Source organism: Rana temporaria, chromosome 5 (genome assembly GCF_905171775.1).
Source record: "Rana temporaria chromosome 5, aRanTem1.1, whole genome shotgun sequence".
In the NCBI taxonomy this organism is placed as follows: domain Eukaryota; kingdom Metazoa; phylum Chordata; class Amphibia; order Anura; family Ranidae; genus Rana; species Rana temporaria.
Window position 1 is genome coordinate 85,254,913 of NC_053493.1, and position 576,716 is coordinate 85,831,628.

At 43.2% G+C, this 576,716-nt stretch overlaps 4 protein-coding genes across 5 annotated transcripts; 1 reads left to right on the plus strand and 3 right to left on the minus strand.

Annotated features, from left to right (window-relative positions):
* Window positions 1-68,353: 68,353 nt before the first annotated feature.
* Window positions 68,354-91,992, plus strand: CDCA7L (cell division cycle associated 7 like). Its single transcript, XM_040352801.1, has 9 exons — window positions 68,354-68,506; window positions 78,724-78,846; window positions 80,338-80,643; window positions 82,010-82,075; window positions 82,923-83,108; window positions 84,196-84,327; window positions 84,654-84,803; window positions 89,307-89,443; window positions 90,643-91,992. Exons 1-9 carry the CDS (start codon window positions 68,483-68,485, stop codon window positions 90,671-90,673), a joined length of 1,155 nt encoding a protein of 384 aa, XP_040208735.1. The 5' UTR covers window positions 68,354-68,482; the 3' UTR covers window positions 90,674-91,992.
* A 2,199-nt stretch (window positions 91,993-94,191) lies between these two features.
* DNAH11 (dynein axonemal heavy chain 11) lies at window positions 94,192-470,604 on the minus strand. The gene is made up of 83 exons (XM_040352802.1): window positions 470,407-470,604; window positions 460,246-460,504; window positions 455,102-455,245; window positions 444,331-444,524; window positions 437,833-438,022; window positions 427,585-427,684; window positions 421,320-421,531; window positions 415,569-415,802; window positions 412,882-413,049; window positions 411,284-411,400; window positions 410,759-410,896; window positions 410,546-410,664; window positions 409,418-409,610; window positions 408,850-408,954; window positions 400,639-401,034; window positions 396,566-396,898; window positions 394,570-394,824; window positions 394,315-394,484; window positions 388,877-389,099; window positions 384,566-384,682; window positions 384,400-384,486; window positions 380,887-381,045; window positions 372,032-372,130; window positions 370,992-371,150; window positions 366,714-366,836; window positions 360,443-360,565; window positions 358,188-358,412; window positions 355,726-355,817; window positions 352,628-352,754; window positions 342,998-343,138; window positions 340,063-340,296; window positions 333,615-333,746; window positions 331,510-331,670; window positions 326,309-326,465; window positions 326,080-326,225; window positions 325,863-325,979; window positions 320,321-320,459; window positions 307,885-307,977; window positions 304,934-305,128; window positions 302,468-302,545; window positions 299,986-300,118; window positions 296,728-296,855; window positions 290,553-290,701; window positions 284,967-285,120; window positions 281,945-282,076; window positions 278,071-278,244; window positions 272,872-273,076; window positions 269,441-269,606; window positions 269,232-269,334; window positions 267,814-268,053; window positions 266,216-266,377; window positions 259,896-260,089; window positions 259,454-259,616; window positions 253,650-253,773; window positions 251,714-251,856; window positions 248,883-249,044; window positions 213,672-213,905; window positions 210,584-210,730; window positions 206,844-206,957; window positions 202,925-203,068; window positions 194,049-194,231; window positions 193,585-193,686; window positions 192,540-192,674; window positions 186,735-186,908; window positions 185,655-185,890; window positions 181,815-181,937; window positions 168,536-168,740; window positions 163,689-163,853; window positions 158,027-158,167; window positions 155,276-155,446; window positions 141,017-141,139; window positions 139,556-139,749; window positions 139,054-139,202; window positions 133,663-133,790; window positions 130,977-131,204; window positions 118,039-118,230; window positions 114,375-114,494; window positions 110,660-110,902; window positions 107,287-107,469; window positions 107,099-107,214; window positions 97,753-97,865; window positions 95,017-95,157; window positions 94,192-94,794 (listed from the first exon to the last, which is right to left on the minus strand). The coding sequence occupies exons 2-83, from the start codon at window positions 460,474-460,476 to the stop codon at window positions 94,547-94,549; spliced, it is 13,410 nt and encodes a 4,469-aa protein (XP_040208736.1). The 5' UTR covers window positions 460,477-460,504; window positions 470,407-470,604; the 3' UTR covers window positions 94,192-94,546.
* On the minus strand, window positions 119,043-123,123 carry LOC120940135 (zinc finger MYM-type protein 1-like). The gene is made up of 2 exons (XM_040352800.1): window positions 122,192-123,123; window positions 119,043-121,146 (listed from the first exon to the last, which is right to left on the minus strand). Exons 1-2 carry the CDS (start codon window positions 123,027-123,029, stop codon window positions 119,294-119,296), a joined length of 2,691 nt encoding a protein of 896 aa, XP_040208734.1. The 5' UTR covers window positions 123,030-123,123; the 3' UTR covers window positions 119,043-119,293.
* A 35,126-nt stretch (window positions 470,605-505,730) lies between the features above and the next one.
* On the minus strand, window positions 505,731-546,778 carry SP4 (Sp4 transcription factor). 2 transcript variants are annotated; one of them, XM_040352804.1, is made up of 6 exons: window positions 546,604-546,778; window positions 541,944-542,029; window positions 530,454-531,990; window positions 517,286-517,508; window positions 512,228-512,427; window positions 505,731-507,084 (listed from the first exon to the last, which is right to left on the minus strand). In XM_040352804.1, the coding sequence occupies exons 2-6, from the start codon at window positions 542,010-542,012 to the stop codon at window positions 506,807-506,809; spliced, it is 2,307 nt and encodes a 768-aa protein (XP_040208738.1). In that variant the 5' UTR covers window positions 542,013-542,029; window positions 546,604-546,778; the 3' UTR covers window positions 505,731-506,806. The 2 variants fall into 2 exon arrangements, with proteins under 2 accessions (XP_040208738.1, XP_040208737.1); XM_040352803.1 differs by lacking the exon at window positions 546,604-546,778 and adding an exon at window positions 546,173-546,410.
* Window positions 546,779-576,716: the final 29,938 nt, after the last annotated feature.

A 576,716-nucleotide genomic window follows, 5' to 3' on the forward strand; every position in this document is an offset into this window, starting at 1 on the left:
ACCGCAGAGGTGATCAAATACCACCAAAAGAAAGATCTATATGTGGGGGGAAAAAAGGACATACATTTTTTTGGGGGGTACAGACAGTGTCGCATGACACTGTTAAAGTAACGCAGTGCCGTCTTGCAAATAATGGCCTGGTCAGGAAGGGGGTAAATCTTCCGGAGATCCAGTGGTTAAAGAACATGGTATAGTGCAAGCTCTGGGCAGTGCTATTCTATTAAAATGTTTGAATCCTACCTCTTAAGGGTGTATGGATCATTCTGTACTGATATACTATTTGTATCCTAACAAAACTTGTTAAATAGATTTTTTTTTTTATAAAAATCTATTGAAAAGAAAAATGTTTGCATCCTTGCACATTTACATGCCTGGATTTGACCAAATGTCAATATTTAGCCTCTAGTTATGATTAATTAAAACATAATTGTGTGGCAGGTGCAGCGAACAAAAGCTGGCATATCAAAAAAACACAAAACTGATATCAAAAGGTATAACAAATCAATGGTAAGTCATTGACAAACTAAATAGGGTTCACTTACTAAATGACAATATTGATAGAAAAGCAATCAGCGCACAAACAACAATAACGTGATATGTTGCAAGCTGAACACAAAAAATAGGTAATCACAAATAGCCAAAGTCAAAAAATATATAAGTGCAGCGCAATAAAAGTCCATGAATAAGAAACAACTGATGACACCCAGTGATGCAGCAAATCTTCAAACGAAAGTGACAAATCCTCCACCATCAAAAGAAGTGCTTCCTTACCAGATGAGATGGACCATTTGCAAAACAAGTGGTCAAATCAGCTTATTCCCACCACGAGGGAGATGATGTAGATGAGTCCAACAGGATGGTACACAGACATCAGGTAATAAGGGTCATGTTGGAATAAAAGTAAACACGATCTCAGTGCAGACTGATTTTATTCCAAAAAAGTAAAAACAAAAGATCCAACAGCAAACCACAATCCTATGTGAATGAAATTCAAAGGGGAAGGGGTCCACCAAAGGACAAATGACTGGTGAAATGGATTGTAAAAACAAGCATACAGCCGCGAGCGGCAATGGAAAGGACGCGGGTGACGTCACGGCAAGAACTGGGTGTCATCAGTTGTTTCTTATTCATGGACTTTTATTGCGCTGCACTTATATATTTTTTCACTTACTAAAGGCATATAGACTGCCCACCACTAGTGCAGTTTCTCAAGAAGCTTAGTAAATTAGGTGAATCTTCACTTTGCACAGAATACCCAATCACATGCAAGGGAAATAAAAAAAAACAGCATTTTTGCTTTCACATGATTAGATCATGGAAGTCAATAGAGCTTCCCCTAATTTACTAAGCTCTGGAGCAACTGCACTTTCAAAGTGCATGGTCTATTTGCCTTTAACAAATCAACCCCATGTGGTTGATTATTAAAAGTGAATGTTTGTAAATAAAGTAAAACTGTGTTCATTTAAATACCCAACTATGTGCTAAAAAGGCACATATTGTTTTAAGTTTCAGTCATACGTGATAGGGTATTCAAATTGAATGCAGGTTCCTCTTATTTACTAACACTAAAGTGATACTAAACAGAGAAGTGTTATTTGCCATAAATATATTTTTCCTGCAGCGCTGTTGTGTGATCACATGATTTTTCCCTGTTCTTTGGCATCTGCAGGGGAAGATCCTTGGGAGGGGCATCTATGCATCTATTACTCTGTACTGATTTATGCTCTCTACAGTGTGAGTCTGTGTCTGACCAGCCCTGATTGGTGCTGTGCTACTCACATGACTAAAAAAAAAAGGTTTCAGACGATCAATTCATATCAAATGATAAAAACCCCAAAACTGTTTTACAGCTCCCAATAAATCCTTATTGAACATCAGGTGTGTATTTTTGTGCATTAATACTCTCGCCCTTAACCTCCCTGGCGGTATAATTCTTTCAGATTTTTGGTGCTGAAAGCGGTACCATTATTTTGCATGTAAATTTGGCTTTTAATATGGTAGGCCTGTAATTCTTAGGGTCCTTTCACACTAGCGGACCGTTCGTCCGCTCATTACAAGTCCGTTAACGGACTTGTAATGAATCCCTATGGGAACGCGTCCGTTAGCGGATGGAGCATCCGCTAGCGTCCGCGTCAGTCGGGATCCGCTTTTCCGAACGGAAGAAACCCTATTTTTCTTCCGTTCGGCGGAGCGGAACTGATGCAGACGGACAGACGGTCCGTCTGCATCAGGTTCCCCATAGGGCAGAGCGGAGCAGAGACAGGGCGGTCCCTGCACTGTGTGCGGGGACCGCCCTATCCGCCGACAGCTGAGCGGGGACCCCCGCTGAGCTGACGGAGACACACGGAGCGGACCCGGAAACGGTCCGCTCCGTGTGAAAGAGCCCTTAGGAAAAACACACTTAAATCTGTCCAAACAAGAGTCTAGTAGACATCCCGGGTATGATAAAGTTTAAAACACAAAATCATAAATTATAATATAATAAATAACTATAAATAATTATAACAAATAATAATGTAATTATAATAAAAATTATTCAATAATGTAATCAAATACAAAACACTGACATTTGCTCAGTTGCAGAATTGTCGCTGTCATTACTTTCAGTGTTTGATGATGAATTTCCCCACAAATCGCTATCACTCAATTCTGCAAGTGATTGTAATTTATTATCGCTGTTTTCTAGCTGGTCTAAAACCACTTTTGACATAAACCGACACTTTTTGGTTGCTATGGACAATCTCCAGTTTCCAGGCAGAAAGAACAGTTTTTATAATATAAAACTGCATGCAGGACACTGGACAGACCACTAGGGACACAGGGGATGTGAAATTATTTGATACAGTACTGTAATCTGTAAGATTACAGTATACTGTATCTATACTGTGTTTTTACTTTTTTGAATTTGGCGCCGAACTCCATCCCTGTGCATTGCGCCGCTCGGGAACAGAGCTTGGTGGTACTTGGCAGTCACCAGTGTGTGAATCGAGCAAGATGACAGCGGGGACACATCGCAGGATCCAGGGACAAGGTAAGTAACTTCCCCTGTATCCTGCAATGCGATCCCGAGTCTGGCTCGGGGTTACCACTTTTGGTATGTAAAATTCACACCGAGCCACACTCAGGAATACCGCTAGGCCGGTTAATGGATGCCCTTTTCACAGTACATGATATTTAGATAAAATAAGGAAATAAAACATGCCGATCACGGCGCTATAAAATACATGCTGCAATAGCTAGCCCATTTAGAATGACTGGACTGTCAATGCACAACGATGCATAAAAAAATTGTTTAGTGCCACTTTATTTTAAGTGTGGTGCAACACACAGAGGGGATTATTTACCAAAGCTGGAAAGTGTAAAATTATGTGCAGATGTGCATTATAACTAGACATGTGCATTTGTTTTTGTCTGAATGCATTTTCGTCCGAAAGATCGGACAAAAAAAATGCTTTATTTTCGTTGAGTTATGACAACAGTTCAATGTAGGTAGAAGATTCGACATGACGGTGACAATAGCAATCTGTGTCTATTGAACCTGCTGTCGAAAGTGCCTAACCTAACTCTATTATTCCAAGATTATTCAAAATAGAAAGAAAAGATTCAACATTATAGAGACATGAAGATTCGACGAAGCAGCTAAAAACATACGATCTCTGCGAGCAGACATTTATGGCCAAATGCTCCGCCCATGGGCTATAGAAGAATTCTAATGTTGGTTGACTAGTAATAATAATAAATATAGTTATTGCTAGTCATACAACATTAGAATTCTAGCTTGTGGGCGGAGCATTCGACTCAAAATGTACGATTGAAGCGTCATACAGTTTAGCTGTTCCGTCAAATCTTCTTAGGACATTCGACGGACACCATAAGCCTTCAATGACAGATTGGACCATCATTAATTTGGATTTTTGGACAAATTAATTTTTTAACGAAACAAAATAAATAAAAACTAATAAAGGAGTAACTAAATAAATGTATTTTTCGGACGAAAAACGAAATTCCGAAATGAAATATTTCAGTGTGCACAATGTCTAATTGTAACCAACTTTCAGGTTTTTACCTCCAAAGCTTAATTGAACAAGATAAAGTTAGAAATTGATAGGCTACCATGTACAGCTGCACCAGAACCTGAGTGCACCAGTTTTAATAACTCTCCCCCAGAGTTCTTAGCATACCCGAGCCACAGATTTTTGTCATCTGCCTGTGCAGAGAATGTGGCCGCTGCACCTGCTTTTAGGCAGTAGATCATTTGTGTGCTTAGCATCATGCATTAAGGGTATATTTATATACCGTATATATATATATATATATACACACACATCTCAAAGGTCTGGACTTCTAATTAAATTATTGTACTTTTGTTGTTTTACCATTTTGATAAAGTACAATGGAAAAATTGTAAACATATGTTTAGGTACAACTGGCCAATCAGAAGCTCTGCCTCACAACAGAACTCCAATATCCTCTGCATCACTGAGACCCCATAACCCATACCCCATCACAGTAAGTGTTCACCCTAAAAAGCTACTATTCTGCTACCTTTCTTTCACAGTTCCGAGTACAAAGAGTAGATGTTAACTTAAAGCTTTATCACCCTTTCCAGCTTCCCTGCACTGGATTGGGGATGGAGGAATATCTCATCACTTTATGAGAGACATGTCCTTCTATTCAAACTGTTATATTTCAGATAGGCCAAACACAGTCAAATCATCAATAGGTTACATGGATTTACAGACATTGGCCCGGATTCACGTAGCACTTACGCCGACGTATCTCGAGATACGCCGCGTAAGTGTAAATGTGCGCCGTCGTATCTGTGCGCCATGCCCACAGAACTAGATACGCCTGAAAATAGGCTTCCTACGACCGACGTAAGTTTCCTACGCCGTCGTATCGTGGGCGCATATTTACACTGGCCGCAAGGGGCGCTGCCATTGATTTACGATTCGAATATGCAAATGAGTGAGATACGCCGATTCACAAATGTACTTGCGCCCGGCGCATTAATATACGCAGTTTACGTAAAGCTTACGTCCGGCGTATAGTTATTCCCCATCTATGAGGCGCAACTCATGCAAAGGTATGGACCAGGGAACAGCCGTCGTATTTTACGTTGTTTACATAGTATTACGTGAATAGGGATGGGCGTAGGTTACGTTCACGTCGCAGGCAGTGATTCGACGTATCTTAAGGAGTTTTTCCGAAGTGATTCTGAGCATGCGCACTGGGATGCGTCCACGGGACGGCGCATGCGCCATTCGTTCGGCCCATCATTTGCATGGGGTCACGCTTCATTTAAATGATTCCACTTCCACCTACTTTGAATTAGGCCGGCTTACGCCTACGAATTTACGTTACGCCAGCACAACGTTGGGAGCATTTGCTTTGTGAATTCCATGCTTGCCTCTCTGCGTTGCGTCAGCGTAGCGTAAAAGAGATACGCTACGGCGGCATATATTTGCGCCGATGTATGTGAATCTGGGCCATTGACTTTAACATTACCAAAAGATGGATACAGACTTTCGACCGGTTGTTATGGCCAAGATCACTGCTGTCTCTTTATACCTTATGATTGAAAATAAGTATTCCAACAATTTATAGAGTGACCCTAGCATGAAGTAGACAGCAATGAAATATATATAATTTTTTTTACAGTACATACAGTGTATAAATACTGTATGTATAAAGCATATATATTAGTTACATTTGGAGTTCAGCTTTAACACTAGAAACTTAATTTAATTTCTGTTTACTTCAGCGTTGTACGTCACCGCATTTTGGACGGTCGGAATTTGGTGTGACCAGTGTGTATGCAAGACAGCTTGAACGGAATATCATCAGAAAAATCCGTCAGAGTTTATCCTGACGGAAAATTCCGATTGTGTGCACGGGGCATAGCAGTGCCTTGAAAAAGTATTCATACCTGTTGAGATTTTCCAAATTTTGTCATGTAACAACCAATAACGTAAATACATTTTATTTGAGATTTTATGTGATAGCCCAACACAAAGTAGCACATAATTGTGAAGTAAAGGGAAAATGATAAATGTTTTTTTTACAAATAAATATGTGAAAAGTGTGGCGTGTATTTGTATTCAGCCCCCTTTTCTCTGATACCCCTAACTAAAATCTAGTGGAACAAATTGCCTTCAGAAGTCACCTAATTAGTAAATAGAGTCCACCTGTGTGTAATTTAATCTCAGGATGAATACAGCTGTTCTGTGAAGCCCTCCAAGGTTTGTTAGAGAACCTTGGTGAACAAACAGCATCATGAATAAAGTTTTGGAGAAGTTTAAAGCAGAGTTAGGTTATAAAAAAATATTCCAAGCTTTGAACATCTCTCGGAGCACTGTTCAATATATTATTCAAAAATGGAAAGAGTATGGCACAATTGCAAACCTACCAAAACATGGCGTCCACCTAAACTGACAGGCCGGACAAGGACAGCATTAATCAGAGAAGCAGCCAAGAGGCCCATGATAACTCTGGAGGAGCTGCAGAGATCCACAGCTCAGGTGGGAGAATCTGTCCACAGGACAACTATTAGTCGTACACTTCACAAATCTGACCTCTATGGAAGTGTGGCAAGAAGAAAGCCATTGTTAAAAGAAAGCCATAAGAAGTCTTGTTTGCAGTTTGCGAGAAGCCATGTGGGGGACACAACAAACATGTGGAAGAATGTGCTCTGGTCAGATTTTACTTTTTGGCCTAAAAGCAAAACGCTATATGTGGTGGAAAGCTAACACTGCACATCAGCCTGAACGCACGATCCCACTGTGAAACATGGTGGTGGAAGCATAATGTTGTGGGGATGCTTTTCTTCAACAGGTACAGGGAAACTGGTCAGATTTGATGTAAAAATGGATGGAGCCAAATACAGGACAATCTTAAAAAAAAAACTGTTATGCCGTGTACACACGTTCGGTTCGTCTGATGAAAACGGTCTGATGGACCGTTTTCATCAGACGAACCGATCGTGTGTGGGCCCCATCGGTGAAAAAACGAGGAACTTGTTTTAAAATTATCTGATGGTTAAAAAAACGATCGTCTGTGGGCACGTCCATCGGTTAAAAATCCATGCATGCTCAGAATCAAGTCGACGCATGCTTGGAAGCATTGAACTTCATTCTCAGCACGTCGTTGTGTTTTACGTCACTGACACAATCGTTTTTTTAACTGATGGTGTGTAGGCAAGACTGATGAAAGTCAGCTTCATCGGATATCTGATGAAAAAAGACCGTTTTCATCGGATGAACCGATCGTGCGTACAGGGCATTAGAGTCTGCAAAAGACTTGAGACTGGGGCGGAGGTTCACCTTCCAGCAGGACAATGACCCTAAACATACAGCCAGAGCTACAATGGAATGGTTTAGTTGAAAGCATACTCATGCGTTAGAATGGCCCAGTCAAAGTCCAGACCTAAATCCAATTGAGAATCTGTAACAAGACTTAAAAATTGCTTTTCACAGACAATCTCTATCCAATCTGACAGAGCTTGAGCTATTTTTAAAAGGAAACTGGGCAAAAAATGTCATTCTATAAGTGTGTAAAGCTGGTAGAGACATACCCAAAAATATTTGCAGCTGTAATTGCAAGGAAAGGTGGTTATACAAAGTATTGGGGGGCTGAATGCACAAATGCATGCCCCTCTTTTCACATATTTATTTGTAATAAAAATTGAAAACCATTTATAATTTTCCTTCCACTTAACAATTATGTGCCACTTTGTGTTGGTCTATTACATAAAATCAGAATAAAATGCATTTATGTTGTTGGTTGTAACATGAAAATGTGGAAAATTTCAAGGGGTATGAATACTTTTTTAAGGCACTGTAAGAGAGGACATAATCACAATACACAAATCTTTATATGGTGACCGTATCATTGGGAGAAAACTATTAATTCTAAGGTCTCTAAAGAAGACACATGGCCACACACACTACTTATTGTCCAATGAAGTTGGACAATAAGTAGTTCAATCCCAAACTGTGTAAGAGGTTCTTTACTGTTAGAGAGATAAAGATGTGGAACTCCCTTCCACAGTTGATTGTATCAGCGCGGAGTGTAGATAAATTAAATACAAGAAGATGTGTTTCTCGGTTTTGAACACAATGTACAGGGATATGGAAATTGCTAGGGATAAAACCAGACACACACATGTATAAAGATTGAACTGGATGGTGTTTTTTCAACATGTAACTTTGAGTCTTTTCAGGCTCCTCCCCTGTACTGAAATTGATTGTTTTCATTTTTCTGCACACTGCGAGCTGCTCACAGTGTGTAATTAGAAGCTGCAGAAGGTCAGGTAAAGCCTGCCTTATTTCAATCATTGGATTGGATTTTGGATTGGATTTCAGCTCGTTCAGTCTAGGAGGCTCAGCAACACAGCATGCTAGGGCATTCATTCTGCTTTACTCTAGTGTTAGCCACTACAGCTTAGAACTATCACTTTAGATACGTGTAGCATACCCATCCAATCTGAAAGTAACAAAGTACTGACCCAAAACAGTGGCATATTTTGAGAGTAAAGAAATGTCATCAGCACACCAAGGATTCCTCAAAAGGGTCCTACGCTTTATTCGGTGGTCACATGATCAATATACAGTGCTGTATATTGATTATGTGACCACGCAATTAAGCTTTGGACCCCTTCGAGGAATCCTTGGTGTGCTGATGACATTTCTTCACTTTGATCATCCACGGTTTCCAGCCTATAGTCATCACTGAACTGACGGTTTTCTTCAATGTGTATGTGGAAAACGTTGCGTTTGCATATTTTGAGAGGGTCCAAAAAAAAAAAAAAAACACTTTACCTCCAAATAAGGGCAGTTTGTAGCTATGAATGGGGAGGGGGGGGGGGGGGGGGGGGGTCAGTTGCCGGCAGGTTTGAGAAGGTTGTTAAATGTAGCCACTACAACCCCAATAGCTTTCCTAAATACCATACTTCTCAATACACATTTTTACAGCACACCATGCCAAACAGTATACAACCTTAAAAATGCAATTTTTACCAATGAACTTTTCCAGCACAAATAACAGATGTACACTGACTTTGCAGATAGAATTCTATATTAAAAACCAAATAACATCTTGTGTTCATGACACTTGCACAGCCAGCAAAGGCCCTGTATCTTTCTCTCACCAGCTGCTCTGTGCAAGCGCTGAGCTACAATTCGTAAAGCATTTCCTTTAATAGTCTCTATCTCTTGTTCTGCCAATTCTGTGCATAATATCTTTATTTTTTCCTATTTGTCTGCAATCCTCTAGATAGCCATCAGTATTTGCTTCATTAAACCTCTCTTCTGGTTATTTTGTACAGAATGATTCTCTGCGAGGTTGGCATTAGTCTGATCCTGTTTCATAAAGCACAAGTCATTGGTATCTAAGTTATGGGCACATTTATGGCCCCCATTTAATTGGTTTAGATGCATACATTCTGTGATCCTTTTATATTTTGGTATACGGTACAACAAAGCACTCATTAGCAAAGTTCATACCCCACTCTTCCAAATGTGCGTCAATTTGCACCGTGACTAACAAGCATGCATTTCAGTTCAGAAGTCCTGGCTAAATGTTTTTCTCATTAGCCAGGACTGAATAACTGCAGGCAAAGTATTTAGAGAAGCCATAATCTATATTTAATCTGCAACCTGCACATAATTCAGAGTTTCTTTTGCTTACTGATATACATCATTACTTTAAAGGCTCTCTCACCCATTTGATTTGATTTTATCCCTTTGCAAATGTGTAGAATGTGAAGAGACTGGTACATAGAATGTTAGTGTTAGCCTCTTTAACATTAGAAAAATTGGTTTATACAACTTATCTTAATGCTGCCAAATTACATTTCACCTACAGAATCTACCCGTCGCTCTTCCTGAAGATGCCTCGTTATCCTGAAAAGAAATATGGAAGACATCCCTTGTGCCAGCCACTTAACCATCATACAGAATAGTAGTGGTTGGCATTCTTGCCTCGTTATCTGCATGAAGTTTGTATATGCATCCTGTGTTTGTGTACACTGGTTTCTGCTTTAAACATAATAAAAAGGTATCATAGAAATTATATCTTTAACTGTTTCTGGTAAACCACGGATACGGAAATTATACCGTCTGTCGAGATTTTCAAGATCGTCAATTCTAGTGTAAGCATCTTCCAGACAATCGTGGAGTTCAGTAATCATGGTAGCGTTCTGTGCCACTCTATGGACAGTGTCATCAACTTTGAATTCAATATTGTCTAAACGACATCCCAAATTCTGAAAATTTTGCTTCAGGTCAGAAGCAAATTTAAATAAAAGTGCAGCGCAACAGCCACGAGCAGCAGCAGAAAGGACGCAGGTGACGTCACAGGAAAGGAGTTTTTCCTGTGACGTCACCTGCGTCCTTTCTGCTGCTGCTTGTGGCTGTTGGTCCGAGTCTTTATTTTATTTTACATTGCCTATCGCCTACTGGCCAGTTGTTCTCTGGCAGATTGTCTGCAGACATACCAGACTGACTGTAGTATGGTGAAGTGCTGTTTTTTACCTTTCCCTGGAATAAATACAGTCTACACTTAGAACGTGTTTTTATTTTTTATTCCGCATTGGACCTACTATTCACTGCTGCATTGGACTCCACTGCACCATGTCCCCTATGGTGAGAACAAGCCGTCTTTGACCACTTGTGAAAACATATGGTCCAACTCATCTGGTAAGGAGGCACTTCTTATGTTGGTGGAGGATATCATCACATTTGCCAAAGACTTTTGCTATCTCACTGGGTGTCATCTTAATTCTTGATTCTTCAGTCAAGGACTTTATTTGCGCTGCGCTTTTATTATTATTTATCATTTGTACTGTTTTAGTTTTTTTGTGATTGCCTCTGTTGGTGTTCAGCTTGCAATCAATTTAGTCTTATTTGTAACATTTGTGTGCTGATTGCTGTTTTTTCCAGAAGCAAATTTAGAAGTGGCTATCTCCAACTCCTTTCTCAACATATCCGCAAAGCGAGCAAGGAGGATAGTATCTGGAGAGTATGGTAGTGGTGCAGGTAAAGGATCTGGGCATCTCTCAGGACTGTCAGGATCTATATTTTGGCCACTAGTCTGGCTGAGGAATATATCTGCCATATCCCTTTCTAAAGCAGATGAAGTATGGGAAGCCGGGCTTGGAGATGGTATAGAGGCATGTGACAGGGTACTGGCAGGGCTGGATGATGGACAGGGATGATCTGTTGGCTCACCTTAGGATTGGATGGCTATGGGGGAGCCCATACAGAGCGATCCATGGGTAGATAGCTGTCCCCTGTTTCTCTGCGACTGTGGCTGCTGCTGCCCCTTCCCTGCTTGGGTGGAGCTTGTGCTGATCGCCATCTTGGATCCTTTGACTGACCCACGAGGCGGGTAGGAAATGCCGCTGTAGGTCTTTCCTGTTGATCGGGTGAGCATGGGCTACGTCTCTGCGTTATGTGCCCACCGTTCCAGTATTGTGCTGGGACGAGCGGGATAGGAGGGCTGCCGTTTAAGGCTCTATGTGTCGGGAGTGTGCGGAGCGATCTAAGCTTGCATCTGCTCGTGACGCCCGTGCATGCTGAGACAGCAGTGTGGCGCCATTGGCTTCCACTGCTGTCAGTCAAAGTCAGTGAGCCAATGAGGAGAGAGAGGGGGCAGGCCGAGCTGAAGCTCCTTGTCTAAATGGACACAGAGCAGTGGCTTGGCTCAGGTGCCCCCATAGAAATCTGCTTGCTATGGGGGAACTCGGCAGGAGGGAGGGGCCAGCAAGGGACCCGAGAAGAGGAGCATCTGGGCTGCTCTGTGCAAAACCACTGCACACGGGTTTGTTATTTTTAAATGAGAAAAACTGAGACTTTAGTATCACTGTAATTGAGCAAGCTGAAGTTTTGACGCTGATTGGCTACCATGCACAGCTGCACCAGATTTTGCACTTTCCAGTTATAGTAAATCAACCCCTGTTGGACGGAAGTAGTCCAAGCTGGAGACATACCTCTTCAAAGGGAATATTATTATGAATTTAGGGTCAAACAGTATTTATTGGCCAATGTCATCTTCCCCCACCCACCTCCCGAACAAATGACTACAAGTATTTTTGACGTGTTTGTTTTTCTATACAGTGAATGTATACTTTACAGGTCACAGAAAATCCCTGCTTATATCGAAACTGGCACAAAAACCTTGAAATAGATCTAAATCTCCCATCTCTGGTTGAAAATATTCACTGTATAGAAATAATCTTCAGCAAATGGTATTGAACTGAGTGGTGTTCTACAATACATTGTTGCACAATGCAAGTTAGGGTCATTTACTACTATTTTACTATTAAGGTAAAAATTATACTATAATGCATTTGAAATTCAAAATACATTTCCAGTGTATGTTCTCAGCGCTAATGGATATGGTGAAATGAATGTGCCATTCACTTTCACTAAGTAGGTTGTAAAACTAATTCTCTCTGTGCCCCAAAAGTATCCTAACTACACAATGCTTGGTGATGGAAGTTACATCAATCTGCTAGTTACATCAAGCGCTAAAAAAATTATCCTTATTTAGGTCTGAGTAGTGAGTTGTCTCTGAAGTTTTGGTGCCAGTAACCACAGTGCAATCAATCATTATGTTTTAGAACATGTCGGCTAAAGTACCCGTGACTCGCAATTCAACATTTCTTCAACTTGAAGTGTCTAAATTAATTGAGCAATTAGCCTCTCCAACAGCATTCTGAACTCTGCACCCAAGACTCCAGATCAATATGTGTCATTTTTCCTTTGAAAATGCAACTCAAGGAATGTAATTTTAGCAGCAATCTAAAGAAAAGTGCTGAGTGACTTTTCTGTGTTACACAATAAAGCAGACATTCAATGAGAACACTACTAAAAGCTGTGGCTAACAGCTCAAATGCTTAAAAAAATTACCAGAAGGTAAAAAGGTAGGCAGAAGAAAAAGAGGGGAAAAGTAGAGCAAAATGAAATGCTTCACATGACACATATACAATAGCAAAATAATGTTAATTGTCATATTATTTATAGATAATCATATCACAAAAGTATAGTGCTAATGGTATATGTTCATACTGTTCCTTCAAAAAAAAATCCATATAGTCTGTGCTGTTATATAACTGACCAGTGTTTACTGTTACATAACAAACTGTAATTTTAAGAATGGTTCGGTCTTGCATGACTTGAAAACTATAACATGAAATATCACATGATTCTTTTTCTGAGAATTAAATCAAATACATTGGAAGCAGTCTTTTTGGTTGTAGAATCTCTATTACAGCAGAACCAAGACCATCGATTTAAAGTGGGACTTAAAGAGGAGCTCCAGCCCCCCCAACAAAAAATTTCAAGTCAGCAGCTACAAATACTGTATTATTATTAGGACACTTACCTGTCCAGGGATCTTGCTATGTCGGCACACCAGCCGATTTTTCAATCGGCTCTCAGGTGCTGCTGCTGCCATTTCCTGTAAGGGAAACCAGCAGTGAAGCCTTGAGGCTTCACGGTCGGTTCACTACTGCGCATGTGTGAAGCACACTGCGCTTTGTGACTGGCCCGGCGATGGGGGAAGGAGAAGGGGGGCTGAACCTCTGGGAGACCTCGCCGCGGCAAGGTCTTCAGGAAGTGGGGACGGGTGCCTGTCAAAAACAGGTATCTGCTCCCTCCAGAAAGATGCCAAATGGGGCAGCAGAGGGGTAGGAGGAAGCAAACAAGCAGAGCTTCTCCTTTTGGGTGGAGCTCTGCTTTAAGTTGGAAAATGAAAGCAGAACTTTACCCATAACAACTTAATAAAAAATAATGTTCATTAGCAAGGAACATACATTCCACATTATTAATTATGCTACCGAAACTAGTGTGTGCTGTAAATTGCTTCCAGTATTGCTCCTGTTTCTTCTTGCTGGTGGCTGCCATTTTACTGAAACTAAGAGCCCCATGAAAAGCAGTAAGGCCTCGTACACACGACCGAACATGTCTACTGAAACTGGTCCGCGGACCAGTTTCCGCGGACATGTTCGGTCGTCTGTACGGCCGACCGGACCGGATTCCCGGCCTAGCGGACAGGTTTCCAGCGGACAAATGTTTCTTAGCATGCTCCACCTTAGCCATACCATTTTATCATTGGTTACCAACTTCCAGTTAGTCGTGTTCACCAGTCGAGATTATTGGTACAACTATAATCCTTTCACTGTTATGTTATTCCCTGCACTTCTGCCTCCAGTTGTCTCTTTCTCCTGCCTCCCTGGTTCCTGGCCGCAGCAGGATCCCAATGCCAGACATAGGTGTGCAGTGCATTTCCCTGTCTGTATCACCACAGTGCCTATAGATTACTCACTCGTACACGCTTGTTTATCAGGTATCGCTCTGTGTATGTGTTATACTGTACCGATCGGGTTACCCTTTGTTGGGCTCCTGATTCGTTGTTTTCTGTTCTGTATTATATCTGTCAAAAAATTTCTAATAAATACTTATTGAACCTAAATATTAACTGCTGTTCAAGGGCTCTGGGCTTCGGCAAAATATCTGCCTCCAGCAAGAAGAAACAGGAGTAATGCTGGAGAAAATTTACAGCACAGTGTTTTTGGTACAATAATTATTAATGTGGAATGTACGTTTCATGCTAAAGAACATTATTTTTATCATGTTTTTATGGGAAAAGTTCAATTTTAAGGGTTTCAAAAAATACATTACATTCTCGGCATAGAATGGAGAGTGAGAGAAACACTGTCTGCAGCTGCTCTCTGTAGCTGCTGCCCTGCAGTGCTGACTTGCTTAATGGCTATATCAGAAAGAGGAGGAAGCTTCTGAGCAGGAAGCATTCAATAGACTGAGCCAGACAGCACTGCACTGTGGGAACTGTAGTCCAGCAGAGAGAGACCCTATTGTAATCAGGAGCTTTTGAACTGCATTTCCAAGAACGAGATTGCCAGGAGGAGGAGTAAGAACTGCATTTTCTCAAGGTGTACGTGACACAGTTTCCTCTTGCCATCAGGTAAATCAGAGAGTGCAAATCGCTGAGCCCTAACATCACTGCTGCATATCTGGGGCCAGAATGAAATCTGTAGTGCTGAGTGCAGACAGAGTCACCTGGCTGCAGATCAGAGAGTGAACTAATCACTGTGTGTGACCAGATGGTGAGCTGCAATATTACTAGGACTGGTAAGTTACAATATCCCTGGGACTGGTGAGCTGCTGCTGTGAGGATTTACTATCTGCTGCTAGAGAAGGAGACTGAGCCCTTTAGGAACTGATCATACAGCCATCTAGTATCCTTACTGCTACCTGCAGATGTGAATGGGACTATTTTTATGTGCAACAATGGTACAACTGGACCCCAACGCTAGTCAGCTAGGACTAAGTTAGGACTAAAGACTGTCCCTTTACAGCTGCTACACAGAGGCCTTCACCTTTTGCTTATGCTAAAACATGGGTGTCCAACATGCGGCCCTCTAGCTGTTGCAAAACTACAAGTCCTATCAGGTCTCTGCCTTTTTAAGCCATGCTTGCAACCAGGGCCGCCATCAAATTCTTTTTTTTTTTTTTTTAGGGGTCTGGAGGTCCCCAGGGGCCTGGAGATCCCCAGGGCCCCAGATGACAATCCCCCTTTTTTTCATATTTTTTTTATAAATTTTTTTATATATATATATATATATATATATATATATATATATATATATATATTATTTTTTTTATTTAAAGGGCTCAGAGGTCCTCAGGGCCCCATGTGGCAAACCCCCTTTTTAATTTTTTTTTATAAATGTTTATTTTTTTATTCTTGTTTATATATTTATTTATTTTTTTATTAAAGGGCCCAGAGGTCCACAGGGCCCTGGATGGCAACCCCCCCCCCCCTTTTTTTTTTTAAATAAATGTTTAATTTTTTTTTTTATATATATTTTTTTTATTTTTTTTTTATTAAAGGGCCCAGAGGTTCCTTTTTTTATTTTTATTAAAGGGCCCAGAGGTCCCGGATGGCAACCCCCCTTTTTTTGTAATTTCTTTTCATAAAAAAAAAATATTAAAGGGCCCAGATGGCAACCCCCCTTTAAAAAAATATAGATATATATATTTTTTATTTCTTTTTTTCTCTTTATCAAAGGGCCCAGAGGTCCCCAGGGCCCCGGATGGCTACCCCCCTTTTTTTATATATTCTCCTTTATTTGTAAAGGTCCCCCCCCCGCTTCTCAATTCGCGGCAGCCCCCCCGCTTCTCAATTTCAGGCGGCAGCACCCCCCCCCCTCCGGTTCTCTGCCCCAGAGGGCCATGCCTGAAGACCATAATTCCTGATGGCGGCCCTGCTTGCAACCATTCGCCTTACAATGTCTGAAGAGATTAGCTTTGCAATGCCTCATGGGACTTTTAGTCCTGAGACAGCTGGAGGGCCACAGGCTGGCCACCCATGTGCTAAAGGGTACCTTGCCTGGGGACATTTCACCATATCCTAGCAATACATCATGTCCTAGCACTCTAGATTAATTATAGTATTACTATGCACACTGTATTTAAAGTGGTGAGACACTCACGTGACTCCTCAGCTCTCTCTTCTCCCTGGCTGACAGCTATAGCGGGCAGGGCCGAGCACTCCCACTGACATCAGCCAGTGAGGAAGAGAGGCAAGAGAAGAGAGAGACGAGAAGTCACGTAATCGGCAGGAGACGCTCTGATATCAGGTATAATTGGCGTTTTTTTTTATATAACACAGAGGCACATAATGTTATTTTACAGAGGGGATGGTAAGTTTATAGTGCAGTTATGATAGCAGAATGAGGGGAGGGCTGGATAGTGGATGGAGCTGACAGGCAGGGAGGGGAGGGGGGAGAATGGGGGAGAGCAGAGAGGATAGCTGCGAATGATGGAGGCACATAAGCTGACCACGGTGTTCGGGCTCAGCTGCCCTGATAAACCATGGTCAGTTTACAGGGGTGAGGGCAGAACCAGGCAAGATCAGACAGGTAATTTAGGTGATAGAAGGGGCCAAATGACACAGTACAAGCACTGTGCTTTTATTCATACTTTAAGGGAACAGGTTCTGTTTTTTTTTTTAGGATAACAAACACTTTAGTGCTTATATGCAATGTTTCATGGTCAGGAACCAGTAGCTATAGTAGTATAGAGGGCCCATAGACCAGCAGGATAAGAAAACAAGCAGGTCACCATGACCAATGGCGCATCTGAGGTGCAGGGTCTAATCACTAACCAGTATTCACCAGAGCTCCTGTTGGTGGACATGGGTTTTGCTGCATGTTGGTATCAGGTTCTCAGGTTAGTCCTCATTATCGCCCCAACATGAGGTGAGAAAGCCGGGGTCCAATAATTGATGTCGCAGGTAGAGATCAAACAGAAGCATAGTCAGTAAACAAGACAAAGGTAGGTGGCAAGCGGTTGCAGGTTGGGATCAAGAGGAAGCGTAGTCGAGGAACAAGCTAAAAGTCAGTAATGAGTGGTACATACAGTAATTACATAGTTAGTTTGGTTGAAAAAAGACAAAAGTCCATCTAGTTCAACCAATAAAAGGGAAACAAATTATACAAACTTATACCCACAATCCTTTACCCACAGTTGATCCAGATGAAGGCAAAAATGCCAGCAAAGCATGATCCAGTTTGCTCCAGCGGGGGAAAAATTCCTTTGTGATACTCCAAGAGGCAATCAGATAATCCCTGGATGAATATTACCTATAAATGTTAGTGTCCAGTTCTATTATGTACATTTAGGAAATAATTCAGGCTTTTTTTTAAGCAGACAGAACCAGCTCTTGAGGGAGTCTATGCTACATTTTCACAGCTCTTACTGTAAATAAATCTTTCTGTATTTGGAGATTAAATCTATTTTCCTCAAGATATAAAGAGTGCCCCCTTGTCCTCTGTGATGACCTTAAAGTGAATAACTCAACACCAAGCTCACTATATGGACCACTTATGTATTTATACATGTTGATCATATCCCCCCCTCATTTCCCCTTTCTCAAGAGAGAATAAATTCAGTTCCTCTAATCATTTCTCATAGCTGAACTCCTCCACACCTCTTATCAGGTTGGTTGCCCTTCCCTGCGATTTCTCCAGTTCCCCGATTATCCTATTTGTGAACTGGTGCCCAAAACTAAAATGCATATTCGAGATGAGGTCTTATTAATGATTTGTACAGGGGCAAAATGATATCTCTCTCTCTCTCTCTCTCTCTCTCTCTCTCTCTCTCTCTCTCTCTCTCAAGTCTATACCTCTCCTAATACAAGAAAGAATTTCATTTTTTTGTCTTTGGAAACCACTGCTTGGCACTGCATGCCATTATTAAGCGTATGATCTACCAGAACACCCAGATCCTTCTCCACCATTGATTCCCCCAGTTGCACTTCCCCTAGTATGTATGTAGGGCATATTTTAGCTGAAGTGGCTATTCATGTATATGAATATATTTTATTTTTTATTTTAAGTTTGAGTGTCTACTTGTATTTCACCACAAGATGGCACTAATGGTTTTAATGTTATTCAATTGTGTAAATAACAAGGGATTGAGCTGTCCCATTATAAAATAAATTAGTCAATCGAGGTGATCCTTCCAGGTCTGATTCTGTATTTAAAGGCATGTTAATGGCGTGTGTGCATGCCCCTGATGATGTTATATGTGAGGAGAGCGTAGGGAGAGCCATGCACATATGCTACCACCTAAGCATGAAAGACGATCAGCCATTTTGCTTCCTGGATTAACACAATTGTTTGGTGTTTTATGCTTTTATTATCTGTGCCCATGTGAGTGTTATTCATTTTTAATAAATCATTTTGTTGATACAATATCACACTATGTGCAGTTTTTGTAATTGAGATTTTATGTTATGTGTCAAGACATTGTGCATAGCAGCTGTAATAGTATTTATTTTCCACTAGTGTGGATTTAATCAGAAAATGTTGTAGTATGTATGGGTGCATGCATATTCTTAAGCCCCAAGTGCATACATCTATCAAAATCAAGCCTCAGTTTCCACATAGTTGGAGTGGTAGCGGAGATACATGAGTGAGATATTGGTTGGAGAGAGCACAATACTTTGGCAAAGAGGAAGTGTAGAGACATGGCTTAAATCAGAAGCAAAGAATTCAAAGCTCACCAGAGACAAAGCAAGAAACTCCAAAATTATCAGAGAGGGAGCTGACTATCCATGCTCCTTAAGTGACATTGGCAACGGGTGTAGAAGAATGTTCCCCCGTCATCGCGGCCACTTCCTGGATTAATCCCTGCTTCTATACAGCAACACTAAGCGCCCTACACCACTTTGGCTGTCACCTGTTGGTTTCCCTCACAGTCAGACGCTGAGCCTCGGTGTTGTAAATCGTGTCACTTTCACCTTCCTCCTACTTGCTCTTGTTAGTGCAACTTACAATTTTTAAATAAAGTGTTTGTTTTTGGCGCTTGTGCCTGTTTTCTCTCTTCCCCTCTGAAATTTGGAAAGGTCCAGCAAACTTTTGCAGATGGAACATGCACCTTCTAATTTTTGGTTGGTAACCAAACTTTGTCACCCACATAAAAGATAGGAAGTGATCGGCGATGTCTGTCAGCAGTGTTTTTGTATTATTCCTGAGCCGCCTTAAAAGTCTCAATGAATTTCTCCTGAATATCTTGCAATGCAGTTATTCTGTTACTGACAGTAGAAATTGGAGTTAAGATAAGGAGATCAGGAATAAAAACTGGATGATACCCAGCATTTTAAGAAAAAAATACTTTGAACAGTTTAGAATTGTTATAACCAAACTCTACCATTGCAAGTCCAGTCATTCTGAGGATAACTGACAAAACATTGAAGGTACTGCTGCAGAGTTTGATAGGTCCCCTCAGTCTGACCATTAGACTGGAGATGAAAAGCAGAGAAGAGGTTAATTGTAACACCTAACGCTGAGCAAAAGCTTTTCCACAATTTTGAAGTAAACTGTACTCTTCTGTCTGACACTACGTCATCAGGGATTCCATGTGGTTAAAATTCTTATTTAAATCAGTTTAACAGTTTGTTTAGCAGTGGGTACCCCCTTACCTGGTTTAAAATTAGCCATCTTAGTGAGACAGTCAACAACTTAGTGAGACAGACAACAACTACCACAATTGTGGTAATTTCTATTGAGGGAGATAAATCAACCACAAAGTCCATAAAAATTGACCCCCATGGTCTTGATGGAACAGGGAGTGGCTGGAGCAACCCACAAGGAGAAGATCAGGGTATATTATTGTGTGAGGCCACATAGCTTTTCAAATTTTTCTTGTAACCAGGCCACCAAAAGGAACATAATAAAAGTTCTTCTGTCTTAGAAACCCCAAAATGCCCAAAAAATTTGGAGTCATAAACCAACCCGAGGGCTTCAACCCAAGCAGATTCAAGTACACAGAAAAATGCCCTTGAATCCAAAAAATCTTATAAGCAAAGTAAATGTCCTTAGCAGGATGATTGAGAAGTGAAGCATTATCATGCCCACCTTTGAAAAGATTCAAGAATGCCTCGGAACTTGTGAACCCTAGTAATACGTTTTTTTGAGGCATGAACAGACAGTCAGGCCGCGTACACACGGTCGGTCCAAACCGATGAAAACGGCCTGAAGTCCAGTTTCATCGGTCCAAACCGACCGTGTGTACGGCCCATCGGTCTGTTGTCCTTCGGACAAAAATTAGAGAACTTGCTTTAAAACCGAACCGATGGACGGCTGAACATCGGTCAAAACCAATAGTTAGTACACAAAAGCATCGGTTCAAAACCCGCGCATGCTCAGAATCAAGTCGACGCATGCTTGGAAGCATAGAACGTTGTTTTTTTCAGCACGTCGTGTGTTTTACGTCACCGCGTTCTGACCCGACCGGTTTTTGAACTGATGGTGTGTACGCACATCAGACCTTTGGTCTGCTTCAGCGGTGAACCGATGAAAACGGTCCATCGGACCATTCTCATCGGATGGATCGACCGTGTGTACGCAACCTCAGAGTTGCTTTCTAGGAGAGGCCCAGACAATGTCTGCAATAAGGCATCAGCCTTACCATACCCTGACATAGGTTGAAACGAGATAATAAAATTGAACCTAGAAAAGAACAACGACCAACCTGCTTGTTTAGAAGACAATCTCTTGGCAGAACAAATTCATTCTTTTATGATCAGTGAGAACAGTTACAGGATGATTAGACCCTTCGAGCAGATGCCTCCCTTGGGAAAAAGCTTCCTAATTGCCAGCAACTCCCTATTCTCATAATTCTTTTCAGCTAAAGACTTTGAGTGAGAAAAATAAGCACAATGATGAAGATCTTCTCCTCTTCGCTGAGAAAGAATAGCTTCCACAATAAAAAGTAGTTCAGGATCAGGATGTACCAATACTATTTCAGAAGCGAAAAGAGTCTTTATCTTGCTAAATGCAGTTTGTGCCTCAGGTGACCACACAAAGGGCATCCCTTTCTTTGTTAGCTGAGTAATTGGTGCTATCACCTTAGAGAGGATTCTTATGAATTTTCGTTAGAAAATCCAACCAATCAATGTATTTACCTAATGTTTCAAGGAGCAGGGCAATCCACCACTGCTTTAATCTTTTTATGATCCATGCTGACTCCTTCTGGGGAAATAATGTATCTCAAGAACTGAATCTGGGTTCATTCAAACTCACATTTCTCCAGCTTGATGTACAGTCGGTTCTCTAAGGGCCCCTGGACGAAGTAAGCTGTTACGAAACGGACGTAGGGCGGAGCGACGCACTGACATCACCTCGTGCTCCATACGATTTTCCAGTAGGACGGGTGTCCATGGTCTGTGCACCGGCCGGCACACCAGTCTTAAAGGCCTATTTTTATCTGCAACATTGTAAGTGCAATACAAATTGGTTTTAATAAACTTTAAGTTTAATGCACTATATGGAGCGTTAATAATTTACATGTACCAGGTGCATCTGCTGATGATCTATTTTGGTTGAGACTCACTGCTTAAAGATTTGTGTCTGTGTTTGCTGGTTTTTGGAGAAAGCTGACTGATTATAGGCATACATTGATCCTCTGTCATGGCAAGCTGGTAAGGAGCCATTTCTGCTGATTGGTGGTGGATTCAACACAATTGCTTTTGGAAACAATATTGGACTTTTCTCACAGAGCACTGGTGTTCAATATATTCTTTAGAGTTTAATGCACTAATAACTGTATGGACAATATTTTGGGTTTTATGCACTAATGATCTTATGAAAAAAAAAATTGTGGTTCCAAGATTTTTTGGTCACTAGTATCATCACTTTGTCACACTTTTATATAGAATTTATATTTTTTATGTTGTGTCATTATCACATTATTGTTTTATTTAAGGGTCACCGATTTAATATTGGTAATTTAATTTGGTTGTCCTTTCAATTTAATATTGAATGGTCACGGAGACAGCGCGATTTATTTTTTCTTCCATAGTCTTGCTCTTGTATTTTTTGTTTACATGATAATCGCAGCTTCCAATTGAATAACTGGTACGCAGTATTCTAGTTATTTGTTTTTAGTTTTTTAGCACAGTTTCTTTTTTCCATTTTCATCGCATGAATCTATCTATTGTCGCCGCTGCCGCCCACTATTCAGGTGTCCGGTCCCCCGTTGAGCACCGGCCATCTGGTTAACAGAGATGGGTGTGTTTTGGAAGTACCTGATTAGAGTGAGAGGCTCTAATAGGCTTCTTGATTAGAGCCTGTGGGCTCTAAGTGGCTTCTAAATGGTTAAACAGCGGGTGCACGGCTGTGCGTTTCCTTTTTAAACCATGCTGTGTTAGGGAATTGCTTCCCTAACACTGACCTGCCTCTCAGCCAATCAGGTTTCCCTGGGTCTGGTTACCGGTCACCTGATTGGCTGAAGCGGCAGGCTTGAAAAATGAGAGGAGGAGCAGGCGGGAGAAGGGTCTTCCTCATCGAGGAAGAAATGGAGGACACCGCTCGCTGCCTGCCGCCGTCACCTGCTGCCGACCCGAGACAACGTAAGGGCCGGACAAACGGCATGCATGCGAGGGGCAACGTTTGGGACACTTTGGCAACACTTGAGGCACACTGGCAGCATTTGGCACATGGCACACTGGTAGCATTTGGCACACTGGCAGCATTTGGCACACTGGCAGCATTTGGCACATGGCACACTAGTAGCATTTGGCACACTGGCAGCATTTGATGGCACAGTCGCAGCATTTGGTGGGTGCAGTCACAGCGTTTGGTTGGCACAGTGGCAGCGTTTGGTGGGCACAGTGGCAGCGTTTGGTGGGCACAGTGGCAGCGTTTGGTGTTTTTTTTTTTTTTTATTATTTTCAGTTTATTTGTTCTTCCCCAAAAATTTTCAGCACCAGCCACCACTGTGAGACACTAATTAGGGAAAACTCTGTAATGGCAGCGGTTTCCATTGAACTTGAGGCATATGTGCATTAGCAAGTCCAGCATTTGTCTCTGCAGGGCAAGAATTTGTTGCTGTTTCACCACACTTTCCAGTACGGCAATTTTTTTTTGGTAGGGAAAAACTCTTGCAGCTCTATAATTTGCTGGATGATGCTATAGAGGCCTCTATGTTTTGACCAGATTATTCTGTCACAGTCAGGGTTCAGGCTCAGAGGTCAGTGGCTATAGCAGTAGAGAGGTTTTCATCGACCAGCAGGATAAGTAAAAGATCACCCTGGTGGATGATGTGGGCTCACCCAAGGTGCAGGGTCCCAGCACTAACCGATATTCACTGGAGCTCCTGATGGTGGATATGGGTTTTGCTGCATGCAAATCCTCAGTTTCGCCCCACCAGGAGGTAAACAAGTCGGAGTCCAGGAGTAAATATTAGGGTTGCACTGAGGCCGATACTGGTATCAGTATCGGTGCCGATAATAAGCATTTGCATGAGTATCGGTACTTGTGCAAATGCACAGATACCTGAAACCGATACTTTCAGGCTCGGTTCTTTCAGCTGTCAGTGGGATTCCCCCACTAACAGCTGAATATATATTAAAAAAATCGGTTATAATCAGTGGTTAATCCACCACCGCACACAAAGGCCATCTCACAGGGTCAGTAGGGAGGCCTAAGGAAAGTACTTTCTAAAACCTATTCTATATGTTTGTCTCTCTCTACTTCCTGCATGACCAACCACACTCTGTCAAGACAGGTTTGCATCTAATAGGTGGCTATGAAACCTATCTTAGCACTGACATTTATCTAAATAGGGCTTTCTGTGAGATGTAACAAGAAAGAGGTTTCAGAATCACAAACAGTTATGTTCCAGGGGAACCAGATTACCAACAATAAACTGTGCCTGAATGAAAATCTAAATTGCTCAGCATAGAACCTGTTCTTTCTGCATCCAACGTAGGGGTTAAAGTATAACTATGGACAAAAATTTTAATGTCATATTATTATTATTATTATTATTATTATTATTATTGTACAGGATTTATATAGTGCCAACAGTTTGCATTGTACTTTATAATATAAAAAAGGACAGTACAATTATAACACAGTTCAATACAGAAGGAATAGGAGGGCCCTGTTCACAAAGCTTACAACCTAAATGGAGGAGAAAGTCATATAGCTGCAGGACATAATCTGATGGAGTTGACTCAAGTACAGTTTTTAGGTGGAGGTGGGGAAAGCTTCCTTAAATAAATTTGTTTTCAATGATCGCCTAAAGGCGAACAGGGTAGGAGCTAACCAGACATACTGGGGTAGGGAGTTCCAGAGGATGGGAGAGGTTCTGGAAAAATCCTGGAAGTGAGTTTGGGAGGTAGTAATAAGGTACCTAGAGAGCAGGATGTCTTGGGAGGAGTGAAGAAGACAATTTTTGGAAAATCGGCAGATAAGGTTGGTGATGTATATGGGGGCAGTGTTGTGGATGACTTTGTACGTTGTGGTTAGTATTTTGAATTTTATATGTTGGGCTAGTGGAAGCCAGTGAAGGGATTGGCAGAAAGCAACAGTCATGGATTGGTTAGTAAGGTGTATAAGTCTAGCAACAGCATTCATATTAGACTGAAGGGGGATAGTCTGTGTAAAGGTAGGCCAACTAGAACGGTATTGCAGTAGTCAAGGTGGGATAAAACCAAATTTGTGATATCTGATGAGATTGAGGGAGTGAGCTGGGGAGTAGAGAGATAGATCTGGATGTCTTAAGCATAGAGGTAGCATTAAGAGCCATGGGAGGTTATCAAATGGTCCAGGAAAGAGGTGTAGAGAGAGAATAGAAGGGGTCCAAGGACGGAGACTTGGAGTACACCGACAGAAAGAGAAAGTGGAGCTGAGGAAATGCTGAAAGTGCGCTGAGATAGGCAAGAGGAGAACTAGGAAAGCAGAGGCCAAGGGAGTGGAGTTTATTGAGAAGGAGCAGGTGATCAACTGTGTCAAAAGTAACGAACAGGTCTGAAGCCTCGTACACACGGCCGAGGAACTCGACGTGCCAAACACATCGAGTTCCTCGGCCAGTTCAGCACTGAAGCCGCCGAGGAGCTCGGCGGGACGAGAGCTCCCATAGAACAACGAGGAAATAGAGAACATGTTCTCTATTTCCTCGTCGAGCTCCTCGTCGGCTTCCTCGGCTGAAAGTGTACACACGACCAGTTTCCTCGGCAGAATTCAGCCAGAAACTCGGTCGGAAGCTGAATTCTGCCGAGGAAATTGGTCGTGTGTACGGGGCCTAAGAGTATCTGTATAGAGTATGGCCATTGGTTTTGGCATTTAGTAGATCCTCAGTGGTAACAGGGTCGAAGGAGGAGATTATTGAGTGTGGTGCTGGACCTGGTATGTTGGTTGAGGGAAAAGGCTGAACACTGGATATCTCATCATGAATTGTATTGATCTTGTTTTTGAAATTACTAGCAATCTTCTGAGTAATAAGTTGGTGGGTGGAGGCAGTGAGGGGTGAAGTAAAGAATTAAGGGTAGAAAGGAGTTCACATGGATTGGATGAGAGGGGTTTGAGGAGCGTGGTGTAGTAGTTGTTTAGCAGCTTGGAGGCTGGAGTTGTATTCGAGAAGGTCATCTTTGTAGAGTGTGAGTTGAAGACTTGCAGGGTTTAATTTTATGCCACATGCACTCAAGAGCACGACTCTGTCTCTTGAGACTTCTGCTGTCATCTGTTTGCCAAGGTTGTAGCAGGCAAGGCCTGATTCTGCGTGTAGAAGGAGGAGCAAGCATGTATGGGGAGATAAGAGTAAGTTGTTGACAAAAGTAGCCAGGTCTGGGCAGGACAGGGGGGCAATTTTGTCATAAAGGCAGTCAATAGAAGAATGAAGAAGAGAAGGGTTGAGGTGGCGGGGATTTCTACAGGTAACTGTTTGCAGGTTAGAGAAATGAGAGGTAGAAAACAGAAAGAGTGTGAAACTGATAATGTTGTGATCGGAGAGAGGAAAAGGGGTGTTAGCGAGATCCAAGGGAGTGCAGAGGTGGGAGAATACGGGGTTGAGGGTGTTGCTGTTGAAGTGAGTGGTGTTTTGTGTCCATTCTGTCACTAGCATTACCACAACAGTGTTTGTTTTGTGTTGAGCCCCCCTTAACATCCCTTTTTACCTGCTGATCCTGCCAATAGGATTCTTATTTTCCTCTAATGCCTTGTACACACGATAAGAATTTCTGATGAAAAAAGTCTGATGGAAATTTTTCATCAGAAATTCCTATCGTGTGTGGGCCCCAGGATTTTTTTCCGTCGGATTCTGCAAATAGAACATGTTTTATTTTTTTCTGATGGAAAAAAATCCTATGGGAAGTACCGATTGTCTGTAGGGAACTCCGACGGAGAAAAAAAACACGCATGCTCAGAATCAAGTCGACGCATGTTCGGAAGCATTGAACTTAATTTTTCTCGGCTCATCGTAGTGTTTTACGTCACCGCGTTTTGGACGATCGGAATTTAGTCTGACAGCGTGTATGCAAGACTGATGGAAGACAGCTTGAACGGAATTCTGACAGAAAATCCCATCAGATTTTAGCCCATAGGAAATTCCTATTGTGTGTACAGGGCATAACTGTAGGTCGTTAATGCTGTTCAATCTGAAGTCCTTGGCATATTTTATGGAGATCCTCTAAAGCTCAGAATCATGTTACTAAATGGTTTAAAGTGCGAGACTTTCAACCCGGCCTTGTTTGTTTAAATTTTGGTCTGTTTTTTTAAATCCCGGTAACCAATGGTGGAGCGTGCAGAAGACGTTCACTGTCTATCAAATTGTGGAGAATGGTCGGGGGCATGGCAACTAAATCTGACTATAACTATAGGCACCCCTTGCATTGCCATAGCAATCTATAGCTTCCAAGTCAGGGGAAGGGATGCAAACTGACCATGCTATGATGGTTCTGTTTCAGTGCCTTGTGTGATCATTTTAAAAACAATCAAGAAGAACTGGCAGGATCACCAGGTATTTATCAAAAACCTTTGGCAACAAAACCATACTAACAACATTTAATAGGTTATTTACGAAAGACAAATCCACTTTGTACTACTTGTAAGTGCAGTCGCTGTAGATCGCCGTAGATCTTAGGGGAAGCTCTGATGGTGAAGGTGAAGGTGAAGCTCTGTTGATTTTATCATCCAATCATGTGCAAGCAAAAATGCTGTTTTTTATTTTTCTTGCATGTCTCCCTCAGATCTTTCAGTGCACTTGCAGTGCACTTGTAGTGCAAAGTGTGTTAGCCTTTCGTAAATGACCCCCTATGTGTTAAAAACAACACATATATAGAATTTAGTTTTTAGGGGTAACTTACACTTTAAAGTAGGATATGTGCAACTAATCCTAGAACTGCTCCTCCACCTTCCTAACACCCATACTAACTAACCAGTGGAAGAAAGATCTGTATACTTACCTATTTTAAGGCAACTCTGGTTTGGTCACATGCTCCATTCCACCATGTCAGTTAGCAGCAGCTTCAGGGGAGAGAAGAGAGCTCCAAAAATGGATGGGCCAAAGTAGGCCTATGGGTGACACCACCTTTCAAGCATTCCAGCCATTGTCATGCGGTCTCCCCTGGCTGATAAAAGCTATCACATGACCAGGCCAGAGCAGCGTGAAAATAGGTAAAAATATTGACTTTTCTTCCACAGGTTAGATAGTATGGATGTTAGGAGGGGGGGGGGGGCAGTCTCAAGATTAGTTAGATATACAGTCGTGCTCATAAGTTTACATACCCTGGCAGAATGTATGATTTCTAGGACATTTTCCAGAGAATATGAAGAACACAAAAGCATTTATTTTACTCATGGTTAGTGTTTGGCTGAAGCCATTTATTGTCAATCAACTGTGTTTACTCTTTTTAAATCATAATGGCAACAGAAACTACCCAAATTACTCTGATCAAAAGTTTACATATCCCAGTTCTTAATACCGTGTATTGCCCCCTTTAACATCAATGACAGCTTGAAGCCTTTTGTGGTATTTGTGGATGAGGCTCTTTATCTTCTCCGATGGTAAAGCTTCCCATTCCTCTTGGAAAAAGCCTCCAGTTCCTGTAATTTCTTGGGCTGTCTTGCATGAACTGCACGTTTGAGATCTCCACGGAGTGGCTTAAAGATATTGAGTTTTCGATCAAAAAACATATGACTCAAGTTAAGTTATAACTTTAAATAAATATGAAAATCAAATTGTGACAATAAAAGTCATTAGGACCATATATATTTGAAGCACTGGATTGGGAGTGACTACCTACACATGCTGTTTATGATCCCCTGTCATAAGGGATCGTGGAAATCGGGTAAGGAGCCAATCTATAGCCTGGTGGAGGATACATCACTGTTTCTTTTGGACACGTTTTTCAACTAATCTGAAATGTGGCACAACTACACTGGTGTTTGACATCTCATTTGTTAAATATTTATGGACTTTTATTGTCACAATTTCGAATTTTCAATTAATTTTATTTTCATATTTATTTAAAGTTATAACTTAAAGGAACACTAAAGGCAGAATTTTTTTTTTTTTTAATAACAAACATGTTATACTTACCTCCACTGTGCAGCTCGTTTTGCACAGAGTGGCCCCGAATCCTGTCTTCTGGGGTCCCTCGGCGGCTGTCTCGGCTACTCCTCGCAAAAGCTTTCCACGTTCATGCGAGCTCCCTCGCATGGTGGAAAGCTTTTGCGAGCGCGCTCCCGTGATACAGCGGCGGCCATAGCCGCCGACTGTATCACTCAGCCCCGCCCCCTGGCGCGCCGCGTCATCCACTGTGATTGACAGCAGCGCCAGCCAATGACTGCGCTGCTATCAATCCGTCCAGCCTAGCCAATCAACGGCCAGGCTGGGAACCGAACAGGATGACAAGCACGCGCCCGGGACTTTCGAACGGTGAGGTAAGTAAAACGGGGGCTCGGGGGGGGGCTGCTGTCAGATGTTTTTTTACCTTAATGCATAGGATGCATTAAGGTAAAAAAACTTTTACCTTTACAACCCCTTTAACTTGAGTCATATGTTTTTTGATCGAAAAGCTATTTGGTTTTTCTTTTTGGTATTAATCACTAATATCAATATTATTGATGGATGTTGAGATGGCTGCATAGTGCACCCTAGTGGCCATTATACTCCAATGTTTTGATATAGTAGTGAGTTTTATATATATATAACTATATATAACTATATATATATATATATATATATATATATATATATATATATATATATATATATATATATATATCACCATATATTACCCACTTGTAAATGCCCAAAACTTGTGTTTGTCAAGGAGGGTTTAGAGGTAGCATGATTTATATTTTTCTCACATCTCTTTTCTTGTATTTATTGTTTACATGGTAATCGCAGCTCCGGGAGTGAATAGACTGGGCCAGATTCAGGAACATCAGCGGATCTTTGGTCCGGCGCAGTGCATCTTTTTTACACTGCGCCGGAGCAGCGCAGAGAGGCATGCTAGTGATTCAGGAAACTTTTTTCCTGTCTCTTGCCCCGGCGTGGCGGATTTTACACGGCGTAAGGCGGCGTAGCGCGGCGTAAGGCGGGGTAGAATAAAATGGGTGGCTCCCTATGCTAATGAAGCGGGGAGCGTGGCGCAGGGGTCACGGCGGGGCGCAGAGTCGGCCGCGCATGCGCAGTGTGCTCCCTGGGGCAAATGCCCCAATCTGCCCATGCTCAGAACTGCCCCCCGGCGTGACACCTGCGCTACGCCGGCCCACTGCCTACGCCCAGGCCATAAATCAGACCAGAGTTCCGCCCTACAGGTGCAAATGTTCCCAAGCAATTTTATCAACTGCTAGGTAATTTGCTATTGCTCTTGCTATTGTCTGTGCATTATTATGTCTGCTGAAGAAGCAACAGGTGGCCGGATGACCAACTTTAGCCCTGAGGAGAGGGCAGTAATTATTGAGGGGCTCTCCCAACATGGGGACCGCCTCTATGGGCCACAGAGTGGGCACACTGGCAAATCTGATAAAGAGCGAATTTTTGCCATCATTACTAACCAGGTCAATGCTTTGGGGGTTGCGGAGAGGCAGCCCAAACATATCAGAAAAAAAATTAATGATTTGCGCAAACTGGTTAAAGACAAGTTGGTGGCAATGCGTAAACATGCCAGGGGAACAGGTGGTGGGCCAGCAAAAAAAATTACATTGACATCAGAGGACCTTGTGGTGGCCAGGTTCCTAGATCGTTCGGTGGTGGAGGGCCTGGATGGGTTTGATTCTGGAGAGCAGCCCTTGAGGACAGGTAAGTGTGTTTTCTCTTCTTTCTGGTGTGTTGCATGTGTGTGTGGGGGGGAGGGAACAAGTGACAATTGTGTGGGTCCACCAACATCTGAATGTTTTGTGTCCTCCACAGATGTGCAGGATGGAGCTGGGCCATCATCGGCTGCCGACCGACCCACCACATCCAGGGTGGAGACTGCCCCTACCTCTGTGGTGGAGGAAGTGGTGGAGGAGCAGCCCGTAGAAGAGGAGGAGGAAACGTTTATTTTATTTTTGGAGACCCCCATTCCTGACCCCTCCCCCACCTCCCCCTCATGACATTTACCCCCTCAGGGCTCTCTAGCCCTATCAGGGATTCCCCACCTAGGGACCCAAGCCCCTCCCAGGCCGGGCCCTCACAGGACCCAAGCCCCTCCCAGGCCGGGCCCTCACAGGACCCAAGCCCCTCCCAGGCCGGGCCCTCACAGGACCCAAGCCCCTCCAGCCGTCCTCAATCTACTCCTGCCCCAAGGATGGCTCGTCAAAAAAGGAGGAGAGTCCATGACGAGCTGGAGGTGTCTCTGGCAAGGGACCAAACTAAACAGACCCGCTATATGGGGTCTCTTGCGGGGGATCTCTCACGGGTGGCTGCTAGCCTGGAGTCCTCTGCAGAGAGCCAGGCTGCCTGCACTCTGGCAATGAAGGAGGCCATTACTCAGCAGGCTGGCCAGAGTTTACTAATAAACGACAGCCTCCAGGACGTGGTGGGTAACGGGGCAGCCCTTCTCACGTCTCTGGGTGAGCTTCAGGCCACCACAAGCGAGCTGGTGGCAGAGGTCCGCAGCCTGGCAGGTGCAGTAAGAGAGGAGGGGAGGCTGACACGGCGCCAGCAGCGCAGCAATGTGACCCGCCGGCTGCGGATGCAGGCTGCAACTAATATCTACCTTAATAGGTTAGCCGTGGCAATGGAGGGCAGGGATGCAGCTAGGGAGAGACTGGGGGAGGTACCACCACCACCACCCCCTGCCCCACCAGCCCCGGCTCCACCACCCCCTGCCCCACCAGCCCCGGCCCCACCAGCCCCGGCTCGCCGCAGGCAACTGCGCCCCAGGAGCCGAGGGCCAAGAAAGAGCCCACGACAGGGCCGTTGATTTTGGTTAAATTTAATTATACTCAGGTTTTTTTTTTTTTTGTTTTTTTTTTATAGTCATGTTATTTAAAAAATTTTATTTTTCTACTCAGGTTATGAGAATATTTTTTCCATTTTACTCATGTATTGCAAAAATTTATTTTTATTTTCTCAAGTTATGAGAATTATTTATTATTTTATATGCACACGGGAGTTAGTGCATGATTTATTCATAAAGATGTATGAATGGACAGCAACATAATTGGAGCCTTGGCGCGGCGTTGCTGCTCCCTAGTACCATGGGTGGTACTTCGGTCTAATCCAATTCTGTGTGAATGTGGGGTGTATGTGTTAGGGACCACAGTGATGTGCATGCATCCATTAACATTAATTTAATCGTGAAAAATAACGTTCGACGAGGCGACTCCTGACTGCTCTTCCTTCAGCAGACGGGTTAGCCTCTGGCAGGGGGGGATTATGTGGTTGGGGGGTCAGGTCCTCACGTAGCTCAATCTCCAGGCCCCTTCTCACTGCAAAGTTATGGAGAATGCAACCAGGCCCGATAATTTTGCAAACAAATTCAGGGGAATATAACAGGGTCCCCCCAGACTTATCCAGGCAGCGAAAACGAGATTTCAGCAGACCAAATGTTCGCTCCACAACTCCACGGGTCCGTGCATGGGCTAGGTTGTATCTCTTCTCTCCTGGGGTTTGGGGGTTCCGGAATGGGGTCATCATATGTGGTCCAAGTGCATATGCTGCATCACCTGTAAGGGAAAAGACAGGAGGATGTTACTCATGCATGTGCCCCTCGTGATGTCTAAATCATGGGGGGGGACAGTCATACCTGACACCCATGTCACTCACCAACCAGCCAGCTGTCCCCGTAGACGTTCTGGTCAAATTCATCTGGGATGTTGCTATGACGATAAATAAAGCTATCATGGCACGAGCCGGGGTGTTTGGCACGGACGTGCCATATTAGTCCTTGGGCATCTACTATAATCTGCACATTAATCGAATGCCAGTGCTTTCGATTACAATAAATGTGCTCGATGTCACGGGGGGGCTGAAGTGCCACATGTGTACAATCAATTGCACCCACTGTGCCAGGAAATCTATCAATTGCATAAAAATCTTGCATTGTCTTCATCCGCTGGACCTCCTGGGAGGGTTTTATGAAGAGGTGGGACATGTGTCTCAATATTGCTGGTATCACCTGGTGAACACACCTGCTCACGGTGGGTTGTGACATCCCAGCCGACAGTGCACTTGTCCTTTGAAAAGAACCAGTGGCCAAGAAATGAAGTGTGGCTAATACCTTCACCAGTGGCTGCACTGCATGTGTGCGGAGTGTGGGGCTTGTGAGGTCATCCTGCAGGAATCTGGTGATTTCCAGTATGGCTTCACGGCTGAACCTGTAGGTGCGATACACCTCTGCGTCCCCCATGCCAAAAACATTAATGCGTGTGCGGAAGATTATCTCCTGTTCCCTCCTACGTGCCCGTCGACGCAGAAGTGCAAGGACCACGGCTGCCCCTGGCATGATGGCACACAGGTGTTGTCCAGCAAGTGTACTTGCAGCTCAGTTCGTCTGTAGCGATGTGGTTTTATCTGCTCTCCAAATGACCTGTGCAAGTGTGGTGTAAAGTTACCCCTGCTTTATAAAGGGTAACTTTCCGCTGCAAACCAGAGTTACACGCACCGGGAGTAGCCTGCGCCGGCAATTCGTAATTTGCTGAATCGGACCAACTCCCTCATTTGCATATTTAAAATAGAAAAACCAGGGCCGCGCTAGTTCAGACCAGCGTAAATGGGCGCCCACGCCGCACCGGCGTGGAAAGGTCCAAACGAAAAAAAAAAATCTACGTTACGGCGTAATATTGTTTGCTGAATACGGCGCGGAGATACGCCGGCGCAAATTGGCATTTACGCCGCGCATCTCAGTCTACACCGGCGGAAATTGTTCCTGAATCTACCCCACTGTGACTACATGGAAGGTCTTTTTCTCTCCTTCTTTTTATCCTTTATTTGTTATTTTAGCGCAGTTTCTTTCCATTTTTCCATTAAAGATATTGAGGTCAGGAGACTGAGATGGCCACTCCAGAACCTTCACTTTATTCTGCTGTAGCCAATGACAGGTCAACTTGTGTTTTGGAACATTGTCATGTTGGAATGTCCAAGTACGTCCCATTGCGCAGCTTCCTGGCCGATTAATAGAAATGTTCCTCCAGTATTTTTTGATAACATACTGCATCTTGCCAACAATTTTGACCAAATTTCCTGTGTCTTTGTAGACATCACACATTCCCAAAACATCAGCGATTCACTCTGTACCTTTCATCATAGGCCTTGTTGACGACCTCTCCAAATGTAGCATTTATGGTTGTGGCCAAAAAGCTACATTTTGGCCTCATCACTCCAAATGACTTTGTGCCAGAAGGGTTGAGGCTTGCCTCTGTGCTGTTTGGCCTATTCTAAGCGGGATATTTTGTCCCATTTGCGTAGTAATGGCTTACTTCTGGCGACTCGACCATGCAGCCCATTTTTCTTCAAGTGCCTCCTTATTGTGCATCTTGAAACAGCCACATCATATGTTTTTAGAGAGTCCTGTATTTCAGCTGAAGTTATTTGTGGGTTTTTCTTTGCATCCCAAACAATTTTCCTGGCAGTTGTGGCTGAAATTTTAGTTGATCTACCTGACTGTGGTTTGGTTTTAGCAGAACCCCTCATTTTCCACTTCTTGATTAGAGTTTGAACACTGCTGATCGGCATTCTCAATTCATTGGATATCTTTTTATATCCCTTTTCTGTTTTATACAGCTCAACTACCTTTTCCTGCAGATCCTTTGACAATTCTTTAGCTTTCCCCATGACTCAGAATCCAGAAAAGTCAGTGCAGCACTGCATGAAAGATGCAAGGGTCTGTCAGGAGTCCAGAAACACATTGACCTTTTATACATACACACTAATTACAAGCAAACAGATCACATGTGAGGATGGTTACCTTTAATAGCCATTCAAGTCAAAATCACCAGGGTATGTAGACTTTTAATAAGGGTCATTTGGATAGTTTCTGTTGCCATTATGATTTAAAAAGTGTAAACACAGTTGATTGATAATAAATGGCTTCAGCCAAACACTAACCGTGAGTGAAAGAAATGTTTTTGTGTTATCATTCATATTCTCTGAAAAATGGCCAAGAAATCATAAATTATGCCAGGCTATGTAAACATATGAGCACAGCTGTATCCCAGAATTCTATTTTAATTTTGCATTAATTTTAATGCATTTGTATTTATTTTAAAGAACACTCTAATGTGTTTTTAAAGTGTATATCTTAATTATGGTACACTATGGAGCATTTTCACTGTCGATATAATAGTGATAACATCAATTTCCTCTCCTGCTGTGTAAACAAGGGTAGAACAAATCAGGCTCTCTAAGAGCAGCACTCTCGAAATAGGGATTTTCACACAGAGCAAATTGTTCAGGCAAGTCACATGACCACATGTAATTGTCTCTGAATCCAGTCGCCCCCCCCCCCCCCCCCCACTGTGGGTTTATTCTGAAACGTGCTGGCAGAGCAGAGGAATGATCTGTGCAGGAAATGTTTAGTTAAGCAACTATTATGCTCTGTTGTTGTTCGTTAACCAGTGCTCTAACCATTTAAATCACTCATCAAAGCCATTCCATTTTTCCGAAGCTTTATGAAGTATGCAGTCAAAGACCTTCACGTCTTATTTTGCATAAACCAGTTGTACCCTGTGAATGATAAGAATTACATTTCTTTGAAAATTACGGGTCATTTAAATGAAGAGTGAGCAGGGAGAAAAAAGCCAACCAGCAGCATGCCTTGCCCAGCTGATAAAATTATTTATGGCTTTTTATTGAAATGGAACTGGCACATGTTGTACTGTTCCCTTTCTGCCTGTCAAATTATTGGTTTGTAGGCTTTCAAATGTGAATTTTTTTTTCTCCATCTGGACAGTACCTTAGTAATATGAAATATTTTACAGTATGTGCAGCATGTTACTCAACTGAAAGCATCATATACAGTTTATAATACATATAGTTTGAATAATTATGGGCTGATATAGAAAATAGGACAGAAAAGTGGAAATATTGTCCAAAACAATAAATTGGATTTACTTTTGGTCTGACTTGAACCAGAGATTTAGACAGACATCTAAAGTAAACTTATCAAAAAATCAGGTAGAATAGGCAGATAGTGTGCTGAAAGAAAAAGTAAATATAGAGATAAATAACTTTAAAGAGGAAGTAAACTTGTTCTGTGAACTTATACCTATAGGTAAGAATATAATAAGGCTTACCTATAGGTATGGACAGGGATGGACTGGCCATTGGCACTACAGGGAGTTTCCCGGTGGGCCGATGGCTCAGTGAGCCGGCTTCAGTGACAGCAGACTGCCGCCCCCCTCGGCTCCTCTGTCTCTCCCTCCCCGCAGCGCTCACCTGGGGGGAACAAAGAAGCAGGGGGAGGACCAGAGGAGCAGGAGACGACGACAGAGGAGCATGGGGGGAGGGGACAAACAGCTGACTCAACAGCTATGGCCTGGGAGTTTCTCACTTCTGCCTAATCTTGTCCCATAAAGGGGGCACCGAACTGATTCTTTGCCATGCGTGAAATAATGTATAGATTCCCCACTGGTACTGCCTATAAGAGTACCAGTACCAGCCATTCTACTCTAATAAAGTAGAACGGCTAGGGGCTAGTGAAGGGGGAGAGGGGGCTTGGGTTGCCAGGGGGGGTGCAGGAGTTGTCCGGCCGCCATGGGAGAGACCTGTCAAAGTGGGCCAGTCTGGATGAAGTCCAGGGCCAAATTTCTGTCCCAGTCCAGCCCTGGGTATGGAAAATATCTCCTAAACAGTTTAGGAGATATTTACAGTGCATGCAGCTAGTGACATCACTGAAGCATGCGCTCTGAAGGAATGACCCATGTGTGCCGTTCCCCCTGAGCCTGTGCCGTGAACAGCAGCTCCTGCATGCCCGGGCGAGAGTGACGTCATTGCGGCTCCGACCAATCACAGCTCCTTTTCTCTCTTTCTCTGTCCCTTTTTCTTCTCCCTCCATCCCTCTTTCATCTCAGACTCTAACCATACCCCTGTTAAGCCACGCCTAATATTTTGTTTAAGCCACACCCGTTTTTCACCACAGGGCACTTTGCACGCCACATTTTTCTCACTGCTAGGCCACGCCTACAAATGAATGCTAATTGAAATAAGACTCCACCTACATACATAAAAGTGTCCCTATTATTTTTTTAAATTTTTTTAGCAACTATGCAATATGCATAGTTCAATTGGTCCAGTTGGACCAGTACAACTATGTATAACAAACCAATGCCTGGAATTATTCTTTATCACTTGTAGATTACACCTTTGGCTGTACTTCTCCTTTATGAAAACCAGAGGAACATCCACAGGGCTGCTATTAGAAACCACGGGGCCCCATACAGAAGACCTGACACTGGGCCTCATACAGGCAACCTGACACAGGGCCCCATACAGCTAATGCATCAGTTATGAATGAACACAGTGAAGGATCAGTACCGATCACTCATTGTGCTAATTTGGGAAAGGAAGAGGCTGGTAAATATAGTCTCAATCTTGAAGGATCCTTTTGTGTGCTTACAGCTGCTGTTGGGAAGAAGAGTAGAAAAGCCAGCAGCACTGCAGGGGTAGGGGGTACACAGGGGGGCCTAGGCAGCAGGGGGAAATGTGTGGTGCACAGGGAGGGTGATTTACATGGCGGGGGGAATTACTGGAACCGATCCCCTGTAGCAGCTGAAAGTCAACATAAGGGAGAGGAGAAGAAGCCATCTTTTAGCTGCTGCAAAGAGAGCCATACAGGGGATTGTTTCCCGTAATTGACCCCCCGCCACACTGATCACCCTCCCTGCCCACATCCTATTTACTCTGCTGCCTGGACCCCCTGCTGGTCCAGGGCCCTGTACAGGAGGAATGGTGGTACTCCCTTATCTACGGCCCTGAACATCCATTACTTCAAACACTGTTTTTTTATCACAGTATAAAACTAACATTCTTCAGGAAATCATGGATAAGACATACGTTTTTTTATGCTGTCTATGTGATGTGCATTTGGATCTATATGTTTTCATAACATTGCTAAAAATGGATCATTGGGCTACACAAACACTTTCCTTACTATGAAAGGCTACATTTCACAGCAAATTGTTCCTAAGGAAACATTTTATAGTTTTGACAGTAAAATGCTGTTTATGGTGAACATATAAGACCAATTCAATGAGTTTAATAAGGGAGAGATACTGAATCTTTAATTACAAGATAATTGTGACTTGTCGGATAATCTGAAGTAACTATTATAGCTGTTCAAAGATTGTATCTAACTGAGGCAAGGAATGTACTTTTTATGTTCATAACACCACATTTTGTCAATTGCATTTAACAGCAAAATAAAGAAAAATCACAACTAAGCCTTGGTATTGTTATAATTTAAAGTGGTTGTAAACCTCAGACATGAAATATGAACAAAGCATATGCTTTTATAGTGTGTACTTGTCTCAATTAAGGGTATTAAGTCTCATTTCTGTCTGCTGCTTCATGAGTCACGTCTGACAAATTTTCCTATTCTAATAAATATTCCAATCGCACACCTTCCTGGGGAAACGGCTGAAAAATACAAAAATGGGTGGTGAAGCGATCACCAGGTGGGTACTGGAACAATCAACCACATGAACATATTCGCCAGCACACCACGGATCGTATATAACGTCCAAACATTTTTAATGCACAGAAAACATCACAAGAGGTGCAACGTTTCGAGGCGGCATAGGACCTCTTCAACAGGCATAGGACCTCTTTGCCTGACGAAGAGGTCCTATGCGGCCTCGAAACGTTGCACCTTTTGTGATGTTTTCTGTGCATTAAAACTTTTTGGACGTTATATACGATCCGTGGTGTGCTGGCGAATATGTTCATGTGACAGATTTTCCTGACACCAACAGAAAAAAGGTGACAGGGGATTGACTTCCAGCTGATTCACAGCCTCAGCTCTGTTCCTGTGTGCTATGTTAAGGGGGGGTTCCTTCAGTGGCAGCTGGTGGGTTTTTGTTTGGGGGGGGGGGTGGAAAACAACCGAACACTTGCTGTCTGCATGTTGGTCCATCGGCACTTACCCCATCTAGACGTCCGAGGAGCAGTGGGGATCAGGCATCCGAGGCGCAGCAGCAGTGATTAGGCATCCGAGGAGCAATGGCGGAGATCGGGTATCCGAGGAGCCGCGACGGGGACCGGGCATCCATGCATGGGCTCTTCTCCTCCTCGCTTCACCGTCTCCTCTCCTCCCCATAGGTGTCCAATAGGATTGCCTGTTCTTTCAGCCAATCGGGTGACGGGTATCAGACCCACTACCCGACTGGCCGGGAGGAGGATCAGTGTTGCAACTGCGAATATTCATTCGCTGTTGAAACACGCCTGGGTGGGATCGGAAAAGCACTCAACCTTTTGCTGTGATTGATCCTGATTAAGTTAATATGAGCTTTGCTCATGTTATTATATGGTTCATGATCATCATTACATTTTATTTTATATTTATTTATTTTAATATTATTATTTTATTTATTTTAATATTATTATTTTATTTTTTTTACTTTTATTTTAATTAAAATTTTTTATTATTATTTAATTATTATTATTTCTTCATTTTTTCATTATTATTATTTTCTATCTTTTTTTTTATTATTTCTACTTATCACGGCATCATACAATGGAGGTTATTTACGAAAGGCAAATCCACTTTGCACTACAAGTGCACTTTCAAGTGCAGTCGCTGTAAATCTGAGGGGTAGATCTGAAATGAGGGGAAGCTCTGCTGACTTTTTCATCCAATCATGTGCAAGCTAAAATGCTGTTTTTTATTTTCCTTGCATGTCCCCCTCGGACCTACAGTGACTACACTTCCAAGTGCACTTGCAGTGCACTTGTAGTGCAAAGTGGATTTTCCTTTAGTAAATCACCCCCAATGTGTCTTTAGAAAATGTTCATTATGCCTCCTGTGCCCTCTCTCTCGCTTACATATTCAATTTTGCTCTCTGATATTCTTGCCCATCATTATTTCGCATGCATCTGTATTTTTATTGTATTTATTCTTGATCCCTGTTGTATTTTGCTTAGTCTTCTCTTTTATTTGATAATTTTAATATATTTTGGCCATCTATGCCACATATGGCAAGTTCATAAAAAGTGAGGATACTAGGACCCAGGAGCTCCGTCTACAGAGCTTATAAGCCACCTTCAAACATGGCCCCCGTTAGTCCTGAGGAAGGAGCGCATGCTCCACGAACGCGTCGACTATTGGTCCATTGACAACCTGAAAGTGTCGTCATCCACGCGGCCCGCCGCTCACCCGGAACTTTCGACATCCTCTCGGCTCCCTGTGTGATTGAGATCCAGGAAGCGTCGGCAAACACCAGCGCAACCGCTCCACTACACCAGCTTACAGCCATCGGATGGACTCCCTTCCTGAATGTTCCGACATTACATGTCTGCCATGCCTATTTTAACTTTACTCTTGTGCGTATGTACGCTCTGTTCGCTTATTAAAATGCACTTTATTTACTGCACTTAGAACCAGGAAGTCTGGGCAAGCCATTGTTAAGTGAATGGCCAAAAAGACATCTTCCCTTAACCACTTAGTACCCGCCCGCCATCAAATGACGGCGGGCGGAATACTCTATTGTTCTGACAGGACGTCATTTAAAGCCGCTAGGGGGCAAGCGCGTGCACCCGTTGCGTTACTGGGAACACAATGCACGTGCCCTGGACAGTGGCTTCATGTATCCCGATAATCCCCTGGGCTCACTGGAAACTTTGAATTTTTCCAACAAGGCTTCCTGATGCAGTATAACAGAGTTTGTCTAGCCCAGCCAATCAGGATCACCAGCCGGATGTGCCAGAGTCTCTGGTGGTAGACAAAACAAGAAATGTTAAACAGCATTGTCCATTAGGGCCGCAGCCATCGATCATTGTTAACACAGATGCCAGCGCAGCCTGCGAACAACTAAAGATCCAGGGCAGAGGGGAATTTCCCATTCAAGGCCTAGTTTCCAATATTCTTCAAGCAGCATTCATGGCGTTGGTTACCTTGCTGCCTCAGATACAGGGTCGCCGAATCCTGCTCTATCTGGACAACACGGCAGCAGTGTCCTAAATACAGCAACAAGGCGGGACACACAGCCAATCCCTCCTGAGAGAGGTGGAACCGACCATGACATTAGCACAACAATATCTCCCAGATTTGAGGGCCATATATCTTCCAGGCTGTCAGAACTTGGAAGCGGATCGCCTATCCAGACAATTCAAGGATCCCAACGAGTGGTCCCTTCACCCTAAAGTGTTCAAACAGATCATCCACGAGTGGGGGTGTCCACAATTGAATCTTTTTGCCTCATCAACCAAGTCCAGTTGCACAACCCAAGGATGGGTCAAGGTGTCTGTCCCCTCCGCTAATGGATGAGGGTGGCAATAGAGGAACCAGCTCACCTGTTAAAGGTTCTATTGATCGTGCGGGCAATGCTTTACAGGCTCTAGTGTAAAAAATAAAAAATAAATGCAAATAGATATTTTTTAAAAGGGGAACTTATCCTTTAACCACTTAACCCCCGGACCATATTGCTGGTCAAAGACCAGAGTACTTTTTGCGATTCGCCACTGCGTCGCTTTAACTGACAATTGCGCGGTCGTACGACGTGGCTCCCAAACAAAATTGCCGTCCTTTTTTTTCCCACAAATAGAGCTTTCTTTTGGTGGCATTTGATCACCTCTGCGGTTTTTAGTTTTTTCGCTATAAACAAAAATATTTTTTACTTTTTGCTATAATAAATATCCCCCAAAAATATATAAAAAAACAATTTTTTTCCTCAGTTTAGGCCGATACGTATTCTTCTACAAATTTTTCGTAAAAAAAAAAAGCGCAATAAGCGTTTATTGATTTGTAAACGCTATAACTTTTGCGCAAACCAAATAGGGGGTATTTTTATGAGATTTTTTTTTTTTTTACTAGTAATGGCGGCGATCAGCGATTTTTTTCGGTACTGCGACATTATGGTGGACACTTCGGACACTTTTGACAAATTTTTGGGACCATTGGCATTTTTATAGCGATCAGTGCTACAAAAATGCATTGGATTACTATAAAAATGCCACTGGCAGTGAAGGGGCTAACACTAGGGGACAGGGAAGGGGTTAAGTATGTCCCTGGGTGTGTTCTTACTGTGGGGGGGGGGGTGGCCTCACTAGGGGAAATCACTGATCTTCTGTTCATACATTGTATGAACAGATGATTAGCATTTCCCCCCCTGACAGGACCGGGAGCTGTGTGTTTACACACACAGCTCCCAGTCCCCGCTCTGTAACGAGCGATCGCGTGTGCCCGGCGGCGATCGCGCCCGCCGGGCACAGGAGTCGGGGGCGCCCCTAGTTGCCTGCGAGAGAGCTGACGTAGAGCTACGGGCTCTCGCGCAGGAGAGCCAACCTGCCGCCGTAGAATGACGGCGGCAGGTCGGCAAGTAGTTAACGACAACCCTTCCACCAAAAACCTGAAAATATCTCTATGTAATATATGCAATACCTGTATGTTAAACATTGGGGTTGATTTACTAGAGGCAAATAGACTATGTACTTTGCATGTGCAGTTGCAGTCTGCAAGAGAGTTTGCTCCCCATAGTAAATGAAGGGAAGCTCTGCTGACTTCCATTAACAATTATATGCAAGCAAAAATGCTGTTTTTATTTTCCTTGCATGTGATTGGATATTATTTGTAAAGTGAAGCTTCACCTCATTTACTAAGCTCTGGAGAACATTTCCTTGCAGAGTGATATTGCACTTGCAAAGTGTACAGTCTATGTGCCTTTAGTAAATCAAGCCTGACCAATAAAATACAATGTTCCCACTGATCCCTACTAATGGTGTGTACTGAGTATGTATACAGCTAACTGCAGTCAGGCCCAATAAAATATTGCAACTTGTGAGCATAAAAAGAGAAAAAGAAAAAGAAAATATGATCACTTACAAGATTATTTCTAAAATACTTTGAATAGTTTGCTTCATTTCTAAATAGGTGATTTTTTTTTTTTTGGTTACCATCTCTCATACATTTTTGACAAATGGCCTTCTAAAGCGATTAACAAAATCACATATGTGAGGAACTAAGAGGAAAAAAAAAATAGTGGCTCAGTTCCAACAATCGTCTAATCATTTCACTGTTGCTGTACAAAATATATATGGAAGAAGCACAGACCCCAAGCCAGGGGGAAAAAAATGAGAAATTTGGCAACCTGCCATTTGCATTAGGACAATGTACATTTATCTAAATTAGCAGAAATTCTGACGGTATAAGTGTGAGGTAGGTGGGATCAAGCGAACAATGGCAGACTCACTTTAGGATATTAATGTCTAGATTCTGGAGGAAAATGCAAAACGGTGTAAATTACAGAAAAATATATGGATCAACCCTGTCAGAAAGCCTAAAAATCACTTTGCAGTTCATATGCTGGCTTCGAAGTGATCAGAAAGAGTAAAAAAAACACAAAAGAGACATTGAAAATGGAGACAGAGTGAACCCAGTCATTGAGAAATCAGTAACAATGCATGGAAACAAAACCAGCAAATTCATGGAATCACAAAGAAGACAAAAACATGGCCTGATTTGAGAAAGGTGTTCATTACTAAAGGATTAACACCACCCACATACAACAAACTCACTTTCTCCTCGCCATGTAGTAATAACATCCTAGGCCGCCAGAAAACATTAGAATCTAGCAAAGGATTATGCATAAGGAACCAGAGGATTATAGAACAAGGAACTCTTCATCTTACTGAAGGAACGCTCAGCGGGTCTAGCGTAAGAGCCTTTTCATGCTTTAAAAGTCAAAGGAAAGAAAATAGAGATAATAAAGATAATGCAGAAAGTGTGCTTGGAGAATGTACACGTGTCTGTAAAGCACATAAAAAATTATATATATCTAAAGAGAGCGAGGAAATCATGTTTAGAGAAATTACCAACTTCCAGTATGTCGCGCCTGAAAGCACCACCTGCCCTTTAGAAAGAAAGTGTAGTGTGTGTTCAGCAAGAATATATATATATATATATATATATATATATATATATATATATATATATATATATATATATATTGGGGTAGATTCAGAAAGAATTTACGTCGGCGTATCGATTGATACGCAGCGTAAATTCAAAGCTGCGCCGGCGTATCTTCTTTCTGTATTCAGAAAGCAAGATACGCCGAAATTAGGCTAAGATCCGACTGGCGTAAGTCTCTTATGCCGTTGTATCTTAGTTGCATATTTACGCTGGCCGCTAGGTGGCGCTTCCGTCGATTTACGCAAGGAATATGCTAATTAGGTAGATACGCCGATTCAGAAACGTACGTCCGCCCGGCGCATTTTTTTACGTCGTTTACGTTAGGCTTTTTCCGGCGTAAAGTTACCCCTGCTATATGAGGCGTATCCTATGTTAAGTATGGACGTCGTTCCCACGTCAAATTTTTAACATTTTACGTCGTTTGCGTAAGTCGTTCGCGAATAGGACTGTACGTAAGTTACGTTCACGTCTAAAGCAATGACGATTTGCGGCGTAATTTCGAGCATGCGCACTGGGATTCTTTCACGAACGGCGCATGCACCGTTCATAAAAAACGTCAAATACGTGGGGTCACAATAAATTTTAAATAAAACACGCCCACATCATCCACATTTGAATTAGACGGGCTTACGCCGGACCACAAACACTACGCCGCCATAACTTAGGGCGCAAGTTCTTTATGAATACGGAACTTGCGCCCAAAGTTACGGCGGTGTAACGTATCGGAGATACATTACGCCCGCAGAAAATTGCGCCGGGCTTTCGGAATCTAGCCCATTAATGTTATTATTGCACTATTTACTTTAAAGACCAACTACTGCTTTGTTTTAAAAAAATAATATTGTAATAAGCCTAGCACAATTCATAAAATGGTCGTAAACCGCAGACCTGAAATATGAAAAAAGCATATCCCTCTATAGTATGTCTCAATCCAGAGCACCAAGTATCATTTCTGTCCACTGCCTCATTCCTCTGCTATAAGCATGAATCACTTATGATGAGTTTTCCTGACACCAAGAGAAAAATGGTGACAGGGGATGGAGCTCCAGCTGATTGACAGCCTCAGCTCTGTTTCTGTGTGCTGTGTGAAGGGGGGGGGGGGTGTCCCTTCCCTCCAATCATCTCTCAGAGCTCTCCTCACTGATGTAACTTCAGATCTAAACATGTGCGGTCGACACATTTTTTGTTATTCGGAGATTCGTATATCTTCGAATATTCGAATATAAACAAATTTTACCGCATGCTTCAAATAACGTAACAAAATTTGTCCGAATTTCAGAAATTTGAACTCCAGTAGAATTCTCACTACACATATTGCTAAAATCAAAGACTGTGTATGTTATTAGAGTACCATTTCAAAATAATGCTGTTCTTGTTAAGCCAAAGGTGATTTAACCACTTAACCCCCGGACCATATTGCTGGTCAAAGACCAGAGTACTTTTTGCGATTCGGCACTGCGGCGCTTTAACTGACAATTGCGCGGTCGTGCGACGTGGCTCCCAAACAAAATTGGCGTCCTTTTTTCCCCACAAATAGAGCTTTCTTTTGGTGGTATTTGATCACCTCTGCGGTTTTTAGTTTTTGCGCTATAAACAAAAATAGAGCGACAATTTTGAAAAAAATGAATATTTTTAACTTTTTGCTGTAATAAATATCCCCCAAAAATATATAAAAAAAACGATTCTTTTCCTCAGTTTGGGCCGATACGTATTCTTCTACATAATTTTCGTAAAAAAAAACGTTTATTGATTGGTTTGCGCAAAAGTTATAGCGTTTACAAAATAGGGGGTATTTTTATGGCATTTTTATTAATATTTTTTTTTACTAGTAATGGCGGCGATCAGCGATTTTTTTCGGTACTGCGACATTATGGCGGACACTTCGGACACTTTTGACACATTTTTGGGACCATTGCCATTTTTATAGCGATCAGTGCTATAAAAATGCCACTGGCAGTGAAGGGGTTAACACTAGGGGGCGGGGAAGGGGTTAAGTATGTCCCTGGGTGTGTTCTTACTGTGGGGGGGGGGTGGCCTCACTAGGGGAAATCACTGATCTTCTGTTCATACATTGTATGAACAGAGGATCAGCATTTCCCCCCCTGACAGGACCGGGAGCTGTGTGTTTACACACACAGCTCCCGGTCCCCGCTCTGTAACGAGCGATCGCGTGTGCCCGGCGGTGATCGCGCCCGCCGGACATGCGGCACAAGAGTCGGGCGAGCGGGGGGCGCGCGCCCCTAGTTGACTGCGAGAGAGCCGACGTAGAGCTACGGGCTCTCGCGCAGGAGAGCCAACCTGCCGCCGTAGAATGACGGCGGCAGGTTGGCAAGTAGTTAAAGAGTCATTGTAATGATTTGATGAAGATTTTTCTTTTGTTCGTTCACTTTGCTGCATTCAAATCGAAAACAATATAACATGTTAATTTCGACTGATTCGAAAATGTATTGATTTGATTGTTTTTTGAATCGAAAAAAAAAATGTAAATTCGAAAAAAAAAAATCGAAAAACTCTGAATACGAATTCCGAAAACGAATTCTGAAAATGAACTGAACGAATCAACTGAATTTAACTAAATAACTAGATTAACGAATCAAAACAAGACGAAACTAAATGAATCTATTAATCATGCATATGTCTATTCAGATCTCCACCCTCTGCATTTCAGAGCTGAGAGATGCATTGTTTACATCACGTGATCCGCTGTCATTGGTTGACAGCTGATCACGTGGTAAGGGGCTGGGACCGGCCCCTTACTCGGATCTGTGATCACCCGAGTCTCAGTGACTCAGTGTCTCCACCCTGCAGGGGACGCGCGCGGCGCGTGCAAATGGGAGGACGTCTGCGCTGTAGCCGTAATTCGGATATAGCGCGGGCCTCTAGTGGTTAAAGTGACCCTAAACTCTGCTTTAAAAAAAACTACTCAAGTTTGTATTTTAATGCAGAAAAGTACTTTCTTTTGCTCTCAGACTCTTTTTTCGCAGCTGTGATCTAGCTGCCTGTTAGAGGGTGGTTACGTTCTTTCTCCATGGTCCCACTGTATGTAGGAACATAGCCACCCTTTCTTGCTTACTTTCAAACTAGACTAGGGTCTGTGGTCTACTGGGTTTGTAGTGTTCCTAGAGCAGTGCACATAACCACAACTAATATGCACTGCTTGTTCCAAACAGAAGTTAGGAGAAAAAGCAGTGGTCCCAGAAATGACAGTTAGACAAATATACAGTGCCTTCAAAAAGTATTCATACCCTTTGAAATTTTGAAACATTTTGTCATGTTACAACCATAAACGTGAATGTATTTTATTGGTTTTAAAGGGGTTGTAAAGGTTCGTTTGTTTGAAAGAAAGCCATTAGAAGTCCAGTTTGCAGTTTGTGAGAAGTCATGTGGAAGAAGGTTCTCTGGTCAGATGAGACCAAAATGTAACTTAAAGCAAAGCGCTGTGTGTGGCTGAAAACTAACACTGCACATCACCCTGAAAACACCATCCCCACTGTGAAGCATGGTGGTGACAGCATCGTGTTGTGGGGATGCTTTTCTTCAGCAGGGACAGGGAAGCTGGTAAGAGTTGATGGGAAGATGGATGGAGCCAAATACAGGGCAATCTTAGAAGAAAACCTGTTAGAGTCTGCAAAAGACTTGAGACTGGGGCGGAGGTTCAACTTTCCACCAGGACAGGGACCCTAAACATACAGCCAAAGTCACCATGGAATGATTTTGATCAAAGCATATTCATGTGTTAGAATGGACCAATTGAGAATATCTGGAAAGATAATTGCTGTTCACAGACACTTTCCATCCAATCTGACAGAGCTTGAGCTATTGTGCAAAGAAGAATGGGCAAAAATGTCCCTCTCTAGATATCCACTTAAGACCCGGACCAAAATGCAGGTAAAAGACCAAGCCCCTTTTTGCGATTCGGCACTGCGTCGCTTTAACTGACAATTGCGCGGTCGTGCAACGTGGCTCCCAAACAAAATTGGCATCCTTTTTTTCCCACAAATAGAGCTTTCTTTTGGTGGTATTTGATCACCTCTGCGGTTTTTATTTTTTGCGCTATAAATAAAAATAAAGCGACAATTTTGAAAAAAAATGCAATATTTTTTACTTTTTGCTATCTTAAATATCCCCCAAAAACATATATAACATTTTTTTCCCCTCAGTTTAGGCCGATACGTATTCTTCTACCTATTTTTGGTAAAAAAAAAAAATCGCAATAAGCGTTTATCGATTGGTTTGCGCAAAATTTATAGCGTTTACAAAATAGGGGATAGTTTTATTGCATTTTTATTAATTATTTTATTTTTACTAGTAATAGCGACGATCAGCGATTTTTTTCGTGACCCGCGACATTATGGCGGACACTTAGGACATTTTTGGGACCATTGTCATTTTCACAGCAAAAAATGCATTTAAAAAGAATTGTTTATTGTGAAAATGACAGTTGCAGTTTGGGAGTTAACCACAAGGGGGCGCTGAAGGGGTTGTGTGTCACCTAGTGTGTGTTTACAACTGTAGGGGGGTGAGGCTGTAGGTCTGACGTCATTGATTGTGCATCCCTATATTAGGGAACACACAATCGATGACAGCGCCACAGTGAAGAACGGGGAAGTCGTGTTTACATACGGCTCTCCCCGTTCTTCAGCTCCGGGGAGCGATCGCCGGACTCTAGCGGCGATCGGGTCCGCGAGTCCCGCGTTCCCGGAGCTTCGGACCAGGTCGCGGGAGCGTGCCCGTGACCCACCGCTGGGCTTTATACAACCACGTACAGGTACGTGATTGTGCCCAGCGGTGCCATTCTGCTGACATATATCGTCGTTAGGCGGTCCTTAAGTGGATATGCAAAGCTGGAAGAGACATCCCCAAAAAGACTTGCAGCTGTAATTGCAGCAAAAGGCACTGACTAAGGCTGGGTTCACACTATAGCAAACTTGATTCAGGTATCCCGGCAGTGCACTTGTAGTGCAAAGCGGATTTGCCTTTAGTAAATCAACCCCATTGTGTTTGTCTACTGCTGTGACTTGGATGAGAATCAGATCACATTTTATGGCAAATTACTGCACAAAAGGGGTTCACATACTTTCAATGTGGTGAACTTTTCCCTGAGGCCTTGTACACACGACCGAACATGTCCGCTGAAACTGGTCCGTCGGACCAGTTTCCGCGGACATGTCCGACCGTGTGTAGGGCCTACCGGACAGTTTTCCGGCCTAGCGGACAGGTTTCCAGCGGACAAAAGTTTCCTAGCATGCTCATCGGACATGTCCGCTGGCCCAAAATCCCACGCATGCGTCGAAGTGATTCGACGAATGCATGGAAGCATTGAACTTCCTGGTGCGCGCATGTCGCCGCGTCATCGTCGCCGCCACGTCACCGCGTATTCTGTCCGCGGGGAATTTGGTCTGATGGTGTGTAGTGTGTACACACATCAGACCAAATGATCCCAGCAGACATGTCCGATGAAAACGGTCCGCGGACCGTTTTCATCAGACATGTCTGGTCGTGTGTACCTTTTACTTCTTTTACTTCTACTTTTTTACCTTTACTTCTACTTTTAAGTAACTTAACTTTTATTGAGAAAGAGAAAAAACAACCCCCTCTGGGTGATCTATGTACATTGCAGGGTATTTAACAAACATTGTTGCAGATTCCTACCTTTTCTGCTCTGAAGAAAAAGCTGTTTGTTGGCTGCAGATCCGGTCCGCCTGTCAGATTTTTAGGCGGACCTGAATGGGGAGCGCTCCATAGAGGTCAGCGGTGACATGCCCACTGACATCCGACCCGCTCTGATCCGCCAAAGTGTGATGGAGGAATACCCTATTTTTCCATCCGTCTGCAGATCAGATCGGATGACAACGGACTCTATGGTCCATCTTCATCCGATCCCCCATAGGGGAGAGTGGCGCTCTGACAGGTCGGTCCCTGCACAGTGTGCAGAGACCGACCTGTCATCTGCCCACGGAGCAATCCCCGCTAAGCAAAGCGGCGCCCGCACATGGACATGGACTGTGTGAAAGAGCCCTAACAGACTCATGCAACTACATTTATTCCAACATTATAGGGCGCTACACTATTTGTATTTACCTTGCTATTATTTTCCCATGAAAGTGGAGTTATCCTTTAACAGTTACCCTGTTCACAGGCGGCAATACTACACTGGTTTTACTGTAGAATGAGCAGGATTGTCACACTGAATAAGGAAGTGGATAAATAACAGATTGAATGGCAGGAACAAAAAGGAATAAAACTATTACAGGAGGTACCATGTTAACGCTAGGGACAAGGTGCTTCATATATGGGATTTTTGTTTTTTCCGATTGTTCTATTTTAACTGCTCTCTCACTGTAAAGAAAAGCAAATCTTGAATTGGTTGTTTTGGTCATTTCAGCTGCTCCTCATTTTTAAATAGTATTATTGCATTTGCCTGACACTGGAGTTTGTCCTTAGCAATTTTCCCTACATTCTTGATATGGGAGAACAGCTGGTATAAAATACCTTGTCAAAACTATTTTTTTTTGTGCCTGTCATTCTAGCTGAGTGACAACACTGCTCATGCAGAATTAAGCAGGGATTACTCCCACTACATCATGAGATGGAATATACTGACATACTGAACAGGAGGAAAAGTACAAATGAATGAATTCCAACTGCTTTAAAAGCTGTTTTCCAAATTCTAAACTCTCATTTGCCAATGCAGATGAAAACCTCATCAGTTTGCACTCTTCTCCTCTGCTCAGTTGTCTGCCCGACATTCTTTCCAGCACCTCTGCTGACATTGTGGGGACAGTGGGGTAGATTCAGATAGATTAGCGGATCTTTAGATCCGCGTAATCTATCTGATTTACGATCCGCCGGTGCAAGTTTTTGAGGCTAGTGCTGTATTCAGAAAGCACTTACCTCAAAACTTGCGGCGGCGTATCGTAAATCCCCCGGCGGAATTCAAATTCCGCGGCTAGGGGGCGGCTACAATTTAAATCAGGCGCGTCCCCGCGTCGATCCAACAGCGCATGCGCCATCCGCAAATTTTCCCGGCGTGCATTGCTCCCAATGATGTCGCTAGGACGTCATTGGTTTCGGCATGAGCGTAACTTGCGTCCAGCGCTTTTCTGAATCGACGTATGCAAACTACGTAAAAATTCAAAACTTGGCGCGGGAACGACGGCCATACTTAACATAGGATACCCCTCACATAGCAGGGGTAACTATACGCAGGAAAAAGCCGAACGCAAGCGACGTAAAAAAAAAAGCGACGGGCGGGCGTTCGTTTCTGAATCGGCGGTTCTCCTCATTTGCATATTCATCGTGTATACAAAGCGAATCGCCACCTAGCGGCCAGCGGGAGAATGCAGCCTAAGATCCGACGGTGTAAGTCACTTACACCTGTCGGATCTTAGGGAGATCTATGCGGAAGCTGATTCTATGAATCAGCCGCATAGATTTGACCGTCGGATCTCAGAGATACAACGGCGTATCTCTATCTGAATCTGCCCCAGTGTTCCTACCGGTAGGTGAGCGCCTGCACCATCTGCTGGCCATCAATAATAAAAAGTGCAGTACAGATTGACTGTGGCAGTATCAGGAGGACTACACCAGCAGGGGAGACACCATGATCATGAAGGTGGTTCTCCCAGGGCGAGGCACGGCTATTGCACACTCTAGGCCGTGCTGATCATGGTTGTCTTCCCTGCCGCTTCTCGGCCTTTTGGCTAGGACTGGGTGTGGTATCTGTCCTTATCAGTTGTCAGCGGAGCGCTGAAGCACCTCCTACATGGGGAGGGTGGATGCAATCCAATGACGTCATTGCACCTGGAAGGATGGTTTCAGCAGGGACTACGCTGTGCTGCCCGACAGAATACTGGGGGCCGGCCCATGGTTGAGTCTGAGCCATCTGGAAGGGTGCTCCTGGTGAGGATGGGTGCAGTGCTATCTCTGTCAGCGATCCAGTAGGAGGAGCTGGTAATGCCCTGGGATATGACGGGGTAGGACCATGCAAATCCGCCGGGTTGGCTGGCAGGGGTGGAGGGCTGCACTGGCCGGTCGGGGGGTTGGATATGGAACGAAAAGCCTATGGTGCATGTGCCCCTGGAGTGGCAGTCCAGGGGTATCTGAAGATCACTGTGTGTGAGGGACACATTGATTTAAGATACCACGGTCACTGCACCAGATACACGCTTTTTTTAGCACCTGCCTCCTGGGCCGGGCCTTTTGGCTAGGACCGGAGGAATTTTTTATTCCTGGCCGGAGGGCCTGGTCATTGTTTCACCACAATGGCCACTTCTTTCACTCTCCTCTCCACTATCCCTTCCCCCACTTTATTTTATTTAAGCCTGTGTTTGTCACTTTTTTTTTTTGTCTTTTTTTTGTTGTGCACGTTTTGTCACTGTGTGATTAGTAGGGTGCGGGTCCTCGGGCCAGCCCTGAACGTCTTGGGAGTGGGTGGACATGGCCTTCTGGCTTAGTTCGCCTGCTCTCATGGGGTCTCCCTTCGGGGGAGCCCCACCTAGTACTGGGAGGGTTCTGTTTCGGCAGTCCCTCCGAGGAAGTTGGGTCCGTGTCGGCTTCGGTTGCTCGGACCACAGTACCTCAGTCCCCGTCTGGAGCCTAACGCCCCGGGGGATCAGGGTTTGGGTCCCTCTTCACAGGAGGACCACTTGACGTTGCACCCGTCTGCACGTTTTTGTGAACACTCTTTATGTGTGTACACATTTTTTCTGCACCGGGTGGAGTTTTTTGGGTGTGTTCACACGCCATAGGCTTTTCAAAAAAAAAAAAAAGTATCAGGAGGACTATGAGGGCTGCTTCACACCAGATGCAGTGGAGCTGCATTGGGTGATGGGTGGCTATTCCAGCACAGTCCCACCGAATAGACAAGGCACAATACTTTGTCTCCTATGCGCATGGTTCACACCACTGTGTTGTAGGTGGTGTGCGGGTACGATGCGCTGCTTTTTTTTTTTTTTTACTTCATGTCATACTTTTTCAGCGCAGCGCAAGGCAATCCACTGCCTTGCACTGTGCTGCTGTCAATTGAACTTTATTAGATATCTGTGTACCTCTGTACAACCAGGAAGGAGCTGCTCTGTTCTAATTCTGTATTATTTCCCAGTGCATTCTGGGATACAGAAACCTCCACTGCCTCTCCCCCAGCACCCAGCTAACACTTTATAAGTGCTTCACTAACATGCCATTAATGCTTTAGCATAGCTCTCAACTGTCCCTGATTTCGAGGGACTGTCCCTGATTTGGAACAATGTCCCTTTGTCCAGTATTCCTCCTCATTTGTCCCTCATTTTGGTCTGATCTATATAGATGCATATAAAATGCACTTTTTGTCTATCAAAAAGTGTTTTTCAGCACTAAACCTTTCATCTGATTTCTAAATTGCTGCATTTGTAAATTCCAAAAGCCAATATAAAGGAATAGTAGTGGTAAAAAAAGCACTTGTGGGTTTAACCAATCTTGTTTTTTTGTACAATTCTCCTTTAAGGGGGTGTGGCAAGGGGTGTGTCCTATGCCTGCATACATTTGCTGATAGGTGTCCCTCGTTTCCATCTCAAAAAGTTGAGAGGTATGCTTTATTTGTTGTTATAATATATTATTATATTATAGAAAAGAGGATTATGGACTTTATATGAGGACATGACGCATGATTTGGTAAAATAGTAAAAAAAGATGACATATTTATTAGAGTGCAAAAACAGATAAAGTAGCATATTGCAATAAATACACAGACATTGATAAATTCATATATATATATACACACACACCGGTAACATGTGGTATATTACAATATATATATATATATATATATATATATATACATATACAGCGGATGCATGATACGTATATAAAGGCTCCAAGTTCAAACATGTGGTACTAGAGGGCGAGGGCCCCTGAAGGTGTCTGATCCGGGAGCTGTGAGATTACAGACCCATGGAAACAAGGGCCTACATAAACATATCCCCAGGAGGATAGGGGTCTCCATGTAAAAATCTGGATTGGTGCAAAGTGGTATCTTCCAAAAAAAAATTATGTTGCCAAGAACAACCATAATCCACATGTTAAAGCTGAATTCCCCCCACCCCACAAAAAAATTCAAGCCAGCAGCTACAAATACTGCAGCCGATCTTCGGATCAGCTGTCTGGTGCAGCTGTCGCCATTGCCTGTAAGGGAACCCGGCAGTGAAGCCTTTCGGCTTCACAGCCGGTCCCCTACCGCGCATGCGCCCGTGGCGGAGGAATGAGTAGGGGGCCCAACTCCTGAGAGATGGCGCAGCTGCCTCGTCTCCTGGAAGTGGGGAACGCTACCTGTCAAAAACAGGAGGAGGAGGCGAACAAGCGTAAGTTCCACTTTTGTGTGGAACATCGCTTTAAGTGCATTGTGCTCGAAAAATCCTGACAGGGATTATTATTATATTAGGAAAAAATATTTTTAATCCTCATGCTGCTAGCATTAGTGAATAAATAAGAAAGTACCGTATTTATCGGCGTATACCGCACACTTTTTTGCCCTGAAATCAGGGCAAAATCGTGGGTGCGCGATATACGCCGATACCCGCGCCGAGTTTGAACACTGCAGCGGCATATACCGAGCGCAGTACACCCGTGTATCGTCGGGCAGGCTCGGCTCCTCTCGCGCTCACGTCCTGGACGTACACCGCAGAAGGACGCCGGACACGACGAAGAGGACACCCGAAGCCGCAGACAGATGCCGGACCCGACGAGGCCGCCGATGGACGCCGCGCAAGACACCAAAACTGTAAGTACTAAAATGTTTTTTTTTACAGGAATGCGGGTCCACTTTAGGGGTGCGTGCTATCATATTATATCATATTTACTTGTTTTACGCATTTGTTTTACATTTCTTCAGTTACTTTCTGGATTCTTGCCTAGGCAAATGATGTCATACATACCAGGAGTCTTCAGAAGGGGAGGAAGGGAGGAGAGGAAAAGGAGGGGTTTTCCCAGGTAAGCACACTCTCCTGCATGCATGCTTGCGCTAAGGGTAAATGGATTCCAGGAAGCTAAATTAATAATTTGCGCTTACACAAGAAATGCTGGGGGTTGTTTTTCAACATGATTTCTCAGAAAAGTAAAGCATGAAGACAAGGATGGATGGGGGAGTTTTCTTCGAATAATAAAAATTTATTAAACAGTGTTTGTTGGTTTGTGGTGCTCATATGCAGTGAAGATCCGCTTTAAGGTGCGGGTACAGAGCATTACCACTGAAATCAGTGGAGGCAGCTGACAATTTTTAATGCCGCATGAAAGCGACATGCTGATCATTTTTAACACAATGTTAACGCTCCTGTGTATGCAGCACTGCGTGCAGGGCCGGATTTTCCACAAGGCCACCGAGGCCAGGCCTCGGGGCGGCAGTGGGTGAAGGGGCGGTGCCGCTCCTGCGGCAATATCTCGGGTGGCGGCACTTGATACTTAGGCAGTGTAATGTACTATTTTTAGCCGCCTGCCGCCGCCCCTGCTGGAGATAATGTCTCCGCCGGCAGCCATTTTCCAGAAGACCACAGACTAGTTATAAACGAGAACGGAGCCTGCCGAGTGGAAAGGGGTGGCGGGTGGGCGGTGCCGCCACTCAATTTCTATTGTAGTCACTCGGCAGGCTTCCTTCTTGTTTATAACTCGTCTGTGGTCTTCTGGAAAATGGTTGCCTCTAATTTGTTCCCCCTCAGCCTTCAGTAATGGCGGCGGAGACACTGCTGCTGGGATATAAAAGGGCTCTAATGGGGGGGGGGGGGCACCTGAGATGTAAGGAAGCACTCCGCTGGCTGGGGACAGTGACACCTGAGATGTAAGGAAACACTCTGCTGGGCACAGTGACACCTGAGATGTAAGGAAGCACTCCGCTGGGGACATTGACACCTGAGATGTAAGGAAGCACTCCGCTGGCTGGGGACATTGACACCTGAGATGTAAGGAGCACTCCGTTGGCTGGGAACAGTGACATCAGGGCTCCCACTCATTCTGCATTATGGTGAGTTGAACCATTTCATTTTATATTACATTGTAATAATAGATAAGTCTGTGATGGGGATATTTTATGGGGGGCTTTATGATGGATGACCTTATATGGGGGCTTTTTGATGAGGAGAATCTGTGATGGGGGATCGGCGGCTGTCTCGGTTCCTCCTCGCAAGAACTAACCCCCTTCATGCGAGCTATATCCATGACTGTATCACTTGGCCCCTGTGTGTGTGTGTGTGGGGGGGGGGGGGCGGCATTGAAGGACCCGGCCTTGGGGCGGCACAGGGAGTAAATCCGGGCCTGACTGTGTGGTGTCTATTGTAATATTCATGGCAGGCCCTGAAGGGCAGTTATAGGGCTTTAGAAATGCACAAAAAATGCCGCTTTAACACACGGTATTGATACATGTGTGAATGAGCCCTAAGGGTTACTGTATATGTATCAGCTCACAGTAATGTGCACAGTGTCTGCACACTCTGTTACCCGGCAGTCTCTCTCTTTAACCAATTACTGCGCATGTGCTGGCTCACGTTAATGTGAACAATGTCCGCACATACTGTATTTCTGGTTTCCTGGACTGTGTCCTGGGATCATAATGTGAGGCTTTATGAGGGTTACTGGACATGCACCAGCTCATGTTAGTGTACATAATCCAAGGGAACAACATGTTTAGGCAATAGAATTGTTGGCGTCACCCGGGGGATTTTTCTGTATTCCTTTATATGTTAAGCAGGAAAACCTAAAACCCTGCATTTACACATTTGATTTAGCCTTTCTGAAGTGTTTCTCACCTATTCCTACCTGAGGTTATAAATAACTGTTTAGGCTCGGTTTAAACTTGGGCATGTCTTCAAAGTCGTCTGACTTTGAAGCCGAAACGCACAGCGCGACTTCAGCGCAGCTTATAAACGACTTCTTTAACTACTTGCCGACCAGCCGCCGCAGTTGTACTCCGGCAGGTTGGCACATTTGCGTGAATCGCCATCATTGTACGTCAGCTCCTTAAATCGTTATGGGAGGTGCGCGTGCCCGCAGCCCGAGGGCCGATGCACGTGGCTGGTGGGCATGATGTCCGCCGGGCACCTGCGATCGCTCCTGACAGAGCGGGATCTGTATGTGTAAACACACAAATCCCAGTTCTGTCAGAGGAGTAAAGACAGATCGTGTGTTCCTACTAAGTAGTAAGAGCTATATGTCTCCTTCCCAAGTCAGTCCCATCCCCCCACAGTTAGAACACACAGTGAGGGAACACATTTAACCCCTTGATTGCTTCCTAGTGTTAACCCCCCCTAGCCAGTGACATTTATACAGTAATCAGTGGCCATTTTTAGTTCTGATCGTTGTATAAATGTCACTGGTCCAAAAAAGGCTCAAAAGTGTTCGATCTGTCCGCCGCAATGTTGCAGTCCTGATAAAAAAAAGCAGATCGGCACCATTACTAGTATGAAATAAAATAATAAAAATGACATAAATATACCCCCTATAATGTAAACGCTATAAAAATTTTATGCAAAACGATCAATATACGCTAATTGTGATTTTTTTTTTAAACAAAAATATGTAGAAGAATACATATGGGCCTAAAGTGATGAAAAAATTATTTTGGATATTTATTATAGCAAAAAGTACAAAACATTGTGGGCCAGATTCTCGTAGGAGCGCGTAACTTTATGCGGGCGTAACGTATCTGATTTACGTTACGCCTCTGCAACTTAGATGGGCAAGTGCAGTATTCTCAAAGCACTTGCACCGTAAGTTGCGGCAGCGTAGCGTAAATCGGCCGACGTAAGCCCGCCTAATTCAAATTGTGAAGATGTGGGCGTGTGGTATGTAAATTATCCATGACCCGACGTGATTCACGTTTTTCACTTACGGCGAATGCGCCGTCCGTGGAATATCCCAGTGTGCTTTGCGTCAAAGTACGCCGCAAGGACGTATTGGTTTCGACGTGTACAGAAATGACGTCCAGCCCCATTCACGGACGAGTTACGCAAACAACGTAAAAATTTCAAATTTCGTCGTGGGAAGGACGGCATACTTAACATTGGTGCGCCGGGAAAAGCCTAACGTAAACGGCGTAACTTTACTGCGTTGGCCGGGCGTATGTTCGGAAATTCGCGTATCTAGCTGATTTACATATTTCGACGCGTAGATCAGCGTACACACCCCTAGCGGCCAGCGTAAGTATGCAGTTACGATCCGACGGCGTAAGAGACTTACGCCTGTCGGATCTAAGAGATATCTATGCGTAACTGATTCTAAGAATCAGGCATATAGATACGACGGCACAACGCAGAGATACGACGGCGTATCTGGAGATACGCCGTCGTATCTCCACTGAGAATCCGGGCCTGTGTTTTTTTTTCAAAATTGTCACTCAAATACAACCAAAAGAAAGCTCTATTTGTTGGGAAAAAAGGCCATAAAGTTTGTTTGGGTACAACATCGCACGACCGCACAATTGTCAATTAAAGTCACGCAGTGTCGTATCGCAGTGCCGTGCCGCAAAAAATGGCCTGGTCATTAAGGGGGCAAATACTTCCGAGGCTGAAATTTTTAATAGACATAGGTGTGCGCAGCCCATTGCATTAAGGTGTGCACCCCAAAGCTCAAACACATATCCGTGTGTATGTGTATATATATTGACTGTGTCATTAGAGCAGTGGACGGTGTCAGTAGGGCAGAAATTGGTGTCAGTAGTTTTTATTTTTATTATTTTATTTTGTATTATTTTTTACAATTTAATTGTTTTCATTTTTATTTTTAGAAGCCTTTGGTGAAGTATCAGGGGTCAGAACAGGAGGAATGTGTGCCACATAGGGTGATTAGGATGTGCCCAGGCACACGCCTATGTTAATAGAAGTCAATGCAAGCTGTCCTGAAGCCACCCCCAAGTAGTAGGGTGAATCTCGGGGGATCAGGAAGGATTTTTTTTCCCCTGCTGTTGGATCATGCTTTGCTGTTTTTTTTTTTGCCTTCCTCTGGATCAACTGTGGTTATAGAATTGGGTATATGGGATTGTACGATATTTTTTATTTTATTTCTTAATTTTTTTATGGTTGAACTAGATGGACTTGTGTCTTTTTCAACCTGACTAACTATGTAACTATGGATATTGTTTCACCTTTACATATTTTAACATAAAGTGTTTCCCTCAAGTCCAGCAGATGGCAGCAATGGCTCACTGTACATAGACTAGAAATGATGGGCACAAGTAAAGTAACATTATGGTTTGCAACTAAAATGTATCTAAAGTCAAAACCGTTTTTTTTTTTTTTTTTTTTTTATCGAGTAGGGAAGAACTTGAACTCCTGTCAAGTTCAGTGCTGTCCAGGACTCCATTAGCCCTGGTTCACACTGGGTACGATTTGGAACGATTTGAGATGCGATTTGACATGTCAAATCGCATCTCAAATCGGCGGCAATTGTCGGCAATGGCACTGTCCTAATCAGTGCGACGCCGCATCTGCGATTTCAAAAAGTAGTTCCTCTACTACTTTTTGCGATTTCGGGCCGCGATTTACATTAAATTGCGGCCGAAATCGTGGCAAAATCGCGGTAAAATCGCGCATTTTACCGCGATTTTGAATTCGCAGCAGTGTGAACCTAGGCTTAGAGAGATTTCCCACCACTTTCTGCCCCGGGATTAGTTGATTTTGCCCCTATAGCTGTCATTCTGCTATAGGCCGGGCAGGATGTGCCTAAATTAAAGTGACACTAAATGATATCCTTATTCTCTAAAAGAATCCATATATACACTACTTAATGGCCTGTGATCATTTTTCATTTTATTAATTCCTACTGTGCTTTTGTGCTTCCTTGTAACATCTTCTATAATAAGGTGACCAGATTTTTTTAATGAAATCCGGGGACATCTTTTTTTTTTTTACTAGTAATGGCGGCAATCAGCAACTCTTCCCATCACCGCCGTCGCCCGCCTCACAGCCTCTCAAGTCTTACCCTCCGGGCCCTTGGTACTACTGGGTGGGGAGCGGAGGAAGATCACTCCACTGGGGAAGGCAAGGACATAGGCAGCGCATGCGGCTGGCCGGGACTTAAAGGGTCACTAAAGGAATTTTTTTTTTTTTGCTAAATAGCTTCCTTTACCTTACTGCAGTCCTGGTTTCATATCCTCATTGCTCGTTTTTGCTCTAATCCTTCTCTGTTCTGAACACTTCCTGGTTGTCTGTTTCCTGATGAAAAAAGTCATGGGAGCTTTCTCTCTGTGGTCACTAATGAAGGAGGTGTGATTACTGTGTGTCTAAAACTAGGGTTGTCCCGATACCGATACTAGTATCGGTATCGGGACCGATACCGAGTATTTGCGGGAGTACTTGTACTCCCGCAAATACCGCCGATGCCTGGCCAAATACTCAGCCCCCCCACCCCCCCCCCAGCCGCCGCTACATCGCATCTGTGGGGGGACATGGCTGCATATGTGTGGGGACATGGCTGCATATGGGGGGGGGACATGGCTGCATATGGGGGGGGACATGGCTGCATATGGGGGGGACATGGCTGCATATGGGGGGGACATGGCTGCATATGGGGGGGACATGGCTGCATATGGGGGGGACATGGCTGCATATGGGGGGGACATGGCTGCATCTGTGGGGGGACATGGCTGCATCTGTGGGGGGACATGGCTGCATTTGGGGACACATTTAAAAAAATGTTTGCATGGGTTGCGCCTCATATATGGGGAATAACTTTACGCCGGACGTATGACTTACGCAAACCGTGTATATTATGCTCCGGGCGCAACTACGTTCGTGAATCGGCGTATCTCCCTCATTTGCATACTGTATGTGCATAGAAAATCAATGGGAGCGGAAAATGCGCCCAGCGTAAATATGCGCCCACGATACGACGGCGTAGGCAAATTACGTCGGTCGTAGGAAGCCTATTTTTAGGCGTATCTCAGATTGTGGGCACGGTGCACAGATACGACGGCGCATAGCTACACTTACGCGGCGTATCTCGAGATACGTCGGCGTAAGTGCTTTGTGAATCCGGGCCTATATGTTTTTTTTGTTAGAAACACTTCTAAAAGCGGTCAAAATGGACATTTTAAGCCTGGGCTACTATCTGTCAAGTTAAATCGTTAAGGAGAGGTTGTAATAACGTTCCGTGTACATTAAAGCGAAGTTCCATCGAAAACATTTTTTTTTTAAAGTCAGCAGCTACAACTACTGCAGCTGATGACTTTTAAAATATGGACACTTACCTGTCCAGGGCGCCCGTGATGTCGGCACCCGAAGCCGATCTGGCTCTCGGGTGCTGCCGCCGCCATCTTCGTTAAAGCTTCACTTCCTGGTTCCCTACTGCGCATGCGCGAGCCACGCTGCGTGATCTGAATGGTCCCTGCTGTCTTTTGGGACCTGTGTGTCTCCCAGAAGATTGCAGGGGGGATGGAGGAGGCGCCGGATGTGGCATAGATATCCGCAGATATCTATGCCCGGAAGTGGGAGCAAAATACCTGTATTATACAGGTATTTTGCTCCCCCTTTCCCCTGAAAGGTGCCAAATGGGACACCGGAGGGGGGGGGGGGGGATTCCGAAAAGCGGAAGTACCATTTTTGGGTGGAACTCCACTTTAAGCCTAAGAGAGGGTGGCTGAGTTCCTAGATACAGCGGGACCATAGAGAACAGGAAGTCTCAATGAATGTTTTTGAGTTAGGAGTACATACGTGAATAGAATTTATTTTTTCAACCAGAGTTTAGTGTCACTTTAAATTGATAATATGATGTCCCTTTTCTCTAAAAATAATTTATAAATATCCACTACTTAAAGTGGAGGTTCACCCGGAAATGTTAATTTTTAACATTAGATTGATGCTCATTTTGTCTAGGGGAATCGGGTAGTTTTTTTAAAATCGAAGCTGTACTTACCGTTTTAGAGATACATATTCTCCGCCGCTTCCGGGTATGGGCTGCGGGACTGGGCGTTCCTATTTGATTGACAGGCTTCCGACGGTCGCATACATCTCGTCACGATTTTCCGAAAGTAGCCGAACGTCGGTGCGCAGGCGCCGTATAGAGCCGCACCGACGTTTGGCTTCTTTCGGCTACTCGTGACGCGATGTATGCGACCGTCGGAAGCCTGTCAATCAAATAGGAACGCCCAGTCCCGAAGACCATACCCGGAAGCGGCGGAGAAGATCGCTCTCTAAAACGGTAAGTACTGTTTCGTTTTTAAAAAAACTACCTGATTCCCCTTGACAAAATGAGCATTAATCTAATGTTCAAAAAAAAATTTCGGGTAAACTCCCGCTTTAATGATCTGTAATCTATTTTACATGCAATTTTTTTTTCTGTGTTTTTTTGCCTCCTTGTAATGTCCTCCATGAGCTCCTGGACCTTTCATTTTCCTTCTCACTTTTGTTTGTTTGGAATGAGCAACCCACATTAGTTGTGGTCATGTGCACCGCTTTATGCACATTACAAATCCCATAGGTCATAGTCCCTAGCCCATGTCAGGAGCGAGCAAGAGAGCGTTGCTTTATTACGATATGGAGAACAAACATAGCCACCCTCTAACAGGAAGTCAGATTACAGCAGCAAAAAATAAATAAATGGAGATCTGGAGGAGACTGAGAAGGTACTTTTTTGAGTTAAAGCGGTATTAACCACTTGAGATCCGCGCTGTAGACGAAAGACGTCCACAGCGCGGCTCTCAAGTGCCGGGTGGACGTCCCATTTAGGGGGAGAGGGAGAGAGAGAGATGGACAGTGTAGTGTAGTGTGTAATGGTCAATAAAGGAAACAGGTTGGTCAGTACTACTGTATTGCTGGAAGGGACTCAGGGAGTGCTAAAAGTCTGCAGGTTAGGGGGCGCAAATTACTTGCCTTTCCCTGGGTGCTGACAACCCACGCTACGCCACTGCTCATAACATATGGACCTCTTCTATCCGCCATGTCGGTGGGTTTATTTTAGGTTCTACATTTTATATTTATTTGTATTAAAAAAAAAAGTTAAACAGATTCAGTTAAAGCGGAGGTTAATAGCCAGCAGCTACAAATACGGCAGCTGCTGACTTTAAAAAAATGGACACTTACCTGTCCAGCGCGCCCGCGATGTCAGCAGCCGAGGCTGAGCAATCGCTCGGCCCTCGGCTGCTTCCGCCGCCATCCTCGTTGAGGGAATCAGTAAGTGAAGCCTTGCGGCTTCACTGCCCGATTCCCTACTGCGCATGCGCGAGGATCGTGGCGCGCCGTCACTGGTCCCAGTGTTTCCCAGAAGAGAAGGCTGGATTCCCCGCGGGAGTCAGAACCCGGAAGTGTTGCAAATACCTGTCTCAGACATGTATCTGCACCCCCCTCCCCCCCCTGAAAGGTGCTAAATGTGACACCGGAGGGGGGGAGGGATCCAAAAAGCGGAGGTTCACTTTTTTTGTGAACCTCCACTTTAAGTAAAACAACTAAAAAACAAATACATAAATAATGCATGCAATAATGTCTATAAGTAATCAGTAAATCTTTTATTTAACACACTGTACACTGACATGTATCTATGCAAAACATGAGCTCTGGTCTTATCCACACAGTGACTGGAGCAAAGTTCAAGCCTACCCTTCATTCAGACTGGCACTCTTGCTTTTAAAGGGGTTGTAAACCCTTGTGGTCTTTCACCTTAATACATTCTATGCATTAAGGTGGAAAACCTTCTGTAGTGCAGCAGCCCCCCAGAGCCCCCCCTTTTACTTACCGACTGGGACACACAAAACTCTATAATCTCTGAGGCTCCATTCACACATACAGGGCCGTCTTTAACCACCTCAATACTGGGCACTTTCACCCCCTTCCTGCCCAAGCCATTTTTCAGCTTTCAGCGCTGTCACACTTTGAATGACAATTGCGCAGTCATACAATGCTTTACCCAAATGAAATTTTTATAATTTTTCCACACAAATATAGCTTTCTATTGGTGGTATTTGATCATCTCTGCGGTTTTCATTTCTTGCGCTATAAACAAAGGAAGAGGGACCAGTTTGAAAAAAACACAACATTTTTACTTTTTGCTATAATAAATATAAAAAAAAATTTAAAACACATTTTTTCCTCAGTTTTGGCCAAAATATATTCTTCTACACATTTTTGTAAAAAAAAATCGCAATAAGCGTATATTAATTGGTTTGCGCAAAAGTTATAGTGGCTACAAAACAGGTGATAGATTTATAGCATTTTAATTTAGTTTTTTTACTAGTAATGATGGGCGATCAGCGATTTTTATTGTGACTGCAATATTGCGACGGACACATCGGACACTTTTGGAACCATTCATATTTATACAGCGATCCCTGCTATAAAAATGCATTGATTACTGTATAAATATGACTGACAGGGAAGGGGTTAACACTAGGGCCGGATCAAGGGGTTAATGTGTTCCCTAGGGACTGATTCTTACTGTGGGGGGAGGGGATTGACTGGGAGAGGTGACCAATCTGTGTCCCTATGTACAAGGGACACACCATCGGTCTCCTCTCCCTGACAGGACGTGGATCTGTGTGTTTACACACACAGATCCACGGTCCTGCTCAGTTACTGGGCAATCGCGGCCGCCGAGCACGGCCATTGGGTCCCCAGTGAAGCGCCCCCTAGTATGACGTCTGCCCAGAACAACAGGCTCTTCCTCCCCAATGCTTTCCGGAGGGATATGACATTGGCGGCCCTGGATTGCTGTGGGAGAGCCTTATGCCACGTACACACAATCGGAAATTCCGACAAGAAAACCGTGGATTTTTTCTGACGGAATGTTGGCTCAAACTTGTGTTGCATACACACGGTCACACAAATCTTGTCGGAAATTCCGACCGTCAAGAACGCGGTGACGTACAAGACGTACGACGAGCCGAGATCAATGAAGTTCAATAGGCAGTTTGGCTCTTCTGCTTGATTCTGAGCATGCATTGTTTTTTGCTCGACGGAATTGCATACAGACGAGCGGATTTTCCAATAGGAACTTTCTTGTCGGAATTTCTGATTGTGTGTATGCAGCATAGCAGATTGTTTTGTGTTTGGCAATGAAGGAGAACCTACCCTTGAGGATCTGCAAGATTATAGAGAGGCTATGCTCGGTCTTGCAGGGGACTCAGAGCTTAAATCTGATATCGGAATATTTGTTAAGGAAAGAACAGCATCTGGAAAGGGCATACAGAAAACTGCTAGAACACGTTCAGCAGTATGCCAGAGAATCGGCAGTGGAAACTCCGGAGATTGCCGTCCCCAAAGCTGAAGTGCTGACAACAGGGCAGAGCGCTGCTAACCTCTGCCCAGCACCAATAACATCTTCTGGGTTCTACGGACAGGAAATGGTGAACCTCTATCCCCATACACCAGTTATAGAGACTGGGGATTCAATAGACTTTTCTGCTGCGGAAGAACGGGAAAGGAAGTCGGCCTTTCTCCCACAACACTGATAGGGACATGGGATTTGTCTGCCAGCAGCATCTGTGGAGTTACCAGAAACTTCTTCAGCTGAAGCGCTGACAGGACAGAGGGTCCAAGCAATGGTTTCACTAGGGTTGGTGTCACCCGGTGCAATAAAACATGGTGGTGCCACCCCCCCCTCCACCAACTATAGTCGCCCCCCAAGTTAGGGTTGCCAACTCATCCCTTTAAAACAGAACACATATTAATTACACAGGTTCTGTGGCTGATTAAGGAGGTAATTAAACTCACTTGGTGCCTTATTTGCATTAAATTAGCCTCAGAACCTGTGTAATTCATATGTGTTCTGTTTTAAAGGGATGAGTTGGCAACCCTACCCCCAGTACAGATGCCCCTCCACTAAGTATAGACCCCCCTCTGTCAGTGCAGACCCTCTATGAAGTATAAACCCCCTACATCAGTATAGACCACCCCCTCGATACAGACCCTTATCTCTCAGAATAGACCTCCCCCTTCAGTATAGACCGCCCCAGTATAGATCCCCCTCCATTAGTACAGACCGCACCAGAACAACCACCCCCTCCATAAAAAAAACACCCCCCCATTAGTACAGACCCCCCCCAGAACAAACCACCCCCCTCCATTAGGGCAGACCCCTCCAAAACAAACCAGCCCCCCCTCCATTAGTACAGACCCCCAGAACAAATCACCCCCTCCATTAGTACAAACCACCCCCTCCATTAGTACAGACCCCCAGAAAAAAACAACCTACTCCATTAGTACAGACCCCCCCAAGAACAAACCACTTTCCTTCATTAGTACAGACCCCCCCAGAACAAACCACCCCCTCCATTAGTACAGACCCCCCAGAACAAACCACCCACCACCATATGATATAGCTGTGACCAGCAGCAGTGGCGTCACTAAGGTTGGTGTCACCCGGTGCGATAAAACATGGTGTCACCCCCCCACCAACTATAGTCGCCCCCCAGTACAGACCCCCCTCCACTAAGTATAGACGCCCCCTCTGTCAGTGCAGACCCTCTACGAAGTATAAACCCCCTACATCAGTATAGACCACCCCCTTGGTACAGACCCCCCACCCTCAGTTTAGACCCCCCTCCATAGTACAGACCACCCCAGAACAAACCACCCCCTCCATTAGGGCAGACACCCCCAGAACAAACCACCCCCCCTCCATTAGTACAGACCCCCCAGAACAAACCACCCACTCCATTAGCACAGACCCCTTCAGAACAAACCACCCCTCTCCATTAGTACAGACCCCCCCAGAACAAACCACCCCCCCCCTCCATTAGTACAGACCCCCCAGAACAAACCACCCACCCTCCATATGATATAGCTGTGAACAGCAGCATTACCCACCTAATCAGCAAGACCCCCCCCCCCCCCCCCCCACACACACACACACACACAACACCTCACCTCTGGCGGTGGAGGACATCACCCCCCCCCAATCTCAAGCTGACCCCCACCCCCCGCCCGTTACGGCACCAGCTTGGGTGGCTCAGGTACACAGAACACCCGAGCTGCAGCTGTAGAGGAGAGGACAGTGTGCAGCCGCGCCACCCGGGTGGAGAGCAGATCGAGACAGTCTTGGGCAGGAGTGAGAGACAGAGGAGGAGAACACGTGGCAGGCACGTCCGCGGCACTGAAGGTGTGTCTCGGCTGAAGAAAAAAAACTGGGAGCAGTACCATAGACATGTCGTCCTAACAGCCAGATGAGAGTAAGGGAGATGAAGCAGCCAGATACCTTCCCTGCAACAGATGGCACCCCAGAATGATGCCAGCAACCCAGCAGAAGGGCTGGCAACAGGGCAGAGTGTTGCTAGGCTCTGCCCTCAACTAACAGAAAGGGAGTTCCAGCAGCAGACGGCGCCCCAATTATGACACCAACCCAGCTGATGCGCTGGAGCCGGATCTGTTACATTGCACTTTTCTCTTCTACCACTAGGTGGAAGAGTTGTTGGTGTCAGTGGGAAGAATAGTGCCCCATTGTTGGTGTCAGTTGAAGGAATAGTGCCTCATTGTTGGTGTCAGTGGGAATAATAGTGCCCCATTGTTGGTGTCAGTTGGAAGAATAGTGCCCCATTGTTGGTGTCAGTTGGAGGAATAGAGCCCCATTGTTGGTGTCAGTTGAAGGTATAGTGCCTCATTGTTGGTGTCAGTGGGAAGAATAGTGCCCCATTGTTGGTGTCAGTTGAAGGAATAGTGCCTCATTGTTGGTGTCAGTGGGAATAATAGTGCCCCATTGTTGGTGTCAGTGGGAAGAATAGTGCCCCATTGTTGGTGTCAGTGGGAGGAATAGTGCCTCATTGTTGGTGTCAGTGGGAATAATAGTGCCCCATTGTTGGTGTCAGTGGGAAGAATAGTGCCCCATTGTTGGTGTCAGTGGGAGGAATAGTGCCCCATTGTTGGTGTCAGTGGGAGAAATAGTGCCCCATTGTTGTCAGTGGGAGGGGAATAGAGCACTATTGTTGGTGTCAGTGTGGGGAATAGCGTCCCATGTCAGTAGGAGAAATGGTGCCCCATCATTGGGAGGAATAATGCCCCATTGTTGGTGTTAGTGGGAATAATGGTGTATTGTATCAGTGGGGGGGAAAATTCCCCATGGGCCGGAAAGTGGCGAGCAAAGGGCCGCAGTTTGGAGATCACTGCTCTAGAGTTTAGTAAATGAGGTGAAGCTTCACATTGAAAAGAATACCCAATCGCATGCAAGGAAAATCAAATAATACCTTTTTGTTTGCACATGATTGGATGATGGAAGTCAGCTCATTTACTAAGCTCTGGAGGAACTACACTTTGCAAAGTGCCCAGTCTTATTTCCTTTTAGAAAATCCTCCTCAGAGTGTACCAGGAGCCCTGAAATCCTGTGTGCAGAACTGGTAGAATGATTCCACCTAACCCTCAGAGCTGACATTCAGAGAGAGTGATTCCACCTAACCCTCAGAGCTGACAATCAGAGAGAGTGATTCCACCTAACCCTCAGAGCTGACAATCAGAGAGAGTGATTCCACCTAACCCTCAGAGCTGACAATCAGGGAGAGCTTGTCTGGTCCCCCAGTGATCAGCAGGCGGTGGGCGTGTACTATGGGGGCGGTCAATGTGTATGCTCCTCCCTCTCGCAATCTTCCCCGAGATTTGGAGGCGGCTGTGCACGTTGTGACTCCTGAGACCCGCACTTCTCCTATACGTTGTCATACAGCCGGAGACCGGTCACCATGGAAACTGCGGCCGCCGGGAAGGTGAGCACACCGCCAGCACGCACACACCCGCACTGCACGCGGCACTGTGCTCGCTCCACGTGGGCGCTCAGCCTCTGCAAGCTGAATTTGGCGCCACTGGAGGGGAAACGTGCTGTGTGCAGGAAGCGCCCATCTCCCTCAGAACGCCATATAGTTCTCTAATATTATCTAATATAGATATCGCCGCACCACCGCCATCATTATTCTCCTCACAAAGTCATTGATTAGTAAAAGTTGTGATGAGAGGTGTGTTGTCCATGGTAACCAGATTCCAATAATAATAGTAAAAGCCAGCAGTTGGTTGCTATGGGTAACGGCTTAGTTTTTGCTTTGATGTGTCTGTACTTGGGGGTCGCTTTACACCAGAATCGCACAGGAACGCACGTTTTAATGCAGCTTCTAATACTAAATCATTCCGCCTATTCATTTGAACAGCTGAGATTGCATGTACTAAAACGCGCTGCAGTACCATCCGATCTGGCGCCCCCAAACGCACATTTTGAGGTGCTGCTGGCAATGTATTGGCTCTCGCGGTAGATCGCAAAGGCAGTGTGTTTTGAACACACCATTCATGCACCACGTTCTGGTGTGAATCCGATTCCAGAATGACGACAACAAAAGCGGCTTTATGGCTGCTTCACACCAGAACGCGGTGCCGGAAAGGTGCTTTCAAAACGCACTGCCTTTGATAGGGTTGTACCGATACTAGTATCGGGACCGATTCCGAGTATACCCCCTGATACCGAAATAGAATACTCCCAACCCCCGCCGCCGTTACGCCGCATCCCGCCGCCGTTACGCCGCATCCCCGCTACCGCCGACTGGGTAATACGCGTGGGGAACATTACAGCTTTGAATAGCTGTAATGATTCGCGCTGCATATAGACACTCCCCCTTGCTCGGGTGAACTGTCCAATCCCGAGCGAGGGGGAGTGTCTATACGCAGCGCGAATCATTACAGCTATTCAAAGCTGTAATGTTCCCCGCGCGTATTAACCAGTCGGCGGCAGCGGGGATGCAGGTAAGGGGGACGTGGCTGGATGGGGGGGGAGGCTTAATGGGGGGAGACATGGCTGCATTTGTGGGGGGACATGGCTGCATTTGTGGGGGGACATGGCTGCATTTGGGGACACATTTAAAAAAAAGTATCGGTATTGTACTCCGTCCTAAAAAAGTGGTATCGGGACAACCCTACTTTGTGATCCATTGTGGGTGCTCATACATTGCTTTGTGGGCACCAGGTGGCATGGTACCACAGTACCAAGCGAATTTGGTGTGGCACGTTTTTCACAAGCCCTGCTTTTGTAAGGTCCGACGCAATCAAATAAATTAGCTGAAAATTGCACTGCAGAGGACCGTGCACCACGTTCTTATGCGATTCTGGTGTGAACCGGGGTTTAGGCCTGGTTCACACCTATGCGTTTTGTTTTTTTTCTCAGAAACACACTACAGTCAATGTAAAGCGGAGTTCCGCTGAAAAAAAATAATTAAGAGTCCGCAGATACAAATACTGCAACTGCTGACTTTTAATATTAGGACACTTACCTGTCCAGGGCGCTCACAATGTCCTCACCCAAAGCCGATCTGTCCCTTGGGTGGAGGCGCCGCCATCTTTGGTGAGGGAATCAGGAAGTGAAACCTTCCAGCTTCCCTACTGTGCATGCGCGAGACACGCTGCGTGATCCCACTGGTCCCTGCTGTCTTTTGGACCATGTGTGTTTCCCAGAAGACAGCAGGGGGGGGGGGTGAAGAAGGTGCCGGACATGGTGTAGGGTGGACATCCATTTTAAGTTGAATCTGTTTGTAAGTCAGGTCAGATTTTTTTAACTGTAGCTGCAGCCAAAAAAACGATTTTAAGCTTTTTGGATAGCATAGGGGAGGGTTATCACCCCTGTAACGTTTGTTTTGCAGTCTGTGCCCCTGTTCAGAAGATTTCACCTCACTTTCTGTCCCAATGACAATTGGATTTTGAAAATTTTGGGTTGTTGTGGAAACAAGCCTTGGTGATAAAGCATCAGTGGAGAGGAGACCCCTTTTTCCCATAATAACCCTTACAGGAGTGAATTTCCCTTCCTAGGGGTAGATTTTCTCTCCCTTCCCGTTGTCTCCTTCCTTTGTAAGTCGGATGTTTGTAACTAGGGGACCGCCGGTATAGCGAAAGGCGTATATATGGTAGATTGGGACTTTAACCACTTGCCAACCAGTCGCCGCCATTATACTGCGGCAGGTCGGCTCGTTGCCGCAAATCGCTGTAGTTGTATCTCAGCATCTTTAAGGGGGATAGCAGGCACCCGATGCATGTGGTCGGTGGCCACACGATGTCTGCTGGCCACACGATGTCTGCTGGCCACATGCGATCGTAGGCACCACACACACCATTCTGAGATGAGAGACAGATCGTCTGTTCCTAGTAACAGCGATATGTCTCCTTTCCCAGTCAGTCCCACCCCCCACAGTAAGAAACACACACAAGGGAACACATTTTAACCCCTCGATCGGTCCCTAGTGTTAATACCTGCCCTACCAGTGACATTTACACAGTAACCGAGAACTCCCTCTGACGTTGGCCAGGGAGATCATGTGGCCGCTCAGCACCTCCCGAAGAAGCCCTGTGACCTGTCTCGGAGATGTAAAGCGGGCACGAGTCACGTGACCGGCCTGAAGATGGCTCTAAAAATGTATTTACATGGCTCATTTTAACTGCTTGCCGACCAGCCGCTGTCATTATACTGCGGCAGGTTGGCACACTCCCGTGAACCATCGTAGCTGTAAATCAGCCCTTTAAAGCGGGTGTTCACCCCCAAATTTTTTTTTTAACATTACATTCAGCCGAGTTGTGATAATGACATTAGGCTGTTTTTTTTTTTTAAATCCTTGCCGTACATACCGTATTATCTATATTTTTACAGCGGCTTCTGGGTATGTAATCTGCGGGACTGGGCATTCCTAATTGATTGAAATGCCTCCGACTGGCGCATACAGCACGTCACGAGTTGCCGAAAGAAGCCGGACTGCGAGTCGGCTCTATACGGCTCCTGCGCACCGACGTTCGGCTTCTTTCGGCAACTCTTGACGCGCTGTATGCAACGGTCGGAAGCATGTCAATCAATTATGAATGCCCAGTCCCGCAGATTTCATACCCGGAAGCCGCAGTGAAAATATAGATAATACGGTATGTACGGCAAGGATTTAAAAAAAAAACAGCCTAATGTAATGTTAAAACATTTTTTTTGGGTGAACCCCCGCTTTAAGCATGTATAGCAGGCGTGCGCAAACAAATTCTTCTTTTTTTTTTTTTTTCTTCTTTTTTTTTGGTGGGATATTTATTATAGAACAAGTACAAAATATTGTGTTTAAAATTGTCGCTCTTTTTGTTTATAGCAGTGCCGTAAAGCAAAAAAATGTCCCCGTCGTTAAGCAGCTTAATCTTCCGGGGCTGAAGTGGTTAATGAAAGACTTGGACCCCTTTCACACTGAGGCGCTTTCACGCTACAAAAAGCTCACGAAAACCTATTTCCAATAAAATCAACGAATGCTTTTACACTGGGAAAGTGAGCTGGCAGAGTGGTGAAAAAACGCCCCTCCCCATTGAAATGAATGGAAAGCTTGGTGTTTTACTGGCAGTTTAGAAGTGCCTCAGTGTGAAAGGGGCCTTACACAGTGTGCTATGTCTATCTATTAGGCCCCTTGCACACTGGGGCGGTGGTAAAGCGCCGCTCTTTTTAGCGGCGCTTTACTGTCAATTTTGCGGCGCTATTTGTATAGTTGTTTTTCCCTCTGCTAGCGGCCAAGAGAGGGTTAAAAACCACTGCAAAGCGCCTCTGCAGAATAGCCGCGGTGCCCCGTTGATTTCTATGGGCAGGACCGGTATACGCACCGTTCCAAAGATGCTGCTGGCAGGATTTTTTTTACCGTCCTGCTAGCGCACCGCTCCTGTGTGAAAGCCCTCAGGGCTTTCACACTGGAGAGACAGCAGCTGCTGTTTCAGGTCGGTTTGCAGGCGCTACTTTTAGCATTATAGCGCCTGCAAACCCACCCAGTGTGAAAGGGGTCTTATAGAGGGGCTGGCTGTGAGCATTGTACATTTTAGATTATAATATTAGAGGTGGGGGGAGGAGACAGAGACACAGGCAGGGAGGAGAAGAGCTGAGAGCAGGTCTGAGGATGACGGAGGGACATATGCTGACCACGTGGTCAGGGCTCAGCAGCCCTGATTTTCATGATCAGCACAGAGAGGGGGATACAGGATCAGGCAGGATTTTTACAGTTGAGAGAGGGGCAGATTACACAGCACAAGTACTGTGCTGTTAAACCTGCTTTAAGGGAACAGGATCTGTATAATTGTTTTAATTTTTTTTTTTGGTTAACAAACACTTTAAATATACCATTGAGGTGTATAGGTGTGAACACCCATGTGACCTGATTCTGGTGCGGACCAAAAAAAGGGTCCTGTGCGAGTTTAGTCCGAATGCGATTTTAGCCATACTATCTGTATGGCTGTAATCGCATTGCACGGACATTGCCAATATATATTTTTTATTGTTTTCTGGGAAATCTTTATGCTGTTACCTTATGGGACCTCTTTGGCTTCAATAAATGAAGCGGCTTCAACCACCCCCAACTCGTATGCGTACATTTTTGTTTTGTATGGAAGTTTACACGTTTTCTAAAAAAAAAATTGCCTCTTTTGTTTATGTATTTTGAAAAATGGAGCATTTTAGTTTTGATGGGCCTTACGAACAGTTTGATATTCTTGAAAATCATAGAGGGGAGTCCAGAAACTCTTCAATAAGGGGATTGGGAGGAAATGGCCTTTAAAAATTAAGCAGCAAGTTTTCTTAATTAAAGCCCATCAGCTTCCAGGTCTTATAGTGAAAAGTATGTTTCATCTTTGTTCCTAATCTGTAATTGTGCTCCCCTGATGCTGGCTTCTTGGGAGAAGAGGTAGCAATAATAAAAGAAACGGTAAAAAATGAGTTGGTACATGGTATTCTCAGCAGGGTCGTGGCGTAGCGGCACAAAGGCAAAAAGAGCTAATGCAGTTTTTCTTGAAAGTCCTTTTTTATTCCGCGTGCAGCTCCTCACAAACATTTTTCCATTAAGCCATTAAAATGTTAGATATTTTAATGCTTCAATTTAGGCTGTTACAGGTGGGGAAGCAAAGTCCTTCATAGCAAAACTTTTATTGAGCTGCCTAACTGATAAAGTATAGCAGATCATAGTTGTGGAGTGTTCTCAAGGCGGCGGGACACGTGTAGGCTTATCCAGCAAAGCTGTGCAAAGAGCAGTAATGATTTACAGAATTCAACTTGCTGAAGTATATTCAGAAAAATGGGGTATATTTTGTATTGCAAAAATCCTTTTCTTGGTGTCCATTGAGGGGCACAGGTCACATCCCTCTGTTTATGATCACACCCTTGATACCACTTGCTGATAGTACGAGGGGCTGTCCTGAAATGGCTTACAATTTTTACATTTGCCTGTGTACAGTCCTCCTGTCGGGAGGCAGTATAACCCGAAAGTGATCATGACCATTAAAGTGGATGTAAACCCAATTCATGAAATTTGAGCTGGGCACATATATCTGCAGTATTTTATCTCTTTTCAGTGAGCCAAGTCTTATAGCTCTCCTCTGAACGGTTCCTCTGTTATCAGCCCGAGAACTCCTGACATATTTTTTAGACAAAAGCAGCCTAAATCTTTTGTCAAAGGAGGTTGCTAAAATAGATTAGCAGGGAGCTGGTCCTATTACAAAACACCTCCTGAGAGTATCTGCCTATGATGAGAGGGGGTGTGTGCCTTTCCTCCAATCTTGGCTGTATGCCCAGACATCACACTCTGTGTTAACCAGGAAGAGAAAAGCTAACAAAATCTGAACTTTCTAAACAGTATTTAAATGTGAACACAGCAGATGTACATATAAAACCAATGTAGGGAGGTTTGGTTAATCTCTGTGTATCATCTGAGGCTGTTCACTTCACTGGGTGTATGGAGGATTTACATCTACTTTAAGCCCTGTGCCTGCCGATTTATTAAAAAAAGTACTTTGGCTGGCTTCTGTTGGATGAGCATGCTGGCTCCCGAGCAGCGCACTCAGCCAAGTGCAGAGAGTGTTGATCTGAGTGGCAGGGGATCCAACACAACAGTTCAGCGGGGGATCTAAGTTTTTTTTTTTTTTTTTTATTTATTTATATATATACAATCCGCTGGATTAAATAAATGGTGTATACCGGGTTTTAATATACGCCAAGTGATTTTATGCTTTTGTGCTTTTAAGAGACACCTGCAGACTGTAAATTTTATGAAGTTCAAAAGCGGTCCAATTGTGGGGTGGGCAACAGCAAATGCTAACTGGTCCACCAAAAAAAACTGGCAACTGCCTGCAGCTCAAAGCACATGAAGGACCCTACACTGGAAGCTGGTATCGAATACGATCCGTCCACCTGGTAAAATTTAGAGAATGTGAGAACAGAAGACCAGGTGGCAGCCTTATAAATTGGGGAAATAGAAGCTAAAAAGGCCAAGAAGCGTTTATAGATTTAATGGCATGCTTCTTGACAGGAAAGGGTGCAGCCAGATCCTGGAGACCATTCTGTCTAAGCCACGGAGAAATGGAATGAGAAGTGGGTGCACCTTTTACAGGGAGTATCTAGAATGACAAGCAGTTGGTCTTTCTAAAGGAAGTGGTGGTCTAAACAGACCTGGCCCAAACAGCATTTAGACAATGAAGGTTCTGGAGTGGCCATCTCAGTCTCCTGACCTCAATATCATTGAGCCCCTCTGGGGAAATCTCAAATGTGCAGTTCATGTAAGACAGCCCAAGAATTTACAGGAACTGGAGGCTTTTTGCCAAGAGGAATGGGCAGCTTTACCATCTGAGAAGACAAAATATGGTTAAAAAAAGGGAAAATTGCGCTAATCTACAGAAGAACCTGTGCGGCCACAGGAAAACAGAAATTACTAGTGAAACAAATAAATGAATAAAAGCTGCGACTAACTGTGCAACATAAAACAGTGTAAAAATTGGAAAAAGGTATATAGTCACGCTAAATGCTTTAAAGCGGGGGTTCACGCTAAAAAAAATTCTAACATTACATTCAGCTCACTACCGACATTGACAGTATGCAGATCTTTTTATTTTTTTTGCTGTACATACCTCGTATAGCTATTTTCTTAGCCGGCTTCCGGGTAGTGAATCCCGCGGGAGTGGGCGTTCCAATGCGGCAGTTAGTGATTGACGCGATGACAAAAACTACCCCCCCGTCGCATAAGGAGCGTCACGAGTTGCCGAAAGAAGCCGAACGTCGAGTCGGCGCTATACGGCTCCTGTGCACCGACGTTCGGCAACTCGTGACGTTCCTTATGTGAGGGGGGGGGGGGGTAGTTTTTGTCATCACGTCAATTACCAACTGCTGCATAGGAACGCCCACTCCCGCGGGATTCACTACCCGGAAGCCGGCTAAGAAAATAGCTATAGGAGGTATGTACAGCAAAAAAAAGATCTGCATACTGTCAATGTCGGTAGTGAGCTGAATGTAATGTTAGAATTTTTATTTTAGGGTGAACCCCCGCTTTAAATAAATAAGTTTAAACAAATGTACGTATTCCAAATACGAATAATTGAATAATAATTGAGAATAAATGATATAGTGAAAACATTGATCCCCATGCAAAGAATATGAGGATTAGATAAACATAGATGTGAATGTCCACATGACTAATGGCAGCGGCGATGGATATTCCTATGAGTATTCCTCATCCACAAATACCACAAAAGACTTCAAGCTGTCATTGATGTTAAAGGGGGCAATACATGGTATTAAGAACTGGGGTATGTAAACTTTTGATCAGGGTCATCAGAGTAGTTTTCTGTTGTGATTATGATTTAAAAAGAGTAAACACAGTTGATTGATAATAAATGGCTTCAGCCAAACACTAATCGCGAGTGAAATAAGTTTTTGTTATGTCATTCATATTCTCTGAAAAATGGGGGAAAAAATTAATCCTAAATTCTGCCAGGGTATGTAAACTTATGAGCACAACTGTATGTGGCCATTTCCAGTAGGTGGCTGTATAGCCTGAAGGGCCCAACTTGTGGAGCTTTTTCTGTTATTTTCAGTGGAGGCTGACAATGACTTGCTGACTTTTTTCATCCTGATTTAGGTCATTCAATTCCTTTTTAAAGTGTATATAAACCCAAGATCCTACCTGCCATAACAGCTCCTGCAGGTAGACCTGATGGGCACCTCAAAAAGCTATCAGGCGGCCCAACAGCCAAATGAAAGCTTGCACAGCAGGCTAATCGTGAGACAGTGTATTAGGGGTATATTTATACATTGGCATAGCAAAGTGCAAAATAAATGTTAGGACTTCCTTTGCTGTTTTTTCACTGTTTTTCTTTCATTTAAAAGGAAACTCCCATGATTCTTGGCTCCATTTGGTGGCAAATGCAGTATTTTTTTTCTTTAACCATTTAAGCGCCGGACCATTTTGCTGGTCAAAGACCAGGCCGCTTTTTGCGATTCGGCACTGACGCTTTAACTGACAATTGTGCGACGTGGCTCCCAAACAAAATTGACGTCCTTTTTTCCCCCCACATATAGAGCTTTCGTTTGGTGGTATTTGATCACCTTGTTTTTTATTAATTGCGCTATAAACAAAAATAGAGTGACGATTTTGAAAAAAAATCTATTTTTTACTTTTTGCTATAATATCCCAAAAATATATAAATAAATAAATAATAATAAAAAAAAAAAATCCTCAGTTTAGGCCCATACATATTTTTTGTAAAATAAGCATTTATTGATTGGTTTGCGCAAAAGTTACAGCGTCTACAAAATAAAGGATAGGTTTATGGCATTCTTTTTATTTTTTTACTAGTAATGGTGGCAATCAGCGTTTTTTTGTTTGTTTGTTTTTTTCGTGACTTCGACATTATGGCGGACGCATCGGACACTTTTGACACCATTTTGGGACCATTGTAATTTTTACAGCGATCAGTGCCATAGAAATGCACTAATTACTGTAAAAATGACACTGACAGTGAAGGGGTTAACCTGTAAGGGGTTAAGTGTGACCTATTGAGTGGTTCTTACTGTCGGAGGGTGTGGCTTGTCGTGTCACGTCACTGAACGCGATGACAGGGAACACGATCAGTGACAGTGTAACTAGGCAGAACGGAGAGATGTTGTGCTTACACACAACATCTCCCCATTCTTCTGCTCTGTGACCCAATCGCAGGACGCCGGAGGCGATCGGGTTCACGGTCACGGAGTTTGCAGCAGGGTCGCGAGCGTGACCACACGGCGGCAATTTAAAGGGGACGTACCTGTACACCCTTTTGCCTGTGCGTGCCATTTGGTCAATGTAAAAGTGCGTGCGGTGGTCGGCAAGTGGTTAAAGCATTAAAAATACATTCTAACAGCATAGGAAATTGGCACACGCACTTTCAATGGCCAAACTTCTTTTGTTTAAAGAGGAACTGCAGTTTCCTCACATTATTTGTAATTAAAGCATCTTTGCCATTCTGAAGCTTCTCTCCAACCACTTTGCATATTTTATATATACTGTGATTCTGTACTTGCCCAATATGCTGCAGAAATCTCCCTCCACCAAGTCTGGCTGCAATAATTTTAACTGTGGGCAGCTGAAGCTGCTGCCTGTTCACTTCCTGGATTTACACAGGCACACCTCCCAGCTCTGCAACTCTTATTGGCCCTCCTATGACTCGCCCCCCACCCCTCCCCTTCCTGGCAATCTTTCACCAGAGAGAGAGCTGTGCATGATGTTATAAGCCTTTTCCCCAGACAATAAAAAGCAGGAAGTGGGCTGTATAAGGAAAAAATTTTTTTTTTTAAGGCTGGATTCACACTTGTGCTGTGCGAATTCCAGCTCTTCTCTTTAGCTGCAAATTTGGAGACCTGGGAGAGGGGAGGGGAAGTGTATTGAGGAGAATGAGAGAAATCCTGATGAGAACTGAACCCATCTGCGAATCAGATGCGTACACATAGAAGATAATGGGCCTGAATTCGCACCTGAGCCGCAATGCTTAGAAAACGCACGTGTTTGGGCAATGCGCAGTGCGAATGCATTGCACATATGTGAACCAGGAAGGCTGTCCATGCATGTTGGGAAAAGTCAGCTGCCTGGTTCGGGTGAAATTACGGAAAATGCCGTCTTCTAATACAACCACCCCCCCTTTTTTTTTTCTCCTGTAGAAATCCGTTCTTCGTGCATACAACACAAGAAAGCAAAGTAAAATGATCACAGAAGACTCTGGTTCAGACAGAAGTGCATTAGAGCGATTTCCACGTAAGGGGAAGGATGGAGCCAATTTCCAGGTAAATAAACTTGCAGACTTGATCACTTAGACCCAGGGATGTCATTATTGGGCCTCTGTTTCTCTAATGCCCCGTACACACGATCAGAAATTCCTACAGCAAAAGTCTGATATGAGCTTTTTGAACGAAAATTCCAACCATGTGTATGATCCATCGGACTTTTGCTCTCAGAATTTCCGCCAGCAAAAAATTGAGAGCTGGTTCTCAATTTCTTCTGACGGAAAAAATTCCTGTCGGAAAATCTGATCGTCTGCAGCAATTCCGGCGCGCAAAATTCCAAACGCATGCTCGGAAACAATTTTGACACATGCTCAGAAGCATTGAACTTAATTTTCTTGGCTCGTCGTAGTGTTGTACGTCACCGCGTTCTTGACGGACAAAAGTTCAGAGAACTTTTGTGTAACCGTGTGTATGCAAGTCAAGCTTGAGCGGCATTCTGTCGGAAAAAACATCCAAGGTTTTTCTGACTGAAAATTTGATTGTGTGTACGGAGCATAAGCGGTGGAGGCAGATTGTGGCTAGTGGGAGGGGCCAGCAAGGTGCGAAACATAGCTTCTTGAAATCATCACAGCATCCTGCCTCAGTACTCCTCAAGAGCCCTCAGCCCATATACAAGCAGTGAGCCTTCACTTGGGATGACGTATGCCTCAACATGCTTTGATGGGTGAATTGGGTGTTCAAGAAAGACGGCACCAAAAGCAGAACGTATGAAGCTTCAGATTCAGTTTTTGACAAACTTCTATCACAAAATGACGGTTCATTTTCAGTGGTTCAGAGGGTCCCCATTCATCAGGGTTTGGCACTGTTGGACAGAGTATGCACTTGACTAATGAAAGACCTGAGCAACATCTGGAGTGATCACATACATTACACTCGGGGTTCCACAAATTTTATCACTCCACTCACTTTTTAACCACTTAAGCCCCGGACCATTTTGCAGCTAAGTATCATACCAACAAGCTGCTCCTTAACGCGGTGTGTGTGTGCTGACAGCTTTCCTCCATAGAACACTTTCAGTTTCAGCCGCCTCGTCGAGGAGGAGGGTGGGGAGGAGGAGAGGACTGGGCTGGACGGAGACACTCCAGAATGACACCCCCGTACTGGGTGGCACCTGGGGCGGGGCACCACCCCATTTTCGGTGCCGTTATCGGCGAGATTTCTCTTTCGGCAAATTGCCAAAAGGGCCATTTCCGAAGTTTCATTGCATCCCTAGATAGGGGTGTCAAAAGTCCTATCATTGGATGAGAGCACACTGATTTCCCGTCGCATCTAGAGAACTGACAGTGTGCTCTCCTGCTTAGTGTGGTCAGTTGTTAATAGGAAAGTAGAGGGACTGGCTGGAAAACCAGGCATTTCACATACATCAATACAAAGAGAACAGGACACTTTCTCATACAAGTGCATGGTACAGCAGCCACATATCAGGAATATGAAATACTAGGGTAACAAACACTTTATTGTGCCACCTCTAATGTTACAACTTTCTCCTAGGGCATGGATGATGATCATTTAAATGAAGCACTGTCTGGTAGTGAAGAGGAAGCTCCGCCACCAAAAAAGAGAAGCTTTGGACTGCGTATTGCCCTGCAGTTTCCCAGCAAGAAGTGTGAGATGAAGGATAAGAACTCCTCCTCTAAAATAAAAGCGGACAGAAAGAAAATGGCTACTAAAAGGAAAAATCCGACTAAAAGGGAAAAAATTGATCCTGATTGTGAAGGGGAAAACGACAAGCCTAATGTGGAAAACTCCAATGCACTTCTTAAACGGGCCATGAATATAAAGGAAAACAAGGCTGTGGTATGTATTGGCATTAAAACGGAAAATAAAATGAATATATTCGAGAACTTTTAGAGTTCTAGCTGTTTTCTTGGAGCAGTCATTCTGCTTATCTAGGATATTTTGACCTTGAGGTGTATATTCCTTGGCTTCTCATGAGAGTTGGGACAAAGCTGTAATGCTGACACTCTCTCTTCCCAGCTACAGTGCTGATGTCAGCCATGGGGATTGTAATTGCAGCTTTAAAACGCTCAGCCTTTCTGGCCCAAAATCCGAAAACTACACATAATACTTTCCAGGACATCAAAAGGAAAAAATGCATAGATGTAGAGCCATATTTGAATACATCCTCAAAGGGAACCTACAAAGACAGACAGCTGCAATTGCTGTTCTGTTTTTGAAGGTGTCATCATTATCCTTATTTTATCATTGAGTCCTGCACAAACGTTCATACCGCCAGGTTTCCTGACACCTGGTGAATATACGCTTTCACCAAGTCAGTGACTCTTGACATGATAGTGCTTATGCTTAAAATGGATGTAAACACTCACACATACCCAGTGAATTGAACAGCCTCAGATGATACACAGAGATGAAACAAATCTCCCTACATAAGTTTTACATGTATATCTGTTGTCTTCAGCTTTATATATTCTTTAGAAAGTTCAGATCTTGTTAGATTTTCTCTTCCTGCTCAGCACTGCAGTGAAGCCTGGGCATGCAGCCTAGACCGCTGATTGGAGGAAAGGCACACACCCCCTCTCCTCATAGGTAAAGACTTTAAGCTCTGTTTGTTGACTAGTTCAGCACTCTGCTAATCTCAGTTGAAGGAGAACTTGTCAGAAGTTATGCTAATAACAGAAGAACAGAGCAGGAGATGGCTATGGGACATAGTGCTTTGAAGAGAGATAAGAAAGCACTGTCGATATATGTGCCCAGCTCAAATTTCACGACTTGGGTTTACATCCACTTTAACCACATAAGGACCACCCACTGCATATATACTGCGGCATGGTGGCCCTATTGTGCTTGAGACGTACGGGTACGTCGTTTCGCACGAGTCACTGTGGGCATGCGCTGCACAGCGGGGAAGCCAATGCACAGGTCCGTCAGCCGTGATGTCCACCAGCCACCTGCGATCGCTCCTCAGACACACAGAACGGGGATCTGCCAGTGTAAACAACGCAGATTCCCGTTCTGTCAAGGGAGTACAGTGTGATCGTCTCTTCCTAGTGATTAGGAACAGTGATCTCTCTGTACTCCCAGTCAGTCCCATTCCCCCACCCCCCACAATTAGAAACACCTCACAGGAGACACTTAACTGGATTCCTTGACCCCTGTATAGTTTACTGTGTTTTATGTTGATGTTATTCAATTTCTTTTGCAGCTGGCCCAGCTACTTGCAGAACTTCATTCTGTTCCTGACCTGTTTCCAATTAAATCTACTCCTCTGGTAAGTGGTGTGTGTGTTCCCCCCCCCCCCCCCCCCCCTTCAAGATTTATTTGAAAAGATGACTTATTTATTGGTTTGGAAAATCACCTGTACTCTGATGCTGTTTTCTCTTTAAGGGCCAGGCTCACACTGGAACGTGCATGTTCCTGTGCAGTCCAAGTTTTGCAGCCCATTCATTTGAATGTGCTGCAAAAAGCACTGGAACGTGGAAAAAATAGTGCAAGAACAACTTTTTTTTTTAGAACACACTGCACCAACCTGCAAACGTGCTGCAGTTGTGAGATGTGATTTGCGGTTGAATTGATAATTTATTGGCACCTGCATTCGAAATGCACACAGAACATGCCTTTCCCCCCGCACTGCCTTTTTGGTGTGAGCCGGCTCTAAATGAAAAAAGTTGTCCCCCCCCCCACCAGCACTGACATAAAAGCATCAAAAAGCAGATTAGATGCATTGGGTCTGCCAGAATCATAAGCCCCCACTACTTAAAAAAAAATAAAAATATCCCCAGCAACAAGATTGATTGGTAGATATGAGTGCTTAGTATGTTTTCTGATACTTACATTCAACATCTTTGAACTGTGTGGATAAACTAGAAGCTCAGAGAGGAAAATTGGGAGGGGGAGAAATGGTTCTATGAGCTGATCAGAGAATTCACCAAATTTGTACTCTACATATATAAGGTAAGTTTTGATTGAACAATCATATCTACATACCAAATCTTTTTATATGAAATTGCCTATTTGTTGTGTTTTTGTGTTCTTCTTTTATTTAACTGTATGATGCTGTTTATTACGTAGTCTGTATATTTAAGATATTGTGGATCTTTTTTTATTTTTTATTCCAGAAGCAAAAAAAGCCAAGCCGTAGAAGCTTTTCTGAAGGTCCGGTTGAACGACGCACTAATCCCACAAGAAGCGCGCGACCGCCAGAGAACTTTGCATTGGAAAATTTTACCGCATCTGCCATGCAATTCGCAGAGCATCTCCAAAAATATGGAAAGAAGGCTTTTCATAGGCGCCCTTTGAGTGAAGTAAGTTGCCATCAAATAACATTGTAAGCTTATAGTGTTTTGGGGGATGCTGCACATGACTTGCAATATGTGCCTGACCACTGTTCTCTATCCAGAACTGATATTAGATTTTTTTTTTGTAGTAAAGGTTCTTTGGAGAGCTGGAAAACACATATAGGATTTATTATAACTGTTCCTGTGGTTTTCTTGTTGGTCTCTGAAAGGATAAGTTTGCATTTTGTAACATGTTACACCCATATTCAGGGTAGAACGTGTGACCTGTTACCATTGCACTGCCCCCCACTCTCCGATGTCATGGGCGCCAGCGGATCTTTTCCCCCCGCTCTGTCAGAATCTGCAGACGGGGGTCCACCTGGCCGTGTCATTTATTAATGGAGTTCTGTGGTTTGAAAACTACAAGATGCGGCAGCTTTTGTGGCTGTCTGCTTGTAGTTCTCAATTAACTACCATGGTGCTGTGGTAGTTCATTGATGCTTTGTCAGTTGTGTAACTGCTTGGCCATACGATGTACAGCCAAACAGCTTGCACACGGAGCCTGCAAGAGCCCTGCAAAAAGATGTGCTTTTGAAAAAAATATTATATATAATATATTTTTTTTATAGAACGCGGGAAAAAGCAGCCCAGCTGTCGCGTATACCCAAAAGTCTGTTGTATGTATTAAAACCAATGGGTCGGGATGAAAGCCAGACAATTGGTATTTCAGGCGGTTGGCAATGGACAGCCCCTGTATTTCTTTTGTGGCAGGTTTTGGGAATTTGGAGAATAACGCTATTTTTGTTCACGGAAGGAGAATAGGCAGGGGTCATTTGACCAGGTTTCAGGTCAGGATTAACATAACAGACCTGGTTTGGTGCTTTGACAATGTGAATTTGAACTGCATGCTTTGTAAACATCAGTGTATAAGCAGTTTTGTGACTTGAGGTGCATTTTAAAAAAGTCCCCGTTAACAAGACATCTGACATAATTGTTAGTTTTTTGTTACCCTCCATAATGTGGCACCTACCACTCTACAATTTAATGACTCATAGAAATATCAGCCTTCACAGATCATTTTTAATTTTATTTGTAAATTCTGCATTTATCACAGGAGGAAAAAGAAGAGATTCGGAAGAGGCGGAGATCCTCAAAATACAATTACCGTTCAGTAGAAGATATCACAGATGAGGAACTGGAGAATGTCGCAGATACTGTTAAAGACAAGGTTTACGACAAAATAATGGTAATTTTTGTATACTGGTGTGGTTTTTTTTTTTTCAATACTAATGTTCTCTGTGCATTTTATAACATTTTTAAAAGGCTCCAGGAGGTACTTTCTGGAGTAGAAGAATTGTGAACAAGCAGAATGCCCTGACAATTGGCTTCTGCAAACATGATTTTTTTTTTTTATAGCTTTAAATGCACTACATGTACTTCTATACGGGACATGGAATATTTGACCATTGTATTTAGTTGGCTTTAAATGTAATAGGGGTCTGTATCTTGAACCTGTTATACTGCATAGAGATTTTCTTTCTGAAGACCTTGACTTAACATTTCTCTTTATAGGGAAGTACTTGTCATCAGTGTCGCCAAAAAACTGTGGATACAAAAACTTTCTGCCGCAATCCTGGCTGTGGCGGGGTCAGAGGCCAGTTCTGTGGGCCGTGTTTACGAAATCGTTATGGCGAAGATGTGAGAGAGGCACTTCTAGACCCTGTAAGTAGTCTGGCAGGGATCTCGTAATTTAGAGCAAATTGGCAACACATTCAGATGAAAATCCGGCTTCTTTGTCAGTTACAACTGAAGTTTAATCTGCTTATAGTTTACCTTTCCTGGTTCCTTCTTCTTTTTTTTTTTTTTTTTTTTTTTCTTTCCCTTCCCCGGCATACTAATGAAATTTGTAAACAAAATCTTCCAGTTTTTATATATATATATATATATATATATATATATATATATATATATATATATATATATATTCTCTATCAATACCTCTCAATAACAGTCAAGCCCAACTAACCCATTGGGTGTGTAAGGAAGCAGTAAGAGTACATACAAATCTAAAGGTGAAAACATATTAGATACTCCATATACCCTGGTTACGAAGGGTAGTAAACAATATACACAAGGAGAATGTCATTGGCATACAAAGCAGAAGGTGTCAAGGACCATATAAAAGAGAGAAGGGTCCAGGGTAAGTTAAATCAAGTACTAAAGAATGTACAGAATGTGCTTCAAAAACACCCCCCTCCACTGTAATTCCGGCACCCAAATAGGGGCTGTTTGCATCAGCCATGGATGGATCCATGAAATGTATGAATCTATCCATTGGTCAGAGAGGGGGCAGCGCTTGTGCGCCTTTTTGGGCGCACTACTTCTGCTCCAGAGTATGGAAATACCACATGTGTGAGACTTTTACACAGCCTGGCCACATACAGAGGTCCAATATGCAAGGAGCACCATCAGGCGTTCTAGGAGCATCAATTACACATATCATTTCTTGACTATCTCTTGCAATTTAAGGCCCTGGAGAACCAGGACAATGGAAACGGCCCAAAAATGACCCCATTTTGAAAATAAAACACCCCAACGTATAATTTGAGGCATAATGAGACTTTTGAATGTGCCATTTTTTTCCTGAGTACGGAGATACCACATGTGGGAGACTTTCTTTCCACAGCCTGGCCACATACAGAGGCCCAACATGCAGGGAGCACCATCAAGTGTTCTAGGGGCATAAATATCATCTAATTTGACTCTTACACTTTTGTGAGACACTGATGGGTACGGATGTGGCATGAATGGGTATGGATGGCTGGGAGTATGTATGGGGCTGAGCATGGATAGGTGGATGAGTCCTGCAATGGGCACAGGGCAGCGCTGTGGGCACTACAGATCAGCCCACAGCGCTGCTGCACCAGATCTCTCCCCTCTCCGCTCACACTGTACTGATTGGTACAGAGAGGGGAGAAAGGAATCGGACATGCCGCCATTTTTTTATTTTTTTATAAGTGATCGCTCTTTTATTCGACGGATCAATCACGTGGTAAATGGCCACTGTCAGCAGGCATTTACCGTGATGGGCCGGGTCCTCTGGGGGGCGAGGGACCACGATTCCCGTGCGCCCCCCGGGGTTTAGTTTGCACATATTTGAAGTATACTTTATACCCATTTGACCCCACAGGCCTGTGACCCCAAGAGAACCAAACTAACAGACATTCCCCCACTTTTATTAACAGTGAGGATGATTTGAAGTTGAAGTTGAAGCCTGGGTAGAGTGATTAGGCACTTTTTTGATGAGGTTAGAGGCTCCTCGGGAAGTGGGTTTTAGAACTGTCGGTTTGTGGAAGGCGAACCTTTCTTCCTGGGGCACATCATTCTATGTACAAAAAAATTGAGCAAAAATGGAAGCAAATAAGGTACCATTGTTTATTAACCACTTAAGACCCGGACCATTATGCAGGTTAAGGACCTTGCCCCTTTTTGCGATTCGGCACTGCGTCACTTTAACTGACAATTGCGCGGTCGTGCTAAGTGGCTCCCAAACAAAATTGGCGTCTTTTTTCCCACAAATAGAGATTTCTTTTGGTGGTATTTGATCACATCTGCGCTATAAACAAAGAGCGACAATTTTGAAAAAAAATCAATATTTTTTGCTATAATAAATATCCCCCAAAAAATATATATAAAAAAAAAATTTTCCCTCAGTTTAGGACGATACGTATTCTTCTACCCATTTTTGGTAAAAAAAATATCGCAGCAAGCGTTTATCGATTGGTTTGTGCAAAATTTATAGCGTTTACAAAATAGGGGATCGTTTTAGTGCATTTTTATTTATTATTTTTTCTTTTACTACTAATAAAGGAGATCAGCAACTTTTTTCGTGACTGCGACATTATGGTGGACACATTTTTGGGACTATTGTCATTTTCACAGCGAAAAGTGCTATAAAAACGCACTGGTTACTGTGAAAATGACAATTGCAGTTTAGGAGTTAACCCCTACAGTGCCCCCTAGTGGTTAAGTGTGACCTCATATGTGTTTCTAACTGGGGGGGGGCGGGGCTGGACGTGTGACGTCAGTGATCGTCTTTCCCTATAACAGGAAACAGACGATCACTGACATTGCCACAATGAAGAAGGTGTGTTTACACACACCTCTCCCCGTTCTTCAGCTCCGGTGACCAATCGCGAGACACCGGCGGCGATCAGGTCCGCGGTCACGGAGCTTCGGACTGGCTGGGCACTTAAAGAGGACGTACAGGTACATGCTTGTGCCCAGCCGTGCCATTCTGCCGACGTATATCGGCGTGAAGGGGTTCTTAAGTGGTTAAGATTAGCATCAAGTAAAAAGCCAAAAAACAAAACACACAGCAGCAGTGCTTCACCCACCATTGTGGATGGGTACGCATAAGTTTGCATAGTGATCAGGACACCACTCACTACAGATCTCCATACCAGAGTGCATGAGCCTTGATTTCGCTGTATGTAGCTCTGCACAACAAAATATAATTATTGGACTTAGTCAGGAATGATACTTCACATTGGGGATTTAGGTTTTTAATCCATTTCCTTTAATCACTTGCCGACCACCGCACACACATATACGTTGACAACATGGCACAGGGAAGCAAATGGGCGTAACTGTATGTCCCTTTAAATTTGCTGTCAGCCATGTGAGTGTGCTCGCAGGTCCCGGGAATTCGATGTTCCCGGGGAGCGGCCTGCGACTGCGGTCGGCAAAGGCAGAACAGGGGGATGACTTTGTAAACAAGACATTCCCCTGTTCTGCTTAGTGTCATGTCGCTGATCTACTGTTTCCCGTGATCAGTAACCTGTCACTGGTAGCTCCTCCCCCTAACAGTAAGAATCACTCCCTAGGGCACACTTAACCCCTTTAGCGGCACCTAGTGGTTAACCCCTTCACTGCCAGTGTCATTTTTACAGCAATCGGTGCATTTCTATAGCACTGATGGCTGTAAAAATGACAATGGTCCCAAAAATGTGTCCGCCATAAAGTCAGTCACGATAAAAATCGCAGATCGCTGCCATTACTAGTAAAAAAAAAAAAAAATATTATAAAAAGCCACAAAACTATCCCCTATTTTGTAGACGCTATAACTTTTGCACAAACCAATCAATATACGCTTATTGTGATTTCCCCCCCCCCCCCAAAAAAAATATGTAGAATACATATCGGCCTAAAAAAAATTGCTTTAAAAAAAAAAAAAAAAAATTGGGATATTTATTATGGCAAAAAGTAGAAAATATTGCTCTTTTTTTTTTTTTTTAAATTGTCGCTCTATTTTTGTTTTATAGCGCAAAAAATAAAAACCGCAGAGGTGATCAAATAACACCAAAAAAAGTTCTTATTTGTGGGGGGAAAAAAAGAACATCAATTTAGTTGGGAGCCACATCGCACGACCGCGCAATTGTCGGTTAAAGCAACGCAGTGCCGAATCGCCAAATGGCCCAGGGGTTAAACGGTTAAATGCCACTAAACTGACTGCACCTAAGGGCAGGTAGCACAAAGTTTAAATGGGCTCATTAACAAAAATCATTACATGCCTTTAGAAGTGTCCTCCTAAATGCACATAAACATTGGTTTGCCAGTGTCAGTGAGGCCTACAGGTGACTAAACCTGATTAAGAGATTGATTTGTAACAGAGGTTTGAATAATATCTGCGGATATTAATGCATTTTACTAACTTTTATTGAGTTTGTATGTATTACATAGACAAACTTTGAACTTGCATGTTTTCAACTTGTCACTGTTGAATTTAATGTGAGGGGGTAGTATAGTGATTTTCCAGCATGCAAAAGTCTCTTGTCCAGTGTTGTACATTCTTCTGAATAAGATATTTTACGAAACATATTTGTTCTCTATTTACCAAAGTAAACATGTCATAAAAATAACGAATGGAGAAATCGTCACGGATTTTCTTTATACAATTCTAGTTGTCTGCTGGTCATTTTTGACCTGAATTGATACTTTCTGATTCACTTGCCCTGAACAGGTATACATATGAGAGTTTGTGACTTCTCTTGCTGCATGCTCGTTGTGGATCTCTCCATTCTGATTTGCCGAAATGCACATCCCTGTCGGGCTTGTGTGATTCTAATGTTTTAGTTGTGACAGGTTCTCTTTGAACGGGGATTCAAACAAAATCTAATGAAAAGTATGCTTAATATACCTCCCTTCTCCGTTCTGTAATCATAGGATTGGATATGTCCCCCATGTCGTGAGATCTGCAACTGTAGCTACTGTCGCAAGAGAGATGGTCGGTGTGCCACAGGGATGCTCATTCACCTGGCCAAATTTTCTGGTCATGACAATGTCAAAGAATATCTGGAAAGGTGAGTAAATGTAACCCCAGAATATTGTGTGTTTGGTTCATACTACCTACTGTACTATGAGTGTATACCTTCCCTTGTAGGATACTTCCAGCTTGTTCTCCAGGAGGTTTTCCTACATATTTTGTGTATTGAATCTAACCAATAGTAATGCTGCGTACACACGATCGGGCTTTTGCCCGGCCAAATCTCATCGGAAGAAAAATAGAACATGTTCTATATCTAAACTCCGATGGAATTCATCGGAATTTCCGATCGTGTGTACAAGGCATAACTCCTTCCCTGTAATAATATTGCGGTACAACGCTAGCAAAATCTGTCCGATTCTAATCTTGCAGGCATCCTTCTTCTTCTTTTTTCTTTTTTTTTTATCTGATTAGATTAATGGCTAGTTTACATAGCAAATGCAGTTTGCTTTCAGGTGTATTTAGCCTTGCATTTGGGGCTCCTGAGATCAATAACAGATGCATGGGACCCTTCAGTTGGCCACCTTCAAAGCTTCATTAAAATGCTTTTAGCTGCTTTTGCATTCACATTTACTTGTATAGAGACATGCTCTAAGGCCTATTTATGCTCGTCAGACCTGTGCATTATGGTGAAAGGGGTCTTACTGTATGAGCCATTCATGTAGCGTGAGTGACACTCCTACATACAAATACAGTAGATGCAATCAGATATGTGCTGAAGTGCATTACAACGCATTTACATTTGTGTGTCATTGCTGAATGCTTTGCATCAGTGTAATGCACGTTAAGGCCTGGTTCACGCATATGCATTTTTTTTTGTGCATTTTTAGTTTCGCAGTAACGCACTACAGTCCATCTAAAATGCTTTCCTACATCACTCAAGAAAGAAAGGGGGGGCGACACAGATGTCCCCTTCCACCACCTGATATCTGAATGATGCCTGTGGGTGCAGGAATCGGACATCCCCACTCAAAATCCATGACGTCCTTGGGCATGAAGTGTTTAATTGATCACAGTGTAAATTTGTAAGACTATAAATGGTTAAACCACAACATTTAGTGCCCAAAGTACTCATTTTTTACAATATAAATATTCTAAATAGATTTTAAATATTTTTTAAATAAATGCCATTAAATTACATTTTATACATAAAGGTGATTATGACTGTTCGTTGTTTTTGTGCAGAATTCGAACACTTTTTTTTAATTTATTTTTTCATTTGATTTTCACTTTCAGCTTACAAAAGCGGATGGTAGAGGACGAGTGAAGATGAATTTCAGGGGGCTTTTCATATAAGAATGGATTTATGCATCCCGTAAACACATCTGCCTTATGTCAGAATGTAGATTCCCACATCATTCTATTCCAAAAGTGCCAATGCTAAGTAAAGTGAATCTGTATGTATTAAAATATGGAAGCTTCCGTTTCTGACTTGGATTGTAAAGTTGCATGCATCTTTACCCAAACTCTAATTCTGAGCTAGTGAGTCACTGCCCTGAAACCAGTGAAGTCTGAACTCCCACCATGCATGCTTTTATGGTAGGTAGTCCAGCCATGGCCTATATGACAGTACTGGAGCCTACATCTTTAATACAAAGACTGCAGTGGCATTGCCTATATTTCTGTGCTTACAGATTCACTTCAAATATTAGTACTCACTCTGTTTAGCACCTTATTCATGAGCACAATAATCTTTTAGTCAAGCTGGTGTTTGTGCTGCCATTGAGTTGTGATGAACCCCTGAGCCCGCCGTAAATGTGTCATAATATCCTGTGACTGATACAAAAACGTGTGAAAAGTGCTAGTAAGGCCTAAAGACCAAATCAATTTCCTTAGCACTGCGACATTTGCCTGATTTGCAGCTCTTATTTCACTGTGCTGCACATTTGAAAACAAGTCACAGCTGTATACAGGACTTTTTTTTTTATGGGTTTGGGTCGAGTTTTTATTACAGTCTGTGTTAGTGCTGGGAAGTGTCACCTTCTTTGTCGTAGTAATTGTCATAAAAAAAAAGGGAAATCCAAAACTTCACAATTGTTACCAGAACAGGAAGTAAGGGGGAATTTCCCCTCACTTCCTGTCTTGAAGAAATATGTGAGGGGAAATCTAAACTAATAACGTTTTGCCATTTAGATACATTTCATTTTGTTTTCGTACATACTGTAAATATGGGGGGGGTTAGTAAATGATTCCAGTGCCATGGTTTTCCTGATCATAATACTAGAAGCTTGCTATGTTTTTTCCTTTATTATTAGGGCTTTAAAGCTGCACCTAAATGTCACTTTGAATTTTATAAATTTGTAATACTTTCAGCTTGGCTAAAGATCTAGAACCCTTTGCTTACTTTGAATGCGGCCGACTGTAAATTCTATATGTTTTCTTTTTTAATTTTTATATTTCTGTGAAAAAAAAAGTTTTATACTGGTTTTAAATTAGTTCTGTTTTTAATATTTTCCAAATTTAGAGAAGGTAGTTTTTAATGCAATAGTTTTGGTAAAATAGAAGCGGAATTATGCTATGTTAAAAACGGCAAAGTAATTGAAATTAGCACTGTTGAATTTCCAACCAATAAACAGTTTAATTTGCTTTGTATTCTGCCTTGTATTGTATTCTTACATTTCCTCTCACCGTGTTACACCGTCCCTTTCAGCCTTCTGCAAGTAGAAGGGATAAGGAACAAAACGGAGTGACCTTAATATAGGAGGGTGCAGGGAGGGACCCATGAAGAATCACACTTTATCCCTTTTTTATAGGGAGCCAAGTGCTCTGTTGTAGAGCAGAAACATGATCCTTGAACTAGGCAGCTGGCACAAGTTATAGAAATTCCAAGTAGATTCTTCTGGGTAAACTCTTGCATGTATGCATTTATATTTCTTCAAAAGAACAATGTGGTAAGAATGTTTGACTTTCTAAGTGCCAACACACCTCCTCTCAGAATGAATATTGCTATACATTTCTAATATGCACATAAATGATCATAGCACAACTAGTAAGTTGTAGTACATATTATAGTAATTCTATGGCAGAGCAGGAGGGGGCTCGTACTGATGCATTTCACCGGCAATGGCTTTCTCAGAGCATATATGGCTTGAACCATTTTGGTGTGAGGACAGTATAAATCAACAATATCAGATGAGGAGCACACTGTATTTCCTTCGACCAAGTCAGGAATGCTAGGTGTGTAGATGTGGAAGATGATTAAAGTCAAGGAGGGGCGAGGCCCCACCCCCCAAGCCACGACAACAACTTCAGGAACAGGGGATGAATACCAAGGACCGTCGAATGGTTAGATTAGAGCCACACAAGAAAAGTATGTCACTTGTGATATTGGGGGTTGTTTAGCCCAAGCGTAGCGCCTAATGAGAACAGTCCACACAAATGTTTCCTTTTCAGTTCTCCTTGGCCCACTTTTATTGAAGATCAAACAAAACAGGGTTTCCCTCGCAGGGGGTTTTCACCTGGCTAATTTTAGCGGCAGCACCACTGCTCAGGCTCCCACACGGAGCCCTCCTAACTCCTGTCGGTAAACTACAGGCTCAGGTCTCTGGCTTTCACAGTGCAACCTGCACTCTGGCTACTCCAGTGCACATCTGCACTCTGGGTTCTCCCTCGCAAGCCTGGACTCTGGGGCTGGGTTCTACCCTTCTGAACCATGGTCAGGTGTCCACAAATAGCCCAGCACACACCTGTACCAGTCAGTGTGCTGGTGACTCTCAAAATCTGGACCTAGGACTGGGGGATTTCATCGAACCCGGATCTCTAAGAAAATCCCCGGGCTCCAGGTCCCAAAGTGGACTTTACTAAATAGTGAGGAAACTAAAAAAAGCCAGTTTCCTCCCAAACAAGCAAATACACTGGAGCCCCTAAACCTGCCTAGTTGAGAATCCTACATCCATATGTTGGTGGGGGACCACACACTCCTAAATGTTTCCACAGTGAATAGCTGCAATCCCAGTATGGAATCTGTACCTGAGGAAAGAAGGTTACTGATGGAAGCCCATATCGTCACAGGGAGGTGCACGTCTCCATAAAGGTCGCATATGTATACTGAGACCACAGTTCTGCTTTAAATACATTTTGGGCCATTACAAATGAGTGAATAACAAGTACAGTTGTATGAATGGATGAAAAGCATCCCCTGGCCGCAATGTAAACTCTTACCCTCAATGTGGTCTAATAATTTCTTATATACAATCTATTTGGGATGTAGCATTAAAGTTTTGCCTGGAATAAAAATGGCAGAATCAGGGATTTGGCATTAAACTGTTAACAGCAAGGCCACTCCTGCTAGAGTCCCATTTGGCTGGCTTCTCCTTGGTCTTCAGATTAAGTGTCCCATACATAAATCTGGCCCCTGATTTTCATTTTGTATACAGGACATTCATACATGTTCAAGTCTTGTTTGTCGATGGGAATTGCTTGGACATAGACAACAGGCATGGCTGGTGTCAGCTCTTTGAGACGAGCCTCGGATATCACACCTGTTTGAATGTCCCATCTTGTACCTACAGAGACACACATAATGTAAAATTGCTCCGTACATAATGCATCCAATCTCTTTAAACCGTTTCCCAGTTTGTATGTAAATTGGTAATTTGTGAGTGCATTATTCCAGTGAGACCTGAAAAGCATGCACTGTCTTGGCCATGTCACACTAGTGGTCCATCGGTGGCAGAAACTTTGTAGTCTAACGTGGGTTGCCTTGATCTAATTGTTTTTGCAATTTAAAACTGGCATGTGTGTCCCTCGAGGACCAGAATTCAACCTTGTGCATTGAGAGATTGCTAACCGAAAACTTCAAAATAGTTTTTATTTTATTACAAGTCATTTTCCAGTATCTACTTTTACACTTTACATAAAGAAACAGCATTACAGAGCCATCTGGCCTGATAGCAATTATATCGGAGTCTTGCCACATTCAGTGTGATATACAAGAGAGTAACTCCATCAGTACCTATTAACTATAAATGGTTAAACCACAACATTTAGTGCTTAAAGTAATACATTTTTACAACAAAAATATATAACTAAAATTGATTTTATAAATATTTTCTGAACAAATTCCATTAAATAACATTTTATACATAAAGGTGATTTAGGTTTTGCCTGGGATAAAATTGGCAGATTCAGGGATTTGGCATTAAACTGTTAACAGCAAGGCCACTCCTGCTAGAGTCCATTTGGCTGGCTTCTCCTTGGTCTTCAGATTAAATGTCCATACATAAGTCGGGCCCCTGATTTTCGTTTTGTATACAGGACATTCATACACGTTCTTTAAGTCTCGTTTGTCGATAGGAATTGCTCGCACATAGACGACAGGCATGGCTGGTGTCAGCTCTTTAAGACGAGCCTCAGATATCGCACCTGCTTGAACGTCCCATCTTGCACCTACAGAGACACAAATACTGTAAAATTGCTCCGTACATATTACATCTAACCTCTAAACTGTTTGGTCTTATTTACATGTAATGGCAAATTGATAGATGTTCATGGCTGAAGCTGTACAGGTGGCATCAGCTGTGCTCTTACGAGAAGCAGTCTCAGGATTTAATATAATGAATTTCATACAGCACCAGAAGTAGGTCTCTTTTTTTTTTTTTTTTTTTTTACCTTCCATAAACAGTCCATGAATATATACTCCCTCACGAGGGGGGTGGCCAAATTCATCCTTTGTCTTCTTTGTCACATCAACCGTTAAGCACATTTTATCCAGTGGCCACTCGTTCTTCCGAGCCATGCTCTGCATAATCGCTGGTAAAAATACAAAGATATGATCATTTAATGCCAAAAGTTTATTAGAAACGGCAAGGGCAGTTCACACATTGGGATTGATTTACTTAAAATGTAGAAGCGCTTCATTAGTGTGATCAGGTTTGCATGCGACTTGAGGTGCGATTCTGCATTTTGATATTCATATGATGAAAGTGGCATTTAATGGTTGTGTGCTTTGGTAATATTACTTCTACAGCAGCACATGATCATGGGAAAAAAGCATACAAAAATTCACATACGTGTGTGTATGTATATGTGTATATATATATATATATATATATATATATATATATATATATATATATATATAATTTTTTTTTTTTTTTTTTTTTTTTTTATACTTTTCCATTAAAGTCTTTGCCCACAAAATTGTATCGCTTTTCACCAAATTAGCACAGGGCCCCTTTCCCGAAATCACATTGTATTGATGTGAACAGTCGTTATTGGAAACAGTTATTTGCATTGTCATGCGATTTTGTGCAACTCGAGTCACATTAGAAGTTGCACTACTGTGAACCAGGTCTAAAAGAATTTTGCTAAATGTGTTTACTTTGAATACCCAATCATTCTTCAGTAAACAAACACTATTGTTGTTTTTGATATGGATTCTATTTATCATCATTGGTCATTTAGGTCAACATTGGATCATTCAGAGATCCTCACTGAACTTCTGGAGAGAGTTTGCTGCACTGAAAGTAAAGGGGCTGAATAATTTTGCACGCCCAATTTTTCAGTTTTTTTTATTTGTTAAAGTTTGAAATATCCAATAAATTTGGTTCCACTTCATGATTGTGTCCCACTTGTTGATTCTTCAAAAAAAATTACAGTTTTATATCTTTATGTTTGAAGCCTGAAATGTGGCAAAAGGACGCAAAGTTCAAGGGGACCGAATGCTTTCGCAAGGCACTGTATCCTCACCAGAACATTGTAGTGTCACCGTAGTGACTCTGTACTGCTCTGTGTTTTTTTTTTTTTTTTTTATTACGGATTAATCAGTGTAAGCAATTGTTAATGCTGTTAAAAGGCTTTAATTCATTCAGCCTTTATTTACTACTGTGATAGTACAGGGCCAAATTTATTAGCGGTGTACCCAAATCTGTGATCCACTATGTCTGAGGGACACCACTCTGTCTAGAGTTGGAGGATTTACAGGTACGTCATCCCAGAACGGCGCTTGTCCTGTTGTATATGTACAGTTTCCAGGCAGGAAGTAATTAAAATACCGGGACTATCCGGCCAGGTTCACATATCTGCGAAAGGGATGCAGTTTTAACCACATCCAATTTGCATAATGTGAATGTAACCAGCTCTCAATGAAGCAGGTTCACAAATGTCTGGGGTGGCCATGGTGTGGTTTCCAAAAGGGTCCTGTGCGTTTTTGGGTTCGGTTCAGTTCAGGTGTGCATTCAGGCAAAAATCTGCACTGGATATCATGGTACAGAAGTACCATGTGATCCACTTTCTCTGCATTTTATAAAGTAGTGCATGCACTACTTTTGCTACAATCCAGGGCTGAAATTGCACTGCAACAGAGTCGCGTTCCTATGTGATCCATGGTGTGCCTCCCTTGAGTCACATATGTTTAAGCACTTCCTTACCGGGCCATAGTAATATGATGCCGGCAGGAACCCACCCTCCCTCCGGGTGGACGTCATATGACTTCCTTTCTTCCCGGCCGTCTAGGGGGCGCATGCCGCTCGTGACCCGGTGCATGTGCCCGGAGTCCACCGGGCACCCGCGATCACAGCAGGAGTGTGGATCTGTGTGTGTAGACACACAGATCCACCTCCTGTCAGAGGTGAGACCGATGTGTGCTCACAGTACAGAGGAACACAGATCGGTCTCCTCCCCTTGTGAGTCCCCCTCCCCCTACAGTTAGAATCACTCAATAGGGAACATATTAACCCCTTCAACGCCCCCTAGTGTTAACCCATTCCCTGCCAGTCACATTTACACAATAATCAGTGCAGTTTTATAGCACTAATCGTTGTATTAATGTGAATGGTCCCAAAAACTTGTCAAAAGTGTCCGATATGTCTGCGGCAATGTCACAATAAAAAATCGCAGATCGCCGCCATTACTAGTAAAAAAAATAAAAAATGCCATAAATCTATCCCCTATTTTGCAGACGCTATAACTTTTGCGTAAACCAATCAATATACTGTACGCTTATTGTGATTTTTTTTTTTTTTACAATAATTATGTAGAAGAATACGTGTCGGTCTAAACTAAGGAAAAAAACTGTGATATCTAACAAATCAAAAAATATTGTTTTTTTTCAAAATTGTCTCTTCTTTTGTTTATAGCGCAAAAAAATAAAAACAGCAGGTATGATCAAATACCACCAAACGAAAGCTCTATTTGTGGGGGAAAAAAAAACAAAGATTCATTTGGGTACATTGTTGTATGACTGTGCAATTGTCATTCAAAATGCAACAGCGCTGAAAACTAAAAATTGGTCTGGGCAAGAAGGAGGTGAAAATGCCCTGTATTGAAGTGGTTAAACAAAGGAGGAATAAAAAGCAATAATTGTAATGAATACAAAAAATTGAAAACTCATCTAGGGAAATGTACCTGTTAAGAAGGATTGTGGATTAAAAAATCCAGAAACCCAGACAACTGCTGGTAACACCAAATCTTGTGTCCACGTATCCAGTTCACGACATCGCAGAAGAAGATCAGTAACCCTAGGAATTATATATTACAATTGTTAAATCTTGAACTAAAAATCAGTGACTTGTTCTGACGATACATATTATGTGGAAGGTTTTTTGTGCAATATACATTTTCTTTATTGCCCATTGAGGGACACATGTTCAGATATAGTTGGGTTTTACAGCCACCTTCTCGAGGTTTGGACACCGGCAAACAGAAAAATCATAAGTCAGCCTCTGTATAACACCTCTAAAACCAAGTATGTCTTTTTTGACAGTGTTCCTCAGCTTTGCTAAGAAAAGTCTAACTATTGTTTTGTTAGCCTTTTTTTCCCTCATCATTAGGGATGAGCCGAACACCCCTCGGTTCGGTTCGCAGCAGAACATGCGAACAGGCAAAAAATTTGTTCGAACACCGTTAAATTCTATGAGACACGAACATGAAAAATCAAAAGCGCTAATTTTAAAGGTTAATATGCAAGTTATTGTCATTAAAAGTGTTTGGGGACCTGGGTCCTGCCCCAGGGGACATGTATCAATGCAAAAAAAAGTAGTTTTTAATGACTTTTGTTCCTTTAGAAATATCATTTTGTGCAGAGAATGTTATAAACACAGGAAAGATGCGCTACTTTACAGCCATACTATAGACACCCCCAAGGTACGAAATTTTAAAGGAATATTTCACTTTTATTGTTTCACTTTAAGCATTATTAAAATCACTGCTCCTGAAAAAACTGCAGTTTTTAAAACTTTTTTTTGCATTGATACATGTCCCCTGGGGCAGGACCCAGGCCCCCAAACACTTTTTATGACAATAACTTGCATATTAACCTTTAAAATTAGCATTTTAGATTTCTCACAGTTTTAAAGGGCGCTCTGCAGCTTTTCAAATTTGCCACGAACACCCAAAATTGTTTGCTGTTCGGCGAACAGCCAATGTTCGAGTCAAACTCCTGTTCGACTCGAACATAAAGCTCATCCCTATTCATTATGGATTCTTCCTTTAGTGCTACACCACTTTTTGAGCTGGTCTCTAAAGCAGGTCTGGATTAAAAATTTCTCCGTACACACGACAGAGTTTCTCGGCAGAATTCACAGAGAAACTCGGTCAAAACCCGGATTCTGCCGAGAAACTCTGTCGTCTGTACAGTTTTGGCTCGATGGAGCCGCCGAGGAGCTCGACGAGAAAATAGAGAACATGTTCTCTATTTTCTCGTTGTTCTATGGGAGAAGGCGGCCCGCCGAGCTCCTCGGCGGCTTCATCCCAGAACTCGACGAGGAACTCGACGTGCTTGGCACGTCGAGTTCCTCGGCCGTGTGTACGGGGCCTAACACTACACTGGGTGGATGGATCATTGGCTGGATGGAGTGTTGCATGCATGCTCTGCACCATTCAGCCTGGAGGAATCATCCTGCTCCTGAACACATGTAGATCTATGATCTATTCCACTGGCCGCCTACAGTGACCTGGTCACCTCCAGCTGCCTAAAACCCTTACCAGCACCAACTGCTTGAGTTTGTCTTACTTTGGGCCTTGTATTATCGCTAAACTGTAAACATAGACAGAGTAGTCCTGCTACCAAGTGTGACCTTAGCCCATACTCCCCTAGTTGTTTTGTGGGTTTACCTGTTATCCCAAGAAAGATCCAAAGTTTATAATCTAGAACCTGAGACCCCTATTGTTATAGGGTTGTTAGCATCAGAATAATTTTTAGCTTTGTTGGGTGAGTCCTCCCTAATGTCTACAGAGTCCTCATGCCTACTCCGCTACCAAGGCATTCAGGCTCCTGGGCTCTAGTGCCATCCCCTACAGTGTCCATCTTTGACCCTTCCAAGGCCCTTAATCTTGCTGGGCTTGTTGTGACCCGATACGATCTCTGGCACTGGAGTCACCTGCTGTTACCCCAGGTTTGTGTCAGACCTTAATGATGCAGTACATTCTACCCTGCATTTGGAGGGTCTTTTAAGGCTCCCACAGCTGAACTTTCCATTACACTCATTGTTTGATACTTTCCTCCATATGAAATGAAAACACCTGAAAGGGTCCTGAGGAGTTGGAAGCGTGCCTGAACTTTTCCCCTTTGAGAGGGAGTATATCAACTAGTGGTCTGTTCCACTGTAGAGACACCAGTGATACACCTTCACATGAAGAACACTAAATTGGTTGAGACTACTCACCTTTTTGGAATCCCTTCTTAAATCCCAGCCTGAATTGATTGGTTTTCCCTCCGTTGCATTTTTGTGGTGACTTTAATCTGTCAGACTGTGTCAAAATAGGCGAATTCCTTTAAAAGGGATCCACAAAATAATTTTTGATTTGTTTGACTCAATAAAGTGTCTGTATTACATATGTAACCATTATTCTTGTAGAAAAAATAGTTGCCAGCATGCACTAGAGGTGTGGAGGAAGCAAATCATTTGCAAAGCAAGTCGATCCGTAAAACGCCAATTAATTACTTTGTACATTAAAAATTATACTTGCATGTGACATGAAATTTGATACTTTTTTTTAAAATCTGTTTTGAATGTAATGAATACAAAATAAAATATACTGTTATGTATTCATTATGGAGGCAAATGCAAAGTCCCATTACTCTCTCTCCCCTCATGTCTTCCCATTGGGGGGGTGGGGGTATTTTGTGGATTCTAATATAAGGGATGGTATCCCTGAGAGAGAATATTAAATGTGTATAATTAGAGGGTTCCACCATTGTTATTATTACTTTAATAATGTTTTAAAGGACTTCTGCACTGCTGGGGTTGATCCTCATTTCCTAAAATCAATGGAAAAAATCTCTGGAGCCTTATGCTCTAGTTGTAATGGCTTTTTACAAGCATCTAAATGTGTGACTCATATCCATACAGATGAGCTCTCTGGCTTAGTGCATAGGGCACCAACATCATTTTCAAAACGTTTTGACTTTTCACTTGTCCTTCAAAAAACATGGCTTTGTTAACCATGACCTTAACAACATGATCAACAATGCCACAGGTGGCCAGAGTGCACTCCTACCTTAAGGTAGGTCAACGGAGGGGTCTGAGGACTTTCACCTCAATCCTTTATCCACTTTTTGCTGCAGGTACTCGCAGGTCTTCAGAGCCTGATGCCCACTCTGCCTGTAGGGCTTGCAGCCAGAGGTCAGGTAACACCACCAAACAGCCTTCTGCATGAAGGTGCACCTTCTACTTCTAATTTGGGAATTGTGTGATTTTTCAGAACAGGACACTCTTTAGTCCACAGGCTAGCCCCTTGTGCCTGGCATCACTTTAAATGATTTCTCATCTTTCAGCTTCTGTTGCCTGAAACCCATTACTTATAAGTCTAAATGAGGTGTTTTGGCATTGTACATTTCCCAAACTCTTTTCCCCTACTTAAGAAGGATCCTCTGATGTTGAGTTCTGGTAACCCATTCTCAGAAGAGCCTCTCCTACCCTCAGTGTTTCTTAGGCTCTCTTAGTTGAGTCTCAGAGTTGTGGCTCTGAGGGAAACATCCACGTTGTCTCTGTAGATCAAGTACTCGCTGGCGCGACCATTTGTATCTAGTATCCTCTTCTAGTTGTAGTATTTTCCCCCACCCCAGGGGACCCCACTTGCTGGGGTGTCTCTATGTTCAGGGCTCTAGCTATTTTCCCTAGAGCAGATGGTCACCTCTTTGAGCATATTTTCTCCCTTTGAAATCACCCAAGGGCTGCTGTGCCTTCCCTGGAAAAGAATGGGAGTCCTCCATGTGACAAGAGAAGTTACATGGTTTCTACACTGGATGTCGCCAAGAGTCATATTTTCAGCAGTATTGTCTTCCATTAGGACAGCGCATTGAAATCTAGCTCTCCTTATTCAGCAGTCTCTGAACTGCAGGGAGAGGTCTGTGCACCTGCATGATCTTATCTTCTACAGATCACCCCACCACCACCACACACACTGTCAGCACGCAAAACACCATCGGGCTCTGCTGCAAGTGCCTCTTTTAGGGGACAATATGTGTCTGAAGATTAGCTGATTTATAGAACCACGTTCGATGCTCATGATTAGGCAGGTCCTGCAGACCCCAGTGACACAGTTGGATGGATATTTCCTGGTTCGTCCTTCTTTTATCTGGTGTTCCGATATACCTTATCCCTGCCTACCTTTTTGGGGTACTTTTCTACCTCAGTTTGGATGACTCTGTGGGACTGTTCCCCTGAGTTTTTTTTCTGGTCAAGGGATAGCTGCAACCCTAAGGGGTTTATCTGCTTTGAGGATTCTCACTTTCTTGCATATCTTGTCAGCAAGATGGGCCCGACTAGGCAGTCTCTTCCTTTGTTGGAATTTTTCTTATCTGAATCCTACCGGTTGGGGGAATAAGGCTTTAGTCTTTCTGAATAAACTGTCTGGTCCCAATTTTCTCTGAACATTAATGTGCCTGAGGTTTTCTGGGGGCAACTGTTCTATTGGGGTTATCCAACTGTTTCCACTGCTGACCAAATCATATTGTAGGTCTTGCTTCACAGATTCTTACTATTTCAGATTCAGTGTGCTTTTGAACTAATTCCCCACTGGTGGTTGCCAGGTGAAAAGTGCACCCCGTTGGGGACAGGGGTGCACCGCAAGGTAGTGAACCCAATTGCTGTCTGCTGCGGATGGACAGGAAACATGAGCCCAAGATTCCCCAGGGCCCGGGGTCCAAGGTCCAGCAGGTGTTCACCAGAGCCTCTGGTGGTGAGGATGGCTTCGCTGCAACTGGGGTCCCCCAGGTCACGCTCCGTAGGGAGAGAGGAGAAGCAGCCACTGAGGACACAAGGGATAGTGATGGGTAAGCCAAGGTCGGGGCAACAGGCAGACGAGGGTAACCAAGGGACAGGCCAAAGGTCAGGGTCACAGGCAAACAGGAGTAGTCAGAGACGATCCAAAATTGGTACACAGACAGGAACACAAGCTAACAAAGTTGAACAACAAAGCAGACCTGCAGTGCAACAGTTAATATAGACTTCCTGGGATGACCTAGGGTGGAGCCATACAGGGAGGAGATGATAAAAGGCAGCCAGAAAGAGAGGCAGGCCTCTAATGGACACATGGAGAAGGTAAACTGCCAGACATTATTGCATGTCCATGACAGTGGTGCTCTCCTCTGTAGCCTTCATTTGGTTTTTGGCAGCTTCCTTTGTCTTAAAAGGAGCTTCATTCATCTTGTCAGATTTGGGTGTTGGTTCCTCAGGTGATTTCAGTTGTAGACTGTAGCTGTTGGCCACCCCTTAGCTGGACTACTTTCAGACTCCGTATCTGAATTCCTGCGCCTCTCAATGAATGACAAAGAAAGTAAGATTCATTAGTACCCTGAGTGACACAGGTCCCCTCTCTTTTATTTCCCTTTGTCCTCAATACTGCTTTTTAAAACAATGTTGCATGTTTGATAGAGGGGTAAGATGGAGGCTGATATGTGATTTTTCTCTGTGCCAGTGTCCAAACCTACTAAAGGCAACAATATAACCCAACTGTATCTGCATTTCTGTTTCCTTCAATAAACGAAAAGAAAAAGATTTTACAGAAGGTACAAAAATCTTATTGTGACATAATATTTCAATTGGTTGTAGACTTAAGACATGAAATATGAACAAAGCATATCCCTCTTTAGTGCATACTTGTCTCATTTAAAGCGGAGGTTCACCCTAAATATCAACTTCGTCTCACTCATAGCAGCAGCATACATTGCAATCCGTCGTTTTTTTTTTTTCTCGTAGGTCAATGTTTACCTTTAGAATCGTGCATTCTATGTGGTTTCCGGGTTTCATTCCCTGCGGGAGTGGGCGTGTCTTTAGATTTTCCCGGCCATGCGCACTGTCTCCTGGGAGTGATGTGTTGAGACTCCCAGAAGACGATCTATACTGTATATCTATTATATATATATATCTATATCTATTTGCTGCTGCTCGAGCCTGCATCCCTTGCGTTTATTTGTTGGCTATCCGTGCTATAGCCGTGAGGTGAGCACGTAGGGACCACCTGAGGTGTCTTGCACTGAAGTCTTTGCCATCAGCACGGAACTGTGGACTTGTTCTATTTTTTGGGAGCACCTTTCATAAGACTTTATTTTTTGTATTTTAATTTTATCTATTTTTTCAGGATTGTCTAGACTTGTCACTAGATGCTATAGTAATATCGTTTTATTCGCCTATTGCACTATATGAGATTGGGTTTTCATGGTCACTGCGATATCACTTGTCACTACTGCATGACCTAGTGTTCGAGATTAACTCTTCTAGGTTCACACTGTTTTTGATATTTTAGTTGTGTAAGCATCTTCCCTACCTACTTTTGCTTCTATTATTTTGTTCTGTATTTGTTCACCACCCACTTAGTTTTAGGACTCACCTTGTGGTCCACTTACTCACCTCGTGAGTTTTGCACCATTTATTAATCACAGCGCAGACACCACCACCCTTTACATGTATTTTATTTCTAAACAACGACAGAAAAAAGTCAGATGGAGCCCACAATCGATCGGAATTTCGGATGAAAAAAGTCCATCTGACTTTTTTTTATCGTAAATACATTACATCGTAGCATTACACTAGCTCTGACACCAGAGAGGTGAATACGATGTGCCCACTTATGCTGGGAGCTGACAGTTTTATGTGTTTTAGATTCCTGACAGGGTATCTTTAAGGTAGTGTTAGCAAAATTAGCAGAATCTGGACAACAATTTTCAGGACAGCATTCTTTCTGAGATTTTTCTATTGGGAATGATTTGACCCTATAGACCTCTCTTTCTGGTAAAATAGTTTTTATTACGTAAGACAATGCCAAAATACAGGCCTGAAGAAAAGAAAGGCAAAATGGTCCCGCACAGGGGAACAAAACAGCACATTTCACATAAATGCAGTAAAACCTTGGTTTGAGAGTAACTTAGTTTGAGAGCATTTTGCAAGACAAGCAACATTTTTAAATACACTTTGACTTGATATACAAGCAATGTCTTGATATACAAGTAGCGTCATGTTATCACAACTGAGTATAAAAGAGAAGAGAGGCGCCTCCAAGTGTAGCAGTACGGTTACATTTAATGAAGGTACAACATTTAGCAACTCACATGGCTGATTAAAACAGGCACATTTAAGTATGCAGGCATCTGGGGTAAAGCTGTCCACATAGACCGTCCTCCTCACCACCATCAACGTCAAAACTTCCACTCTGCGCTCCACGAGCGCTTCAAATCTCGCTTTCAGATCACTCTACTGCAGGGTAGTCTTCCCGGTCATGATTGCAGACTGACAGTGGTGAGAACCGGCGGTGAGGAGGACGGTCTTTGTGGACAGCTTTACCCCGGATGCCTGCATACTTAGATATGACTCTTTTAATCATCAACCATGCGAGTTGCTAAATATACCTTCATTAAATGTAACCATATTGCTACACTTGGAGGTGCCTTTCTTCTCTTTTATACACTGTAGCTCTTGCTAGATTTCCCTCCTAATCCCCTTGTGGAGGCTTCCATTCGTGGATGGACATTTTATTTTATCATATTGCTATAATCTTTTAATCTGGACTATAAACTGGTTGTGGAACGAATCATTTGAGTTTCCATTATTTCTTATGGGGAAATTTGCTTTGATATACAAGTGCTTTGGATTACAAGCATGTTTCTGGAACGAATTATGCTCACAATCCAAGGTTTTACTGTACAAACAAAACACCTTTTCAAAATGTAAAAGCAAACAGGAGAAGCATCTGGTGTAAGTGCCCGAAGTGGGAATGAAGAACTGGACTTGGAGGTCCAATATACTGTAGCTTTCTCTTTCATGTAACATGAACATTCACTAAGCATGTCATATGCAAGGCCATGTTTTCTGTAGTCAATAATAAGAGCACCAGTCTATGCTGAGCAGAGAACAATACAAGATATTCTGACAGTTTCCAGTACATTTCATCAAGATTTTGTTTGTTCAGAACTGGTTGAAAAAATGTACCTTTATACACAATTGGAATTTATCCTTCAGTGATCCTCCTTTAGTAAACAATATTAATTGTGTGTTCTCGGTTTCTGCACTGCCTTTTTGAATATTTTTATTTATTTATTAACAAGCATTTTTTATTTTTTTTATCATTTTGGATAAATTGTGCATGGTATACATGCTTTATCTTTTCTTCATTGGAGAGATTTGTATTTACTTTCTTTCCCAGAAACTTGAGTGAGTGGAGATATTCCCAAGGTGGGGGAAATCCCATCTTTCACAGTTGTCATTAGAACAGGTGAACCCATGGGAAGACTTCCCCTCTATTCCTGTTCCAGTGATAACATTTTAGATCTCCTTTCACATCTACATTTTATAGGGTGGACCATAGAAACACAGCAATACGTGTAATCGAGGCCCTAATTTTGTCTCACTGTGTCCAGTAAAAAGATTTAGTCTGGAATTCTAACTACCGTATTTATTGGCGTATAACACGCACAGGCATATAACACGCACCCTAACTTTAAAGCGGAGTTCCGGCCACAATTTCACTTTTTAAATATAAATACCCCTGTAATACACAAGCTTAATGTATTCTAGTAAAGTTAGTCTGTAAACTAAGGTCCGTTTTGTTAGGTTGTTACAGCATTTAGACACTTTATAAAATAGAAATTGACTGGGGCCATCTTAAGTGTGGGCATCATGAAGCCAGACTGTATGACTTCCTGGATTTCAGCCTTGCACATGCTCAGTGCTGCACAAGCAGTGTCAGATCAGGTTTCAGCACCTGTGCTGTCCAAGTCACATGATTCTTTGAGACTGGGGAGTGCACAGACTCCTGGAAAGTTACACCCACTACATTCCCAGGAGTCTGTGCGGTGTAGGTTAGGAAGCATTAAGCACATGGGTGCAGGAAGTGGGAAGATCAACTATTCTGCCTAGCAACAACACTTTGAAGGCATCTAAAAAAAAATGTTTTTTTTCGTAAAGGACTAATGACATTTTTTTAAAACTACTGATGTAATGTTATATTTATGGGTGGAACTCCACTTTAAGAGGGAAGTTTCAAGAAAATAACTTTCCACAGGCCCCTGTGTATAATACGCAGGCAGAGTTTACCCTCTATTTTCAGGGTAAAAAAGTGAGTGTTCTACGCCAATAAATACAGTAAATATAGATTCAATTGATGGCAGTACTCCATTCTATTAAGCCATTGTCACTACTGTTTGCTTATGATAATATTTACATTCTTTATATCAGTGTGATATTAAAAGTGGTGAGAAAGAGCACATATAACAACACAGTGTACCTAAAAGACATTGTTAAATCACAGTTCTCACCATTGCCCTAGCCCGAATGTTGATGGATATGCCAGCCTAGTCCAATACTCAGGAACACTGTCATAGTAGAGTGCAGTCTGCAGAGCCTCCATATCTGAGGAGATCGTGAGTTCCCCCTAGAGAGACAAAGTCCTGTCAGTATTATTGACTTTCAAGTTATGAAAGAAGCTTCAGTAAAGCAAACTGACCTTCAGTCCCAGGTCAAGTTCTTTTAATGACCTCCGGATCTCTTTCATAAGGACATTCATTCGCTCACATTCCTGGAAACAGACCAGGATGTAAGGAGTCCTCTCCGTTGTCTTTTGCATTATCTCCTGCAAGTTATATTCTTCTGGAAACTTTTCCAAAATTGCATCCAAAACATTCTTCACCTGCAAAGAAAAGTATAGATGGGAAAGGCTTGTCCATGTATGCAATCTAAATATAGGAATACATTTCTTGTAACCAATAAATGCAGCTTATAAGTGTAGCACCTGTGTACTTTCTGTACAGGTGCTATTCTAAATTTAGAGGGGAATGAGAGAGTTAGTTAGCTCTCATCCAAGTGATTGGCATAAATTAGGCCTCTGTTTCGGCTGGGCTGTACTGTGAGTTCATTCTGCGCTCCTGAGGTGCTTTTCCACCCCGGGGCGGCAGGTGGCAGCAGTGGAGTCCAGGCTGGAGTGCCTCTTGCCAGCAGCCAATCAGGAGGGGGTTTCCCTCGCGGGGCATGCTGGGGGAGGGTACTTCTGGAGCAGACGCCATTAAGCGGGAGCTCCCCGGCGATATGGCCTACCGGGCCGGGGTGCGCGTGCCACGCGGAGTTCCTGGTTCCGGGACCATATTGGCCCGGATCATCTAAAGCTGTGGCGGGGATCCAGTGGTCGACTGGGTTCCCAACTCTAAGGAGATCCCAAGCAAGTGTGGCTGTTCGGTGGGGAGTCCGTCTGAGGAGCGCCAATGAGAGGCTGGCGGTCCAACAGGGCCTAGACAATCCACCGGGGATCCAGGTAACCGAATGCTGAGGGGTGGATGTTGGCCACCTGCCAGTCGGTAACCTAATTGAGACTACCTGAGCGAGATCCAGGCCAGAAGAAGTTTACTGAGGAGAATAGTCTCCATAACCTAAGTTCTGAGGATAGGTCTGTGGCAGAGACCTGTTTCCTCTCAAAGTTTCAAGTGATATCTTGGCTGCCAGGTCGGTGTGAGAGGCCTGTCCAGATACACTGTACCCACTTTGGCTGGAGTGACGACAAAAGTGAAGTGTCATTGGAAGCAGGACTGCTGTTCGGTTAGGCCTGAATCTGCTAATCCTCCTCCTCACCCATCTTTGATCTATCTACCTCAAGTTTATTGTTTGCCGTGTTGGGCAGAAATAAAAGCACAAGAAAGACACCTGCTGTTTGGAGATTCCATCATTGCTGCTCTCATCATCAGCTACCCCTAGACGCTCACAGAGGTAACACACCATCCCAATTCTATCCAGCGGCTCCTTCGGGGGTGAGCGCTACATAAGCAATACCAATATCCTTTAACCGCAACAGCCTAAAGCTGGCCTTATATGGATTTGAATTCAGCTGGTTCAGCAGAGACCAGCTGAATTGTGATCCATGTGTGGCCAACCCTGTTTGAGAGATGTCAATTGTTAAAATGTCTTCTATCAAACGGGCATGTTGGAAGTTTTTGCTCAATCAGCAGTTGCAGACAATCGGCTGTAGCCACTGACTAATGTATTCTTACAGCAGAGTCCCATTGTCAGCATATACAATGTCCCAGTTGGGACCATGTCCCATCAATCTAACTTGTGTGAATGAAGAAATTATTTTTATCTTTTTAAGCCTGCCAGCTAATTGAAAAAAAAAAAACACGAGTCATCTATGGTCAGCTTAGGTTGTCCCTTGTGCACATGTATCTGATTACTCACAAGCCATTTCAAGTAGTACAACATACCCACTCACAAGGGACAAACATATGGCATGCCTACCTGTTGCAGCAAAGCCCAAAACAAAATCTGCCACCTATATGTAAAGTTATTATTACTCTTTTCTTCTATTATATACTGTATACAGCACTGATTTATTACACACGTGACCCATTAATTTGTGTTTTGGTCGGACATGAAACCAGTTCAACTTTAGTAGAAGAGAAAGGTTTAGGAGTTTTCTTCCTGAGAGATCTAAATTAGAGCTTGCTTTATAAGAGCCTTTTAACATTCTTTGGATCAGCTGCAGTTCTGACAACACAAGTTTTTTGTTCTATCGAACTCAACAGATGTCTGTTTTCAACCTATATAACCACTGTTTACTATGCTGCAATGGTTAATACTGTAGGATACTATAATGCCTCATTCACATGATGCTGCGGAGCATACATTGGTTGTTTGACCAGCGTGCAGGCAGTCTACGTAACTCTATAGGCATGCAAGGGCAGATGAGCTGCCCTGAGCACAGCCAGTGTGAAATTGGGAGGAAGAGAGGAAAGATCCCTGGTGTCGCACATCCACAGAGTTCTATGGTGGTATGAGAGAGACCTCCAGCCTGAACTCCCACCAGGCCACGCCTCAACACGTTTCACTCCGCCTTTCGAAGCTTAATCATGGGTATCCCATGACTAAGCTCTGAGGGGCGGAGTGAAACACATTGGGGGGAGTAGCCTGGTGGGAGCCCAGGCTGAGGTTTTATCTCTCATATTTTTGAATAGAGAGAGCAGACTGCGCAAAGGACAAAACAATAACAAAGCTGCTGAACACTGAGGGTCAATAAGTCCTTGGTCAGAGTATGTAAAAAAAGCAGTGCAGCGCTACTAACAAAATGATGAAAGTCCAAAAAACAAATAATTAATCAAAATGGAGATAGTAGGTGGCTGTCCTGACATCAAAAATGGAAGCCCCCCGCACGCGTATCGTCCCAAGGTACAGGACTTCTTCAGCTGTTACCATCTTATAATACCCCCTTATTAGACGGACAGCTCATTTGACCTGCTGCTCACCCACAGGTCCATCTGCTAAGGTGAGCGGTTTGTACTTCTATCTAAGGATACTTGACTGTTTTATAAGGAGTCTTCATCCGATCACCTTATTGAGGTTCCAGAAGTCACCCTTATCCTCTCTTCATTTTGATTAATTATTTGTTTTTTGGACTTTCATCATTTTGTTAGTAGCGCTGCACTGCTTTTTTTACATACTTTATCTCTCATATCACCATAAGATTCCGTGGATGTGCGCACCAGGGATCTTTCCTCTCTTCCTTCCAGTGACTACATGAGCTGGGATGAGCTCCATCCCTTGCTGGCACTCCTGCAGTAGTTGCGGCATTACCCACACTACTCCCCATAGTGATCGAGCCTAAGCAGCACACTAAACAAACCGTGCATCACACTGAGCATACCTGTCAAATTAGGACAACAGGCTGTGTCCGCATAAACAAATGGCTGATTCATGCTCTACAGGCCACAGCGCGTGTGTGAATGAGGCCTTAGTTTTAAAAGATATTTGCAGGTCAGTAAAATGATAGCTGTAGTTCGAATACATACAGGCAGCCAAATGAGTGTCATTATACATCTATGATAACAAAACTAGCCTACCTTTTCTTCTATGGAAGATCCTGAACCTTCACCAATCACATTTTCCTTAGGCTGCAGTTCTAGAATGGTTTTTAAAAGGTTATCAGATGTTACTGTTAAGAATTCAATCTCTGCATTTGGGTGGAGTCCATATAAGACAGGGTTTTCTGCAGGCAACATTTCATCAATATAGTCGTGGTATCCAATATAATCCAAATTTGGAGGAGTCTTGAAACCAGGGGCTAGATAAAGCTCACCATCAAGCTAAAAAAAAAAAAGATTTTAATTACTTTTAAACACTTAGAGGAGCATTTATAAGCCAAATTACCAAAACAATTAGTGGCAAATCAGGATGTCTCTCCTTTAGCAAAGTCTCTGAGACAGCTTTACAGACTTGTACGCCTGTATTCCTGGACAGCCAAGTGCAACAATTTGCAAAGTTCTGAGACAAAATGTATTACTGAGACAGATTTCACTCTTCACAGACACATAATTAGGAATACGTCACATTTCATTGTGTCACAGTGTGACTACAGAGCACACAAAGAAGGAATTACTCAAGCTGTAACCTTGTAATACATTTGTTGCACAATCTGTCTCACCGCTCCTGTTTAGCATCACCTCGCTTTACGACAGAATTTGTAAAGAGCCCCTTAGAATTTTTAGTGCTCCTTTCTTGTTCGTCTGTCTTTATTTTTCTTATTCATTAAGCTCCAGTATATTATAGAGTGTATGTGCACTAATAGAATCTTAAAGCGGTTGTATACCTAAATTTTAGACTTTGTATTTACCAAGGCATGTTAATATCCCCAATTCATTGCTCTCTTTGTTTTCTGTCCTACCTGCTTCCTTCTCTGTATATCGCCGATATGCCGAGTGATGACGTTGTTCCGCGCATGCGTTGTCTGATTGCCAAATCCGGCAAGCCGAGGCGCTGCCGGCCAAATCTCTGTTTATGTCGGGGCTGACAACAGCTTCCTGGTGTACGCTGGGAAGAGCTTCTCTTCGTTTCCATAGTAACCAGAAACGAAGAAGAGGCTTGAATATTTACCTGCAGTGTGCACGCGCGGGATTTATGCAAGAGAAAGGAACTGTGGATGGAAGTTAGCAATGCATAAGACACGAAAGACCTTGGGGTAGATTCAGGTAGGGGCGCGCAATTTAACGGCGGCGCAGCGTATCGTGTTTACGCTATGCCGCCGCAACTTACAGGAGCAAGTGCAGTATTCACAAAGCACTTGCTCCGTAAGTTGCGGCGGCGTAGCGTAAATGGGGCCGGCGTAAGCGCACGTAATTCAAATGTGTAAGGGGGGGCGTGTTTTATTTAAATTATGATGACCCCGCGTTTTTTACGAACGGCGCATGCGCTGTTCGTGAAAAAGTCCCAGTGAGCATGCTCTAAATTTCGACGCAAATCGTCATTGCTTTCGACGTGAACGTAAATTACGTCCAGCCCTATTCGCAAACGACTTACGCAAACGATGTAAAAAATTCAAATTTCAAGGCGGGAACGACGTCCATACTTAACATTGGCTGCGCCACCTAATAGCAGGAGCAACGTTACGCCGAAAAAGCCTTACGCAAACAACGTAAAAAACTACCGCCGGGCGCACGTACGTTTGTGAATCGGCGTAACTAGGTAATTTGCATACTCTACACCAAAAACAACGGAAGCACCACCTAGCGGCCAGCGTGAGAATGCACCCTAAGATACGACGGCATAATAGAATTACGCCAGTCGGATCTTAGGCTAATGTCGGCGTATCTAGCTTTCTGAATACAGAAAGTAGATACGCCGGCGCAACTTTGAATTTACGCGGCGTATCTATGGATACGCCGGCGTAAATCGCTCCTGAATCTACCCCCTTATCAACAATGGCGCGGGCTAACTGCAACTATGAGACTGCAAAAAGGCAACGATTTAAACGGTAGGACTAGTAATATCATGTACTACATAGCGATCGATCGATGTAGAAATGCAATGTCTTTCGGAATATGTAACTAGTTAGGAGAGGACACAAGGGTTTACTACCGCTTTAATACTGACTCGCAAATTAGCTTTAAAATGTTTCAATTGCAAGGTAAATACAGACAAGGATAGCAACAACCTGTAGGAGCGGATATATTAAAGGTACAATTTTCGACCAGGATAAGGTGAAGCTCTTCTTAACATGACCGAATGGCGAATTGCTTCTGGGAAATGAGGAAGGGGACAAGAACAGCCTGACTGCTAGGCCCCGTACACACGAGAGGATCGATCCGCTGAAATTGATCCGCGGATCGGTTTCAGCGGATAGATCCGCTGGTGTGTACGATCCAGCGGATATTTATCCGCGGATATATTTCGGGCCGACCGATTTCCAGCGGATAAAAATTTCTTAGCATGCTAAGAAATCTATCCGCTGGAATCGGCTCCAGCGGATCGATCCGGTGGTCTGTACAGACTCACCGGATCGATCCGTCCGAACCCATCCCTCGCATGCGTCGTAATGATTCGACGCATGCGTGGAATTCCTTATATGACAGTGTCGCGCACGTCGCCGCGTCATCATCGCGGTGACGGCGCGACACGTCATCGCGATGGGAATTCGGCGCGGATTTCGATCCGATGGTGTGTACACTCCATCGGATCAAAATCCTCAGAGGATTTATCCGCGGAAACGGTCCGGAGGACCGTATCCGCGGATAAATCCTATCGTGTGTACTAGGCACTACTATTACTCCTGTTGTAAGCAGCATCTGCCATTGCTGTTAGCACCCCTCCCTTGTATAATGTGACATTACAAGTTTCGACAACTCAATAGGTCTTTTTATGAAACCCTTGCTTAAATGTAATCTTTTTAGCAAGGATTTTCCCTCCTTTTATGCCACCAAACTTTCAAACTAAACACACGTATACTGATGACCCTATCCAAATTATAAATCCCATGGCAACAAGACACATGTATACTTGATTTGCAACAGTCAGTTACTGAAGATGCTAATGAAGAGCTTCAGTGTCATTCAGGGATGGACTGGCCATTGGGACTACAGGGAGTTTCCCGGTGGGCCGATGGCTCAGTGGGCCGGTTTCAGTGACAGCGGCCCGCCGCCCCCCTCCACTCCTCTGCCTCTCCCTTCCTGCAGCGCTTACCTCCTCTCCCTCCCCACAGCGCTCACCTGGGGGGAACAAAGAAGCAGAGGGAGGACCAGAGAAGCAGGGGGGACGACAGAGGAGCATGGGAGAGGGGACAAACAGCTGGGAGTTTCTCACTTCTGCCTAATCTTGTCCCATAAGGGGGGGGCACCAAACTGATTCTTTGCCCCAGGTGAAATAATGTCTAGCTTCCCCACTGGTACTGCCTATAAGAGTACCAGCCATTCTACTCTAATAAAGTAGAACAGCTAGTGGCTAGTGAAGGGGGAGAGGGGGCTTGGGTGGCCGGGGGGGGGGGGGGGGGGTGCGGGAGTTGTTCGGCCGCCATGGGAGAGACCTGTCAAAGTGGGCCAGTCTGGATGAAGTCCAGGGCCAAATTTTTGTCCCAGTCCAGCCCTGGTGTCATACAACTTTCATGTCACTGTCCACAGACAATCCCATCTGTGGTGCACACGGTTCTCCATGAGCACATGTGGTTTCTTTTCACTACAACAAAAAACTAGATATGCACCCCTGACAGCCTTGCAAGAATTCACAAATTGTATACATTCACAGAAAAAAAATGTATAAAATATTTTATATACTTAAATATTACATTACCATTGCTGTGCTCATATAAACCTCTAAATATGTCTGACATAACCTTCTGTCCCAGTCATCAGTTATGTGACCGCCATACATGATTTCTCCGAACAAGTAGCGCAAATCTTCCAATGGTACCTGTGGTTGGAAATTAGAGGGTTAATATAATTGAATTTGTATTTTTATAGCGTTTTTCTCCATAGAGACTCAAAGAGATTAGGAGCCATCTTGGGCACACTCAACTGAGCCAATTAACCTATAAAATAAACGTTTGTCTAATGTCAGAGATCCTGCTACTACACTTGCATGGAAAATACAATATCTACATTTTTTTCTTAGATATTTAACACAGAAAATAAGATTTTGTTGCTTTAGGCTGCATTCACACCAGAGTGTAGCGATTTACTGGTGTTTTTGTTGCTTTAGGCTGCATTCACACCTGAGTGTAGCGATTTACTGTTTCTTTGATGCTTTAGGCTGCATTCACACATGAGTGTAGCGATTTACTGGCGTTTTTATTTGAGAATTTTAGTATATATAACATAAGCTGGAGGAAGTGTTTGCAATGATTTCTGGAACGATTGGGGAGCTATTAATATGTTTTAGGGACTACTTAATGTGATTCATTTTAGCTTGCAAAAAAAAAAAAAAATTATGCCCAGAACCCCTCTTTAACAGTTGTGACAGGAAGTCAGGTAAATCTGTGGGTGTTGTCACAGACGGGAGATACATTTCTGCTTTGTTTGGACAATACACCAATTATTATTAGGTGTCGGCTGCAGAAGTAGCCAGAAAGATTTAAGAGCGTGGGAAAACTTCAGCTGTTCAGAATGAGGCAATTAAGGCCTCTATAAGTAATCCAGAGGATTACCACTGATTGCTGCATCCTGAGGCTTTCTGGGTGAAGGAGTGCAGTGAGCAGAAATACTTCTGAAGAGGTGAGGTGCTATTGATTGTTCTGTGTGATAAAAATCAAAAAGACTATTTGTTTTTCTGCTGTATAACCAGCAGTGTCTGCTCAGCAGTAGGCTGTGCCAGACTCCATAGATAGGTTCCTGTGTGGTGAAGGTAGACGCCCCAAGTGGCCAGGGTTTATTTTATGTTTGATTTTGTTTATGCTGTTTGGATGCTTGCACTTGTTTCCAGCAAGATGGAAGAATAAACCAAAATCTTTGTTTTCAACCGTCTTCGACCTGCCTTTCTGTATAAATTCAGTGTGTAGTGAACCCATCCAGGGGGTCACACACCCCGCTACCGAGCTAACCCCTTACACAGTTCAGACTTTTTTTACAAGAGATAATGTGACAGGGTCATTATAAATCAAGGACTTAAATCTCATAAGCAAATCCTACTGTAAGTTATGACTTCACATGGAACATGCTTTTTACGGACCAGTGACTTAAAGTGGAAGAAAACCCTAACTAAAAATGTTCCCTCCCGTTACTTCCTACCTAGCCTGTGTAATAATGATGTGTGTGTGTATCTACCTATATTCAATCCACTCTGGTCTGGCCAAAAGCTCTGGCTCAAACAGTGCTCAACAACAGCTGGGAATTTACGGAGCTGTGACATTACCCATAGGCTCCTTCCTTTCCCCTGCAGCAGCCGCTCACTGATGCAGGGGAGCAGGAGCTGCGGGATCATATGACCGGACAGGATTTTTTTTTGTGCAATTTAGGTAGGATAGTTGGGGGGGGGGGGATTGGGGTATTTTAAGAAAATTTATAGTTAGGCTTCCATATTAAAGTATTTAAGCAATTAGCATTTGGAAGTTAGCAATGTCGGTCTTTAAGGTTGCGTTTGTACAAGTTCCCTTGCACTTGCACTGTTTTTTGATGCACTTGAACTGTTTTTTTTAGATTGATTATCTGCTTTATAGAAATATGAACAGACACAATAAAGAAAAATGTGATGAACACAATCAGACACGAGTTTGATGGTACTATATCTCACAGATCCCGCTGCAAACTATTTAAAAGCATTTTACATGGCCACCTGAACCCAACCCACATAAGTATTATTTTTCAAAGTCACCTTGTTAATTTAATAAATGTGGCATGAACTTGTTTTACCTTTCAAATAAAATCACTCATCTCACCTTAATTTCATCTCAAGTAGAATATCAGTGGGAATGTCACAACAAGGTGGCATCCTTAATACATAATAATGACACATGCAAGAATCTCAATGTTATTTATGTATATGACGTGCTGCAAATTGCTTCCATCATCAAAACTAATTGTAGTGATTATTAATGCAATGTTAAGGACTGTCAGATTTGCTGTATGTAATTACATTTTTGCCAATGCTTCATTACCTGCCTAATGAATAAGGAACACATGTACATGGAATCCACTGCTTTTGGTAATGACATAAAGAGCATTTTTCCTACATGCTTGATATTTCAGAGGCTTACTGTGTATTTATAGTTACACAAACTATTTATTATAGATGTTTAAAATGAAACAGAGCGTTATAAGGTATAGTTTACCCATAGTGCCATGTGTAGATTCACATCCACCTGCTAATCACTTAGCCAATGTGCAAGTGGAGACATCATTATTGTTTTTGTCTGATGTGTTAGCTGAAATTCTGTGAAATCATCAGAAGTACATGCCGATGCCTCTAAAAAACGATCTGCGTTTTAGCTCCATGGTGAGCGAATTTTGTTTTTAGCTCCATAGATGTGCCATTGGTTGCAGGAAAGAAATGTGCACTATTCCCCTATTAACACAGCCGGTGCTGACAGAGGAATCCCTCCACCCGAGACATTGTATTCTCCCGGTGGAGAGGGCAGTGATTATTGCTAGGGACTATAGCAGCCACCATCGCTAATCGCAAGTAGAATTCAGAAGGCAGGTTGTACCCAAGTTGATTGATCATCTTTGTACATTCAGCCTGCCCATACACGGTTCGACTTTCTTAAATGAGTGCACAGATCAGTCATATCGGCTCAGGTTCTGCTTCTTGTTTGTGTCTTGCTGATGCTTTTACTTTACTAAAAGTCTACAAGGCCTGTCTGATTGAAAACAACAGACCCTTTGCAGTTTCTAATACTTTCCAACACCCTCAGTGCTTCTTGTAGCCAGAAACCAAGTGATCTAGTCTTTTATTTTTTTGTATTTTTTATTAATGGCAAAATTTGAAAAAAAATATACCTTTTTACTTAAAATAACAATGTGATTTATGTGACCGGGGAATGCCAACACATGCCCTATTAAAAAGTGTGTGTGTATTTATTTGTCAGTACAATTACGGAGGCTATTTTGGTCTCATCAGTGACACCGTCCTAATATGTACTATACTATTTATTGTAATATTTATGGTACTTTGTGGCATTACCATTAAGGCTGCCTGGGCTTTGCAGAGAGTATTTTTTAATTTGACATTACAATAATGACCGTAGCACTATGATAAATCGATTGTAATCTAATTAGGCAAAAAGTAGTCGTATTTTAATTATTATCATCTTATTAACCTTGTTTTCCAGGGGAACAAAAGTGTAAAACATTATTAGATCTCTATGAGAACGATACCAACTAATTGTAAAGGTTATGATAACTATACCAACTATTACAGATGTTATTAAAATAGATTTTCTTTTATTTGAAAGGAATCGTTGTGGTAACTATGTTGTAATAATAACAAATGTATGTACTGATTTTAGGTACTTTTATCCTACCTTTGTGTTGGCTTCTAGGTAGTTATAAAGCACATTGACGCAGATAGTGAGATCTCCGGCATTGAAAGGGTAGCTGCGGTTCCAGCCCTGGGGACCAAACTTGAGCCGTCCAGCAACACAGGCATGGAAGTAACAGAGAGAAAAGAGGATGCTTTTGAACTCATTCTCTCTTGCACACATCTCAAGTGTATCCTGTAAACCATAAAGAGAAGGGTAGCATTGCAACCCAAAAAAACACAGAAATAAAAGGACAATGAATGCACCAGACAAGTGTTATAAAGAAGTATTCATGAATTCATCCGATTAGGGACTAGATATATTCTGCTCAGACTTGCACATATTCAGAATAGCTCTATCAGAACCTAAGAAGGGTGAAGCTATTTCTCAGCAAAATTTACAGATTTATTTTCTCACTTTCTTCCTCAGATTATCATTTACTATTTACTCTTAAGGATCAAATTATTTATCAGCGAATAAAAGGGTAAATATATGGTGTTTTCAATTATCTTTCATATACACCAGGGATATGCAATTAGCGGACCTCCAGCTGTTGCCAAACTACAATTCCCATGAGGCATAGCGAGACTCTGACAGCATCAAGCATGACACCCAGAGGCAGAGGCATGATGGGAATTGTAGTTTGGCAACATCTGGAGGTCCGCTAATTGCATATCCCTGATCAGGGCCGGCCTTAGGTGTTCAGGCGCCCTGTGCGAGCTAATCCTGTGGCGCCCCCCCCCCCCCATCTTCACCCATCGCCCCCTGGTCACCTAAACATACACAAAGAGGACAACAATATTTGTAACAAATAATTAGTTTTAATAAACAAACAGACAATTTAAGTGCATGTGCAAACAATCCATGCATCTCAATGGACCCTTTCACAAGGAGTCCTGCAAGCAGCATCTTTTGGAGCAGCTTTTGGGTGTTGAAAAAAAAAAACGCTCCAAAAATGCCCCTCTCCATTGAAATGAGGCACTGCAAAAACGCCCTAAGACGTTAGGGTTTTAGCGGTGCTTTACCAGCACATTGGGATTGCAGATGAGGCTTTGCTCGAATAACGCCTCAATAACGCTCAAATAACCTCAAATAAATGCTCAAATAACGTTTGAATAACACTCGAATAACGTTTGAATAATGCTTGAATAACGCCTCAATAAACGCTCAAATAACCTCAAATAACGTTTGAATAATGCTCGAATAACGCCTCAAGAACGCTCGAATAACGTTCCAGTGTAAAGGGGTAAATGTGTGTTCAAAATGCAACTTTACGTGCTTTTCCCTTTGCAAACTCATCAATCACGTTGTTCATGTCCAATGTCTTCAATACATCACTTTCAATTGATAAGACTGATAAAGAGGTTAGTCTGTCATCAGTCATTGATGATCTCAGATAAGTTTTAATAAGTTTTAACTTGGAAAAGCTGCGTTCTCCTGATGCCACAGAAACCGGAATTGTTAAGAGAATCCGAAATGCTGTCCACATGTTTGGAAATGTGTCAGTCAGGCCATTTCTCACTATGAAATTGAGTGTATGGCGGGGTGCTGTGACATCTTGAGGTAGTAGGCTTTGAATATGCCAAAGCTCTTCTGAAAGATCTAGACCATTAATGTCTGATTGGCTGCTCTTCTCTAATGCCTTCTGTAACTGCAGGCAACAGTCCCTTAAGTTTTCTCTTGCTGGAAGTTGTTTCATGTTGTATAGAAATCTCCATACTTTGTTGTGTCGTTCCATCTGAGTAAAACGCTCCTCCAAAGATTTAGTAGCAGTATCAACCAAAACATAAAAAAAATCAATCTTAAATTTCTCCGTGGGATCTGTTAAAGGTTCATCTTGGCTTTCGTATTCAAACAAGGCTTTTTTTCTGCGAATACGAGAAGACTTTTCAAAAACAGGCTCCACATTCACTTTTTCTGCTAGTTCCTTTGCAATTTGAAAGGACCTTTCAAATCCAGACTCTCTGAAATTTATTAAAAAATTGTGACATTTCTGGATTAGGTCTGAGACTAAAATTATATCAGCAGTCTCATTCTGCATAGCTTTGCTCACAATATTAACTTGGTACAATATCTCATACCAAAAACACAATGACATGATGAATTTGAACTCCACAATCTGCTGAGCTAGTGTGTTAGCCTCATGACAAATGTTCGGTTCAGTGTGGGTTTCCTCAGACAAAACAATCAATGCTTCTTGTATTTCGCCTAGATTATGTCTTAGTGGTTTAAGACAATTTATACGGCATTCCCACCGTGTGGTGCACAAAGGTTTTAAAGTGAGGCCAGAAACATGGTCAGTCAAAATTTTCCATCTCTTTACTGATCCTGAGAATAGAACATAAAGGCGCTGAATGATACCAAATAGTTGCATTGATTCCTTGCATGAGCGTACTGCATCTCCAATTACAAGATTGAGACAATGACAGCCACATGGTACAAATACTGCTCTTGGGTTTAAGTTTAGAATTTTGGATTGAACTCCGTTGTTTTTTCCTGCCATATTGGCTCCATTGTCATAACCCTGTCCACGACAATTATCGATATCCAAATTTTTTCCTGAAAGAAATTCAAGGAGGAAATCACTTAATCCTTTTCCAGTTGTGTCCTCTACTTTATTGAACCCAAGGAAATGTTCCTTTACTTGAAAATTTCCAGAAACGTCTTCCAAAAATCGAATAGTAAAAGACATTTGCTCCTTATGGCTAATATCTGGAGTGCAGTCAAGAATAATGGAGAAATATTTAGCATTTCTGCAGCGTTGTAAAATGTCCTCAATTACCTGTTTCGCCATAAGATTTATTATTTCATTTTGAATGTTTTTTCCGCAGTAGTGGTCTGCAGTTTTTTTTGATACCACCCTGTGTAAGTGTTCTGCCATCACACTGTCATATTTTCCTAATAGTTCTACGAGACCTAAAAAATTTCCATTATTGGATGTAAAAAGTCGATCTGAAGATCCTCTGAAGGCCAGATTACGCTCTGCTAAAAACTGGACAATGCTTAACAGCCTCTCCATCACAGATCTCCAGTGTTGCCTTTCACGGCTCATGAGATTTTGATAGTTTTGATCGATCGCTTGTTTTGATTTCAGTCTCATTTGTGTTTCATGTAAAAAAATCCTAAGGAAAAAACCAAAGGAAAACACTGCGCTAATACGTGATGAAAAAATTGTGAAAATAATAAGTGACAAAAGCAGCTGGTACCTATTGCTCTAAATACCCAAAGCAAAAAAATTTACAACCAAAAAGAAGGTACAGCGCTGATGTGAATGAAACGAATTGTGAGTGAACAATACAATTATGAAAAATAATCAGTGACTGAATAAATAAATTAGATATTGATAAAAATAGTTCATAAAAATATCCAAGAGTGAATGTACTGATCCTTCACCAATCAAGAATTAAGTATAAGTGACAAAAATAGCAAATGTAAATCAGTGAAAAAAAGAGTCCAATGATAAAAAAGGCAAAATTCTTATTTCTTTATCTTCCACCAAGTATGACACCCGTGTGATGGTATTCCAATCTGCTTACCAGATTAACTGACCGTGATTGCGGTCAGATAAAGCCCAGAGATCTTTTAGAGTCCTCTCAAGTGGACTAAATGGCAACAGGTTATACAGATCATCTACTGCTCCAAAGCTCCAGAGGGAATAGGGATACGCTCATCAGCAGCACATGACAGAGATCTTCTGTCATGTGCTGCTGATGAGCGTATCCCTATTCCCTCTGGAGCTTTGGAGCAGTAGATGATCTGTATAACCTGTTGCCATTTAGTCCACTTGAGAGGACTCTAAAAGATCTCTGGGCTTTATCTGACCGCAATCACGGTCAGTTAATCTGGTAAGCAGATTGGAATACCATCACACGGGTGTCATACTTGGTGGAAGATAAAGAAATAAGAATTTTGCCTTTTTTATCATTGGACTCTTTTTTTCACTGATTTACATTTGCTATTTTTGTCACTTATACTTAATTCTTGATTGGTGAAGGATCAGTACATTCACTCTTGGATATTTTTATGAACTATTTTTATCAATATCTAATTTATTTATTCAGTCACTGATTATTTTTCATAATTGTATTGTTCACTCACAATTCGTTTCATTCACATCAGCGCTGTACCTTCTTTTTGGTTGTCATTTGTGTTTCATGCCACATCTGCTGGGCTGTAAAATGACCACTGGAGGTTTCATGCGATTTCAACATACTTGACATATGTGCCCAGTCATCTGATCCTCCAAGGGCAAGCAATGTTTTAGGATTCTTATCGAATAATTTACAAGAGAAACAGAATACTTTATTGGCAGATGAGGAGTATACCAACCATCGTCGTTTTTGCTCTTCACCACTGTCTAATTTCCTTTTGTAGAATGCTGAAGAAAAATGCCTATTATAGGCATCTTTTTTAAAATCAACATCTTGCACCTGTACAGGACCAACCTCTAAAATGCTATCAATATTCTTAGAAATCAATTTTGGCCACAAAGCAGGATCTGTGAAGCTTGATTTTTCACATGTGTTTGTTTCATCAGAAGACACTTGGCCAGAAGGTGTATTAGCATCCTCTTCTTCCAAAGATGTCCTTGATGTTGAAGGATCACTAAGCTGAAGATGTACATCACTTTGGCTACTGCAGCTTTCCCGATCTTTTCTTTTTTCAGTGATTTCATCAAAAACCATAGGGCTAGAAGATGTATTCGCATCCTCTTCTTCCAAGGATGTTTTTAATGGTGAAGGCTCACTGAGCTGAACATGCACATGGTCATCACTTTGGCCACTGCAGCTTTCTTCACCTTTTTCTTCTGTGGTTTGTAAGCCACTAGCTGCTGGTGTTCCAAAATATTTTTTTATTGCTCCAGCACTCTTCTGGTCCTCCAAATTCATAAGGGCCTTCCGTTTTCTATTCTGAGCACCTGACAATTTTTTAGGACCCATAATGCTGCAACACAATACAATAAAAAATACATATGCATGTAAAAGATAGGCCATTTAAGTATGGTTACAAACAAATGATCTGTTTCAGAAAGTGAAAAATATTGTTTGTTTTTTTTTCAAAATTGTCGCTCTATTTTTGTTGATAGCACAAAAAATAAAAATCGCAGAGGTGATGAAATACCGCCAAAAGAAAGCTCTATTTGTGGGAAAAAAGGACGCCAATTTCGTTTGGGTACAGCGTCGCATGACCGCGCAATTGTCCATTAAATTAACGCAGTGCCAAATCACAAAATAGGGCCTGTCATTAAGTAGCGAAATCTTCTGGTCCAGAAGTGGTTAACATAAGACAAATAACAAAGGAGTAAAATACAATAAAAAAATTAATAAAAATAATATGCTTATTACATAATTGCATTGGTAATGGTAATTATCAGTGCCCATAGAATGCAGCCTTATCAGTGCCCACCAATTGCAGCCTTATCAGTGTCCTTATGGATCACACAGAGCAGCGATCTCTTGCTGTCACGGAGCTTGGATTCAAAATTGCAGGCTCCTATGATACATGTCACACTGATTCAAATTTACGGCATTGGATCAGTGTGCCGTATATTACAGGAGCCCAGTCTAGGAGGCGGGACTTTGTTACAGCGCCGCCAGGCATTTCAGAAAGCTCAGTGCGGTATGTGTGACCAGGGCTGGTGCAAGAATTTTTGTCTGCACAGGCAAATATGTATTTTGATGCTCCCCACTGTACTCTCGCTGCCCCCCCCCCCCCCTCTATAGTAAGAGATGCTGCAACTTGCCAGCCGGCCCAGAGGTACAACAGGGAGAGATGCGGGCTCTTGAAAAATACACAGTCTCACTACAAAAACCGCACCACTAAACGCATCATGTTGCGGAAGCACTACTGTGAACCAAGGTTTAAAACAGGCTGCTATTAAACCACTTGCTGACCGCTCTACAGCTGTTTTACTGACATATTTATACACGTGATCTGCACTTCTGGCCTGCAGGGGGCACGTTCCGCTTCTGCTGAGATTCTTCACAGCAGAAACCAATCTGTGGGTGGTGGGCATTTGATGTCCACTGGCACCCTCTGATCATCGGGCAGAGACTCAGAATGGAGCTCTGTCTATGTAAATGAGGTAGAGCTCTCTTTAGCTGAAGTGGGGTAGTAATGGATTCTGTGTTCCATCTCTTCCCCTAATAAAAGCAGCACATACATACAGTACACATAAAACACTTGTTAGGCAACACAGTTAATTGCCCTAGATCAGGGGTCTCCAAACGGTGGCCCGGGGGCCATCTGGCCCTTTACTTGCTTTTATCTGGCCCTTGGGGCAATATTTCATCTTCTGACATAAAAAATGGGGCACAATTTCTCCTAATGACACCAACAATGGGGCACAATTCCTCCTAATGACACCAACAATTGGGCACAGTTCCTCCTAATGACACCAACAATTGGGCACAATTCCTCCTAATGACACCAACAATTGGGCACAGTTCCTCCTAATGACACCAACAATGGGGCACAGTTCCTCCTAATGACACCAACAATGGGGCACAGTTCCTCCTAATGACACCAACAATGGGGCACAATTCCTCCTAATGACACCAACAATTGGGCACAGTTCCTCCTAATGACACCAACAATGGGGCACAATTCCTCCTAATGACACCAACAATTGGGCACAGTTCCTCCTAATGACACCAACAATGGGGCACAGTTCCTCCTAATGACACCAACAATGGGGCACAGTTCCTCCTAATGACACCAACAATGGGGCACAATTCCTCCTAACGACACCAACAATTGGGCACAGTTCCTCCTAATGACACCAACAATGGGGCACAGTTCCTCCTAATGACACCAACAATGGGGCACAATTCCTCCTAATGACACCAACAATTGGGCACAGTTCCTCCTAATGACACCAACAATTGGGCACAGTTCCTCCTAATGACACCAACAATGGGGCACAATTCCTCGTAATGACACCAACAATTGGGCACAGTTCCTCCTAATGACACCAACAATGGGGCACAATTCCTCCTAATGACACCAACAATTGGGCACAGTTCCTCCTAATGACACCAACAATGGGGCACAATTCCTCGTAATGACACCAACAATTGGGCACAGTTCCTCCTAATGACACCAACAATGGGGCACAGTTCCTCCTAATGACACCAACAATGGGGCACAATTCCTCCTAATGACACCAACAATTGGGCACAGTTCCTCCTAATGACACCAACAATTGGGCACAGTTCCTCCTAATGACACCAACAATGGGGCACAATTCCTCGTAATGACACCAACAATTGGGCACAGTTCCTCCTAATGACACCAACAATGGGGCACAATTCCTCGTAATGACACCAACAATTGGGCACAGTTCCTCCTAATGACACCAACAATGGGGCACAGTTCCTCCTAATGACACCAACAATGGGGCACAATTCCTCCTAATGACACCAACAATTGGGCACAGTTCCTCCTAATGACACCAACAATTGGGCACAGTTCCTCCTAATGACACCAACAATGGGGCACAATTCCTCGTAATGACACCAACAATTGGGCACAGTTCCTCCTAATGACACCAACAATGGGGCACAATTCCACGTAATGACACCAACAATTGGGCACAGTTCCTCCTAATGACACCAACAATGAGGAACAATTTTCTTCTAATAACACCAACAAAGGGGCACAGTTCCTCCCAATTACACCAATGATGGGTCATTACTCCTCTCACTGACACGAAAATTGTCACTTGTTTACTGCGTCACTAGTTCCCACAAAGTGTCAGATTGTCAATCGCAATATATCAGCCCCGCTATAAGTCACTGATCTCCGACATTACTAGAAAAAAATAATAAATTCCATAAATATATCCAATAGTTAGTAGGCACAATTCATCCAATGACACCGATAATGGGGCACAATTTCTAGCAATGACTCCAATGACGGGACACAATTTCTCCTGACAACACCGATTATAGGGCAACCATTACTCCTATTGACATCAATGATGGGACACAATATCTCTTAAAGCGGTGGTTCACCCTAAATAACAACATTCTACCATAAAATCCAGCATACTAGCGTGAGCTACAGTATGCCTTTATTTATTTTTTTGGGCACCGTACTCACAGTTTAATGCCATAGTGAAGTTTCAAACTCCCCGCGGGGAATGGGCGTTCCTATGGAGAGGGAAGATGATTGACGGCCGGCTATGGCGCGTCACGATTCCCGAAAATAGCCGGAGTAGGTCTCGGCTCCTCACGGCGCCTGCGCACAGACTAAGCGCAGGCGCCGTGAAGAGCCAAGTCCTATTTCAGCTATTTCCGGAGAAGCGTGACGCGCCATAGCTGGCCGTCAATCATGTTCCCCTCTTGATAGGAACGCCCATTCCCCGCGGGGAGTCTGAAACTTCACTATGGCATTAAACTGTGAGTACAGGGACAAAAAAATAAAATAAAGGCATACTCTAGCTCGAGCTAGTATGCTTGATGGCATGCTAGGAAAAAAAAAATTTCTTAGGATGAACCCCCGCTTTAATGACACCAATTATGGGGCACAATTTCTCCCATTGACACCAAAGATGGAGCATTGTTTTTTCCCCAATGACATCAGGACCTTTTGTACTCCAAATGGCCACAGTCTGGCCCTCCTGAAGCACAGTAAACCAGGCCTTTGTTTAGAAAGTTTGGAGACACCTGGCCTAAACTTATGAAAAAAACGTAAAAAAAAAAAAAATTGGATAAGTTATGTAGCCGAAAGTCATTTTTTTTTTTTTTTTTTCAAATTTGGTCTTTTGTCAAAAAAAAATATAAAAAAATAAATAAAAAAACACGGAAAAAATAAAATAACGCAGAGGTGATCAAATACCACAGAGGAAAAAAAATACAAATTTTATTTGTGTACAGCGTTGCATGATCGTGCGGCTGTCAGCTTAAGTTACGTAGTGCACATCGTAAAAAATGGCCTGTCATGAAGGGGGGGTAAATCTTCCAGAGGTCACGTGGTTAATCAGTGATTTACCCCCCCCCCCCCTTCATGACAGGCCATTTTGTATATGTGCACTGCGTAACTTACAGTGGAAGTTCACCTAAAAATAAACTTTTAACATTGCATTTATGAGATTAATGACAATTAGAATCGGCTGTTTTTTTAAAAAAAATACGTCCGTACATACCGCATACCGTTTCCTATATGTGTTCTCACCGCCGCTTCCGGGTATGATGGCCGGGCGTTCCTAATTGATTGACAGGCATCCGACCGACGCATACAGCGCGTCACGAGATGCCGAAAGAAGCCGAACGTCGGTGCGGCTCTATACGGCGCCTGCGAACCGACGTTCGGCTTCTTTCGGCATCTCGTGACGCGCTGTATGCGTCGGTCGGATGCCTGTCAATCAATTAGGAACGCCCGGCCATCATACCCGGAAGCGGCGGTGAGAACACATATAGGAAACGGTATGCGGTATGTACGGACGTATTTTTTAAAAAAAAACAGCCGATTCTAATTGTCATTAATCTCGAAAATGCAATGTTAAAAGTTTATTTTCAGGTGAACGTCCACTTTAAGATGACAACTGCGCTTTGTTTTTTGATCACCTCTGCGTTTTATTTTTTTCCAACAAACGACCAATTTTGACATATTTTTTTTTTTTTACGTTTTTTTTTTTATAAACTAGCTCACATCTCATTGGAGTACAGGTGAGGTGGGAGGAGGGATGACACCTGCTAGGTAAGGTGGAGGGGACGGGCGGCCTTACCTTTACTTTTCTTCAGCGCAGTCTGTCAGTCCCGTCCTGGTCCCGCCTTTGAATTTGAATTGCATGCCTTACGCATGCACGCAACGGCGCCGCGCTACCCAGCCCCCAAGACAGTACCACCTGACCTGACTGAGACGCGGAGGAGGGAGGGAGGAAGGGCGTGCGTGCGTGCGTCACTGTGTGCGTGCCAAGGGGACCAGTGACAGACACTTCGGGCGCGTCGGCGCCAACCCCCCCCCCCCTCCTCTGCAGCGCCGTGCAGACGTGCTGGCTGGCTGCCTGAGCAGAGTCCCGGACACATTCCCGGCACACTCACGAGTCACCATCACAGTAAATGGACTGCGGACTGTGACGGCCGCACGGCGCCCTTCAAGTCAATGGCGCTCTGTGCGGTCGCACAACCCGCACAACGCAAAGGCCGGCCCTGTCCCTGATATACACCATGTAAAAAGAAATCAGATTGATTTAACTTGGAATGGACTTCCAGCAGAGGTAGTGAGTCAGTCAATAGTAACTGGATTTAAACATGCTTGGGACAAACATAGATCTATACTCTGACAAAATAGTGAACAAAAATAAGAAAAAAAATGCACTCACCACAAAATATAACAATATTTAAATAAAAAAGGAATAAGAGGAACCAGCAGCTATCCTAATGTCTAGGTATAATAGACATCAATAGGAGCATAAATGTATGTGTAGCGCTGCCTATACAAACATTTATACTCCGACAGGTTGATAGACCACTTGGTCTTTTCTTTGCCGTCGTTCTACTATGTTTCTACGTTAAGCTGAAACTAAACTGTATCTGAGCACCACAAACCAAAAATGCTATTTAATTTATTTTTAACACTCCCTAGCATTTCTGGCCGTGGCCATCTTAAGTAAGAGCAGGTGATTCATGAGACAGGAGGGTTTGTATAGCTAAGAAAATCCCTCCTCCTCTCCTGAAGACTTCTGGGATGTATGACATCATTTGCCTAGGTCTGGAAACCAGAAAGTAACTGCAGAAATGTAAAAAAAAGGTTTAACACAAGTAAATATAATATACTGTACCTTCCGATCTATTTGCTAATGCTTGTAACATAAGGATTAAAAATAGTCAATGTTGATTGAGAGAGTAAAGTTACACTTTAACCCCTTAATGCCCACCGCACGACTATATACGTCCGCAAAATGTCACGGACAGGCAGAAGGGCGTATATATACGTCCTTGCCTTCTAGCGGGTGGGGGGTCCGATCGTGACCCCCCCCCCCACTGCGTACGGCGGGCGAATTCCCTCGGGGAGCGATCCGGGACGACGGCGCGGCTATTCGTTTATAGCCGCTCCCCGGAGCTGAAGAACGGGGAGAGCCGTATGTAAACACGGCTTCCCCGTGCTTCACTGTGGCGGCGTATCGATCGAGTGATCCTTTTTATAAGGGAGACTAGATCGATGATGTCAGTCCTACAGCCACAACCCCCTACAGTTGTAAACACACACTAGGTGAACCCTAACTCCTACAGCTCCCACTATGGTTAACTCCCAAACTGCAACTGTCATTTTCACAATAAACAATGCAATTTAAATGCATTTTTTGCTGTGAAAATGACAATGGTCTCAAAAATGTGTCAAAATTGTCTGAAGTGTCCGCCATAATGTCGCAGTCACGAAAAAAATCGCTGATCGCCGCCATTAGTAGTAAAAAAAAAAAAAATAAAAAAATGCAATAAAACTATCCCCTATTTTGTAAACGCTATAAATGTTGCGCAAACCAATCGATAAACGCTTATTGCGATTTTTTTTACCAAAAATAGGTAGAAGAATACGTATCGGCCTAAACTGAGGAAATTTTTTTTTTATATATATATGTTTTTGGGGGATATTTATTATAGCAAAAAGTAAAAAATATTGCATTTTTTTCAAAATTGTCGCTCTATTTTTGTTTATAGCGCAAAAAATTAAAACCGCAGAGGTGATCAAATACCACCAAAAGAAAGCTCTATTTGTGGGGAAAAAAGGACACCAATTTTGTTTGGGAGCCACGTCGCACGACCGCGCAATTGTCTGTTAAAGCAATGCAGTGCGAATCGCAAAACCTGGCCTGGGGATTTAGCTGCCTAAAGGTCCGGGGCTTAAGTGGTTAAGTAACACTATCAATGTAGAACAATTCTTTAAAAAACAAAACTTTATTTTATGTAGAGTTTGTTATATTTGTGAATGAGGGTTGGGCATTTTTGTACTTTATATATATAAACTCTGCAGCACTGAACAGTAGTTCTAGTTTACATCTCTCAGAATCTAAGTCAGTCTTTTCCCTTTTTGAAAAAACATTATATCTCAACCTTTCTCGGGAAGGGAGGAAAAGTGGTTGCACATTGAATGTTTGCTGATGTTTTGGCTAGTCTAAAAATTCCATGTTTTGGAATGGGATGTCCATCTAGCTCATATAGATGAAGTTGTTCCACACACTTTTGGCCATATAGTATATGTCATGTAATCCTGAAAAGGGTGTAGGGTGGTTTAGGAAGCTGGGATGTTAGGAGGGAAGATGTTCCATTCAGGTACCAGAGTCTTTCAAGAGGCTGGGTCTGGTAAATGCAAGTAATCATACAGATTTCAGATTGCTTACATGTAGGAGTGCAATAACCAGTGAATACAATTATCAGAATTGTTTATTATTCAGCTAGTTGGAAAACCTTTGCAGGCCATTCCGTTTCATCTACAAAACTACGCAAGTTCTTCACTGCATATTTTGTGCCATTTTTGTATGTACAGACAGTTTAGGAGGAAAAGTTCTGTGGGTGTTTGTTATCATGGTGACAAGTTGAACTGATGCCTCACCTGTTGTCATTCTTGGTAAGGGTGCTGACAACATATGGCAACCTACTGTTAAAGGACATGACATATAATGCCACGCTAGAACACAATGCATGCTTTGGTACAGATCAAGAACAATCAGCTGTCCTAGAAGCTATCAAATTGATCCTATAACTATGGAACTTTGTAGTAATGAGTATTATTATCCTGTAAGTAGGAACCTAGTAAAACAATATATTGAGATGTAGGACATTTGGTTAAACAGATCACAAATTCTAGCGTTTATTGATCAGACCAAACAATGGACTTTCATCATGTAACATGCAGTAGCCATGTGTCTGGCCCTTCTTGACTTGAAAAACTGATAACATTGGAATCAAACCCCCTCCTAATGGGTGGTGAATCATTACCTGGTCAAAGTTGTATAGAGCTGCATGCAGGTTAGCCAGCATTCCTGAAGGGGGTTCATTTGTGATTTTTATAGAGTTCTCCAGTATTCCTTGGGGAATTATATGTTGATCTGGGGTAGAAGCTGGCTCAGCACTGATGAAGATCCTGTAGTCCTCATGACTTCCTGTGCTATATTTTTCAAGAAGTCTCTCCAATGTCGCTAGCCACTTGGCCACTAAGTGGACATTCTATCAACCAGATAATAAGACAAATACATAAATAGATTTACTATTAAATATATATATATATATATATATATATATATATACAGTACAGACCAAAAGTTTGGACACACCTTCTCATTCAAAGAGTTTTCTTTATTTTCATGACTATGAAAATTGTAGATTCACACTGAAGGCATCAAAACTATGAATTAGCACATGTGGATATTATACATAACAAAAAAGTGTGAAACAACTGAAAATATATTTCATATTCTATGTTCTTCAAAGTTGCCACCTTTTGCAGCAGACACATCTCTAGAACTGTTAAAGCGGTGGTTCCCCTAAAAATAAAATGTTAACATTGCCTTTCCCAAATAAATTACGATTAGAATCGGCTGGTTTTATTAAAAAAAAAAGCTCCATACATACCGTTTGTTAGATTCGTTCCCACCGCCACTTCCGGCGGTGGGAACTCCTATTTGATTGACAGGCATCCGACCGACACATACATCGCGTCACGAGATGCCGAAAGAAGCCGAACGTCGGTGCGGCTCTATACGGCGCATGCGCACCGACGTTCGGCTTCTTTCGGCATCTCGTGACGCGATGTATGCGTCGGTCGGATGCCTGTCAATCAATTAGGAATGCCCACCGCCAGCATCGTACCCGGAAGTGGCGGTGGGAACGAATCTAACAAACGGTATGTACGGAGCTTTTTTTTTTAATAAAACCGGCCGATTCTAATCGTAATTTATTTGGGAAAGGCAATGTTAACATTTTATTTTTAGGGGAACCACCGCTTTAAGAGGAGACTGTGTGAATCAGGCCTTCATGGTAGAATATAAGCGTTTTTAAAGGTGACCTATTTTTTTACATTAGAAATCTCAAAAATTATGGCAAATGATGAAAAACCATAAAAAAAATATAAAAAAAAATGTAATTGCTTGCATTGCAATGTGGACAATCCACAACTTGTGGCAGGTGACGTGACAAGTTACAATTCACAACTTGTGGCAAGTTACAATTCACAACTTGTGGCAAGTGGACAATCCACAACTTGTGGCAGGTGTCGTGGCAAGTGGACACTCCACAACTTGTGGCAGGTGACGTGACCAGGTGACGTGGTAAGTGGACAATCCACAACTTGTGGCAGGTGACGTGGCCAGTGGACAATCCACAACTTGTGGCAGGTGACGTGGCCAGTGGACAATCCACAACTTGTGGCAGGTGACGTGGCCAGTGGACAATCCACAACTTGTGGCAGGTGACGTGGCCAGTGAACAATCCACAACTTATGGCAGGTGATGTGGCCAGGTGACGTGGCCAGTGGACAATCCACGACTTGTGGCAGGTGGCATGGCCAGGTGATGTGACAAGTGGATAATTCACAACTTGTGGCAGGTGATGTGGCAAGTGGACAGTTCACAACTTAAGGCAGGTGACGTGGCAAGTGGACAATCTGCAGCTTGTGGCAGGTGATGTGGCAAGTGACACGCTAAATACAAGTACACTGCTGCTCTCTCAGCTGCTACTCACTCGGGTTTCACAAAATGTCTGAAATGCTTAAATAATACTGTTTTTTGAGCTTAGGGAGGGTCTTATGATGTTTCTTAACTAAACGCTTATTACCGAAAACGCGGTAAAACGCAGTGAAAATCGCAGCAAAATGTGTTCAGCAGAGTTTGCCCAGGCGTCCCGTGTGCATGGGGCCTAATACTGGATACTCTGACAATATTTTGCCTTTAGGCTTAATGTACACAGGACAGTTTACAACCTCCCCTGAACGATTTAACTTGACAGCTAGTAAATGACATTTAAAAACTTCAGTTTTTCCACGTTTACATGCTGCATTTAGCCCCATTTGCGTTTAGGAGCGTTGTAAAAAAAATTTTTTTTTTTTTTTTAAATAGTCAAAAATGTATCTACATTAAAAATGCTTATAAATGAAAGGTGGCTAAATGAGAGTTACTGCATTTACAAGCTGTTACAGGCATTTGGTGTTTCAAATGCCTCTGAACATCCGTCCTGACCGCATTGCTCAGCTTTCCACAAAATGCTTCTAAACTCAACTGCCTATAAATGACTATAAACGACCCTGTGTACATGTACTGATAAGATAACATAGAGGAGAGTTCAGGGGCAGCTGAAAAAAAACTCCCAACTGCTCCTAAACGTCCGTTTACCAGCAGCAGTGTACCTCGGCCCTCCAGCTGTGGTGAAACTACAAGTCCCATGAGACATTGCAAGACCCTGACAATTACAGGCATAACTCCTAGAGGCAGAGGCATGATGGGATTTGTAGTTGCACCACAGCTAGAGGGCAGAGGTTGCCTACCCCTGCCATACACAAGAATAGGATGGTGGCATATATGTAATAGCAACAAACAGTATTACAAGTTTATTATTTTGTTTTGTTTTCTGTACCTGTTTTGAACCAATCAGAGTTCACAGTCAGCTAAGGCAGTCACTGTATTGCACTTACCTGCAGGATTACCCAATGGCCTTGCTCTGCAGCTTTTTCCATAGTCTCTTCTGCTATCTTCTCTTGCCCCTGTCCCAGAGATATGTTATGGAATTTTCCAGAATCAATTGTGAAGCCAAGTTTTTTTCCTAAGAAATGAAATACACATTACCCAAAAGTTAGAACACAAGTCCCTTCTTAACCCTAGACACCACCAAGGTCACTCTCTTGTTATTTCTTGCCTTGACAGTACTACCTCTGCACAAACTATCCCCTCTGCAGTCTATCATGAATGCTTCTGTCATCCACCTCACCTACTGCTCTGCATTCACCACCCCTCTCTGCCAATCCCTTCACTGGCTTTTTCCCTAATCCAGAAAATACAATTCAAGAGCCTAACTACATGCAAAGTCATGCACAACTCTGACCCAAGCTACATCACCAACTTTGTCTCAAAATATCAGTAAAAACCATCTACTCCACCCCTCTCATCACCTCTTCCCATGTTCCTGACAATATTTCTCCAGAGCTCTTCCTTTGGAAATCTCTACTTCAATGTATTTGACTCTCTTTTTTTCCTATTAGGCCTCATACACACGACCGAGAATCTCGTCGTAAATGAAATGTAATTTTCCTCGACGAGGTCAGGCTTGTCGAGAATCTTGTCAAGCTTTCTTTGCATTCACACTGTCAAGACAAAATCTCGTCGTTCTCAAACGCGGTGACGTACAACACGTACGACGGCACTATAAAGGGGAAGTTCGATTCCACTGGCACAACCCTTGGGGCTGCATTTGCTAATCTCACGTTACTGCGTGTTAAGTAAAAGTTTGGTGAGAGACGATTCGCGCTATTCAGTCTGTTACAGCATGACGAATGTGCTATCTCCATTACGAACGTTACTTTTACAGAAGGTGCGCTCCCGTCTCATACTTTATTCTGAGCATGCGCGGGTTTCTAAGCATACACACGAATGTGTTTCTCGTCGTAAACCAGCCAGACGAGAAACATGACGAGGAAATTGAGACTCCCGACGAGAAAAAAGAGAACATGTTCTCTTTTTTTCTCGTCGAGATCCACAACAGTTTTCTCGACGAAAAACATACACACGACCGTTTTCCTCTGCAAAAGAGCTCTGCCACCAATTTCCTTGATGGATTTTGCCGAGGAAAACGGTCGTGTGTACGAGGCCTCAGATTATAAGCTCTCATGAGCATAGCCTCACTTTCTCTCTTGTCTTGAACTGTATTGTAAATTGTAAAGCACTGCACAAACGGTTGGCACTGTATAATAATAATAATAATACCAATGTTAAAAATGCATCAACTTAGTAGCTACAGTGCCTTGAAAAAATATTCATACACCTTGAGATTTTCCACATTTTGTCATGTTACAACTAAAAACATACCGTATTTTCCGGCGTATAAGACGACTTTCTGGATGCAAAAAAATGCATCCAAAGTCGGGGGTCGTCTTATACGCCGGGTACAGTCTCAGTACTCACTTTTTTTCCCCAGCGCTGACAGTGTCCCATGCTGCGATCGCGATCGTGAATGATTTCAAAGCCGCGCCTTCACTGCAGAGTGTTCTGTGATAGGATGAACAAAAATCTTCCCAGCAACGCCTCTGTTCTTTGTTCCTCCTATCACAGATGCCTTCTCATCCTCGGACGAGATGAGAAGACGTCCGTGATAGGCGGGAAACATAACAGAGGCGCTGCTGGGAAGATTTTTGTTCATCCTATCACAGAACACTCTGCAGTGAAGGCGCGGCTTTGAAATCATTCACGATCGCGATCGCAGCATGGGACACTGTCAGCGCTGGGGAAAAAAGTGAGTGTTATTGCACTGGGGGGGGGGGGGGGGCAACAAGTTCAGGCACAGTGGGGGCAAGTGATGGCAATGTGGGGGCATGTAATGGCACAATGGCAATGTGGGGGCATGTAATGGCACAATGGCAATGTAAGGGGCAAGTGATGGCAATGTGGGGGCATGTAATGGCACAATGGCAATGTGGGGGCATGTAATGGCACAATGGCAATGTGAGGGGCAAGTGATGGCAATGTGGGGGCATGTAATGGCACAATGGCAATGTGGGAGCATGTAATGGCACAATGGCAATGTGGGGGCATGTAATGGCACAGTGGCACAGTCTGGGCATGTAATGTAATGGCACAGTCTGGGCATGTAATGTAATGGCACAGTGAGTAATGTAATGGCACAGTCTGGGCATGTAATGTAATGGCACAATGAGTAATGTAATGGCACAGTCTGGGCATGTAATGTAATGGCACAGTGAGGCATGTAATGTAATGGCACAGTGAGATTTGAAAAAGCCTGTTTCTGTCAGCGGTTCTGGCTCCCCCTCAGCTTCCAGAAAGACAGTAAGAAGGGGGTAGTCTTATACAGTGAGTATATCCCAAAATCAAAATTTTTCCTGGAAAATTAGGGGGTCCTCTTATACGCCGGAAAATACTGTACATGTATTTTATTGGGATTTTATGTGATAATCCAACACAAATTAGCACATAATTGTGAAGTTGAAGGAAAATAATAAATGGTTTACAATTTTTTTACAAATTAATATCTGAAAAGTGTGGAGTGCATTTGTATTCAGCCCGACGACCCCCCCCCCCCTCGAGTCAATGCTTTGTAGAACCACCTTTCGCTGCAATTACAGCTGCAAGTCTTTTTGGGGATGTCTCTACCAGCTTTGCACATCTGGAGAGTAAACATTGTGCCCATTTTTCTTTTAAAAATAGCTCAAGCTCTGTCAGATTGGATGGAGAGCGTCTGTGAACAGCAATTTTCAAGTCTTGCCACAGATTCTCAATTGCATTTAGGTCTGGATTTTGACTGGGCCATTCTAACACATGAATATGCTTTGATCTAAACCATTCCATTATAGCTCTGGCTGCATGTTTAGGGTTACTGTCTTACTGGAAGGTGAACCTCCACCCTATTCTCAAGTCTTTTGCAGATTTTAACAGGTTTTCTTCTAAGATTGCCCTGTATTTGGCTCCATCCAACTTCTCATCAACTCTGACCAGCTTCCCTGTCCCTGCTGAAGAAAAGCTTCCCCACAACATGATGCTGCCACCACCATGTGTGGGGATGGTGTGTTCAGGGTGATGTGCAGTGTTAGTTTTCAGTCAAATTGTTTTAAGGCCAAAAAGTTCAATTTTGGTCTCATTTGACTGGAGCATCACCTTCCACATGTTTGCTGTGTCACCCACATGGCTTCTCGCAAACTGCAAATGGGACAGCATATGGCTTTCTTTCAACAATGGCTTTCTTCTTGCCACTCTTCCATAAAGGTCAGATTTGTGGAGAGCTTAACTAATAGTTGTCCTGTGGACAGATTCTCCCACCTGAGCTGTGGATCTCTGCAGCTCCTCCAGAGTTACCATGGGCCTTTTGACTGCTTCTCTGATTAACCACTTAAGGACCTTGCCTGTTTTTCAGACTCAGTGTTTACAAGATTAAAGCAGTTTTTTTTGCTAGAAAATTACTTAGAACCCCCAAAAATTATATATATTTTTTCTAACACCCTAGAGAATAAAATGGTGGTCGTTGCATTACTTTTTGTCACACCGTATTTGCGCAGCGGTCTTACAAGCGCACTTTTTTGAAAGAAATTCACTTTTTTGAATAAAAAAAGACAACAGTAAAATTAGCCCAATGTTTTTATATTGTGAAAGATAATGTTACGCCAAGTAAAATGATACCCAACATGTCACGCTTCAAGGCGACGTTTAAAATATTTTATAGGTTGCATCTTTTGAGTTACAGAGGAGGTCTAGGGCTAGAATTATTGCTCTCGTTCTAACGATTGCGGCGATACCTCACATATGCGGTTTGAACATCGTTTTCATGTATGCGTTCGCTTCTGCTCGTGAGGTCGTCGGGACGGGGTGCTTTAAAAATATTTTTTTTTGTTTTCTTATTTATTTTTACACTGTTTAAAAAAAAAATGGGTCACTTTTATTCCTATTACAAGGAATGTAAACATCCATTGTAATAGAAAAAGGCATGACAGGTCTTCTTAAATATGAGATCTGGGGTAAAAAAGACCTCAGTTCTCATATTTAGACTAAAATGCAATAAAAAAAAAAAAATTGTGATTTGAAAAAATGACAACAGAAAAATGTCTCTTTAAGAAGCATGGGCGGAAGTGACATTTTGACGTCGCTTCCGCCCTGCTATGCTATTGAGACGGGTGGGGGCCATCTTGCCCTCACTCGTATTCCAGCCTAGCAGCGAGAAGGACCCTCTCCCGCCGCCGACAACGGTGATCTTGCGGTGAATCTGCAGTGGAGACCACTGTTATCGTTTACAGGACCGCTCACAGAAAATATGGATATCTCGGTTGTGGCAGGAGCTGCTGCCATTACTTTGATATTCATCTTTAAAGTACCGATGTACATTATATGTACATGAGTGGTTGATGTTCACTTTGCCCGGCCTGTCAGTTTAGGTGGACGGCCATGTCTTGGTAGGTTTGCAGTTGTGCCATACTCTTTCCAATTTCGGATGATGGATTAAACAGTGCTCCGTGAGATGTTCAAAGTTTGGGATATATTTTTATAACCTAACCCTGCTTTAAACTTCTCCACAACTTTATCCCTGACCTGTCTGGTGTGCTCCTTGGCGCTCTCTCTGGTTCTCTTACAAACCTCTGAGGGCTTCACAGAACAGCTATATTTACAATGAGATTAAATAACGACCAGTGGGACTCTATTTACTAATTAGGTAACTTCTGAAGGTAATTGGTTCCACTACATTTTAGTTAGGGGTATCAGAGTAAAGGGGGCTGAATACAAATGCACGCCACACTTTTCAGATATTTGGAAAACCATTTATCATTTTCCTTCCACTTTACAATTATGTGCCACTTTGTGTTGGTCTATCACATAAAATCCCAATAAAATACATTTAGGTTTTTGGTTGTAACATGAGAAAATGTGGAAAATCTCAAGGGTTATGAATACTTTTTCAAAGCACTGTAAATTACAGACTCTAAAAGTCAGAATCAATGGTCACTCAGAATGTTCATGGACACATCTCTTGCTTACCTTGTCTAATGAATACTACAAGGCTTCCTCATTAAGGCAGAAAGCAATGTCCAATGTACAGTAACCAAGGGCATTCAATCAGGGAAATTTTTGTACTATCTTGGCTGACATGGTTTATTCCATATCATCACCAATTTTCAAAAGGATTACTGAATAAGCCCAGGTATGAAGTGCTGTTTTTAGGTTTGTTTACTGTGTGGTGAACAGAACCTAAATAACATGGAGCAGATCCATGTATATGAGCCCACACATACATAACTGGTATAAACGCATTGATAGCAAATGTTAATGAACACAGCAGCTAAACCCTTTTGCTATGTGAAATGGATGACATTTACCTAGAGTTTCAACATCTTTCAGTGGGTTGACACCAGGAGACAGGATGAAGAAAACAGGTGTGGCTGGACTGGTTTCCTCAAAGGATTTGGCCAGATCTGGCCTTGCCCCTTCCACGTACTTTGACCCAAGTTTCTCTTCCAGAAAATTTCTGTTGAAGTGTAAAAACCATTGTAAGAACTTCTTAACAATGAGGAAACAGAATTTAATAAAAAAAAAATAAAAAGAAAAAAAGGATAACATGACAGGTTCTGTATACATGGTATTTTAGTATAAAGCTTATTGTGGCATAAAAAAGTAATGTCTACTACCACAGGCCATGCTTAGATCTCAACAATCCAGAATCAAGCATCAGCTCCCTCTCATGGAAGTAAGAATGACTGTAAAAAAATATGCATTTTTTTTGTTCTCTTTTGTTGCAAACAGAAATTTAATCTGAATACACAAAAAATCTGCACAAAAAAACAAAAACACGAAGAAAAAAAACTAGGAATAAAGCCAAACCTGATGGCGTAGGTCATTCTGTCTGGGCGCATTGCTCTTAATATAATTAGTTTCTGTAAAGAGCTCTTGTTTTTCCACTCTTGTGGAAGTATCTCCTTTTCCGGACACTCTGACTCCACCATTTTTTTCCATCGTTTTGCTGATCCTTCTACATCTCTCTCTAATCCATTGAATTCTTCCAGTGTAGAAATCATCTGCATTAGATTAGACCGATAAGTACAGGATTCATAAATAGACACATATGACACATTTTAGAGCTTCTAAATATTGGCATAAAGAGTGTTGCTTCTAAATTCCTAATTGCACGGATTTCTAAAATATTGGAGAGTGAATTACAGTCACCCATACACATTTGCCACAGATGCTTATATTGTTTTAATATTCTAGCTGCTCAATGCAGAAAGATACAAGAAGACAAAATTAGTAAGACATGCTGTTGCATGCATATCATACCCAAAATGCTAAATTTATCACACCCCAAAAAAAATATTCCTACTCTAAACTAAAACATAATTTTCTGTCAACTTTGGTCAAAGCATAAACCTAGCTCCTAATCTTCAAGCTCGGTAATAATCCTGCCACAGACGATCATTGCACCAAATATTATGCCAATACTGGTGGCAAGATTAACACATGGCCAAAAATGTTATCTTCCAGGGCAATTGCAAGATACAATGTTCCGATACTATCACCTCTAGAAAATGTTTTCCAACATGCCTGGGTAAAATATATACAATCTGACATAAATTAATCACACCTCTTGGTGTCTGTCTTATTCAAGCTATATACGTAATTAGGACCTGTATCCAAACAAGCTGTGTCAGTCAATTCTGGGAAATATTTAATGCCATAAGGCCAAAATCAGTTGTGTGCTTTACCACAGTGACCTCTTTGATGTTATAAATTAGAGACTATTGAAAGCTGGTATTTGATTGGCTATAAGAACTAGGGGACATTATATAAACACCCATTTTTTTACATGTTTTATTTGGCATTACGTTTTTCATGAGTCCATAAAAAATTATTTAATATAGCATGTGAAGCATTAAAGGTTTTGGAAACTGAATCCGACCAAAATATTATGATACAGGTGGTTATTTATGCTATGAAGAAACATTTTCAGAGACAACATTTCCTGAATAAATTGTTATGGTCCTTGAAAATCAGAAACAGGTTGTTAAGCTTTACAGTATGGAAAGATGATGACCCCCTATCTCACATTATGAACTGCTTATACACTGCTTTATCAATTGTGCCATAAGCAACTTGGCCTCTTTGATGGCAAGTCTGAGACTAATGAAAGGCATGGGCATGTCACATTCAATATGCAGGCTTTTTCTAAACTTGGGATATAACAAGGGATGGGTGATACATATGCTTAAAAGATTATCAAACTAACAAAAAGAAAACACTATTAAGGAAGCATGTTTCCCTGACAAACATTCTTAATCATACAAATACCTTGATTGCACTCCATGATTGAACAGACAAAAAGTCAACAGGGCTCTGATAAACATGGTCCACTGGAAACCGTAAGAGAAAGTCCAGTTCAACTGAGTCAATTTCCTTTAATTTCAGAAGAATCTTCAGTGTTAAAAAGAAAAAAAAATTAATATACCTCTGAAATAAGTTATACTATTCAAAGAAAAATTTGTAATAATTTTGGTGTTGTATAGGAAAAAAGTAAACTATCACAACGTAAACCTTTCACGCTGAAGCAGTTTTCAGGCATTTTAGCGTTAGAAATAGCCTCTAAAGTGCGCCTGAAAACCGCTTCCCATTCATTTCATTGTGTCTTTTCACACTGGCGCTGTGTGCTTGCGGGATGTTAGGGAAAGTACTGCAAGCAGCATCTTTGGGGTGGTTTGGGAGCGCTGTACACAGCTTTTCCAAAACGCCCTGCCCATTGAAATAAATAGGCAGCACTTCCAAAGTGCCTGAAAAGCGTTTCGGAAACGCCACAACACAGGCATTTTTTCCCTCCTACTTTGGGGTTAAAAGCACCCTGCTAGCGGCGGGGAAAGGATTGGCCTAAACAACTGTAAAGCGCTGCTTTACCACTAATGGCCGGCGATTTCAGTGTGAAAGCAGCCTAACACTGAACTTCCAATCAATGAACCATAGAAAGCACTCTGTTTTTTTGTTTTTTTTACAATTAAAGGTTTTTATTGAGGATAAACAAAGTATACATTATCAGTCTGTTATATCTTTTTTTAATAAGTGCAAAACATACCTACCAAAAATCCTGTGAGCATTAATCCTAGCTATCTCTAAGGAATACAGAATCCCTCCCCTCTATGTCATGGGCAAAAGAAGATTGACGGGGGGGCATGTTCTGTCCTAGGATAACACTGCCCCTCCATACAGTACAGAGATTGAAATGTGTTACACTTGGACAGGGAGTGTGTTAAAGCAGAACTCTTAGGTGGCTCTGCCCCTCCGTGCTGCCATGGGCAAAAGAAGATGGAAGGGGGGGGGTGCACACTGCCAATATGCAGAGATGTGCCAACGGGTTCTGCCCAGGAGTTGGGTCCTGGCAGACCACGTACCCTCCTGCATATCTAAATTTCTGCGGTGTGCCACTGATCATTGCTTTCGGAGCTATGGCATGGCTGCCACCTACACAATTGAAGGTTCCAGGAAATCATTTTTTTTCACAGAAGGGCATTCCAGAGCTATATGGCCATGTTCAGCGGCAAGTGAATGTATCTCTGCCACACAGTGTCGGTGCCAAGATACATCTGACCACAGACACCTGGTCTAGCAAACACGGGCAGGGAAGGTATATAAATTTCACTGCCCACTGGGTGAACCTTATGACGGCTGTCAAGCATGTAAACCGTGGCACCCATGTAGATTTGGTTTAACCACCACGGATTACATGCAGGCCTGCCTCTTTTTCTCCTTCTCCTCCTCCTCCTCCTACTCCATCCTCCCTCTCCTCCTCGGCTGACTCCTCATTTTCCGATGCTACCGTCTCTTCCGCTGCGCAGCCCAAGATCCCCAGAACCTATTCGACATGCCAGGTGAGACGTTGCCATGCTGTGCTGCGTCTGTTGTGCCTGGAAGACAAGAGCCACACTGGTCCTGCACTCCTTTCAGCTTTGCGTTCACAGGCAGATCAGTGGCTAACACCGCTCAATTTGACAGTTGGTAAAGTGGTGTGCGACAACGGTGCAAATCTGCTGAGCGCACTGAAACAGGGCAAAATTACACACGTGCCATGCATGGCACCCACCCTGAACTTGGTCGTGCATCGATTCATTGCCAATATACCCTGGGCTCCAGGACGTCTTGCGGCAGGCCAGGAAAATCTCGGCCCATTTCAGAAGATCTTACACGGCCATGGCTCGCCTTGCTGACATTCAGCGGCGACACAACCTGCCAGTCAGACGTCTTGTTTGTGACTGCCCGACACGATGGAACTCAACATTGTATATACTTGATAACTGCACATTTCTGCTGGAGCAGCCTAACGACTACCAGTACAAACTCTGCGGCAGGACAGGTTCAGGCTTGTTTTTTTTGCACCGCGCCAGTGGCTGCTCATGCGCGACTCATGCAGACTTCTGCGGCCATTTGATGAGATCACCAAACTGGTCAGTCGCAGCTAGGGCGCCATCAGTGACATCGTACCTTACGCCTTCTTTCTGGAGTGCGCATTGCGTCGTGTCATTGATCAAGCCGTCGAGGAGCAGGAGCAGGAAGATGAGGAAGTCGCAATGCTGGATGAATTCCCAAGGGGGTCTACTCCACCTGAGACAAGTCAACAATGGGAGTCTGAAGAGGAGTCAGAGGAGGATGGTGCCGGGGCGGAGGAGGAGGAGCAAGAAGAGCATGCTTTAAACCTTTCTGGGATCCCTGTTGTTGTCCGTGGATGGGGGAGGAGAACGAGGACAACATTATCGTGGATGATGAGCAGGAGCCAGGCCAGTACAGCGCTTCCAGTTTAGTGCAAATGGGGGCCTTCATGCTCCAGTGTTAAGAGGGACACCAATATAAAAAGCATAAAGGACAAGGACCAGTACTGTGTGGCAACGTACTTAGACCCCCGATACAAAGAAAACATGGCAGAAATGTCAGAGGGCTATCAGAATACAGCACTTCCAGGCCTTGCTTGGAGAAATGCTGCATTCTGCTTTTGCAGCTGCTGGCAGAGGAATTTCCACTCACACAGAAACAGTTTTGGGTGCCAATCCAACAGCCCCTGCAAGAAGAGGGCAGTTTGAAGATGTCTTGGTCACTAATGATATGAGATCATTCTTTCAGCCGACCCATCGTTAGCTGTCCTCCGGATCCAGCATCAGGGAACGCCTAGACCGACAGGTGTCCGACTACATCGGGTTAACGGCCGATGTGGACGCACTGAGAAGTGATGAACCCCTGGACTACTGGGTGGGCAGGCTTGACCTCTGGCCAGAGCTTGCACAATTTGCAATGGAACTATTGGCTTGCCCCTCGTCCAGTGTCCTGTCTGAAAGGACGTTCAGCGCAGCAGGGGGGGTTGTGACCGATAAGCGCATTCGCCTAGCTCACAACAGTGTTGACTATCTCACATTTATAAAAATGAATGAAGCATGGATCTCGGAGGAATTCAACACATGTGACCAGTAGACCATGTTTCATTCAAATTCAGGTGAACGCATGTGGGCTCATTTTTTGGGCCTGTACTGGCCGACACTTTTTTCTGTATCCGGTGAATGCCTAATGTACCACCAGCCACAGAATACAAAGTTGTTTGTTGTCCGGTGAACGCCTGTGGCGTGGGCAAATTTTTGGGGCCTATAATGGCCGACACTTACTTCTGTATCCGTTGAATGCCTAATATACCACCAGCCACTGAATACAAAGTTGTTTGCTGTCCGGTGAACGCCTGTGGCCGCGGGCTAATTTTTGGGCCTGTAATGGCCGACACTTACTTCTGTAGCCGGTGAATGCCTAATGTACCACCAGCCACAGAATACAAGGTTGTTTGCTGTCAGGTGAACGCCTGTGGGCTAATTTTTGGGCCATGTATCCGGTGAATGCCTATTGTACCACCAGCCACGGAATACAAAGTTGTTTGTTGTCAGGTGAACGCCTGTGGCCATGGGCTAATACTATATGTACTCTCAAAGTACCTGAGCTATATTGCCTCTCATATGCAATTAATACTTGTTACTACAAATACTATATGTACTCTCAAAGTACCTAAGCTATATTGCCTCTTATATGCAATTAATACTTGTTACTACTAATACTATATGTACTCTCAAAGTATCTGAGCTATATTGCCTCTCATACATTTCTACTAGTTGCCAGAGCAACTTGTGTATTATACGTGTATCCTCAAAGTACCTGAGCCACACTATCTCTCGTATGCAATTAATACTTGTTACTACAAATACAATTTACTACGTGCTTGACAGAAGTATAAAATACTTATAGGCCTTGTCCTAATTGTTGAATTTGTTTGCGCTAACTTTTCTATGCTAGGGGTTGATGCTATTTCATAGCATCTCCCCTAGTTGCCTAAATACATCTCTTCATGCTAAGGTTGGTATGATGTAGAGAACCCCCAAACTCCTGTTGCTAGGAGTGACGCCTGGTGTCCCTTACTGATAATCACCTGCATGTAGTGGTGTATTGGGATATTGACCATGAACTAATTTTAAACGCTAAGCCTTGGTCGGTTGTTGTAATGCGTCCATGCTTAGTAGCTTAACGCCTTTCTTTATGTGACACAGAGATGATGTATAGATCCCCCAAACTCCTGTTGTAAGGAGTGACGCCTGGGGCCTAATACTGAGTTCTCGGATAGAGAATCGCATTGAATTCCTTGCTAACCACAGTTGTGGTTCACTCCATTCACCAGTGCTGTTACAATGCCTAATGTACCACCAGCCACAGAATACAAGGTTGTTTGCTGTCAGGTGAAGGCCTGTGGGTTAATTTTTGGGGCCTGTTATGGCCAACATTTCTGTATCCGGTTTTTCACTTAATACTTCTGGTAGGTCAGTGTCCATGTTGTGGGACTATTTGTGCACAGGTAGTAGGTATTTTGTGGCTGCAAATATGACCTGCAGGTTTTTAATATTTGCCTGCCATTAAAGTCAATGGGGCCCGCCGCGAACTTGCGGTTCGCGGACATTTGCGAAAGTTCGCGGTTAGCGTTCGCTCACTGTCCCGTCGGATGTTTGTCCATCACTATTGAGCAATTTTCATTCCTGCAACCACAAGAAAATCGATCCATCTATGGTCGGCTTTAATATTTCTCCTTTTTGTGTTTAGTCAGCTTCAAGCCTGCAGCCTCGCCGCTGTCCTTTTGACAACCGGGGGTTTCCCACAGTTTTTTTTAATACAGGATGGTATTTTTTGATAGAGCCATGTGCACTCATTTCGATTTTATATGCCGAATATGCTGTGTCTACTGACACTTGGGTTTTTGCCTTAATACCTTTATTGGTGGGACTGTTTTTCCATTTCATTCCATTTTATTGTATTGTATCGAAGCCTACATGTTGTTTTGCACTTGTGTGAACTTTTGGGTCTCTGTTAAACACATACTGTACGTTTTGTTCTTTTGAACATAAGCTGCACTATGAAACCAAATGATGGCTTGATGTTATGGGCATGTTTATAATACTTAATAAAAATCTATTGAAAAAAAATATGGGTCTTATCAGCTGTAATGAATAACAGCTCCAAAAATCTCTGCATTCATTATCGAACATCAGTCTCTGACTAATCCCGGTATGATGCTCCATCGGTTCCTCTGAAGAACTTCTCAATTAGTATTACACAGTCCAGTTAATTAAATATTTCCACACACTAGAGGTAAGTGATCTATTACAACACAGTTAGTACTATAGTATATCAGTGGAGGTAAGCGACATTACACAGTACAATGAATGAAGTATTATTTCCTCACACTGTAGGTAAGTGTTATATTACATAAAATTTAGTTACAAGGGTTCTTACTGTAAGTGATACATTGGGGTTGATCTACTAAAGGCAAATAGACTGTGCACTTTGAAAAGTTGCCCTCTGCAAGTGCAGTTGCTCCAGAGCTTAGTAAACAAGGTAAGGCTTCACTTTGCAACGAGTACCCAATCATGTGCAAGGAAAAAAAAACAGCATTTTTGCTTGCACATGATTGGATGATGGAAGTCAGAAGTGTTTCTGCTCATATACTAAGCTCTGGACCAACTGCACTTACAGAATGTAAATCAACCCCATTATATTTGTCTGCATTTAGGGACTCGCACCTGCACAGCTGCCAAACTGGGGCTAGCAGCTGTGTCCGTGAAACCGCTGTGTCCCAAACAGACATGAATGGGACTGCCTGCCTACGTATGCATGGAACACCTGTGCATACCACGTGGTTAAAGATGGCTCTTCTCATGTGTGCATGGATAGGTGTGCCCTTGTGAACGAGGGCTTGAGATATTTTGTTACCTTCTAGTGAAGGGTGCTTTTTTAAAAGCAAATAGACTGTTCACATTGGAGGGCAGTTGCCCTCAATTTTCCCAGAGCCTATTAAATGTGGTGACACTTTACTTTGTAAAGAATACCCAATCAGATGCAAGGAGGAAAGATAAACAGCATTTTTGCTTGCACATAATTGGATGATGGAAATCAGCAGAGCTTAAAACGTTCCACCCATTTAAACAAAAAGTATAGCTGCTGACTTTTAATAAACAGACACTCACCTGTCCCAGGATCCAGCTGCCCGAAGCATCGATTCTTTCCCCCTCCTCTCTGCGGTGCTGGCATTGCAAGTGTGGGCATCCAACTGTGGCTTTACAGCCGGGCGCGAGCTGCACTGCGTGTTTTGAATTGCTGGGCAATCTTCTGGGACCTGTGACATGTCCCAGAAGATTGCAGGGAGAGGTGAACTTCTGGTCGGCGCTGCAGCACCAGGAGAGGAAGTGGGAGCTGGGTACCGGTGAAAACTAGGTACCCGCTACCCCCCAAAAAAATGACATGCCACATGTGGCATTTCAGGGGGTCACAAGTACTTAAAACGGAAGTTCCACTTTTGGGTGTGTAGCACCCTGATGTTTAGGCAGGGCTGCTAGTAAATTTATTTGCCAAGTGATAGTTTCCTTGGCCAACTGATGGGAGGTCAATTGATTTTGCCCTAATTCTGGAATTGCTGCACTTCTCTTTTCTGTCACTAGATGGCCGGGTATCTGGTGGGATTAGACATGACAAGGGCATTGCAATGACAATCCCTTGGCCTACTGGGAGAGTGTCATGAAATACCTCAGCCACCAGATGGCGCTAGCGGCGCATCGGCGCGCGCGGGGCACGCGCAATCGCGGCAACGGCGCGCACGGGCACGCGCACCGGCGGCAACGGCGCGCACGGGCACGCGCACCGGCGGCAACGGCGCACGGGCACGTGCAAACGGCAATTCGGCGCCAAAACAAGGTACTTAAGGCGTCCTGGGAGTCTGGCCCCTTGCTGTCCGGTCTGAAGTGTCTCCTGAACCTGCCAGTACCTGTTACCCCTGCTTGAATCCTGATCCTGATACCCGGCTTGTTCCTGTTGATCCTGTCTTCCGCCTGCCCTGACCTTTTGGCTTGCTCCGACCATCCCTCTGCCTCATCCCTGGTACTCTGCCGCCCGCCTGTTACTGACCCGGCTTGACGACCCCTCTACCATCCTGACCTTCCTGCGCCTGATCGGCTGGTCCAGCTTCTCTCCGGCTTCTGGGACTTGCACTGTCTTCTGGGACTTGTTGCTGCTTGATCTTCCAGACCTCTTCCCACCGGTCTGCTACTTGCCAGGCTGCACCTGCCTTCCAGAGACTCCATCAGATCCTGCAGAAGCAACCAACAGCCCCTGCATCAGCGTCTCTCCAGGCGCTTGTGCGACTCTGCATTTCCGTTCCTCCTGTCTACTCTATCAGGGGTCCCGGAATCAGAGGAGTAACGGCTGCCACTTCCTGCACGTCGGGCTCACCCTCTGAGGTACGTGACAGTACCGGACAGCCATGTCCGAGCCCGCGCAGGGAGTGGATCCTATGCAGGAACTTTGCCGCCATCTTGAGGGACTGACCCAGGCCGTCCGAACCTTACAAGAAGGCTACACGCGTTTGGAGAATCGTGTCCAGGCTCTATCTACTCCCACCACCTCTGCAGCGGCTTCTGGGGCATCTGCTTCCCCATCCGTGATCATGCTGCCGCCCGAACCCAAAGTCCCTATGCCCGAGAGGTTCGCGGGTGAACGTAGTAGATACCGGGCCTTCCGCAATGCTTGCGAACTGTACTTTGCTCTGCAGCCACGGACCTTTTCGTTAGAAGCCACTAAAGTGGGTTTCGCCATCTCACTGCTGTCTGGCGAACCGCAAGCTTGGGCCCATCGCCTCCTGGAAAACAAAGATCCATCACTTGACAATGTTACTACCTTTTTCCAAGCCATGTCTCTGCTGTATGAGGACCCTCACCAGGCCGCCTCCGCGGAGGCCGCTTTGCACGCCCTGCAACAGGGTCGCAGACCAGCAGAGGACTATGTGTCCGAGTTTCGCAGATGGAGCTCAGACACAACCTGGAATGACTCGGCCCTCTGCTACCAATTCCGCCTTGGTCTTTCTGAGCCACTGAAGGACGAACTGGCCCGGGTAGGGGTTCCAGGGACCCTGGAGGCATTAATTAACCTGACCATCCAGATCGATCGGCGCCTGAGGGAGCGCCGAACGGAAAGGACCACTACCCCATCTCGTCCGGTCTGGATGCTGCCACGGGTGCCTCCCGTTTCCAGTATAGTTCCTCCGGTTCCTTCAGCCTCATCTGTTCCTGACACCTCAGAGCCCATGCAGTTGGGTCTCCTCCGTCCTTCCCTGACGCCCGAAGAACGACAACGCCGCAGGGTCAACAACTTATGCCTGTATTGCGGAGAGGCCGGGCACTACGTGAGGACCTGTCCTGCCAAACTTCGTAAGTGTCTGTCCATGTCTTCCGTTCACCTACCTGTTCTGCCAAGTAACTCCGCTCATCTGGCTATTCCTATTCTCTTCCAGCTTCCAGGAGAGTCCATCCAAGTCAGCGCTATAATTGACTCAGGGGCCTGCAGCTGCTTTTTGGACCAGTCTTTCGCCATCAAGCATCGGATCCCTCTTCGTCCCAGGACTACCGGACTCTCTGTTTACCTAGCGGATGGCTCGGTGCTAAAATCCGGACCAGTCACCCGAGAAACCCAGCCTCTACCCACCACCATTGCTGAAAATCACCATGAATTGCTATGCCTAGATGTGATTCACTCTCCCCTGTTTCCTGTCATACTGGGGGTACCATGGCTTCAAATTCACAACCCGCAGATTGACTGGACCACGGGCAAGGTCAGTTTCGGTTCTCTGTTCTGCCGACAGCACTGCTTACAAGGGTCACCTCCTCCTCTGCCTTTACTTTGTATGGACTTCGACATCGAGACCCGTCAATCTGTTCCAGAAGCTTACCACGACTACCTGGATGTTTTCAGCAAGAAGGGGGCTGAGACCCTTCCACCACACAGGGCCTACGATTGCCCCATTGAACTCCTTCCAGGTGCTGAAGTTCCCTTCGGAAGGATCTTTCCCTTAACAGGACTTGAACTAGAGACTTTAAAAACATACATCGATGAAAGTCTGAGGAAGGGGTTCATCCGCCCATCCACATCACCCGCGGGAGCAGGCATCTTTTTTGTGGAAAAAAAAGACCATTCCCTTCGCCCTTGTGTGGACTATCGGGAACTTAATAAGATAACAATTAAGAACCGGTACCCTCTCCCCTTGGTGCCTGAACTGTTTCAACGTCTTGGGTCCGCGGTTGTCTTTACCAAACTAGACCTCCGTGGGGCCTACAACTTAGTCCGCATACGTGAAGGGGATGAGTGGAAAACCGCTTTTCGTACCCGTTTCGGGCACTTCGAATATTTAGTCATGCCCTTCGGGCTCTGTAACGCCCCAGCAACGTTCCAACACTTCGTGAATGACATTTTTAGAGACTACCTGGACCTCTTTGTCATCATTTATCTGGACGATATCCTGATCTTCTCCCCTTCTCTGGAAAAACACCGGCTACACGTCAGGAATGTACTTGAGCGTCTCCGAACCCACGGACTGTATGCCAAACCCGATAAATGCGAGTTCGAACGCTCAAGTATACAGTTCCTGGGGCTTATAATTTCCATAAAAGGCGTTGAGATGGACCCCCAGAAGGTCTCAGCGATTCTTGACTGGCCAGCACCTACGGACCGAAAGGGCGTTCAGCGATTTGTCGGCTTCTCGAATTTTTATAGGAAATTCATCAGAGCTTTCTCCAGCATCATTGCTCCTATAACGGATTTGACCAAACAGACTGCTCGTTTCCGCTGGACTACAGAAGCCCAAACAGCCTTTGAAACCCTGAAGAACTTGTTCACTTCGGCATCCATTCTCAGACACCCCGACGCGAGTTTGCCATACATTCTTGAGGTGGATGCGTCTGAAACCGCGGTTGGGGCAGTTCTTTCGCAGAGACAGGGCCCCAAAGCTCTGTTACACCCCGTTGCTTACTTCTCCCGTAAGTTGTCTGAAGCAGAAAGAAATTATGACGTCGGGGACCGAGAGTTGTTGGCAATAAAGGCCGCTCTGGAGGAGTGGCGTTACCTCCTGGAGGGCGCAGCGCACCCAATTTTAATTTACACTGACCACAAGAATCTCGAGTACCTGAAGGTGGCCAAGAGACTTAAACCACGCCAGGCCAGATGGGCACTTTTTTTTACGAGATTCTCTTTTCATATCACATACAGGCCAGGGTCAAAAAACACCAAGCCGGATGCTCTTTCCCGCATGTACGGAGATTCAGGGTCTCTCAGTCCCCCTGACACCATCTTGTCATCTGGGAACTTTCTATTGTTACAAAGGGACTTATTACCGCAAATCAGGCAAGCCTCTGCTGGAATTTCCCCTTTATCTGGTTCGGAGCTGCAGTCCAGGGACGGTTTGCTATGGCATCAGGACAAGATCTTCGTGCCCGAGAGTCTACGAATGGATGTTCTGAGCTCTTGTCACGATCATGAGTTGGCCGGTCACTTTGGGATACAAAAAACCTCGGAACTTTTGCAACGCACCTTTTGGTGGCCTCAACTTCTGAAGGACTGCAAGGACTATGTGGAGTCTTGCACCACGTGCATTCGCAACAAGGGAAGCAAGCTTAGAGCCTGGGGACTCCTTAAACCGTTATCAGTGCCAGAGAGACCATGGAGAATGATCTCCATGGATTTCATTGTGGAACTTCCCCCATCAGAAGGCTTCACCACTATCTTTGTGGTCGTGGACAGGCTCTCAAAGATGGCACACTTTGTCCCTTTGAAAGGCACACCCTCTGCCCCGGAAACAGCCAAAGTTTTCATCAGGGAAATTGTTAGGCTCCACGGCGTCCCAGCGGACATCGTGTCCGATCGGGGGGTGCAGTTCACGTCTAGGTTCTGGAGGGCACTCTGCAGTAGTCTCAAAATCGGTCTCTCCTTTTCATCAGCATACCACCCACAGTCAAATGGGCAGACGGAGAGAACAAATCAAACTCTTGAGCAGTATCTCCGCTGCTTCTCCTCGTTCTCTCAAGAAGATTGGGTGTCCCTGCTGCCCTTAGCGGAATTCGCTTACAATAATTCTATTCACTCCGCCACCAAACAGTCACCCTTTTATGCCAACTACGGGTTTCATCCTTTGTTCCTGTCTAATTCTATTCCGGAGAGTACGGTACCCGCTGTCCAGGATACTCTAAACTTTTTCAACACAAATAACAGGATCCTGCAGGAGACAATGACTAAGACACAGGAACGCAATAAAGAGATCTTTGACAGGGGAAGAAGAGGAGAACTCAATCTGGAACCTGGAACCAAAGTTTATTTATCCACTCTGAATCTAAGACTTGCATGTCCCACGAAGAAGCTAGGCCCTAAATTTGTGGGCCCCTTCCCTGTTAAAAGAAAGATAAATGAGGTAGCCTACGAACTTGATCTACCAGAAACCTTTCGAATTCATCCAGTCTTCCATGTTGCTTTGCTCAAGCCGGATGTTCCCAATCCCTTTCCTGAACGAGATACTGGTCCCCCAGAACCGGTATTAGTCAATGGGGAAGAAGAATTTGAGGTAGAATCCATCCTTGATTGCAGGAGGAGACGCAACCAAATTCAGTTCCTCGTTAAATGGAAGGGGTATGGGCCCGAGGAGAATTCATGGGAACCAGAGGACAACATACATGCTGAGAGACTAATCCAATCATTTAAGGACTCGCATCCACTGGAGATGTCTCGATTGGGCATCCGGAGGCTGCCCATTGGAGGGGGGCAATGTCATGAAATACCTCAGCCACCAGATGGCGCTAGCGGCGCATCGGCGCGCGCGGGGCACGCGCAATCGCGGCAACGGCGCGCACGGGCACGCGCACCGGCGGCAACGGCGCGCACGGGCACGCGCACCGGCGGCAACGGCGCACGGGCACGTGCAAACGGCAATTCGGCGCCAAAACAAGGTACTTAAGGCGTCCTGGGAGTCTGGCCCCTTGCTGTCCGGTCTGAAGTGTCTCCTGAACCTGCCAGTACCTGTTACCCCTGCTTGAATCCTGATCCTGATACCCGGCTTGTTCCTGTTGATCCTGTCTTCCGCCTGCCCTGACCTTTTGGCTTGCTCCGACCATCCCTCTGCCTCATCCCTGGTACTCTGCCGCCCGCCTGTTACTGACCCGGCTTGACGACCCCTCTACCATCCTGACCTTCCTGCGCCTGATCGGCTGGTCCAGCTTCTCTCCGGCTTCTGGGACTTGCACTGTCTTCTGGGACTTGTTGCTGCTTGATCTTCCAGACCTCTTCCCACCGGTCTGCTACTTGCCAGGCTGCACCTGCCTTCCAGAGACTCCATCAGATCCTGCAGAAGCAACCAACAGCCCCTGCATCAGCGTCTCTCCAGGCGCTTGTGCGACTCTGCATTTCCGTTCCTCCTGTCTACTCTATCAGGGGTCCCGGAATCAGAGGAGTAACGGCTGCCACTTCCTGCACGTCGGGCTCACCCTCTGAGGTACGTGACAGAGAGCCTATTTATTTGGATGAGGTCAGGTGATCGGGGTTCTGTGCCACCTGGACGGCTGTCTAGGTGGACGTGTGTTGTGCTGCCCCGGGCTGGTAGGGGACATCTGACTGCTAGGCTATCCTATCCAGAAGCAAGAGAGCATCGTAGGGATGGGACTGCGGGGCGCAGTCCAACCAAAAGTGATGGTTCAGCTGGCCGGAGAACCTGTCATGGTTGAAAGTAGAAGGGAAGCTCTCGCCACTAAGGGACCAGAGCAGTATTCTCATTAACCGGGGACGGTGAAAAATTGGGAAACTTCAGCAGGTGTCAAGCCAGGGACCCAGCCAGCGGAGGCAACGCTTGCAGAGCAGCCTTGTGTGTCAAACCAGGGACCGAGCAGGCCAGTGGGGTAATGCTTGAGGAGTATTCTGAATGCCAAGCTAGGAACCCAGCGGGGTTGACGCTTGAGGAAGATACTCAGTGAGGGGATTGAAAGAGCTCAGGAGATCCGGTGGCAGTGGGTCAACAAGTCTATTGAGAGAGACTGGGAGCCCAGTTGAGTGAAGATCTACAATAGGAGATTGTAGAGGGAGTGAAAGAGTTCATTGTAACCTTTGTTAGGAACTGTTCAAGATTGTTGCCATAGGAGACAGCGTGTCTACACATGCAGATGTGGTGCTCGGCTGGGTGCCTTTCCCTGCATGGCTGTCGGCCTATAGGCCTATTGGAGTCTACTAAAGTGTATCCTCTCCCACAGTTCTGTTTAAGAAACAATAAATCTTTTTGTATTCAAGTAGTGTCTTTTGCGCCCATGAATCTACTTTGCACTACACCCACCATGCCTTGTAACCCACTCTACAGAAGTATGTCAGCTATCCCTGACTCTGGAGGTTCTCATTGAACCAAAGGGGACCCCGGACTTGGCTACAGGTGGAACTCCGCTTTAACCACATTCCCTAGGCTCTGTGGAAAATGAGTGAAACTGCACTTGCAAAGGGCACAGTCTACTTGCCTTAAGTAAATAAACCCAAATATGTTACAGAATAATTCACACAACGGGGTCGATTTATGAATGGCAAATAGACTGTGTATTTTGAAAAGCGTAGTTGCACTCTGCAAGTGCAGTTGCTCCAGAGCTTAGTAAATGAGCAGAGCTCTGCTGACTTTAATCTTTCAATCATGTGCAAGCAAAAATGCTGTTTTTTCTATTATCGTTGCATGTGATTGGGTATTGTTTGCAAAGTGATGATTTACTTCATTTACTAAGCTCTGGAGCAACTGCTATTTGCCTTTAGTAAATCACCCCCCCCCCCCACCCCATATTTCCTAACAGTGGAGATATGCGATATACAATAAACCTAATGATATGGTGTATCGTAGTAAAAAGGCCATTTATGTTTAGTAATCTAGTAAATTGAAAGGCCGAATCAATATTAACCAATGATCTCCTTTCGGGACACATTCTATCACTCGGCCTCATTTATGAAACAAGAACCGATTGCTTTGTGCGAGGCAAGCGACCATGCACGCAGTTTATTTTGCTTACATAAAATCACGAGGACTATGAACCGTTTTCTTGCTACAAGCAATATGGACAGTATTTATTTTATACATAAGACCCACACTATCTAGAATAACCTTTTTTTACGACAGCAAGCTGTTCTACCATTACAATATTTTCAGTACATCATATAGTTCAGCATTACCTGAAAAGCAGTCTGAGACAGGAACGTCAGTTTGTCCTTTTCAAAAAGCCCCTGACTCGTATACAAGAATGTTGAGTATGTAATACATTCAGTCAGGTTTGCCACTCTTTCTTTTACATCTTCTGAGGCTTCTGCACGTGCAATGGCTTTATGGAAGACTACATTAAAAGCCTATAAAGATATGACATGATAGATCAGTTCTGCAACTCACAGCAGGAATAATAATAATAACTATTATTACAGGCTTCATGCACTGTAGAACCATTGTCTTTCTATAATTTATGAGAAATAAAGTTTATGTATACAAGCCAGAGCTCAGGCTTTATTAGCCAGTAGAGTTTATTTTTCACATCTATGGAAAGAGCACAGGAATTTAACATAGCTATTGGCTACCTTTATCCACAATGTTTAAAAGGGTTAGAAGCGTTGCATAAAGTCTAAAAAAAAAGTAACACATTTAAAATAAAATAATTTGATTTGTTCTTTTTGTGGTGAGCTGTTTTTATTATCTTTTTGTCCACTATTAGATTGAAGCTGTATCAAAAGCGTGACGATAAGAAAATTACTTATTGTCCATAGACCCAATCAGCCAACCAAACTAATTTCTACAGTGAAGTGTTTAAAAAAAAAAGAATCTGGTTACTATAATCAACTACAAATTATATTTAGCAAAATAGGAAAATCAGTTTTTTTTTAACCACTTAGTAACCGCCCCATAGACAATATGAGGACCCGGCCGATCAAGAATCGCGGTAAATTGCCGCTGATAGCGGCCGTTTACCACGTGATCGCTCCGTCCAATGACGGAGCGATCACATGTAAACAAACCGGCGTCATTTGATGACGCCGGTTCCTCCCTCCTCTCTCTGTACCGATCGGTACAGTGCAAGAGGGGGGAGCGCGGGTGTCATCAGCGCTGTGAATGGATCTGTGACTATTGCAGTCACAGATCCATCCATCCCGACTCAGCCATACTCTGCAATACCCCCTGCCATACTCTGCAATACCCCTACAATACTCTGCATACCCCCCCCTGCGCAATACTCTGCATACCCCCCCTGCGCAATACTCTGCATACCCCCCTGCGCAATACTCTGCATACCCCCCTGCGCAATACTCTGCATACCCCCCTGCGCAATACTCTGCATAACTCCCCTGCGCAATACTCTGCATAACTCCCCTGCGCAATACTCTGCATACCCCCTGCGCAATACTCTGCATACCCCCCCGCGCAATACTCTCCGCAATACTAACCGCCCCATAGACAATATACGTCTACAGGGCGGTTGCTTAACTCTGGGAGGGCGTACATTGACGTCCTCCCAGAATCGCGCTCCCGCGCGCCCCCTGGGGCGCGCACACGGGAATGACCGTGACCGCCGGGTCCAGAGGACCCGGCCGATCAAGAATCGCGGTAAATTGCCGCTGATAGCGCCGTTTACCACGTGATCGCTCCGTCCAATGACGGAGCGATCACATGTAAACAAACCGGCGTCATTTGATGACGCCGGTTCCTCCCTCCTCTCTCTGTACCGATCGGTACAGTGCAAGAGGGGGGAGCGCGGGTGTCAGCAGCGCTGTGAATGGATCTGTGACTATTGCAGTCACAGATCCATCCATCCCGGCTCAGCCATACTCTGCAATACCCCCTGCCATACTCTGCAATACCCCTACAATACTCTGCATACCCCCCCTGCGCAATACTCTGCCATACCCCCCCTGCGCAATACTCTGCATACCCCCCTGCGCAATACTCTGCATACCCCCCTGCGCAATACTCTGCATACCCCCCTGCGCAATACTCTGCATAACTCCCCTGCGCAATACTCTGCATAACTCCCCTGCGCAATACTCTGCATAACTCCCCTGCGCAATACTCTGCATAACTCCCCTGCGCAATACTCTGCATACCCCCCCGCGCAATACTCTGCATACCCCCCGCGCAATACTCTGCATACCCCCCTGCGCAATACTCTGCATACCCCCTGCGCAATACTCTGCATACCCACCTGCGCAATACTCTGCATACCCCCGGCAATACTCTGCATACCTACGGCAATACTCTGCATACCCCGGGCAATACTCTGCATACCCCGGGCAATACTCTGCATTACACACAGCAATACTCTGCATTACCCCCAGCAATACTCTGCATACCCCCGGCAATACTCTGCATTACCCCCAGCAATACTCTGCATTACTCCCAGCAATACTCTGCATACCCCCGGCAATTACTCTGCAATACCCCTGCGCAATTACTCTGCAATACCCCTGCGCAATTACTCTGCATACCCCCCGCACCAATACTCTGCAATACCCCCCGCACCAATACTCTGCAGTACCCAGAAAATACTCTGGGAAAAAAAATGCGTTTTAACCACTTCCTGCCCGTCGGCCGTCATGACGTCCTTGACTTTGTGCAGGGATATCTGAATGATGGGTGCAGCTACAGGCATCATTCAGATATCATTTTTTTCAGCCGGCGATTCCCTACACCATAAGAACAATCATGACGGCTGTTCCTCCTCTTGATTGTTCTTATAGGAGGCGAAAGGGGACATCCCACCTCCCTTCTCCCTCCTCTTGTAATGCATGACTCAAAATGCCTGGAAGATTAACTGTGCTGCAAGAAGCAACTAATCGCATTCTTTCTTCCTTGTACTAGAAACATGAAAGTGAGAATCCAAAGCTCTCAGTGATAACATACTGTGCAGGAGTAGGCTTGGAAAATGTTTCCAGAAGAAGACTTACCTTTAATGAGAACTGGTAAATTGGGTTAATTTTGCGGAGATCACTCATAACAAAATACAGGAGCGATGCCCTGGCTCCGGCTGGCCTGTAGTGTTCTCTGGCTTCATTAATTTTTATCTCATTCTCTTTTGCTTCAACCACCTGTTATATAATAAAGATACTCATAACATCAAACAGATTTGACTGCTGTATTTTTGCATAATGCTTGGAAAGGGATTTGGACATCTAACAAATAAACAATAGAAGTTCACATTACTTCTGGAGTGCTTCTCCGCAAAACAATTTGGACAAAATACAAAAATGTATAATAAATGATAAACTTGATTATCTCAATAGGAAGCATATTGGCCCAGTACTGGTAGCAGAAAAAAATGTATAAGTTATTACACAACATCCATTTTTTGGCCACTTTTGTCCTTTACATTGTAGGTTTCCATGTTAAAATAAAATTCCATTAAAAAACTGTATCGTGAAACCCACAAGATTTTTTTTTTTTGTATCACATTATCCTTTTATCCTTTAAGAGGACCAGTTATTTTTTGGCCTTTGCCAGAATCAAATATTTGGTCTAAAAAATGAAGTTCTTAGACATACTTTTAAAAGATTTATAGGTACTTAATAAGGGAGGAATGATAAATCATTCATAGGTAAGCATTTATAATTTTACAACTTAAAACAAACCTGAGCTTTTGCTGTGAATGCAGGCAAAGCAATAGGTTAACTTTAAGGCCTCGTACACACGACCAGTTTCCTCGGCAGAATTCAGCTTCCGACCGAGTTTCTGGCTGAATTCTGCCGAGGAAACTGGTCGTGTGTACACTTTCGGCCGAGGAAGCCGACGAGGAGCTCGGCGAGGAAATAGAGAACATGTTCTCTATTTCCTCGTTGTTCAATGGGAGCTCTCGCCCCGCCGAGCTCCTCGGCGGCTTCAGGGCTGAACTGGCCGAGGAACTCGATGTGTTTGGCACGTCGAGTTCCTCGGCCGTGTGTACGAGGCTTAAGAGTGTCCCCACCAACTGCCTACTTATCGTCCATTCACTACCTTTCTCCTTTCAGCCGCTGAGAATGAGGAGAGTTGGCCTTCTATAAGTTCCAAGTTGCAAATGGGACCTTACACTGGGCTAAGAACGCTCTCTCTACCCCGATGTGATAGCACTGGGTGGCCAACTGGACAGCTGTTTCTGTTGTGTTTATAATATAAAGATCAGCTTAGTTGAAAACAGCAAAAAAGGTTAAATGGTCCTTGAAAGTTGAGAAATAAGGTCTCAACAGTGGCTGACAAAACTGGCACACGTATAAACTGTAGAGGAAAATGGAAAATATTAAATTACAAGTATATATGCTACTGATAGTATTATGAATGAATCTCGTAAAAAAAAATCTTGAAATCTGCATTATCAACTTTAGACGTGTAATAATTTCAATTAAGTGAGATAAAAGATGGAGAACATATGATTTTTTCATCTAAATAAAAGCACACCACCTGTTCAAATTAAACCAAAAAATCACAAAAAGAAAACATATATTTCACCAAAGGGCCTATTAGACACTTTATAACATTAGAAACTAAGGCCCCATACACACGATAGAATCCATCCGCAGATAAATCCCAGCAAATGGGTTTCTGCGGATAGATCCTATGGTGTGTACACGCCAGCGGATCTGTTTCCGTGGAGAAATCTCCTCTGGGATGGATTCCAGCAGATCGGATATTTGCTGACATGCACAACAAATCCATCTGCTGGAATCCATCCCAACGGATGGATCCGCTTGTCTGTACAGACTCACCGGATCCATCCGTCCAAAGGGATTCCCCGCACGCGTCGTAATGATTTGACGCATGCGTGGAATTCCTTATATGACAGCGTCGCGCCGTCGCTGCGTCATAATCGCGGCGACGGCGCGACACGTCATCGCCAGAGGATTTCCGCGCGGATTTCAATGCGATGGTGTGTACACTCCATCGCATAGAAATCTGCGGAAATCTTTGAGAGGATTTATCCGTGGAAACGGTCCGCTGGACCGTATCCGCGGATAAATTCTCTCGTGTGTATGGGGCCTTAGTTTTAGAAAAGAGATACTTTCATTCTTTTATACAAATGTAACAATATCAGGAAGAACACCCCAGTGGAAATATGCCAGGTTTTGTAGAAACAGGCTCCCCTGCAGGACTCATCTGAACAGATCAGGACAGTTACTATTACACAGCGGAAAACCACTGGATCAACCAATGCCTTCTTATATCGCTCTACCGGTTAACATAAAAGAGTTCCTGTTTGGCCCCTAAACCCCCTAATTAAAATCAAAATAATTAAATCTTACGTCTGTCTGCTGCTTTTTATTTAATGCAACATCTCTTAAAAAAACTTTGCATTATTCTGCCTTCTGTTGCCCGACCAAAATAAAATATTAGTTGTGCGATCTTTAATTTCTAATATCTAGCGGCACAACTCATCAAAGTCCATGAAAGGTTCTGGCCATCCAGGGAGAATGCTTGCAGAGTAACAGAGGTAGCTGTGCTGACCTCTTATGAGATTCTTTAGAACTCTGTCCAGGGCCAGGACAAGGGGAGGGCAGAATGTATTGTAGGGAAGGGGGTGCTGCAGGCTCCTTCTACTATAAGGCTAACAGGAGTAGTGACACCAACATCACTACTTCTGCCAGCTCAGTGCTTGAAGCGGCAAGGAGAGGAGGAGAGAGCCAGGAGGAGGTGCAAGCTGTGCTTTCTCTCTCCCCCTTCTCCACATAAACTCACACATAATGTAGGGGGGCCGCAGTTTGGTAACTTTGCACTGGATGATCTTCTCCCGGCACGGACTCTGTCTATCGGTAAACAGTTGTTTATATTATATTCTGGTTTATTATATGGCATATTTGTAAAGAAGATAATAATCTCTGCCTAAGTTTTTGACAATTGCTAGGGCTGCATACTGGGCATCTCTGGGCGTAACATTTCTATATCAGCATTTTGTTAATAACAAATGTCAAAGGTCTGTTGTATTGCAGGATACCTCACAGTTTGCCACAGAGGAGGATATCCTACGGTTTGCCACAGGGGAGGTGATTGGTCTGAATACTGCAATTACACCTATTGCATGTGCTTCACCCTCGTACAGGCATAAGAATTTGGATACCCCAAAGTTTGATGTGCCAAGGAGGAGGTGATCGTTTTGGATATTGCCATCACACTCACTACATGTGCGTTACCCCAGCAGGGGTGCAAGGATCTGGTGAGTAGGGATCTGAAGGGGAGCATGGATGTAACTTCACCCTTTGCACATGATCTGTGGCTAAGCATATGTACAAGTCACCTTGGATATTAGCACAAGTCACTTGGGATTTTGTTTTTTGCACCAAAAACACTGGACTTTATATTATAAAATATATATTTTCTTATATATATATATATATATATATATATATATATATATATATATATATATATATATATATATATATATATATTTTTTTTTTTTCTTGTGATGAATTCTTTAAGGAAATTTTTTTTATGAATTTTTGTGATGTACTTTTATGATGAGTTTTTCTAATATTGTGTTTTGTATTATACTATATATTTATTTTCACGGTACTGTGTGTTTGGAATATATACACACTCCTGTGATCAAATATCCACTAGAACACCACACACAATATATATATATATATATTTATTGGTACAGGGTTATAGGGTGAGAACACCTTTAATTACACGATTTCATATTCACATACTGACTTATCACATTGCCTGGCGTAGTAATAGCACTTTCCCTTGAGAAGTGTGACTCCCACCCCTTATATATATATATTTTTAACAACAAATGTCAAAGCTTACAAGTTTTGCTGGTTGAAAGAAAAATCCCTCCAGATAAATTCCTATTTTCAACTTCTGACATAGGAGACAGTCGCGTTTTAGAGGCGACCTTCTCCGACACTCTTTAAGAGCAACTCTTTTTTGACCTTAGCTAAAACTAAATTGATTTTAAATTATTGTACAGAATTATTGTCTACCACGTCGAACCAATGCTTTTATACTGTACAAGGGATAAATGACAAATGTTAGCCATTAGTCAGCTAGCGCCTCAGGACGTTGAGGGTTTTAAGGAGACTTGTATATCCTTAGTTATTTACTAAAAGACAAACTAATACAACTTAAACTCTACAATCAAATTTGCTACACTACTCTGAGGCTTTATAACTTAAAACTTTGTCATTCCCTATTTTGCATTTGAGGTGATGGTCAGGAGGCAGATTTTCTTCACAACCTATGTTCTGTCTTTATATAAACCATTTCAGATTACTTTGTTCATGGAATCTGCTATGGGTTTCACTAAAAAATTGTTGTCTCAATGTGTGTCTGTGGGACACGTTTCACCCCAAACCAATAAATTATTACGCACATTGTACTTTTATGCCCAAACAATCTATTGTTATCACATAGAAAAGATCCTCCCCCCATTACTATATGAATGGATGAATGTGATTAATTCAGTTCTTCTGCTATATCATCTTTCTTTCTCTTCCAGATACTACCTGCAGAGGTTTTATAAAATTTGGGGTCTGTGGTCTTGCTCAGCTCTAAAGGCTACACCCCCCAAAAAGTCAGGAAGACCGGAGACAATCAAATTACTTTTGCTTTGTAAGATGTAGATTTTTCCTACCTTGTATATCGTTTAACAACACTCACTATACAAACTTCTATGTATGCAGTAAGTAGAGACAAGAGGCTGCATTTTTGTTTAATAGACTTTAATACAATAAAGTAGTGTAAAAAAGGCCTATAATACACTGCTTAGCGCCACTTGGATAAATACCTATAGAGCGCGGGGATCCTTCAAATGTATGGTGTATTGCTACACCATACATTTGAAGGATCCCCTCGCTCTACCGAAGCAGGACGAGGCAGCTGTAACTCTGCCTGGTATCCTGTCAGCGGTGCGAGGAGGAGACACTGACGCCGATCGCATGAGGATCTGGTGATATTTTCAAATGCCTATTAATGTTTGAATGAATGTACGTTGAATATATAAGGGGAGCCTAATGTACTGGGACTTGAGGGTTTTACATATTAAAAGCTGAATTACGCTATGGTGGCTTTTTCTGTTCTTGCTTGTTTTACCTGAGAGTCCTTAAAGCATCTGGTTCCTTGATAGAAGCTGTCCGCTGAGATCCATGGTTAATGAAGTGTTATTCACTGAAAGGCATATTATATATTTCATTGCGGTGAGTTTGAACCCCGACGGGGTGAGTGATCACAACTGGTGAATTAAGAAGATTTTTGGTGGATGGTGCACGCTGCTATTTTTCTTTCTTTTTCAACACTCCTTCTGGGACATTTCTCATCTGCTTCTCAGCATTGATTTTTGGACTGCTTGGTGGGAGTGATAACACCACCTATAGAGTAGCGCTGTTGTGCTTTATTTTTGTTGAATGGACTTACCTTTTCAATAAGTGTTAGAGTACTTGTTTTTATAGACTTTAATACAGCTTTAATAAATCTTACGTCATAATGTTGTTTTGTATGTTATGTAAAAAGTATATTTAAAAAACATAACTTGTGAGTGGACACATCTATTGGCTTATCCCACAGGCCGCACTATGACACAAGTTACATTAGTTATGTGATCTGATCTCTATCATTTGTAAAAAGAATAGCATACTGTACCTTAAGCTGGATCTCAGCGGCTGTGGATTTTGTGGTCTCCAGCTTCTCCACCAGTTCCACATCACCTAAAAAGTTTCCCTCGGCTGCTGAAAGGCGAATCAGCAACTCATCTTCCAAACGCTTCAGTTCTATCTTAAATTCATTCTGCTGCTTGGTTAACATGGACTGAAAAAAGAGTGGAAAGGGTTTCATTATTTTCAGACGGGCATCTAAATCATAAATACATTTCATGTGGAGCAACTTACCCTCTACAGATCCCAAGTCCAATGGATGTCTAGAAGCATTTAAGTATTCCTGTACTTAGGTGCTATTGGGTTTTTGTATTGATATGATGATACCATGGACATCAAAATACAGTCACATAATTTACTGTGATTACAAAACTGTTGCATAATCAATAGATTGGTACTGTGGAGGTCTCTAATGGCTGAAGCTGCTTGCAGATGATCACATTTTAAATTGAAGCAGTGCTGGCCAAATGAGAAGCACAGCTGCACAGGGCATAAAAAAGCCCAAACATATACAATATATATCTTCAATACATATACATTTCCCCCTGGTTTTATCCCTTTAACAATATAGCAAGTACAGAAATGATTTGTTGATCTGACAGAAATCCACTGTGGTCCTAACTTCATGTTGCATTGATATTCCATTGCATTATGTCAATAGGCCTTTTTCTGTACTTGCAATGTCATAAAACACTAAAACACGGGGAAATGTAAATGTATTGCAGAGATGAACTGTATATGTATAAGAGAATACTTCACATCCCTTAATCCTCCCGTAAAAATTCATACACTTTCTGCCATTCTCATATGTGCTTGTCTTTTTAAGGGAAAGATTGCATATTGTGCCAGTAAAAGATTTTTCTAGGGATTTGATATCATTAAAGAGAAGTGTTTATGTGCACTCAAATACACGGTGCAAAAAAAATAAAAAAAATATATGTGAACCTTTACCTTGTATAACCCATTACGTTTAAAACAGAAATGCAAGGCAACATTTTGTTTACAATAATATATATATATATATATATATATATATATATATACACACACACACAGTATATATTGTATATACTGTGTGTGTGTGTGTATAATATTATAAACAACATTTAGTAGTGAAGTGTCAATATACAGAATATGTATATATATGTAGTGCCTCCTTACTTCCAGTATGGGCGCTACGCTAAAGTTAGTGGGGCAGATTCATCAAAGAGATACGACGGCGGATTGAGTCCTGAGTCCAGCCGGTCGGATCTATGAGGCTGATTCATAGAATCAGATTCCGCATAGATCTCCCTTAGATCCGACTGGTGTAAGTGACTTACACCAGTCGAATCTTAGGCTGCAATCTACCGCCGGCCGCTAGGTGTCGTCGCTTTTTTTTACGCGTCGGATACGCAAATGAGGAGAACCGCCGATTCAAGTCCGTACGCCCGCCCGTCGCTTTTTTTTAACGTCGTTTGCGTTCGGCTTTTTCCGGCGGATAGCTACCCCTGCTATATGAGGGGTAGCTAATGTTAAGTATGGCCCGTCGTTCCCGTGCCGAGATTCAAATTTTTACGTCGTTTGCGTAAGTCGATCGGGAATACGGATGGCCGCAATTGACGTAGCCGCCGCAAACAATGACTTCCTAGTGACGTCATTTGGAGCATGCGCACTGGGAAATTTCGCCGGCGGCGCATGCGCAGTTAAATCGGCGCGGGAACGTGCCTGATTTAAATTGTACACTCCCCCTAGCCGCGGAATTTGCATTCCGCCGGGGGAGTTAGGATCCGACGGTGCAATTTTCGAGATAAGTGCTTTGTGAATACTGCACTAGCCACGCTAAATTGCACCGGCGGATCGTAAAACACGTAGTTTGAGCGGATCTAAAGATCCGCTGATCTACATGAATCTGGCCCAGTGAGAATGGGAGGGTTAGTTTACTCCCATTCACAATTTATGGAAATTTAGGCTGTTGTCATTTCAGAGCTGTCCTGTGGGTCAGTCTGCGCTCCAGGGGTGTGTTACCACCCCTGGGTGACAGTTGGCGCTAGAGGGGCTCCGACGGACCCACCTTCTCCTCAGCAGCCAATCAGAGGTGTGTTTTCCCTCGTTGGGCATGCTGGGAGGGGGTATATCTGTGGCAACCGCCAGGAGCTGTTCTGTGCGGGGCCCAAGTTCCAGGTGCGGTTTCCACCTTCAGGGTACGCGCATCCATGGGCCCCGCCACCGTGGCCTGCTTCACCGAGGTTGCGCATTATGCGGAGCCTCACCCTAACATTGAGAGGGGCCCCAGCGACTTGCTGGGTCCCAATCTTCTGCTGAGAGGATCCTAGGTCGGGAGCTGTATGGTGGGGGATTGGCTTGGGGAGAACCTAGAGATAGAGGTTGTCCGGGAAGCCTAGACGAACCATCACCACACTGCATGACAGGTATGCTCAAGCTGTCAGTTGGTGACACCATCTGAACTGACTGGGAGGATTTGCTCAATCTGATCTTTATACCTAAAATTACTAAGCCTGTGGCAGAGGCCCTGAGTCAGGCCTGTGGCAGAGGTCTGTTTCCGCCCAGTGATCTGTAAGTGGCGCTCCGGCTGCCAGGCCTGTGATAATCGCCTGTCCGGGGGCACTTTACCCACCCTGATCTGGGGTGGCGACGTACTAAGTCAAGTTGTTGCCGAGAGCAGGCTTGCTTTCTTTCATATCCAGGGCCTGATACTCAAGTTCTCTTCTTGCTCATCAACCTTTCTCTATTGTGTGCCATGTTGATGTTGGCCGTGTTGGGCCTTGGAATAAAGCATTGAAAACCTATTGGATGTCTGGACACTTGCTCTTTATCTGCACTCACAAGTATCACCCCTAGATCAAGCCAAAAGGGTAACTTAATACGCTGATCCCAAACTAATCAGCGGCTCCTTCGGGGTAGCGTTATATATATATATATATATATATATATACATACATACATATACTGTATATTAACAATTCGCTACTTCAAAATAGCTTTCTCAACAAAAATGAGTGTCAGTAACATACTCTGGTATTTTTTAGCAGTGCTTCAGTCACCCTAATCAAATCACCATGAAAATGTGTCAAGGCATCTGCCTAGATATCATTCCATGGTGATTGGATTCGGGTGACTGAGGCATAGTGTAGATAGAAAATACTAGAGTATGTTGCGGACACTCATTTGAGCAGACAAAGCTATTGTATTTTCAACACCATTTCAACATTACAGAACAAGCCCAGTTGAATGTGACGCACTGCTTCTAGCCTGTTCCGAGTATCTACCACTTCTGATAAATTTAGAAGTAGTGAGTCACATTCAGCTGGCCTTGTTTTGCAATGTTGAAAAAGTTTTGCCACTCATCAAAGTACAGTAGCTTTCTCAGCTCAAATGAGTGGCAGCAACAGACTCTGGTATTTATAGCTACACTATACCCTGGTCACCTTAATCCAATCACCATGGAATTTATCATGGTAGACACATTTTGATGGTGATTGCATTAAGGTGACTGAATTACTTGTCCAGCTGTAAATGCTCAAGTATTAGTGCTGAGAAAGCTACCTGGAATGCCTCGTACACACGACCGGTTTTCCCGTTGGGAAAACTGCCATGAGAGCTTTTGGCCAGAAAAAACGGTTGTGTGTATGCTCCATCGCAGTTTTGCCGACAGGAAAACTGATGAAAAAAAAAAGAGAACAAGCTCTCTTTTTTCCCACTGGATTCCCGGCGGTCCTTTTCCCTGCGATGGAGCATACACATGGGCGGGATTCCCCACCAAAGCTCCATCACAGTTTTCCTGTCGGGAAAACCTCTTGTGTGTAGCGGAAAAACTTACCGAGCAGGTTCTCGTTTTCCCATTGGGATTCCCAGCAGACTTTTTATCGCCGGGAATCCTGTACGTGTGTACTAGGCAGAAGAGTGGTGAAACATCTTAAACATTACAGAACAAGGCCAGTTGAAAAGTATAGCTCTCTTTTTCCCACCGGAATTCCCGGCGGTCCGTTTCCCTGCAGTTTTCCTATGTGAAAAACTGCGATGGAGCATACACACGGGCGGTATTCCGACCAAAGCTCCATCGCAGTTTTCCTGTCGGGAAAACCTCTTGTGTGTAGCGGGAAAAACTTAGCAGGTTCTCGTTTTCCCCTTCGGATTCCCAGTGGACTTTTTATCGCCGGGAATCCTCTACGTGTGTACTAGGCAGAAGAGTGGTGAAACATCTTAAACATTACAGAACAAGGCCAGTTGAAAAGGATAAACAAGAACCTTCACAGACACCATTCATGATACTTTAGTGTGTTCCTTAACCAACATTAACCACTATATGAACTTTTAGGCCTCATACACACGACCGAACATGTCTGTTGAAACTGGTCCACCGGACCAGTTCCCGCAGACATGTTCGGTCGTGTGTACGGCCGACCGGACAAATTTCCGGCGGACAAATGTTTCTTAGCATGCTAAGAAACATGTCCGCTGGAAGCCTGTCCGTCGGACATGTTCGGTCGTCTGTACGACTTACCGGACATGTCCGCTCGGCCGAAAGCCCTCGCATGCGTCAAAGTGATTTGACGCATGCGTGGAAGCATTGACCTTCCAGGGTCGCGCACGTCACAGTGTCATCGTCGCGGTGACGGCGCGGCCACGTCACCGTGTATCATGTCCGCAGGGATTTCGGTTTGATGGTGTGTACAACCATCAGATCGAAATCTCAGAGCGGACATGTCCGATGAAAGCGGTCCGCGGACTGTTGTCATCGGACATGTCCCCTCGTGTGTACGAGGCCTTACAGGCTAGTTCTTTCACATCCCAAAGACAACACAAACAGAATCCTAACATTTATTTCTGTGTTACCTTCAGGGTTTCTAGGTCTGGTCTCTCAATGCTGACCACATCCGCCAGTAGCTGGTCCTCCAGTCCATCCGTAGTGACTGTGAAATTAATCAGGGTGGTCTGAGCCTGGAGCTCTGGCTTGTAGTGGGGATTGGCTAGCTTTGTGTGGAGAATTAAGCGGAAGCCTTTGGTGTATTCGCATTCTTTGTCTCCAATCTTAATATATCTATTATATATAAAAAATAATGAATCACATGCAGCCCCATAAAACTAGAAATAAAGAAAGCCTTTGGGGAGTACTATGTAAACACTGCAAAGTCAACATTGCATAGCATTGAGTATATTAAATGACAATAATAATAATTTCAAGTATATCTAATAGTCTGTAAAATAAAATGGTAAGTAGCATTGTTTACAGCAGTCTTTATTATTATTACCAGACTTAGTGGCGGATGGGGAAAAACTGGGTGACGACCTTGAGTTTAGCCAGAGGAGCTGTTTAACGTGCAAGACTGTAATCACAGATTAGGGAGATATAAAACATTTGCATGGCTGTTCATCCGTTGTATCACTGTGATAGCACAATACCATTAATTAGGATGGTGGTGAATAAAAACAAATAGACAAGTGGCCTTGAAATAAATGTTAATATAAAACAGAGTTTAAAAGTGTAATTTCACCTTTTGGCCAGCAAAATGCAGACTGAGAAAGCTTAAAAGAACTTATGAGGAAATTTAGCCTCTCTGTTTATTTCTAGAACAAAAGGAAATGGGAAATCCCAAACTTTACCAGAGCAGTAAGTAAAAGAAAAAGGGTTCAATTGGGACACTGGTTCCAGGGGCCACTGTCTAAAAAAAAATTCCTATCAATTTGGAGAGATTTACTCTCACATCTGTTTCTCCAGGACAGAGAATGGAGGGACATCTTCCCAATAAGACATAGATTGCAAAGTTCAGGGATACTTACATACAGGTGCACCTAAATTTCACGTGCCCTGCAATGAACAGCACTGAAGGCAAATTGAACTGTGAAGCCTCGTACACACGGCCGAGGAACTCGACGTGCCAAACACATCGAGTTCCTCGGCCAGTTCAGCACTGAAGCCGCCGAGGAGCTCGGCGGGACGAGAGCTCCCATAGAACAACGAGGAAATAGAGAACATGTTCTCTATTTCCTCGCCGAGGTCCTCGTCGGCTTCCTCGGCCGAAAGTGTACACACGACCAGTTTCCTCGGCAGAATTCAGCCAGAAACTCGGTCGGAAGCTGAATTCTGCCGAGGAAACTGGTCGTGTGTACGAGGCCTGAGAAACAAGTTCATCATGGCACATTTTCCAAAGCTCACTAGCATCAGATTGGCTGTTATATCTGCTAGACACTCCTATAGCTGCTATAAGTCTAAACTGAACACTACAATCTGCATAGAAAGCTGATTACAAGAGCTTTTAATGTATTTAAAAATCACAAAATATATGTGTTGTTTGCCTTGTACATATTTATTATTGTATTGCAGTCTTGCATACCTAAATAAAGAAAGACATTGTCACTTTGCATCTTCATTGCAAAGTGACAGTGTCACCCGATAGACTTTTTTCCATGTTTGGAACGAGGCTATCTAGTTCCACCCAAAAAATAAAAAATAAACAACAATCCCATATACACACTCCTTCACCCACAGTTCATCCAGAGGAAGGTGAAAAACCCCACAGAGCATGCTCCAATTTGCTACAGCAGAGGAAAAAATCCTTCCTGGTTCCCCGAGAGGCAATCAGATTTTCCCTGGATCAACTTTACCTATAAATGTTGGTACCCAGTTATATTATTTACATTTAGGAAAGAATCCAGGCCTTTTTTAAAGCAATCTACTGAACTTGACAGAACCACCTCTGGAGGGAGCTCTTACTGTGAAGAAATCCTTCCGTATTTGGAGATGAAATCTTTTTTCTTCTATACGTAAAGAGTGGCCCCTTGTCCTCTGCGATGACCTTAAAGTGAATCACTCAACAACAAGTTCACGATTTGGACCACTTATGTATATGTACATGTTGATCATATGCCCACCTTAATCTCCTCTTCTCAAGAGGGAATAGATTCAGTTCCTCTAATCTTTCCTCATAGCTAAGTTCCTCCATGCCTCTTATCAGTTTGTTTGCATTTCCCTGCACTTTCTCCAGTTCCCCAATATCCTTTTTGAGACCTGGTGCTCAAAACTGAACTGCATATTCCAGATAAGGTCTTACTAATGATTTGTACAGTGGCAAAATTATATCTCTCTCTCTGGAGTCCATACTTTGGGGCAGTTTGGGAGCAGTGTATACCCACCCAAACCGCTCCCAAAATGCCCTGCCCATTGAAATGAATGGGCAGCGCTGCCGAAGCTCCTGCAAAGCAATTCGGCTGCACCATAACAAGGGCACTTTTAACCCTTTCTTCGTCCGATAGCGGGGGTTAAAAGCGCCCCACTAGCGTCCGAAAAGCGCCTCTAAAACGACAGTAAAGCACTGCTAAAACTAGATAGAGTCCAGGGGGAAGTTAAGGAAGCAGGCAAAGTGTGCTGGGGGCAACGTCCCATAACTGGGTCTACATACATTGCCCAGAGGAATCATATAGTTGATAATTGAAAGTGGTATAGAAGAGCTGCCTATACATTGGCGTTTTAACAGAGCGAGGTCAGGATAGGGAGGTCTAAGTATCTGAATACATCAGAGTTTGTAAGAAACATGAAAATGTGACTGCTGTCCAGGGCAGCCAGATATTGTGAAAATTTTCCTTCATTTTTTCACCTTTATTATATAGAGTAGCCGCCAGCTACTCAATCTTACAGATTTTGATGACTCTAGTGAACCACATCTAAAGCATGGGGGTGTGGTTATTCCCCCACTCCTTAAATTAAAAAGTTGACCTCTGTTTACCCCTTTTATTTAGATTCTCAGTCCACCCCGCATTCTGCTTCCATTCTCACCTAGTTAAGAAGGCTCAGTCCTGCTCCTGAAGGCTATCCATGACAGATATCCCAGGAAGCACTGGCTTCCACATTGCGGGCTGGAGAAGGAACGACTTGGATCACATCATCAGACAACCAACTGCATGCACCAAAAAAAAAAAAGACAGCTGGCTCTTGATATTGTAAGAAGGGAAGATGGCGATGCAGGACCCAGCTTACAGCAGCAGTACAACGGATCACATAAGAACACCACTGGATTCGCTGGACATGTTATTATATTATTGAGGATAACCCAGCAAACTAAGTGATGTGATAAAGGAAAAAAATAATAAAGAAGGGGTGAAGTTCCTCTTTAAAATGTATCTTCACCCAAAACCTTTTGTATTGTTCTTTCTGGCCTCAAAAGGGAAATTGTTTTCCTCAACTCATGTCCCAGTATTAATATATTACCAGGAAAGGAAGTAGGGAAAATATCCAAGAGTCAACAAAAAATATCTAAGAGCAACACAGACCGCAATACATTTTATATCTGCATTTTAAAAATAGTTTTCTTCAATAAAATCCCTGACGACCAGTCTCTTGAAATGTTGCCTCAATGCTGGCAGGCAGCTAATCCCCAGACACTGGAAGACCACCTCTCCTCCATTCCTCTTGGAATGGCATGGTAAAATCAATGATATCATGCTTATAGCGGGGATGCATTCCATAAGTTTGCTAAATTTTCCACCATCTGGAACATCTGGAGGCATTACTCCACATCTGAGAAATGAAAGCATAGAATTCTAATCGATAAGACACCCCCCCCCCTTGAGAGCCTAACCACAATAACACTTAGTAACCCTGTTCAAGCTCCCCCGATTTGCAACCCCCCTTGGTCAGAGCTTGCTGTCTCCGCACCCCTCCCCTCTCTTATCTAAATACTCTCTTCTCTCTTTTTGAGTCTCTCCTTTTTTTTTTTTCTCCCTCTCTCTCTTACTATCTTCTTCTTGCTTATCTACACTTTCACCTCGGTTGAACGTAACCTCATTCTGGTAATACCAGTAATCTAATTCTCTAGGTGCTACTCAATGCTATTCCAACTGTCATAAATATACTTCAACATTATTGTATGGGAAGCATTGGATACTAGGTTCCACATGCCTCCCTTTAAATGTGATGATGACGAAGCTTATGCTAACATAAACAGTGTTTAAGTAGGTTCCACCGGCCCACGCGACACAGTTTGCTCCCACTGGGGTGTCTGGGCTGACTGGAACCGTGCATGGCAAGTTATAAAAATCATATACTGAACCGCATGGCATTGAATTGTTCTCTTAGTACTCATGTATAATATTTAGAATACATTGTTGATGACTGTACCATCCAAGCTTGTTACACCAGTGTGCCCACTGACTCACACCTGGTCATATTTTTGTTTCTTTTGTGTTAATAAGACAATAAAAACCTATTGAACCTAAAAATAGTTTCCAGCCATGTCATAAAATCTGCAAGTCAATACACCAGAAGATTTCCCTATTTGTCATCACTGCATATAGTACATAAATTACATGACATTTCACCTTTAAAATAGCTTTTATTTACATTAAAGGAAACCTGTGCTGAAAAATATAGCTAGGCTCTCATTGCAGACCTCTCCTTCTGAAAATGCAAACTGCTTGCAAATCCAACGCAGAGCCAGTGGCTTCAATGGATTCTAAATCACTGACCTAGAAGCATACATACAGGTTAGACGTTTTGACTTCACTAGCTACACACTAATTTTGGGTCAGTGACTTAGAGGGCTTTGAAACCAGACACAGTCAGGCAACTAGCATTGTCAAAAGGTGATCATCAACAGCAGTTTCCACATTTCTTCCATGACAGGCTCTCTTTCTTTTTACTTTAAACTAAATTTACTATAACAAAGAGTGCATACATGTTATTACATACAGCCAGAGTGTTAACAACAATATGGGGGTGTACAGTAATCAGAGTACAGACATTTCAATACTGGTGTCATACATGAGAAACATAGGGAAATAAATAACCGAAAAAGAGAGAGCGCGACATCTGGTGCTGACCATGTAGGTCGTCTGGACCCACAATTCACCCAGCCAGGGGTAGATCACCCATCTGGCAACAAAGACCCAATGCGCCTATGACAGGCTCTCTTTAAATCACTTCTATTATTTCCAGAACAAAGCACCCTTGAAAGCAGCTACTTAAAATACCTGAACTGAGCTTACAAAAACAAAGAAAAACTTGTATCATTTTTTAAAGTCACTAAAATATTAATGCTCCAAAAAACAAATCCGTAAGCCTCAGGGCGATTTTATCACTACAAACACCTTTACAGGTCAACCACCTAAAATGCAAGCTAGAAAATTTGCTTTGGCTCAGATACAATTCAATAAATATTTCCTGCTACGTTTTCCACTGTCAATTGATATCATAAGACATATTTTATTTGAAATTAGTGGTGTCTAAAGCGCACTAGATTTAATTATTTGTAATTGCCTAGTTGTTGCCAGTATGTGGCCATTTTATGACACCGGAGTCTACAGTGTGGGTCAGGTTCAACTGTATATCTTTTCAACACAGAATTAATGTACTATTGATAGAACCATTACTGGAACCAAATTAAAGTCTGAGCTGATGGATTGGCCCGCAGGGTGCTGTCAGACATGAAAGGAGTAATTAGTATTCATTACTTCATACTCCACAACATTCCAATTATTAATGAACTTCAACTGTTGGACTGCACCAAATATATCACAACCATCTATTTAGCCATTATTTCAAGGGAGGAATTTATATCCTGGCAAGTCATTAAAACATCCAAAACTGCAATATTGTATATTGGATATTACTAGGAGTTGTGTAGTATGTACATTGGGAAATGCATTATTCATAATGTCCATAAAAAAATAAATAAAAAAAAATCATACATTTTAAGTGCATTTGTCATCCTTGCTTATTGTAATTTTTTTAATTCACAGTACTTGGGGGAAAAAGACAACTTGCACAAAACAGATTTAACATTTTTAAGTAAATGTGTGGTAGGTCACAGGTGCTGTAAAGCACACTTTGAACAAAATATTTCCAATCTAATAGAGGGAGATGCAGCACTATTGGTGTTTCCAGTAAAGAAAAAACATCTTTGAGTCCGGCCAATTATTTTTATTGTTTTGGATAGAGCGGAGAAGTGTTGATCCACTGTCAAAGTTTAATTTCTTTCTTTCTCCCTATCAGAGATTTTCCAGAGACATCACAGAAAGTTAGTGGATATCTCCTCAAACTGAATACAAATCCCACTGGACCCCAATAGAATATATTTCTGTTCCATTGACACCCATTCTGAATTTTCCCTTACATTCTCCCTTGGTGACAGTCTTCATCGTGACAAACAGGGTGGATTTCCCCAATGAGGACACCAACAGCAATAAAGATCAGATACGATTTCTAACCCTTAGGGCCCTTTCACACGGAGCGGATCAGTAATGATCCGCTCCGTGTGTCTGTACAGCTCAGCGGGGATCCTCCGTAAAATCCCCGCTGAGCTGGCAGCTGGCAACCGTATGTCCGTGTTCATCCGATCCGATCCGGCAGACGGAAGAAAAATAGAATTTCTTTCGTCCGCAAATGCGGATTTTTGCGGAGGTGGACAAATTACGGGTGTCAGCGGATGTTCATCCGCTGACACCCGTAATCACATAGGGACCCATGTATGTCCCGTTGTCATCCGCAAACGGATGGATGAAAATGCGGACATACGGTCCGTACGTGTGAAAGGGCCCTTATACGCTAGAAAGCTTATATAAGAGCATCTTCAGCCCAAGTTTTTTTTTTTCTAGAATCTAGAAAAAAAAAAACTTGGGCTGAAGATGCTCTTATATAAGCTTTTTTGGATGAGTTATACATCTGTATGATGCATATTTTATTCATTTATTTCTGTCCATGACCCAATTTCAGAGGGTTTTCCTCACTTCCTGTCCCTGTAACGCACATACAAGAAATTAAAGCTATAACTATAGATATTTAATAGGGTATTATTTAAAGTGTATGTTCAATCGTACAGTAAGGAAGGGTAACAGTTAACCACTTCCCGACCGCCGCATGTAGATATACGTCGGCAGAATGGCACGTACAGGCACATTGGCGTACCTGTACGTCCCTGCCTTTCCGCGGGTCGGGGGTCCGATCGGGACCCCCCCGCTACATGCGGTGGTCGGATTCCCTCGGGGAGCGATCCGGGATGACGGCGCGGCTATTCGTTTATAGCCGCTCCGTTGCGATCACTCCCCGGAGCTGAAGAACGGGGAGAGCCGTATGTAAACACGGCTTCCCCGTGCTTCACTGTGGCACTGCATCGATCGAGTGATCCCTTTTATAGGGAGACTCGATCGATGACATCAGTCCTACAGCCACACCCCCCTACAGTTGTAAACACACACTAGGTGAACACTAAATCCTACAGCGCCCCCTGTGGTTAACTCCCAAACTGCAACTGTCATTTTCACAATAAACAATGCAATTTAAATGCATTTTTTGCTGTGAAAATGACAATGGTCCCAATGTGTCAAAATTGTCCGAAGTGTCCGCCATAATGTCGCAGTCACGAAAAAAATCGCTGATCGCCGCCATTAGTAGTAAAAAAAAAAAAATAATAAAAATGCAATAAAACTATCCCCTATTTTGTAAACGCTATAAATTTTGCGCAAACCAATCGATAAACGCTTATTGCTTTTTTTTTTTACCAAAAATAGGTAGAAGAATACGTATCGGCCTAAACTGAGGGAAAAAAAATGTTATATATGTTTTTGGGGGATATTTATTATAGCAAAAAGTTAAAAATATTTTTTCAAAATTGTCACTCTATTTTTGTTTATAGCGCAAAAAATAAAAACCGCAGAGGTGATCAAATACCACCAAAAGAAAGCTCTATTTGTGGGGAAAAAAGGACGCCAATTTTGTTTGGGAGCCACGTCGCACGACCGCGCAATTGTCTGTTAAAGCGACGCAGTGCCGAATTGTAAAAACCCCTTGGGTCATGTAGCAGCATATTGGTCCGGTCCTTAAGTGGTTAAAGAACTCCATCAGAGCGATTTACTTACACTCCCATCCTGAGGGTTCTGGCCTTACCCTGTTTTAGAAAAAAAAAGTGTTTTTATTTTGATTTGTGTTGTGTTTGGAGATTTTTCCCTTACTTCTTGAATAGAGAAACCATGGTTGCTGGGACAGGAATTGATGGGAAATATCACCACTGCAGCTCGAGATAGGAAGTATATACTCACCAGCCACTTTATTAGGTACACCTGTTCAATTGCTTGGTAACAGAAATTGCTAATCAGCCAATCACATGGCAGCAACTCAATGCATTTAGGCATCTAGATGTGGTGAAAAACGAGAATCAGAATGGGGATTTAAGCTACTTTGAACGTGGCTGTTCTGAGTATTTCAGAAACTGCTGATCTACTGGGATTTTCACGCACAACCATCTCAAGGGTTTACAGAGAATGGTTAAAAAAAGAGAAAATATCCAGTGAGTAGCAGTTGTGTAGATGCCTTGTTGATGTCAGAGGAGAATGGGAAGACTGGTTCGAAATAATAGAAAGGCAACAGTACCTCAAAAAACAACTTGTTACAACCAAAGAATGCAGAATACCATCTCTGAATGCACAACACATCAAACCTTGAAGCAGATGGGCTACAGCAGCCGAAGACCATTCCCAGGTGCCACTCCTGTCAGCTAAGAACAGGAAACTAAGGCTACAATTCAGACAGGCTCACGAAAATCAGACAATATATGATTGGAAAAACGTTGCCTGGTCTGATGAGTCTCAATTTCAGCTATAACATTCAGATGGTAGGGTCAGAATTTGGCGTAAACAACATGAAAGCATGGATTTATCCTGCCTTCTATCAACAGTTCAGGGTGGTGATGGTAAGTAATGGTGTAGGGGATATTTTCTTGGCACACTTTATGCCCCTTGGTACCAATTGAGCATTGTTTTAATGCCATGGCCTACCTGAGTATTGTTGACCAAAGGCTATAGTGGCAGTCCCATACACATCTCAGTGTAGACACTTGAGTAGATGACCCATCTTTACCAACGTGCACACACCAACCTCTGACATTTGATTTCTCAGCAGAAAATGGAAGTAGGGATGTAGGCTGGCTGTGGGTAGACCCTGCAGCTGAAAATTGCCTTTTTTTCCAGAGTGGGGTATGCAAACTTGGGATTGGCTGGTTAATAAGGTGGGAAGAGGTAGAAGGAGTGTACAGGTAGTTGCATGTAGAACCTGAACAAAGCATGTTGTAAATGAGAATATAATTGGAAAACATTTAGGGGAGGGCATTTTTAATTTAAGTGGGGTCATTTTTTCTGAATTTAAGGTTTTGGATTGTGGTCCTAAATTTGCCCCAGATAAACTCTTCAATGAGTTTAATGCATATATAGACCTACAAAAGTTTATATGCAAGTTGAATATCAAAAAACATTTCCTTTTGGAGGGAACCGATAATAAAGATGAGGAGTCTATATATCAACATAGTGGCCTTAAAAATATTTCTCTTTTTAACCCTAAGGGGCCTTCCAGTCATTTTATTGATACTTTTAAAGCCTTGGTTGAACAGGATTTAAAACATATGAATAATAACCAGAGAAGAGCAAAAAGAGATATATGGGCAGGGATCAAGGAATTGGTAAAACAGAAAAGAAGTTGTATTTTGGCCCACCGATAAGGGCGGGGGAGTAGTTATATTAAAGAAAGAAGACTATAATAAAGAACTTAACAGATTGGTGAGTGACACATCTACGTATGGAAAATTAAAACATAATCCAACTAAGAAATATTGAAATAAATGCAAAAAGTTTCTAAGAACAGCACAAAGAATATTGTTACCAGGAGCCCCAAAATTACCAGTTATTTGCCAGATGCCTAAGAATCAGACCATGCCACCCAGTAGACCCATCATTAGCGGGATAGATTCCTTTTTTTCCTGGATAGGAGTACAGCCCTTGGCCCAGCAGTATCCTGCTTATTTGCGGGACAGCAAGGAATTAATATGCTTAAAGAATTTACAATCGAAGACAAAACCATCCTGGCGACTGTGGATGGCGAGTCGCTCTATGCCAAGATGATGCTCAGAGCGGTAAAATGGGCCTTAAAATAGAGAACAGGATTACAATTTGACCAACAGTCCTTCTTGGTGGAGGCTTTGGAATTAGCCATGGGTAGCAACTACTGTACTTCTGGCATAAGGGGAGTTTCTATCGTCAACACAAGGGTGTTGCAATGGGGCAAAGCACACACCTAGTGTTGCGGATATTTTCCTAAGTAAATAGGAGCAGGAGGAGATTTTTGGAAAGCCAGGGAAAGATTTAGAAATATACCAAAGGTATAAAAATGTTGTATTGATAATATGGAAGGTCTCGGAAGAGAGTTTACATTCTTTTTTGAGGAAATTAATATTAATGCCTACAATATCATTTTTTGGGGTGTTTGGGATCATCAGCAGGTACATTTCTTGGATTTAACATTATATACAAAAGATGACAAGCTATATACGAAAACTTTTTTTAGAAACAACAGATCGGAATGGTTACATTCCGATACATTGTTGCCACCACCCTAGGTGGCTGAAGGAAATACCAAAGGGGTAAATGATGAGACTAAGTCGAAATTGTAGAGAGGAGAATGAGTACAGTCATCAAGCTGATCCAATTTATAGATTTGTTTAAGGAGAAAGGATATGACCACTTGTCCCTACAGGCGCTAAAACAAAATGTACAGAGTTTAGATAGGACCAATCTGTTAGGAAATAGGCGTATGGCTTTCCTCACCAATTTTAATTAGAACTACAAGGGTTTTGAAATAATCATCAATATTGGCCGATCCTGTTGAGGGATAACAGTTTGGCGTCCTTTTTTGCCCATTAAACCTAGATTTGTGCACTGCAGTTCACCAACTTATCAGAGCACCAATGTGACCTACTTGCTTTCCTGTCCTTACATACTGTTGGCTGCACTACATGAAAGTTATCAGTACGTTTGGGTGAGCATTGCAATAACATCAGAAAAGGCTTTAGGAAGCATAGTTTTTCCAATCATTTTGGTCTCAAACATAACATAATAGGGATCCCAGTCTACTCACTTTGTGGGATAGACAAAATAGACCAATATTGGAGGGGCATAGACATGCGAAAAGGCTGTGTCACAGAATGAAACATGTTGGATCCATGAGCTATGAAGTCTCACCCCTCAGGGTTTGAATAATCAAATGCATATTAATTGTTTTTTATCCAATTTTTGAATTTTAGGTTTTGCAATCAGATTATGTAATATGGAAATCAATTGACATATTTGTATTTGCATCTGATATTAGCCCAAATTTACATTTTTCTAATTTAGAATTTATTTTTATATAATTACATTATATAAAAAGCCCCCCCCCCCTGCTCAATTGCAACATTGTTTACACTTTATTTGTTTTGCATTAGGCTATTAGGTTACACATTGTTACAGTATACATTTTTACTTTGATGTTGGCAAGCGCTGTTTGAACATAGTGTTCTATGTGCACAATTGTGCATTGTGGCCCCATTTATTCCTATTGGTTAGCTGTACTTCTCTGGTCAGCTGGAGGCCACCCTGAGTATGGCTTACCCATAGAAATGAAGCGATCCATGGGGCATGCATGCAGTAGGAAAAGAAACCAGCCTGGATTTTTTATTGCAAAGATTGTGTGATGCCATGTAGAGATGCACACCTAACAATTCTGGAACAGGGAGGAATTATTTTAACAGGTGGGCTGCATTAAGTGGGGTAGGGGTTTACCTAAACGAGAACTTAACCAAAGATGATGTTGTCATTTAATCTCCTGTTGAAAAAAGCCTGGCTGATTTAAGTTGTCTTGCAAAGTGGTTTATTTGAGCTACCAAAAATCCTACAAATAGCTATGGCCCCCATGTTTCAATTAGAAATAAATTAGGGATGCATGCATTTAATTTTTCTTTGTGGCCACCAGATGGCGCAAGCGTAATGCATTTTCCGTATGCCACTGCCATACCGTTTATTCCACACTTACAGTGAAGTATACAGTAAAACCTTGGTTTGAGAGTAACTTGGTTTGAGAGCATTTTACCTTGATATAAGAGTAGCGTCATGCCACAACCAAGTATAAAAAAGAAGAGAGGAGCCTCTACGTGTAGCAATATGGTTACATTTAATGAAGGTACAACATTTAGCAACTTATTGCTACACTTAGGAGGTGCCTCTCTTCTCTTTTCTACCCTGTAATAAAAATGTTTTGATATACAAGTACTTTGGATTACAAGCATGTTTCTGGAACGAATTATGCTCGCAAACCAGGATTTTACTGTACTTACATATCATATGCAATGTGGAACATGTTTTTTAAACAAAGAATATTGAATTCGTAACAACAGTTTTACACAGTCAAACATTTTACACCCTAGGGTACAATTAATTTTTTTTCAGATGATGGAATCAGATCACGTTAGTTAGGTCTTTTTAGTTGAAGTGTAATAAAGCCCAGTTTGTTGAATTTTTCCACAGTAGAAACATACTCTATGTATAAAAAAAATGAACATAATAACAAACGTGCATGGTGCATATAAATAAACCGACCAGGAGACTATGGCCCAGATTCACATACCTCAGCGCATCTTTATGCGGGCGTATCGTATATACTCTACGCCGACGCTGCGCAGAGCGGCAAGCACAGTATTCACAAAGGAAATGCTCCCAACGTTGCGCCGGGATAACGTAAATTCGTAGGCGTAAGCCGGCCTAATTCAAAGTAGGTGAAAGTGGGCATGATCTATTTAAATGAACCGTGACCCCATGCAAATGATGGGCCGAACGAACGGCGGAACGAACACCTAAGATACGTCGAATCACTGCCTATGGCGTGAACGTAACCTACGCCCAGCCCTATTTACGTACTACGTAAACAACGTAAAATACGACGACTGTGTTCCCTGGTGCAGTGATGCTGCTGACTTACACCTGCTTTATGAGGCATAACTTTACGCCGGAAGTACGACTTACGTAAACCGCGTATATTACTGCGACGGGCGCAAGTACGTTCGTGAATCAGCGCATCTCAGTCATTTGCATATTCGAAGAGTAAATCAATGGGAGCGCCCCTTGCGGCCAGCGTAAATATGCGCCCACGATACGACGGCGTAGGAAACTTGCGTCGGCCGGATGAAGCCTAATTTTAGGCGTATCTTGCTTTCAAAGTCAGGCGCATAAATACGACGGCGCATCTAATTACGCGGCGTATCCCGAGATACGTCGGCGTAAGTGCTACGTGAATCCGGGCCTAAAAGTTTATTTAACAACAACTTACCGGCCTCGTTTGATCGTATTTCTTCCCAAAAGAGGGTCAAGTACAGGATCAACTGTTTCATCCAGATTTTCGATTAATATGGTATCACCGGATGCCAGAGCATTTTCAATCGTATTCAGGTAACTAAGAGCAAAGAGGGAGAATTTAAATTGAGTGATGAGGCACAGAATAACATCACAATTTACCTAAACTAAAGATTATAAATTGTAGAAACTCAGTTGAACTCTAGACAAATTGTTTTGTTTTTCGGAAATTTGGGTATGGTCAGAATCGCGATCAAGTTTTTATTCCTGAGTGAGAATCATTTCAAAAGAAAAGGAGTGAAACTGTTGACACATGCCAAGTTACATAAGTAGCACAAGTATTATTGTATTCAGGGACACAATAGCCCATTGAGCATGTTCTTTCCCTGGTGCACAGAAAGTGGTAAGGATCTTTTCCACACACTTTACACTTAAGTCATCATTCACACAGGCTGTTTACTGTTCTGTAAATCCATGCAAAGGACCATCTTTACTCGCACAGGAGGCACAGGTGTTTGGTGCAGCCACATGCTAGCAGCCTGTTCAAATCAATGACAGGCGACTGCTGCATGGATTTTCAAGTGCATCCCCAAGTGTACATCAGTATGGGCAGTCTATCTGCAATCTGATCCATGATTCCTCTGTCTCTCAGAACCTGGGTTGCAACAGTTAAGCTTGTCAAAGCCAGCAATTGAGAAGTAGGGTGGAAAATCAGTCTCTATGATAACAAATTTAGTCAACCTAGTTGAGGCCATGGATTATTGGCTAATAGATAAAGAGGTCGTTGTACAACACTCTGCAAGGGGTAACTGGAGCTATGAGAATGACTGGAATGCCCTAAGTTTTGATCCATTGAAGCAGATGAAGACATACAGTACATCTTGAAACCCCTCCTGAAGAAGCATTCATTCTCCCCGGACCCAGACGTCTGCTGAGGAAATCTGCCATGCCAGTTTTCCACCCTGGGAATGTGGAGTTTGCCAAAAAATGAATTTCCACCCAGAACAAGATAGATTCTACCTCAGTTGCTGCAGCAACACTCCCTGTCCTTTCCTAATGATTGATGCCACACAGCCACAGTTGTGGTATTGTCTGACTGAACCTGGACTATATGACTGGTCACGATTTTTAAGTGTAAGGAAATACACTTTCCACCCCCTGACAATGCCAAAGAAAAAAAGCCAACACCAAAGGAAACATCTTGGTTCAAGGATATAACTTGATCATCTTGTCCAGAGAAAGACCGGACTTATCCCATGCTGAAAGGATGTTTGGTTGTAAAGTTCTGAGTGGGATTGAGCAAAGGGAATTGCTTCAAAAGGTGGATATCATGAATCCCAACACTTGTATGCAACTCTGTAGGGAAGACCGGCAACAGAATTGAAGTTGTCAAATCTGGGGTAGAAAGACCAGAAGCCATGCAAGGACCTTTGTGACTACTTTTGGGGCCAAAGCAAGGCCAAATAAAAAGAGCCACAATTTAAGACAAACTGAGTGGTTGTCCCCATAACAAAGCAAAGAAATCACTGGTGATCTGGAAAGATAGGTATGTTTAAATATGCATTTTTTATGTCACACAATGCTAAGAAGTCTCACAGTGAAAGGAGGAAATAACTGACCACATATATTCTATTCAAAATATTTGAAGGCATACAGCGGCATTGAGAGCCTTTAAATCTAGGATGCGATGAAGGCCTTTGGGTTTCAGAACTGTAAACAGGTTTGAAACCTTGAATCCTTTCAGTTGAAGGAACGGAAACAAGAAATCGAGGTAGAGAACGAAGGGCAAACTATCATATAACCTGTGGATATCACTCCCCATACCCAAGTGTTGGCTATGTGAGCCTTCCAGATATCTGCAAAAGCCAGGCAGCGTGAATTTGTCATTGGAGAGCACAAGCAACTGTGATAGTTAATATTCATAGCATGCCTTGAATGTAAAAGTTTTGTTAGTCCTTATTCAGTCCATAAGTGCATAAAAACTGATGGAAAAAGCGTGTAGATATGACAGAATAACATTCCAATAATGATGGAAAATGTAATCCCAAAGCTTGTTTCTGTCTGCAGATCCAAGGACGGTATGGCTCCCAGTGAGATCCTGTCAGCTCTGGGATTCAATTTTCCATCGTATGCTTTGCTGTATTTGAATCATCGTTTGTCAGAGGTTATGATGTTCACAATATCACGATCCTTCCATCTACTTTTGGCAATTATATTTCATGCAAGTCTGTTTTGACTATTGGAGGCATATGTCCCCCTAAGTCCATTTGTTCCGGTAAGCCTTCATTTCTACCGGTGGCGGGTCATTACTACACACGGAAGAAGTCACAAATTCATGTTTTGATACCTTTCACTCATTCACTTGGTGGAATCTCATCACACATGGACTTTGTTTTATATTCCATATATTTGATATCTAACATTTAGTTGTTGTACATTTGTAACTTTTGATGTATATATTTGTATGATATATTAAATTAATCACATTTTCATTTTCAGTGTTTATCGTTAAGACTCACATTGTATAAGCGCTACACATATATTTCCACTTTGTTTTTGCTTTTTTCAAAACAGCCATGTTAGCAGCTACACCTCACATTGGCAGCGCAGGGTTATTTACAACTTTACTCCACAAATCTGGCCTTTATGAAAGAGTGGCAAGAAGAAAGCCATTGTTGAAAGAAAGCCATAAGAAGTCCCATTTTCAGTTTTCGAGAAGCCATGTGGGGGACACAGCAAACATGTGGAAGAAGGTTCTCTGGTCAGATAAGACCAACATTTAACTTATTGGCCTTAAAGCAAAATGCTATGTGTGGCAGAAAACTAACACTGCATATCACCCTAAACACACCATCCCCACTGTGAAACATGGCGGTGAGAGCATCATGTTGTGGGGATGCTTTTCTTCAGCAGGGATAGGGAAGCTGGTCATAGTTGATGGGAAGATGGATGGAGCCAAATACAGGGAAATCTTAGAAGAAAACCTTTTAGAGTCTGCAAAAGACTTGAGACTGGGGCAGAGGTTCACCCTCCAGCAAGACAACGACCCTAAACATACAGCCAGACCTGCAAAGGAATAATTTAGATCAAAGCATATTATTGTGCCCAGTCAAAGTCCAGACCAAAATCCAATTATGTGGCAAGGCTTGAAAATGGCTGTTCACAGACATTTTCCATCCAATCTGACAGAGCTTGAGATATTTTGCAAAGAAGAATGGGCAAAAATGTCACTCTCTAGATGTGCAAAGCTGGTACAGACATCCCCAAAAAGACTTGCAGCTGTAATTGCAGCGAAAGGTAGTTCTACAAAGTATTGACTGAATTGGGCTGAATACAAATGCACACCACACTTTTAAGATATTTATCTGTAAAAAATTTGGAAAACCATTTATCATTTTCCTTCCACTTCACAATTTTTCAAGACACTGTACATAGAACATAGTTGGGCAAATAAAAAAAAAAAAATGTGCGTGGTGCCCATAGCACACATCACTGTCTTATTTTTTTAGTTAACATACAGCAGCCTAGTAATTATATATGGAATCAAAAGAGAAAAAGAAACATAACGAAGAGAACCCCTTTTAATGGAATTTTAGTTTAGACAGTATTTGGGGACAAAATGTCCCCAAATTATACCTGGCAAGAGAAGATACTTAAAAACAAAATCTGTCCTTTCTACTGACATGAATGCATACAGAGTAATGAAAGCAATACATGGCCACAGTAATGACATTTGATGCAATGTTTGCTCCATCAGTTTAATACATTTCTGCAAAAGTAATAAGAATGTTGGTGATATCTTTTACTAAACACCTACCCTTTCTGTCCTAAATTTATAACTTTTAAGGCAGCTCCATATTTATTCTTAATCCATTTGATGCCTTGCTGCTGGGGATCTATCATAAGAGGCCACCGCTCGCAGTTTATTAAAATAGTGGCATTTTCTGTTGACATTCTGTCTCCAGGCAGACCTTCATTATTCCAGGCGGCTACTGTAGCATCATCAGTCAGCATGGCAATCGGGTCCAGTCCTTCCGATATTGGAATTGCAACCTGAATGGGAAAATGCAGCTTGGTAAATTAAATCTCCATTGCAAAAGTATATCTAAAGTATTACAAATGTAATTTTTTCAAATACTTAAAAAAAATCTATTGGTAAAAGCAGGTATATACTGTATATTGTAAATGCATAGGTCCTCGGCTATCTAGGCTTTATTGTTTTGGTGGGCTACAACTTAGATGTAAACCCTAACTGAATGACATTTAGGCATATGTTAACTTATACTGAATGATGTTTAGTTTTTTTTTTAAATAAAATACTTGTTTTATCATATATTAACCCTTTATTGCATCTTGGTTTTGTTGATGTCCTGCAGCCTCTTTGCAGGAATCCTCTTGTTAATACGCACTCCATCATTGCTCAGGACAAGTTTACTGATAGTGAAAATAATGGGGTATGCCTGAATAATGTGTGTTAAAAGATCCATTTGTGTTCATCAGAAGACTACGTAGTAGGGCGACAACGCAGCTTCAGAACGGAGAGTCAGAAAAATGGCATTGTTACCTTATAACAGGAAGAACCAGAATAAAGACCTTCATGACAGTATTGCTAGGTATTATTTTAAGAAAAAGACTAAAATAACATTAACATTTCAAAGTTTATACTAGACTTTAATAATTGGGTTTACATATGAAATTGCCATTTAAAAATATACTAAATATGTGCTCTGTACTTACCAAACTATCAGTGACTACTAGTAAGCCTCAGACTAATAATCTATGATGCTACAAAGTAGACCGTGTGCACTAATAATTTTGATATACAGTAAAAAACCTCTGTCAGCACATTGTGTATTTCTATAAGCGGCTTTCAGAATGAAAATAGTAAGGTTGTCACCTTTTGCGATTTGAGGAATGGAAGCCACATTTGCTCCAGCAGCTCCTGACGATAGCGCTTTGCAAAGGGCCCCACATAAGACACAAGCGCTGCTGTCAACAATACATCGCCACATAGTGTCTTCTCCTGAGCTTCAAAGTTTTTAATAGATTCACTCCAGCGAACGTTTTCAGACTGGAAAAAACAAAACTCATGAGAAAGACCCAATTGTAGTACTTGTATAGAAACATTTGGGCAAATCAATATCAGCTTCAAGCAGAAAAAAAATAACACGTCACATTAGTTGAATAAAGCTATCCAGATGAAAAGGTGCTACTAGTTGGACTGTAGTTAGGGAAAATTTAAAGCTGAACTCCGGGCAAAAACTTTTTTCCATGTTCTCGTTGCTGATCTCCTACCTTCACCAACTATGTCAGCCATGTTCTTCTGAGCTCTCTAGTTCCCCTGCAATAGCCTGCTGAACTTGCTGAAAAAACGTTATTGCCTGGCGATTTCCTGTTTGTAAGACCGCTGGCTGCTATCCCTCCAGTAACCTCAGCCAGTGGTCTGACACGCCCCCTTGTAGTCCTTTGAAAGGGAGCAGGGAGTTCAATTTCTGCCTGGCTCACTGTAGTGGGCAGAGGGGTTTCACAGCCCCTGGTCTGTGCCCCCTATAGAGGGTGGTGTCCTCCTCTTCCCTGCCATCACCGGCCCCATCTCCCCCGCCGCTACCGCCCACCCGCCATCTGTCTCCCCGCCAGTTCTGCTTTAAAGGAGAATTATGGCCATACTTCTGCTGTGGATCACAGAAGTGCAGTTTGTTCTGCACTCCTCTGACCTGATTTCAACAAACAGCATGTTTTATGTCACTCAGTCGGTCTAAGCTAGGGGAAGATCCCGACTTCACAGTCAAGATCCACCCAAATCCCTGGATCAGCAGCTCAGCCTCTCAGCTGTGCCTCTCCCTCCCCTTCACAGCCTAGAACTTCAGTGAGTGCTGGAGGGGCAGAGCAGAGAGCTGGTGACTGACAGTCACTGCTCTCTGCTCAGAGCTGAGGGAAGAACTGAGCGATCGGCGGTGTTTGATTGCTCAGTTCTGAGTGATGCTGCATCCATCTAGGTGAGTATACTTTTTTTTATAAACACTTCCCTTTAATACACCAGTAGGCCTATGGCTCTGTACTGTTTTAATGGCTCTTTTTGAGCAAATCTCTCATTTTCTAGGGAAGTTAAAGCCATCTGCCCTTCACAGGACAGGCACACTTTTGAACCTACTGAAATTTTTAGCAACATCTGCACACTAAGGCTTGGTGTGCTATCCAATGGTTATTTTCCAGCTTTAAACATTGATTATTAGTGGTTTCTAATAGTGCATATTTTTAAGACACCAAAAGAATAGTGCAATTACTGCATCAATCACATGACCACAGGTCTGTGTAGCCCTGCAGCTCCAAACATCCTACAATATGCAAATACGTGAAACCCCCTTTTATAATTTTCCAGAGTAATATTTGCCCCTTTTTCTCCTATCAAGCAGAAAAGGGCCAGACACTCTGTCAGGTTCTTCTTTATCGTTGTCTGTGTCCACCTTCCTGTACAAGTGATGGTGATCAATAATACACATACAACAATAACAAAAGATATTGTTAGAATCTCTTTTGGGGTTTTACTATTTTTGGAAATCCCAATTGGGGAGGTTCCCCTTGCCAATTGACCACTGTCCCTGGGCAGTGATAAGTGGGATAATTAGAAAAAAATCTCAATGCAGGCAATAGCATATTCTTCCATATTCTCATAGGCTTAGACGCAGGTTATTGAAATAAGAAAAATAAGGATATTGGTTGCACTAGGGTGTAAATATAATCTATTCTAGGTGCCAACTTTATTAACAAAATTTAAAATCCAAGGTTTAATATTTGAGATACGTGTTCAGTTAAAGCTAAACATCAGGAAGACAGGTAAATATACAGTTAAAATACATTCACATACACAATCTTGCTAGGCAAATATTTTGTAATTCTGTATAACCAGTGCACCCCTAGCAGAGACAAGAAACAAGACCTTGCAATCCCTGAGGGCAGCTGACCATTACATCCTGGTCTAGAAACTGTCCTAGCTTGTGTCTGCACAATGAGGGACCAGCAACACACTGATGAACCCAGCTCTCAATTCCTGTCAACATGCTCCAGGTCAGCACATGATTATGCAGCAATGCTGCACCCCCTTTCTGCTCTATGCAGGAGGCCAATATAAAAAAAAAATGGAGGTACATTTGCCATCTGTGCCTGTTTTTTTATGAATTTATTATTTTTCAAGAAAATATTACAAAATAATATAAACAAATACAAATTAATAACTGGTATACTAGTACATAAAAAATATAATTTTTGTTCAAAACTATTTTTCCACAGTCCATAGGTTTATATATATATATAAAAAAGTAAGTACAACATATATAAAGCTAAAAATAACACAAATTTAAGAAATACAAAGTTAAGGCCTTCTGTGTATTATTACGCTTTACTCTAATATAAGCTTGTACTTATGGTGTACACATACTTACAAAGCTGCCTTTCAGCTCTAGTGTATTTCATTAAAGCATTACTGAATAAATATGGTTACTTCATAAAGATTAGGTACCATTTTTTAGCAATTAAATCATGAGGAGTGCCGGAGTCACAGTGAAAGATGTTAGCAGCAGCTCCGGCACTTATTGCATTTGATGTTCTTCAGAAGTAATCATGATGCTATTAATAGCCAATAAGTAAGTCTGCCACTTTAACGTATCACCTACTGTGCAGAAAACTCTCTTCATTTAGAAGGCAAAAAAAAAAACCTTGATATATCCATTTTGAGAATTCTGCTTGCGAGCATATCATAAACAACAATAAAAATCCGTTCTTTAATCTGCAAAAGAACTTTTGTAAACATAGAGTGGTCATCCATTTGAATCTTCAATAATTTCAACATACCATCCATGTATCATAAATCATAAGTGACATTGGCTAACAAGAGTTTAAGTGCAGGAACATGCAGTGTAATACATTTCCAGACAGTTAAAAATCACTATAATTTCATTCTAATGTATTATAGATTGCTTGTAATGTCATCCTGGCTGGGATGACCCGTTTCTAATTTTTAACAGCTGCTTAGCTTAGGAGTTAGTTAATGATTAAATATAAACTGCCTGAATTATTCGACTGATGCGTCAGCTTCCAGGTCAATGTAATAAGGAGGAAATAACACTTCAGTTATTGGTTTTCATGTGTCCTAATCAAAACATATTCATTTGCCTTTTAGATTACAAGTCTCAATTAATCCATTTATATATTGTGCCTATATTGGGCAAAACTTTTCTCATTTAACGTCACTTAAAGGAGAACTCCCAAAATAAAATGGAAATAAGGAGAGCTTTCAAACTAGAAAATGTGTTTTGGATAAGACCCTACTAGAACAACCTGGACCACAAAGTTGTCATGTTTAACCACTTCCATACCGCTGACCGTCATATGACATCCTAGGCTTTCAGTGGAGATACCTGAATGATGCTTACAGCTACAGGCATCATTCAGATATCTTTTTTTTTCTGACAGTGATTACCTGCACAGTAATAACAATCATATTGGCAGCCGCTTGATTGTTATTATATATGGCGGGAGGGGATGTCCCCCCCTCTCCCGCCGCCCTACAGTGCTTCTACCCATGCAATCGGCAAGCCAGAAAAGGAATACACCGGAGGCAAAATTTTAACATAGAGCTGACTGAGGACCAGATGGTCCCCGGTCAGCTCTATGACTCTCGGAGGCTGGGAGCAAAGTTATGATGTCACGTCTGGCCCCGGCAGTTGTAAACATTGGGCCGGATTCAGGTAGATTTGCCCCTTATTTGCGGAGGCGCAGGGCAGCGTTTTTGCCCTGCGCCCCCGCAAATTTACTGCGCTACCCACGATTCACGGAGCAGTAGCTCCGTAAATTGCGTGTGCGCTGTGTAAACTTGCCCTGCGTAAGGGCGCCTAATGTAAATGATCCCGTAGGGGGCGGGAATCATTTAAATTAGGCGCGCTCCCGTGCCGAGCGTAGAGCGCATGCTCCGTCGGGAAACTTTCCCGACGTGCATTGCGGCAAATGACGTCGCAAGGACGTCATTTGCTTCAAAGTGAACGTGAATGGCGTCCAGCGCCATTCACGAATCACTTACGCAAATTAAGTAAAATTCGAACGTCGCGACGCGGGAACGACGGGTATACTTTAGCATTGGCTGACCCCTGACACGCCGTACGGAAACGACGTAAATTGCGTACGCAGGGCTTGCGCAACATTGTGAATCGGTGTTAGTATGCAATTTGCATACTAAACACTGAGCACAATGGGAGCGCCCCCTAGCGGTCATCGCTAGAATGCAGCCTAAGATATGCGTGGCATAAGAGCCTTATGCCATGCAGATTTTAGGCTGCAGTTGGCGTTACGATGTTCCTGAATCAGGAGCATTCGTAACGCCGGGGCAAGTAAGCAATTGCGCTGTGTAACCTATGGTTACACAGGCGCAATTGCTACTTGAATCCGGGCCACTGTGTGTTTGGCTGGAAAGGCAGAGATCGTTTTTTTTTTCTTTATCTCAGGCTTTCCAGTAGATACATCTCTCAATATAGAAGACCTGTCATACCCTATTCCTATTACAAGTGATCAAAAAAAAAAAAAAAATGTAAGGGGAAAGATAAAAAAAATATGTTTTTTTAAATTTAAGCACCCCCATCCCCTCATGCTCGCACGCAGATACTTAGGTCGCGTCCGCATATGTAAACAACGTTCTAACCCCACATGTGAGGTTTCGCCATGAACGTTAGAGTGAGAGCAATAATTCCAGTGCAAGACCTCCTCTGTAACTCTAAGGCTGGGTTTACATATGAGCTCACAGCAGGGGTCTGGTGCACCCTGGTTTACCGTTTCAGGTACAATTTCAGTCCGAATGTTTGCCTGAATTCTGATCTGAAACTGACCAAAAGACGCACGTTTTTGTGCAAATCGGCATAAAGAGACGGTCAAAATATCCTGCTATTGCGAATTGCGTACCTGAGACTCCACTGCAAAAGGAGGAGTATGTCTTTTGGTCAGATCAGAGGAACTGTAAAAAACCCACATGAAAGCACAAATGCCTAGTGCATTAAAATGTATTAAATGTATTAAGTACTTAAAAAGATTTTAAGGAACAAGCGCTTCAAATACCAACTCCAGCCATCAAAGGCGTCTATCCAAACATGGCAAAGCTAAAGTTTTTCGAGGGCCGTGCCCTCCTTCTTCTGAACTCTGAAGAAGGGGACACAACCCCCGAAATGCTCTAGCTTTTTGACTGTGCTGTGTTACACGCTTGGATACACGCTTGGATGCACTGCTGCTTGAGCACTGGAGTGTTCTGCACTGAGAGACATAAAATAACATGTTGTGAGTCTGTCAGCTCCCAAATGTCTATTCTTAACTGAAATATACATTTTAAAGTCTAAGTTTTTTTTTTAATCAGCACAAGAGATGGTAGATATATTAGTGTCCCTTGTGCGGCTGGCTACTGGCTTAGTTGAAATCTGAAGCCTTCTCCCCCCCTTTCCTCATACCCTGAAGCCTTAATCTCCCCATGCTGTGGGAAATAATATGATTGGCTAGACCTGTACTATAGCTTCCATCAATGAAAAGGGATGTACGAATGGAGGAGGTGGACCTTTCATTTATCCGCCAGTTCTCCATTCATAGAGAGCTTGATTAGCAAAACATCAAATGAACACAAAATTGTTGGTACAATCAAATTGTTGACTGCAAAAAATAAAGAGATACTAACCTCCAGCCCCTTCACAAGCCTGTTGGCCAGTTCTATGGTGGAGTTAGTATGGTTCACTTCCTCCTGACATCGGATCTTCTCGCCAGTTGCTTTTTCAAATGACTTTGTCAGGCTTTGCAAGTTGTTGTCAAGATCCTAATTTTAAAGCGGACAATTTATTATTATCAATTGTCAGCATTTTTCTTCAGCTACTGTATATTGATAGTCTATGTGGTTAAATGCCCCCAGAGTACAATATGCTATTTGGAAATGAAAGGATAAAATGCTTGCTTCATTCACATTTGGTCGTGAAGCAGAGTATAAACATGAGATGGTGGCAGGAATCAGAATCTGTTCGGGGAGCTATATGCATAGGCTCCAAAGTTCCTCTTGTCTAACATACACACATATTTGTATAATGAGGAGGCACATTTAATGACAGAGCCTAATACTGACTAAACACTGTACAAATGTCAGCCAGTTTCTGATGAACCAGCCCTGCCAATCCCCTCCTGCCCAACATCTTTTGGATAAAAATTGAAGGAGCCAGGCACAAACAACCGCTGCATTCAATCAGATGCAGCTGTTGGGCAAGTATTCCGACAGCCTTCGCCCAGAGGAGGGTTCATCCATCGATGCTGTTTAGTGTGGTTGGCCAGCCCTATAATGGGGACACCTGGAGGCAGTCTTATTCTAGAGGGACATTTAAACAGTATTATTTTAAGTGGCCTATATAGAATAATAATTATTTTATCTGAGAACAATGACTGGAGGTGTCCACTTTGATTACCGTACTTTAAACCATTATCATCATTCAATCTAGTCAAAATCTTCCAAGTTAGTTGACAATCACCCAACATCTAAAGCTCTCCATACACTTAAAGGAACTAACTCTCTGCCAAGAAATATATGCTGCCTGCCACAGCTGAACTTTTTGTTTTCAAAATGCTGGATGAATAGCTTCAAATCAAAAGTCTTTGATGGTGAGTTACTGACCTGGAACAAGTAGACGGATCAGGTATTTATATATATATATATATATATATTTATATTCCTATAAACTTACATGAAGCTTTTTCCTAATTGCATCAAGTTTCTCAGTAGCTCCTTTGAGATCATCATTGGCTTGAGACAGAGCTCGACGCTTGGGTTCTACTTCACAATAAACCTAAAAAGAGAAAGGAAAAGGTTAGTGTGCAGCTCAGGCAGGTAGTGCAATGTGACATTGTGTTCAAGGCAAGCTATTAGAGTACTATACATTTATCTCTGCGTTTTCCCCATGCATACACGCAGTGAATCAACATGGGATTTAAACTGGCTCTGCCTGACAAATAAATAAGAATATATCATTTTTATTGTTATAGCATTGTTATTCAATAGAAATGTGACCGTTTTTTGGGCAATCTATAGATTGCTAAAGAGGAGACATGGAGATTTTCTGAATGAAAAGGAAAAAAATTGAAAAAAGAAAAGGAAAAAATAAATAAAGATTATCAAACAATCTAAATGGAAATAGTATGAAATTAGTACCTCATAGTATTTAACTATATTAATGACCCAGGCGCAGAGACCAGCTGCAGCCAATGACTTTGTGCGAACAAAATCAGGATTAAAAATGGGATTATTCAGGTACTGCTCCTTCGCCACTTTAAGGCAATTTTCGTGAATATGTTCCTTGTCGTAGTTTATTAAAGCTTGCAGAAAATCATCAACCTGCAATAATTAATCACATGATGAATACATCCAAATAGCAAACCAATACAAACTCTTTTGATCAATATACTAATACGAATATTAAACAAGAAATATTACATACTGCATTTTTCTTAACAGCTATAATCAGTTCCTGTTTAGAAGTAGTTGGGAACGATCTCCTCCACACTGTGGAGAAAGAGAGATCCACCCTGACAACTGCTGCATGTAGTGTTTCAAGGAGTGGATTGCTTTCCTCAGCTCAGCTCAGAAGGGGAAAGACAAACTTTTATTCTTATAGCCCATATCCCTAAAAATCCAGGCATGTTAAATAGGGCTTTTTGGTATTCCCTACCCTAACTTACCAATTTTCATTGTAAGAGCCCCATTTATTAATCTTTACCCACAGTCACATAAAGATCAGAAGCCTGACCCTTTTTTCATTCCTTTCCATTAGAACATTTTTTTATAAATTCACAAGATCTGTAACCTACATATATGTCAAAGGCACATGGTCCAGGGTAAGGTTTTAGAAACACCTATTAGGTGGAGGACAACACAGGTACTATGGGCCAGATTCAGATACAATTACGTTGCTCCACGGCAGCGTAACATATCTGATTTACGTTACACCGCCGCAGGTTTACAGCGTAAGTGCCTGATTCACAAAGCACTTACCTGTAAACTTGCGGCGGTGTAACGTAAATGCACTCGGCACAAGCCCGCCCAATTCAAATGGGGCGGGCACCATTTAATTTAGGCGCTTTCCCGCGCCGAACGTACTGCGCATGCTCCGTCGGGTAAATTACCCGACGTGCATTGCGCTAAATGACGTCGCACGGACATCATTTGTTTAGACGTTAATGTAAATGGCGTCCAGCGCCATTCACGGACGGCTTACGCAAACGACGTGATTTTTTTAATTTCGACGCGGGAACGACGGCCATACTTAACATGGCTTAGAACACCTAGGGCTCAGCCCTAATTTTACGCGGCGTAACTCGACCGAAACGACGTAAAGTTAGATCGACGGCAGCGCGGACGTTCGGGAATCGCCGTAACTAGTCATTTGCATATTCTACTCCGACCGCAATGGCCTCGCCACCTAGCGGCCGGCCTAGCATTGCATCCTTAAGATCCGACAGTGTAATTCAATTACACCTGTCGGATCTTTTGGCTATCTATGCGTAACTGATTCTATGAATCAGTCGCATAGTTAGGATGGCCGTAACACAGAGATACGTATCTCTTCTGTGAATCTGGCCCTATCTATACAGAACATGAACAAGGTCATTGACAAAAGGGGTAGCCCTCTACTGGACCCTTGTAGAGTATATACCCCACATCAGGAAGGTATTATCACTACATGCCCGGCTCCAGGGGTACAGCTTATCTGCAACGTTCATGACTTCATCTGGCATAGAATGATCAGTTTCAGGGCTCGATTAACAAAAGGTGGTAGGGGAGAGGCACAAGGTAACGTGTGTCCCTTAATGAAATGGAAAATAATTAGGACTAATGAAGAAGATAGCCAATAGTCTGATCCTTTTTTTATTTATTTTTTACCTGAGACACAGAGTTGTGGATGGACAACTACATACTACATACACTATACTTCATACAATCCAGTAAGTTACAAGAGGGAGATTCCTGTAACTGTGAGTTCCCCCAGTACTGTCAACCACTTGACAGTAGGGTATGGCAACATGATACTGCTGCATCAGCAGGAAATTCATGCATGGCTTGCGCATACTATAGTGTTTGCAATCTTCACTTCCACCTTTCTGCTAATGTGTCAGTGCTTTGGAGAGTGATCCCCGTTGCTTGCAGGTTCCCTCTCTGTTTCAAACTCAGAGTCAGAAGCTTATAAACAGTATGGAGCCTTAATCACTAAGTGACTGATACTGTGATATGCATACCTTGAAGCCAATTAAACTACTGACTTTTAGCTATCCTGGATGGAGGTGTTTTTTTATGCTAATCTGCGTACAGCATAGGCTGTCATAAGTGACTACTGTATATGGTTACATGGATACTACTTTGAACTTTTCAGCTATAGAATATGTTTCAGTATATGTGCTCTATATTCTGCATGTAGTTTTCATATAAAATTGCTTCACATCCGCTCCAAAGAAATTTCCTTGCTTCAGCGCTTTTTTATAACACGTGCTTACACAGACTACAACTAATTAATCATTCATGAAGACATGTTATATGCTTTACATGTTATTTCATTTTTTTTCTGTGCTTGGTTCTTTTTTTTGCTGTGTTTGCTTGATGTTGGCGGGTTATCGTGTGCAGCAATTAGGGGGTGACAACAATGTCAAGAAATTTTAACCACATAATAAGATTTTTTTAAGGCTGGGGTCTTAATTCATGATTTTTTTGTATTGTGTGTGTGTGTGTGTTTCAATAAACATTTATATTTTTGTATCTATCCTTTAAACCATTTATTGTCTCCAGTTTCCTGATTCTTCTGTAACTTCTTAACATTGAGAGGGTGTTACTAGCTGTGTCTGCATCACATCCTAGAGATCTGGACTCTGGCCACTGCTCTATTTTTCCTATAACCTCTCACAAAAGCTCCATTTTGTGGGCAGCTTCATAAGCATGGATAGTGATACTTTTGTTTTAAAACATAGAGCCATATAGCAGCAGTTCCCTCCATATCCTTTGTCTTTTATTTTGAAATCATGCCTGGTTTAGCAGTCTAAGATGCAGAATATCTAAAGTCATGGAAGTATGCCAAGCAAGGTAGACTGAAATGTATGCTTCAAAGGAAGACCTAATTCATGATTCACATAAGGCAGATATTCAGGCATAGCAGATCCTGGAGATGCCGGGAGCAGAAGGGGCCCCATGTGTCTTAGGTATACAAGTGGTTATTGTACAGTCCAGTCTGGTGTGGCTATGAATGCAACCTCCAGTCCACAACCTGACATGCCAGCACTAGACTGTACTCAACATCAACCCTCCTCAGCTAGAGGAAGCATGAAACAAATACTTGCTACAGACCCTATGATGGACCTGCAGTTTGTTGTGTTCCAGGCTACGGCTGAGAGGGACACTGTAGACCGCAGGGCTGTGGCTGAGAGGGAGGCCACAGAGCAAAAGGGAAGCTGCCTGCCAGCATGACCTGGAGATGTCTAAGTCCATAAAGAGTGGTAGGATAAGTCCCTTTTTCCTCTGAGCATGGGGAAGCACTTTTGGCTGTGAGTTAAATTTCCAGTCATGTGTCAAAGATTGTAATTTATTTGCTATCCTTTGAAATAAAAACATGTCATCGGTTACATCTGCACACAGATGCAGTGGGCAAGTTATTTGATGCCAGGGCTGAGAAGCAAAGCCCTTGAGGTCTACGTGGAATTGTCAACTGAGAAGGATGTCGATTTTAAGAGCATAAAGAACACTATAATGACAATAAATGAACTGACCCCAGAAGAATACCGCCAGAAATTTAGGTTGCAGGAAAAGGGACTTGCAGACTCTGAAGATGTAGTAAGCCACCTACGTACCACATTTCAGCACTGGATTAAAATACTGAAAAAAGATTACTATGAGTCCCTGTAGATCCAGGATCACCTCCTACATGTCTCTGCTACAGAAGTCTTTTAGTTTGTGATGTAGAATGTGCCTCAGGCCTCGTACACACGACAGAGTTTCTCGGCAGAATTCACAGAGAAACTCGGTCAAACCCGGATTCTGCCGAGAAACTCTGTCGTCTATACACTTTTGGCCCGATGGAGCCGCCGAGGAACTCGTCGAGAAAATAGAGAACATGTTCTCTATTTTCTCGTTGTTCTATGGGAGAAGGCGGCCCGCCGAGCTCCTCGGCGGCTTCATCCCTGAACTCACCGAGGAACTCGACGTGTTTGGCACGTCTAGTTCCTCGGCCGTGTGTACGGGGCCTCAGTCTGTCAAAATAGCAGCAGAAATAGCAGATACCTACATAAACACTTGGGTATCTGACCACCATGGGGATCCTCCTAATGGCTGTAAAAAAAAAAAAAAAATACCAAATAGCAACCCATGCCACACCTGGGAGACAAGTCTCCTAGCAACTGGCACCTAGAGCTCCATGTAACATACCGGCATGAGCTGATGCCCACAGGTGCTACACTTGTGGCAAGCCAGAACATTCTGTCTGGAGGAGAAAAAGACAACTTCACCTGGTCAGTTGGCCAGGACCCATTTCTCTGTGCGGTTTGTAAGTGGGAAAGCAAGAGTCCACAATACAAACCTACAACCCTGTCATTGTGAGCAACTAAACCATTACTGGCTTTCAAGACAGAGGATCAAATGTCCTGAAGTTGCACCTTTTCACCTCGAGCTGGTGGAAAAAGAACTTTATACAGGGGAAATTTCTTACTTTTGTTGGAGTTGGGGGAACCTGTAGTGGGATTAAAGAGGTCAGAGTCTCAGGTAAGATTTTCACCCCCATGCTGCTAGGCACAGATCTGGGAACTCTTGTCTTTTACTATGTGCCTTCTGACACCCAGGATTCACCAACCAGACCCTCTGGACATGCCAAAGGGTGACAACTTGGGGAAGGACATGTTAAGTGAGTTGGAGATGCACAGTTCTCCTAAGGTTTTATAGCAGGAGAATGGTACCCATAACCCCTTTCCTTGCTCTGACCCAGTGGATTTTGTCCCTGCCAAGCCTCAGTTGCTATCATAGTTCACTACAGGACAGTTTGCTGGGCCTTGTAATTCCACATATGAGCAAGCACTGCAAACAAATCCAAGTAAGGGAAAGCTCTGGACCTAGCTTCCAGGTCTCCGCCAGATGAAGAGAAACACAGGATTTACTGGGACAATTCAAAGCTGTACACTGAGAATGTGCCCACCTCAGGTAGTGGGGCAAAAATGTACCAGAAAAAATTAGGGGACACTTGTTGAAGGTGGTGCATTACATTTTCCTAGTTGGTCACTAGAATGGAAGTCAAAAGACCAAGGACCAAGTGGTGCAGAATTATTTCTGGCCTAACAGGCCAGTTATTATCAGTCCTGTGTTACCTACCAGCAGTTTGGCAAGCCAGGATGTCAATATCACTGGGCCACTAGACATCCTCATCAGTTCAGGCAAACAATGCATCTTTACTAGTGGACTTTGCCAGCCAATACCCAGGGGCACTATCCTCCCTCAGGGTGGACAACGTTGAGGACGATTTGATAGGAATCATGAGAGTGGGGTTCCCTGCAAAGCTCTTCAAAGCCCACAGTTGTCTGACCTAAATGAAGCTTTCTGTTGGAAAATACAGATGCCACATATGATGGCTAGTCCTTACCACCCCCAAACAAACAACCTGTGCTTGTGTTTCAAGGGGAGTTTGAAACAATGCAAATATTTGTGGAATGACAGGAAAGGGGCTGGGAATTAGATTTGACTCACCTGCTGTTTGCCTATGGAGAGGTGCCCCAGGAGTCCACAGGCTTTTTACCACTTGAACTCTATATGGGAGGCAGGAGAAAGGACCCTAAGGTCTACTCTGACAGACTTAGTAGGGCAAGATTGCTGTTCTGTGGTGAACTATGTATTAAGGTTCTGGGAGAATATAACACACATGCAGGCCAAGCACAAATGATGGTGTGACTACAATGCCAGAGACCGGGCATACAATGCGGGACACTCCCTTTGTGGCAGAACAAACTATGGGCAGTAAAGGAGGGTCCATATCCAATCACAAAGAATGAATGATGTCACTTATGGGGTAAGTTTGGGGGAAGGAGTTAGAACATAGAAAGCTTTCCATGTAACATGCTAAAGTTAGACCAGTAGTTCTGGTCCCCAAAAAAGGATCAGACAACAAGGTTTAGTGCGGATTACACAAAACTGAATGGTACTGCTAATGCCTACCCTATTCCCAGATTTAATAAACTGCTGGATAAATTGGTGGCTGCCTGCTATCTAACAATTATGGACCAGAGCAGAGGGTACTGACACATTTTGAGCACCCGAGGCTCAGGAAGAATTAGCCCTCAACACCCCTTGCATCTTTTTTTTTTCAAATATTGAATAAAGAATGTGGAGATCCACATTTTATTTTAATTTTTTTCTGCACAACCAACCTGCTGTATCTAAAATCACATACAATTACAAGCAGGTCTACAACTGACTAATATACCTATAAGGATTTTTTCTGAGCTGTATGTTCTGCTTCAAACGAAAAGTGGCAACAAGATAGCAACTGGAAGTTTTCTGGCATTGCTAGACAAGAAGTACATGTTTGAAAATATTGTATGCCACAACAATAACTTTGTTTTACATGTCTTCTGTCCTTTTATCTACTTGCAACATTTGCATATTTATGCTTGAATGCCCTTTAAAACAACTTTTACTTAAGCCAAAGTATAACCTGTGCTTAGTGACCTTTTTACGAATCTTCCCTTTTTCTTGCTTAAAACCTGTTCCAGAAAAAAACAAGTTACCCAGTCAGTTAGCGCTGAAAAAGGCTTGGATTAGAAGCAATTTTGATGATGGTGCCCAGATCTTTTATCACATCTTGTAATTTGACAGGCCTTAGCCAAACTAGATGTAGGTAATCAAGAAGAAATTTTTTAAGTTTTAGGCCAAATGTTTTTCCCCATCTGAAGCTCAATATAGACATTTAGCCAGATTCAGAGAAAGACTGGCTTAATTTTGTGCAGGCGTAGCGTAGCGCATTTACGCTACGCCGCTGTAAGTCAGAGACGCAAGTGCTGTATTCACAAAGCAGTTACGGTGGCGTAGCGTAAATGGGCCGGCGTAAGCGCGCCTAATTCAAATTGTGAAGAGGTGGGTGTGTTTTATGCAAATAAACCATGACCCCACGTAAATGACGTTTTGAACGAACGGCGCATGTGCCGTCCATGGACGTATCCCAGTGCGCATGCCCCAAATTACGCTGCAAGGACTTATTGGTTTAGACGTGAACGTAAATTACGTCCAGCCCCATTCACGGACGACTTACACAAACGACGTAAAAATTTCAAAATTCGACGCGGGAACAGCTATTTGTTGGACTAACTTTATGCCTGAAAACGCCTTACGTAAACGGCGTAACTTTACTGCGACGAGCAAGCGTACGTTCGTGAATAGGCGTATCTCGCTGATTTACGCATTCTAGGCTTAAATCAGCGTTCACGCCCCTAGCGGCCGGCCTAAATAGAAAGCTAAGATATGACGGCGCAAGCCGTCGTATCTTAGCTAGATTTAAGTGTATCTCATTTTGAGAATACACTTAAAGATACGATGGCTTAGATTCAGAGTTACGACGGCGTATCTACTGATACGCCGGCGTAAAGCTCTCTGAATCTGGCCAATTGGCCCGGATTCACAAAGCACTTACGCCGACATATCTCGAGATACGCCGCGTAAGTGTAAATATGCACCGTCGTATCTATGCGCCGTGCCCATAAACTGGGATAAGCCTAAAAATAGGCTTCATCCAACCGACGTAACTTTACTACGCCGGCGTATCGTGGGCGCATATTTACGCTGGCCACAAGTGGCGCTCCCATTGATTTTCTATGCACATATGCAAATGAGGGAGATACGCCGATTCGAGCGTAGATACGAACGTTGTTGCGCCCCCGGCGCATTATATCCGCGGTTTGCGTAAGTCGTACGTCCGGCGTAAAGTTATTGCCCATATAGGAGGCGCAACTCATGCAAAGGTATGGACCAGGGAACACAGCCGTCGTATTTTACGTAGTTTACGTAGTACGTGAATATGGCTAGGCGTAGGTTACGTCCACATCGTAGGCAGTGATTCAACGTATCTTAGGCAGTTGTTTCGACGTGATTCTGAGCATGCGCACTTCATTTTACTAGTACTTTTTTAAGTACTTCTATGGCGCTTGGCCCATCATTAACATGGGGTCACGCCTCATTAGCATGGCTCACGCCCACTTCCACCTACGCTGGCTTACGCCGAGGAAACCCAGCGTAGATTTGAGAGCGAGTGGGAGCAAGTGCATTGTGAATACTGTGCTTGCCTCTCTGTGCTGCGTCGGCGTAGCGTATATTCGATACGCTACGCCGGCATAAATATGCGCCAATGTATGTGAATCCGGGCCTTTGTGTAAGGATCTGTCCTTGTTTATGGGTTAGTTGTACAATGAATGTGCTCCTTCAATCAGTCAGTTGAGTCGTGCAAGTACTGTTTTAGGTCCAGGTCAGACTCACGACAGGCAGATGTTGGAGAGCCGTCTACCTCATTTATAGCCAGTAATTGCATGAGTACTCAAGCAAATGCTCTGATACCTGAAACCGATGTGATTCGAGCCAATACAAAATGAATGGGTTCAAATCTCACTGCAAAGAATCGCATGCTAGTCATAATAACTTCAGCCTGGGTTCACAGAGGAGTGGTGCGGGAAACTGCATGCGATTCGGACAGGAATTGCACCGCACTCCTGTTCAAATCTCATGGGATTCTTTGCAGTGGGATTTGAGCCCATTCATTTTGTCCGGGCTTTAATCACATCGCAAACGTATCGGCGAGTACTTGAATGAAAGTATCGGTACTTTTACTCACTGGTAAAATAAAATGGTATCGGTGCAACCCTAATGGCCAGCTTTAAACAGGAAACAAAAACACAGCAAACAAGCACAACATTTTAATGTTATGATATGTTAGAGTAAGTATGGATTGCAAAATGTTCTTTAAAAGGCAAAAAAATATTTAGTACAGTATATCACATTGATAAATCCTAATGCACACATTTTACCTTCCCCATGGAGACCTTGCAAGCTTTCCAGCTTTTGTCTTTAGGCACTTTTCCACGAGGGGCAAGCAGCACCATCACTGCCGCAGTAACGTTAATAACAGGATTTGGTGGATTCGGAAATGTTTTCAGCTCAGTAAGGTTTGTCTAAATGGTGAGAAGATAAGGGCAGCAATATTATGGATTGTGTGAACAGATTTCATACTTCATCATTTAATTTTTATTTTTTTTACATGGACACCTTTTTTTTGTGCGTCCAAGTCATTGTAAAAGGAGAATGTACTTTAATTAGGAGTGGGACATTCATTTACAAAGGGTGTGGTTATAGAGGCATATCATTAACCTATTGTACAATTTAATTTTTAAATACTCTATGTACAGAAAGATTTATCATAATAAGGACAGAAAGAAAGCTAAGAAGGAATTGTTTATGAATAAAAAATGTATGTATTTGTTTAGCTAGCTGGTCATACATGACTTCTGCTGAATCAGTTGAAATATGAGCATAGGTAGCCCCTTTCAGGACCACCCAGCTCAACAAAAGCCAGCTTAAAAATCGAAGGAGCTGGGTGGAAAATGATCAGCCAAATAGTGACTGCATCCAATCAGATACAGTCATTCAGACAGCCATGGCTGCTGCTGTGTAAATAGGTTGTCAATCAGAGGAGAGTCTCTCTTCTGTTTTGTGTGGATGGGGGAGCTGAGTGACTTGCCTCTTTCGGGGCTGAACAAGAGAATTTGTAGTCCGTACAAGGAATTTAAAGTACAGCAATCTAAGAATTCCTGTAGAGAACACAGTGATCAAAACCAATTACACTGCAGATACATTTGGCATAAACTATTTAGAAAATATAATTTGACACTGACCATTCTGAGTACTGCCACTCTTGTTGTGATTGCTGATGGGTTGTAGGCTTTGGTTTCAAAAAGCGGAAAGCTGGAAATCTCCTGCATATATGTAGTGGGGGATTATACACTGATCACCAATGTAAGGGGAAATTTACACTGATAATCAATGTAAGAGAATAATTTCTACACTGATCAGCAATGTGAGGGGGCCCTACCACCAATGTAAGGGAGAAATTTCTACACTGATCACCAATATAGGGGGAATTTAAAATGACCACCAGTGTAATGGGGAATTTGCACTGACCACCAATTTTAGGGGGGCCCTACACTGATCAGCGTTGTAATTGGAAATTTACACTGACCACTGTTGTAAAGAGGGACTATACTCTGACTACCAATGTAAGGATGAATGTATACAGACAACCAATGTTAAGGGGGGGATTTCTACATTGACCACCAATGTAAGGGGAAATTTACATTGACAATCAATGTAAGAGGGAATTTCCACTGACAACCAATGTAAGGGGAAATTACTACATCGACCACAATGTAAGGTGACATTTACACTGACAACCAATGTAAGGGGGGATATCCACACTGACCCCAAACATAATGGGGACATTTTCTTTTAATTCAAATTTGTTTAATAAGAAAAACATAAAAAAGGTACAGCATGCAGGTTCATAGCATTAAAAAAGGGTATCCGTCTTAACAATTAAACTTTTCAGGAGACGAAATACAAAGAGCAAGAACAACCAATATTCCACAACAGCAGTCAGATACAGTATTGCAATACTAAACAACAGAAACTGTCTAAGGTGAGTCGTGAACAATCAATTAAGTCATAGAATGGTACCTTTGGAATACAGAGTCATAGAGGAAGGCATCTATAGCTGAGACCAATAAACATGACAAGCATACACTAGCCACCAATGTCATAGAGACATTTACACTCACCTGTTATGTACTGTAACAGTAATACTTACAGTGACACTCGCCCCTCCCCCATTACCAATCTCTGCATTCTTTTCCATCCCCTCTCAGCACACCTTTGCATCCTAAATCCTTCTGCTAACCTCTGTACTACAAATCCCTCTATATTCAACTCTGTACCCCAAACCCCTCCTATGCTTACTTCTGCACCCCAAACCCCATCTCTACTGATTCCTGCACTCCAACCCTCTTCTCTGTTTAACTCTGCACCCTAAACTATTCCTCTGCACCGCAACCCCCAAGGCCTGGTAAACTCTTATATTTACCATATATTTACCATACAAATGCCATTTTCTCATTTTAACTTGCTCATACACAGACATATAAATCGAAAAAAAGGAAAAGTCATTTGCATTTTGGCACCAAAATTTATCATTATTTTTTTGCCAAGTATGTGGGACAGGAAACGCTCTATGAAAGATGCCTCCCTGATGAGCAGAAGAAAAGAGAGTTCTGGTCATGGGAAAATACAATTGAATTCTTGTAAAACATCAGTTAGACATCTTTAAACCCCACACATTATCTTGTCAGGCGTTGTTAAATCACAGCTCCTACTGAGAAGCAAAGCGTTCTGTTTACTGCTAAAGCGCCAGTTATCTCAGCCATAATGCTGACAATTATCTATTGTACTGAGTGGTAAATATTTTATGTATTACATATATCTCATTTAATGCCTCAGTTTTGTGCCCTTAAAGACAACTCCAGACAAATCTTTAAAATGCCCTATAATCTGCTAGTGTAATGAAGACTCATGTAATAATGCTTCTGTTTAACTAGCTTAAAGTGGAGGTTCACCCGGAAATGACAAATTTTAACATTAGATTCATGCTAATTTTGTCTAGGGGAATCGGCTAGTTTTTTTAAAATCAAAGCAGTACTTACCGTTTTAGAGAGCGATCTTCTCCGCCGCTTCCGGGTATGGGCTGCGGGACTGGGCATTCCTATTTGATTGACAGTCTTCCGACAGGCTTCCGACAGTTGCATCCATCGCGTCACGATTTTCCGAAAGTAGCCGAATGTCGGTGCGCAGGGGCCGTATAGAGCCGCACCGACATTTGGCTTCTTTCGGCTACTAGTGACGCGATGGATGCGACCGTCGGAAGACTGTCATTTAAGAAGGAACGCCCAGTCCTGAAGACCATACCCGGAAGCGGCGGAGAAGATCGCTCTCTAAAACGGTAAGTACAGCTTTGATTTTAAAAAAACTACCCGATTCCCCTAGACAAAATGAGCATCAATCTAAGGTTAAAAATTTTTTTTAGGGTGAACTCCCGCTTTAATTACCTGAAATCGGTCCTATATAAAGTTTCCACAGGCCAGCTGAAAGATGAAATCAGGTTTGCAGTAGAAGTGCCTACTCCACTTGATAATGATTAGAGAGCAGAGCTCAGTAGGAGCTTGTTAGAGAGGGTAAGTGCAGAATATGAAACAACAAGGGTGGACGGATCACAGGAATATGCAATATGTAATATGTATCACTTTACAAATACATATGCAGGTAGATAATACATATGCAGATAGATATGCCTCTTAGCAGTGCTTTTACCGTAGTTCTATAACTGTGACAAAAACCTCTGATAAAATACTAAAGGTTTATTTTGCTGAAGCATGTAAATATCTAAAATGAAAAGGTCCACTCATAGAAAACTGACAATTCCATTTTGGGTGGATGCCGAAATGTTGAAGTATCTATTGGCACCTGAGATAATACCTCTGAGATTCTGTACTTGAGGTGTCATAGATAGAAATGGGGGGGGGGGGGGTTCCTACTCTGAATAAAGGATCGTCCATACACTTTATATTACAGAGAATGCAGAGCAAAACTTGATCCGGGAGTCCTGTAAAACCGTCTGCCTCACAAACTTTAAGGTTAAATTGAACTGGTTATCTGTATACCATTTGTGCTAACAATTCATGCTGTGGATATTCTGCAGAAATCTTATGATACCTGAACCCACACAGCTCTCTATCAGGATACTCCAGTCCTGCCAACACAAAGCTATGGGATGCATAGCCTTATGACTCTAAATAACAATGAATTAACATCCTTACCAGAGCCAAGTATCATGCAATTACTTACCTTGTTAAGAGTATTAAGTGCTTCTGTGGCGGCAACTAATGCTGGCTCAGCTTTCATTAGATCATCCTCACAGTCCTTCTGTTTTACAGACACTTCTAATTGTATCGATACAACCTAGAAGTTAAACAGTTATTCTCTTTCTGCATCAATGATTGCCATGGTCAACAATGTAAATAGTGCCTGCAACATTGAATGCCCTATGGTCTTCTAAGTTGCCTACTGACTACAAGTTACATCTCTATATAGTTAAAGGTAGAGTAACACTATCACTCCGCAGAGCTGAAAACAGTAGTTTTGATTTAAGTTTATAACCTGATGTTTAATATAAATTTAACATTTGTACAAAAATGTTATTTCACAAACATTTAAAGAGAAACGTAAGCCAGAATTTTAATGAACTGGGAAAGGGATAAAATGCTGCCTGCATTCTAGCTAGAGATATTCCTCCCATTGTCCCAGTGCTGGGGGTCAGCAGGACAGGAAGTGACGGCCGTAATAATCTGTTAGCAGTCCAAAATGTCAAAGGCGAGGTCACAGCATGCCCCTCTGAAAAATTTACCATGGTGGCTTGCCTTTCAGGGGCATTTTAAAGGCAGTGAAGAGGCAACTTGTCACCTCCTCACTGCCTGTTTTAACCCTGCTAATGCTGCACCAGCACACCATAACTAAGTGCATTGCATGTGGATGCGGGGTAGCTGTGGGATAGCCAGATTCACTTGAATGGGTCACGTTTGGCGGCGGTACATCCTGCCAAATGCGACAGGTGAATAACTCATGCCATGGATGCGGCATGTGTACAACCCCATCTGACTGCCTTTGAGCTCAAGAGAGGCACTAAAAACTAGGCTCAACTGCCTGTTTTTATTGCCCCTGTCCCTGACTGTAAACAAACCCTAAAAGCTTTAAATAATAACCCAACCCTCACTTTTAGCCGTTTGTAATGTGAGGTCATTTATTCTGAAAGATCCATAAAGATTACAACAGACTCCTAAAGCTGGATATACATGTACAGTTTTTTGTTTTTTCGTTTAACCAGCAGTTTGAGCAAAAAATTGTCAGATCCCCACATTAGCACAAACCATGTTGAAGCAGGAATCTCTCCCGCTGTTCTATTGTATTCTGACAGCAGGGACTCCACTACCCTCCCTGTCAGAAAACACAGATCAGTGCTTGCAGCAATTGGCTGTCAGCGCTGATCGAATATTGGTTGTCCACCATGACAGTGACAGAAGCCAGTCATTTGAACAGACAGTGGTTTCATCCTTTTTTCAACCAAGGTACCCTTTAAAATTTGCCAGAATCACGGGGCACACCAGTCAAAAACGTAAAAAAAAATGAATGTTAAGAACTCTGCCTTAGAAACTACTGAACACTGCCTTGCCTTACAAACTACTGAACTCTGAGAAGTTTGTAAGGCAGAGTTTAGTATTCAGTAGCTTGTAATGCAGTGTTCGGTAGCTTGTAATGCAGTGTTCGGTAGCTTGTAATGCAGTGTTCGTCGGTAGCTTGTAATGCAGTGTTCGTCGGTAGCTTGTAATGCAGTGTTCGTCGGTAGCTTGTAATGCAGTGTTCGTCGGTAGCTTGTAATGCAGTGTTCGTCAGCTTGTAATGCAGTGTTCGGTAGCTTGAAATGCAGTGTTCGGTAGCTTGTAATGCAGTGTTCGGTAGCTTGTAATGCAGTGTTCGGTAGCTTGTAATGCAGTGTTCGTCGGTAGCTTGTAATGCAGTGTTCGTCGGTAGCTTGTAATGCAGTGTTCGTCGGTAGCTTGTAATGCAGTGTTCGTCGGTAGCTTGTAATGCAGTGTTCGTCAGCTTGTAATGCAGTGTTCGGTAGCTTGAAATGCAGTGTTCGGTAGCTTGTAATGCAGTGTTCGGTAGCTTGTAATGCAGTGTTCTGTAGCTTGTAATGCAGTGTTCAGTAGCTTGTAATGCAGTGTTCAGTAGTTTGTAGGGCAGAGTTTAAAGTGCAGTAGTTTGTAAGGCAAAGTTTAGAGTTCAGTAGTTTGAAATGTAGAGTTCACTGAAGTGTGTATTACAAAACACTGAACTCTGCTGGTTGGGGCAGTTCTTGGTCCCTTTGCTGCGGCACCCCAGAGGACTCTTAATGGCACCATGGCACTCCGGTTGAGAAATACTGTTTTCAGTATTGAGACCCCTGGATCAGCATACCCACAAGAATTCTGTGAAGGCAGGCAGCAAAGGCAGTCTGCATATTTGTCTAGAGGTAAACTTGCAATAAGCTGCTTGGGAATAGTGGGAAGAACTGAAATAAATAAAAGAAATGTTTTAATATTTTTAGACTTTTTATAGCATGTCTTATTTCTTTGGAATACGGCTAAACAGTAACTTCAGTTTTTCCTGGACATGACAAATGCTCTTAGACTCTAAGGCCCCGTACTCACGACCAAACATGTCTGCTGAAACTGGTCCGCAGACCAGTTTCAGCAGACATGTTTGGCCGTGTGTTGGCCCGAGCGGACCATTTTGGGACGGATCGGACAGGTTTCCAGCGGACAACTGTTTCCCGGACTTGTTTTAAAACAGTCCGCTGGAAACCTGTCCGCCCGGACATGTACGGTCGTCTGTACAGACCTACCGTACATGTCCTGCCGCCCGCATCCCTCGCATGCGTCGAATGACTTCGACGCATGCGTGGAAGCATATTTAAGGCGGCCCGCCCACGTCGCCGCGTCATTGTCGCGGCGACACCGCGTCATCGACGCGGCGACACCGCGGACACGCCCCGCGTAATGTTTACGCGCGGGCTTCTGTTCGATGGTGTGTATAGCCATCGAACAGAAGTCCCCGGGCAGTCCCCGGCCAGACATGTCCGATGGAAACGGTCTGCAGACCGTTTTCATCGGACATGTCCTGCCGTGAGTACAAGGCCTAAGAGGCTCACATATGTCCTGATGAGGACTAGAAGATCTTCCAGTTTAAAAACCACTTAAGCCCCGGACCTTTATGCAGCTAAAGGCCCAGGCCAGGTTTTGCGATTCGGCACTGCGTCGCTTTAACAGACAATTGCGCGGTCGTGCGACGTGGCTCCCAAACAAAAGCTTTCTTTTGGTGGTATTTGCAGTTGCAGTTTGGGAGTTAACCACAGGGGGCGCTGAAGGGGTTATGTTTCACCTAGTGTGTGTTTACAACTGTAGGGGGGTGTGGCTGTAAGAGTGACGTCATCGATTGTGTCTCCCTATAAAGGGGATGACACGATCGATGCAGCCGCCACAGTGAAGTACGGGGAAGCCGTGTTTACACGCGGCTCTTCCCGTTCTTCAGCTCCGGGGACCGATCACGGGACCCCAGCAGCGATCGGGTCCACGGGTCCCACGGTCCCGGTCCCAGAGCTTCGGACCGGGTCACGGGCGCGCGCCTGTGCCATTCTGTGGATGTATATATACAGTGGGCGGTCCTTAAGTGGTTAAATGGGGAAGGTTCATCAATTAGGAAAATAAACTGACTGCAGTTATGATTGTACATCTAAGGCACAACAGCATAGACATACACTGAAATTACTCATTTACTGTCCTTTAAAAATTACAGTAAGATCTAAAAGGTGTGGAAATTCAGGGGAAAGTTGAGTGGCAAACAAGTTGGAGAAATAATGTTCCTGCTACAATGATCACAATTCTGCACACATTTTGTTTCCTGGAGGCTTGTTGAAAATGGTTTGCCAATAAAAGATGTACTTTAACTGCGTTAAATGTAGCAGCAGGAAATGACTGTGATACACTTACCTTTTGCTCCTCGGCATCAGCAATGGTCTTTTCCTGACTCACTTTCTCAGTCTGAAATCCTATTTTAGAAATTAGGGCTTCAGCATCCTGATTTCTCTGTTTCAGTTCTGCCTCTTGAGAGGCAAGTTTGGCTTTAAGGTCTTCTACCTGGAGAAAAAAAAAAAAAAAAAAAAAAAAATTATTTCTTGGTAAACCAGTGCATTAACTTGCTTAATAATGGAATTTATTTATCGAGAAACTGTATAAAAAGATGTACAGCTAAATAACATGCATACGTACGTTGTATAAATGATTTGTTCAGTTTCATCAAAACCCAGACTTTTTTTTACTGGTGGTCTGTTCTTACAACAGTCAACTGAAGGAAAACCTACCATCACACTCATAACAAAGAACAAAGTAGGAACACTTAGATAAATCAGGGGGCAGTAATATTCTTCTCTGGATTTATTCAAAGGTCCAAAATGGTAAAGTGCACTGATGTGAAGCAATTGGCCATGATAGAGATTCTTGCACCTCTAACTAGTAGCATTAGAGAGAGCATGTATAAGCCATATGGAATGATGGTTAAGAGTTGGCAAAAAGTGTAAGCGAAGAGCAGTTGGCAACAGTACCAGGCTGCAAAATATATTAACAGAAGGCATTCTGGCTACATGACATACTTATAGGATTTTGGGAGTCTCAAATTGTTTAGTGCAGGGGTCTCCAAACTGCGGTCAGATGTGGCCCTTTGCTAGCCTTCATCCGGCCCTTGGGGCAGTATTGCTCCCAATGATATGAGGCACTATTCCCCCCAATGGCACCACCAATGGGGCACTATTTCTTAGACTAATAGCAATGATGGAGCCCTATTCCTCCTCCTAGTGCGGCCCACCAACACTGGGGCCATGTTTATTTTCACTTATGCTCGGCCCTGGGGCATTTTCTACCCCAACTGGTCAGAATCCGGCCCCCTCTGAAGTCGGAAAGACCGTAAACTGGCCCTTTGCTTAAAATGTATTGAGACCCGTGGTTTAGTGCACAGGGTTCAGAATAAAAACCTGTAGAACAGCACAAGGATCAGAAATCATGGCTTTCTCACACAATGTATAAGGGCTCAGCTGCTTTAGCACTGTTCCATTAGTGGAACTTCTATCAGCACAAAACCTTGCAAGGCGAGAAAGTTTTTAATACACCACTTCCCACTCCAGCTCTCAGGTGACATTTTGCAGAGCCACAAGGCAATGAAGGATATATGAAATTGCAAAATGGTGTTTTCTTATTAGATTCATTGCTTATGCTTACAGTGTACACAACCTGCCTCTCCCAACATTAAACACCCTGTGGGTAGTCAAGCAGGAATGTTGGGGGTATTTAACAAGGTGTAAAGTTTTTTAAAGTAATACAGGTACAAGAAAAGTGTTTACCAAGATGGTGGACATCCTGCCACTTATTAGGGTTACCTCTTCTGACCTGCAAGTGTCTTATGTTATACATGTACTGTATTTTGCCCTGCCTCCCACTGCTGTATACCTATAGTCCGTTTTGCCCTGCAGAAACTTTTTGTAGTAAATGCTCATCATAAAAAGTCCAGATAAAGCAGTGTTACTTCTAGAAGTGCTTTGGTATCTATCTATCTATCTATCTATCTATCTATATATACATATCTATCTATCTATCTATCTATCTATCTATATATATATATATATATATATATATATATATATATATATATATAAAACTCAACGTGTGTGTGTGTATGTATGTATGTATGTTCCAGCATCACATCCAAATGGCTAAAGATATTAACATGAAACTTGGCACACATGTTACTTATATGTCAGCAACAAACATAGGATAGGTGGTTTAACCCTTACCCACCCCCATTTGCCATGGTCGGGGTTTTTCTTTAAAGTCCCATTCAACTCTATGGGAAATACATGTTACTTCATAACTTCCAAACGGCTGTACATATTTCGATAACACTTGGTCACATGTTACTTATATGTCCACTTAAACTATAGGATAGTTAATTTATCCCTTAACTACCCCCATTTGTGAGGGTCGGGGTTTTTGTTTAAAGTCCCATGCAAATCAATGGGAAATGTATGTTCCCACATAACTTCTGTACGCCTGGAGATATTTCAATAATACCTGGTACACATATTACTTATATGCCAAATAAAAATATATGACAGTTAAATTAACCCTTACCTAAAAGATGGGTATATTTATATTACTATGATTTTCCTCCCCAAAAGGTTAAGATAGGAAGACCGGGCAACGCCAGGTATTCAGCTAGTGTATATATATATATATATATATATATATATATATATATATATATATATACACATACACATATACATACACACATAGACACACAATATATACACGTCACTTGTACAAGGGAGGAACCCACTGGCTGATCGGCAAATTTAAAGGATGATTTCTTTGTTATTCTCGCCCCCACCTGCTCCTTTTATTTTTTGAAGCTCCAGGCCATTTTTATGTGGCCCTCACACCTCTCTTGCAGCTGCAGGAGAGCTCCAGCCCTCCTCTGGTCCTCCACCAGACCCCCCTATTTTCTGCTTTCAAGTAATGCATCCAGCTTCTTCCCAGCAGCAGCATATGGAAAGGGGGTGCACTGTGATGTAAGGGAGAGTGGGGGACTCAACTTCTGATGGTGGGGTGGCTCTTGACATCTAATGTAAGAGGAGGGGATGTGCTGGACATCTTATCTTACAGATACAACCGGCCCATTTGAGGACAATCATAATGCTGATGTAGCCCACAATGAAATTGAGTTTGACACCCCTGCTCTACGGGATTGTTGTGCATCGTCTCCACTGCCCCAGAAGCCGCTATTACCTGAGGGGACATAAGGTTTCTTCTTGCAAACAGGAGAGGAGGTCCATGTTAGGGACTTGGAGGGTTGGTGCAGTTCTGTGACTTTCTTTGATTTGGAGCTTTTGGTGGTGGATGGACACCCAGTTTACTACTTCCCAAAGGAACAGGGAATCATTTGTATAATCATTTCACATGTCAGGTACTGTATCTTACTTTGCTGCATGTCTAGTTAAAGAATAATTCAAAATGCATGAAAGTTTACCTGAGATGCTGTAGTTTTCATTTTTTCTAAACCATTTTCCAAGTGCTCCATTTTTTGAGATAGCTCTTTCCTTTTTCTATCAAGGAGATTTTTGTATAAGGTTATCTGTTCCAAGAAACTTTTTGGCGTGGTATAATTATATCGTTTCTCATTCTGGTAGTATTTTGTACTCATTTCATTGACACTGGTGTGTACATATGCCATGAACTGGCCGATTGACTCCTTAACGTTTGGCTAAAAGAAAAATGCACGAAACAAAAAAAAAAAAAAAACACGTAAAGCTAAATATTTTAAAGTGTTAAAGTGTACGAAAGAGTAAACATGGCACAGTGAAATTTCAGTAAGACTAAAGAAGGCCACACACTTGACGATAAGGTTGCTTAATCTGATTTTTTTTAGCATGTTTCACCAGGTTATTAAATCTAAAAAATCTGGATGCTGAGCCACAATTGGGATATGCTAAACAATGGCAATATAGAGTAGAGGTCACTAGATGAACACATTTTGCCGCCTATAAAAAATAAATAAAAATAAACAAACTAGCTAAAGTAATTAAGTCTTTCGATAGATAGGCCATTTATCGGAATATTTGCTGCAGAGCAGTCTCCTTTGATGTGATAAAACTGACAGGCTAAATGAAAATATTTGTAAAAAGCAGAAGTCATTTTAGAACAAAATATGGTGCAAAAAAAGAGGGTAGACAAACAAGGCCTAGATTTTGAAGGTTTCAAGCCCCTTAAATGGGCTTTCTGATCAGTTTCACCTTGTTTTTCAGGGGCACTTCATTGGAAGCCCCCTGCAGGTCTATGGGCAGGCTTATAGATCTGCCCATAGACCTGCATCTACCTCTAAGTCAGTCCAGGTCTGAAAAAAAAACAGACAGGGACTGCATTTTTTCCCCAGACATAAACTTCAAAGGTAGCATTACGTAAATCCACACAAGTCTGTTTACACACAGCAGTCCATAGAGCCAACACAGGTCCGCCACAGTCATCGGTCAAAATGTGGACATAAAACTGAACAGCACAGATGTCACAAAAATGACATCTATTCCAATCTGCTCTGATTCAGCAGGGGATCTGCTCATAAATCACCTGCCGAATGGAGAGAATCGCACCTGTGTGAAGGAACCCTGTGTTTTTTGTGAGGGTGATTTTAACCATTTCAGCCCCTACAGCTGTATATAGAGCAGCTATAAAGAGGTTGGATAGTGAAGAGATTTGATTTTGCCTATATTGATGTATAATAACAAATAAATTCTTCCACAGTCTATTATTGCTGTGCCATCTTCGTATTTGGCTCAGTGCTTCCTTTTGGTGTCAGTGGAGTGTTTACGGATGTGAGGGCTTTTATTGCTACTTGTGTGTATGGGCATTACAGTGGATACTGCAGTCTCTGTTATAGTAAGCAGTCCCGAGATCTAATAATTTAGAAACCCAGGATATTTATCTTCATAATTTTTGTAACTGGAAAATGTGATGTTGTATATGCATTTCACCAAGAAAATCTGCAGCTCAAATTTCTTTAAGTATCTGTTGTACTCACAGACTTTTAAATTAGTTGTGTTCTGTGGACTCCAAACCTCATCAATATAACAATTATTTATGACTTTCTTTACACGATTAACACCCTTCAATTAATCACAGAAAGTCTGGAAATCAATTAATACGAATTAGATGAGGAACACCTAGTCTGGGCAAAGTTACACATAATTTACTGAAGCGCTGTCAATAATTGTTCCAGTTCCAGATGTATTACAGAATGCTATCTGATTGTTTAATGATGCAGGTAAATGACTACATATTTTACAATTATTAAAGGAAGGAAGCATTTCAACAGATTGACTTCTCGGGTTAATATTTTGTATGAGAAAAACTAGGTTATTATTGACATTAAACCAGCATGCATTTTATTTGTCTTATCGCAAAGATGGACAAAACAAAATGTGTATGTATACTGTGTAAACAGGGACACATATCATAGCTTGCATTTATGGTATGTGCATGAGACACAGAGCCTCATATAGTGCCTTGCTTAAGTGTTTACTCCTTTGGCTTTTAGATTTGGTAGTGGTGCAAACTGGAATTAAGACGGATTGTTAGCACATGATTTACAAAACATACATTGTTTTATTGTAATAACAAATTTAATTAACTTCCTGAACTCAATTTGCAGATTAACAATCTTAAGCATGGTGTCCCAGGCTGACAGTATAGCCTTCTTATTTTAACCTAGGAGTGCGTACCTGTGTTCCCTCCTAACCCTGAAAGTGCACTGTTACTGACAGCTGCTGGTTTCAGACCTGTGATCTTGAACCAATCTACTGTCACTGCATTACAGTGTTAAAAAAATCATAACATTGGGATGAGCTTTTCAAAATTTTATTAAACTCTGTAAAATCCATTTTTTCAAGCTTGTCTATTTGTTGACTGATACAAAAAAATAAGCAGGATATTTTGCCAAAGGAATAAAAAAAAACACTATATTGGTCCAAATAATATAAACACATGATGGCCTCTTGTAAACTATTGCCTTAAAACTCAGCATTCTTAGGCATACAGGTGTTTTTTTTCCTCCTACCAATCTAAATACAGCACATTGCTTTTAATGTGTCTGTATACACTGGCGCATAAACATGAGATAAAATAAAGATCCAGAAATCTTAGTCGCCAGTCAGTATTTACACACATACACACACAGATATGCGCATGTACACGCAAATATGTGCAAAATAAACAAAATAAATTATGGTTAGGAACACTGATTTTCAAACATCAGTACCGTATGCAGGTACTCTTAGGCCCCGTACACACGAGAGGATCGATCCGCTGGAATTGATCCGCAGGCCGGTTTCAGCGGATAGATCCCCTGGTGTGTACGATCCAGCGGATCTTTTTCCACAGATTTTTGTCCCCGGGGATGGATTTCCAGCGGATCAAAATTTCTTGACATGCTAAGAAATCGATCCGCTGGAATGCAGTCCAACGGATTGATCCGCTGGTCTGTACAGACTCACCGGATCAATCCGTCCAAATCCATCCCCCGCATGCGTCGTAATGATTCGACGCATGCGTGGAAGTCCTTATATCACAGCGTCGCGCACGTCGCCGCGTCATCATCGCGGCGACACGTCACCGCGGACGGAATTCCGCAGGGATTTTGATCTCATGGTTAGTACAACCATGAGATCAAAATCCGCCAGAGGATTTATCCGCGGAAACGGTCCCCCGGACCGTTTCCGCGGATAAATCCTCTCGTGTGTACTAGGCCTTAGACACTTTTCACACTGGGGCGCTTTGCAGGCGCTACAACGCTAAAAATAGCACCTGCAAAGCGACCTGAAACAGCCGCTGCTGTCTCTCCAGTATGAAAGCCCGAGGGCTTTCACACTGGATCGGTGCGCTAGCAGGACGGTAAAAAAAAGTCCTGCCAGCAGCATCTTTGGAGCGGTGAAGGAACGATGTGTATACCGCTCCTGCCCATTGAAATCAATGGGCACCGCGGCTGTACCGCCGGAAAAGTGCCACTGCAGAGGCGCTTTGCAGTGGTTTTAACCCTTTCTTGGGCACTAGCGGGGGTAAAAACACCCTGTTAGCGGCCGAATAGTGCAGACGCAACCATCGCCCCAGTGTGAAAGGGGTCTTAGGGTGCGATAAAACAGTAAATGCTGAAAATCTTACTGTTAGTATGTTTACTAAGTAAACTCTGCTCCCTTTGGCTAAGTTTAGATGTGTGGCAGACTTTGCTGTGGTGAGGAGGCAATATGTTACATTAAATGGGTAGCGTTCAAGTGACTTGAACTAGTGACCTTTGCTTGCTTCCAGGTCTTGTGCCAAGTGGCTGCACTGCTGCTTACTGAACACAGGAGGAGGCTCCCTCGACACAGGCAACATTCAGAAAACACTATTCACTATCTCAATGAAAACATAGATTGTGACATCACTGCAGAGGTGTATCCAGTGAAAATGGCGCCTATGGCAAACACTGAAACTGCGCCCCTGTCAAAACATTTGAAACCCGTCTTTCAGATAATACTGTCAGTATATACAGGTTGTAGCAGAGCATCCCAGAGAGAGCCTGGGAAAGTCCTGGTCAGGGATTACACCTCTCCCAGGCTTCTCTCTTACACGTTCAGGGATTTCTGATCCCGGATCCAGTTCAGGTGTTGGCCCACTTCCCCAGGCCAATTTAAGCTCACCTGAGCAGACAGCCATCGCTCTGCCTGGGAAACACAGATAGTGCTGATCTGTGGGAGCAAGAAGGTTGGTGGAAAACTGTTAAGCAGTATTATGTGGAAGCTGAAAAGCTGTAGGCTTGTTCAGCCTGGTAGTGAGGGCTTGTAATATTGTATAGTTAGAGCCGAGACACGGCTAGGGTTTTGTTTAACAATTTTTTTGTTCTGTTTGTTTTTTCTGCACACTGTACAGCACCTGTAAATACGACTTTGTACATAGCACCAATAAACACCCCACTGTTTGTCACTTATCTTATGGACTTGGGGCCAGATCCACAAAAACCTGACGTAACTTAAAAAATCCAATTTAAGTTACACTGGCTTAAAGTTTCTACCTAAGTGCCTGATCCACAAAGCACTTATCTAGAAATTTCAGGCTGTGTAACTAAAATTCCGCCGGCGCAAGGCGTTCCTATTCAAATGGGGCGAGTCCCATTTAAATGAGGCGCGCTCCCGCGCCGGCCGTACTGCGCATGCGCGTCGGCCGTACTGCGCATGCGCGAAGTTACGTTACGCCGAGTTTTGAGGATCGCGACGGCTTAAAGTTGCGTCGGGGAAAAAAAAAATGACAGCGGCATGCATTCCTGAGGGAGAACTCCATGCCAATTTTCAAAGAAAAAACCGGCATGGGTTCCCCCCCCAGGAGCATACCAGGTCCTTAGGTCTGGCATGGGTTGTAAGGAGACCCCCCCACGCCGAAAAATTGACGTAGGGGGTCCCCCTACAATCCATACCAGACCCGTATCCAAAGCACGGTACCCGGCCGGCCAGGAAGGGAGTGGGGACGAGCGAGCGCCCCCCCCTCCTGAGCCGTGCCAGGCCGCGTGCCCTCAACATGGGGGGGTTGGGTGCTCTGGGGCAGGGGGGCGCACTGCGGGCCCCCCCACCCCAGAGCACCCTGTCCCCATGTTGATGAGGACAGGACCTCTTCCCGACAACCCTTGCCATTGGTTGTCGGGGTCTGCGGGCGGAGGCTTATCGGAATCTGGGAGTCCCCTTTAATAAGGGGGCCCCCAGATACCGGCCCCCCACCCTAAGTGAATGGATATGGGGTACATCGTACCCCTATCCATTCACCTGGAGGCAAAAAGTAAAAGTTAATAAACACACAACACAAGGCTTTTTAAAATATTTTATTATTCTGCTCCGGACGCCCCCCCTGTCTTCGTTATTAGCTCAATTACCAGGGGGGGCTTCTTCTTCCGCTCTCCGGGGGGGCTTCTCCGGACTCCGGGGGGGCTTCTCCGGACTCCGGGGGGCTTCTTCCATCTTCTCCCCTCTTCCGCTCTTGACTCGGCGAACCCCGGTTCTTCTGCAGCTCTCCGGTGCCTTCTTCTTCAGCGCTGGCTGCCTGCTATGTTTGTGTGTTAGCTCGATTTCAAACAGGCAGCCGGCGCGGTCTTCTGTGGCGTCAGGGTCTTCTGGTCTTCTGTTCTTCCGATGTTGTCTCGTCGCCTGTTGTCGCTGTAATGATGGAAGCGCGCCTTGCATCACATTTATATAGGCATCACCGTCCCATCATGCTCCGGTAGGTACCCACGTGGTGGGTGCCTACCCACGTGCACCCACCACGTGGGTACCTACCGGAGCATGATGGGACGGTGATGCCTATATAAATGTGATGCAAGGCGCGCTTCCATCATTACAGCGACAACAGGCGACGAGACAACATCGGAAGAACAGAAGACCAGAAGACCCTGACGCCACAGAAGACCGCGCCGGCTGCCTGTTTGAAATCGAGCTAACACACAAACATAGCAGGCAGCCAGCGCTGAAGAAGAAGGCACCGGAGAGCTGCAGAAGAACCGGGGTTCGCCGAGTCAAGAGCGGAAGAGGGGAGAAGATGGAAGAAGCCCCCCGGAGTCCGGAGAAGCCCCCCCGGAGTCCGGAGAAGCCCCCCCGGAGAGCGGAAGACCCCCGGAGAGTGGAAGAAGACCCCCGGAGAGCGGAAGAAGAAGCCCCCCCTGGTAATTGAGCTAATAACGAAGACAGGGGGGGCGTCCGGAGCAGAATAATAAAATATTTTAAAAAGCCTTGTGTTGTGTGTTTATTAACTTTTACTTTTTGCCTCCAGGTGAATGGATAGGGGTACGATGTACCCCATATCCATTCACTTAGGGTGGGGGGCCGGTATCTGGGGGCCCCCTTATTAAAGGGGACTCCCAGATTCCGATAAGCCTCCGCCCGCAGACCCCGACAACCAATGGCAAGGGTTGTCGGGAAGAGGTCCTGTCCTCATCAACATGGGGACAGGGTGCTCTGGGGTGGGGGGGCCCGCAGTGCGCCCCCCTGCCCCAGAGCACCCAACCCCCCCATGTTGAGGGCACGCGGCCTGGCACGGCTCAGGAGGGGGGGGGGGCGCTCGCTCGTCCCCACTCCCTTCCTGGCCGGCCGGGTACCGTGCTTTGGATACGGGTCTGGTATGGATTGTAGGGGGACCCCCTACGTCAATTTTTCGGCGTGGGGGGGTCTCCTTACAACCCATGCCAGACCTAAGGACCTGGTATGCTCCTGGGGGGGAACCCATGCCGGTTTTGTTTTTTACAAATTGACGTGGAGTTCTCCCTCGGGAAAGCATACCAAATGCCGTCGCTGCAATGGGCCTTTACAAGGTGTGACTAACTTTACACTTTGTAAAACGAGCCCTAATTTTACACTTGCAAAATAACACTTACGGCGCAAAAAAGAAGCTAGAAAGCTTTGTGGATCGCCTTAAGTGCTAATTTGCATACTAGCAACGGCATTTCGACTCGAAATGCCCCCAGCGGCGGATGCGGTACTGCATCCTAAAATTAGGCAGTGTAAATCAATTACACATGCCGGATCTTCTGTGTAACTTTGGAAAAAGCCTTTTGAGGATCGTTTCCAAAGTTACACACAGACTGAACAGCACTTAAGTCGGAGTATCTCTTTTGAGGATCTGGCCCTTGGTATCTGTGCCTGCTCATCCCAGGGAGCTTTTGTACCTGTTACCTATCTCCCAGGTTACAAGGTATATAGGGAGAACAGTAGGTTAGTGGTTGGGACTTGCCTCACTTGGTTTGAATCTGGGCCAGGAAGCTATCTGCATGTAGTTTGCATGTTCTCTTGGTGTGAGCACACTCCAAAGCCATGTTGGTAGGGGATGGTCCCCTGTCTGTATAAAGTGGCAATCTACATAGGTGATCACCTATGTCCGAAAAACTATCCAAGATGAGCGATGGCCCAAAATCCGCCAAGAGCTGGACAGGACTGAATGGAAGTATACATAGATATGTGTAGGGTCCTTTATAATTGTAGGGTCAGTGTAGAATGTGATCAGCCATGTACACTGCCAGTCTGTACACAGGGTAAAATTCACCTACCTGCATGTGTTTGGAGTGGGGGAGGAACCACACAGGGAGAACATGATAACTCTGTGTAGCTAGTGTCCTGGGCAGGAATGGAGCCCAGTATATATATATATATATATATATATATATATATATATATATATATATATATATATATATATATATATATATATATATGGGTAGACATTGGTAGGGGGATACCTGCTTCTCCATGCTCTCTTTGCCCCTGCTGCCCACTATGGGTGGGGCGGGAACCTCTCGCAGCTGGCACCCTCCAGCATGTAGAGTCCGGAGGGTCAGGTACTCTGCTCTCCCTTGAAGCAGAAGAGGGCGAACCACTTGTCGTGCTAACTGTTGGTATTGGCCGCCATCTTGCTAAGTTAGATAAAGTAAAATCTGCGCTGAGGTGAGGTATGGGCTGCTGCCCCCCTGACAAAAAGGGGGGATGTGGATCAGAATAAATATATATGTAGAAGGGGTGGTGGCGCTGCCCAATGAGCTTGTGGGGCATTAAATCCAATCCTAAAATGGGTGGGTGCCCTGGAGTAGCTAAAATGATGTACACAGTGCTAGCACTGCAGTAATCAACTGTCGGGGTGACCCCCTGTAGGTGCACTATTGCTGGTCAGCCAGAAATGCTGTGTTCCCTATATTGTGAAGGTAAGTAATAGGTGGATGCTTCACCGTGGAGATATGTAAAAAGTTATGGTGATGCTATCCCTTTTGTACCTAAGGGCAAAATGCCTTTTAGGAGACTGTGCTCAATAGGTGAGTATTGTATTACCGTGTGCTGAAAATGGTGTATATAAATATGTAGTGGTGTTCCAATAGGGATAAATATTAACAAAAGTGAAATTGAACACCCAAAGTGGTAAACCAACACAAAATAAACAAAGGAATATATAAATATGTGCCTAGGGCAGATATAAATGGTATGAAGATTAATAGTCCAAAATGAAATCAGAAAACAAACCAAAAACAAAATGTCCAGATTTGGATGCAGAAGGTGAACACTTATAAATCATTAAGTGTTATAAATGCATATACAGTATATAAAGGTGAATGCCAAAGCAAAAGTCCATGCGCAATTCAAACAAATAAATAGTGACTCCGTGATGAAGGTAACTTCTGTCGGAATTTCCAACAACAAATGTTTAAGAGCTGGTTCTCAATTTTTCCGACAACAAAAATTCTTGTCGGAAATTCCGATCGTGTGTAGCCAATTCCGACGCACAAAATTCCATGCATGCTCGGAATCAAGCAGAAGAGCCGCACTGCCTATTGAACTTCATGTTTCTCGGCTCGTCGTACGTGTTGTACGTCACCGCGTTCTTGATGTTCAGAATTTCCGACAACATTTGTATGACCGTGTGTATGCAAGACAAGTTTGAGCAAACATCCATCGGAAAAAGATCCACGGTTTTGTTGTCGGAATGTCCAATTGCATGTACGCGGTATTAGTGTGTTTTAGGTAGGATAAAAAAAGAAAAATGTGCACTGTTGTTTTTCGGGAACTACTATCGGTACAAATATCATACACAAATGTGGTATTGCTGCGATTGTCATGAGTGGGAGAATTTTGTTCTTTGGTGGTAAATTATGGTCATAGCAAGAAATATACAGTAAATAAATATATATATTTTTTATATATTTTGGGCCAGTTTTCCTTTGATAATAAAAAAGCTTATTGATAACTAGAGATGAGCCGAACAGCCCCCCCCCCCCCCCCCCCGTTCGGTTCGCACCAGAACATTCGAACGGACCGAACGTTCGCGCAAACATTTAGAACCCTATTGAAGTCTATGGGACTCGAACGTTCAAATTCAAAAGTGCTAATTTTAAAGCCTAATATGCAAGTTATTGTCGTAAAACGAGTTTGAGAACCCGGGTCTTGCCCCAGGGAACATGTATCAATGGAAAAAAAAGTTTTAAAAACTGTAATTTTTTTCTGCAGCAGTGATTTTAATGATGCGTAAAGTGAATATTTTTTTAAAAAAATTCCTTTCAATATCGTACCTGCTGGGTGTCTATAGTATGCCTGTGAAGTGGCACGTGTTTAGAACTGTCCCTGCACAAAATGAGATTACAATAAGAAAAAAGTAATTTAAAACTGCTTGCGGCTTTAATGTAATGTCTGGTCCCTGCAATATGGATGAAAATCATTGAGAAAAATAGCATGGGTTTCCCGCCCCACTCCCCCCAGGTCATTACCAGCCCCTTTGGCCCTATATACTTTGAACAGCAGTATACAGGCGGTGAAAACAAGACAGGGACTGTAGGTTTGTTGTTAAGTAGAATCTGTTTGTCATTTTGAACTGGTACTTCTTTAAAGTGTAGCTCCAGCCATAAAATCTATTTTTAAGCTTTTCTGAAAACATAGAGAAGGGTTATCACCCCTGTAACATTTGTTTTGCTGTCTGTGTGCATCTGTTCAGAAGATTGCACCTCACCTCACTTTCTGTCCCAACAGAAACAGACAGTACCACGTAGTTTTAGGTGCACACTGCAGAGGACACAGACAGTACACACACCACGTAGCTTTAGGTGCACACTGCAGAGGACACAGACAGTACACACACCCCGTAGCTTTAGGTGCACAATGTGCAGAGGACACGGACAGTACACACACCACGTAGCTTTAGGTGCACACTGCAGAGGACACAGACAGTACACACACCCCGTAGCTTTAGGTGCACAATGTGCAGAGGACACGGACAGTACACACACCACGTAGCTTTAGGTGCACACTGCAGAGGTCACAGACAGTACATCACAGGGAGAATACTGCAGCTAGCACAATCACCTGCCTGCCTGTCAGTAAATTAGGAGTTTGACTTAAACATGAAGCTCATCCTTATTGATAACAATGAAAGCACATGAAAAAGCATGTTGTTGATAATGCATGTAAAACACATGAAAACACTCATAGGAAGGTATGAACTCACATAATTTATTACTGTATGGAAGTGTATCGCCAAGGTGTACAATAATTTTTATAATTATAATTTTTAACATTCTACCTCTAAGGCCTTGTACACACGGGCAAACATGTACGATGAAAACGGTCCGCCGGACCGTTTTCAGCGTACATGTCTGCCCGGGGATTTCTGTATGATGGCTGTACACACCATCATACAGAAATCCGCACGTACTCGATACGCGGCGACAAGGCCGTGCCGTCGCCGTGACGATGACGCGGCGACGTGCGCGGCCCTGCCAGTTCAATGCTTCCACGCATGCGTCGAAGTCATTCGACGCATGCGAGGGATGGCAGCCGCTCGGACATGTACGGTAGGTCTGTACAGGCGACCGAACATGTCCGACGGACAGGATTCCAGTGGGCTGTTTCTAAACAAGTTTGGAAATATTTGCCCGCTGGAAAAAGGCCCGGCGGGCAAATGTACGCTGGAATCCTGTCCGTTCGGCTGTACAGACGACCAAACATGTCTGCTGAAACTGGTCCGCGGACCTGTTTCAGCAGACATGTTCGGTCGTCTGTACGGGGCCTTAGACAAAAAACTGAGGATGGCATAAAGTGTATCTAAAGTCAAACATTTTGGATAGAGTAGCGAAGGGTTGGACCAGTGGTTCTCAACCTGGGGGTCAGGAACCCCCCGGGGGTCGAATGATGATTTGCCAGTTGTCACCGGACCATGGGCTGTTCTTGAAGCCCGCACCGCTCTCCCTGGAGCAGGGCTGTTCCTGGAGCCAGCGGCTACCAACTCATCCTCTTAGCAGTTGCCCATTCAGTTCATGGCATGGCTGGGGGGTAGAGACTAGAGGTTATCTGACTAGTGAGGAATGAAGTGGGAGGGGCTGGAATCTTCTGAATTTGGCATAGGTGCCACTGCTACCATACACCACAAAGTTGGAGACACAGTGAGTAACACTACCTATGATTATAGTTGGCATTAAAAGTCCCAATTACAGTTTTCAGATCAGCAGATGACCTGGATCAAAAGCACCTAATCCACTCATCCCATTCCCCCCACCCCCACACCAGGGAGTAAGAGAAGGAATACAAATAGAGAATACATGGAAGGGAGAGGAAAAGAGGGGGAGGAACAAAGCAAAAGGGAGAGAAAGAATAAGAGAGAGAACAAGAAAGACAGCTATAGAGAGGGATGGGGGGGGGGGGGGAATTAGGATAGAGAGACATAAAAGGGAAAGAAAGGAGAACAAAGAGAGTGATACATCCTAAAATGTACCCTAAAGGGGTTTTAATATTGTACGAGTGGAAGGACTCAGGGAGCGCTAAATGTCTGTGGGTTAGGGGCGCAAATTACTTGGGTGCTGACAACCCACGCTACAAAAATAATTTTACTGTTAGGGGTCCCCACAACTTGGGAAATTTTATGAAGGGGTCACGGCACTAGAAAAGTTGAGAACCACTGGGTTAGACGGTCAATCAGGTTTTATCCTGCCTGTGTCCTGAGTTATTCTCTCGATTTGTCTCAAGAAGGAAAATCTAAAATTTTGCGTTGTCAAAACAGGAATAGAAGGAAAATCTTTCAATGGGGACACACATTTTCCCTGACTTTGCATAGCTGAATAGGAAATAATGTCGCTACCCCAAAGTAATAAACTGTAGCAGAAGTGTGTGAATCACAAGACTTGCTAAACAGAATATATAATTTTTGCTAAAATAGTTTACATAAATGTATTTCAACCATGTTCTGCTTTGGCAACACCTTTATGTATTCATTTAATATTAAAATGGCTGCTTTGACTTTTGCGCAAAAGCCTCAATTTACTCTGTTACCCATTATGGTTTATCTTAACACTGTTACAATTGGACTTGCATACATGTGCTTACAAATCCTACTATGTTCCTGGTATAATGATACTGTTATCAAGATGCTGAACTGTCATAATGGCCCCATGCACCTGTTAAAATTCTATATGAGGTAGGAGACAGTCCTCCAGAAAAGTCAGAAATGGCTTTAGATACATTGTCTTCAAGTGGTAAAATAACTATTGTTGTAACATAAAGCTTAACAAAGTGGCACAGCGTGAGAGACATGTCAAGCCACGGAGCAGCTGGCTGTAATTCATGCTGCTTTTGCAGAAAACACTAATCGTAGCTGAACTGGATTCTTTGATGATTTGCCTCCTTTGCATTTGTAATTTGTAACTTTCTCTTATGATAAGGTCAGCGGTGACAGCACTTCCTGACTTTAACAGCTGTGGCTTCTGAAAGGGTCATTGTGCAACCACTAATTGCAGTAATTTCATTAACATAAAGTATTTATTCTGCCAACCAGATTTTAGATATAATTTTTTTTACTCCAACAGCCTGTTTTACAATATAATATAAAATGCTAATTAATAGGTGAAGTAACAGTTAATGCCAATCTAACTAAGTGCCAATGGACTAAGTGCCAATGAATTTTTACAATTCCTTCTTCATACTGTGCCTGACAAGAAGCAAACAAGTTGAGTAAGTGGTGTATTATAATGAAAGTTTAAAGAAAATATTTTAAACAAATTCTGTCTTATGATAATTTCATTGATAAGCAATATTGTAGTTCACTACCACACTTTAGCCTCGTACACATGCTCGGATTACTCTGCAAGAACCAGCAAGAAAACTGCTGGCAGAGCTTTCTTGCCAAGTATACCGAGCGTGTGTACAAGGTTTTCAGGTTTCTCCTAAAAAAAAAAAAACTGCCTAAAACCTTGACGAGAACCTGCTCTCTATTTTCTCGTTGTGATTCTCGGCAGTGTTTTGCCGAGAAACCCGAGAGTGTGTATACTTACCGGTCACCGTGGAAACCCGCAAATGCTCGAAATGACTTTGACGCATGCGCGGTAGCTTCCTAGGCATAGGTAGGGTGCAGCAAGATGGCGGCGATGTCATCGAATGTAAGGAGCGCATGCTCGTCTTACGCGATGACGTCACTGCGTTCTAGCCATTCAAAAGAACTGCAGAATGGAGTGTCTGTACACTCGGGCGGCAAGAGATTCTTGCCAAGAAACTCGTCAGGAAAAACAACGTTTTTTTTCGTGACGAGATTTTGGCCCGTGTGTACAGGGCTTTTCAGTCTCTTGTGTAAAAACTACTCAGGAAAACAATAAAAATGAGTGGGGCTGCAGTGTTAAGGGGAAATTATAATTGTTTGGGACAATAATCTTTTGATTTTTACATTACAATATTGTTAATGTACCTGTTAATATTGTTCTTTTTCCTATAGAGCATTATGAGATTTCTAAAGAGAGAACACAAGCTGTTTGCTTTCAGACTCTCAGCCTCAGATTGAAATCTCATATCAAGCTGCCTGTGCAAAGCAAAAGGGAGGGAGAGTGAGAAAGCGGATCAAAACTCTAAATTATTAAATTGTGTGTGAATTGTAAGTTGAGCTACTGAACTCCACAAACACACATTTTTCTAAAAAGGAGCCGAAGAATGTGAATGCCAGATGTTAAGGAGCTTACAGAACCGCTGACTGTATTTGAGAATATAGAGTATTATTTTGCTAATCATTATTTGCCTACTTAAAATATAAATAATAAATATTTTACACCAATTATAATTAAGAAAATATTTACAACACCAATATATGTTCAATTTAGAAGCTCCTCTCCAGTGATGGTCCCCCTTCCCACTAAACATTACCCTCTTATCCTCTAACTTACCTGAAATATTTGTAACAAAAAAAAAGTTAAATGCCACAAATAAATTAAAGAAAAAGTGCGCGGTCTCCTAACCAAATACTCTAAAATATTTATATTCTATGTGATCATATGTGTTTGAGAACTAATTGCATTTCTACCAATATTAAAACCAAAGGGTAATATAGGGGGGAATTGGGACCCTTTTCTGTTTAACTATTGAAACCAAATACATATTGGGCCAGATTCAGAGAGATCGGCGCATCTTTAAATAGGCGTAGCGCATCTCATATGCGCTACGCCGTCGTAACATTGAGAGACAAGTACTGTATTCACAAAGCACTTGCTCCCATATATGCGCCGGCGTAACGTAAATGGGCCGGCGTAAGCCCGCGTAATTCAAAGTAGGCAGGTAGTGGGCGTGTTGTATTAAAATTAATCGTGACCCCATGTAAATGAAGCGCCGAACGAACGGCGCATGCGCGCGCATGCTCAGAATCACATCGAATTTACTCCCTAACATATGCCGGCTCAATGCCTATGACGTGAACGTAACCTACGCCCAGCCCCATTCACGTACGACTTACGTAAACGACGTAAAATCCGACGGCTGTTCCGTCGTCCATACCTTAGCATTGGCTGCGCCTCATATAGCAGGGGTAACTTTACGCCGGACGTACGCCTTACGTAAACGGTGTAGCTTACTGCGACGGGCGCAAGTACGTTCGTGAATCGGCGTATCTAGCTCATTTACATATTTGACGCGTAAATCAACGGAAGCGCCCCTAGCGGCCAGCGTAAATATGCACCCAAGATACGACGACGTAGGAGACTTACGTCGGTCGTATTAAACCAAAATTCAGGCGTATCTTGTTTCCTGAATACGGCGCATAGATACGACGGCGCATACTAGAACTTACGCGGCGTATCAATAGATACGTCGGCGTAAGCTGACTGTGAATCTGGCCCATTGCATACAAACATACAATTAATCACATGACAGCCCCAAATCACGTGATACACCACTAATAAATCAAGGTGCACAATCTTAACCGGTTACCGACCGCCCACTGTATATATACGTCCTGTTTTTAAAGATGGATATCTCGGTAACGGCAGCAGCTGTTGCCACAACCGAGATACCCATCTCAATCCGCCGCGAGATCGCCGTTATCGGTGGCGGGAGAGGGCCCTCCCCCTCCCGTGCCCTCCGCCGCTTACCGGAGCCGCAAGATGTGAGTGAGGGCAAGATGGCCCCCACCCATCCTCATAGCATTGCTGGGTGGAAGTGACTTCAAAACGTCAGTCCCGCCCAGAGTCTTAAAGAGACAATTTTTTTGTTGTCATTTTTTTTAAATGACAAATTTTTCATTTTTTTTTTTTTTTTGCATTTAAGTCTAAATATGAGATCTGAGGTCTTTTTGACCCCAGATCTCATATTTAAGAGGACCTGTCATGCTTTTTTCTATTACAAGGGATGTTTACATTCCTTGTAATAGGAATAAAAGTGATACATTTTATTTATTTTTTTATTTCAGTGTAAAAAAATATAAAATCAATTTTTAAAGATCCCCGTCGCGACGAGCTCGCGCACAGAAGCGAACGCATACGCGAGTGGATAAAATATCCCTTTATGCCGATGACACCCTCCTTTTCCTCAGGGATACTATGTGCTCCAAATAGTGGATGTCTTCAGGTCATTCTCGGGCATCAAGGTTAATTGGGGGAAATCACTCCTCTTCTCGCTACACACGTCGGGCCCTCACCCGCCGACAGGCACCCCCCTTAACTTAACTAAATATCTAGGAGTAAGGGTTGGGACTCCGTTGTCCTCAAACTATGAGCTGAACCTCCAACCACTGCTGAAAAACTTTTTGCAGGAATGCACAACCTGGAGGACTCTCCCCCTTTCCCCGATGGATAGAGTAAACCTGATTAAGATGGTATATTTGCCTAAATTTCTCTACTTCTTTCGAAATTCCCCTCTTATTCCCCCCCGCCTCATTTTTTGCCAAGATAAAAAATATAATATCCTCCTTTATCTGGAATGGGAGGCCCCTGTGGTTGGCTGTCTCCACCCTTCAGCTTCTTATTGCTCAGGGGGGATTGTCCCTATCGGACTTCCAGGTTTACTTCTGGGCGGCTGTCCTGGTGACGGTCAGATGGTGGTTCTACCAACCCCGTGATAACCCAGCAGTGACTCTGGAAGCGGCTATAATGGGGTCATATTCCTTCCTTAGTAACGTGGTGTTCAGGGGGGCGAGATCCCACCCTGGCATCACGGACTTGATGCGTACAACCATTACGATATGGCACAGGGCTAGGACCCATTTTGGCTCCCCCAAGACGTTCTCACCTCACATCCCCCTCTGGGGTAATCCTAACCTGCCGCACATGAATTCTGTTCCGGATCCACAGATCTGGGTAAGAAAGGGTATAGTGAAACTGAGGCACATTGTCAGGGGACGTAAGCTGCAAACTTTCTCTGATCTCCGGGATGCCTACTCACTACCGGGATGGATGCTGTTCCGATATTATCAGCTCCGGCATGCCTATGGGAAACAGTTCCCACCACTTCTCACACTGGAATCAGACTCTGTGGAGGGGTTTCTTAATGATAAGGTCATAGACAAGCCTCTGTCCTCCCTGTATCTCCGTTTGTCCATAACTCCCACAAAGAAACTTGAAAAAACTCTGGACAAATGGAAGATGGACATTCCTGATCAGTCAGAGGACGAATGGGAGACATGTGTTTCCTCCTTTGTTACAACTATGATTTTGGCTAGAGACCGATTTATGCAGGTCAAATTCCTCCACAGGGCCTACTTCACCCCAAAATGGTTGACAATTATGAATCCTAACATCCCGGTGGCTTGCCCCAGATGTAACCTAGGGGCTGCCTCCTTTTTCCACATGGGCTGATCCTGCCCCCGCCTCGGAGACTATTGGTCGGGAGTGGTTGACGCCCTTGACCAAATTACCTCTCTGGATCTGGGAGCTAGCCCTAAATCAATGCTACTGAATGTCTTCGGCCCTGGGATACGGGGTAAATACACTAAATTATTCCTCAGGTACGCTACTTTTTATGCCCGTAGGGAGATATTCCTCCACTGGAAGAGTGCTGCACCTCCCACAGTATCCTCATGGCGCTCGGTATTGAACTTGGTGCTGCCACTGTACAAGATCACCTTTGCTAATCGAAACTGTCCTACTAAATTTGACAAGATATGGTCAGGATGGATAGATGCTTGGGGCACAGAGTTCACAGGTGACAATAATGATAATGGCCCACTGTTAGGATTTTCTGGAAGCTATTCGCTGTCTGTTCAAGGTGTGTTCAACTGCTTTGAATAAACATTTTTCTTGTGAAAAAAAAAAAGAATATTTGGTTAGGAGGCAACACACTTTTTCTTTAATTTATTTGTAATCACGAAACACTTAGTATTCAGGTGTATTTAGGTACAGCAGCTCCATTTTGTTCCCATTTCCTAGCGTAAGATTCTATTTTTTCTTATTAGATCAAAATGCCACAAATATTTATTTGAATTAGTGGTTATGTGCCAGGTTCTCCTTTCCTAATTGCAAAGTTGGGGTGCCCACTTTGGTCTTCGGGTGTCCACATTGTTGCTTTTAGGGCTGCAACTAACGATTATTTTCATAATCGATTAGTTGGCCGATTATTGTTTCGATTAATCGGATAATAGCCTTAAAAAAAAAAAACATGCAGTTTTTTGGGCCAGTTTGTTGTTGGGCAGATTACAAAACACAAATTGCCGCAAAAACACATTGCATGCTTTTCTGCGTCTTCTCCATTGAAGTAAATTGAACCAAAAAAACAAAATAGCACCGTTTTGTGTTAAAAAATCCCATAGGAAAACATGTAAATGAACTGTAGTGTGTGAACCCAGGCCTGAGATGTTTAGCAACATAATGGGGTTAAAAAACAAAAATAAGTACAAAAAGAGCAAATAATCGCTACTGTAAGGGGTTAATTTTTTTACTGTGGGACAGTGAAAGTAATATTTACAGTAGCGATTTGCTTTTTTGTACTATAAAGGGCTAATTTTAGTTTTTTTAACCCCATTATGTTACTGGCCGATTAATCGATTATGAAAATTGTAATCGATTAATTTCATAATCGATTAGTTGTCGATTAATCGATTAGTTGTTCCGGCCCTAGTTGCTTTGACGTCATGGACAGTTGGCCGTGTCTGTCCAGCAGCAGGGTTTCACAGGCTCCAGAAGCTAGCAGCAGTGTGGGGACGTTACGAGGGATAGCAACAAAATTGGTCGGCAGTGGGCCTGGACTGCAGCACTAGGTACAGGGCTCCACTAGCGGAAGGTGTCCCATGGAGAGTCACGTGAAGGAGTTAAAAAAGGGCTTTGTAGGGATTTTTTATTTAAATGTTTGAATGGATGTAAAGTATAGGGTGGTCACTTCATAATGTCTTTTCTGCTGATCTATGGGTGGATACTTACCAACGAACATCAAAAGGAAAGTGTTACTATACCATCACTGACTCACAAACAAAAGGTCACAGCTTATGTGTCAAGTTTTCAGTGTTAGGGTTGAAGTAGAAGGCTTAAGTGTTTAGGTTTGCCTAAAGCAGAGCTCTATCCTCCTTTTTCCATTCTCGATTCCTAATATCTACCACCTCCTTTAACATAATTAGATATCAATTTATTTTCTTTAACCACTTCAGCCTCGGACCATTTGGCTGGCCAAAGACCAGAGCACTTTATGCGATCCGGCACTGCATCGCTTTAACTGACAATTGCGATGTGACTCCCAAACAGAATTTACATCCTTTTTTTCCCACAAATAGAGCTTTCTTTTGGTGGTATTTGATCACCTCTGCGGTTTTTATTTTTTGCGCTATAAACAAAAATAGAGCGACAATTAAAAAAAAAAAAAAAATATTTTTAAATTTTTGCTATAATAAATATCCCCCAAAAATATATAAAAAAAACATTTTTTTTCCTCAGTTTAGGCCGATACGTATTCTTCTACATGTTTTTGGTAAAAAAAAAAAAAAAAATCGCAATAGGCGTTTATTGATTGGCTTGCGCAAAAGTTATAGCGTCTACAAAATAGGGGATAGTTTTATGGCATTTTTATTAATATATTTTTTAATAGTAATGGCGGCGATCAGCGATTTTTATCGTGACTGAGACATTATGGCAGACACATCGGACACTTTTGTCGCTATTTTGGGACCATTCACATTTATATAGCGATCAGTGCTATAAAAATGTCTGTGCAGACGATCAGTGACCTGTCACTAGGAAGAACGGGGAGATGTTGTGTTTACACTGACATCCCCCCGTTCTTCAGCTCCGTGACACGATCGCGGGACACCGGCGGACATAGAGTCAGCGGGTCCCGCGGGCACGATCACGGAGCTTGCGGCAGGATGGCGTGCGCGCATGACCACACAACGGCAAATTTAAAGGGGCATACCTGTACACCCAATTTGCCTGTCTGTGCCATTCTGTCGACGTATAAGTTTGTGCGGCGACGGCAATCGGTTAAATATCTTTTACCTCCCCTCCACCTTTCTTGAATGTACTGCCTGCAGAGTCCGGGATATCAGCGTCATACAGTATATCTCAGGAGTTTTCAGGCACCTTTGTTTTCTTTCAGTCGCAAGCATTCCTTCCTAACAGCATCTATTCCATCAACATCGCGACAAATTCAAAAACTAAAAAAGGTTTCCTCACTGATGAAATGCGCACACAGGATCTTTCTGTGTATCATGGTGAGGGGGGTCACAAATAGTTGCAGTAAGTGAAGGGAAATGGATTCACATGCCCTTACCGAAAATGTCCACCATGAGAAGAGCCGTGAGGAATACAAATATGAGGTATGCAAACAATAGAAATCTTGCGATTATCAATTTATAGACTTTAATCTATCCTCTAATCCTTAACCCTCACACTATCCCTCAATCTATGCCGTAAGTCTATTTATTTATTTTGAAAAGCCTATGGCGTGCAAAACACACCCAAAAGACTACCCGGTGCATAAAAAATTTGCACACACATAAAGAGGTGCGACAAAAAAGTGCAGACGGGTGCAAACGTCAATTGGTCCTCCTGTGAGAAAGGACCCAAACCCTGATCCCCCGGGGCGTTAGGCTCCAGACGGGGACTGAGGTACTGTGGTCCGAGCAGCCAAAGCCGACACGGAGCCAACTTCCTTGGAGGGTGCAAAATCAGTTTTACTTCTGCATAGAAACCATGAAACTTCCAGGTTTTATTGCCAAAGCTTCATTGAACAAGCTGAGGTTAGAAGCAGATTGGTTTCTCTGCAGAAGTGAGACTGATTTTGCACTCTCCATCTTTAGTAAATAAACCCTAAAATGTCCTTTATATCTGACTGGAGATCAGCATTATTATATCCATACATGAGGAAATCTGTACTGAACATAAAATATGCTGAAATTTCACAACCAGATCGTCAAGCCTCTGCAACAGCCAGATTGCTATACAAAACAATGTTCCAAAGGTGGGTTAAAAAATATATTAGAAAACAAAATGAAATGCAATTAATGTATTTAATATACATGCATAATGACATAGAGGTATATTCTAAAAAGGGTACCATGTGTCACAGACTAATATGTGAAATATAAATTGCATCTCTGCTAGACACTTACAGATGTGTTCTTACACTAGTGGATTTTAAATGAACTGTATCCAATGGAACAATTCTTCCGATTTAATTGTCACATAGCAAGTACTGGCAAAGCACATGGATCCTGAATTACAGTAATCTCGGTAACGCTTGAAAATAGCAGCTATTGCACACAAAACTCATCTCCTCCTAAGTTTTAAGTTGCAGGTGCATACAAATAAATACAGTGTCAGGCTACATAAACCTTCAAATCATTATACCTTGCAAACAAATTCAAAAGCAATTAAAACTAAATAAAGTTTAGGTGACATAAACGTTTTTGTGTAGAAAAATATATACAGTATCTCACAAAAGTGAGTACACCCCTCACAAAAGTAAATATTTTATTATATCTTTTCATGAGACAACACTGAAGAAATGACACTTTGCTACAATGTAAAGTAGTGAGTGTACAGCTTGTATAACAGTGTAAATTTGCTGTCCTCTCAAAATAACTCAACACACAGCCATTAATGTCTAAACTGCTGGCAACAAAAGTGAGTACACCCCTAAGTGAAAATGTCCGAATTGGGCCCAATTAGCTATTTTGCCTCCCCAGTGTCATGTGACTTGTTAGTGTTACAAGGTCTCAGGTGTGTTAAATTTGGTGTTATCGCTCTTACTCTCTTATACTGGTCACAGGAAGTTTGCCTCATGGCAAAGAACTCTCTGAGTATCTGAAAAAAAGAATTGTTGCTCTACATAAAGATGGCCTAGGTTACAAGCAAATTGCCTAAACCCTGAAACTGAGCTGCAGCACAGTGGCCAAGACCATACAGCGGTTTAACAGGTCGGGTTCCACTAAGAAAAGGGCTTTCCATGGTTGACCAAAGAAGTTGAGTGCACGTGTTCATTGTCATATCCAAAGGTTATCTTTGGGTGATATGCGTACGAGTGCTGCCAGCATTGCTGCAGAGGTTGAAGGGGTGTGGGGTCAGCATGTCAGTGCTCAGACCATACGCCGCACACTGCACCAAATTGGTCTGCATGGCTGTTGTCCCAGAAGGAAGTCTATTCTAAAGATGATGCACAAGAAAGCCTGCAAACAGTTTTCTGAAGACAAGCAGACTAAGGATATGGATTACTGAAACCATGTCCTGTGGTCTGATGAGACCAAGAAAAAATTATTTGGTTAGGATGGTGTCAAGTGTGTACATGTGTGTCTTGCCTACAGTCAAGCATGATGGTGGGAGTGTCATGGTCTGGGGCTGCATGAGTGCTGTCGGCACTGGGGAGCTACAGTTCATTGAGGGAACCATGAATGCCAACATGTACTGTGACATACTGAAGCATAGCATGACCCCCAGCCCTTCAGAGACTGGGCCACAGGGCAGAATTCCAACATGATAACGACCCCAAACACACCCCCAAGATGACCACTGTCTTGATTAGAAACTGAGGGTAAAGGTGATGGACTGGCCAAGCATGTCTCCAGACCCAAACCCTTTTGAGCATCTGTGGGGCATCCTCAAATGGAAGGTGGAGGAGCACAAGATCTCTAACATCCACCAGCTCTGTGATGTTGTCATGGAGGAGTGGAAGAGGACTCCAGTGGCAACCTGTGAAGCTCTGGTGAACTCCATGCTCAAGAGGGTTAAGGCAGTGCTGGTAAATAATGGTGGCCACACAAAATATTGACACTTTGGGCCCATTTTGGACATTTTTACTTAGGGGTGTTCTCACTTTTGTTGCCATCGGTTTAGACCTTAATGGCTGTGTGTTGAGTTATTTTGGGGGGGGACAACAAATATACACTGTTATACAAGCTGTACACTCCAGTGTTGTCACATGAAAGGATATGATAAAATATTTACAAAAATGTAAGGGGTGTACTCACTTGTGAGATACTGTATATTTAATGAAGCTGGGCTGCAGTAGACGTGCTGACAGTGAAACATGCTGGCAGGAGAAAGGTGCAGAGAGTGATTTTATCAATGTGCTGTGGCTCCTTCATTGTCCAATCAGCAGGCCGGCAGTGTTTACTGAACTAACCTAAAGTATACGGTCTAATAGGTAGATTCAGGAGATTCAGGTACATTGGATTAAAGTTACAGCGGGGTAGCTTAGCGTGTTTAGGCTACGCCGCCGTAAATTAGCTAGGCTAGTAATGATTCTCAATTTACTTGCCTGCTAATATACGGCGGCGTAGCCTAAAGCGGGCGGGCGTAAGGGCGGCAGATTCAAATGTGTAGAAGGCCGGCGTGTTTAATGCTAATAAGGTTTGACCTTACGTTTTTGACGTTTTTTGGTTACTGCGCATGCGCCGGGCGCCTACATTCCCCAGTGTGCATTGCGGCTAAGTACGCCGTACGGGCCTATTGATTTCGACGTGGACGTAAACAACGTAAATCCCGATTCACAGATGACTTACTCAAACGACGTAAAAAATTTGAATTTCGACGCGGGAACGGCGGCCATACTTAACATTACTATTCCAACTTGGGCCTAGCTCTAACTTTACGCGGCCTATCTCTTACGTAAACGGCGTAAAAGTACTGCGTCGGCCGGGCGTACGTTCGTGAATCGGCGTATCTACTAATTTGCATATTCTACGCCGACCGCAATGGAAGCGCCACCTAGCGGCCATCCGATATATTGCAACCTAATATAGGACGGCGCAAGCCGTCGTATCTTAGATATGTTTAGGCCTATCTCTGTTTGAGCATACGCTTAAACATACGTCGGCGTAGATTTTGAGTTAGGTCGACTTATCTACTGATAAGTCGGCCTAACTCTACCTGAATCTACCTATATGTATTTCGATGTGGATTCAGCTGCTTGCCTAGAGCTCAGCTTTAAATGGAAAATGTTCATGTCTGAGCTAAGTCTACTATTAATATCCCAATAGATAATGGACTCACATAAAACCTCACACTGGTAAACACAGAATTTCTTCATGAAGTGTGACAGTTACCTGGAAACCTATTCTCCGGGGACATAAAAGTGTGTAAGCAGCCCTCGTCACCAGGTTGTTTTGCAAGAAACAAAGTTGCATTCTAATAATGGGTGTCTGAAAATAGTGACACACTGAGGATAATGTGCTTTCCAGCTGGCCAAAGTCTTCCTACAGTTTAATCTAGCTATTACCCAGCGGGGTGCTCACACTTCTTTATTCACAGTCCCTGTACTTTTCTGCTATTACAGTCAGTGCCAACAAGAGGGCAAAGAGAATCCTACAGCAGAAAGTCTTGAGACAGGATAATATATTGCTCAGTCATTGAAATCTGTACAACGACCAATCTCTTGTCTGCTAAACCGATATGCAGCTGGGTATGCAGCGCTGTATATTATGGTAATGGAATAAAACCATATTCAAATAATACAATATTTATGAGATAAACATATGTAAATCAAAATGTTAGATATTAATGCAATCTTAAAGCTCCTTCTGCCAATTTGAACAAGCAAAATCTTATCTCAGAAAAAATGATTGTTAATAATACAAAATGCTAAAGACTGGTTGGAGATTTGGGACCTCCCCTTCTCTCACTTCCGCCAGGGATACATTAAATTAATTTAAATTCTTGCACCAGGCTTATTATACCCTTTATATGCTTCTCACCAGCCTGTTGGCACTACTCGCATCAGTCAGGTGAATTTCTTATTTATTTTTTGGTCTTGCCCTGCTATAGTGCTGTATTGGGAGGCTGCGCTGCAAATTATTGGAAATATGACGCAGATCATAATACCTCTTGAGCCGCAATATTGTCTGGTGGAACAATTAGCCAACACGGTAGCTAAGCAAACTCTTCTAAACTTTTTAATTATTTTATGGCTATAAAGCCGTCACAATGTGCTGGAAACAAGCCTCTCCTCCCATGGTGCACTTCTGGATGCATTTGGTAAATTACAACCTGCCTCTATATCAAGCCACATATGCAAAAAAGGGTAAGTAAGTTTCCCCTCTTTCCACATAATTTTCTGAAAATATAGTCTTGCTGGTTAGACCACACCTCTACTGCTACAACGGTGAATGATACTACTACTTAGAGGTCTATGTATATGTTAACTTTTACTCTTTTTTATCTGTGAATATTGCTCAAGCCTTGCACTTTAAAGAACCCCCCTCTTCCCTCTTTCCATCTTGAAGACGTAACTTACAGTCACTAGGATGTATCCCTTGTGCTGATGCCACTTCTTGGGGAGTAATGTTTAACAAACTGCCTGTACTATGCTGGCAGATCTCCATTATCAGTTGTAAACTAGATTTGAACATTGTCTGCCCTATCAAAACAAAGGGATAAAATTCTGCAAGTTCTGGTTCAGTTGTGTTGTGCAATAGTCATCCCACCACAGGGGGCACTGTGGCTGAATTTTCATGCTGTAAACTTGCAGACCTGTTGCTATAGACTCACCACTGCAACTTTGCTCTTGCTAGAGACTTGTCAGGCAAATTTGCTACAAATTGGAAAAGTGTTAACTAGAACTTGTGCTTCAAGTGCTCTGCAAGTGTACAACTTGCCAGTGAAAATGTGCAGCAAGTTAACAGACTTGCAATTCAACACTGCGACAACTTTGTGGCAAGTTATCCTTGCTATCTGGGTCAGCACAGAGCATTTCCCATTCATTCCCTACCCTGTGCAACTGAGGCTTGCACAGAAAGGCATGTGTGTTTGAGCTTTGGGGTGTACACCCTAATGCAATAGGCTGCGCACACCCATGGACAATGGGAAAAGTATAGAAAACCTCATATTAACCAAATGCTAGTTTCCTAATTTGGATCAATGAAAATGTATTTGAGAATACAGTTATAATGGGGAACGTTGTACTCTGCTCTTTGCAGCATTTATTATGCATGTTTGTATAGTAGGTATTATTAATTCAGTTATAAAGCTGGGATTTGTTTCCAATGCTTATTTAGAAAATATTGGTAACATAATGTGGTACTGTTCCTTCCAGTACATCTTGGTTGGAGCTGTTTATTCCCAGATGGGAGTCTACACAATCTAGTGCAGTAAAATAGCACATGCTCCATTACCTTGTCTTGTTAGGGTAAATTATATTTACTGTCTGTCACGTCTCATAATCGTCACATAAAGTAATGGAAAGCAGCATGTTGTCCCTGCAATAGTTAGGACATTACACCGGAGAATCATCGCCCATGACTGCAAGGAGAATACATTTATTAGAAAAGATCTACAACTCTCACACCAATTCATATGCCTAAAGCAACCCCTTCCTTTGCCAAGGTTTACAGAAACTGCTGCCAAATATAAACAATATAAACCAGCTTACACACAGCTCATTGGTGCATAACCAGTGCACAAATTTATTCTACGGTCAGTCCTCTGAGATCCAGTCAACTCCCATTGGGTGCCACCATTTTGCCTCTCAAGAAAGCGAAGCAAGGTTGGCAATAACAGCTACATGTCTGCCACACGTCTCCTTTTTCTGGGACAGTCTTGTGCCATTTATGTCTGAAATGTCAGTCGGTTAGAGATGAGAATGTAGCGTTTGACACAAGGTAAAAAATCGACATATTAGTATTGTCATTTTTTAAAACTGCATGTTAATCGCATAATCACTTCTTATTAAGAATATTTTTATAAAATCCAAAACTGTGAATCCAAAGCACAGATTTAACTAGAACAAGAAACCATGTGGCACTTCCCACTGATCCTTTACTCCCACTGTGGGTCTCTTTATTACGGAAGAAGCCACAGCGGGCCGCCTTCCTGTCATCTTGGGGTCCCCCCACAGTGGCGGAATGCTAGAGCTCAGTCACAAGTGCAACCTTTGCAGCCCTGGTATTTCTGCCACTGCAGTAGTGTATTTAGGTTTTGTGCTGCCCTAGGCCTGACTAAACTTGTGCACCCCCTAATTTAAATATGACACACCCCTTCCTGTCAAGGCCACACCCCTTTCTGTTTAAGACCCACCCTGATATTTTCGAGTGGGGGCACTAGTTCTTAGGGCCTGGAGGGGGGGCAATGGATTCCCTTAATTTGCATAGCTTTCCTTTCACTTCCTGTTTGGCTATGGGACAGGAAGTGAAGGGAAATCTCTGCAATGGGTCAGGGATGGTAAAAAATAAACTGACAGAGGCTATAACCCTCCCTTACTCTATCCAAAATGAAAAAAAAAAATGTTGCCTATAGTTTTACTTTAAGCACAAATTTCTGATAATTTTATGGAGAGGATTAAGAAGATATAACCATGCCAATGCTGTAGCAGAAACATAGAGCACAGTGAGGAAGGTTTATGGTCCAGGCTGAAAATTAGAAGCAGCTTGTGTTACACTAACAGTGTAGCAAAAGCAGCCGGGAACTCTTTCCATGCTGTCCCCCTGCAAAGTGCTGCCCTATGCCTGGGCCTTGTTGGCGTAGGCCAGGATACAATATTGGCCACTGGTGTCAGTAGTTTTTTATTTTTGTTGTTTTATTTAAAAAAAAAAATGTAAACTTTTTTTTTTCAGTTATTTTTTACATATTTTTTAGGACCCCCATTGGGCGACTTTGGTGAAGTATCAGGGGTCTAAACCCCTGATGTCTCACTTTTAAAACAGAGAAAGGGACTGAGAACAGATGTAGCAGTCCCTTTCTCTGCCGCCTCAGCTGCACAGAATGAATAAACACGAATAGCTCTGCACAGAGTTTGCTGATCATTCATAAACTGGAGCATAGTATACACAGTTTACTATGCCTCAGCTATCAATGGATAAAAAAACCCAAAAAAAAACCCGGAGTCAGTGATCGGTACCGGTCGCTGTGAAAAAGGATGAGAATATGACACAGGATTCACATTAAGAGTTAATGCGAGGTTCTAGACCAGAGTTTCTCAACCTTTAAAATATGGACAGTATCAAGGGGCCCCATTGTAAAATGTAAAAAACTATTCTAATAGTTTTACATAACACATGTAGGACACCCAACGTTAGACGTGATTTATTCTTACAAAGCAAATACACTTTTGCACACATACAGACTAGTATTCCAGTGTTTCTCCTCTCCCTTAGTTTGGCTACTTTCACACTGAGGCAGTTTTCAGGCGATTTAGCGCTAAAAATAGTGCCTGTAAAGCACCCGAAACCTCCGCTCATGCCTCCCCCAGAGTGAAAACCTGAGTGCTTTCACACTGGGACGGTATGCTTGCGGGACGGGAAAAAAGTCCTGCAAGCAGCATCCTTGGGGCACTTTGGGAGCACTGTATATAGCGCTCCTACCCCACCCCCATTGGAACATGGGCGGTTTTAATCCTTTCTTCGGACTCTAGCGGGAGTTAAAAGTGCCCAGCTAGCGACCGAAAAGTGCAGCTTAAACAGCGGCAAAACTAGCGGCACTACCGCTAACGGACACGCCGCCCCAGTGTGAAAGCAGCCTGTTGTCTCCTTCACTCAGCTAATGTGACCCCAGGGTTGACGGGGACAGGCAAGCAAGAATGCTGTGCAGATGATCAACACCCTTCTTATTAACACTAGGATGCCGATGGCTGGAAGGTTGTAATGATGCACAATAAAAACCTGTGGCTTTGTGTAACTAAAAGGCAGGCTTTATCAATTTGCTGGCTTGTATACATTTTTGGGCAATTTCTACCATTTTGCCAAGGCACCCCTGAAGAAACCTCAAGGCACCCTGGTTGAAAAAAGACTGTTCTAGACTATAGTTTCTGAGCGAAGAAAGCTGTGTTTTTGGCTTTCTCCGGATTCTGTAGTTCTAAATCAGAACTTTCAAATCTGTGTCTGAATTTTACCAGGTGCCTGCAGTCTGTGTGTGTGAGTACACAGGTGTGCAGGGTCTTGTATACTCAAGCCTGAGGATAGCTCAGAGCTCCCAGTTTGGAACAGATCCTAGTGTTTGAGACAGAAGCTCTTACCTAGAGTTCAGAGGAGCCCGAGCCAGGACCCATGAGCCAGAAGGTCTCACCCAGGGGTCAGAGGAGCCCCAGCCAGGAGGTAGGAGACCTCATTCCAAGAGTCAGGTAAGGGTGTCAGGACAAACGCTATCCAGATAAGTCAGGATTACACTGTACAGCAGGGGAGCCAGGTGGCTCTGTATTTTCGTTTGTTCATATTGATGTGGAAGAAACCCTGCATTGGCAACTGTCTATGAAACTTTCTGTTTATTTTAATAAATATGGGCTGCCATGCCCTTAAATGCAGTTTTGACTGGCACAACTAATTTGAATAGCACCTACCATATGAGTATAATCTCCCCAATACCACAATACAGGCAAAAGTCTAAAAGACGTGTATAAACCTTAGCACAATCAATTGTGAAAACCAAAACTATTCCATTACATATACTTTTTAACACACAGCCTACAGCCTACTTCAGGAGAAACTTCATTAATATAGTGGCTGCTGAGCAACCAGCAACTGTTTTACAATATAGAATAAAAAGTACAGGGGTCAGGAATAAGTTATATACAGTCCAGCATACTAAGTGCATAGGTCAGAAGTATGTCATATACAGCCCAGAGTGCAGAGGTCAGGAGTATGTCATATACAGCTCAGCACCCAGAGTGCAGGGGTCAGGAGTACGTCATACACCATTCAGCATACAAAGTACAGATTTCAGGAATATGTAATATACAGCCCAGTGTACAGAGTGTAGTGGTCAGGAGTATGTCATTTAGAGCCCAGTGAGCAGAATGCTGTGGTCAGAAGTATGTCATATACAGCCCAGCATACAGAGTGCAGTAGTAAGGAACAAATCTTATACATCCCACCCTGTTGTCCCCCCTTCAGGCCCTCTGGGATTTCTCCTCCTCACAAAGCACAGTTCATCTTGGGGATTTCTCCTGATGTACAGCACATTCTTCTGGGGCCTCTTCTGCATCTTTCTCTCCTTCCTGCATTATGCAGCCTGAGCTGTGTGTCCAGTGGGCATGGCTAAAAGTCTGGCCGTTCTGCCATTCAGGTTCAGGTTCTGCCCCAGGAGCAGTTAACTGCTGCAAGAAGGCCTTGGCTGTGTGGCTTTCACCCCTTAAAGTGGCTGCCAGCCTGAGCCATGAACAGATTCTCTGAGGGGGTTTGGACCTTCATACCCCTTCTGGCCCATCTACCTGCCTGGATAATGCCCCAAAGTTTTTACATGGTTATTTAATTTCCCTAGGTGTCTACCTACCTGATCACCTGCTCCTGTACTGCGCTCTCTCCCTGAAGTCGGGCCAGAACTATAAGCCTACTGCTGGATAGAAATCACTCTGCCTGGCAGTATCGGCTTCATTTCAGTACTGGGTGCGGAAAAGCAGAGGACATATCAGTACCCGGCACCCCACTGCACTCTGCAAGGCGCTCAACAGATAATAAACATGAAACACTGTCAGTATCTGTACCTTGATAACATATTTTGTTTGTCCTCCTGCTTTCCTATTTAAAATTGACCACACAGAACATGGAAGCACTTTTGCATTCTACTTGGGAGCACTGCCTGCTTGTAATCCAATGATCAGATTTCTGCCAACACTCCCCCCAGCACCGATTTTCACTGGAAAGATTAGTGTGCTGCTGTTTCTCTGCCCCCTGCAGTCTCCACCTCCAGCTCTCCAAGGTATTTATATTTTTTTGTATATATACACAAACATTTTTTAGATGAGGTTTCACTTATATAGTACTTTAAGTAAAACAAAGTTAACATCTATTGAAAACTGGTAATGATGATTTCAACAGTTTTATCAAGGGTATATGCAGACATATTGGGAAATTTATTGGGTATGTAACTGTAAAAAAGGTAAAAAATAAAACTGATTTTTAAGCACAAATTGTCCTTTAAGGCATGCCCCCATCCCACTAAATGCAGCCCTTCTAGTCCAATACTCACCTTTGTCCCGATTCCAGGTTGTGATGCTGCCTGGAGCCATGCAACAGCTTCTGGGAGCATGCCCGCTGTGTCCTCTTTATTCTACTCATGCATGGCACAGCCTGATTCATTCTTAAAGAACAAGCCATACACCTTTTGCTGGTCAAAAGTTACTGCCATATTTACTCTAACCAACCAGGCGTCTGCTTGGGATGAGCAACAGAATGTCCCTTATGGTTTAACTGCTAATCTTTACCACCTAATTCATTGGATGTTGATTACTGGAGTCAGGGCCGTCTTTAACCACTTGCCCACCAGGTGAATTCTGGCACTTCTCTCCTTCATGTGAAAATCACAATTTTTTTGCTATAAAATTAATCAGAACCCCCAAACATTATATATTTTTTTTAGCAGACATCCTAGGGAATAAAATGGCAGTCATTGCAATACTTTTTGTCACACCGTATTTGCGCAGCGGTCTTACAAGCGCACCTTTTTTTGGATAAAAATCACTTTTTTGAATTAAAAAATAAGACAACAATACATTTTGCCCAATTTTTTTATATATTGTGAAAGATAATGGTACGCCGAGTAAAATGATACCCAACATGTCACGCTTAAAAATTGCGCCCGCTCGTGGCATGGCGTCAAACTTTTACCCTTAAAAATCTCGATAGGCGACGTTTAAAAAATTCTACAGGTTGCATTTTTTGAGTTGCAGAGTAGGTCTAGGGCTAGAATTATTGCTCTCACTCTAACGATCGCGGCGATACCTCACTTGTGTGGTTTGAATACCGTTTTCATATGCGGGCGCTACTCGCGTATGCGTTTGCTTCTGCGCGCGAGCTCGTCGGGACGGGGCGCTTTAAAAAATTTTTTTTTGGTTTTCTTATTTATTTTTATTTAGTTTTATAATTTTTTACACTGAAAAAAAAAAAAAAAAATTGATCACTTTTATTCCTATTACAAGGAATGTAAACATCCCTTGTAATAGAAAAAAGCATGACAGGTCCTCTTAAATATGAGATCTGGGGTCAAAAAGACCTCAGATCTCATAATTAGACTTAAATGCAAAAAAAAAAAAAAAGTAATTTTTTCAAATGACAAAAAAAAAAATGTTTCTTTAAGAGGCTGGGCGGGACTGACGTTTTGACGTCACTTCCGCCCAGCAGAGCTATGAGGACGGGTGAAGGAGATTTCTCCTTCAGTCCCGTCCCCGCTCAGCTGCCGGACACATCCGATCCCCTCCGCCGCTACCGACGGCTCCGGTAAGCGGCGGAGGGCGCGGGAGAGCGGCGGGAGGGGGGGGGGCCCTCTCCCGCCACCGATAACGGCGATCTCGCGGCGAATCCGCCGCGGAGACCGCCGTTATCGTGTACACCACCGCCCCCTGAAAAGATGAATATCTCGGTTGTGGCAGCAGCTGCTGCCGTTATCGAGATATTCAACTTTAAAAAGAGGACGTCTTTTTGACATGGGGCGGTGGTCAAGAGGTTAATATGGTTTGGGCCCAGGGCAAACATTTTTTTTGGGCCCCCCTCCAGCTTATTTTGGGCCTGGCTGGTTCACATGTATGTTTTGGCGGTCCTCATTTGTGCAGGCACAGCAGCCCATTGATTTGAATGGGCTGCCATGCCTTTGTTTCCTGCAGAAAAAAGGTGCATTCAGCATTTTAAAAATACAGTTGCCTTGAAATCCATTCTGCTTTTGCACCATGGTACTTACCTGCAGTTCTTGCACACACAAACGCACTGTGTTTTTAAAAGCGTGACCTAAACATCTAAAAATGCAGCAAGTTTGACAGTGCGGGAACTGCAGATAAGTCACAGCAGACAGCAGAATGGACAGACAGTGCTGTATTTCAGTGCTTGATGGGCATAGGCGTGCCGTGTGCGCAGCCTATTACATGAGGCAAGTGCTTTTCTTTGCAGGAAACGCAGGCATGGAGGCCCATTCAAATGAATGGGCTGCTGTGCCTGCGCAAATGTGGGCCGCCAAAACACATACATGTGAACCAGCCAGGCCCAAAATAAGCCCATCAAGCAGTTAAATACAGACAGTAATGTCATGTACTCTGAGGCTTTACTCAGCCTGGACTGCAGGTCTGGTCTGTGATTTAAAGAGTTCCTCTATTTTACACATGGCATGGCATGGGGTCCCATGGTGCTAAAGCAGAATGGACAGACGGTGCTGTGACCCCATGCCATGCCATGTGTAAAATAGAGGAACTTTTTAAAACACTGACCAGACCTGCAGTGAATCATCAAATATTATAAAGACTTTGGGCACACTCTACAGAAAACTTCAATTTACAATATAGATTAGCAAACAGTGACATACCTTGAGGAGCAGGACATAAAGAAGTCAGCCTCAGGAAGAGCAAACTGGGGATGTTATAAAATCACATTCTAATTCACTTTTATATGCAAGCAGCACCCAGTGGCAGGAAGGGAGAAGTGCGCGTCTAAAGGGAAGCCAGGGGTGCTGTACATTTTAAAACACTGGGAAGGGAAGCAGTACTGTCACTGGCTGCGTGCCGCTGATGATTTTCAGCCTGATTTGTGGGCAGCACAGGGGCTTAACGGGAGGCAGGGCCGCCATCAGGAATTATGGGGCCACTTACACAGCTTCAGGCATGGGCCCCCTGGAGCAGAGAACCGGGATGGGGGGTGCTGCCGCCTGAAATTGAGAAGCAGGGGGGGGGGGGCTGCCGCAAATTTAGAAGCGGGGGGCCCTTTACAAAAAAAGAAATAAAGAAATAAAGAAAAATATATATAAAAAAGGGGTGTAGCCATCCGGGGCCCTGGGGACCTCTGGGCCCTTTAATAAAAAGAAAAAAAGAAATAAATATATATAAAAAATATATTTTAAAAAGGGGTTGCCATCTGGGGCCCTCTGGGCCCTTTAATATTTTTTTTTAAATAAAAATAAATTACAAAAAAGAAGGGGGTTGCCATCCGGGACCTCTGGGCCCTTTAATAAAAAATATATATAAAGAAACATTTATAAAAAAAAGGGGGGGTTGCCATCCAGGGCCCTGGGGACCTCTGGGCCCTTAAATAAAAAATAAATTAAAAAAATATATAAAAAAAAATAAAATAAACATTTATAAAAAAGATAAAGGGTGTTTGCCACATGGGGACCTCTGAGCCCTTTAATAAAAAAAAAATATATATATATATATATATATATATATATATATATATATATATATATATATATATATATATATAAAGAAATAAAATATATAAAAAAATGTTTTTTATATAAAAAAAAGGGGGGTTGCCATCCGGGGCCCTGGGGACCTCTGGGTCCTATAATAATAATAATAAACATTTTTTTATATATATATATATATATATATATATATATATATATATATATATATATATATATATATATATATATATATAAATAAAAAAAAAAATTTTTATAAGAAAAGGGGGGTTGTCATCCGGGGCCCTGGGGAACTATGGGCCCCTGGGGACCCCCAGACCTCTAAAAAAAATTGTCCCTTTAATAAAAAATAAAATAAAAATATATAAAAAAATTGTCCCTTTAATAAAAATATATAATTTTTTTTTATTTAAAAATAAATAAAAAAAAGGGGGGTTGCCATCTGGGGCCCTGGGGTCCTCCGGGCCCCTGGGGGCCTCCGGACCCCTAAAAAAAAAAAAAAAAAATAAATGTTGTTTTTTTTCCAAAGGGGGATGCTTTGGGCCCCCAACAGTGACAGGGCCCAGGGCACCTGCTCCATTTGCCCTGCGGTAAAGACGGCCCTGACTGGAGTGATAAGACAATGGGGTTGATTTACTTAAACTGGAGAGTGCAATATCTGGTGCAGCTGTGCATAGAAACCAATCAGCTTCCATGTTTTAGCCCTGGTTCACATTGCTGCTACTTTGACATCTGTGTGGCTTCATGCAGATCTCTGGAAGCTGATTGGTTTCTATTGACGTTGCACCTGAAATCGGCAAAAGTAGTGCAGGAACTACTTTTGCAAATCAGTGCGGCGCTGCAAAATCGGTGTCGCAACCGATTGGAACAGTGCCATTGCCTCCAATAGGCTGCGACTTGTCATGCCATTTGATCTCTCAAATGGCATGACAAATCGCCCCAATGTGAACCTAGGCTTACTGTCAAAGCTTAATTGAACAAGCTGAAGTTAGAGGCTGATTGGTTTCTGTACAGGGCTGCACCAAATTTTACACATTTAGAAGTATGATTTTAAAACCGTGTATATTCTGTTGTCTTATTTGACAAGAAGTTCAGAGTATACTATGAGAACATTCTTTATAAGCATCAGTGATCCTCTTTAATGAATGCCTTTGAATGGTGTTCACCTACAGTGAATGAAACATAAGTGAAGTCCACCACCAACACAAAAAAGCCTGTGTGAATAAGGAATCTCTAAAATAGTGCTAAAAATGACAATGGTGCATTTATAAGTACTGTGATAACTTGAAAGGGTGCAATGTGTTATGTAGCTTTGCAATATAGCTTATATCATTAAACACCAAAGGGCACACGATCAAATGCCTCTGAATATCTTTGTAAGTGAAAAGCCTTTTGGGAATTATGCATTCATTGTCTGACTGACATTGCAGGATTTCATACCTCAATTCCCTCCGTGTCTTCAATGAACCTCCTGCTGACAGATTGCAAGGCCTCCTGTGGCCACTCATGGAACCAGTCAATAGCTGTGCAGTTAACTATGGCTGGGAACTTCCGAGCCCTGATTCGTAGAGTGGAACCAACGGGAGAGAAACACAAAATGACCTGAAGGGGTAAAAGGAGAGGGAATGATGAGTAACAAAGACACAACATGTTTCAACTTCGCAATCAAATCCACCTTTTAAAAAGATGATTGTATAATGCCGCGTACACACCATCACTTTATGTGATGAAAAAAAATGACGTTTTTAAAAACGTCACTTTAATTGACTGTGTGTGGGGGAAAACGTCGTTTTATGTCTTGTAAAAAACGACCAAAAAAAATTGAAGCATGCTTCAATTTTATGTGTCGTTTTTCAAAAGTGCACTTTTTACTTCACAGAAATTGACCGTGTGTAGCAAAAAACTTCGTTTTCTAAGACGTTTTTTCATCCACGCATGCCCAGAAGCTACTTATGAAGCGAGCTTCAATGGTAAAACGTGGTGGAACGTAACCTCACTTTGCAAGATCATTGTGAGAAAACGATGGTGTGTAGGCAACTTCGTCTTTGAAAATTGAAGTTTCAAAAACGTCATTTTTTACTTCACAGAAAGTGTCGTTTTTTTTCATCACATAAAGTGATGGTGTGTAAGAATCATGTTCAGTAATGTTTTACTTATAAGTGCAATATTATCAAATGTAAACATTCTTCATAGAGATTTCTAAATGAGCAAACAACCTAACTGACCAAGGATTTGATTTTCCTTCCTGGCATTGGTTGAAATATATATTATTTATTTTTTTATTAAAGGGCCCAGAGGTCCCCAGGGCCCCGGATGGCAACCCCACTTTTTTTTATTTATTTTTTATAAACATTTTTTTTAATTCTTTATTTTTATATATATATATATATTTTTATAATTGTTTTTTTATTAAAGGGCCCAGAGGTCCCCAGGGCCCCGGATGACAACCGCCCCTTTTTTTTTTATAAACATTTTTTTTTACATTTTTTTTTTATTTTTTTTTCCTTTTTATTAAAGGGCCCAGAGGTCCCCAGGGTCCCGAATGGCTACCCCCCTTTTTTTATATATTTTTTAAATTTCTTTTTGTAAGGGAATTCACGGTAGCCCCCCTGCTTCTCAATTTGAGGCAGCAGCACCCCCCGGTTCCTCCAGGGGGCCCATGCCTGAAGCTGTGTAAGAGGCCCCATAATTCTTGATGGTGGCCCTGGATATATATTTAGTTATCACAAAGGTTGGGGTAATTTTATTTATTACAATATTGCATTTCAGCCTTGTCATTTGCACGCAGAGATTTCTCCAGATTCTCAGAATCTTTTAATACTATGTACTATAGATGATATATTTAAATCTTTGCAATTTTAGGTGGAGAAGCATTACTCTGAAATTTGACAATTTGTAGACGTAGCTTTGCACAGATTGGTGAACCTCTGCCTATCTTTACTTCTGAGACACTCTGACTCTATAAGATGCCCTTTTTATACCCAATCATGTTACTGATAATTAACCTAATTAGGTGCAAAATGTTCTTCCAGCTCTTCCTTCTTAGTACCACCTATTTTGCCAGCTTTTTGTTGCCCTGTCCCAACTTTTTTGAGACATGTTGCTGCCATCAATTTCAAAATGATCTTATTTATTTTCTTAAAATGGTAAAGTTTCTCACATTTGATATGCTTTCTATCTTCTGTTGTGAATAAAATATGGGTTTATGAGATTTGCAAATCACTGCATTCTGTTTTTATATAGATTTTACACAGGGTCCCAACTTTTTTGGAATCGGGGTTGTATGTATGGTAATATAAGGTAAGAAAAAGTACCTATAATCTTGTCATTCACTTCATCCTAAATGCCAGAGGGCTGGATATTTATGGGCAAATCTAAATTTTATGGAGACGATCTCACGGAAACAATAAAATCTACTGACACATTGGAATTCATTTACTACAACTGGAGAGTGCAACATCTGGTGCAGCTGTGCATGGTAGCCAATCTGCTTCTAACTTCAGCTTGTTCAATTAGGCCCCTTTCAGACTGGGGCGGGAGCCGCGGTGGCGGTACAACGCCGCTAAAAATAGCGGTGCTATACCGCCGGGACTGCCGCAGAAATCAGCCGCTAGCGGTGCGGTATTAACCCCCGCTAGCGGCCGATAAAGGGTTAATACCGCCCACAATGCGCCTCTATAGAGGCGCATTGCGGGCGGTATTGCCGCGGTTTCCCATTGTTTTCAATGGGAAGGAGCGGTGAAGGAGCGGTATACATGCCGCACCTCTCACCGCTCCAAAGATGCTGCTGACAGGAGATTTTTTTGTCTCCCGCCAGCGCATTGCCTCAGTGTGAAAGCCCTCGGGCTTTCACATTGAGTCTGCAGTGAAGGAGTTTTTCAGGCGGGATAGCAGCGCTATTTTTAGAGCTGTACCCCCTGAAAAATTTTTCAATGTGAAAGGGGCCTTAAGCTTTGACCAAAAAAAAACTGATTGATTACTATACAGAGATGCACCAAATTTTGCACTCTCCAGTTTTACTAAATCAACCCCATAGGGTCAATATTCATCATGTGCCATCACTGCTGATCAGATATGCAGTCAAAGGACAGGCAGTCAAAGGACAATTATTGGCCAATAAGTCTAGCAGAGAAATAACCACCCTCAATAATTAATCTATGTGCTTTAAATAAGAAAATTAAAGCAAACCAATACATACATAATATTATTTTTAGTGATAACATAGTATGTAGAAACAATGGAGTTGTGAATACTGACACAGAAGGACTTACTTTGAGCTGAAGGCGGACTCTTTCTATAAAGAACTTCCAACAACCATCTTTGGAGTCGTCTAATCCCAGACCTCGCACCTCATTTCTGATTCCAGACACTATTGTTTCTACTTCCTCTTCACTGAACAGATCAGGCACCTCTCCTGTAAGACATTTTGTTTATCTTTATTAAACATTAGGAACAATGTATTTCAGAGATGCAGACCCATGCTTACAATAAAGACTATTCCTCCAGTCCATATAGATGTACTGAGCTTTAGTCGGAGGAAGAATCAATAAACTGCAAGTGCAGTGACGTTACTGCACACGTGCTCCATTGAGAACTACAGTCCCTATGCTGCAATGGCAGATGGGACTTGTAGCTTTTTTTCATTCATAGATTCCGGTTAACGAATGATGTGGCTGTGTGGGTGGAGCCACACACAGCTGTGCTGATTTTTTAATTTATAACAGGAATTGTCGAGAAGAAGAACTCTGCAATCCTGTAGGTCAGGGGGCTCTGCTGCTGATCATTTTTTATGTTACATACTAAATATGGATGTAGCATAAAATGTTACATCAGGAGGGGCTCCTGATGATGTCCAAGCAGTGGCGAAACACGTACAATGGTTTACAAGCCGCATATTAGAGTACACGCCGACTCTTGCAGCAGAGCAGTGGTGACCTTACAAACAAACTGGCAGATGATTCCGGGGTGCCAGGAAGAACCCCCGAAATGTGTGAGTGTGTTTTCATTACATATTTTTATGACATTTTAATAAAATGGTATGCGCTATGAGATCTCTTTCTGCTTGACTGTATCTTATATGTAAGCGGCTCCATGGATTTGTTTCATTGGAGACATTGGAAGCAGATGAGAGCTGCAATGCACAGCAGAGCTGTAAAAATCATTGCAGACCTACTTTGGTATATGCCAAGGTGGTCATCTCCATTTGGTGAGTGTGAACCCACTGGGGCCGGGGGGAATATTTGCACAGAGTGGAGCGTTGGTGGTGGAAAGCACTTTACTGAATACAGAAGAAAAACATCACTCAAGAACCATTTGAGCACTAGCACTTTAAAAGAGAGACATTTTCTGATATCGCTCACTTTGGACTTTTTGGTTGTCACTTTAAATTGCATTAATTATAATTTATACAAATACAGTATATATATATTATATATATATATATATATATACACGTATATATTTTTTTTCACAAATAATTAGCTGCACTTATTTTTTAGGAAGTTTTTGGTTTTGGATGTCATACTAGGTTTATTAGAGGTGGGAGAGTGTGGCTTTAATATTAATAACCATTGTTTAATGTGTATACATTGAAAAAGAGCAGCTACCCATACATTTATTTACTCATTTTGCTGCACAGGTATTATATTAACATTAGTAATATCTCTTTGCATACCCAAAATATTGCTGTTTACAAAATGGATTTGCCTTGCTATACAGTCTCAAATATGTTAATTGTACTACCCACAAAACGTATTTTATAATCTTTAATGGCTGCTGGCAAGATGATTACCACCATAGCTTCTAAAGTCTGTTCGAGACATAATGAAATTTCCCCACCCTTCACAATTTTGCTTAAATTCTGTGACCAATGAAAAACCAAATGGTGGTATTCCTTGGGTAGATTGTCCTTAGGCGAGAATTGGGCAGTATAGCTGCCACAGAGTGAAATTGTCATTATGGTCTGATGGGTAGTTTGATCCAGTGGGGCCCCACCTAGAACTTAAATATAAGTATTGGATAGAGCTGGCCTTTAAGCTCAGCCTAACTGCAACATATTTCCGCTTTCAGATTAATTTAAGTTTTCCAATGCAAGGTTAACTTGTTTCTGAAGACTGCTTTGTGTCTTCTTCCCTAAAAGTTCACCGTATCCACAGTCAATTTATCAACAGGAGAAAAAGCATTCAAGAAATGTGTTGATGTAATCACCTGATGCCAACAAGTCATTAATCAGAACAAGAAAGCGTTCATCTGGAACATGGGCATCTGTCAGCAAAAACACAGTGGCAATGTTCTTGGCTCCTGTCCTGATGTACAAATTGGCAAGATCCACCTGTAAAGGGAAAGAGGCAATCATTTATACTTGGTGGAAATGTTGATGTAGGTATAAAAACAAAAGAGTATCAGCTTTGTGCTAGCCTGTCCACCTGCAATGTGGCTCTATACATCATCACTGGCCTCTTTACAAGGAAAGAAGATGTTAGACTCATTCAAGTGTTAAAGAGGAAGTAGTCAGTAATCTACAAATATATTACAGCTATGTTTTAGTTATACATGAGTAGTCCATTAAAATAACACTAACAGCGAAAGTTTTTTTTATCATTTAGAGACTAGTGCTTACACATTGTACATGTAAAATCAATTCTCTGTCTTACTCCGTCTTACTCCCTGCTCTGCCCTCCATCACCAAAAATATGCAGACCAATTTTTTATGGAAAAAATGTTGCAACTGCACCTCTAATTTCAAAGTTTTAGAGGTACAGTAAAGCCTTGGTTTAAGAGTAACTTGGTTCGAGAGCGTTTTGAAGTACAGTAAAACCTTGGATTGCGAGCAGAATTCTTTCCGGAAGCATGCTTGTAATGCAAAGCACTTGTATATCAAAGTGAATTTCCCCATAATAAATAATGGAAAATCAAATGATTTGTTCCACAACCATTTGTTCATAAGTCCTTCAGTTTGTAGTCTATATAAAAAGATTATAGTAATGTAATAGGTTGTGTAACCATAAAATGTCCATCCACAAATGGAAGCCTCCACAAGGGGATTAGAAGCAAAATCCAGCAGGAGCTACAGTGTATAAAAGAGAAGAGAGGCACCTCTAAGGCCGGGTACACACGACAGAGAAACTAGTTGTAAAAGAAACATCGTTTTCCTCGACGAGTTCCTTGTCAGGCTTGTCGAGAATCTTGTCAAGCTTTCCTTGCATACACACTGTCAAGACAAAATCTCGTCGTTCTCAAACGCGGTGACGTACAACACGTACAACGGCACTATAAAGGGGAAGTTTTATTCCAATGGCGCCACCCTTGGGGCTGCTTTTACTAATCTCATGTTACTGCGTTTTAAGTAAAAGTTTGGTGAGAGATGATTTGCGCTTTTCAGTCTGTAACAGCGTGACGAATGTTTCCATTACGAACGCTACTTTTACCGAAGGTGCGCTCCCGTCTTATACTTTATTCTGAACATGCGTGGCTTTCTAAGCATACACACAAACATGTTTCTCGTCGTAAACCAGCCCGACGAGAAACACGACAAGGAAATTGAGACTCCCGACGAGAAAAAAAAAAACTTGTTCTCTTTTTTTCTCGTCGAGATCCACAACAGTTTTCTCGATGAAAAACATACACTCAGCAAAAAAGCTCTGCCACCAAGTTTCTTGATGGATTTTGTCGTAACGGTTGTGTGTACGAGGCCTCAGTGTAGCAAAATGTTTACATTTGAATGAAGGTACAACATTTAGAAACTCACATGATTGATGATTAAAAGAGGTCCATCTATGTATGTAGGCATCTGGGGTCAAAGGGGTTGTAAAGGTACAATTTTCTTTTCCTAAATAGCTTCCTTTACCTTAGTGCAGTCATCCTTCACTTACCTCATCCTTCCATTTTGCTTTTAAATGTCCTTATTTCTTCTGAGAAATCCTCACTTCCTGTTCTTTTGCCTAACTCCACACAGTAATGTGGGGCTTTCTCCCTGGTGTGGAGTGTCGTGCTCGCCCCCTCCCTTGGACTACAGGAGTCAGGATGCTCTCTACGTTGCAGATAGAGAAAGGAGCTGTGTGTTAGTGGGCGTCCTGACTCTCCGGTAGTCCAAGGGAGGCGGCCAGCACGACACTCCACACCAGGGAGAAAGCCTTGCATTACTGTGTGGAGTTACAGACAGAAGAACAGGAAGTGAGGATTTCTCAGAATAAATAAGGACATTTAAAAGCAAAATCGAAGGATGAAGTAAGTGAAGGAGGACTGCACTAAGGTAAAGGAAGGTATTTAGGAAAAAAAAAAAAATTGTACCTTTACAACCCTGTAACCCATTCCAGGAAACATTGCAGAGGTGTACAAATAAGGAACATAATTCAATATATCTTATTCTGAGTTACCAGTAGCTAGGTTAAAGACAGTATATCAATGTTTTTTATAATTTGTACATTGTATTGCTGATGTTTGTTACATACTCTTATTGCATTACTCTATAGATTTGCTGTCCTGACAAAGCGACAACCCCGCGAAACTAGTCAACGTTTGACCAATCATTGAATTGTACAATTATTTGTTTTGCAATTTTTATACATCAATAAACTTTTTTACATTATTATGTTTTATGTATTTTCATCAGTACCGAGATAGTCCCTCCCAAACCATTGAATGGGCGGCGCTAGGTCTAACTTCAGCCACTGGTCCTTCGCCCCCACTCGCCCCCTTCTACAGTAAATAATAGGATTTCTAGGAGTGTACTTTCTGCAGTTTGTGCTCTGTAATGTCCTCCCCCTCTGATTTCTGAATCACCAATCACCTTTAAACTTACATGCCAAGCCTAAATCTAAATGGTGGCTATCAGAAAAGTGTGACATATTGTTTTACAACTTTCTGTATATGAATGACAGCGAATAGCATCTGGGAAATACTGACCAAAGGTTAAGTGCATTACAGAAATGCCTGGGTGAAAACTAGGCAGTTAGGAAGTGCTCCCTTTATGTCCCTTTAGGACCTGTTTTCAGTATTTAAATGGAGTGTGCCTTGAAAACTCCCCAAATAACCCCCCTCATCCTCTTCATTAGTTTATGAATATAAAATTAGAGATTGCTTAAGGCCAGGTAGTGTTGACAAGCTCCTGGGAGTCCAAGATCTCAGCAATAGCATTCACTCACTAGCCACAATAACTGTCTATCCATCTCCTTGAGTAAAGCAAATAGACAGACAGGCCATTATCTGTATGGCACCAGCTAATGTACATAATTCGCCTGACCCCAGTAATTGAGAGACTGGTTCAATGCTGCTGGTTACTACATGCTGCACAGCATTTTGTTATCTCTCTTCAATGAGCTAAGCTCTCTCCTGAACCGTTCGTTCCTCTGTTATCAGCCTGATAACTCCTGACAAATTCTCTGACACTTTAGACAAAAGCAGCCTGAATCTTCAGTCAGGGAAGGTTGCTAAAAAATATTAGCAGGGAGAAGGCCCTATTACAAAGCACCTCTGAGAGTCTCTGCCTATGATGAGAAGGGGTGTGTGCCTTTACTCCAATCAGCAATGTTAGCTATCTTGGCTGTATGCCCAGACATCACAATCTGTGTTAAACAGGAAGAGAAAATCTCCTAACACAATCTGAACATTCTAAACAGTATATACATGTGAAGACAGCAGATATACATGTAAAACTTATGTAGGAAGAATTGGTTCATCCCTCTGTGTCATCTGAGGCTGTTCACTTCACTGGGTGTTTGGAGGGTTTACATCAACTTTAAAGGAAAGCCTGATAGTGTAAAATGTTTCAAATATATCTTATGCCGCGTACACACGGTAGTTTTTTGTGATAAAAAAACGTAATTTAAAATGATCGTGTGTGGGCAAAACGTTGTTTTATGTTTTCTGAAAAACGACCAAAAAAAAATTTCGAACATGCTTCAATTTTTTATGTCATTTTTTTAAAATGTCGTTTTTTGTGTCATAAAAACTGATCGTGTGTGGGCTAAAACGACGTTTAAAACGACGTTTTTAAACCCACGCATGCCCAGAAGCAAGTTATGACTCGAGCTTGAATGGAACAGAGTGCTATCGTACGTGTTGTACGTAACCGCGCTTTGCAAGAGCATTTTCAGAAAACGATGGTGTGTGGGCAACGTCGTTTTTAAAAATTAAGTTTGAAAAAGGCCGTTTTTTTTCATGATAAAAAACAATGTTTTTTTCCAAGACAAAAAACGACCGTGTGTACGCAGCATAAGGCATAAGGCATATTGGTCTTTTAACAACCTCAAGGGAATCTATAGTGATTATGTATTTGTTTTTTAATTATTATGGTCAAAGAAATATGAAACATTGACAGTTAATATTATAATGTTTGCTATCCAGCCAGCAGGTGGTGCACTAGCCTGCTTTTCATATATTCTGCTATTTCATCTGTGCCTAGAGAAGCTTTTCATGGAGCTCCAATGAGTATTACAGTAGTGGCTCATCCGATATTTGATGGCTAAAACAGAGGTTTTAATCAGATGAACAAATCACGTGAATCATGTGAATTGAGTTTGGTGGTCTCAGCCCGGCTCCAGGTGGGTGTGCTATGCGAGGTAAGCCTGCGCTTAGTACGCCCACCCCCTCCCACAAAAAACACCACACTTACACGCACTCGAAATTGGGTTAACATGCACGCACTTTGACCGCGCGGTCTCTAAAAAGAGAGGCAAAGGACTAACGGGGCTGGTTGAGCGGGCAAATCCTCTCACTCCCTTATAGGGAGTCCCTCTGCCCCGTTGGGCTTCAAAACGGAGCAGGTAGGGCAGGCTGTGGGGGAGGACCCCCTCACACACCCACCATTGCCACCTGGGGCATGGAGAAAAGTGGCAGATTGCCTCTGGGGGAGGCCTGCCTACTCCCAACTCCTGCAGTCCGGCTCCTCTCTCGAGTACACGCACAAAAATACACTTAAAAAAAAAAAAAAAAAAAAGATGAACAAATCACAAAGAAATCAGTGCCTGCTTAGCTGTCCCTTTAGTTAACCCATATTGTTTTGGGAATTCCTTATCATATATTAAATGTTTATTTGTAAAACATAGATTTTACATATATTTCATACACAGTACATCAGAATCTCCCTTATTTTAAAGTCCCCATCAGAATCCCACCCTTAAATCAGTAATCCCCATCGCAGTGCCCCTTATATCAGTGTCCAAACAAGAATTCCCTATTTCTTCTTTGTGCCCATCAATTTCCCCCCTTGCCTCAGTGTCTCCATCAGAGCCCCCTTACATAAGTGTGCCCATCAGAATCCCTCCCCCTTACATCAGTGTCCCCATCAGAATACTCCCCTTACATCAGTGTCCCCCAAAATCCCTTCTTACACCAGTGTCCCCATTAGAATCTCCCATGACATCAGTGCCCCACTCCCCACAAGAATTCCCATTTACATCAATGCCCCCATTAGAATCTCCCCTTCTATCAGTTTCCCCATCAGAAAACTCCTTTAGATCAGTGTCCCCATTAGAGTTCCTGTCCTATCACTGTCCCCATTAGAGTTCCTCTTACATCAGTGCCCTCATCAGAGTCCCCCTTACCACTGTAATTTAGCTTATGAATAGCAGCTGTAACTGGTTAGCAGGGTGGGAGCCAGGAGACGGGACAGGTCTAAACAGAGGACCTTCCAACCCCCTGTGAATGGGAGGGCAAGTGATTAATTTGTAGCTAGGATGTTGATGGTCCTAGCAACCGACACTGTGCGGATTGGGGTTAATGAATGTCTGCAATACAGACTGCAGGTGGGAGGTTGAAGAAATGAACAGCAACTTATATGATCCTGTGCACTTAATCTGAGGATCGTGACAAAGCAGATAGAAGCTCAGCTTTATGTAACAACACAAAAATTATCTGAGCATATAGTTTAAAGGTCACTGTAGTTTTACTAAGAAGAGTTGATTTGATCCAACTGGTGAAAAAAAAAATTCCCTCCAACACTGTAATGTACTGTAGTTCTATTTAAAATACAGAATAATTGTCACAGCGGTCATGTAGATTAGTCTCCTTGCCTTAAGGTCTTGTATACCATATTCATTTTTCAGTGTGATCTGAAAAACTTCCAGAGAGCCAATGTATGCAGCTAGTTTAGACAGACTTTGTTTTCCACTGCCACCCACACCAATCAGCAGTGCATAACCCCGGGTGGTCTCCAATATCCGACTGATTCGACACCTACAAGAAACATAGCAGAATAAAAGTACAGATTTAACAACGATGTACATATTAAATATATTCCATGGTAAAGCACACACGATGTCCTAGCAAAGGGGCTGGTAGGCGTGTCTACATTACTGGCCACACCCTCCCATTTCATCACCTGTTTACCAAGGTCTAACTTTAGTTGGGTTAAACTGAGCAAATAAAAGTAATGTGTCGTATACATGTCCAATCAAAAGCTTTGAGCAAATATATACATTTTTCTTCCTTTCAGGTATATCAGTCCATACTTACACATGCTGCATGGCATCTTCAAACAAAACCAGATTCATGGCTGCATTCAGCTCATTGTAGCTGTCTAGAGCTTCATCAAGTGTTTTCCTTAGGGCATCCCATCCTTGCACTGGCAGATAAGATGGCTCTCCAACTCCATTGGCAAAATGACAAAATATAAGAGGCTGCTTTAACAAGACATTATCTTCTATACCCTAGAATAAAGATACACAAAAAGACAGTTCTCTGATTTGGTCAGGCCAATTACTTTATTCCGTTCAATCACTTTGAAACAGTATGCTAAATTCTAAATAGAACGTGTTTTCCTGATGCCCCTGCATTTGAAAGTGTAATTTCACTTCTAGACCTAATGGATGGCATTTAAATAAATCACCAAATATGAAGAATAGTGTGACAGAAATAATTTGACAACATTTGGCTGCTTGGGGCCAGTGTGTGTCAATATTTAGGTCGAGGGAAGGGGGGAAAGGATTTTGGAAGGGACTTTTCGCGGCACTGATAAAGACAAACTGATAAAAAATATCATAATTTATTGGACAAAAAAGAAAATAAGTATAATACAAAGACAATTTAAGAACAAACCCCACATTTCACAACAGAAAGCAAAAAACAGACTGTGTCTTAATGTAAGGAATTGATGACCTCGACCGGTTTCGCGGTGATTTACCGCTTCTTCAGGAGGAAATTCTTTTCTTTTCTAAAAAGTATGCATAGACATATAAATAAACAAGCAGAATATACAATATGAGTATACATTGTGTACAATTCAATACAATGCGTTATATAGTGGAGCCGAGCACTCACCCAGGTTGGTCATATGATCAGACGTGGAGCCTGGTATAAGCCTTCCGTGGCGCGTGGAGGGGGATATTTTATTAAGACGGGCTCTATTGAGGTGAGGAGTAGAGTAAATCATATATACAAGGAATGGTCAATTAATTATTGGGGTATGGGTCACCAGTGAGTGAAAGGAAGTGTGTGTGAGTGGCGGACAAAAGGGGGAAAAAGAAAAAGAAAATAAGGGGGGGGGGGGAAAGGAGAAAGAAGGAAAAGGGAGGTAGGTAAGTAAGGGAAGGACAGAAAAGGGGGGGGAAAAAGAATGAGGAAGTCCGCCACTCACACACACTTCCTTTCACTCACTGGTGACCCATACCCCAATAATTAATTGACCATTCCTTGTATATATGATTTACTCTACTCCTCACCTCAATAGAGCCCGTCTTAATAAAATATCCCCCTCCACGCGCCACGGAAGGCTTATACCAGGCTCCACGTCTGATCATATGACCAACCTGGGTGAGTGCTCGGCTCCACTATATAACGCATTGTATTGAATTGTACACAATGTATACTCATATTGTATATTCTGCTTGTTTATTTATATGTCTATGCATACTTTTTAGAAAAGAAAAGAATTTCCTCCTGAAGAAGCGGTAAATCACCGCGAAACCGGTCGAGGTCATCAATTCCTTACATTAAGACACAGTCTGTTTTTTGCTTTCTGTTGTGAAATGTGGGGTTTGTTCTTAAATTGTCTTTGTATTATACTTATTTTCTTTTTTGTCCAATAAATTATGATATTTTTTATCAGTTTGTCTTTATCAGTGCCGCGAAAAGTCCCTTCCAAAATCCTTTCCCCCCTTCCCTCGACCTAAATATTGACACACACTGGCCCCAAGCAGCCAAATGTTGTCAAATTATTTCTGTCACACTATTTTCATATTAAATGGGATTTAGGCACCTTGTTACCTTTTGCATTTTTATTCTAAAAGAGGCGACACTCTCTCCTTTTTCCTCATAAATCACCAAATATCCTTATTTACTTTACCTAGGATGTTTGTGTACATTTTTGTAAGTCTATGTACCATCTAGGCGACAATCAACTTCTTGTGAAATAAATGTCCATTAAAGAAAAACGTGTACTGACAATAATATGTAGGCCAACATACATTGTTGATATATTCTGCTTAAAGTGCTACCTGCCGGTCATGCATCCAATGGCTTCAAAATTGTCTAAATCCATGATCTACAACGAGTATGAGGGCAAACATTTATGAAATCCCTTTGACTTAACTGGATGCGTACTTGTTCTGGGTGAGAAAACACTGAAGGATTTATTTTACAAAAGTATTACATGGTACAACCATGAAACTCAGTTTACTGAGTACGCTGCTTACTTGTTCTGGGTGAGAAACCATTGAAGGATTCATTTTACAATTACGTATTACATGGTAGAACCATGAATCTCAGTTTACAGAGCACGTTGGATTTCTAATAGGTACACTACACTTCATAGCTGTTGGCGACCTGTGTAAAAGGACCAATTAAAAAAGAGAGGTCATACATTATTTTTTTTTATTTCGGGTTCAACCAGTGGGTCAAACTTGTGGATGGGGGCAACTTCCCACTGAGTTATTGTATTTTGACAGTGGGAAGACTTTCCCACATATCAGAATATGCTTATCAGTGCTGCTGGCTATAGCGGGCAGAATGTATTGTTTTTGGAAAAACCCAACAGGCTGGTTGTACAGAAGTTGACTTCTACACAACCAGACTGCCTATACATGGATCAAAATTCCACTGGTCCCTGTTGAACCGGTTGAATTTAAAACCATGTATGGCTGCCTTTAGTCATTCAGCTGTGTATGTGTGTAATCTGGTCTCCTGTCATTCTGGACTATTTCAAATATGAAAATCATCCTTCAAAATGCATATATACAGTGCCTTGCGAAAGTATTCGGCCCCCTTGAACTTTGCGACCTTTTGCCACAGTTCAGGCTTCAAACATAAAGATATAAAACTGTAATTTTTTTTGAAGAATCAACAACAAGTGGGACACAATCATGAAGTGGAACGAAATGTATTGGATATTTCAAACTTTTAAAAAAAATAAAAAACTGAAAAATTGGGCGTGCAAAATTATTCAGCCCCTTTACTTTCAGTGCAGCAAACTCTCTCCAGAAGTTCAGTGAGGATCTCGGAATGATTCAATGTTGACCTAAATGACTAATGATGATAAATAGAATCCACCTGTGTGTAATCAAGTCTCCGTATAAATGCACCTGCACTGTGATAGTCTCAGAGGTCCGTTTAAAGCGCAGAGAGCATCATGAAGAACATGGAACACACCAGGCAGGTCCGAGATACTGTTGTGGAGAAGTTTAAAGCCGGATTTGGATACAAAAAGATTTTCCAAGTTTTAAACATCCCAAGGAGCACTGTGTAAGCGATAATATTGAAATGGAAGGAGTATCAGACCACTGCAAATCTACGAAGACCTGGCCGTCCCTCTAAACTTTCAGCTCATGCAAGGAGAAGACTGATCAGAGATGCAGCCCTCTTGCCCATGATCACTCTGGATGAACTGCAGAGATCTACAGCTGAGGTGGGAGACTCTGTCCACAGGACAACAATCAGTCGTATACTGCACAAATCTGGCCTTTATGGAAGAGTGGCAAGAAGAAAGCCATTTCTTAAAGATATCCATTAAAAGTGTCGTTTAAAGTTTGCCACAAGCCACCTGGGAGACACACCAAACATGTGGAAGAAGGTGCTCTGGTCAGATGAAACCAAAATCGAACTTTTTGGCAACAATGCAAAACGTTATGTTTGGCGTAAAAGCAACACAGTTCATCACCCTAAACACACCATCCCCACTGTGAAACATGGTGGTGGCAGCATCATGGTTTGGGCGTGCTTTTCTTCAGCAGGGACAGGGAAGATGGTTAAAATTGATGGGAAGATGGATGGAGCCAAATACAGGACCATTCTGGAAGAAAACCTGATGGAGTCTGCAAAAGACCTGAGACTGGGACGGAGATTTGTCTTCCAACAAGACAATGATCCAAAACATAAAGCAAAATCTACAATGGAATGGTTCACAAATAAACATATCCAGGTGTTAAAATGGCCAAGTCAAAGTCCAGACCTGAATCCAATCGAGAATCTGTGGAAAGAACTGAAAACTGCTGTTCACTAACGCTCTCCATCCAACCTCACTGAGTTTGAGCGGTTTTGCAAGGAGGAATGGGCAAAAATTTCAGTCTCTCGATGTGCAAAACTGATAGAGACATACCCCAAGCAACTTACAGCTGTAATCGCAGCAAAAGGTGGCGCTACAAAGTATTAACTTAAGGGGGCTGAATAATTTTGCACGCCCAATTTTTCAGTTTTTTATTTGTTAAATAAAGTTTGAAATATCCAATAAATTTCGTTCCACTTCATGATTGTTGTTGATTTTTCAAAAAAAATTACAGTTTTATATCTTTATGTTTGAAGCCTGAAATGTGGCAAAAGGTCGCAAAGTTCAAGGGGGGCGAATACTTTCGCAAGGCACTGTATATATATATATATATATATATATATATAGATAGATAGATATATACAGGGTGGGCCATTTATATGGATACACCTTAATAAGATGAGAATGGTTGGTGATATTAACTTCCTGTTTGTGGCACATTAGTATATGTGAGGGGGGAAACTTTTCAAGATGGGTGGTGACCATGGCGGCCATTTTGAAGTTGGCCATTTTTAATCCAACTTTTGTTTTTTCAATAGGAAGAGGGTCATGTGACACATCAAACTTATTGGGAATTTCACAAGAAAAACAACGGTGTGCTTGGTTTTAACGTAACTTTATTCTTTCATGAGTTATTTACAAGTTTCTCTTTGTTAACAGCCATTGACATGTTGCCGAGGTTAACACGTGCAGAGCGGATAGAAGCACTAAGGCATAGTGCGAAACGTCAGCTTTTCTTTTGTTGTGCTGTTTTTTGCTGTGGCATGTATTTTGTGATTTTTAATTAAAGGAGGAGTTTTTTTGGAGTGCGGCTGTCCCAGCTTTTTTCCTTCATCCTAACCTGCATTTTGATTGCACTGCCTGCACCCTTGGCTCGGACCACAGGAATCAGATTACCTGGTTCTCTTTGAGCGGTTACCCACTCTCTCGGATAGAAATTGTGTTGATGTCTGGTAAATGCAGTAACCGGGTCATTGCAGCAGATTTCAATGCAAGACAGCCTACGAGACCACCCATCTCCCAAGCTACAGTTAGCAAACTGCTTGCTAAGTTTCGTCAAACTGGGTCAGTGTTGGATTTGCCAAAATGTGGACGCATGAAATCTGTCACTAATGAAGAAACATCAGTGGCTGTCCTAGCTTCATTGAGCAAGAGCCCACAGCGTAGCACTCGCCACATGTCACTGGAGAGCACATTGAACACATTTTATAAGTGGTCAGAAGCTTGTAAATAACTCATGAAAGAATAAAGTTATGTTAAAACCAAGCACACCATTGTTTTTCTTGTGAAATTCCCATTAAGTTTGATGTGTCACATGACCCTCTTCCTATTGAAAAAACAAAAGTTGGATTCAAAATGGTCGACTTCAAAATGGCCGCCATGGTCACCACCCATCTTGAAAAGTTTCCCCCCTCACATATACTAATGTGCCACAAACAGGAAGTGAATATCACCAACCATTCCCATTTTATTAAGGTGTATCCATATAAATGGCACACCCTCTATCTATCTATCTATCTATCTATCTATCTATCTATCTATCTATCTATCTATATATATATATATATATATATATATATATATATATATATATATACACACACACACACACACACACATATATATATTATACACAGTATCTTACAAAAGTGAGTACACCCCACACATTATTGTAAATATTTTATTATATCTTTTCATGTGACAACACTGAAGAAATTACACTTTGCTACAATGTAAAGTAGTGAGTGTACAGCTTATATAACAGTGTAAATTTGCTGTCCCTTCTAAATAACTCAACACACAGCCATTAATGTCTAAACCGCTGGCAATGAAAGTGAGTACACCTCTAAGTGAAAATGTCCTGTGTGTTCAGTTATACAATGGTTGTGTGTTGAGTTATTTTGAGCGGACAGCAAATTTAACTGAACACACAGGACATTTTCACTTAGGGGTGTACTCGCTTTCATTGCCAGCGGTTTAGACATTAATGGCTGTGTGTTGAGTTATTTAGAGGGGACAGCAAATTTACACTGTTTTACAAGCTGCACACTCACCACTTTACATAGTAGCAAAGTGTAATTTTGTCAGTGTTGTCACATGAAAAGATATAATAATAAATTTACAAAACTATGGAGGGGTATACTCACTTGTGAGAGATACTGTATATACATATACACACACACACACACATGATGAAAGAGAAATCATTTTTTTCTCAGGGGGGACATACCAATACACTACTTCCTAGCATGTTTTCCCTTTCCCATTATGACAAATGTCGTGGAAACAATGTCCTTACCTCAAAGTATTTTATGGCTGTATCGTGAAGTAGCTTCTTAAACATATTTGAGTCTTTCTCTTCTATTAGTTTATCTCCATAAACTCGTGAAGACTCATGAAGCCACAGTTGAATTAGATCATTTGGTTGTTTTAAACAATCTGGAGTAGCAAACAAAATTCCCTGGAGAAAGGGGAAATTTAAACAACATAATCAGATACATTTCACTGTAGCATTATATTAGATACCAAATTAATTAATTATATACGTATACACACTACATTTTGGACTAACTAGAACCTACAAAAGTTTGAGAAACTTCCTGACCCCTTGGTTGGCAAAATGTGAGCCTTTGGTTCTTAGGTCAGCTATCTGACTAGGGCTCCCTTAAGCTTTACTCCCATTCACAAACTGAATTTCCCATGACATAGGGTTTCTTTAATAAGAATCTCAATCTTAAACGTGCCATTAATATGCACTTTCCCCTCCGGCCAAAAGTCTAGTATCAAAATTCCCTGTATGGTTCAGCATGGCAGAATGCGGATTCTTTTTATACCAATTGAAGGTCAGACATTACTACACTGAAGGATACTGAGCAAGAACATTCTCTGAGGTTGCACTGGAGTATATAAGCATTAGATCAGAAAACTCTGTATTACTAAAAAAAAAAGGCTTGTATACTCCTCATGGATGTCCTGCCAAATTTAATAAAATCTTAAATACCAGGCTAAATGTCCTAGAAAACATCTGATACACTAGCCTATTGCCCTGTGTGTTGACAGCTGGTTCCCAATCACCCCTATTGAACAATTTTCTGCTTTTTGAATGAATGAATGAATGAATGAAGAATTTATATAGCGCGACGCATGCGAACTAAATCGCCTTATTTTCCCCAAATAACTCCCTCTCTGGGTAATGCTGCACTTTTGTATTACCAGCTAATAAGTGAATGTCCCACCCACTAGATGTTTACTAACCCATGAGTAGGACTAGTCGGTCTTATCAGCACAAGACAAAACAAAAAAACCCTAATGCCTTGTACACACGATCGGTTTTCCCGACTGACTTTTTACCACCGGAAAAACCGAGGGGAAAGCCGAGAACCTGCTCGGCAGCTTTTCCCCCCCTACACATGGCCGGTTTTCCTGACAGGAAAACTGCTATGAGAGCTTTAGCCGGGAAACCTGGCCGTGCGTATGCTCCACTGCAGGCTTTCCCCATAGGGAAACTGCCGATAGAAATAGTGCCAGGAATCCCAGCAGGAAAATAGAAGACATGCTCTCATTTTTCCTGCCAAGATTCCCAGTGGTTTTCCTATCAGGAAAACTGCCATGGAGCATATACACGGCCAGTTTTCCCGGCCAAAAGCTGTCCTGGCAGTTTTCCTGCCAGGAAAACTGATCGTGTGCATGAGGCATTAGACTTGAGTTGCTATTTAACTTTTGCTGCCATTGCTCATCTCTTCTGAAATTTCTGGTTAGCTGTCATCCTATTTAATGGCTTTACCAGTTTCTTAGCCACTGATCAACGACAAATATTCAGACCCCAAATTTTATGCTAAAATATCATGATATTATATTTTTTCCATATTGTTACTTGTACTGGGATGTTTAACAAACCTGGAAAATATTGGCAATGTCTCGCAGATTAAAAATATAATGAAACTTGATTGCAGTAGGCAGGAAAGTGTGCATCATTTTCTGGTTGAGCCACATTGCAGCTTGTATGACAGTAGGCCCAGTGCGGAGGATAGAAGGAAGAAACGTGTGCTGTTGGAAGTGGAAGCTAAGTATCTTGGCAAAGATGGCTTCCAGTGCATCATTTGAAGGGAAATTTACAGCAAATACTGTGAAATGTCTCTAATCAGGTAAAATAAATCAAACATGCTTGTTTTAGTACATAAATACAAATTCAATGTTTTAGTATATAAATACAAATGCAATGTATGTTTCAATGTTTTAAATGTAGAAACCTAGAACTAATGATTGCTCAAATGAAACTTTATAAAACACAATAGGTTCAAGTCTCAAAGTTTTACCACAAAGAAAAGGATTATACATTTCAGCTAAGTAACTGGAATTTTAAAATTTCATCAGACTTGTTTTGAAAATAAGAATCCATTTCCTGATGTGTTGTGAATCAAGCATTGGTGTTTTTGGTTAAAGGATGCAACCCATCAGATTTTCTACTATTTACAACTCTTCACTTGTGGGCCAACATCTGCTTCCTTCCCATATACCAGACAGTGGAAAAGGTACATCAATGAGAAACAGAAACAAATATGGTAAAACACAGATATACTGACAGATCTGAAGGTGACCTGCATTGCACCAGTGCTCTGCTGATCGCTGGTGGAATGCTTTACAGGCTCAAAAAGAAAAAAAATATAAACACAATTTTTTTTACCTGCAAAAAATGTGCATTTATAATTTTTTTCTCAAAGGTAAACTTACCCTCAAGAGATAACCTCTAAATGACAGATTGATGGACTGAGCAAGAGACAGTATTGTACTCACACTCACACAACCTATTTACAACATTTTTGTACTATGAAGTAATAGAGTAAGCCCGCATTCACATCTAGGCGTTTTTATGCCTGTAGCGCTACGCCGCTGCCGCCAGATGGCTGGAAACACATTTCCCTCTATGGAGATGGTTCACATCTCCACGCCGAACGCCGGACGCCTGCCGCCTGAAAAAAGGTCCCGGACCTTTTTTTCAGGCGTCTTTCGGCGTTCGGCTGGGAGATGGGAAGCATCTCCATAGAGGGGGGTCAATCTGGGGCACATCTAGGCGGACAATACCGGCGTTTTGTCGCCGCAAATCGCGGTACAAAACGCTGCTATTTGTACCGCGATTTGCGGCGACAAAACGCTGCGATTTCGTCCGCCTAGATGTGAATGGAGCCTAAGACATGATGCACACAGTTTTTAACTGGCAATTTATTCAACTAAAACCAACACAAAGCAACTGTAGTTATCCATAGCTGAAATGAAAATGTAAATGAAAAGGTAGGTTTTATGAAATACGGGTTTACCTGCAGTCTTTGGTTAATGGTAAAGCTTCCAGCAGTTGGATTCATACACGCCACATACTGGCAATTATGAACTTCTTTTAGAGTCATCTTCTGACGTTCATACCTACAACAATGGATTAAAAAGGTGAAGTGCCTTTATTCCATTACAAAATAACACTGGTCATTTAATTTTGTATTTATTATGTTAAGAGATCATGTGAGCTTGTTACCAGTGTCCATAGTCAAGGTGCTGTCTGATCAGGGCATGTGGTTGGACAGTTCCATACTTGTCAACCTCAGGCATGTTCATGTCATCAATAAAATATACCAATTTTTTATTTCCTATTGGGCCATAGTTACGTCCCGCTTTCTTCTCCAAGGACTTTTCCAGAATGCCTGATGGAAGCAAAAATGTAAGCTAGATACTTGTGCATTAAAGAAGTTATAAAACTGAAATCTTCTTAGGGATCTCTGTGTAACCAACAGAAAGGCTCCTCAGCCTCGTTTTGCTAAAAATAGGGATTCACAATTCCTACTTCAGAAATAAATAAATAGATTGTTTACAAATGTAAAATGTATTGCTATAATTAAGCATCTGCAGAGAAAAATCAAATGCTGTTCTTAACTGCGCACAAGTCGCTTTTTAATAATTTTAAAAATTTTGAGGAAAAAATATCAAAACATTACAGAGAAGGGAACAAAAATGTTAATTTAGGCTTGCAGTGAAATTAAAACTTTAAACAGTGTTAATTTCTCTTTAGACTAAGTGTTTATAATAATTTTAAATGAAAAGGAAGAGGAATTTTTTTTTTAAATGAGGGGAGATTTTATTTTTTTACAGGGTATTTCAGTCTTCTTATTGTATGTAGTAGGTGGGTTTGGCCAGACTAAGATGAGGTTTAAGTGTAATAATTAGCCTAAGAGTAAGGCCTAGTACACACGAGAGGATCGATCCGCGGAAACGGTCCGGAGGACCGTTTCCGCGGATAAATCCTCTGGCGGATTTTGATCTCATGGTTGTACTAACCATGAGATCAAAATCCCAGCGGAATTCCCTCCGCGGTGACGTGTCGCGCCGTCGCCACGATGATGACGCGGCGACGTGTGCGACGCTGTAATATAAGGACTTCCACGCATGCGTCGAATCATTACGACGCATGCGAGGGATGGATTCGGACGGATTGATTCGGTGAGTCAGTACAGACCATCGGATCAATCCACTGGACTGGATTCCAGCGGATCGATTTCTTAGCATGTCAAGAAATTTTGATCCGCTGGAAATCCATCGGCCCGAAAAATATCCGCGGAAAAATATCCGCTGGATCGTACACACCAGGGGATCTATCCGCTGAAACCGGTCCGCGGATAAATTCCAGCGGATCGATCCTCTCGTGTGTACGGGGCCTAAGGTTAAAAATTAGATTTTGAAGAGATTGTAAGATGTAACGTATGTGTGACTTTCTAAGATATTGGGAAGCTTATATATGAGCTGTATCATTTTATATATATATATATATATATATATATAAAACCCAGAATCCATTTATAACTAGTTTATTGGTTGTTATATATTGTCCTGCTGGGACCAGGCAAATGTCCCTGGTCTTTGCCTAGGCCAAGAAAAACTGAAAACCACTGGTTGACAAAGTACATTGGAGCCCAGTGGTGGTCATTTAGTTAGGCCTAAACCGTGCTGCAGTCACTAGCAGTACAGAACTACTGGGTATTCAAAAATAATACATGACATACAGTAATTGCCATTGTATGTCAGATACCGTTTTATACGGTTACTAATTTTTCAGGCACAGAAATAGCTGGTAACAAATCTAAACAATTTGTTAAAAAGATTGTATAATGTTGTGATATAATGTATGTGTGAGAATATGAAAGAGATCGGTTTTATATACAACGTATATAACATATATAAAATCATTCTATGTATCATTGGTAATTACAATATATATGTACATTGTGAGGGGGCATATTTGCTCATTAAATGCTGCTTCCTATTTTGACTGCACAAGGTACATCTATAAGTTAGCTGATCAACAGAAAACAATGCACTCCCTGCGTGGCTGGTTGATAAGCAGGGATGTTGAATGAAGTGGAGTAAAATACAGAGCCCCCTCTATTTTAACACAATAAACATGGAAAACCAAGCATTAAAATGTCAAACTCACATCACAAATGATTTTAACTTAAAGGGGTTGTAAAGGTACAATTTTTTTCCCCCAAATAGCTTCCTTTACCTTAGTGCAGTCCTCCTTCACTTACCTCATCCTTCCATTTTGCTTTTAAATGCCCTTATTTCTTCTGAGAAATTCTCACTTCCTGTTCTTCTGTCTGTAACTCCACACCAGTGTTGCCAACCGTCCGTATTTTTACGAACAGTTCGTAAAAATGGGCACTTTTTTCCCCTGTTCATAAATGGTTCGGTTCGGCTTGGAACTGCGCATGGAGATTAGAGGCAGAGGGTGATTGGAGGCAGGGGGTGATGGTGGCTGCAGTGGCACCGCAGAGGGGGATGGGGGCAATGGAGGCAGGGGGTGTTGTTGGCACCACAGAGGGGGATGGTGGCACCGCAGAGGGTGGGGGATGGAGACAGGGGTTGTTGGTGGCACCGCAGAGGGGGATGGAGGCAGGGGATGATGGAGGCAGGGGGTGATAGGAGGCAGGGGGCATGAGGGAGATTGGAGGCAGGGGGAGATTGTGGCACCGCAGAGGTGGATGGAGGCAGGGGGCAATGGAGGCAGGGGGTGTTAGTGGCAGGGGGTGATTGGAGGCAGGGGGTGTTGGTGGCACCACAGAGGGGGGTGGTGGCACAGCAGAGGGTGGGGGATGGAGACAGGGGTTGTTGGTGGCACCGCAGAGGGGGATGGAGGCAGGGGGAGATTGGAGGCAGGGGGAGATTGGAGGCAGGGGGAGATTGTGGCACCGCAGAGGGGGGGTGAAGGCAGGTGGTGTTGGTGGCAGAGGTGGATTTGAGGCAGGGGGTAATGTGACTAAATAGTTTGTATTATATCGAAAATAACAAAAATATGTTTTTTTACCTTAATATCTACCTTAAATCACATTGCTATTAGCCTAGCATACTTATTTGTAGCCTAAATACTGAAATTTGCACCTAATGTAATATAGTAACTTTTGTGAAATGTCAGTAAAAACGTGGCTGCGCCAGTAAATTTCGGGTGTTGTGCAAGTAAATTTCAATCTGGTAGGTTGGCAACACTGCTCCACACAGTAATGCAACACTTTCTCCCTGGTGTGGAGTGTCGTGCTCGCCCCCTCCCTTGGACTACAGGAGAGTCAGGACGCCCACTAACACACAGCTCCTTTCTCTATCTGCAACGTAGAGAGCGTCCTGACTCTCCTGTAGTACAAGGGAGGGGGCGAGCACGACACTCCACTCCAGGGAGAAAGCCTCGCATTACTGTGTGGAGTTACAGACAGAAGAACAGGAAGTGAGGATTTCTCAGAAGAAATAAGGACATTTAAAAGCAAAATTGAAGGATGAGGTAAGTGAGGTAAGTGAAGGAGAACTGCACTAAGGTAAAGGAAGCTATTTAGGAAAAAAAAGTGTACCTTTACAACCCCTTTAAACACAGACTTGATTCAAAATAATTGCTCACTAAAAACATTATACTTTCTCTTGCTTGCTTACTTTGCAGTGCAGCTGATGTGGTATAGTAGTTGAATGGAACTTTAGATATCATGTAAAGGTCAGACAGGAAGGCCAATCTGTCATTCAGGAACACCGTCTTGCCCACTCCTGCACCTCCCACCAACATAACTGGCTTGGCTTTCTGTATCAGAAGGTCAGTAAAGTATCCCAGACACGTGGTTTCAGAGGTGTGGACAAAAACTGCCTGCAGTGATGAAAACATAGCAATATGTGACAAAAGTAATGGTTTCCTCAGCTCAATATGGTAAAGCTAAAGTTAAAAGATTTATTATAAACAAACATAATAAGTTTGGTTACCAGAATATCTGATTGCTTATATAGAAACCAAAGATATCACTGTGAAATCGATAAATATAGCAAAGAGGAGGTCAGAGTTAATGAAGCAGAACTTCTTCCTGGAAGCATGTAGGCTTCACTAATACCCCAGATCCTTATCTCTTTTTTAACATATGGGTATGTACATCCAAAGTTCTAGCAATAGTGGCTTATAGAGCTCTTTACAAAGCAGTGTCAGCAATAAGATGTCTTCCCTGCAATATTGAACCACTGTATACAGGACGCTGAGTGTGCTTTACATTGACTGCAGCATCTGGCTTCCTATTCAATGTACTGCTGAGACGTTGCTAGAAAACCATGGGTCAGTATGGGTTGAAGATGTGAGTGAGTGGGCCTTTAGGTGCATGGACATATTAATTCAGTTTCTTTTTTTTTTTTTAAACCAAGAATAATGTATGGAAAAGAAAACAGTAAGTACTCAACTCACTTTCGCAACACAAACTTTTTTTTATATAGAGAGCTTTTCCTGCAAAAGGCCAGGTAAATCTATTTGATTTATTAAACGGGGCAAAGAAAATATAAAAAATATCATCCTCTTCCTTCACAGTGCAGGTATAGTAAATGCAACCAACCCTAAGGAAACCTGACACATCTACAGCGGCCTTGCCCCAAATGTAGATTATACTGGTCTGAGGTTATTAACCACTTGCTTACTGGGCACATATACCCCCTTCCTGCCCAGGCGAAATTTCAGCTTTCAGCACTGCATCGCTTTAAATTAAAATTTCGCGGTCGTGCGACGTGCCTCCCAAGCAAAATTGACGTCCTTTTTTTCCCACAAATAGAGCTTTCTTTTGGTGGTATTTTATCACCTCTGCGGTTTACATTTTTTGCGCTATAAACAAAAAAAAGGCGACAATTTTGAAAAAAAAACACAATATTTTTTACTTTTCGCCATAATAAATATCCCATTTTTTAAAACAAAATTTTTTATTTTTCTCAGTTTAGGCCGATATGTATTCTACATATTATTGGTAAAAAAAAAATCGCAATAAGCGTATAGTGATTGGTTTGCGCAAAAGTTATAGTGGCTACAAAATAGGGAATAGAATTCTGAATTTTTTTTTATTATTTTTTTTTTTTACTAGTAATACGGCGATCTGCGAATTTTGTCAGGACTGCGATATTGCGGCGGACACATCGGACACTTTTGACACATTTTTGGGACCATTCACATTAATACAGCGAACAGTGCTATAAAAATGCATTGATTACTGTATAAATCTGACTGGCAGGGAAGGGGTTAACACTAGGGGTGAGGAAGGGGTTAAATGTGTATCCTGGGAGTGATTCTTACTGTGGGAGGAGGGGACTGACTGGGGGAGGTGACCGATGCTGTATCCCTAAGGGACACAGCGTCTGTCTCCTCTCCCTGACAGGACGTGGAGCTCTGTGTTTACACTGTTTGCTCTGTCATTGCCGATCGCGGGTACCTGGCGGACATCGCGGCCGCCAGGCACACGCATCGGCATCTCGGGGACGCGCCGGGTGCGCGCGCGCGCCCCCCAGTGGCCGGAGGACGCGAGGACGTCAAATGACGTCCTCCCGGATTTATAGAGCCACCTTGAGGCCGTCTTTTGACATACGCCCGGGTCTCAAGTAGTTAAGTTATCAATGCTGTAATGGAATCCTCTCTTGTATTCTCCAGATCACTTTTCACTGCTCATAAAATTCTTAAAGTTAAAGTGGAGTTTCAGCCTCTAAATCTAATAAAAAATAAAAGTCAGCAGCTACAAATACTGTAGCTGCTGACTTTTAATATAAGGAAACGTACCTTGTCCAGGGATCCTGCGATGTCGGCGCCCCCGAAGCCAATTTATCCATCGGCTCGGGTGCATACGCCGGAATTGCAACTAAAGGAAACCGGAAACCGGCAGTAAAGCCTTCTTCAGGCTTCACTGCTGGTTTCCTACTGTGAATGCGTGAGTCACGCTGCGCTTTCTGAATGGCCCCATCGTCTTCTGGGACACACACAAGTTCCAGAAGGCAGTGTGGAAGGAGGAGGGGCCAATACAAATTTGGAGATGACATACTGCCACCCACCCCCCCCGGGAAAGATAGGATGGAAGCCCTGCTGGAGAAGGACAAAAAAGGTACAAAACACAAAAAATTTAATAAAAGGGATATCCAAAAATGAGGGGGGGGGGGGGTGGAGGGAGTGCTCGGTTGGTTTAGACCTAGTTTCATTTTAGCCTGAAACTCTGCTTCAAATTTATTTAAACTCCCCCCAAATGTGGATTGGCTACAGGAATTAAATAGGTGTATGGCATATGAAATGAAAACATATCTCTTATATATTAGGAGTAATAATAATTGCTTATATTACATAATACTATGTGCAAATTCAATCACAATTGGAAACACCAGTTGGGCACTACATCAGCTGGATGCCTTGTAATCCATACATAACAGGCACATTTTTTCTATACCTGTTTTTATTGACTGGATTGTGCAGGCTGGTATTTCTGTTTTATAATCACATGCTCCATTTTTATTAGGTCGGTTTTGAGCTGTACATGATGAAATAATATTTTTTTTTCATCCTGTGGACCCATTGGCGGTTATTTACGAAAGGCAAATCCACTTTGCACTACACGTGCAAACTACAAATGCAAAGTGCACTTGAAATTGCACTGAAAGTGCACCTGGAAGTGCAGTCGCTGTAGATCCGAGGGGGCAGGGCCGGCGCTACCACTAGGCGGATTAGGCAGCCGCCTAGAGCGCACTGTCATCAAGAGCGCAACTACGGCTGCTGTGTACACGGCTTTCTGGTGTGGAGAAGACTTGCCCTTGTGTGGAGAGTCGGGTGTCAGTCTAAGAGGACTGACAAACACAAGGAGGGGGTTGGAGTGTGGAGATGGCGTGGCTCAGTCACTGGGGAAAGCAGGTGATTTTTGGTGAAGCCGCTCCGCACTGTATGGGAGTGAACTCCGCTCCCCTCCTACCGACAATACACACAGCAGCCTGGAACTAGTGTCTTCACCAGCTCCCGCCGACACTCCTCCTGAGCACTGACACACACACTGAAGTGACTAGCTGGGGAGCTGCACACCTCTGTGTATAGGGACTGGGAGACATTAGAGGAGGAAAATACAATGACTGTCTGTTGTTTGAAAATGCCGCCTATTCCACACCACTGACTGCTCGCAAACTGCACTCTGTACTCACTCAGCCCGCCTCCGTTATAAGACAGTGAAAAGTTCCTTCAGGTCGGGATGATACACACACCAGAGTTCTCCTCAGCTCTTCCTCCTGATAACCCTCGAGCTCCCTCCCTGGAATGTCCCCCCACCCCTCACATTGCACAGGTCACAGCGCGGGAGATTGGAAGCCGAGAATGTAGGTGAGTGCTTGGCCATGATACATACAGTATGCTGTTGCTGGAGCTGGTATCACTGATTAGTGCTGTGCGGGGCGGTCAGTGTATTTATTTAAGTTTCTTTCTTCTGCTGGTGGTGACCACCCATAGAAAACACTGCCTACAGGTCAGGCTGCTGCCCACTAGTCCCTATGTATTCTAGTTACTGCTGATTCTAGTGCAGCTGGGGGTGCAGAATTTACTAGAACTGGGCTGTATTTTCCTCCACTTGTAGCATCTAAAAGGGGTATTTTCCTCATCTCCCTTCCACCAGCAGTCAGCAGCTGCAGTAAAAAAAAAAAAAGCCAATCAGTTTTAGTAAATGCTGCCCTCCCTGTCCAGAGGTCTGTACACCCGCTGTGCTCATTATGAGGGGTTCCCACCATCCCTGTGCTGAGTTCCCGGGTCTGTACACCCGCTGTGCTCATTATGAGGGGTTCCCACCATCCCTGTACTGTGCTGAGTTCCCAGGTCTGTACACCCGCTGTGCTCATTATGAGGGGTTCCCACCATCCCTGTACTGTGCTGAGTTCCCAGGTCTGTACACCCGCTGTGCTCATTATGAGGGGTTGCCACAATCCCTGTGCTGAGTTTCCGGGTCTGTACACCCACTGTGCTCATTATGAGGGGTTGCCACAATCCCTGTGCTGAGTTTCCGGGTCTGTACACTCGCTGTGCTCCTTATGAGGTTCCCACCATCCCTGTGCTGAGTTCCCGGGTCTGTACACCCGCTGTGCTCATTATGAGGTTCCCACCATCCCTGTGCTGAGTTCCCCTGGTCTGTACACCCGCTGTGCTCATTATGAGGTTCCCACCATCCCTGTGCTGACTTCCCGGGTCTGTACACCTGTTGTGCCCATTATGAGGGGTTCCCACCATCCCTGTGCTAAGTTCCCAAGTCTGTACACCTGCTGTCCCCATGAGGGATTCCCCATGGGAATTCCCCAGCGCACATTAGTCAGGGGCGCCGTGCCAGTGCCCCCCCCCCAGGCTCCCACATACGCTGCATGCGTATCATGCGCTGGGCCAGTGACTGACTCCCCCCCCTCCCCCAATGGTAGCAGTCTATAAAAAGGTGGTGTATACATGGACAGTGCAAAGGGGGTGGAGCCAAGGGGGGGGCGGCAAAATGAGGTTTTGATTAGGGTGTCAAAAATCCTTGCACCGGCCCTGGAGGGGGACATGCAAGGAAAATAAAAAACAGCATTTTAGCTTGCACATGATTGGATGATAAAATCAGTAGAGCTTTCCCTCATTTCAGATCTACCCCTCAGATTTTCAGTGACTGCACTTCCAAGTGCACTTTCAGTGCAATTTCAAGTGCTCTTTGCACTTGTAGTAAATAACCCCCATTGTGTTTTTTTTTTCTGTATGCATCACATATACAACTCCAATGAAAAATGGATTAAAAAAAAATATATGGTCCCCAGAAATGAATCAAATAATTGTTTTAATGCCACAATATGAAATGATATGCTACCTACCTGAAGAGGCATATCTGGATCCATGTTAAATTTTAAGATTTGTTCACTCCATGGGATAAACTTTCTAGTTTTGTTATCCAGATAATAGTCAAAAACTGTTCCTTGCCCTGGAAATTTCACCGCTTTCATTTCTCTGATCCACCAATGGCTGAATGCAGCTCTGTAATCCATTAGCTTTAAACATAAAGAACTCACATTAAGATTAATCTTTTTTTTTTCTTACAAAAATAATAAAAACAATCTCATAAGTACCCGCCGGCTCCCAAAAATCCTGGACACCTGAAGTCCCAGGCACCAGCTGCATTACACCTGAGTCAGAGTCCATGGCGCCAAACCCAGGATAAAATCTCCTGAAAGTCTGTCTTATTGTAAACCTAATTTTCCATAACGTACTATCCTTACATTTCAAATAATGCAGAACAACTACATAATAATTTATCTCAATTTGGATGGATTAAGCAAAAGGTCTTTCACACAGCAAAGTATTATATGACTTTAATTTCACCTAGCGTATCGCATTCTTTGTTGTTTTGTTGCCCCTCTGCTACTGAATACATGCTCTTTTACCGATTTTTAGGGTTTGTGCTCTATATTTAAAAGGTGGTTTACTAGATGAAGAACCAAATACTTGTTCCATGGGAATGAATGTCTGGGTCTTATCAAGCATGTGTATAATCTGTGTTTATTACAGATTTCAATCAACATGAAAAAAAAAATACAAAAAGAACCCCCTCTTAGTCATAAAATCTGCAAGTGCTTCACCAACCTTTTTCTTGTATGAAATGTTTTAGCATGTGTGCAAAAAAATAATACCTGTTGATCCTTCTGGAAATCTTGTAAGTTGATCAATTCATGTGCTCTTTGCTGCGCCATCATCAAATAGCAGCTTTTTGTATTATGCAATCTCAGTGGACTACAGAACCCCTCCCCACTATGTTATAAAGCTGAGGATAGGGAGATGTACGATGGTCCTATCAGACTTCCTGCACTAGGTTGACAGGGCTCCTCCTCCATACACTAAGGTGAGTGAGCATTGTCATCCTAGGACAAGAAGTGTAAGGTATAAAGAAAGAAACAAAAACTGACGAAAACACATGTAGCCACCACATCGAAGGACTTGTAAGCTGCAAAATATTACAAAAAATAAAAACCGCACAGGTGGTCAAATACCACCAAAAGAAAGCTCTATTTGTGGGGAAAAAAGGACGCCAATTTTGTTTGGGAGCCACGTCGCACGACCGCGCAATTGTCTGTTAAAGCGACGCAGTGCCGAATTGTAAAAACCCCTTGGGTCATGTAGAAGCATATTGGTCCGGTCCTTAAGTGGTTAATATAAGGTGTAGCTGTGGCATAAAACATAGCTTGACGCGTTTCGTGGATGTCTCCACTCATCAGGAGCAGATGCTACAGATTCCTATGAAATATATAAGTATATAAAAAAAAAAACATACTCTGGCTAGAGAGGGAAAATATCAAGGAGGATGGATATCTATAAATAGTGGGTTTAACACACTTACCAACAAGGACAGTGAATGCTATATGCGGCAACCGGCATAGGGCGAGCCATAAGCACAACCTCCCTGCGGGAGCTGAGGTAGCAATATACAAGGATTATATTGACTTATATGCACCTGCTATGATCATGTATCAATGTATGTACTCAACCATTTTCATAAGTTCACACCTTGTGTATGGTATTTGTAAATATGTTAAATCATATTTTTTTACTAGATCTACATCTATGTTATCAATTAAATATCAATGTATATACTATCTATTTCAAATGCTTATACTCTGTGTATGCTATATGTATATATATATATGAAATCATATTTTTATTGGATATATATCCATGTTATGAATTAAACAAATTCTTAACTAATTGTACCTCTGCATTTCAATTGCTTCATTCAAAGTCCCAAATTCCCTTGTCTTATTTTACTTGAACCAGGGATGGAGGCACTCAATTGTGCTTCATTCAAAGACCCAAAGGCCCAACAATGTATAACCTAACTCTGCTTTAAACTTCTCCACAACTTTATCCCTGTCTGGTGTGTTCCTTGGCCTTCAGGATGTTTGTTCACCAAGGTTTTCTAACAAACCTCTGAGGGCTTCACAGAGATTTATGCTAAGAATAGATTACACACTAGTGGACTCTTTTTACTAATTAGGTGACTTCTGAAGGCAATTGGTTTCACTAGATTTTAGTTAGGGGTATCATAGTTCATGTGATCGAATAGACCTTTTAATACATTTTTTGTATTTAATAAACGTTATTTTTGTTAAAATTGTATTAAGAACCTGGTTTCTTTCTGTGTCACCGTGATAATCCCAATACCCTCCACCCTTTATTATTTTTCAGAAGGAAGTCAGCAACAGCAGACACCCTATTCCATCTTTCATATTCTGTTACTGGTTTCCTTTTACTTATTAGACTCTAACGCCGCATGCACACGACCGTTATTCATGTCATTGAAAAAAACAAAGGTTTTCTCGACGTGATTCCTCTCAAGCCTGCCTTGCATACACACTAGCGTGAAAAAAAATGCTCAAGCAAAGCGTGGTGACGTACAACGGCACTATAAAGGGGAAGTTCTATTCAAATGGCGCCACCCTTTGGGCTGCTTTTGCTCATTTCGTGTTACCGCGTGTTAGTAAAAGTTTGGTGAGAGACGATACGCGCTTTTTTAGTCTTCGTGCTTTTAAGTCTGTTACAGCGTGACAAATGTGCTATCTCCATTACGAACACTAGTTTTACCAGAACGAGCGCTCCCCTCTCATAACTTGCTTCTGAGCATGCACGTTTTCCCCCCCTCGTTAAAGCGTACACACAACCGTTTTTCGCGACGTGAAAAATTACTAGAAAAAATAGAGCAGGTTCTAAATTTTTAATGGACATTTTTCTCGTTGAGGAGCATACACACGACTGTTTTTCACGACCAATTAAAAAAAAGTCATTTTTCCCGTCATATAAAACGGTCGCGTGTACGCGGCATTAGGCTCTTCTCCAACAGTGTCAATTTGTGTCATTATTATTTTTTGTCTGTACTTGTATTTAACAGATTGCTGGTGGAGAAAGGATTGGAGAAAGGGATCACTTTGATGCCATAAGGTGGCAGAGTTCCCGGCACTTCTTAGCTGTGAGCAGGCAAATCTGCAGCCAATTCAACCACATTATCATGCAAAGAACACTAAAAGTGGTTGTAGGGCTACTGCTTTTACGTACTGAAGCATACATTTTCCATCCTGGGGTTTATTATCCAGATGGATATGCATTTGCCTTTAGGGTTGGCCCTTGTATGGGCAGCAGTAATGTTAATGTTAGACTTGCTGCTGATTATTACCAAGATAAATACAGAGTTTAAAAGAACTCTAAATAAAACTCAACTACATAAAAATGCTCTTCAGATTTAGTAAAAGTATTGTGCAAGAGCCAGTATAGAAGTACATTATGAACCAATATCCCTAAGAATGCTTATTATAATGGAAGATTTAATCACCCTCAGTAGATAGTGTGTTTCCATTTTAACTTAGCTGGGCCTGATTGTCTTTGTTCTTCCTGACCTTGTTCTTGGGTATCAAAGAGAAGATGGGAATATCAAGAAAGGAAATACACAAAAGACTGAGCAATTACATAAGGGTAGAAGAAAGAAGAAGTTAATAAAGGAAAATTACAGGGTGACGGGCAGAAATAAAGATCTTGTAGTTTTTATGTCATGTGCATGAATACTTCACCCTTTCTGCAGTCATCCTGATGAATGAAAAACGATGCTTTGCGCCTGCTTAGTATGCAATGATTTTTGGATGGAATGTTACACATATGACAAAGATATCGGCCAGGCATACAAATAAATATCAAGCTGTCATTACAAACCTGATCTTTGTGCAGGGCCCCACCAAAAGCCCAGATAGAGGCAAAGACAAAATACAACTCATAGAAGTCTCTTGATGAGTCTGGCGGCACATTTTCCGGGGTCAGGAGACAGTCCAGAAGAGAACACAGGGTCTACAGAAGATGGACAATACAGAACAGAACGTGAACAACTGTTCAGATGAATGATTATTTCTTTCAAAATGTTTTTGATTCTGATTTATTAAAGAACTTGAGAATCTTTACTCAAACTGTAGCTGTGTTCCTTTATGATGTTTCCTCATTTTTTGTATTAGGCCTTTGTTAGTCTATCTGTACCCGCATTTGTTGTCATGACATGTTGTTGTGATGCATACCGCTAAATAAAGAATTTTGAATATCTAGTTATGTGCAAATTAAATTAATAAACAGGATCTTGCTTTTCATACGATTTGATAAAATAACACAAATATCTTACGCTGTGACTTAAGTGATTCACATAAAACCTGCACAAATCATAAAAACAACTATTAAAGTGAATAATATTAAGAAATCAACACAATTCATATCAATGTGGCCATAAATATTCATAAAGTCCCAAGCGTGTAAATCCAAAAAAAACACCAATTACCGAAAAGTAATTCTTCTACGAACAGACCACCATTGTGTGCCAGCTACCAGAGATCCACACAGCCACTTACCAGAAACTTAGAGCGCTTAAAGGATAAAACGCAAAATGGATGGATGAAGACAGCAGTTAATCCCAGGCATCCCAGTGTACTTCTACCAGACGACAATCCTAATACAATGCTAATATAATACACAATGCCTCAATTAGGCACATTAATATTAGTCATAAATACCAAGCCCCGGTAATTAATATTAATTCAAATAATAAAAATATTAGTATCATCGTCTGGTAGAAGAGCCCTCTGTTGGATGCAGCCTGCAGTATATTTAGATGTCACTGTCAGTCTTCACTGCAAACTATGTAGCCCCTTGGAAGACATTCCTTCAGGCGAAACGCGTAGGGAGGAGCTAAGCAGTAGCGTCATCATGCCCACCTCGGTAAGGCGTTTGAGATATGCCTTGTACATTTTCTTGTTTGTGAGTACATACATTTTATTTGAATAAAGTGTGGTTTGGATGTACTATTTGGATTTTTCCTTCATTTTTCCTTTCTTTTGTATCAGTGACTATTGAGGTATTGGTCCGAGTGTTGTATTGAATGGATACATGAGCAGGACAGCCTGTAAGTGTGGAGTGCTATATCTGGGTTTAACTGCTGTAACCATCCATCCATTTGGGATTTTATCTCTTAAGCGCTGTTAAACCAACAACACATTATTATAAATAGTATTGATTTCATAATCACATTCACTTTAATAGTTGGTTTTATGATTTGTGAAGGTTTCATGTGAATCGTTTAAAGTGACAGAACAGCATATTTGTTTTATTCTATTAAGGAATATTTATATACGTGTATAAAAATTGGTAAGTGCTGCTGTCAAGTGTTTATGTTTTTAGAATCACTTTTAGCGAGGGTTACATATCTGTTTTTGGCACATATGATTAGATAATTGAAGTGGATATTCACTGAATTTATTGAGTGAAGATTCTCAACTCCTTTAGTCATCAGCCTTTTTCTCTATACCCCTCTGCAGCCAAAATGTATTCTGAATTTAATTAAAAATTTACTGGGTCTTATTTATCAAAGTATCTGAATCGAGAACTGTTCTTTCTGCAGCTTTACCCAGGTCATCCCTTTCATTTGGCTAGTACTGTAAAGCAAATGAGATCTGATTGGACACTAGCAGAAAAAAGTCAGACACTTCAACACATTCTTAAGAAAGACAGCAGGCCTTAGGCCCCTTTCATATGAGCTGTCCGATCAGGTCCGCCTGTCATTTTTTCAGGTGGACCTAATCGGACTCTCCAGTCTCTTCCATGGAGCGGCAGATGTCAACGGAGGCATGTCCGCTGCCACCATCCGATCCTGTCCACCAAAGAGAGATCCCTGCTAAGCAAGCAGATTTTGTGAAAGGTGCCTTAGTATATCTAAAATGTAGTGCTCAAATGGGTGTGTACATGCATACTCATGTCTATACACAATAATAGGTTGACTAATATGTAAATAATATCTGTATTTCAAAGTCTATTGTTGGTGTTAGAGTCATATATTTTATTATTGGATGAAAAATTGTTCTGTTTTTTTTTTTTCATAGTATTTAACATTTATAAATAATTTTTGAACTACCCATTTTATAGCGTTCAGACAATTTTGCTGGAATGAATATGAAAGATATTGGATTGCTTCGAAAATTTAAATTTTAGCAAGCTGATTGTGCAGTGTATTGAGTAATTAATCAGTTCTGAAACAATCACTTTACATTTTTGTTAACTTCTTTAAAAAAAACAGACACTGAAAGTGATAGGATTATTATGGACAAGCATACTTAAAATTATTGCTTTAGATATCTGACTGATAAAAACAATTGGCTCATATGGTCAACCGTTTGAATAAAATCAACTTGTATTGCCAGCATTAGGGCCGGTATACATGAGCATACTTCTGGCTTATCTAGATCTACATTTGCATACATGTACATTTTGTATATCATACACTGTATGTGTATATAACTAGCCAATGGCTGGACTTCCAGTGGGTGACTAGGCCCTTTCTTTTCTTGTATTCATATGTTCCCCATCTTCATTGTGTATTCTAATGTCACATGACCAGATGCAAGGGCATACAGTATCACTGGCTCGGCCTTGTAGTTTCATTAAACCACTATAGAACTTTTTGTTAGTGGCAGTTAGTTGGAAGTAACCATTAAAGAGGGGCATGCCCATCAACAGAGACACTGTAGAAAAGCAGATTTTCCCCTTCAAAGTTTGCATACAAGCCCTGATCTCTGTAGTTACATTTTAGGAGTGTCTCCCCTGCAGTAAATTGCCTAATAAATAATGTTTTAAATATGATTTGGCTAGCATGACACAGCAACATAATCAGTATTTGAATACAAAAATAATATAGTCATCCTACCTGCACCATACTGTTCTCAGAGATAGGGGTGATGGTTTTCAAGACGTGGTTTCTGAACTGTTCTAAGCATGGTGGCACATACTTGTCAAACAAAATGGTCAGATTGGCCTTTTCAGTTCGGCTACTTCTGGTCTCTATCCAGGTGTTCACATACCTAAACAAGTATAATTTAACAGGGCATGTCACTGCTGCTAACAACTAACACTGCTCAGTATAACTTTTGTTCTGTGTGGCACAGTTATATAGGAGCTCTGGCAATCCAGCCAAGGTACCTTCAGTGTATGACACAGAAAGAAAGGTTTGTACTTACTTAAATTTCACACCAAAATAAAAAAGATTACAAGATATTATCTATTTAAAACTGTGAGGAAAGGAAGGCCCGAAGCAAAAAATAAAATAAAAATTGGTGAAGGGCATACATGACTGTGTGAAGATGGATTAAAAGAGTCAAACTTGAATGTTGCAGAGACTTTCCTTATTGGTGTTGATATATGGCTGAGTGAGGTTGCAGAAACTTCAGGAGAGGGTGGATAGCTGCAAGCATCAGTGGGTGTGCAAAGAACAGAGAAGAAACTTCCCACCCACCATTCCTGCTTTTGGTTTGTGGTTCTATTGAATTTCACAACAGCCTGGCAGTTGTTGGTCTTCAAGGGCAGTAAAATTCAAGGCTAATAGAATGTTTGAGGACACATTGGTGGTATGGTCTCCCCGTGTTAACGGTAGGTTAACTGAGAATATGGGAAATGGAGGCCCCTGCAGATAGAGGGGATTGTCTATTAGCCGGAGTGTTGCGGCCGGGGGCCTATTATACGCAAGTGTTTCTGCAGATACAAAATAGGATATGTTTGGTGCCTCCAATGATCAGCAACCTTTGACTGTTTCTGTTTCAAGGAATGTTTTAAGATTTAAAGAGGATCTTTAGTAATTAAACAAAAATAAAAGGCAGCAGCTAAAAATACTGCAGCTGTTGACTTTTAATAAAGAGATGCTTACCTGTCCAGGGATCCAGAATTGTTCTCGCTTGGACTGGTTCTTCGCTGGTCATCGTGTCCCTGTCGGTGCCAAATTGACTCTAGGAAGCCAGCTGAGACTATTTGTGACTACACAGCTGGCTTCCCACTGTGCATGCGTGAGCCACGCTGTGCCTTGTGAATAGTCCCGCAGCCTCCTGGGACCTGTGGCGTGTTCCAGGAGGTTGTGGGTGAAGGGAAAAAACTTAAGCTGGGTTTTGCCTAGGCAATTCCACCAGAAGTGAGAGTGGGTACATGACATAACTAGGTACCTATCAGTCCCGGAAAAAGTTACAAAATTTGAAGAAGGAGAGGGGGGCCATTGGAACATTCCTTTAGCTGTGAAGCTCCACTTTTATTTATTTTTTTTAATAAAATTCTGCGATGGCCATTCTGACTCCAAACTTTGGTGTGGTCTTTTTCATTTAGTAGATTTGTTTAGAGGTTGGGTTTGGAGGGTGGCTAGAAAGTAACTAATGTCAAAGTTCAGAATATCTATTCTACATTGGTCAAGAGTAGAACTTACAGAGTGTGAACACAAAAAAAAATTACTGCAAGCTTTACGGACAGGGTAAATGCACACTTTTACCAAAGGAAGTTCTAAGTATGGCATTTACCAAAAAAAAAAATTCTACTATATACAGATGCTCTTTAGAAATACAATACATATATCTGCAAATAAAAACAGCTTCAACTTTTTTGTTCCCTTCATGAAATGATAATTGTGGAAGTTTTGAAACTACAGCGCCTTGAAAAAGTATTCATACAGCTTAAAGGTTTTCCACATTTTGTCATGTTACAACCAAAAATTTGTATTTGATTTATTGGGATTTTATGTGATAGACCAACATAAAGTGGCACATAATTGTAAAGTGGAAGGAAAATTATAAAAGTTTTTTTCAAAATTCTTTATAAACCTATATGTGAAAAGTGTGGAGTGCATTTAATCAATATTTTGCAGAACCATCTTTTGCTGTAATTACAGCTGCAAGTCATTTTGGGTATGTCTCTACCAGCTTTGCACATCTTTGCAAAATAGCTCAAGCTCTGTCAGATTGGATGGAGAGCGTTTGTAAACAGCAATTTTTAAGTCCTGACAGATTCTAAACTGGATTTAGGTCTGGAATTTGACTGGGCCATTCTAACACATGAATATGCTTTGACGTAAACCATTCCATTGTAGCTTTGGCCGTATGTTTAGGGTGATTGTCCTGCTGGCTGGTGAACCTCCGCTCCAGTCTTAAGTCTTTTAACAGGTTTTCTTCTAAGATAGCCCTGTACTTGGCTCCATCCATCTTCCAATTAACTGATTAACTCAACTCATCAGTATCCCCACAACATGATGTTGCCACTACCATCTTTCACGGTGGAGATGGTGTGTTCAGGGTGATGTTCAGTATTAGATTTCTGCCACACATAGAGTTTTGCTTTTAGGCCAAAAAGTAAAATTTTGGTCTCATCGGACCAGTGCACCTTCTTCCACATGTTTGCTGTATCTCCCACATGGCTTCTCGCAAACTGCAAACAGAACTTCTTATCCATTTCTTTCAACAATGGCTTTCTTCTTGCCACCCTTTAAAAAAGGCCAGATTTGTGGAGTGCATGACTAAAGCCCTGTACACACTATCGGATATCTGATGGAATCTAATCCGATGGATTTTTACGTTGGATATTCGATGACAAACCGATCGTGTGTACAGGGCTTAATAGATGTCCTGTGGACGGATTATCCCACCTGAGCTATGGATCTCTGCAGCTTCTCCAGAGTTACCATGGGCTTCTTGACTGCTTCTCTGATAAATGATCTCCTTGCCCAGCCTGTCAGTTTAGGTGGATGGCCATGTCTTGGTAGGTTTGCAGTTGTGCCATACTCTTTCCATTTTCAGATGATGGATTGAACAGTGCTCCGTGAGATGTTCAAATCATCTCCACAACTTTATCCCTGACCTGTCTGGTGTGTTCCTTGGCCTTCATGATGCCGTTTGTTCACTAAGGTTCTCTAACAAACCTCTGAGGGCTTCACAGAACAGCTGTATGTATATATATATATATATATATATATATATATATATATATACTGAGAATAAATTACACACACGTGGACTTAGTATTTACTAATTAGGTGACTTCTGAAGGCAATTGGTTCCACTAGATTTTAGTTAGGGGTATCAGAGGAAAGGGGGCTGAATACAAATGCATGCCACACTTTCCAGATATTCATTTGTAAACAATTTTGAAAAACATTTATCATTTTCCTTCCACTTCACAATTAGGTGCCACTTTGTGTTGGTCTATCACATAAAATCCCAATAAAATACATTTACGTTTTTGGTTGTAACATAACAAAATGTGAAATATTTCAAGGCACTGCACAGAGAATTCCTCTTCAGCTGACTCACAACAGAGGATCAAATTAAACCAACACAAGAAATATATCAGCATGGTATACACAATATGGTGAATACAAGATGCATATATTGTAAGGGACGCATATGGTCACTAATATCAGTAATACCAATGATATTAGATAATGCCCATAGTCAATAACAGATAAGCATGCCAAACAGTTATCTAAACATTCAGATTTAAAACAAAAACTTTGCTTTGTAAGAATGATGACATTTTCTCTCTTGTAATACGCCTATTAAAATACATATTTTACATTGCAGAACATGTTGTTATCCTCTTAGAAATAGCAGAACACAAGAATTATACAAGAACAAACTTTCAAATAACTATATATTACAGTTGATGTAATTACAGTGAACAAATTAACCAAATTGTTTGCAAATTAAACATCCAACATAAGGTCCACATTAATTCCTGAGTGAACTTCCAAAAAAAAAAAATCCTCCTAACACAACGTACGTTTTGGAAACCTGTCAGAATGTTTGGATAGCAAGTTGTCAGTGGATGCATATCTTATGTCAGGGGATGGTTATTGTAGTAAGACAGTAAATGAAGGCTGTCTAAAAATTAGATATGTGCATTCCCGTTCGTACGAATGTTATTTTCGTACGAAAATGTTAATTTTCGTACCCGCAGAATAATGTGTACATACGAAAAAATTAAAGCACCAAAATTCAAAAACGACGGGATTACGAATGAGCCGCATAACGAACAACCGCAAATACGAACGAACGATCTGACGAAAATACAACAAAACGAAAATGGCAAAAGAACGAAAATTACATCTATAACAAAAGATTTGCATTCTGTATCCTGTTTGAATCCCCTCTCTGCTCGTATCCTCAGCCGTATGTTCACACGACATCCACAACAAAAGATTTGCATTCTGTATCCTGTTTGAATCCCCTCTCTGCTAGTATCCTCAGCCGTATGCTCACACGACATCCACAACAAAAGACCCGCTCCCTGTATTTTGAATTTCTTTTTTTCTGTTCGTATTTTGGATTCAACAGAATGCAAATCTTTTGCCACAGATGTCACACGAACACACGACCGAAAACACCAAAAGAAAAAGGACCCAAAACACAGAATGCAAATCCCTTGCCACAGATGTAATTTTCGTTTTTTTGAATGGGCAGTGAGTGTAGTTAGTAAAGCAGCTTCTCTTTTGTGCTGAGTAGTACAGTAAAGCCAAATAAACTTTTCTGTGGATTTTCATCTGAAGGGAGATCAGTTGGCCAGACTTTTGAACCCAAAAATGGTTTTCTGATGGAGTATAAAAACGAACAAATTTTCTGAGAACGAACGGAAAACGATCGTTTTTATGTTTGTTGTTAAAAAAGTCTGACCAAGTGTATGGGGCTTAACAATCGTTAATATTGATGAAACGCGTGTTGAAAGTGCCGCGAATCCCGCGATATATTTACGAAAGTACAAAATGACGAAAATCCTTTTTCTGTTCGTATCTTCAGTCGCATGCCCACATGACATCCACAACAAATTGTCATAGATGTCACACGAACACACAACCGAAAACACGAACAGAAAAAGGAATCCAAAACACAGAATGCAAATCATTGACGAAAATTCACGAAAATTATTGTCTAACAAGTAACGAACATGAATTAAACAGAATAACGAACCATCCCGCATGTACGAAAATAAAACGGTAACGAAAATACAAAACGATCAGAATACGAAAAAATCTCGTCGTACGAAAAACGAACGGGAACGAACAGGAAAACGGGCGTCTTACGAAAAACGAACGGAAACGAACCTACGGAATGATACGAAACAGAACAAAAAAAAATAAAAAAAAATTCTGTGCACATGTCTACTAAAAATTATTATTTCTGAGTTTACCTGAACTACAGTCTAGTAGATGCAAATACATAATACTTCACAACCTGCCTATACCTGCCAGGACACCTACTAAAGTATGAGCCCAAAGTCATTACCTCTAATCCAATAAGTGACCTTAATTTGTAACAGTTAATATAATAGTAATAGAGGTCTAACATTTCAACTTGAAGTCTTGAGGCATGTTGGAAAAGTAACACCTAGCTGAGAGAATACACCACTCTAATGTTACCATTTATTAACTTTTGTTTTAATAAATATAATTAATTAATAATTAAATAATGGTACAGTTTTCCGAGTCACTTACGGATTCCATCCAAGATCCTGGGGGTTGACATATAGAATTCCAGCTCTAGAAACAGTAGCTGGTGTAGCAGTTCTTAAATGATGGATCTCGAAAACTAGACGCATGGTTGGAGTCAGAGGGATTCTTTCATTACTTGCAAGTGTCAAAACCTTTAAATAAATAAAAGAATGTTAGGATAAATCCAATCAAGTAAAACAGCTGAAAAGGTAGAAAGTAAAAATGTACTTTTTGAATTGCTTACTGCATAGGAGCAAAAAGGGACAATAAAGGCCCATCAGGTGCATATGGGGCCACATGAGGCAAAAGGCTGCTGACCATCTGGGCTGCCTTGTAGATAATAATTTTGAATGCTTAAAATAGAAAAATCGTTTTTCTTCATTTTGGACAGAGTAATGGAAGGGTTATAACTAGGGATGCACCGAAATGGAAATTTCAGAACCGAAACGAAACCGAAATAAAAAAAAAATTCAGTCCGAAACCGAAACCGAAAATTACTTTTCTTTGTTTTCCCCCTATTTAAATTTTTTTTTCAATAATTGTATGTATTACATGATGGTCACAGTGGCTGCGTGTGATGGGCACAGTGGCAACGTGTGTTGGCACAGTGGCTGCGTTGGATGGGCACAGTGGCTGCGTTGGATGGGCATAGTGGTGACGTGAGTTGGCACAGTGGTGACGTGTGATGGGCAGTGGCTGCGTTTGATGGGCACAGTGGGGACGTGTGTTGGCACAGTTGCTGCATGTGATGGGCACAGTGGCTGCATTTGATGGGCACAGTGGCTGCGTTGGATGGGCACAGTGGCTGCGTTGGATGGGCACAGTGGTGACGTGCGTTGGCACAGTGGTGACGTGTGATGGGCAGTGGCTGCGTTTGATGGGCACAGTGGGGACGTGTGTTGGCACAGTTGCTGCATGTGATGGGCACAGTGGCTGCGTTTGATGGGCACAGGGGCTGCGTTGGATGGGCACAGTGGTGACGTGTGATGGGCAGTGGCTGTGTTTGATGGGCACAGTGGGGACGTGTTGGCACAGTGGCTGCGTTTGATGGGCACAGTGGCTGCGTTTGATGGGCACAGTGGCTGCATGTGATGGCACAGTGAGGCTGCAATTGATGTTTTTTTTGGTAGTCAGAGAAGGCAAGCATGGCTCAATAACACAAAAACGTTTTTTTAAAAATAAAACGTTTGTGTGTTATTGAGCCATGCTTGCCTTCTCTGACTACCAAAAAAACATCAATTGCAGCCTCACTGAGCCACTGTGAAAAAATGGCAGATAACATTTTTTTTTTTTATCTGCCATTTTTTCATTAAGAAAGTGCTGGTCAGTATTAAGTTAATCACTCCCCCCCAATCCAGCCATTTCGTTTGTTAACTTTTAACAGGTTCTGTTCTGCTTACTTGTTTTAGCAGCACAGCTCCCTCCCTGTCCACATGCAGCGCTCCGAGTTCTCCATCGCCTCCGGGCGTGACGTCAGCGCGGCTCACGCCGCTGGACTGAACCAAGAGACTCCCCCATAGGAGGGGGAGTGAAGAGGGGAGTAAAGAAAACTGAAAATTGGGCTAGGAAGAGCGCTCGCGGCAGTCGGCACACAATATGTACAGTGCCACTGCCGCTGCCCGCGCTCTGTACTGCTCTGGCGGCCGCGGCTACATTTTTACAAGAACCTGCCACCCCTCCTATACGCAATGGTACCGCCCACGGAGGGCGGTCATTATCGGCAATTTTAAATGTATTTCGGCATGTCCCCCAAATTGCTATTTTCGGCCGATATGTATCGGCCACCGATATATCGGTGCATCCCTAGTTATAACCCATGTAAAGTTTATTTTTGCCATATGTGACCCATTGAGATTTACATTCACTTCCTGTCCCATAACCAAAACAGAAACTGAGAGGAAATCCCTGCAAATTAAGGGAGTCTCCTGGGGCCCCCTAGGTCACCATACCTAGTGTACCTACTGGAATATTTCGCTATTACTTTTCTGGGGACAACTCAAAACTTTGGATTGTTTTTACTTTAACTTTCAATGATAATGATAAACAAAGCAAATAGAGAGGCAAATCTCACTAACAAGCATACAGACAGCAAGAAAAACTGACAGTTGTTCTAATTTTCTGCGTTCTATCCAAAACGGAAAAAAGGTTTTGCCTTTAGTTATACTTTTAGAATGCTAAACTATTTAAAGCTTGTAGAATGAGACTGGGTGTTATTATACAGGTTGAAGGACCACCAGCCTGTGGAATGGGACTGGGGCCACCGGCCTATGGAATGGGACTGGGGCCACTGGCCTGTTGAAAAGGACGGAGTCCAATGGCCTGTTGAAAAAGACAGAGTCCACCGGCCTGTGAAAAGGGAGCAGGTCCACCGTCCTTTGGAAGGGGACTGGGTACACCGGCCTGTGAAAAGGGATGAGTCTACCAACCTAGAGAATGAGACTGGAATCACAAGCCTGTGACTAAGTCCACTGGCCTGTGGAATGGGACTAGATCCACTGGCCTGTGGAATGGAACTGGGTTCACTAGCCTGTGAAATAGGACTGGTTCTACTGGCCTGTGGAATGGAACAGGGTTCACTGGCCTGTGGAATGGAACAGGGTTCACTGGCCTGTGGAATGGAACTGGGTTCACTGGCTTGTGGAATAAGACTGGTTCTACTGGCTTGTGGAATGGGACTGTTCCACTGGCATATGGAAAAAGACTGGGTCTACTGGTCTGTGGAATGGGACTTGTCCACTGGACTAAGGAATAGGACTGGGCCCAACTGAATCCACCGGCCTGTGAAATAGGGCCGAGTCTACTAGTCTTTGAAATGACAGTGGGCCCAATGAACTTTGAAATTGGACTGAGGCCACTGGCCTATATAGCAGGGCTTGACATGCTCTTATCAGTGACCGAGCAGCAGTGTTTGACATGGCTGGTATATCTGACAGGAGCATATGAGAGGTGCTGCTTTTCATTTGGATTATAACAATAAAGCTGCGAAACTTGGCATCCCCAGTAAATAGAACTCTACTTTAACCACTTGCTGACGGCCGTACGACTTTGTACGGCCTCAGCGCGGCTCCCAATTTCTAACAGGCCGTCTTTTTACGGCCTCCCCCTTTCGCGTTCCCCGCGCGCGCTCCCGAGCGCGCAGCGGGGAACTGCTGTGCTGGCCGTGTCCCTTGGACACAGCCAGTCACAGATCGCCGTGAACGGCCAATCGGAGCGGCCGTTTCCTAGGCGATCTGTGCGGCCAATGAGAGATGATCTCATATGTTTACATATGAGATCATCTCTCATTCCCGGCTCTCGCAGACAGCGGTGCTGTCAGGGGAGAGAGGAGACGGATCTGTGTCTCTTGTACATAGAGACACAGATCGGTCACCCCCCCCCAGTCACCCCCCCCTCCCCCACAGTTAGAACACTAATTAGGGTACACATTTAACCCCTTCCTCACCCCCTAGTGTTAACCCCTTCCCTGCCAGTCACATTTATACAGTAATTAGTGCATATTTATAGCACTGATTGCAGTATAAATGTGAATGGCGCCAAAAATGTGTCAAAAGTGTCCAATGTGTCCGCCATAACGTCGCAGTCCCAATAAAAATCGCAGATCGCCGCCATTTCTAGTAAAAAAAAAGCATTTATACAGTAATTAGTGCATATTTATAGCACTGATTGCAGTATAAATGTGAATGGCGCCAAAAATGTGTCAAAAGTGTCCGATGTGTCCGCCATAACGTCGCAGTCCCAATAAAAATCGCAGATCGCCGCCATTTCTAGTAAAAAAAAGCATTTATACAGTAATTAGTGCATATTTATAGCACTGATTGCAGTATAAATGTGAATGGCGCCAAAAATGTGTCAAAAGTGTCCGATGTGTCCGCCATAACGTCGCAGTCCCAATAAAAATCGCAGATCGCCGCCATTTCTAGTAAAAAAAAAGCATTTATACAGTAATTAGTGCATATTTATAGCACGGATTGCAGTATAAATGTGAATGGCGCCAAAAATGTGTCAAAAGTGTCCGATGTGTCCGCCATAACGTCGCAGTCCCAATAAAAATCGCAGATCGCCGCCATTTCTAGTAAAAAAAAAGCATTTATACAGTAATTAGTGCATATTTATAGCACTGATTGCAGTATAAATGTGAATGGCGCCAAAAATGTGTCAAAAGTGTCCGATGTGTCCGCCATAACGTCGCAGTCCCAATAAAAATCGCAGATCGCCGCCATTTCTAGTAAAAAAAAAAAAAAAAAAAATAATAATAATTCTGTCCCTTATTTTGTAGGCGCTATAACTTTTGCGCAAACCAGTCGCTTATTGCGATTTTTTTTTTTTTTTTTACTAAAAATTTGTAGAATACGTATCGGCCTAGACTGAGGATAAAAAAAAAACGTAAAAAAAAAAAATTGAGCTATTTATTATAGCAACAAAGTAAAAATATTTTATTTTTTTTCAAAATTGTCGCTCTATTTTTGTTTATAGCGCAAAAAATAAAAACCGCAGAGGTGATCAAATACCACCAAAAGAAAGCTCTATTTGTGGGGAAAAAAGGACGTTAATTTTGTTTGGGAGCCACGTCGCACGACCGCGCAATTGTCAGTTAAAGCGACGCAGTGCCGAATCGCAAAAAGTCCTCTGGTCAGGAAGGGGTTTAAGTGCACAGTAAGGAAGTGGTTAACACTGTTATTAGAAATTATTAGGAATCACAACAACCAATGCTCACTTGAAAATCATTGCCCTTTAAACTAATTTATATCCAAAATAGGCATGGAACATTCGGTAAAAGAAATCCTTAAAATTGTTCTGTTGTGGAAAGTTTGGCATTGTGGTCTTTGACCACAAAATTGTTGACGCATAGCAAGATTGTTAACCTCGGTTACAACTCCTGGAGTAGATGAAGTCTGTCTTTCCACTTTTACACCTTACTTTTACACATCCGTAACACCTTTAAAACCTCAATAAAAAGCAATGAGAATAAAATCACAGGTGTTGGGATGTCCAGACACACATTTTGAGTCAATGGTGTAGGGCTGCATGCAGTAAAGATAGAAAGTGAGGCTTGCAACATTTTGTGGTTACCTTTCCGGATGAAAGGAGATTGTAAAACATATTTGGTAAACTGGTAACAAGCATTAAAAAAGGCCAATACTTTTCCTTTGTACAGGAGTCTGACAATGCTTATTGCTGCAGGGGAGCTTTGAAGAACTGGTATACTTAAAGGAGTTGTAAAGGAAAAAAAATGTTTTGCTGAAATGACTGTTTACAGGGTATGGAGACATAATAGTTAACTGATTCCTTTTAAAAATTATTAAAAATAGATAAAAATCAATCATATAATGTACCTACAGTTTCAGTTTCATTTTTGCATGCTGTTTGCTGCTTCTGTGATATACAGAGACTCAGAGCCAATACAGGGCAGTGATGGTTTGTAAAACTAAACTGATTGGTGTTTAGGGGTTTTAGACACACAGTAATCACACCTCCTTGATTAGTGACCACAGAGAGAAAGCTCCCATGACTTTTTTCATCAGGAAATAGACAACCAGGAAGTGTTCAGAACAGAGAAGGATTACAGCAATCAGAGCAAAAACAAACAATGAGGACATGAAACCAGGACTGCAGTAAGGTAAAGGAAGCTATTTAGTTTAAAAAAAAAAATCCTTTAGTGACCCTTTAAGGCGTGTACTGTACCAGCAATTCCAACATGACTCTCATAAAATATGTATGCCACCAGTAAATAAAATTGTAGTCACAGGATTTACAGGACCTTTTGTATAGTTACACAATGGAGAAGAGCCATTCCTTATACCTAGAAAGCCATAGTACTCAAAACTATTTTTGAAAATTAAAAATAGGCAAAAGAAACTATCCACATATCTGTAAAGATGTTAAATGTACATATGATTACCTACACTCATTCTGAGACCACACTGTTTAATACAATAAAGCAAAATTCTTATGTGCATCCATGCCTTTTATATTCAAATTTTAATAATAACGACCTTCTAAAAGAATTTGCTTGACATACAGCTTCAGCGTATTAAAACCACAAAAACATTATATTCTTATGACAATATAGTATGGCACAATAATATTTCTTGTTGACAGTCAGTTGTGCTCTGTAATTCTGCTACCACAGATACAATTATGTTTACAGTATCAGTTTACTTTATTTTATTTTATCTACCTTATTGTCATCCATAACTGTGTTCAGTGATTCAATCCACATTGGATCAATGTCACCATCCAGCACAATCCATTTAGGTCCATCATGAGTTATGTTAGCCTGTTCTCTCATCAGACTTGATAAAAGACCTGGAAATAGGCAAGCAAACAATTCAGCTGAAACCAATATTTATTTGTAATAAACCAACCTACCCAGACATTCAGAAATGTACCTATTGTATGTATGTTTATCTATGCACTTCAAAATAAAAAAAATGCATACTTAGAATATAGGATCTAATGTCAGCTCATTACAATTTGCTAAGATTTATAGAAGTGGCTTTAATCGGAGGTTGAAACAGCTACAATCTAGCACATTGAATCAGCATGTCAACATGTATTCATAGAGCTGTCAAACTGCCACTTACAATTGGGAGGGAGTCAAATGGGTTCAGTCCACAATGTCAATGCTTCAAATCTTGCTTCTCCAAAGTTACAGACAGCCTGGTGGGATCACTGATAAAGACCAGCAAAGAAAAGTGTGCTGGCACTGGAGGAACTGACAGCAGCAGCTGACAGCTAGTCACATCTACACTGTGCATGGGCACCCCTAAACGGAATATTGCAGGTATTGGGGTAGTATGATTGGTAACCAGTGTTTTGCCTTGATCCTTTACCATATGCTTACCTTCCCTTTGCCCCACTTTCATTTTGTTCAGCCAAATACCTCATACTTCTGGGTAGGAAGAAACATGTGACTCACTCCATGTGACAGCAATGGTGCAATCACCACAGTTAAATGGGGAATCCATAGCCCTGTGTACACTAAGAAGCCATTAACTTGTTGCTTATATGTTGTTTTTTTGTGATCCCTGAATGGACCAGAGGAGGAGCAAAAGAAAGGTAAATAAGGGGCTGCTGGGAAGGGCTAAAGTAAAGAGAACCAGTTGCGTTACTCTCCATTTAACAAACTATGGTGTCTGTCTGCCTTAAATAATTCTCCATAGGGTTATGTACAGACAGATGCTGGAAGCAATGCATATGAATAACCAGGTGAGGCCTGGATGTTTTTACAGCAAATCAATAAAATATGAATGTTAGTCTAGGGAAGTCGGAAATCGTTTTTGAGTTGTTTGGGACTTGGAAAGCTTGGTGTAAGCCAGAAAAACACACCAAGGGCCCCTTAATGATGTACCTCTAAACATACCTTTAAGTATAATATAAGATGAAAACTATGGGGTAAATTTACAAGGCAAATGGACAGTGCACTTTACAACTGCAGTGTCTCCAGAGCTTAGGAAATGAGAGAAAGCGCTGCTGACTTCCATCATCCACTCATGTGTAAGAATATGTCTAAGAATATGCATGCATCATACATACCAGGGGGAGTACAACTGGGGGGATCTGTAGTGGAGAAGGATCTGGGGGTTTTAGTTGATCATAAGCTCAATAATGGCATGCAATGCCAAGCTGTGGTTTCCAAAGCGAGCAAAGTCCTTTCTTGTATTAAGAGAGGTATGGACTCCAGAGACAGAGATATAATTTTGCCCCTGTACAAATCATTAGTAAGACCTCATCTGGAATATGCAGTTCAGTTTTGGGCACCAGTTCTCAAAAAGGACATCGGAGAACTGGAGAAAGTGCAGAGAAGGGCAACCAAACTGATAAGAGGCATGGAGGAGCTCAGCTATGAGGAAAGATTAGAGGAACTGAATTTATTCACTCTTGAGAAGAGGAGAATAAGGGGGGATATGATCAACATGTACAAATATATAAGAGGTCCATACAGTGAACTTGGTGTTGCGTTATTCACTTTACGGTCAACACTGAGGACAAGGGGGCACTCTTTACGTCTAGAGGAAAAGAGATTTCATCTCCAAATACGGAAAGGTTTTTTCACAGTAAGAGCTGTGAAAATGTGGAACAGACTCCCTCCAGAGGTGGTTCTGGCCAGCTCAGTAGATTGCTTTAAGAAAGGCCTGGATTCTTTCCTAAATGTACAGAATATAACTGGGTACTAAGATTTGTAGGTAAAGTTGATCCAGGGTAAATCCGATTGCCTCTCGGGGGATCAGGAAGGAATTTTTTCCCCTGCTGTAGTAAATTGGATCATGCTCTGCTGGGGTTTTTTGCCTTCCTCTGGATCAACTGTGGGTATGGAGTTGGGTGTATAGGATTTTACTGTGTTTTTTATTTTGTTTTTTTATTTTTTGTGGTTGAACTGGATGGACTTGTGTCTTTTTTCAACCTGACTAACTATGTAACTATGTAACTATGTAAGCGAAAATGCATTTTTTTTCCCATGCATGTGATTGGGTATTCTTTGCAAAACGAACCTTCATCTCATTTACTAAGCCCTGGAGTAACTGTACTTGCAGAGTGCACAGTGTATTTGCCTTTAGTAAATCAATCCCTATATGTACATGATATATATCTCCAGTAACCATGAGCTATCAGTTTGGGGTACAGTTGACAATTAAGGGTGATCATGTATGGGCTACCATGCAGCAAATACAGATGACAACTGCTTTATTTAAAAAAAAAATCCTGCGATCAATACATTAGTATTAGTTAAAACCTAATTTCCAACAAGCAGTTAAATTCTTCATTGCTGATAAATGTTTCAAGTATGTTTAAAGCAAATTTGTGTTTTTGTTTTGGATAGAGTAGCGGGGGTTAGAATCCCTGTCAGGTTTAATGACAATGGCTGTGTTCCCCATAAGGAAGATCCATCCTCTCTACGTCCTGAAGACCACTGCCCCTGGGACTGAAAGTAAGGGAAAATCTTACATTTTGGAGTTGTCCCTAAAACTGAAATAAAGGCAAGATCTTCCAAGGGATATACTTGTTTAAGTGACAACTGCTGTGCATGTTGTGTCTACAGGGAAGGAAGTGAAGGAAGATCTCCCTAAAAGGACACAGATGGCAAGGAAAAACCCCACAGGGATTTTAACCATTCTCTACTCTATCCAAAATAAAAAAAAGGTTTTAGATATACTTTTAAAAAAAATCTGTTCAAAAGATTATTTATTAGGATGTATACGTGTCTTGAAAATCTGCTAGGGCAAGTTGAACTTGCTATCAGCAATGACAACACATTAACTGCTGCACAGAACAATCGCAGCATCTATAGTGTTATTGATCTATTACAATAATTTCAGTGTCATGGAGAATGAATCATTCTGTCAAATACAGTAAAACTGGCCCATCTATAAGCCAATTAGATATGTTATGTTCAAAATTGATCCCTATTGCCAGACACAGTAATACATATAAGTACCATCTTTCCACTCTCTTGTGCTAGGGTGGATAAAGCCAAAGAGTTCATCGGTGGTCACAGCTTTGGGGTTCAAATCATTCCACACTGGCTTCTGTTTTCGGTTTATATAGGTCCGGTTTAAAGTCCTCAATACCTGTAAAGAGAACCTATTTTATCTCTACTCACAAATACATTTTCATACGTATAGCTCTATGCGGTGTGATATTTTTCCTGTGCATTGCATTCATTTCCGATTAGTTTCCTGATATAAAGGATCAGTAATTACCAAGACGTTCAGAGTAGAATGGAAGCAATTAAGTATACTGACTGTAGTGTAATTAGTTGTGATGAAAGAGAATAAGTGCAGAAGTATTGTATATGTGCAAGAAAAGAAATTATACAAATAACTGTCACAAAGCCAGATCTCGAATGAAGTCACAAATTGCAGGTTAGTTTTTTTTTTTTAACACTTTTTTTCAGGGTCAATTTATCTGAAATTAAAATAGCTTAAGATATAAATTGTAATTGTTCGCTTGCATGGAAAATCTAAGCAATTTTAATAACATTTATTTTTAACAACCATCATAATGACAACTGTTTAACCACTTACGTCCTGACGCCTGAAAAAAAGAGCTTATATTGTGACAGATATTTATGAAATATGTTGAATATGGGAAACCTGTGTAAAACAATGGTGGTTGCTCAGGTAGATGTTATTCTCATACATGGCTGCATTATGGATTACTATTAACTTTAATTATCATTAATTCTTACTGGTAATGGCAGAGCTATTAGAAAGAGAACCTGTCATGAGAAAAATATAAAAGTGCCAACGTTGACTACGTATTGTTAGGGTGAAAGCTCTGGTGCTGTCATCTTCCCATATTATTTGCTAGTTAAAGGAGTGATGACCACAGAATACACTTTAATTTTATAATATCAGTATTGTAATAACGATAAGAATAATAGTTATATTTGACAACCCAATATAAGGTTACTTAACCACTTCAATACCAGGCACTTCCCACCCTTCCTGCACAAGCCAATTTTCAGCTTTCAGCGCTGTCACTTTTTAAATGACAATTGCGTGATCATGCTACACTGTACCCAAACTACATTTTTGTCATTTTGTTCCCACAAATAGAGCTTTCTTTTGGTGGTATTTGATCACCTCTGCGGTTTTTATTTTTTGCTAAACAAATAAAAAAAGACCAAAAATTTGGAAAAAAACAAAGTTTCCTCCTTCACTGATGGGCACTGACAAGCACTGATAAGGCTGCACCAATAATGTCGTACCAATGAGATGGCACTGATGAGGTGGCACTGATGGGAACCGATGATGGGCACTGATAGGCGGCACTGGTGGGTGACAATGATATGCAGCATGATATGGGCATTGATAGGTGGCACTGAAAGGCTGCACTGATGGGTACTAACGGGTGGCACTAATAGATGGCACTGCTAGGTGGCACTGATGGCTGGCACTGATAAACTGCACTGATAGGCATCACTGGTGGCACTGGCAGGCATTTTTGTTTGATACTGATTGGCAGCTGCCTGGGCACAGATTGGCATTTCCCTGGTGGTCTAGGGTGGCTTACCTGGTGGTCCAGTGTGGTGGCCTTCCTGTTTACATCGTGATCAGCCGCGATTGGACATGGCTGATCACGTGGTAAAGAGCCTCCATCAGAGTTTTTTTATTGAGATTGGTGTAACGGTGTGTCAGACTGAATCACCGCACCACCGATCGCCGCGATGCACGCCCCTATGGGCGCGCGGCAGCTGTTATTTGGCTGGACGTCATATGACGCCCAGTCAGGATAACTGAACCACCGCCCGTCGTCATTCTGCTATAGGCCTGACGGGAAGTGGTTCAAAAGTCTGAAGGTTTTTTTTTTATCTTAATGCAGTAGCCCCCCTCAATACTTACCTAAGCCCCCTCTCTATCCAGAGATGTCTACAAGTGCCTCGGCCATCCGGTACTCTCCCTCCTGATTGACTGAGACACAGCAGAGGCACCATTGGCTCCCACTGCTGTCAAACAAAGTCAATCAAATCATCTCCTCTCTCAGGAGAGAGAGAGGCATGTCTGAATGGACACCGGAGCTGTGACTCGGCTCGGGTGCCCCCATAGCAAGCTGTTTGCTGTAAGGGGCACTCAACAAGGGAGGGGCCAGGAGAGCCGAAGAGGGACCCGAAAAGAACAACTTCTGCCACTTAGATGTGTAACCACCAATGTGACACCAATGATGTTTTTAGCTATCTGTAAGTGGGATTCTTCCCAATGATCATAAATGTAAAGAGCATACTAGTAGCCATCGCAGCCATCACAGTAATGTACTGTGATCTGTAAGTATAGTAATTCTTAGCAAGGGTTCTCTAAGCCAGAAAATTATTTGCAGGGTTCCCCCATGTTAAAAAGGTTGAGAAAAGCTGGCCTAAATAGTGTCAGAGGCCCGCAGGTGCATTATGGCCAGACTCTTCTCAAGTGCACGTAGCCTACCTTACTTTTCCCTGTTCCTGCATTTCCGACCACAAAGACTGAGTGACGAACAGCAAGCAGCTCTTCCAGCTGTACAACCTGTATTAAAAAAAAAAAACTGTTACAAAAACAGTCTGCTATTTCTATGTATTTAATACATTTACCCAAGCTGGGAAATATGTTTATAAGCATTATGTTATTGTTCCATATACTGTAATTCTGACAGTCATTATGTATATTAGAACTAAATGATCCATCATGACTTGCACAAGAATTTAAAGTTAGCATCTGATCAGGATAGGTATGTTATGCTGCATTTAAAGTCCAATGAAACCATTCTCATTTCATTACTATAATTCAGTCACACTGCATAAATAATGAATATGCATTTTTTGTAACTTTTTATTTTTGTATTTGCTTAGCAAGAGTTAAGAAACTCCTTGTGCTGGCAGCACTAGAGTAGTCTGGACTAATATTCTCACAAACAGCAGCGCAGTTTTCTGACATGATTTTTTTAGCACTGCTCTAATCAACAGGTCCACTCAGGCAGTGAGTGATCTTGATTAGAGCAGTGTTCAATGGGATTTGTGCCACAGGAAGGCTGGGTTCACACATGTTTTGTTCACAGGTTCAGGTGCGATTCAGGTGCAAATTTTTACTTGACTTTGCACCTTAACCACTTAAGCCCAGGACCATTTGGCTGGCCAAGGACCGGCAAAAAAGAAAAATTGCAATAATCGGTTATTGATTGGTTTGCACAAAAGTTATAGTGTTATAGTTATAGCGGGTCCTGTGGGCACGGTCACGGAGCTCACGGCAGGCGGAGTGCACATGCGCTCACGTCGGCAAATTCAAACTGACCTAAATATACGTGGATTTGCCTGTCGGTGCAATTCTGCCGACGTAAATGTACAGGAGCCTGGTCCTTAACTGGTTAACTGGACAGGAAATTCACACAAGACCCTTTTTAGAAATGGACTGCGGCTGCCCCGGACATGTGTAAACCGGCTCCATTGAAAGCTTTTCACCTGTTATGTGAATCGATATGCGGTTAAAAACTAATTCGATTTGCAAATATGTAAACCGAGCCGAAATCCAACATGCTGTTGTATGTGAGAATAGTAATCTACTTTTTTCTGCAGCTTATACTGTCCCACAGGACCTCTGAAACAAAGATGGGGTTATGCTTTGCATCACTAGACGCTACAAAAGAGGTACTATGTATCTCTACCGCTGCTGGACACCAAGCAGTAGGCGCTATATTTTTCTGTCCATCAAGGAATGGGCATTATGTAATTAAACGGGCTGCTAGAGAATGGGTGCTATAAATTATTGGTCACTTAGGAAAAACGTATTTATTAGCCAATATACTGTAAATAATAAACTGTTCATATGAAAACTGACACCATAAATTAGACTTAAAGCGGTAGTTCACCCTCAGTGTCAACATTGTACCATAAAATCAGGCATTGTAGCGCGAGCTACAGTATGCCTGTCTCGAATTTTTTATCCCCGTACTCACAGTGTACTGGTACATTATAGATTCCGACTCCCGCGGGGAATGGGCGTGCCTATGGAGAGGGAGGATGATTGACGGCCGGCTCTGGCACGTCACGCTCCACGAAGACAGCCGGAGTAGGTCTTGGCTCTTCACGGCGCCTGCGCACAGGCTATGCGCAGGCGCCGTGAAGAGCCAAGCCTATTTTGGCTATTTACGGAGAAGCGTGACGCGCCAGAGCCGGCCGTCAATCACCTTCCGTCTGGATTGGAACGCCCATTCCCCGTGGGCAGTCGGAATCGTCTATGTACGATTACACAGTGAGTACGGGGATAAAAAATTCGAGACAGGCATACTGTAGCTCGCGCTACAATGCCTGATTTTATGCTAGAAGAAAAAAAAAATTATTTTTTCTTGTTTATAGGGTGAACCCCCGCTTTAAGGGATTAGGTACCGTTTTCAAAATTAATATTAGCAATCCTCTTCCTAATCTGTTTGGATCTAGGCTTTGATAATGACCTGATGACTATTTTTTATGGTCACATGACAACCTCCATTCTTGCAAGAAAACACAAAAGCCAAATTCTACTTATTGCATACTTATATTTGCTGAAAGGATTATGTCAACATATTTAATGGTTACTATACATTGGAGAGACTGTCCCTTGAAATAACCACAAAAAGAAACATAGCCTAGATATTTCTACTTGGCTTGAATACACATGAACAATAACAATAGCTGTGAAGCTAAACCAGCTAGTGAAATGTCAGCGTATGCTTTCACAATAGGCCTATTCGGTGTTGCAGCAGCTTTTCTTTCTCCCATAGCACATAGGACATATACTTCCAGAACTTTAACGCAACTGTGGGTTAGCATCTTTAATCATTTCGAAAAATAAGCCATAAAAGTTAACCTTCAGGTTTACTGCAGCATGAGTGCAGTTATTTTAATGGAAAGTAATTAAAAATAGATTGATTTTTGTTTTTACTTTGAGAATAAAGCTCTCCTCAGGCTGCAAGTGGAGCTCCAGCGTAGACTGCTTAACCATCTGTTCAAACTGAAGGTCCCTCTTCCTTGGCACATCCAGAGCTGGAAACAGGTCACTGATCAGGCCCATGAAAATTGGGACATCATCTGTTACTATCTTAGGTAAATTGAAGTCTCGTAAAGCTCGCATGAGTACCTATATGAAAGAATTGGGAGATACACACGATATGCTCTAAGTCACTTTGCAAATGAAATATGACAATATAATATTTTCAGTTACATATGTTAAAGAACCAGCATAATTTTTTTTATAAATATAACAGTTTTTTTCCTATTTGTTGTCACTTGTTTATAAAGCTTCAAAGTGTTGGTCCACTCAAAATGTATGTTATGAGTGAATGTTGTAAGCCTGATTCCCGGCGGTATAAAGTCCGCCTGGAATCCCAACGGGAAACCAGAGAACCTGCTTGGTAAGTTTCCCTGTGTACACACGGCCAGGTTTCCCCGTCGGAAAAACTGCGGGGAGAGCTTTGGCCGGGAATCCCAGCTGTGTGTATGCTCCATCGCAGTGTATGCTCCCTCCCCATGGGAAAACTGCCGCGTTTAAAACTGCCGGGAATCCCAGCGGGAAAATTGAGAGCAGGTTCTCTATTTTCCTGCCGGGATTCCTGGCAGTTTTACTGCGAGGAAGCATAAACACGGCCGGTTTTCCCGGCCAAAAGCTCTCCCCACAGTTTTCCTGGCAGGAAAACCGGTCGTGTGTACGAGGCTTCATTCACCTATTTGTGTCTTATATCTCTCAGGTTCTTCAGCTGTAAAACAGCTTTACTCTGTTCCCAGCTCTTCTCACTTATTGGATTCTCACTCCTTATGCTACAGCAGCCAGTGTAATAAAGCTACATTTTCAGTCATATTTAAAAAAAGATGAGAAGAAGGGTGAGAAGAACATCAAAGGTAAGAGGAGCCATTGAGAGATACAAGAAAGCTGTGGGAGTTTCAACCTAACACATCCACCCATAACTAAAAGATTGGTTTTGGGTAGACAAACTATTACCTGTTAAGTTACTACATGACTAATTCATAGTATAATTTTACCGTTCATATGAAAACAAAAGGAACAACTCTAATTAGAATTCATAAGAAGTGTGAGATATCAGGGAAATTATTTTGATTACTCTTAGGTGGCAATGGTTATTTTTCAATATGAAGAAAGACTGCCTTGTAAATAGTTTGTAGATCTTATTTTATATCTACAACAGTCTTAAAACAGTGTTCCTAACATTTTGCTTTGTTAATTACACTTAAATAAAATATGTAATAGATTTGCCAATTTAAAACAATACATCGTGTAAAAAAAGTACATCATATAGAAATTGTTGACTTTTTCAACATTTTTGAACAGTCAAGCCCTGTACACACAGGCAAAAATCTTGTCAGGAAAAAAAACGTTGTTTTCCCTGATGAGATTCTTGGCAAGAATCTCTTTCCGCCCGAGTGTACAGACTCTCCTTTCAAAAGAACCACGGTTCTCTTGAAAGGAAAGAACGCAATGACGTCATCGCGTACAACGAGCATGCGCTCGTCACATTCGATGCCGTCACCGCCATCTTGCTGCACCCTACCTATGCCTAGGAAGCTACCGTGCATGCGTCAAAGTCATTTTGAGCATGCGTGGGTTTCCACGGCGACCAGGTAAGTATACACACTCTCGGGTTTCTTGGCAAGAAAACCGCAGAGAATCTCACGACGAGAAAATAGAGAACATGTTCTCTATTTTTCTTGTCTAGATTCTGGGAAGTTTTCTTGTCGAGAAACCGGAAAAACCTCGTACACATGCTCGGTTTACTCGGCAAGAAAGCTCTGCCAGCAGTTTTCTTGCTGGTTCTTGCGTGTGTACGAGGCTTTAGATATTGAATCTTGATTTGAATAGTTCCTACAGATTAAGGTGACATACTTGAACAAATGACACGTAAAATTCACATGGCATATTATTTTTCATGATCTAAATTAACAAAAATACAGATATGTTATATGATAAAAAATTGTATCCCCCTAAATTTAACACCACTTCAAATCCATGAATTTAGAGTTTGGTGTTTGGTTAAAAGGGGAAAAAAAACCTCCTTGGGAAGTATGCAGGTGTCACCTATCTTCTTAAAACCTCAGAAATCATGTGCGGTATCATCATGCCAAGATCAAAAGATGTCTTTAGGGCCCTCCATTTGTCAAATAATTTGAAATCATTCCATTGTAAGGAAAATAATTAACAGTGGGGAAGTGTATACACTGACACTCGGGAAGTGAACTGCTAGCCAGTATTCTGAATGGGACATTCCGCAGACATCACAGAGCTTCTGATCGCCCCCTGCCTCCCCCCTCCACTACTGTATAGTTAGCTGCCAGCCTGAGGTGCAGGGGGAGATTTACCGGCACTGTTGAGTCAGGCAGATTCTGACACTACATATTTATAGGTAAATTTACAAATGAAGATTGCAAAATCACTAACTTAATAAAAAATAAATAAAAGTGTCTTTTTTTCTTTCTTACTATAGTGATATGTATGTACTGAGTAGAATAACTTGAAGGCTTATGTACATACTGTATATTCATTTATTCAATTTCCTGGGGATTCAGTTTTACCCAAAATAAACTGACAAGCACCAGTGAAATTATGAAACTTCCCCACAAAGAAAAATGTATTTAAAGGCTTCTAATTCTAACAACTACTAGGAAATGTACATGTATGTGTACTCCAGAAGAGGCTCCAGATTTGTTAATCTAAACATTTAAAGAACTGTAGAAAAAACAAAATCAAAGACGCAAGCTCAAATTAAAATCTGTAAAAATGAAACCCAAGTGCAACAGTGTGTTTGCCAAAAATAATTATTATTATTTCTAAGCATTAAAAAAATAAAAGCAAATGATTTGTATTTTTTTTTAGATATACTGTACCTGGTTTTCTGGTCGGGTGCTGTCTCCTCGTTTAAGAGAGCCTGCCACTACAAGGACAGATTTTACTGCTCTTAGGCCCCAGTCGTAGTGATCCTGTAAAATTAATGCACAAAATTATTTTATTTTTGTAAAATAAATTGTTCAATTGGTTAGCAACAAAAAATGCAATAAAGTGTCAATAAACTCACATCATTAAAAACTGTCAATAAATGCTGTATTATGTGCTGTTCATACTCAGTCACTATTGGATTAATGTTCTGTATTCTACAAAAATCCTGGTTGATCCTGCTGTTCTGCATCGCCCCCTCCTGTCCATGCCCCCACTGCAGTTGGGGATTTTGCATAGCAGTTTTGGCAGCTAGTGCACATGCTCAGTTTTCAGTGTATATTCTACTCTGAGCATTTCTGCCCTATCACATCTGAGCAGCCCATGTGACTGTAGAGTCACATGTGTGGGTGTATACACAGTAGTAAATGACATCCCACTCCCTCCCTTATTCCTCCATGCCCACTAACCAGTTAGACAAATGGGGGTGGGATTTTGCATCTTGACTGATGGAGGCTTCACCTCCCTGATATTCTAAGATATTCTAAGACATGGGCTGGAGGGCATGGTACAGCCCCTGACTAGCAAAAAAATTCCTTACAACATATTATTGCCAAAAATAATAAAGATTTTTTTTCAAGTGAAATTTTAAATTATATTATATTTAAATGACAATTTAAAACAGTTTATCTGCATTAATAATTTCCATTCTGTATCCCAAAGGGTGTTCTTTTTTATTTTTCTATTTATTTTTATTTTTTTAAATATTGACAGTGCCATCATCCACATACAGAAAGAGAATAAATACTGTCAATTAAACAGTGTGGGCCAGATTCACGTGGAGAGCGTATCTTGCTCAGTATCGCGTCGAATTTACTCCCTAAGATACGCCGGCTCAATGCCTGTGACATGAACGTAACCTACGCACATCCCCATTCACGTACGACTTATGTAAACAACGTAAAAAGATACGCTTGTTCGATGTCCATTCTTTGCATTGGCTGCGCCTCATATAGCAGGGGTAACTTTACGCCGGACGTAAGCCTAACGTAAACGGCGTAGCGGGTGCAAGTACGTTCGTGAATCGGCGTATCTGCCTAATTTACATATTCAATGCGTAAATCTACGGAAGCGCCCCTTGCGGCCAGCGTAAATATGCACCCAAGATACGACGGCGTAGGAGACTTACGCCGCTCGTATCTTGGCCAAATTTATGCGTAACTGATTCTAAGAATCAGGCGCATAGATACGACGGGTCACATTCGGACTTACGACGGCGTACGTGGAGATACGCCGTCGTATGTCCTTTGTGAATCTGACCCTGTGTGTTTAGTATCACTTTATATGCGTATTTTCTTTTGTGTACAGGCAGTACCCGAGTTACGAACACAATAAGTACGGTTTGTTCGTAAATGCAATTTGTTCGTAAGTCGGAACACTGCTTGTAAGTGTAACTTCCGCCTGTGCAGGGATGCAGGATTTTTTACGGCGTCCGCCTGTGCAGGGATGTGGGATGTTCCGGGAGCTTCTGGGGCTCTTCTGGTCATGCAGTACATGTAGTACTGCAGTGTGGAACGTGGCAAGATAGCTGCTCGGATGTATCCAGTACCAGCGTGGAGCACAAGCAGCCGGCATTGAGGCTGTTCGTAAGTATGAGTCGTTCGTAAGTCGGGGACTGCCTGTATGAATGAATGAAAACATATAGCGCAACACATGCGAACTTAATCGCCTCTGTATATGGAGCAAAAGGGATTACTGTGGAGACAACCATTCTACTCCATGTAGAATGACCCCTTCCATCTCAGAAACCATTCTGTTGCCTTATGCAAATGCCCATAATCTTGGTGAATCGAGCTTTGCTTTGTTTTTTGGATTCAAGCTGGATTTTGCATTACCAAGTTCCCTGTGTTAAGGGGCTCAAATAGAGCTTGAGAAAAGTACTGGTAGTTGGTTCTATGTTAGTATCTTAGAGTGCTGCTCCAAGCGCACATCCAAGCCGCTTAGGTGACCCACTACTCTCAGGTGTCGGTGTCTGAAGTGTCTATCCTAGTCTCTATGACTAAGTTCTGTGGGTGGGGTGAAAAATGCCAGGTGGTGTGGCCTTGGTGGAACATAAGCTGAGCCCATCTTCCATCCATTGATTTAGTACATAGGCTGCTTAGGAGTGTGGCATCTCCAAGTCATAGTTTGCACTGGCAGTTGGTGTTTGCCATTCTACACAGTATTAAAAAATTACCAGTACACGCAAAATGATTGTATGATCATGCAAATCAGTGCATGAAAAAAATGGGTCCTGTTGCATTTTTTTTTTTTTTGCAGTGCACACAACACCAGGAGCTGTAACCTGACGTACACAGAAAACACAAACATGCTCATTCCTAATGTCAATAGTCTAGGCACAAGTGCCACTGAGGGCCACTCAGTTTTCTTTTACTATAAACTGGCCACACACAATGACATTTTCTTCAGATTCAATATACCATAATGACAACCATGTACTGTGATGACCCACCTAAGCAATTTTTCCCAGTTATATCCAATTAGGTAGGCCCTCACACTGCACAACTACTGGTAGGTTTTCCTAATCTGATTGATCAAACAACATCCACACATTTCCAGTCTCAATTCTGCAAGTTCCCTCATTTTGCCTCTGTCTGGGAAGGAACACATGCTGGGTAAAAGGTAAAATACCTAGTCAGCATATTCATCCGGATCAACAATTGGTGTTCCCAGAAAACCGGCATACCAGCAACATGAACAACTGTTCACAGAGCAAAGATTAAAGCTCTGTGGAGGTAGATGTATGCCCTACATGAACTTCAAGGTTTGCTTAAAAGTATTACCAGGAGAAAATTTTAGCCCAGGTTCACACTGGGTACGATTTGCTTCGATTTGAGATGTGATTTCACATGTGAAATCGCATCTCAAATCGGCGGCATTTGCCAGCAATGACACCGTCCTAATCGGTGCGACGCAGCATCTGCGGCGCTGCACCGATTTCAAAAAGTAGTTCCTGTACTACTTTTTGCGATTTCGGGCCGCGATTTACATTGACATCTGTGCAGAAACCTGCACAGATGTCTCTTAAATCGCGGCCGAAATCGGGACTGCCAGCGGGAGTGAAATCGTGCGAGTTCAGCTGAACTCGCACAGTTTCACTCCCGCAGCCCAGTGTGAACCAGGGCTTAGGGATGCAAATATTTTGTGCAAATATTGTAGTAAGCCTTAGGCCTCATGCACACTGTTAAAACGTTAAAATAACGTTATAAAAATGCCAGTAGCTTTGCAGTGATTTTTCAACTGTTTTCAGCTTTTTTCAAAGATTTTGAAATAGCATTTTTTTGTGCTTATTAGCGTTTTTCCGCGTCAGTGTTTTTTTTAAGACTTTTTTTCATTATCAGCGTTAGAGCGTTTTTACAGCTAAAAAACCTCTCTCAGAACCCACTAGTTTTTTTTTTTTTTTTTTACTGCTCAAAAACGCCACTGCCCAAAACTGCTGATAGCCTATGGGGTTGATTTACTAAAGGCAAAAAGACAGATGCCCTCTGCAAGTGCAGTTGCTCCAGAGCTTAGTAAATGAGCTAAGGCTTTACCTTTCAAAGAATACCCAATCACATGCAAGGAAAATAAAAAAAAAAGAGCATTTTTGGGGCACATAATTGGATGATGGAAGCCAGCAAAGTTTCTGCTCATTTTCTAAGCTCTGGAACAAGTGCACTTGCAGTGTGCAACTGCACTTTCAAAGTGCACAGTCTTTTTCCCTTTAGTAAATCAACCCCAATGTGTGCATGGACACATAGGATAACATGATGGAGAGTTTAATGACTGTAGAAAAAAAACGTTTAATGTCAAAAACAGCTGCTGTAAAAACATCAAAAAACTTCCAGTGTGCATGGGGCCTTATAGTTAGACATGCCCTAATGATAAGCTGATCACACCATGATCCAGGCTCAAAAATTTAAATGTGCATTTAAATTACAGATTTGGATAATGTGGCCCAGTGGTACCTTAAGTGGTTTATGACTCTTTATTGAGCAGGAGTTAATTAACGCAACAATATGACTCATTTAATTGACCATTTTAAAGCCTAATAAGTGATTAGTGCATCCTTGCTGAGGAAACAATTATTACTCATGAATTAAACACTTAAATGCAGTGAATCTCTTCATTGATTTTCCTTTAACTCAAAATTAACCGTTTAAAGCGGACCTTAAGCCATTGTTTCATCTTTCCATCTATTAAATCTTCTGCCCTTGTTAATTTAACTTTGAATAGTAAAACGTTTTTCTTCTGCTAGTAAATACCTTATACAGCCCGCCTCCTCTTTCTTGTCTTGTCATTAGCCTAGAGAGTTGGACTTTACCAAAGAGAATACTTTGAGGGGCGCACCTTATTACAGGAAGCACCCTGAGAGCAGGACCTTACTAGAGTACTTTGGGAGAACTTTGAGACCTGCACCTTACAAGAGAGAGTATTATGAGAGCTATACCTTACCGGTGAGTGTACCCTGAGAGCTGCCCCTTACTAGAAGCGGTACCTTGAGAGCTATACCTGTCCAAAGAGAGTACCCAGAGAGTACCCTGAGAGCTGTACCTTTCCAGAGAGAGTACCCTAAGAGCTGTACCTTTCCAGAGAGAGTACCCCGAGAGTACCCTGAGAGCTGTACCTTTCCAGAGAGAGTACCCTAAGAGCTGTACCTTTCCAGAGAGAGTACCCCGAGAGTACCCTGAGAGCTGTACCTTTCCAGAGAGAGTACCCTGAGAGCTGCACCTTGCCAGAGAGCATGCTATAAGAGCTGCATGTTACTGCCGATTGCTATGACTGCATGTGGCTGGTTAAAGTACTATGAGGCTGTACAAAGCCAGACAGAGTGTTTTCTTTAGAGGACAGACATGCTGCTAAGGGTTAGGCAGGAGGGGGGGGCTACCTTGGGTACTATGGTATCATGTGAGTTGAAGGGCACCACAAGGAGGCTGGGGGGAGGGGATTTGTGTTGAGAGTGGGAATTTGTGGGGTGGCAGGGGATAAGAATCATTCTAGGAGGGGACATTTGGGGAGGTGTGCTAGGAGTAGTGATTTGAGGGTATTTTCTGTTGAGAGGGGGGAGATTTGTGCTAGGAGGGGGAGTTTTGGTGGGTTTGTGCTAAAAAAAAGGTAATATGGTAGGGGGGAGGGGATTTATGGTAGGAGCAACATTTTATTTAAATGTTTTTGGAGGGGGAGGATTTGTACTAGCAGGGATGATTGGGGGGAGTTGTCCCAAGATAGGGGATCAGGGAGAATGTGTCCTGGAGGGGGGGGGGGTGTTGGAGTAGGGGGAGAGGATTTGTGCTTAGAAGGGAAATTTGAGGTGCAGAGGATTTTTACTAGGAGGGGGGGGGGGTTCGGTGGGGGATGGTGGGGATTTGTGCTGACGGAATATGGGAAATAAGAGGATTTGAGTTGGGGGGGGCAAAGATTTGTGCTGGGAAGGGGATTTCAGGAGGTGTGGATTTGTATTGGGAGGAGCTCATTTGGGGGAGGGGGGGTAGATTTTTGCTGACACATAATGCTTATACATTATGGGGAGGGGCGCAATTTGGCATGTTCACCCTGGGCTATAGAAGACCTTGTCCCGGAACTACTGCCAAGGGAAATGCCATGCTAACAAAAGAAAGTTGGCAGTGTTGGCTAAGCTATTTCACCAGCTTCAAATGGCCTGCGCAGAGCTGCCCTACAATATGTCATTACACTATGCCACTAAAAATACCTCCGAACAGAACCCCCTCCTTCCCAGACGCAGTTGGGACCCTATAACCTTATGGGCCCAAGAGGAGTAGAATCCTCTGCCCAACCCTTAATCGAAACACCACATTTTTTTACTTCATCTGCACATTTGTTTGCATTAAACATCTTTCGAATACACTGTTCTTTATAAAAGATAGGAATTGCCTGTATGCTAATAATTACATTTTTTTCATATTTCACATTCTCCCCAGGAATATTGCAAATTAAATGATGAATAACTGATATATTAATAAAAATATAAAACCATGTTTTACAAACAAGTCATAAAAGTGTTCCTAATGTCTGTCCTTCCATTACCTAAAACTGTAAGAGAAAGTTTAATTATTCAGTAATTGTTACAGATTGAAAACCGATAATATGCTAGCAGATGGCATACATGTCATCTGTATGCCTTAAGGCAGCCATTGTAATAAACGGTATAGTATATTTTATTATAAATTGCCTGTCTTATGTCGGAATGTCTGTATTGTATTGTAATACAAGGTGCCTATTACCTATGACACAGAAACAAAGCACTAACTAATTCTAACGAGAACATGTTCTGACTAGTAGCTAATGACGCGCTTTCCTTAAAGTACAATTATCTACTCCAAAAAACGATAGCGGGCAAAATGTGTGAATAACAGAATTGGAAATAGGAAATTAATTGCACATATACTGTAGCACCAATGAAAAGTTTTTTTCATTAACTATGCTTAAAGAGAACTAGTCATTACTGGGCTTATGTAAGAGGCTGAACATTCAGGCACAGATTCTGAAAGGACTTATGACAGCGCAGCGCCATGTACGCCGTCGTAAGTCCTAATCCGACCTGTCGTATCTATGCGCCTGATTCTTAGAATCAGTTACGCATTGATATACATTAGATCCGACAGGCGTAAGTCTCTTACGCCGTCGGATCTAAACTGCATTTTTTTTGGACCGCTAGGTGCCGCTTCCGTCGAATTCCGCGTTGAGTATGCAAATTAGCTAGATACGCGAATTCCCGAACGTACGCGCGGCCGACGCAGTAAAGTTACGACGTTTACGTTAGGCTTTTCCCGACGTATAGTTGCCCCTGCTATATGAGGCATAAGTGCGGCGTACCAATGTTAAGTATGGCCGTTGTTCCCGCGTCGAAATTTGAAAAAGTTACGTCGTTTGCGTAAGTCGTCCGTGAATGGGGCTGGACGTCATTTACGTTCACGTCGAAACCAATGACGTCCTTGCGGCGTATTTTGGAGCAATGCACACTGAATTGCTGGAACATTCATGGAAATCAGATCGACATCCCAGACTGAGCATGTCCCAGGCTGAATCCTGAAAATCCGGCTTGGTCACAAACAAGTGTTTGGCACTGAACCAGAGCAGGGGCAGACTGAGTGTATTGCGTTTTACATCAGGTGGGTGGCTGCGACTGTCACTCTCTCGCTACTTGGATTTTACAGTATAGCACAATCCAGCGAAGAGGGAATCGCAGCTCTGGGAAGGATCTACACACACAGCCCCATGTGGAGTCCCTGGTATTCTCCAATAGTGGTGGATTCCGTCTCCCCACCATCTGCTGGATTTGGGTAACGCAACACTCAATGAAAGTAGGCGGGAGGTCTTTTTTGGAATGACTGGAGTGGCTCATGTTCACACCGCACCTTCAGCTCAGGGAAATCCTGGCTCACCCACCTTCCCTGCAGCTTTTCCACAATGGCTCTGAAGTGGTGGTGTGGCTCCTTCAGCTCCTGCACCTGACCGGACCCCTGTACCTGGAGAGTGGGAGTACAGCTGGCCCAAGTGACTGGGCACTGAAATCAAGAGGATGGTGAGGCTGGCCGTGGAACTACTATTCTTCCAATGGCATTTCAGAAGGGGTGCAACTCCTCCCACTAACACCAATGATGGGGCACAACTCCTCCAATGACACCAACGATGGGGCATTGTTTTTTCCCACAGACGTCTGCACCTTTTCTACTTCCAATGGCCAAAGTATGAAGGACAGTAAACTGGCAATTGGTTTAGAAAGTTTGGGAGACCCCTAGTCCAACAGATAGTGTTCTGATCAGGTCTGTACATACCACCCACCGCCACACACTCTGCACCCCTGTCTTGCACATATCATCCACTTTCATACACTCTGCACCCTTTCCTGCACATACCACCAATCTTCATACTCCTATTCTGCACATACCACCCACTGCCATATGCTCCTGTACTATGCCTGCAGTCTTTAACCCTCTCCTGTACTACACATTCAGTCTCTGACCCTCTCCTGTAGTACGCTGTGGCCTGCACGCTTTGTACTTTGTCTGCAGTCTCTGATCATCTGTTGTACCAACTGCAGTGACCTCTAGCAACCAGTGAGCAGTAATTATGTGCTGTAACTTCTAGCAACCAATCAGTGAGTGTGGGCCAGTTCTTCATGTTTACATTAATAACGTATTTTTTTACATAAGTCTGTGTGTGTGTATTCATTTTTTGGTATGTTGGGGTGGAGAGAAAAATTGCATGGGGGGAGCCCAAGAAAATATCAGACTCTAGTTAACCACACCCTGTTTAAGCCACACCCAATATTTAGAGTAATTTAAATACTATTTTGCCTAAACTTGCTTTCCGGAAAAAAAATGTCCCTAAAATGTTTTTTAAATGTTTTTGAAATATTGGCAACTATGAGCATTGACGCCATTTAGAGAACACATTTTTTTACATTTTTCCAATGATTTACTCATTCTCTGATGTGAAGAGGTGGAGATCATGATGTCACCACCCCACCATTCCACTTCATCTAATTAGAGAATGCTTTGCAACTCACTTTAAAATGCTTTTCTCGTTCTATTATGCCACTGTGACAGGAAATGGAGAGGTGAGGTTTTAGGGCTGATGTTTAGGTATGGAAATTGTCACATTGCTTGGTTCAAGGTAATTTGCATTTTTTCTGATTGGAGGGGTGGTAATGTCACACTCTCCACCTCATCCAATCAGAGAACACTTTGAATTCACGGATAAAATGCAAAGTGTTTGAGTGGCACCCGTGCAAACGAACAACCTCCTGTGTTCACAATGCAGCAGGGCAGCTGCTCAGCACGGGACCTGGAGGCTAGGGGCGATCAGTGCAGTTGTGGTGCCTGCTATAGTGATTTCCAGCTTCCACAGGGATTGACAAGCTATGGCACATGCATAGTTTCATTGGTCCAAGCTTTTTTTATTAAAATCTGCAGCTTTTTTTTAAATACCAGGTGATCCTGTTATGAAACTCCCTTTCAGGCACTTTCTGTTATAGGGTGACAACATTCTGACTCTGTCTCCCGATTGCCATTGGCGGCCGGTGGTCATTTTTTTGGGGGGGGCAGCAAACAGTACACCATCTATGGTGGACAGCGCTTCTCCCGGGCTTCAGCAGCGGCTTCCCTTACTCGGCTCGTGGCGGCTTCCATTTCCTCCCTCCTGCTCGGCAGCCAATTGGGACTCTTCTCTTTTTGGCCAATCTGAAAACGGGTCTCAGATCTGCTTCTGATTGGCTAGATTGAGGAGCAGTGTTTCAATAGTAAATATTAATTCGCTGTTGTTACACCTGGTGGGCTTCTGGCGCAATACTTGAGCTTTATCTATTCATATACGGGGTTTCATTGATAAAGCGGGCGCCGTCCGGGAGCCCCTAATTAACAGGCCGCCACTGCCGATTGCTCTCTTGTGTTGTCACCCTGTCAAATACAACCCTGATAAAGACTACACATGGTCTTGATGATACTCATTGCGCAGGCATGTTTAGTCATTATCATCATCATTTAGCCTACCCCAAGTCTCGGCTCACACTAAGAACAGCACAGAAATCGCAACAGGAACCGCACCTCCATCCTGCTCAATCCACATGCGATTCAGTGCGGTGTGATTTGAGCCTATTAATTTTGCAACCGGATGGCATGGTACGTTTGTCTAATGTGATCCAGTGCAGGCAAACGCACTGCGTCAGGGGCGTTATTAAGATTGCACTGACACCCATTGCAGATCGCAAGGGCAGTGTGATTTCAATGTAGTGTGGGAAACACGCATAGATAACAGGAGTTTCCCACACCGCATTAGTGTGACCTAGGCTAAAAAAAAAACATGAAGTCATCTCTGGAGCATGTGCATGTATTCAGAAAGCATCTAAAGTGAGGCCACGAGAGATCAGCAGCTCTGAGATGCAATTTAGGATTAAAAAAGGGTGTATTTTTAAAACAACAAAACAGTAATTGTTTATCATGCATAGTACTTTAGCAAACTAAATGTCTATCTCCAATTAGATGAGGTGGAGAAGTGGTTGGTGATATCGCGATCATCACAGTCTCCACCTCGTCCAATCTGAGAATGCTTTGCAGTCATTGAGAAGTGCCTTCCATGCTAAATGAGCAAACCCCTGAAGTCAAACGAGAAAAGATCAAATCTGATTGGCTGGTAGGAGTTACTGCACTTTACACCTAATCAATATTTTTCACACAGGGCATTAAAAAACTAGCTGCAAAGCCAGTACCGACGCCAGGAAAAAGCGGCTGTAAAAACGTGCCTTTAGAAGCATTTTGCGTTGGCGTTAATGCACGCTTAGCCGTAAATCCAATTACTACAGCTTAAAGAGGAAGTAAACCCGCTTAAAATAATCCAGAAAAAAACCCACCTGCAAGAGAAAGGCATAATTTATGTGGCACTTACCTGAAATCGAAGCCCCCGAAGTGCTCCTCGTTCCCCTCCCTTGCCGCCATGTCCCCTCGGAGCTTCTTCCTGGTACCACCGCTCCGGTGCTATGATTGGCCTGGAGCGGCGAAGACATCACTCCCGCCACGCGCGCGGGCCCGGCATAATCCCATTCATTATGCCGGGACGCTCAGTGCGCATGCGCCGTAGACATCGGTGCAATGTTTTCTGCAAATATCTCCTTAACCATGCAGGTTAAGGATATATTTCTTGCACCTACAGGTAAGCCTTAATCTAGGCTTACCTGTAGGTGCAAGTTGTCAAAATGGGTTTACAACCACTTTAATCACTTCAGCCCTGGAACAATTTACCCCATTCCTGACCAGGCCACTTTTTATGATTTGGCACTGCATTGCTGTAACTGACAATTGCGCGGTCGTGCGACGTTGTACCCAAACAAAATAATTTTTTTCCCACAAATAGAGCTTTCTTTTGGTGATATTTTTGATCACCTCTGCGGTTTTTATTATTTGTGCTATAAACAAAAGAAGAGCAACAATTTTGAAAAAAAAAAATATATTTTTTACATTTTGCTATAATACATATCCCAATTATTTTTTCAAGATCTAGTTACATGTCGATTGCCAGCCGCAACCCTGATGACATTCCTATTGGACGAAATGTGTAGGGTGGAGCCTGGGATCTGGTGTCACGTAGCTACACGCGTGGACCGTGGCCATCTTGTGGGTTGGAAAGATCCGTCCATTTTACCTTATGACACGCTTGTTTTATTAGTTTTAAATGTGAGTTTTCTGATTTATCTGGAATAAACTTTTATGCCGGTTTGATATACTGAACCATGAGGAGTCGTCTGCTCTTATTTTGATGCATGAGTCCTGTGGATTTATTATCCTTGAGGAATATACAGGATCCATTTGCACATTGCCTTAGAGGAGGAGAGACCAGCCTGTGGATTATCATTGTGCCTGTTTGACCACCTATAACCTAGTGGTCCATATTTTGGGGTAAGAGGCCCGGTGTGTTGGTGTTTGGTGGAGCATTTACTACCATTTATTATACCTCAGTCTGTCTGGTTATACACCTCGGGTAAGATATTTGGACTTTTATGAATTCATGTGCTGTTCACCTACCAATTTTTATGTTTCATTTGTCTTTTAGCACTGCATATTTTTTTTCTTTTTATGTTTATATTGTTACCAGTAATTTATGTCAGCTGCTTTTTAGAGCCTAATGCCGCATACACATGATCGGAATTTACCGATGAAAAAAGCCAGAACTTTTTTCATCCGAAATTCCAATCGTGTGTGGGCCCCATCGAACTTTTTTCCGTCTGTGTTTAGAAATTCAACATGTTTTATTTTTTTCCAATGGAAAAAATCCGATAGGAAATTCCTATCGTCTGTGTGCAACTCCGACTGAGAAAAAAACATGCATGCTCAGAATCAAGTCGACACATGCTCGGAAGCATTGAACTTAATTTTTCTCGGCTCGTTGTAGTGTTTTACATCACCGCGTTTTGGACGGTCGGAATTTGGTCTGACAGTGTGTATGCAAGACAGCTTGAACGGAATTCCGACGAAAAACTCCATTGGATTTTAGGCCATCGGAAATTCCGATCATGTGTACGGGGCATCAGACCAGTGAATACTCCTTAACTAAAATAGCATTATGTTTATGAGAGGGGAAGAAAGATACAGGGAAGAAATAAGCAGATTAAAACGTCAGCTTTAAATGTTCAGATTTCTTATTGTAAGAAGTTATCTGCATAAGTATTTTCTCATTTAAATATTGGCTTATTTTATAAGTGAAGGGCAGAAGTCATGTTTCTCGGATGGATCTTACTATATACATATAGCAGAACATAGGACAACATAGGACAACATTAACTGCACAAACGAGGATGACATCAACAGGAAATCTGTAGATCACAGTATGAAGACGTACCTGTTTAGAAAGCAGCTCCTTGCACAGCGTATACAGCGTAATAAATTTTCTGGCCAGTGGACGGGCACCAAGGAAGCCTTCAGCGATCAGCATAATTTCACAGATCAATTCCGTGTCTGGCACCACCATGGCACAAGGCCTATAAGATGATACATACCAAAGACATCAATGGTATCTCAGTCACAATGTAAATTAGTTATACTACTGAATCATTTTTACTGAAGAAAATAATTTAGATCTTAAATATTTTACCGTTTTTTTCTATACTTGTAACATTGAATATGAGTTTCTGCCAATTGTCTATGGTGATGGGAATGTAGAGTGCAGCCTGTTAGGTGCTGCCGAGTCAATTTATTGTTGTCGCTGTTATAATTACACTTCTCTCTGAGCATTGAATGACAGCTTTCACAGAACAGTGACACAAGTAAAGACTCATAATTGGATTTTGTCTTCCATATTTGTACCTGCCATTTATTATATGGAAGATTAACATCTGTAAACTTCTAATAACAGAAATAGAATGGGGAAGTTCAACACCCACAGCATCCACTTTTTTATGAGAATCTCTCATTACTATATGAATATTATTATCGCTCTATTTTTAAATCATTAACATTGGCACTATGAGTATAATGTGAAATTCTGCTATTCTATGCTGCTCAATATATTCAAGGATGATTTTAGCATGACACATTTTATGGACTTAAAACATAGGGACAGATTCTCAAAAGAGTTACGCCGGTGTATCTACCATTGTAGAGAGTTCTGCCATTGTATTTTTCCCCTGGTGTTATCGGTTGTGTGCAGTGGGAGACATAGGGGAGCCCTATATTGTGTAGTTTCTCATAGCCACAAATGAAATAATATAACTTACCTCTACTTACCTGCAGTAATCCATCAAAATGGTATACAACCTGTCATCAACCTGTCATCAAGTATGTGGAGAATATCTCTGTCTTCATGCAGATTTTCTTTAGGTGGATGGTCATACTCAATGCATAGGGAGAACCAGACCTTTGTCCATCTGGGTGGGCTTTATCAGGATTGGTTGTGGGATAAGAGATGTGCAATAAAAGGTCACAAAACGCTTATGTTGCACAGGTGCTTGGTATCGCTTGATATTGCATATTTAGTAGACAATTAAAAAAATCTTATGCAAGGTATAATCTATTTTACTGTTTTAGTTAGATTAAAACACCTTGTAAAGCATTTTGTGGCTACTCGCTACTTCTTCGGAATAGGTGCGTTACATACACTTCATTCTGGGCTTAGAAGAAAGTCCATGGTGGGAAGAGTAGTGAGTAGCTATGAAAAGTGTTTTATGTTGTTTTATTTATTATCTCTAATGTATTAAAGTTTTAAAAATACAGTATCTCACAAAAATGAGTACAACCCTCACATTTTTGTAAATATTTTATTATATCCTTTCATGTGACAACACTGAAGAAATTACACTTTGCTACAATGTAAAGTAATGAGTGTACAGCTTGTATAACAGTGTACATTTGCTGACCCCTCAAAATAACTCAACACTATTAACGTCTACAGCGCTGGTTTAGGTCTAGAGACATGCTTGGCCAGTCCATCACCTTAAGGGCCCTTTCAGACATGTGGACCGTATGTTCGCATTTTCATCCATCCGTTGCGGATGAAAATGGGACATACATTGGTCCCTATGTGATTGCGGGTGTCAGCGGATGACCATCCGTTGACACCTGTAATCGTCCCCCTCCGCAAAGATCCGATTTTTCGGACGGAAGAAAATCCTATTTTTCTTCCGTCTGGCGGATCGGATCGGATGAACACGGACATATGATCTCATCAGACCACATGACATGGTTGCAGTAATCCATGTCCTTAGTCTGCTTGTCTTCAGCAAACTGTTTGTGGGCTTGTGGTGCATCATCTTTAGAAGAGCTTTCTTCTGGAACGACAGCCATGCAGACCAATTTGATGCAGTGTGCGGTGTATGGTTTGAGCACTGACAGGCCACCTCCCACTCCTTCAACCTCTGCAGCAATGTTGGCAGCACTTCTATGTCTATTTCCCAAAGACAACCTCTGGATATGATGCTGAGCACGTGCAAACAACTTCTTTGGTTGGACTATGGTGAGGCCTGTTCTGAGTGGAACTTGTCCTGTTAAACCACTGTATGGTCTTGACCATCCTGCTGCAGCTCAGTTTCAGGGTCTTGGCAATCTTCTTATAGCCTATGCCATCATTATGTAGAACAATTATTTTTTTCAGATCCTCAGAGAGTTCTTTGCCTTGATGTGCCACGTTGAACTTTCAGTGACCAGTATGAGAGAGTGAGAGTGATAACACCAAATTTAACACACCTGATCCCCATTCACACTTGAGACATTGTAACAGTAACGAGTCACATGACACTGGGGAGGGAAAATGGCAAAGTGGGCAAAGTGTACTCACTTTTGATGCCAGCAGTTTAGACATTATTGGCTGTGTGTTGAGTTATTTTTAGGTGACAGCAAATTTACACTGTTATACAAGCTGTACACTCACTACTTTACATTGTAGCAAAGTGTAATTTCTTCAGTGTTGTCACATGAAAAGATATAATAAAATATTTACAAAAATGTGAGGGCTGTACACACTTTTGTGAGATACTGTAAATTAAGGTTTTTGAAAAAAAAATGCCACAACATAGATTTGTTAACATGTATTTTCACAATAAAAAGGAGGAAACAACATAGATGACAAGACCGGATACAGGGGGAAGGGATTGCACTGGCTGCAGGATGTTTCATACTGTGACCAGAATCATAATTTTTTTGAAATCAGACAAGTTTAAATTTTAATACAGGAAAGCAACCAACAAGGCATCCAATTACCAGTAAATGTGCAAACTCCTGCGCCCAACTACATGGTGGATGAAAAAGAATAATAGCCCTGCCCCTTACAATAAATACCAAACCAGCTGCCACCCAAAAGTGATATCTTATACTTTAAATGGTAAATAGTAAATATATAGGGGGTGCTAGTATGTGATATGAGTACCCTACCCAATCCTGCCCCCTATATTCTAAACAATACTACAAAATAACAAGATATTATGAGCATAAACCATATGCGATTAATAAATAAAACTACTAAACACAGTGTCCATAGTTTAAAGTGTCCATAGCAATATCTTCAATATTTGCCAATATCTCTTCCACCGTACTCTGTTACTTCACACCCAATGTGCTCATGTGAATGGATCACTCACTGGAAAACAAGGACCTCTTTTATTATTTATTATTATGAACAGTTTAAACTATGGACACTGTGTTTAGTAGTTTTATATATTAATCACATAAGGTTTAGTCTCATAATCTCCGGTTATTGTGCAATATTGTTTAGAATACAGGGTGCAGAATTGTGTAGGGTACCAATATCACATATGCTATAGCGCCCCCTATATTTCTCTATCCAATTACCAGCACAGGTGGCCTAGGTATTAGACCATATACAGTGCCTTGCGAAAGTATTCGGCCCCCTTGAACTTTGCGAACTTTTGCCACATTTCAGGCTTCAAACATAAAGATATAAAACTGTAATTATTTTTGAAGAATCAACAAGTGGGACACAATCATGAAGTGGAACGAAATTTATTGGATATTTCAAACTTAAAAAAAAAAAAAAAAAAACTGAAAAATTTGGCGTGCAAAATTATTAAGCCCCTTTACTTTTAGTGCAGCAAACTCTCTCCAGCAGTTCAGTGAGGATCTATGAATGATCCAATGTTGACCTAAATGACTAATGATGATAAATAGAACCCACCTGTGTGTAATCAAGTCCCTGTATAAATGCACCTGCACTGTGATAGTCTCAGAGGTCCGTTTAAAGCGCAGAGAGCATCATGAAGAACAAGGAACACACCAGGCAGGTCCGAGATACTGTTGTGGAGAAGTTTAAAGCCGGATTTGGATACAAAAAGATTTCCCAAGCTTTAAACATCCCAAGGAGCACTGTGCAAGCGATAATATTGAAATGGAAGGAGTATCAGACCACTGCAAATCTACGAAGACCTGGCCGTCCTTCTAAACTTTCAGCTCATACAAGGAGAAGACTGATCAGAGATGCAGCCAAGAGGCCCATGATCACTCTGGATGAACTGCAGAGATCTACAGCTGAGGTGGGAGACTCTGTCCATAGGACAACAATCAGTCGTATACTGCACAAATCTGGCCTTTATGGAAGAGTGGCAAGAAGAAAGCCATTTCTTAAAGATATCCATAAAAAGTGTTGTTTAAAGTTTGCCACAAGCCACCTGGGAGACACACCAAACATGTGGAAGAAGGTGCTCTGGTCAGATGAAACCAAAATCGAACTTTTTGGCAACAATGCAAAACGTTATGTTTGGCGTAAAAGCAACACAGCTCATCACCCTGAACACACCATCCCCACTGTCAAACATGGTGGTGGGAGCATCATGGTTTGGGCCTGCTTTTCTTCAGCAGGGACAGGGAAGATGGTTAAAATTGATGGGAAGATGGATGGAGCCACATACAGGACCATTCTGGAAGAAAACCTGATGGAGTCTGCAAAAGACCTGAGACTGGGACAGAGATTTGTCTTCCAACAAGACAATGATCCAAAACATAAAGCAAAATCTACAATGGAATGGTTCACAAATAAACATATCCAGGTGTTAGATTGGCCAAGTCAAAGTCCAGACCTGAATCCAATCGAGAATCTGTTGAAAGAACTGAAAACTGCTGTTCACAAACGCTCTCCATCCAACCTCACTTTTGCAAAGAGGAATGTGCAAAATTTTCAGTCTCTCGATGTGCAAAACTGATAGAGACATACCCCAAGCGACTTACAGCTGTAATCGCAGCAAAAGGTGGCGCTACAAAGTATTAACTTAAGGGGGCTGAATAATTTTGCACGCCCGATTTTTCAGTTATTTTTTTTTTTTTTTAAGTTTGAAATATCCAATAAATTTTGTTCCACTTCATGGTTGTGTCCCACTTGTTGTTGATTCTTCAAAAAAAATTACAGTTTTATATCTTTATGTTTGAAGCCTGAAATGTGGCAAAAGATCGCAAAGTTCAAGGGGGTGGGGGGGGGGGGGGGCGAATACTTTCGCAAGGCACTGTATGCGGCACAACAGCAGGCCCATGTTTTAGAGGTTTTCACAGTTATCATTTTGAGGCTTTTTTATATTATATGGTGTTTTAATGTAATTACAACAATAAAATTGATTTTACTATAGAGATAAGGTTTCTTTATGTGTCTGCTCCTTATGAAGGTTCCATCAACTCTAGGTGACTTTGCAACACAAGCATTTTGGGGCTTTTTAAGAACATCTCATAGATAGACAGACAGACAGACAGACAGACAGACAGACAGACAGATAGATAGATAGATAGATAGATAGATAGATAGATAGATAGATAGATAGATACAAAAAATAGATTTTTTTGTTTTTGCAATTACAGTGCATTTCCTGGAAACAATTATGTTCTCAGTATTGAATATAAAAAAGCAACTAGTATAAGTAACAGTAGGTGGCGATAGCGCTCCAGCTGCTTGCCTAAAAAGAGCCTTGAGATTCTCCGGCAGTTCTGTGCGGCCAGCATAACCAGGATTCATCGTGATAAATATTCCCACTGATGGCTTCAATGTGATGTTTTCTCCGAGGAATAGAAATCTGTCAGGTGGAGAGGGACAAGCCATGAAATGCGTTCCTGGCAAAAGATTACATTTTGATTTGATGTAAGTTATCATTTCTAGATAGAAGCACGACTTGCCTCTTTTTCTTGTTGCGAATGGCATCTTGAATACTTTTCACTTGTACGGCAACCACTGACAGAACTTCCACTGCAATTCTGTTAAATTCATCAAAGCATCCCCAGGCTCCTGTCTGCGCCAGACCTTTATAAATATTTCCTACAGACTACAAGACAAATTACGATGAGGCCACACTGTGAGAAGGAATGTTTTAGGAAGCGCAGATTGTGAATTTGCCATTTCACTTACTTTATAATCCATCTGTTCAGAGCAGTTGAATACATATACCATCACCCCAAGCGCCCGCCCTAAGTCTTTAGTGGTTTCGGTTTTGCCTGTTCCAGCTGGGCCTGCAGGAGCGCCACTCATTTTCAGGTGGAGGGACTGGGTGAGAGTTATGTAACACCTAACAAGAAGCGAGTAAACCAAGAATTGGGGACTGTGTCAGAAACTCATACATAAGAGATGTTAGTTTATTGCAGGCAGCAAAATAGTTCTCAGACATCAGATATGGTTACACATTTCATTTCCATTTAGTTTTGAGCTATGGAATATCAATTAGATGATTTATGAAAAATTACCTCACCTGTTATAACTAGATTGTAGAACATATTTGAAATCCTTAAAACCAACTCTACTATATAAAAAATATTTTATATAGTTTAATCTTATTATATTATAGTTGACACCTGAACGGATTATTAAGACCTCTTTTCTACCCATGCCATGTCTGCCTTCCCGTTGTTCCTTGGTCGGGATTTTTAGTTGGCTCTGCTCCCTCAGCTCCCTTCCCAGGCATATATTGCTGCCATCCTCGGTGAACATAGCCACAGGCACCCAGACCTTGCTGATTGGTGAGTATGTGTTACATTACCTTTTTGGGCATTCATTCCCAGATATATCCTACATGCATCCACCCCTGAAGAGCGAGTCACATCTCGCAAAATGCGCTGGGTGTTTAGATGTTATGTATACTCTAATGCCACGTACACACGGTCGTTTTTTGTGATGAAAAAAAAACGAAATTTTTTAGCATTAAAAAAAACGACGTTTTTCAAACTTCATTTTAAAAAACGACGTTGCCTACACACCATCGTTTTTTCAAAATGCTCTAGCAAAGCGCGGTTACGTTCAGCACGTACGGCGGCACTCTGTTCCATTCAAGCTCACGTCATAACTTGCTTCTGAGCATGCGCGGGTTTAAAAACGTATGTTTTAAACGTCGTTTTAGCCCACACACTGTCATTTTTTATGACATAAAAAATTGAAGCATGCTCAAATTTTTTTTTTTGTCGTTTTTCACAAAAAACGACCGTGTGTACAATCTTTAACCATGTACGAATTGTATCAACTTTGTCTTTGTTTATGCTACTTTTTATGTGTGATTATGTCTGCAATAAATGTTTTTATTGTATTTATATTTGTCAATTTCATTGGTCTATTGTACACACCTCATATAAAGTTTTTTATTGTACTATTAGGGATGAAGACGTGTCACTGGTGACAGCGGACCTTTATTTTATTTATATATAAAAAATATTGTTTAAAATAGTCACCTGTCAGCTTTAAAAATAAAAAATGCAGCTATAGCTGCAATACTAATTTCCTATCCAGGGCTATGACCTACAGACTCACCAACTCTGCAATTCATTGCCAGTCCTATGAAGGGCTTGTTCACCCCTTGTCCATTGAGTTGCACATTTCTGAACACCACCACACATGTAAGATGTGAACAGGGAAATCAATTGTGCTCTGTTCGCATTATACAGTACATGTGCAGTGTTGTGTTAAAACAACAGACATGATGTGAAAAAGTTCTAAAGGTTGAAAACTGTAGGTTGTATGATAAAAAAAGTTATTGAATAAGATGACATATTTTCCAAGCATATTCTAAAGTTAGGCTGGCCAGACACTATACAATCTTACACACAATCCATTAACAACTATGTAATGCAAGTGCCTGCCTGATTGCATACAAGTTGATTAAATAGATTAGGTAGGTCCTCATAATACTCTACATTATAATTACCGTATTTATTCGAGTATAACACGCAAAATTTTATACCCAAAAAAAAGATCAAAGTTTGGGTGCGCGATATACTCGAGGACTTTGTCCCCCCCGCCGCTACCGCCGCCGCACACGCCGCTGCTACCGCCGCCGCCACCGAAGCCACCAACGCCGCTACAACGTTAATCATGCGGCGCGGGGGAACATCAGACAGCTTTCGTTTGAATAGCTGTTTTCCCTGCCGCGCGTAGACACTCCCCCTTGGACGGATCTGTCCAATCGCGAGCAAGGGGGAGTGTCTATGCGTGGCAGGGAAAACAGCTGTTCAAACGAACGCTGTCTGTAATGTTCCCGCGCGCCGCGTGATTAAAGGTAAGGGGACATAGCTGGACATACGGGGACATGGCTGGTTATACAGGGGACATGGCTGGTTATACAGGGGACATGGCTGGACATACAGGGGGCATGGCTGGACATACAGGGGGCATGGCTGAACATACAGGGGGCATGGCTGGACATACAGGGGGCATGGCTGGACATACAGGGGGCATGGCTGGACATACAGGGGGCATGGCTGGACATACAGGGGGCATGGCTGGACATACAGGGGGCATGGCTGGACATAAATGATTTTTGGCAATTACAATGATTTTATACCGATTTTTAATTGAAAATTAGGGGTGCGCGTTATACACGGGTGCGCGTTATTCTCGAATAAATACGGTATACATCTAAAGTAGATTGTACAAAGATTGTATGGTCAGATTGGTATGTGCATGAGAAATTAAAGTCACACATTACAAGCTTTCTATTTTTATTCCATTTTTTATTTTCAGTATCTCAATTTTGTACCATTCAACCTAAACCTAAAAAAGTGTACAATTATACTGTAATGTATGCTGAGTGACCATGTTTTGTTATGCTGAGCAGTCCACACACACTGCATGAAATATCCAACAATAGCTCAAAACACTGGATGGTAAGAAAAGAAGTTCATGTTGAAATGACAATGCTTTTTACCCTTCCTGTAAATACTCCCTTTTCACATATAGTGTGGTGACCTGCATCTTACTGCACTGGAAGAACGTTGGTCACTGCTAGGACACACCATCATTTTCTATGTGTCCTATTCACAATGCAACATACCCCTGAGGTGTGGTGCAGTGAAGTGCGTTGCAGTGAAATAGGCTGCATTTTATTGCAGCACACTGGACAGGATCGCATGTCACTGTATAGCAGCACACTGCACTGCTGTACAGTGACATGAACAGTGGCGGCTGGTGCTCAAAATTTTTGGGGGGGCGCAAAGAAAAAAAAAATTGCAGTCTCACTGTGCCCAAACGCAGCCACTGTTACATGCCATCAAACGCAGCCACTGTTACATGCCATCAAACGCAGCCACTGTGCCATCAATTTGCACCACTGTGCCATGCCATCAAATGCAGCCACTGGCCATTAATTTGCACCACTGTGCCATGCCATCAAATGCAGCCACTTTGCCATCAATTCGCACCACTGTGCCATGCCATTAAATGCAGTCACTGTGCCATCAATTCGCACCACTGTGCCATGCCATTAAACGCAGTCACTGTGCCATGCCATCAAATGCAGTCACTGTGCCATCAATTTGCACCACTGTGCCATGCCATTAAACGCAGTCACTGTGCCATGCCATTAAACGCAGCCACTGTGCCATACATTGTCACCACTGTGCCATGCCATTAAACGCAGTCACTGTGCCATCCATTGTCACCACTGTGCCATGCCATTAAACGCAGTCACTGTGCCATCCATTGTCACCACTGTGCCATGCCATTAAACGCAGCCACTGTGCCATACATTGTCACCACTGTGCCATGCCATTAAACGCAGACACTGTGCCATCCATTGTCACCACTGTGCCATGCCATTAAACGCAGCCACTGTGCCATCCATTGTCACCACTGTGCCATGCCATTAAACGCAGCCACCGTGCCCTTTAATGGTCGCCGCTGTGCCAATTGTCCCCACTGTGCCCTGTAAATTGCTTTCTTCCCCCCCCGCCCGGCACTTACCTTTACTGGTTTCAGGCATCCACGTCCCACGATGTCTTCTCCCGCCCTCGATGACTGACAGGCGTCTCAGCCAATCAGGTTACCGGTAGCCAGAACCGGCCAACCTGATTGGCTGAGACGCCTGTCATCTTATTCAAGGGGCATACAGTCTGTGCGCTCCGAGAATAAGCTTCCGGGACCCGAGGGCTGTATTGGGAAAGCCTATCAGAGCTGTTGGCTTTGATAGACATTTCCGTACAGCCAACCAGCTGGCGTTATTCAGATGGCCGGACATTGAGCGCCGACCATCTGAATAACAGCGGCAGCGGCGAAAATAACATAGATTTGTGCAATGCATGAATCTATGTTATTTCACTCAGTGGCGGTGAGAGCCAGAGGGGGCGGCGCTCCAGCGCCCTCTATGGACGAACCGCCACTGGACATGAATGAAGTGTCGTAATAACAAAAATATTTAGACTTTTCAAGGTCCAAATGTGTACTAATACCAAAAATGATGGAAAATAGGAGTCACCTAAAAAAAATAGTAGGAGTCACCGGAAATATATTGAATACAAACTCCAAATAAGAGCTCCTAGTTTGAACTACTACTCCTAAGCACACCGTGATACTGTACTGTGTGACATGAATGAAGTGTCACTTTTGTGCATTTAGGATACAATCAGTAAAAAAAGAAAAAAAGGGGGAGCTGTGTGATGGCCTGAAACAAGCATCACACTGCCCCCTACTGTCAGCTTGCTGCAGCTGGAATGGGCAGCTGCCACATGCTAAACTTCAGGAGCTGTCCATTGATGAGTGAACAGGCCCATAAAGTACATCTGAAGGTAAAACCATTTTTTTTTTCACTTTGAGATGGAGTGAAGAAAGTTTAGACAACTACAGGTCCTCTCAGTTTGAGAAGGTTTCCTCTTTCTTTTGCGTCTCTATTTCAAGTTTTAGAAATTGTTTTGAACTACTATAAAAAAAATTGTTTGGAATTTAGATGCGCTGAAAGGCTGATATTTTCATGTATGCAGCATAGTGCATTATTAGGAAACTGTTTTTTGCCTACCCTGCACCTGTTCAATACTGTATGAGGTTAGCAAAGAAGGATGTTGTTAGAATTGGACATCTGATATACTGTCCAACAATGCTATCCTTTGCATGTGCCTACCTTCCCTGCCAGGATATAGCACCATATAGTAGTGAGAATAGTTTATTCAAACAGTAATCCAAAGCCAGCAACCAAAATTCACCTTTTTTTGTCTGGCTACAGCAATCGGATATCTGGGAGGCAGCTATGAATGACTGCATTCTGCTAATCATTATTGCGATTTGCTTTGATTTATTGAATAAGCCCAGCTTTGAATACTAGGGTTACCTTTCAGTTCCAGTTCAATATAACAACTCACCTGTCAGTAAGAGGTGTAATGACCAGCCTGGGTGTATTTCCTAAGTACTCATATGAATACTGGAACTGAGCATCACATATGTTGGCAAAGCAGTGCTTCAGTTTATCATCCCAGCGATGCCTCATCTGAGACAACCAAGCAAAATCTTGAACGTTGTTTACCTGGGAGGAAAAGAAGTTGCAATTACTACCAGATGCAATCACGACGAAAGAGCTACAATATCAACAAAACTGCCATCTTCAGTGGTAACCAACATGGAAATTAAACTTTGTAGGAAAAGCGAACCTGCGTTCTACTTACAGTCACAATTTCCCCTATTACGATTCATATTGGCTTTCAGGGGCTGTTTCCCACATACCCCCTGGTAAAAAATGATGTGCTGTTTTTAATGCTTTATTTATGTCTTGTATTATATATTAGATTGTCTCCTGACGAAGCGAAAACAAAATTCGCGAAACTAGTTGAGACTAGAGACTGCCTGTCTCATGGCTTCAATTCTTTCACCGAAACCCCCCTCTTTCAATTGAAGGGATTGCACGACCGGTGACCTGATTGTGGTCAAGTGTTTTTGTATTGTATTTTAATGTCATGTATTTTTTATTCTGTCTTTGATGTTTTCTATGTGAATACATTTTTCTAAATTTACCCAATGTGAATTATTCTGGTTGAGTACAACCAACATATGTAGTACCGGTATAGTCCTCCCCGCCCACTTTTGCCTGTCGGCGCTTCAGGGTTTGTGGGGATTCCCTGAAACCCCTCAATTTATTCTACTTACAGTCACAGGCGTAATGCATAATCCAGATGAACCTGTATTTGTGATCTAGATGTTCTAAAATTGGTAGGGACTTTAATAATATTTTCATGGTACAGAAATGTAAATAGGGACAAAGACACTCAATACATGTGCTATTTAACAGACCATACCAGCCACTCTGAGTGACAGTTAAGGTATTGTACCCCTTTACACAGCACTGCATGATGGCATGTGTTGTAGAAGCTCTCAGTGACGGCAGTTGTGCCAAGTAATGCATCTGAGTGACACCTTTGATGGTGGATGGGCATGAGCAAGACTGAACTTGTTTAGCATATTAAGCTCCATACCTGTGGTTAGAAGCAACATTTTTCCAGATTCTTGTTTAACAAAAATAAAACAGTGGCAGATGAACTACCTCCCTGCTTACATTTTATCAACAGGTTGGGTTTTTATAGAACATAATTCAAGCCCACAGACAAGATCCCTAGGTTCACTCATCACTATTCTCCTTTTGTGTCCCTTCTACCCCTCTCCTTCTTCCTCTTAGATACCTGCCCATATTTTCTATTGATCTATACATTCTGTAACTATAAAAGGTGCCATGATACACAACATTATTATTTTTCAATATCTGTGACTGCTAAAATGGCAACCAAGAGCTGACATGTTTAACTTTTGTAAGACTTGTAAACTACAGTCAAAAAAATTAAAAGTTGAATTAATAAAAAAGGAGAGGGCTGAATCATTTTTTTTTTTTTTTTTTATTTATGGAAGCCCTCAACAATTTTTTGAAAGCTGATATATGCATGGCAAAAGCTACAGAAATATGAGGTCTGTCCAGAAAAAGTCCAGCCAATGTTAATATAACAAAATTGGTTTGTACGACATCGATGTAACTTGGCAGCCAAGGAGAGTGGACTGGAATGCACATGCATGAACAATGATGACTTCACTGTACTAGTCAGTGGGGGTGCTAGACGCTGTTGAGTGAGCATGTGTACTTTGTGGCCGTCACATTCAAAATGACCAAACCAGTAGAATTATGCAATGAAATTGCATTATGTACAATGTTCCTTGCCTCTTCTTCAATAAATGTCTATTTTTTTCATAATACATGACTAGATACTTTCCGGACAGACCTCATATCTCAGAAGGTATTTTTAGGTTTATTTTATTCCTGATTGTTTTATTTAAATTCATATTGACAAATCTATTCCCAGATTAACACAAAAAAAATGATTAAGTAAAAAGTGTATACTCAAGAATGGAATTTATTTTGCTTAAAACCTGCATTTAACAGTTCCAGCAAAACATAAACAAGAGGCACAGGAAAGCATTAATAGTTTACCTTGTTCAAAATCAGCTTAGCAACCACATCTCTGGAATGCACATCGATGGTACATATGGTCATGATCTTCTGTCTGTCCCCAGCTGAGAGCTCTCCAACTAACATGTTGATCAGTGCATTTAACTGGCTAATCTGAAAGACAAGAGTGTATATGGAAACACTATATATAATGCATTGTATTATGACATCATCACAATGGAACTGTCCATGGTCTGAACACATAAAAAGTGGAGTGGACAGGACTGGCAGTGTGTGATTAGCTATACTAGGTGATCATAGTTCAGCAGTATTGCTAAAGACTAGGTTACAAACTATACTAAGGAGTCTTTCTGAATTCTAGGTATGTGTTTTTTTTTTTGCATAGTTACATTTGTCTAGTTTGGACTCATGTAAGCATGCATACACCATACCTGTGGGATCCTTGTTGGAGCATAGAATCACTGTAGCAGTCACCGGTATTACAGTAAAATATTGCAGTATCTCAAGATACCCACACCAAACAATTTATGCTACCTCAACAGAAAAAACTGTGTGTGTATATCCAGCTTTACATTGGTCCAAGCTGTACCGATGTAACTATGGAAAAAGGCCATACCTGGAACTCAGTTTTAAAACTAAACTCCATGCAAACATCTAAGACAGAGTTGAAAAGCATATATGGGAGCTGTTTTTCTTGACAAAGGATTTGCATTTCTGTATATCCATTTCTGAGTTTTGCACAGCCCCCACACACAGCACAGCCAGGTGGAGGACAACACTAAGGCTGGGTACTAACGAGCAATCATGTACGATGAAACCGGTCCGTCGGACCGTTTTCACCGTACATGTCTGCCAGAGGGCTTCTGTACGATGGCTGTACTAACCATCGTACAGAAGTCCGCGCGTAAACAATACGCGGGGTGTGTCCACGTCGTCGCCACGACGATGAAGCTGCGACGTGGGCGGGCCTGCCATTTAAAGGCTTCCACGCATGCGTGAAAGTCATTCGACGCATGCGAGGGACGGCGGGTGCTCGGACATGTACGGTAGGTCTGTACTGACGACCGTACATGTCCGAGCGGGCAGGATTCCAGCGGACGGTTTTAAAACACGTCCAGGAATATTTGTCTGCTGGGAAAAGGCCCGGCGGGCAAATGTTTGCTGGAATTCGGCCCGCTCGCGCCTACACACGACCGAACATGTATGCTGAAACTGGTCCGCGGACCAGTTTCAGCATACATGTTTGGTCGTGTGTACGGGGCCTTACAGTTAGGGCCTGTTCTGTGCGTATTTCCCACACTGCATTCAAATGCACTGCAGTTGTGATCTGCAGTGAATGTCGATGTTAAGTTCAAAATATCCCAGGCACAGGTCGTTTTATAAAATAGCGCATGCACTACTTTTGCTGTGGTCCAGTGTGATTCAACCCATTCAAAATGAATGGGCTCAAATCACACTGCAGCACATAAGAATCACACAGGAATGCGTAGTGCATTTCTGCTGTAAAACCGGCCCTTAGGGAATACTCTGGCTTCCTCTCTCTACCTCCAGGCTTCTAACAAGGCAATGAAAAAGTCAGAAACAGAATAATACGGTCAGATCACTGCTCACTCTGTTCTTTCCTTTGTCCCTTGCATGTAGCACACCTGATGGCTCCCTGTGCTCACGCTCTATTTTCCAGTCTAAGTGCTACTGTATAGGGGAATACAGCAGGCTGGTACAAAATAAGCTTCAGGCACATATACTATTATCGTTTTACAAAAATACAATAAATTGTTAATTATTGAATACAGTGCTACATTATTTTGCATTACTATGTTTCTTTATGATGATGATTGATGATGTCAGATTACATCCAACAATATTAAAACCAAACAAAGTACAATGCGGTTCTGCCTAGGACTACGGTAACCCTCTAACGTTTCACCCAATGAGGTCCTCATTTCAAAATGACGACTGGATAGTAATACCAACTGAATTGCATTATACATACATATATTTTGAAATAGGTTTTACATCTGATGCTATTCTTATAAATCTTTTATCTATTTTCATATTATTTCATGGACTAGAGCCACTTTTTTGGTAAAAAATAAATAAACAAGTTTCCATATCCTAAAGTCACATTGAAGTTTGGTTCTTTGTATACAACGAGTGCTTTCTTCATACACATTGGTTGCAAGATGGCCACCAGGTGAAAGTGAGGCTTGGCTCTCTCTTTGTGTTATAAAAGGTGATGACTCAGCACGTCGCCTGTGCCCCTGGAAGTCTTTATTCCTTTATGGGCTCTGCGCTATCTTGGAGGATTGGGATCTCAAGGAACGGAGTTGGATGGTAGCTATACATTGGGATACATCTCAGACTGACAATGTATTCTCGAGCTAGGATCCATCCTTAGACCCCACAGAGGACTATATCTGCAGGCGTGTGTGACCTCGCTGCTACAGGAGGTCCGCTTCTTCTGGTAAGAGTCCCCACTTCTTTGAGTGATTGCCACACAATGTCACAAACTACGATGAACGAGAGTGAACCACAACTGCGGTTAAGGAAAGATTTCAATGCACTTCTCTATGCAATGTGATTTTTCAGTACTGGACCCCAGGCGTCACTCTAAGAGAAAAAGAGTTTGGGGGTTCACTACATCATCTGTCTCACATATAGGAATGGGAGGTATTACAACATACCTTCAACCCGTAGGCTTAAAGGTTACGATGAACGTGAGTGAAGCAAAACTGCATTAAGGAAACGATCTCAATGCACTACTCTATGTAAAGTGATTATCAGTACGGGACCCCAGCCTAAAAATCTCCAAACAAAACGAGCGGCGGGCTCGTCTCCCTGCCATCTGAAGCACTAGATCCGACACGCTCTGACGGCAGGGAGACAAACCCGCCGCTCGTTTTGTTTGGAGATTCCTGTGCATTGTAAATGTGAGTTTTATTATAAGTTTTTATCCATTAAATATCTTCCGTGCGGAACTGTACTATGTGTCTCCTTCTCCTTCCTTCCATCCATACCCTCTGAGCATCCTTTACGCCAAGTGCCCAGCGGATCCAAAGGTGGAAGTAACAGGAGGGAGAATTTTTAAAGTCAGGATCGCAGACCGGACCGTGCAAACTCGCTGTTCGTTGGAGATAGGCCCACTGCTCACGGCCTCCATGTGAGTGCATGTGCATGTGATCCATGAATGTTTAGGTTATCCCCACAGTATTATGCCATTTGCTTTTTCTCTTTCATCTTTAAATATGTCCACCTGATACGGAGCCTTCATCCAGCCACAGACAATCTCTGCTGAGATTCTGGGACACATCTAAGGAGTTTTTTAGGCTGTCTGTGCTTTGTCCTTGAGGTGAGCATCCTAAGCCACTAGAGACGTCTGCACCGAAGTCTGTCCTTTCTCAACACTGGAGTGTGATCTTCTATTTCCATCACCGTTCACAAAGATTTTTTATCCATCTTGCATGATAGATCTTCACTTGGACTTTGATTTATTTGGACTTGCACCATTTATTCTTATTTGGGATTTCCGTTGTATTATATATTTTGGACTTTTGTTTATTCATTATATTTATCACCAGGTTTGTGTTTTTTCTTGTTGAATTTTGTTTATATCGGCACATTGTCACGTTTTGGGCTTATTGCCTTCACTTTTGAGTGCCCTGAGTGGCCACGATTTTGAGCTATCTACCAGCCCATGTGGTAGGCCTTTCTTTGTTTTTGTTTTCACCCCTTCCCCAGTCACACAGCGCAGTCACCATCACCTATTTCCAGAGTTCTCCAGTAGTATTGTAGCAGCAAGGGATTCTGTAAAAGAGGGTCTCCTAGTGGAAGATTACTTAGGGTATCCCCAGCAACTGTAGTAAGGATGGCAGCGTGGATCCAGGTAGTCTGTACTTAGCAGGGTTAAGTTGTAGCTTTTAGTGGTGCATGTATCTGGCTGTGATGATCTTCAGTTGAGGGGGATTTGTGCCAGTAATTTGTTTGTAGCGTGGTTTGGCTACGGCCGACAATAATGGAACAGCGTGTAGTAAACATGCTGTTCTATTTATTAGAGTAAAGCATATGTGCCGAATTGAGCGGTGATTATGCTCGGCATTTCCGCATTCCGCGCTGGAACACACGCGGCACCGGACGATGACGTCAGTGCGTGGTCGCCGTATGCGTTCCAGTGTGGAACGCAATACGGCCCCGAGCGCCGTTTACACATAAAGACATCCATTTTTCCCTTGGTGGTGGTGAAAGTCCTGGAAAATTTCTATCCTGCTGGAACTTTTCTCAATGCAGAATTTTGCTACACTCCTTTCTTTACTTTTTAGAGACTTTTACTTTTTTATCAATACTTCTATTACTATCACATGTGTCACTGATTTTTATACATATTTATTATTGTATATGCTCTTGATTGTTAGTTTTGATTTATAGATTTTGGTGCACTCACCTTTAGCGCCGGTTCACACTACAGCGACTTGGGATCGCGCGACATGAGAAATTCCATTGAAGTGAATGAGAGCCACCATCTTAATGTACACCACTGAAGTCGCTCTGACTTCAGAAAAGGTTCCTGTACTACTTCAAGGCAACTTGTAGGCAACTTGTACCCATTGATTTCAATAAAAGTTGCCTCCAAAGTCGTATTACTGTCTTAACTGAAGCAACTTTACAGGAAGAGAAAATAGTTTTCTCAGGCAAACCCCTCCCTCCCACAGAGCTGATTGATTGGCCACCGGCAAAGTCGCCTGTCCTGGAGGCGACTTGAAGTCACGTTGTAAGTCGCGCTGAAGTCGCCTCGCAAAGTCGAGTTGGAAGTCGTGTTGCCCCTGTGTAAACCGACACTTATTGAGCGCAACCTTTTTTTGTTTATTACTCTTGCACGCATGAATATATCTCATGTTTTTGTGTCGCTGCTAATTTTTCACATATTTCTCACAGTTTTGGTTTATTAGCGCGGTATACCATTTCCATATTTTATACAGGCTTGGTCGCAGAAATCAAAATATTGACTTATTAACTACAGTATAATAAAACAAACTTTCAATTAAAATATTACTGATATGGTGTCTCTGTGGTTCCACAATCTACACATAGATTAAAATCTGGGCTTTTTATGTGTGGTCACTACTTTACTTGAGCATGTCAAAGCTGAGCAGGGCCGGAACCAGAAAAACAGATTAGTTCTTCTTAACTGAACACAGTATTTTCTGATTCAAAGCCGTGGATTCTCTGCAGCCTTTTATGAAATAAAATACACATAATTTTCCAGAGACCTTGTAATCTTTGCCAAGGATTTAAGTAGCATGAGAGAGCTCAATAACTCTCGGTTCAGCAACATTTTTAATGGCAAAGGTACTTTTTTACTCAAAATAATATGATTTGGTAAAACTGGTATGTAAGCTTCTAATTCCAAAGAAGTGTGAATTTAACGTAGCAGAAACACTGTCACTTACTCCAGTGCCGTGGCTCCTACCAGCCCAACCCCCCTAACAAAGTAGAATTACACATTCCCAGTCTTTCACCACATCCCAGCTCCATTGAAGCTCAACTTCTCTAAGGGAGCAAGACTTCTGAGTATGGGGTAACATTTCCATGCAACAATGATTGGATTCAAGAGGCAAATTGCCAGGCCCCAACTCTACAGTGATGTAATCTACCTAGCTAAGCGCCCATACCACCTAACACAGGGGAGTCATTACGTGATGCCACTCTTTGCAGCATTTGAGTCCAGGGCCTTGACACCCTGGGCTCACAACAAGTGGTTTATATGATACTGGACTTCTTACAATCACAAAATACATGCATCATTGGATTAGTGGTCAGGAGACACACAGGTGGATCCACCTTATAACTGGAATTAAAAACAAGCCAAGAAATGAAGACTGTCAAAACTAGAATTGGGCTTTAAAGTAAACCAAAACTAAACTATTTATTTTTTAAAGGGGAACTTAATTTCTCACAGCAACATTTTCTATTTTTGGTATTGTCTCCTCCCTCTTACAAAAATGTGAAAAACCCCTCCTTATAATATGTACCTTTTTATATTTTATATTTTGTGCTGCAAGACAGCACTTCCTGATTTTCTGCCAAGGCCAGGCCCTGCTGCCTCCTGGGATTCCTATAACACAGCTATTCTAGGAGGCACTGTGCTGTGCATCATGCCACCAGCAACTAGACAATATAGCAGAAACTGGTAACATTTGTGTACATTTAACAGTCGTGCATGCGGGATGCGTTGCTGATCTCTCTGGCAGTGGGGAAGAGGTATGGGGTGATGTTCCACTTTAAGCTGTGTCTCATGCAATTGAACTGTATACACCACATCTATTTTAGGGTTATCCATCTTTAAAGTCAATGCATTAAATGTATAAGCTAGACCTGACTATTTTTTTGTTTTTTACATTTTCTGGATGATCACCTTTGACATTATAGCCACAGCAGCATAAAATCTCATGGTAGAATAAGAAACAATACATACCTGCTTTTTATTGTAATCCTTAAGTGCACTTTCAAAGCCCTCTTCTAGTCTATCAAAAGCAATTCCTACATCAATGGTCCACCAGATCTGGGAACTAGTGAGGGCCACCTGAGCTGGATAGTCAAATATCCACTGATCTCTGGGCTTCTCCTCATACCCCGCCACAGCCTCTGTGATATAGTGGCGCACAGTTTCACACATGGTGTCCTCTACATTCTTCAGCCAGTGTTCCACCTGTGGTATCCAAAGGCAGGGTTATAGCATATCCATTACAAGCATAATAACTGTTTAGCAATGTAGATTACAATAATAATAATTTAAGAGCTCTGGAGGTGCGCAGAAATGCACCCAAAGAGTGAAACCACAGCAGTTCATAAAATGCTCCAAGACCAGTGCAGTCCCACTGTTGGTAGGACTTGGAGTGTGGGCACATGCACTATTTTTATGTTTGGATACTCATTATATTTATTCTTTACCTTATGGCACATCATTGAATAAGCGCACTACTCTTATCTTTTTCATTTAACATTCACCTTCTTATCTGCCCTGGTTAACATGTCAAAAAGGTTAGAGCTTTCACCAGAGCAAAAGCTAAGGGGATATACCTGTTCCTGGTGCAACTTTTTAAGGATCAATAAAGAACCTGTTTGATAAAAAAAAAAAAAAAAAAAAAAGATGGAAATACCATGCTAATTTCCTTTTACATCTCCAGTACAGGGAGTGAAGGGAAATCCCCCCAAGGTGGGCAGAGGGAAATAATCTGATAGGGTGTTTAATTCTTAATTACCCTAGCTAAATTGCAGACAAAAACATTTTGGGGCAGATTCACATAGAATTACGCCGGCGTATCAACAGATACTCCGACGTAACTCCGAATCTAAGCCCGTCGTATGTTTAAGTGTATTCTCAAACTGAGATACACTTAAAGCGGGAGTTCACCCATTTGTTAAATTTTTTTTTTTCTCCCCTTAGATTCCTGCTCGTTCGGTCTAGGGGAATCGGCTATTTGTATTAAAATATGAGCAGTACTTACCCGTTTTCGAGCTGCATCTTCTTCCGTCACTTCCGGGTATGGGTCTTCGGGAGCGGGCGTTCCTTCTTGATTGACAGTCTTCCGAGAGGCTTCCGACGGTCGCATCCATCGCGTCACTCGTAGCCGAAAGAAGCCGAACGTCGGTGCGGCTCTATACTGCGCCTGCGCACCGACGTTCGGCTTCTTTCGGAAAATCGTGACGCGATGGATGCGACCGTCGGAAGCCTCTCGGAAGACTGTCAATCAAGAAGGAACGCCCATTCCCGCAGCCCATACCCGGAAGCGACGGAGAGGATGCATCTCGTAAACGGGTAAGTACTGCACATATTTTAAAACAAATAGCCGATTCCCCTAGAGAAAACGAGCAGGAATCTAAGGGGAAAAAGTGCCCTCTAAGGGTGAACCCCCGCTTTAAACATGCCTAAGATACGACGGCCAGCGCCGTCGTATCTTAGGGTGCAATATTTACGCTGACCGCTAGGTGGCACTTCCGTTGCGGTCGGCGTAGAATATGCAAATGACTAGTTACGCCGATTCACGAACGTACGCTTGCCCGTCGTAGTAAATTTACTTTGTTTCCGTAAGAGATACGCGGCGTAAAGATAAACATGCCCCCTTGGTGGCGTATTCAATGTTAAGTATGGCCGTCGTTCCCGAATCGCAATTTGAAAATTTTACGTCGTTTGCGTAAGTCGTCCGTGAATGGCGCGGGACGCAATTTACGTTAACGTCGAAACCAATGAAGTCCTTGCGATGTAATTTTGCGCAAAGCACGGCGGGAATTTTTGAGACGGAGCATGCGTAGTACGATTGGCACGGGAACGCGCCTAATTTAAATGATCCACGCCCCCTACCCGGATCATTTAAATTAGGCGGGCTTGCGCCAGGGGGATTTACGCTACGCCGCCGCAACTTTACAGGCAAGTGCTTTGCGAAGCAAGCACTTGCCCGTAAAACTTGCGGCGGTGTAACGTAAATAAGATACGTTACGCCGCCGCAGATCTACGTGAATCTGCCCCCCGTCTTTCCACTTAAGCCCTCATGCACACTGGACATTTCTGGACCTTTTTACAACTGTTGTTTAACTTCAGATGTTTTTTTCTACAGCATAAATAAACTCTCCAGCATGTTATCCTATGTGTCCATGCACACATAGGCTGTAATCAATTGTTTTTGTCTGGGATGTTTCTTGGCTGTAAAAAACAAACAAAAAACTAGTGGGTTCTGAGATGAGTTTTTTAGCTGTAAACAACGATCTAAAAAAAAAACGCATAAAAATGCAAAAAAAATAATTAAAAATGCTAATAAAAGCCAATTGAAAAAACGCTGAAGAACATTGAAAACCCCACTGCAAAGCTACTGACGTTTTTATTATGTCCAGTGTGTATAAGGCCCTATAGTATATATGTATAGCCCAAAATTGTTGTAGGTTTTTATACAGTAGTGAAGGTTTACAGTCCAGGTTATATGTTTGCTGTCTGTGTGCCATCGGGAAGATTTCCCTTCATATCCCGCCCACGACAGGTAAGCAGGACTGAAATAGGTGTTTCCAGTGAAAGACATATCCCTTGCTCTTGTTCCTGTTGGCATTTGTGACATATTGAATTTCCTGTCACTTCTTGTCTTGATTAAAAAAGTAAATCAGGACACAAAGCAGATAAAAAAAAAAACAATAAAAAACAATAAAAAAAAAAAACCAACATGACAGGGGTTCTAATCCTTAATTACGCTATTACTCTAGCAACAACCTGGTTATACATATACTTTAAATCATTTTGACTACAGTGTATATTTGGAAAAAGAGGAAAACTGGTAAACAAAATTGTAGCATTTTAGCTTTAGATATGTTTCCCATCTTTTTTTTCTAGATCAGACAAAGACAAAGATTTATATAACAATGACCTGTCCAGTGCATTGGCAGTTCATGCTGAAAGGAACAAACTCCTTTTCTTTGCTGTACATTCCTGTTGCCTCATATTCAGCACTCTCGAGGAATTGCAGGTCAGCAATATTGTCAAACAGTTTTGCTAAATGACGAGTCACCTGAAATAAATAAAGAAATCAAAGAACATAAAAACAAGCTTTTATCTTCTGGTTTGGGAGAAAAAAAACAAAAACAAAACAAACACAACTACTGTGTATTAACAGTGCAAATAAATCTGCTTGTGTAACAAGAACAAATATTATCTGCCGTGATCTTTTTCCATATGCGGCTACACTGTTGCTTGCGTTTTTTTGGGTATTTTTTTTTTGTATCATTGAACCTCTTCCTAGGCGTCACTATTTTTTTTTTTTTTAGCACTATGCATCCATATTATATTATGGGTTATTGTGAATGAGTGTTGTTTTCCTTCATTTAAAGGTGCATCAAATCAGGTTAGAAAAATCCAATTGGCTTCAACTGAGCAGTACACTTTGTCAGATCAGAGGCTGTGTTTGACCCTATTTGCATTGTGATGCGTTTCTGTGGCTGCAACATGTCCTATTAATTAAGGTGCGTTTGAACTGCTGGTAAAGCAAGTCAAAGACAACCTGTTCATATTAAATGTTGCTTGACTGGCCAATGAGAAAAACGGGAGGGCGTGGCTTAGGGAAATCGCCTGCCTTCTGGGATTCATGCCAAACATCTCCCAGGAGGCATTGTGGAGGGGAGAGGACGAGTTCAGGGCTCCGCCGCGGCGGGAGGAGATCTATAAACCTAATAAAACTGAGTTTTAAAAAAAAATATATATATATACGCCAAATTCGTTTAAGGGGACTGAGCAGCAGGGGATGAAGAGGAGTTGAAAAATAGGGTGGAACTCCACTTTAAATACAGTTTTCACCATCTGTCTCAAATCCTGTTGTGGACAGCCTCTATGTACATAGATTCATTTCTGGAAGTTTTTGGAAGAGTGTCATTGATCTCTTTTTTCCAGAATTGGATTGTGGGAGATATCACTTCCATCCAATTTCTAGAGATAATTTTCCTAGCCATAAAGAGCGTTTCATGTAAGGATGTGGCAAGAAACTTGTCTATGTCTAGGTCTGGTAGTAGACTAAGTAGGGATAGCTTGGGGTCTAAAGTAATTGGAGAACCCATTACATCATGTAGAAAACGAATCACCTGAAGCCAAAAGTAATCGGGCAGTCCCATATCAAATGATAAAAGGATCTGTGTGATTAAGCACACATCCGGCAGAGTGGGCTACGGGTGGGTTGATATTGAGCGAGTCTCTGGGGTGTTGTATATGCTTGATGTAAGATATAAAAATTGTGTTAATCTATCTGACATTTTAGGGGAGACTGTTTTAGTGCTGTCTAAGATTATTTCTCAATCAGTATCCTCCATAGCTCCAACGTCAGATTCCCATCTGGTTGTGGTCCTATAGGCTAATGTTTTAATGGTAGGGAGGCGAATTGTAGAATAGAGGGTAGATATTAATTTGGTGGGCTTTTGCCCCAGAATGACATCTAACACGGGGAGATATTTGTGGTATTAAACTGGGTTCCTAAAGCATGTCGAAGCTGTAAATATCTGAATAGTAAGTGGTTAGGGAGGGAGAATTTGTCCTTAAGCAGGGCCGTCTTTAATATGGTTTGGGCCCAGGGCAAACATTTTTTTTGGGCCCCCCTCCAGCTTATTTTGGGCCTGGCTGGTTCACATGTATGTTTTGGCGGCCCTCATTTGTGCAGGTACAGCAGCCCATTGATTTGGATGGGCTGCCATGCCTTTGTTTCCTGCAGAAAAAAGGTGCATTCAGCATTTTAAAAATACAGTTGCCTTGAAATCCATTCTGCTTTTGCACCATGCTACTTACCTGCAGTTCTTGCACACACAAACGCACTGTGTTTTTAAAAGCGTGACCTAAACGTCTAAAAATGCAGCAAGTTTGACAGTGCGGGAACTGCAGATAAGTCACAGCAGACAGCAGAATGGACAGACAGTGCTGTATTTCAGTGCTTGATGGGCATAGGCATGCCGTGTGCGCAGCCTATTACATGAGGCATGCGCTTTTCTTTGCAGGAAACGCAGGCATGGCGGCTCATTCAAATGAATGGGCTGCTGTGCCTGCGCAAATGTGGGCCGCCAAAACACATACATGTGAACCAGCCAGGCCCAAAATAAGCCCGTCAAGCAGTTAAATACAGACAGTAATGTCATCTGCTCTGAGGCTTTACTCAGCCTGGACTGCAGGTCTGGTCTGTTATTTAAAGAGTTCCTCTATTTTACACATGGCATGGCATGGGGTCCCATGGTGCTAAAGCAGAATGGGCAGACAGTGCTGTGACCCCCATGCCATGCCATGTGTAAAATAGAGGAACTTTTTAAAACACTGACCAGACCTGCAGTGAATCATCAAATATTATAAAGACTTTGGGCACACTCTACAGAAAACTTCTATATACAATATAGATTAGCAAACAGTGACATACCTTGAGGAGCAGGACATGAAGAAGTCAGCCTCAGGAAGAGCAAACTGGGGATGTTATAAAATCACATTCTAATTCACTTTTATATGCAAGCAGCACCCAGTGGCAGGAAGGGAGAAGAGCACGTCTAAAGGGAAGCCAGGGGTGCTGTACATTTTAAAACACTGGGAAGGGAAGCAGTACTGTCACTGGCTGCGTGCCGCTGATGATTTTCAGCCTGATTTGTGGGCAGCACAGGGGCTTAACAGGAGACAGGGCCGCCATCAGGAATTATGAGGCCACTTACACAGCTTCAGGCATGGGCCCCCTGGAGCAGAGAACAGGGATGGGGGGTGCTGCCGCCTGAAATAAATAAAGCAGGGGGGGGGCTGCCGCAAATTTAGAAGCGGGGGGCCATTTACAAAAAAAGAAATAAAGAAAGAAATAAAGAAAAATATATATAAAAAAGGGGTGTAGCCATCCGGGGCCCTGGGGACCTCTGGGCCCTTTAATAAAAAGAAAAAAAGAAATAAAAAATATATATAAAAAATATATTTTAAAAAGGGGGTTGCCATCTGGGGCCCTGGGGACCTCTGGGCCCTTTAATATTTTTTTTTTAATAAAAATAAATTACAAAAAAAGGGGGTTGCCATCCAGGACCTCTGGGCCCTTTAATAAAAAATATATATAAAGAAACATTTATAAAAAAAAGGGGGGGGGGGTTGCCATCCAGGGCCCTGGTGACCTCTGGGCCCTTAAATAAAAAATAAATAAAAAAATATATAAACAAAAATAAAAAAATAAACATTTATAAAAAAGATAAAGGGTGTTTGCCACATGGGGCCCTGGGGAACTCTGAGACCTTTAATAAAAAAATATATATATATATATATATATATATATATATATATATATATATATATATATATATATATATATGTATATATATATATATATATGTATATATATATATATATATATATATATATATATATATATAAAAAGAAAAAAAAGAAATAATATATATAAAAAAAATGTTTTTTATAAAAAATAAGGGGGGTTGCCATCCGGGGCCTCTGGGTCCTATAATAATAATAATAATAAACATTTTTATATATATATATATATATATATATATATATATATATATATATATATATATATATATATATATAAAAAGATTTTTTTTATAAAAAAAGGGGGGTTGTCATCCGGGGCCCTGGGGAACTATGGGCCCCTGGGGACCCCCAGACCTCTAAAAAAAATTGCCCCTTTAATAAAAAATAAAATAAAAATATATTAAAAAATTGTCCGTTTAATAAAAATATATAATTTTTTTTTAATTTAAAAATAAATAAAAAAAAGAGGGGGTTGCCATCTGGGGCCTTTTTTTTTTTTTTTTTTAAAGGGGGTTGCTTTGGGCCCCCAACAGTGACAGGGCCCAGGGCACCTGCCCCATTTGCCCTGCGGTAAAGACGGCCCTGAAGGACGCTTTAAATGTCTTAGGTCCATGTGTAGTCATGACTTGGTTTAGATATGTTATGCCTTTAGCATACTATACAATAGGATCTGGAATGGTCAGTAGTTCAGGTAAGTGGTTATTAAACCATAGAGGAGTATGGAAGTGAATAGGTTGGGCATTGAATTTGCGCAAGATAAGCAACCCAAACAAGTTGGTGATGTGCTAGCATACCCTTTATCTGATGAAGGGGCCCATAATGCGACTTGCCACAGAAAATAGTCTGGAGGGGAGTATAATAGTGAGACCTTTTTTACATTTTGGACCGATAGGGGAAGATTTGGAACGACTGTTAAATTTTAATTCCAGTGTCCATAATAGAAAGATTTCCCCTTACTTTCCAACTGTGTTACCAGGAAAAAGGGCTCTCAGCAATGGGGACACACACACAGCAATTAAAAAACTTTAAAAAGTAAGGGAGGGAGGTAGCAGAATTGGGCACAAAAGATTCTTCAAGGACCAGTAGAAGCACTAAAAAACAAGATAAACAAATATTGTGTATGATGGAAATGGGTTTGTTTGCCCTTAAAATGTCAGGATTTAGCAGAATGTACAGTGGAGTGATTTCAAGCCAATAGCCTAAAAATAATACAAGTGAAATCCTGTCCACTCTCGCTTCCTGCGGTTTTAACCTTGATCTCTGAACAGCTGGAGAACAGATATTTCTCAAAGCAACAAATTCTCTCTGGATGGATGGCCATTGTCTGTTTATGAGCAGCACAGTGTAAATCTTCTACATAATTATCACACTGAAACGATGAAGAATAAATGGGTCTTTAGCTGTCACACAAGTTGGCGGATGATCGCTGGGAGGGAGGATATCAAAATGACAGTTTAAAAAAAAAAATCTGGAAATCTCATTACCATCGTCAACAGTGAGGTCACTGACACGATGAAAAACAACACTGCTCGTTTAGTGCTACTTATTGCTAGATAAGGCATGACCCATCCACAATTGCTAAGTTCGGTTACATGTTGGCCATACAGATCATATGCTATTCAGGGATAGAGGTGAGTTACTCAGAACTACGATTATTGTTGCATATATGCTGCTCAGGGATAGAGGTGGGTTACTCCGAACCACTATTATTGAACAGAAAGATAACTGTCATGAATCCATAACTAAAAATTGTTATAAGTGTCACCGGCGCAAAAGAAATTAAAAACCGTGATCTGCTGCAGTACTGTGTAAACCCTAAAAGGGGTTAAATGTGCATATACAAGGAAAGTGTTACTGCGCTGATCTAATTGTCCAGAGAGTTCAATCTCTGGAGATGTGAACTGTGAACTGATTTAGTGCACAATCAACCATGTGTTACATATAAAATATCAGGAACTCAATATACCCAATATTCAGTGTGGATAAACTAAATACAAACAATCTATAGAAATATATATTATGTAAGTGTTGCTCAATACTTTAAACATAACCCAAAAATGTTTTGGTTGGTGTGTCGGCATACACATCAATATGCCATAGTGCTCCTGTGAAGGGAAAAATGGCTGCTATTGCTACTACAAGCCGACTAATAGTGGAAACAAACAATGCAAAAATAAAAAATAATCAAGAAACCAAAAACCAAAAACCAAAAAATGTGCAATGTGCCAGCTGCACTGAAAATAGTCCAATGACAGACAGTCTTGCTTTTACACAATAGATTCCAATGGAAACAAGTTCAATGCTGATAACGCTGTATACAGAAAAGTGCAACTGTCTCTTCCACCCGACAAAGATGTGCCACCATCACCAATGGTTAAACTCAACACTCACCAGACCCCAGATAATAATAGGCCCCAAAGAGGTGTCTTTTCTTTGTCCGTCAGTGGGTGTTGCCTCCTTCTCCCTTTTACAAGATATCCTTAAATCCTCAAAAACAAGGGGCTCATCATGGTGTAGTATATTAAAACTTATTTATTAAAAAGGATAAAAAGTTGCACTTACAATAAAGAGTGCCTCTGACCGGCACTGAGTGTCTTTGGCAGTGTCAACCGTTAAAAGCCGCTGACCAGCATTTGAATAGTGTCCTAGAAGGTGTGCATACCCCGCTTCTCTCCTCATGTGTTGCTACAAGAGATCCTGGCGTGCTGGTGTGCTTCCCCCTCCGTGTGTGTGTCCAGACAGCCTCTACGCGTTTCGCTATTGCGTCATCAGGAAAGGCTTTCCTGAGCCCCTTGTTTTTGAGGATTTAAGGATATCTTGTAAAAGGGAGAAGGAGGCAACACCCACTGACGGACAAAGAAAAGACACCACTTTGGGGCCTATTATTATCTGGGGTCTGGTGAGTGTTGAGTTTAACCATTGGTGATGGTGTCACATCGTTGTCGGGTGGAAGAGACAGTTGCACTTTTCTGTATACAGCATTATCAGCATTGAACTTGTTTCCATTGGAATCTATTGTGTAAAAGCAAGACTGTCTGTCATTGGACTATTTTCAGTGCAGCTGGCACATTGCACATTTTTTGTTTTTTGTTTTCTTGATTATTTTTTATTTTTGCATTGTTTGTTTCCACTATTAGTCGGCTTGTAGTAGCAATAGCAGCCATTTTTCCCTTCACAGGAGCACTATGGCATATTGATGTGTATGCAGACACACCAACCAAAACATTTTTGGGTTATGTTTAAAGTATTGAGCAACACTTGCATAATATATATTTCTATAGATTGTTTGTATTTAGTTTATCCACACTGAATATTGGGTATATTGAGTTCCTGATATTTTATATGTAACACATGGTTGATTGTGCACTAAATCAGTTCACAGTTCACATCTCCATGAATCCATAACTGAACAATAATAAAAAAAAAAGGATTAAAAACCTGTTATAACAGAAAAAAAGAAGCTACCACAGAGAATCTTCTGAAGATGCTAGTCCTCTTACGTGGATCACGTTTTTTCTAAATAATTTCCCAGTTCCAAGTAGAAATAGGTGTTGTGATGTTGTAGTGATGTTGTAGTAGTGCATAGACATACAGTAGCTCCCAACTGTCCCAATTTCTGCAGTATTGTGCTGGGATTTGAACCAACCTACCCTTATCCCAGGACTCATACAGGAGAGCAGGGAAAATCTATCTCCATTTACTTTCTGTTCATGGGATCTGAGTTTTAAAGAAGAGTTTAGAGGGAGGCTGATCTGGGATCTGAAAGGGATTTAAGTGAGGGGGGCTTATCTAGGGTATGAAGGGGGGGGTGACATAGAGCAGCCATTTACCAACCAGGGTTCAGGAAAACCCTAACATTCCTCCAGTGTTTGCTAGGGGGTACTTGAGTTGTGGCTAATTGACCTATGCCTGGATAGTTTTGGGTCCAATGCCACTTGGAAAGCCAGCAGCATGTCACCAATGATAGTTTTAGCTGTCTGCAAGAGTGGCACTGTGCCCACCAGTTTAAGTGGGCCTTTTTATTAAATTCTAGCAGGGGCTCCCTGAGGCCTAAAAAATGTATAGGGTTACTCTGAAGTAAAAAATGTTGAGAAAGCCTGATTTAGCATCTGAATGTTAAGGAGGGAATGACCTGGTGTTTGAATGCCAAAGGGGGCTGATCTGAGCTCCAGTGGCAAGCCGCGGGTGTGTGCCCAGGCAGCACACCCCCTAGTGCCCAAAAAGCAAAGCGACATAAGGTAAGGTTGTTTCGCCCAGGGGAGCAACCTGCTGCAAAAACTGCGGCAGCTGGTCCGAAAGCGGTTAATGTATGGTACTCTCCCATGTCTTTCAGAATCCTAGCTCCTGAAAACTCTACTCTGTTCTCCTGTCAGCATGTTCCCTGTCAACAAAAAACACTGTAGCAGACCCTAACTGAATCTTAGTGCAGGCCATTTGTCTCCCAGCCTTGTTCTGCAGGGTAGTACAGAGGGCCAATATCAAGACAGAGTAACCAGACATTAGCGTCAGACATATATTCGGGGTTGTGAAAACAGGCTTTCTTCCAAAGGTGCCACATCTATGCACACAGGCATTTGTGATCCTGTCATGATCCTTCACTGGGTCACCACTGTGACAGCTTGGATCTGGCTATTACAGTGGTGAACCAGTAAAACCCACATGTAGGCATTGTGTCCACAGTAGCATTTGCAGTGGCAGATGAGAGTAGGACTGGCTAAAGAGTGATTACTTTGATGCAGTTAGCCAGCTTAAACATATACAATTGGCAAAACTTGTGAACTAAATTATTCCTTTTTTTTTTAATGCACAGCTTGATAGAAAGGGTATAGCAGTGTGCAGAGGGTTCACCCAGTATTTTTAGTGTTAACATATATCACAGTCCTTTAGCACCTGGTAAATTATATGCATGAACAAGCTATTGGGATCAGAACACAGGTATATCTTGTTTCTCCCAAAGGTGCCGCATCCATGCCCACAGTCATACGTGCTAAAAGCGAGCTCCGTGCCACTCTCTCAGCACAGAGGCAGCTCCTGGACTTGTACTAATCATTGAGAGCTGAGAGGACAGGATCACGTAATTACTGTGATTGCCTGGATCTGGCTATTAAAGTGGTGACCCATTAAAAACCACCCATGTACTTAGTTTCTGCTTCTGACTGGAGAAAAATATACATGATACATCTACCAGGGTAGAAAAACATAAAAAAAAAAAAAAAAAAACCTGTGTATAAAAAAAATAATAATATTAATAGTAATAAAGAAAAATGATTTATAAAATAGACCAGGGCTTGATATAGGTTAGTGTTAGGGTCAGGATCAAGGTTAGGCCCAAAGATCAAACATCTGTGAATTTTAGGTAGGGTAAGGTTTTCAGATAGGGTAAGGAAAAAGCAAAATAAACACTTTTCATTCTTGGCCCCACTATGGATGCCAAAAACAAATAATAAACACATATAGCAGGGGTATGCAATTAGCGGACCTCCAGCTGTTGCAAAACTACAAGTCCCATCATGTCTCTGACTCTGGGTGTCATGCTTGTGGCTGTCAGAGTCTTGCTATGCCTCATGGGAATCGTAGTTCTGCAACAGCTGGAGGTCCACTAATTGCATATTCCCGACATATATGGTATCGCCTAAACTTCAGGAGTGGGAGACATTTCTTTTTTTTTTTTTTTTTTTGTAGTGGTAATAGAATTAAATATATAGCTAAAGGTTAAAAAAAAAACACATTTATTTTACTCTTTTGGGACAGGTTTCATTTGATTAAAAAAACAGTAAATATTGAATAACAATTGCCACCAAATGAGGGTCAAATTTTTCCTGGAAAAAAAAAAAACAGGGTATGATTTACTTGGATACACCAGATAGTTGTGGTGATATGTACAGTTTTACTTACACATGCCAAAGCTGCAAAAATTGCATCTAGACATGTAAACAAATGTGCAGCGCTGAATCATTATTTATTGTAATTTTCTAGCAGTGCCTTAGATCTCGCACTGCAGCTATTTAGCTACAAGGCTGCAGGTACATTCACATACCAGGAAATACACTGCTGCTTTTCAGGAGGAATTCCAGACAAAATGTACATTTCCCAGGGTATTGCTGAAGCACAAATAATATTTCTACATTGTTGCTACACAATAGCTTCACTTTTTGGCTTCAGTTTAAATTTTAAGAAGAACCATGGGGCACATCAAAACATTTATTTGTGGTATAGAAATCTCAAGTTGTAAGAACTGTACCTCTTTGGGCTGAGTTCCCTTAGACAGGATGTCCAACAGGTCAGCAGAAGACACAAAGTAGAAGCGGGGAAAAGCCAGGCGCTTTGTTTCCAAATACTGAGAAAGAGCCTTTCCACATAGGGAGAGCCTAAAGGGCAATGAGGTATCACAGAAAAAGTGTAAAAAATATAAACATTACACAGACTAAGTATGGACTTCTATATACCCAAATGCATACAGAGAACAATGTATATTTAAAATAAATATTTTGGCAAGAAATGTGAATACATTAAAAGAAAGACATTATTTGGGTAATTACAGATTATAGAAAAGGGAAAATACCTAAATATTATATATATTACACACGTACACATTATATACACAGTATACTGTGTTTATATATATATATATATATATATATATATATACATACACACACACAGACACAGACACACAAACTGTATACATGCACAAGGAAGAGTAGTAAGTTCTGCAAGTTCTGCTAACTAATGAGTATTTACACAGGTCGGCCTAAAAATGTGAAGGAAAAGGAACCTACAGGAGCTGTCCTATCATCCAATCACATGATTGCTTTTACGATCATACTTCTACCAAAAACTACAATATTAAATCACAATGTTATACACAACATCTCCTCTTTTATCTTATTGAATACCCATGACAGAGAGTCTTGGACCTCTTCATTTAAGTGCATCTATGATCAAAATGTAAAATCATATATTCATTTCAATTGAATTTCAGTTATTTTTAGCCAACTCTTTTAATCTGAATGATTTTTGAAGTTTTTAAACCTTCTTGTAAAGATCCCCACATATTTATCTTTGAATTCTGTAAAATGTAGTCACTACACTCTGTGAGTAGACACTGATGTGTCACACATTTGACAGAGCCTGCCTTTTGAATTACAGAGGTGCTGAGAGGAGGAGTTTTGGGAGGCGGAGTCAGTACAGGTATCATTGCTTGCAGGCAGCAAGGTACCATGGGATATGTAGTCCTTCGAAATGATTGGTTATCAGCAGAGGAGAACCTGCAAAGCATATATGCCATCTAGGAAGTTGTGGAAGAAGATGACCAGCAGACAGCTAGCGCTTACAACATGAAAGGACATTTTTCAAGTAAGTTTATAATGTATTGTGAAAAATAACTATTGTTTGTATTGATATTGCAATGCTGATGTTATAATATAAAGGTGTATGTTGTGACCACAGAACTCCTTTAAAGCGGAGTTCCGGCCACAATTTCACTTTTTAAATATAAATACCTCTGTAATACACAAGCTTAATGTATTCTAGTAAAGTTAGTCTGTAAACTAAGGTCCGTTTTGTTAGGTTGTTACAGCATTTAGACACTTTGTAAAATAGAAATTGACTGGGGCCATCTTAAGTGTGGGCATCATGAAGCCAGACTGTATGACTTCCTGGATTTCAGCCTTGCAGATCTCGCACATGCTCAGTGCTGCACAAGCAGTGTAATAGGTTTCAGATCAGGTTTCAGCACCTATACTGTCCAAGTCACATGATTCTTTGCGACTGGGGAGTGCACAGACTCCTGGAAAGTTACACCCACTACATTCCCAGGAGTCTGTGCGGTGTAGGTTAAGCACCTAGGTGCAGGAAGTGGGAAGATTAACTATTCTGCCTAGCAACAACACTTTGAAGGCATCTAAAAAAAAAATGTTTTTCTTAAAGGACTAATGACATTTTTTTAAAACTACTGATGTAATGTTATATTTATGGGTGGAACTCCACTTTAAGAAGTCATGTAATACACTACTATGTTTGTTTCTACTAATGTACAAACATACTGTATACAACATTGCACATTCCTATGCTTTCCTGCAGGTTTTCCAAAAGGGAGGAGGTCCAGATTATCCTTATAAACATTCGGTAAGGTTTACAATCTAGAAAGATTTAGCTGCACATTAAAACCTGTATTGTCAGTAAAGCAGAGCCAAGACAGATGATCAATGTTAATTCTTGTAGATAGCCAGCCTCAAGAATTCACATTTTAATAAAACAGCATAAATCACCACTGTCGTTAAGTTAATATATAGTCCTTTTTTCTTGTTTTAGATTAGTTAAAGGAGAAGTACAGCCAAAGCTTGTTTGGCTGTACTACTTCTGCCGATCACAGAAGTGCAGTTTGTTCTGCACTCCTGTGATCCGTTTTCAGCAGACTGAAGCGCGCTGTTGGCTGATGTCACAGAGCTGGTCCAGGCTTCGGGGGACAGCAATCTTGTTGGCGGGATCCGCCCACATGCCTGGACAGGAACCTGACACAGTCTCCCAGTGAGCCGCTGAGAGCCTGAGCTGGCCACTCCCACCCCCTCCACAACACAGCATTCCAGTAAGCAGGGGGTGACTGACATTTACCAGCTCTCTGCTCACGGCGCTGTGAGAACTGAGCGATCAGCAGTGTTTGATTGCTCGGTTCTCTAATACTTTGATCGCCGGAGGGGGACAGATGCAGCATCGAATCGATGGGGCATCCAACTAGGTAAGTGTGATTAAAAAAAAAAAAAACACACTTCTCTTTTAAGAGTGGAAAAGAGTGGTTAAACCCATCAGTTTATGTTTTGCTGCTGATGTCATATTGAGGTGATTTCGCTTCAAAGCCTGTCCCATAGATGCAAACAGGCAGTGGGAGGAAATCTCTACCAAGTGACAGACAAGTGTTCCAACTGGAAAATGTCCCATTGCTGCAATATAAAAACCTTGTAAAGATTCAAAACCTTCCCAATCAATTCAACACAAAAGAGGTGAAATTCATATACATTAGTGTTCCATTCAGATTAATTGAGGTTTGTTTCAAACGGTGACATGCTTTATAAACCAGAGACACTTTCGATTTTCTGGTATTGCCCCCCATATATTCACCATAGATCCTAGACAATGGAGTACTGTCTATGATACTTTTTTTATTTGCACTAGCATACAATTTTTCAGGACGCGCTTTCAGGGTATACAGCTACAATCACCTCAAGCACCAGAAATCCTACATTTTTCAGCCCGTATCCCTAAATATTTTTTCTTGCTGTATGGTTTTCACATTAACCCATATGTTTTTAAGTGTGTATTAATGAAACAAAATTAGTGTACCTCTGTTGGAGCTCATCTAGTGTTTCGTAAAGCTTGGGCCTGTTTGTTGCATCTAAAACATTTCTAATTTTCGCTGTTTCAAACATTAATTCCTGTTTAAGAAATAATAAAAAAAAATATATAAAAAAGGAGTACTGACATTTTTAAAAGGTCTTTTTCCTTGACATTTATTCACTAATATACAACTTCCTCTGTACACATAAGAAACAATAATAAATAACAGAAACAAAGTGGTCTTCAGTATTGCATTTATATTACCAGCAGTACTTATTTTTTATTTACATGTTTACAGTACAGCAGTTATAATACTGACTTTTTACTGTGGGAAATATATATTCTTCCCTTTAATATTTTTTTGTAAAGCAAACCTATACTGAAATCTTGCCATACTAGTTAAAGGGGTTGTAAAGGTACAATTTTTTTCCCCTAAATAGCTTCCTTTACCTTAGTGCAGTCCTCCTTCACTTACCTCATCCTTCCATTTTTCTTTTAAATGTCCTTATTTCTTCTGAAAAATCTTCACTTCCTGTTCTTCTGTCTGTAACTCCACACAGTAATGCGAGGCTTTCTCCCTGGTGTGGAGTGTCGTGCTCGCCCCCTCCCTTGGACTACAGGAGAGTCAGGACGCCCACTAACACACAGCTCCTTTCTTTATCTGCAACGTAGAGAGCGTCCTGACTCTCCTGTAGTCCAAGGGAGGGGGCGAGCATGACACTCCACACCAGGGAGAAAGCCTTGCATTACTGTGTGGAGTTACAGACAGAAGAACAGGAAGTGAATATTTTTCAGAAGAAATAAGGACATTTAAAAGAAAAATGGTTGAATGATTGAATTGCATTCAATTGAATTGAATGGTTTAAAAAAACAGTTACATTCCTGGAATGCCTGGATTGCTAACTGTCACATTTGCTTGTGTCCGCAACCAAACTGTCAAACCATCAAATGGCGGGTGTCATAAATCATCATGTGCAGCACCATGACAGTTGCAGCTCAGAAAGAAGCAGCTTCCGTGGCTGTAAAGGATAAGAGGGTTTAATTCCCCTTTAACTCTGTCAGCAGATCGGTCTCTACAAACTCAACAATGCCTAAAAATGGAGAGGAACTGAGGATGTGCAGATCAGTGTATTACTGGATTTTAAACAATATAGAGACTTATTTTTTATATTTTGCATAGCTGAACCTGCAAAAAAGGGCAAGCCTGAAGTGATCTAGCAGGAATTTTTCTGACTAAAGTTCCACTTTAAGGTGCCTTCCATCAATCACCAGCCTTACTAAACATTTAAAGATGTCAAAACAGGTAAGTTGGTTTTTGCTGTGTGCGTGTGATCAACCTGATATAAATAATCATGCACATTTGTGTTGCAACCATGTATTTTTACTTCATGGGATGACTTTTGTGTTTCCTTTAAAGCGGAGTTCAACCCAAAAGTGTAACTTCCGCTTAATCCACTCCTCACCCCCTTAGGCCCCGTACACACGACCAAACATGTCTGCTGAAACTGGTCTGCGGGCCAGTTTCAGCAGACATGTTCGGTCGTGTGTAGGCCCGAGCGTGCAGGATTCCAGCAAACATTTGCCCGCCGGGCCTTTTCCCAGCGGACAAATATTCCTGGACTTGTTTTAAAACAGTCCGCTGGAATCCTGCCCGCTCGGACATGTTCGGTCGTCTGTACAGACCTACCGTACATGTCCGAGCGCCAGCCATCCCTCGCATGCGTCGAATGACTTCGACGCATGCGTGGAAGCATTTAACTGGCAGGCCCGCCCACGTCGCCGCGTCATCGTCGCGGCGACACGGCGGACACGCCCCGCGTATTGTTTACGCGCGGATTTCTGTACGATGGTTAGTACAGCCATCGTACAGGAATCCCCGGCCAGACATGTATGGTGAAAACGGTCCGGCGGACCGCTTTCATCGTACATGTCTGGTCGTCTGTACACGGCCTTACATGCCACATTTGGCATGTCATTTTTTGGGGGGAGGATGGGAGCTTCAGTAGGAGTGAGACTTCCTGTCCTACTTTCTCCTTCCGCCCAGGGACCACTAAGGCTATACGTCATATCGCCTTATGGGGGCCCCTCCGTGTAGGCGATCGCCTGGGACACATGACAGGTCCCGGGCGATCGCCTGTCCACTCAGGGAGCGCTACGCCGTTTCACGCATGCGCAGTGAGTGCCCGGCTGTGAAGCCGAAAGCTGTCACGGCCGGGTGCCCACAGTTACAATGGAGGCTCTGGCAGAGAAGGGGGGGGCGAAGCAGGTGTGGAACAGGTAAGTGTATGTTTATTAAAAGCCAGCAGCTACACTTTTTGTAGCTGATGACTTTTAATAAACATAAAAAACGGCTGGAACTCCCTTTTAAGTTCATATACAGTTTTAGGCAGTACCATTACTCCAATACAGAATGAATGGCTGTTTTAGAACTGTTCACACACAGTTGAAGGTATAGTATTTCACATTACCTTAAAGTCTGCGTCCACTCCATCAAAGCGTTTAGCATCATCTGGTAGCTGGTTTCTAATGTCCTCAGAGCCAATAAATATGCTTTCTAGATGAGACCAAGTCCGCTGAACTTCCATCCATATATAAATGACTGAGTCAGCCAAGTTTAGTCTTTTCTGCCAGCTTGACACTTGTTCAATAAAATATTCAACATGCTTGCTTTGCATAATGGCCTGTAACTGAACCTAAAGCAGAATCCAGAACACATGATAAACAGATAAGACACACAAGTATTCATATGTTTCTCGAGTCTTAATCTCAAAAAAGCAAACAACTCAAAAGCGGTGAATGGTCTTACTTTCACAGCAAGGAGCACTTGACTTACACTCATGAATAGTTTATCACACAACACTATGCATGTTTGTGTGTGATGTGTAAGAAATATTCATAGACCTCCAATAAAACCAAAACCATTTGCAAAAAACAAACACAATTTAGACTTTTCACATCTACAGGTTTAAGGTACTTTTTTGGGTGTGGCCCATTGAAAAAATCCTGCTGCAGTTTCCTGCAAAACACAATATTGTGGTTCAATGATAAATAAATTGATATGTAACATGCACCTAAAAACCGCACAAGATTTCCACAATGCACAATACCTGCAACACACCTAAAGTTGAACACTGGCAAGGGAAGCCTCCAACAAACAATAGACTCTACCCCATGAGGTCAAATCACAAGCCTGGTCCAGAGTTTTCTTGCTTTTTCAGTAGGAGACTCCATGTCGGTGTGCCTGCATCTATACCTGCTGACATGGGCACCTTCTATCTGATCCTAAAACTCCCAGTGGTGGAATGATGAGGTCACAACAAGAGATGGCAACGGACAGTGGCAGTCTCAGCTGCAAAATGGATCAGTGTTCTTCGTTTTCAGAAAATGCTCGTGGAGGGCCACATGTGGGTGAATAAGGATGAATAAAAAAGGGCGTAGGAAGGGGTGTAAAAAAATTAATGGGTGGGAGGGGAGGACAGCATTTCAAAATTTTCCTAGATATTGGCTGTAAAAACATATTGAACAGGGCCTTAGTGCCATACAGATGACATTTCATACTGTAAAATCCGTTTTTTTTTCCCCAGCATTGATAAAAGAGGACCATGCAGTATTTTCATATGAAAACATTATAAGCAAATAATATCCAACCTCAAATTAATATACGTATATTCCAGGGGTCCTATGCAGGTCTGCTTTTTTGTGTTAAAAGTCCAATTCCTGATCAAACTTTTTGTTGTACAAAAGGTGCAAGGGTTAGAATATCTGTCATTGTTTCATTTCTAACTGTGTCCTTCGTGGGAAAGATTTAGCCTTACTTTTTGCCCTGGTGAAAACTGTGGCAAGAACAGGAAGCGACAAGCTTTCTGATGGGAACCATGACACCAACATATGTACCTTTTACGAACCAGTGAGGGGTTAGGAAGTTTGTCAAGTTTTTATTTCTCACTGTGTCTTCGTGTCCCACAGACACCATTTCTTAAACTATTCTCCTTGTCCTTGTGTTGATGGGAAAGGAACTAAGGGGAAATCTGTCCAATGGGGTCATACACAGCTTTAATGCTAGAGTTATGGCTAGAATTGAGCTTTAGGCCACCAGCACACCCGTGTTTGATTAAAGCGGAGGTCCGCTGAAAAAAAAAATATTAAAAGCCAGCAGCTACAAATACTGCAGCTGCTGACTTTTAACCACTTGCTTACTGGGCACATATACCCTCTTCCTGCCCAGGTGAAATTTCAGATTCCGGCACTGCGCCGCTTTAACTGACAATTGCGCGGTCGTGCGACGTGGCTCCCAAACAAAATTGACGTCCTTTTTTTCCCACAAGTAGAGCTTTATTTTGGTGGTATTTGATCACCTCTGCCATTTTTTATTTTTTGCTCTATAAACAAAAAAGTACGACATTTTCGAAAAAAAAATACAATATTTTTGACTTGTTGCTATAATAAATATCCCAATTTAAAAAAAAAACAAAAAAACATTTTTTTTTCAGTCTAGGCCGATACGTATTCTTCTACATATTTTTGGTAAAAAAAAAATAAGTAAAATAATTCGCAATAAGCAACTGGTTTGCGCAAAAGTTATAGCGCCTACAAAATAGGGGACAGAACGAGGAAAGGGGCGGATGTCAATTGACGTCCTGTTGGATTTTCAGGTCCGTGCTGTAGCCGTCATTGCATATATAAGTAACATATTCATCTAACAGCAGAGAACATCAGGGCTAACCTGGTTGCTATCCAAAGTCTCAAAGAGTTGCTCATCTGTTTTTATGAGAGGTGTCTCTGTTCGATAATGCTGCTCGTAAATGAACTCCAGGTTGGTCCAAGTCTGGCTTATCTCTGTAAGTATCTAAGAAAAAAAAAGAAATTTCACGTTATTCCGATAAACATATCACCAAGAAAATGTCAATCTCTCACCTACATTAGTGTTATTTGATAAAATATAAACTCTATATATAGACAACTTTAGATAGCAATAATCCAATATGGCCTAATACTTCTTACCATACAGTTAAAGTAACAAGGTCACACTCTACATAGAATCTCTTGTCTTCTGCTCCATATATATTAACTATACCCCTCCAATGTTATCCTCTGATGGATTTGAGCAACACAGTGATGTAGTGTTTAGCACTTTCACCTAGCAGCAAAAAGGGTCGCTGTTCGAATCCCGACCATGACACCATGTGCCTGGAGTTTACATGTTCTCCCTATGCCTGCGTGGGTTTGCGACGGCTAATCCAGGTTCCTCCCACACTCTAAAGACACGCTGGTAGGTTAAACAGATTGGGCCAGATTCACAAAGCACTTACGCCGGCGTATCTCGAGATGCGCGGCGTAAGTGTAAATATGCGCCGTCGTATCTATGCGCCGTATCCCCAAAACGAGATACGCCTGAAAACCAGCTTTTTCCGACCGACGTAAAAAGATTACACCGGCGCATCGCGGGGCGGAAAAATACGCTAGATGCACCATTGTTTTGCTAGTCAAATATGCAAATGAGGGAAATACGGCGATCCACAAAAGTACGTTTGACCGGCGCAGGCTACGCCCTGTGCGCATCACCTGTATGTCCGGTCTAAAGTTACCCCTCATAAAAGCAGCTTTAACTTTGCACCAGACGTGTGCAGGTCAACTAAAGCAACACTGTTAGGGACAAGCTGAGCAGCCACACTTGCAGGACAACAATCTTTATGCCAACATGCCAGGGGCATCCATGGTCATAGCTATACTAGTGGCTTTATATGCGCGCAGGAGAAGGAGGGAACGGAGGAGGAGAAGGAGGGCACGGGAGAGGATATACCGACCGCGCATAGACGTCTTTGGCATGGCCGATTCTGAGGTGTATCGCATCTTCAGATTCAGCCCTGATGCCATCATGGAATTAACCACAACCCTGAAAGATGACATCACCAGCCCAACAAAACGCTCACATGCAGTGGAGCCACTGGTCAAGGTACTGGCAACACTCCATTTCCTTGCCAGTGGCTCTTTTCAGTGCACAAGTGGAGTGGTGGCTGGGATGTCACAATCCTCCATGAGCAGAGGTGTGCACCAGGTTATCCCCGCAATCCTCAGACGCATGGCCAACCAAATCATCAGACCCACCCAGGAGGACCTGCGGATGAAGGCAATGCGTGATTTCTACAGAATTGCAGAATTCCCACGCACCGTGGGGGCCATTGATTGCACACATGTGGCACTACAGCCCCCCCCCCCCCCCGTGACACAGAGCACATATACCGTAATTGGAAGCACTGGCATTCCATCAACGTACAGGTGATAGTTGATGCCCAATACCTCATATGACACGTCCGTGCCAAACACCCAGGATCCAGCCACGACAGCTACATATACCGTCAAAGCACCATCCCAAGAGAATTTGAACAGAACGTGTATGGGGGCAGCTGGCTGGTTGGTGAGTGACATGGGTGTCAGGCATGACTGTCCGCCCCCATGATGCAGACATCACGAGGGGCACATGCACGACTAACATCCTCCTGTCTTTTCCCTTCCAGGTGACTCTGCATATGCACTTGGACCCCATCTCATGACTCCATTCCGGAACCCCCAAAACCCTGAAGAGGAAAGATACAATGAAGCACACACACACGTGGAGTGGTGGAACGCACCTTTGGCCTCCTGAAGTCCCGTTTCCGATGCCTGGATAAGTCTGGGGGTACCCTGATGTATTCCCCAAACTTTGTGTGCCAGATCATCGGTGCATGTTGCATGCTGCACAACTTTGCCGTGAGAAGGGGCATGGAGATTGACATACGTGATGACCTGACCCCCGAACCACACAATCCCCCCCTGACCAAGGGTACCCCGTCTTCTGAGGGAGCAACAGTCAGGAGACGCCTCGCAGAAGGCATCTTTGCACGTTAAACACACACATTAATCATGGCACAATGAGAATGCACGCATGCACACCACTGTGGTCCCTAGCACACACACCCCACATCCTCATCAAATTGGATTAAACCAAAGTACACTGCATGGTACTGGGGAGCAGCAACGCCACGCCAAGGCTCCAATTATGTCACTGTACATTCATACACCATTCACACGGACCTGGGATCACTTCTCCCTGGTCCTGGGGAACCCTTCTCCACCAAAAATGAGGGTGACAACCCTTTTCCGGCAGGAATGTCACCCCCACAATCATACATCATTCACAAACATAAAACAAATCATAATCACAGTAAAAAAAAAAAAAAAACACTGAAAACAAACAAAACACAAAAAATTTACGTTGTTGGGGTGACCCACGCCTAGGCCGGCCACGGCCCCTCTGGGGAGACTTATGGGGGGGGGGAAATCAGGGGAAGAAGGAGCATCCCCTGGTCTCTGCCCACCTGCCGGCCTGCCCTCCAAGGCCACGGCAATTCTGTTGAGGCCCACATTGAGTGCTGCCGTATTGGCCTGGCCAGCCTGTGGTCAGGGCACACACCTCCTGACCCACACCTGATGTGGCGGCCTGCATTTCATTAAAGCAGTTTATGAAAGCCAGTGAGTTACAGCTCATGTCCATCACTGAGTCCTTTATGGAGGCCAGGCTCTCCTCCATCTGGGCCAAAGTCTGGGTGACCTGACCCAGATGGCGGGTCTGAAGGGCCTGGTCCCTCCGCAGATTAGCAGGCAGAAAGTCTGCCACCCCCCTGGTCTTGTGGGTCGCCTTCCTGCCTCCAGATGAGGCTTGTGGCCTGGGAGTAGGAGAGACCCCTGGGGGGGAAGCCCTGTTGGGGGAGGAGTGGGAGAGGCTACCCCTGATGGAGGCCTGACTGCTGCCAGCCACAGGGGGAGCCTCCTCTGAATGGAGAAGTACCTCATGGGCACTGGTGACCTCCTCCTCCTCAACCTCCTCCTCCTCCTCCTCATGAGGTGAGCTGTGGCCACTCCCCTCCCCTGAGGACTCCGGGCTTGCCTGGGTGTGTTCCTCAGACTGATGTCCGGGGGATGGTGCGGACAGGCCAGATGGCCTAGCACCCTCCTGCACATCTGTGGATGACACAAAACATTCACAGGTTGGAGGATACACACACTTGTCACATATTCCCTTCCCCCCCACACATGCTACACACCAGATAGAAAAATAACACTTACCTGTCCTCACGGCCTCCTCGGAGTCAAAGCCAGGCAGCCCCTCCACTTGCTGCCTGTGGAAGCACTGGGCCACCGCACGCTCCTCAGCAGTCAGCCTGACAGTGCAAGGTGGTCCCCCTCCAGTGCCCCTGGCATGTGCTGTAATCTTGGCCAGCTTCCCACGGACCACGCGGCGTTGGTCATTTATCTTTTTTTGGATCCCAGTGAGGCTCCGGGTCTCCCCCCCCCCCCCCCAACGCATTGACATTGTCGGTGATTTCCTGCAGAATCTGCTTTCTCCTGGCCGGGGTGGTGTCCCGACTCTCAGGGCCATGCAAAAACTGCCCATGTAGGGTAATGGCCCTGGTAATTATCTCCTTCTCCCGCAGAGAGAAGTTCAACTTCCTCTTCTTTATTGCCATCTCAGCAACAAACACTCAGCAACAAACACTCAGCACAAACAGACACCAAAAACAGACACCAAAAACAGACAGCACAAACAGACAGCACAAACAGACAGCACAAACAGACAGCACAAACAGACAGCACAAACAGACAGCAAAAACAGACAGCACAAACAGACAGCACAAACAGACAGCACAAACAGACAGCACAAGCAGACAGCACAAACAGACAGCAAAAACAGACAGCAAAAACAGACAGCAAATACAATCTCCAATTACACTCTCCAATAAGACTTTCCAATAACACTCTGACACAAACCAACAAACACCAACAGACAACAGAACAAAGGCACCTTGCTTCAGGAAGGGAAACAATTGGATGTACTTTTGCAATGGAAGGGCGTATGTCTGGGCCTATTTATGCACTGGGCGTATCTCACTAAGTACGCCGGGCCAAGTTCCTATCTCACCGATTGCGCCGGGCCGAGTTCTGAGCATGCGCAGAGAGGCGCTGATCATTGTCTGCGTCATGCGCGCATGTGCAGTCCGGCCGGCCCTTCATTTGCATGGGGTTAAGGCTCATTTCAATGGAGCACGCCTACTTCCTTCCCACTTTCAATAAGCCCGCCTTACGCCTCGTAATTTACGTTACGCAGGCGCAAATTTGGGCGCAAATACTCTGTGGATACGGTACTTGCGTCTCTAAGTTGAGCCGGCGTAACGGAAATGAGATGCGTTACGCCGGTCTATATATGCGCCGATGTACGTGAATCTGGCCCATTGTATCTAAACTGGCCCTAGTATATGTATGAATGTGTGTTAGGGACCTTAGGTTGTAAGCTCCTTGAAGGTAGGGACTGATGTAGATGTACAATGTATATGTAAAGCGCTGCATAAACTGACGGCGTACCTAAAATAAATAATAATAATAATTTCACTTAGAAAACCTTATTCACAGTAATAAGCTCTTTGCCATGAAACACATCAAAAAGGCTACTTCTTTTGGATTAGGTTTAGAAGGCCAGGGGAGAGGAACAGAAAATGTGGGAAACATGGCTTTGCAAATCATGAGTGTCCTGAATTGGTATGTATTCTAAGCTAAAATGTGTCTGAATCTTTCTAGCCTACTAAACAACCAAGCTTTTTAAATAAAAAATATGGGATGCTTTTAGACTACTAGGAGGGGTTAGGTGCTTGCTTTGTACTAGAAGTCGGTATATAAGAGCACCAGTGTTGCCAACATACCAGATGGAAATTTACTGGCACGACACCTGAAATTTACTGGCGCAGCCACGTTTCTACTGGCATTTCACAAAAGTTACAAAACTACAGTTTTAGGTGCAAATTTCAGTATTTAGGCTACAAACAAGTTCTGTAGGCAAATAGAAATGTGATTTAAGGTAGATATTAAGGTAAAAAAACATATTTTTGTTATTTTCGATATAATAAGGGCAAATTATTTAGTCACATCCCCCTCTGTCACCAACACCCCCTGCCTTCACCCCCCTCTGCGGTGCCACAATCTCCCCCTGCCTCCAATCTCCCCCAGGCCCCCTGCCTCCAATTGTCCCCTGCCTCCATCCCCCTCTGCGGTGCCACCAACAACCCCTGCCTCCAATCTCCCCCTGTGGTGCCACCCCTGTCTCCATCCCCCACCCTCTGTGGTGCCACCATCCCCCTCTGCGGTGCCACCAACACCCCCTGCCTCCAATCACCCCCTACCACTAACACCCTCTGCCTCCACCCCCCTCTGCGGTGCCACCGCAGCCACCATCACCCCCTGCCTCCAATCTCCATGCGCAGTTCCACGCCGTACCGTTCTCGGCTATTTTTACTGCCACATTCCCGCAACCACTGACATTTACGAACGGGGGGAAAACGTGCCCGTTTTTATGGACTGTCCGTAAAAATACGGATTGTTTGGCAACACTGGAGAGCACTCACTGCTGCAGCAGTTTGACAAAATGATTGTATCTTCTTTTTGTTAAAAAAAACTTTTTTGAGCATTAAATATCAGTAAATCTCTAGCCCAGTGCTCTGCTTTAACCACTTAAGGACCGGACCAATATGCTGCTACATGACCCAAGGGGTTTTTACAATTCGGCACTGCGTCGCTTTAACAGACAATTGCGCGGTCGTGCGACATGGCTCCCAAACAAAATTGGCGTCTTTTTTTCCCCCACAAATAGAGCTTTCTTTTGGTGGTATTTGATCACCTTTGCGGTTTTTATTTGTTGCGCTATAAACAAAAATAGAGCGACAATTTTGAAAAAAATGCAATATTTTTTACTTTTTGCTATAATAAATATCCCCCAAAACCACGTCTAGGCAGGGACGTACAGGTACGCCAATGTGCCTGTACGTGCCATTCTGCCGACGTATATGTACATGCGGCGGTCGGGAAGGGGTTAAACATCCATCACATCTCACTATTCTGGCTAAACACAGTGAAAACCAACTGTTAATTAATGCAATGGGGTATAGGAAGTAAGTGAGGTAATGACTTACCTTCTCAGTGCCCATTTCTTTCACAGCTTTGTCCACTATGTTCCGCACCTCATCCTCCACCTTATGTAGTTGTAGTGCAAGTAGATCTGACAGAGTTGTTTTCTCAGTCATTGTAAATTGTACCTACCAGGAGAAATGTAAAACATTCATTTTTAAAAGGCTGTGTCCTGTGTCTGACTATGGACAAACAGGCAAAATCATTGTAATAAATACTCTGACACATATGCACTAAAAAATTTCTTAAAATGTTCCTCCTTTAATCTTCTGCACACCAGAATGGCAGAGGGAGGGTTAGCAGTTTGAACCATTCAGAGCTGTTCTTCCTTGCCAGTTTGTCCCAGGCCTCTTGTACAGTGCCTACATCGTTTCACTTTTTCCACATTTTTTATGTTACAGCCTTTTTCCAAAATGGATTAAATTCATTATGTTCCTTAAAATTCTAAAAATTATACCCCATAATGACAACGTGAAAGAAGTTTGTTTGAAATCTTTGCAAACTTATAAAAAAAAATCAAAAAAAAAATCACAAGTAGATAAGTATTCACAGCCTTTGGCTGGGTTCACACTTGTCCGACAAACGGTCCTACATTGGAAGCCTCATGTAGCATGACGTGTGAAAATCAATGTTTCCCTATGAGAGCTGTCTTAACTGGTCCTACACAAGTCGGTCCGACTTTGAAAATGCTCCCTGTACTACTTTTGGTCCTACATTGATCCTACTTCAGCCCATTGAAAATCATTGAAGTCGGACCAAAGTAGTATCCTGTTCATGAAAGTAGGATGGATGTAGGACCAATGTAGGATAAATGTAGGACCAATGTAGCAGAGCAAAGTAGGATGAAAGTAGTGTAGTAGTGTGAACCCAGCCTTTGCCATGACCACTCTAAATTGAGCTCAGGTACATCCTGTTTCCACTGATCATCCTTGGGATGTTTCTACAACTTGATTGGAGTCCACCTGTGGTAAATTAAGTTGATTGGACATGATTTGGAAAGGCACACACCTGCCTATATAAGGTTCTGCAGTTCACAGTGCATGTCAGAGCAAAAACCAAGCCATGAAGTCCAAGGAATTGTCTGTAGACCTCTGAGACAGGATTGTATTGAGGCACAGATCTGGAGAAGGGTAAAGAAAAATTTCTGCAGCATTGAAGGTCCCCAATGAGCACAGTGGCCTCCATCATCTGTAAATGGAAAAAGTTTTGAACCACAAGGACTTTTTCTAGAACGGGCTGCCTGGCCAAACTGAGCGTTCGGTGGAGAAGGGCCTTTGTCATGGAGGTGACCAAGAACCCGATGGTCACTCTGACAGAGCTCCAGAATTTCTCTATGGAGAGGGGATACATTTCCAGAAGAACAACCTCTCTGCAACACTCCACCAATAAGACCTGTATGGTAGAGTGGCCAGACAGAAGCCACTCCTCAGTAAAAGGCACATGACAGCCCTCCTGGAGCTTTCCAAAAGGCACCTGAAGGTCTCTCAGACCATGAGAAACATAATTCTCTGGTCTGATGAAACAAAGATTGAACTCTTTGGCCTGAATGGCAAGCGTCATGTCTGGAGGAAACCAGACACCACTCATCACTTGGCCAATACTATCCCAAAAGTGAAGCATGGTGGTGGCAGCATCATGCTGTGGGGATGTTTTTTCAACGGCAGGAGCAGGGAGACTAGTCAGGATTGAGGGAAAGATGAATACAGCAATGTACAGAGACATTCTTGATGAAAACCTGCTGCAGAGACCTCAGACTGGGGCAAAGGTTCATCTTCCAACAGGACAACCATCCTAAGCACACAGCCAAGATAACAAAGGAGTGGCTATGGGACAACTCTGTGAACGTCCTTGAGCGGCCCAGCCAGAGCCCAGACTTGAACGCAATTAAACATCTCTGGTGAGATCTGAAAATGGCTGTGCACCAACGCTCTACATCCAACCTGATGGAGCTTGAGAGGTTCTGCAAAGAAGAATGGGATAAACTGCCCAAAAATAGGTGTGCCAAACTTATAGCATCACACTCAAAATAAATGAGGTTGTATTTGGTGCCAAAGGTTCTTCAATAATATATTGAGCAAAGGCTTGAAAACTTGTGTACGTGTGATTTTTTTTAATACATTTTCAAATATTTCAAACAAACTTCTTCCACATTGTCAATATGGGATGTAGCACCCTCTACCTTAGGTACGTGCTAAGTGTAAGGGTTTTTGTGTAAGCTGCCAGTGCAGGTACATTTAAGCAGGCCTATGCTGCGAGCTAGGCCTGTTTGTTGAGAATGTTTTAGAAAAGGGGCAGAGAGCTGGAGTGTCATGGGGTACACGTGAGTAGCTCTGACCAATCCCCTACTAGGATTGGCAGGGGGCAGGTCTCCTACATATATCCATGTCAGCCTGCTAGGGGGGGAGTTGTCGGCTGGGTGAACTGAAGGATTGAGTTCTAGACTGTCACGCAGGAGGGACACCCCCACCTGGTAGGGTGCAACTCAGGCGGAGGAGCTTGGGAGCTGGGAGGGAGCCTCCCCTTACACGGTCATGGAGAGGTGTCTTGGAACAGGAGCTGGAAAAGGCAGTTGGGCCGCACGTCCGGAGTAAGTCCTTCAGGAAGGATTTGCAAGTCGGACTTGCTGGGATCAGTAGTCCATCACCATTTAATTTTCTCAAGTAAACGGTTTCTGCCATAAGGGGTACTGCAGGCCCTGGCCTACAAAGGGTCATCAACTAAATTAACTGGGACTTATTTAGAGTGAGGCCTAGTAGAGTTCTGATGGTGTGACAGGATTACTAAAACTGTGACAGGAAGAATTGTTCTGAGGTAAAAGTCTGTCAAGCAGTGTACTGGAGGAAGAAGTGTTCTGAGGTAAAAGTCTGTCAAGTTTAGAGTAAGCCATCTTGTCCTTTTTGAGAAGTGTGACGCAGTTACTATATTCTTCAAAGTACTAATTTGTTCTATGGGCATCCCATATTCCTTTTCCCCAACCAAGTTCAATCCCCTAATAAAATAACAAAAACAAGCAAGAAACTGTTCATTGACTAAAGGAGTGTGTCTAATGGATGTCTGGCAGCAGGATGAAATGTGCGGATGTTCAAACTCATAGCAACCAACCGCTACAGGGATATTATTTGCAGAATTTTGAGGAAAATAATGAATTTAATGCATTTTGGAATAAGGCTGTAACATAACAAAATGTAAAAAAAATTGAAGCGCCGTGAATACTGTCCAGATGCACTGTATATTGAGCCTCTCTATTTTTCAGTGAGGCCATCCATCACAAAAAAAGAACAGAGGGGAGGGCAATAGCTTTAGCTCTAACAGACAAGAATTGTCCAGGATGCAGAGTCAAGCTCGCCTTGCATGTAAAAGGTGGTATGAGTTTTCCATTACTTTTGGAGAAATAATGCAACCTGTGTAGTTATAAAATTTTCAGTTATACCTGTATATTGCACTTTAAAGGACTTTGCATGTGGACTTTTTGGACACTTTGGGATTTCTTTACTAAAGGTAAATCCACTTTGCTCCACTTGGAAGTGCAGTCACTGTAGATCCGAGGGGGACATGCAAGGAAAATAAAATACAATACAGCATTTTTGCTTGCACATGATTGGATGATAAAATCAGCAGAGCTTCCCTTCATTTCAGATCTACCCCTCAGATCTACAGCGACTGCACTTCCAAGTGCACTTGCAGTGCAGAGTGGATTTACCTTTAGTAAATCAACCCCTTTGTTTTAGTTTTTGGTATGTTTTTCATTTTTATTTTAATGCATCTATAATAACACATTGCTGCTTGAAAAATTGGGAAGAGTGGTTTATTACACGCTTTATTTTTCACAATTTGTAAGATTTGATATATAGAGCAGCAGCAGCGAGGGTTGGATATTTGGATTGGTTTTTGTTTTTATACATTTTTTTTTATATTTCTTGAGTGCAGGGTGAGGTGGAATTATTTTACCGTTTGATTTATTAAAACCTTTAAAAATATAACAGAGAATGTTGTCTGCAAATCTTCATAGTGTATTCATAGTGTATAACAAGCCTATACCTGGTACTACATGCAAAATAAAGGCACATCACTTTGCAATATTACTAAAAGGAGATCTAAATACTATATATATATATATATATATATATATATATATATATATATATATATATATATATATATATATATATATATATATTTCAAAAGTACACGCTTGCTTTTTTGTCAGGGTAATACATCCAAAACAAATACTGCAGTTCAGGGTAGATACCCATGTATTAATTTATCTTCTGAGAAGTGCTGACCTTTGTGGCAACCATTAGCTGGTGCCAATGTCTCTCCCGGATGGCTGGGTTCTGTAGGTCTGTTATAGCACGCAAGGAGGTGATAAGGTTTTTTACTGTTGAATCCAGTCCAGAATAAGCATCCCAAGAGCGAACTTGCTTGTCTAATGACAACATTTCCTAAAGAAACAAACAGGTCATATTTAGATGATGTAATAATGACAGGTCTTTCTCTACCAAGTAAAAATGACACTTTTTTCACAGTCACATGACTAGGATGGAAAAGCCTATATCTTATTCCACATTTAATGGCTAATGTATGAAGTATTATTCCTGTCTCATGAATGTTTTAATGACAGTTCATATACTATCTTCAGTTAGGTTAAGTGATAATGTTACTCACTGCACAAGTCACAATACAGGGAAGGGAAAGTGTGATGCCTAGTACACACGATCGGTTTCCCGACAGTCCCTTTTCCCCTGTACACACGGGCAGTTTTCCCAAAAGGAAAAGGTGCCAGGAGAGCTTTGGTCGGAAAAACCGTCCGTGTCTATGCTCCCTCGCATTGTTTCCCATAGGAAAACTGCGGGGAGAAAAACGCTGCTATTCGCGGCGAGAAAAAAAGAAAACACGTTCTAATTTTTTACACAGATCAAAGTCGGTTGACGTCACAGAGCCGGTGCAGGTTATGAAAAGATCCCGATCAGGGATCCACCCAGATGCCTCAACCGGAACCCCCCCTCAACCAGGACCATAAAACTGGTTCACGGGTTGTAGCCCGATTAAGGACTCCCCCCCCCCCATACACACACACACAGCTTATTGCCATAAACCAACCACTAAAGAAAAAACGTAAAAGTGATTTACAAAACTAAATTTTTTTTTTTACAAACAATTCCTATTAGTAGAACCAGACAGAAGTCAACTTTTGTGATATCCTGTTACAGCATACATTATAGCCATTATGTTCATTATACAGAATATTCATTTTGTAGTTTAATACATCGTGAATAATACATTGCAGGGCAATATATTTAGGAAAGCGTTTTATAAAAGCAGCAGCTGTGGAACTTGCCTTGGAAAACCTTCTTAGCTCAACATCCATCTGTTCCACATTAATCTGCCTCCACTGTGTTTTAACCCAATCAGCAATACTGCTCTGTGAAACAAGAATAAAATATGGGAAGTTTACATGGCTCAATACATACAAATACAATACAAATTCAAAATAATTAAAGAACTGAAAACTTAAAAAAAAAAGGAAAAATAAAAGATACATTTTCTATACAAAAAGGACCACCAGAGCCACCACCAATATGCCATTCTAAAAGAAATCAGCAGGGTGATTTTAATTTTTTAGAGTATTTTTTTAGGCTGTATTTAGAGTCGATAAGTTTATTTCAGCTTTGCACTTGTTTTATTTTTCCCTTGATGTATGTTTCCTAGTAATTTGTAGACTGCCACATTACTTTTTTGTTTTGAGTCTGTTGTTTGTTGTTTGTTTCTGTGCAAAATCTTTTTAGTAAAGGGAATGTATACTCTGAACCTTTTTTTTTTCTTTCCAATAGAGTGGGGAAGGATTAAAAGGGTTGTAAAGGTACATTTTTTTCCCCTAAATAGCTTCCTTTACCTTAGTGCAGTTCTCCTTCACTTACCTCATTTTGCTTTTAAATGTCCTTATTTCTTCTGAGAAATCCTCTCTTCCTGTTCTTCTGTCTGTAACTCCACACAGTAATGCAAGGCTTTCTCCCTGGTGTGGAGTGTCGTGCTCGCCCCCTCCCTTGGACTACAGGAGAGTCAGCACGCCCACTAACACACAGCTCCTTTCTCTATCTGCAAGGTAGAGAGCGTCCTGACTCTCCTGTAGTCCAAGGGAGGGGGCGAGCATGACACTCCACACCAGGGAGAAAGCCTTGCATTACTGTGTGGAGTTATTGACAGAAAAACAGGAAGTGAGGATTTATCAGAAGAAACATTTAAAAGCAAAATTGAAGGATAAGGTAAGTGAAGGAGGACTGCACTAAGGTAAAGGAAGCTATTTAGGAAAATAAATTTACCTTTACAACCCCTTTAAACTCTTTTGAGGTTTTAATGCTGTCAGAGTATGAAAAACTGATACAAGTAGAAATATTTATTTCTAAGTTAAGTAGGGGAATACTAGAACATCTGCCAGCTTTTTGTTTTTTGTTTCCATGGTGCAGATTTTTCCTCACTTCCTGAGGAAAGGTAGTATCCAGAACAGAGCCCTATATAGCAGTAAAACATTAGAGGTTTAACTTCTATCCAAAATAAAAAAAATGGGAAATCTGTACTTGACTGTTAAATCCATTTCTTGGAGTTCATTGAGGAACACAGGAATTCAGAGACTGCTGCTTAGAGAAGAATTTGGGCACTGGCAAAGAGCTTGATCGTAGACACAGAACAACGGGACCCTCAAGGAACTCCAAGAAATAGATTTTATGGTAAGCACAAAAATCAAGTTCTCTTTCATTCATTCAGGGAAATGTGAATTCAGAGACTGTTGAGATGTCCAAAAGAGAGTAACAGACCCACAAAAAACAACATAAGTGGAGCTTGCAGTTCAAAAAGCCAACTGAAGTACCTTATGCCCACAGCTGTCATCAGATGTGGCCTGAACACCCATTTGGAAAAACTTGGAGTATATGCAAGTAGAAGACCAGGTGGCAGCCTTGCAAATATGGGATACAGTAGCCAGATGCCAAAAAGTCCAAGAAGCACTCACAGATCTAGTAGATCTAGTAGAAGCACCTTGGCAGGAAAAGGTGGAACTAGTTCTTTAAGACAATACACCTGAATGATGATTTTTCTGAGCCACCATGAGCTGGTTCACCTTTACAGGGACTATCAGGAATGAAACATAGAGATCTTGTCTTTTCTAATAAATGCAATAGAATAATCTATATCCGGGTAATGGAGAGAAAGCTCCTTCTGGAAAACTGGAGTTAGACAGAGGGATGGAAAAATGATGTACTAGTTAAGGTGAAAGGCCTAAACTACCTTAGGAAGGAAGTCCTTGGCCTAAAAGCCACCTTGTCCTGTCTAGGACCAAAAAACAGGATAAGGACACCAGCTCAGACACTCACCTTGTAGAAGTGATGGAAACAAGGCATGCCATTTTATAATTGAGAGTGGAAGGGGGAATATCCATGATAGGTTCAGATTCACATCCCAGGTGGATAACAGGCAATTGTTCAGATGGAGCCACATGAGAGATATCCTGTACAAGTGTCTTAATCAATGACTGGAAAGTTAGTCTTTAGAACAAGATTGCAAGCACCGATATCTGACCCTTGATATATCTCAAGGCCAAATACTAATCCAGGCTCATTTGCAGAAAAGCCAGGATTCATCCCACTTTTTCTGGGATGAAAATGTCTTGCCTTAATAGACCTTTCTCACCTTTAACATCCTGGGAATAATCAATTCAGAAATGCCTTTATCTCTCAGAACCTTGGCTTCAATAGCCATGCTGGTAAAGACAGAAACTGAGAAACAGGATGGTAAACCAGAGTCTGATAGAGTCCAGTTAACACATCTGTCTGGGCTGCTTTGTCCCCAAGGCAGGGTGTCCAGCTTCTCAAAAGCGACCAAATTGCCTGAAGTTTTAGAATGTTGATCATGAGACAAGATTTCTCCAATGTCCAAGTCTCCTACATTAACAAAATTTCTAGCCCAACAGACAGATATCCATTGTTTTTGGTTTTTGGTGCCAGGTAAATCAGTCTGTCCAAAGACTGGAATGACTTGTCCCACAACAAAAGGAAGTTGTAAGGGTCTGAAATGGAACTGGACAAACTGAATTGTCTGGAAAAAGGCTACCATCAGCCCAGAACTCTCGTGCAGATACAAAGAGCTAGGTGACTCTCAGACCAAACAGTCTGATTCTCGGAGTTGAGAGTTTGAAGTTTCACATGGAGAAGAAAAACTCTAGCTTGAAGTGGATCTGGAGAAAGAGCCAGGAATTCCAAACAATGAGTCAATCCCAGTGATGATTTCTGAAGGAACCAGGACCCAGACAATCTTTTGCAAGGTCTGGGTTGTTCGAGCTACATTGTTGGACAGAACCTGTGCTTTAACAGCAAATTATCCAAATATCTCTCAATGCCCTGGGAGTGTAGCAGGGATAGCTTAGGAGCCAGGACATTTATGAACTCTTTGAGGTACAGGGAGTAGAATGGATGGCAACACCACAATCTGGAAGTACTGGGAACCCACAGCAAAGAGAGGACATTACTTATGCACTAAAAAATTTGGGACATGCAAATATGCATTCTTGGTGCCCACAAAGGCCAGAAAGTCTCCCTGATAGAGAGAGGATATAACAGACCTGGTGAATGCTATACGTTTCTGGGCTCAAATAGAGACATTTAACACCCTGAGATCAAAGATGTGGCATCCTAATCTGTGTGGTGACACAGGCAGGTTAAAAGACATGAACTAAGGTGGAGGCTGACAGCGGAAGTATAACTTGTAGCCCATGAAAACAACCTCCAGCACCCAAGCATCTGAGAGGATAGCTGTCCAAACATCTGCAAAGGCTAACCGATGTCCCCCACTTTGAAAAGTGGGCGTGTGCCCCCATATGGGGACTTGGAAGTCCATTGTCAGGACCTGGGTCTGAATCTATGACCTCTGCGGGGGCTTGGCTGTGGCTCTTCTCAGTGTGCCACCAGGGATGTTGGACAGATCCCTGCCTGATTCCTTGGACAATCTTTTTATCATCACTAGTTATAGTTCATACAGTTCATCTCAGATGTTGGCTGTCCAAATGTCCACACTTTGTAAAGTGAGTGTGCCCCCACATGCTGTACAAGATTTATCCAAGGATTTGGGAGACTTGGAAGTTCAAGGTTTGAGGGGAGACTGAATGCCACTGAATGCTTGGCTTTGGAGGTTCAGGCCTGATGAAAGGGCTCATTGTAGACCTCGGAAGAGGAATGAACTTTCCTGGACTGATTCCTATGCTTACTCTGCAGAAGCAAATGGGTACCCCTGTTGACACCTTTGATAAGAATATCTAGGGCAGCTCAGAAGAAAAGCTGTCCATCAAAGGGCATGCACAGCAGACGCTGCCAGTTCTGCAGTCCAACACTTCAACGTCATGTTCACTGGCATGAGACTCATGTGAGAAATGAGATGGGAGCCTTCACCAGGGTAAGTTCACCTTTTCAAAAAAAACCAAACATGAGCGAACGCCAAATATCTTGGCTACCCCTCTGGAACGGTGATGACGGTGCAGCGGTCTGTACATTGTACACTGCAATTCACAGCCCCAGAGTGAATATCCACCATATTTGCAATTGAGCATGCTCATTGGTCAGCGCAGCCACATGGCCAATGAAAAGCCATTTAAAGGCAATTACAAACTTAAAATTCAAACAAATCATGCTCATTTATAAGTAAAGCTAAAACTTTCTTTTAATATTATGTTAGTTTTGGACACAGAAAGGAAAAAAGTTTGGGCTCTACATATTCTTTTTTCTCTTCTCAATTGTCTTGTCAATTGTCTTCTGCATTCACTTCAATGTGCTTGACAAAAATATTGCAGAAAGCTCCAGATTTTTACTAACATTTTAGGAAAATGAAAACGCTCAATTCTGGTCATCCCTTCACTCTGTGCATCACATCAAAGAATTACTACTGATAGAAAATCTTTACTAAGAAAAAAAAAGTGTGAATATTCACTTCAATTATCCAATCAAACAAAAACCATCTTCACATGGTTGGGTACTGAAAATGAATGGGAATTTTCTTCTCACATGGTTGGATAACTGAAGTGAATATACACACACTTGGAGTGTAAATTCTCAACTTTAGTAAATCAGCCTTTTCTATAAAATTCCACATCTGTGCATAAGTTGGGATATATATATAACATTTATATATATTCATACACAGCCTATTGCTTTCTGCTGGCTATCACTCTAGGCAAAGTGATACCTCATACCCCCGTAGGAGGATGGGAGATCACAAAATTGTCCTTGGCAGTTTTGCTCCATGGGAATTATGGACAAGGAAGTCACTTGTATGTTGGAAAATATTAAGCCACACATTGGCTCCTATATTTGTTGTAAAACTTTTGTATGTCTTTGCATGTTTAACCCTCTCTTACATAAAACAGTTTGTTAAAAATTATGTAATTTATGTATAGTGGCACTTTAACATCTGTGTAGTAAAAATAAACCTCCATCTGGTTTAGTGTGGGTTCATTTATTCAGCATTCAAGCAGATAAACTCAACATTCAGTCACATGTGCTAGACAGTACAAACTCAATAAAACAATGTTGTTAGAAACGGACTTGAATTTGAGCAAAGAATAGGAGTGTACACTGTACATAGTATAGTCCAGAACTCTGCTAAAATATTTGTCCTCTCAACAAGCTTATGGGGTGTAGCGCCTGTGTACTTTATGGTACCGTTGCTAGTTAAATTTAGAGGGAGATCAGAGTGTAGTTAAACTCTGATCCAAATTGTTGCGTGCAAAACAGGGTCTCTGTCTCAGCTTGGCTGTGCTGTGGGCTATTCTGTTGCACTGGGGTGTTCTTCCAGCCCCGGTGCTGCAGGTGGCAGCAGTGGAGTCAAGATTTGGGTACTTCTTCACGGCAGCCAATCAGGAGGGTTTGACCTCGCTGTGCATGCTGGGGAGGGGGATTTATGAGGCAGACGCCATTGGTTCTGGGTCTTCTTCTTTGAGGGTGGCACCCACCTTTAGGATGACCACATTGCGGCGCCCCGGCGTTATGGCCTGCCTGGCCGGGGCGTGCGTGCCGCGCGGTGTTCCTGGTTCCGGGACCATGTTGGCCGGGAGCATCTGAACAGCGATGGGGACCCAGTGAGCAACTGGGTTCCCACCTTTGAGAATCCCAAGCTGTACTGCTGGTCGGTGGGGAGTCCGTCTGAGGAGCGCCATTGAGAGGCTGGCGATCCAAAAGGGCCTCAACAAACCACCGGGGATCAAGGTAGCCGGACACTGAAGGATTGATCACCTGTCAGTCGGTACCTGGGCGACAAGTTGAAGGAGATCCAGGCGTAATTCATCTAAGGAGGATTACCTCCGTAATTATAATCCAGAAGAGGCCTGTGGCAGAGGTGTCTTTCTGAGGCTCACCAAGGAGGGTCTGTGGCAGGGACTTTTCCTCAAATTCAAGTTCACCAAGGAGGGTCTGTGGCAGAGACTTTATCCTACAATTGTTCGAGTGATACTCTGGCTGCCAGGACAGTGAGAGAGGCCTGTCTGGGTACACTAAACCCACTCAGGCAGGAGTGGCGCAGAGAAGTGTTACGCTTGGGAGCAGGACTGTTTCCCTATCATCACGCCTGAATCTGCTGTTCTCTCTTCTTCTTCAACTTTACTTTCCTCACCACAAGTTTATTGTTTTTACCCGGCTGGGTAATAAAGAGCACAACAAAGAACACCTGTTGCGGACATTCCTTTACTTCTACCAAATGCAATACGCATCATTCACCCCTAGGAATTTGGGGGGGCCATGAGGTAAATGTGCCACCCAAAACAACCAGCAGCTCCTCCGGTGGTAGTGCTACAGGGGAATATACCAAAATGTTCAGCTGCTGTAAAAATTGCTGGTGGTTAAAGGCAGTCCACCATGCCAGCCTGGTTTACAGAAATGCTAGCTAATAACCACTAGAGGTTAAAGAAGCTTTTAGGAAGATGTAGGAAGGGTGATAACCTTTGCCAAGTTTTTTGTCCATGTATTTATAGAGGCTTTCTCCTCACTTTCTGTCATGCCAACAGAAGATGAAGCGAATACAAATGTAAAAAATTAGGACACTGACAGCAATAAGCCTAAGAGAGACTTTTTGCACAGAATCACCCATATGAGTACACTGTACCATTTAAAGAATCAAAGCCAAGGCTCCTCCTGGCCCCCCTCCCCGTTTAGAGAATCCTCTTCACAATCTTTGTAACGCTACCCCCGTATGAGCCGTAGGATAGGTTGGGTCGTCTGTTCTTCCCCTTGACCTTTTCAAGAACCTCAGCCCCACTGACACACCAGATTGAGTGTACAAACATACAATATCACAGAAAATCTGTGAAAGTAATACTTTGTACCCAATAGTAGTGCTATATGACAACTAAACAGGCACTGAACCAGGTAGTAAAGGCAAACTAAATATATTGTCACCCAATATCGTTGGTAACTACACAATTAACACAATTTAGTATACAATGTGTTTAACAGTAAGCACTAGGTATAATATGACAGTAGCAAGGTCACCTCAAGTGCAGGAACGAGCAGTAGTAAAAGTTTAATCTACCGAGTGGTGGGACTATACTACCAGAGCACATTTATGGCAGCAATGCTAGTCCTATGACAAATTGGCTATGCACTGTGCAAAAGACAAGGAGGATGGTAGCGGAGAGTGCAGGGAGGCAAAGGGGCTTGCAGAATAAATATTATGGGATGGGCTGGTGCTTTCAGATGCTCTTCTGCCTTTTAAAAGGATCTTTGCAATTAACAGCCCCAGTTAATCTGTATGCAGTATAAAGTATAGGTACGGAATAGTCTTGGCACAGGTGCAAAGTAGATGTGGCTCAGACGTGGTAAAGGTTCAGTGTAATGCAGTATAGTGTTGGTATATTTATAGTCTAGGTTTGGAATAAGTGCAGCAAAGTATGGGTGCGGTATGGATTAAGTACACCTGGTGTCCTGCCTTCTCTCAGTGGCTAAGTCCCTGCTAGCAGTATCAGCAATTGGTGAATAGCCCTTTCACCAGTTCCCAGGATGCGGGATGACCTCTCGCTTTAGAAACAGGGCCTCCGATTTCTTCCAGAAAGCCTCTGATGATCAGTGGTGGGAATAAGAGGCTAAGTGGATGCTCCAGTCTCCCTGCTGCAGTGGTGCAGGTGCTGTCATGTGGGCAGTGCTGTGCTGCACTGGGTGTCTTCACTCCCAGTCTAAGGCTAAAATCTCCACTGATATGGTCTCCTGCTGGCAGGCAAAGATCCAGACATAGGTGTTCTCCCTGTAACTCCCTCAGTGGAAAGAGAAAGAGCTTTCTTAGACATTTTAATAATAATCCTCTCTCCAACCCTCCAGTGCCTACTCCCTTGTAAGGAGTCCATTTGACCCATTATATGGCTGCCGTCTCAAACTACCACTCCCAGGATTCTCAGCGCTCTACATAGAAGTCTTTGGACTTGCTTGGCTTTAGCTCTCCTCCTGCTGGCTGATGAGGAGGATTGTGCAGCATAACATAAGTATCCCAGTAGAGAGAGAGAAGAATAAATGGTAATGTCTCTATCTCGCACCTGGCTACATTTTCTTCCTCCAGCGTTTGGCCGATCGTTAATTCTGCAGAGAATCGCCAAATCATGACATGGCTCTAATATCTGCAGCATTCATACTATAAATCAGGGCAGGGGAAAGAGCCCTGGGCACACAGGAATTGGGACAAATGATGCTGGGCATCATTGAACGTAGGGCAGTTGTAAGTTGTGAGTCTGACGGGGACAGTGGCGGAGATTGGGTAAGTATAGCAGCCTGAGATGCTTTTCTATAACTTTTTTTTGGCTAAACTTGGACTTAAGACAAACAAAATCTATTCATCGATACCTTCCCACTCTCCATGCCACTTTTCTATTCCATCAGAGCCTTCTGTAAATATCCATTGCCTAGGGTTATAAGGAAGCACACAACCTCCTGAGAGCCCAATCACTAAGCCTAAACATTGTTATCTGGGCAAGACTAAGTTAACTCTGGCAACATCTGATGTGGAGCTTACACAGATTAGGGCAAAGTGGAGGGGAAAGGTGAGTAATGATAAATAGGGTTTGTTCTTATAACAGAACCTTTCACTTTGCCATTAATGGTCAAACTGTTGTAACAGCAAAACACTCTTTATAACACAGGTGATTAAGTGAGACAACCATACCTGAACATTAAATATGAGATCCCACAAATCTTTAAGCAATTTTATCTCCTCCCGGCATTTCTTCATCTGCTTGTATTCAGGAACTGCCACTTCAAACAGATCAGCCGATTCTTGAAGGTGTTTTAATTCCTGCTCCAGCTTTCGAAGGTCTTGATTGGCCTGTGGGACAGATATGACAGAAGTATATTTTCTTTATAAAATGAAGGCAATGAAAAGAACCATCCAATACCTAGACAGGCTAAATAAACCGACAATGGTACTTCTATTTTATCAATGTTTGTAAAGCGTTATAAACAATATAGCATTATAAACAATCTCTCCAGCTAGTTCTGCACCTGGCCCAAGCTGTTTCCTCTTTCAACCCTTTTTGAAACAACCCAGAGCTTGTACACTTCCTTACTGTTCCCCGTAAGTGAAAGTGAGTCTGAAATATATACACTTAAAGTGGAGTTCCACCCATAAATATAACATTACATCAGTAGTTTTAAAAAAATGTCATTAGTCCTTTACGAAAAATTTTTATTTTTTAGATGCCTTCAAAGTGTTGTTGCTAGGCAGAATAGTTAATCTTCCCACTTCCTGCACCTAGGTGCTTAATGCTTCCTAACCTACACCGCACAGACTCCTGGGAATGTAGTGGGTGTAACTTTCCAGGAGTCTGTGCACTCCCCAGTCTCAAAGAATCATGTGACTTGGACAGTACAGGTGCTGAAACCTGATCTGACACCGCTTGTGCAGCACTGAGCATGTGCGAGATCTGCAAGGCTGAAATCCAGGAAGTCATACAGTCTGGCTTCATGATGCCCACACTTAAGATGGCCCCAGTCAATTTCTATTTTATAAAGTGTCTAAATGCTGTAACAACCTAACACAACGGACCTTAGTTTACAGACTAACTTTACTAGAATACATTAAGCTTGTGTATTACAGGGGTATTTATATTTAAAAAGTGAAATTGTGGCCGGAACTCCGCTTTAAGTTTTTTTTTTAATCCTTTCCTACCCTGAAAAAAGAACTGTGAAGATTTGAGTTTTGGTACTTTAAATATCTCCAGCACAGTGGAAGCTCAGCTGATTATATAATACTCTTCTACAAAGGGAACCCTTCAAACTTTCCCACACCCCAGGATCAGTGGAATGGAGATATTACAGACATAACTGATTAGGGATTGTAACCAAACGTCCCACACTCCGGTTCAGTGCTTTCATCATATACCGATTCCTCCAGTCTGGACCTTCAGATATCAGATATTACAGCCCATACATTGTAACCAAGAACCAGACGAGACTAGCTCAGTTACACAGCTTGAACATGAACTGTTTTATTTGAGATCTCACACAAATATATACACCACATACAATACAAACTGTAACCAGAAACCTAATTAACATGAGTTAATTAACTAATCATTTAACCAGACTTGCTGACTCAGAGATATGACCTTTCAGGTCAGCCTTATCATCTCCTAGCTCACTGACTATACAATACACATTATCATAAATATCAACACAGAACTCCTTCACACAATAGCAGAGTTAATTAGCACAAAAAACAATGAGTAAAAGACCCTTTGAGTGCACACTAGACTTATTTACAACAAACACATTATAGCAGACAACAGAGAGACAGGTGGCTGGAGTTGATGACATCAGCATCTGCTATGAGTCCCAACAGTACGAAGCAGTCACTATTGTTTAATATGGCAGTTAGGCCCTATACAGGGATCCCACAGTCTGTGTGTCTTGGGGAGACATGGACTAGAATGCAAAGTAACATTACTTTCCCAGGCATAAACCTCAAAAAGAGTATTGTTCTCTTAAAATCCAGGGCCCATAATCAGTAGGCAAGAGGCTAACATTCAGTCCCCTCCAAAAGCCTCTGTCAAGGGTGAGTCTATCACAGGGATGAAAGGATTTTTTCTACTTTGCACAGTTATATCCACAAGACATAAACATATCCAAAAATAATTTTTTGCCCATGAGACTTTAGTGAGTTGTGCCAATATGTTAAAAAAACAATACAATATGTATTTCACATTACAGTTAAAATCAAACAAGTTCGACATTATATAGGTCCTGATAAAAACACATGGCAATATACAAAGTTGCAAGAGCACTTAAATTGGTGCATTCTTTGAGCTGTAGCCTTTACGTGTTTCATGGAACAATGTCCCCTTTCTCAGGAGACAGACAAAATTAGATTTGTGTATATCTGAGGGAAGACCATGTCATAAGCAAAGCAAGCAAAATACGGTATGTAATTTTTTTAAAAATATATATATGTAAATAGGACCACTCAAAAGGGGGGTGGTGGCAATTTCCCTAATATAGAAAATAAAATAAAAATACTTACACAACAGTTGGAACACAGAGTTGTGTTCCAACTGCTGTGTAAGTATGCTTTCTATATTAGGGGAATTACCACCACCCCCCTTTTGGGTGGTCCTATTTATATGTATATTGAAGTAAATTTTTTACATATTTTGCTTGCTTTGCTTATGACATGGTCTTCCCACAGATATACATCTATCAAATCCTGGGTATCTCCTGAGGAAGTGGGCGTTGTTCCATGAAATGCGTAGAGACTACAGCTTAAAGAATGCACCAGTTTGTGTATATATATATATATATATATATATATATATATATATTATATATACATATATATATATATATACACACACACTAATACACACACATCATATATATATATATAAACTACCAGGAATATATCTATATTGTGATATGTTTTTATCAGGACATATATAATGTATATATATATATGTATATATATATATATATATATATATATATGTATATATAATTTGTGTAATTTTAACTGTAATAAGAAATACATATCGTATTGCTTTTTAACATTGTTATCAATCTTGTTTGGCACAACTCATCAAAGTCCCATGGGCAAAATTACTTTTTAGTTCTTAAAAGTTTCAGGGACTGACTTCTGCCTTTGTCTCAGCATATGCGGCCCTGATTTTTCCTTTTTCTATAAACATAGTCATTTGCAATATTTCCATGGAGATTATTTCTTCTCTGCCAGCCTGTTTAAAATGGGGAAACAGTAAAAGGGTCTTAAAGAGGCATTAAATACCAGGATTGCATTTGCATACAGAGTGCAAAGCAGTCACTTGTAAACACAGAAACTAGACTTCTGTGTTTACAAGTGATTGTGGTGAGCAGGCACCAAAGGGTTTGAGCCAAAGGGGGTGGAACTGAGTTCCACCAAGTTCCCCCTGAAAAAAAGCCCTGGGGATAAGAGATCTGCCTATATTAAAATAATTAAGAAAATATGTCAAAAAAGCTTTAAAGTCTATTCTTGGACATGAACTGTGTGGAAATATTTATGAATATTAATCTAAAAAGCATCAACTTTGCCATGTACAAAGCAGTCATACAAGCCACTCTAACTTTTGACAGGGCAGCAGTGTTTTAGGTAGGAGGAAGACATCCACAATGGAATACTAATACATAAAATCCTTAAACAGATCATTTTTACCCTATCCAGACGTGCATACGGCTTTTGGGCAGCATATGGGAAAGGAGCTCCCAGACAAAATTTGTCCCTGAAGATATTCTGCTTCATCTGGAAAAGATAATAAAATTATTTTTCTTCTAAAAATATGTGAATGATTAATAATGTCACAACCTTGGATGACACTTACATCAAAAGCAGCACATCGTCTCCTGATAACAGAAACCTCCAGTATCTGCAGAGGAGCCAGGTCATGCTTCACAGTAATGGCAGATTTCTTTGTATTGTTCCATTTTTCAGGCAGTTCCTACAGGAGATGTTATTACTATATTATTTTGCAGGATTTATATGGCGCCAATAATTTGCCTATCACTTTACAAAATAAAGGGAGACAGTACAGTTACAATACAATTTTGTACAAAAGCGCTAGGAGGGCCTTGCTCGTAGGCGCTTACAATCTAAAAAGGTGACACAATTAGTACAAAAGGTGAGGACTGTGTGGGACAAGCTGATAGAAAAAGTAAGGCTGCATTCACACCTTTGCGTAGGCGATTTGCGGCGTTTTGTACCGCGATTTGCCGTGACAAAACGCGCCGTTTTTAACCCAATGTTTTTTACAGGTCATTGTCTGCTATGCCGAACGCCAAAGCCGCCTGAATACGTGCGACAAAAAAGGGTCCGGGACTTTTTTGAGCTTCACGCGATCGGCGTTTCGGCATTCGGCGTGGAGATGTGAACCATCTCCATAGAGATTAATGTTATTTCTCCCCTCCAGCGTATCTGAGCGTCGCGCTTCAGGCATTTGTCGCTCAGGTGTGAATGGAGCCTAAAAGTACAGGATACTGACAGGATACTCTTCCCTAAAATGAAGAGCTTTCAGGGTTGGCCTAAGGACAGACAGAGCAGGAGACCACTGGACAGATTACAGTATTATGAGTAAAGCGAGAAGACACATGAAAACAAACCTCTAAACCAGGCTCTCTCAATCTTTTTAACACATAGGAACCCTTGAAATAACTTTCTGGTCTCAGGAAACCCCTGCTAAAAATTACTATATCTACTAGACATGTGCAATTTGTTTAGTTCCGAATCCATTTTTTAAAGCGGACCTCCGCCGTAAGAAAAATATTAAAAGCCAGCAGCTACAAATACTGCAGCTGCTGACTTTTAATATTAGGACACTTACCTGTCCTGGAGTCCAGCAACGTCGGCAGCAGAAGATGCCCGGTTCCCTACGTCGCATGCGCGAGTTGCGCTGCACCGTGCTCACTGGTCCCCGCTGTGTTCTGGGAGCCGTGTGTTTCCCAGAACACAACGGACAGGAAGTGATGCACTACCCGCAGGTCCCCGCAGAGTGGACTCCCGGAAGTGGGTGAAAATACTTGTCTTAAATCCCCCCTGAAAGGTGCCAAATGTGACACAGGAGGGGGGGGGAGGGTTCCGATGAGCGGAAGTTCCACTTTAGAGTGGAGCTCCGCTTTAACAAATTTGTTAATTCCAAAAATTCTGAATTTCCGAATTTCCAAATTGAAATTGTGAAAAATCAAGGTTTCGAAAATTCGAAAATTCTAAATTTCAGAAATTCGAATTTCTGAATATTTCATTTGGAAATTCTGAATTTTTGGAATTAACAAATTTTCAAATTTCTGAATTTTTGAATTCCGAATTTTTTAATTTCCCAAAAATTTAAAAAAAAAAAAAATTTCAGCAGTGCACATGTCTAATATCTACAACTCATAATACATTAGTGTGATAGTCAGCGGCAAGAATGCGGTTTACACTTGTGGTCATTGAAAATAAATACTCCCTTACAGATAACTAAAAAGATCAATGGTGTCAGTGGGAACTTATGCCTAATTGTTTGTGACAGGTCAACCAGGGCTGTCTTAATGAGAGGGCACACCTGGGCACTGCCCAGGGGCCCCATCTGCATGGGGGGTCCCTGCAATTTTCCCAAAGCAGTTGGTCCTTGAGCCCACGCTGCCCCAAAATTGGGGGCCCCATGATGGCACTGAGTGTAATCGATACACAGGGGAGGCAGGCTAGCAGTGGTGCGCCGTGCAGCGCAGAACGATACCTATTATTTCACAGCCAGCAGGGAGGGGCAGGGCCAGAGCGCCAGTGATGCTCTGACCCCACTCCATGCAGCTTGAATGCTTGGAACTAAAAAGCTGTGGGGTAGGAGCTGGAGTGGGAGCTGCCGAGTCGGCAGCACTGAGAGCCCACCTGCGGAAGTAGCATTGTGGATGGTGTCATGGTGAGCCCTGCTTTCCAGCACTGTTTGCACTGAAAAACTTGGAATGCCCGGAGGGATGCTCCCTCCTCCACCCCTCCTCCTGCCTGCTTGTTTGGTATAGGTGAATGCAGTGCTGGAGGTGGGCACACCAGGGGGGAAATCTGGTGTGTAGAGGGGTCAGAGTGCTGGGGGGGATATCTCTGGTGTAGAGGGGTGTAGAGGGGTCAGAGTGCTAGGGGGATATCTGGGGTGTAGAGGGGTCAGAGTGCTGGTGGAACATATGGGATGTAGAGGGGTCAGAGTGCTGGGGGAATATCTGGGTTGTAGAGAGGTCAGAGTGCTGGGGGAATATCTGGGGTGTAGAGGGGTCAGAGTGCTGGGGGAATATCTGGGGTGTAGAAGGATCAGAGTGCTGGGGGAATATCTGGGGTGTGCAGAGGACAGCACAGGACAGCTTTGTTACTTTATGTTTGTAGTATTTTCCCACTGTTTCTTTGCTGTACAGAATGATTGTTCATGTAGTTAATGCGGAGCTCCACCCAAAAGGGGAAGCTCCGCTTGTCTGCCTCCTACCTACTTGATGTCCGTTTCCCTGCACTGTCTCCATTGTAGGGGCCCAAGAGCATCACTTTGCCCAGGGGTCCATGATGCTATTAAGACGGCCCTGAGGTCAACCTGTTATTATTGCTCACATGCCCTACAATGGATTCATTATTCATGTGATGTACTCTGTCTAAATAGACTGGCCTTTGGTGTTGGGTACCATTTAGAAACCAAGCAACATTCAAATAAGAGTTGAACAAAAATTGTCTGGCATCCAATAAGAGTTATTGAGATGCTCTAGTTTCCGTTAAAGCGGAGGTTCACCCTAAAACATCTATATACCATTAAATCCAGCATACTTCCGACATGTACAGTATGCTGGTATTTTTTTTTCGATGTACATACCGTCTTATAGTTCTTATTCACCCGGCTTCCGGGTTCTCACTACCGCCGGGAGTAAGCAGTCCTATGAAGAGGCGTAGATGATTGACGTATGGATAAGGCGCGTCACGCGTTCCGAAAATAGCCGAACTGGGACTCGGCTCTATACGGCGCCTGCGCAGTCAGCTCTACACAGCTCCTAGTCTGTGCGCAGGCGCCGTATAGAGCCGAGTCCCAGTTCGGATATTTTCGGAACGCGTGACGCGCCTTATCCGCACGTCAATCATCTACGCCTCTTCATAGGAACGCCTATTCCCCACGGGAGTGAGAACCGGAAGCCGGGTGAAAAAAAAACTATAAGACGGTATGTGCAGCGAAAAAAAAAAAAATACCAGCATACTGTACATGTCGGAAGTATGCTGGATTTAATGGTATATAGATGTTTTTTAGGGTGAACCTCCGCTTTAATATGCTTCACTATCAAATGGCCTCTGTGACAATAAAGCTGAGTGGTTCCAAATTAAAGACACCAGCATAAATTCCTGGAAATATACTCATGGTAGCAAATGTAAGTTTTCAAAATTCAAGCTATGGGTCCAAACTTCTTTGATATAAAAGATATGATTGAAAGAGGGCTCATTTTGTAGGCTCCTATTGACAAATTGTCCAGGCTATTCAGAAATGCTATTCAGAGAAAAGGTATTTTGTTCACAGAACTCGGTTAGAAAAGGTATAAATTTTAACGTTTAACGCAAAACCCATTATAATTTACTCTTAAATTGTTCACATTAGGCCCCGTACACACGACCAAACATGTATGCTGAAACTGGTCCGCGGACCAGTTTCAGCATACATGTTCAGTCGTGTGTAGGCGCGACCGGGCCGAATTCCAGCAAACATTTGCCCGCCGGGCCTTTTCCCAGCAGACAAATATTCCTGGACGTGTTTTAAAACCGTCCGCTGGAATCCTGCCCGCTCGGACATGTACGGTCATCAGTACAGACCTACCGTACATGTCCGAGCGCCCGCCGTCCCTCGCATGCGTCGAATGACTTTGACGCATGCGTGGAAGCCTTTAAATGGCAGGCCCGCCCATATCGCCGCGTCATCATCGCGGCGACGACGCGGACACGCCCCGCGTAATGTTTACGCGCAGACTTCTGTACGATGGTTAGTACAACCATCGTACAGAAGCCCTCTGGCAGGCATGTACGGTGAAAACGGTCCGACGGACCGGTTTCATCGTACATGTTTGCTCGTTAGTACCCGGCCTTAGAGGTGATTCCGGTCAACTGCACCACCTCCTAAAAACTCAAACACAGTAAATACACAAATAGTTACCTGGAGCTGTGTATATATATGGTCTGGCAGTTTTTGTCCATAGCTCTCGAGTAGGGCAATGGTCTGCTTAACAGGGTCAAATAAAGAATCAGTTGTTGCCTGTCTGTCTCTCACAGCCAGGAGATGCTCCATGACTCCAACCAGTGCTGTATAATCTCCCTCCGGTACCTTGAGCTGTAGACCAGAGTCAGTCATCTTAATAAATTCTTCCAAGTCATTCAAACTATAAAAACACAAAAAGGATCAAAGGTCAATTGTCAAGCATTTAAAATGCTAACTGCACTTTCACTAAACATTATACAGTTGTTCTTGCCTCTGAAGTTGGTAAGAGCCAGGGTAGATGAGATTTTGTTGACTTTAGAACTGCATTTGTCCCTATAAAAGCCTGCTGAAGCAGGTCACATGCAGGTCACCTGCACTGAATTCTAAATGATCTCAGGGGACAAACAAAATGCCAGTATGGCCTTCATTTAACCACTTAAGGTCCACCCTATGGCTGATTTCACACAGCGGCAGCAGAGCACTGAATGTCCGCCGGCACCTGCTGATCATCTAGCAGAGAGGCAGAACGGTGGTCAGCCTATGTAAACAAGGCAGATCACCGTTCTGACAGGAGGGAAGGCATGGATCCTGTGTCTCTGCAAATCAGGGACTAGGATCCATGACTTCCCCTAGTAAAAGCACCTCCCACAGTTTAGTAAATACACAGTTAGTAGACGCACATGTTAGACACACAGTTAACCCTTTGATCGCTCCTGTTAACCCCTTCCCAACTAGTGTCATTCGTACAGTGACAGTGCATATTTTTAAGCACTGATCACTGTATTAGTGTCACTGATCCCCAAAAAGTGTCAAAAGTGTCAGTTATTCCCTGTACACATGACCGGTTTTCCCGTCTGAATAAATTCGGATGGTTTTTCCGACGGAATTCCGCTCAAGCTGTCTTGCATACACACGGTCAAACCAAATTCCGACCATCAAAAACGCGGTGACGTACAACACATATGACAGCAGTATAAAACGGAAGCTTTTGCTGATCTCGTGTTAGTAAAAGTTTGGTGAGAGACGATTTGCGCTTTTCAGCTTCATACTCTTCAGTCCGTTACAGAGTGACGAATGTGCTATCTCCATTACGAACGCTAGTTTTACCAGACAGAGAGCTTCCGTCTCATAACTTGATTCTGAGCATGCATGGTTTTTAGTGCGTTGGACAAGCATACAGACGAGTGGATTTTCCGATTGGATTTTTTTTCCGTCTGAAAAATGGAGAACATGTTCTCTAAGTCCGTCGGAATTTCTGACAGAAAAAGTCCAATGAGGTATACACACCGTCGGAATATCCGATGAAAAGCTCCCATCGGAAAATCCGACCGTGTGTATGCGGCATTAGTGTGAGAATATCGCATATCACAGTCCTGCTATAAGTCACTGATCTCCACCAATACTAGTAAATAAACATATCCCATAGTTTGCAGACACTATAACTTTTGCGCAAACCACTCTATATATACACTTATTGGGATTTTTTTAACCAAAAAGCAGTATACATATTGGCCTAAAATTATGAAGAAATTTATTTTTTTTCAGTTTTTTTTATTGGATAGGTAGAGCAGAAAATAAAAAATATTGGGGTATATTCAGGTAGTGCCGCGCACTATTTACGGAGGCTCTGCGTTACGTTTTTATGCTACGCCTCCGTAAATTACTTGCGCTACGCTTGATTCAGGAAGCAGTAGCTCCGTAATTTGCGGAGGCGCTCCATAAAAATGGCCGGCGTAAGCGCGCATAATTTAAATGATCCCGTAGGGGGCGTGGATCATTTAAATTAGGCGCGTTCCCACGCCGAACGTAGTGCGCATACTCCGTCGGGAAATTTTCCCGACGTGCATCGCGGCAAATGACGTCGCAAGGACGTCATTTGCTTCAAAGTGAACGTAAATGGCGTCCAGCACCATTCACAATTCACTTACGCAAACATCGTAAAATTTAAAATTCGCGACGCGGGAACGACGGGTATACTTAGCATTGGCTGCCCCTGCTAATAGCAGGAGCAGCCTTACGCAGAACCCGACGAACGCAAACGACATAAAATGCGTACGCAGGGCTCGCGTAGGGTTGTGAATCGGCGTTAGTATGCAATTTGCATACTATACGCTGACCACTACGGGAACGCCACCTAGCGGCCATCGTAAGAATGCAGCCTACGATACGACGGCATAAGAGCCTTATGCCAGTCATATCTTAGGCTGCAGTCGGCGTATCGAGCTCTCTGAATCAGGAGCAGTCGATACGCCGGCGCAACTAAGCAATTGCGCTGCGTAACTATGGTTACGCAGACGCAATCGCTTTCTGAATCTACCCCATTGTCTTTTTTTTGTTTATAGCGCAAAAAATGAAAAAGAAAAACACAGAGGTGATCAAATACCACCAAAAGAAAGTTCTATTTGCGGGGGGGGGGGGGGGGCAAGTGGCCTGGTCATGAAGGGGGTAAAGCTTCGGAAAGGTCAAGCGGTTAACATAAATACTTTTTGCTAGCATTTAAAGAGTGTTCATTGAACATGAGACCTCTATACTACCCCCTAATTTCAGTTGCATGTAAATGTATTGTTCTGCGTGTGCTGGGTAATCTTCCTATTACTGTCTACTTCCTATTATTATCGATGTGTAATAGTGCTCCATTCATCTTCATTCATGAATAGAGCAGACCAAATACTCCGATCTGGCCAAACATTAGTGACATAAATGCCAGCCTGTTAGGATGGATTGCATGCTGTAAATGGAATACAATCTTCAAAGAATGTTATAAAATCACAGTAATATTTTTGCACTATTTCTGATGGTATATACCAAAAAAATTTTAATAAATAGTTGACACCGTTTTCATTAAAGTCTGTCAAAGTCTTTGAAATCAGGTTTGACTAATAATTATGGCCCGGATTCTCGTACGAGTTACGCCGGCGTATCTCGTTTTTCAGAAGACATAAAACGAAGTTTTCCCCACACACGGTCATTTTAAATGACGTTTTTAAAAACAACTTTTTTTTTCATCGCAAAAAAACGACCGTTTGTACGTGGCATGAGTCCGAGCCGTCGTATCTATGTGCCTGATTCTTAGAATCAGTTGCGCATAGATTTGTATTAGATCCGACCGGCGTAAGTCTCTTACGCCGTCGTATCTTAAATGAATATTTACGCTGGCCGCTAGGGGCGTGTACGCTGATTTACGCCTAGAAATATGTAAATCAGCTAGATGCGCGAATTCAAGAAACGTACGCCCGGCCGACGCAGTACAGATACGCCATTTACGTTAGGCTTTTCCCGGCGTAAAGTTACCCCTGCTATATGAGGCGTACATGCGGCGTATCAATGATAAGTATGGACGTCATTCCCGCGTCAAATTTTGGAAATTTTACGTTGTTTGCGTAAGTCGTTCGCGAATAGGGCTGGGCGTCATTTACGTTCACGTCGAAAGCATTGGCTTCTTGCGGGTTAATTTGGAGCATGCGCACTGGGATACTTTTACGGACGGCGCATGCGCCGTTCGTAAAAAGCGTCATTTACGTGGGGTCAAATTAAATTTAAATAACACACGCCCACATCTACCACATTTGAATTAGGCGGGCTTACGCCGGCCTATTTACGCTACGCCGCCGCAACTTTGGTTTGAGAATACGGCACTTGCCTGTCAAAGTTGCGGAGGCGTAGCGTAAATAGGATACGTTACGCCCGCACAAAGATACGCGCATCTACGTGAATCCGGGCCTATATTTGTGCTATATCTTACAGACAGATCTACTGTATACAAAAAAAGACTAGCTAACACGGTTTTGCTTTGCACTGGTTTTCATTAAAGTCTGTGAGGGCCCTTTCGAACCAGGTTACATTGTGGTATTGTACATATCATCAGTGGCAAAGCTAGACATTCAACCGGGGGAAAGAATCAGTTCGTAGCTCCCCCCGTACCGGGACAATGTCAGTCAGTGCCCTGGACGAAGATGCCAAACTGCCAAAAATGCCTCAACAGGCAGCTTCTGCAGGGGGGAAATATAGGTAATCGGTTCTAGTAAATGCCAAATGCCAATGTTCAGTGTTGCAAGGAGGCACCACGGGAGTATAAGTGGGGTTGCCATTGCATTCCCTAATGCTACATGGATAATGGCTTCTCCAGCATTCAGCAATTTGGCAGTGTAAGGCCCCTTTCACATGAGTGAACCACCCATGTGAAAGAGAATGCAAGCAGGGAAGATGATACAATAGACAGGGGGATTAGGCAGGAAAGTGGGTAAATCCCAGGCCATTACTGTTGAGTCAGTCTGTCCCCCCCCCCATGCTCCTCTGGTCCCTCCTGTTCCTCTGGTCCCCCCAATACTCCTCTGTTTCCCCCCTGTTCCCCCTGCTCCTCTGTCATCCCGTACTTCTCTGGTTACCCCCATGTTCATCTGCCCCACCTGTGCTCCTCTAGTTCCCCCTTGCTCCTCTGGTCCCCCCTATGCAACTCTGGTTTCCCCCTTGCTCCTCTGGTCGCCCTGTGCTCCTCTGGTCCTCCCACCCCTCCTCTCTACCCCCACCCTCCTGTGCTCCTCTGGTTTCCCCCTTGTCCCTCTGATCCCTCTTACTTCTCTGGTCTCCTGTGCACTCACTTTCTCTCCCTGGCTAGTTGTGCAGTGCAGGCTGAATAAGGACAGCCACACAAAGTTATAACATAATCTTTCCCAGACCCTCGTTCTCTTGGTCTTTCCTTCACCCGCTCTCCATTTAGATTCCCTGCAGCAGCAGACAGGATGAAAAGTGGGGGAAGAAAAGACCGGGAGAAGGAGCGCTGGGGAAGGTTATAACATTGTGTGACTGTCTTCTTGATCATATGATGTGCTTCTCTGTGCTGAGGATCATGATTTTATTCAGCCTGCACTGCACAACTAGCCAGGGAGAAGAGGTGAGCACTGCAGGGGGGCAGAGGAACGGAGGGGGGGGGGGGGGCAGCTGAAAAAGGGAGAGGAACAGGAGTGGCAGCTGGCTTTTAAAAGTACAAAACAATCCCTGTATTATCCTCCAGCAGCAGCTGAATGCTAGCGGGAAGTAGAGGAGAAGCAGCCTTTCAGCTGCTGCAAGAGGATCGGTACCAGCTGCGGTGCCCCTCTCAATGCGGCACGCAGGGCAACTGCCCCCCCCCCCTCAGTTTTGGCCCTGCACATCGCATCACAGCAACTTATTAAAACACTAAGACAAGCAGTAACCTGCAGTACCTAATCAATATACTTCTTTGAATAATGAGCCAACATTTATTCTCCTCTTTACATAACCTATTTGCTCATGATATGCACCGGATAATATAGATATATAGGACACAGGAGATCTCAAATGGGTTTCTAACAAACGGCAATCACCACATTTCTTTGAGTATATTTAGATTGCATATCATCTTCCAAACTGCATATTACCTATCAACAACAAATCTGAGAAGATGCTCTTTAAACATCCAGCTCCACTTCCTTATTACGAGGAGCATGCTTGTTTTAAAAGGCTTCATGTCCAGCTGGAACCAACTCTCAAAAACCTTGGTATCTTCAGAAGCAAAGATCCGGGTGTAAATATTTTCATAGATGTCAATCTAAAGCAAGTAAACATAAGTTGTGTTAAATGTGCGTTTCTCAAATATGGCACAGTCCATAATTCTGTAAAATACTACTTCTTGCCTGCTCTTTAAACTGCTCAATAGTAGGAGGACTTTCTGGGACCCCATCATCCCCGTGTGTTTCAATTTCATCAGAAGTCAGCATGTGACCATATAGGAGAAACTGTTTCATGAACTCAGATCGGTCATCGGTCCACAGATAGGAACATGAATCATAAGTATTTCTGTAATCTAAGACTTTGCCAATGATGGTGGTGACTTTCTCCATAATTTCTTGCCGAATTTCAGAAAGGTCGGTCATCTCATCAAGGTCATTCTGTAAAAAAACACAAAAATAATTAAACCTCCCGAAGAAAATTTCAAGGCATAGTATGACATTTAATGATACTGAGTCATTCAATCTCAACGAAAATAAACAAATTCTTGTATGAAGGGACATGTACTAATGCTGTAACGAAACAAGTAGAGAACTGTAATTATTAAACAACATCTAAAAGAATCTGGCCGTGGGTTATGAGAACTTGGGTCTGCTGCTTATTTCTCAAGCTCTGTTTGACAATGTTATAAGCTTGTAATAGATCTCAGATCCTCTTTATGACTCTAATAACCTGCATGTTTGGAGGTTCAGTTGGGCATTGCAGTTGCATTATTGTTATCCCACAGGACAATTATAACCTACTGTACATCTTCTGCCACCAGTGTCGCTGAAATCCACATCATTAAAGGGGTTGCAAAGGAAAAATGTTTTTTCCCTAAATAGCTTCCTTTACCATAGTGCAGTCCTCCTTCACTTACCTCATCCTTCGATTTTGCTTTTAAATGTCTTTATTTCTTCTGAGAAATCCTCACTTCCTGTTCTTCAACACCGTAATACAAGGCTTTCTCCCTGGTGTGGAGAAAGCCTCTTGAGGGGGGAGGGGGCGAGCAGGCGAGTCAGGACGCTCTCTACTTTGCAGATAGAGAGAGGAGCTGTGTGTTGAGGGGGGAGGGGGCAAGCAGGAGTGTCAGGACGCCCACTAACACACAGCTCCTCTCTCTATCTGCAAAGTAGAGAGCGTCCTGACTCGCCTGCTCGCCCCCTCCCCCCTCAAGAGGCTTTCTCCACACCAGGGAGAAAGCCTCGCATTACGGTGTTGAGTTATAGACAGAAGAACAGGAAGTGAGGATTTCTCATAAGAAATAAGGACATTTAAAAGCAAAATCGAAGGATGAGGTAAGTGAAGGAGAACTGCACTGAGGTAAAGGAAGCTATTTAGGGAAAAAAAATGTTTCCTTTACAACCCCTTTAAGAAATGTCAGGCTGTACTCAATGGTTCCTGTGGACCTCCATGTCACTATCGGACTCAGTCCTCTTTAAAATAATGGAGGGCTGGGAAGGGGTCCTGTGCTGGAGGGTGAAGGACGACGTTGAAGGTGGTGGGTGGAGAGGACAAGCAGTGCTATGCAATCTCTGCAGCACTGTGAAGAGGACTTGTTCCTGGGGATGAAGAGGACATGGAAGGCAGGAGGGAGCATGGAAAGGATTAGTATCGCTGTAAAAAATTCTCAGTATTGTAAAGAGGACCTGTGCTGGAGAATAATAAGGATGTTTCATGCAGGAGGGAAAATGGGGAGGGAAATAGATGCTGTGCAAACTCTGCAGTAGTGTAAAGAGGGCCGGTGCTGGAAGACGTGGAGGGCAGAAGGAACCACAGGGAGGGTTATTTATTTCTGTTAAAACAAAAAATAAAAATATTTTTTCATAGAGTAGTCAGACATTTTTTTCAAAAACTGGAAAGCTGAACATTGGCTTTAAAGCAGAGCTCCACCCTAAAGTGAAACTCCCGCTGATCGGAACCCTCCGGTGTCACATTTGACACCTTCCAGGGGGGAGGGGGGTGCAGATACCTGTCTAAAGATAGACAGATATTTGCACCCACTTCCGGCCACACAGTCTCTGGCAGACTGCAGGCATGACGTCCCCCCCCCCCCCCCCCGTTGTGTTCTGGGAACACTTGCATTTTAAATGTCTTGCTTTTGAATCTTATTGTAGATACTCTTTAAAGTAAAACGTTTACCTGGTAATTGTCCACTCCAAAATGTTTTGCAATTCTTTTTACTTGTCCTGACAGTTTAAGTATGTCACCCAATAGCTCCTCCATAAGGTCATAAAGACCATCGCCATCCTCCTTCTGCAGTGAAGGCTTAAATACAATTTCATTACCACTGAGTGACATTTGTGCCTCAAATAAAGGTGCTGGCTTTAACTTTGTATCTGTGTTCTGTATAAAGAACTCCAAGGAATGCAGAATAGTGTTGTATAAGCCATCTATTACAATGTCATCCATGTATTCCACATAGATTTTCCAGGAGTCCACATCAGGAACAGCCTTTAAGAGTTTCATGTTATCCTGTGAAATTAATTAAAGCTATACATCAGTTAAAACAAAAACCATAAGGAAACTTAGTGTATTTGAAATCAGGCTACATTAACCTTAAAGCGGGGGTTCACCCTATCGACGGGAAAAAAATGTTTTTTATTTATTTTACCTTAAAATCAGGCATTGTAGCGCGAGCTACAGTATGCCTGTCACGAATTTTTTACCGCCGTACTCACCTTGTAGTCGTCCATCGAAGATTCCGGGGAATGGGCGTGCCTATGGAGACGGAGGATGATTGACGGCCGGCTCTGGCGCGTCACGCTTCTCCGGAAATAGCCGAAATAGGCTCGGTCTTCACGACGCGTGCGCATAGCCTGTGCGCAGGCGCCGTGAAGAGCCGAGACCTACTCCGGCTGTCTTCGGGGAGAGTGACGTGCCAGGGCCGGCCGTCAATCATCCTCCCTCTCCATAGGCACGCCCATTCCCCGCGGGAGCCGGAATCTACGATGGACGACTACAAGGTGAGTACGGGGTTAAAAAAATCGGGACAGGCATACTGTAGCTCGCGCTACAATGCCTGTCTCGATGGTAAAATGTGTCGGGGGGGGGGGTGAACTACCGCTTTAAAAAAAAAAGCTCCAGAAATACATGTACTAAAATGCAAACCACCAGCACTTGCAATTGCCTGCAGCTTTACTGATTACCACTGATTAATGTGCAATGGATTTTTTTATGGTCAGTGTATGCAGAGGCATATCTAATGTAAATGGCGCATATGGCAAGCACTGAAACTGCGCCCCTGTCGAAACATGTGAAACCCATCTTTCAGATAACCTTAACAAAAAAACAGCTAACAAAACTAGTGATATTTATCATCCCTTATGATACCTTGGGTAGTGACATATCCTCTTTATGGGGAAATCTGGGGTTTATTAGACCCCTGATCCCTCCTCTGCCCTCCAAGGCCAGGTAAATGCAGAACCAATACTGTAAGTGATGAAATCTCCATCACTTAAGGCCTCAGTTTTCACAGAGGAGAGGGAGAAAATGATGTTCCTTCTTCTTTGTGCGCTGCCAATCTGACCAGATGGAATGGGAGAGCCAGGGAGAACAGGGGAGGGCTGTGGCTAAACGCAGCAGGGATAGCGTTGCCATTGTCCATTAGCAAAGGTGCTGAAAAGGAGATCATGCCTATGCTCGGGAGGAGGGAAGAAGAGACCCTCAGACCCTGGTAAATGCCTTGCTGCCCAGCCACTCAACAGCGCCCCTTTCATATGGTGCCCATGGCACTTGCCATGGCTGCCATACCCTAGATACGCCACTGAGTGTATGCAGCCTACAGTAGCAGACTAGAAAATGTTCAACTTCACTTAAAAATAAATTGTGAATGTGCGATAAAGTTCTAAAATGAGGTCACATGTTCCTGCTGTCTTTTCCCAAAAGAGGATTCTAGTTGCTGATGGTATGTAGGTTCAGTATGTGGCGAAGATAATGGTGGACACTGAAATCTACATTGGCCCGGGTTCACGTAGCACTTACGCCGACGTATCTCGAGATATGCCGCGTAAGTGTCAATGTGCGCCGTCGTATCTATGCGCCAGACCCACAGAACTACATACGCCTGAAAATAGGCTTCCTACGACCGACGTAACTTTCCTACGCTGTCGTATCCTAGGCGCATATTTACGCTGGCCGCAAGAGGCGCTTCCATTGATTTACGATTCGAATGTGCAAATGAGGGAGATACGCCGATTCACGAATGTACTTGTACCCGGCGCATTCATATACCCGGTTTACGTAAGTCGTACGTCCGGCGTAAAGTTAAGCCTCATAAAGCAGGGGTAAGTCATGTTAAGGTATGGACCAGGGAACAGCCGTCGTATTTTACGTCGTTTACGTAGTAGTACGTGAATAGGGATGGGCGTAGGTTACGTTCACGTCGTAGGCAGTGATTCGACGTATCTTAGGGAGTATTTCTGACGTGATTCTGAGCATGCGCACTGGGATGCTTCCATGGGACAGCGCATACGCCGTTCGTTCGGACCATCATTTGCATGGGGTCACGCTTCATTTAAATGGATCACCTACTTTGAATTAGGCTGGCTTACGCTGACTAATTTACGTTACGCTGGCGCAACGTTGGGAGCAAGTGCTTTGTGAATACTGTGCTCGCCGCTCTGTGCTATGTCGGCGTAGTGTATATTCGATACACTACGCCGGCATAAATATGCGCCGAGGTACGTGAATCCGGGCCTATGTCTTAAGGGTATGTACCTCCTGGCTGTATGCATGTAGTGTTAAAGGTACTGTATGTTCACACTAATGAATGGGATGCCTTTGCATCGTATCCGCATTTGGGAGTTGTTGCTATGAATAATTTGTACATAATTCATCTCTATTGTAAATGCACATTACAAAATACAGAGTTTGACATATGATAAAATACACTAAACAGTATGTTCAGATCATAAACATTAAAATCAGTTTAAAGAGAGTAACATGTATTGGAAGTGGTGTATACACCACTGCCAAACCGCCCCAAAGATGCTGCTTGCAGGAGTTTTTCTAACGTCCTGCAAGCGCACCGCCCCAGTGTGAAAGCACTCTGGCTTTCACACTGGAGAGGCATGAGAGGTGTTTTACAGGTGCTATTTTTAGCACTAAAACGCCTGAAAAATGCCTTCAGTGTGAGACCCCTTTCACACTGGGGCGATGCCGGCATTAGCGATAAAGCGCTGCTAGTTTAAGCGGCGCTTCACCGGTGTTATGGCAGCGCTTTTCGGCTGATAGCTGGGCGCTTTAAACCACCGCTAGCGGCTGAAGAAAGGGTTAAAAGCACCCGTGTTGCGGCGCTGCCGAATCGCTTTGCAGGGCTTCCGTAGAGCTGCCCATTAATTTCAATGGGCAGGGCGTTTTGGGAGCGGTGTATACACCGCTCCCACACTGTCCCAAAGATGCTGCTTGCAGGACTTTTTTTCCTTCCTGCAAGCGCACTGCCCCAGTGTGAAAGCACTCCGGCTTTCACACTGGGGAGGCGTGAGAGGCGTTTTTTGGTGCCATTTTTAGAGCTAAAATGCCTGAAAGGGGTCTCAAAAGGGGTCTAAAGGTTTACATAAAAGAGCTCTGACTTGTCAGTACAATTGGTCTGCTGTTCTAGTAAATAGCTAACTAAACTCTCAGGCCCCGTACACACGACCGAGTTTCTCGGCAGAATTCAGCCAGAAACTCGATCGGAGCTGGATTCTGCCGAGAAACTCGGTCATGTGTACACTTTTCAGCGAGGAAGCCGACAAGGAACTCGTCGGGCCGAAAAGAGAACATGTTCTCTATTTCCTCGTTGTTCAATGAGGAAAGTCGGCCCGCCGAGATCTCGGTGGCTTCCACACTGAACTCGACGAGGAACTTGATGTGTTTGGCACGTCGAGTTCCTCGGACATGTGTACGGGGCCTCAGTCTTTTCAGAAGGCATTTCATTGTAAGACAGTGTACACAAATAATTTAATATTTAACAACATTATTTAATATTTTAAATATTAAACAAAACAAAATAAGAGTAGTAGTGACACAATTAGGTTAAATGAATCTTCCTATGACTGATCCTCAGTTTCCGCTTTAAAATGATATAATGATCTTGCATACCTAACCAACAGGCTGTTCACCTCTGAGATGGAACCTCTGACTTAGTATGTGACCCTCAGTCCTCTAAAACAATTAGCAGGCTTTTCACAATTTTAATAGTACAAAAAAACATAAAAACAAATCTCAAGTACCTCAGCCAGGCCACGTAGTTTATTTCCATCTTCTTGAAATAATTTGTATTTCTTATTTACGCGTTCACGTTTGTCCTCCAAATTGATCAAGGCATCTTTTTTGTTGTCCTTTCGGGAAAATAAAGCCTGCTCTGCCCATGTGGTCATGATCTGGTGCATTGTGGCTATGTTGTCCTTTGACTTTTGTACTCGGCTCTCCAAGTCATACACTACGGATTGTACTTGAACAATGTAATCCCAACAGTCATCACGATTCCATGTATAAAATTTCTCAGCATCTTTTAACTGTTCATCAATGGCCTCCATGTCGTCTTTAATTAGGGGGTACTCTACTTCTAGCACAGTTTGCTTTAGTTTATTGTACCACTGTACCAGAAGGTCCAAACCTTCAATATACTATAAAAAAAATATCAGCATGAGAAGCAATTATTCCATTTATCCATACACATTTACTAACTTCTCTGCTGCCCCATATTTGGAACAAAGGGTGCAGTAATACCCGAGCCTGAAGATGGCAAAATCTGACCTATATCCCCTAGTGCATACCATCAAGGGGAGTCTCTAAAGAATTTGAACATTGCAATGGATACAACAAGGGGCTTTAAAGTGTTACTTAACCCAGCACCCTGCATTCACTATATCTGGTCTCCCACAGTACAAAAAAACAAGGGGCCAGATTCAGATAGGTCAGCGGATCTTTACATCCGCGTAACCTATCTGAGTTACGATCCGCCGCCGCAAGTTTTTGAGGCAAGTGCTTAATTCAGAAAGCACTTGCCTCTAAACTTGCGGCGGCGTATCGTAAATCCCCCGGCGGAATTCAAATTCCGCGGCTAGGGGGAGTGTACAATTTAAATCAGGTGCGTCCCCGCGCCGATTGAACAGCGCATGCGCCGTCTGCGATTTTTCCCAGTGCGCATGCTCGAATTTCCGCCGCAAGGACGTCATTGGTTTAGATGTAAGCGTAACTTACGTCCAGCTCGTTTCTGAATCGACTTACGCAAACTATGTAAAAATTCAAAACTCGGCGCGGGAACGGCGGCCATACCTAACATAGGATACCCCTCACATAGCAGGGGTAACTATACGCCGGAAAAAGCCGAACGCAAGCGTCGTAAAAAAAATGCGCCGGGCGGTCGTTCGTTTCTGAATCGGTGGAAATCGTCATTTGCATATTCGTTGCGTAAAAAAACGAAGCGCCACCTAGCAGCCGGCCGGGAATTGCAGCCTAAGATCCGACGGTGTAGGTCACTTACACCTGTCGGATCTTAGGGGGATCTATGCGGAACCTGATTCTATGAATCAGGCGCATAGATCGGACGGAACTCAGAGATACGACGGCGTATCAGGAGATACGCCGTCGTATCTCTATCTGAATCTGGCTCAAGGAAATACAATTATTTTAGTAAATATAAACAGCTAAATAGCTTTTCTCATGAGCAGTAAATAGCAGCATTGTGACGTCTACCATTGTCCAGCTCAGCACTGGTTAAAGCTTGTAGGAGGAGTTTATTCTCCTTTGACTGTCCTATGAGTCTGCCTGACTTTCTGTCTGGACAGTGCTGATCACATGCACCCTCCCCAAAAAATCTCTCTAGCAATACACACCAAAAAGCATGTGCAGAGTGCCTCCCAGGGCTCTGTTCTATCAGAAGATAAATTGGGGACAGTAAAAGAAGGGGAGGATCATAAAAGACGGGTTTAAACAGCCTTTTTACAAAATGCAGAAGATTAACCACAGGTTCCACAGTGAGTATAACAAGCATGCTTTACTGCATACACAGACTGATTTTACTGTTGTGGGTTTAGTATCACTTTCAGTAAAACTGGCTACAGATATCTATAGACATTACATATACTGTACGCAGTGGTGGCCGGTGCTAAATATTTCGGAGGAGACAGACGGGAATGTGGCGGTTGGGTCCCAGATGAAATGCACAGCTCCTCTGTCACCAACACAGATTGCTAAATACACAGGGCACTGGGTAGCTATTCAGCCTGGTGCCAGCTGACAATTGACACACACCCGCTGTTGGGACTTCCATCTCCGATGGCCAGATGTGGGGACCAGCAGCACTTACATGGATACCCAGCGATGTCCCCGGCGATGAGAAGGAAGACAATAGCGAAAATTTATTTGCTATTGTCCCACAACTGGGTGGACTCAGGATGCAGTGCTCCGTGTCCGACTCTAATCATGTATGGACTAGGGGGTGGCGCCCCCTGCGCCCCGTATGGACGGGCCTGCCACTGACTGTATGTAAAAAAAGGCACCTTCAAAAAGGATACAGCTACTAATAACTATACTATATCATACAAATTAATGATTGTCATATACAGATAAAAAATTGAGCAGGAACAGGTTCTCAAACTTTCAAAACGTTGCAGACCATTTACCAAACAATAGTAACCTTGTTCATGCCTCAGGTTTTTCTTCAGTTCTCATGAACGTATGTGTATGCAACTGAAATGAGTGATAATAACTGCGCTGTGTGGGTATGGAGGGATAGGGCGAAAAACAAAAAACAAACAAAAAAGCAAAACAAAACAGTGATCAATAAGTCCCACCAAAAGAAGCAAAAGAAAAGAAAAAAAAAAAAGGAAGGAGAAAAAAAAAAAAAAGACATTTCCCACCATGATGCGAACCAGGATGGAGACAGTGTATGAACGCAAAATTGATTAGGTCTCCGGTAAGTGTTCTATGAGTCGGAAAAAAATAAAAATAAAAAAAATAAAAAAATATGTCCCACCAATTGGGCAGGGTGAACAAGCAGTGTGCAATCTGAACTGTGAAGGTGGGTGATCTGGAAAAGGTTAACACTATGCAGCAAAATCCTTATAAGGAAATAAAATAAAAATGGAAGTAAATAAACACAGTTATCAAAATAAATGTCCAGGATTGGTTCCCAGGTACCAAAGGTAAGTGATCCCAACACATAATAAAGGGTAAAAAACATTATGTGTTAGGATCACTTACCTTTGGTCCTTGGTACCAATCCTGGACATTTATTTTGATAACTGTGTTTATTTACTTCCATGTTTATTTTATTTCCTTATAAGGATTTTGCTGCATAGTGTTAACCTTTTCCAGATCACCCACCTTCACAGTTCAGATTGCACACTGCTTGTAGAGTTCACCCTGCCCAATTGGTGGGACTTATTGATCACTGTTTTGTTTTGATTTTTTGTTTATTGTTTTTTGCCCTATTCCCTCCATACCCATACAGCGCAGTTATTATCACTCATTTCATTTGCTTTCACTTTTGGCTAGGACCAATTTCAGGTAACTGCAGCAGTGCCCCCTAGGTTTAGAACATCGATAGCGCGAGAGCCCTTCCATTGCAGTATGTGTATGCAACTAGTTCTGCCTGAAGTGACACAGAACGGATTCAGACTTTACAGTGGTTACCTACGCTTTTTTCAGACACCTAAAAGGGCCGGTTCACCATGCACTGATATTTTGGTAGATGCTGGAGGGTTAAACCCACAGACAATTTCTTATGTCTTTCAGAGACTCTTTCAGTGAAATCTAAGCACTTGGGGTCTGCAGCCATTAAGCAGAAGTCCAGCACTGCCTGTTGGATGTCTTCATTACTTTTTATCATGAATAATGCAACACAAGATGCTGGAACACACAAATGTGGGCAGAAACATTTAAAGGTGGATAGAAACTGAGTTATTATGGAAGGGAGATCTCACGGTTGGGATATCCGAGATTAATAGGAATCCAGGGCCTGACAACATACTAGCCTCCAGGTATAACAAAAAAAAAAAATTGGTGAACTGACCCTTAAGTGAAGAGAATATTAAAGCAGTATTAAATCCAAAACCAAAAACTTGGCACATTGCAGTTTACCAATCATCAGATGTGGTCGCTGCATTCCTTTTCTTTTTTTAAAGTGATTGTAAAGTTTTTTTTTTTTTTTTAAACAATAAACATGTCATACTAACCTGCTCTGTGTAATAGTTTTGCACAGAACAGCGGTGATCCTCCTCTTCTAGGGTGCTCTGCCAGTGCTCCTGGCTTCCCCCCTGCCAAGTGCCCTCATAGGAAGCTATGTCATATTATATTCCTATTAGGACACACAGCCCGGCTCAGCCCCACCCCCCACTCTCTGCTGACAGGTTTGATTGACAGTAGCAGGAGCCAATGGCTACCGCTACTCTCAGCCAAGCCTGTGAAAGCTTAGAGAGGGGAGAAGAGCTGCTGCACACGTGCACAGTGCTGGTTCCAGATCGGGTTTAGGCAAGTATTCAGGGGGTGCTTCAATAACTCATGAAATGAAAAACAAAGGGAAACCCCATAGCGTAATACTGCTTAAAAGTGGGTTTAATTGGCTAATAAAATTGCACTTACAGTTAAGTTGATAAAGTAGCGCGGTAAAGTGCAAATATAAAGAGAATGCCTATCCCCGACGACGTCTTTTGATGACGAAACGCGTAGGTGTGGCCTCGCTGAGTGGAACGCCACATTCCCTCTATATTTGCCTCTATATTTGCACTTTACCGCGCTACTTTATCAACTTAACTGTAAGTGCAATTTTATTATCCAATTAAACCCACTTTTAAGCAGTATTACGCTATGGGGTTTCCCTTTGTTTTTCATTTCATGAGTTATTGAAGTATCAACTTACTTTCTGGAGCGAGTTCTCTTTGGAGTTAATGACAAGGGGGGGTGTAATGGCGATCGGATCTCCGCTCTGCGGCCGCGAGCGGATGAAGTCACCAGCAATCCTCCTCTGATCATAGGATCCTATGATTAAGTAACGTGTATTCGTTACGATACGCGTGAGGAAGAGGAGGATTGCTGGTGACTTCATCCGTTTGCGGCCGCAGAGCGGAGATCCGATCGTACTACACGCTGTTTATACAGCTCTGTCTGTAAGTGTTTTAAATGTTTTTACTCATTAAATTGTGAATGGTCTTCTGCTATGGAAGCCTCCTTGTGTTCTTTTTGAGTGCCATTGCTGGGATCAGGTCTTTGTTTATGCAGTGTAAGAACGGCAGGCTGGCTGTGGGACATCCTTCATTTACATGTTATAAGGCTTACATACAAGCCGCTTCAAGGTTAGGGGCTTGTATTAACCATTTCCATCTTCACTACTGCACTGTGGAAAGGCTTGGAGTCTGTCATTTTGGAAGCATGTTTTTTACTTTGCACTGAAGCACTCATCATGGAATCTTAATAGAAGTGAAGCACAGATGCACTTTATATTCATTCATTCTTTGTTTGAAATTGCGTTCTTGACTATTGGATTGGATTGTTTTTCATTTTCACGTTATTATTGCACTGGACACGTTTCTTTTCTTTTTTTCACTTTTATGCATGGATTGGAATTTGATTATTTATATTTCTTCCACTTTTTGATGTTTTTTTCACTTTTATGGATATTATTAATTTATTGCACTATGCACTTTGGATTGGTTTGAGCTCATTTGCATATTTGCACTATATATGTTATATGTTTATGAAGATAGCTACTGCTTGTTAATTTTATCTGAACGATTCCAGATCACTCGCTATTAATATTGTGCGGGTCACTGGCACATTTGTCTTTTTTATCATCATTTATCCACTCTTATTACTCTCCACATTACCCAGTTAATGTTGGGTGGGTATTTGATTTTATTCAGAGTGGAACACATTTTACACAGGAACCAGTGGAGCACATTATCCTGACAACTTATTCACATTATGGAAATCGTTATTGGTATTTAGTTTTAATTAGATCCTGTTGCAAGAGCCATTACACCCCCCCTTGTCATTAATTGCTTTAAGTGTGTGAACACTATTAGTCGTGGCAGCTGCATTATTAGTTTGATTTTCTTATTTTAGCTTTGTTGTGCCCTTGTTTAGGTTGGTTTTGCGCATTAGTTCCCCCCCGTTTTTATACTCTTTGGAGTTATTGCCCGTTTATTTGAAGCACGTCTATCCGGGTAGACTTTAAAAATCCCTGTGTCTATTTAGACCACTGTAATGACGGTCATCCATTTGTGGTAAGGAGACTACATCTCACTCACTGGGTGTTCTCTTGGTGGAAGAAGATTTTTCTTTTTATTCATCCAATTGTTACTGCAATGTGAATCACATTTTATGGACTTTAATACTTATAGCTTGGAACTTTTTCTTCACAGTTGTTTGTTTCAACACATGTCATTAACTCTTTTATATTTTAGATATTTTATTCTTCACATTTTTGTTTTCAAGAACTTTTCACTTAGCGCTGTACCTTATTTTTATATATTGTTCATTTACTTTTGGTATCTCAGGTAATTGGTACTGGCAGCTTTTTCCCATATATCAATTTTGGGACTTCCTCACGTTCACATATTATTTTGTTAGCACAGTTTTTTTTTCCTATTTGGATTCAGGGGGGTTGGGAACTGTACTACTATTACATTTTGTTTTTACTTTAATGCAGAGAATGCACTAAGGCAGTGGTCTCCAAACTGTGGCCCGGGGGCCAGATGCTTGTTTTTATCAAGATCTTGGGGCACTATTTTATCCACTCATACCAACAATGGGGCATAGTTTATCCTACTGACACCAACAATGGGGCCCAATTGCACCAACAAAGGGGCCCAATGGCATCAACGATGGGTCACCTTTCTTCCCAATGACACCAAGATGAGACACAATTCCTCACCGTGACACCAAGGATGGGGCACAATTTCTTACAATGACACCAATGATAGGGGACAATTGCTCACAATGACACTGTAACGGTCACCACCGTTTACGACCTTCCATGAACTACGACAGCTCATCTGACACACAGACAAACCAGCAGGCCTCCCATTTCCCCAGAATCAAGACGAGACACGCAGCTCTGTACTTGTTTTAAATGAAGACAATTTTAATGGTTCCTTCTCAGCTTATATACAGTACAAGGCATTAAAGGAACAATCAACTCCCCACCCACACACTAAGGGTAATTACTAAACATTCCTTCATTAACAGCATAACAAACAAAACACCATCACACACTGAGTTCCCTAGGCAGACGTTCTGTCTCCGACAAGTACATTCCACACATAAACAGTATTTAGCATACATAATTAGAGGTCTGGGAGCAGACCTGGATTAACACCTGTCCGTTACAACACCTTTACACAAGGACAATGAAATGTCTTCCAGGCCCTGACTCAATTAGCATGTCACTAGTCAGGGCTTATCATAGAATGAGTCACTATTGACTGGTTGAGCTAACATCTTGCAGTATCTCAAAATCCTGCAATACGAACTATCAGTGATGTCCCATCTCATGTAATACATGAATTATGATTCACTTGCCACCCCATGCCCAAAGGGCACAGGGTGGACTCAGACCCAAGAGTTATCAGTGACGCTGACACAGGAGTATCCCCCATCCTCACAAAGTCTCTGGGTGTCCTGGGTCATTCCGTTACAGACACCAACAATGGGGCACAGTTTTTCTCAATGAAACCAACAATGGGGCACATATTTTCCTCAATGACACCAACAATGGGACCCAATGACGGGGCACAATTACTGAAACAAACAATGGGGCGTTCATTTTTCCCACTGATGTCAGGACCTTTTCGACTCCCACTGACCACTGTCCGGCCCTCGTAAACTCTGAAGCACAGTAAACTGGCCCTCTGCTTACAAAGTTTGGAGACCACTGCACTAAGGTAAAAAAAAACTTTTACCTTTACAACTATTCTAAGTTTGTTCCCCATCTGTGTTTAGCTGGTGATCTGGCAAGTAACACATGTCCTGTATTAGAGTGCCCACTCTGGATCATGGAGGACAGGGGGCACAGCAGACAGCAGCGTTGTCAGTCTGAGAAAGAGGGTAAGTGTTCAATGTATTAGCAGATTTAAACACCAAATTTAAGCCAAACTCCAGCTCAAACTTTATAAGCAGTTACAGGAAGCTTTTTTTTTTTAGGATATAGGTTTACATGAATAATTAAAAGTTGATCATTCTAAGTACCCCTGTCAGTGGTAATTGGCTTTTTTTTATCTCTGTAAACTGATACATCTGGAAGAGAGATTTTTCTTTTGAAAAACAAAAGACTTACTGACTGGATCACCAGATGAAAAAATAAGAAAACCTAAAATAGAAAACGAATGCAGCCATCACATCTAAGAATTGGTAAGTAGCAATATAATAAATATTTGGTTTTGGGTTTATTACTGCTTTAATAAGAACAATACACACTGAGATTTCAACATGAACCTTACCTTGTGTAGCATTTCTTTCTTCTCAAAAATTCCCAATGCAGCCTTGGGTATATCTGAATGATTTAATACCTGAAGATATTTAACTTCTCTTAATACTGCTACTAGCTGAAAGAAAATACACAGAATATGATAAGTAACATTTTATGTAGTGCTTTAAGCCTGCATGTCTGTATCACTTCCAATTCGTATTTACGACTAGAATTATAAAATGGCCGTGCTGCCATTACATACAACAGGTTGCTGGACTTTTAATGCACAGCCATAGTCATGTAAGGAAATTTCTTGCGCTCAGCTCCAGACTAGATAATATAGTGGACTGCTGCAGCTCATGCAACCCAGACTCTGGGTCAATAATTGATCTAAACCAAGAAAGGTGTGCTGTCCCTTTAAGTGTATAAATGGGTGAATAAGTGCAATAAAGCAATTATTTTCTTATTTTGCGATTTCATATTTGCTTTATTGCACTCATTCATCCATTTATAAACTTATGAAGGGACATCGCACCTTTCTTAGTTTAAAACAGTCATAGTCACTCATCCAAAAATGTTAAGAAGTTGTTAATATGTACCTTGGGGTCAAAGCTGACAGAGAGAAAGCCATCTGCAGTACGTCTTATGAGTGGTTGGTCTAGATTGAACATACAAATTTCATCAACCCCAGATATCCACTTTTTATAGGACTGTTCCTCGTACTGGTCTAACACAGTCATCATTTCCATATATTTATGATAAATAAATGAGGCTTCTGAGCTTTCCATACTTCTACAAAAGGTAAGAGATATAAAGACAAAAAAATCAAGATTTTTACAAGTTTTCACTTTAAAGAATTACAAATAGTATATATAGTATGATTAAAGCATGCATCAGTTATCTATCTACGTTTCCATTACTTTCCAGATTGCACTTGCAGCATCACCTGCTGGTGAAATCTGGTATTACAGATTCTATGGTCAAATTCCACCATTTTTAAAAGTGATTATTTTATCTGAATGGAACTGGATGTGAACTTTTAGGTAAACTGAAAAACAAGAGAGGAATTTCATTTCATTTAACATTTTCTTCATTTCTCGCAATTTGATATAGATAATCTCCTTAATCATTTAAAGTGACCTGGCAAGTCTGAAAAAAAAAATCCTAAAGCCAGCACCCTGCAATAGAACTATTATACTCACCTACCTAGTGACCTGTATCTTATACTTTAACTCCGGTCCAGAACTGCAACCTCTGTCAGCATATTCAGCATTCAACACTTCTGAAGTTTTCTGAAGGATATGTCCATCAAAACCAGTACATGGATACCCATGTGTATCAGCCATATGCAAAGAGTCACATCCCCAATGCAACCAGGGTGGTATAAACCTCATAGTAAGTAGGCTTATGGGAGGGGGTGCAGAGCTTGATCAGGTATTAAGAAAAACTATGTAGGGAGAAATGGTTCCTTAAGTTGACTAGTTACAAGATGCAGATAGCCAAGGTGATAAAGCATACAGTAGCAAGAAAAATAATGTGTCTGGTTTAGGATGTGCTTCACACAATGGCAACAAGTATTTCGAGGAAATCAAAAGAGAATGGTATGATGATGATGATGATGATGTGTAGCTAGGAGTCTCTGATGGAAAGATGTTCATTAGACAGTACCATATACGGTAAGTAGTACATAAAAAAACTGCACTTAAATTTAGGAAACAGACACTCACTCATGCTGGATAAACCTGGAATTGGACCACATCATTTGTATCCGTTCTTTGAGCTCCTTGGTCCACTTCAGGACACCAGAGAGGATTGGCATGTTTTTGTGTACAATACATGTTTCCATCTACACAGCAAAACATAAAACAGCACAATGATATATAATAAGATGCCGCACATTCTTTTTTTTATAGAGAGGTAAATGTACCTTTATACTGTACCTGTTTAACATGTTCATCATATAACATCTTACACTTATCCAGCTCTTCACTGAACATTTGAAGAAATGTATAATAGTTGAGACTGAAGATATCCAAAATAACCTGTCTTTCCAGAAAATAACCAGAGATTGCCAGCAACTGTAAAAAGATATCAACTGGTAAATAAACAAAACAATTTGCTAATGTAAAATAATACAGTTGATAAATGCTTTTTTTTTTTTAGAGTACCTGAGGTCCCAAACTCAAGGAACTCTACTATTGACATACTGGTAGCAACTTTAGGTGAAAAGTTAACATCTTAAAATTCCCTCCCTGACACCCGATCCTCATCATTGGCTGCTGATTAAAGCACAAGAGGTGGTGGGCTCTACCTAGCTGAAGCTGGTATTTGCAAAGGAAGGCACCCTGGATTACAGGGTCAATAGGGTGCCACTAAACAATTGGTTATCACAGCGGTAATTTCACCTTTCCAATCAATAAATGTTACTGTAACAATATTTGAAAGATACAGAAAAAGAAGCATACCTTAATGGCCGATTCCAAACCAGAACAGTCCTTAAATGCCAAACATATCATTGTTGCAATCTGTGTCTCTAGGTCCAATACTTTAGCCTTGAATGCAAAGTAATCATTTTCAAACTCCTGTAATGCATTACAAAATGCTTAGGCGTTAACACGTTATAAATAACAGGTTATAAAATAATTGGTGATTACATATTGTATCATATATAGTAAAACCTTGGCTTGCAAGCATAATTTGTTCCAGAAGCATGCCTGTAATCCAAAGCACGTGTATGTCAAAGCATTTTTTTTACAGGGTATAAAAGAGAAGAGAGGCCCCTCTAAGTGTAGCAATAAGTTGCTAAATGTTGTACCTTCATTAAATGTAACCATATTGCTACACTTAGAGGCTCCTCTCTTCTGTTTTATACTCAGTTGTGACATGACGCTACTTTTATATCAAGACATCGCTTGTATATCAAGGCAAAATTTAATAAAACATTTTGCTTGTCTTGCAAAACGCTCTCTAACCAAGGTTTCACTGTATTTTATATTGTTTTGTATTAGGGAGGCCATACACATCTTTACACACAATGGGCCAGATTCACAAAAGGTATACGACGGCGTATCTGCTGATACGCCGTCGTATCCCTGTTTCTATCTATGCGGCTGATTCATAGAATCAGTTACGCATAGATATCCCTAAGATCCGACAGGTGTAATAGTTTTACACTGTCGGATCTTAGGATGCAGTTCCGCGGCCGCCGCTGGGGGGAGTTCTCGTCGTAAACCAGCGTCGGGTATGCAAATTAGCACTTACGGAGATCCAGAAAAATTTTTCCCTTCGTGAAGTCGCCGTAAGTGTTAGTTTGCCGTCGCAAAGATAGGGTATCTTTTACAAAGTGTAAAGTTAGTACACCATGTAAAAGTATACCCGTCTTTCCCACGTCGCTGTAAATTTTTTTTTACATTTTTTATTTTTCCCGCCGCAACTCTTTTTTACCCGTCACGATTCACAAAACCTTGGCGCAACGTAACTTCGCGCAAACCACATCGGGAAAATAGCGTCGGGAGCAGGCGGAGTACGTTCGGCGCGGGAGCGCGCTTAATTTAAATGGGACTCGCCCCATTTGAATTGGCCTGCCTTGCGCCGGACTGATTTAGGATACACTGCCGCAAATTTCCAGGTAAGTGCTTTGTGGATCGGGCACTAACTTGGGCAATTTGCGGCGGTGTAACTTAAATCGTTTAAGTTACGTTGCGCCCGGGCTATGTGAATCTGGCCCAATATAAGCAAATAACAGAAAAGGACAGCTGGAAATGCTCATAATCATAAGCAGTCACAGAAATTAGCTGCATATACCCTTCCATCAAGTCTAGAGGACACCATGGTGGGTTCTGGCAGTATGGCCATGTGTTTGAAGGCAGGCAGATGTCTGGGTGCCCATATGCCCATCCATAGATAACCAAGATTGGGTATTTTCAGAATCATTAAAATGGAATCTGTCCTACACCTTACTCGCAGTTAAAACTTTTTCCACAGTACACTTTTTTTAAAAATATGGATTGCAACATGACAGTATGACAGTTTCTAAATACAAAAACAATAGCATAAAACATACCACATTAGTGTAATCTGTTGGATCATGAGCACTTTCTTTGAACACTTTACATCTCTCTTCAAATTCTCCCTGAAGATGTGTAACCTGTTCGGCCAGCATGTGTCCTTTACTTCCTCCCAATTCAAATTTTTCTAGTTTCTGAAATTCTAAGGTAGTCCGTAAAACATCCTAAAATAATAAAATGGTAAAACAAATAAAAATATATATATATATATAGGAGCCCCAAAGCAGAAAAGTCTTTGACTCCAAGTCTGAAGTCCAGACCAGCAGGCCATCTTCTGCATGTGCTCTTGACTTTATGACATCTTTCTATTGAAGATGGCATAAGAAAGCATAATGATCTACTAATGGAGCACATATAATGCATGGCTTCAGGAAGGCACATCATGCATTATATGTACTTTGACAGGCTATATGACCATGGTTTGAGAACACCTGACCATCATAACTATCTATATGGCCAATGTAGTCTGTAAGAGAACATGCACCAATGGAACACGCGCCAGACCAAATGATACAAGAGCCAAAATTAAATGTATGATTTGCACACACAAAAAAAAAGTGTCAACCTATTTTGGGGGGCCAGAAAACACTCTCCATTAATGAGAACTACAACAAAATAAAATATGATATAAATGCAGAATTTGGCTGGTATAATCATAAGTCTGACAACATAAAAGATTATGGGCCAGATCCACAGAGAAAAGGACAGGCGCAGCGTATCAGAGATACACTACGCTGCCGTATCTTACCTGGCTCTAAGTCGAATCCAGGAAGATTTTGCGTCGTAAGTTACGGCTGCGTAGTGCATCTCTCGGCGCGTAATTCAAATCGGCGGGCAGGGGGCGTGATTCATTTAAATGAAGCGCGTCCCCGCGCCGATTGAACTGCACATGTACCGTTTCGAATTTTCCCGCCGTGCTTTGCGCGAAATGACGTCGCAACGACGTCATTTTTTGAACTTCGACGTGAGTTACGTCCATCCCTATTCACAGACGACTTACGCAAAAAAAAAAATTCAAATTTCGACGCGGGAATGACGGCCATACTTAACATGGCAAGTCTATCTATACGCCGCAAAATACCAGCCCTAACTAGACGCCGGAAAAAGTCGACTACAGACGACGTTAGAAAATGCGACGGCCGCGCGTACGTCCATGGATCGTCGTAAATCCCTAATTTGCATACCCGACGCGGAAAACGACGCGAACTCCACCCAGCGGGCGCCGAAGTATTGCACCTACGATTCGAAGGCGTACCAAGCCGTACGCCTGTCGGATCGAGCCCATAAGCCGTCGTATCTTGGTTTGAGGATTCAAACTAAAGATACGACGAGGGAAATTTGAAAGTACGCCGGCGTATCAGTAGATACGCCGGCGTACTCTCACTGTGGATCTGGCCCTAAGAGTACCATAGAGTAGTACATACATGCATATATATATATATATATATATATATATATATATACATACATACATACATACACACACACACACACATGCATGCACACAGAAAATCATGTTTTTTGAGGGAATAAAATGGAGAGAAGAATGAGAAAAAGAGAAAAGATTGAGGAATATCAGATGGTAAGTGGGAGCAAGGAATAAATCTGGGAATTATTTTTTAAAAAATCACTGATCGCCGCCATTACTAGTAAAAAATATTTTTTAAAAGTCCATAAAAATATCCCATAGTTTGTAGACCTGGTAACTTTTGCGCAAAGCAATCAATATACACTTATTGTTTTGTTTTTTTTAACCAAAATTATGTAGCAGAATACATATTGGCCTAAATTGATGAAGACATGTTTTTGGATATGTTTTATAGCAGAAAGTAAAAAAGATTGTTTTTTTTTTCAAAATTGTTGGTCTTATTTTTTGTTTAAAGCACAAAAAAAAAACAGAGGTGATCAAATACCGCCAAAAGAAAGCTCTATTTGAGAGGGGAAAAAAAAAGGACAAAAATTTTGTTTGGGTACAGCGTCACACGTCAGTTAAAGCAACGCAGTGCCGTATCGCAAAAAAATACTCTGGTCAGGAAGGGGGTGAAACATTCTGGGGCTGAAGTGGTTAACCTGTGTCAATATTAAAAATACAAAGACCGCACAGAGATCCAGGCTGAAACAAGGTATACTATGGTAGAAATAAAGAATATATCAGCAGCAAGCACACCACATGCAATACTAGGGGCAAGCTTTTGGTCCTCTACTTGCCTATTTTGGGCACAGATTTAATACATATTAAAAATTGCATGGATATAAAACCTCTCTACAAATGTCAGAAAACATTTAAAATCATTTACTTATATTCTGTAACTTCACATAAAATACACAAATGCTCTTCAGTAAGAGAATATAATAAAATTTCAGAAATAACAGAAAGTAGAAATGTGTACAACAGAATCAATTTTGTAGGACTGAAAGCCTTAAAAGTAATATCTGTCCAATTAAATATAATTGTTGTGGTCACTAACTGTGTCACATGGGAATACTTATGGTAATAATTATAATTATAGCCATTAGAAGATTGTATTATTTTAGGGAGAATGTATATCTTAGGTAAGCAGGGAAAGTAGTGTTTTCCTTGAAAAGCCCTGTGCAGGTCACCTCATTTGCAATTCATAGCGCTCCAGTGTAAGTATTTATAGTTTTCAACTCTGAATAGGATACAATTAGTAGAATTAAATACCTCAATCTTCATTAGGCGCTCAAGAAACCTGTCATATCTTGCAAACACCAGTTGAGATCGGAAATCCCAGGGTTTGAACTCATTGCTATCCCCATAGAATGACCCTAGATTGCTTCTGTGGCTTTGAAATGAATGCTTAAAGCTCTTGAGGACGTTCACAGCGATTTGTACATGCTCCAGAGCTTCCTCTGTTTCCTCCTTGAAAAGATCTTCCGGAGAAAGATACGATTTTGCCTGGAATTTAACAGACGATAATCAAGCTTAATACTCGAAATGTAAGAAAAAGGGTCATGCTATGTCAATCAACAACATTTTATTAAACATGACTCTGATAACAAACTCACTGCTGAACAGACTAACAATAGAATTTATCATTTGGGCCACCTAAAAACTGTTCAATTGTTATAGCCGGTTATAATGCAAACTTTTACATGAACATGTATAGCAATTTTCAGCAGTGACGTACAAGGCAAACTTGGAAGAAGGCTAGGGACTGGTGGATGTCCAGGTAGCACAGCTACAACTTTCACCTACCCACTAAGCTAAGCATTGAAATCCAATGCGAAACGCGTCAGCTGTTTTCCCCACTGTATGCTGATTGTATGCTGTGCATTTTTCAATAAAAAGCACGTCTTTTTTAAGACTTTTTTGGAGTGCGGCTGTCCATCAATTTCCCTATCTGCATACAACTTTCACCTACCCACCACTATATGAGGAAGAATGGGTATGTGCATTTGTAGGCAGTTGATGTTTGATGGGGCAGGCCATGACAGTACACAATGGGGGTTATTTACAAAAGGCAAATTCAATTTGCGCTACAAGTGTGAACTACAAGTGCAAAGTGAAATTGCACTGAAAGTGCACTTGGAAGTGCAGTCGCTGTAGATCCAAGGGGGACAGGCAAGGAAAGATCTACCCCTTTTTATTCATTTACAGCGACTGCACTTCCAAGTGCACTTTCAGTGCAATTTTAAGTGCACTTTGCACTTGTAGTGAAAAGTGGATTTGCCTTTCGTAGATAACCCCGAAAATGTAGATGGGTCAGCTACTTTGTGTCGACTGCAAGCCTTATCAATATTAATTAAAGTGGTTGTAAACCCTATTTTACAACCTTATGCTACAGGTAAGCCTATATTAAGGCTTACCTGTAGATAACAAGGATATCTCCTAAACCTGTATGATTTAGGAGATATCCCCTGGCCCCTGCATGTGCCGATGTCATCGGCACATGCGCACTGGGGAAAACTGAAGAAATAGCACCTATGTGCCGTTGCTGCAGTCTCTGTGCAGTTACCGTTACTGGTGGCTGACGTCATCGCGGCTCTGGCCAATCACAGCGTCAGAGCCGCGATACCCGGAAGTAGCTCTGGGACGACATGACGGCAGCCGGAGGGGGAGATGAGGACTGCTGCAAAGGCTTCGATCTGAGGTAAGTAATACATAATGAGCTAGTATGCATAGCATACTAGCTCATGATGCCTTTGTCTTTCAGGTTTTTTTTTTTTTTAAGAGGGTTTACTTCCTCTTTAAAGCTGCCAACTTCACTAGAGCCCATGTCTTCTTTATTTGTTCTATGCCTGTGTAACTAGTATCCACTAGCACAGAAAGGGTCAGTAATATCATGAGTGCCTCAACTACTAAATATCCCTGTGGGGATATACTTACTTTACCTTATTTCTGTCTTCTGCACACAGAATGCACAGGTGTGAAGGTACAGTCCATCTAGCGAGATTCTGAGAATGAACAGGATCCCAAATCTCACAAGAAAATGATTCAGCATAGTGCAAGACATAGGGTTTCCTAGGAATTTCTCTGGAAGAGTAGAGAGGTCACGCCAGAAGACAGTGGCTATATACGTTTTTATTACAACTTTTTTCCCCATAGGTATAATTTTTCACTTCTATTAGACTACATTTTATAAAGGGGTTGGGGTCCAGAGATAACGAAAGGCCACTTGCAATCATTTGCTACCATGCAAGCTGTGCATGGTAGCCAATCGGCTTCAAATTTCAGCTTGCTTAATTAGACTTTGGCAATAAAACCTCAAAGCTAATTGGTTTCCTTGCAGAGCCGCACCAGAATTTGCACTCTCCAGTTTTATTAAATAACCTCCTAAGAGGTATTGAACCATACAATGGCTGGTTTAAAATTTTAGAAAAAAGTCAATTTGACATGTGTTTTCGGGGTAGTCTGCCAATGCATAGCCATGTTTACTTGTACTATGCATCCATACATGTCAATGGACCAATCTGCAATGCAAAATAAATTACTCTGCTCGTTATCTCATTGTTCTAAGATTACATGAGCTCATGCTCAATGTCTGATCTGTCATAGTTTGCTGAGTTGTCCCATTCCAGCCAGTTGGAACATATTCTGATGCATATATTAAAACAAAAAACAATGTGCATTACTGCAAAATCCTTTCTTGTATGAAAAGAAAAAAGGGGACAAGATGCGTCAATCTAAGTGCAGTAAGCCTGGATTTTAATGAGAAATATAAATCAAATAAATGTACATGTAAAGTGCCTACTCACAAACGGAAGTAGAAAGCAGACACAAAAAACGGAATGGTGGGGTGCAGGTATTCGGTGGTCGGATGCGTGCCTGCAGTCACTCGGTGGTATCAACTTTCGGGTTCCAAGTCCCGGGCAGCAGCGAGCTGGTGATGTTAATGTCCGAGGGTAGGAAATCCAGGAAGGACACAGAGATTCGGCGTGCGCTCCACCGTGGAGTGCAGCGTCCCGCCGTCGCGCCGGAAGTGACGTGGGAGTCCAGGCCAGCCAATGGGATGCCATTGGCTTGCCTGGACTCCCACGTCACTTCCGGCGCGACGCTGCACTCCATGGTGGAGCGCACGCCAAATCTCCGTGTCCTTCCTGGATTTCCTACCCTCGGACATTAACATCACCAGCTCGCTGCTGCCCGGGACTTGGAACCCGAAAGTTGATACCACCGAGTGACTCCAGGCACGCATCCGACCACCGAATACCTGCACCCCACCATTCCGTTTTTTGTGTCTGCTTTCTACTTCCGTTTGTGAGTAGGCACTTTACATGTACATTTATTTTATTTATATTTCTCATTAAAATCCAGGCTTACTGCACTTAGATTGGCGCATCTTGTCCCCTTTTTTCTTTGAATCTTTCAGAGGTTTGCTTCTGCTTCAGGTGCTGCCGCCAAGTGTTCCCTACAGCCATCCATATTATTATTATCCAGGACTTTCATGGACATTATTTATTATTATTTTCTATAACATGGACTTGCTTGATTACTAGACTATTCTATATACCTCAGTGTAGTGTTGTTTGCTCTATTGGATCATGCGCCATATACCCTCTTTTTCTGCATATCCTTTCTTGTATGCGTTATTGAAAGAATGAGTAATAATTTAACCACTAAAATTATTAGAGGATAGACCCCTGGTCCTGCTGGATGGAATGTCTATGCTAAACTGGACCTATTATAAACTATCATAAAAGGAAAATGTTATGCCAGTTAGGGCTCTTTCACACGGGGTGGAACAGTGATGATTCGCCCCGTGAATGGCCGCTTGCTCAGCAGTGATCACTCCGCTGATCCCCAGCACACTGTGCAGGGACCGCCCTGTCTTTTCTCCGTACTCTTCTATGGGGGATCGGATGAACACGGACCGTCTGTCCGCGTTCACCCGATCCGCAGACGGATGGAAAAATAGGGTTTTCCTCTGTCTGTAGAATCGGAGGATTGCGGAACCGGGTGAGATCGGGTGTCAGCGGATGTTCATCCGCTGACACCCGCAATCTCATAGGGACCAATGTATGTCCCTTTTTCATCCATACACGGATGGATGAAAAAGCGGACCTACGATCCGCCCGTGTGAAAGAGCCCTAAGGCAAATGCCAGCACTGCCCAATTACATCAATATTTTGCGTAAACAATGACTTCCTCTTGTCATAAACAAAACACAAGTCACTTAAGGCTCCATTCACACCTAGGCGTATTTACGCCCGACGCTCGATACGCTGGAGGGGAGAAATACCATTGCCCTCTATAAAGATGGTTCACATCTCCACGCCGAATGCCGAAACGCCGAACGCCTGAAGCTCAAAACAAGTCCCGGACCCTTTTTTTCAGGCGGCTTCGGCGTTCGGCATAGGAGATGTGGACCTGGGGGTTAATGGGGGTTAAAATCGCGGCGCAATTCGCGGTACAAAACACTGCAATTTGACGCCGCAAATCGCGGGACAAAACGCTGTGATTAGGTGTGAATGCAGCCTAAAAGCTAGAGTATCCTAGGTCGCATTGTGTTCTGTACCCATGAACATTACTGCAAGTTTAACATGTGGGTTGCAATGGGTATTTTCAATCAGAAAGATACTGTTTGGGGGATTAGCAAGGCACAACAAGGAAACACAGGATAAGACAAGATAATGGTCTTTCACAAGTATAGCTAAAAGATTAAAAAATGTCCTTCTTAATGCTCATACAATAGAACTATGCTAAATAATTTCAAGAGAAATGTTTTTATTTGCATTCTTGTGCACCCAGGTTAGGGCTCTTTCACACGTCCGCTCCGCCTGTCCGTTCATTACAAGTCCGTTAACGGACTTGTAATGAATCCCTATGAGAACGCGTCCGTTAGCGGATGGAGCATCCGCTAGCGTCCGCGTCCGTCGGGATCCGGTTTTCGGACGGAAGAAAACCCTATTTTTCTTCCGTCCGGCGGAACGGAACTGATGCAGACGGACAGACGGTCCGTCTGCATCCGGTTCCCCATAGGGCAGAGCGGAGCTGAGATAGGGCGGTCCCTGCTCAGCGGAGCGGACACAAAAACTGAAAGGACGTGTGAAAGAGCCCTAAATAACAGAGAAGGCTGTGCACTGCCATTTCTTACTCCATTCAGCACATACTAGATTCTCGACTGATCTTTATACTTCACAATTTAGTAAGCCAATGATCCAGATCGGGGGTCTCCAAACTTTCTAAACAAAGGGCCAGTTTACTGTCTGTCAAACTTTAGGAGGGCGGGCTGTGGCCAGTTGAAGCGGAAAATGCCCCAGTCTCAGACTTAGTGATCAGTGGGAGTAAAAAAAATGATATAGTATCCATGGATGAATGGTGCCCCATCGTTGGGTTCAGTGGGGGGGGGGAGTAATGACCCATCGCTGTGGCTGTGGAAGGAATAGTGCCCCATCATTGGTGTCAGAGGGAGGAATAGTGCATCGTATCATTGCGGGTAACGGCGCCCCAAGGGCCGCATAAAGGCAAGCAAAGGGCTGCAGTTTGGAGACCACTGATCTAGATAACAAGTAGGCAACAAGTAATGGCAAAACTTCCAACCTCTATTGTTGTTCGAGTTGGTGACTAACTAAAAGTAGTTTACCAATACACATCTTATAATGGCAGTTCAGGTTATGCCCTTATGGCACATTCAATTTATTTATCTTAACCAAAAGGGTCCCCATCAATTGTACATCCAGGCTCATTCAAATTTGACTGCAGGTAAAAATGTGCAAAAATTAAGTGCTAAAAAAGCAAGAGCATCACTAGTCAGACACAAGTACCCAGAGAAAGCAAAAGTCACTTGAAAATACTCAAAGGTGCTTCCATCAGTGTTTAATGTAATTAAAGTAGCTGAAACTTGTTCCTAGCTGGTGTATACTGAAATACCAGGGGAAATTACTCTAACCCTCATCTTCAAGTAAAAGAAACAGAATCAGTAAAAAACGGTATATCTTTGTCTTCTAGGCATTTAGAAAGCATTCACACTACCTGATCAATAAGCAGGTTGCAGAACTCTTGTAGCAGTACAATGATCCGTGCAGGGGTACAATAGTAAGCCGAGTTACTCCAGATTAGGCAGATGGTGTGGAATAGAGGTGGGATGAAGGCATTGATCTGATGGAAGTCAGTCTCTTCCAATAACTGTATATGTGGTTGTAATGTTCTCAGGTGCAGGTCAATGTCTTCAGCTTCAGTAAGCGCTTATATAAACAAAGATATCATTATCATACACCAGAAATCTTGTAATTACAACATTTCAAATATGAACAGCCGATTACCCCATGCATTTAATTTAATTTGAGATGTTTTATCTAGCTTCCAAATGGTAAGGGATCTGATCCCCAAAGCTTGAACATTAACATCCAATTGGACTTCCAGTTTAAAGTGACTAGTAATACATAAGACCATTGAAGTGACTAGCCTCAGGTGATGCACAGTGATGAATTAAATCCTCATACATAAGTTATACCTGTTTATCTGCAGCCTCTCTCCTAACACATTTTACCCAACATTTATGATCACCAGAAGGCAGGGGAGGTCTGATGTCACACAATGCACAGCACAGAGCTGAGTGTTGTCTGAGACCTGAGTGGAAGGAAAGAACACATCCCCTCTACATGGTCTCATTGGGAAACTTGCAGCTAAGATTGTCAATCACCTGCTGTGTGATGGGGGAGGCGACGAGCCATCAACAAGAATTGCTTGGTATCTAGGAAAACTGTTAGAGAAGTGACTCATGCAGATAGGAGAAGAAAGAGAGAGTAGGCAGAATCCACACTAAGTGCTATGGACTGAGGCAAGTACACATTATATGAGGATATCCTTTGTTAATTTTTCATCATAGAAGAAACGCCCATCCCCTGCCAGCATGCTGTAGAGAAGGCCTATTCTCTTAGTGTGAGGCCTCGTACACACGATCGTTTTCCTCGACAGAATCCATCAAGAAACTTGGTGGCAGAGCTTTTTTGCCGAGGAAAACGGTCGTGTGTATGTTTTTCGTCGAGAAAAAGGTCGTGGATATCGACGAGAAAAAAAAGAACAAGTTTTATTTTTCCTCGTCGGGAGTCTCAATTTCCTCGTCGTGTTTCTCGTCGGGCTGGTTTACGACGAGAAACACGTTTGTGTGTATGCTTAGAAACCCGCGCATGCTCAGAATAAAGTATGAGATGGGAGCGTGCATTCAGTAAAAGAAGGGTTTGTAATGGAGATAGCACATTCGTCACGCTGTAACAGACTGAAAAACGCGAATCGTCTCTTACCAAACTTTTACTTAACACGCAGTAATATGAGATTAGCAAAAGCAGCCCCAAGGGTGGCGCCAGTGGAATCAAACTTCCCCTTTATAGCGCCGTCGTACGTGTTGTACATCACCACGTTTGAGAACAAAGAGATTTTGTCTTGACAGTGTGTACGCAAAGAAAGCTCGACAAGATTCTCGACAAGCCTAACAAGGAACTCTTCGAGGAAAACGATGTTTCATTTACGGCGAGTTCCTCGGTCGTGTGTACGAGGCCTCAAAGCAGTAATTTCTTTGCAGCGGTCCAACATACCCTCTGCTAAAGCTTTACTATCAGCAGGGAGCATCAGTCACACTCATTGCAGAGCCATTTGATTGATACAGCAGGAGGCATATCGGACATTTGCAGAGAGATCATTGCTTAGGCAGAGAGTGGGGGTCCTTCCCTAAAGCATGCTGGCAGAAGAAAGAATTTTCAACTCTTTGTAAGGCTCAGTTCACACTAGATGCAGTGCAAATTCATAGCAAATTTGCTGCAAATCCGCACCGCATCTGTGGGATCCAAGCATTCCAGACCTTTTGGAACGAGGCATTTGAGAGAGCCTGGGAGTAGGCCTGGAATTGCAGGGGTCGAAATCGCTACTTGTTCAGTTCACACAGCGAGGCTGCCTAACAAGCACAGCTGTTATTCTCTGAGAGACCAGCGCACCTGCCTGTCCAGCTGAACTGTCAGTCAAGTCACCTACATATTGGGATCAGATCAAAGGCCCTTCCACCAAAAGACTTTACAGCCTCAACAAGGAGTTGGTGAGCAGGGTACCGGCCCAAATATAGCACTAATAACAGACAGGCAGACAGACTACTAAGGGCAGGATACGGTTAGCATTCCCTTCATATTCAGATGCCACCAGTTGATATTCCGTCCACTTGAGTTTACACCACGTTATTGCAATCTCAGGGTGGTTATACTACAGCTTTGCCACACACCCCTTGGCTCACAAATGTGCCTTGCCTCGTTCAAGCTGCATCTCCCACTGCCTGCAGACTATAAAGACTATCTCTAGTGGACCAACCCTAACCCTGGCCAATCCTAGTACAAAGCTTCTCAGCCATGAGCCTGTCAGTGTTACAGGCATGGTGGCCGGGGAGAGAGTGCATTGAGGAAGGAATGCCCAGTATGGACATTCCGACCCCAGTGCCAGCATCAACAGACATGTGAATCGGGTGCAAATAGGGTGACCACATTTCCAAATTACCATTCAGGGACAACCCCCTTCCCAAAAATCAGCTTGTGCTGTAATGAATCACAGCACAGTGATTGGAAACAAGAGGCGGATTTATGATTTCTCCAGTCACAAGCAGGGGGTGGGGTCTGTGCTCCTCCAGGCATTCCCGGCCAGGACAAGTACTGTCAGTGAGTAAAGCAGTGATGTGGCAGTTTTTTTGGGGGGCATTAGTTTGGCTTGGGTGGGTGGCTGTGTCAGTTTCATTCCGGGACACCGTATTGACCTAGAATGAAGGTGCCCGGGACAGACCTGCAAAATGCGGAACTGTCCCGGGCAATCCAGGACACATGGTCACCCTAGGTGCAAAGACTGTAATTTTGTTGTGCTGTAACCCCGAAGAAATGTGTGAATTCCCCAGCTTAATATAAAAGTGTTTTCTTTACAGTATTAGCTTGTGGACAATGAAAAGCCAGAAAAATAATTTCTTAAAAGTGGCCTCAGTGAGATCTGAAAGTGTTTGGCAGAACATGGTGCATATCACCAGGCTCCTTACCTGGGCTCTGCAGGAATCCTAAGCCTGGATCCTGGAACCTGGCACTTCTCAAGGCTTTTTGTTCCCTAAACTACACTTAGACAAAAAGATCTGTCATAAAACTCAAGTAAAATAACCAGAAAGGAAGCACCCAGCAGTGCTGAAGTGGAAGTCATGTGTGCTATGAAGTAAATAATGGTGGCGTGCCAGTAAAATGTTTCTTTTCTATAAAGGAGGCACACAAAACTTATGAAAGCCACAAAGAGCCTAATCCAGATGGGATCTAATTACAAAAGGCCTACGTCGCAGAGCACCCAACAGTGGAAACCTGTCTGGGGAAAAGGTTTTGTCACTTCAAATGTCAGGAAAATAAAGATGTATTTTTATTTTCCAGATAGAAATTAATTGAATAATGACCTTCTAACAATTCCTTCACAGTATGACACAAATCAGTCTTTTCAACTACTTTTAATTGACATTATTTCAACAAAAATTAAAACACACGCATACCTTTATTTAGTAAGACAAAAGGCAATGTGAAAGACAAAGTAACACGCAATCCATGAAAAATCTGCTTTATTATTCTGACTGCTCTAAACTGATGAAAGGTTAAAGGGTGAAGGCTAAAACATAAGTGCAATTTCATGCATGTATCCTTCTTTAATGGTCACCCCCTCCTCAACCTTCCCAGCTGTTTACACCCCACGGTGATCTTGCCTCCCAATCATGCCCATGGCCTCCGGTGTTTGTATATATCCCTCTAGCAGATCTTCAGTGCACTGGCTGTGCCTGCACAGTACCTTCCAGTAATCTCCCAAGACAGGAGATGCATGGAGGATGCCTTATACAACCCTATGGGAAGCTACTGTACAGGTGGAGCCAATGCACTGAAGATCTGCTAGAGCAGGGGTCTCAAACTGGTGGCCCTCCTGCTGTTGCTGAAATACAAGTCCCATCATGCCTCTGCCTGAGGGAGTCATGTTTGTAACTGTCAGTCTTGCAATGCCTTATGGGACTTTTTGTTTCGCAACAGCTGGAGGGCAACCAATTTGAGTACACAGTTAGTTAGTACACAGATCGTTTTAACACAGTGTATGCACAATAAGTAGGATTAGGGGGAAGGAACATTTTCAAGAACAGTTAGTGTTAGACTGGCTATACATGAATAATTTTCTTTAATTCAACAAAAGAACATTACTTGATTCCCCCATACACGCACTTAAATCACTCCCGCTGTGTCAATGTATTCTGACCGTTGGGAGATTTCACGGCCATCAGAATACTCTCATCAGCACCACTGGCTATAGCCGGTGGCGCTAATTGAGAGAACATTTTCCAATAGGCTGGTTGTACACGATTGATCAACTTGTGTACAACCCATGGATTGAAATTCAGCTGGTCCCTGCTGAACCGGCCACATTTTGATCCATGTGCAGTATGGCTGGCTTTAGGCCACTTTAATATAAGGGGGCCTTTGCAGAGACACTGTCTCTTTTGCTCTGCCTGGACAAGGTAACAGTATGTATTTAACTGTTTTTCATGAATCTTTGAACAGTTAAATTTTCATTTGTTCTTTCTCCTTTGAAAATGTTCTTTCTCCTTTGACAACCTCTGGACATTTGGGTGTCCAAAATAGGGGGTAGGGTATTCAGAGGAGTGAAAAATCTCTTTACAGTTTAGAAAATATGAAACATCTCTACTTTTCCTTTTTTAGTGGTCTGTACAGCAGAACGTAGTCCTGTATATAGAGCACACAACATGCTACCTACAACAGTATAATCTAGCATTTATTTTTAATAAAATATCTGCATGACACATGGGGTGGAGCTTGTATAAAGAGATGCCATCAGTCAATGGTGTCCAGGGCAGCAGGATGTTTAACCACTTCCATACCACAATACGTCAAATGACGTCCTGGACTTCAGTGGGGGATATCTGAATGATGCCTGCAGCTACAGGCATCATTCAGATATCACTGTTTTCAGTGCTTCTCGGGGCTCTCCCATGCCATCGGATGCCCGGAGAACGAATCTGCCACGGCCGGATGAAGAGCAAAAAGATTTCCGGTGACCAGATGGTACAGCTGTGCATGGTAGTCAATCAGATTCTAACTTCAGGTTGTTCAATTAAACTTTGACAAAAAAAAATGGAAGCTGATTGGCTTCTATGCAGGGCTGCACCAGATTTTGCACTCTACAGTTTTGTTAAATCAAACGCAGTCAGCAGGACCGCCAGAATACACTGATCAGTGGCTGCAGCTGCTGATCGATAAACATTTTCCAACATTCCCTTTCAACATAAGTCAATTTAACAACTTATGTCAAGCACGGATGGCCACACATGGAGTGAAATTCTTATGCCCCAATCACACGATCACTTTTTGTCATGAAATAAAATGACATTTTTAAAAACGTCATTTAAAATAATCGTGTGTGGGCTTCACATCGTTTTCCGTCTTCTGAAAAAACGACAGAAAAAAAAATTCAAACATGCTTCAATTTTTTATGTCATTTTTGAAAATGTCATTTTTCGTGTTGTAAAAAATGATCGTGTGTGGGCAAAAACTACGTTTTAAACCCGCACATGCCCAGAAGCAAGTTATGAGACGGGAGCGCTCGTTCTGGTAAAACTACCATTCATAATGGAGTAAGCACATTCATCACGCTGTAACAGACAAAAAAGCACGAATCGTCTTTTACTAACAAGTAACCAGCTAAAAGCAGCCTCAAGGCGAATAGAACTTCCCCTTTAGAGTGCCGTCGCTTTGTTCATCATTTTTCAAAAATTATGGTGTGTGGACAACATCATTTTTAATGATAAGGTTGGAAAAACGTCGTTTTTTTTTCATGATAAAAAATTTCATTTTTTTTCCATGCCAAAAAGTGATCGTGTGTACAGGGCATCATGCTCCCTGGTGAACTGGCCAAATTTTGATCCACCCATGACCAGCTTTAATCACATCCAACTGGATCAATGCTGTGTACTGTTGAACTGCTTAACCAAGCAATTCCTTCAGAGCTGAAGATGTTCCTTGGAAAAGCAGAAAACCTTCTTCAACATTACAGAACAACTCCAGTTGAATGTAGCCAACTTTCACTAGCTATCTTTTGAATGCCATTTTAATAATCATGATTTAAGCATCAACAATAGCACATAACTAATTATTGAGTTTTTTTTTATTCTATTTTCTAGAAATTCCCTGGTCTGTTTACGTGCAGTGTTTTATGTAAGAATATTTTATGAAGACTTGTAACTTACCATTTTTTACATCAGAAATGATGTTTCGCAGAGTGGGGTAGTAGCTGCTTTCTGTCTCTTTCAAAATGGCAGCCATTTTCTGAACGACTGGAGCCCGGAGCTAAAAGTGAATGTGAATACAATAGGTTTATTGGGTGCATTGACAATGAGAAATTTGTGAAGACAATCTCCGTCGCCTTACAATATGATTTATTTAAAGTTTCTGTGGTAAAAATTTAAAACTATATTTACATTTCCACATTGCATCTCAATAATTTCTAGGTTACTCCTATAAATCTGAACATCCTTTATGTTGGTTAGTGTACTTTGTGAAGATTCACACACATTTGCTTGGATTCTGTCACATGTATACTATGCCCTGTGAGAAGACACCTCTGTGTCCCACATTTTACAGAGCCTGCCATGTGTCCTACAGAGGTGCTGAGAGGGTGAATTTCAGGAGACTGAGTCACTACAGGAATTACAGCTTGGAGGCAGTAAGGTACCATTGGATATATAGTCTTTAGAATATTAAAAGAGGAGTTTGTTTTATTCTTTATGTTCAAAATCACACTTACCTAGATGGATGCAGCATCGGTCATTCCCCCCGGCTCTTAGACTTAGAACCGAGCGATCAAAGATCGATGATCGTTCAGTCTTCAGAGCTCCATGAGCAGAGACTGTCAGCTTGCCTGGAGCACTGGGCTGTGGAGGGGGTGGGAGCGGCTGACTCAGGCTCTCAGCAGCTCACTGAAAGGCGGAGCCATGTGCCAGTCCAGGGTTTGGGGGTGGATCCCGACTTTATTGATGCGATCTTGCGGGCTTCAGCTGTCTGCTGAAAACAGGTCACAGGAGTGCAGCTTTGGGTGTACTTCTCCTTTAACCACTTCAGCCCCGGAAGAATTGGCTGCTCAATGACCAGGCCATTTTTTGTGTTTCGGCACTGCGTCGCTTTAACTGACAATTGCGTGGTTGTGCGAAGCTGTACACAAATAAAATTTTCCCCCACAAATAGAGCTTTCTTTTGGTGGTATTTGATCATGTCTGTGGTTTTTATTTTTTGCGCTATAAACAAAAATAGAGCGACAATTTTGAAAAAAAAATATATTTTGTACGTTTTGCATAGCCCCATTTTATTTTTATTTTTTTAAAGCTATTTTTTTCCTCAGTTTAGGCCGATATGTACTCTTCTACATATTTTTGGTAATAAAAAGCATATATTGATTGGTTTGCGCAAAAGTTATAGGCCCGGATTCACATACATCGGCGCATATTTATGCCGGCGTAGCGTATCTAATATACGCTACGCCGATGCAGCGCACAGAGGCAAGCACTGGATTCACAAAGCACTTGCTCCCACTCGCTCTTAAAGATACGCTGGGTTTCCTCGGCGTAAGCCAGTGTAGGTGGAAGTGGGCGTGAGCCATGCTAATGAGGCGTGACCCCATGCAAATGATGGGCCAAGCGCCATAGAAGTACTTAAAATGAACGGCTCATGCGCCGTCCCGTGGCCGCATCCCAGTGTGCATGCTCAGAATCACGTCGAAACAACTGCCTAAGATACGTCGAATCACTGCCTACGACATGAACGTAACCTACGCTTAGTCAGATTCACATACTACGTAAACGACAAAAGATACATGTTCCCTGGTCCATACCTTTGCATAGGTTGCGCCTCATATATGGGGAATAACTTTACGCCGGACGTACAACTTACGCAAACCGTGTATATTATGCGCCGGGCGCAAGTACGTTCGTGAATCGGTGAATCTCCCTAATTTGCATATGTGCATAGAAAATCAATGGTAGCGGCAAATGCGCCCAGTGTAAATATACGCCCACGATATGACGGCGTAGGCAAGTTACGTCGGTCGTAACTATTTTTAGGCGTATCTCAGATTGTGGGCACGGAGCATAGATACGACGGTGCATAGTTATACTTACGCGGCGTGTCTCGAGATACGTCGGCGTAAGTGCTTTGTGAATCCGGGCCATAGTGTCTACAAAATAGGGGATAGATTTATGGTATTTTTATTATTATTTTTCCACTAGTAATGGCAGCGATCTGCGATTTTTATCAGGACTGCGACATTATGGCAGACACATCGGACACATTTTTGGGACCATTGACATTTATACAGCGATCGGTGCTATAAAAATGCACTCATTACTGTATAAATGTCACTGGCAGGGAAGGGGCGATCAAGGGGTTAACTGTGTTCCCTAATGTGTGTTCTAACTGTAGGGGGGATGGGACTGACTATAGGAGATGAGAGATCGTGGTTTCCAGCTCGTAGGAATTCACAATCTGCATTTCCTCTCCTCAAAGAACTGGGATGTGTGTTTACACACACACGTCCCTGTTCTGCCTCTCGTGCCCGCGATAGTGCGTGGCCGGCTGTCATCGCGAACATCGGCCACGAGCATCGGCACCCCCGCTGTCCAGAGGCGTGCGCGCTATCCCACTTAAAGTGACTGACGTACAGCTGCAACGGTTCGCAGGATCGTGCCGACCTGCCGCAGTATAATGAGGCGGCAAGTGGTTAAACTAAACAGCAAAGAAAATCTGCAAAGCATGCAGGGAATCCAGGAAGTTGTGGAAAATAGATGGCCAGCAGACAGACAGCTCTTACAACAAAAAAGAAGATTTTTTTTTAAGTAAGCTTTTATTGGATTGTCAAATATTGTTTGTATTGCTATAAAAAAAGCTGATATTATAAAATAAATGTGTATGCTATGACCATAGATTTTCTTTAAAGCTACATATAATAACATTGTACAGTAAATCAAGCAAACATGACAACAGATTTATACCAAACAGTTACCAACTAACAAGTAGGGATGGTCCTGCAGTTCGGCTCGAACATCGGGTGTTCGTCCATTCCCCGAATTCCGAACATTATGGGGCGTTCGCTCAAATTTAAGCGCTGTGGAATGCCCCATAATGCACTGTGAAATCGCAGTGCATTAATATCTGATGATTGGCCAAAGCATGCACCTGACCTGCATGCTTTGGCCAATCACAGCACGCTCTGCTGTGAGAGCCATAATTAGCCAAAGGCAGGGTGCCTTTAGCCAATCATGGCTCAGGGTGCTAAGTCCACGCCCCACACTATATAAGGTTGCTTCCATGGCAGCCGTACATAGTGTAATGATTGAGAGAACGTTAGCTATATATATATATATATACACACACACACACACACACACACACATACATACATACATACATACATACATATATATATATATATATATATATATATATATATATACACACACACACACACAGTGTAGTCTATATATACAGTGCAGGCAGTATATTAATATATACTGTATATACTGTGTAGTATAGATTTTAAGGGGAACTACACGCCAAACAAAAAAAAAAACATGTGCCCCCCCCCAAAATCCATACACGGTCCTTTGGGTCTGGCCTAGATTTTAAAGGGAACTCCACACCAACATTTAAAAAAATATCCCTGAATCCATGTGAGCAGTCTGGCAAAAATAAAAGAACAAAAGCTGGACAGCCGCACTCCAAAATTTTTCTTTAAAAGAGATGTCTTTATTTTCAACTGTGCATACAGTCACTGCAAGCCCACAACAATCAGTATGGCCAACGCGTTTCGCACTGACGCCAGTGCGAAACGCGTTGGCCATACTGATTGTTGTGGGCTTGCAGTGACTGTATGCACAGTTGAAAATAAAGACATCTCTTTTAAAGAAAAATTTTGGAGTGCGGCTGTCCAGCTTTTGTTCTTTTATTTTTGCTATTACCGCATTGCCAGCACCCTGGTGGTTCAACAACCCTTGATCATCCACAAGGCTCACCTGGAGCGGTGAGAATTCTGTCTGTGAGCAGTCTGGCAGCCAGGGAAGGGTGGGGGGCGAGCGAGTACCAGGCCACTTGCCCTCAACATAGATTTTTATCTATATTGCCGGGAGCAATTGTAATTGACATTTTTTCCTTTAGAAATTTAATTTTGCTGCAGGACTGTAAAACACATCAGACAGATGCACCACTTTACAGACAGACCAAGGGGATCCCCAGGCATGGCATTTAAAGGAATATTTCATTTTTATTGTTTCACTTTAAGCATTCTTAAAATCACTGCACCTAAAAAAATGGTCTTTTTAAAAACTTTTTTTGTACATTGATACATGTACCCTGGGGCAGTACCCGGGTCCCCAAACACTTTTTAGGGCAATAACTTGCATATAAGCCTTTAAAATTAGCACTTTTGATTTTTTATGTTCATGTCCCATAGACTTTAACGAGGTTCACATGTTCGCACACATTTTTTGCCTGTACGCAAGGATAATCCTTCTTCAGAGAGCTTACATTATTTTAAAAGATAAATATGCATTAATTAGATAAGTAAGAAAGTAATAACTGATAGATGAGGATCCGAAAGTGTTAGAGTCATACTTGCACCACTACAAAAAAAGCGTGAATACCGGTACTTATGCTTTAAACAAGTGATTTGCTCAACACTAGCAATTATGTTTGAATCTTCTGAGCATCTCCTTTCCCAGAAAACATCTAATGGGGGCAGCGTGATTAAATTTTGCGCTGCATACTAGCTCATTAGGCCTTTGCCTTGCAGGGGGTTTTTTTTTGTGTGCGGGTTTACTTCCGCTTTAAAGTCGATCTCTGCATCATTTTACTGTGAGTGCAGGATGTAGGAAGTATGCCCTAAAAGACCAAATCTGTGACCCTATGCACTCACAATATATTCCCAGTCTTCTGGGTTGAACGACAGTGTGGGACAGCACTGGATTGGAGGTGACTACTGCAGTCAGACAAGCTTTTTTTATATCTTCCCTGGAGCACCATTACAACAATTGTCCTAATCTGGGCTTTAAGTGGCCAGATGGCACAAGGTATAATGACAGAGTCAGTGCCCCCACGCCATGTGTCCTTTTATGCATCCTTTTAGTTATTTTACTTTATGTTCCTACAGAGATTACATTCTAAACATTTAATGCCAATCCCATGAAAACAGATACAATGTATGACTGTAGAAAGGGTTAGGCTTTTTAATTATGTAAATTCTGAAAACCTTTTATTAGAACATTTAAAAAAAAAAATAAAAAAAAAATAAACAGAATACCACTGCTCAGGAAACAGCAGTATTACAGATTTAATTATAAGTGTTGTAAACTTGTCTTCATTCTGCAGAAGACATTAGACTTACTTATATATGAGTAACAATAGACTGCTGACCCTAACAATTTGAAGTACTGCTTATTAAACACAGAGATTTTTCAAATTGTTGGTAATGTTGTCATTGATCTGATCCATGTAACCATGTGCATATTCTGCGATTAAACATTTGCCAATCAGAAATATGCTTCTTATTCAATTCCCATGTAAGCCTTTATACTAAGTGAGGGTCTTATTTATAAACTGTATGTTTTGTAAGAAACAGAAATCACTTTTAAATGCTCCCTTACATTAGTAAAAAAGAAAAAAACAGTGTTACCAAGTTGTTGTACACAATTTAGTGCTAGCAGCTATTTACATTTATAATTCAATATTTAATTTAGCGCAGCGTCAACCTTTTGGTTTTTGTTTATTTCTATTGTCCCTTACATTAGTGGCCAAAGATAAAACTCCTTTCTTACATTGGTTGCCACTGTGATAAATTGTTCCCTTACATCGGTAGTCATGTAATGTTCTCTTACATTGGTGGCCAGTGCAGAAGCGCTCCTCTACATTGGCGGCCAATAGTAAGGGCTCCTCTTACATTGGTTTTAAATGGTAAAGTGCCCCCTTGCATTGGTGACCAGTTACCAAGTTTCCCCTTACATTGGTAGTCAGTGGCAAAGGGCAATCCTAGATTGGGGGTTAGTGATTAAGTTCCCTCACACTGGTGGCCAGTAGAGAAGTGCCCCCCTAGACTAGGGTGACCAGACATCCCCGGTTTCAGGGGACAGTCCCCGGATTGAGGACACTGTCCCTGGACCAAGTCTGTCCCCGGTTTTGTCCCGGACTGGATTTGAACAGGGGCTGGGGCAATATCAAAGACAGTCAGTGCAGAATTTAAAAAAATAATAATCTGAATTCCACACCCTCGTTCCTCCGCTCCTACTAGCTTAGGGGGGTGTATTTTTTTCACTATCTGTGCCCCTTTCTAATGATCATGTGCTGGTCGGAGGGGAGGGAATATTTCTTTAGTTTCGGGTGTATGCCCATTCAGCTCCGCTCACATGTTCTTCTGCCTTGGCTCAAGTCCTGGCCAGCCCCCTGCCTGCTTATCTCCTTGTCACCCTGGTGTAGGGATCTTCATCCGCTCCCCACCCAGTAGTAGCCGGGGCCTGGAGAGTGAGACTTGACAGGCTGTGAGGCGGGCAGTGGCAGGGATGGGCAGAGAGTTGCTAATTGCCACCATTACTAGTAAAAAAAAAGTCCCCGGATTTCATTTTAAAAATCTGGTCACCTTACCCTAGACTGGTGAAGGCCCATTGACATTGATGGTCAGTGGCACAGTGCTCCCCTACATTGATGGCTAGTGGTAAAGTTACCCATTACATTGGTGGTTAGTGAAAGAACACTATGAAATATCTGTGGGATAAATCCAGCCAAACTGTAAGTCAAGGCATGGGCCCATGGTGACTACATAGTACGGACGTAAACATGTATGATTGACAGTTTTCCAGTAAAAATACTGTCACCAAGTTACTGGGGACACAAAAAATGTGGCTGGTGCATTGATCAGCGTAATTGCATCCAATTCATCAAGCTGGCACACTTGCTAGTTGTGTTTAAAACATGATACCATACTCACGGCTGCAAGGAAGAGAAAGTACATTTTCTGGCAGCTACACTCAAAAAATTACTGCACCTTTGCTTAGACTATGGGCATTAGAGTATTAATACATTTTAACAAACAGTCATAGAGCTTTAAAACAAGCAACCCCTGACCTTTATAGCTGCTTGTACTGTGAGGTAATGCATTCTGAAAGATCACAATAAAGACTCTGAGGTCGGGTTTCAGTTAGGTTCCAACAGGAACACCCACTGTGTGTTTTTATTAGAGGGCTGGCAGGCCATCAAGATTCTTGTGCAATCAAAACAAGTAAAGTCTTTACTGTGTGGGGTTGTGTCTCCGTGGTCCAGTAATGCACACATGTTAAAACAGAGTTCTACCCAAAAGTGGAACTTCCGCTTTAAGGCCTCCTCCCCGTCTTCTGTTTGTGAAATGTAGCTTTTGGGGAGGAGGGGGGGGGGAGCAGGTACCCGAATTTGACAGATACCTGCTGCCACTTCCGTTCCGGTGGCCTAGGCAACGGGAAGCAGTTTTCTGGGACATATGACAGGTCCTAGAAAACTTCAGGGCCAGTCACAGACCGCAGCGCTGCTCGTGCATGCGCAGTGGGCACCCAGTTGTGAAGCCGCAAGCTGTCACAGCTGGGTGCCTTTAGTAGAAATGCCGAAGCCGCACATCTAAAACCACACTTGACCCTTTTTCAAGACCACAAACAGCAATGCATGGTAGGGTGTTGCAGCCACTTTGCAGTGCAGGTGCATGAATAGCACCACAGCACACCAATGTTATTGAAACACAGAGAAGTGAATCCAGTTAATAAAGATGCAAGCTTTCTAGACACTTTAGGCTTGGTTCACATCACTGGGACATGCATTCTGTGTGTAGGGTAACCTATTATTTTCACTCACAGAACTGTGGGGGAAAAAGTCCCTGACCCTTATTTTAAAATTGCTTCAGCACCATGCAGTTTGGTATGCAAAAAATGCAGGCAGTTTGCCAATGCGTGGGTTAATAATGGCACATTATTGGCATTAATGGCACATCTGTCTGGTAAAGAGCAGCATGTTTCCCTCAGGAACACGCACAATTATGTACTCGTTTTTGACATACAATAATGTGAATCTAGCCTTAGCTCCCTCTTTGGGCTTTATACAATTTTGAAAATGGTTGTAAAACCCACATACTGTTATATATACACAAGGAGGAGCAATGAAATGCAACCATTAATAAAATATTTTTTTCTTAACACAATTGGCCATTGTAAACATTTATAACCTAAAGCCTGGTACACACGGAGTTCTCCAAGCGAGCTGAAGTTCAACCCGGCGAGCTAAAGGAAAAAAAACGAAAGAGCTCAGGAGTAGCCGCTGTACTAACAATCCGATGCAAGCACAGCAATCTGCCCTGCTGAGCTATTGTTTTCTGACAGGGGGTGGCGCCCCCACCAGAACACACCAGTCAGCTCTCTCAGTCATTGGCTGAGTGAGCTGAATGGGTGCTGATCAGCAGACCTTTTTTGGTCATGCCCCTGACTGGGCGACTTCCGTTTGATCGGCTGCTGTACACATGGGTACACAAGTCCTAAAGACTTCCTAATGATGCCAGTATGGTGAAACGTATGACTTCCGGGTCCTCTATGCGACATCCTATTTGGTATATCCAGAACGAGGCGTTTCGATATATCCACTCGCACATGCTTTAGACACCTCAGTGCTGAGCATAGCACAGTCACATGTGAGTGCAAAATCTTTTGTTACTTTTTTCTAAAAAAATTATTAAAACTTACTACACCATATGAGTTATTTTTGTGTGTCCTTGGTGGAGTCTGTTACCTTATCCTCAGCCGCCATCTGGAGGGGGTCACATAGTGGAGAGATGCCTACCTAGGATTCCTCTGGTCAATTTAACCTAAGTGCATTTTGACCTACTGTAAAAAGTGGTCAGACACCTTTGGTGAGTTGCCATCTGCCTCATGAGTACTCGTGGTGAAGCTTTTATTTAAAGAAACATCAAACCAGAAAATTTTATTTATCTATGGTGTTGGAATTGTCACTTTGGACATTTTATACACTTTTTTTAAGGCACTGTAAATACTTTGGTGTGCATAGTTTGGGAACAGGTTTACTTTAAACAGATTTCAAAAATTAGTAGTACGTTTTTCAGTACAGAAGACACAATTCTTGTATACGGTATTGTGTATATATATATATATATATATATATATATATATATATATATATATATACACACACACACTATTACATTTCTTCCTGTTGTACTTATTTGAATAAAACCGTAATGAAAGACTTCTTTCATAAGTGGAAAAGTCAGTTTTCAAGATGTAGCGCCCTGCTACTGAAGAACAGGCGCTGCTCTAAATTTAATGGGGGTCTGAGCTGTTATTTGGCTCAGACCAGAATGATTAAGGGCAATTTAGTCTCTGTTCTAGCCATGGCTGTGCTGGGAGTATCCATCATTGATCGCCTAGGGGTGTTGTTACCTCCCCAGGCCAAGGGATTTGCAGCAGCCAGGTCATGGTCTATCGAGTGTCCTCCTCGGCAGCGAATCAGTGGGAGTGGTCGCCCCGCTGTGCATGCTGGGGAGGGGTAATTAAGGGATAGAGGCCATTGGGGTCGAGTCGTCCGTCCGCGCCTCGTGGTCCGCCTGGCCAGGGGTGCGCGCTGTGAATCCTAGCTTCGTGACCACGTTGGCTTGGGGCTGCGGCTTCGTTTGGTGGGCCCAGATGTCTGGCTGGGGCCTGTATTGCAGAGGTGATCCTGTGCTGTCCGTCCTGCTGGAGGAAGCCACTTGATGAAGGAAACCAGGGGAGGACCTATCCTGGTAAGGACCATGCAAGAGACTGGTACCTTGGGAGAAGGCCTGGAAGCCTCATCTAAGGATGCACTGTACACTGAGCGGCCTGACAGTGTCGCCTGTCGGGTCTAAAAGTTCTAGTGAAGCAAAGCTAAAGAGATCCGGGTGTTGAATCCTGTGGCAGAGGATTCCAGACCAAAACATCTCACCTACAAAGGAAGGTCTGTGGCAGAGACTGTACTTTATTCCGTGCGCTAGCCCAGTGAGAGGGACCTATCCGGGTGAGCAATACCCACTCTGGCTAGAGTGGCGACGAGAACGGTTTGCTGGAAACAGGAGTGTTTCCTTTCTTGTGACTTTGCACCTGAACCTACCTACCCTTCCACCCTTCATCCTTCTTTTCTACTAAAGTTCTCCAAAATAAACCCAAAGAGAAAAGAGGTACATTGTGTGTGGACATTGAAATTCTTCGGACTCTTCATTCACCCTGGACAGCGAGAATATAGAGGTAACGTGCCACCCAAAATATAACCAGCAGCTCCTGCGGGGGTAGCGCTACAAAGAAAAAATTTATTCTAATTAAATGTAACATAAATATTGCCACGAGTATCCGGTGTAGAACCAGACAACTGGATCTATGAAGATAGCTGAACAGCAATCTTTTAAGTGCTTTACCTACCTGCTGATAAATTCCAGCAAGATTACTTTGTCTTGCTTTCCAGAAATCTAGCTCTGATAAAGGTCCTGGGTTAAGACCTTTAATAAGAGGCTGTGAGGAATCAGTTTCTATGACATCTCGAACCTGGTAGGACCATTTGATAAGCATGGATTCAAATGCATGAAGATCTCCTCTGTCAATATAGTTTTCCCTATAAAAACAAAAAAACAAACATATGCATCACAAACTATCCACATACATCCTGAACCAAACAACTCTATTCAATTAAACTTATAAAACCTGCTACTCAATGATGGGTGTTTGGTAATACAAAATAAAGTTATTTTGGGCACCTGGAGGTTGTCAATAAGGAGGGGGCAATGTCATGGACATGCTCATAGTTCTGCAACAGGTCTCAGGTGCACAGGTTCACAGAGGTGCAGTCTGGCTAACAGGCATCCAGCGGTGAACAGACGTGCGCCTATGTGCATGCGTGTGTGCAGATCGCGGAGATTGCTCACGAGTGCACAGGGACATTGCCTTGGCACCCAGTGGCCTTTAAAAGCTGCATTAGTCCTTTGCTGTTTGATCTGCAGCTTTACCCTGTGACCTAATCCTGAACCTGCATCTGATCCAATACTGCCCCGACTTCCTGACCTCGCTGCTGTCTCCAGTCCTGACCCTTGGCTTCCTTGACCTTGCTCTGTTTACTTGTCTGCCTGATCCTCCGTTACTAACCCAGCCTGAACTCTGACCATTCCTTGCCTGCGGTTTTTGCCTGACTGATCTGCTGTGTATTACTTGGCTAGTCTGACCTTGCTCCTGCCTGCTGTCTTGCATCTGTATCCCCTGACCCTCAGCGCACTTGCATCCGCTGATCTGCATCTTCAGCGCACCTGCATCTGCTGACCTGCATCCACAGCACCTATGCTGGTTCCTGTCTCTGTCAGCTGCCATCATCTGCAGCCACTCATACCTTACTGTGCTCCTACGGACACTGTCTCAACTCCAGTGACTCCGGAGGCAGCTTGTACAGATTTTATAACAGTGATATTTTGCTGTCCCCTCAAAATAACTCAACACGCGGCCATTAATGTCTAAACCACTGGCAACAAAAGTGTGTACATCTCTAAATGAAAATGTCCAATTTGGACCCAAAGTGTCAACATTTTGTGTGGTCACCATTATTTTCCAGCACTGCCTTAACCCTCCCGGGCATGGAGTTCACCAGAGTTTCACAGGTGTCCACATGAGTCCTCTTCCACGCCTCCAAGACGACATCACAGAGCTGGTGGATGTTAGAGACCTTGCACTCCTCCACCTTCCGTTAGAGCAGTGGTTCTCAACCTGTCTAGTGCCGTGACCACTTGATAAAATTTCCCAAGTTGTGGAGACCCTAACAGTAAAATTATTTTCCTATGGTGGGTTGTCGGCACCCAAGGTAAGACAAGTAATTTGCGCCCCTAATTTGAGTCCCTTCCACTTGTACAGTAATAAAACCCCTTATAGTACATTTTAGGATGTACCACTCTTTCTCGTTGTTCTCCTTTCTTTCCCTTTTATCTCCTTCTATCCTAATTTATTGTTTTTTATCCCCATCCCTCTCTAGATGTCTTTCTTGTTCTTTCTCTTATTCTTTCTCTCCCTTTTTCTTTGTTCCTCCTCCTCTTGTTCTCTCCCTTCCATGTATTCTCTATTTTTATTCCTTCTCTTACTCCCTGGTGGGGAGTATGGAATCAGTGGCAGTGCTGGCGGGGAGTTGGGATCAGTGAGAAAAATATAAATGGCGCTACCTTTCAACCTCTAGTTTTTTGGTATATTAGTTATTTATATAATACTATCATATACCACATAGTTTATGATTTATATCAATATATATCACATAGTTTTGTGTGTTTTGTGATTCAAACATTTGTTTCACACGGTTTAGAGGTAGCGCGATTTATATTTTTCTCACTGTTTGTTTTTTGTATCTATGTTTACATGGTAATTGCAGCTCTCGGATTGAATAGACTGTGATTTCATTGCAGTTTTTCTTTCTTTCTTTCTTGTTTGTTTAGTATTTAGCGCAGTTTTTTTCCAATTTTCCATATACAGTTGGGATCAGTGGCAGTGCTGGCGGGGAGTTGGGATCAGTGGCAGTGCTGGCGGGGAGTTGGGATCAGTGGCAGTGCTGACGGGGAGTTGGGATCAGTGGCAGTGCTGGCGGGGAGTTGGGATCAGTGGCAGTGCTGGCGGGGAGTTGGGATCAGTGGCAGTGCTGACGGGGAGTTGGGATCAGCCAACTTAGGTGCTCTTGATCAAGGCCATCTGCTGATCTGAGAACTGTAGTGGGGACTTTTAAAGGCAACTCTTTTCACAGGTAGTGTTACTCACTGTGTCTCCGACTTTGTGATTTCTCATAGCAGTGACACCTATGCTGAAATCAGCAGATAGGGTCTCCTCCAGCCCCTCCCATTTCACATTCCTCACCAGTCAGCTGACCTCTAGTCCCTGCCTCCCAGCTATGCCGTGAACTGAATGGACAGCTGTGAAGAGGCTGAGTGGGCGGCTGCAGGCTTCAGGAACAGCCCAGGTTTTGGGGACCCCTGGCAAATCCTCATTTGACCCCCAGGTTGATAACCACTGCGTTAATGGATGCCCCACAGATGCTCAATAGGGTTTAGGTCTGGTGACATGCTTGGCAAGTCCATCACCTTTACCCTCAGCTTTTTTAGCAAGGCAGTGGTCATCTTGGAGGTGTGTTTGGGGTCGTTATCATGTTGGAATACTGCCCTGCGGTCCAGTCTCCGAAAAGAAGGGGATCATGCTTTGCTTCAGTATGTCACAATATATGTTTGCATTCATGGTTCCCTCAATGAACTGTAGCTCCCCAGTGCCGGCAGCACTCATGCAGCCCCAGACTATAACACTCCCACCACCATGTTTGACTGTAGGCAAGACACACTTGTCTTTGTACTCCTCACCATGTTGCCGCCACACACGCTTGACACCATCTGAACCAAATAAGTTTACCTTGGTCTTATCAGACCACATGACATGGTTCCAGTAATCCATGTCCTTAGTCTGCTTGTCTTCAGCAAACTGTTTGCAGGCTTTCTTTTGCATCATCTTTAGAAAAGGCTTCCTTCTGGAACGAAGTGTGCAGCGTATGGTCTGAGCACTGACAGACTGACCCCCCCCACCCCTTCAACCTCTGAAACAATGCTGGCAGCACTCATACGTCTATTTCCAGACAACCTCTGGATATGATGCCGAGCATGTGCACTCAACTTCTTTGGTCGACCATGGTGAGGCCTGTTCTGAGTGAAACCTGTCCTGTTAAACCGCTGTATGGTGTTGGCCACCGTGCTGCAGCTCAGTTTCAGGGTCTTGGCAATCTTCTTATAGCCTAGGCCATCTTTATGTAGAGCAACAATTCTTTTTTTCAGATCCTCAGAGAGTTCTTTGCCACGAGGTGCCATGTTGAACTTCCAGTGACCAGTAGGAAGAGAGTGAGAGCGATAATACCACATTTAACACACTTGCTCCCCATTCACACCTGAGACCTTGTAACGCTAACGAGTCATATGAAACTGGGGAGGGAAAATGGCTAATTGGGCCCAATTTGGAAATTTTCACTTAGGGTGTACTTATTTTTGTTGCCAGCGGTTTAGACATTAATGGCTGTGTGTCAAGTTATTTTTAGGGGACAGGAAATTTACAGTTTAATACAAGCTGTACATGCACTACTTTACATTATAGAAAAGTGTAATTTCTTCAGTGTTGTCCCATTAAAAGATATAATAAAATATACAAAAATGTGAGGGGTGTAGGTGTACTCACTTTTGTGAGGTACCAATAATATATATACCGCATTTATCGGCATATAACACGCACAGGCGTATAAAACGCACCCTAACTTTAAGAGGGAAGTTTCAGGAAAAAAACTTTCCACAGCCCCCTGCGTATAACACGCAGGAACAGTTTAGCCTCTATTTTCAGGGTAAAAAGTGAGTGTTATCCGCCAATAAATAAAGTGTATATATATATATATATATATATATATATATATATATATATATATATATATATATATATATATATATATATATATATATATATATATATATATATATATATATATATATATATATATATATATATATATATATTGTAGTAGTGTGGTACCCCAGGGGTGTGGTGACCCAAGGTTTTCAACTGGACTGGTTGAGGGGCTCCAGGGAGCTTGCAGTTTACAGAGGAAACTGGCATTCCAGTTTCCTCAATTGTTAATAAAATCCACTTTGGGACCTGGAGCCTGGGGATTTCGTAGAGATCCGGGTGGGATGAAATTCCCAGTCCTGGGTTCAGGCTTTAAAGCTGATCAGCACACTGATTGTGCAGGTGTGTGTGGGCCTGATAGGAGACTCAGGACCAGCATTCTGGGCTCCACCCTTCCGAGGAGTCCAGGCTTGGAAGGGAGAACTCAGAGAGTGCAGGTGTGCACTGAATTAGCTAGAGAAGCTGGAAAAGCTGGAGAGTGCAGGCTGCACTGTGAAACCCCAGAGACCTGAGTCTGAGGTTGCTGACAGGAGTCAGGAGAGCTCCATGCTGGAGTCTGAGCAGTTGTGCTACTGCTAAAGAGAGCCAGGTGGCTCGGTATTTTCCTTTGCATGTGTAAGCCAGGAGGCTGAAGGTATCATTTTGTATGGACAGTGAAAACCCCTGTGTGGGAAGCCTGTGTTTGTATTTTTTTATTTTTTGCCTTTTTAATAAAAGTGGGCCAACAAGCCCTTAGGCCTCATTCACACGGAGCTACGGAGTCCGCCTGCTCCTGTCGGCTCAGCAGGAGATCAGTCCGCAGATCTCCGCTGAGCCGACGGATGACAAGCTCCTCTCTGCTCACTGAGCGGGGAGCGGCTTGTCAGGCACCGCTGTCTCCTATGGAGCGATCTGATGAAAACGGACGTTACTCGATCCGATCCGCATGGACGGATGGGGACGTGGCCCCCATACGTCTGTTTTTAGCGGGTCAGATCGGGTCGGATGTAAGCGGACATGTCTCCGCTGACATCCGACGCTCCATAGCGATGCATGGAGCGGCCGTTCAGGTCCGTGACAGACGGACCCAAACGGCCCTAAGTGTGAATGAGGCCTAAGGGCCCTTTCACACGTGCGGACCGTATGTCCGCATTTTCATCCGTCCGTTGCGGATGAAAACGGGACATACATGGATCCCTATGTGATTACGGGTGTCAGCGGATGACCATCCGCTGACACCCGTAATTTGTCCGCCTTCGGAAAGATCCGCAAAATCTGACGGAAGAAAATCCTATTTTTCTTCTGTCTGCCGGATCGGATCGGATGAACACGGACATACGGTCCGTGTTCGTCCGATCCCCCATAGGGGAGAGCGGAGGAAAGACAGGGCGGTCCCTGCACAGTGTGCGGGGACCGCCCTGTCAGCTGCCAGCTCAGCGGGGATTTTACGGAGGATCCCCGCTGAGCTGTACGGACACACGTTCTTATATATAAGAATTCTGAAAAACCCCAACTGAATTACTTTTTTGTTTCCTAAAAACAGCATGTTATACACAATTGCCCTTTTCTCTATTGTTGTCATTCTTGCAAGTCAGTGCTACTAATCTCCTCAAGCATATTACAGCCACTTCCTGTTTACATGTACTCGCTCCAGCATTGACTGCACATCACTGAATGGCTCAGGATCAGCTTCTTGATCATGCCTGCGTTATGGGTGTTGGTGCAGCTGAATATAATCTCCACATGGGATGTGTGTAATGGAGAAGCAATGCAGATGCAGAACAATTGTCACCCCATAACAAGAGGTTCCAGAATATTAGTTATTCTTACTGAAAGCGGAATATTTAAAAAATATTGATAAAACATTTACAATTACATTAACATATATATTGTATGTTTTTCCTGCTTTCTAGGGGATTCGTCAAATATATATAGAAAGCTCAGTTAGACCAACAACAGTAGCTTGGTCTTTCAAATCAACGCAGGGGATGAAGGGGTTTCTCAACAGTAGTAATGTTAAAGTGGTTGTAAAATTAAAGTGGTTGTAAAGGCAGAAGGTTTTTTTTATCTTAATGCATTCTATGCATTAGGATAAAAAGCCTTCAGTGTGCAGCAGCCTCCTCAGCCCCCCTAATACTTAACTGAGGTCGATTTAACTCCCGATGTTGTAGGAATGTCGCGGCCATCCGGGATTCCCCTCCTCATTGGCTGAGACAGCAGCACAGCACCTTTGGCCGCAGCTCCATGTCTGAATTGACACAGGGAGCTGTGAGTCGGCTCAGGTGCCCCCATAGCAAGCTGCTAGCTGTGGGGGAACCCAACAGAAAGGAGGGGTTAGAAAAGCCAAAGAGGGACCCGAGAAGAGGAAGTGGATCCGGGCTGCTCTGTGCAAATCCAAGGTAACAGAGCAGTTACGTATAACATGTTTGTTATTTTTAATTTTTGGAGGACAAGACTTGACCCTAATCAAAAATCAAAAATAAAATATTATCTTACTTTTTCATTGGACTCAGCTGGTTTAATTCTTTTGTGGCAATTTTGCTAGGTAGAGGCAAAATGGTTTTTCCAGACAGAAGTCCTTTCACTATGAGTATCTTGTTCTTCAGAGTCTCCACATTAAGCCCCATGTCTTGTGAAATTACACGTGCTGGGGCCTTGGGATGCTTCTGGGAAAGGCCAGGCATCAAAACCTGGTGGAAAAAAATGGCACAAGTTATACAACCAAACTTCTTCAGAGAGAGCCAAGCACACACTTCCAGATATTAATAGATATTATATCTAAAGCAAAATGTTTTTTTTTTTGCCATATTCAAATATAGAGGATAAATCTCCCTAGCAAGGACTCAGGCATTAAAAACATGACAGGGTCCTAACTCTTCCTTACACTTCCAAAAAAAAAAAATGCTTTTAGACATACTTTAACTTCCAGCCCTTAAAGAACCCTGTGCAGGATACTGTAACTAATTAGATCTCAAGCTAAATCATCAACATTGAATCGATCTGAATTTTTCTTTTTATAATTCAGTTTTATTAAGCTTTATTATTTACAAACAAGACAACATTCAATACAAAAAAAAAAAAAAGTAAATAACCCATGATACATGTACTTCCATTCTTAATCCTGTACATTGTATCTCAGCTCTTGTATATTATGCAATACATTTTAATTCTATACAATACTGTATATAAAACCAGCAAAAAGTGACCTGGTCATTTGGCAGCCAAATGGTCCGGGGCTTAAGTGGTTAACCAAGATGCACATCCAAGAGTCTTTTAAAACTATTAATACTTCCTGTTGACACCACTGATTGTGGAAGAGAGTTCCACATCCGTATCGCCCTGACAGTAAAAAAACGCCTTCGCAGCTTAACCACTTCCCGCCCGGCCTATGGCCGATTTACGTCCGGGAAGTGGTTCTGAAATCCTGACAGGACGATCGGTGATGTGGGGTGTCAGTCTGACACCCTGCATCTCCGATCTCGGTAAAGAGCCTCCGGCGGAGACTCTTTACCACGTGATCAGCCGTGTCCAACCACGGCTGATCACGATGTAAACAGGAAGAGCAGTTGATGGCTCTTCCTCACTCGCGTCTGACAGACGCGAGTATAGGAGAGCCGATCGGCGGCTCTCCTGACAGGGGGGGTCGCGCTGATTGTTTATCAGCGCAGCCCCCCCTCGGATCGCCACACTGGACCACCAGGGAAGCCCACCCTGGACCACCAGGGAAGGGCAAGAAAAAAAAAGTCTGCAAAAAATAAAAATAAAAGAAAAGCATAAAAAAAAAAAAAGATGCCAATCAGTGCCCACAAATGGGCACTGACTGGCAATATGAGTAAATCAGTGCTGCCACCCCAGTGTCCATCAGTGCCACCCCACAGTGTCCATCAGTGCCACCCCACAGTGCCCATCCATGCCCAGTGCCCATCTGTGCCACCCATAAGTATCCATCAGTGCCACCCATAAGTGCCGCCCATGAGTGCCCATCTGTGCCGCCTATGAGTGCCCAGTGCCGCCCATGAGTGCCCATCAGTGCCGCCTATGTGTGCCCATCAGTGCTGCCTATGTGTGCCCATCAGTGCTGCCTATGTGTGCCCATCAGTGCCGCCTATGTGTGCCCATCAGTGCCGCCTATGAGTGCCCATCAGTGCCGCATACCAGCGCCACCAATCAGTGCCACCTCATCTGTGCCCGTCAGTACTATCTCATCGATGTCCATCAGTGCCATCTCATCGGTGCCCATCAGTGCCGCCATATCAGTGCCAGTAATTGAAAGAGAAAACGTACTTATTTTCAAAAAGATTAACAGAAAAAAATAAAAGCGTCATTTTTTTTCAAAATTTTCAGTCTTTTTTTAGTTGTTGCGCAAAGAAAAAAAAAAATCGCAGAGGTGATCAAATACCACCAAAAGAAAGCTCTATTTTTGGGGGAAAAGGGACGCCAATTTTGTTTGGGTGCAGTGTAGCATGACCGCGCAATTGCCATTCAAAGTGCGACAGTGCTGAAAGCTGAAAATTGGCTTGGGCGGGAAGGTGCGTAAGTGCCTGGTATGGAAGTGGTTAAGGTTAAAAAGTGTCAGTGAGGTGCAGTGGCCGGAAAGGAGTGAGTGAGCGCATTAAGGGAAGAGTGCCCAGTGTGTACACTCCTCCCTCTGTGCTGGCATTGACAGATTTATATACCCATCTTTGACATGCTGCGCCACGATGGAATTTTACAAGGTGTCTAGTACATCCTTTGCGGTGCAAATGACATGCAATGTCTGTGATCACGCCAGTGTGAAGCCAGTCTTAAAACTAGAGTTTAGCACTACCAACTATAGATCCACATGAAACTGAAAAAAAATAATAAAGCTTTACTGCAAAATGTATACTTTGTCACTCTCTGTCACAGAGGAAAAGTGCCCAGAAAGTACAAAATGCCATTACATTTTTTTTTTTCCTAATGCAAAGACTTTATCAAACTAAGCTCAGCTTACTCAATAAGGCAGTGCAAAAAGCAATGCTATTATGTAAATTGCTGCGACCCTTAGCAACCAGTCAGAACTCATCTTTTGTTTTAAATAAAAAAAAGTAATCTGAAACCAGGTTTTTATTAGTAGTGATAGTTTGTACATTATCACTAATCCTCCCATTTCACAAGGTAATACGCTTTAACAAATTTATTGAGTGCATTCAATAGACAAAACACAGTAACACACAGCAACAAGATTTTATCTTTTGTTAATCTGATTACAGTAAAATCTGACTGTTTACAGCACTTTGCAGATAGTGTCACTCACTCATTAAATTAAAGGAGATTTTAATAGTCGCATGGCTAATCCTATAAGTGGCCATTATAAAGTTAACTGGTCTGTCCATAAACAGTTTACTGATGTTATTTCATATACTACTATGTAACTGGTGTGGCAGTGATCAGGGACAATATTAGTGATTTGGCGGTGATTAGGCACACTTAGGTAGATTCAGAAAGAGTTAGGCCGGCTTATCAGTAGATAAGCCGGCCTAACTCAGAATCTACCCCGCCGTATGTTTAAGCGTATGCTCAAACAGATATACGCTTAAACATATCTAAGATACGACGGCTTGCGCCGTCATATCTTAGATTGCAATTTTTCGTGTGGCCGCTAGGTGGCGCTTCCATTGCGGCCGGCGTAGATTATGTAAATGAGGGGATACGCCGATTCACGAACGTACGCCCGGCCGCCGCAGTCGAATTATGTTGTTTCCGTAAGGCCTTAGGCGGCCTAAAGTTATTCCACCTATGAGGTGGAATAACAATGTAAAGTATGGCCGCCGTTCCCGCCGCGAGGTTCGAATTTTTTACGTCGTTTGGGTAAGTCGTCCGCGAATCGGGAGTTACGTCGTTTACGTACACGTCGAAATCAATAGGCCCGTACGGCGTACTTAGCCGCAATGCGCCCTGGGAAATGTAGGAGCCCGGCGCATGCGCAGTATAGGGAAAAATGTCAAAAACGTGAGGTCAAGCCTCGTTTCCATACAACACGCCCCCCTCCAACCAATTTGAATTAGGCGCCCTTACGCCTGCTCGTTTTAGGCTACGCCGCAGTAAACTAGCAGGTAATTTGATTTAGAATCATTACTAGCCTAGCTAATTTACGGCGGCGTAGCCTAAACAGGCTACGCTACGCCGCCCTAAATTTAGGCCGATGTACCTGAATCTACCCAACTGAGTGGGTGACAAGGTTTAGGGACACTGAAGCCGTTCATAGACGGTTCAAATCTCGGCCAGTTCAGCAGTGACCGGTTCAGATTTGAACCATGTATGGGCAGGCTGAGTGTACCCAAGTTGATCGATTGATCAATTTAGGTACAACCAGCATGTTGGATTTTTCATTTGATAATTGCCAGCATTATAGCCGCTAGCAATAGTCACTGTGCCCCCCATTGGGAGAACACAATATTTTCACAGGAGGAATTTTCCGGTCAACACTAACTGTGTTAATGGGGGAATTAAGCCGTTTTCTTTCCTGCAACCTGTAGTTGTCGGTGATTAGGGACACTGTGAATGGACTGTGGCGATTAGGGATACTGACTGCTGCCGTGGTGATTAGGGACACTGTGTGGTGATGGACTGTGGCGATTAGGGATACTGACTGCTGCCGTGGTGATTAGGGACACTGTGTGGTGCGGTGGTGATTAGGGATACTGACTGACAGCACTGGTCTGGTGACATTGTACTGCTGTGGCGGTGATCAGAGATAATAGCTGGCATCACTGACATACAGTGATATAGGAGCAGCCAGCCATTGTACATGATCACCATCACAGCGGTACAATGTCACCATCAGGGTTGTTTTTAACGCTGGGCAAAAGAGGCAGCTGCTTTGGACCCACTCATTGTTATGGGGCCCAAAGCAGCTACCCCTTGAGCCCACACTGCCTGCAAATAGTTGATAAGTGGATTTTGGAGGGCATTTGCCCAGGGTCCAATCAATATTAAAGATGACCCTGGTCACCATAGGGACACTGCACTTGCTCTGGTGTATAAACTTTAGCTTTAAAATAAGCCTTCATTCATCTCTCTAGCTGCTTGTAATATGAAGTAGTTAATTTCTATAAGATCTCCAACAATAATCTAAAATCATATTTCACTCTGTTTCTAGCAACTTTTTTCACCTGGTGATCCTGCCAGTAAGTCAGGAGGGCGTACAATGATTAGACTTTATTCCAAAAGGAATGTTGAAAAAAGGTGAAAACAGAGGGAAAAAGACAAAAAAATTGCAGCTAGCACAACTAATGACTGGTAAGCTGCAAAATGTTCCATTTTAGGTTTTGGATTTAAGATCGCTTTAAGTATCTCTGTTTTTCTGTGAAATTTAAAAATCTATTTCTCTACAGTGCTTATAACTACATAGGTGAATTATGGCTTGTTTTAACCGCTTGAGGACCGCCGGCTGGGCACAAGGGCGTACATGTACATCCCCTTTAAGATCCCAGCCATCGGATCCTCTTTTCTGTAACCGTCCCCACCGGAACAGCAGACCCGATCGTCCGCCGGTGTCCCTCGATCGGATCACAGAGAGGAGGAGCGGGGAGAGGTAAGTGTGAACAAACCTCTCCCCGTGCTTCCTAGTGTCACTGATCGTCTGTTCCCTGTGTTAGGGAACGACGATCAGTGATGTCACACCCACAGCCACGCCCCCCCCCCCCCCCACAGTAAGAACACTCCCTTAGGGCACACTTAACCCCTACAGCGCCCCCTCCTGGTTAACCCCTTCACTGCCAGTGTCATTTTTACAGTAACCAGTGCATTTTAATAGCACTGTTCGCTGTAAAAATGACAATGATCCCAAAATAGTGTCAAAGTGTCCAATGTGTCCGCCATAATGTCGCAGGCACGATTAAAAAATTGCTGATCGCCGCCATTACTAGAAAAAAAAAATTATTAATAAAAATGCAATAAAACTATCCCCTATTTGGCAGACGCTATAAATTTTGAGGAAACCAATCAATAAACGCTTATGGCGATTTTTTTTACCAAAAATATGTAGAAGAATACGTATCGGCCTAAACTGAGGGAAAAAAAAAATTTTATATATATTTTTGGGGGATATTTATTATAGCAAAAAGTAAAAAATATTGCATTTCTTTTTCCAAATTGTCGCTCTATTTTTGTTAATAGCGCAAAAAATAAAACCCGCAGAGGTGATCAAATACCACCAAAAGAAAGCTCCATTTGTGGGGAAAAAAAGGACAGCAATTTTGTTTGGGAGCCACGCAATTGTCAGTTAAAACGACGCACTGCCGAATCACAAAAAGGGGCCAGGTCCCTTAGCTGCATAATGGTCCGAGGCTTAAGTGGTTAATGTGCTTTTTCAGATGTTTGGGATATCGTAATAATTTACTGTGCATAGTTTGGCCCCAGGTTCACCACCCAGTTTATTTGTTGTTTTGAGTTGCTTCTTATACTTCCATAAAAAAAATAAAAAATATATAGTATATTTCCCCCGTTTGAGCCCTTGACTTGTTCTGTAACTCAGACTATATCTAGAATATCAATTTCAGAAAGGCTGCTGCAGATATGGTCAAAGCAATTTTTCATTTAACTTATAAAGATATGCCTGTATGAAACAATCAGATGAGCAAATATTTGCTCTGGGCTCAGCATCCATTATGAAACTTTGAGTAATAACCATGGGGAGATGTGTTCCTGGAGAGGATTGTTGTGTGTACCATTCACAACTAGGATTTCCACACACTTGTTTATTAGGCTGTCTTAGTAACAGATGAGCGTCAACGCTAGACTATTGCGACACTAATAGCTGGTAATAAAATATCCCTTCTAATAATATTGGACATAGGCACAGACATAACCCACTTCAATGCAAGTGTCTCACTGATTAAATTAAAATTACAGATAACAAATCCAATGTTTACATCATAGATATACTAAGATGATAATTAATAAAATGATAGCTGAGGAATTTAACATAAAATAAAAAATGAACACTGTTAATGCCTTAGTTTCACATTAGACCCGTTTTCATTACTGTGAAACTATAAACCTTCAATTAAAGATTAAATGTTTGCTGGTGTGCAAGAAGCATAATATGAAGTTGTGGAGTGACGCCAAAAGGAAACGGAATGAAAAAAAGAACCGTGTTCTCTAAAAATTAACAATAGATATAAACCATTGAAGATATAGACGCTTGCAAATTTCAAAATAGGTATACAGCTTGAATCACATAAAACCAACAGAAAATGTCTCTAAATAATTCACATCATTCTAATTTAGTTACCGAGCATTGGCAATATAGTAGGGCTGGGGAAAAAATCGATTTGAATCGAGTTGGGAGGTCAAATCGATTCAGATTTTGACCAAATCGATTTTTTTTCCATAGGACGAGCGCTCCGCGGACTAGGCCAAAGCTGCGGCCTCGCCTAAAAAATCCTGCACACAGCTCGCCGCGATCCTGGGAAAAGGCCACGAGGCGGCGAGCTGCGGGTAGGATTTTTTAGGCGAGGCCGCGGCTTCGGCCTAGTCCACGGCCTTTTCACAGGATCGCGGCGGACTACGCCGAAGCCGTGGCCTCGCCTAAAAACTCCTGCCCGCAGCTCCTTAGGACCGGCGCAGTGCCCATCAGAGAAAAAAAAAGGCCGATTCGAATCGTGAATCAAGTTGTTTTTTTAGATCGCAGTTTTTTTGGGGGGCCAAAATCGCCCAGCTCTACAATATAGCTTCACCATACAGGGAGCTATTGACAATAACATAGAAAACAGGCAGTCTGCCACTGGGCCTCACCACCCTACATTTGGATGGCAATTGCTTTGGTTAGAGAGTCACTACCAGTGGGTCAGTCTAATACTGCCTGGGAGGTCTGAATGTAACACAATTTAAATTGTAGCACCACAGCACTAAGAGGTGCAGATACAATTTTATTTCAATAAAGGTCAGGGGGACAATCCAAAGAGTAGCCAACGTATTTGGCAGCCAAACCAGCGCATTGTATGTATAGTAGTACATCTCCATACAGTTGCATCTGAATCTCAGTGATTGTTTGGGCTGGCTCTCTAGGCGTCTGGATACCATGTTTAACATGCTTGAAGGTCTTTTTCCATAGAAATTTATTTTGCGAGGCAGGTTGCTAGGCGTTTCCTCAAACTTCTCTATTAGCTCAGTTTGGGATTGGCATGTAGAATGTGATAACGTGTAAATAACTAAGTTGTACACACATACTAGGGCCAATTTAGACTAGACAACCAAACATTAGATTTTATGTATGTGTATTTCCATAACCGTATCTGACTCTCTGCAATTCTATGGGCTAGGTCTCTGGGCATCATATTTAATATGAAGAAAAAAGGTTTAAAAAACATGACACACGAGGAATCCACACTGTTCAGCAGATGCGTTTCACACAAAGTGCTTAATCAATGATCAAATTTTTCTCTTTGTTGCATGGATTTTCCAGGTTGCGGACCTTGGCAGGCACCCAGTCTAGTTGCCACAGTAGTATCAACTCTACTTCCCTTTTCCATCATATGTAATATGCTTAAGGGCTCTTTCACACGTCCTTTCAGTTTTTGTGTCCGCTCCGTCGGCTCAGCGGGGATCCCCGCTGAGCTCTCGGCGGATAGGGCGGTCCCCGCACACTGTGCGGTGACCGCCCTGTCTCAGCTCCGCTCTGCCCTATGGGGAATCCCAGTTCCGTTCCGCCGGACGGAAGAAAAATAGTGTTTTCTTTCGTCCGAAAACCAGATGCCGACGGACGCGGACGCTAGCGGATGCTCCATCCGCTAACGGACGCGTTCTCATAGGAATTCATTACAAGTCCGTCAACGGACTTGTAATGAACGGACAGGCGGAGCGGACGTGTGAAAGAGCCCTTAAGCCCTTTTCAAGTAGGTTGCCAGGTGTTCCCTCAGCCTTTTCCAATCGCTCAGCTTAGGACTGGCTTTTAGAATGTGATAACACATATACATACTACGGCCAAATTGGACAGGAGCAAATGAACTTATGTTCTGCTCGAGAGTCGAACAAAGGACCCCAGTACTGCAAGGTATAAGTGCTAAGTAAGCCACTGTACCACCGAGATTGTATAGGTCTGCTTTCAAGCCCAAACTAGCAGTTAGATACATATATAGAAATATACCTTACTATTTAGGTGAAATACCTTAGAGGCCAGTACTGACCTCTAATCATTAAAGCCCACAGGTGTACGGGTAGTTTTATTGCTGCAACCTCCAGCTGGCGTATTTCACTGAAGCAAAAAGTAATGGTTAGGCCTCTTTCACACTGGGGCGTTTTTCGAGCGTTAGGCCCCTTGCACACTGGGGCGTTTTTCATGCGGTACAGCGCTAAAAATAGCGCTGCTATACCGCATGAAAAATCATGCCCTGTAGTGTTCAATGTGAAAGCCCGAAGGCTTTCACATTGAAGCGGTGCGCTAGCAGGAGCGCACCAAAAGTCCTGCTAGCCGCATCTTTACCGCGGTATAGGAGCGGCATGTTCACCGCTCCTTCCCATTGAAATCAATGGGAAAGCGCGGTAATACCGCCCGCAACATGGGCGGTATTAACCCTTTTCCGGCCGCTAGCGGGGGTTAAAACCTCACCGCTAGCGCCTGAATATTGCGGTAAATACAACGGTATAGCTATACCGTCACCGCGGCTGCACGCCTCAGTGTGAAACCAGCCTTATTCGAGCGAAGCCTCATCTGCAATCCCAATGTGCTGGTAAAGCACCGCTAAGACCCTAACGTTTTAGGGCGTTTTTGCAGTGCCTCAGTGTGAAAGGGTAAGGCGTTTTTACAGCGCTTTTAATTCATTTCAATGGAAAGGGGCGTTTTTGGAGCGTTTTTTTCAGCGCCCAAAAGCTGCTCCAAAGATGCTGCTTGCAGGATTTTTATCAACACCACGCCAGTGCAACGCCTCAGTGTGAAAGGGCAAGGCGTTTTTACAGCGTTTTCAATTCATTTCAATGGAGAGGGGCGTTTTTGGAGCCTTTTTTTTCAGTGCCCAAAAGCTGCTCCAAAGATGCTGCTTGCAGGACTTAGTGTGAAAGGGTCCATTGAGATGCATGGGGAGCGTTTTATGAGCGTTTTAATAGCGCTATTTTTAACGCTAAAACGCTGTAAAAACGCTTCAATGTGAAAGGGGTCTAAATGAAACATTTTACAGTTGTCACTAGAACAACAGGTGGAGGTAAATCTTTCAATAGTGAGACCTGTTTTGGTTGTCTACAAGAGGATTTCCCACACAGACAGCAAAAAAATTAAATGATGGGAATTTTAACCGTTTCATACTCTATCCAAAAAAAAGGGTTTGGCTATACATATGATCAAGGCTTACTGCTGAAATGCGTTAGCCATTTTGCTTTTATTTGTAGTCATGTATCAATAAAGAATTCAGAAGACATTTTAGAGTTCCTGGCTCTCTCATTCATTGTGTATTCTTCACATTCACAACTCTAGGAACACCTTTGTATACAAGGGGCTAGATTCAGGTAGAAGTTACGGCGGCGTATCTCCAGATACGCCGCCGTAATTTCAAATCTGCGCCGTTGTATCTTTACACCGATTCTCAAAGGCAGATACGTTCAAAAAATAGGCTTCCTCCGCCGACGTAACTTGAATACGGCGGCGTATAATTGTGTGCAATTTTACGCTGGCCGCTAGGGGCGCTTCCGTTGTTTTTGGCGTAGAATATGCAAATGACCTAGATACGCCGATTCACAAACGTACGTACGCCCGGCGCAATTTGTTTACGTTAGGATTTTTCGGTGCAAGGTTACTCCTGCTATTAGGAGGCGCAGCCAATGTTAAGTATGGATGTCGTTCCCGCTTCGAAATTTGAATTTTTTACGTCGTTTGCGTAAGTCGTTCGCGAATAGGGCTGGACGTAATTTACGTTCACGTCTAAAGCATTGACGATTTGCGGTGGAATTTCGAGCATGCGCACTGGGATTCTTTCACGAACCGTTGCGCCGTTCGTAAAAAACGTAAAATACGCGGGGTCACCATTAATTTAAATAAAACACGCCCCCCCTCATCATCATTTGAATTAGGCGCGCTTACGCCAGCCCCATTTACGCTACGCCGCCGTAAGTTAGGAGGCAAGTGCTTTGTGAATACAGCACTTGCCTCTCTAACTTACGGCGGCGCAGCGTAAATACGATACACTGCGCCGCCGTAATAATGGGCGCAGCTACCTGAATCTAGCCCAAGGTTACTTGTAGAATGCCCGGTTTTATTAACCAATGCCTTGCCATTAACAAAAAACAAGCCTTGAAAACCTACTCCATATCATACCTCTTCCAGAAGTGTTGATGTCTGGATGAAAGATACACCCGGTAACTCCCCACGTACGAGGACGTCTGCATAGTTCTCTGTTCCAATAGTTGTTGGAATCTTCTTCATGATATAAAATGTCTTGCCTCTTTGATTTAGAATAAGCTGTAATATTGAGAAAATAAGTTGAAATAAAGTTGGTAGTATAGTCACAATATCTCTGCAGGATGTGAGAGAAGTCATTAAACGGCTTTCCATTTCTTACGGCAGTCCTAGGAATAAAGATTTTCCTTGATCCTTTATCTTGCCTGTAAGCTTGAAAAACATTGGAAAAGTTGTTCCTGCGTTGTCCCTCCCTCACAATTACCAGGACGCTTAACAAATCTTCTTTTTATCTTTTATCTTCTCCTCTATCATTTCCCACTTTTCTACCAGCGCTCCAGTCTACCCTTCAATTCAGTATTCTAACAACTGGCTACTAGATACCAAAGGTCAAAACTGCAATCTGTGGAACTACCCGAATATAATACCTAAACAATTAGTATAAAACACAAAATCAATAAATAAAAGTATTTAAAGGGGTGGTAAAGGTACAATTTTTTCCCCCTAAATAGCTTCCTTTACCTTAGTGCAGTCCTCCTTCTCTTACCTCATCCTTCGATTTTGCTTTTAAATGTCCGTATTTCTTCTGAGAAATCCTCACTTCCTGTTCTTCTGTCTGTAACTACACACAGTAATGCAAGGCTTTCTCCCTGGTGTGGAGTGTCCTGCTCGCCCCCTCCCTTGGACTACAGGAGAGTCAGGATGCCCATTAACACATAGCTCCTTTCTCTATCTGCAACGTAGAGAGAGCATCCTGACTCTCCTGTAGTCCAAGGGAGGGGGCGAGCACGACACTCCACACCAGGGAGAAAGCCTTGCATTACTGTGTGGAGTTAGACAGAAGAACAGGAAGTGAGGATTTTTTCAGAAGAAAATGGACATTTAAAAGCAAAATCGAAGGATGAGGTAAGTGAAGGAGGACTGCACTAAGGTAAAGGAAGCTATTTAGGGAAAAAAATTGTACCTTTACAACCCCTTTAAAGCGGAGGTTCACCCATAGAGAACACATTTTCCCCTTAGATGGATGCTCGTTTTGTCTAGGGGAATCGGCTAGTTGTTTTAAAATATGATCCGTACTTACCGTTTACGAGATGCATCTGCCCAGGCCAATGCAGACTAGGCCCACTGCCAGGCACCATAACCTCCCTAGCCACGCAGTAGCCAGCACAGCCATTTAAATCCGTCTCTGATTATATTCAAAAAATCTCTCTTATCATCATTGCCATCTATGCTTTTTTAACTCCGAATTCATTTACTCATGCAGTATTTATCCTAAAAGTATGAACTGGGGGAGTATTGGGGACTTTCTAGGTGCAGAGTAAGTTGCAATAATATAAAATATAATATTTAAAAGATTATTTATTTTTTATTTTGAAGAACAAAATAATTTTTTTTTTTTATCTAACAATTGGCAAGCACAGTGTAACACAATGTTATCAAGACAGCACTGTAGGATGGACCTCCATACATGTTTCGCCCACGTGTCTGGCTTCTTCAGGGGATGCTGTCCAGTTTTGAAGTAGAAGCCTTCTATGTCTCCTGAAATAGATCCAAACACCGATGGGCCCTGAGGAAATGGCACTGATGGGCACCGATACGTGGCACTGATCAGGAGGCATTGATGAGGCTGCATGATAGGTGGCATGGAGGGGTGGCACTTATTGGCAGCACTGCTAGGTGGCACTGGTGGGCACGGATTTGCAGCACTGGAGGACAATGATATATGGCACTGGTGGACACGGATTTGCAGCACTAGCTGGCACTTAGGGGATCATCTGTAAATGTATATTATGTGATAGACCACATAATTGTGAAGTAAAAGGGAAATTATAAATGGTTTTCAATCTTTTTTTTTTTTTAATATATATATATATATATATATATATATATATATATATATATATATATATATATATATATATATATATATATATGTGAAAAGTGTGGCGTGCATTTGTATTCAGCCCCCCTGAGTCAATGCTTTGTAGAACCACATTTCGCTGCAATTACAGCCACAAGTCTTTTTGGGTATGTCTCTACCAGCTTTGCACATCTAGAGAGCGAAATGTTTGCCAATTCTTCTTTGCAAAATAGCTCAAGCTCTGTCAGATTGGATGGAGAGCGTCTGTGAACAGCAATTTTCAAGGCTTGCCCCAGATTCTCAATTGGATTTAGGTCTGGAGTTTGACTAGGCCATTCTAACACATGATTATGCTTTAATCTAAACCACTCTATTGTAGCTCTGGCTGTACGTTTAGGGTCATTGTCCTGCTGGAAGGTGAACCTCTGCCCCAGTCTCAAGTCTTTTGTAGACTCTAACAGGTGTTCATCTAAGATTGCCCTGTATTTGGCTCCATCCATCTTCCCATCAACTCTGACCAGCTAACCTGCCCCTGCTGAAGAAAAGCATCCCCATAACATGATGCTGCAACAACCATGTTTCACGGTGGGGATGGTGTGTTCAGGGTGATGTGCAGTGTTAGTTTTCTGGCACACATAGTTTTTAGGCCAAAAAGTTAAATTTTGGTCTCATCTGGCCAGAGCACCTTCTTCCACATGTTTGTTGTGTACCCCACATGGCTTCTCGCAAACTGCAAACAAGATTTCTTTTGGCTTTCTTTAAACAATGGCTTTGTTTTTGCCACTCTTCCATAAAGGTCAGATTTGTGGAGTGCACAACTAATAGTTGTCCTGTGGACAGATTCTCCCACCTGAGCTGTGGATCTCTGCAGCTCCTCCAGAGTTATCATGGGCCTCTTGGCTGCTTCTCTGAATAATGCTCTCCTTGCCCAGTCTATCAGTTTAGGTGGATGGCCATGTCTTTGTAGGTTTGCAGTTGTGCCATACTCTTTCCATTTTCGGATGATGGATTGAACAGTGCTCTGTGAGATGCTCAAAGCTTGGGATAGTTTTTTATAACCTAACCCTGCTTTAAACATCTCCACAACTTTATCCCTGACCCGTCTAGTGTGTTTCTTTGCCTTCATGATGCCGTGTGTTCACTAAGACACTAACAAACCTCAGAGGGCTTCACAGAACAGCTGTATTTATACTGAGATTAATATGCATATACATTTTATTGAATGTTTTTAAAAAACAGTACAACAAACACAAAAGAGAAATGCCACATACATTGTACAGTCATGTAAATGGAGTATCCTGAGATTAAATTACACACAGGTGGACTCCATTTACTAATCAGGTGACTTATGAAGGAAATTGATTCCACTAGATTTTAGTTAGGGGTATCAGATTAAAGGGGGCTGAATACAAATGCACGCCACACTTTTTAGATATTTATTTGTAAGTAATCTTGAAAACCATTTATCATTTTCTTTCCACTTCACAATTATGTGCCACTTTGTGTTGGTCCATCACATAAAATCCCAATAAAAATACATTTATGGTTTTTGGTTGTAACATGACAAAGTGTGGAAAATTTCAAGGGGTATAAATAGTTTTTCAAGGCACTGTAACTATGGGGATTTGAAAGCCACACTCTTCTTCTCCTACTTTTCTAAAGGCTTCTGGGACAGATGAGAACTATTCTGATTGGTCATGTGCTGGCAGGTGACCACTTTGAACAATTGGAATTGCTCTAATCTGTCCCAGAAGCTCTAAAAAAAAAAAAAAAAAAAGGATGGGGAAAAAGATTGGGGGCTTTCAAATCCCCAGACCGCTGCACTGGCTGCTTGGGCAGTGACAGCTAATCCCCCACAGATATAAATGCAGATGGGTGTAAGGCGAACTTACACTTTAATAACTTTTTTCCTTATGCCGCGTACACACGGTCGGTTCGTCTGATAAAAACGGTCTGATAGACTGTTTTCATCAGACGAACCGATCATGTGTGGGCCCCATCAGTTTTTTTCCCATCGGTGAAAAAACTTAGAACCTGTTTTAAAATTATCTGATGGTTAAAAAACCGATAGAAAAAAACGATCGTCTGTGGGGAAATCCATCGGTTTAAAATCAACGCATGCTCAGAATCAAGTCGACCAGGGCTTGACAAATTTGCTTGGAATCTAGGAGCCAGCTAAAAAAGTTAGGAGCCAGGTTTTTATTTTTTTTAACAACAAAATTGATGGCACAGTGGTGACAATTGATGGCACAGTGGCTGCATTTGATGGCATGGCACAGTGGCGACAATTGATGGCACAGTGGCTGCGTTTGATGGCATGGCACAGTGGCTGCGTTTGATAGCATGGCACAGTGGCTGCGTTTGATAGCATGGCACAGTGGCAAAGCCGCAGCCTCAATTAGCGGCACAACGCGATCGCGGGGATGTGCGGCGACGCTCACAGGATACCCCAGCTCTGCTGCCATGGGCACCAGGTCGATAATTCTAGGCGCAACGGCGACCTGGCACCCGGAATTTGTCGAATACTGAAGTTGACGCATGCTCGGAAGCATTGAACTTAATTTTTCTCAGCACGTCGTTGTGTTTTACGTCACCGCGTTCTGACACGATCGTTTTTTTAACTGATGGTGTGTAGGCAAGACTGATGAAAGTCAGCTTCATCGGATATCTGATGAAAAAATCCATCAGACCGTTTTAATTGGTTGAACCGATCGTGTGTACAGGGCATAACAGTTTTTTGTAACATTCTTTACAGCAAACTAAAGTGAAACTGTTGCCTTTGCCAGAATAAGAAGAGTATGTTCACCTAAAGTCCAACTCCAGTCAACATTTACATTTTTACTTCGATTTTTACTTATGGACAGAGCAGCTAAGAATTAGGAATTTTGTTGAATTTTTATTGTGGTCTGTGTTCATGTTTGTGAGATTGCTCTGTGTTACTGGGAAAAGATCTCCAACAGCAATACAAATACCTTTCTAGAAGTAGAGTGGAGAAGGGTTAGTGCTTCTATCAGGAAGATTAGTGCTTCTGTTAGGATTTTATTGTCTTGGCCCAGGATACATGTTCATGCTTTGGATTGGGAATCTGCAGACAAACAATTCTGGCTCTGACCTATCAAGCGTTTGAACTTATCAACCACGTCAACAAGACCAACTGTAGTTCTTATTCATTATTTAGAGTAAGTCGTAAAATGTGCAGTACCTCATGTGTCACCGTCAACCCTCCTTTAGGTGCTGCAGAAAAAATCAAAAAAATTTGATCTCCCCGATCGAAAAAGTCCCTCAGTATTTTTTCATTTTTTTCGTCCTCCACAAATTGTATCCAACGGTCCTCTATGAGCTTCATCATCCGTTGGAGCCATCCTCCGATATAGCCCACTCTCTCATCCTCCCAGAAAGGTGGCACAGGGGGTTCCTCTTCAATGATATCCATTCTTTACTCAGTAAAACTTAATGGTTACCTATGAAGAAAAAACAGTTACAGATAAGGCCTCATGTACACTTTTTTTTTTATTGCCAGCAGATTACTGTGGCTGGATTCACAGATGTTTGTGGATAGTTGCGTTCAGCCTGTACAAAAGTTGACAGCGGCAGAAGCAGGGATAGCCGATTACCGATGGATGCTGATCTTTTGTCCCTAACTGCAGGTAATCACTCCATGTGCGATTCCATCTGAACATCAACAGATAGCTGTGGCTCCAATCAGCCAGTCATTGCTTTGTACAGCTTGGGCAAATGCAACTTTCCACAACCACAGGATTCTTGCTGCAGCTGACAATAAAATACTGTATGCACAAGGTCTTAGGCCCCATGTACACAGGACGCTGCTAAACATACGAGGCAGTTGGACGCTTTTTTCAACTGCCGCTGAACTCATTCAATGTTATCCTATGTGACCATGTACACAGTCTCGTTTATTGCCGTTTTTAGGCAGTTGTGTTTAACAGCATTTCTTTGAAAGCAAAAGAAATGGGTTCAGACGCAGAAGATTTCCACATTTCAGGCACTAAACGCGGTAACCCGCGTTTAGCAGCGTTTCGTTTATAGGCGTTTTTTGTTTTTTAAATAAATAATAAAACCTTTTTTTTATTGAAATGCTTCTAAACGCAAACTCGGCAAAACGCAGCTAAACGCGGCAAAACAGACGTTTTAAAACATGGGTTACCATCTGTAAATTTAATCATTTAGGAGCAGTTGTACAAGCGTCCTGTGTACATGGGTTACTATCTGTAAGTTTAATAATTTAGGAGCAGTTGTACAAGGTCCCGTGTACATAGAGCCTTATGCCGCATACAGACGGTCATTTTTTGTGATGAAAAAAAAATAACGTTTGAAGTGATGAAAAAAAACAACATTTTTGAAACTTCATTTTCAAAAACGATGTAGCATACACACCATCATTTTGAAAAATGATGAACAAAGTGACGGCACTCTAAAGGGGAAGTTCTATTCGCCTTGAGGCTGCTTTTAGCTGGTTACTTGTTAGTAAAAGATGATTCGTGCTTTTTTGTCTGTTACAGCGTGATGAATGTGCTTACTCCATTATGAATGGTAGTTTTACCTCCCGTCTCAAAACTTGCTTCTGGGCATGTGCGGGTTTAAAAACGTCGTTTTGCACACACACTATCATTTTCATTGACACAAAAAATGACATTTTGAAAAACGACACAAAAAATTCGAGCATGTTCGAATTTTTTTTTTGTCGTTTTTCTGAAGACATAAAACGACATTTTCCCCACACACGATCATTTTAAATGACATTTTTAAAAATGTCATTTTATTTGATCACAAAAAATGACCGTCTGTACGCGGCATTAGATTTGGACTCAACCTGCTTGAGTACAGATTTTGAAAATATAGTAAATTACCTTAAAAACAATATATAATAATTATTTGTATATTACATACTTATGGTAATTAACCCCTTGCTACCCAGGCCAATTCTGACACTTCTCTCCTAAAAATATTTTTTTTTTTGCTAGAAATTACTCAGAACCCCCAAACATTATATATATTGTTTTAGCAGACACCCTAGGGCAGGGATATGCAATTAGCGGACCTCCAGCTGTTGCAAAACTACAAGTCCCATCATGCTTTGCCTCTGGGTGTCATGCTTGTGGCTGTCAGAGTCTTGCTATGCCTCATGGGACTTGAAGTTCTGCAACAGCTGGAGGTCCGCTAATTGCATACCCCTGCGCTAGGGAATAAAATGGTGGTCTTTTATATGTCACATGGAATTTGCACAGCAATTTTTTTAAACACATCTTTTTTTGAAAAAAAAACTGTTTCATTAATAAAAAAATAAAAAACACTAATGTTAGCCCGATTTTTTGGTACAATGTGAAGGATTGTGTCAAGCCGAGTAAGTAGATACCTAACATGTCACACTTTAAAATTGCACACACTTGTGGAATGGCGCCAAACCAGTACTTATAAATCTCCATATATGACGCTTTAAATTTTTTTTTACAGGTTACATGTTTAGAATTACAGAGGAGGTCTAGTGCTAGAATTCTTGCTCTCGGTCCAACAATCCTGGTGTATGTAACCTGTGTGTGTGTGTGTGTGTGTGTATCTGGCTCTGATAATAGCCAGTGCCTCACCAGCCACTTACCTGACTGCACGTCCCTGCTACCCACCCTGCACAGTTTGGGGCTTAGTACAAAATAAAATGTCAGGAACTGGGCCTAAACATGCTAAACATGCTAAACATGCTATGATGTTTTGGTGTTTTTTGCTCAGTGGCAGTGCTTCCCAGCAAGTTCAGTCCACTCCAGAAGTGTTGTTTAAGGGCTTGCTGGCCCACTTTTATTAATAAAACAGAAAAAGTTCACACAGAAAATCAGTTTCCCAGGGAAGGGTTTCCATCATCAACATGAACATAAATGATGTTCGGCCTCCTGGCTCTCTCTAGCAGCACCGCTGCTTAGGCCTTCTGTCTTGGTCCTCCATACCCTCTAACACAGCACCTCAGTGCTCTCTTGTACAAACTCTTTTCTAGCTCCTTGCTGCTCTGTTGCTGACTGAACCTGCACTGTATAGACATACACATCCAGGCTGCCCTCTGTGCAGCCTCTCTGCCTCCTGGGGAAGAATTGGGGTCCTCCTGACCCCTACGAAGAGACCTCCCGTCTCTCGGGTGAAGTCCTGACTGGTTTCAAGTCCTAGATTATAAAGGTTGTAAACACCTGCACACTTAGCCTGCTAGTTTCTGGCAAGAGCCAGACACAGGATCAGAAATGCCTTCATTACTAAATCACTTAGAAGTCTCTGAGCTCTAACCTGCCCGACCACGCCTTTCAGGCTCAATTCCCCCAAGATGACTTGGCCCTAGCTGACAATCCCCTCATGGCTGCAGTTAAATGCCCAGACCCCAAAAAACTGATCACTCAATTTCACGCTATGATCACACTCCCGAGTGCAACGGTATCTGCCTATGCCCTAAAGTCCAGGTGGGAGGGGGAGGTGGGCCCACTAGAAGACGACGAATGGAGCGACGCTCTAGACGCTTGTAAACTTGTATCCCGGAAGTTGTCAGATCGCCTTACGCAAACCTTTATCGTGAATAAAGCATACCTTACACCTCTAAGGATCTCCAGGTACAAGAGGGACTCCCCTGCTGAGTGCCCGATGTGTACTAGGGATACGGGCACCTTCTTCCACTTAATTTGGCAGTGCACCACGGTCCAGGCCTACTGGGAACAGGTGGTAAAATTCCTTCATGACAAAATGGGGTCCCCTATCACTCTGCAGCCCAAACCATGCCTACTGGGAATTTTCCCGGATGTCGGCATAAATAAATCCCTTACAGTGTTCCTACATGAAACGCTATTTATAGCCCGAAAGGTCATAGCACGGGTGTGGATAAGGCCGGAACCCCCAGAACTGTCCCACTGGCTGGCAGAGGTCAACAGTGTACTGCCGTACAAGAAACTGGTCTACTCACATAGGGGCTGCCCGGCCAAGTATGAAAAAATCTGGGGGAAGTGGTTAAACTCCTCTGCAACTTGCACTCAGGAGAGATAGGAGGGGAGAGGGAGACTGGGAGGTGCGCAGGTGGTCTGACAGTCAACTCTGCTGCAACGTATTTACATTCCGGGGCAACTGGGTTTAAAATGTTGTTGAGTTCCATATCGCCTATGTTCAGAATACCTAACGCTGACACTCCTGTACCTGTATTCTACCTGTAACCACCGGACATGTGCTGTACCCGTATGCTATCTGTATGCCCTGTACATTGTTATTTTGCTCAAATAAAAGCTCTTTGATTCAAAAAAAGAAGTCTCTGAGCTCCAAATCCTGATTCAAAAATTACGAAATACAGAGAAAGATGAAAAACCACCTTTTTCAGGTCAGAACCGATATTCTAGAGCAGGGTCTTCAAACTATGGCCCTCCAGTTGTTCAGGAACTACAATTCCCATCATGCCTAGTCATGTCTGTGAATGTCAGATTTTTTACAATGCCTCATGGGAAGTGTAGTTCCACCACAGCTGGAGGGCCGTAGTTTGAAGATCCCTGCGAGCCCCTCAAACTGTATTTTTGGGAACCCTGTGCTTTCTCCTACATTTTCACAGTGGCAGTGCCTCGCTTTGTCACAATGCAAACACCTGCTACAGTATAAAATCAAAATGCAAGACTTTTGTTAGATGTCACAACCAGTGTCTCCAACCTTACATAAAGACATCCTAGTCCATAAAGCTCATCAGACGCGTTACAATCTCGCGTTACAATCTCTTTTAGATCTACCAACAATGTACTGTGCTAAAGCCTGTCCGCTTGGATACAATCTGATTAGATAGCATTGGTAGGTCTTCATATTACAAATGGTAAATCTAAGGTGATTGTAACATGCACGCTAACCCATAGAAATCTAGAACCTGACGTCATGAAATAAGCTGCAATATAAGGGCGATGAATCATAATAAATGTGTTGGTACAACATTGCAAAGTAAACTACCAATATTTTTATATACATTCCTGCAATCAATTTAACAGGTCATCAAAGTTCTACCTCAGTTGTACAGGAGCGTTATCAATCCAAACTACAGGTGCTCATACACAGGCCTACTACCCCAAATCAAATTAATCACATTCTAATCACCGACTCTCTGCCCATCGCCGCCGCCGCCTGCCTCACAGTCTGTCAAGTCTTATGCCGCGTACACACGATCGGTCAATCCGATGAGAACGGTCTGATGGACCGTTTTCATCAGACCAAACCGATCGTGTGTGGGCCCCATCGGTTATTTATCCATCGGGTAAAAAATGTGAAACTTGTTTTAAAATTAACCGATGGATTCCTAACCGATAGAAAAAAAAACAATCGTTTGTAGGCACGTCCATTGGTTAAAAATCCACGCATGCTCAGAATCAAGTCGACGCATGCTTGGAAGCATTGAACTTCGTTTTTTTCAGCATGTCGTTGTGTCTTACGTCACCGCGTTCGCACACGATCGTTTTTTTAACTGATGGTGTGTAGGCACGACTGACCATCAGTCAGCTTCATCGGTTAACTGATGGAAAAATCCATCAGACCGTTCTCATCGGATTGACCGATCGTGTGTAGAGGGCATTACTCTTCGGGCCCCCGGCTACTACTGGCTGGGGAACGGAGGAAGATTACTCCGCCAAGGAGGGCAAGGAGATAAGCAGGCAGGCAATTGAGCCAAGGCAGAAGAACATGCAAGCGGAGCTGGATGGGAATGCCCCCGAAACTAAAGAACCAGCACCAACCAGTACATGATCATCAGAAAGGGGCACAGATAATGGAAAAAAATACACAGCCCTAAGCGAGTAAGAGCGGGGGGGTGTAATTCAGATTTTTTTTTATTTTTTTATTGTCCACTGACTGTCTTTGAAATTGCCCCAGCCCCTGTTCAAATCCAATCCAGGAACAAAACCAGGGACAGACTTGATCCGGGGACAGTGTCCTCAATCCGGGGACCGCCCCTGGAAACCGGAGATGTCTGGTCACCCTAGTTTAGGAGATATTTACAATAAAGACGTGTGCGCAGACGCACTTTAGAAATGGCGAACGTGGCGTTTTCCAAAGGAGGTCATGGCGTGCCATGTCATGACTGGCGTCTCCCGCGCGCACGCACAGGAGTGACGCTGTGATTGACCTGGAGCCGCGATACCCGGAAGTAACTCTGGGACGTCATGTCGCCGGCCGATGCTGCGTCTGGCACCGCAGCGGGGGCTTCGATACCAGGTGAGCATAACATCCGCTGCCAGAAATGTCTGATGTTTATACACCAGTAGAGTGGGCAAGTACCCTTACTGTTCTGTGACAACCCAATTACTAATAACAGAAAACAGAACAAATTGAGAGGATGAATCTCAGTAACGGTAATACAGACAGCAATAAATACCTGACAGGGGTTCCAATGCCTCTCCACTCTATCCAAAACTAAAAAATAAGTTTTGCCTTTAGTTAAATTTTAACATTAAGGATCAGTTCACATGTATGTGAATCGGATACATTTTGAACCGCATCTGGTTCTCATAACATGTGAACCAGACCGGCTTTTAATGGAGCCAGTTCACATATATGCAGGCTGGTTACAGTGCAAATTAAGAAAGGATCCTGTGTGTTTTTTAGTCTGAGTTAGGTGCAATATATGCACCTCAACTGCTGAAAGGAAACCACAGCAAACTCTGCACAGAAACTTTCCCACTGCACTCCTGTGACCCATATTCAGACGACACTGACACCCACACATTGGTGTCAATCAGCCGGTCCAAGCTCTGGAGAGATCCCGACTTTATTGTCCCCTTGAGAGCCTGAGCCAGCAGCTCCCACTCCCACCACAGCCCAGCACTCCAGTTAGTCGAGGGGCAGAGCAGAGAGCTGGAGACTGACAGCCACTGGGTCTCTGCTCACCGAAGAGCTTGAACTGAGCGATCAGCAGTCTTTGATCTCTCAGTTCTCAGTGTAAAGGGAGCGGGGGATAGATGCAGAATCAGAAAAATGCTGCATCCACCTAGGTAAGTTAGGCTTCATGTACGCTGCCCCTGAACTATCATCTATGTTATCTTATCAGTACGTGTAAACAGGGTCGTTTATATGCTTCTAAACGCAAACGCTGCAAAACAAATGTTTTTAAGCGTTGGTAACTATCTGTCAAGTTAAATCATTCAGGAAAGGTTCCAAAACGTCCCGTGTACATTAAGCCTAAATGTTTTTGCTTTTTTTTTTCCCATCTCAAACTTCTCTTTTAAAGCGGAACTTTACTCACCTTCAGTCCAGAAAAGCAGTGTCTCAGAGCTCCCCAAAGAGGTCAGCGGTCGGCTTTCGGGTCTTGATCACTGCCTGCTTTCATTGGCTGGGCTGAGATTGCGTCAATCCCGAGTTCAGTCAGCTTTGACATTGCCAAATTTGTACAATGAGCTGCACGCGCGCATCGTGTGGACAGGTAGGTATAAGTAACTTTCATGCAAAAAAAAAAGACAAAGCATGTCTTTTCTGTATCAAAAATACCACGTTTGCCCATTTTCTTTTTTTTCTCCCCTAAGCCCTCATTCACATTGACTGCAGCTTTGAAATCGCGTGCCCTCATCTGAAATCGCACAATTTCAAAGCCACACGTCAAAGTCTAGAGGGTTTAAGATTCCTTCTTAAAAGGAAACAAACAAAAATGCTAATTATATTAACAGATAGAGGAATTAAAAACTAAATTTAGAACCCCATAAGGAATCTACAGAATTTAGTAGACTTGCTAACCAATAAGGATGAGCTCCAGCGTGTTCGCATAGTACACGTGCAGAGCCCGCCAGGAAGTCTGCACGGCGCTGTGCTAATCACAGCCAGGGAGACATTTCCCGATGCTCGGCTGCAGAGATCAGGAAATGTCTCCCTGGCTGTGATTAGCGCAGCGCCGTGCAGACTTCCTGGCGGGCTCTGCACGTGTACTATGCGAACGCGCTGGAGCTCATCCTTAAAGTGGAGGTTCACCCAAAAACCTTTTTTTTTTAACATTAGATTTAGGCTCGTTATGTCAAGGAGAATCGGGTGTTTTTTTTACAATCGAAGCAGTACCTACCGTTTTAGAGATGCATCTTCTCCGCCGCTTCCGGGTATGGGCCGCAGGACTGGGCGTTCCTACTTGATTGACAGGCTTCCGACGGTCGCATACATCGCGTCACGATTTTCTGAAAGTAGCCGAACGTCGGTGCGCAGGCGCCGTATAGAGCCGCACCGACGTTCGGCTTCTTTCGGCTACTCGTGACGTGGATGTATGCGACCGTCGGAAGCCTGTCAATCATGTAGGAACGCCCAGTCCCGAAGACCATACCCGGAAGCGGCGGAGAAGATCGCTCTCTAAAACGGTAAGTACAGCTTCGATTTTAAAAAAAACTACCCGATTCCCCTTGACAAAATGAGCATCAATCTAATGTTAAAAAATGTTTTTCGGGTGAACTCCCGCTTTAATAACCAACTAAAAAAAGACCTTATGGCCAAAGATTTAGAAGTGCAACAGAGAAAGATGAAGAAATACCAACGAGACACATCAGATTATAAGGCGGATCAAGTTTTTAAATGGCAAAGTAGGCTGGAAGAACCTGCACCTATTTCAACCTATTCTACGCCAGAGAAAGAAGTGAGGATTCAACAACCTAAAGCACCTACTTGTTATGGGAAAAATAGGGAAACTTATCCCAGGACACCGAGATCAAACCATGAACAATGTGGCAATGATAACAATTGGCACCAAACTCAGAGAAATAAATGGAAGACACCTTTTAAAAAACCTTATTCCAATGTGGGTGACAATGAAAGAGCATATAGGGATGTCAAAGGTCCACCACACTATTATGATCAAAATGGGCTTCATGCACAGATGTCTATTCAGGGCGCATCTGAAAAATCGCCAAAAGTAGTGCAGTGCAAAGTTAGCGTCGCACCAGTTTGAACAGTGCGATTGCCGGTGATCTGCCGAGCTAGTTCCGGCTAACGTGAAAGTTCCTGCGCAGGCGCAATCTGATCTGCCGATATGGTTCCGGCTAACAAGAAAGTTCCTTTAAGGACTGCGCAGGCGCAAACTTGCCGACGGAAATCTCCGAACCTCGGCCGGCATCCAGGGCGACGTAGATTTCGAGGAAAGTGGTCAGTCGGCTCTGCTCGCTCGGCCTCCTGGCTCTTTTTTTAACATCCTCCAATCCACGGGGATGTTAAAGAATGAACCTGGATGCCGGGCGAGGTTCGGAGATTTCCGTTGGCAAGTTTGCGCCTGCGCAGTCCTTGAAGGAACTTTCACGTTAGGGGAACCTTAAAGCGGGGGTTTACCCGTACATAACACTTTTACCCCTTAGATTCCTGCTCGTTTTCTCTAGGGGAATTGGCTAGATGTTTTAAAATATGAGCCGTACTTACCGTTTACGAGATGCATCTTCTCCGTCGCTTCCGGGTATGGGCTGCGGGACTGGGCGTTCCTATGTTGATTGACAGTCTTCCAAGAGGCTTCCGACGGTTGCATCCATCGCGTCACGATTTTCTGAAAGAAGCCAAACGTCGGTGCGCAGGCGCAGTATAGAGCCGCACCGACGTTCGGCTTCTTTCGGCTTATAGTGACGCGATGGATGCGACCGTCGGAAGCCTCTCGGAAGACTGTCAATCAAGAAGGAACGCCCGCTCCCGAAGACCCATACCCGGAAACGACGGAGAAGATGCATCTCGAAAACGGTAAGTACGGCTCATATTTTAAAACAACTAGCCGATTCCCCTAGACAAAACGAGCATCCATCTAAGGGGAAAAGATAAAAAAATAAATAAATGGGTGAACTCCCGCTTTAAAGAATGAGCCTGGATGCCGGGCGAGATTCAGAGATTTCTGTTGGCAAGTTTGCGCCTGCGCAGTCCTTGAAGGAACTTTCACGTTAGGGGAACCTTAAGGACAAGTCACCGGCAATAGGGTGCGATTTCTAACAAGTCGCTCCGGTGTGAACGTGGGGGCTTACCCTGACTTTGGAGGGCGGATCCAATTACTTGCACACTATCTCCAGATGATTACAAGCCCATTGATGACCAACAGTACAAAAAAAAAACTAGAATCTGTCAGTCATATAAATCATTCAGGTGTATTAGATACAATAACAACTGTAAACTCTATTAAAGTGTAAAACACAAATAAGACACACACACACACACATATGTATATATATATATATATATATATATATATATATATACATATCAATTGCAAATGCCTTCACGCCTATAAAGTAACAATGCAGTGATTTGTAGAGCTGCCTGTATTATGTTCTTCTTCCTCCTAGCAGTCATTATACAATGAATAAGTCATGCATATTGGTTGTCATTTAAACCTCCATGAAAGGTTTCCATCCAGGAAATCAATTCCCACCTGTCCTCCTATGTGCCTCCAATGTGCAGCTTTACCTCCTGCCTGGGGCTCGTCTTCCCTCTACTTGTCTGTGTACATGACTCCTGTTGCTTCCTCTGTAGGTTCCCTTATCAGTGTGTGTGTGATCCCTCCTCTGTTTACTGACAGCTCCCTATCTCACTCCCATGTAACGTCCCCAAATAGTGCGGCTTGGCTGTAGAGGAGGCGTGCGTCCCGTGTTATTGTGCTGCCAGGCACACCGAGCGGCGTCCCGTCTCCCTGGGATACCGGAGCCTCTGACTCACCCAGCGGTAAACAGACCACGCCCCCCCCGCTCTGGGATACATTCATTTGTATCAGCCCTAGGGCGATCAATCACAAGAGAAATGTTTATTCTCCTTCAGGAAGGTGTACAAGGCGTGCACCAGGAAACAATGGCTGGGGATTTACAATAAAAATACCTTTCCAGGGCAAAGTTAGTGGCAGCAGAGAGATCCAGAAATGGGCTTGTATTTTATCATCGCTGCATGCAATTGGTATAATACATCGTCAGAGTATTTCCATTGCAGACAAACTGGGATAAGGCCCCTTTCACACTTGTGCGACTTGGGACTGCAAAGTCCCATGACAAGTCGTACTCCATGATTTCCAATGAATATCATCAGAGGCGTTGCTAGGGGGGTGCGGTCCGCACCGGGTGACACCTGCTAGAGGGGTGACACCATCCCGTTTTTTTTTGTTTTTTTTTAGCTGACATGCCCAGCCTGCCCTGTGCAATCCCAGCCTGCCCTGTGCCACCACAGCCTGCCCTGTACCACCCCAAACTTTCCCATGCCACCCGACCTTGCCCTGTGCCACCCCAATCTGCCCTATGCCACCATAACTTGCCCTATACCACCCCAACCTGCCCAATGCCACCCTAACTTGCCCTGTACCACCCCAACCTTTCCCATGCCATCCCAACTTGCCCTATGCCACCCTAACTTGCACTATACTCTAAGGTGACCAGATTTTTAAAATGAAATCCGGGGACATATTTTTTCTTTACTAGTAATGGCGGCAATCAGAGACTCTCTGCCCGTCGACACCGCCCGCCTCACAGCCTCTCAAGTCTTACTCTCAGGGCCCCGGCTACTACTGGATGGGGAGTGGAGGAAGATCACTCCGCCAGGGAAGGCAAGGAGATAGGCAGGTGGCTGGCCAGGATTTGAGCCAAGGCAGAAGGACATGAGAGCGAAGCTAAATGGGCATGCGCCCGAAACTGGCGGGGTGTGTAATTCTAATTTTTTTACTTTTATTCTGCACTGACTGTCTTTGAATTTGCCCAAGCCCCCTATTAAATCCAATCTGGGGACAAACCCAGGGACAGACTTGGTCCGGGGACAGTGTCCTCAATCAGGGGACTGTCCCCTGAAACTGGGGATGTCTGGTCACCCTACTATACCCCCCTAACCTGCCCTGTACCACCCTAACTTGCCCTATACCACCCCAACCTGCCCTATGCAACCCTAACTTGCCCTATACCACCCCAAACTACCCTATATCACCCCAACATGCCCTATACCACCTTAACCTGTCCTATACCACCCCACTACACCAACCTGCCACTATACCACTCTATACTACCCTAACCTGCCACTATACTGCCCTATACTATCATTTACAGGGGCTGGTTTGGGGTGCGCCCCGTGCGCTGCCTGCTTGGTGCTGGACAGCCTAGACAGAGGGGGGGGGGGGGGTGACACCATGTTTTACCGCACCGGATAACACAAACCCTAGTGACGCCACTGAATATCATTTCTATCTATGCGACTTCAAGTTGCAGCGACTTCAAAGTAGTCCCTGGGCTACCATGGTCCGACTTGACGTCCATAGACCTCAAGATTACACAGGCATTGCGCATTGCTTCAAGTCACGCCACTTTCAGATCATACAAGTGTGAAAGGGGCCTAACACCTACTTTAACCACTTAACCCCCGGACCATATTGCTGGTCAAAGACCAGAGCACTTTTTGCGATTCGGCACTGCGTCGCTTTAACTGACAATTGCGCGGTCGTGCGACGTGGTTCCCAAACAAAATTGGCGTCCTTTTTTTCCCACAAATAGAGCTTTCTTTTGGTGGTATTTGATCACCTCTGCGGTTTTTAGTTTTTGCCGTATAAACAAAAGTAGAGCGACAATTTTGAAAAAAAATTATATTTTTTACTTTTTACCATAATAAATATCCCCCAAAAATATATAAAAAAACATTTTTTTTCCTCAGTTTAGGCCGATATGTATTCTTCTACATATTTTTCATAAAAAAAAAAAAAAAATCGCAATAAGCATTTGATTGGTTTGCGCAAAAGTTATAGCGTTTACAAAATAGGGGGTAGTTTTATGGCATTTTTATTAATATTTTTTTTTTTACTAGTAATGGCGGCGATCAGCGATTTTTTTCGGTACTGCGACATTATGGCGGATACTTCGGACACTTTTGACACATTTTTTGGGACCATTGGCATTTTTATAGCGATCAGTGCTATAAAAATGCATTGATTACTATAAAAATGCCACTGGCAGGGAAGGGGTTAACATTAGGGGGCGGGGAAGGGGTTAAGTATGTTCTCTGGGTGTGTTATAACTGTAGGGGGGGTGGCCTCACTAGGGGAAATGACTGATCGCTGTTCATACATTGTATGAACAGACGGTCAGGCATTTCTCTCCCTGACAGGACCGGGAGCTGTGTGTTTACACACACAGCTCCCGGTCCTCGCTCTGTAACGAGCAATCGCGGGTGCCCGGCGGCGATCGCGACTGCCGGGCACGCGCACATGGCTGCTGGGCGAAGTGACGTATAGCTACGTGCTCTCACCCAGCAGAGCCGACTGCGTTTTACGGCGACAAGATTTAAAAAAATTTTTTTTTTTACTAGTAATGGCGGCAATCAGCGACTCTCTGCCCGATGTTGCCACCCGCCTCACAGCCTGTCCAGGCTTATTCTCCGGGGCCCCGGCTACTACTGGGTGGGGAGAGGAGGAAGATCACTCCGCCAGGGAAGGCAAGGAGATAGGCAGGCAGGCGGCTGGCCGTGACATGAGCCAAGGCAGAAGAACTCCGCTCCGACCAGCAAATGATCATCAGAAAGGGGCATAGATAATGGAAAAAAAATACACCCCCCTAAGCTAGTAGGAGCGTCAGAGCGGGGGTATACAATTCAGATTTTTTTTATTCAGCACTGACTGTATTTGAAATTGCCCCAGCCCCTGTTCAAATCCAATCTGGGGACAAAACCGGGGATGTCTGGTCACCCTACTGTAAAGGGTAGGCAGGTGGTACCTCCTCCATGTTCCCCTCCTAGTTGGGCACCATGTGTGTATCATACACAGGGTTGGTTTTATTGGGCTACACTAGGCGATGAACGGGGTTCACTCACCCTACTAAGCACAGGGGTAACACCTTGCCCAAAGGCATGCTCTCCAATGCCCAGGACCGAAATCAAACATTTAGGCAGTCACCCAAACCAGAGATGAGCCACTTGTGTGTGGTGTTGTATGCAAAGTCCCTTCAGAAGATGTTGTCCCTTGTCCCACACACTGGTACAGGTGTATGTGTTGCATTAGGAGGGACATGCAGGGCCTATGCCCACTCCATCAGTCAGCGTACCTCTGGTACCTCACTCCCAGTAACAAAATCGTGTCCTGCTGAACACATATAGCCAGATTCAGTAAGACTTACGACTGGGTATCAGTAGATACGCCGTCGTAATTCCGAATCCGCGCCTTCGTATCTTTAAGCGTATTCTCAAACTGAGATACGCTTAAATGTTGCTAAGATACGACCGGCGTAAGTCTCCTACGCCGTTGTATCTTAGCTGCATAAATTACACTGGCAGCTAGGGGCGTGTACGTGGATTTACGCCTATAATATGCAAATGAGCAAGATACACCTATTAACGAACGTACTTGCGCCCGATACGCTGTTTACGTAAGGCGTTTTTCAGGCGTAAAGATAAACCACCAAAAAGATAGCGCAGCCCATGCAAGGTATGGACGTCGGAGGTGCCGTCGAATTTTACGTTGTTTGCGTAAGCGTACGTGAATGGGGCTGGGCGTAGGTTACGTTCACGTCGAAAGCAATGAGTATTTGCAACGTGATTCTGAGCATGCGCCCGGTCCCCAGGGCCCTGGATGACAACCCCCCTCTTTTTATATATATCAGCGGAGATCAGCGGAGCAATCCCCCACTGAGCAAGCGTAATCCACTAGACAGAGGCCCCTGTGTGAAAGGCGTTTAATTATTCACAATCTAGTTTTATTTAAGTATGGGATTCATGGCTCATAGAACCCTGCACCCCTCCACAGAACCCTGTACCCCTCCACGGAACCCTACAATCCAACCCATGGTACCCTGCACCCCAACCCATGGTACACTTGCACCCCTCCACAGAACCCTTCACCCCAAACCATGGTACCCTGCACCCCTCCACAGAACCCTGCACCCCTCCACAGAACCCTGTACCCCAACCCATAGTACCCTGCACCCCAACCCATAGTACCCTGTACCCCTGCACAGAACCCTGCACCCCTCCACAGAACCCTGCACCCCTCCACAGAACCCTGCCCCTATCCCATAGTACCCTCCACAGAACCCTGCCCCAACCCTTAGTACCCTGCTGCCCTGCACAGAACCCTGCCCCCAACCCTTAGTACCCTGCTCCCCCCCACAGAACCCTGCCCCCAACCCATAGTACCCTGCACCCCTCCACAGAACCCTGCCCCCAACCCATAGTACCCTGCACTTCTCCACAGACCCCTGCTTTCAACCCATAGTACCCTCCACAGAACCCTGCCCCAGCCCAAAGTACCCTGCACCCCTCCACAGAACCCTGCCCCAACTCATAGTACCCTCCACAGAACCCTGCCCCAGCCCATAGTACCCTACACCCCTCCACAGAACCCTGCCCCCAACCCATAGTACCTTCCACAGAACCCTGCCCCCAACCCTTAGTACCCTGCTCCCCTCCACAGAACCCTGTTCCCCTCCACAGAACCCTGCCCCCAACCCATAGTACCCTGCACCCCTCCACAGAACCCTGCCCCAACCCATAGTACCCTCCACAGAACCCTGCCCCAGCCCATAGTACCCTGCACCCCTCCACAGAACCCTGCTTTCAACCTATAATACCCTCCACAGAACCCTGCCCCAACCCATAGTACCCTGCTCTCCTCCACAGAACCCTGCCCCCCTCCACAGAACCCTGTTCCCTTCACAGAACCCTGACCCCAACCCATAGTACCCTGAACCCCTCCACAGAAAACTGCCCCAACCCACTAGGGTGACCATGTGTCCCGGATTGCCCGGGACAGTCCCGCATTTTGCAGGTCTGTCCAGGGCACACTTATTCCAGGACAATACAGTGTCCCGGAATGAAACTGACACAGCCACCCCCCGGGCCAATCTGATACCCCCAAAAAAGGCCATCACATCACCACTTTACTCACTGACAGTACTTGTCCTGGCCAGAAATGCCTGGAGGAGCACAATCCCCACCCCCTGCTTGTGATTGGAGAAATCATAAATCCTGTCTCTTGTATCCAATCACTGTGCTGTGATTCGTTACAGCAGAAGCTGATTTTTGGGAAGGGATGGTGTCCCTGAATGGTAGTTTGGAAATGTGGTCACCCTAGTGAGAGGGACCTATCCAGGTGAGCAATACCCACTCTGGCTAGAGTGGCAACGAGAACTGTTTGCTGGAAGCAGGAGTGTTTCCATGTTTGTGATTGTGCACCTGAACCTACCTGCCCATCTGTGCCACCCATAAGTATCCATCAGTGCCGCCCATGAGTGCCCATCTGTGCCGCCTATGAGTGCCCAGTGCCGCCCATGAGTGCCCATCAGTGCCGCCTATGTGTGCCCATCAGTGCCGCCTATGTGTGCCCATCAGTGCCGCCTATGTGTGCCCATCAGTGCAGCCTATGTGTGCCCATCAGTGTCGCATACCAGCGCCGCCAATCAGTGCCACCTCATCTGTGCCCGTCAGTACTACCTCATCGATGTCCATCAGTGCCATCTCATCGGTGCCCATTAGTGCCGCCATATCAGTGCCCGTAATTGAAAGAGAAAACTTATTTACAAAAAAATTAACAGAAAAAAATAAAAACGTAATTTTTTTTCCAAATTTTCAGCCTTTTTTTAGTTGTTGCGCAAAAAAAAAAAAATTGCAGAGGTGATCAAATACCACCAAAAGAAGTGTGACAGTGCTGAAAGCTGAAAATTGGCTTGGGCGGGAAGCTGCGTAAGTACCTGGTATGGAAGTGGATATAGAGGTAACGTGCCACCCAAAATATAACCAGAAGCTCCTACAGGGGTAGTGCTACAGAAACAAGACAAAAGTCAAATGAAAGTGATATGACAGGTGCCTTAGTGCCTCGGGCTATACAGACTGAACAGGGAAAGTGAGGTGTCACATGAGCTGCATTGTATATGAGCCGGATAATTGTTTCATGCACAATGTGAATGACCTCTTCTGACAGTGCTGTCTGTCAGAATACAGTAGCTGACACTGCAGATTCGTCCATCTGTATATCTGTGTACAGGGCCGCCATCAGGAATTATGGGGCCCCTTACACAGCTTCAGGCATGGGCCCCCTGGAGCAGAGAACCGGGGGGGGGGGGGGGTTTGGTGCTGCCGCCTTAAATTGGGAAGGGGGGGGGGGGGGGCTGCCGCTGATTGAGAAGCGGGGGGGCCTTTACACAAAAACGAAGAAATAAAGAAAAAAATATATAAAAAAGGGGGGTAGCCATCCGGGGCCCTGGGGACCTCTGGGCCCTTTAATAAAAATAAAAAAAATATATAAAAAAATATATATAGTTTTTTTTTAAAAAGGGGGTTGCCATCTGGGGCCCTGGGGACCTCTGGGCCCTTTAAGAATATATATATATATATATATATATATATATATATATATATATATATATATATATATATATATATATATATATATATATATATATATAAATAAATGTATGTGTGTGTGTATATATATATATATATATATATATATATATATATATATATATATATATATATAAAAAGAAATTGCAAAAAAGGGGGGTTGCCATCCAGGACCTCTGGGCCCTTTAATAAAAATGAAAAAAAGAAACCTCTGGGCCCTTTAATAATAATAAAATATATATATATATATATATATATATATATATATATATATATATATATATATATATATATATATATATATATATATATATATATATATATATATATATAATTAAAAATAAACATTTATGAAAAAAAGGGGGGTTGCCATCCAGGGCCCTGGGGACCTCAGTGTCCTTTAATAATAAATAAATAAAAAAAATATATATATATATATATATAAAAAAAGGGGGGGTTTGCCACACATGGGGCCCTGGGGACCTCTGAGCCCTTTAATAATATATATATATATATATATATATAGACAAAAAAATATATATATAAAAAAATACATATAAAAAAAATATAATTTTTTTTTATAAAAAAAGGGGGGTTGCCATCCGGGGCCCTGGGTACCTCTGGGCCCTTTAATAATAATAATAATAATAATAATAATAATAATAATAATAATAATATTATATATATATATATATATGGGGACCTCCGGACCTCTAAAAAAAAAAATTGCTCTTTATTAAAAAATAAAATAAAAATATATATAAAAAATATTTTTTTTTAAAAAAAGAAATAAAAAAAGGGGGGTTGCCATCCGGGGCCTCCGGGCCCCTGGGGACCTCCGGACCTCTAAAAAAAAAAATTGGCCCTAAAAAAGGGGGTTGCCATCCGGGCCCCTGGGGACCTCCGGGCCCCTTACAGGTGTAATGCCTGTACCCCCCTGATGGCGGCCCTGTCTGTGTATGTATAGTGCATGGGCAGCTTTAGTTAGTCTGAGAAGGACGTATGGAGAGAGAGGTAACTATTGCCACTTTCACTGCCATGATTGGGAACGACACCCAACACCCTATATCAGGGGTGTCAAACTCAATTTCATTGTGGGCCGCATTAGCATTATGATTGCCCTCTAAAGGGCCGGTTTTATCTGTAAGATTAGATGTGCAGCGCATCCCCTCCTCTTACATTAGATGTCAAGAGCCACCCCACCATCAGAAGTTGAGTTCCCCACTCTCCCTTACATCACAGTGCACCCCCTTTCCTTATGCTGCTGCTGGGAGGAAGCAGGATGCATTGCTTAACCACTTAAGCCCCGGACCAATATGCAGCCTAAAGACCCAAGGTGTTTTTACAGTTCGGGACTGCGTCGCTTTAACAGACAATTGCGCGGTCGTGCGACGTGGCTCCCAAACAAAATTGGCGTCCTTTTTTCCCCACAAATAGAGCTTTCTTTTGGTGGTATTTGATCACATCTGCGGTTTTTAGTTTTTGCGCTATAAACAAAAATAGAGCGACAATTTTGAAAAAAAAGCAATATTTTTTACTTTTTGCTGTAATAAATATCCCCCAAAAACATATATAAAAACATTTTTTTTCCTCAGTTTAGGCCGATACGTATTCTTCTACCTATTTTTAGTAAAAAAAATCGCAATAAGCGTTTATCGATTGGTTTGCGCAAAATTTATAGTGTTTACAAAATAGGGGATAGTTTTATTGCATTTTTTTTTTTTTATTTTTTTTTACTACTAATGGCGGCGATCAGCAATTTTTTTCGTGACTGCGACATTATGGCGGACACTTCGGACAATTTTGACACATTTTTGGGACCATTGTCATTTTCACAGCAAAAAATGCATTTAAATTGCATTCTTTATTGTGAAAATGACAGTTGCAGTTTGGGAGTTAACCACAGGTGGCGCTGTAGGAGTTAGGGTGCACCTAGTATGTGTTTACAACTGTTTGGGGGTGTGGCTGTAGGAATGACGTCATTGATCGTGTCTTCCCTATAAAGGGAATGACGCGATCGATGCGCCGCCATAGTGAAGGACGGGGAAGCCGTGTTTACACACGGCTCTCCCCGTTCTTCAGCTCCGGGGAGCGATCGCGACGGAGCGGCTATAAACAAATAGCCGCGCCGTGGTCCCGGATCGCTCCCCGAGCGGACCCGACCCCCGCATGTAGCGGGGGGGTCCCGATCGGACCCCCCACCCGCTAATAGGCGAGGACGTACGTGTACGCCCATGTGCCTGTACGTGCCATATTGTGGACGTATATGTACATGCGGGGGTCGGGAACTGGTTAAAAGTAGAAATTAAGGATCTGGAGGAGGACCAGAGGAGGGCTAGAGCTCTCCTGCAGCTGCAGGAGAGGTGCGAGGGCCACATGAAATGGCCTGGAGGGCCCGATTCGGCCCGCGGGCCTTATGTCTGACACCTATGCCCTATATAGTAGGGGGCAAAACATTTCAGTGCATTGCAATACATATACTGTGTGTTACTGGAAAAAAAAAAAGGGGGGGGGGGTCAAGATTGTATTTTGACCGATTGTGGAGCATGTCGGCCTGTCAACTAGCATATATATATAAAGAGATGCTATGTTTTTTTCATCACAGGTTACCTTAACCACTTTCCGCCCGGCCTATGGCCGATTTACGTCCAGGAAGTGGTTCTGAAATCCTGACAGGACGTCCATGGACGTCCTGCAGGATTTCATGGCGCGCAGCGCGGCAATCGGTGATGCAGGGTGTCAGTCTGACACCCTGCATCTCCGATCTCAGTAAAGAGCCTCCGGCGGAGACTCTTTACCACATGATCAGCCGTGTCCAATCACGGCTGATCACGATGTAAACAGGAAGAGCCGTTGATGGCTCTTCCTCACTCGCGTCTGACAGATGCGAGTATAGGAGAGCCGATCGGCGGCTCTCCTGACAGGGGGGGTTCGCGCTGATTGTTTATCAGCGCAGCCCCCCCTCAGATCGCCACACTGGACCACCAGGGAAGCCCACCCTGGACCACCAGGGTTGGGCCAAACAAAACAAAAAAGCATTGAAAAAAAAAAAAAAAAGTCTTAAAAAAAAAAAAAGATGCCAATCAGTGCCCACAAATGGGCACTGACTGGCAACATGGGTAGATCAGTGCTGCCCCACAATGTCCATCAGTGCCACCCCAAGTGCCCATCAGTGCCACCCCACAGTGACCATCAGTGCCAGCCCACAGTGCCCATCCATGCCCAGTGCCCATCTGTGCCACCCAAAAGTATCCATCAGTGCCACCCATAAGTGCCGCCCATGAGTGCCCATCTGTGCCGCCTATGAGTGCCCAGTGCCGCCCATGAGTGCCCAGTGCCGCCCATGAGTGCCGCCTATGTGTGCCCATCAGTGCCGCCTATGTGTGCCCATCAGTGCCACCTCATCTGTGCCAGTCAGTACTACCTCATCGATGTCCATCAGTGCCATCTCATCGGTGCCCATCAGTGCCGCCATATCCGTGCCCGTAATTGAAAGAGAAAACTTACTTATTTACAAAAAAATTAACAGAAAAAAATAAAAATTTAATTTTTTTTCAAAATTTTCAGTCTTTTTTCAGTTGTTGCGCAAAAAAAAAAAAAAAAAATCGCAGAGGTGATCAAATACCACCAAAAGAAAGCTCTATTTGTGGGGAAAAAAAGGACGCCAATTTTGTTTGGGAGCCACATCGCACGACCGCGCAATTGCAGTGACGATGACGCGGCGACGTGCGTGGTCCTGCCAGTTCAATGCTTCCACGCATGCGTCAAAGTCATTCGACGCATGCGAGGGATGGCGGCCGCTCGGACATGTACGGTAGGTCTGTACAGACGACCGAACATGTCCGAGCGGACAGGATTCCAGCGGGCTGTTTCTAAACAAGTTTGGAAATATTTGCCCACTGGAAAAAGGCCCGGCGGGCAAATGTATGCTGGAATCCTGTCCGCTCGGCTGTACAGACGACCGAACATGTCTGCTGAAACTGGTCCGCGGACCAGTTTCAGCAGACATGTTCGGTCGTCTGTACGGGGCCTTAGGCTCGATTCACACCTATGCATGTTGCTTTTGAGCGTTTTTGCACTGCTTTTTGTGGTGCTTGTTGGGTTTTTTGACTTGCGTTATTACTACGTTTTTGCCGCGTTTTTGCCGCGATTTGCGTTTTTTTTTTTTTTTTACATCAATTTTAATTTTTTTACATTTCATTTAACATCCAGCAAAAAACAGGTTAAAAAAATAAAACGCAAAAAGGCAAAAACGCAGTAAAAACGCATGAAAAACGCAGTACTTGCGTTTTGGATGCGGGTCCATTGACCTCTATTACATGCAAAACGCTGCTTTTTGCGGGGAAAAAAGTCCCCGACCCTTTCCAAAAATGCAGAGGCACAAAAAAGCATTGATGTGAACATGTTCCATAGGAACCCATTTTAAAAAAAAATTCCCTGCTTTTCTGCAAAACGCAAAATGCACCAAAAAACGCATTAGTGTGAATCGAGCCTTACAAGCTACTTTTCACTACAGCGCCAGAGCCCACGATACCCATAAATAACTCTGGGAGTTATGTCGCCGAGCAGAGCAGTGTGCCGGGAACGCTGCGGGGCTTTGATCTAAGGTGAGTATTTCATAATGAGCTAGCATGCTATGCATACTAGCACATTATACCTTTGTCTTGCAGGGTTTTTTTCTTCTTTTTTTTTTGTGGGTTTACAATCACTTTAAGCGTAATAGCAGGTAGCAGCATATGAATCTTTTAAAAGGAAGTCTGCACAAGCATAATTATCCAATGCGAGCCAAGTATCTTTCAAATTTCAGCCAGCCCTTGATGAACCGTTTAACACCCTCTTATGCCGCGTACACACGCTCGGAATTTCCGATGGAAATAGTCAGATGGGAGCTTTCCATCAGATATTCCGGCGTGTGTATGACCCATCTAACTTTTTTTGTCTGAATTTCGGACGGACTTTAGATAGAGAGCAGGTTTTCTATTTTTCCGTCGAAAATTCCGGCATTAGATCAAGTTCACACCGGGCTGCGTTCAGTTCAGCTGAACTCGCACAATTTCACTCCCGCTTGTCAGTCCCGATTTCAGCCGCGATTACAGAGACATCCGTGCAGGTTTTTGCAAAAAGTAGAACAGAAACTACTTTTTGAAAACGGTGCAGCGTCGCACCGATTAGGACGGTTCCATTGCTGGCAAATGCTGCGGATTTGACATGTCAAATCGCATGTCAAAACGCACCAGTGCGAACCAGGGTTTAGTTGGTGACCCTGTCAGCCCCCTATCTTTCAACTGAAAAATCTAAAGGCCCGTACACACAATCATAAACTTGTACGAAAAATACCGCTTTCTAAGCGATCATACGATAATCTGATCGTTAGTACAGTCTACAGAGCTTTCAAGAGCCGACCACGACAGTTCATCCGATATTATCAGATGGGACAAGCACGAAAATACAATACAAATACACTACAACGCTTCTGAATTTTTATTCTGTTGTACGAGAATTTTCATACCTTTAGTAAACTCTTCATAATCAATATGAGATTACCATTCGTCCAATAATCAAATTGTGTTCCATGCATAAGGAGTCGCGCAGATTCAGCGACTGTTTGGGCATTCTGCCAGCAGCGGCTATCTGAATACAACAGCTCAGCAGAGGGATTTGTCTATCTGCACTGTACAGGCTGAATAAAAAAAAAAAAGAAGCACAAATGGTATATGACCAGCTTAATGCTGGCCAAAGACAGATCAAAATCCAGGCAGTTCAACAAGAAAAAAAACATCTATGGCCAGTGCGTTAAGAGTGAATATTTGGATTAATGGAAAGGCTAATTGTTAGTACATACCTGCATAAAAATAAATTCAGCCTGAGGCCAGCAGACAGGTAATGGATCCCAACCGGCATTGGAGGAAGACCATAATTACAGGGTGTGTCCACAGCTGCTGGCTAGTGTCTGTGTGATACAAATGTGGTGAGAATAAAGACCTATTCCGGCCTAAACAGGAACTTTTGTGAAAAGTCTTTGTGCTTGCCTTACAAATTATAATATATAATTGTGCTCTTATAATATATAATATATAACAGTGCAGCTCAAATAAGTATGTGCCTCCTAAACTTCTGAACAACAAAAAACATTCAGGCATAAACATGCACAACTCTATGGGGCAGATCCACAAAGAAAGTACGCCGGCGTATCTATTGATACCCTGGCCTACTTTCAAATTTCCTGCGTCGTATCTTTGTTTTGAATCCTCAAAACAAGATACAACGGCATCTGGGTTAGATCCGACAGGTGAACGTCTTTGTACGACTTCGGATCTTAGATGCAATTCTTCGGCGTCCGCTGGGTGGCGTTCCCGTCGTAATCCCGTCGTAATTCCGATAAGCCCTCTGCCTGCAGACCCCCACAACCACTGGCCAGGGTTGTGAGGAAGAGGCCCTTGTCCCCATCAACATGGTGCTTTGGGGGGGGGGGGGCAGGCATTTGTAACTGCTGACAATTATTTATTTATTTTTAGAGGGGGGATGAAGAGCCAATTAAAAGTATTGAGTGCATGCGCTAGCGACCGAAGAAGGGGTTACAAACACCCATGTTGTGGTGCTTCCAAATGCTTTTCAGGCGATTTGGAAGCGCTGCCCATTCATTTCAAATGGCTGGGGGTTTTAGGAGCGGTGTATGCACCACTTTGAAACCGCCACAGAGATGCTGCTTGCAGGACTTTTTCTAACATCCCTCAAGCTCTTCGCCCCAGTGTGATAGCAATCGGGCATTCAAATTCGGGCGGCATGGGAGCCAGTTTTCAGACACTTTACAGCCGCTATCTCTAGTGCTAAATTGCCTGAAATCTGCCTCAGTGTCAAAGAGGTCTTACTGATTTTGGGTTCATTCACACTAGCAATTGAGGGGCAGTAAAAAACTGTGGTTAAGCCATGTTTTAACAGTCACCCAACCACAGAATTTACCCCCCTTCATGACCAGGCCATTTTTTGCCTTTCGGCACTGCATTATTTTAACTGAAAATGATGTGGTTATGCAACGCTTTACATAAATGAAATTTATATAATTTTTTTTCCTCACAAATAGAGCTTTTTTTTGGTGGTATTTGATCACCTCTTTTTTTTTTTTGCGCTATTTTTAAAACAAAATGTATATATATATATTTTTTTTTCTGCTATAAAACATAACCAACCTTTAGAGTTTTACAAGCACTATGCAGCAGAACTCGCCGTTAGACTTCACACCCTATTTGCTGCATCGTCGCAGCTGGAGAGGCTCCCTGACACCATGAGAGAGGCGGTCATAGTGGTGATCCCCAAGCCGGGGAAGAATCCTACCATGTGCTCCTCTTACCGCCCTATTTCTTTGTTGAACGTTGCTGCCAAAATCCTGGCTACCAGGTTGAACTTGGTCATAACTGCCCTGGTGCACTCGGATCAGACGGACTTCATGCCGGGCAGGAGAACTGATATCAATATTAGACACCTCCTCACCCATATTGACAGAGCCGACGAGGGGTCGATGGAAGTGGTGGCCTCACTCGACGTGGAGAAGGCTTTTGACTCTGTCAAGTGGGGCTACCTGTGGAAAGTGCTTTCTAGGTTCTGATTCTGACCGGGTTTCATGAAATGGGTACGCATGTTATAAAATTGCCCCTAACAGCTGCCTCTCAGAGGTGTTTCCATTGGGCCGAGGCACGAGACAGGGATGCCCCCTCTCACCGGGATTGTTTGCCCTTTTCTATGGAACCCCTGGCTATATTGTTGAGAGCGGAGACGAGAGTTAGAGGATTGCGGATAGGCCCGATTGAGGGGAAGCTATCTTTGTATGTGGATGATGCCCTGCTGTATTTGGTGGATGCTTCATTCTTGCATATGGCATTAGATCTAATTAACCAGTTCGGCCGGTACTCAGGAATCTGCATCAACTGGGACAAATCAGTTCTGTTCCCGCTACATCCCTCGATCCCGCAAGCCATGACACAAACGCAGCATAAATGGGTAGACAAGTTCATTTACCTGGGCATCAAAATTTGTGGCAGTACGGGAGATTATGTAGGTAAGAACATGCAACCACTTATGACTCAACTGGTAGCCAAGTGCGCAGTGTGGCGCTCTCTCCCCCTGACGCCGGTGGGAAGAGTCAATCTTCTAAAGATGATCTATCTCCCAAAGTTCCTATATTTCTTTCGTAACACCCCCTCAAATGATCCTAGGTCATTCTTTCGGAGGCTGGAGAGCTTGCTGATATCCTTTGTGTGGGCTGGGAGGCCCCCCAAGTGGCGAGGCAGATACTGTACCTCCCTATGTCTGGAGGGGGACTGGCACTCCCAAACTTTCTACTCTATTATTGAGTGGCAGTCCTGGTAACAGTGCGGTAGTGATTCTCCCAGCCTAGACAAAACCCAGCGGTCATCCTGGAAGCTGCTATTCTGGGCTCTTATGCAGCCTTGAGTAACCTGCCATTCCGAGGCCTCAAGGCTAGCCCCTGTATGACGGCCCTCATGTGGACCACAGTGAAGTTCTGGCAGGAGGCTTGGATAATCTACAGGCAGCCTAACCACATATCTCCACATATGCCCCTGTGGGGTAACCCTATTTTACCCCACCTGCATAGTATTCCAGACCCATCACTGTGGGCAAAGAAGGGGATCACCACTTTGAGACACGTAGTCCTCGAGGGTAGACTTATGCCTTTTCAGGAACTAAGACGATCTTACTCCCTACCGGTGTCTTTTCAGTTTAGGTACTGGCAGCTAAAACATGCCTTTGAGGCCCAATTTCCTGAACACTTAACTTTGGAGTCAGACTCCATAGAGTGCCTCCTGATCTCTAGTGTAATGGGACGCCCTCTCTCATCCCTGTATCTCAGTGTGGAGTATGACACCAAACTTACGAAATCTTGGGATAAATGGAGGGCTGATATACCATCCCTGGGAGAGGAAGAGTGGGAAGAATGACTTTCCTATTATATCCCCTCTATGATTGCAGCGAAAGACAGATTTATACAATTTAAATTTCTCCACAGGGCCTATTACACTCCACAGAGGTTGGCACGTATTTACCCACACCGGGAACCCAACTGTCAAAGATGTACTGTAAGCAAGAGGTAGGCACGTTCTGGTATATGGTCTTGTCTTGTCCAAAACTCTGGCCCTATTGGATGGCTGTAGCCTCTAAGCTGACTGATGTAAGCGGGACAAGCATACAGGCTGACCTGATGTCAGGGCACTAACTCTTACCTGCCTTCCAGAACGGTGCAATCGCGGCTGTTTGCGCCGCGCGCGTGCGTGGTGTTGGCGCGCGCGGGCGCGTGCAGGTGCGCGCGCACGGGCGCGCAAGGCCTGTAGTTCCGTCCAGCCAATCAGTGCCCTGAGCGGGCTATTTAAACCTCTCCCTTTCCTGTGACTAGTTGCTGGTTTGTCACAGCGTTTGTTTGGAGTGTTTCCTGGATCCTGGAAAAACCTTACCTGATCTTGTTCCTGTTTACCTGACCTTGGCTATACTCTACCGGATTGCTGCTTTCTCCTACCTTGACCTCGGCTTGCCTATTGGACTATTCTGATTTCACCTGCCCTTGACCTTTTTGGCTTGAACTTTGGACTACCTTGTTTATCTGAGCTTCCTTGACCACAGTCTGTTTTCTGGATTTCCCTGTTTCCTACCAATCCTGCTTCCCGGACCTCCTGGAATTCCCTGCCGTATTTTCAGCCATTTCCAAGTGGACTACTGCCTGGTTGTTCCTGTTTCTCGCACCGAACCTTCACCTTCCCATCGGTACCGGTGCCTCCTGGTGCGTCTGTTCCCCTGTCCCCACTTCAGGGGGCAGACCGCGCCGGGTCGCAAAGGGAGCCACCCTCAGCATCTTGGCCTTGGTAAGTGTACTTTTGTTACTACCTGATAGTACCTGATAGTACAAACCAGCCAGATGTCCGAGGCCGACAGGGTACCTCCGGGCACCTCTCACCCCTGAAGAGAGACAACGTAGACGGCAGTCCAACCTCTGCCTGTATTGTGGCGCTGCAGGACATTTTCTTCGCACCTGTCCCATAAGACCCAGTAAGTCAAGACTACCGTCTTTTTTCAATTGCCATATTTCCAACTTACCACAGTCTTATGTTGTACTTTTTCTTTCTCTACAGCTCCCGCAGGGGGCGGTCCGGCTGCCAGCCATCGTTGACTCCGGGGCTTGCAGCTGCTTCCTTGATTCTGCCCTAGCCCAGAAGCTGCATGTCCCATACCGGCCAAAAAACTTTCAGTTACAGATCCATCTGGCAGACGGCTCTCTACCCCGCTCTGGATTAGTTACCATGGAAACTCTGCCCGTCCACGCCATCTCCGACACCGGCCATCGAGAGTATCTGTGCCTGGACCTCATTCCTTCCCCTTTATTTCCTATTATTTTGGGTTTACCCTGGCTACAAGCGCATCAACCTTCTATAGACTGGCTCAAAAAAGACATCACATTCCCTTCTGCTTTCTGTTCTCAGCATTGTCTTCCTCCCGTTAAAGCCTCCTGCTCCACCTTGATATCTGCACCATCGGATCTTCAACACGTTCCTGCTGCATACTCAGACTTTAAGGATGTGTTCGATAAGCAACAGGCTGACCGCCTTTCCCCACATCGGCCATACGATTGCCCCGTTGATTTACTTCCCGGTTCTAAAATCCCTTTTGGTCGAATCTTCCCACTCTCAGAGACTGAATTGGTGGCCCTAAAGGCCTATATCGATGAAAATTTAGGAAAGAAATTCATCCGCCCTTCATCTTCCCCAGCCGGGGCTGGAATCTTTTTTGTTGAGAAAAAAGATGGTTCCCTCAGGCCCTGTATTGATTACAGGGAGCTAAATAAAATCACTGTCAAAAATAGGTATCCTTTGCCCCTCATTCCGGAACTTTTTCAACGCTTCCGATCAGCCCGGATTTTCTCTAAGCTCGATCTCCGTGGGGCCTACAACCTCATCCGGATCAGGCATGGGGACGAATGGAAGACCGCTTTTAGATCAAGGTTCGGGCACTTTGAATACCTAGTAATGCCATTCGGCCTCTGCAACGCCCCTGCCACCTTCCAACATCTGGTAAATGACATTTTTCGCCAATATCTGGATGACTTTCTAGTCGTTTACTTGGACGACATCCTAATTTTTTCGGTATCACTCGAACTACATCGCACCCACGTTAAGAAGGTCCTGACTATCCTCAGAGAACACAAGCTTTTTCTTAAAGCGGAAAAATGCGAATTTGAGAAGACTACAATTCAGTTTTTGGGGTTCATCATTTCAACCGACGGTATATCCATGGATCCGCAAAAGGTCAAAGCAGTTCAGGATTGGCCAGCGCCAGTTGACAAAAAAGGGGTACAGCGTTTTATTGGCTTTGCCAACTTTTACCGAAGATTCATTGTTGGTTTCTCATCCATTGTGGCCCCTATCACTCGTCTAACTCACCAAGGTCATCGTTTTCATTGGTCCCCGGAAGCTCAAGAAGCATTCAAAAAATTTAAAATCTTATTTTCTTCAGCCCCTATCCTTAGGCATCCAGATCCAAGCTTGCCCTTTATCCTGGAGGTCGACGCTTCGGAGACGGCCATCGGTGCTATCCTGTCACAAAGGCAAGGACCCAAATCCTTACTGCACCCCATAGCTTACGCTTCACGAAAACTAAATCTCTCGGAAAAAAATTATGACTTTGGGGACCGGGAACTGTTGGCCATTAAGTTCGCTCTTGAAGAATGGAGGTACCTCTTAGAGGGTGCTCTTCACCCCATCTTGATCTTCACAGACCATAAAAACTTGGAATACCTGCGATCTGCCAAACGTCTGAGACCTAGGCAAGCCCGTTGGGCCTTGTTCTTTGCCCGCTTCAACTTTCACATAACCTTCAGACCAGGATCTAAGAATGGAAAAGCTGACGCCCTATCCAGAATGTTCACCGAAACTCCTGATCAATCAGAACCCAGTACCATCTTGACGTCCCAAAATTTCTTTCTGGTTTCTCAGTTGGATCTACTTTCCTCTTTAAAGACGGCTTCCACTCAAATTACCAACATGCCCTCACTCTCTCTTGAAAGACGAGACGGTTTACTATGGTCTCGAGGCAAAATTTTTGTACCTGAACAAGTGAGACAACTAGTACTGAGCATATTCCATGACCACAAACTAGCAGGCCATTTTGGAGCTCGGAAAACCGCGGAATTAGTTAGCCGCTCCTTCTGGTGGCCAAAGTGGAGGTCGGACTGTAAAGACTATGTAACTTCGTGCTCTCGGTGTCAGCGTTTCAAAGGCCCAAACGCCAAATCCTGGGGTTTACTCAGACCTCTTGCTGTTCCTGAACGCCCCTGGGCGGACATCTCTATGGATTTTATTGTAGACTTACCACCTTCTGGAGGCTTTACTACAATCCTGGTAGTGGTCGACCGGCTGTCCAAATTTGCACATTTTGTGCCCATGATTGGCACACCCTCTGCAGCAGAAACCGCTAAAGTCTTCTTCAAAGAGATCGTGAAGCTCCACGGAACACCCAAAAGCATCGTTTCGGATAGAGGTGTACAATTTACATCTAAATTTTGGAAGGAACTTTGTAAATCTCTGGAGATTAAAATCTGCCTCTCATCAGCTTACCACCCGCAGTCCAATGGTCAGACAGAGAGGACCAACCAAACGTTGGAACAGTATCTCCGTTGCTTCTGCTCCTCGTCGCAAGATGACTGGTCGTCTTTGCTACCATCCGCAGAATTTGCGTATAACAATTCTCTACATTCATCCACTAACCAGACTCCATTTTGGGCTAACTATGGTTACCATCCTACTTTTCTTCCAAATTCGATTCCCGAGATTCCTGTACCTGCTGTCCAAGAACATATAGTTGCTTTACAACAAAATTTTCAAAGACTTCAAAAAAACATGCAACAGGCCCAGGAGAATTACAAAAGATCCTACGATAAGGGAAAGAAGGAGTGTCCAGTTTTTAAAGTCAGGGAGAAGGTATGGCTATCGGCCACGAACCTTAGGTTACCCATTCCTTCTCGGAAATTAGGTCCTAGATTCATAGGCCCATTCGAAATTAAAAGAGTGATCAATCCTGTGGCTTTTGAACTAACATTACCAGGGTCATACAAGATCCACCCCGTATTCCACGCATCCCTGCTCAAACCCGTTATTCCAGACTCTTTTCCAGGAAGGGAAGAACTTCCACCTCCTCCAGTGGAGATTGAAGGTGAAAAAGAATTTGAGGTCGAATCTATTTTAGGTTGTCGGAAGAGAGGGAGACAACTCCAGTACCTTGTCAAATGGAAGGGTTACCCGCCTGAAGACACCTCATGGGAACCTTCCAGAAATTTACATGCTCCTCGCCTGATCCGAATTTTTCACCGGGACCATCCGGAACTGATGGACAGTTTAGGCGTCCGGAGTCCGCCCCTAGGGAGGGGGCACTGTCAGGGCACTAACTCTTACCTGCCTTCCAGAACGGTGCAATCGCGGCTGTTTGCGCCGCGCGTGTGCGTGGTGTTGGCGCGCGCGGGCGCGTGCAGGTGCGCGCGCACGGGCGCACAAGGCCTGTAGTTCCGTCCAGCCAATCAGTGCCCTGAGCGGGCTATTTAAACCTCTCCCTTTCCTGTGACTAGTTGCTGGTTTGTCACAGCGTTTGTTTGGAGTGTTTCCTGGATCCTGGAAAAACCTTACCTGATCTTGTTCCTGTTTACCTGACCTTGGCTATACTTTACCGGATTGCTGCTTTCTCCTACCTTGACCTCGGCTTGCCTATTGGACTATTCTGATTTCACCTGCCCTTGACCTTTTTGGCTTGAACTTTGGACTACCTTGTTTATCTGAGCTTCCTTGACCACAGTCTGTTTTCTGGATTTCCCTGTTTCCTACCAATCCTGCTTCCCGGACCTCCTGGAATTCCCTGCCGTATTTTCAGCCATTTCCAAGTGGACTACTGCCTGGTTGTTCCTGTTTCTCGCACCGAACCTTCACCTTCCCATCGGTACCGGTGCCTCCTGGTGCGTCTGTTCCCCTGTCCCCACTTCAGGGGGCAGACCGCGCCGGGTCGCAAAGGGAGCCACCCTCAGCATCTTGGCCTTGGTAAGTGTACTTTTGTTACTACCTGATAGTACCTGATACCTGAGAATTCTACTTGTAAGCCATATGGAAGACGTGGACGGGGATAGATATTGTAAATTATGCCTGACTTTCTCACTATACTATGCTAGACGGGAAATTCTGCTGAAGTGGAAATCGGAGGATCCCCCTACTTGTGCCTCTTGGCAGCGCTCAGTAAATTCGGTACTGCCCCTATACAGGTTGACTTATGAGAGCAAACAGTGCCCGGGGAAGTTCGACAAGATCTGGTCCACCTGGATGGATACCTGTACTGACCTTGAACCCCCCCCCCCAGTTTGAGTGTAACTGACATGCCCACCCACTGGTTAATGCCCCCCCCCCCGTCCTACGATTATACTACTATTAAGGGTTGACTATCGTTTTATATATATAGATATATATATCTATATATACTGGAACTTTTATTTATTTATTTCTATACTAGTAATGGTAGCGATCAGCCACTCATAGTGGGACTGTGATAGTATGGCGGACAATCTGATACTAACTGACACTTTTAACACTTTGAGGAAACCAGTGACACTAATACAGTGATCAGTGCTAAAAATATACACTGTCACTGTACTAATGACACTGGCTGGGAAGTGGTAACATCTAGGGCGATCAAGGGGTTAAATGTGTGCCTAAGAGTGCTTAGTGCATTCACTGTGTGATGTTTTTACTAAGTGATGCCGGTTTTTATTCCCTGCTTTGCAGAGAGAAAAAAAACGTGTTTTTCCCGCTGACAGGGGATAGAGCCCTGTATTGTTTACATTCACAGAGCTATCATTGGGTGCCAGCAGTCAACCATTGACCGGCACCCACTGATTAGCTTGTGTGGTGACAGCCAGCACGCCCCCTACTCGGAAGTGCTGGATCATGTACTAGATACGTGATCCAGGGCAGGAGAGCCGCTGTGCCACCGTACTTTTCTGTGAGGTGGTTGGCAAGCGGTTAAGAGACAGTGACCAGGGGTGTACACATGCCAGCCTTTGCTTCACAAGCCACGCCAGGAGTTATACCCTCTGTTCAAGTGAATGGGGCCTCTCTGCAAGCATCCTGCAACTGTGTGCTAGTGTGTGGTTCAAGGGGGTTAAAGCAGGAGGTGAGGAGGCGATAGAACCCACTCTGTGCCTGTGAAATGCTCTCTGAAGAGCAATCTAAAAAACAGATCGCATTTTAGAGACCAAAGCAATGAATGAGCCTGTGACAAAGAGGCGTTATACACCTCGCAAAGAGTATTGTTCCCTTAAAATCCAGGTCCCATAATCAGTATGCAAGAGGCTAGCATTTAGTCCTCTCCAAAAGCCTCTGTCCCAGGTAGGTCTGTCACAGAGCCCATAGGCATGCTTAGCTATGTCCTGTACAGTCGTATGCAAAAGTTTAGGAACCCCTGACAATTTACAAGATTATCATTTATAAATATTTGGGTGTTTGGATCAGCAATTTCATTTTGATCTATCAAATACTGAAGGACACAGTAATATTTCAGTAGTGAAATGAGGTTTATTGGATAAACAGAAAATGCACAATATGCATCAAAACGAAATTAGACAGGTGCATAAATTGTGGGCACCCTTGTCATTTTGTTGATTTGAATACCTGTAACTACTTAGCACTGATTAATTGGAACACACAATTGGTTTGGTGATCTCATTAAGCCTTGAACTTCATAGACAGGTGCATCCAATCATTAGAAAAGGTAATTAAGGTGGCCAATTGCAAGTTGTTCTCTTTGACTCTCCTCTGAAGAGTGGCAACATGGGGGCCTCAAAACAACTCTCAAATGACCTGAAAACAAAGATTGTTTTACATTATGGTTTAGGAGAAGGCTACAAAAAGTTATCGCAGAGATATAAGCTGTCAGTGTCCGCTGTGAGGAACATAGTGAGGAAATGGAAGACCACAGGCACAGTTCTTGTTAAGGCCAGAAGTGGCAGGCCACATAAAATATCGGAGAGGCGAAGGATGGTGAGAACGATCAAAAACAGCCCAAGGACCACCTCTAAAGACCTACAACATCAACTTGCTGAAGATGGTGTCACTGTGCATCCTTCAACAATTCTGCGCACTTTGCACAGGGAGAAGCTGTATGGGAGAGTGATGGCAAAGAAGCCTTTTCTGCACACACGCCACAAACAGAGTCCCTTGAGGTATGCAAACGCACATTTGGACAAGCCAGCTTCATTTTGGAATAAGGTGATGTGGACTGATGAAACAAAGATTGAGTTATTTGGTCATAACAAGGGACGTTATGCATGGCGGCAAAAGAACACAGCATTCCAAGAAAACCCACAGTAAAATTTGGTGGAGGTTCCATCATGCTGTGGGGCTGTGTGACCAGTGCTGGTACTGGGAATCTGGTTAAAGTTGAGGGTTGCATGGATTCCATTCAATATCAGCAGATTCTTGAGAATAATGTTGAGGAATCAGTTACAAAGTTGAAGTTACACTGTGGCTGGATATTTCAACAAGATAACGACCCAAAACACTGCTCAAAATCTACTCAGTATTTATGCAGAGGAACAAGTACAATGTTCTGGAATGGCCATCCCAGTCCCCAGACCTGAATATCATTGAACATGTTTTGGAGATGTTTTGTAAGAAGTAATGGTCCAAAATACATTCATCCAGAATCCAGACACTCATTACAGGCTATAGGAAGCGTCTAGAGCAGTGGTTCTCAGCCTTCCTAGTGCCGTGACCCCTTGATAAAATTTCCCAAGTTGTGGGGACCCCTAACAGTAAAATTATTTTCGTAGCGTGGGTGGTCAGCACCTAAGGCAAGTAATTTGTGCCCCTAACCCGCAGACATTTAGTGCTCCCTGAGTCCCTTCCACTCGTAAAGTATTAAAACTCTTATGGTACATTTTAGGATGTACCACTCTTTCTCTTTGCTCTCCTTTATTTCCCTTTTATCTCTGTATCCTAATTTCTCCCCCCCCCCCCTCTCCCTCTAGCCATCTTTCTTGTTCTTTTTCCTCTTTTTTTCTTTGTTCCTCCCCCTCTTTTGCTTTCCTTTCCACATATTCTCTATTTTTATTCCTTCTCTTACTCCTTGGTGGGGGGGGGGGGGGATGAGTGGCAGTGCTGGCGGGGAGTTGGGATCAGTGGCAATGATGGGGGGGGGTCTGATCTGTCAACTTAGGTGCTCTTGATCAAGGTCACCTGCTGATCTGAGAACTGTAGTGGGGACTTTGAATGGCAACTATAATTACAGGTATTGTTACTCACTGTGTCTCCGACTTTGTGGTGTCTCTTAGCAGTAACACCTCTAACAAAATCAGGAGATAGGGTCTCCTCCAGCCCCTCCCACTTCACATTCCTCACCAATCAACTGACCTCTAGTCTCTGCCCCCCCCAGCTATGTCGTGAACTGAATGGGGGACTGCAAAGAGGCTGAGTGGGCAGCCATGGGCTCCAGGGACAGCCCTGTTGGGTGGCTGCAAAAAGGCTGGGAGAGAGGTGTGGGCTTTAGGAACAGCCCTGGATTTGGTGACCCCTGGCAAATCGTCATTCGACCCCCAAGGGGGTCCCGACCCCCAGGTTGAGAACCACTGGTCTAGAGGCTGTTATTTCTGCTCTACTAAATATTGATGTGATTTTTCTGTTGGGGTGCCCAAATGTATGCACCTGTCTAATTTGGTTTTGATGCATATTGTGCATTTTCTGTTAATCCAATAAACCTCTTTCACTACTGAAATATTACTGTGTCCTTCAGTTATTTGAAAGATCAAAATGAAATTGCTGATCCAAACACCCAAATATTTATAAATGATAATCATGGAAATTGTCAGGGGTTCCAAAACTTTTGCATACGACTGTATATGACTGCCATGGGACCTTATTAACAGTAAGGGAACTTTTGCATGAGTATTTAGTATCAGCAGCACTGTTTTCAGAGATTATTCCATGATCCATGCCCTTATCAGACGTTGCCATGCGTGTGAAGTTTTCTGCAATAGCTTTTTTTTGTTTCATGCCCATCAGATAATCAACAACAGATGTTGCTGAAACACTTTCCTGTCGACGTCTGTCAGTATATTTCAATCACTTCTTCTGCTTCTGAGAACCTATGGAACAGGAATTAAGAGGAAATTCCTCCAATAGGATCACAGACTGAAATACAAACCCAAGAGAAGTTCTAGTCCTTCCCTATTCCCCAAATAAATAGGTTTTGGCTAGAGTTGGGTTTTAAAATCATACAGAATTTTAAGCAGCTGGCACTTGTTTAACCACTTCCCTACCGACGCATTGTAAAATGACGTTGGCAGGAACCCTCTCTCCATCCGGGTGGACGTCATATGACGTCCTGTGTTCCCGGCGATCTAGGGCGCACGCGTGCGCTGCCGCCGGCAATGCTCGTGACCCGGCGCGGGTGCCCAGTGGCCGCAATTGCCGCCAGGCACCCGCGATTGCCGGTGATCACGGCAGGAGTGTGGATCTGTGTGTGTAAACACACAGGTCCACCTCCTGTCAGCGGTGAGGAGACCAATGTGTGTTCCCAGTACAGAGGAACACACATCGGTCTCCTCCCCTTGTGAGTCCCCTCCCCCCTACATTTAGAATACACCTTAGGGAACATATTAACCCCTTCAGACCCCCCCCTAGTGGTTAACCCCTTCCCTGCCAGTCACATTTACACAGTAATCAATGCATATTTATAGCACTAATCGCTGTATAAATGTGAATGGTCCCAAAAACGTGTCAAAAGTGTCCGATGTGTTCGCCGCAATTTCACGGTCACAATAAAAAAATCGCAAAGCGCCGCCAATACTAGTAAAACATTTAATAAAATAAAAATGCCATAAATCTATCCCCTATTTTGTAGACGCTATAACTTTTGCGCAAACCAATCAATATACGATTATTGCGATTTTTTTTTTTTAGTTTGGGTACAGTGTTGCACGACCACGCAATTGTCATTCAAAGTGCAACAGCGCTGAAAACTAAAAATTGGTCTGGGCAGGAAGGGGGTGAAAATGCCCTGTATGGAAGGGGTTAAAATAAGAAATGTATTATTTTATAATTTTCTATTTCCTATGAATTTTTGATCATTAAACATTTGTAGCAGAACAGACAGCCTTTGTTAGGCTCTCTTTCTTTTCAACTAGTCAGTAAAGCCCCGTACACATGATCAGAATTTCCAATGGAAAAAGCCTGACAAACTTTTTCCATAGGAAATTCTCCCCATTGGAGAAATTCCATCAGAAATTCCAATGAATTCCATCGGAGTTTAAATATAGAACATGTTCTATTTTTTTTAACACTACCTATCCCCCAAATTGACAATGCTGCTGTCCACAGGTGGCTCTGTTGCTTCTTTATCCAGAGCGGGGGACTGGCAGCTGGCTCAGCCTCTCAGCAAGCTCCTGAGGCCACGTACACACGGTGTTCCAAACCGATGAGAATGGTCCGAAGGACCGTTTTCATCGGTCCACCGCTTAAGTGGCCTGATGGTCTGATGTGTGTACATACCATCAGTTCAAAATCTGATCGGGTCAGAACCTGGTGACGTAAAACACACAACATGCTGAAAAAAACGAAGTTCAATGCTTCCAAGCATGCGTTGACTTGATTCTGAGCATGCGCGGGTTTTGAACCGATGCTTTTGTGTACTAACCATCGGTTTGGACCAATCGGGCAGCGGTCCATCTGTTAGATTTTAAAGCATGTTTTAAAATTTTGGACCGAAGGACAACGGACCGATGGGCCATACACGCGGTCGGTTTTGACCGATGAAACTGGACTTAAGGCCATTTTCATTGGTCAAAACTGACCGTGTGTACGCGGCCTGAGAGGCTGAGCCAGCTGATTCCCACCACTCCCCAGCCTAGCAATCCAGTGAGAGCGGGAGAGGCGGTGACTCACAGTGACCGGCTCTCTGCAGCCTGAAGACCAAGAGCTCAGCGATCTCGGTCTGGAGCCAGCAGTGGATAGATGCTGCAGATGCTTTCATGAATCCCATGTTTCTCTTAACCACCCAATTCCTAGTAAGCAGGAAATAACCCACAGGATGTATATTTTCTCAGTTGCAATTACCGTTGCAAATTTGGGGGGGAAAAAAAGCACAAAATCTGGACAACAAATTCCACATCATTTTATTTCCAAATCCACGATAAAGAACAAAAGTTTATACAAATCAGCACTGTAAAAATGACAAGTTAGAGGCTATGCTGGCAGAAATTATAGGGAAATATCCATTATTTTCCCTCCCTCTAAATCTCCCCTCAAAAATGTTGCAATAGATTCTAAAAAAAAAAAAAAAATGTGTTGCAAAATGTTCTTTTTCATTTTCCAAAATGGTGTCCAACTGAACATGTGGTGCATATTAATCTATTAACATATATATAGAGGGCAATGAATAATAAGTGCTTGCCCTTTGACATGCACAAAAGGCATTCAAATTAAATTAACATCTGTAAAATGAAAGGAAAAAAAGAAAAGTGCCCTAAAACTGAAAAGATGCACCTAGCATGCGTTCTCACATCTGACAAACTAAACTTTCATTCTACTTTAGAAAAAGAGATAAATAATTTAAACTTCTAAGGCAATCAGCAAAACATCCACGTGTCTACTACGCAAATACTCTATAACAGGAAAAAAATAAAATAATCTAACACTGAAATTCTAAACATGGTAAATATACAATTACGTAAATCTATCTTTAATAAAACAGTGGCAATGGAAGTGGAGAATATTTTATAAGACGCTGCAAGAAACGCATCATGAGCAGTAGACAACTTTGGCTTTTTTGGAAGAGGACTCAAATATTTAAGCATTTGTTAAAACATATTTTACCTGTTGGTATGGTGGCGGTTCAAAAAGTTAGTCATAAAATGTATTTTCATTTTAAAAGAAAACATCTGATAAAATAATGCATTTTCTAAATCATTATACATAATAATATATGTATATGTGAAATCAATGCTAAAAGGCTTTTTGCTAAATGAAGCCGAAAACAAAAATTACTAGCATACAGCATGGTTTTAGTAATCCAAAAGCTTAGACCCCTTTCACACTGGAGCGTTTTTACAGCGTTTTAGCGGTAAAATAGCGCTCTTAAAACGCTCATAAAATGCTCTTCATGCATCTCAATGGCCCATTTCACACTGAGGCGTTGCGCTGGTGGGGCGTTGAGAAAAGTCCTGCCAGTAGCATCTTTGGAGCAGCTTTTGGGCGCTGAAAAAAACACTAGAAAAAAAACGCCCCTCTTCATTGAAATGAATTAAAAGCGCTGTAAAAACGCCAAAATAGCGCCTATAATCCGCTCTGAGCTGTAGAAAAGTCACACGAACTCCCAAAAATGTAAACAAGCAAGCAAAAAAAAGAGTATCTACAACAGCAGGACTGAAATTGCCCATGCTTCAATAACGCTGGGAAAATGCTGTTAAAACGCTTGCAGCGTTGCGTTAATTTTACCGCTAGCGCCCTAAAAACGCAGCAATAGCGCTAAAGGCGTTTTTGCAGCACTTCAGTGTAAAAGGGCTCTTAAAGAGCATTGAGTAAGGTAAATTAAACCTGTTGTTTTTTTTTTTATATAGGATTGAAGCACAAGTGTAATGCTGTTACTCTAATGCCGCGTACACACGGATATTCCGACAACAAAACCGTGGATTTTCTTCCGACGGATTGTTAGCTCAAACTTGTCTTGCATACACCCGGTCACACAAATGTTGTCGAAAACTCTGAACGTCAAGAACGTGGTGACGTACAACACTGCGACGAGCCGAAAAAAAATGAGTTCAATGATTCCAAGCATGCGTCAAATTGATTCTGAGCATGCGTAGGATTTTTGTGTATCGGAATTGGCTACAGACGGTCGGAATTTCCGACAAGAACTTTTGCTATCGGAAATATTGAGAACCAGCTCTCAATCATTTGTTAGAAATTCCGACAGCAAATGTCTGATGGAGCATACACACGGTCGGATTTTCTGGCAACAAGCTCACATCGAACATTTGTTGTCGGAAATTCCGACTGTGTGTACGCGGCATTAGATGCCTGAATGTACCTCTGAGTTGCTTCACGAGCATGTTGGGAGCTATTAAATCTGGTGCATTTTAATATAAAATAATCAGCTTTTTTTTTAAGTAAGTCTATATGGCTGGCCTGGCTCCTGTACTCCCTACTGACCATTAAGGCCACTGTAAACTGAAGAACCAATAGGAAGGTCTAGGAGGCAGGCCAGTCTTCACCAATTGGCATATTAGAGCACCTGTGGATTTTAGAGCTCCTGAGATACCTCTGAAGAAGCTAAAAAACACTGATTGGCTGACTTTGGAAAACATCCAAATGGAGGACATTCTGTTGTAGACACATGGACAGCCAAAATGTACTACTTTTATGCCTTTTTAAGATTTAAAGAACAACACTTTTACTAAAGATTATACATCTCCATGTGGTCTATGAAAAAAAGTTAATATGTTACCTTAAGGCCCCTTTCACATTGAGGAGTTTTTCAGGCGGTACAGCGCTAAAAATAGCGCTGCTATCCCGCCTGAAAAACTCCTGCCCAGCTACCTCAATGTGAAAGCCGAAGGGCTTTCACACTGAGGCGATGCGCTGGCGGGAGACAAAAAAATCTCCTGTCAGCAGCATCTTTGGAGCAGTGAGAGGAGCGGCATGTATACCGCTCCTTCCCATTGAAAACAATGGGAAACCGCGGCAATACCGCCCGCAATGCGCCTCTATATAGGCGCATTGCGGGCGGTATTAACCCTTTATCGGCCGCTAGCGGGGGTTAATACCGCACCGCTAGCGGCTGATTTCCACGGCAATCCCGGCGGTATAGCGCCGCTATTTTTAGCGGCGTTATACCGCCACCGCGGCTCCCGCCCCAGTCTGAAAGGGGCCTACTTTTATAAAAAAAAAGTCCCGTTGATGTTGGGGTCGGTGAAACAAACCACAGCACGCTAGAGCGGCACGATTTCGGCCAAAATAAGAATCACAATTTTTTTGCTTAGAATAAAGATCACGATTCTCGCAGTGTTACATCTTCATTCACATTATCCAAAAAAAATTGGGCTAACTTTTTTTTTTTTTTTTAAGTGTATTTTTTTTTTTTAATTGCGTTTGAAAGACCGCTGCGCAAATACGGTGTGACATAAAATATTGAAACAACCACCATTTTATTCCTAGGGTCTCTGCTAAAAAAAATATACATCATATTTGGGTGTTCCAAGTAATTTTCTAGCAGAAAATAATGATTTTTACTTGGAAGCAACAAATGTCAGAAAAGGTTTGGGCCCGGATTCACAAAGGACTTACGACGTATCTCCACGTACGCCGTCGTAAGTCCAAATGTGCGCCGTCGTATTTTCGTGCCCGATTCATAGAATCAGATACACCTCACGGTTGCCAAGATACGAGCGGCGTAAGTCTCCTACGCTGTCGTACCTTGGGGTGCATATTTACGCGGGCCGCTAGGGGCGCTTCCGTATGTTTCCGCGTTGAATATGCTAATGAGCTAGATATGCTGATTCACGAACGTACTTGCGCCCGGCGTATTAAAATACGCTGTTTACGTAAGGCTTTTGACCGGCGTAACTTTACCCCTCATAAAGCAGGGGTAAGTCATGTTAGCTATGGACGTCGGAAACAGCGTCGTATTTTACGTCGTTTGCGTAAGTCGTCCGTGAATGGGCGTAGGTTACGTTCACGTCGGCTAAACATTGAGCCGGCGAAAGTTAGGGAGAAAATTTGACGTGATACTGATCATGCGCGCGCATGCGCCGTTCGTAAGGTGCGTCATTTACGTGGGGTCATGATTCATTACCATACAACACGCCCCCTACCAGCCTGGTTTGAATTAGACGGGCTTACGCCGGCCCATTTACGCTACGCCGCCGTAACTTAGGGCGCAAGTTCTTTGTGAATACGGTACTCGCCTCTCTAAGTTACGGCGGCGAAGCGTAACTAGGATACGCCCGCACAAAGGTACGCCCTCCTACGTGAATCTGGGCCCAGGTCTTTAAATCTTTACACAGAGTTCTTTCCTTTGATGAAAGAATGAAAAGAGACTTGTTTTCTACATATTAGGCCCCATACTCACGACCAAACATGTCTGCTGAAACTGGCCCGCAGGCCAGTTTCAGCAGACATGTTTGGTCGTGTGTGGGCGCGAGCGGGCCGAATTCCAGCAAACATTTGCCCGCCGGGCCTTTTCCCAGCAGACAAATATTCCTGGACTTGTTTTAAAACAGTCCGCTGGAATTCTGCCCGCTCGGACATGTACGGTCGTCAGTACAGACCTACCGTACATGTCCAGGCGCCCGCCGTCCCTCGCATGCGTCGAATGACTTCGACGCATGCGTGGAAGCATTTTAAAGGCGGGCCGCCCACGTCGCCGCGTCATTGTCGCGGCGACACCGCGTCATCGACGCGGCGACACCGCGGACACGCCCCGCGTATTGTTTACGCGCGGACTTCTGTACGATGGTGTGTACAACCATCGTACAGAAGCCCTCTGGCAGACATGTATGGTGAAAACGGTCCGACGGACCGCTTTCACCATACATGTTTGTCCGTGTGTACCCGGCCTGAGCGTTGTGATAAAACTTGGCAGGCTGCCTGGATTTTTTTTTCCAGCTGTAGGAACTCTCTGCATGGTTAGAAAGAAGAAAGAATCGTGACATGCTGTTTTGAAGATCGGGAAGGTAAAAAGATTGCGATTTTGATTCTTAACGATTAATCGTGCAGCTCTACAGCACGCAGTTAGGTACCAGGCATCGGAAAAACCACAGCAGGGCACAAGGCACCAGAAATTCCACAGAGCGCAATGGGGTACCAGGCATCAGAAATGCCACAGCACACACGGCGGGGTACCAGGCATCAGACATGCCACAGCACACAGCGGGGTACCAGGCATCAGACATGCCACAGCACACAGCGGGGTACCAGGCATCAGACATGCCACAGCACACAGCAGGGTACCAGGAATCAGGCATGCCACAGCACACAGCGGGGTTCCAGGCATCAGACATGCCACAGTACACAGCGGGCTACCAGGCATTGACACCCCTCAAAATGTCACACCCTAAAGACTTTTCATCAAGCTGAGCTCTTCTTTTTATAAAAAAATAATAAAAGCCGGGAACTCGTTCTTCCAAATATTGCAGGTGGAGTACAGGAAATACACATGTAATACGCTGTATTTCCTGTACTCCACCTGCAATAAAGATTTCAATATTTGGAAGAATGAGTTTCTGACTTTTGCCTCTTTTTCATATGTTGTTCTAATACACAGTCTGCTTGCCTGTTAGGGAGTGTTGCCTGCCTTTCTAATGTGCACTATAACCTTTGTGCACTCACTTTCACAATTGATAAGTGCTACATAAGCTTTTTGTTAACTCAGTGCCTTTAAAGGGGTTGTAAAGGTACAATTTTTTTTTCCTAAATAGCGCAGTCCTCCTTCACTTACCTCATTCTTCGATTTTGGTTTTAAATGTCCTTATTTCTTCTGAGAAATCCTCACTTCCTGTTCTTCTGTCTGTAACTCCACACAGTAATGTAAGGCTTTCTCCCTGGTGTGGAGTGTCGTGCTCGACCCCTCCCCTGGAATACAGGAGATTTAGGACGCCCACTAACACGCTCCTTTCTCTATCTGCAATGTAGAGAGCGTCCTGACTCTCCTGTATTCCAAGGGAGGGGGCGAGCACGACACTCCACACCAGGGAGAAAGCCTTGCATTACTGTGTGGAGTTACAGACAGAAGAACAGGAAGTGAGGATTTCTCAGAAGAAATAAGGACATTATAAAAGCAAAAGTGAAGGATGAGGTAAGTGAAGAAGGACTGCACTAAGGTAAAGGAAGCTATTTAGGGAAAAAAATTGTACCTTTACAACCCATTTAAAAATGTAATTTGTATCTCAATCTGCATATGCAATGAGTTGTCAATAAAAAATAAATAAAAATCAAACCTCCTTTCTTTGAAACATGGTCTGTTGAGGTGTATACTGTATGTATACCAAACTGCCCCCCCCCTCCCCCAAAAAATATATTATTTCTGGTTTGGGTAGGGATACATTTTAATTAAAGTGCACCTATGCACAGCAGGGAAGTTTGTTTGTGCTTCATGAACTACTGATCTGAATTTGGGAAAACATACCTATTCACAGCTTAAATAGCCAATATTGTCAGCCTTACATAATCTAGGGATTTGCAGTCCTTTTGGTCTTGCTGAAAAAAAAAAAAGATTAGAATGCACTGTATAAATAAAAGCAATGAGAGTTAGGAAGGAGCCACTGTGCATGGGTACAAACACTTCACTAACCTAATGTCACAAGTTAGCTAGTTCCAAAAAAACACGCACACACACACAAAATCTACAGTAAGTGCTTAAATAATAATAATAATAATAATAAAAAAAAAAAACTCAAGCAAACTACACATTTTAGGCTTTTGGGGTACATGTGTAGTTTATACACATATACACCTCTGGCTAATCTGAAATTAAAATAATAATTTTCAAAATACAATGCCCTTTCCTATATACATCGGTGGAATTATTACTAACACAATGTGAAAAATGATTTGATTTAGACTGAATGAAAATAAATACTGTATTCTTGTGGAGCTTTGACCAATAGCATTGTCCTTTTACCATAAACTGTACTTATATTGTAATAATTAAAACAATTAATATGCATGTGTATATATATATATATATATATATTGTATATACATATATACATACACGCTGTCAAACACACATACACACACACACACACACACACACACGGTGTCAGAAGTGGCTTAATTTCTTTTCCCACAAAACTGACACATTAACTTTACATATATAGATATAAAAGGGAAAAGGGAAGGGGTTAAAAAAAAAAATACAAATATCTTCCTCTGCTCACTATCAATTACTATTAAAATGTGAAATGAAAGTTTGTGTAATTGATATCAGTTGTAGAAGGAGTCTTTCAGGCTGTATCAACTACTAGATTCTTATATCTTTTTTTTGGGAGGGGGGGGGGGGGGGGGCCTCAGCAGATAGGCGGAGCTGGGAACCAAGTGCAGAGATTTTGATGCCAAAATCTAAAGCTGGCCATGCCGCTTACAATTTGATTGTACAATCTCCTCTCCATTTACCTAAACCATGTAATGTGAGGGATAACAAAACACAAATTAAAAAACAAAACAAAAAAAAACAAACATAGTGCATCAAATTATTTTGACCCTTCTACCACACAGATGTTGTTAGAGCTAAAGGAGATTGTACAGATCGCAATGTGCATGGCGAGCGTTATTCCTTGTACACACGATCGGATTTTCCATTGGGATAAACTCAGACGGATTTCCGTTCAAGCGGTCTTGCATACACTGTCACACCAAATTCCGACCGTCAAGAACGCGGTGACGTACAACACTACAAAGAGCCGAGAAAAATGAAGTTCAATGCTTCCGAGTATGCGTCGACTTGATTCTGAGCATGCGTGTTTTTTTTCTCCGTCGGAGTTCCCTACAGACCAACGGAATTTATGATAGAAATGTTTTCCGTCTGAAAAAAAGAGAACATGGGGCCAGATTCACAGACAATTACGTTACACCGCGGCGGCGTAACGTATCCCATTTACGTTACACCGCCGCAGGTTTACAGCGTAAATGCCTGATTCACAAAGCTCTTACCTGTAAACTTGCGGCGGTGTAACGTAAATGCGCTCGGCGCAAGCCCGCCTAATTCAAATAGGGCGGGCACCATTTAAATTAGGCGCGTTCCCGCGCCGAACGGTCTGCCCATGCTCCGTTAGGAAATTTCCTGACGTGCATTGCGTGAAATTACGGCGCCCCGCCTTTTTTTTTTAAATGTGACGTGCGTTACGGCGTTTCGTATTCCCGGACGTCTTACGCAAAAAAAATTAGAAAATCGAAATTCGACGCAGGAACGACGGCCATACTTTAACATGGCTGATCTAAAGATAAGCCATGTTAAAGCAGGTGTAACTTTGCGACGGGTAAAAACGACTAGCGACGAAGTACGGGATTGCGACAAACGCACAAATCTTCGTGGATCGCCGTAACTAGTCATTTGCATATTCTACGCCGACCGCTATGGAATCGCAACCTAGCGGCCGGCATAGAATTGCATCCTAAGATCCGGCAGTGTAAGTCAATTACACCTGTCGGATCTTTTGGCTATCTATGCGTAACTGATTCTATGAATCAGCCGCATAGTTAGGACGGCCGGATCACAGAGATACGACGGCGTATCAGGAGATACGCCGTCGTATCTCTTCTGTGAATCTGGCCCATGTTCTCTTTCTAAATTCCGACGTAAAAAAAATCCGATGGGGCACACCCGGTTGGAATATCCGATGAAAGAATTCCCTCTGACTTTTTCCATCGGAAATTCCGATCATGTGTACAAGGCATAGAAGAGATATAAGGTAGTTTGATAATTCAACCCACTAGCATTAACCTTATACTGGACTGATAATTTAAGCCATTATAAATTTACTTGAAACCAAATGTACACTATAAAAATGTAACTTGATTAGAGGGTAAAAGTAAAATTCACATACATCTGTTGTGCTTTTTGAAATGTAAAAGGTGGCAAAATGACCTTTTTCTGGAACGTCTCGCCCCCTTGATCTAGCCACGAGCTATACAAGTTTTTTTTTAGCCATTTTGTTAACTTACTTGATGAAAGCATACACCTTTAGTACATTCCGCTAAATGTAAATCCTACATCAACTTTGCATATTAAAAGTCTAAAACGTCTGATGTATACTGACTTTCCAAAAAACAGTAAATATAAAAATAATAAAAATATATAGCGAGCGTGGAATGTGGAAAGGCTTGACTGTCGCAGTTTGTACATGTTGGTTCCTAATAATGCTTATCTACAAAATGCTATTAACAAAATGCTTAGAGCAGGTTCAATGTCTTGGGTGGTATGAAACTAGGCAGCTTGCATAAGGATAGCATTAAATCTATATAAATAACTATTTTACCCACATTTTATTAGCAGGTCTCTATACAAAAATCGCATCTTTGTAAAGGTAACTGCGTCATTTTTATGCTACCATAAATAAACTGATTGTACGGCCTTCTTACAAACAAAGTTTGTAATATTAATGGCCCCCAAGTCTATCAATATTTTTTACTATCATAAACAGTGGTTGTATTTTTGGGGGGGGGCTAACAGGAATGAGAAAGCGTTAAAATTTAGAAGCTTTTACAAAATGCAAAATTTATAATACAGGTAAAATATCTCTGATTTTCAGATTTATATTGCCTAATATTAGAAAATGTTTATATTTTTCACAGTTTAGTATATATCGGTTTCATCCTGCTGTTTTTGGGATGAACAACTTAAATAAAAAAAAATCTTGAAAAGAAATGTACAGACCAGATGACAATTCTGTAACAATAGAACTAGGTGCAGCGATACAAGTCCTTGTCACCTTCTAGAACATCTATGTTTGTAGCCACTGTTGGGGTGGCTGGGTTTGAATCTTGGGAGATGGCTGCTACAGTAACAATTCTAGGGGAACCAAGGACTCCAGTGACTGAGGCATCCAGGTCTCCTGATGTTACGATTGCCAGGGCTGTTCCACCTCCCTTTTTGTTTTGGTGGGTTTTGACGTGTTTTGAAAGATGGTCGCTCCTCATGAACCTTTTGGAACATTCTGGACACTCAAACCTCTTCTCCCCTAAGAAATAAAAACACAGAATATTTTTACAATAATGAACTAAAGTTGAGCTCCTGACAAATTCCAAAATACAATCAAGGAACTGGTTTACCAGCCAATAAGATCTTTTTAGCCAGCATAGCCGAGTCTTGTGACCTCCCTGCAGAGTCCAGACTGCAATATAAATAAACTGAAGAGGGCACCGCCTTCTAAGTGTAGTGGCTTATTAACCACTTCTCTACTTTGGGTGTTTTTCAGATTTGGTGTTTACGAGACTAAAACAGTTTTTTTTGCTAGAAAATTACTTAAAACCCACAAACATTATATATTTATTTTTTTTCTAACACCCTGGAAAATAAAATGACGATCATTGCAATACTTTTTGTCACACCATATTTGCGCAGCGGTCCTACAAGCGCACTTTTTTTGGAAAAAAATCACTTTTTTGAATTAAAAAATAAGACAGCAATAAATTTGGCCCAATTTTTTTATATATTGTGAAAGATAATGTTACGCCGAGTAAAATGGTACCCAACATGTCACGCTTACAAATTGCGCCCGCTCGTGGCATGGCGTCAAACTTTTACCCTTAAAAATCTCGATAGGCGACGTTTAAAAAATTCTATAGGCTGCATTTTTTGAATTACAGAGTAGGTCTAGGGCTAGAATTATTGCTCTCGCTCTAACGATCGTGGCGATACCTCACTTGTGTCGTTTGAACACCGTTTTCATATGCGGGCGCTACTCGCGTATGCGTTCGTTTCTGCGCACGAGCTCGTCGGGACGGGGAGCTTTAAAAAATTTTTTTTTTTCCTTATTTATTTTTATTTATTTTATTATTTTTTACACTGGAAAACAAAACAAAACAATTTGATCACTTTTATTCCTATTATAAGGAATGTAAACATCCCTTGTAATAGAAAAAAGCATGACAGGTCCTCTTAAATATGAGATCTGGGGTCAAAAAGACCTCAGATCTCATATTTAGACTAAAATGCAAAAAAAAAATAATAATTTGAAACTGTCATTTTTTCAAATGACAAAAAAATAAAATGTTTCTTTAAGAGGCTGGGCGGGACTGACGTTTTGACGTCACTTCCGCCCAGCAGAGCTATGGGGACGGGCGAAGGAGATTTTTCCTTCAGTCTCGTCCCCAGTCAGCTGCCGAACGGTCCCGATCGCCTCCGCCGCTACCGACGGCTCCGGTAAGCGGCGGAGGGCGTGGCGGGCCCTCTCCCGCCGCCGATAACGGCGATCTCGCGGCGAATCCGCCGCGGAGACCACCGTTATTGTTAACAGAACTGCTGACACTAAAGATGGATACCTCAGTTGTGGCAGCAGCTGCTGCCGTTACCGAGATATCTATCTTAAGGCTTCATTTCCACTGACGTTTTTACAGCCACTTTTCTGAGCGTTTTTTACAGCTTAAAAACGCCTGTCCATGTTATTCTATGGCATCATGCCCACATAAGCGTTTTTGAGCTGCAAATGGCATAGGCGTTTTTGAGCTGTAAAAAAAACGCAGGACCAGGGCGTTCTGAAGCTCCAGAGTAGAGCTGTAAAAAGGCCAGATGTTAAAAAACGCTCAAAAACGCTAAAAACCGCTACCGCTACCATGGACAGGCGTTTTTAAGCTGTAAAAAAGGCTAACAGCAGTGGCTGTAAAAACGCCAGTGGAAATGAAGCCTTAAAGTTAGGCCGTATAAAGACGTACGGCGGTTTTGAAGTGGTTAACCACTTGACCTCCGGAAGATTCTTCATGACCAGGCCATTTTTTGCAATAAGGCACTGCATTACTTTAACTGGCAATTGCGCAATTGTCATGTACCCAAATAAAATTGATGTCCTTTTTTTCCCCACACATGGAGCTTTCTTTTGGTGATATTTGATCACCTCTGTTTTTTTTTTATTTTTTTTTGCGCTATAAACAAACAAAAAAAAGACTGACAATTTTGAAAAAAATCAATAAAACATATCCAATAAAAAAAAAATTAATTTAGGTCAATATGTATTCTGCTACACATTTTTTGTAAAACAATTCCAATGAGTGTATATTGATTTGTTTGTGCAAAAGTTATAGCGTCTACAAACAATAGGATATTTGTATTTATTTATTTATTTATTACTAGTAATAGTGGTGATCAGCGACTTATAGCAGGACATTGCGGCAGACATTTTGACACTGACACTTTTGGGAGACCAGTAACACTAAGGCCGTGTACACACCAGCAAACATGTACGATGAAACCGGTCCGCTGTACGATGAAACAATACGCGGGGCGTGTCCGCGGTGTCGCCACGTCGATGACGCGGTGTCGCCGCGACAATGACGCGGCGACGTGGGCGGGCCTGCCAGTTAAATGCTTCCACGCATGCGTCGAAGTCATTCGACGCATGCGAGGGATGGCGGGCGCTCGGACATGTACGGTAGGTCTGTACAGACGACCGAACATGTCCGAGCAGGCAGGATTCCAGCGGACTGTTTTAAAACAAGTCCAGGAATATTTGTCCGCTGGGAAAAGGCCCGGCGGGCAAATGTTTGCTGGAATCCTGCACGCTCGGGCCTACACACGACCGAACATGTCTGCTGAAACTGGTCCGCGGACCAGTTTCAGCAGACATGTTTGGTCGTCTGTACGGGGCCTTATACAGTGATCAGTGCTAATGACACTGGCTGGGAAAAGGTTAACATCAGGGGCGATCACAGAATGGAAGGGATGGACACAAACTCCATCCCTTCCTTCCTTTCAGATCGTAGGTTGGTGTCTCTGCATGACAATCGGCGGGAGCCCGAGGACATTAAGTACCTGGCACCTATCGATCGGTTTCCGCTGTGTGTAATCACACAGCCCTCTACCCGGGAGTGCGGATTACGTATGTGTGTGTGTGTGTATATGTACATATATATGTATTTATGTGTGTGATCTGGCGCACAGGTGCCAACCTGTAGCAGTAAAACTGCTACAGGGCGGACCTGAAGTGGTAAAGTATAACTGATGGATAGAGAGTTGATTAAAACAGCTGTCAGTTTGTATTCCTGTCTGTGCCCTGGTTAAGGAGAGTCACCCTCTCAGTTTGTCCTGTTTACCATTAACATTGAAAGTGAAAGTGAAAGTAAAAGTAAAAGAAAATCCCAAATTTTGGGTTGTCCCCAGAAAAGTAATAGAGGGGAAACCTTTCAATGGAGACACTAGTTCTGATGATCTGGGGGACCCCAGAGATTTCCCTTAATTTGCAGGGATTTCCTCTCACTTCCTGTTAGGCTATGGGACAGGAAGTGAAATCTCCACTTTGGGACACAGATGGCGAAATAAAATCTGACAGGGTTTATATATAACCCTTTCTTGCTCCATCCAAAATGAAAAAAAATGGTTTTGCCTATAGTTCTACTTTAAACCATAAAAAATATAAAAACATTATGCAAGAGTTTGGCATATCTGCCCTATATCACATGCAGAGTACTCTTGGAAGCAGGCGAGATAGGCAGAGTTTGGTTGGTGGATGCAAAACTGCGCTTGGACGTTGTTGGTTTAAGCAGCATTTACAGAGCCAGGCTGGAATGCAAGCTGCTGAGGATGCGGCTGGGGGCTTCTGGACTCAATTTCAGCTGGACTCCTCAGGAGCTTGCTTTTCAGCCTGGCTCTGATTGCCACTCATACTATTAATGACTATTAATTACTATAGTTAAGCAATACAGCCTGGTCCAAGACCAATCCCTAGGCTGTGATTGGACAACAGAACAAAGAGGGCGCACCAGCCTAGTGCATTATCCTTAAAACATATTTTTACTTTTAAAAAACTAGTAGGCAATATACTCACAAAACAGCAGGTACATCAAAGCTTGTGATAATACATTACCTATCGCGTAGAGGTACAGTATGAGTACCAAGGGCTAATAATGTGTTTCAAGGGACTTTCCCTCTTCCTTAGAGGGGCTCAGAGGAGGAGGCAAAGTCAAAACACATACTGTCCTTCCACGTGATGTGACGTATTGAGCATTTGAAGCCGATATATTATGACAAGCTTTGATGTACCTGCTGTTTTGTGAGTATATTACCTACTAGTTTTTAGAAACACACAGCTCCCGGTCCTGTCAGGGGGAGAAATGTCTGATTGTCTGTTCATACAATGACAGTCCACCCCCCCCCTTCAGTTAGAACACACCCAGGGAACATACTTAACCCCTTCCCCGCCCCCTAGTGTTAACCCCTTCCCTGCCAGTGGCATTTTTATAGTAATCAATGCATTTTTATAGCACTGATCGCTATAAAAATGCCAATGGTCCCAAAAATGTGTCAAAAGTGTCCGCCATAATGTTGCAGTACCGATAAAAACTGCTGTTTGCCGCCATTACTAGTAAAAAAAAAAATATTAAAAAAAATGCCATACAACTATCCCCTATTTTATAAACGCTATAACTTTTGCGCAAACCAATCAATAAACGCTTATTGCGATTTTTTTTTACGAAAAATATGTAGAAGAATACGTATCGGCCTAAACTGAGGAAAAATTCTTTTTTTATATATATTTTTGGGGGATATTTATTATAGCAAAAAGTAAAAAATATAATTTTTTTTCAAAATTGTCGCTCTATTTTTGTTTATAGCGCAAAAACTAAAAACCGCAGAGGTGATCAAATACCACCAAAAGAAAGCTCTATTTGTGGGAAAAAAAGGACCCCAATGTTGTTTGGGAGCCACGACGCTCGACCGCGCAATTGTCAGTTAAAGCGACGCAGTGCCGAATCGCAAAAAGTGGCCTGGTCTTTGACCAGCAATATGGTCCGGGGCTTAAGTGGTGAAAGGGTTAGTTACATTTTTTTTAAAGAATTCTCTAGGCAGTACATAAACACAAGTCCAAATTTGTTAATACATTTTAAAATATATCCATTTTTGCTCCTCCCATACCTGTAGGCATTTTGTGAACAGAGTGAAACCTCCCATAAACACTTCTCATATTTTTCACAGCTCCATCCTGTCCTCTTCTGCTCTGTCCACTACCCAGCACCACTGCTGTATGTTTATACAAAAAATCACAGGGATTTGTTGAGCAGGACAGCCAGCTACACAAGACCTCCAGGACGAAACTAAAGGCACCCAGTGGGATTGGCACTGGGTACCTTGGGAAGGGGGGGGGGGATAAAACAAAAGGGAATCCAGTTTACCTGTATGGGTTCTTCTGTGCCTCTGTAGCTCATCGCTTCTGGTAAACCTCTTGCCGCAGAAGATCCAGTTGCATACAAAAGGTCTTTCTCCAGTGTGCCAACGAAGATGTGCTCGGAGATGAGATGTTTTCCCATACACTTTTCCACATCCTTCAATATGACATATGTGCTGTTTTTTCTTGCCTGGTTCACTGTTTGCTCTGGAAAAGAAATAGATAAACAGGTTATTAGAGAAGCTGACAAATGTGCTGAATCAAACCAATACAACCATTTGGAAAAAAATCTGCATGTTCTGGTAGATCAGAAGCTTAATAATGGCATGCAATACCAAGATTTGGTTTCCAAAGGGAGCCACGTCATCTCTTGTGTTATGGACTCCAGAGAGAGAGAGAGAGATATCATTTCCCCCATGCACAAATCATTAGTAAGACCTCATCTGGAATATGCAGTTCAGTTTTGGACACCAGTTTACAAAAAGGATATCGGGGAACTGGAGAAAGTGCAGAGAAGAGCAACCAAACTGATATTCTCACTTGAGAAGAGGAGATTAGGGGGGATATGATCAACATGTATAAATACATAAGCGATCCAAATAGTGAACTTGGTTATTCACTTTAAGGTCATCACAGTCATCACAGAGGACAAGGGGGCATTCTTTACGTCTAGAGCAGGGGTAGGGAACCTTGGCTCTCCAGCTGTGGTAAAACTACAAATCCCATCATGCCTCTGCCTCTAGGAGTCATGCCTGTGATTGTCAGGGTCTTGCAATGTCTCATAGGACTTGTAGTTGCAAAATAGCTGGAGAGCCGAGGTTGCCTACCCCTGTGGTCTAGAGGAAAGAAGATTTCATCTCCAAATACAGAAAGGCTTCTCTTCACAGTAAGAGCTGTGAAAATGTGGAATAGGCTCCCTCAAGAGGTGGTTCTGGCCAGCTCAGTAGATTGTTGTAAGAAAGGCCCGAATTATTTCCTAAAAAAACTAAATATAACTGGATACTAATTCTGCGTACACACGATCGAAAATTTCGACAACAAATGTTCGATTTGAGCTTTTTGTCAGAAATCCCGACTGTGTGTATGCTCCATCGGACATTTGCTGTTGGAATTTCCGACAACAAAAATTTGAGAGCGGATTCTCAAATTTTCCGACAACAAAAGTTCTGTATGCAATTCCGACGCACAAAAATCCTACGCATGCTCGGAATCATTGAACTTCATTTTTCTCGGCTTGTAGTAGTGTTGTGCGTGACCGCGTTCTCGACGTTCGGAATTTCCGACAACATTTGTGTTGACCGTGTATATGCAACACAAGTTTAAGCCAACATTCCGTCGGAAAAAAATCCACGGTTTTGTTGTCGGAATTTCCGATCGTGTGTATGCGGCATGACACAGGTAAAGTTGATTCAGGATTTTCCCCTGCTGGAGCAAACTGGATCATATTTTGGGGTTTTTGCCTTCCTCTGGATCAACTGTTTCTCTCTCTATTTATTTATTTTCTTCCCCTTCTATTGGTTGTACTGGATGGATTTGTGACTTTTTTCCAACCAGACTAACTATGTAAGATATAAACTGCTTGTTTTGCCATCTAGCTGACAACTTGAACATTGAACAGAGAGTGGGAATTCCTACTCCATTCCCACCCTCAAAAGGCCAAGGCCCAATATAGCACACCCTGTTAGCTCAGGCTGCAGCTCAATGGAGCAGCCAATCCCAAAAGCACATTGATATGTGGAAGATCTAAATTATACTACATTGGGTTAAATGCAGTGTCATATTCTTGGAATTTTTCCCAGACTATGAACCATGTGGTCTGAAACATAATTTGCCTATGGGGGAAAAAGGCTGTCACAAGGTTCAGATATTGAGCGACTTTAAAATATTACCCTACTGGTGTTGGACAAGTAGTCTGCTATTGACAACAGTATGGAGAATCAATCCTAAAGCTCGTACACACACTCGGTTTACTCGGCAAGAACCAGAAAGAAAATGCTCAAAATGACTTTGACGCATGCGCAGTAGCTTCCTAGGCATAGGTAGGGTGCAGCAAGAAGGCGGAGACGGCATCGAATGCGACAAGCGCATGCTCTTCGTACGCAATGATGTCACCACCTTCTTGCCTTTCAAAAGAACCGCGGTTCTTTTAAAAGGAGTGTCTGTACACTCCAGCGGCAAGAGATTCCTGCCAAGAATCTCGTCAGGAAAAACAATGTTTTTTTCCTGACGAGATTTTGGCCCGTGTGTACGAGGCTTTACACTTGTTGGATTTATTGCTACCAGAATGGAATATATGAATGGATGAATATGTAAGAAATTAAGCTACTGGGGTAAGCCATGATATTGCCAGTCTGACATAATTTGGAAAGGTCTACACATTGACATTATGGGAACCAATGTGTGCCATTGGCTGATTTCTGCCCATGTGTTTCCCTGCACAAGTCTGGTTAGCTTACACCAGCTATTTTTATCCAGAGCAAAAGAGAAAACGCATTACTGGTCACTAGTTTTGGTATCAAAAATTCCAACATAATTTCTGCTCCTATTAACCGCTTCAGCCCCGGAAGATATGGCTGCTCAATGACCGGGCCATTATTTGCGATACAGCACTGCGTCGTTTTAACTGACAATTGTGCGATCGTGCGATGTTGTATCCAAACAAAATTTATGCTAATTTTTTTCCCACCAATAGAGCTTTCTTTTGGTGATATTTGATCACCTCTGCAGTTTTTATTTTTTGTACTATAAACAAAAAAAGAGAGACAATTTTGAAAAAAAAATATATATTTTTTTTAGTTTTTGCTATAATAAATATCCCCAATTAAAAAAAAATAAAAAATGTCTTCATCATTTTAGGCCGATATATATTCTACAAATTTTTGGTAAAAAACGAATTGTAATAAGTGTATATTGATTGGTTTGTGCAAATGTTATAGCGTCTACAAAATAGGGGATAGATTTATGGCATTTTTAGTATTATTATTTTTTTTTTTACTAGTCATGGCGGCGATCAGAGATTTTTACCTGGCCTGCTACATTGCGACGGACAGATCAGACACTTTTTTGGGACCATTGACATTTATACAGTGATCAGAGCTTAAAATAGCCACTGATTACTGTATAAATGTCATTGGCAGGGAAGGGGTTATAACTAGGGGGCGATCAAGGAGTTAAATGTGTCCCCTCAGTGTGTGTTCTAACTGTGGGGGGATAGGAGTGACTAGAGGAGGCGACATATTGGTGTTCCTAATACGCGATCTGTCTCTCCTCTCCTGACAGAACCGGGATTTGTGTGTTTAACCTGCTAAAGCTCTTAAAGGAGCCGACGTACCTGTACATCGTTTTGCACATGGCTGCCAACCTGCCGACGTATATGTACATGTGTCGGTCAGGAAGTGGTTAATGTGACCTATAAACTGTACAACTCGGTAATTAAAAAATAAAATAATGTGGTTGCATAAGTGTGCACACCCTCTTATAACTGGGGATATAGCTGTGTTAAGCAATCACATTCAAACTCATGTTAAATACAGGTCAGTACACACCGGCCATCATTTAAAGTGTCTCTGATTAACCCCAAATAAAGTTCAGCTGTTCTAGTAGGTCTTTCCTGACATTTTCTTAGTCCAATCCTACAGCAAAAGCCATGGTCCGGAGAGAGCTTCCACAGCATTAGAGGATCTCATTGTTAAAAGGTATCAGTCAGGAGAAGGGTACAAAAGAATTTCCAAGGCATTAGATTTACCATGGAACACAGTGAAGAGTCATCATCAAGTGGAGCATACATCCAAATCAACAAATGAATAGCAGTAGTAACAGAAAGGTTTAATTGTATTCTCCTAATACTGAATGTTTTTAAATAAATGTCACTTTTTTATTATTGATAACTTGGCTGGTAGTAATCTTTTTTTCTTCCACGGTCAGCTTTTTTTTTACTTTCTTGAGTACATCAATTCTTGGATACGGCGATAATCAAACTTATATATGAAGTATCATTTTGGCAATACATTCACCCTTGACCCTTAGACTGTGTGGTTTGGGAATGCCCTTAGAGTTTTACTAAACCCACAACAGTAAAATCAGTCTTTATATGCAGAATAGCATGCTTGTTATACTAACTGTGGAACTTAAAGCGGAGCTCCACCCTAAAGTGGAACTCCCGCTGATCGGAAACCCTCCCCACCTCCGGTGTCACATTTGACACCTTTCAGGGGGAGGAGGGTGCAGATATCTGTCTAAAGACAGGTATTTGCACCCACTTCCGGCCAAACAGTCTCGGGCAGACTGCGGGCATGACAACACTCGGCTCCCAGTACACAGCGGGAGCCAATCGGCAGGCGTAGCGCGACTCGCGCATGCGCCATAGGGAACCGGGCAGTGAAGCCGGAGCGCTTAACTTCCTGGTTCCCTCACAGAGGATGGCGGGGGGGGGGGGGGAGCAGAGTGACGAGCAATCGCTCGTCCTCTGCTGCGGACGGCGCTGGGCTCCAGGACAGGTAAGTGTCCTAATATTAAAAGTCAGCAGCTGCAGTATTTGTAGCTGCTGGCTTTTAATATTTTTTCTCAGCAGACATCCGCTTTAAGGGGGTAATCCTCTACATTGTGTAAAAAGGCTGTTTTATCCTGTATGGAGAGATCCTTCCCTCCCCTCACTGTCTGTCTGGGGAAGGCCAGCTAACACAGGCAGGGTAGCCGACCTGCACATGCTCAGTTGTGTCTTTTATGGTGTATAGAATATTTCCTTGTTGAGTCGAACTAGCCAGGTCACATGTGGGCGTGTATACAGGCTGAAGTGGAAATCTCCTCCTACATGAACTCCCAGTACAGGAGAAACCGTGCAGTTTATCATGTAACCCGTGGTATACAGACCGTCCAAAAAGGTATATAGTGGAAATATTTTAATGTAAAAAGAAGATTTATAAGCTGTGGGCACTGTGGTGGGGGAGGAACAGATAAACTACTTTTATATTACTGGATTTAGTAACACTTTAATTAAAACTTTTGTCACATACTCCCTGTTCAAAATATCTTAACAAGGTTCATAGAACTTCATTGAAGAGCTTACCTTCCTTCCCCTTCTCTACAGTTAGGACATGAACATGCAACTCTTCTCAGCCTCTTGCCAGTCTGCACCTCTTGATCTGATGATAGCTGAGACTGTTGAAGCTGCACCTGTGATATTTGATCAGGACTGACGGCACCGATGGTGGCATTGGTAAGCCCTCCAACAGCAATAGAGGCTATAGTAGCTTGCTGTACTTTGACACCTTCACTTCCTTGCTGCTGGCCTGGTGTTGGAAAATTAAAATTAAACAACAAAATGTTTAGTAATTGGAAAGGTCCTTATAAAAAGTCAACATATACAATTCAAAATTAACGATGATGGAGAGTTATGGATACAATGGCTGCAATACAATACAATTATTAATTCATGCTGAAATTGTTCACCTCCAACTTTGTAGAGAGAGAAAGAGGCTATATTATAATGAGCAACCAATATATGGATATGGTAGGATGTAATTTTTCTCGATTGCCATGATTCATTTTTATTCTGTGAAAGTGTGAATATACATATTTTTATAATAAAAATCCATTTAATTATCTTAATTTTGACTGCTTAATACCAATTAATATATGCAGGACCGTCTTTAAGGCAGGGCAAATAGGACAGCTGCCCTGGGCCCTGTCATTGACAGAATCTCTTTCAAGGCACTCTGTCTAACGCATAAGTGCGTTCAAGGAAATGCCCCACAATATCTATGCGAAAAACTAAAAGCTCACAACCCCAATCGCGTTCTGCGATCCACCAATCAAAACCTACTCCAGATACCCAAAGCCAGATACAAGTCCAAAGGAGAACGGAGATTTGCAGTCCAAGGACCCAGACTGTGGAACGCTTTACCAACCAGCATCCAATTGGAGGTGAACCCCTTGGCCTTCAGAGGAAAAATCAAAACCTATCTCTTCTGGGCAAAAAGTCTCGCTCAGAAAATGGATTCTAAGCGCCCAGAGGCGATTCAGTTCGCACGTGTTGCGCTATAAAAGTTTCTCACTCACTCATTGTTGTGGGGCCCAAAGCAGCTGCCTCATACTTGCCAACTATCCCAGTTTAAATTCTCTTGTCCCTTGAGGTTTTAGTCCTGTGCTGTGTCCTGATATCTCAGAATGTAGTGCTGCTACTAATGCTGCCCAGCTCTGCCCTATTGTTGTGCACAGGTGACTCACCTGCAGACCCTGAGTTTACATGTCAATAACCATTCATTATGTCATTATACCATTCATATGTAAATAATGGGAGCATTCATATGTAAATAGCGGCGGTATTCATATGTAAATAGCTGAGGCCGGTGGCATTCATATGTAAATAAAGGCGGCGTTCATATGTATAATGTGCCCCTCTGCAGTCAAGAGATGATGTGCTGTAACCTCTAGCAACCAATCAGTGAGCCGTGATGTGTGCTGTAACTTCTGGCAACCAATCAAAATCTCTGCCTTATCTGATACAGTAAACTGATTTTAAGTCTAGCTGATATTTATTGTATGTCTCTCAGAGCAGGTGGAGAGCAAAATTGCATGGGGGGGGGGGGGGGGGGGAGCCCAAGAAAATCTGCCCAACTTTTGGAAAGCCGAGTGAACTTGAATGTAGCCATGCACACATCAAGAAAAACATAATAATTCCTCAAATACTGGTCTTTATCTGTTGGGGTCAAATTGAACACAGTTGTACCCATCCTTCACAACATTGTAACTATGTGTCCCCGCCCGGTGGCACCCCTCTTCCCCTCCCACTCCCCCCCCCCCTCTCGTCTTCCTACCCTTTCTTTGTATAAGCTCATTGTGACAAGGCAACTATATGGGCATCATGAGGCTTTCTAGAAAATCTATGAAGAGGTTCCCAATAAGCACCTGGAATCACCTCTCCTTGAAAGGAACTTCTGGATCCCCTAACACTCAGACTTTTCGCTCTGGAAGTACTTCATTGGAAGCCCGAAATATGTCTGGCCTCCCACCGATTTCAACAACGTTCTTTGGATTTTAACGTTGCATGGCCTGTTTTTGTAGATGGCAGAATGTTAGAATCCCCCTGTTCTTTACAGTGTTTTGCCTTCGCTCATGTACCCATTCTGTTTCCCCATACTTCCCTTTTTTCTCTTGTTTTTGTACTGAAAAATGTATAAATACAGAATGCAAAAAAGTGTTTATTTTGCCCCCAAAAAACTACATTTGAAAAAACGCTGCGCAAATACCATGGGCCATAAAAAAATTGCGACGACCACTATTTTATTCTCTAGGGCCTTTGGGGATTCTAAGTAATTATCTAGCAAAACATACTGATTGTTACTTGTAAACAAAATGTGTCAGAAAAGGCCTGGTCTGAAAGTGGTTAATAAACCTGACAACACTAATGCAATCTCAATTTGGAAACAAAGTCAAGGAAGCACTGTACTATGACAACCCTTCTGTCTATATTCTAGTGATCCAGGAACATGGCTGCTGGTAATGCTGGAATTTATTTTTATAAAATCGTTTCTAACAACCACCAGATTCAGTCCTGTCTTGGTAGTTTAACTGTGAGATGCAAGAAGAAAAAGACATGGGCTGTTTTGGCAGTATGCTCCTAATGATATTCTTTGGAGCGGCGTGTGCATATTCTGCATGGGACTATACAGAATCTCATTTAAAGCAAAACTAAACTATCCTATCCTTTACAGCCAAGGAAGTGGCCATCTTAGCATCTTACTGATCTGTAGTTGTCATAATATTGCACATGTGATCAGTTATGACTCCAGTCATTTGATGGCTTGACATTTTGGTTGAGACAATTTCGACGCGGGAACGACGGCCATACTTTACACAGCAATACGCTTGCTGTGTAAAGTTATGGCACAAAAAAAAAAAGTAACTATGCGACGGAAAACTAGACTACCGATGACGTAGCGAACGCGAAAATCCGTCGTGTATCGCCGTAACTCCTAATTTGCATACCCGACGCTGGTTTACGACGCGCAATCCCCCCCCCCCCCCCCCCCCCGGTACTGCATCTTAAGATCCGACAGTGTAAAACAATTACACCTGTCGGATCTTATAGCTATCTATGCGTAACTGATTCTATGAATCAGTCGCATAGATAGAACAACAGATACGACGGCGTATCAGGAGATACGCCGTCGTATCTGCTTTGTGAATCTGGCCCTTAGATTTTTAACTGGAATTCAATGTAAATGAAGGAGGTATAATAGAAAACGTCAAGAAGGGGCGAAATTTAGAGCCAAATCACATTTTTGCATTGCGGTAACGCACATTACACTTGTTGGTGTGATGGCATTCCGTTTGAACGGCACCCCAATGCACCCGCACTGTAGCCTGCCACAATACATGGCAATGCACGATAGTGAATTCCAAAAAGGGGATATATGCTAGATTTAGAACACCTGCAGAAAAGTTTCATCAGTTCAAACTATTGTATGATGTTTTAGCCCCCGTTCACACCGCTGCGGCTTTGAAATTGCGCTACTTCAGTGCGATTTGCACTACCGATTTCATTGTGGCTTGCGACTTCATTTAATAGAAGGCTATGCAAGTCGCAATTAAATTGGTAAAAAGTAGTGCAGGAACCTTTTTCCTAATTGCTGAGACATGAGTCGCGGTGATATGAATGGTTCCATTACCGGCAATGCAACTTGTCATGCGATTTGAACCAAAGAAATATCAGAAATATCCACACGCTGACACTTTAAATTAAAAAAATGTATAAAGCAGCTTACACCACTGTGAATCACTACCACAAAAAAGACTGAAAAAACAAAAAAATAAAATAAAAGTACAATGCTCCTCAAATAATCAAATACCGAAAATAAATAAAAAAATAAATCATGAAATAAACATATCACTGTATATCAATACTTTCATAAGGGCTTGTGCATACAAAGAAGTACATACTTCAATGAACGATATCCGACTTTGATCCGAACATATTAGGCCCTGTAAAGCTGGTATGGATTTTGAGGGGAAACCCCACACCAAAAAAAAAACGGTGTGCCCCCACAGAATCCATACCAGGCCCTTATACAAGCATGCAGCCTGGCAGGTCAGGAAAGGGACCATACCAGGCCACGTGCCCTCAACGTGGCCTGGTATCAACAAAGCACCTTGTCCCCATGTTGATGGGGACAAGGGCCTCTTCTCAACAACCCTGGGTGGTGGTTATGAGGGTCTGCGGGCAGGCGGCTTATCAGAATCTGGAAGCTCTCTTTAAAAAATAGGGGGTACATTGTACCCCTACCAATTCACTAAAAAAAATTAAAAGTGTAGCGTTACAAAAAACAAGAGATGGCTTTCAAAAAGTCCTTTATTAAAAATGAAGAATGTCCCCCGTTGTAGCTCCAGGTATTCTTCATCTGGTTCCTCTCCCTCGGCCGATGACTTCCTCTGCTGACCTGGCCATCTTCCGACGATGGCTTCCACTGTTGTGTCAGGTTCGGTGTCTGCCAGTTCTCATATAGCCATGGGGCCCCTTGTGATGTCACCCGGAGATCTTGCCCCTGTCATGAGGTGGTGTGTTATACGGGTGACGTCCTCGGATGGCCACATCCCATGGCTGTATAAGAACTGGGACCTGACACAACAGCAGGAGCCAGTGTTGGAGGAGGACCGGTTCATCGTAAAAAGAAGTCATCGGTGGAGAGAGAAGAAACAGGACAAAGAAGACAAGGAGCGATGGGGGACATTCTTCATTTTTAATAAAGAACTTTTCAAAAACCGTCTCTTGTTTTTTGTAACACGCTTTTTTAGTTGGTGAATGGGTAGGGGTACTCATTCACATGGAGGGGCGGGATATGGGGGGCTTCCAGATTTTAATAAGCCCCCTGCCTGCAGACCACCATAACCACCGCCCAGAGAGCCCTCTCTGCCCCAAAGCACCCCCCCCCCCATTTTGAGGGCATGTGGCCTGGTATGGTCCAGGAGGGGGTTGCATCCTCGGATGGCATGGGGTTTCCCCTCAAAATCCATACCGGATTGAAGGGTCTTCTGGTCTGGGGAGGGGGACCCCACAATATATATTTTTTTTCCATTTTGGGTGTGGAGTTCCCCCTCAAGATCCTCAGAGCACAAGTCGCATGCTACAAGTCGGATCAGTTAAGATGACGATCCCGACTTCCATTCAAATCAAGAGGCTGAAATCGTGCCCAAGTAGGACCAAAGTAGTGCAGGAAGAATTTTCAAAGTCAGACCAGTTAAAACGGCTCTCATAGGGAACCATTCATTTTGGGGTCATGTGACATGTGCTCTCATAGTGGGAGTGCATGTCGGACCGGCCCTAATGGCGGAGATTTACTAAAACTGGTGCAAAAATAATCTGGTGCAGCTATGCATAGTCACCAATCAGCTTCTAGGTTTTATTGCCAAAGCTAAAGTTAGAAGCGGATTGGTTACTATGCACAGCTGCACCAGATTTTGTGTGCACCAGTTTTAGTAAATCTCTCACAGTGTGTCCCCCATGCATTGGTGAATCCATCTGGGTGCCAAATCAAATATGCCTTCACCTCATTTGATGGACCCCATTGTTAAAAGGAGGTTGTGAACAGCACTGTATGATAACCCTCTGTAAAAAACTATTAAGTCTCAGCACTGAAGTATCAACAATGTATCTACTGTTTGATTCCACTTTTTCACTATTAGCCTAGGTTCACACTGCTGCGAATTCAAAATCGCGGTAAAATGCACGATTTTACCGCGATTTCGCGGCTGCGATTTCGGCCGCAATTTAATGTAAATCGCGGGCCGAAATCGCAAAAAGTAGTACAGGAACTACTTTTTGAAATCGCAGATGCGGCGTCGCACTGATTAGGACAGTGCCATTGCCGACAATTGCCGCCGATTTGAGATGCGATTTGACATGTCAAATCGCATCTCAAATCGTTCCAAATCGTACCCAGTGTGAACCAGGGCTCAAGCACATTGGGATTGAGTGGACTTTATTTTAGGCATAGGTTTTACTTGCATGTAGTTCTTTGTATGCACAAGCAAAGTGAATGCACAAGCACTTGTGAAAGTATTGATACACAGTGCAGGGATGTTCATTTAGTATCGCCCGATGCCCAAGACATGCAGTTCCGGGAGCCTGGCAAGATGTTTTTCTTTACATTTAAAGCTGTTGCGGGCAAGCAACACGGTTTCCAGCCAATGGTCAGCTCTCTTGTAAAAGCAATTTGAGTGGCTAACTAGCTGTTGGATCGCTTTTACAACCATGGGAAGGGATGTCCCCCCTCCTGTGGGCTGTCCCCTCCCACCCAGACATCCGATCGAGCTTCTCCTGGCTGATTATAGAGACGGACAAAGTCCAGAACCACTTTCTCCGCCTCTATAATATAGGAAACCGGAAGCGACGAACAAACATCACTTCCTGGCACCATTTAATTTTTTTTTAAAGCATTTGATCACACCGATCTTGGCGCCGTTGCACGGACGTGAGCAATTTCAAAGCGTGACATGTTTGGCATCTATTTACTCGGCGTGACATCATCTTTACCAAAATTGGGATATGTATTGTGTTTTTTGCATTAAAATTTAAAAACAAACAAAAAAATATATATTTTTTCTCCAAAAAAAAAAATGCATTTGAAAAACCTCTACACAAATACCGTGTGACATAAAAATTGCAACACCCACCAATTTATTCTCTAGGGCCTCTGCTTTAAAAAAATAAATACATGTATATTGATTTTATATATATATATATATATATACACATACACACACACACTGTGGGGGCAAAGAGGAGGGGGAGAGAACAGAGGCTTCGCATCGCTGGACCATGGGACAGGTAAGTGTCTGTTTATTAAAAGTCAGCAGCTACACTTTTTGTAGCTGCTGACTTTTAATAAACTCAAAAACCAGTGGAACTCTGCTTTGATTGAACAAGCTGATTGGTTACAATGCACAGTTGCACCAGAGTCTGAGTGTTCCAGTTTTAGTAAATCCTCCCCAGTATCTCACAAAAGTGAGTACACCCCTCACATTTTTGTAAATATTTTATTATATATTTTCATGTGACAACACTGAAGAAATGCCACTTTGCTACAATGTAAAGTAGTGGGTGTACAGCTTGTATAACAGTGTACATTTTCTGTCCCCTCAACACAGCCATTAATGTCTAAACCTCTGGCAACAAAAGTGAGTACACCCCTATGTGAAAATGTTCAAATTGGGTCCAATTAGCCATTTTCCCTCCGTGTGACTCGTTGAACTCTCTTATGATCCGAAAAAAAGATTTGTTGCTCTACATAAAGATGGCATAGGCTATAAGATTGCCAAGACCCTGAAACTGATTTGCAGCACAGTGGCCAACACCATACAGCGGTTTAACTCAGTACAGGCCTCGCCATGATTGACCAAAGAAGTTGAGTGCATGTGCTCAGCGTCATATCCTAAAATCGTCTTTGGGAAATAGACGTATGAGTGCTGCCAGCATTGCTGCAGAGGTTGAGGGGGTTGGGAGTCAGCCTGTCAATGCTCAGACCATACGCCGCACACTGCATCAAGATGGTCTGCAGGGCTGTCATCCCAGAAGTAAGCCTCTTCTAAGATGATGCACAAGAAAGCCCGCAAACAGTTTGCTGAAGAAAAGCAGACTAAGAACATGGATTACTGTAACCATGTCCTGTAGTCTGATGAGACCAAGATAAACGTATTTGGTTCAGATGGTGTCAATCGTGTGTGGCGGCAACCAGGTGAGGAGTACAAAGACAAGTGTGTCTACAGTCAAGCATGGTGGTGTGAGTGTCATGGTCTGGGGCTGCATGAGTGCTGCGGGCACTGGGGAGATACAGTTCATTGAGGGAACCATGAATGCCAACATGTACTGTGACATACTGAAGCAGATCAAGACTAGGCCGCAGGGCAGCGTTCCAACATGATAACGACCCCAAACACACCTCCAAGACGACCACTGCCTTGTTAAAGTAGCTGAGGGTAAGGGTGATGGACTGGCACCATGTCTCCAGGCCTAAACCCTATTGAGCATCTGTGGGGCATCCTCAAACGGAAGGTGGAGGAGTGCAAGGTCTCCAACATCCACCAGCTCTGTGGTGTCGTCATGGAGGAGTGCAAGAGGACTCCATTGTCAACCTGTAAAGCTCTGGTGAACTCCATGCCCAAGTGGGTTAAGGCAGTGCTGGAAAATAATGGTGGCCACACAAAATATTGACACATTTGGACTTTTTGTACTTAGGGGTGTACTCACTTTTGTTGCCAGCGGTTTAGACATTATTGGCTGTGTGTTAAGTTATTTTGAGGGGACAGCAAATTTACACGGTTAGGCTGGTTTCACACGGATGTTCAGTTTTTTTCAGTTCAGTCACGTTTTTTTTGTAAAATAAACAGATCAAAAACGGATACAGATGTCAAGTTTTCATATCCGCTGACATCTGTTTTTTTACAAAAAAAAAAAGTGAATGAATTTAACTTCAAAGACTATATGTAACTGGTTTCTAAGGAGGGGACTAGAAAGCCGGCCGCCGCATCCTTAACAACCGATGAATGTAAAAAAAAAAAAAAAAACGGTGTGGTCCCCTCCCCAGGTCTTTCGGATCTAGTATGGATTCGGAGGGGAGGCCCCATGCCAATTTTTTTTTAAATGGCGTGGGTTCCCTTTAAAATCCATACCAGACCCATATCCGAGCATGCAACGAGGCAGGTCAGGAGAGGGAGGGGGACAAGCGAGCGCCATACCAGGCTGCATGCCCTCAACATGGGGGGTGGGTGCTTTTCCCCTCCCACCCCAAAGCACCTTGCCCCTATATTGATGGGGACAAGGGCCTTTTCCTGACAAACCTGGCCAGTGGTTGTCGGGGTCTGCATGTGGTGAGGTTTATCGGAATCTGGGGTGCCCCCCAGATTCTGGGCTCCCCCGCTATGAGAATCGGGTACAAACTACCCTACCCATTCACCAAAAAGGCAGTGAAATATAAAATAAAATAAAATAAAAACACACAAGAGCCAGTTTTTGACAATTCCTTTATTAATAGCTCTGTCTTCTCCCAATGCCGCCCTCTCTTCCCGCAGCTGTCTTCACCTCCTGCTGCCGTCTTCCCCAATGCCTTCTCCTCCTGCACCTGTGTTCTTCCTCGTCGCCGGTTACCCGCTAAAAATAAAATAAAAAAGCCACTGTTTTTCTGCCATCTTCCTTCGTTGTGTCGTCCGCTGTCTGGCATCTGTTATACAGCCATGGGGCGTGGCCACCAGATGACATGACCTGAAGAGCCTGCCCCCTGTGATGTCACAGGGGCAGGCTCTCTGGGTGATGTCATTGGATAGCCACGCCCTATGGCTTTAGAATAGATGGCAGACAGAGGATGGCAACAGATCAGAGGAAGACGGCAACAGAAGAACAGCGGCTTTTAAATATTTTTATCAGGTAACTGGCGGTGAGGAACTGGACAGCGGTGGGAAAGAAGGCATCAGGGAAGACTGCAATGGGAGGAGACGGCGGAGAGGACGGCGTTGGGAGAAGACAGAGCTATCAATAAAGGAGTTGTCAAAAACCGGCTCTTTGTTTTTTTAACATTTCACTGCCTTTTTGGTGATTGGGTAGTATGTACCCCCTATGTATTCACCTAGGGGGGGGGGGCTGGATTCTGATAAGCCCCCTGCAGACAACCACCGGCCAGGGTTGATGAGAAGAGGCCCTTGTCAACATCAACATGGGGGCAAGGTGCTTTGGGGTGGGGGGGCGCAGGGCTCCCACCCCCCCATGTTGAGGGCATGCAGCCTGGTATGATTTAGTAGTGGGGGGGCTCGCTTGTCCCCTCCCTTTCCTGACCTGCCCAGGCTGCATGCTTGGATAAGGGTCTGGTATGGATTTTAAGGGTGCCCACGCCATTTTTTGTTTTTTTCGTGGGGGGGGGGGGGGGGGACCCCACGTCGCTTTCACAATTTTTTTTTTGCCGGCAACTTTTTTTTACATTTAGCTGTCACCAGGGAACTGACTCATCGGTTGTTAAGGATGCGGCGGCCAGCTTGCCGACCCTCCTTAACAGCCAGGTTTATACAGCGTATTTAATGAGGGGGAAAAAAGGGTTTAAAAATGGATGTCAGTGGATCGGATGTAAGCAGGTCGTCTGCTAACATCAGTTTTTCATCCGTTTGGGTTTTGTTTCGTCATAAAAAATGGATATACGAACGGCCGTGTGAAAGGGGCCTTTACTACAATGTAAAGTAGCGAGTGTACAGCTTGCATACATGGCCGTTCCGTATATCCGTTTTTCATCCATTAGTTGGCGGATGAAAAACAGACATACGTGTATCTCTACGGGATAGCGGACATTAGCAGATGATCATACGCTGACATCCATCTCTGCTAAGCTCCGTTTTTTATGACGGAAGAACCCCAATAATTTTATCCGTAAAAAAAAACTGGAACGGACAAAAAACGGATGTTAGCGTCCAATCCGTTTACATCAGTTTTTAAACCCTTTTTTCCCCCTCATTAAACACACTGCTGGTTGCTAAGGAGGGGGCCTTGAAGCTGTGTGAGGTCCCCCCCAGGTCTATCGGATCTAGTATGGATTCGGGAAAAAAAAATGGCGCGTGGTGCTCCCCAAAATCCATACCAGACCCTTATCCGAGCATGCAGCCCGGCAGGAGACGAGCGAGCCATAGACATAGCAGGCCGCATTCCCTTAGCATGGGGGGTGCAAAGAGCCTCTTCTCGACAACCCAGGCCGGTGGTTGCTGATGTCTGCGGGCGGGGGGCTTATCGGAACCTGCCCCCCTCCCCATGTGAAAGGATATTGAATACATACTACCCCTACCCATTCACCAAAAAGGCAGTGAAAAAAAAAACACAAGAGTCGGTTTTTGACAATTCCTTTATTAACAGCTCTGTCTTCTCCCGGTGCCGTTCTCTCCGCTGCCATCTTCCCCGATGCCTGCTTTTCCACGGTAGGGATTTTAGGGGGGGGGGGAGGCCCATGCCATATTTTCTTTTTTTTTTTTTACATTTTGCCGTATCCCAAAGGGCCTGGAATGGACCACACAGCGTTTTTTGTTTTTTTACAGCAATTTTGTTTTTTACATTCAGCTGTCAGCGGGGAACCCATCGGTTATTAAGGACGCGGTGGCTGGCTTCCCAGCCCTCTCCTTAGCTACCAGCTATATACAGTGTTTGAAGTTCAGTTCAGTCACATTTTTTTTGTTTGTTTTGTAAAAAAGGGATTTCAGCGGATACTAAAATGGATGTAAAAGTTGACATTTGTATCCATTTTTGATCTTTTTTTTTTTTACAACAGAAAAAAAATGTAACGGAACGTCCGTGTGAGACCAGCCAAAGTGTAATTTCTTCAGTGTTGTCACATGAAAAGATGTAATAAAATATTTTAAAAAATGTAGGGGGTGTACAAATTTTTGGGAGAAAAAATAATTATATATTGAGGTCAGGACTCAACCCCAAACTCGCTCATTCATGTATTTGTGGACCTTGCTTTGTGCACTGGTCCAAATCATTTGGTGAAGGGGGAATTATTGTGTGGGGTTGTGTTTGGCCCCTTAGTTTTAGTGAAAGGAACTCTTAAAGCGGAGGTTCACACAAAAAGTGAACCTCCGCTTTTTGGACCCCCCCCCCCCTCCGGTGTCACATTTGGCACCTTTCAGGGGGAGGGGGTGCAGATACCTGTATAATACAGGTATTTGCACCCACTTCCGGGAATAGACTCCCGCTGGAGTCACGCCCCTTATCGCCTCCCTGCTGTCTTCTGGGAAACACACAGGTCCCAGTGAGGACTTGTGCGTTCGCAGTAGGTAACCGGGCAGTGAAGCCACAATGCCTCACTTCCCGATTCCCTCACCGAGTATGGCGGCGGGGGCAGCCGAGAGACGAGCAATTGCTCGGCTACGGCTGCCGACATCGAGGGCACCCTGAACAGGTAAGTGTCCATTTATTAAAAGTCAGCCACTGCAGTATTTGTAGCGGCTGGCTTTTAATATTTTTATTTAAGGTGGACCTCCACTTTAAGGTGTCAGCATACCAAGACATTTTGGACAATTTCATGCTCCCAACTTATGGGAACACTTTGGGGTTGGCCATTTCCTGTTCCAACATGACTGCGGACCAGTGCACAAATAAGGTCCATAAAGACGTGGATGAGCGAGTTTGGGGTGAAGGAACATGACTGGCCTGCACAGAGTCCTGACCTCAACCGATAGAACACCTTTAGGATGAACGAGAGTGAAGACTGTGAGCCAGGCCTTCTCGTCCACATCAGTGCCTGACCTCACAAATGCGCTTCTGAAAGAAAGGTCAAATATTCCCATAGACACACTCCTAAACCTTTTGGACAGTCTTCCAAGAAGAGTTGAAGCTGTTATAGCTGAAGGGTGGGCCAACTCAATATTGAGCCCTACAGACTAAGACTGGGATGCCATTAAAGTTCATGTGTGTGTAAAGGCAGGTGTACCATTACTTTTGACAATTTGGGGGTAGATTCAGATAGAATCGTCTATCTTTATGCCCGGTGTAACGTATCTCAGATACGTTACGCCACCGTAATTTAGGGCGCAAGTTCTGTATTCAGAAAGAACTTGCGCCCTTAATTACGGCGGCGTAACGTATCTGTGTCGGCGTAAGCCCGCATAATTCAAATGTGGATGATGTGGGCGTGTTTTATGTATATTAACTGTGACCCCGCGTATGTGACGTTTTTTTACGTCCCAGTGCGCATGCTCGAAAACGACGTAAAATTTTCAAAACTCGGCGTGGGAACGACGGCCATACTTAACATAGGATACGCCTCATATAGCAGGGGTAACTATACGCCGAAAAAAGCCTGACGTAAAAAAATGCGCCGGCCGGACGTACGTTTCTGAATCGGCGTATCTAGCTCATTTGCATATTCCTTGCGTAAATCTATGGAAGTGCCACCTAGCGGCCAGCGTAAATATGCAGCCTAAGATACGACGGTGTAAAACACTTACGCCGGTCGGATCTTAGGGAAATCTATGCGTAACTGATTCTCTAAATCGGGCGCATAGATACGACGGCCCGCACTCAGAGATACGCCGTCATATCTTCTATCTGAATCTACCCCATAGTGTTTTTTGTGGTCTAACCTCATATTATATGGCTTTGGTAGATTGGAAATTGTACAAGAAAATTGCATAATGTATGGCCAGCCTAAACAATGTCCGGATTCATCAAAACAGCAAACATGGTTAAAACATGCAAAGATGACACATACCTCCAACGTTTGTAATAGTGACAGGAACCCCCTGAACCTGGACTCCAGCCGTACCAAGATTTGCAACGCTGACTGTCTGCAGGTTAGGCACAGATGTAAAGTGGGCAGCATTGAGAGTGATTGGGGTGCCAGAAACTGTCACTGGTGTAATCTGGGCAATTGTGCCACTACTGGTGGACACTGGAGTTATGGTGAGCTGTTGCTGCAGGCCAGCATTCTGAACCTGCAAATTCTGAAGGCTCTGGATATTCTGAACCTGCACAGTTTGCCAGCTGATCTGACCAGATGGAGTTAACGTTGGGGCCCTTATGAGAATCTGCGATGGGCTTAGTGCTTGGAGCTGAACGTTTTGCAGCTGTTGTTGCTGAAGAGTCTGTATGGTCTGTCCTGATTGAAGCTGAAAAGACTGCTGTGGTATGGCTTGTATAATCTGTTGCTGCGGCTGCTGAATCTGAATTTGCTGTAAAAGTGGCTGCCCCATGATCTGCACCTGCTGCAAGGAGCTCGACTGATCGGACACATTCTGAAGTCCGTTGGCCTGAAGCTGACTGCTACTTTGAGATTCAGACTCGGTGACAGAGGATGGCGATTCTTCTGCTGCCCGGTCTGTACTTGCTGGTGTGCTCGTGAACTGGCCCGATTCAGCTGTGCTGACAAGCGTGTCGCTGCTAGTCAGAGTGGTAGACACAGTGGTTGTACAGGTGGTGGAGGAGGCGGAGGAGGAGGGAGAATCGGGCATGGTACTGATGGAGGAAGTTGTGATGGGTGTAGACATCAGCTGATTTCCATTGGTAACCCCACCATCTGTGGTCTGAACAATCTGTGCTGAACCTCCTCCAGCAGACATACTGTTGATCACGGGCAGAGCCAGAGTCACTCCTCCTATGTTTATGGGCAAGGTGGTCACTACTTGAGGAGTACCAGAGATGGTCTGCAGCTGCAGTGGTATAGAAACTCCAGGCCGTATCTGCATTTGATTCCCTAAATTCTGTGCAATAATATTTCCAGATGCTGTTCTGTTGCCAGCAGTGATAATGGCTTGATTGTTACCGGCGGGAATAAATTGGATTTGACCTTGCAAATCTTGCAGTGTGGTGGCATTTCCAGGGCTGAACTGAATGTGCTGACCATCCAAAGTCTGAATCTGGGGAATAACTTGGTACTGCACGTTCCCTCCAGGCGTTTGGACCTGGATGACCTGGAACTGTCCAGGGGCTGAAGTGCTAGTTTTAGTTTTTGTGGGCGATGAATTATCATTGCTGCTAGTAGACGAACCTGCTGTACTAGCTATTGAAATGCCTTGCTGAGCTATACTGTTTTCCTTCGAGATGGGAGGTGCGGCCGCGACTATTTGCCAAGCGCCGCCTGCCAGCTGAGTGGTGACCAACTCCAGCTGCTGTGGCTGGTTTTGCAGCTGAACCAATCCTTGGCTGGGATCTATGATTATCTGTTGCTGTCCCACGGTCTGATTTTCCCCAGTGTTTCCTATTTTACTGCAGGTTGCAGCTAGCAAAGCCAAGGGAGAAGGCTGAGAGTCCTAGTGAAAAAGAAAGTGGGAGAGAACAGAGAGGATGGGTGTGTTTCCATCTGACAGCTCTAACACAAGATCTATAACAGGAAGTGGTCACAGTCTCAGAAGCATCTAAGCTTTTCTAGAAACGTTTCTGCAAATAGCAACTTACTGGAAGCAACAGATGACATTTAAAGAAAATTGTTTTTTTTCTTTTACAAGCAGCCTTGCAAAAGCAGACTTAAAGTGGTTTTAAACATTCAAGATTTCTTATTTTTTTCCCCAATTGACAATTTATTCTTTTTTTTTTTTTATGTGAAAAAATGTAAGAGTAACAGAGGACATCATGTAAGGCTCCAGATTTTTTACCTTCGTGCATTCTATACATGAAGGTAAAAAAAAAAAAAAAAAATCTCTGTGCAGTGCCCCCCCCTAGCCCCCTCTAATACTCATCTGAGCTCCCTCTCGATCCAGTGATGTGCACAAGAACTGAGCTTCTCCTGGATCTCTCATTCTTCATCGGCTGAGATAGCAGCGGGAGCCATTGAATCAATGAGGAGTAAGCAGGGGGTGGGGCCAGGGCCACGACTCTGTGTCTTATGGATGCATAGAGCGGGGCTCGGCAGAGATTATGAACCAGTACCTCTAGAGCAGTGATGGCGAACTTTGGCACCCCAGATGTTTTGGAACTACATTTCCCACCCATGAGGCTTATGCATGCTGGAGTGTAGTTGAGCATCATGGGATATGTAGTTCCAAAACATCTGGGGTGCCAAGGTTCGCCATCACTGCTCTAGAGCAAGCAGCACTGGCTGAAAAGGAGGAGCCAGGAGTGCCGGCAGGGGACCCGAAAAGAGTACTCAGGGCTGCTCTGTGCAAAACCACTGCACAGCGCAAATAAGTATAAAAAAAAAAATCAATAAAAAAATCAATGAACATTTAAATGTCACTTTAAGGTGCCCCCATGTCGAGACTACGGACTATGTACACATTTTTAACATAAAGTAAAATAACTTTAAAGGAATAGTTCATCTTTATCACAAAAACTGCCTATGCAGGTAATGGAAGCATGTAGATTGAAATAAAAAACCACTGTGCAGCTTTGACTAAAGTTGAATAATGCCTGTGATATAGGTGTAGACCATCTACAATGGAAAACTGAAAAACTCACAGAGATGGCATCATCGTGTCCTGCCTTGTTGCTAGGATGGGGTTGATTTACTAAAACTGGAGAGTGCAAAATCTGGTGTAGCTGTGCATGGTAGCCAATCAGCTTCCAACTTGTTCAATTAAGGTTTGACACACAAAAAAAAAAAACCTGAATGCTAAATGGTTTGTAGGCAGAGTTGCACCAGATTTCTCACCCTCTAGTTTTAGTAAATCAACTCCATAGGGAGATATTTACTAAAACTGGTGCACACAAAATCTGGTGCTACTGTGCATAATAAACAATCAGCTTCTAACTTCAGCTTGTTCATTTAGGCCAGGTTCACACTGGTACGACAAACGCTCCGACATTGGGAGCTCATGTCGTATGAAATGTGAAAAGAGCCGTCTTAAAGCGGGAGTTCACCCGAAAAAATTTTTTTAACCTTAGATTGATGCTCATTCGGGTAGTTTTTTTTTAAAATCAAAGCCGTACTTACCGTTTTAGAGATGCATCTTCTCCGCCGCTTCCGGGTATGGTCTACGGGACTGGGCATTCCTACTTGATTGACAGGCTTCCGACGGTCGCATCTATCGCGTCACTCGTAGCCGAACGTCGGTGCGGCTCTATACGGCGCCTGCGCACCGACGTTCGGCTACTTTCGGAAAATCGTGACGCGATAGATGCGACCGTCGGAAGCCTATCAATCAAGTAGGAACGCCCAGTCCCGCAGCCCATACCCGGAAGCCGCGGAGATGATGCATTTCTAAAACGGTAAGTACGGCTTCGATTTTTAAAAAACTACTGATTCCCCTTGACAAAATGAACATCAATTGAAGGTTAAAAATTGTAATTTCCGGGTGAACCTCCACTTTAACTGGTCCGACACAAATCGGTCAGACTTTGATCCTACTTCAATTTCAACCCATTGAATATAATTGAAGTCGGATCAGTCAAGGCATGTGACAGGCTCTGATGATCTTGAAGGGGAACTCCACGCAAAAAACAAAACAAAAAAACCCACAAACAGCATGGGTTCCCTTTCCAAGACCATACCAGGCCCTTCAGTCTGGCATGGATTTTAAGGGGAACCCCCATGCAGAAAAAAACGGCATGGGGTTACCCCCCCAAAATTTATACCAGACTCTTATCCGAGCGTGCAGCCTGGCAGGTCAGGAAAGGGGGGACGAGCTAGCGCTAGCTCTGAACTGTACCAGGCAGCATGCCCTCAAACTGGGGGGGGGGGGGGGGCAGGTGCTTTGGGGCAGGGGGACCTTGGCCCCCACCCCAAAGCACCGTGTCCCAATGTTGATGAGGACAAGGGCCTCTTCCCGACAACCCTGGCCATTTATTGTCAGGGTCTGCGGACAGGGGGCTTATCAGAATCAGGAAGCCCCCTTTAACAAGGGAACCCCCAGATCCTGGCCCCCCACCCTATGTAAATGAGTATGGCCCTACCCATTCACCTAAAAAAAAAAAAAAAGCAGGTGTTAAAAATAAAATGCAGTACACAGGTTTTTAAAGCAATTTATTAAGACAGCTCCGGCGTCTCTTCTGACTTCCTCTCCCCTCTTCTGGCAATGTCTTCTAGCCCTCTCTGGTTCTTCCCTCTCTGTCTGCCTTCTGCCTCTGCAGGGTCTTCTCCCGATATCTCGGCACCCTCTCCCCCTCTAATGCTGGGTGCGTGGTGTGCCAATACTTACAGTTGTGCTCATAAGTTTACATACCCTGGCAGAATTTATTTCATTTTTCAGAGAATATGAATGATAACACAAAAACTTTTTTCACTCATGGTTAGTTTTTGGCTGAAGCCATTTACTATCAATCAACTTTGTTTACTCTTTAGTTTTTATAATCACAACAGAAACTACTCAAATGACTCTGATCTCTGACTCTGAAGTTTACATACCCTAGTTCTTAATACCGTTTATTGCTTCCTTCTGGCCACTCGACCATGCAGCCCATCTTTCTTCAAGTGCCTCCTTATTGTGCATCTTGAAACAGCCACACCACATGTTTTCAGAGAGTCCTGTATTTCACCTGAAGTTATTTGTGTTTTTTTTTTGCATCCTGAACAATTTTCCTGGCAGTTGTGGCTGAAATTGTAGTTGGTCAACCTGACTGTCGTTTGGTTTCAACAGAATCCCTTATTTTCCACTTCTTGATTAGAGTTTGAACACTGCTGATTGGCATTCTCAATTCCTTGGATATCTTTTTATATCCCTTTCCTGTTTTTTACAATTCAACTACCATTTCCCGCAGATCCTTTGACAATTCTTTTACTTTCCCCATGACTCAGAATCCAGAAAAGTCAGTGCAGCACTGGATGAAAGATGCAAGGGTCTGTCAGATCACAGGGTGAGGATGGTTACCATTAATAGCCATTTAAACCCCTTTGTGTCAACTTGTGTGCATGTTATCAGGCCAAAAACACAAGGTAGCTAAACCTTTGATCAGGGTAATTTGAGTAGTTTCTGTTGTGATTATGATTTAAAAAGAGTAACCACTTGCCGTCGCCGCACCGTCGAAATACGTCCACAAGGTGGCTCTCCTAGGCGAGATCACGTGATATGACGTCCTGCCTATTAGCCGCCACTAGGGGCGCACGCGCGCCGCCGGATGCGCGCGCGCCCCCCGCTCGCCCCCGACTCCCGTGCGTGTGCCCGGCGGGCGCGATCGCCGCCGGGCACACGCGATCGCTCGGTACAGAGCGGGGAACGGGAGCTGTGTGTGTAAACACACAGCTCTCCTTCCTGTCAGCAGGGGAAATGCTGATTTTCTGTTCATACAATGTATGAACCGTGGATCAGTGTTTCCCCTAGTGAGGCCACCCCCCCCCCCCCCACAGTAAGAACACACCCAGGCATACTTAACCCCTTCCCCGCCCCCTAGTGTTAACCCCTTCACTGCCAGTGGCATTTTTATAGTAATCTAATGCATTTTTATAGCACTGATCGCTATAAAAATGCCAATGGTCCCAAAAATGTGTCAAAAGTTTCCGAAGTGTCCGCCATAATGTCGCAATACCGAAAAAAAAAAAATCGCTGATCGCCGCCATTACTAGTAAAAAAATATATTAATAAAAATGCCATAAAAATACCCCCTATTTTGTAAACGCTATAACTTTTGCGCAAACCAATCAATAAACGCTTATTGCGATTTTTTTTTACGAAAAATATGTAGAAGAATACGTATCGGCCTAAACTGAGGAAAAAAAATGTTTTTTTATATATTTTTGGGGGATATTTATTACAGCAAAAAGTAAAAAATATTCATTTTTTTCAAAATTGTCGTTCTATTTTTGTTTATAGCGCAAAAAATAAAAAACACAGAGGTGATCAAATACCACCAAAAGAAAGCTCTATTTGTGGGAAAAAAAGGACGCCAATTTTGTTTGGGAGCCACGTCGCACGACCGCGCAATTGTCTGTTAAAGCGACGCAGTCCCGAATCGCAAAAAGTACTCTGGTCTTTGGGCAGCAATATGGTCCGGGGGGTAAGTGGGTAAAACACAGTTGATTCATAATAAATGCTTCAGCCAAACACTAACCATAAGTGATAGAAACATTTTTGTGTTATCATTCATATTCTCTGAAAAATGGCCAAGAAATCATAAATGTTGTTAGGGTATGTAAACTTATGAGCACAACTGTATATTGGCATGGGACGGGGTCACGGGTAACCTCATATGGAGGCCCGCCCCCTTATGACGTCACCGCCCAGTGCATGAAGTGGTAGTGCTGGCCTAAGGGGGCAAGGCCTCCATAGGACATCACCTGGTGACCCCGCCCCCATGCCAATATAAGTAGTGGCACAAACACACCCAGCATTAGAGCGGAAAAGAGCATTGAGTCCATTTTGGAAGAAGACAGCGGAGAAGACCCGGCAAAAGAGCGAGAAGACAGCAGAGAAGACCCGGCAAAAGAGCGAGAAGACAGCAGACAAAGGGAGAAGAACCGGAGAGGGCTAGAAGACCCCATCAGAGGCAGCGGACAGAGGAACCGGAGAGGGCTAGAAGAACCCAGTAGAGGTGAATGGATTGGGGTACAATGTACCCCATACTCATTCACATAGGGTGGGGGGCTGGGATCTGGGGGCCCCCTTGTTAAACGGGGGCTTCCAGATTCCGATAAGCCCCCGCCTGCTGACCCTGACAACCAACGGCCAGGGTTGTCGGGAAGAGGCCCTTGTCCTCATCAACATGGGGACAAGATGCTTTGGGGTGGGGAGCGCATGTTTAGGACATGCGGCTTGGTACAGTTCAGGAGGGGGTGCTCGCTTGTCCCCACCCCCTTTCCTGATTTGCTGGGCTGTGTGCTTGGATAAAGGTCTAGTATCGAATTTGGGGAGACCCCGTGCCATTTTTTTGGCGTGGGGGTTCCCCTTTAAAATCTATACTAGACCGAAGGGCCTGGTATGCTCTTGGAGGGGGAACCCATGCCTTTTTTTTTTTTTACATTTTGCGTGCCTGGTTTTGTCTGGGATTAAAGTCGGATCCCTGTTCATTGAAGTCCGACCAAGTTGCAGGGCAAAGTCGGATCCACAGTCGTACGACTGTCGTGTTGTACCAGTGTGAACCCGGCCTTAAGCTTTGACAATAAAACTTGGAAGCCGATTGATTACTATGCACAGATTCTGTGTGCACCAGCTTTAGTAAATCTCCCCAGTCAGCTGATTTAAAGCCCGTCGCACCCTCATGTCACAGCAGCTTTGAGCTCATTGATGCTGCAATGGAGGAAATAGTGGATCCACACATGTGCGGCTTTCAAGAGCTTGCTCCTGTGATGACGGAGGTGAGCAGTAATGGCTGGGAGTGTCTTTTAGCCACTTCCCGTCTGGCCTAAAGCGGAATGACGCTCTTTACCACGTGATCAGCCGTGTCCAATCACGGCTGATCATGATGTAAACAGGAAGAGCCATAGATCAGCTTTTTCTCACTCGCGTCTGACAGACGCGTGTAGAGGCGAGCCGATCGGCTGCTCTCCTGACAAGGGAGTCTGTGTTGATTGTTTTTCAGCGCAGCCCCCCCGCAGATGCCAGCCCAGGACCACCAGGGATGGCCACCACACTAGACCACCAGGGAAATGCTAATCAGTGCCCAAACAGCTGCCAATCAGTTCCCATCCCCAATGCCTGCCAGTGCCATCAGTAATGCCCATCATTGCCATCTATCAGCGCCGCATATCAGTGCCACCTATCAGTACCACCCATAAGTACCCATCAGTGCCGCCTACCAGTGCCCGTCAGTGAAGGCGAAAACATACTTATTTACAAAATTGTATAACAGAAACAAAAGACATTTTATCTTTTATTTTCAAAGTTTTCAGTCTTTTATTTGTTTAGCAAAAAATAAAAAAAAACGCAGAGGTGATCAAATACCACCAAATGAAAGCTCTATTTGTGGGAGAAAAATTATAAAAATTCTGATTGGGTACAGTGTAGCATGACCGTGCAATTGTCATAAGTGCCCAGTATTGAAGTGGTTAAACATTTTAGCAAAAAAGCAGGATGGGATGATGCCATCTCTAGGAGTTTTTCAATCAGGATTCCAGAGGTACGTAAACAGCCTACACCTACATCAAGGGCATTATCCAACTTTGGTCAAAGCTGCACAGTTGCTTTTTATCTACAGGGGCCCCTTACCTGCACAAGCATGTTTTTGTTAAAGGAGAACTAACCCTTTAAAGGCATACACCATCTTTCAGATGTTTAGGGTGTAACATGAAACATTGTTGCCTTCCAAAACCCCAGACCTGTGAATGGGATGACTTCAAGTCCCATCTACCTCCATGGCATAGGAACTCAGGGCCTGATCCACAAAAGGGATACGCCGGCGTATCTACTGATACGCCGTCGTATCCCTGTTTCTATCTATGGAACTGATCCACAGAATCAGTTTCTCATAGTTAGGCAGAAGATCCGACATGTGTAAGGGACTTACACTGTCGGATCTTAGGATGCAGTACCGCAGCCGCCGCTGGGGGCATTTCTCGTCGAAATCCAGCGTCGGGTATGCAAATTAGCACTTACGGAGATCTACGAAGCTTTTACTCTTCGTTTTTTCTCCGTAAGTATTAGTTTGCCGTCGCAAAATTAGGGCTGCTTTTACAAAGTGTAAAGTTAATACACCATGTAAAAGTATACCCTTCTATCCCGCGACGCTGTCAAATTTTTTTTAAAACATTTTTTTTTCCCGCCGCATCTCTTTTTTTTCCCGACGCAACTTTTTTTACCCGGCGCGATTCACAAAACTCGGCGTAACGTAATTTCGCGCAATGCACGTAGGGAAAATCGTGTTGGGAGCATGCGCAGTACGTCCGGCACGGGAGCGTGCCTAATTTAAATGGGACTCGCCCCATTAGATTAGGAACGCCTTGCGCCGGACGGATTTAAGTTACACCGCTCAAAATTTCGAGGTAAGTGCTTTGTGGATCGGGCACTTTAGTAGAGATTTTGCGGCGGTGTAACTTAAACGGGAAAAATCAAGTTACGCCAGGTTTTTGTGGATCAGGCCCAAAGAACCTGTTGCATAACTGTGGTGATGTTGCTACACTGATAGTTCAGTGGTTACTACCTCCAGCCCCATCGAGGTTGCAATGCTCTGCATGCATCAGTGAAAAAATGTAATATATGCACATTTTTTAGTTTTATGAATATGAGTGCATGTAATACATTTCTGCAAAAGGTGACCTATACCTTGAGCCCTGATTTACACTATGAATTGCATAGGAATCAGATCGCAATCCTGTGCAATTCACATGCAATTTAGTGTGGTGCAATTTGAGCCCATTTATTTTAAATAGGCTTAAATCATATTGCATCACACCAAAGTAGTGAATGCACCAATTTTAGGCCCCTTTCACACTGCCAAGACTTGAAAGTCGCTCTTGTAAAGAAAAACTAAAAAAAAAAATAATAATCTGCGTGGCTAAAAATAATGAAAATTCAGGAGGAGTATGCCGTCTCTTGAATTACTGCTTTTTCTTTACAATATACACTCTCATTGATCGCAGATAGTATAGCTCTCGCTATATCTCCAGTGCTGCGACAAAAGATTTTGAGTAGATGTAAACCCCATTCAAATTTGACCTACATATATCTATAGTGTTAACTTATCTCTCTCCGAAGCACAGAGTCCCGTGTCTTTCTGCTGTTTCGTTCCTCTGCAAGACCCCTTTCACACCGGGTCATTTTGCAGGCGCTATTGCGCTAAAAATAGCACCTGCAAACTGACCTAAAACAGCCGCTGTCTGAAAGGGTGAAACCCCCAAGGGGTTTCACACTAGAGCGGTGCGGTAGCAGGACGATAAAAAAAAAAAGTCCTGCTAGCAGCATCTTTAGAACGGTGTGTATACTGCTCCTGCCCATTGGAATCAATGGGTCAACGCAGCTATACCGCTGGCAAAGCGCCTCTGCAGAGGCGCTTTGCGGTGGTTTTTAACCCTGTCTCGGCCGCTAGCTGGGGTAAAACCGCCCCGCTAGCGCCGAATAGCGCCACGAAATTGGCGGTTAAAGGGCCGCTAAAAATAACTGCCCTTTACCGCCGCCCCCCGCTCCAGTGTGAAAGGGCCCTTATCAGCATGATAACTTCTGACAAGTTCTCCAAGATGGGAGATAAAAGCAGCCTTAAATTTTTATCGGGTGGGTGCTATAAATAGATTGGCAGAGAGCTTGTCTTGTCATAGCACAGCTCTGAAAGTATCTTCGTTCTTCTGCCTATGCGGTGTGGGGGGGCCTTTCCTCCAATCAGCTGTCGCAAGGTGTAAGGCAAGACTACACACCTACTACTACCTGAGGGCTTTCACACTGAGGAGATGCGCTGGCAGCACATTAAAATATGTCCTGCAAGCAGCATCCTTGGAGCGGTAAAGGAGCGGTGTATACACTGCTCCTCCACCGCTCTTGCCCATTGAAATGGGCACCGCAACCAAGCCACTGGCAAAGCAGCGCTTTTTGCCGGTGGTTTTAACCCTTTATTGGCCGCTAGCGGGTGTTAAAAGCATGACGCTAGCGGCCGAATACCTCCACAAAAATTACGACAAAGTGCTGCTACGCCACCCGCGCCCCAGTCTGGAAGCGGCCTAAAGAATATAGCAGGCTGAAGACAGCAGATAAACATGTAAAACTTATGTAGAGAGATTTGTTTCATCTCTGTGTATCATCTGAGGTGTTCACTTCACTGGCTGTATGTGAGGGTTTACATCCATTTTAAGGCTCTTCTACACACAAGTCGCTCTGTCCCCCCCTATTAACTACTTGTAACTCAGCAGATTTTAAATAAAGTTCAACCCCCCCCCCCCCCCCCCAACGTTCTTCATTAAATACACCATTGCTAAAAGCCATACTCCAGGCAGAAGTACCTTCACAGGTCCAGCATTAAACATTCTCGTTCTAATGAGAACCTGTCATGCAGGCATACTTCCATCTCCTGTAAATCAGCTAGCTTGCATGTCGGAAGAAGTGCAGGTCCTGCTGTATTTCCTGGCCATTTTGGCTGCAAGTGTCATAGAACCCAGTACCATAATTATATCTCTAGGCCCCCTTCTCATCCTTTATTACACTGGGGTCTACGAGAGCTGCAGTGCTTACAGCCAGAGGGTCCAGAAAGTACAGGGGTGGAACTGGACTTCCTTGGCATGTAAACTAATTTACAGGACATAGAAGTATGTCTACATGACAGCAAGATCCTCCTGAGGAATGGAAATGCTTGCCTTGCTGGAAAGCTTTGAAGAGAATCCTGCACAAAGTAGGGGTTTAAAATTTGGATAAAATTCTGAATTAGATAAATAAAAATAAACGCAGTGCACCCTGAATGTACAGAACATACAAATTACCTGTGAACCTGATGACTTGCCCTTTTTTTTGGCCTCTGGTTCGTTACTTTTTCCTTCCTCGCTGGCCATATCTTCCTCTGCCTGATCTGTAAAAGAACCACAATGACAGGACAGGTGTCAATAAACAAAGTAACGGAAAACGTCCAGCAAGGCACTGGAAAAGGAAGGTTGCTAATTTACCATTACTAGCTTCTACCATTAAATCCTATTGTGTTGTCCCATATTCTAACCCCTGCAATCCCAGAATAAAATAATAAAAATAAATCAGCAGTGGAGTTCACAATTTTGGAAAGAATTTTATGTCAATCTCTATTTTTAAACCCCCCCCCCCCCCCCACATCCTATTGCATGGGATGTTCCAGGCAGAACAGATATGACTAAATGAGCTCATCTTACAGCACGTGTACCAGGTTTATAGTGACCTGAGCCAAGGATTGTGAAAGGTCCAAAGGACCCTAGTTACCACAGTGGATGGAGGGTGGCCACAGGACCATGACAACAAGTCCATGGTGAACAGAGTGAAGGGTAGTGACAGGGCCATGGTGACCATAGTGGAGAGTGACAAAGCATTGTGACCAGAGCGCAGGGTGATGGGTCCATGGTGACCAGAATGGAGCTTGGTAATCAGAATGGAGCTTGGTGACCAGAATGGAGCTTGGTGACGGGTCCATGGTGACCAGAATGGAGCTTGGTGACCAGAATGGAGCTTGGTGACGGGTCCATGGTGACCAGAATCGAGCTTGGTGACCAGAATGGAGCTTGGCGACGGGTCCATGGTGACCAGAATGGAGCTTGGTGACAGGTCCATGGTGACCAGAATGGAGCTTGGTGACGGTTCCATGGTGACCAGAATGGAGCTTGGTGACGGATCCATGGTGACCAGAATGGAGCTTGGTAATCAGAATGGAGCTTGGTAATCAGAATGGAGCTTGGTGACGGGTCCATGGTGACCAGAATGGAGCTTGGTGACGGGTCCATGGTGACCAGAATGGAGCTTGGTGACGGGTTCATGGTGACCAGAATGGAGCTTGGTGATGGGTTCATGGTGACAGGATTGTGGTGTCCAGAGAAGAAGGTGATGGGACCAGAGAAGAAGGTGAGAGGACCACAGTAACCAGAGAAGGTTACAGAACCACGTGACTAGAGAAGGTTACAGAACCACGTGACCAGAGAAGAAGGTGACAGAACCATGGTGACCAGAGAAGAAGGTGACAGAACCACGGTGACCAGAGAAGAAGGTGACAGAACCATGGTGACCAGAGAAGAAAGTGACAAAACGAAGGTGACCAGAGACCTATGGTGACAGGACCATGGTGAGCAGAGACCTATGGTGACAGGACCATGGTGAGCAGAGACCTATGGTGACAGGACCATGGTGAGCAGAGACCTATGGTGACAGGACCATGGTGAGCAGAGAAGAGGGTGACAGGACCATTTTGACCAGAGAAGAGGGTGACAGGACCATGGTGACCAGAGACTAGGGTGACAGGACCATGGTGAGCAGAGAAGAAGGTGACAGGACCATGGTGAGCAGAGAAGAAGGTGACAGGACCATGGTGAGCAGAGACTAGGGTGACAGGACCATGGTGAGCAGAGACTATGGTGACAGGACCATGGTGAGCAGAGGGATGGGTGACAGGACCATGGTGAGCAGAGGGATGGGTGACAGGACCATGGTGAGCAGAGAAGAAGGGTGACAGGACCATGGTGACCAGAGAAGAGGGTGACAGGACCATGGTGACCAGAGAAGAGGGTGACAGGACCATTTTGACCAGAGACTAGGGTGACAGGACCATGGTGAGCAGAGAAGAAGGTGACAGGACCATGGTGAGCAGAGACTAGGGTGACAGGACCATGGTGAGCAGAGACTATGGTGACAGGACCATGGTGAGCAGAGGGATGGGTGACAGGACCATGGTGAGCAGAGGGATGGGTGACAGGACCATGGTGAGCAGAGAAGAAGGGTGACAGGACCATGGTGACCAGAGAAGAGGGTGACAGGACCATGGTGACCAGAGACTAGGGTGACAGGACCATGGTGAGCAGAGAAGAAGGTGACAGGACCATGGTGAGCAGAGACTAGGGTGACAGGACCATGGTGAGCAGAGACTAGGGTGACAGGACCATGGTGAGCAGAGAAGAAGGTGACAGGACCATGGTGAGCAGAGACTAGGGTGACAGGACCATGGTGAGCAGAGACTAGGGTGACAGGACCATGGTGAGCAGAGACTAGGGTGACAGGACCATGGTGAGCAGAGAAGGTGACAGGACCATGGTGAGCAGAGACTATGGTGACAGGACCATGGTGAGCAGAGACTAGGGTGACAGGACCATGGTGAGCAGAGACTAGGGTGACAGGACCATGGTGAGCAGAGACTAGGGTGACAGGACCATGGTGAGCAGAGACTAGGGTGACAGGACCATGGTGACCAGAGACTAGGGTGACAGGACCATGGTGACCAGAGACTAGGGTGACAGCACCATGGTGACCAGAGAAGAGGGTGACAGCACCATGGTGAGCAGAGAAGAGGGTGACAGGACCATGGTGAGCAGAGACTAGGGTGACAGGACCATGGTGAGCAGAGACTAGGGTGACAGGACCATGGTGAGCAGAGACTAGGGTGACAGGACCATGGTGAGCAGAGACTAGGGTGACAGGACCATGGTGAGCAGAGACTAGGGTGACAGGACCATGGTGAGCAGAGACTAGGGTGACAGGACCATGGTGAGCAGAGACTAGGGTGACAGGACCATGGTGAGCAGAGACTAGGGTGACAGGACCATGGTGAGCAGAGGGATGGGTGACAGGACCATGGTAAGCAGAGGGATGGGTGACAGGACCATGGTGAGCAGAGGGATGGGTGACAGGACCATGGTGAGCAGAGGGATGGGTGACAGGACCATGGTGAGCAGAGAAGAGGGTGACAGGACCATGGTGAGCAGAGACTAGGGTGACAGCACCATGGTGAGCAGAGGGATGGGTGACAGGACCATGGTGAGCAGAGGGATGGGTGACAGGACCATGGTGAGCAGAGGGATGGGTGACAGGTCCATGGTGAGCAGAGGGATGGGTGACAGGTCCATGGTGAGCAGAGGGATGGGTGACAGGACCATGGTGAGCAGAGAAGAGGGTGACAGGACCATGGTGAGCAGAGGGATGGGTGACAGGACCATGGTGAGCAGAGGGATGGGTGACAGGACCATGGTGAGCAGAGGGATGGGTGACAGGACCATGGTGAGCAGAGGGATGGGTGACAGGACCATGGTGAGCAGAGAAGAGGGTGACAGGACCATGGTGAGCAGAGACTAGGGTGACAGCACCATGGTGAGCAGAGGGATGGGTGACAGGACCATGGTGAGCAGAGGGATGGGTGACAGGTCCATGGTGAGCAGAGGGATGGGTGACAGGACCATGGTGAGCAGAGGGATGGGTGACAGGACCATGGTGAGCAGAGGGATGGGTGACAGGACCATGGTAAGCAGAGGGATGGGTGACAGGACCATGGTGAGCAGAGGGATGGGTGACAGGTCCATGGTGAGCAGAGGGATGGGTGACAGGTCCATGGTGAGCAGAGGGATGGGTGACAGGACCATGGTGAGCAGAGAAGAGGGTGACAGGACCATGGTGAGCAGAGGGATGGGTGACAGGACCATGGTGAGCAGAGGGATGGGTGACAGGACCATGGTGAGCAGAGGGATGGGTGACAGGACCATGGTGAGCAGAGGGATGGGTGACAGGACCATGGTGAGCAGAGAAGAGGGTGACAGGACCATGGTGAGCAGAGACTAGGGTGACAGCACCATGGTGAGCAGAGGGATGGGTGACAGGACCATGGTGAGCAGAGGGATGGGTGACAGGTCCATGGTGAGCAGAGGGATGGGTGACAGGACCATGGTGAGCAGAGGGATGGGTGACAGGACCATGGTGAGCAGAGGGATGGGTGACAGGACCATGGTGAGCAGAGGGATGGGTGACAGGACCATGGTGAGCAGAGGGATGGGTGACAGGACCATGGTGAGCAGAGGGATGGGTGGTGACATGTAGGATGCTGGACTCGCCCACCTCCAATGTTTGTATCTCCTCCATGCAGACACATGCTCATGTAAAGCCGACCCCATGCCTGGTGTCACACCCCATAGGAGGAGGAGGAGGCAGTGATCCCGGGGAGAATATGTACGGAGGGGGCCCTGGATCTGTCAGGGGAGGGTGTTGTGGGGGTGTTACGTACCGCTCATGGTGAATTAGTACTTATTCGTGGCACTGATAATCAGGAGGAAGGGACGCGGCTAGTGGAAGGGACGCGGCTAGTGGAAGGGACGCGGCTAGCGGAGGGGATGGGACGGGGGGAGGATATAAAGGCCGGTCGCTGTGGCTGAGGGAGGCTGGATGCTGGAGGAGGAGGGATGGGGGGCCTGGCTCCCTCTCATGGCGGCTGTAGCTGGTTGCAGAAGGGGGTTGTGGCGTAGTAGCTCCGTCTCTCCCCGCAGCCGGGGCCCCTGATCCCCCCGCCCTGATTGACAGCCCCGGAGAGGGGCGGCCCGGACACCCCTTCTCTCCCACCTCCCCCTTCCATCCCGCTACGGGATCCGTCGGCTCCATCCAGCCCTGGCGAGGCCTCCTCCCCGGGACCCTCCTCTTTCCCTCCTCGCCACGGCTTACCAGGCGGGCTGCCTCCTCAGGGTGTGCGGGGACCGCTCCGCGGAGCACTCCAATGGGGGGTGACGGGGGGCGATCGGCGGATCCGGTGCAGCGATGATATTTTATTTTATTAATATTTTGCTCCAGCTGCTGGAAGAAGTCTCCTCCCCTTCTCCTCCTCCCCCGGACAACACAACGCTGACCCCGCCTTCTCCCCCTCCTCCCCCAGACACACGGCAATGGCCCCGCCCCCTCTCTCCACTGCCTGGCCATGGAGCTCGCAGCATTAACCCTCCGATTGCCGGAGCGCAGCGGCATTGTTATCAGCCACGGTCCTCCTTCTCAGGATCACTGGCTGCTGGGCTTGTACCTTTTTATTGGACAGAAAGTCACAAGATTAATAAATATCTGCTAACAACTCTAGATGATTACATATTCTGCCAAAAAATGTTGTTTTATATATATATATATATATATATATATATATATATATATATATATATATATATATATATATATATATATATATATATATATACACACACCCACATCCACACTATGCTTGGGTTTAAAGGAGAACTCCACTACCCAGCCTGAGAATTTCAGGGAGATTAGAATGTAGGTGTCCACGCAAGAACCTGTCAGATGCTCCTGTACCATTCCGGTAGTCTCTGACTATCTCCTGTACCATGGTGGTAGTCTCTGACCATCTCTTGTACCATGCTGGTAGTCTCTGACCATCTCTTGTACCATGCTGGTAGTCTCTGACCATCTCTTGTACCATGCTGGTAGTCTCTGACCATCTCTTGTACCATGCTGGTAGTCTCTGACCATCTCTTGTAACATGCTGGTAGTCCCTGACCATCTCTTGTACTATGCCGGTAGTCTCTGACCATCGCTTGCACCATGCCGGTAGTCTGACCATCTTGTGTACCATGCTGGTAGTCTGACCATCTTGTGTACCATGCTGGTAGTCTGACCACCTTGTGTACCATGCTGGTAGTCTCTGACCATCTCTTGTACCATGCTGGTAGTCTCTGACCATCTCTTGTACCATTCCGGTAGTCTCTGACCATCTCTTGTACCATGCCGGTAGTCTCTGACCATTTTTTGTGCCATGCCATAGTCTCTGGGGCATACATAAACATTCACTTGTGGAGGCCCTTGTTTACCAGCACAGGGAGGCATGGGTGTTCCCTGCTTCCCTGTGAAGCCAGTCCCATTCATGTCATTTTAGACACAACCACTGCCCATAGCGTGACACCTGTGCAGGTGCGTGGCCACACAAGGATGTCAAGTTGGTAGCAGCAGCTGAGTCCATGGAGCCGCTGTGTCTCAATTGATAACAGTGGGGCTGCCTGCATGGGATGCAGGGAACACCTCAACATGGCTCTCTACAGGCATGTGGTAATGTATCCCTTGTTCACACTAGTGCAGCTTTAAATCTGACATCCCTGCGTGACTTCATCGCGGCTTGCATAGACTTCTTTAACAGAAGTCAATGCAAGTTGTGTTAAAGTAGTGCAGGGACCTTTTTCTAAGGCGGAGCGACTTAAGATGCACTATTTAGAACGGCTCCATTGCTGTTAATAAATTGTGACTTTTAATGTGACTTTGGACTCTCGAGTCGCAGCGGTGTGAGCCGGAGCTAAAGGTGAACTAATTATTTAACGGTGAAAAGGCTGGATATCAGGTTTTTTTAACCATTTTTTGTAAGGGCCCATTCACACCGGCAGCCTCGTATATAGATCCGCTAGTGTGTGAAGTAAACCGTACACCGGAAGCCTCGTATATAGAGCCGCTAGTATGTGAAGTAAACCGTACACCGTCAGCCTTGTATATAGAGCCGCTAGTATGTGAAGTAAACCGTACACCGTCAGCCTCGTATATAGAGCCGCTAGTGTGTGAAGTAAACCGTACACAGGCAGCCTTGTTTATAGAGCCGCTAGTGTGTGAAGTAAACCGTACACCGGAAGCCTCGTATGTAGAGCCGCTAGTGTGTGAAGTAAACCATACATCGGCAGCCTCGTATGTAGAGCCGCTAGTGTGTGAAGTAAACCGTACACCGTCAGCCTCGTATATAGAGCCGCTAGTGTGTGAAGTAAACCGTACACAGGCAGCCTCGTTTATAGAGCTGCTAGTGTGTGAAGTAAACCGTACACCGGAAGCCTCGTATGTAGAGCCGCTAGTGTGTGAAGTAAACCGTACATCGGCAGCCTCGTATGTAGAGCCGCTAGTGTGTGAAGTAAACCGTACACCAGCAGCCTCGTATGTAGAGCCGCTAGTGTGTGAAGTAAACCATACACCAGCAGCCTCGTATGTAGAGCCGCTGGTGTGTGAACTAAACCGTGCCAATGTACTAAACATATTGCACCTGCACCGCTTCCTTTTTTTTGTATAACTTTATTAACATGTGAAAACAACATTTTATTCACCACATCCACATACGTTAAGGTGTAGTGTGTTTACAACACGCTGTGGGAAAAACAATGAGTGCATGTCCTACTTTTTTCAGTGCATGCTATTGCAATGTGGTTGTATGAACGGACATTTCTTGTCTGTGTTGGACAGTGTGCATTATGGTGTGAATGGACTAATAAGTGCCATATCATGGGGCCACTAAAACCTCTCACTGTATTGTATAATCATTTGCACGTTATTTTATCTCTCAGCACTCTAATGTGAAAGCCTGTCCTGTGTGAGGAAATTGTACACTTCTGCCTCACGTATGACACTTCATACACAGGGCATAGACTAGGAAGCCTTCTCAGCCTGAGGCGTCATGTAATACTTAGCCAGGATTGGCTGAGACGGCGGCGCGGTGCACGCCGGGAGTTGTAGTCGGAGGCGGTGACGCGGGCTCTCTCCTCCATGATGGAGTGGAAGGGTTTGGCAGGCGGGCCTGAGGTGTGGATTGTCCTCTCAGGGAGGGGTGGCCGAGGCGTGCCTGCTGTCATCGGTGGGAGTAGGGCTGCTCCAGGGGGTGGTGGAAGAGGGAGTTGTTCTCCTTGATGTCCTCCCTTTCCTCGTGTAACCTCGGACTCTGATAAACATCCCAGTGTGACAGGCGGGCGGGGGAACACCTGGGAGCGGGGCCCGCCATCAGCATCCCTCAGTAGAAGGGATGTAATCAGCCAGGACAGACATGTACTATAGAGGGAAATGTCAGTCACTCGGCTAGCCTTGTACTCAGGCCGCCCTTAGGACACTGACCTACTTCTCCTTTTATTAATTTGTGTCTTGAATGAACACAGTGCCATTATATAATGCAGTCCCTTATTTCAGAGCACAGTCCCAGGTTTATAGGCCTCATGTACACCGGAAGGGACACACATGCAATTATAGGACGTCTCTAAATATATAAAAGCATGTAATGATTCTAAAAGGCATAATTCACACAATCAGGATGATTTACTAAAGACTAATATATACGGAGCAGTTGATCTAGATCAGATTTTTATTATCTAATCATGTGCAAGCAAAAACGCTGTTCTTTTATTTTTCTTGAACGTGATTGGATATTCTTTGCAAAGTGAAGCATTACCTAATTTACTTAGCTCTGGATCTAGTGCACAGTAAATTTGCTTTTCGTAAATCCCCTAAGAGCCGGTTCAAACTGGGGCGGCACGACTTTCGGGGGCGACTCGGCAAGGCGTCCTGAAGACGACTTCAGAGGCGACTTGCAAAATGACTTCTGTATAGAAGTCAATGCAAGTCGCCCTCAAAGTCGTACACAAACCTTTTTCTAAGTCGGAGCGACCTATTAAAACGGTTCTATTGAATAGAATGGGACGCGACTTGTGAGGCGGCTGAGTCGCCCCAGTGTGAACCGGCTCTAAAGTGATTGTAAAGCTTTGTTTTAATTTTTTTTTAACCACTTCAGCCCTGGAAGAATTTACCCCCTTCCTGACCAGAGCGCTTTTTGCGATATGGCATTGCGTCAATTTAACCGACAATAGCACGGAAGTGCGGCGTTGCACCCAAACAAATTGTACGCCCCCCCCCCCCCCCCAAATGTAGAGCTTTCTTTCTTTTGGTATTTGATCACCTCTGCGGTTTTTATTTTTTGCACTGTAAACAAAAAAAGAACGTAAATTTTGCAATACTAAATATCCCCCAAAAATATATATAAAAAAATAATTTCTTTCTCAGTTTAGGCCGCTATGTATTCTTCTACATATTTTTGGTTAAAAAAATTGCAATAAGCGTATATTAATGGCGGTGATCTGCGATTTTTATCGTGACTGCGACATTATGGCGGACACATCGAACACTTGACACTATTTTAGGACCATTGTCATTTATACAGCGATCAGTGCTATAAAAATGTACTAATTACTGTGTAAATGACACTGGTAGGGAAGGGGTTAAGTGTGTCCTAGGGAGTGATTTTAACTGTGGGGGGGTGGGGTACCATTGACATGACAGTGATCACTGTTCCCGATCACAGGGAGCAGTAGATCCCTGTCATGTCACTAGGCAGATAAGGGAAATGCCTTGTTTACATAGGCATCTTCCTGTTTTGTCTCTCGGTCTCACAAAAGCAGGCCGGCGAACATCGAGTTTGCGGCACCCAAGGTGGCAAAATCATAGGAATGTACCTCTCCACCCTTTTGCCTGCCTGTGCCATTCTGCCGACATATAAAAAAAAAAAGGTTACCTCCCTGGGGTCAGACCTAGGGCAGCCAGTATCGTCCCATATTGGACGATATGTTGATCTACAGTCCGGCCCTAGAACAGCTTCAGTCGGACTGAGACAAAGTGTTGTCCACTCTAGAAACTCACAGGTTACCTGGTAGATTCTGTAACCCAAAAAGTTTTCCTTCCCCAGGAGAAGATCTCAAAGGTGCGAGGGGCGGTTTCCGCTCTCCACCCACCCTAGGGGGGTCTCTCTGAGGTCCATTATGAGAGTGCTGGGGCTCATGACATCATGCATTCCAGCGGGGGCCCTGGGCCCTGTTCCACTCTTGGGGGCTCCAGGGATTCCTCCTGGGACGGGAGAAGGGAATCCCTGGACATAAGGGTATTCCTCTCAGGAGAGGTAAGAAGTTCCCTAGATTGGTGGCTCAGTCTGAGCAACCTGTCAGGGGGTCGGGCCTTGACCCAACTAGATCCGCTGAGTGTGACAACGGACATGAGTGCCTAGGGCTGGGGAGCTCACTTGGGAGATCTCTACACCTAAGGACATTGGGATCACGAGCAGAGCAGGGCTTCCTCCAATTTCAGGGAGCTCCTGGCGGTCGAAAAATCGCTGAAGTTTTTTAAGGCCCAAGTCCGGGGGGCAGGGTAAGTGCAGATCTTCACGGACGAAGCAGTGGCTGTGTGATATCTAAACCAACAGGGAGGAACAAGGTCCCACAAGCTAATGAGGCTGACCCAGGAAATCCTGGGGGAGGCAGAGAAGATAATTCCCTCAGTATCGGCAGTCCATATAAGAGGGTCCCTCAATACTCAGGCTGACTTCCTCAGCAGGTAGCCCATTCAATAGGGAGAGTGGGAGCTGAACAACAAAGTTTTCTCTCTGGTAAGCCAACACTTTGGCAAACCAGAAATAGATTTGTTTGCTTGAAGGAGGAATAGAAAAGTTTTTTTCTCTCACCAGGGAGCAGAGCTCCCAGGGGGTAGATGCCTTGGTCCAGAGCTGGGATTTTGTCTTGGCTTACCCATTCCCTTCATTGGTGCTCATTCCCAGGGTATTACAGAAACTGTCCCAGTCAAACAGGTGCCTCATTCTAATTGCACCTTGGTGGCCAAAGCGGGCATGAAGAGGTGGTCAGTCGCTCCTCCATTGCATCTGCCGTCCCAGCGTGATCTCCTCTGCAAGGGACAAGTGTTACATTCCGATCCAGGGTTCCTCTTCCTGATGGGCTGGTGTTTGAGACGGAGATCCTCAGGAGTGGGGGATGTTCGGAGAAGGTGATTGATACACTTTTGCTAAGTAGGAAACCAGTCACTAGACAGATCTATGCAAAAGTCTGGAGGGATTTTCCCTCGCTGGGCTCAGTCCAGGGAAGACACTCCAAACAGTCCCTACGATCCTGGACTTCCTCCAGGAGGTTGGTTGACCAGGGCCTAGCAGTCAATACTCTCAGGGTCCAGGTTTTAGCCCTATCAGTGTTTTTGGATAGTAGACTTGCCCTGAACCCCCTTATAAAAAGGTTTTTGACAGCCAGGGAGAGGGTAACCCCGGTGAGAACAAACAGGTTCCCACCGTGGGACTTATCCCTGGTATTGGATGCCCTAACTAAAGGCCTCGATTCTCCACAGGTCACAGGAAATTATACTTCCCTCATTTTGTCAGAATCCCAAAAATGATAAAGAGGAAAAATTGTATTTATTAGACGTTAGACGCTTCTGGTCTATCTGGAGAGTATGGCCTGGATTCACAAAGCACTTACGCCGACGTATCTCGAGATACGCCGTCGTAAGTACAAATGTGCGCCGTCGTATCTATGCGCCGAACCAGAAACCAAGATACGCCTGAAAATAGGCTGCATCCGACCGATGTAACTTTCGTACGACGGCGTATCGTGGGCGCATATTTACGCTGGCGCTCCCATTGATTTTCGATTCAAATATGCAAATTAGTGAAATACGGCGAATCACGAATGTAGTTGCGCCCGGCGCATAATATACGCGGTTTGCGTAAGGCTGCATTCACACCTGAGCGTAGGGCGTTCGGTCGTTTTTTCGGGCGTTTTTTTTCGCGCGTATTCATGCTTATTTGCGCGTTTGCATACAGCGTCGTGCGACGTTTTTGTACTTCGGCGTTTCTTATTTTAGCCAATAGGAAAAATTATCATCTTTTCATCACTTGTTGCAATGTTGGTAGATTGTTTTTAATCTTCTGCATGGGCGACAAGTTCTATTGATTAAAGCGACAAAACGCCCATAGCAAACGCCCGTTGTCGCGCGATACGCTCAATACGCGCGTTTCCCATTACTTTCTATGGGGAAAAAAAAACGCTCAAACGCCGCTGTCGCGCGATTCGCGCGACAAAAAAAGGTCCGGGACTTGTTTGAGCTTCGCGCGACAGGCGTTTGGGCGTTCATGTGTGAACAGTCACCATAGGGAATAATGTTAATTCTCCCCTCTGGCGTTTGTGAGCAGTGCGCTTCAGGCGTAAAAACGCCTAGGTGTGAATGGGGCCTAAGACTTACGTCCAGCGTAAAGTTATTCCCCATATAGGAGGCGCAACTCATGCAAAGGTATGGACCAGGGAACACAGCCGTCGTATTTTACGTAGTTTACGTAGTTCGTGAATATGGCTAGGCGTAGTTTACGTTCACATTGTAGGCAGTGATTCGACGTATCTTAGGCAGTTGTATTTCAACGTGATTTTGAGCATGTGCACTGGGATGCGCCCACGGGATGGCGCATGCGCCGTATGTTATTCGTATCTTTATGACGCTCAATCCATCATTTACATGGGGTCACGCCTCATTTGCATGGCTCACGCCCACTTCCACTTACGATGAGTTACGACTAAGAAACCCAGCGTAGATTTGGAGGCAAGTGCTTTGTGAATTCGGTGCTTGCCCCTCTGCACTGCGTCGGCGTAGTGTATATTCGATACGCTACGCCGGCATAAATATGCGCCGATGTATGTGAATCGGCCAGTGAAATGTTTTAGGAGATCAAACCATGTATTGGTTAGTTTCTGTGGCCAGAGAAAGGGTCTTCAGGCCTTCAAGCCGACGATAGCCAGGTGGATTAAACAAACTATCTCGATAGCCTATGAGCACTCAGGTAGACCTATTTCAGCTCACCTTAAAGCTCATTCAACTAGATCACTGGCAAGCTCCTGGGTAGCGAAGGCAGGTGCTTCGATCGCCCAAATCTGCAGGGCAGCAACATTTGACGAGCCAAAATACCTTCCTGAGGCACTACAGAGTGGAGCTGTTGCCCCCTCAGGCAGGAAGGTCCTACAGGCGGTGGCCCCACCCTAAGGTAGGCCTGAACTTCTTGCTCAACGTCTCAGGTGTGCCATCCTGGAAGATGACTGGAGAAAATCACCAGTTACACTTACCGGTAACAGGTTTTCTAGGAAATCTTCCAGGTCGGCAGGCCTACTTCCCTACCCTTAATTGTCGGTGATGTTTCAATTCTCACAGAATGTACCCTCTGGCACCGGTGTGGGCATATACTTTGTCATAACTGAGGGACAGAGGGAAGGGTGGGGCCTTTTAAACTCTGTTGTTCATTGTGTTTCCTGTCAGGTGAGACCAGTCATCTCAGGTGTGCCGTCCTGGAAGATTTCCTAGAAAACCTGTTACCTGTGAGTGTAACTGGTAATTTTTTGCCGTTTATTAGCAAAAAAAAAAAAACCCACTGGTGATTTAATACTACCAAAAGAAAGCTCTATTTGTGTGAAATGATAAAAATGTCATATGGGTACAGTGTGAGATGAACGCACAAGTGTCATTCAAAGTGCGACACTGCTGAAAATTGGCCTGGGCAGGCAGGGGTCAAAGTGCCCCAGTAGGCAATTGGTATAAGTGATAGTAACCACTTGACCAGGCCATTTTTTGCTAATCGACGCTGTGCTACTTTAACTGGTAATTGCGCGGTCATGCAAAGCTTTACCCAAACTAAATTTATATTATTTTGTTTTCTGATAAATAGAACTCCCTTTTGGTGGTATTTGATCACCACTGGCTTGGATATTTATTTTTTGCAATACAAAAGAATATATTTTCTGTTATAAAACATAAAATCAAATTTCTTAAAGCAGTTGTAAACCCCCAAAAAGTTGGAAGACTGCAGGACAAAGGCATAATGAGCTAGTATGACTAGCATACTAGCTCATTATGCATTAACTTACCTTAGATCGAAGCCCCCGAAGCCGTCCTCGTCTTCCCCTCCATCCGCAGACATATCTCCCGGAGGTTGCTTCCGGGTATAGCCGCTCCGGTGCTGTGATTGGCCAGAGCGGCGATGACGTCACTCCACGCATGCGCACGGGAGACATTAAAGCTGGCATTATTCATTCAGAAAACCGGCATTCTTAGTGCGGCTGCGCCGTTGTATACGGCGCACATGTGCCGTAGACAATGGTGCATTCTTTTTGGCAAATATCTCCTAAACCTACATATTGCAAACACCTACAGGTAAGCCTTAATCTAGGCTTACCTGTAGTTGAAAGTTGTAACGGAGGGAATTTAGGTCAAATTTTATTTTGCTACATGTCTTTGGTAAAAAATAAAAATAAATGTACAGTTGTTGGTTTGTGTGAAAGTTATAGTGTCTATGGTGTATATATACTGAAATTTACGCAGCTATAGACGCTATACCAGGGATATGCAATTAGCGGACCTCCAGCTGTTTCAGAACTACAAGTCCCATGAGGCATAGCAAGTTTGACAGCCACAAGCATGACACCCAGAGGCAGAGGCAAGATGGGACTTGTAGTTTTGCAACAGCTGGAGGTCCGCTAATTGCATATACCTGCGCTATACAGTTAATGGTGATGATCAGCAACTATTAGTGTGGCAGGCAATCTGGCACTAAGAGCCACTATCTTTGAGGGTCACTAACTGACAGTAGCATCAACAGTGATACCAATACAGTGATCAGTGATAATACTGTACTAACGACTCTGGCTGGAAAGGAGTTTACATCTAGAGGCAATCAAGGAGTTAATTGTGTGCCTAACAATGTTTACTGTTTGTAATATGTGCTGCTTTTACGTAACCATCTGTTTTTTCCCCCTGCCAAACTCGTGCTGTGTCCAAACGCAGTATAGGTTGGCAGCGGGCGCAAACCTGGAAGAAAGCCTAAGGCCCGGTACACACGAGCAAACATGTACGATGAAACCGGTCCGTCGTACCGTTTTCACCGTACATGCCTGCCAGAGGGCTTCTGTACGATGGTTGTACTAACCATCGTACAGAAGTCCGCGCGTAAACAATACGCGGGGCGTGTCCGCGACGATGACGCGGAGTCGTGGGCGGGCCTGCCATTTAAAGGCTTCCACGCATGCGTCAAAGTCATTTGACGCATGCGAGGGACGGCGGGCGCCTGGACATGTACGGTAGGTCTGTACTGACGACCGTACATGTCCGAGCGGGCAGGATTCCAGCGGACGGGTTTAAAACACGTCCAGGAATATTTGCCCGCTGGGAAAAGGCCCGGCGGGCAAATGTTTGCTGGAATTCGGCCCGCTCGCGCCTACACACGACCGTGAACATGTATGCTGAAACTGGACCGCGGACCAGTTTCAGCATACATGTTTGGTCGTGTGTACGGGGCCTAAGACGCACCAGTATGTCGGCCCTCCTGCAACTACCACCCACCTAGCCTAGCTGAGCTTACACCGCAGCATGGAGCAGCTCACAGCAGGGGTCCCTGTTCACCGGTTCAGGTCCAATTTCAGCTTGTATTTTTGGCTGAATTTGGACCTGAAACAGGCCAGAAGACGCACAGGACTCCTGTGCAATCCGCACCAGAGCCGCTCTGGAGATGTGTGAACCGGCGACATAGAGAGCCAGTCACAGTCTCCTGACATGCAAATTGGATGCAAGAAAATACGCATCCAATTTGCAATAATGTGAACCCAATTTTTGAGAAAAGAGAATTTTGTTTGTACAGGAGCAGATTCAACACTCTGAACACATATAACCGCATGTAAACACTGGTACATTTAAATAAAAGCAAGCTTGATCTGAGAAGAGTAAAGTTTGTTTATATTTCCCAGAAAACATCTCCTGTATTCAAATCAACCAAACAAGGAGGCTAGTGCGGATGTAGCCTTAGGGCTCATCTAGTCAGGCCCCCATGCGCTAAGTTTAATTTAAATGAGGAGTTTTAAGTATCTAATCTGCCTCTGGACGCACAGCATTTTTTTTTTAATGCAGGTTAATGCACAGTTTGCTTTATACCATTAAAATGATTACATACATTTTATATGTTTAACCACCTAAGCTCCAGAAGATTTTACCCCCTTCATGACAAGGCAATTTTTTGCTATTAGGTACTGCACTAGTTTAACTGGCAATTGTGCTGTCAACACTGTATCCAAATTAAATTTATATAATTTTTTTTCACACAAATAGAGCTTTCTTTTGTTGGTATTTGATCACCACTGAGTTTTTTTTTAATTTAATTTACTGTCTTGTTATTTTATATACTAGTAATAATGGTGATCAGCCACTTATAGTGGGACTGTGATAGTGCAGCGGGCAATCTGACACTGACACTTTGTGGCTGACTTACTCCGGTAAAACTAATACAGTGATCAGTGCTAATAATATAAACTGTAACTGTACTAATTATACAGGCTGGAAAGGGGTTATCAATGAGTTAATTGTGTGTCTAATGCCACGTACACACGATTGGAAATTCCGACAATAAAAGTCCGATGTGAGCCTTTTGTCGGAAATTCCGACCGTGTGTAGGCTCCATCTGACTTTTTCTGTTTAATTTCCGCCAACAAAAGATTGAGAGCAGGTTCTCTGTTCTCTGACAGAAAAAGTTTCTATCGGAAAATCCGCTCGTCTGTATGCAATTCCAACGTGCAAAAAGACACGCATGCTCAGAATTAAGAAAAAGAGCCGAACTGCCTATTGAACTTCATTGATCTGGGCTCGTCATACGTGTTGTACGTCACCTGCGTTCTTGACGGTCGGAATTTCCGACAAGATTTGTGTGACCGCGTGTATGCAACACAAGTTTGAGCCAACATTCTGTCAGAAAAAAGCTACGATTTTCCTGTCGGAATTTTCGGTCATTTGTATGCGGCATAACAATGTGTAATGTATGCATTGTGTGCTGATTTTTACTACAGATTGATTTCTCTTTTCCCTACTTTGCATGGAAAGTGATCGTTCCCTCTGTACAGAGCCCGGTGTTGATTGTCATCACCGGGCTATGGGCTGTGATTCGACAGAGCTGATCAGCAGGTCCCAGCCATGAATCATTGGCCAGGATCTGCTGACAAACTCCCGCTGTGTAAAATCACCTGGGAGTAGGTGGACTGGGGGGTGTGCACACCCAAAACGTAAGAACAGGCAGCGACGTACAGGCAAACCCTGACTTTTCTCACTGGGAGCCTGCAAGTAAGCTATCCCTGTGTTTGTTTTTTTACTTCTCATCTCATTTGCTCCCGTGGGGACATTTTCTTGGTTTGAGAACTAACGTTTAAATCTTCAGTCCTGTAGGATGGGTGGGAGTGTCTTAAATTTGTACTGAATTGTGTTATATTTACTTTTCTCATTGGTTAAACAAGTTAAACATTTATCTCATCAGTGTGTACGTTTATATCCCTTGTTTGATAGCCAGGGAGTCTACTGGCCAAGGTATTTTGATGGTGTCAGCAGCGGCAACACTCTACTCAGGGCTCAGTAGTGAATAGGGTACCCAGAATACTCAGTGGCTCAGTGGCTGAGGGGGTAGCACTACATGTGGGGGCTTGACCGGGATTTCCCTGTCCAGCAAGCTTGTAAGCCCCAAGGAAGAGAGTATGGAACCCACCGCTGTCAATGACTGGTGCCAGGAAGAGAACAGGCTGCCAGACTTATGTGTGGTCTTGAACATTCCAGGGGTAATCTGGACTGAAGAACAGGTTGAACAGATGTTGAGGAGTCCCCCTTATACTTCAAGGAGACATTAAGGAGTTGATGCACAGTGTGATGCATTTGCCTATATGTCTCAGTTTAATGCTCCCTGCTTGCCCTGTGTGATTCAGTCCTCGGCTAACAGGTTATTGACGTGCTAATGTCCCCTCACTATTTCTAAAGGTTAATTGATCTATTGTGTTGTGTGAAGAAGATCTGTGTTTACCCTTAAAAGATGTGTATTGTATCATCAGGCTAAATGATTAGAGAAGTGGTATGTTAATTATTCTGATTGCTTCAGTGTAGTAATTAACTCCACTGATGTCTTTATCTAAAGAAATGTGTCTGCATGGTCGGCTCCGACTTGTCTCCTATAATCTGTATGGGAAACCCCACTGTGTGAGGGGGGGCGTTCCTAACAGGTTGTAACCACATATAAGCTGAGTTTTTGTGTCATTAAAGTCTCTTGTTCCAGCATTAAGCCTTGGCATGTGTGGCTTATTATGGCGATTCCAGGAGGGGATGTTCTTGTATGGGGAGAAGGGAATGCTTGACGGGGATATCATTCTAATACCGTCACACACAGCTTATATGGCTAGACCCAAATGAATCAAATCCAGAGAGTTCTAGAGGGGCTCGTTAGATCCCAAGGCCTCCACTTCAGTTGCTGCTGCCAGTGGATTGCAGGCCACCCACCTGGCAGAATTCGGGAAGTTTAAAGAGTCTCTGCTGAAGAACTCCACCTTGATTACCAGTCACAGTTATCAAAGACTGAGATTCTTTTCTGGCAGGATCCCCACCCCCTCTGGGGAGGATGACTTTGATACTTGGATTGATCTGGCCATACAGGCAATAAAAGAGTTGGAGGTAGCCAATGCTATAAAAAGGCAGAGACTAGTGAAGAGTTTGCAAACCCCGGCCTCAGACATTTTTCATAAACTGAAACAACAAACCAGGGTGCACCGTCCATGAGTGTAAGGAAGCCTTATGAGAGGTGTTTGGCAGCGTCGAGAACTGCCCTGAACTGACATACCTGTTTGAACATGCATACCAGCAAAGAGAGTGAAAAGTTGTCGGGCTATGTTAAGAAGTTGGATAAGATCCACCACCAAGTGATTGCGCAAGGGGGAGTGAAGGCAGAAGACGCCAGTAAAGCTCTTTGGGCGCAAGTGCAGAAAGTGGATCAACCCCTCGACCCCATCGTGCCAAAGCTCTGCGTTAGTAATTCACTTGGCCCAGTAACTTATTCCAAACTGTTAAAGACTAAATGAGGAGGAGGCTCTAATTGTAGCCAAGGCCCAAAAGGCCAAAGTCTTGAAAGGGAATAGGCTACAAGCCTCTTCTTATGTCACCCAGATCATGACGGGAAATCTGAGATTAACGTTGTGGTCCCAGTGGATGCTAAGGTGCAGACCCTTATGCAGTTAGGTCAAGCTCAAGCCCTGATTCAACAATCTTTCTGTAAAGGCCAAAAGGCAGGGCAAGTCATAGAAGCCCACGTTGCAATGCAGAAGTCTATAACTGAGATGGGACAGACAGTGACAGCCTTGACTGCGGAGAAAGGAGAATGTGATGCGGGGTCAGCCTGGCGTTGCTATCAGTGTGGAGAAAACTTCCGAGCCCAATGTCCACTTAGTGGTACAACGGCCAACCTCACGGCTGAGGTAATACAAGATTTGAAGAAATTTAAACTTCAGGAGTTCTCAGTGAAGGAGCCAGCTGTGGGCCTGAAGAAAACTTTGTGCTCCACTTCTCAAGGAACACAGACTTAGGAAACTAAGACCACCAAAATATCCTCTAGTGACTGTACTTCAAAGCCTGCCCACTTTCCAACTTCGTTGACTGGCTCTCGGATGCAGGAGGTTGATGCACACCACGCTTCAAACTTCACAACGAGTAACCCTATTGGGAAGAGACTGGATCTGAAGCACCAAGCCTCATCCAGACAGATTTCCAGACAAGCTGGTAGGGCACTTGCCTATAATCTCCATACAAGTGGAGGGAGTGTACATCAAAGACCTGTTAGACGCAGGGGGCATAGGTGACAGTGTCTTACAGAGACGTTTATGACAAACGTTTGAGACACATACTGGAAGAGTTTGAGATCTTGAGAATAGGACAGATGTATACCTGCCCATCTGACTTTCAGCCCATCCCTCACTGGGAGGGTATACACCTTTGAAACACTTGCAGAAGTCTGCCAGCGACCCCCTGGGGTCAGACAGATTTCTTTGCTGATTGGAACTAACACAAATCTGGTTTGCAGACAGCTTACCCCTTTGGCTGAACAGAATGCAGTGCCCATCCGCAGATACGCCAGGCTTATTAGCAGGTTGTGAAAGAGCTGAGGGCTCCTGAGGAGGAAGAGAGAGAAGTAGAAATACATTGAAGAAAGGCTTCTATCTGCCATTATGGAAAGTGCCTTATTACACCCAACCAGTTCAAGTCTGTCAGCTCCCCACTCAGACTTTAAACCCAGTGATCCTGGTCCTCCAGAACCTGAGCCAGACATTCAGGACATTGTAGAGGCAGAGGATTCGGTTGAGCTTATAGCTGTTGAGGTTGAACAGAATGCCTCTGGGCAGGATGAAAAGGCCTCGGAGGCTGAGGATGAAGATGACTTATTTTCAGAGCCTAGAGAAAAGTGGGCTATAAAGCCTGACCTATGACAATCTGCGTGAAAGTTCAGAGGAAGTTATTCATTCTAATCAAATGACTCTTGAAGCTCCTGTACTTAGTGCAGCTGACTGCTCCTTAGGGCACGAAAGCCTCCTCGCTGAAACCATCAACGAGGCAGGATTTCAAAGGGTAACTTCTTCTCAATTACTTAGCCTCTCCTAACTAGAGCTGGGGCGAACTGTTTGGCACGAGCATTATCTCGAACCGAACATTGGCTGTGTTCTTAAACTAGGATAGTTGGCAAGTATGAGGCAGCTGCTTTGGGCCCCACTACAATGATGGGGCCTAGGGCAGCTGCCCCTTTTTTCCCTGCCTTAAAGATGGCCCTGCTCCTGATTGATACTGGTATATTATTATGTCTGTAATTTATATGTTTCCTGGTTTTCAAGCACAGTTGGTTTGATTTTATTAAGTTTCTTTGGGGATTAAATAATTTAGGTGTGGGGAGTATTGTGTAACACTGTGCAATGTTACTGTTATGCAGAACTGTATTTGGCTACAAGGTGGCAGTGTTCCACAATGTAGGTATCACACTACCCATACAGAAATTCTGGGGACGCTGGGACTTGAATGCTGTAAGCAGGATTCTTTCATCCAGATTAGCTGAAGCTGAACTACACAGCCCAAAAGGACTGGTAAAGGGGAGGGAGCATTTGAAAAGGAAAAAGTCTGGGAACACGGGAGGGAGATGAGAGAGACTGTGTTGGAGGCCGGATGTGAGAGAGAGCAGAGTGGATCCACAAGGGCCCAGGCCAGATCAGGTCGATGAGGAAAGTTGCAAAAGCCACCAGGGCGCTGATCATCCTGAGGAGGCAGATTAGCCAAACCTGCAGACAAATAGACCTGGTCATCGCCATTTTCACAGCCATAGAGGACAAAGGGGATTCTCATCCAAAAGTAAGGTTATGGCTTCGCCCTGTTGCGCTGTGGGATTACGAGAGAGGGTTCCTAACCCACAAAACGCCATTATCTTCAAGCATGTTTGTTGTTTTCAGTTGCTTGAGTTCAGAACAGTTTACAGTACAGGCCTCTACCTTTATCTACATATAGTTTCGCCCATCCAGTGCTGCAGTCTACCACCCTTACTGTCTATATCAACACTGCTTGCAGGATACCAAAGTTCACCCCTTTTTCCCACGGATCGGCAAGATTTCCGCTCACGGGACACCAGTGTCCGTGAGCAGTCCTTGCGGTGTCTGCGGCCACCGTGGACATTTTTTAAAAATAATAACTGACTTTGACTCACTGCTCTGCTCTTTCCTTCTGTACCTGTCTGTATACTGTGTTGTAGATCCGGCCGGTGCACGGCACCACCCGCTCTAGTAGGGTCATAACTCCTGCTGCGGTGGTGGAGCTGCGGTGGCTCAACGCGATTGGCACTGCGCTGACAAGCCATTCACCTCTGCAGCTAGAGGTTCGGATCCCGGCCTCGGCTTCATGTGAATTGAGTTTGGTGGTCTCAGCCCGGCTCCCAGTGGGTGTGCTATGCAAGGTAAGCCTGTGCTTAGTACGCCCACCCCCCTCCCACAAAAACCACCACACCTACACACGCACTCTAAATTGGGTTAACACACGCACATTGACCACGCGGTCTCTAAAGAGAGGCGAAGGACTAACGGGGCTGGTTGAGCGGGCTAATCCTCTCACTCCCTTATAGGGAGTCCCTCTGCCCCGTTGGGCTTCAAAGCGGAGCAGGTAGGGCGGGCTGTGTGGGAGGACCCCCTCACACACCCGCCATTGCCACCCGGGGCATGGAGAAAGGTGGCAGATTGCCTCTGGGGGAGGCCTGCCTACTCCCAACTCCTGCAGTCCAGCTCCTCTCTCGAGTACACGCACAAAATACACTTTAAAAAAAAAAAAAAAAAAAAAAAAAATAACTCCTGCTGCGGAGTGATCTCTCTGCGAGGGACAGACTGGGATGTGCGGGTCGTGGGAGAAACAGGGAACAGGACAGAAGGAAAGCAGCTCAAACCCAAGAAGCCGAGTGACTGTCTGAGACTGACTCTTAGAGGAGCAGAGTAAGTTTATGGGCAGTGTGGACTCCGGAGTGTGTTGTTCGGTCTTCTGAAGTTCTGAGGGAGCAGGCCAGGACAGTCATAGGAGGGAGGGACTGGGACTCTGGTAGGCAAAAAGAAAAAAAGGGAGGGCGCACCGACCTAGTGCATTACCGCTAATATTTTTTATTAAAAACAGATAAAAAACAATGGTCTTACTCACAATAAGAGCTGAAATAAGCACTTTTCAGACAGCTAAGAACTGAACCTCACGGCACCTGCCAGTGGAATCACAAACATATAGACGGCTTGCTCGATTCTGGGGCGTACCCCCTTCCTCAGAGCCTAGGTGGTGATGGCTCTCTCCTGTGTGTCCTCAGTTATATATGTGTGTGCGTAAGTGTGCAGGGAGGGCCCCATTACAGGTGGCCATCGATTAGCGGGCCCCGCCCCTCTTAGCCCACCACACCCGCCCACAGGGATGGGTCTCCCACAATCCCACTCCCTAGGAGGTAAATCAGAGTATAATTGCCAAAGGAGAACATCGTGGCAACTCACCCCTTTTAAATATCCAAAAGATGTCCTCATACGCCACCTCTACTGGACCGGGATCGGCTGTGATAAAAGTTTATTACGGTTTTGAGGGTGGGGGAGAGAAGAAGGGAGGTGGACAGGAGGGTCACAAAGTGCCACAGGCAACACCATACACTGCCAAAACAAAAGGGATCCTTATCCCAAGCCAGCTCCTCCTTGTAAGTCGCCAGGGGCAGAGATGGAGCCGTAGGCAGTGGGCATCCCGATCCCAATGGATTGGATGCCCCTAGTCATTCCGTGCACCTATTGGAACGCACGCCGTATCGCAACCAGGAAGTGCAGGTGCCTCCTGCGTTCCAGCCTGCACTTCTGCTCACGCTGGGATGACGCTTCCTAACCTGCGTGCGCACCCACAATGCGCGTGCATGTGGCAGGCCCATACGACCAGGAAGTGCGTGTGTGCTTGCGTTCCACCCGCTACTTCCGGTCTAGCTCCAAATGGTAAATATATGCACACGCACCCGCAGAGTGAAAGTGTATACCCATACGAAAGAATGAGCACCTGACGGGGGGAGGAGCCTTTGAATGGAAAAAATATATATACACAGGGATGGGCACACATATCTGGCCAGGTAATCTCCAGAGCACACCCACACACACACATCAAGAACATTGGGGGCGCACAGTGGGTAGGACCCCCCATACTATCGCATATACCCCTTTGGCTATACTAGCCCGGCAGTTAGTTGATAAATGGGTAATTGGTGGGTCCCGAGAGATGCAATAATTAGGCAAACGCTGTGACATAGACTCTTCAATAGGAAGTCTATCTACCCATAAAAGGCTGCACTGATGAGACTGCACCTATGGGCACAGATGAGACTGCACTGATGGGCACAGGCTGCACTGGTGGGCACACACTGCACTGATGGGCACAGATGAGACTCAACTGGTGGGTACAGATGAGACTGCACCTATAGTCATTGATGTGCACAGATGAGACTGACCTGATGGGCACAGATATGCTGCACTGTTGGGCACCTATGAGACTGCACCTATGGGCACAGATGAGACTGCACTGAAGGGCACAGATGAGACTGCACCTATGGGCATTGATGGGCAGAAGAGACTGCACCGATGGTCACAAATAGGCTGCACTGATGGGCGCAGATAGCTTGCAATGGTGGATGCAGATAAGCTGCCCTGGTGGGCGCAGATGAGACTGCAAAGATACGGCTAGCAGGACCTTTTTTACCGTCCTGCCAGCGCACCGCTCCAGGGTGAAATCCCTCGGGCTTTCACATTGGAGTGAGAGGAGAGGCACTTTCAATTTTTAGCGTTTTAATGCCTGCAAAGCGCCTCAGTGTGAAAGCAGCCCTACAAATCTGATACCAGAACCCAAGCTGAGCATGCAGCCTGGCAGGCCAGGAAAGGGGGGATGAGCGTTCACCCCCTCCACTCTTGAGCCATACGAGACCACATGCCCTCTACATGGGGAGTGGACCTTGCAAAGGAGAACCACCCTGCCCCCTGACAAGGCACCTCCCCATGTCGAGGGCATGTGGCCTGGTATTGACAAGGAGAGGAGGGCGGCGCATGCTCATCCCCCTTTTTTCTGGTCTGCCAAGATGTGTGCTTAGGAGGCGGTCTGGATTTTGGGTGGCCATGTTTTTATTTTTTTTGTTGTTTCCATGGGTTACACCTTTAATGGTGAGCAGCAATGTTTACAATTTTCTTAAAGCTATGCTATGTGAATGGAAACACTAAACAAATATAAAGTATGTGTAAAAAAATGTGGCTGAAAAATTTGAAATACCTTTTAGGTGAGCTCAGTAGATGATAGGTTGGTGCAGAGACCTGTCTTGGTACAGCAGTATCTGGTCTGCGGGAGGGCTGATCATCATTTCCTCAAGATTGCTGAGATGGCAGACGCCAATAGGTAGGTCATGGTTGTTTCTTCAAGCCCTACTTGGTCCCTGGAAGGGCTGATGGGAAGATCCGCTGTTTACTGGAGTGGCAGCTGCCACCAGTGTGGGGACCTGTGTCGGTACAGCTGTACCTGATCCTCGGGAAGGGGGGGGGGCTGATGGGAAGACCATCTGTTTACTGGATAGGCAGCTGCCACCAGTTTGGGGCCTGTGTTGGTACAGAGGTACCAGGATCCTGGGAGGGCTGATGGGAAGACTCTTCGGGTTGCTGGAGTGGCAGCTGCAACCAGTGTAGGAACCTGTGTTGTTACAGTCATATTGGGCCCCTGAGGGAACTGATTAGAAGACCCTCCGGTTACTGCCGTGGCTGCTGCCACCAGTGTAGGGTCCTCTGTTGGTGCAGACATACCAGGTTCCTGGGAGGGCTGATGGGAAGATCCTTCAATTGCTGGAGTAGCAGCCACCCCCAGTGTAGCAACCTGTATTGTTACAGCCATATCGGGCCCCTGAGAGGACTGATTACAAGACCCTTTGGTTACTGCAGTGGCTGCTGCCACCAGTGTGGGGACCTCTGTTGGTAGGGCTGATGGTATGGAAGAGAGAAGGGAGGGCGCACCGACCTTGTGCATTACCAAAAATAATTTTAATAAAAATATTACAGCAATGGTTATACTCATATAAAAACGTGGTAAACTAGCATATCAAAGCATCAGCAATAGTGACCGGTGTCTCTGGGTCTATAGTGAGAACCGAGGATTTAGTAGGACCAGACGGTATGACAAGGAGGCTAATGTGTTTCGAGGGAGAATGACCTGATAGGGTGATGGGATGACCCTCCAGTTGTTAGAGTAGCATCTGCCACCACTGTGGGGACCTGTATTGGTACATCTGTACCTGGTTTCTTGGAGGGCACGTCAGGTTTTCCATAGTCTTCTTCTAGGAACAGACAATTGTCTTGTTTCCCCCAGATACGTTTGCAGTTGGTGATCCAGAAGCTTAAAAAAAAAAAAAAAAAAAAAAATGGAAGGTTGTTGGGTAGACCCTCTGGTTACTGAAGTGGTTACTGAGTCTTCTTGTTGGAACAATAATTTGTCAAATTTTTGCTGATTCGTTCACAGTTTGTGATTCAGAAGCTGCAGAAAGGGAAATAGAGGGCTGATGGGAATACTCTCTGGTTGTTGGAGTGGCAGCCACCACCAGTGTAGGAACCTGTCTTGGTTCAGTCGTACCTGGTCCCTGGGAGGGGTCCTTAGACTTTTGTTGAGTCTTCTTCTAGGAATAGCCAATTGTTTTGTTTGTCCAACTACATTGATAGTTGGTGATTCAGAAGCTGCCGAAAGGTAAATAGAGGGCTGATGGGAAGACCCTCCGGTTACTGGAGTGGCAGCCGCCACCAGTGTAGGAACCTGTTTTGGTACAGCTGTACCTGGTCCCTGGCAGGGTTCCTCAGTCTTCTTGAGTCTTCTTCTGGGAACAGCCAATTGTCTTGTTTGTCCATCCATCTACATTGACAGTTGGTGATTGAGAAACTGCAGAAAGTGAAATATAGGGCTGATGGGAAGACCCTCCGGTTACTGGAGTGGCAGTCGCCACCACTGTAGAGACCTGTGTTGGTACAGCTGTAACTGGTCCCTGGGAGGGTTCCTTAGGCTTTCCACTGAGTCTAATGCCGCATACACACGGTCGTTTTTTGTGATGAAAAAAAAACAACATTTTTAAAAACGTCATTTAAAATGACCGTGTGTGGGGAAAACTTTGTTTTATGTCTTCTGAAAAACGACAAAAATTCGAACATGCTTCAATTTTTTTTGTCGTTTTTCAAAACGTCGTTTTTTGTGTCATTTAAAATGATAGTGTGTGGGTAAAACTACAGTTAAAACGTTTTTAAACCCGCGCATGCTCAGAAGCAAGTTATGACGCGAGCTTGAATGGAACAGAGTGCCGTCGTACGTGCTGAACGTAACCGCGCTTTGCTAGAGCATTTTGAAAAAACAATGGTGTGTAGGCAATGTCGTTTTTTAAAATGAAGTTTGAAAAACGTTGTTTTGTTTCATGATAAAAAACGTTGTTTTATTTCATCACAAAAAACGACCGTGTGTATGCGGCATAATAACACTCTATACCCACACACAAAACTTGGACTATGCAGATCTCTTCCTTTGGGTTTATTTATTTATCTATTATTTTTACATTGTGACATTTATTTATTTATTATGCCTGAATATAGTCACTGATTTATGACATAGGTGCCTAGGTTTGGGATATATCCGTTTTCACCAAGCTGCAATAAAACTATAATAGTAACTGTCACTAACAATTTTGCTTTTTTAATTTTTGCTTTTTCCTTCTACGGTCCACTTACACTGGGGCATTGTTTTTGCCAACTGACACACATAATAGTGTGTATTCTTCATGTAATTAATAAAATACTCGGGTCAAACTTCATCCCACTGACACCAACAATGGGGCATTTTCTGTATGTGTTTTTTAAAGTACTCCTTACAATAGCTACCCATATACTATGTTACAGTATCTGCCTCTGCGCTGTATATACTATGTGGTACATTACATATTTTTAACTGCTGTTCCCTATACATTATAGTATGTTGTACCTCACATAGTCATGTCTGTTGCTAGTTACTTAGTAGTCCCCCAACTATTAGGCTTCATTTCCATGGACGTTTTTACAGCCACTTTTTTTAGCCTTTTTTACAGCTTAAAAACGCCTATCCATGTTTTTTTTTTCTTCAGCTGGAGCTCAAAAACGCTGCGGTAGCGTTTTTGCGCGTTTTGAGCCTTCTTGCGTTTTTACAGCTCTAACACTGGAGCTTCAGAAAGCACTGGTCCTGGGTTTTTTTTGCAGCTTAAAAACGTCTCAGCTATCTACAGCTCGAAAACGTCATGGTGGGCATGAGGCCATAGACTAACATGGAGAGACGTTTTTAAGCTGCAAAAAACGCTCAGAAAAGTGGCTGTAAAAACGTCCATGGAAATGAAGCCTTATAATGTCGTCCTCCTTTAAGGGAGGCTTACGCAAAGTGTTACATTTATATCTATATTCTGTGTGCAGAATAACATATCAATAGAAAGAGTTTGACTTTTTTATCTTTTTTATTAGTATTTCAGGTGTACAATCATACAACACAACCAAACAAAACAAAAGTTCTCAATAAAAGACACAGTAGCCCACACAGGGGTCGTGAAAAACAAAATATTATAACTCCAGGATCTAGGGTATAGGCATGGCTCAAGTCCTAAAAATATATCATCTTGTAAATGTCAATGGTGCTAATATACGGAGAGTGTCTCCAGTATCACCTCTTAGCTCTATTGTATACAACCAAAATAGAAGATGACAGAAGTATTATGATGTATCTAACATAGAGGCTGTGGTTGGGTCAGCCAACCATTAAGACCATTCTTTATCATATTTCTTTGGGCAGCCCCTATTAACATAGATGTCTTCATACAAAGGCAAGTTGACATTGACCAAATGTTTCCAAAAGGTAAGGGAAGGAGGGGTAGCTCTCTTCCTTGACATAGTTATGGCTTTGCGGGCATAGAAAATAAGTAAACTAAGCATGGTCCTCCCTGCCACCGTGAGAACCAATTCCTCCACTAACTCCAATAGACACAGACTCACAGAAGGCGTTAAAGAAATCTTAGCAATAGAATTGATAATAGAGATCACCTCCTCCCAATATTTTACAACAACTCCTGTGAAAAGTCAGCATGGGAGTAATCAAAGAGTTTAATTTTTAAAGGCACATTATGACTCTGATAAGTCACTCAGCCGCATTGATGAAATTTACAGTAATTTCTCATCAGAGGTTTCTCCATTATATTAGAGATCCCCATGACCTCAGAGCCCCCCTTTACATCTTTAGCCCCACTATACACTCACCAGCCACTTTATGAGGTACACAATTTTTAATTGCTTGGTAACACAAATTGCTGAACAGTCAATCACATGGCAGCAACTCAATGCATTTTTTAAATCAAGCTTTAGAATGGGGAAGAAAGAGTATTTAAGTGACTTTGAATGTGGCATGGTTGTTGGTGCCAGATGGACTGGTCTGAGTATTTAAAAAAACTGCTGATCTACTGGGATTTTTATGCACAACCATTTCTAGGGTTGTGCATAAAATCTGTTAACCTCCCTGGCGGTATGATTCTTTCAGAAAAAAGGTGCTGAAAGCGGTACCATTATTTGCAAGGAAATTTGGTGATTTGTACTGTAGGCCTGTAATTTTTAGGAATAACTCACTTAAATCTGACCAAACAAGAGTCTTGTAGGCATCCCGGGTATGAAATTTTTTTAAAAAAAAATTATAATATAATAAATAATTATAAATAATTATAACAAATAATAATATAATTATAATAAAAATTATTCAATAATGTAATCAACTCAAATTTACTGAAATTTGCTCAGTTGCAGAATTGTCGCTGTCATTATTTTTATTTTTTTATGACTAATTTCCCCACAAATCGCTATCGCACAATTCTGCAAGTGATTATAATTTTTTATCGCTGTTTTCTAGCTGCTCTAAAACCATTTTTGACATAAAGGGACACTTTTGGTTGCTATGGACAATCTACAGTTTGCAGGCAGAAAGAACAGTTTTTATTATATACAAGTACATGTAGGGCACTGGGCAGACCACTAGGGACAAGGGGTGTGTGTATTTTTTACATACAGTACTGTAATCTATAGGATTGCAGTATACTGTATGTAATGCGTTTGTTTACTTTTTTGAATTTGGCGCCGTTCTCCGCCCCCGTACGTCGTAACGTCGCAGGGAACGGAGATCGGCGGCACAGGGGGACACTGTGTGAATCGAGCGAGGTCCCGCTCGCTCACACAGCGCGGTGGCATCGCTGGATCCAGGGACAAGGTAAGTAAACACTGTCTGTGGATGCTGCGAGGCGAGCCCGAGTCTGACTCGGGGTTACCGATCCTAGCACAAAAATCTAACCCCGAGTCAGACTCAGGAACACCGCCAGGGAGGTTAAAGCGAATTCTGACATACTATACAGAATTTCAGTATATGGGGTCCCAACTTTATGGTTTCCAGTTTTTGATATTGAAATATTGTCATTATGAATTGATCAAACAAACTTGCCATGCCCACTTTTTCACCTTGACACGCTACATGTACAAAATACATACTTCCCGAGGGACACCTAGTATAAGGTGACCAGATTTTTTAAATGAAATTCAGGGACATATTTTTTTTTTTACTAGTAATGGCTCACAGCCTGTCAAGTCTTAGGCTGCGTACACACGGTTGGTCAAAACCGATGGAAATGGACTGAAGGACCGTTCTCATCGGATGGACTGATCGTGTGTACAAGGCTTAACTCTCCAGGCCCCGGCTACTACTGGGTGGGGAGCGGACAAAGATCACTCTGCCAGGGAAGGCAAGGAGATAGGCAGGCGGCTGGTCGGGATTTGAGCCAGGGCAGAAGAACATGCGAGCGGGAGCGGAATGGGCATGCACCCGAAACTGAAGAAATATTCCCTCTGATCCGACCAGCACATGATCATCAGAAAGGGGCACAGACAATGGAAAAAATACACCCCCCCAAGCTAGTAGGAGCAGCAGAGCGGGGGGGGGGTGTAATTCCGATTTTTTTTTTCTATTTTGCACTGACTGTCTTTGAAATTGCCCCAGCCCCTGTTCAAATCCAATCCGGGGACAAAACCGGGGACAGACTTGGTCCGGGTACAGTGTCCTCAATCCGGGGACTGTCCCCGGAAACCGGGGATGTCTGGTCACCCTAACCTAGTATGTGGCCTAGGACACACCCCCTACCATGATGCCCCCTTAAAGGAAAATTATACAAAAAAGTTATTTTTTTTTTACCATTACTATCCCTTTATACAGGCTTTTGAAATGTACAAATGCAGCAAATCAGAAATTGGATGAAAGGTTTAGCACTAGGAAAACTCTTTGAAAGATAAATAGTGCATTTTATATACAACTATATAGATTAGACCAAAATGAGGGACATAGGAGGAGGATAGAGGGACTTTATTCCAAATCAGGGACAGTCCCTTGAAATCAGGGACAGTTGCGAGCTATGCCAAATATCACCTCTACACCAAATTGCCTTTTGTTTTCAAGGAGTAGGACGTGTGGCCCATGGGATGTAGATAGGTAGGGCCCCCCCTGCCGCGTCGCCACGGCCGAGTGGCCCCCCGCACCTCCCCACCAGGTACCAGCGTGCTACCCCCCTGTAATTGGTTCACCTGACTATGACAAAACTGAGGTACTCACCAGCAACTATTTGGGGACTAAAGCCATTGGCCTCAAAATTGCCGGCCAACACCAAAAAAGTCTTAAGGACTGAACGACTGTGGAGAATCGATCGACGATCGACAGTCAAACACTACACCTGCCTAGCCAAACCAAAGCCCATATCATGCGCTCTGGTCAATACAAGATCAGCAGTAAGACACTGAATAGAAATTCATGATCTCATCCTACAATGCGATTTAGACTGTCTCTTTATTGCCAAAAGCTGGCTCACAGCTGACTGTAACACCATTCTCGACGAACTGGTGCCTGAGAACTATCGCATAATAACAGAAAACAGAATAGGACAAAGAGGAGGAGGCCTGGCAGTGATCCATAAGAGTTCCCTCTCGATCACTAAACCAGTCCTTCAGAACACACTTCCATTCATGGAATCTCTCTCCCTACAACTTCAAACAAATCCACAGGAGACCGTCCATATCCTTCTCTGCTATAGACCACCGGGTCCAAAATCGCAGTTTCTCACATCTTTGACAGAATTTCTGTCCCCTTATACACTAAACAGCAAACATTTTTTGCTGCTTGGGAATCTCAACCTTTGGGCCAACTCCTCACAGGATCCCGTGGCCGTCGCCTGCATTGACCACTTGGAAGGACTAGGTCTGCAGCAACTAGTATGTGGGCCCACACATGCTTCTGGGCACACCCTCGATCTTATTTTCAGACAAAATCTGGAAGTAAAAATTCTGGAAAAGAATTCTGGACAGACCACCATGTAATCAAATTTATGATTACCAAAAATACCCCTTTAACAAAAACGCCGAAACCAGTGACAATGCACTGGACCAGATCTCAGAAAAAACTCCAATCGGAGCTCTTCAAAACAATACTAGGAAATAAAATAAAAATGATCCCTTCACATCAATCAGCCACAATGGATGCCATAAACACAGCTCTACTGCAGTCAGCCGACTTGGTAGCGCCTAAACATAAAACCTGTATCCGTAAATACAACTTCAGTTGGTTTAAAGACCAGCTATTGTCCTTTGAGCAAGAACGTAGAAGAGCGGAAGCAGCTTGGAAAAGAAGCACCACAGACATAAACCGCGCTATCTACAACGAAACAACAAAGAAATACCACAAAGAAATTTTCCTAGCAAAAAAAAAATCATTTCTCCAAGATCATCACCAATGCCCTAAACCGTCCTCGCGAACTCTTCAAGTTGGTTAGTCAGTCCATGAACCCAGCCTGTCTTGAAGCCCCCAATTCTGATACCCAAGAATTTTGCAATGAATTATCGGACCATTTTGTGAACAAAATTGAAAGGATCCGCGTAAGCATTCTGCAAAACAGTATCCCCCTCAACCCCCTCAGCAGTCCCCAGCCCAATCACCACAGGAATCAGGCCCAAGTAACAATGTTTACTCTAAAACCCGTCTCCCTGGATGCCACTAAAAATATAATCGGCACTCTGCGAAATAGCACAGCGCCTAACGATATTATCCCCACCAAACTGCTGAAGAAATGTGCTGATATTTTGGCACCACCCATCAAGCAGCTGATTAACCAGTCATTCAGGGAAGGCATAGTGCCCTCCCTGTTGAAACAAGGGATAATCAAACCCATCTTAAAGAAACCCACCCTTGACCCCAAAGACCCTGAACATCGTCGTCCCATAACAGGCCTGAACGTTTTCTCCAAGGTAATGGAGAAAGTGGTGGTACAACAGCTGCAACAGCATTTAGACACCCATAATTTGCTCGATCCTTATCAATCGGGTTTCCGTCCAGGGTACGGGACGGAAACAGCATTGCTCAAAATATGGGATGATGCTCTTGAGGCCGCAGACGAAGGAGAACCTTGTCTTCTAGTACTGTTGGACCTTACGGTTGACCACAAACTATTGCTAATTCGGCTAGCTGAAGTAGCCAAGATCGCGGAATGTGACTTACCCTGGTTCTCCTCCTTTTTGGAAAACCGATCACAAGTAGTGAAACTGGGACCATTCACTTCTGAAAAACGCACGGTGTCATGCGGAGTCCCTCAAGGATCACCTCTGTCGCCGGTGCTGTTTAATATCTATCTTCGCCCTCTTTTTGAAATTATCAGCAGCCAAAAGCTGCTCTACCATTCCTATGCGGATGACACACAATTGTATTTTCGTATTTGCAACAAAAAGGATCACCATCTAAATCTAGAGAAATGTCTCTCTTTGATAGAGAACTGGATGACAAAGAGTTATCTTAAACTCAACGGCTCAAAAACAGAACTTCTCCTGTTTCACGCCAATCGGAAGAATCAACTGGCAACAACCTGGACACCTCCGCCCATTCTAGGAAAAATCATCACCCCTAGCACCAAAGTCAAAAGTCTAGGGGTCTTCTTTGACACCTACATGACAATGGATGCACAAATAGGGTCAGTAGTCAGCGGATCACACCATCTGCTACGCTTATTACGCACACTAATCCCATTTATTCCTAAAGAAGACATAGCAGTCGTGGTGGGAACAATTGTTAACTCCAGGCTGGACTATGCAAATGCCCTCTATCTCGGACTCCCAAAGTACCAAATCACGTGCCTGCAGGTCGTTCAGAACACGGCCGCGCGTCTGATGACTGGGAAAAAAACATGGGAATCAATCTCCCCATCACTGAGAAGCCTTCACTGGCTACCAGTGAAAGACAGAATCACTTTCGAAGCACACTGTCTAATGCATAAATGTATTTGGGGTAATGCCCCCCAATACCTATGCGACAAAATAAAAGCCTACAACCCCAATCGCGCTCTGCGATCCTCCAACGAAAATTTATTTCAAATCCCCAAAACCAGATACAAGTCCAAAGGAGAAAGAAGATTTGCTGTCCAAGGCCCTCGACTTTGGAACACTTTGCCAACATCCATTCGGTTGGAGGAGAACCACTTGGCCTTTAGGAGAAAGATCAAAACCCACCTCTTCTGAGCTCAAGGGAGAAGTGGTCAAACAAGCGCCCAGAGGCGATTCAGTTCGCATGTGTAGCGCTATATAAATTTTTCACTCACTCACTCAAGTTCTAATATTATAAGGTATGCATATGCAGATATGTAGAATATTACTATATTGATCATCTCTGTATTAGGAAATGTGAGCATCCCTGTTGAGGCAGAATCAACTTCACATCTAGGACATATAGAACTGATAATGTATACTTTATAGTAAGGGAGAGATCAGTAAATGTAAGCATTGGGGTTGAATTACTAAAGACCAGTAGACTGTGCAGTTGCACTAATTTTCCCCTGAGCTTATTGAATTTGGTAAAGCTTCACTTTGTAAAAAATACCCAATCAGGTGAAAGAAAAAAAAAAAAACAGCATTTTTGTTTGCACATGATTGGATAATGGAAATCAGCAGAGCTTCACCACATTACTAAACTCTGAGGAAAATGAGTGCAACTGCACATGCAAACTGCACAGTCTATTTGCCTAAATAATCCCCAATGTATTGTTCTCTAATAAACAGCAAGCATGCCCTGCAAACGTGGTTTTAAAATTAAGGTTTCCTTATTTATGGCTGATGGTCAGCAAGTCTCGTACGCCCACACTTGAAGTACCACCACTGCGCCTTAAGGAAAAACACCTGACTAACCTGCTGCCACTTTAATGATGTAGATATGTGATTGTATTTTTTACCCCTATCCAAACTCAATAGTGAAAAAAATAAGTGGCGCTAAATTACACTCATGTGTATGGAACTCCAATAAAGTGCAAAGATAGAGGTAAAAAATACAATCACAAGGTTTCCTTATTGCCTGACACTTTTCTGACTGCTGCAAGAAATGTCAGCTATATTCAAGAAGCGTGTGTGGCGGAACTGGTGTGTGAATATTTGTATGCAGGAAATAACGGTTTGATTTACAGGAAGAGAGGAACTTTAAGTATGGTAGAAAATTTGTTTAGTGGCAGAGACTGAAACAGCTGCATGATTTTACATAAAAAAACTGAGGGTTTGCAAGAATCAGATGATTGCACTGACTGCATTAGTTTATGGTCACTAAGGACGAGGCTCAGACTTGGGTTCAAGGCAAATTCAGTGTGTTTGAGGTTTGCGCTCCCTGCGAAAATAATGAACTGCATGGCTTTTGAACTGAGGTCAGCTGCCTTAGCTAGGCAAATAATGGGGACTTTGTTATGTGCCAGCCCC

Excerpts from the sequence above, each read along its gene's own strand:
- CDCA7L (XM_040352801.1), top strand. The coding sequence starts at position 68,483 with ATGGAAACTGCGGCCGCCGGGAAG. Across the intron at positions 80,644-82,009 it reads TAAAGGAAAACAAGGCTGTG|CTGGCCCAGCTACTTGCAGA; the intron begins GTATGTATTGGC and ends TTTCTTTTGCAG. Across the intron at positions 82,076-82,922 it reads CAATTAAATCTACTCCTCTG|AAGCAAAAAAAGCCAAGCCG; the intron begins GTAAGTGGTGTG and ends TTTTTATTCCAG.
- LOC120940135 (XM_040352800.1), bottom strand. The coding sequence starts at position 123,029 with ATGGCCTATCTTTTACATGCATATGTATTTTTTATTGTATTGTGTTGC. Across the intron at positions 121,147-122,191 it reads TACAGCCCAGCAGATGTGGC|ATGAAACACAAATGAGACTG; the intron begins ATGAAACACAAA and ends GGATTTTTTTAC.
- DNAH11 (XM_040352802.1), bottom strand. The coding sequence starts at position 460,476 with ATGGATATCATTGAAGAGGAACCCCCTGTGCCACCTTTCTGGGAGGAT. Across the intron at positions 410,665-410,758 it reads ATGATGAACATGTTAAACAG|ATGGAAACATGTATTGTACA; the intron begins GTACAGTATAAA and ends TTTGCTGTGTAG. Across the intron at positions 278,245-281,944 it reads GGGCCCTGCACAAAGATCAG|CTAATGGATTACAGAGCTGC; the intron begins GTTTGTAATGAC and ends TTATGTTTAAAG.
- SP4 (XM_040352803.1), bottom strand. Across the intron at positions 517,509-530,453 it reads CACTATTACAAACGTTGGAG|GCCAGCAGCAAGGAAGTGAA; the intron begins GTATGTGTCATC and ends TTCCAACACCAG. Across the intron at positions 512,428-517,285 it reads TGTAGAGAAGGGGAAGGAAG|AGCAAACAGTGAACCAGGCA; the intron begins GTAAGCTCTTCA and ends TTTCTTTTCCAG.